The 457,577-nt window shown below is 42.2% G+C and overlaps 1 protein-coding gene across 1 annotated transcript; it reads right to left on the bottom strand.

Annotated features, from left to right (window-relative positions):
- Window positions 1-26,619: 26,619 nt before the first annotated feature.
- B3GALT1 (beta-1,3-galactosyltransferase 1) lies at window positions 26,620-416,862 on the bottom strand. Its single transcript, XM_063116432.1, has 5 exons — window positions 416,799-416,862; window positions 230,984-231,090; window positions 174,917-175,009; window positions 131,948-132,073; window positions 26,620-28,491 (listed from the first exon to the last, which is right to left on the bottom strand). Exon 5 carries the CDS (start codon window positions 28,265-28,267, stop codon window positions 27,287-27,289), a length of 981 nt encoding a protein of 326 aa, XP_062972502.1. The 5' UTR covers window positions 28,268-28,491; window positions 131,948-132,073; window positions 174,917-175,009; window positions 230,984-231,090; window positions 416,799-416,862; the 3' UTR covers window positions 26,620-27,286.
- Window positions 416,863-457,577: the final 40,715 nt, after the last annotated feature.

Below are 457,577 nucleotides of genomic sequence, written 5' to 3' on the forward strand. Positions count from 1 at the left end.
AGTGGGGATGCAATTTTGTTACACTAGCATCATTACAGAGAAGAGTACTTGAGTCCCTTCATGATAATGATGCAGCTGGCCACTTGAGGTATGAAAAGACACTTAACTGGGTACTGGACTTTTGGTTTTTTTACTTGGCACAGCAAAGGATTCATGTTTCATCTGCCAAGAAAAGAAAATACCGCCAGATGGGGAGGAGGGAAAACCCTGTTAGGTGAAATACCACAGCCTACGAAACCTTAGGAATTTATTCTAATTGACCTGAAAGCCAGAAACACCATATTTGCTGGTGGTATATGGCACCATTTTTTAAAAAAATGTGGTGGCACAACCACTGAAAAATAAAAGGACTGAGACCATGACAGACACACTTTTGATACATGCTGTGTTGCAATTTTGCCCACCAAGCTGTATTTTCAGCAACCAAAGGAAAGAGTTTGAATCATGGCTGCTTCAAGAGGTTTTCTGCCAACTCCAGATAACCAAAGTAAAGGCAAGTGTAGCTCACCCTGCAAATATAATGGAGGAGTGGAGAGAAGGAACTGAATAACTGGATCCATTCTTAAGAGTCCTGGTAAGAGAAGGCAATAAGGATTAGGATGTAATCAACCTATGGATTACGATACGTATAGGATATAGCTGTTCGGTACTATCCTTGTGAAATTATATTTGGACTCTGCAAACCCTTGCTACTGAGTGACTTGGTCTTCAGGCAAGAAGAACAGGCCATGCCTATACCACTGACACAGGATAATGGCTTATCAGTAGGCATTCATTGCGGAGAACCAGTGGTCTGGCTCATCGTATGTGGTCTGAAACACAGCAGAGAGCCACTGTCTCCACATCCCAGCAATCTTCCCCAAATACTCCCCCTTACCTGTGTTTTGCTTAAGCTCTTATTTTAAATCCCCCATGATGCGTGCAAAACAATATAGTGGAAGGGTTGCTTGTAAAGCAATCTTATACCTTACCTACGTTATAAGAGAGACAGTATTTTAACACATATGTTATTTCACGTACAAGCTGAATTGCCAAGACATTTTGGTCACCCCCATGAGCTATTAAATTGGGTGGTATAAAAAAAAATGCAATAAACAAGTAAATTAAATTTGATTTGCTGGATTTCAGCAATCATTCCATTTTACTCTCCAGGGGATTTTCAATTGTTAGTTCTCTATAGATCAGTGACACTTTGTGAGCCTCCTCACCATAATTTCTTTCTTCCATCTCCCGCTTGCTCCGAATTACAGTGCATCTATACTCACTTGGTGGTACTTAACTTTGTTTATCTGTGAGAGCTGAGACTCATCTAACTTTAATCCCTGTCAATTCCCCCCACTCTTCTCCCCCCATTACCTTATTCTCCATTACGACCAATTTAATTTTCTCATTAGAGTCTTTGTATTTTATTAGAATTCCCCAACATTTCATTTACTAGCTCCTGTGGCGACAGAAACTATTAGTATGGATTCTCTCTCAAAATTAAACCTACCCACATCTTGGTATCTGTCTTCACTCAGCTCCCCAGAGATTTAAATACTCCTGTGTGACTAAATCCTTTCTTCTTTTTCAGTTTCCATGGCTGAGATTTGTGACTATTGTGACGATCCCTTTCCATATATATATATATATATGTCCCAATGCTGTTGATAAATATCTGACATCTGGTTTTCAGTAGTTTTAGCTTAGTAAGAAAGATTGACCTCAATGTAAGCTTGGCGAACAACATTTTTAGGCAATAGAGATCTTGCCCCAAGGCAAGAGAATGCAATAATCAACTGCCTCTTTTCCAGTGCTACATTTCTATGATTCAAGGTGCCATCTTAAGCACGCTTGAATGGGAACAGGGCCCACTGGACACAGAGTGGTGGTTGCTGCTGAGTAAGCGTGCTTGAGAGTGCCCTGCCAGTTATTCAGGTCTTGTCGTTGACAGAGAAATCTGAAAATGCCCCTGTTAAAGCCCCTCAATTTAATGTGAGTAAATTGCTCAAACACGCTCCTGACACTTTCCCTCTAGCCCCCACCAACATCAAGATACAGAGATCTCCAAGTCTGTCCTGATTTCTTGAAACACAGACTTGGAGACGCGCATTGTTTAATCTATTTACCATTGAAAGCCCTCTGACCAGGGATTTCTGAAGGGCCAGAACTCCGATCTCTCCTTGTGGTGCTTATCAAGGAACAGAATGCAACATTTTGTACCGGTCATAGGCTGCCAAAATATGGCATTGTTTCTGTAAAACATTATTTCTGTTTTGGAACATGTATGGGACTTGTGATCAGTCAAAGGAGGGAGGAGGGGAAAGTATGACTTCATTAGAGCAACTTGGATGAAGTATAAATGTATGCTGATGCGGCTGATGGGTAGAGAGTCTCTGCCATCGGTTTATACGAGGTAAGAGCTGTCTCCTGTGTACACAGTATAATAAAGGAGTCTCTGTTTCTGGACCAGTTGTGAAGTCGTCCCTTTCCAACCAGGTTAGGGGAATTTCCTTAACTGTTGTGAACAACCATGAAACAGAAAGTAGGATCCTCCCTGGCATAATAGTATGTTTATTCAATCCTTTGTTCACTCACATGTGAACCAAGGTACACTGCCCTAGACTAAGGTACTCTGGACTAGTCTAGGGAGACATGCACAATATAATGGTGGAGGGTGACTGAACTGCTGTATGCATCCAATGTGATCTCTATCCACAATGCATGATTTGGATGGGCACAGTCCCTCCCATTCTGCATTGTTGTCTTAGGCCACTCCTTGCGCCGAAAGAGAAAGGAAACCCCAGATAACGAGTGAGCAAAAAAGCCAAAAGGTAAGGGGTAGAACCAGGCGTATGTCCAAAAGGATTTATTATTGCCGACACGTCTCGGACTATATAGGGTCCATCATCAAGGCAATCTGAAGGAAATTTTAAAAAGATACAGTTTTTCAAAAGAAGGGAATTGTACAATCATAAACGCTAATACAATATACTTTAAAACAATGAATTTTAGAAAACTGTTTTAAAGTATATTGTATGAGTGTATATTGTATGAGTTGTACAATTCCCAACTTTTGTAAAATGATATATTTTCAAAATTTCCTTTAGATTGCCTTGATGAAGCAATTGATGATTTTGGACATACCCCTTGCCTTTTGGCTTTTTTGCTCCTTGCGCCCACCACGTCGTTGTGCTTGACTGTATAAGCAAGGCCCAGATCTTAAATTGTGTATTTCTTGGAACTCATGTAAGTCACCTTTGTGGAGTGGGATGAGGACTCGGTGTGCATGGATTCACTTGCTGAATTGGAGGCCATGTATGGGGGCAGGGCCGGCTCCAGGTTTTCAAGGGCTCTTGGCAAGACCCCTGCAGTAGGCCCCCGCCTCATTGAGTCTACCTTTTCACTGCACCTCATCCTCACAACACCTGTTGTCTGGGCCAGAACAAGAGGTAGGTGAAGAAAGGAGAAGCAAGTCCAGGGCGTGGGCTCTCGGCAGGTGTTCTACTATTCCTACCTTTGACGCTGGTCTTGTATGGAGGCCTACTTTCATAGGCAGTTCTCCTTTGTAGGATTGGGTTATGCACATTTCATGTTTGTTTATTTGTTTATTTGCCTGTTGGTTAACATGAGAAAAAATTGCTGTCGTAGAATTGATCCGGTTATCTGCTTTTAATTTGCTGGAAATCTTGCAGATTTCCTTCTGCTGGATTTGTGTGATTATTTTCACCCTGGAGGTCATGCAGTTCTGTATACCCAAACAGATGTTTTAGTTGCAATGCAATTGTTATTTATTATGATCGCAGACCAGCAAAACCAATACAAAACATGGATAGATAAAAAGAACATAAAAACGAAATATACCCAAACAGATGTTTTAGTTGTGTCTGAAAACATTAGCCCTTTTCAGGCATTCCTGAAATGTGTGGGTAGGTGTTGATTCAACAGGTTCAACCCCTGACATTTGTGCATCCAGTAGAATATATTGTTTTGTTTGTTAAATTTGTATCCTTCCAGAAGGTGCTGAAGTTAGCTAAGAGCTTTCTCTACACTGTTGGAAAGCCTGAAAAGTTATGGATACTTATTGCTGGAGTAAGTCCTCCACTCATACAACTGCCGAGATATTTTGCTGCTTGAAAAAGAGTCTAAATGTCTCATCCACCCCTCATCCTCGGCTATGGCTAAGCCATTGAAAAGTCTTCCTGCACTATTCAGGGACAAATTCTTGCCATTATCGATCTCTTCCCCACCCTTACTGACAGCTTTACCCTGCTGCATGGCAGGGCGGCCTGACAGGTGTATTGTTTGGGGATTCCCTACAGATGTTCTAATGAATGTTTCATGTTGGGAGCAAAAACTGCTGCTGTGATGCCCCACCCCACTTGCATGCTCTTTGTATCCCAATGAACACCTGGAAAGGGCTTTTGTTGCACTGGCTGGAAGAATGGAATGCAGGCACTATTTAACTGATATAATCTTTATTGCCAGGCCAGTAAACACAAACTTTAGTCTGATGGGTATGTCAGAGTAGAGCTGACACCTCCATGACTAACCAACCACCCTTCTTTACAGAAGGTCCACAGTAGTGTTGAGGAAAAAGAGGGGGAAAGCACCAAGAAAAGGCTATAAGAAAAAGAAGCTACTAGCTCTGGTGCTAAGAAATGTCAAAAGAAATTTCTTTATTTTTATCCGAAATATAAAAATATAAAAATGAACGTGACTGCGGTTTTGTAAGAAATATTCAGAAGGTTTTAAATTTATAATTACTTCGTTGTACAGTTCCTGACGAATGATCTCCGGATCCGAAACATTGAGCGTTGTACAAGTTTGGTTGAAAGGGTTTTTTTGAACATTTTTATATTTTTATATTTCGGATAAAAATAAAGAAATTTCTTTTGGCATTTCTTAGCACCAGAGCTAGTAGCCTCTTTTTCTTATGGTCCACAGTAGTGGCCAAGCATAGTTTTCTGGGCCCACTACAAGCTTCACTCTACCACAACAGGCCGTTTTTGTTTTGAAAATCCGGAGGATTAATTGGAGTCCTTCAGCTTTTTTGGGTGCCTTTGTTTAAGCTCCTTACATTTCTGGCTGGTTTGCATTTATAGCCAGAGATGGTAGTAGGTCATACATGTATATGAATTAGACATGAGTATATATATATAAAAAAACCCTTTAGAAACTGCCCCTTACAATTTGGTATCATTTTGTCCATGCACTGTGGAGACCAGTGGCTTGATTTCTGGGGCCTATTCGAACACTAACTATGCGTTCTAATAGGCCCCAGAACTATTAGACCGTTTAACTATGCACTGTGTGAAGAAGGCCTTACTTTTATTTGTCCTGAATCTCCCACCAATCAGCTTCATGGGATGATCCCGGGTTCTAGAATTTTGAGAGACGGAGAAAAATGATAAACTTCACTGGTGTATGGAGGTTCAAAGACAATATATTTCTGCATGAATGCATTGTTGAGTATTTTCTCAAACACTGTTTGAGAACTACTTGAGTACAAATGTTTCCTTAGATGCTATCACTGTGTGTGATTATCCGGACAAGCATCTTAGAAATATTGCAACATAAATTCTGCATATCTAAGCATAATACTAAATTTGGAAGCAATGCACAGTCATTAAGGTTTTTATGCTGTGAAATGTCTCTCCAAGCTCTACTAACCTTACAATTTCTCAACAAAGGCTCCCCTCCTCTAATATATAAGCTTGCCATAACAACACATATTGAGTCATGTAAAATGCACTGTTAGCTATCTGTTCGTTGTAACAGTATCACCATGACAGAGTGTGGAAGCCCGGCAGGAGGAGGGTCGCACTAGTCCCACCCTTCTGTCATTGCATTCATCACCCTCTACATGCGCAGGGCAACTTTGTGTAGAGTCGAGTCTCCCTGCGATCCGGCAAATGACTATTTACTGTTAATACATTTATTTTTCTATTAAGGCTGTCAACTAGTTGAATAATTTTACTTAATTAATCACCCCTATTTTATTCAACTATACATTTAAATCAAACTATAAGGGCACATTATTAATTCCTCAACAACCACAAACCCTGTCCACTTATTGTTATAGGAAAAGTCCATAATTTTTCTTTGGAACTTCTATTATGGTAACATACCAGAAACAAAATAGCCTAAAAAAATTGAAGTGTCCTTGCCTCCTATTCCCATTGCCTTAATATTTGTTTCAGGTCTATTATGGTAACATACCAGCACCAAAATAGCCTAATTTTTAGTGTTCTTACCTCCTATTCACATTGATTTAACATTTGTTACAGGTAATGAATCAACTAAATGCAAATGAAGTCAATCTACCAATTTAAAGTTTGCAGCCCAACTGTTTTATTAAAGAGATATCCTTTGATATCTATTTAAATTAGAGCATATATTACAGTGAATAATTTCTAGATCAAATGTCTGTGAATAAAAAAGGAAACCACTTTAGATTTTACCCAGCTATAAGGAGGGATTTAAACAATTTATGAGATTTCTCAATTGCACAAATAAGCTAGAAATGTCCCGGGAGGAGAGGTCTTGTGTAGAGAAGAGTCATTTTATGAACTCCTTGTTTGTGCAACTACATTCTACAGAGCTCAGTCTGGGCTGCTTTCCATGTATTTATCCTGAACTTTCACATTTTATTTTTTTTCTTGTCACTATTCCAAAGTGCCTTAAGAGTCCAATATGCTTTTCTCAATGATAAATCAGCATAGAGAGGTCTCTTTATTACTTCACACAAAAATAGGGTATGGATATGTAAAGCCCAAAGTAGTATGACAAAACATCTGGAGAGTCACAGGTGCCCCACCTCTGTATTAGCATGAGCATCTTCCATGAGCCATAGGGGTGAACACACTTATTTTAAAAGTGGCAACTTTCTGTGGTATGTATCCAGCGACAGGAGGAGTGAATGGTCAATGGAAATCTTACTGCAAACCTATTACTTCACATAAAGAGAGAGATGTGAAGACATTGGCCTGGTTCAGACAACATGAAAAGGAGGACAGGGCTCCTGTATCTTTAACAGTTGCACTGAAAAGGAATTTCAGCAGGTATTATTTTGTATGCATACAGCACCTGGTGAAATTCCCTCTTCATCACAACATTTAATGTTGTAGGAGTCTGGCCCTCTTCTGTATCTGGTCACTCTAGCTAAAGGGGGCAGGGCTCCTGCAGCTTTAACTGTTGTGATGAAGAGGGAATTTCACCAGGTGCTATATATATACAAGTTAAAGGAAGCCAGATTCCAGCTGGACATCAGGAAAAACTTCCTGACTGTTAGAGCAGTGCGACAATGGAATCAGTTACCTAGGGAGGTTGTGGGCTCTCCCACACTAGAGGCCTTCAAGAGGCAGCTGGACAACCATCTGTCAGGGATGCTTTAGGGTGGATTCCTGCATTGAGCAGGGGGTTGGACTCGATGGCCTTGTAGGCCCCTTCCAGCTCTGCTATTCTATGATTCTTTGAAACGGCACCTGCTGAAATTCCCTTTTCAATACAACTGTTAAAGTTACAGGAGCCCTGTCCTCCTTTTCATATGGTCAGCGTAAACCTTGCTGCTTAACCACAAAATGGTTAAGGGAATGCATTCCCTTAACCATTTTGTAGTTAAACAGCATGGTTTAGTGTGTTGTCTGTACCAGGCCACTGCAATGCTCACCTTGCCCCATGAATAGATACTACAGGTTCTCCGTGTGGTGGCATGTTGGATGTATGCACCATACTGCTTGGCACATAGACATCTCTTTTCACCGTATAAAAACTTCCTAGATGGAACATCTTTAGTGGCTACGGTTAAGCAGCGGCTTGTGGAATTAATTTAACATTTTTAATAAGATGTTACTATACATTTTATATGCATTTTTTAAAGTCAGAGCAGACTAAATTCTCTCCTCATCCCAAAAAATTAAAAATAAAGATAAAACTAGTTTTGGTCCTTTTTCTTCAGTTTTAATTGTGCTATTCAATCTGTAGGCATCAAATAAATTATGTTTGGTGTATCATCTGCAAAAAGTCTCTAGTAGAATCTCTGAACCATTATGTAATTTATTGAACTTAATTAACACAAGCCAATATTTTACATAAGTAATTAAATGAATTGAAAGTGTTGCGCGACTCTCCCATCTGTTGGAAGCAACAGCTAAATTGCAGTACAAATTAAAACACATACTGTATGTATTCTGCGTGTGACTCTATACCATTTTTGACTGTGTGTCTATTTACATATAAATTACGCAATTTAAATGGCTCACAACATATATTCCTTATCCCGGGCCATTAGTTTTATTCCCAACTGTCGAAGTGCTGAATCCAGGAATCATGTGGTAAACAATAGAGTTTTAATGCCATTTTAGGCACCTATACTCCACCTTGACATCTGCTGAACTATATTTCTCATGGGTTATTATTATAGACTTGTAAAGGTGTGTTGGCAAGTAGATCCTCCCACTGACATACATCACACAACACATTTGGCATCTAAATTGTTTTGCAAAGTAACACCAAACTAGTTTCAGCAAACGACTAGTAAATCACCAAATGAATCCAAGGAAACCAGCCACTACTGAAAAGATGGATTGATATTTTTCAGTGTTACTACCATGGAGCTGCAGCAGCTTTATTCAGAATAAAATTTAGGGAAAATATTTGGAAGATTTCTTCCTAACTATAGTTGTAACTCAACGTTCAATTATCTATCTCTTTATATTAGCATTCTGCCTTTTTTCAAAGCACCTTGAGGGCAGTGTACACTGGCTCATCCTAAAAGAGAATAAAATAATAAACCAGTGGTCCCCTATCTTTTTGAGTGGGCACATTTGGAATTTTGAAAGGCAGTCATGGGTACTTTCACAAAATGGCTTTCATGGGAATTTTGCTTATTCATAAAACAGCTACCATGGCGGGGAGGGGGAGAGAGATGGCCATTCACAAAACTGTTATTCTCAAGAAGGAAAACTAGTGTGACTAAAAGAAAAGTACCCTGGTTGTACTTTTGTATTGTATTTTATCCTGGTTGTGCTTTTATATTGTATTTTATATTATGGTTTTATACTGTTGTTTTATACTTTGAATGGTTTTAATTTTTGTGAACTGCCCAGAGAGCTTTGGCTATTGGGCGGTATAGAAATGAAAAAAGAAAAGAAAAAGTGACCTGCCCAAGTATATATTAACAAAATAGCTTGTCCATAATGAGGAAATTTAGCCCTTATCTCAAGCAGTCCTCACTTAGTTCTTCGAATAAGATGCCATTACAGCAGCCCTAAACATAAAACAGCTTTTTCAAGCACACATTTTAATGTGCTTCCTTCTGTGGTACTTGAAGGCCGCTGCTTTAGGAAAACTCCATTTTCAAAACTGGGTATGTGTTTGTGGAGATGGAACTATTGAAACCATGGCCCATGTGCTGCTATTTTGTTTTTTGTACAGGAATTCCCGTGAAGAGCTAATTATTCCCATATCACTGCCTTATCCAGGGCATCCAACTGATTATTATGTGAACTTTCTTCTTGAGGATTGAGACAGGTCGGTCACAGCAAAAACTGCCAAATTTTTAGCAGCTGCCATTAAAATGAGGGCCGCAATTGCACCCTGAGTTTTAAATTCTGCAGATTTTAGACCTAACTGTATTCAGTGTTTTTTATTTGCTTGGTCATATTTGTTTTATTTGTTTGGTCATACTGAGTAGTTTCTTTTGAATACTGGACAATTTACTGTTTTATGTTTGTTTTACTATATTGCAATGGTCATTGGCTTGGTGCAAATAAAATTTCATAGAATTGTAGAATGGAAGAGGCCTATAAGGCCATTGATTTGATTTGAACCTGCCAAAGAACCTGAGGGCAAGGCAGAGGTAGAGTCAGAGCTCCAAAACCTCTCTTTTGAAGACAAATAAAGATGATCCTAAGGGCAGCTCTTTGTTTTGCAGCATGCCAGTGACTCCCCCCTCTTTTTAGATTAATAAAAACAGTTAGAAATAAAATTAAATTCAGGATGTGAGGGGAGCCTGGTGGTTGCTAAGAGAGGTGCCCACAGGCACATTGATGCCCAGGGGTCATACTGGAATCAGTGTGGTTTAGTTGTACTTTTGCCACAAATTCATTGTGTGGCCTTGGGCAACTTGCTCTCCCTTAAACCAGGACCCTCCAGAAGTTGGTGGACTCCAATTCCCATCATCTCTGATCACTGGCCATGCTGGCTGGGACTGCTTAGATCTGGAGTCCAATAATATTTGGAGGGCTACAGCTTTGCCTTCGACTCAGCTACTCAACTCAACTGTAAAATGGGAATAGCCCAGGCCTATGTCACAGATTTGTTGTGCGGATACATACAGTAGGTAATGTAACTCACATCTACCTATACACACCCACACACCCACCCCTTTAAAAACAGTACCATAATAAATGAATCAATGCCATGTGTGGAAGCCTCATATAGTCATAGTGGATAAACATGGCCTGAAACATTAAACAGCAGCAACAACAACAAAAATCAGACTGAAAAATAGAGACTTTTATGGGCAGGCATCATGAAAAGGGAAAGTATGAAAGGGTGCACTTTTTTTGTCTACTTTTTAATAGTTAAAATAGAAGAGGGAATTTTGATAGGTGCAGCTTGCTTTCTCACAGTTCTGTAGTGCTAGGAAAATCAACGCTTGCCAAGACTTCCTTCTTGCTTAAGGTATATGTTGAGCTTTTGATGGAAAATCTATTTTAGTCTACACTCTCCCTGAGAAATTTGCTTTTTCCACATCTGAGTTAAGTTCAAGAAAGCTGTGCTGAATTTTGCTCCTGCTGAGTGACTGATGGCTCATTGTATTTTCTGGAAGGTGTGTGGAGTAAGTAGCTGCAAGTGCAAATATTAAGTAAGAAGCAATTCATCAGCAGCCAGTTGGAGCATAGAGATGATGCAACAGAATTGAGGTTGAAGCAGATGATAGATAGGGAACTACAGCTGGATGTGAAGCTAGAGAAGCAATAAATAAATAAATAAATAACCAGTGGGAAACTGGGTGGCTTTAAGAAATCTTGCCAGACAGGGAGATAGTAGCCTGAACTATGAACCCAAGTTGCACAAAATGGTAATTGTAATGTGAGCTCAGGTCAGGACTAACCTCCATTACCAGAGTAAATTAACAAACTGTTCACAGCTCAGAGAGCGAGAAGTAATAAGGCATTTCCAGTTCTTCTTTTCTTCCCAATGGCAAGTGCGATGGTGGTGGCCATATCACCCCCGGAACATACTCTGGCTTCCATGACAGCTAACTGATGAAAATTCTGTCTGGCTTTGGGCTTCTTCTTTTTTTAATCATTCATTACTTTACAGTGAGAAAAGCCTAGTTTTCACTGAGCTGACAAACTTGTACCATTTCAGACTGGAGATGTGGTTGTGGGTGTCACCTGATTGAATACTTCTTTAAAGGGTTGGATGCTTCTTAAAACCCTGAAGGTCTCTAGCATTGACATGTTAATTTTCTGTGTAAGAATCTTTTTTTTTTCTTTTTTGCAAGTTAGCATTCATACGGTGGCCATGTGTCCTATTTTATAGAGAGCGGTCCCCTATTTGAAGGGCTGTTTGGTCCCAAGTCTAGTTGAAAGCTGAAAAACCATCAAAAGGAAGCACAAAAGGCTTGAGATGGCCCATCCACAATGAGCAGTCATACTGGTCACCTGGTCAGTTTTCCCTACTATTTCTATTTAAATGCCAGTAATTATTTCAATTTACATCTACACATATAAATTAGCACATCTATTTATTTCTTCCTTTCCCCTGCCCCAAATTGGGTCCTCTTTTTTTAGGAAGATAAGAAGCTGCTTTATACTGAATCATGGATCCATCTAGCCCTATATTATCGACACTGATTGGCAACTACTCTCCAGGTTTCAGGTAGGAATTTTCCCAACCCTACCTGGAGATTTGAGCTTGCCTGGAAAGGAGAGGCTCAAAACTACTAGGCTACAACTTCTCCTTTTGGGGTTGTGTAAGTTGTCATCATACCTATGAGATTTCATCAGCAGTCTGAAGGAGAGCAACCTTGTCTTGCATAAGGAACCCCCTGTATAGCTTCCAAATCGCACAAGGTACTGGTTCCTCTCTATTCGGCACTCGTTAGGCCTTATCTTGAGTACTGTGTCCAATTCTGGGCACCACACTTCAAGAAGGATGCAGACAAGCTGGAAGGGGTTCAGAGGAAGGCAACAAGGATGAGCAGGGGTCTGGAAACAAAGTCCTATGAGAAGAGACTGAAAGAACTGGGCATGTTTAGCCTGGAGAAGAGAAGGGTGAAGGGAGACAAGATAGCACTCTTCAAATACTTGAAAGTTTGTCTTGTCACACAGAGGAGGGCCAGGATCTCTTCTCGATCTTCCCAGAGTGCAGGACAATAATGGGATCAAGTTACAGGAAGCCAGATTCCGGCTAGACATCAGGAAAAACTTCCTGACTGTTAGAGCAATACGACGATGGAACCAGTTACCTAGGGAGGTTGTGGGCTCTCCCATACTAGATGCCTTCGAGAGGCAGCTGGACAACCATCTGTCAGGGATGCTTTAAGGTGGATTCCTGCACTGAGCAGGGGGTTGGACTCAATGTCCTTATAGGCCCCTTCCAACTCTACTATTCTATGATTCTATGAACCCAGACTCATTTATCTGCTCAGTGAGAACTAAGCCTTAGCCATTGTTAGGGAGTGTGTGCACACATGCATGCATATCACCACAGTCTAGTAAGATTGGTTATGCTCAGGAGAACGTTCTAATTCAGAATGCATTGGGCCTAGCAGAGATTTCCTCTCCCCTGTTTTTCTGTATTTAGCACCTTCCTTTTTTCCTTTTTCTTTGTCTTCACAGTTAGTCAAAGTGCAGCTCCATGAACAGCAGAAGATAAACAGTAACAAAAGGCATAAAAAGCCATTCAAGGTAACAAAAAAAGACTAAGTCTGTGTGAACCCCTGAAAGTGTGTGTGTGTGTGTATCATTAAAAAGAAAATGACAATAGGGTGCCTTGATTTAAGATTTAGCAAAGGAGAGGGTCCCTGTATTTGAACAGAAAAGGGAATTTTGATAGGCACTGCTTCTCATCCCAATGCTCTATGAATAAGAAAAGCTGCTCTGTCCCAATTCCCTTCTGCATAACTTTTGAAGGATGACGGCACAGGATCCTTGGTCTCATACTTTCTACCAATTTCCACACTTTCCACTAGTATTATGAAAACACGTGTCAATGCTGCAGGTTCATATCTTGCTGTAAGTCACATAAGGGCAGGTTTGCTGAAATAAGCCTTTAGAGGAAACCTCAAGGAAACCTCTGCTGCTCTCAGGAAACAAGCTGAGGGAAGCTCAGGTCAGTGGAAGCAGTATGGTATTTACATAGCTAGCAAGACACAGAAATTAACCGATTTCTCCTCCGCAAGGAAGCTGTTTTTTGTTTGCTTTATCTCTTGGACATGTCACATCTGCTGGCTGAGACAGCTGCACAGCAGACTGGATTTCTGGATGCAACTGAATCAATAAGACTGCCTCCCCTCCCCCACCCACCCCTGGGTTCTTTTTTCCTTCCATTTCACAAATTACTATTTCTAACCATCAAAGGGGGAAGCAGATATTATTCCCGACAACCTTTTCCACTGCATCCACCTTCTTTCCGGGCACAAAGGCCAGTTTCAGTACTTCAAAAATTATATCGGCTTCTCCTTCAGAGATCTGTAACAATTAACTCAATGAGGAAATAGAGTGCTTGTAATTAAGATAATCAAGCACCGAGAAACCCACCCTGCTAATGCTAATAGCCATGCAGCTTTAAGCTGTACATTAATTAAACCCCCGATAACTGTTACAGTCACTCTCAAGCAATTTGGGGGAGAACGATAGAAACGCGCGGCGGCACGGAGACCAAACTGCTGCTTAAGCACATCAAGCTGTCACTGGCTTCGTTTAAAAAGGTTATTTATCCATTTTGAGAGGCAACAGTTGCCAGCAAGACTTCTCACAGGCTTGGATCGTAAGGCCCTGATCCTGCAAGGCTATCAAATAGTTGTTCAACAACTATTTCCAGTCTGTTTACAAACTGATGTGCTGCAAGCCTGGCAGCATCTCTGTGGTATGGAGTGGAGGCTCTAATGTACTTGTGGCAGAGTGATAAAATCCCATTGAAAAACATGCCTTTGTGTAGGGTGACCATATTTGGGAAACCAAAAAAGAGGACACCTAGTGTGTGTGTGGGGAAGCTGCTTTCTGAGTCCTGCAGAAAGTACGTTATTCCCCCGCCACCTTAAAGAACCCGATTGGAGTGGAGGAGGGGAAAGGATTTCATTCTGCACCACCACCATCCACTCCAATTGGGGCCTTTTCTATAATGTCCACGAATGACCCACTTTCCCCTTTAAGACCTCAATTGGAGCTCGGGGTGGGGGAATGATGTGCCTCAAGAAAGCATGTCATTCCCTCCTGCCATGCTAATGGCAGCCTTAAAGGGGAAGGTGTGTCATTCCAGGACATTATTGAAAATTATAGAAAATCCCCCCTGACACTATGGAAAGAACAAAAACCAGGACAAATCCGGGGAAATCCTGACAGTTGGTCACCCTACCTTTGTGTACATTAGTTAAGCGGAAGGACAGTGTGTTTGTGTGTGTGTGTGTGTAATGCAACTCTTCTCACTCACGTCTGAATGCTACATTCCTAGGGTGACCATATGAAACAGGGCTTCTGTATCTTTAACAGTTGCATAGAAAAGGGAATTTCAGCAGGTGTTACTTGTATGCATGCAGCACCATGAAGGGCTGGGTGTGGGAATTCGTTCTGTTCCCACCCCAGTTCTAGATGGAGGGTTCCTAATGCTACCACTTGAAAGGCATTGTGCAACTATTCCCTCTTAGCTGTGGGAAAGTATGGGAGGGTTGCAAGTGGAAAGTAGCATCCGGATTCAATATAAATTCGGTGAATGGGAATCACCCCCCCAAAAGCCTCATCTGAAAGCATCCTCCGTGCATCACAAGAGATCCACAATCATTTAAATGACAGAGCTGCAGAATATTGTAAAAACACAGGAAAAGAGCAATGCAAGAACACTTAGAATAAATACTATAATAAGGTGAGTATATTTACAAAGAAGGCAAGCTTCAAATGAGAATACACGTGTGCAAACTGCTTATTACCAAGCCAGCCACCTGGTGGGGCTAGGAAGGGGTAAGCAGACCCTTAGGACCCATTTAACACTATAGCAATTGCTTTTTCCATGGTTAAAATAAGCCCTTCTAGCTGTGAGTTTATTATTGGAGAAACAAGATGAAAAATGGTGAAGAGGGACGGAAGCTGGATCTTATTTGTTCCCTAAAGAAAAAGAAAAGCATTCAAAAGCTGCTGACCAAAGAAAACTTGAATTGCCTATTTCTGGGTCCTGGAAGTTCACGAGAGGGGGTTATGGGGAGGCCAAAGATCTTACTTGGATAATGAGTTTTGCTGCGTGGGATAGGAAGAGGGGATCCATTGAAAAATGTCAAAAAGACTTGGAAGGTGCAACGCTAGGATTCCTTTATCTAAGAATGTAATGTGACTAATGTCTGGACAGTTGACATCAGCAGTGGTGCCTAGTGTACAATCTAAGAGGGGCTAGATGTTGTTGTCCTATGAAAGTCTAATCTACTTACCCTATTTCTTCGATTCTAACACACACTTTTTTTCCAATATAAACATCTCTAAAAATGGGTGCGTCTTAGAATCATGGGTGTGTCTTAGGGTTTTTTTTTCCTGTTGGTGGTACTGAAATAAGTGTGTGTCTTGCAATCGATGGCGTCTTACAATCGAAGAAATACGGTGCTTGCTTCAATAATGAATATCTGAGATTATCAAACGTCACTATTTAGGACAAAATAAAAATGGGAATTTGGACATATGTGACCATAGTGAAATTTGGGATAGATGTTGACATAAAATATATGGAAATTTTACATGTTTCATTGAACCAATCAGATGACTATATATCATCAAGTCTATCCCTGCCCCTAAAAATACTGTTACCTAGAATGAGGTTATTTCTTTTACTTGGTAGTAGTATTGAAATTCTGGCTGTCCAAAAGAGTTCTGGATAGGTGGCGAGTGTTGGGATACTCATTGTGTTCTGTGGAACAATGAATGAAAGACAACTATATATATTTATAAGTGATGTTTGTCTGATAATTGCCCAGGTTGCCTGCAATGTAAGGCCATGGGAGTCATGTAAGGCCATGGCAATGTAAGGCCATGGCAATTCTTACAGTGACTGGATCTACACTACTGCTTTAAAGCTCTTTATAACAGTTTTGACAACTGTATATGGAGTATGTCCTGGGCCCCAACAGTTTTCAAAACTGTTATAAAGAGCTTTAAAGCACTTTAAAGCAGTAGGGTAGATCCTGCCAGTATCACAGCTATAAGCCTGGGTTCACACAAAACACTAACCCACCCAGCGTGGGTTGTTGTTGAACCATGGGTTATCTGTTGTCTGAATGCAGCATATATCTTTTTGCCGGTGAGTTATCGTGTTGTCTGAATGCAGTGTGTTTTCCATGGGGTTACTTGTTATTATTATTATTATTATTATTATTATTATTATTATTATTATTATTTATATAGCACCATCAATGTACATGGTGCTGTACAGAGTAAGACAGTAAACTTGTTGACCGTGCAGTGTGGCTTGTTAACCACCCTAAACAGCTCAACAACAAGCCATTGTCAAGGTGGCTTGTTCAAGAGAAATAAACCACAGGGCATTCCTAGCAAGCCACCCACCCTGAGGAAAACACCCTGCATCCAGAGAACGTGTTAACCCTCCCCTGCGGAAAACACACTGTATTCAGACGACGTGGTGCGTTAGGGTGTTGTGTGAACCCATGAACTGCTGTTGCCTGTAAGCAATTAAAGAGGTGTGGGGAGGAACAGAGACTTGTGCATATTTAAAATCTAGTACTACGCCTTGCTTTTGTTTTATCATGGAAAAAGAATCCCATTCCTTCCATTTTTCTCTTGATCCAGTGGGTGTTGACCAGAAGGAAACAAAAGGATGAGATGTAGCAGAAAAGCTTTTAGGCAACAAAATGATGCTGGCAGGTGGTCTTGATCAAAAGATAAAATACTACTGATGCGTGCAAATAATCATAATAGGAAATGCGATTTTCCAATTTCATGCAGGATACTCCCCACGTACAAAAGAACTCAGACACCAGTTCAGAAATTTCCAGTGGAAGAGAGCCTCTTGCCTCCCCAAGGTAAATGGCTGAGATGCACTTCTTACGGTTTCTCTTCTTATGATGAACTTGCCTTCCTTTACTGTGACCTTATTTCTTCTTGGCCTTCTGGCAACTGAAAACATTGAAACAGGGCCCTTGAATGGGGCTCGAGGCTATTCTAAACTGTAAACTATTTCTTGAGGAGTCTCATTATGCCCTTGCATCATAATCATAGCTGTTCTCTCAATTCTTCCTCATCTATCAATATACTTTCATTTAATTATGGAAATACTGAGCAGGAGACTCTAAAATGAACTTAGTGCCTCTTAATTTAAGAGACTTACTATGCTAATATGGGAAATGTTCTGTGATGTTAAGTGTTAACCCAGACATAATTACACTGCACCCTATAGCTCAGTTTTACCCACCCTTGAGCTGTCCAGATAATTCCAATTTCATCTCCCATCAGCTCCAGCCAACATGGCTAGGAGTTATAGTCTAAACTATTTGGAGGGTACAGGTTGGGGAAGGCTGCTATAGCTTAGGGTGACCATATTTGGGAAACCAAAAAAGAGGACACCTAGTTTGTGTGTGGGGGAAGCAGCTTTCTGAGTCCTGCAGAAAGTACGTTATTCCCCCGCCACCTTAAAGAACCCGATTGGAGTGGAGGAGGGGAAAGGATTTCATTCTGCACCACCACCATCCACTCCAATTGGGGCCTTTTCTATAATGTCCACGAATGACCCACTTTCCCCTTTAAGATCTCAATTGGAGCTCGGGGTGGGGGAATGACGTGCCTCAAGAAAGCATGTCATTCCCTCCTGCCATACTAATGGCAGCCTTAAAGGGGAAGGTGTGTCATTCCAGGACATTATTGAAAATTATAGAAAATCCCCCCTGACACCATGGAAAGAACAAAAACCAGGACAAATCCGGGGAAATCCTGACAGTTGGTCACCTTACTATAGCTGGCACATGGTATTTCCCCAGTCTGAGCCATGGATGGTTGAGCATCTTCTGTGGGTCTCTCCCTCTCCCGCAAGCCTTCACCCTGACCTTGGGAAAGGAATCCCCATGTTATCTCTTATGGGGGTGAACATGGGGATTCCCTTGCATGTGACACACACACCCATAAGGAGTGAGCTGCATGAAAGGGAATCCCTTTGTTATCTTTGATCCAATTGGAAAGCAAACAGGGCACTCTATTTGGTCGGTGAGGGTGGGTTGTTGGAGTGATTAATAAGCAACTTGCAACCCTAAAACAGGCCATGGGTTCTGGTTGGCTTGTCAACCACCTCAACAACCTACCCTTGCCGAGTTCACGTGTAATGACAAACTACGAAGTGCCCCTGCCACAGCCCAAATATTCAAAATGGTAGCTACTGCTGCAATAAGGAGCCCATGCGGAAATTCACCCATGATGGCTTCTTGTTACATGTGAACCACATCAGTGAAGAGGTCAGGCAGATCTCCTTGGGAGCAGCATTCCACAGATTGGTGGTGGTGGTGGTGGTGGGCTCTACAGAGAAGGCTCTTTCCCTGGTAGCCACTTGTTACACCCTTGTGAGTGGTAGCTGCCATAGAAGAACCTCCAAAGACTATTTTAGCCACTGGGCAGGAACATATGAGAGTATATTATTCAGGTGTTGTATAGTGTGTGTGTTTTAATGGTTTTATTGCTCTTTTATTATTGTACACTGCTTAGACATTGTTTTATGATAAGCGGTCTAGAAATGTATGTTAAATAAAATGGTCTGTTTCTGATGAAAACATTGAAGAAATGATGACTAAATACAATAATGTTTTTTCTTAATTTATTTTCCCAATTTTTAAAAACGATCAGCAAAACACTCCATCCTCATCCGATGTGGCTATAGCTTAGCTTCGTGCTGTCTGAGACTAGTTTACATTTCAGTAAGGAGTGACAAAAAAAAGTAAACTATACAGGACACTTCCATTTTTTTCTTTATCTCTTTTTGAACATTTATATATATATCTATTAAAAAAACTTGATTAGCAGCTTGGCTGGCACTCCCACAACCCCCTAGATAATACTTTTGAACTAGAAGAAAGCACTTTTAGACAATTACGCTAGATAAAACAATATATACAGTTTTGACATATAAATACAGCCATTTGTATATAATGGTACACCTAAATTTCAGATAATGTCAACATGTTTTCTTAGCTAATTACCTCTTTTCTTTGTAATTTGACCTCCTCTAGGTGTATCTATAAATTTTTAATCCCAATAAGGGATCATCTTATCTACTGAATCTTAATGATTCTGGAATCCTCCAAAGACGCCCACTAGGAATACCTATAATGAAATAATTCTTCAGAAGATAAGACTTCTGAAAGCTTTATTGGCAATATGTGCTTTGTCCACTTACATTTCAACAAAAATCAAACATGACTTTGATTCATAGGATATGGTTACAATGATAAAAAAAGTGGTTCTTTCAAATAATTTCCCCTGTTGTGGACAAATTAAATGTCTTTTAAAGAGCATAATATCTTGTTTCCCCCAAATAAAATTGAAACCAATACTGGCTGTGGTTCTTGTACAATCTTATTTTAACCAAACACTTCCAAGTCAAGGAACTTGTCTACATGTTTCATGTCCCAATGTCCGGTTCCCTTTGCTGATTCCATTCTTTTTGCTCAAAATAATTAAGAAAAGTATAAAAATCCATTAAGTTTTAAAACGTCTTGTACATTCAAAAATCAGGGCACTCATGCTTAAGGCTCTTGAAACATTGACAGATAGAAAGTTTGATGCTGCTCCATGCATAACCAAATGTTGCATTGCAAGCTGACTCTACAGATATATGCAGTGAGAAAAAGAAGAAATTGACTTAAAATATATACACAACAATTTCCATGATGAATATTTACAAGTCTGTCAGAGAGAGAGAGAGAGAGAGAGAGAGAGAGAGAATGCCAAGCATTAAAGCAATGTGGGGAGAAGTAAAATTTTGGGGGCGTAGGCAGATGTTGCTCGTTCATTGCTAAAAATGCTTTTTCTTGATATGTGGTGCTGCCATGTGTTACATTTTTATGGTTGCACAATGGTTGGCAGATGTTGGGTTAATTTGTACCACTTCCTTAACACTAAGTACATCTAAGTATTCCTAAGTGTGTTCCAATGTATTGAACCAGAATCTCTTGTCTGGATTCCAGGTATCTCTTGTCATAAAGGAAAGTCAGTATAGGGAGATGCTTCACCAAACAAGCCAGCTATTCTAAGGTGGCGATGTAAATAGAATCCTACATTGCAAAATGGTGCATTGTTCCCTTCATCCCAGCAGAACTTCTGCAAACCAAGGGGTTCCCCTGAGCATGAACGATACCTTTCTCTCAGTGTCCAATCCTGGCCCACTACCCGAGCTTGTTATTAGAGGGAGTGAAGCCATGGCCAAAGATTGCAGCAGGGAACTGGTTTAGATGTTACTCTACCAGCAGCCCAGCTGTTTTTTCAGGTGGTGAATTTCCACCCTCTGGACTGTAATATCTGCAAACAGTCGCCATGTGATGTGACGTTCAGCTCTCTGTGTGATGACACATGCAGAGTTGTTTTGTTGATGTTGCAGTTCAGGGACAGAATGCCACCATGTGCCAGCGTCTGGGGGCATGGGTCAAGCCAGATCTATATCAACTCGGATTTTCACTTTCATAGATCACTGCGTTGAAAACTGCTGCCCATTGCTGCCTACCATTGACTATCTGCCCACTAATAAGAAAGCAGTTCTCATAAGAGAAAGCTACTAAGGTATGTCAGAAAATGTGTTTAAAAAACGACAACACATTCTGCACAAAATGTTAATGCTCTCCTATCCAAGCAGTGAAAGGCATGAAATGTTGAGTCTCTTATAACCACCGCAGAATGGACACTTTTATGTGGCTTTAAGCAACTTGGCAGTAAAGGGACAGTCAGTCTTAAGGTAATGGGATTGGTGATACCAATGTATGGAGTGGAAGAGTGACAGGAACTCTTTCAGCCTAAGATTACAGAAGAACCTAATGCAGAAGTGATTTATTCAGGTTTTGACTTCTTTATGATTTTGTTTCTTCCCCTAAGCACTCTTGGATCTCAGTACAGCCCATCATTGTTTATAATTAATTGTTTATACCTGTCATCAGCTACTGGAGGCCCTGGTTTTGGCTTTATCATGCAACCAGTAGATACATGAATGGCCAGTGGCTTGATCCTTTACAAAATACTGAGCAGAGGCTTAAGTTCTCATAGGCTATTTGAATAGCATATTCAGTGCTTGTTCTGTACCTAAAATAAAATAAGTTAACTATCCTAGAATATATGACGGATTTTATACCGACTGACGGCTTTGTTCTGTGCCTATGATAAAAGTTAATTGAATGCCTGCCTTTCTGCCTAGAGAGCAGCTTTCATCAGATGATGTTAAGTCTAGTGAGAGCTCACTTTGAGAAAAAGAACACAGAGCTGATTCATGTATGCAGAGACATCACTCAGTGTCTCAAATGATATAGCTGGTTCTCTTTGTGATTTCACATTTTGAGGCCTCCTTAAATATTGCAATCATTGGGCACAATAGAGTAAAATATATTTATGAGCTGACGTTGTTTACGACTTGATCCAGTTTCATGGATTTGAACATGACTTAGGCTAGATCAACACTACTGCCTTATAGGATTATTTAAGTGCACTGATAACTGTTGGGCCACATTCCATATACTGCTTTCATAGCGTTGTTTCCTGCTTTTTATTCCACATTCGTAATGATTTGACACAAGGTGTAGATCTGGCCTTAGTCATGGCTAACTTTTGCTCGACTTTGTCCACTGCATAATGAGCACGCATGTACAAACTCGCTTATATTTTCTGGAGCTGATATGGCAAGTTTCTACCAAACCAAAACGTTCCTGTGCTAAACAATAATACCCTAAAAGCTTGATTCTGTTCTCCTTTAAAAGCTTGTCATGTAAATAAAATATGTGAGAGCTTATCTCCGTGTAAGCTTTTCAGTGGAAAGCCACCTATGGATTTGTCTGTGTGAGTATAATTAGAGATATGTATTAGAACATGCTGTTTGTATGAATGTGCTAAAAATCAGTGAATCATATCCCTCTGCAGACATTTCGCCTAACCCTGTCTGCCTTTGACTAAGGGATTCTCTAAACAAGCGATTTATAGCTTGCTTGTGACTGGCTACGCCTGGATGTTTGTAGGTCGGTTACATGACATCATGAACAGCTAGGATGTCTCCTATGCTATACCCCCCTTATCCCACTCTCAGAAAATACAGAGATAATCAGCTTAAAAATTAAAAGTATTAGATTGTAAGCCTATGCGGCAGAGTCTTGCTATTTACTGTTTTACTCTGTACAGCACCATGTACATTGATGGTGCTATATAAATAAATAATAATAATAATAATAATAATAAAAAAAAAATCCACAAAATTGCCCCATGTAAAGATGGCATTGTGCTGTAATTCTGCCACTAGATGGTGCTATTTTATTGCGTTGAATAGAAGATGAAGAGATAGGAAGTATTCAATCCAAACCACATGGCCACCTGTGAAACTGGGCCAATGCAACCCCAGAATGAAAACGGAAGCGGAAAGCAGAGGTGTTTTTTTTTTTTTTTAATGTCAAGAAGCTCATAATCCTTTCCTTTTGAGAGAATTGTGCCAAAAGAGTAAGGCTTAGGAGTTTGGGATCCAATCCACACCCAATCAAGTCCCATGGCAAAACTCAAATTGATTTTACATGTATTGGCTACATATTTTCCAATAACTGAAATGGCTGCACGTTTCAGTAATGTTCCAAGATGGCATCTGCGTGTGTGTGTGTGTGTGTGTGTATGTGTGTGTGTTTTCTAATGCAACCCAATTTGCATTGGAAAAATTTCTAATCCAAACTGATTTTCCCCTTTGCAATTTACATTGAGAATTTCCCCAGAAAAACCACATCACTGGCTAAGGACACAATGCTATACATGTTTAGCCAGAAAAAAAGTTCTACTTCTTAATGCTCTGTCTGGTAATTTGTGTCCGTATTTTCAAATAATGTGAGCGTGTTAATAATAATACTGGGCAAAATGCAGTGTTGCATGAGTGAACCTGTGCACAATGGAAATTTCCCCATCTGTCCTCCACTCTCCAAACTTGCTGCAGAGGGGCCCCCAACTTCCAGAACAGATTTTGAGGATGCTGGGGGAGAAAGAAATCACCCCCTCCTTGTTCTGTCGATGGAAGCCATTTTGCCAGGAGGAGATGTTAACTGGATACCAGCAGTGTCACTACGGTTAACTTTTTGTTAGATTTAAAGCAAGGAACAAATGACACAAGACAGCGAGTCACATGTACATTTTCCTCCACGTTTGTTAAAAATTACATGACCCTAGAGAACTGCAGTGGAAGACCTGTGTGGGGGGGATGGTTTCTTAACCTTTCCACCTCTAGTGATTTTTCAGCTTAAAAAAATCATTCTCCGTGGCAAAAGCAACTGGAGACGAGAGATTTTGAGGAGGGCAGATACCAAAGGGTTAAGAAGCTTCTAATCCTATGTATGTCTTCTAAGGAGACTGCAGGGTCTGTGGTTGCATTTTGTGTGATGGTGTCTCCCCCCCTTTTTTAAAAGTCTACATGCAATTGAGTGTCAAATGTTGCTTTGTTCTAAATCTCCATATAATATTTTCTGCATAAGTACTTTGCTTGGTAAAAAGAAAAAAGGGGGAAGGAAAAGTGTTCTCTGTGTGTATGTAGGGGGCTGTGCAACATTTTCTTTCATCCTATATTTCAGAAGACATCCCCAATGATCCTAGGGAATCAAGACCACAACTGAAAACCAAACAATTGTGCTGTTATTTCTGCCTGTCCAAGTTTTGGGATCCTGCCTTTCTAACAGTAGCCCACCGTGTCACATGGTGAGCTACTTTTGCGGGTCTGCAGTTCAATGGAAGAAAAAGTCAACTATCCCAACTGGGATGTGCTTAAAATAGTTCTTTGGATCCAGTCCACTGACCGGCTGCCATTGCTGCATTCAGTGAACCCAGCTTTCTTTCCCACCCAGTGGATTTATCCGTTCTGTCAGTTCTGACAGCAATGGTCACCTTATTAGGCAGCTGCGAGAGGAAGCAGTGCCTGTATCGGTCAATACTCAAACGGCTATGCAGGCTGTTCTGACCCTTGCTCCTTCCTCTCCTGCAAAGAGGTGTTTGGTGCTGGCTGAGTTCGGAGCACAGATAATCTGTTAGGATGCAGAATGAAAGGTTCAGCATGTGTGGTAGTAAACGCACAGCCCTGGGATATGTGCACCAATAGGCAGCTTGTGAAAAAGCATACACACAAGACAGAATTAGGGCTGTGATATAAATGTTAAAAATGCTCAGTAGGATGGTGTATACATTAGTGGCATAACTACGGTGGCATCCTCTCCAAGTGATTCTTTACATTAAAGGGACATCGCGTTTGTTTACTGGCCTTTTGCTTCCTGCTTCTCTTCGTCAATTGTAATAAGCCGAATTACACCGGAGGACAGGGGTGACCACATGGTCTGTAATTGAAAACTTCCCTGCTCATATACTTGAATTGGACAGTGCCCTCTAGTGGGTGTTTTGTAGCGTAACTTCAGCTGTACATGGCAAGCAATCCTGAGATATTTCAGAAGAATTTTGATATCCAAGGTATTTTTAAACAGAATAACCAGGGGAAGAAGCAGGAAACGTGCAGGAGGCTCACAATGTCGTCAAAATGACCCGCAAACTTCCGTGAGTGGCCAGTCACAAATGTGCTCTAAATCATTCATTTAAAGAAGTCCCCGGTGTGGTTTAAAACATCCCATTAAGAAGAGACAGCGGGGGCTGATCACAGTCCTCCTGCTATGAAATTATATTCTTATTTATTTATTGAGTTATATTGAGTTATAAATTAGCATATGCAATTTTTATGCAAATCTGTGCCCTCCTTTGCCCCCCCTTTTGGTAATGCGTAAGTGGCATTATAATGCCTCTATTTGATTATACCTTTTTGATGCGCTGTCAACTTCATTGGCACGGCACACAGCAAATCGCCTACAATGCTCCATTCAAACCAAAGTATTGTATATGCAGAGCAAAACGTGTTGCAGATTTACCTCATAACCTCTTGAATGAGGAGCATTATCACCTACGCCTTCCAGAATCTGTTGAAAGGTTTTGCTGTTCAGGAAAAACTAATCAATCAGATTTGATTGACATTTAAAAAAAAGGGGGGGGGGGAAGCTAGTCCATAAGGTTGCTAGAGATGTGGTAAATTTGGGGAAGGTTTTGAGTGAAATTTAACATCACAAAAGCTTCCTCTTCTCCTCCCCCAATCTGCAGGGAGAGGGGGAATTGCCCCCCATCCCACCGATGGAAGCAAATTCCATCCGTGGAAAATGTTCACTGGAAACCAACCAAACCTTGTTCCCGTTCTGTAATATGGTCCACTGCCAAATTAATGTTTGATTTTGTAATTGTGGCATGTGTTGTTGTTTTTCAAAAATATATATTGGGTATTGCTATTTTTTATCGACCTTATTGGCGTTTCTGTTTTTCTTATTACACATGGTCAGTGTGTCTATCAAAGTGTGATTGGTATTGGCTTCACATCGTATTGTTAGTGCCACTGGGAATGGCACATAAGGGGTAATAAATAGAAAAACTGAATTCATTTGCAACTCTCTCCTTTTTGTTGGCTCATGGGCCTTTTAATTGTCAAAAAACACAAAACTAATTATGCTTATATCTACAGAATACAGTCCTATAATTCCAGTGGGCAGCCTTTTATAATTTAAAATACAGTTGGGCGCTTTAAAAAAATGAAACGCTTTTACAAACTATTGTGTTTTTAACACTGTAATAACCGAACTGTTGGCTGTGGACTTCCTTATCTTCGTTCCCCAGTAATTACAGATATTGTTCAGTTAGTGTTTTGTTCATTTAATCATATTGCATATTTCCCCTTAATTATGTGGAATTCCTACAGATTGTGAATACTGTCTCTGCAAATATAATAAAATGGTACCATTGGTTTTGATGAATAAACTGCTCATTAAAAACAGATTTTTCACTTTCTAAAAGTTAATTAATACCTTTCAGTACTGTACAATTTTAATACATGTGAAGTTGGCTTTTGTAATATAATCTGATTATTTTGGCACATGCTTTTTGTGCTGTCTTTTAACATGTTTATTACTATCAGTGCCTTTTGAGGCCTTATTTTTCAATTGATGTGAGGAAATGAAGAAAATGTGGTTTGTTTTAAAAGAGAAAAAAAAACCCCACATTTTGGGGTGTGTGTATTTTACGGTGACCACACCAAAAGAAGGACAGGGCTCCTGTATCTTTAATGGTTGTATATAAAAGGGCATTTCAGCAGGTGTCATTTCTATGCATGCAGCACCCGGTGAAATTCCCTCTTCATCACAACAGTTAAAGCTGCAGGGCTCTGCCTAGCATTAACAGATACATGACCACCCTCTTTGCGCTAGCAGTAAACTCAACATTTGAAATGGATCTTCGGTGTTCCCTGAGGGAATAACATCTAATTTGGAACAGAAAGCCATACTACTACTACTTAGCTTTACACATTGAAATTCATTTCAGTGAACATGAAGGTCCTTTAAAAGAGAGAGAGACACAGAGAGAGAGAGAGAGAGAGAGAGACTGGGTTCCTTGGGATTTCCCCAAAATTTGTAGGTTATGTGAAAGAGCTCTAAGGACCCTCAGATTGCTGACCCTTGCTTTAAAGGATGGTTCCTATTCCAGATGCTTAATGGGAATAGATTTTACAACTTTTTTGGGTGGGTGGGTGTCATTTGCCCTCTTGGGCAGACAATTGCGAGACTGGACAAGACAGATGTCACTTGATAGCCTTTTTGACTGGTATAAATAAGACCATTATGAACAGAGCCTGCAATTTGTAAACCAGATGTCAAAGCTGTAAAGACCAACCAAATGCAACATATTGAAGACTCCCCCTCCTGGATAGTTAACATCCCATTGTCCAATGAGAAGTTCTCCATTTCCTCTCTACTCAGATGGCAAACGAAAGCCAAGAAACAAAGTATTTACATCTGTAAAAAGTCCTAACATCTGAGATGCTTCTTGCTTGACATGTCATTCCAAATCCTGTGCATTTCCTCGGGTGATATCTGATGCACCGTGATAACACGCCGATATCTACACAGGCTGTATGCCATCTTCCAGTGATTAAAGCCACTGTTTTGGAAAGGGTGGATGCCAAGCTTCCTCAGACACAGTCCCACATACACATCCTCCAGATGAAGAAGTCTAGTATGGAGGGAGGTTTTGTAAATCATCTCGGCTACATCAGCTGAAAAAATGTAGCCTGTACCTGAGCAAAATGGTGGATAGTTGCTATCGGGATACAAGTCCCTAGGCATATACCATTTGCTACGCACATCCCTTATTGGGCCTCCGTTGATCACGTAGCCAGTAAAGTACCTCCGTCTTGGCTTGGTGTTGGGTTTCAGCAATTTGTAAATAAGGTTGTCCATATTTACAAAAATGTCGCTGTCTGTTTTCATGATGTACTTGGCTTTTGAGCAAAAGGTGGCCACCCACCTCATTCCCATCAATGTTTTGAGAGTCAGGTTGTGATAGGAGTCAATGAAATCCTCCACGATAATGTCATGGAAAATCTGACTTTCTTGCTCCACCATCTGGTTTAACACGGGGTCTGTGTTCTTCCCCAGAAGAAAGAGCGTGGAAATCTTGATGCCTTTGAAGTTGTTCTCATCCCCCCACGTCTCTCGAATGGCTTGTCTGGCGTCGAAATCCTTGTGGGTTGTGCTGATGAGAATGACCAGAAAGGGGGCGTTCTTCTCGCACTTCTCCGGTTCATTTATGAGGAAATCGAAGGAATGAGGATTTATTGGTCGAGTCCTTATATTGCCAAAGGAGACGTTTTTTCTAGCCAGGGAGATGCTGTCGTAAGTCTTGTGGACTGTGTAGGACGAAGTGGGACGTGTGATACTTAGGTACCAAAGTGCACTTGCCCAACAAACAACTGTCAGGACATACAAACAAGAGACTTTTGAAGCCATTGTTCCTGGAGCAGTTCTATTCAGCAGAATGAACAATTAGCCCTCTTACCATTACCATCTCTGGGTCCTGCAGAGGCAGCATGTTAAATTTTCAAACCTTAAAGTTCGACATGGAAAAGCGACTTGGTGCTTGTTCATGGAGCTAAGTGAGAAGGTTTTAAGCCCGAACCGAGTGCCTTCTCCTGTGTGGTAGCAGCCTCCATTTCTTTAATGACATGTTATTTCTGAAAAACAAGAGCAGAAAATGATTTTTTTTTAAAAAAAGATTTTTTGATGGTGCTGCTGTATTTTGATGTTAGGATAACCTAGCTGCAAATATTATATGAAATGGTAAGTTTTGACAATGAAAGATGTTACTCTTTTGTTCAGAATGAAGTTAATGGTAACTGCATATTAATAAGTTTGGACTTGACTTGCAGGAAGCAAAGTCATTAGCTTAATCAGGAAAGGCAGTGAGGGTTCCTTGGCTCACAATCAAGTCACAGCTAGTCCAGGCCATGGTAGATAGATACAGGGTGTGGAGAAGGTGGATAGGGAGACATTTTTCTCAAAATACTAGAAACTGGGGTCATCCCATGAAGCTGATTGGTGGGAGATTCAAGACAAATAAAAGGAAGGACTTCTTCACACAGCGCATAGTTAAACTATGGAATTCACTATCACAAGATGTAGTGATGGCCACCAATTTGGATGGCTTTAAAAGGGGGTTGGATAATTTCCTGGAGGAGAAGGCGATCAATGGCCACTAGTCCTGATGCCTCTGTGCTACCTCCAGTATGCAAGGCAGTAAGCCAATATGCACCAGTTGCTGGGGAACATGGGTGGGAGGGTGCTGCCTTCAACAATATTTATTTAATTATTTTTAAATATTTATAGGGCGCCTTTCAGATCAGGAGCTCTCCCAATGCAGCATACAACATTAAAATGCATATAATAAAATTCATAATAAAAAGCGATGCAATAATAAAAGCAGGAAAAATACCACATATCAGCATAAGATAGAACCTGCAACACAACTTCACCCATAACCCAGTCTGATAAAACATAATCAGGGGAAGGCCAGAGAAGTAAGGACCTTCTTAAAAGCCTGAAGTGATGGGGTGTGGTGGACCTCTGATGGCAACTTATTCTGGAAGACTGGGGCCACCGCAGAAAAGGCCTTCACTCATGTGCCCACCCACCTAACTACCCTCAAAGATGGGCAAATGAGAAGGGAGCTCACTTGCTGATCTTAAAGTGTGGAAAGGCTGAAATGGGTGGACGTAATGTGGTCCCAAAACAACCAAGGCTTTAAAGGTCAAAACCAGGACTTTAAATTGGGCTTGGAAATATACTTGTGACCAGTATAGGCATTATGTGCTTGGATTGCCTCACCCCCACCACAGTTGGGTGGCCACATTTTCTACCAGCTGATATTTCTTTACTGTCTTCAAAGGCAGCCCCACATATAGTGCATTACTGTAGCAGAAGTCTCTCCATTTTTAACAGGAAACTGTAAAGTAGCCATCAAATTGCAGGCAAAATGTCATAATGTCATGTATGCGAAAATATCTCCTTGTGTGCATCCTTGCATCTGTCTTATCTAATATAAACAAGAGCTCCGTTTGTGTTGTGTTTTAACCTGTTGGGTGTTTTACTGTGGTTTTAATTTTTGTGAACCGCCCAGAGAGCTTCGGCTATTGGGCGGTATAAAAATGTAATAAATAAATAAATAAATAAATAAATAGATGTTTAAAAGCATGGGGGACAAAATGGGCTAATGATCATGGGGTAGACAAGTCACCTAGAACCACCTTCTGAGACCACTCCTTCGTGAAGGACCAGAACCACTTACACACTGTGCCTCCTAAACCCAGCCCAGATAAATGATCCAGAAGGACACCATGGTCAATAATATTGGAAGCCTCTGAGAGTTCCAGAAGAGGTCCAACAGGTTGCGTTCCTCACATCTATTCCTTCGTGTAAGTAATCAGTCAGGGTGACCAAGGCTGTACCCTTCCTACGACTAGGACTAAAATGTCATTAAAATGGCTCTAAATAATATAACTCAATACTGCTTTGAATTGTGAGTCCAGCATCTTGCCCAAGAATTGCAATTTTGACACAGGGTGGTAGTTAGCCAAAACCATAGGATCAAAAATTTTATTTCTTCAACAAGGACCTCAGCACTGCTTTTTTCAAAGCTGCAGGAGTCTCACCATCCCTAAAGGTTGCTTTGTCCACCTCAGAGGTCCGGTTACCCAGCCAAGTTCTGGTAGATTTCACAAACCAGCATGGACAAGGATCCAAAGAGCAAGTAGTAGACCTCAGTCCTCCAAGCAGTTTGCCCACATCCTTAGGTTGCACAAGCCAAAAGATATCCATAACATGACTAGATAGTGCACTAGCCCCATCCATCTCAAGATTCCGTCAGAACAATGGCATCCAATTCGGCATGAATACGAGCAACTTTAATCTGCAAAATGTTTAGCAAATTGCTCACAGCGGGCATTTGAGGGTTTGAGTTGTTGTATTCCAAAGCCTACACTCAAGAGGCCATTAACCACTCAAAAGAGCTCTGCTTGCAGACCTTGAGCAGATGCAATGGTGGTAGAGATTTTTTTTTTTTTGCTGCCATCATCACCACAGAATAAGATTGCAAATGGATGTTTACCTGTGTTCCATTGTATTCATTACAAGTCTTCCACCATTTGCACTCTAACATTCAACAGTCATTTCATCATCCTCAGTTTCTTGGAACACCAAGGAACTGACATGGTTCTATGACTAGGTCAAAGATGTTTGGAAGCAAGTGTTACGGGTTCGCAGAGCCTACTTTTTCTCTCTATCTGTTAATCCCTGCATCACAGGAATATAATTTAAAAGCGCGCGAGGATCCGCAATTATCACAGACTTTTCGAGAACAAAATTTACGTGGGCAGGAACATCCAACCAAAAGGAAGCCAGCCCAGGGCATGCCCCCATCATATGCCTCTGTGATGCATTCTCCACATTACATCCCCAACTTAACTCTCTGGTCTCCAATATACACAAAACATCATTTTTGTTGTGTCAGGCTCTGTTTAAATCTGCAAAAAATATCACATATGGAAGCTAAGACAATTTCCCCTTTATTAGGCTGCATAAAGCATTCCAGTACCTATTCCATTCCTCTCTAACAAACTGAACATCCACCTTATTACATCCCAAAAGACATTTCAGCTATTGTAGGTTTAGCTTTCTGTAAAGAGTCAATTAAGTCCTCTAACAGTATAGGAAGTATCAATGCACTCATTGCTGATGACCCATATCTTGGGCATGGCTAGATGGGGCGATATCCCAAGGATCGCCCCGGGATCTTCCCTGTGCATCCACATGGCGCACAGGGGATCCTGGGAGCAGGGAGGGATGATCCCCCCTTTTCCCGGGATATCACCCTACCCTTCTATCCCAACTTTTCCCATGGTCCCAGGATGATCCTGAGACTGCGGGACGTGTGGCCTGGCATCTCGTTTTTGTCCCGGCTCGTCGCAAGTAACCACGAGGAGCCAGGAACCGGGGGTGGAGTGAGGGGAGCGGGGCTATCCAGGAAGCGAATAGTACTTCTGTGTGAAGAAGTACTATCCAGGGAGGAGCAAGCTGCAAAATATCTTAATAAAAAATCCACTGTTTTATCCAGATTCTCTTCTTGCGTCAACCTGATCATTTTGTTGTGAGAAGCGTACACAATATTTCTTCCCCCTTACACGCCTCCCATTCAATATTGCAGGAAGGAACTGAACCATCATTAATCTTAAAACATTCCTTAAGTATGGAATCTATTCATGTTTTAAAATTGTCGTAATTAAGAAGCAAAATATTTCTGTGCTAAATGCCAAAAGCTTTAACAAAATTAGGCCATTTAATTCCTACATGAAACAGAGCATGAGTTGAGATAACAATTGTATCAATATGACATGGTGTCACAGTTTGAAATAGAGAAGAAGACCCATCATCATCATCATCATCATCATCATTATCTAATCAAAAACAATGTTGGTGCACAGATGAAAAAAAGGATAATCCCTTTCCACAAGATGTAGCAGGCACTATACATCTATCGAATCTATTTTTTTCAGCATTGAATGAATTAGACTGAAAATTGTGAGGGGGATTTCTCCCGTCTAAAATTAAGTCAAAATCTCATTAAAAAGAGGCCCTTGTTTATCCCAAGCTCTGGTGTCTGTGTCTTTATTCCATGCTTCCTTCTCCACTCACAAAATAAATAAATAAAATCCCCATCAATAAACAAATGGCCGTAAATAATAGCAGGCAGTTGACTAAAGCATTCATAAAACATGGCAGGTGAATCAGTCGATACCATATGCATTGCATTCACCATAGCGATTATCAAGTTAATTTGGCCACCAAAATAAGAAAGCTGGAAATTGCTCGTAATACTGATATTGGCTTATATACTGCCCTGGCTATGGGGGTGGTATATAAGTGTAATAAATAAATAAATAAATAAATATAGGTGCATTTTTATGCATTAGAATAACCATACCTTTAGCTTTCTTAGAATCACTGCTGGCATAGACTTCCCCAACCCAATCTTTGCTAAGTCTGTTCTTGTCTTCCGCTAATGAGTTACTTGTTTAAAAAAAAAAAAAAAAGCAACATCCATTTTAACTTCTTCAGTTTGGAAAGCATTTGTTTTCTCTTATTAGGAATGCCTAGTCCCCTAACATTTCAAGTAATGATGTTCAGAGAGATGGTATTTTACAAATCAGAGATAGCTCCAAATTTTTTCACATCTGAAACCACCATCCCACTCCATTACACCGTTTATCATGCCTAATAAAAATTTCACATGAACTACACTGTTTTGAAGACAACTTCCTTACACTTTAAAATGGAGACAAAAGACAGGTGGAAAGTGAATAAGGCTCGGAGTGTGGCAACAAGGGATAGGGCCTTTTCGGTGGTGGCCCCTAGACTGTGGAATAATCTCCCTGATGAGGCTCGCCTGGCGCCAAAGCTGCTATCCTTTCGGCGCCAGGTTAAGACTTTCCTCTTTGCCCAGGCATATGGCGGCACATCATAATTACCCACATGTTTAGTTTTTAATCGGTTTTTAATGCTTTATGTGTGTATGTTCTGTGTTTTAGAGTTTTAAATTTTGTATACTTGTTTTTACCTCAATTTTAGAATTTCTGTAAACCGCCCAGAGAGCCCTGGCTATGGGAGCGGTATATAAGTTTAATAAATAAAATAAAATAATAAATAAATAAATAAATAAAATACTGTAGATTCTTCTTCTTAGCTAACTCTTGAGATTTGGAGAATGTCCATTGTCAGTCCGCCACATCCTTCGTGTAATGTGGGAAGATCATTGTGTGCCGATTTTGCGTTTCCCATCTGAGTTTCCCTTCATCTCTCGCTGTTCTTAGAATAAATTCTCTCACAGTCAGTCTCGGAAATCTCACAATGAAAGGGCGTGACTCTTCAGATAACTGAGACAGAGGGGTTGAAATGTGATGTGCACGCTCAATATTTAGCTGATAATCATTTGGCAAATCCAGTAATTTGCACACGAAGGACTAATAAAAGATGAAGATTGACCTTGTTCAACCTTCTCCGGAATCCCAATAATTTGAAGGCTATAATGCGAGAATGACTCTCAAGCAGATTTACTTGAGTCTGCAACGCAGTGATAGGTTTCTGCAAGGCAGCCCACACAGAATCATGGTTGGCGATGCTATCTTCCAGCTGCGAGATTCTAGACTCTGTAGCATCTAATCTTGTGGAAATGCCATCCATCGAAGCTCATAGCAGCTTGATAGAATGTTTTATGCTTTTGAGATCCACAGCCATCATTTTAAGGAATGACATATCTTCTCCCTTGGATTCTTCTGAGATCCCTGTGGCTTCTGCATTTCGAGGAGATGAAGCTGGCACAGTATTCTCTAACCTGCCATTAAGTCAATTTAAATGCAAGTTTAGAATCACCAACATTACATTAACGAGAGGAGTGAAAAGGAGAAAAATAAGTCCCCTGTTTTCAACTGTTGTAGCGTTTAAAACAGTTTTCATGATATAATAAGGCAGAGGCGCAGGAGAAAGCCAAAACACATCCAAATACACCGTCACCTCAACTGGAGGTGAGAGGCAACAAAACATAAGAAAAAAGCAAGAATAGTTTAGGAATTGATGAGATCCAGTTAAAAGAGACAGAGGTTTGCACTGTCCATATAATTTTTATATAAAAAAGAGTGGACTGGAGAATTCATCAGTCTAGTTTGACGTCTGTGAAATATATATGTATGTGTGTTAAAATAATGCATTAAGAGAATATGAAATAGTAGGGGTGTGCAGAGTGGTTGAGGGTGGAGTTCTGCTGAGTGGGCTCTCCGTTCTGATTTCCAAAGGGAAGGGCCCCCGTCTCTTCACACCGCTGGATTACTCATCAGAAAACTGCTTCATTTTCAGAGAACTGCACTATTATCGTCAATGGGAATTAACAAAAATGCATACATCTCCATTATTTTTAAAGATAAAAAGATGAAACTTATAGAATCATAGAATAGTAGAGTTGGAAGGGGCCTATAAGGCCATCGAGTCCAACCCCCTGCTCAATGCAGAAATCCACCCTAAAGCATCCCTGACAGATGGTTGTCCAGCTGCCTCTTGAAGGCTTCTAGTGTGGGAGAGCCCACAACCTCCCTAGGTAACTGGTTCCATTGTTGTACTGCTCGAATAGTGACAAAGTTTTTCCTGATGTCCAGCCGGAATCTGACTTCCTGTAACTTGGCACCCTGGTAGCTCTTAAGTAGGGCCTTTGCCATGCCAAGTTTAAAGCAGATACCTTCATTCCTTGAGTTTTATTTTTTAAAATTCCCCCCTCAAACCATTCAGGAGGAGGGGTCACAACTGCCTCCATGAACCCCATTCCTCCCCCCCCATTCCCCCCATCCTTCTGCTTCCCCTAGTCACAGATGGGGAGAAAGCAGTTGTGGAGGGGGGCATTGTCTCCTTGCTCCAATTGCTTTTTTTGTACCCTTTATCTTTAACTGTGCTGCTCTGTGGGCTTGCGAAGGTGCCCCAGCGGCCAGTTGGCTTGCACAAGCGCCCCCTCCCACCTGTCCCAGCACACTGCGCTTGGCTCCAGTTTTTTTAAAAACACTTTTTCTCTGAAGAACCAACAGCAGCAGCAGCGGCAGAATCAGCAGCAGAGAAAATGGCATGCCTAACTTTGGGTGGTGGGTGGGAACTAGAAGAAACATCTCTCCCTCTCCCAACATGGCCAGAGCCAACAGCAAAAAAATGTGTTCTGCTTGTGCACGAGTTTTGAAAAAAATGTGTGCTGCAATACATACTCAAACTAGACAGACTGTAGAAAACACAACACAGAACTCACACTAATTATTATATATATATATATATATATATATATATATATATATATGGAGTACACACACACTATATAACTAACAGCAGGCACTGGGGGTTGAAATGTAAAATAAGGTATTGGAATAGAAAGATAAAGAGTTTTGTTTTTTTTGGTGTGTGTATATATATATATATTTACGGGGAGTAGACTGGGGCCTTAGCTAGACCTAAGGTTTATTCCGGGATTGTCCAGGGGTTATCCCTGTTCATTTAAATGACACACAGGATATATCGGGAGCAGGCAGGGACAACCCCGGGACGACCCTGGGATAAACTTTAGGTCTAGCTAAGGCCTGGGTAACAGTAAAACGCACACACTGGGGTGGGGTGCTTTGAAGCAACTTGGATTCAAACACACTGACTGCGACAGACAAACTAGGATTTTGAAGCAGGAGCTCTCTCTCTCTCTCTCTTTCAGCAGCTAGAAATGAAGCAGACAGAGCAAACTGAGACTTCTATATCTTTCTCTCGGAATGTCTCCTCCTCCTCCTCCCTTCCCAACGCTCCACGAGGAATGAGTTCCAGGGCGGGACTCATTCCTCATGGATTTTTATCATTTGCAATTCCCTCCCCCTAAGCAACGTGATTGGAGGGTGGGGGACAGGGAGGAGACTGTGGCTATTCGTTAGCCACAGATGTCAATCTCAAAACTCCCCCCTCATATCTCTTGGCGTCTTCCTAATATGGAAGTTCACACCCCTATGAAATAGTAGACTTGGCAGTAAAGGAGATCATCTGAATAGGATGAATAGGATGATAGGCCTGAATAGGAATTGTATAGATGTGAACTTCCATGACATTAAAATATTGGTGTAACTTGTTGTGTGTTTGTGTGTAACTCACCTTAACTAAAGGTTAAGTTATCTAGTGCTTAATTATACAGGTATTCATGCATGTGTATGTGTTTGCACATACAGACACACGTGTATCATGCTGGGCTGTGCCCAGGCTTTGGAATTCCCTCCTGAAGGGGGCACCTCTTCTTCTCTAATAATCTTTGATAGATAGTCAACTGCAGGAGATACAGGGGCCATTTTGTCCCCCCACTGCAACCTCCAACCACAGGCCACACTGGGAAGAAAATAAATAAATGTTAAAAATGGCTTTAACATTTATTTAATGTTAATGGAGCTCCGTCCCCTCCATGCTCCATCCACTGTGCATTAGATAGTGATTAGCCTCTGAGGTTGGGATTGCGCCCTAAAGGTGTTATGGGCCATGGCACACACCACAGCCTCCACTTCTCACCAAGCAAGGAAAGAGGAGAGTGCACATCAATATTATATAAATATGCAACCAAATGTGACTACTGTTACCTTGCTATACTAAATTTGCAAGTTGACTTGCGACTTCAACCATTTCTGGGTCATTCTACAGGTATCGTAGAATAGCTGATGCAACTAAGATATATGAAGCATACCTTCTCAGATGAAAATAGCAACCTGATTGTAACACTGTTGTTATGGAGACATGGATCACACGTTATTGAAAGCAATAGGCATTCCTGCTAAAGTTGCCAATACACAAAGTAGCTGTCCTATCTTATGCCTGAAATAGGCTTTAAATGGCAATGTATAAGACACCATCTGTTAACTTTCTTGTAAGTCAGTGCTTAATGCACACAGATTTCAGTGTTTGACCATCTGCTTTCCCAAATCTTAAAAGGTAACATTTATGGTCTGTATCCTTAAAATGTTTTGATGGCAAGTAAGGCTACACTACTATGCACATTTACCCAAGAGTAGAAAGCTTAAAGAATTGTAAATTCCAATACTAACTGACCTGATCAAAACATTGCTTCTGACCACATTTCACACTTCTTTGAATATTGTGACACCGTTTTTTGCCTGAACAAAACCTATCAACGTACATTTAAAAAATGCATATTTGAGATAAAGCATGCTTAGAAATGCATATTGTAGAAGTATTAAAGTTTCTAAAAAGTTTTAAAATTTAAAATTATAAGATGCCTTGGGGGACCATTGGGCCCCCGAAAGGTGACTCAAAAATAATTGCATAACTAAAATAAAACAGTTTAAGTGAAAATATAGTTCAGTATTTTTGTACAATTTTTTTTTAAAAAAAATCACAGACTTAATACATGAGAAATTACTTGGGCTTGAAATAGACCGATCCATCTATCCCTACTTGAGAGTAATTGCCATTGAATAAATGCCATTTTAAAAAGTGAATGTTCGTAGGATTGGGTTGTTTGCATAATTAAAAGAAAGTTCCCTCCCATAGCTGTTTGTGTTTGTCTTCATTTTCTTTCTTTTTTTAAAAGCAGCCATGCTACATTATATTGTAAGGCTTCAAGGATCTCAAACTAACAACCCTGGAAGATCCAGGAACTGTCTGTACCACCACAGAGAAGACAGCTGTTTTCCAGTGGATCACCACAGATACAAAGGAAGATGTCACATGACAATTGAAGCTAACAGAGTTCCATCTGGCCCAACAGGCCTTCAATTTTATTTTTATATTTAATGCCGTGATTCTTGGTTTTGGATTTTATTGCATAATTTTATGTGGGAAGTTGTTTTGGGTGCTATGCTTGTGGCAGACAAGAGGCACAAAAAAACCTGTATTATTTATAAAAACATTTATGGTTAAAAAAAAGTATAGGTTCTGTTTCCTTGTAAAAAGTGATAAAAAAACCATTATTGATCACCCATAATGAATTTATGTCACATTCCTTAAAGTTCAGGTTTTGGATATATGTAATTTATGAATTTTGTCTTTAAAGAACTAATTGTAAAGCAGATGCATCTTTATGCACTGGATTTTTTTAAAAAACACACACAAACACACACACACACCATTTGAGTTATTAAAAAATTAAAATGTGGGCTTTTGCTTTCATGCATGCAAATTAAAACAACAGGCAAAATCCAGCATTATTCAAGCGGACATCCATTTGTACAACAAATGTTTCCCTTTCTCTCCTCTTCCTACAGACCCCTGCATGCACCCAGATTTAACCGTTTGGAGTGGATTTGGGGTGTGCATAAGAGGGTGCAGGGGAGGGAAAATTCGATCCACCAGTGGTGTCCATTCTGCTAGGAGAAGGACACCATTGGCTGCAACCCAATGGGATAGCAAATATTTATACACTCACTTTCTAAGCTGTGAAAAAGAAGCTGACACTTCTATTATTCTAACAGAAATGTGAGTTCTCAGAGCTAGGGAATTACTTGGGGAGATTTTAATTTTTTAATATTTAACGTTTCCTTTTCTAGTAAAACAAGGAGAACTTTTTGTAATGAAACGGGGATCCCATTCATGCTAGAACATAGGTCTGTTCTTTATAGTCGATGCATCTACGGCCTTAGCTATACCTAAGGTTTATCCTGGGATCGTCCCGGGGTCATCCCTGTTCATGTAAACAGGGAGGCCTTCCAGGAGATGTTCAAACACACTCTGAACAGAAATAAATCTGCTTATATATGATGTTTTAAATTCCCCTTTTGTTCTTTACTAATAAATGCGCTTGCATGAAAATAGGATCCTTAGTTCCAAATAAAGGAATTTGGAAACTGCTGAGCTTTGTAGAAAACTTCAGAAAATCCTGATTGAAATAATTTTATTGTTAGATCATTTTGGCTCCCTGCCTCTCCCACAATATATCTAAATACATTATTTATTTATTTGTTTGTTTATTTATTGCATTTTTATACAGCCCAATAGCTGAAGTTCCCTGGGCGGTTCACAAAAATTTAACCCTCCCCCCCACCGGCAACAACAAATTAGTTTGTCACAGTTCATCTAAAGTTAATCATGACTATGTCCCACTGAAGCCAATGAAAGAAATTAGTCGTGATTCTTAAATTCCATTGCTCTAGCTGGATCAGGCAGAAATGATATGTTAAAAATGCTTATGTGCCTTCAGTTACAGTTGGAGAATTACGCTTATGATTAAATATTTCTCACCAAAATCATTGGGACTTAAAAGTCCTCAATGGTGAATGCAGGAGTAAGTCCCACTGAATTCAATGAGACTTACTCACAGGTAAGAACATTAGAAGAGCCCTGCTGGATCAGATCAAGGGTGCATCTAGTCCAGCATTCTGTTCCCATAGTGACCAACCAGCTGTCGACCAGGGACCCAGAACCAGGACACAGTGCAACAGCACCCTCCCACCCATGAGGTGATCATTGTTGGATTGTTGCCAGTGAACAAGTAGGCAATGGCGACTGCTGCTCCTCCTTCTCATCACTGCTGTTGTCTGAACCAGAGCAAGAGAGAGGTGAACAAGCAGGTTGCAATAGGGATGAGGAGAAGCAAGTTGTGTGTGTGTGGGTGTGGGTCATCAGTGGGCCCTTGTTGAGATGTGGGCCCATGGCATGTGCCTAGTCATATCTACCCTTGCCGCTGGCCCTAGTGTGCACATGTGCTTCTGAGTTTCCTTCCTGTTGACAATCACTCAGACCTCATGCAATATCACTATGGAGGGTCTGCTAACTTACATTATCGCTCTGGAAGGTGAGATGCTATTAAAAAGGGAAAGACTGAAAATCCGCGCACACATGCACTACGTTGATATACCCCTTTGGATCTTGAAGGCATTTCCCATTCTTCACATGCCATTTGTTTTTATTTGAAATGTTTGCTAATGGATACACCAGTTAGCATGCCAGGTCCGTGAACATAAAGGAAGAAAAGATGATGTATCAAGACAATGATACAGGAACAAAGGAAGTTCCCTAATACTGAATCAGATCATTGGTTCATCTAACTCTCTACTGTCTATGGCCACAGCTAGACCTAAAGTTTATCCTGAGATCATCCAGGGTTTGCCCCTGCCTGAACATTGGATACCCTGTGTGTCACCTAGATGAAAAGGTTTGACCCCTGGACGATCCAGGGATAAACCTTAGGTCTAGTTATGGCCTATATTGACTTGTGACTCTCCAGATACTGTCTCCAGATGTTGTTGCCTGCAAATTTCGTCATCCCTAACCAACTTAGCCAAGGGTGAGGGGTAATGGTAGCTGCAGTCCAGCAACACCTGGACAGCCACAAGTTGCTCACCCTGGTCTACGTGACTGGCTTACACCATCTAGCTTAGTACTGTCTGTTCTGACTGGCAGCAGCTCTTCAGGGTTTAAGGCCGCGCTCTTTCCCAGCCCTACCTAGAGATGAAAGGGCTTATATCTGGCACTTCTGCATGCAAAGCAGGTGCTCTACCGCTGAGCCACAGGGCTTCCCCTATCCACAGGCTAGTATTTTCAAAATGGAGCATTTTAAAATATGTTCTGTCCCAGGGGCACCAAATTTTGGCATTTCCCCTCCCACTGCCTTTCAAAAATCGCTTTTAGAACTTTCTCTGATTCCATGTTGTGTCATAGGTCATTCGTGATTACATCAATCACATTCTGTTATAGCAGTAACATGTAAATTGCATCCCGGTAGGGTTATAAACTGATGCAAATAACACATTTCACCTTCAGTTGCCATAGCCACTGTGATTATTTTTCAACGCTCTTGCGCTAGGCTTTCCTGCAAACTCTCTCTGCAAGCCTTCTTTCCTCTTTACCGCTATTAAATCAGTTATAGTGTTTTTCATCTAATGAAAACTGTAGAGCAGCAACAGAGAGGGACCCCCTTACGAGTCCTCAGCAACTTTCTGTTCAGGCGAGAATGTCTTTTGACGCCGTTTAACAAACTATTAGCTTCACGATAACTCTATTGACAATATTTGCCACCAGAGTCTGCTAGATTATCTCAGCAATAGCCAGTATTTCAAAGAAGCTGTTTCTCTGCTCCTTGTCTTGATCTTCACTGCATTCTTTCTTTGAACATTCATAAAAATGCTTGCGATGCAGCAACTGGGGCAGTGACTTTTAGAAGACACGACAATGGCCTTGATGATATAGGAGGCTACCTTCGCAGCAGCACAGTTTTCAATTAACTGGGGTCAGGTTGAGAAGGGCTAATACTAATGTGCAGACGACAACATCTGAAATCATACTTAGAAAGTCTAGGCTGTTAACTCACCAAAGTGGATAATGAATCATCCTCCCATAAATCAACAAGTTATCACAAGCGACAAACACTGTGAAACGTTGGCATTTACTGGGGAAAATTCTCAGAGAGTTTTCAAGTTCACCCTTCAGACTGTCTACATGTGGTTCTTCAAGTGTTTTTAGTGCTCTAGTTTCATTCCAAAATTTGGAGAAAGTCACGTTTGGAATGGTTGAGCTGGTCTAATCCAAGAAAAATGACACAATTCAATGTAGGTTAGAGGGATCCACCATCATCCCTGACCATTGGCCATGGTCGGAGCTGTAGCCCAGAACATCTAGATTGTTTTGGGATCCAGATTGCCTACCTCAGGCCCAGAAGCCAAACCAATTCCTCAGGGGTTCCCTGCCCCGTTTTCCCAAAACCACTGCTTTTTTGTTGGTTTTCTGGCTTTTGTGTTTACATAACTGTTGTTATTCTGTAATGTTTTCTTTATGTGGCCTCTGAGAGGCAATATGTAGGCTGAGTAGGGCTTGTTTTGTTACTGTCAAAGGCCTGAGGAGCTGTTGCTAACTGACGTTCTGAAGAGGGTGAGAGAGAGACAATAACTTTCAATATTTATAGATGGAACCTGAATCAGGTAAATTCAGTTCTGATTAGCTGGGGATTCTAGCTAGGTGGAAATGAGCAATTGGGAAATGGCAGTTAAGGAATTGACAGCTGAGAGGGTCCATTAGTCTGTTGATAGATAAGAAGGAGAAGGTCTGCTGGTTGGTGGGTTATGTTTAAGAAGGACTAGGAGCAACTGGAGGAGAAAGTGAATAGCTAAGCTATTCTTTCTCTGTGGGATAACTGTAAGTAGCTGGTGAAAATCAGGAATAGGAAGCAGGTGGCTGTATTATGCAAGGATGTTGCCCTAAGATCTTGCCAGAAGAAGGTTAAACCAGCAGGCAGTAAAAACCCAGATAAACTGTATAAACAGCCAGAAATACAACAGGAGGAGCTTTCAGAGTCAGAGGGAGATTGTATCCAAGAGCTAGATCTCTGTGAATGTATTTGGCTAAGGTAGAGGTGGAGGGAATTTGGCCTGAAGTAAAAGGACTAATTAAGAGGCTTGTAGCAGTAACAGTGTTTCTTGAGTTCTTAGTAATTGTCAGTGAGCAGGCTCTTGAAAACCCCAAAGTAAATATTAGTATTCCCTTATGTGCCAAATAATCCTTTAATAAATGAACTTATTTAATTGTTCATCTTGTCTCTAGTGTTGGTGGCCATTTCATGCCTATTATACAAAGCTTCTAAAGGATATTAAAGTCAGCTTGTGGGACTCTGAGTTATATTTATTTATTTATTTATTTATTTATTTATTTATTTATTACATTTTTATACCGCCCAATAGCCGAAGCTCTCTGGGCGGTTCACAAAATAGTGAACAGAGAGTGGCAGAGAGTTCCATAAACCCAGAAATATAAGAAATCCCAGTGATGGAGGAGTTCCCAATAGGTGATGGCAGTGTTGGGGAGGGAAAACGTCCCATATGCAGCATCCCCCTCCCCAATTCTAAAAGGTTGAAATGCTTCTCCAAAGGCTTAGTTACTGTAGGGTGCCCATATGGAAAGGAGGACTGGGCTCCTGTATCTTTAACAGTTGCATAGAAAAGGGAATTTCAGCAGGTGTCATTTGTAGGCATGCAGCGCCTGGTGAAATTTCCTCTTCATCCCAACAGTTAGGATGCTTTTAGTATGTTTTTAGGAAGTTTTAACAATGTATATTGTGTTTTGATTAATATTTTATGTATTTTATACTTCTTGTTGTTCCCTGCCTCAATCAGGATAGAGAGGTGGGTTAGAAATAATAATAATAATAATAATAATAATAATAATAATAATAATAATAATAGCTGCAGGAGCTATACTAGCGTGATCAGATACAAAAGAGGGCAGGGCTCCTGCTGCGTTAGCTGTTGTGATGAAGATCGAATTTCACCAGGTGCTGCATGCATACAAATGACATCTGCTGAAATTCCTGAGATCAGCTTGACAGATCCATTGTCATCATGCTCTAATATATATATATATATATATATATATATATATATATATATATATATATATTCAATTCAATTTTTGTCCTGGAATGTCTCCTGGAATGAATGAAGTAGGAATTTATCTCTGGCTCTTTTAGAAGCAACTATGGTTCAGTGTTGTTGTGTGTTTTTTAATCACTGAATAGAATGTTGATGTTCTGCAAAGTCCCCTTCTGACTGATCATGTGAATTAACTGGTTAGTATGTCTATTTCTCCTTGTTGTCGGAGTCGGCTGGGGTGGTGAAGGTGCTGGACTAGTGCCTAGAGGCTGTAATGGGCTGGATGAAGACTAATACATCCTGATAAGATGGAAGCTACGTTGGTTGGCGGTTCCCGAGTTCAGGAATTGGGTAAGCAACCTGTTCTGGATGGTGTTGCATTCCCTCTGAAGGAGCAGGTGCGTAGATTGGGAATACTCCTAGGTCCATCCTTGTCAGTGGTGGCCCAGGTGGACTCCGTGGCCCAGAGTACTTGGGGCCAGCTTTGGCTGATCCACCAGCTATGGCCTTTCCTGGTCAAGGACAACCTAGCCACAGTAATACATGCACTGGTATCATCATCATCATCATCATCATCATCATCATCATCATCATCATTATTTTTATTATTTCTAACCTGCCTCTCCATCCTGATCAAGGCGGGGAACAACAAGTATTAAATACGTAAAATATTAATCAAAACACAATATTTAAAACTTACTAAAAGCATACTAAAAACACACTAAAAGCATCCTAACTTCTCAATTAGACTACTGCAATGCACTCTACATGGGGCTACCCTTGAAGATGACTCGGAAGTTGCAGCTAGTGCAAAATGCAGCAGCTAGACTGCTGACTGGGACATCTCAGAGACCATATAACAATTCTTAAAGGAATTGCACTGGCTGCCAATACGTTTTCGGTCAGAATTCAAGGTGTTCGTAATGACGTTTAAAGCCCTAAATGGCTTGGGACCTCAATACTTGAGGGAGCGCCTCTCCTTATATATGCCTGCCCAAGACTTGAGATCTGTTGGAGGAGCACTTCTCCATGCCCCACCAATGCGAGAGATACGCTACGGTGAGACATGGGAGAGGGCTTCCTCTGTTGTGGCACCTTGGCTGTGGAATGCCCTCCCCCTGGAAGCCCGACTGGCGCTTGGACTGGCTTCATTTTGGCACCAGGTTAAGACATGGCTTTTTAACAAAGCCTTTGGGGGCTAAATCCACCAGCCTGCACACTGTCTTGTTTTAATAGGATTTTAGTGTTTTAAAATTTCATATTGGTTTTAATATATTAATGGTTTAATTTGTTTTAGAATTGTATATCTATTGTTCTATTTTTATATGTACAATTTTATCTGTACGCCACCCTGAAATCCTTGTGATATAGGGCGGGATATACAAGTTTTAATAAATAAACAAACAAACAAATAAATAAATCATCTGAAGGACCAGAACTACCAGAGACATAAGAAGCAATGGAGAAAAAAATGCAATGCATCCCAGATGTTCATTAACAGAGCTGTGCAAAACTACAAAAAGATGACAGGAAAGATGTAAATGTAGCAAACTTTAATTAAAACTGAAGTGAAATCTAACAAAATGATCATGATTGTGAAACTTTTTTTGTTTTCATTTATTTATTTATGCTTTGATGCCATACAGCCTGTGTCCATATTCACCAAATGTTAGAGGATCTTTCCCCTCAGTCCTAACTCCCCCTCCCTGTTTTTCCAACCATCTCTCCTCTTCCCAGTTTTCAGTTCCAGGGATACACTGGTCTATGTAGGAACTTAGGAAGCTGCTTTGTACTTGGTCTAACTAGCTTAGTATCGTCTGTGCTAACTGGCAACAACTCTTGGATATCAGAAAGAGGTGTTTCCCACCCCTTCCTGGAGATATCAGGGAGTGAACGTAGGACCTTTTACATGCAAAGCATGAGTTCAACCACTGGGCTATGGCTGGTTGCTTTAAAATGCAATGCATGTTGGACCACCGTGGATATGAAGAGTTGGACCCAAAGCTGTCATTCCACCAGTGGAGGGGTACCATTGGTGGAATGGGACTTCCCCATTTTCTCCTGCCTTTTGCAGCCTCCCACCTGCCCTCTAATCTCCAAAATATATTTGGAGAGTGCACAGAGGTTGGGATAGGAGAAGGAGAGGATGAGGAAATCCCACTCCAAAAATGGAATGCTGGTTCTGGATCCAACCCAATAAGAACCTCCTACCTTTTCCTGGGATGTTTAGTGCTATGGCTGGGTCTGCAGCATCTCCAAGTTCCTTAGGTGGGGTGGGGGAGATGCATTTATTCTCTTTGACTTTTTGAAGAGGAAGATGCCAGAACGTTCCCATTTGTGGACCCTCCAAGCTCTTATCATGCATAGCTGTTCAGCTCCACACATCTGAATCTAGCTTTCATCTTATGTTCCTAGATTTAATGGCTACACTGACAGCCGTTGTAAATTTTGTTAATCAGCCAGCTGTGCATTTAAGTAGACACATATTTTTGCCTAGAGCACGTCATTTTTAAAGAACATACAGTATTTCCTGCACAGAGGCCTAGTAACCAAATTCTGCAATGAATAAGAATTATGGTTCAATGGTGTTACTTTTTAAAAAAACACATTTTTTTTTTTGGCTTGCAGGACTTTAATATGGAAACAGGAAACAGAAAGTGTATTTCAAGTAAAAAATACATGGGTAACACCTTCTTCCACAGATCCTTCAACAACTTGCTGTTTAAAGGCAAGAGCCCCAACTCAACAGGAGAAAATATGTATACAGAAGGGTGCTGTGTTTATGTTTTCTGAAAACTGGAAAACTTAATCCAGCTTATTATTATTATTTATTTATATAGCACCATCAATGTACATGGTGCTGTACAGATTACACAGTAAATAGCAAGACCCTGCCGCATAGGCTTACAATCTAATAAAGTTGTAGTAAACAATAAGGAGGGAAAGAGAATGCAAACAGGCACAGGGAAGTGTAAACAGGCACTGGGTAGGGTGAAGCTAAACAGTATAGAGTCAGAACAAACTCAATATTTAAAAGCTATAGGAAACAGAAAGGTTTTTAGCTGAGTTTTGAAAGCTGTGATTGAGTTTGTAGTTCTCAAATGTTCTGGAAGAGCGTTCCAGGCGTAAGGGGCAGCAGAAGAAAAAGGACGAAGCCGAGTAAGGGAAGTAGAGGTCCTTGGGCAGGCGAGAAGCATGGCATCAGAGGAGCGGAGAGCACGAGTGGGGCAATAGTGTGAGATGAGAGAGGAGAGATAGGCAGGAGCTAGGCCGTGAAAAGCTTTGAAGGTCAACAGGAGAAGTTTGTATTGGATTCTGGAGTGAATTGGAAGCCAATGAAGAGATTTCAAAAGTGGAGTGACATGGTCAGAGCGGCAGGCCAAGAAGATGATCTTAGCGGCAGAGTGGTGGACAGAGACCAGCGAACTGATGTGAGACGAAGGAAGGCCAGAGAGAAGAAGGTTGCAGTAGTCCAACCGAGAGATAACCAGTGCGTGAACGAGAGTCTTGGCAGAAGAGACAGACAAAAATGGTCTACTGGGGCTTTGTGCTCACAGCCTGTCCAATATGTGTTTGGGACTGGTCAACTTGGAGGAGGATGCAGGGAAGGGGATAGAATCTAGCCCTCTGCACCCTCTGCCCAAATTTCAAAAGGCCTATGGATTGCCCATGTGTTTCCTCTACTCAGGGGAGTATAATAAAACCAGCTAAGAGATGGCTAGAAAGCAAATGACAGAAGAATCTATGTGAACCCATCCAAGCTCATTATTGAGCCTACTTTGTGGCAGGAAAGGCACAATACACATCCACCACCATTATACCCTTAGGGTCCCATCCTGCAGAACTGTTCCAGGTGGTTCAAGGCCTGCTTCCTATAGTATGAGAAGGACAGGGGTGGTGTGAACTTGTGATTCTCCTGGATGTCTCAATGGCTTTCAGTACCATCCATTGTGGTATCCTTTGAATAAGTTCTCAAGTTTAGAATTGGATGCATGGCGGTTTGGTTCCTAGAAGGTGCTGCTGGCAGACTACTTCTCAACTATGTGGCATTTGTTCCATGGGACCTGGCAGAGTTTTTTCTTGTTCCCCCTGCCATTTAACGTCTCTATGACGCTGATGAGCGAGATTATCCAAGGATTTGGAGTGCAGAAGCATCAGTATGCTGATGACACAATATCCCATTCTGTAAGTCAGTGTCTTGCATTTAGGTACAAAATAAAAAATAAAAGACATAAGTATAGGATGGGGGAAGTGCAGGCTTGGCAGCAGTACATGTGAAAAGGACCGAGGTGTCTTAGTGGATCACAAGCTGAATATGAGCCAACAGTGGGATGGGGCAGCTAAGAAGGCTAAGGCCATCTTGGGCTGCATTAATAGCAGCACAGGGTCCAGATCACGGGAAGTAATAGTTCCACTCTATTCTGTGTTAGTCAGGCTGCATTTGGAGTACTGGGATCTTCCATGCGCAGCCAGCCCCAATCCGCAAGCGATCCCTACTACTTGCAAGATGCCATATTGTGTTTCCAGGGGCAGGCCCTCAGACAAGTGGAAACGCTTATTCCTGGAGGGGGCAGGGTTCTTATTACCTCCTCCACTCCAGAAATGAGCATTTTCTCTCATCAGGGTTCTTGCCCCTTGAAGCGCAGTATCGCATCACGCAAGCGGTTAGAGCCACTTGTGGACTGGAACTGGTGGGTCTGGCTGCAGGCAGAAGGACCCAATTGGATAGTGCCTACTGTGTCCAGTTCTAGGTGCCCCATTTTAAGAAGGACATTGACGAGTTCGAGCGTATCCAGAGAAGTTAGCAGGATTGTGAGGGGTCTGGAAGCCCAAGTCCTATGGGGAACGGTTGAAAGAACTGGCTACGGTTTGCCCTGTAGATGAAATGATTAATGGAAGACTTGATAGTGGTGTTCAAATATCCGAAAGGCTTTTATGCAGAAGGTGGAGCAGGCTTGTTCTCTGTTGCTCCAGAGAGCAGGTCTAGAACCAATGGCTGAAAATTGCAGGGAAGCAGATTTGGGCTAAACATTAGGAGAAACCTCCTAGCAGTGAGAGCTGTTCAGCAGTGGAACGGATTGCCAGGGGAGGTGGTAGGCTCTCCCTGCAAACCAGGGCCTGCATTGAGTAGGGGGTGGACTAGATGATCTCTGTGCAACTTCATGTTTCTATGAAAGCAATGAGAAGTTAAGTGATGCACGTGGGGGGGGGGGGCAGGGATGCACACAAAGTTGGGGGTAGTGCCAGCAGTGCGGTCTTGCTGCCCTTTCTACATGTGGCGCTCTCTTCATATACACAATAGGCTTGAGTAAGCGCACGTCTGTGATTTGGGAACAGGGCTTGCAGGTTGAAAGAAATGGCTTCCAGACAGATTTGGGCCTTCACATGACCTCTTCTTTTTTAAAGGTTTGTGTGTGTGTGTGTGTGTGTGTGTGTGTGTGTGTGTGTGTGAGTGTGTGTGTGTGAGAGAGAGAGAGAGAGAGAGAGAGAGAGAGAGAGAGAGTTCGAGAGAGTTCAGTCATATGGCCCAAGGGCAGTTCTCTCTGTAGCTTGTGCATGCTTCTATTTTTGGCAGATAACTGGAAATTCGAAGACCTTCTGTTCTACACCTTCACTTGGTCCTATAATTATATTTCTAGAGAGCTATAATTAAATTTTTAACTTTATAAAGCACTTTGCTTCCAGTGTTTTATTGACGTATCTGGTTTGAAATGATGAAAATCTATATCAAGTTATTTCTATTTTATTTTTATTTATTTATTTTTCTTTTTTCCTTTCTTTTTTTTAAAAAGTACAGCATCTCTATTTTGAAAAAGTGATAAATCTAACGAGCTATAGGTCATGTCGCAAAAGCAGACTTATGCTCACACTGCAGACCTTTTCTCCCCGACCCCAGCCCCCTGTGCAGACCCCTGCATGCCCCCAAAATCTACTCTGGAAGGTCCCCCAACCCTCCAGAGTAGAAGAGGGGGGAATGTGGAGGCGGCAGGTGTAACGGGCCTCTGCTTTGCAGCCAGGTGCCGTTCTGTCAGCGGAGGGACATCCTTCGAAGACACCTCTGTTTAGATTCTTATAGGTTCTTGCAGCACAAACATACTATTGTCTGATTCCCGCTTTACAGATCCAGCAGCCAGATGTCTTGTTCCTCCAAAAAGCAAAGGAGCCCAGCCCCTTCCCGCACATCGTTAGGACTGAAAGCCTTAATGGATTGTGAAATGATTGATTAATCGCAGAGTTTAAAAAGGAGAGCGTGTTCAATAGAGTTTAATCGGAGCTGTCTCTCGCGGAAAGTGTTCAGTGCTGATGACCTTTATTGTAAGCAATCTCAGTACATGTTTTGCTTCAGAGAGAGTGCATTTAAGATGATAGTTTTCAAAAATGTACATGATTTTTCTTTTGTCGCCGAGTCTAGAGGCCAATTAACTTCATTAACCACCCTCTAAAGCCACCTGTATTGAGATCGTATTATGATTGGTGATTTCCATGATCAAGTATTTTCAAAGCAGAAAGGTTAATGGGGTAAAAATATTAAACTCTTCCATTAATTGTCATTGTTGCTTTCATCATCTGGAATATAGCTGATGTTCTCCAGTTGATACAGTTGGCTGTTATGGTTTTCTGATAGCTATTTCTTTATAAGTGGTAGCTTCCTCAGTCTTAAAACAGATTCCCTTCCAGGTGCTAAGACTCATGACACTTTCTAATCAGGGCATATCCAGAAATTATACGAGCATGTGGCCCCAATCCTATTTTCGCCATGGCCTAATCTACACCAAGCAGGATATTGAACTTTGAAAATGGTATGAAAGTGGTATATAAAAGGCAGAAGCCACACTACTGCTGACAACTGTTGGCGCCCATTGACACATACCATGTACCATTTCCATACCGCTATATCCTGCTTGGTGTGGCTCCTGCCTTTTATATACTGCTTTCATACTGCAATATCCTGCTTGGTGTAAATCAGGCCCTTTGCTCAGTAGGCACCTTACTTGGCAGCTATAACATTAGTCTTGTTAAAGATGTATGTGCTTATTGTTACATTTATATCCCACCTTTTTTCCTCTTGCAAGAAACTCAAGGTGGCTTACATGATTTGCCTCCATTTTATCCTCACATTAAGTCTGTGAGGTAGCGTAGGGTGAGATACAGCGACCGGCCCAAAATCACCCAATGACCTTCCTGGCCAAGTGGGGACTAGAACCTGGATCTCCTGATTCCCAGTCCAATAGTCTAGCCACTACCCCCAGCTGAAGTGCACATTGGCATAATGTCTGAACAGGAAATGGCAACATTTGTAGGATGGCACAGGGTTCATGCCCTGGCCTCGCCCCCATGACCCTATGTGCACTGCACACAACACTCCCCTGGATTGATCTGGAATGTTCCTCAGGGGGTTGGGGTTCCTACATGTATTCACTTGAATATCAGCAGAAGCCTTGACAGAATGGGGAACCCTGATAAAACAGGGTTCATGATTGTATGGAGGGTTTTACTCATGTTCAAGCACATACACATAGAAATCCTCTTCAGACCTTCCAGATCAATGAGGGAAAGCCGAGGATATTGGGGCAGAGGCTGGTCTGCACAGTCCCATGCCTCTTATCTGTGTTGTTGTTTCCTGTCCAAGCATAGTGCCTGAATGGGGTGAATCTCCAACAGGGTCAAGAAAGTTTAGCATAGTGGTCTGCCCCAGAAAGCAAGTAAACAAGCAAATCAGGACAGACGCATGCTCCAGCAGAGGAATGGGGAAGGGCTCAGCTTTCAACATTATTAAACAATTACAGCCCAAATGTATCGAGCAAAATTCTGACATTGCAGAATGTATGGTTTGTTTTAGCATTGTTTTTATTATGCTTGTTGTAACCATTGGTTGAAACAATAAAGCTTTACTACTACTACTACTACTATAAGGTGAAGAGAGGCATTACTGTTGGGAGGGAGAGACAGCCTTGCTTGACGTTTACCAGTTTTTCTACAAGCAAGGGGAGTGAGTGCTTCCATACTGGAGGAGCACTTAACGTCTACTGCAATTGGAAATGTTAAGAATTCACAAAATGTCATGGCCAAGACCAGGGAGGTCGCATTATTTGTCACCATTAATATAATAGGCAATATCCACTTAGATTCCTGTTTACACATGTACAAAGTCAACCAGGCAAAAAACACACTATCAAGAAATATGCTATCAAGGGGAAGAATAACATTTCCCCAGCTATAAATTAGACCACATTTGTTGTGGGAAATTGTGATGCAGATACAACAAAAGCAAACATTTGAGGGAAGATGTCACAACTGTGTGTAACAAATGTATGGCTATTATTCCTTTATTACCTTGAAACGTTACTCACATACCAACCCAGGAATGACATGAATCTTTCTGCACATTTTTGTAAAGATACGCAGCGTGAGATTTCTGACTCTTAGTTTATCCATCAAATAGTGTACAGGCCACAAACTCTTGTGCCTAATAAGGTTGCTAGTGTAAAAAGATTGTAAAAACAAGAAGATCCAGAGCCCTTCACTATATTCCTTATTTCTCTCTGTATCATTAGACATACCCTGTAGTAAATATTGTTGTGTTTTTATTTGGGGGGGGGCATAAAATTCCTGGAGGGCAGTAACCTGTGGTGAAACATGCTAGAGCTCAGACTTTTCATCTTTTTGTTCCTGCATCATTAGACTTTTCGCAACCGTGGCTCGCTCCTGAATGCCCTCCTCCCTGATTGAATTTATTTCCACATGCTCTGTCTTTCTCTTCTGTGGTTTGTTTCAACTGCGTGGTCCAGCACTGCAGGTTTCTACCCACATCCTCATTAGACTGCTAGCACATTATGCTTGTATTTTTTTCTCTCCCCCTCCACCCCATTAGGGTAGCAACGGAAGCATGACCAATGTAATCCCTGCATCTCGATCTAATTGGAGATGGCAGAAAGTTCTACCTGTGATCTTTGGATCCCTAGAGGAATGTTGTAGGTGCAATTGCCTTGACCTCCCCAAATTTCCCGATAAAAAATTCGGTAACTATAGACTAATAGAAATGCACGATACAACAGAAGATGTATCTGTCTTGGCATTTGTTTGTACTGGCACACCAGGGAATTATGCAGAGTATATTCCTCATAGTAAGAGCTTCCTGGTGTTACTATAAATATTACTTAGCTGAGCCAGCACGAAAAAAAATACAGCATGCAACATAATCGAGTTTACGGATTAAGAGTTATGTGGCATATGCCAAACGTAGAAGATTAAAGCTTGGTATTCTGTATTAGTTAACTTTAAAAATCAATAATAAATCATCAATACCATGGATTAAAGCTACTCTTAAGCATGTATTGAAAGTGTAGGAACAATCCACATCACTACTACTCTTAAAAAAAACGTTTGCGAATACAGCATGGATGGTTCAGAGGCACATACTCTGTACTAAAGAGTGAATTCTTTGTAAGGAAGAGTTTTTGAAGTCTCATTATGACTAATATTACTTTTTGGTTTGGTTTGGATCTATAGCACACACTGGGTGTGATCCACAGATTCTTTCACACAGTTGTTTGCTTCTGTGCACAAGGATGCTTACAGAATGCCTGGTCACTGAGGTCATCTGAGGGCATGCTCTGGATGGTTCCACATGGACCTATGGTCTGATTGGAGTCCACTAGGGGAAGAGCCTTCAGTGTGATGGGGCCCCCCTCCTATGGAATTCCCTGTCTTTGGAGGCCAGGCAGGCGCCAACCTTGTATTCCTTCTGGTACCTTCGGAAAATGTTGTTCCAGGAAGCTTTCCCTGAATGACCAGCCACAGTTTTATTTGCACTTTTAAAAAACTATTTTAATGTGTTTTTATTCCATTTTTATTCTTTGATTCTATTTGTTTAGTGCTCCGAAATCCTGGGATGGGGAGTGGTATATAAATATTGTAAATAAATAATAATAAATAAATAATTCCTCGGAGACATAAAAAGAGCCATTGCTTTTTATGTATGGAAGACGCTGAGAAAATGTTGGCCATCAAGTCAGCTTCATGAAGCCAGACTCAGACCAAGCAAGGAGAAATGCAATTTTTGCCAAGCTTCCTGATTGGGGTGTGATCTAATCCAGGGGTGAGAAACCTATGACCCCTCGGATATTTTTTTAACCAGTCTTTACTGTCTTGTTTATATACAAACAGTAAGATCATTAAAAAATGCTTGTGAACCATAGTAACTCAAAACAAGAAAAAGCATCTTCAAGAAGGAAAAGCAAGAAATAGCAAGGAATAAACTAGACACGGTACCTGCCTTAATCTCTTTCACATGTACATTTACTTTCCCTGTAGTCTAACTCTCAACAGCCTCAAACAACATGGCCAATGGTCAGGGTTGATGTGAGTTTTAGTCCAACAACATCTGGGGACAGGGTGGGTCCCCATACTGATCTAAGCCTTCCATGGCAGATGTGTGTGCACATCTGCTCCCCAGAAAGTCAATGTGCTGAGAAATGAACATGAGGAGCCCTGATGCAGAACGCTTCCTGCAACGAACTGAAAGATGATCAGTGTGGTCGAAACTATGAGCCTGTTCAGAAGACACCTTAAACCATGGCTTTAACTGTGGTGGTTAAGCCAGAAAGCCAGACCGTGTTCAGAGGACACCTTAAATCATGGCTTTAACTACAGTAAACAAGATTTTTTATTTATTCACCACGGTTAAATCCATGGTTTAAGGTGTCTTCTGAACACAGCCTTTATGGGCTAACCATAAAGCACTGCTTTTCAGCTGGTACTACTCTTACCACTGCAAATACTGTGTTAGATGATACACTTGATCCCACAGAAATCACAGCAAGGACGACTTCAGGTTTTACACATTAAACACTGCCCTTCTCTTGGGTGGATCTCCTCTGGGGGTGGGGGCTGATCTATGAACAATTTCTCCTGGCCAGATCAGGTACTGGTGCCCAAATCTCAGGCTGAACAACTACATATTCATATATCTTTCAACCACCAAAATGTATGAAGGGGTCATCTTTGCTCTTCTTAAACCAAATCACCCCAGCAAAATGTGATCCCTCAGCCATTTTCCATTTATGCTGCAAATGGCAAAGTTGCTATTTGTGTCACATTCTGCCCCCTCACTCTGTATGATGGGAAGCACCAAACCCACCAACATTCATGGCTGAAGTTTCCTTTTGTTAATTTTATAAATTGCAATCTGAAATAGAGAAAGTGTGACCTACCCATGGCTACCAGCAAATGCAGGACTGGACTGAGATTTGGCTTGCTTCCCAAAAGATGGCCCTTGGCACTACTAATCAAAAAGCACTGTGCAGCTATTTTGTTTTTATTCCTTAATGGTTCCTACCCCACCCCACCCCCCGGTAAGTAAAAAGAGAGAAGAAGCAGTGGAGAAACACAGGAAGGTGTTGATGACATCTGGAATCCTGGTAAAATTTGGCAGGGCAATTAAAAAATAAAAGTTTGATCTGGAAGCACCTAGGTCATTCAGGTCTAGAGATGTAAGAATGCCTCCCCTCCTCTCTGAGCAATGAAACTACATTAGACTTTTGGAAACACTTTTTGGCTTCTTCAAAGTTCCTAGGACATTTTAAGTGGGAGCCTATAAACTGATATCAAACACTCATTTAAGATGAAATGTGATGGCCAGTTTCCTTCCAAGCCCTATCAATTTTGCCCATTGCCTTGAGGGAGTTCTCGCCTCTCATGGATTTCCAATGGACATCCGGAGCTACGGCAAGGCGGTTGTCATCCATGCCCCCCATTTGACTAACAACCTGTATTAATATTTGCCAGCACAGCGCTGAGTTTTTCGAGCTGTTTATTTTCGACCATGCATTGGGGGTGAGGGACGAAAAGAAACGGTGCCCCCAAATTGTGCGATGGTTGAGAATTTTGCAGGGTTTGCTGCAAGGCGGTAGCTGAGGGGTTTGTGTGCTCCGTGTTTTACCATTTATTTCCCATTGTGTCCTTGCAGCCTCTCCTTCCAGCAGCACTGGGAAGCCCCAAGGAAGGGAGTCCTGGCTAAGTCTTCCAGGTGGCTTTCCAAGAAGTTCAAGCAGGCCGAGAGGCTGCAAGGACAGAATGGGGGAAATGGTAAAAGAAAGAGCAACCCCCACCCTCTGCCACCTCTTCCAGTAAGGTCAGCGTTGAAGCCCTGCACTCGAAGAAATTCTCAATGTCCCAACGAAAGAGGCAGAAAAACAGATCCCCCTTTTTTGCCGGGAAACGAAGACGCTGCGAAAGGGCAAGTGGGGTTTTGGCACAACGCTATTTTTTGTTGTCGCAAGCATCCAACTGGGTCTGGGAGGCCAGCGGATCCTTTGCATCCATCCATGCCCCTGGATCCAGTCGGGTGCCCCCAGGGGTGAGCGTGGACCACCACCGAGTGCTTGTGAGGCCTCAGAAAGCACTCGGCACACTTCCCCCCTTCCGAGGTATTGGCGCGAAAGGGGAAAATGGCACATTTCCAGAGGATCCAGAAATGGCGCATTTCTCCCAGTGCATTATTTATTTATTTCATTTATATCCCACCTTTTTTCCTCCAAGGAACCTAAGGCAGCATACATAATCCTCCTCCTCTCCATTTTATCCTCACAACAACGACCCTGTGAGGCAGGCTGGGCTGAGAGTCTGTGACTGGCCCAAAGTCACCCAGGGAGCTTCCATGGCTGAGCAGGGACTAGAACTCGGATCTCCCGACTCCCAGTCCAACACTTTAGCCACTACACCACACTGGCTCCTATTAAGGCAATGGGAGGAAATGAGCCATTTCTGGAGCCTTGGGAAATCGCACGTCCTCTCTCCCCTTAAAGGCCCCCATTGACACAAGGGTAAAGGCATGAAAGCTCCATTCTGCCCCAAAGTTCTGTCCAAATGGTACCACTGAGTCCAGTTTTTAAGTACTGGCCCATGTTTTAAAAAGGAAAAGGAGGAAAACAGCTTGATAGAGACAATACAAAGACCTCTCTCCCCCCCCCCTTCTTTCCCCCAGCTTTTTAATTCTCTGGTTCTTTGCTTTCCTGCTGCTTGGCGTTTGTTTCTTCATTGAGTCGACTGCTTTCATATACTGGAACCCTTAATGTTCTCGTTTTAATGTGTTTGTTGTAATTGGTTTTGCTGCGATGTTAACGTTTTGCAAGGTGCCCTGGGAACCTGTTACAGGGCAGGGTATAAATCAAATAAATAATTACATCTATATCCAGAGGGAAATAATGCCACTTGTTTGTCCACACATTCAGAGCTGGCTCTTTAAAGAGGACGAGGAGAGCGGGAGAAGGCAGAGCTACAAATACAATTTGCATCTCTTGGTTAATACTTTAATAACCCCTTCCTTGGGGGGAATCGCAAGAGCTTTAAAAACATGAGTTCATTGAGCATCTCTGAGTCCCAGCATGGCTGGCAAGGAAGTAATAAAAACGGCAAGATGGAAATGCGGGGAAATTGGGAGGCTGGGAACATGCTTTCTTAGAGAGCCGTTCTTGCTTCTTGGTAAGCTTGGGATGAAATGGCCCTTTCTGAATAATTCACTCACCTTTAAGGGCACCAAGTAGATCTGCTCAAACAGCAGTAGTTTGAATATAATTATCTAGGACCTGAACCTGCTCAGGAGGAAGGTGCTGACTTCCTAGCACACGTGGGATCAACAGGGAGCCACTTAAATACGGCACATCTCACCTTCGGGGTTCTTTGGCCTCTCTCTGCCACCCCTTTGCTAGCTTCTTCTCTCTCTCCTTCAGCGTTAGTATAATTGCAGAGCTGTCCAGAGCAAAAGATCTCCCTCCCCCACCCCCACCCTTAGTCTGCTTCTCTTGAGCCTGCCTTAGCACCATTTCTCCGACATCAAGAGCAGCATGAGGCAGAAGCAACACAAAACTCAGCAAAGGCATCTGGGATGGTGGGTTCTATGAGGCTGGGGCAGGCAGGGGAGAGATGGGTGGAATAACACGAGTAGCAGCTTTGCTACCAGTGGCAAGACAGAACCGTGTGTCAGAGCGGGCCGCCAGTAGTTCACAAAGAATTAGGCACCAAACAAAATATCCAAATGTAAAAAAGGTAGGAGAAAAGACTCTCCCTCTCTCTGCTAATACTTTTGTATCCCTGAGCTTCATTCTTGAATTTTTCCATTTTGTTCTGTTTCTGTTATGTCGAAACCACCATAGCATGATGTGGGGAAACATACACCTGGGCCTAATCTACACCAAGCAGGATATTGCACTATGAAAGCGGTATATAAAAGGCAGGAGCCACACCAAGCAGGATATAGCTGTATGGAAGCGGTATATGGTATGTGTCAATGGACCCCAACAGTTGTCAGTGCACTTCAGTAGTGCACTGAATATATACCGCTTTTATATACCGCTTTCATAGTGCAATATCCTGCTTGGTGTAGATGAGGCCTTGGAACGTTGTGTGGCTGCCAGGGAATCACCAGAGGACGGGGCAGCTCTCTCCAGCTGCAGCTCAAGCCAAAAGAAATCGCAGAGGGTGAGCACTCTTTTCGGCCAAGCATACAGTGGCCACATGTCCTACTTATGGAGGACAGTCCTCTATTTGATGGGGTTGTCCAGTCCAAGTCTGGAGTGAAGATAAAGAACCATCGGAAGGAAGAGCACAGCCTTGGTGTTGCCCGCCAACAGCAAACTGAACAAGGCAGACAGGTCACTTAGGCTAGATCTGCACTACTGCTTTATAGTGGTATTGAAGTGCTCTGGTAACTGTTGGGGCACAATCCACATTCCATATAACACTTTCATAGTGTTAGTTCCTGCTTTTTATTCCACATTCATAATGGTTTGACACAAGGTGTAGATCTGCAGTCTTCCCCACTGTGGTGAGATTGATTGCCTTTCTATTTAAATTGTAGCAATCTATATATTAATATGGAGCACGAATTTTTGTTCACTCCGTTTTGAGCTCTAAATATTATCTGATCAAATTTGGAACGGTCTCAAATTAAAGCTGCAGATGTCTAGACACCCCCAAAACTAAATTGACAGGATCACAATTAATGCTTAGCGTTTATAATAATGTGTATCACGGATAGCTCAAGGCACTGGATATTGCATATATCAGGGATGCAGAATCTCAACCCCAGGGCCCAAATCCAGCCCGTTTGGGGCCCCAATCTGGCCCTTCAGGGCTTCGCAGAACGGCTGGCAGAGTCTGGGCCAGCCACTGTCTCCAGGCTTCATGTCACTCACAAGATTGTTGCAGGGATGCACCCATGTATGCTGTGGGATTATACTGTGAGAAATAATACATGAAAGGACCACATTCCCAGCCAAGTTCTGGTCACTGCACCTCAACCATATGTTGTAGAGCTGGAAAAGGCGCAGAAAAAGGAAGCCAGCATGATCATGGATGGGGCTGAAGCAACTCCCGTATGCAGCTTTTTAGCTTAGACAAAAAGGTGACTAATGGGGAGCATAAGAAAGGTGTATAAACTCATCCATGGTGTGGGAAACAGTTTTCTAGAACACAGAATCATCCATTGGAGCTAAATGGTGAGAGATTCCAGACAGAGAAAAAGAAGCGCTTCTTCATACCTAGTTAAATTATGGAATTCGCTGCCCCAAGATGTACTGATGGGTACCAATCTGGATGTTTTATAAAAGAGGGATTAGACAAATTCATGGAGGAGAAGGCTATCAATGGTGACTAGTCATGGTGTCTGTACATTACCTGGAGTATCAGAGGCCATATGCCTCTCAGTACCAGTGTCTGTGGAAGAAGAGGGGGAAGGTGCTGTTGCCCTCGTGTCCCGCATGCTGCGTGAAAGGACTGGGAAGAGTGGCTGCTCTTGCCAGCACCTGCAGAATCCCCGGCTTTGCACAGTGAGCACCATCCCCATGGGGGCCTGACATGAAGGGATGTCAGCTGGCGCTAGGAAGACCTTCCAACGCTGGCCATTCACTGCCCACGTCCCATCTCCCCTTTTCAGCATGTAACTCGTTTGCTAAGGGAACTGCACTGGCTGCCTAATCGCTTCTAGGCCCGGTACAAAGCCCTAAACAACTTGGGACCAGGATACCTGAGAGAGCGCCTTCTCACTCACCAACCTGCCCGGCCGCTAAGGTCAACTGTGCGCACGTTCCTGGTGGCTACACATGGACCTATGGCCCGATTGGAGTCCACCAGGAGAAGAGCCTTCAGTGTGGTGGCCCCCTTCTTATGGATCTCCCTGCTGTCGGAGGACAGGCAGGCGCCAATGTTATATTGTTTTCAGCGCCTCCTGAAATTATTATTGTACCAAGAAGCTTTCCTGGAATGACCAGCCATATTTTAATCTGTACGTGTTCTTTTAAAATGTATTTTTTATTTTTTTATCCCATTTGTTCACTGCTCCAAAATCCTCAGATAGGGAGCGGTATATAAATATTGTAAATAAAAATAAATTTACAGTATTTATATACCGCTGGCAGCACATTACAACAAATAGCAGGTGCTTGCATGGCAATACTGCTCCCTCTTCCACTCATTCACTCTTAACTACTGCTGCTAAGTAAACCCAATGCCACAATTTATTTTCTGCTTCCTCTGTGCTTGGAACACCATTTCCCTCTTTCTGTGTTTTCCTCTGGTAAACAAACTTATTTTCTCATTTGTGAGTTCAGTACATATGTCCTTTGTAGGAATGCTGCCATCTGCTACTTTGTTTAACGTTTAGGGCGGGAGACGGAGAACAAGAGTAGCTGAGTTCAGGGCACAGAAAGAAACGTGAAAGGAGTTTTATTTTTACTTTCTCTGATGAACAGTGGGAGCAATTCCACAGCCAGTAGAGAAGAGTCACCTAAGTGCCAATTGCAATCTTCTTATGTAAGGTACTGATTGATTTAGCCCTTTCAAAACAGGTGCACCTGTGGAACGGCGGAGTTCTGTAAGGCGTTCACAACTCTACTTCCACCCCGTCGAAAAGCAATGTCTTGTCTCATTCTTGAAGAACCAGTGCAAAGGTTTGGTTCTTTCTGAGGGAAAAAAGTTTCCTCTCTTTGCTACATAATGACTGGCCTGCGCCTTCTTTGTAATTTGTTTTGTGCTAACCCTTAATAAATAAATAGGAACATGTGAGAACAAGGGCTTAGCAGAAAAAGTCTTGAAAACATTTTTGTCGGCAGAGGAAAGCACTGTTCTTTCAGCAATCTCTCTCTCTCTCTCTCTCTCTCTCTCTGTGTGTGTGTGTGTGTGTGTGTGATCATGATCATGAACATGAAAGAGGGTCAGGGCAACCCATGTGACCAAACCAGAAAGCATTGCCCTCAATCTCAGTGACATTGTTACGTACGTCTGGAGGGTTGCATGTGGATTACATCACATTCACTATGCAAACTGAAATCATGTAGTGAAGGCAAAAGAAGCACATTTCCCATTCATGTGTCTCTGACTGAGTACAGCTGAGTGCGTCTGCCCATTTGTTGTCGAGTGCTGTGATGTGAAGGGCAGACTTGGTAATTTTCCACAGGATTGCCCATTGGAAGATCTCTAGTGTCAGGTGGAGGAGGCGCACACAGTGTGTCCCTCCCTGTTTGTTGAGGTACCACATTACAGTGCTATTGTTTGTTAGGACTTGTATGTGTCGATTGCAGAGGTCGGGCTCGAAAGCAGGGCTTTTTTTCACGACTAACATCTCCAGAGCACTGATATGGTACCAGTGTTCTTTGGCTGACCAGAGACCGTGTGTGTATAAGGTCCCACAGTGCGTTACCCACCCTGAAGTTGAGGCATCGGTGGTGAGGGTTCTAGATGGTTCCAGCTGTGCAAATGGAGTCCCTTCTGGGTGGTTCTGAGGCACCATCCACCAAGTTAAGAATTGTGCCACCTTGAATGCTATATGGAGACGGAAGTGATGGGCATCTTGTGTGGTGATGTAGGCTCATAGAAGAAAGTGTTGAAGAGGCCTCATCCTCAGATGTGCCCATGGGACCACTGCCACTGTCAATGCCACAAGGCCTAGCAGTCACTGAATACTGAATGCCAGTCGTCCTGTCATGGTATAGACATTTTGCTAGGTGTGTGAGGGACTAGGCTTGAGCCTCCAGGAGGTACGCCTGTCCCATAATGGAGTCCAGGAGCGCTCCTAGGGATTGCATGCATTGCAATGGGATACAATTCAACTTGTCCTCACTGATGCAGAGTCAAAGAGATTTGAGGAAGTTCCAGACCATCAGTGTAACTTTCAGGGCCTTGTGCCTCAATGGTGCCATGATCAGCCAGTCATTGACGTAGGGATATAGTTCTACTTCTTGGGTCTGGAGGTGTGCACAAACAGTGGCCATATACTTTGGGAACACCCTTGGCGCTGTTGCAAGTCCGAATGGGAGGACATGGAACTGGAACATCTCTTGGACAATGGTGAAACAAAGTTATTTGTGATGGTCTTTGTGGATTTCAATGTGAAAATATGCATTATTGAGATCGATGGAGATGAACCATAACTTGTGTCTGAGGAGTTGGAGGACTAGAGACAAGATGGTCAACCAAATTTTAGGGTATGTGATGTATGCATTAAGGTTTCTGAGATCGAGAATAGGACAGAGTCCCCCATCCTGCTTCGCTATCATAAAGTAATGAGAGAAGAAGCCTTTGGTATGGTTCGGACTAGGGGTGTGCACAGACCCCCCGCTCCGCTTCACTTGCAGATCCGCCATTTTCTGGATCGGGCCGCTCCGCCCCGCCCCCGCTCCGCCTACTTCCGCTCCGCTCCGCCCGGAGCTCCGGATCCGGATCCGGAGCTCCGTTTCCCCCCCCATAGGCTTGCATTGAAAGCTAAAAAATTATACAACTTTTTTTCTGTTCAAGTTAGAAACCTCATGTTTGGCACCATGACACCTCATGGGGATATACACACGCATGCCAAGTTTCAAAGCAATCCCATCATCCCCTGATTTTTGGCGAATTTTTGAAAATCGGGCACCCCCCACACAACATCCCTGCGAGGTGGGCAGGGGAGGAGGGAGGGAAGGCAGGCAGGCATGCAGCTGGCATTTCTGGGGGCATAAGGAAGTGAGCCAAGGATAAGCCAGTAATGCATATAAAATGGAATAAATCAATCAATAAACAAAGGAGGGGTGGAATTAAAAGCAGCAGTGTTGCTCAATAAACAACAAGAAGAACTTTTTTTAAAAGGCTATATCTGTCTTTTACCAGCAATAGGGGGACGTGCCCGGGGGAGGGGGAAGTAGCTGCCAGTTCAAGACACTGACAGCCACAGCTCTGAGAAGAAGTAAAACGCTCACTTCGACTCAGAACAGGCATTGCTCCACCACTGAAAAGTGACCATTCACTTCAACTCATGATAGGCATTGCTCCACCGTTTTACTCTCTTTGGAAGGCTCTAATGGCCTTCCAGTGCAGGAGAGAGTGGGGGCACGTCCACGATGAGATGCCCTAGGGGAGCTCATCCCCTTGCACCACATCGATTCAGTTGTTCCCCAAGGTTAGGGTGGGGAGCAGTGCTGTGTTTCTATCTCTTATTCTTGGCTTAGTATATGATTTCAGGTTGTGTTTGTGCATTTGGTGGGGCTACTGTGTTAAAAAACACGGGGAAAATCCCGTTCAGATGAAGAAAGAGAAGTTTCCCAGAATCCCAAGTTACCTGTTTTGCCTATGCCCTCCTCCAACTTTGGGATCATCATGACCGGGAGCTGACTCTGCCCCTCAGCCCTTTGAAAAAGGTATTTTTCCCGCCGATTTTTTAAAAACGTCTAGCCCGCGACCCGTACGATGCAGAAAGTTGAGAGTGGTCTCAAAATGACCCCCATCCACGACTCTCTGTGCACAAGAATTTTCAGAACGATAGCTTAAACCCCCCCCAGTTATCCCCGATTCTTTCCCTCAATGCAATCCTATGGGCGAAAAGCCGAAAACGCAGTTTGAGCCGCGCGGTTGACCCGATTTTCACAAAAATATAGCCCGCGACCCGTACGATGCAGAAAGTTGAGAGTGGTCTCAAAATGACCCCATCCACGACTCTCTGTGCACAAGAATTTCCAGAACGATAGCTTAAACCCCCCCCCAGTTATCCCCGATTCTTTCCCTCAATGCAATCCTATGGGCGAAAAGCCGAAAACGCAGTTTGAGCCGCGCGGTTGACCCGATTTTCACAAAAATATAGCCCGCGACCCAGACAACGCAGAAAGTTGAGAGTGGTCTCAAAATGACCCCCATCCACGACTCTCTGTGCACAAGAATTTCCAGAACGATAGCTTCAAAAACAACGTAGTTATGCGCGATTATTTGCCGCAATGCAATCCTATGGCGAAATGTTTTCAAGATGGCGACCGGAGCGCTCCGCCTGAACTCGGAGATCCGAAAAATGGTCGCTTCTCTTCGCCTTGCTTCTAGGGGGTCCGCGGTCCGCTCCTACTCCGCCTCTGGGTAAGGCGGAGCAGGCCAATCCGCTACTGCTTCTACGCTCCTAATCGGAGCGGAGCACATCCCTAGTTCGGACTGATTCTCTGGATCGCTCTATTCTGGAGAAAGGCTGTTATTGTCTTCCAATGGACATCTGATGGAGGGGTTACATGTATGATACAAACAGTAGGGGAGACTTTGAACTCTATCCGGTATATCACTTGGATGTTAGTGAGTACCCATGTGTCTCTATCCAGTTTGGCAAGAAGTTGGCAAGGATGTTCCCAAAGAACGGTATCTGGCTTGACGACAGGCAGAAGTCAAAGGTGGTGTTTGGATGTGTTGTCTGGTTTATGGAACTGGCAAAAGTGTGAAGCTGAAGACTGCTTTTTTTGTAGCTATGAGTGCTGATGCTGAGGGGGATGATCCTGAGTTTGCCTACTATAGTATGAGGCTTGTTGTCAATACCAGTGACATGGCTTGGCTGTTGCATACTGTAAAGGCTGCACAATGCCCATCTTCCTTGTGGTAGTCCGTGCTTTTTGGATTGTGTCCATCACATCGTCCGTGGATGCATTGAACAGGCCTTCGCTGTCAAACGGAAGGCCCTCTATCATCTGGCTTCTGGGGTTAATACCCCTGATCACAGCCATGCATGTCTTTGCAACGCGATCGAGCCAACCATGGCTTTGGATGCACAGTCTGTTTGATGATGGGACATGTTGCTCTATTGTCTGGATAGTTTCATTGCTTCACCTTGGAACAGGTGAGCAAGCTCTCTTTAGTCCTCTGGTAAATAATCACAAAGGGAAGACATCTTGTCCTACAGGAATAATTGGCATCGTGCCATCATGGCCTGGTAGTTCAATACCCTAAGACTTAATGCCGTGGAGGAATAGATTCGATGTCCTTTCATGTTGAATCTTCAGCCCTCCTTGTCCACTGCTGCTGTGTGTGATTTACTGGTTTGTCATTGTGCCGATTCTACAATGATAAGAGTTAGGCTTGGGGTGGATGAAGAAAAAAGAAGCATCCTTTTCCTGCACACTGTAAAGGTTTTGCAAGCGTTTGGAAGTTGGTGTCATGGAAGATAGGCATTTCTACAATTGATAAGCTGTCTGCAAAAGAGCTGGTAAAAATGGGAACGCGACTGGTGCTGATGTCTCTGGGTAGATGGTGTTGAGGACCGGATCACTGAGTTTCTCTGATGGCTGATTGGTATGTATTCCTAGAGATTGTGCCATATGGAGGACGTACTCAGTGAGCCATGTCTTCCAAGACCAGTGACCACATGGCCTGTAGCTTTCAATGGGGACAGCACCCTCTAGTGGGCATTTTATAATGCAACCTCAGAAGAGACAGTTTAAAAGACGTTTATTTTGTGACTCTAAAATTGAGAAAAAGAACGGGAGATGTGCAGGAAGTGGACGCCATCGTCAAAAGGACCCACTATCATCCATGAGTGGCCAGTAACAACCATGCTCTAAAATGCTCACCTGATGATGCTTATAGCTAGCAACATAGTTTGATTGGCCTTCTGAATGGCCATGTGAAACAAACAAGTAGCAATGTAACTAATCCTTAAAGAAAACTTCTAGGGCGCTACGAAAACATACTCAGCAGCCCTGCCTTGTTGTGTTTTTCAGGATTTGGAAGCATCTCCTAAAGTCTCTTTTTCTGAGAAGCCTTGGAGACAATTTGCTAGAGACGATGTTAAGACTCATCCAAGGGATTGGAGTTATTTTCTAGTTTTTCTCCTGAGATGTCATGCTATTAATAAAATGTAACATGAGACACTGAGCTGTATTTGCAAGAAAACCACTGTCAGAAAATCCCAAGACCCTAAGATTTTTTTTCCCTATCAGAGAAATGATACATGGAAACAGAAAAATATAATACTCACAGAGCAGCAAAAGGTTTTCACGGTGAAGAAAACAAGTTCTAAAAATTGACAGAGTGGCCCAGTTGACGGAACGTCAGGTGTGAACTTGGGAAGTGAGTTTCAGGTTTTATCTGAGAAGCCCGAGGCAAGTGGTTGCTTCTGCTTCGTTTGTCTGTAAAATGGAAAAAATTGACTTACTCTGCAAGAGTGCTGTGAGGATAGGGCGTGGTGACAATTACAAATGCATACATCTCATTGAAATCAGTGCAAAACAGCAATGGTAACTTTGGGGAGGGATCGAATTGCAGCTAACTAAAGAGACAATTCAGAAAAGAAGAATCTTTAATAAGAGCTAGGAAGAATTACTGCCATCCTTTAAAAAATAAAACCAAAAAAGGAAAATGTGTCTGAACTGAGTGCACTGGAAGATCAAGTAAAATGAATAGTATAACCCTGGTATTGAAAGCAGACTCCTGTTTGGTTTAGAATTCTTATATCTTGGAAGCCATGTTGAGCTTTTTGCTAAAGCAGCAAGCATATTAATAAATCAAGTCAATAAGCTTTATAGCTTCTTCAGATTATTGGCAGATGTCTCAAATGACAGGTGGTTCTTTTTTTAATTTATTTAAAAGGCTTCCTATTTAAAGCATCTTGTGAATAATACACGGTAATACAATGGTTGCCAAAAGAATGTCTGTCTCCTGAAAAGCTCTAGAGCAACCAAGAATCATCACCTGAATTGTAACCACTGGCAAGCATGGAAGAAAGTCTGCTGGACAAATTCAGACATTACAATTTATCTCCATGTGCCTTGATCCACTATGCAGAAACAAACAATTGACTATGCAGGATTCAGCAGAGTCAGTTCCCTGAAATGGAACAACTTCTGTATAGAGTATTTAGGGTTGCACATGTGGTTCCTCACAATGGACTAGAAACTGTGTGTGCAGCACTGACAAGGTGGACAGTGCTGTTAACTTTGATAGTAATGATCACCTGTGGATTGACTTAATTTCCCTTCCCCATTTCTTCCTACCAGTGAAGAACAGGATTTATGTGTGTGTGTGGCCTGGTTCATACAACACGCTAAACCATGCTGCTTAACCACAAAATGGTTCCCTTTTGTGATTAAGCAGCATGGTTTAGTGTGTTGCCTGAACCAGGCCTCTGTGTGTGTGTATGTGAGCTTGGATCGAGTCCCCACCCCCACCATGTCTCCCAAAAAAGGTGATCACTGTCATCCCATCTGACAGTGCCATATATAGATTCGCTGGAGAAATTTGAGATGGACCAAAATGAGTTCGAATTTCTAAGAATCTAACCTGCAGAATCCGCTGCGGACTGGCCTTCCCAGGCTGAGCGGAGTCTGCGGGCTTCCAGATTTCTTTTTCTTTCCTGAAATTTATGCAAATTCATTCGCAGGATAATACGCAAGTTTCTGCTGAGACATATGCCATGCTTGAAAATATATGCAGGGAAAAGTCAAATGGAACAGGGGACAATATGCTAAATGTTACGTACTAACGTAAATGATGTAAATTGTTGCGAACTTTCTTACTTAGCTGTTTGCGTATTTTTCCATGTAATGGAAAGAAAAATCAAATCTGTCTGTGAATGGACGCCGAAGAAAGCAAAGCTGCACAATTCATGAACTACACACGCCATGCATTTCACAGTCATGATATTCCTAGCCACATATGTGTCAAGCAGCCAAATATGGACACACGACAATGCAAAGGCTTCATGGGCATATGTCTGGATTGGGGCTATGGTTGCCATGGTAAACGTCCAAGTTTAAGTATATCATCATTTAATTTGGGGAAGGAGGGAAGTAACAGACTTACCAGAAGTAAGTATATTGAAGAGAGACTTGGGTAATTTGTCAGCCACTGTAGGAACAGTTAAATGGATTCCCATATAAAGTGTCATTGGCATGTCACAGTGGAGATGAGAAAAAACCATTCTATTCTAAGGAACAATTGCTTAATCAGAAGCAACTGTATTCCCTTTAAAAGGCACATGTCAATGTGTGGCATGTGCACTGTGGAAAAATAATTGCACAAATTAAATGGTACTCAAGGAGAAAAATGAAAGAACCCCCCCCCCCTTGAAAACCTTCTAGGCCTGAAGCCCATATCTATAATGAATGGAGGCAGAAGGATAGTCCCAGATATGCAAAATACAATGCACCAATTTAATATAGTTATGGGTTTGAATCGAGAGCAGCTGAGCCTCAACGTTAACATGACAGAACAGAAACAGAAGAAAGCTGAATCCTGAATGCAATTAACTCTTGATTCACCTCTCTCTCAAAGGATGTTTCTTTGGAGGGCTTGGGTCTGGAAAAAGATGCAGGCCCAGCCACATTTCACAGATAAAATGAGAACACTTCTGAACATGTGTGGGTGGGACTAGGGAGAGTGTCTGGCAGCCCAGGGATGTGTTGTGGAGGACAAGGGCCAGACCCACACCATCCAGAGTAATCTGTGAAGTGAGTAGAAAGCAGGAGCCAAAAGTACATGTAAGTAGATAGCTCCAATCAGGAGAAGCCCAAGATGTTTTGCCACTGCGGCAAAGGAGAAGATGCCCCCACCTCCCATCCCATGTACAAAAGCTAGCGGGATTGGCAGATGAATCTGTCTTCAACAGTGATGATGGGACACCGTCCTCCACTGCATCTGAGGGCAGCAGGCTAACCTAGGAGTGCAGAGCAGGCTGTATGGCACACAGATCTCTCCTCCCAATCCCTTGCTGCTGCCTCCCAACATTTGCCACCTGCAGTGACTGCTTCGCTCTGCGTAACAGTAGGGCCGGCCTTAGCTCAAGATATCAAAAACAATGAGGCAAGCTACAAGGTATAAGTCAAAACTAAAAGGTAAAAAAAGAAGCCCCGACCTTGTTCCCCTCCCCACCCCCGATGGGCACGGAGCACCTGAAGAGCTCCGTGCCCCATGCCTGGCTCCTCACATTTACTTGTGAGGAGCCGGGACGAAACCAGAATGGCCACCCACACCTCCTGTGGTCTTAGGACAATCCCGAGACTGTGGGAAAAATCAGGCTAAAAGCCGTCCCGCTTATCCCGGGGAAATGGAGGGATCTTCCCTCCCTGCCCCCGGGACGCCCTGTGCGTCATGTGGGATGATCCCGGAGCAATCCCCGGGATAAGACAGGGTGTAGACATGCCCAATACCAACTCTTTTTTCCTTTCCTTTCCTTTCTCCCTCTAATTTCCCTGTTCCAGCAGCCCAATTTACAAAATGTTTATTTTAACAGACAATCACAGTGGAAGAAGGCACATTTTCATTTATAAATGTTTGGCAGGCGTAGTTCATCAATACATTTGAGGGAGTGGCTGTGGAGGTCTGAGCCAAATATTTTCCATGCCCAGGGTCTTTCTGCCCTCAGTCTTCTACTCCTGCAAGCTTTCATGCAGCTCTCTAAACTCAGAAGGCCAAAGAAAGCAGAAAGGGCGATCCGATAGTAAAAGATCTAATTAGCCTTTAGCATGGAGGGTCTAGGAAGGAAAGTTCAGGAAGGGAAAACATTTAATTAATGCAGGCAATTAATTAAAAAGAATTCCAGTTTCTTGGCTTGCCTCAGGGGCAACTTATAATTATGACAGCAACAATGACCAATTGTTTGTTTTTGCTTCACCATAAGGTGAAATACATACGGATTACAAAGATTTATGCACAATTTAATAAACATCTATTTTGTGATGCTTATTCCCAGAGGTATGTACACTTTACCAAAATACATAGAAAGAGAGAGAAATAACACTTGTTGCTTTTAAATTGGAGTGATTGGAGGCTGAGGCTGTGTGCGTTCTCCACCCTGGCTTGGGAGAATGCTCTGGAAATGATGGCTATCCCAATAGAACTGGAATAGTTTTTAAAACCTGCTGTTTTTAAAATAAGATCTGATGATGCTATAAGTGAATATTTCTTCTACAGCTAAATAGTAGCTATTTATGTGTGGCATCAAGGACTGAATGTGATGCGAAAGCAGTCCATAGAAGCATCATGAATCAATTATGGCTTGGTAGTTCCTGTCCAGTTTCTGCTATTTATGGGGGCCGATCTAGTTACAAGATGGGGGCCGATCTAGTTACACTGTTTGGGACCTCCAGGAAGAATAACTGTCCTTAGCAGATCCCATGCAACACAGTACTAATCCTTCCATGCCGGATTTCAATATCATTGAGTCTGGATGATGCCTAACGGTGCAGATGGAGACAATTTCTCAGATACCTTGACCAAAGAAGCATGAAACTGGTTCTGTGAGACCAATGGGACATCACGCTTCCTTTTTCTCAAACAGAGGTCTCCAATGTCATGAGGTAAACTGCTTTTCAAATAATTCAGAGCATTTCATGCACACTCCTTCTGTAATCCTTACATCAACCCTGTAAAGGGAGGTGGCAGTGTGATGCTGACGATGGTGATTGCCATGTTGCAGTTGCAGGGATGAAGCTGATAGAAGGTGTTTTGCTTAACGTCATCCAGTTACTTCATGGCAAAGGTGAGATTTGAACCAGGGCCTTCCTGATTCACAATTCAATCTCTAAGATTAAGGGCATGTCTACACCTTGCGGTGATCCACAAGGGAGGGGGGAGATCTCACGATATGCAGATCGTGAGATCCTCCCCCTGCGTTCACACGTCACGCGCGATGTCCAGGAAGGAAGGAGAACATTGCACCCACCATTTTTTTAAAAAAAAAATAGACAGCACCTGCGCTCCAGTGCAAAAGTAAGTAAAAATAAACACCCCCGACCCCGCTCCTCACCCCACCCCCAATGGTCACGGACTTCTTGAAGAGCTCCGTGCCCTGTGCGTGGTTCCCAGCTCCTTGCATTTACTTGCCTGGTGTAGACATGCCCCAAGTGTATGCACACTTACCTGAGAGTAAGCCCCATTAAACTCAGTAAGCCTTACCTCTGAGTCAGCATGCTTAGCCTTACCTCTGAGAGTAAGCCCCATTGAACTCAGTAAGCCTTACCTACTGAGAGTAAACAGTAGGCCTTAACCCTGTGAATAAGCCCCATTAAACACAATAGGCCTTAACTTTGAGTCAGCATGCTTTGGATTTGCAGTAAGGCATCATGCTATGCTAGCCCTCTAAAGGTCTGCCCTTCCTCCAATTAGCTCTAAGCAGCATACAAGGTTCAGTCCCTTTTATCTTCACAACAACATAGGCCTGGTTCAGAAGACACATTAAACCATGGTTAAAGCCCTTTTAACCATGGTTAAATGGCTTTAACCATGGTTAAAGCTGTGGTTTAAAGTGTCTTCTGAACCAGGCCAAAGTGAGACAAGTTATGCTGGAAAGGAGCAAGTGGCTCCAAATCACCCAGTGAACTTTATATTTCTGAGGCCTTAGCTAGAACTAAGGATTATCCCAGGCAAATGGAGAGGTCATCCCTGCCTGCTCCCGGGATCCCCTGTGTGTCTTTTGGATGCACAGGGATGATCCTGGGACAATCCTGGGATATAGGCCTGGTCTAGCCATGGCCTGAGTGTTGATTTCAGGGCCAACCCTGTCTCAGATGGGGGAGTGAGAGGATGGGCAAATTACGCCTTCCCCTTGCTCCCCCACGGGAGGCCCCCATTGCTGCACCACAGTGAGTTCGCCACATAATCTTAGCACAGCACTACCATGCTCCCAGAGCATTTGCCACAGTGGGAAAGCAGGATCAGCTGGGCTCTCCGGGGCTGCCGCATGGTTGGCGGCACTGCAGAAGGTGTTCTAGAGCCCTGCTGGTCCTACTCTTCTGCTGCAGCAAGTGCCGCAATGAAAGAATGGCCAGCAGGACTCTCTGGAAAAGCTGCTTGCCCTTTGTTTCACTGCATGGAACCCCTCAGAATGAGATAGAGGCACCCTGATTGCCATAGAATAGGCTTTAAAGTGAGTTCCAGCCCATGTTCGATCAGCTGGGGTTGGACTCAATGGCTTTAGAGGCCCCTTCCAACTCTACTGTTCTATGATTCTATGATTCAGTCTAGTTCCGAGTTTTCTGCCAATGTCACTGTAGTCAGTGTCCAATTCTGTATGGATTATGGTACAACAGCAATATCAGTGACACCAACAAACTCTCTGCCTAGAGTTACAAAGCAGTCATCAACGGAGGAAAGGAATCTTCCATTAAAATGTAGAGATGATATTTAATAGTTACTGAACACTGGTGAACCATGAGGATAGCAGGCAGACTTGTTACACGTCTGTTTGTGCCCATTTCATGCCCTTTGTTACTATAGTTTTAAAATAACGTTTTCTCTTTTGTATTTGTGATAAGTCTAGTGATTTCATAGATCAAAGTTTTTAATCGCCTGGCTTCAATTTTTCTTGGCTGTGGTCAACAAATGACTGTACTCGAGTATAAAACAGAGTGTAGGAAGTTGTGTCTCGATCAGTGTGGGGAAGAGGAAGACATTATAAACCAAGATTTTCCACTACACTGAATCATTGGCGAGACCTTGAGTTATAAGTGGAAAGAGCTTAATCTTCTATCGATAGCGTGGCTTGTGACAGTGCTCCAAAGCGAAGTCTCTGGCTTTCCCCTGCTACTCTTGACTCCTCTCTATTCCGTTCAGTTATAGCCTCATAATTTCTAACCACTATAAAAGTCATACATCGAAGGTCTTATTCAATGGATTTAAAGTGTGCTACATAAACCAGAAATTTAAGAAAGTAGGTGTGTGTTTGTTTTCTTTAAAAAGGTGGGAATGGATATTGGAATAAGGTCATAAAAAAGAAAGAATGTGAGAAGGAAGAAAGCAGGGTCCTGCAAAAGCAGCTAAGTCTCTCTCTGTGTGTGTGTGTGTGTGTGTGTGTGTGTGTGTGTGTGTGTGTGTGAGAGAGAGAGAGAGAGAGAGAGAGAGAGAGAGAGAGAGAGAGAGACTGAGGCATGGAAAAAGCGGGCTCAAAGGCGAGGGCAAGATCCCGGGGCAAGGGAGGGATCATCCCTCCCTGATCCCAGGATCCCCTGTGCATCATGTGGATGCACAGGGACAATCCCGGGGATCGCCCCAGGATTTCGCTCCATCTAGCTATGGCCAGAGATAGACAGACAGGGAGAGAGAGAATTAATAAACATAGAGGTAGGATATGAAAATGAAATTTTCTTTCTTTCTTTCTTTTTTGGAAAATCTACAAAAAAAACAGAAAGAAGCCACTTGAGAAGATGTTATAACAATGGAGGCAGTTCCAGTTGCCGTTTTCTGAGGACCTTTGGGCAAGAAACCCTCAATGGGACCACCACCACCCCCGGTCCCTCGGTGTGTCTTCTTTCTCACTACTTTTGTCACCAGCTCCCCTGCTTTCCCATCATTGCTAGACTTGCTTGCTTGATAGTGAGACAGCCAGCAAGCCAATAGGCAGTGACGCCTACTGCTCTTCCTTTTCTCCCCCAGCATTTTCTGGGTCAGAGCAAGAGGCAGGTGAACAAGCAGGTTGCAATGATGAAGAGGAGAAGTCCAGGGAGTGCTTGTCAGTGGTCCCCAGCTGGGGTGTGGGCCGTTGGCAGGACCCATACCATGCCTACCTTTAATGCCAACCTTGAATTGGAGTTTCCCTGCAAAACCCATCGTGCCAGCTCACACCATTAGCTCACTGGAAGTCACTTATGCTAGTGCTACATCAATTGCGTAAGTGCAGTGGCTGTTGGATCATGCCCTATGTATGCAGCACCTCCAACTGACGTAGCATGCCCTACTGTTCATACTTAGGGCAAAATCCTACTGGACCGCCGCCTGCTAGCTTTTCCTTTGCTAGGTTGCTGCCGGCAGGCAGGGCAGGAAGACTGACAGAAGCCATTTTTGCCTCTCTGACCTCCTTTACAGTTTCCCTATTAGACAGGCGTCTAGTTGGATTACACTGCTGATGGGGAGGGGGGGGCGCAGAGGTAGAGAGGTGTTAGGATTCTGCAGATCCTCCAAACTCATCGGCACATCCCTGCTCAGATCTGCACCCCCCTCCAAACTGCTGCAGAAATGTCCACAGTGGCTCCTCTTCGGAGGCTAGCGTCACAACTTCAGGAGGGGTACAAAATACATTTGGGAGCACCAGTGCTCAAATTATGAGGGGAAAAGTGTGTGTGTGTGTGTGATGAAACCCATGAGCCCCTTCCCTGACTTCTCCCAATTTTAGCTATGATATGCCCTCACAGCCTTACTAAACAACAGAAGGTCCAGGATGTGGTAAAGGTAAGGGGTGAAGGGTAGCAGAAAATGTAAGCCCCCCCCCTCCTATAATCTGAGCCCTGGGAGCAAAGCATACATATATGTGACTTTATATGGTTAAGAAAGGAGAATGCTAAAGCAACAGCATTGGGAAGATTTCAGATGAATGTTTACCCTGTGCCAACTGCTCTTCAGTTCCACCTTCATTTCTCATTTCTGCTCCATCCTCAGAATGACATTGCACCTTTCTTCTCTTTCCTACCTTCTCATTTTTTAAAGCCCCCATCTAATTAAGACACATCATTTGCATCCAGCTTGAACTTTTGCCCTGTTTCCCATCCTCGTTGAATTGATAGCTATGTACACCGTGTGTGTGAAAATATATGACTGAATTGGTATAATAAACCTGTTCTTAGTCAACTCTGGGAAATGAAGTGGTTTTAATCTTGTCTGTACATGGGCCCTAAATTAGAGTTCTAATGGGAATTAATACCTCATTAATTCCTTACAAGGATGAGCCCTGGCACTGAAAATAGATTCCAGTCCTGGTAAGTCCTGGCACAAATTAAGCCGCGAAGGCTGGCAAAGAAAAAACTAATTGAGGTAGACTTCTTAAGATGGAAAATAGGGAAGAGAGGTGGAAAGGAGACTCTTTTGAGGACAGTATAAAATGTTAGGTAGAAGAGGATAAAGAGTAGAACAGAAGTTGAGAAAGGCAGCCTGAAAAAGGAAGAGGAAAGTGCAACATACAAAATAAAAAGGAGAGCCACCACCATGCAAAGTGTAGGTGGTGAAAAGTATAGTGTGGTGTAGTGGTTAGAGTGTTAGACTGGGATTCAGGAGACATAGGTTCATGGGCACCCTACTCTAGGCTGCTGCTTTGATACCAGAATGAGGGCCAACAGCCATGAAGACAAGTGGCCCAGCCTAGAACAATGATTGCAGCATAGGGCCGGCCCTTCCATTAGGCAGACGGAAGCTGTTTCCTTCTTGTCCTTTGCCTCAGAGTGAAGCCATCTCCTTCTTGTCCTTTTGTCTCCGCCTAGTGTGACCACTTACAAAAGAGGGCAGGGCTCCTGCAGCTTGAACTGTTGAGATGAAGAGGGAATTTCACCAGGTGCTGCATGCCTACAACCGACGACACCTGCTGAAATTCCCTTTTCTACACAACTGCTAAAGATACAGGAGCCCTGTCCTCCTTTTCATACGGTCACCTTATAGTTGGCGCCCCCTTCTTGAGGTACCATTTGCACCACATCTAGTTTAATGTTGCCAGCTGGGAAATCCCAGACAGGAGCAGAGGAAGACACCCTCTGCAGTGTCTTTATTGGGGTCTAGCTTGTGCATTTAGCTTTTGATCATACCCTTGCGCTATTTAGTGTTCATTTTGGAAATGCCCTTTCCCTTGACAGCTGGAAATCTCGAACATGTTTTGCTACAAAGAGAAGCATTCAGGGTAAAACACAAACTACCCTAGATCCAAACATACGCTCGAAAACAGAAATCCCACATTTTGGCTGACACAAGGCTTCCCGATGGAAGTTAGGATGTCGCCTGTCACAGAACGTTTTGAACTCTTGGCTCCTTCATCGTGGTTAGCAGCTGAAAGGGCTGCTTGTCTTGCGTGTCCCAGCCTGGTAGCAGCAGTCGTGTGCTTCTTGCACCATATGTGTTTGATTACTTGCAGCAGCACGTTCCATATTGGAATAACTAAAGGCTGATTGAATGCCTGCAGTTAGTGCAGATGGTAACAGAACAGGCATCTGTTATTAGGGGTCAGCTCAGGAGAGACTTCAGGTCTGCTGCATCCCTCCAAGTGCTGGTCCACAAGTAGCTACAGTTTTAGATTACACTTTTGACATTTAAGTCTATAAAAGCTTCCAGTCCCCCCAACCCCACGATACATCTGCTTCTATGTCATTTATCATCTCAGGTTTTCCCATGCCGGATGTGATGAGGCTTCAGATCTTGTGGGCTTGCCGGAAAAGTAATGAGCATTTAAGAGAATCCTTCATTTCCGTTACACTTTCTGTTGTGCTACTGGAAAAGAATTTTGTCTGAATGTCCAAGGCTGCAGTCCTATACACTCTTTCCTTGGGGAAAGGATTGTTATTATTATTATTATTTATTATTTAATTATTTATATAGCACCATCAATGTACATGGTGCTGTACAGAGTAAAACAGTAAATAGCAAGACTCTGCCGCATAGGCTTACAATCTAATAAAATCATAGTAAAACAATAAGGAGGGGAAGAGAATGCAAACAGGCACAGGGTAGGGTATTATTTATAAAAGTGCCTAATAGAGGGTCTGCTCTTTTTACAAAGCTTTTTCAAATCTGTGTGTGCTGATTGCCATTTATAAATTATGTACTGTATATGTATATTTTGTATGTGTATATTTATGTATATGTATACATAATTTTGTATATGTGAACACACGCACAGACACACACACAGAGTGAGAGCGAGAGAGCGAGAGAGTGCTTTTCTGCCCCAAGTGGAGCTCAAGATGGTTAAAAATGATAACATACAAATTAAAACTACATCTTGGTTAAAACACAATGTAAAAACAAAACAGTAAAAGAAATAGACAGCACCTAATCAGTCAAACCCCTTTCAGCAGCAGACCGGCTTACATACCAAAGATCTGAATAAAAAAGCATTTTTTCTGCTGGCAGAAGGACAACGAAGAGAGACCCAACCTAACCACCCTCAGCGGGAACGTCCAGAGCCTGGGAGCAGCCAGTGAAAAGCAGCTTCTCTCATGTCTCCCTCAAACATGCCCGCGGTGGCACTGAGAGAAAAGCCTCCTCAAGGAAACTTAAGTCTAGTGTTGCTGGTTTCCACTGCAGTTTTGTACATTTAACTGCTGTATTTATTATATGCATTTTAGTGTTATTTTTTATTATTGTTATCGGCCTGTCAATATTGCAAGCTGCAGGCTACAAATCTATCACATAAATAATAAATTGAATAAATAGAACAATTTGGCAAATACTGACATACAAAATAAGATCCTTGATTAAAAATATATATATCCATAAGATAGGAACAGAATATTATATGGTGGATATAAGCACCATGGTGGATATAACAATTCAAAAACTACCATAACTAATTTCTGGGATAGTAAAATAAATATAATAATAATAATAATAATAATAATAATAATAATAATAATAATAATAATAAATCTCATGACAGCAGAAGCTGCAGAACTCTAGCATTCAAACATTTAAAGACTACCCAATGTTATTCCTGCAGAAGATACTTGACATTCTTTCCACTATGTGCTTGGAGCACCAGCGTAACCCTTTAGAAGTTTTGCTTTTGCAAACTAACAGTGCAATCCTATACATGCCTACTTTGAGGTACACCCCACTAAGCTCAGACTCCCAGGTAAGCATGTATAGGATTGCAGTCTAATCTCTTTTTCTTCTTTGCTAAGCTTCTAGGGTGACAAACAGGTGTAGCGCCATTGACCTTGTTGAAGTAACATGTGGATCTTTTGGAAGACTCTGTCAAATATCTGGTGTTTAAGCACCACATGGAATTCTTATCCCAGTGCTATAGTATACTCCACTGTACTTAAAAAAAAAATCAGTATGGAAACTCAGTTTATTGGTCACCATGAACTGGCATGCACATTGGAACGTTTAGTTTAGCCAGGATGGGGTAGTTAAAGTGTGTTTCCTCCCATAACTGAGAAGGCCTGAAGTGCTCCTTGCTCTGTCCACTCCTCTGTGGCAATTGAACGTAACTTGGGGCTAAAGTTGCAAGAGAGCACAATTTCCACTGCCATTCTGTGCATCCCTCACAAGCGCCACGGCTACAAAAGGTTCCCTTTTATCTGAAATGGTGAGTTAGTAAGGACCAGGCAAACTAAAGCAAAATGCCCTTGAATTCCCATCCAAACCTCTCTATTGAAATGGAGAAGGGAGCATCCAGCACTCTGTATGCTAGTGTGGGACCTCCTGATATCATAAATGTCCAACCTCCTCCTTAGGGTGGCCACTTCCTTATACATTGCTAAAAAGTGTGTGCTATTCAAGGCAGTAAGCTTGTGTGCATCAGTTGCTGGGGAACATGGGTGGGAGGGTGCTGTTGCACCGTGTCCTGCTTGTTCATCCCTGGCAATGGCTGGTTGGCCACTGTGTCAACAGACTGCTGGACTAGATGGACCCTTGGTCTGATCCAACATTGCTCTTCTTATGTTCTTAAGAGGAATGCATCACCAAAAAAGAGGATACAATTTTGCATAACATTTACTTAGGCTAATATATCCATCTATTATATAGATGCAAATGTAGAAACAACTGGTACAATGAAATAGAAATACAATACATCTCTCCATAGTGGAGAAGACGGACTTGATGGCCTCCGTGCATGCTCAGTTTGCTGTCCAGGTGCTAATCCTTGACAAACAATTTCAAGGCTGCTGCCTGCTCTCCCACCTTAAAGTTCCTCCCCTTCAAACCAGATTTGGACTGGACAGCTCAGCACATAGAGACCACCTTCAAATCGAGATCTCTGACAGGTCTCCAAAATAGAGGACTGTCCTCTGTAATGTAGGACACCTGGGGTCACCCTACTTGCTCTAATCAAGGCAACACTGTATTGCTCACTAAGGGGCTATAGAGAGAGCTGAGAATGGGATTGTGAGTGTACTTTCCAAGAAGCACAGTAAAGCCCACCGAAATGCTAGAATTAACTACAGTACAGCCTTACTATTTATTTTATTTATTTATTACATTTTTATACCGCCCAATAGCTGAAGCTCTCTGGGCGGTTCACAAAAAATACTATAGTACAGCACTACTGCTGAGAATGGTTAACTTTAGTAAGGAAAGGAAGTGAGGGGGGATTTACAAGACTGCAGGAACAGATCCTTGGAAGTAAGGTTTTTCTGCATTGACATAGCATTGATTTCTCTTTCTTTGGCTGCTCAGTCTAAACAGCATAGCTATTGTTTTACCCAAATTTGGATACACACAAGTCCTGTTCAGGTGTTCATTTGTGTAGAAATCAATATTTGGAGGTGGAAGATCAGGGCTGTACTTGTCAGCCCTGTTCCAAACCTTCACATGTTCAAGGGCCCCAGTGGCACCGAACCTTGCACAGAGATTATCCCACGGGTTTCTAAGTATTAAATGTCTGATCCGAATAACACATGGGAAGGAATAATACATTTGGTATGCTTTCCAAAAAAAGAAAAGAAAGAGCGGAAGCTCATGGAAAAGAAACAGAATTTATTTTAGACAGAATGTATTGTTTTTCATAAGAAAGCAAGCAAGCATAGTCACAATCAAACATAGACCCACGTAAACATGAACCCATGGGAACCTACAGGGCTTGACCCCAAATGCCCCCCTCTACACATTTATTTTACACTTGATTTATGCTTAAACTAAAACTTCTTGTTTGCTTATGGGAAAGCAGAAAATAAAAGTCTATTTCTTAGCCATGAAACTTTTCTCTTTATTTCCCCTGGAAAACATTCCAAATGCATAATTCTTCCCATGCGTTGTTTGAATCACAGAAATACAATACTTAGAAACCTCGAGGATAGTCTCATAAACTTTCCTGACTGGTGTTGTAGACCCAAGAGATAAAGATATTTATCCAACTCCTGGACCTTTAGGTAATTGATTTTGTCTGCAAGCTTGTTGGTTGGTTTTTTAAAGCCCAGATCACACAATTGGTATTATCAGCAATGAATTCCTTTTCTATCTTGGTTTTAGGCTAACTGCCCAACACAATTTTTTTTCCTCATCACTGATTATTCATAGTATAGATACACTTTTAAAACCATAATACCCCTTTCACTATAATACTAAACACTTTTAAATGGGCAGTTGGGAGGCAAGATATGTTGATGCAACTGCTTTAATTGTTCTATTGTCCTGCTAACTTTGTACTTAATTCTGGATAGACTCTAAAGGCTCATTCACACAATCCATTGAGGTGAGAGTTATGTTAGCTTGCCTCTATGGAAGAGAATACAATGGCATCCTAAACTCTGTCCATAAGAGCAGAAATGTGCTCTTTCCATTTGGAAGAATATAAAAGAAGTTATGCTTATTCTGGATTTTTGATAAAATATTTTTGGGGCAAAACCAGAAACACTTACTGGGCACAATTCAGTAGAGAGTTAAATGAAATCAGTGGACTTAAGTATACTTATGCGGTATAATATTGGGCAGTGGTGCAGTTAGGGTTGTAGTAAAGTTTCAAAATGGCTGCCCCAGGCACCATTTTTTTAAAAAATAAACCCCCGTTGGCTTCATGTTGACCACCCCTGAGTTAAATGGTGGCTCAGGAAAAGTCTCTGTAATGCATAGTCCAATATGAACTGGCCATGTGGTTTGCCATCACATTCAAGATTTAGTTTCAAAATCTAGTTGGCAAGACATGTTTTAATGATTCTTGTAATATGCACTGAAAGAGTGCACATGTGTGGCCAGCTTGCCCCAGGCCAAAAGATTTTCATTTGTTTTTTTGAAAGCCCTGAGGCCTTAGGGTATACTTGGTATACACCCCTGAATGGCCTCCAGACCTGTCAACCATACTTGTGTGAAGTATGTAATATGACTTGGCTTGTCACTAACACCCTTGCTCTGCATTCTCTGATCACTGCACCTCCAGATGTGATCCCACATTCATGGAAATTACAGTGGGGATGTATCCATGGAGCAGTGGTTCAGACAGTACTCTTCTCTATGCAGTTCTGTATCTGGGAATAGTCAAGAGGAATCGAATGGAGGCCACTGGCATGAGTGAATTGGTTCACTCCCTTTTTGTGGATATTAGTTGTTGAACAAAACAAAACAAAAACTGGAGCTCAAAAGAGCTTGTGGGATGCAGCTAATTCTGCCCTGAAACGCTGGACTTGGATATATGGCATGTTTTGAGCTATATTATTCATTCCGGGCCCAATGCTCACAGTGCAAAAATACCAGAGGCCGGGTAGCTCATCCCATCCCTCTTGTACTCTGTCTTCCTGTCTTATAAAATGAATTGTCTAGCTTGCCTCCTTTGGTCTGAATAATATCATTGCTACTGAGAGAAAGGGGGGGAAAAGACAACAGCTGCAAATCTGAGCTAATGTATGTTTATTCTTTGGGAAATATTTCTCCTCTGAAACTCTGAAAAACACTACGCCATGGTCCTGAAATGTGGCTCATGATGTATGACTATGAGCATTTTTAATCAGACTAGATCTATTATTTTCTATTCTCTCTTTCCACCAGAATGTAATGAATTCTACCACTCCTGGATGTACTTTCTCTCCCTTTCTCTGCAATGTGTATGTAAAATAAAATCCAGCATTAACTCTCAACTTCCCATCCTCACTTTTTACTCTTCCACAAGGTTGTTCTTTAAAAATGGTTTTATTCCCCCCCCCCATTTCTTTTTTTGGTGGGCAGCCCATACTATGCCAGAACCCCTTTCTTGTTAGTGCAACTGCCTATTAATGAAATAGAGCTGAACACCATAAACAAATATGTTGATGTATATACATATATTAGATGTATTCTACCACTGAAATCAACAAGTGATGAAATTCACTACTTAGGGCTCATCTACACCAAGCAGGATATTGCACTATGAAAGCAGTATGAAAGCGGTATATAAAAGGCAGGAGCCACAAGACTGCTTTATAGCGGTACTGAAGTGCACTGACAACTGTTGGGGCCCATGACACATACCATATACCGCTTTCATGCCACTTTCATAGTGTTATATCCTGCTTGGTGTAGATGTATCATGGGCGCCAACAGTTGTCAGTGCACTTCAGTACCACTATAAAGCAGTAGTGTAGATGCACTTCAATGCTGCTATAAAGCAGTAGTGTGGCTCCCGCCTTTTATATACCACTTTCATACCACTTTCATAGTGGAATATCCTGATGGTGTAGCTGAGCCCTTAGTAAAGCTGTCCCCAAGAAGAAGAATGTGAAGATTTTCAGTGGAGATGGAAACCATTAGTTACATTGTATGTTGGAATCAATTAATTTCTGGAAGTTTTTTCTGTATTATATAATTCACATCTGGGTTCACAAAAGCCTGTTCTTCTGATCTCTGCTTGGGATATAATTTCCCGTTGTCTTTCCCCTTCCGTTTCCCTAAAGATTTGGACTATACTGTTAAAGGTTTGGAAGGTTTAAGAATTGCATTTCATTCGTTTGGACTGGTAGAGGTTTAAATGGAGCTAAGGAACAATTCAAACTGCTGCTAGTTTGGCCTACTATAACTTTTGCAAATCATACCTATTCCATTTGATGTTCTAATAATATTGTTTTCTAATAGGGCCTCTGCAAGGGTTAAACTTTACTTTGTATGGTGTAATCTTTGTTTGCAATCCGTGTCATTCAAGGGTACAAATGTATTTTCTCTATAATCATTTCATGTTTCATATTTTGCTCTGCAGGTTTTTTTTTTTGTTCTTGTTTTTGCATTTATTTTTTTCTATAACCATTTATATCTTAAGATTTCATGTGTGACGCGTTTTTATTTGTTTACCAAATTCATTGGACATCTACTGTTTTCCTGCTTAAGTTTTAAGATATATTTTCAAACATACTGAACTTTTAAATAGCCTGAAGACAGCTCTGGTTTCACTCTCTCGCCCATTGGGGCAAAGTCAGAGCCTCATTTTCATATTTTACTCAGGGAACTGGAATCTCTGAAGCCAAGCTCCTGAAGTTTCATGGCTGCTGAGGAATCAGGATGAGCTACCCTTCTGAGTAAAGGCCAAGCTGATCATTTTCATACTCATTGGATGAGCGCATACTTAAGACGGAAGCAAGGGAATAGTTGTCTCATGTTAACTTCCTAGTCTTATATGCCCTTTTGCTATGTGATCCAAACACTAAGGCCATTGCTAGACGAGGAGTTAGAGAGGTGTGAGGCCCGGTCTCCCTGCTGTGCATCCAGATGACGCACAGGGGATCCCGGGGTCAGGCCGGGCTAAGTCCTCCCTTGACCCGGGATAACCGGATGCGGTTATGGCCCGGCTTTTCCGCGGCCCCGGGCTGAGGCCGGGGCTGCGGAAGGTCTAGCAGGGTCCATGGCTCTTCCCGGCTGCTCGCTTACTCGTGAGTAGCCAGGAGAAGCCACACACTGGGCACAGCATTCCATAGGAGCACTGTGCCCATCGGGCTGGGGGTGGGAAATCACAAGGGGGAGATGGGGGCCAGGGGAAAGAGCAGACCTGGCAGGAGAGATGGGGGGGAAGAAGAACGGGGACAGGTATGGTGGACGGGGGACGGGCATGGTGAGTGGGGATGGGGGACAGGCATGGCAGACGGGGGGAAGAAGAACGGGGATGGGGGACAGGAATGGCGGACGGGGGAAGAAGAACGGGGACGGGGGACAGGCATGGAGGATGGGGGGAAGAAGAATGGGGACGAGGACAGGCATGGTGGATGGGGGGAAGAAGAACGGGGATGGGGGACAGGCATGGCGGACGGGGGGAAGAAGAACGGGGACGGGGGACAGGGCATGCAAAAGAGGCAGGCAAACAGGTCCCCTAGTCACACTGTTCCACAGTATAGTGAGAGGTGCTCTATTGTCATGTTTCTCAGAACACTCCTGCTTTTGATGGGAGGCAAATGACGAGGCTTGCTAAGTAATCCCCAAAGCTTTATTAAGCAATAAATGTCTCTTCTACCTGAATAGAGTCTAACCTCTTGGAAACGTCCCCCTAGGCAAAACTATGCAAACTAAGCAAGACAATTGTCCGTTCAAGAAGAATAAGAAGTTACTTCTCAAATGCCCGTAACTTCAGAGAGCCTGGTGCGGTGGCAGGTTCTGGCGTAATCTCTCCAATTTACTCACGCCTTCGTGCCATGCGTTTCAGCTTCCAGTGGACACAAGCATCCGCTCGCCCCCAGAAGAAACCTCACTTCCCACTGGGTGTGTAGGATTTGGCCTTGAGGAGATAAGCTCTGGAGAGGGCTGACTCCCAGCTGGGGAATCGCCTGTGAGAGCTTCCTCCTCCACTGGTACAGGCTGGCTGGTGTCTGGCGCTGCATCTTCTAGTTCTGAATCTGATTCTGATTGATTCTCCCAAAACAGGGGCAGTAGGGTTAGACATGACACCTATTTCTATTTAAAATATAACCATTATGTCCAAATTTGCATTTATATATACATATGATCATATACAAATGCCATGCAAATTACTTTTGTCCCCTTTTTTCATGATGCATTTCCTCTTTTTTTTGGCAATTTTTGAGTAGCCAGCCTAGTCCAAAATCTAAGACAGCGAAAGTAAAACCGTTATGAAATCCACATGAAGAGGATACTTTTTTTTTTAAGCCACCATGCTTCAGTGAAATGTTAAAGAGCCCCCATCAGTGTCTCTGCAAAGCATAAATGGAGATTCAAGCACTTTAGAAACTAGGCCACTGTAATAAAGGAGAAATTGTGCTTCTCAAAGCAAAATATCCATTTGCCATAGCAGTCTTGTATGCAAATCATTCTTTTTATAATCTGATAAATTTATAGAGTGCTACAGGAAACATGACACCAATCTGCAGGAGCATGTCTTAGAGAAAATGTCTGCATTAAGGACAGCTAGGAAAACACAAAACTCTGCATATGGCGTTATAGCAACCCAATCCAATGCATGTTTATTCAGAATCTTCATTGAGTTCAACTGGATTTTATTCATCACATACGGAGCCTAAAACATTTTTCTATATAGTGATTAAGTTTGGGAACAATTTTGGCTTCTGATATATAATTTATTGGTAGAAATAACTTAATATACATACATCAAATAAAATAAGCTTACCTTGTATCCACAATTTCTGTTGTGTGAGCAAAAAGCAAAAGGGGCGAGACAATTTTCATATATTTGCCCTTTCCTTCGGCTCTCTGCCCCACACCCAGAGGGTTCTTCAATCCACTTCAGTGGCTTTTCAAATAATGCAGGGGACTGAAGTAAGAAGGGAGGGAGAGATGGGAAACTTCCATTTCATGAGGAGAACTCTGCTCAGAGAAGTTAGGATCCAAACCATGGTCTTATTTGTCTATCAGTGTGCGTGCAAACACACATATACCTGAATAGGTAAAACACTAGCAAAGTAACATGGGGAATGAACCATTGGAAAGGTTCAAGATCCATTGACTGTTGATTAATTGATTATCCTCCCATTGTATTGGCATGCTCAATGTAAAACTTGCTTCTGGGGAGTTTTATCCCTAACGAAGAGATTTAGACAGATGGCAAACAAGACCCTTTGCGTATGATCTCAAGTAGGTTTTCATATTTTAATTTTTTCTCGTAAATTTATTGATTTAATTTATATCTCACCTTTCCACCAGAAATGGCGCTCAAGGCGGCTAGTTATAATAAAGTACAGATTAAAAACAACAACACATTAACACAAGGACAGTTAAATTAAAACACAATTACAACCAGAACAATAAAAGACATAGGCAGCACCCAGCCAATCAACTCTCCTTCAGCCACAGACCAACCTATACGCCAGAGCCATGTGTATTGGAGTTGTATGGTAGTATAATGGCCCTTTTTAACACTCCACAGATTCAGTGTTTCCCTTTGAATATAAAACTAAAACAAGTTCAGCCCCACTCTCAAACACATTTAGTCCGCAATCATATTACTTGGGAGTAATTACTTGGGATTGAGGACTAAACACATTGAGGCCACAATTGTGTTACTTGGGAGGCCTTCAAGAGGCAGCTGGACAACCATCTGGCAGGGATGCTTTAAGGTGGATTCCTGCATTGTGCAAAGGGTTGGACTCGATGCCCTTATAGGCCCCTTCCAACTATCCTATTCATTGATTCTATATCTCTTGGAACTAACTGAGGTTTTCTCCTGAGCAGAAAAGTATAGGATTGTACTGTTATGGAGTTAATGCTATTTAGCACTATAGCAGTCACTGTTTAATTACTGCTCTGTTCTCCACACAATAGACAATGCCACTCATTCTGAATGTAATTCCATTGACCTCAATTGGGTTAAGCCAGAGTAGAATGGTTTGTGGCTTGTAGTTAGCAATAGGTATTTATCTCCCAGACACATACGCACACTCACACTCACACACAAAGAAGGAGAACAAACTGGAAAGAAACGAATGTTATCTTTCAAGAGAGGTGACAAGGCAAGGCATTTCTATGGGTCACTGGTTTCTTACATTTCTTCTAAAAGAAGCTAGGGGTAGCAACTTGTTATCCATTTAAGTTCTTATATTGTTGCTGGGAGGGAAAGGTACTTGTGGGATTTTCTGCCTCAGCTGTCAAAATAACTTAGATCCTATGAATACTTGACTTGGGGTACGGTGACAATTTGCTGCTCTTCCTGCATCAGCAAGAAGTTCTTGAGGTATCCGTGGGAAGGGGGGTGGTTCTGAGTCATATTCCTGATGCAGGGCCAGCATCAAGGACAGGCATGGTTGGACACCCCAACAGGGGCCCAATGGAGTTGCTTGTCCTCTTCACCATTGAAGAGGACAACCTGCCTTTTGTCCTCTTCACTTGCCTTTTGCTCTGCACTGACAATGGTGGTGGTGGTGGTGGTATTAGTAGAAGCAGATGCTGCTACTTACTTGCTCACTGGCTTTTTGCCTGCCAAGAAAAGAAGCAAGGGGTAGCAATGATGGGAAAGAGGATGAGGAGCAACAGCAGTTGGTGGTAGTGGCAGCGAGAAGACAGACTCACTGAGGGAGGGGTCCCGTTGAGGGTGTCTTGCTCCAAGGCCCTCACAAACCTGGAGCCTGCACTGTTTTGATTGGATTAATGTGTTGTCAGTCCATCACCGCGAATCAATCTCTCTCTCTCTCTGGCACCCACATGGCTTCAAATACTTGAAAGGCTGTCAAACAGAGGAGGGCCAGGATCTCTTCTCGATCATCCCAGAGTTCAGGACATGGAATAATGGGCTCAAGTTACAGGAAGCCAGATTCTGGCTGGACATCAGGAAAAACTTCCTGACTGTTAGAGCAGTACGACAATGGAACCAGTTACCTAGGGAGGTTGTGGGCTCTCCCACTCAAGAGGCAGCTGGACAACCATCTGTCAGGTATGCTTTAAGGTGGATTCCTGCTTTGATCAGGGGGTTGGACTCGATGGCCTTATAGGCCCCATCCACTCTACTATTCTATGATCTTATGATTCTATGCCTTGCGTAGCATCATTTCTGTCCTGGAAAATCTTTGGGGCAAGTATACTTTGTTTTTCCTTATGTTACCCTAAAAAACACTACACATCTGGATTACTTTTAGAGGATTTTGGATCTAACACCATCTTTCATACACACTTCAAAGTAGTGAATAACATCAAACGAGAATAATACTAAAACCAACATAAATACAAGTATAACCAGTGCCAGTAACTATTATTACATCCAGTATCTTATTGAAACTGTTTTAGCTGCTTACATTGTTTTAAAATTTGTATATTTAAGATTTTATACTATGTTTTTATTTTCTTGTATTGGTGTTTTGTAAGTTTTTGTGAATTGCCTATGGGGCGGTATAGGAATGAAATAAATAAAATGACAGCGCATAAAGGCAATAGAGCAGAAAGATCAGCAACACAACAATGAAAGGCTTGTTTGCAAAAGAAAGGTCTTCACTTGTCTCTGAAAGGACTGCAGGGAAGGGGTGGGCAATACAGAACATTGGGGCTTCAACAGAGAAGGACCTTCTTCACTTGGAGGCCAACTTTTCCTCCACAGAAAACGGAACATGAAGACATCTAAATTCTACTCCAGCACAATATGGCTGCAGGGCGATTTGAGCTGAGTTTTGAGCCCCCAGAGCGCACACCTTTCATGTCGCTTTTTGCTGCATATGCAGTTCTGCAACATCCTTGTTCACATTGACAGGATTAGAACCCATGGGAGTTTGGCAGCCAGATATATCAGTCCTTTGGTGGAAATTCACCAGGACAAAAATAAACAATCCCACCTATTATTTTTTTAGTAAGTATTCTGAGACATTATTTTTTCAACATTGCTAATTGTTTAATTCTATGACAATAATTTATATGCTTCCTTTCCTGGAAAGAGGGGAAATGTTCTTCCCCACACCTGGTTATTAACTGTTTCCCCCCAAATACAATACAAATAATAAACCACTTCCACCCTCATTCCCTCACCTTTAGGTTCCCCCCTTCTTCTTCATTTTATCCTATATTTTAAAAATAGAGGTTTTGTGTCAATAAATAAAATTATTAAGCCTGGTATGACCGAGATGCAGCTAAATATTCTTCCACATAATAAAGGACCCCCCAAAACAAACAAAAGGAAAGGCATTTCATACATTTATATATGTACATTCTCTGTCTCTTGATGTTGTAATGTGCAAGCACGTAACTAGGTTCAAAACAGAACAAATTCCCCGGAGAATGGTGTCTATATTAATCAAAGTGGCAAGATTATATGTAACCATTCTTAGAATTTCGCTGACTCTTAAAACTACCCTATGCTAAAAATTAGCAGCTGAGAAGTTGGCTATATTTAGGTATACTTCCTGTGTAGAACTCAATATATGTCACTGTCAGAAACAAGAGACCCAGACACACAGGCTATTGAGATATTGACTCATAAGATGAGTCAATCCGATATACACTTACTTGTAAGTCTGTTTCACTGAACGCAATGGAACTTGTGCAGAGCATTGGCACATCTTGTAGTAATGTCCACAGGATATGCAATCAATGCTCTGGCTCCAAGCCATGGTCTGAAGGCACATGACTCAACTCAGCTCTGTCTGGCTTTGGTGGGGGTGGGGCAAGAAGTGAAGGCTGGTGGTTCTGATTTTGGTGGGGCTGGGAATCTATTCAGGGGCCCTTTCTACACCTAAGGGTTATCCCAGGAAAATGGAGGGATCATCTTTGCCTGCTCCTGGGATCCCCTGTGTGGCTTTTGGATGCACAGGGATGATCCCTGGTGTAGACATACCCTAGGTTTCGGTCAGAGCCAGCCAGGCTTCTCAAAGAGGTCTCCAAGGTGCTGAACCCTATCTTCTAAATCAGTTCACCTTGGACAGCTCCTTTAAAGTTCTGGCTGGTTCTGACCGAAACCCAGAGTGGATTCACAGCCCCACCGAAATGGGAGCCATCAGCCTCCACAAGTGGGAGACCATCTGGAAGTCCCATATATACCACTTGAAGTTCCATACAGGAAGAAAAGAAGAATATACCCGTATTTCTTCGATTGTAAGACACCATCGATTGTAAGACGCACACTAATTTCAGTACAACTAACATAAAAAAAGCTTTGATTCTAAGAAATAATAAACACACCCACGATTCTAAGACGCACCCCATTTTTAGAGATGTTTAAATGGGAAAAAGTGTGTCTTAGAATTGAAGAAATACAGTAAATCTAGTAAATGTTGAAACAGTATTAGACTGGTAGGGCTCAAAAATAAATCTCTATGCTTTTTCGTTACCTGAGAGTACTTTAGCTACAAAGGGAGTAGATGCGCATGACTAACGTTGACTACAATGCTACCATTTCTGTTTTGCAAGGTTCTACAGACAGGTTCACCAAGCCTGAAAAACACTGTGAATTGTGGTATGCAAGCTGCGCTTGGCTTGGTCCTGACATTGCTCCTGCTGGCAGGAGCATCCACTGAGCAGATGCTCAGGGTTAAAAGTTGCATGGAGAGCCTGCATGGATCAGCTCCGGGATTTTTCTTATTGTTGTTTAAAATTGCTTAGAAATGTGTGAGGTCTTGTTTATATGCTTGTATTTATACGATGTGTAATATTGCATTTTTAAGGCTTTTAATCTTTGTAAATGACCCAGAGAGTTTCGATTATGGGGTGGTATAGACATTTAAAAAGGAAATGGATGGAGACGATTTTCCTTTTCAGAAAGTTGCCCTCCACATGTAGAGGGCATCAAAAATGGTGATGGGCAGAGCTAGCACACTCTGTCCCTGACGTGTTCAGAAACAGAAGTCCTCAGAATAGGACTTCTGTTGTGTGAGCATTCTATTGATAAAATCACAGTCCTGGAAAGGAAAAGTTCCCTTGAATGTTTGTCATTTAAACAGCAACAGTTTCCTTTACATGGTAGTCAAGGCTGCTATGTCTGCACACTGTTTTTTGCTAAGCTGTAAAAGATAGACACATGACTGCAAACATGCAGCCAAACGCAGCCTTTGGTGGGTGTCCACTGCAAGGGTAAGGCCTAAGCAGGATATTGCACGATGAAAGTGGTATGAAAGTGGTATATAAAAGGCAGGAGCCACACCAAGCAGGATATACTGGTATGGAAGCGGTATATGGTATGTGTCAATGGGCCCCAACAGTTGTCAGTGCATTTCAATACCACTATAAAGCAGTAGTGGGGCTCCTGCCTTTTATATACCACTTTCATACCGCTTTCATTGTGCAACATCCTGCTTGGTGTAGACCAGGCCCAAGGGACCATGCCTTTTTGCATTTACCACAATAAACATAACTGCTGTGTAAAGTGTGAACCAGAAGGATTTGTTCAGAACAAGTTAGCCTTCTGCTAATTATTGTAATTACACTGGAAAGTCTGTGGAGTCATTTCAGAAGAATAATTTGCTTATTTGGGGAGAAGTGGGAGGAAATTTAATCATATCACCACACCTTCAATGGTCACAAGAAGTGGGCCCCGCTCTACCATCAATCCAGTTTTCCCTTATGAACTAGCAGGACAATTACTTTTGTAGCAACTTTTCAAAAGCAAGAGTATATGTTATCCCTCTCAGCTGAAAAAGGGATTAAAATAAATATAATTATAATTTACTACCCTGCAATTTCCCAGCACATGTTGGGCCCAGAATGCAACACTGGTACTGAGGCCTCAATTCCACAGCTCTATCATTAAAATAACACTCTAGCATATGCTCCTAAAATCTTACTGAAATCTTGCCAAAAATTTTGGAATAGATCCCCCCCCTGACAACATATAAAACAGTGGCAAAATAACAATTCGAATGGTACAAAACTCTTGCACGCATGCGTACACTCTCTCTCACACACCCTGTTAAACAGTACTTAGGGGTTGAAGCTCAACTGTTCAAATACTATTGTGCTTGAATAATAATGGCATGCAAAGTACAAGAAAGAAATTCAGAGCTAAAGCCTCTTTCTCATCTGAAATATAGCAGTTAGCTGCTGGAAGAACAATTTTCCCTCTGCCTTTGTGGAACGAAATAAGGATGTTCAGCATGTGCATTATAAATATTCTAAATAAAGCCGTTCTTAAAATGTTACATTAAATTGGATTTGTTTGAGTAGGGTGTGAATTCATTATGTTCGCTGCAAGACTTCACTTTACTTTGTGGCAATAAAGCTGAGAAATAATTGAACTAGGCTAGTATTAAACACAAGCAAACTAAACCCACATTTGAGATATGACAGGGAAAGTTGATGGGGGAGAGGGGAAAGGGGGCATAAAGCCTCGACCATTAAAAAAAGATCTACTTCCTGTAGGCCATCACCCCATTCCAAAGCCTGGGAGTTGTAGTCCAACACATCTGAGGGCACCAGGTTGGGGGAACCTGGCCTTGCAGATGCTGCAACATGCAAATGGAGCTCTTCTAACTGTGGGCAGTCTCATTCACTTCAATGGGTGTGCGTGTAGAGATAGATTAGTTTACCAACTAATAAACTCTTGGTGGCAAACTGATTGGTTTGTTCTGCCAAGTGGGAAGGAGAAATGACACTACATAGAGTGACCATATGAAAAGGAGGACAGGCCTCCTGTATCTTTAACAGTTGAATTGAAAAGGGAATTTCAGCAAGTTCTCCATATATACAAATGTCATGAAATATTTTTGTAAGCGCTGTGAGAGCCTTTTTTGGCTGAATGGTGGGATAAAAATGCTTAAATAAATAAAATAAATAAATAAATGACACCTGCTGAAATTTCCTTTTCTATGCAACTCTTAAAGATACAGGAGCCCTGTCCTCCTTTTCATATGGTCACCCTAGTGGCACTAAATATCAGGTGCAGATATATTGGAAAAGGTTGGGTAGAATGGTGACCTGTAAACACCTATGGTCTGCATGAAGACGCAGGACTGTTGTCTTCATTGAAGTGAATTGGGAACCCTTGCTAAGTAGGTAGGTGTGTGTATATTGGAATTCCTACAGTTAAGGATGATGATGGAGAAATCTGCAGCGGAATCAAATGAGTTTAGATTCCTGTGAATATGACCTGAGGATTCTGCAGCTGGCTGGCTTTTCCTGAATCACACAGATTTCTTGGACTTGTGGACTGGTTTTTTTTTACTTTCTGAATTTTAATGCAAATATAGTAGATAAATAAATAAATAAATAAACCACCAGCCAAAAATGCACATTTCCCCATAAGCCAAAGTATGAAAATGCATATTTTGGGGTGATTCGCCCATTTTCATAAGTGCAAATGTGGGAAATGGGAAAAAAATCCAGTTCTACCAACGAGTGGACGATAGAATGAAAGGCACCTGACAATCCTTGAAATGCAGGTGGGACAGTTTGTACAAAATCCGTACATCCTAGTTACAGGACATCATTGTATTAGTATGTGGATACTAATGTGGAAAGTTCTTGTATTGACTTGTAAAGCCCTAAGTGGCTCAGGGCCAAGTTACTGAAGGATTGTCTCCTTCCATATATATCTGCCCAGACATTAAGGTAATCTTCAAGTCTTCTGGTGTCTCCACTAAACTAAGTGAGGTAAGTGGCTACTGTAGAGAAGGTCTTTTCAGTGATGGCATCCAATTGTAGAATGCCCTCCCCAGATTGGCTCACCCAGCACCTGTGTTGCAATCTTGTCTTGACTGAGGGTTACCCAGCCAAAATCCCCATAAACTCTTGTGATAGAATGTTTGGTAGGACATAGACCTATCTGTGCTCAGAAGAAGACTGTTTTCAGTTTAGAATGCTGAAGGGTTTTATTTGGACTTGATTTCTAGATTAATATGTGGATCAGAACACAGTTATCCTTCAGTTTTCCCATTTCGCTGAATTTTGCAAGACAATTCTTGGATCAAAAAACACAAAAGAATTGTCTAAAAATGCATTAAAAGGCATTAAAAAGCCATATCTTAGGGTAAAATGCATACCAAAATGTGTATTTTGTGGGGGGAAATGTGCATTTTCATAAGTGCGCTCTTTAAAAATATTTATTTATTTATTTATTGCATTTTTATACCGCCCAATAGCCGAAGCTTTCTGATCATAGGTTGATGTGGAAATGGAATGGAATGGAGACATGAGAAACTTGACATGGATTGAAAACAGATGGATTCATCTATCCCTGGTTTACGGTAGACTCAAAGCCGCCCGTGACAGCCACTGAGGTGATCTCATTTCACACTACTTAAGTTAAAAGCCACTTTGCAGCCGTAAAAGCAGCACAGTTTCTAATCTCCTCTTCCCTTTCTCTAAAAGTGCCGTATACTACAGTCCTCCATTGTAAATACAACCTTTTGCCTATGTCTTCATTCTCCAGTTGCTTTGATCAATATATATGAGGCCCTTAAAATGACTATTCAAGACCCCAAAGCGAACCACCTCACGTGTGTTCCCAAAGTGGTACTTATCCAGTCCAGGGATTTTATGAGTATTGTAGACCACATTCAGAGGCCGTCCTGCCAAAGACTAATCCAAAATGCTTGGATAACTTAAAACACATACAAACAACCGCAGCTGAGCTGTGCTACTGTTATTTTCTCGCTTCCCATTCTGAGGTAACCGGGCTGTCTTTGTTTGTCTTTGCCAAGTGCTTGGTTCATTAATGTTGGGTAACTGCACCTGTAATACATTATACGAGGCATGAATAGTACCAATGTGAGAAACGCCAACATAAATAATGAAAATTGACATTACTATAATGTGCCAAAAAAGCAGTCAAATCAGGACTTCATCAATGTATATCATACTAATAATGCCTAGAGTGAAGGAAATAATTCATAATGAATAATTTATTTGACGAATTTAGCCTCTCTGTTTCTCCGCTGCTGTAATGCCAGTAATTAGGCTGTGATTTCCCAACATCATTCATATTTATTTGACTTTTTGTTATGGATTGATGGTAGTTAGTGAAAAACATAGCCCACAACGCTTTGGCTATAGCTCACTTGACTTAATTCCAAATTCATTGTATCAGTTTCCTGACTAAAGTGATTGCTGTGGCTACCCAGGGTGACTTTACACTTTCCCCCTCTCTTTAACAGGAACGTTGAAGCCCCTGCCCATTTGTTTTGAGGGATGAGTTGGTAGGATGGAGTTGAACTCAGGAGAAGAAAAGACTCCACCAGAATGTATGAAACATATGACTATGTTTATATTTTGAGCCTGGATGAGAGTCAAGAGGTATTTAGGCCTTGTTTTTGTAGGAGACATTGTAGATAGAGTGTCACAGGAAGTTGCCTTAGACTGAGTCAAATTGTTTGGTCCATTTACCTCAGTATTGTCTACTTTGCTTGGTGGTGCTTTTGCAATGTCTCCAGTGGAGATCACTCCCATCATCTGCTACCTGGTTCTTCCAGGTGTAGATGTCAGGGCTTGAACTTGGGACTTCCTGTACGTAAAGCATTTGGTCTGCCATTGAGCTATGGTATGTGCAAGCATAGGAGGCCATCTTATGCCAAGTCAGATCACTGGTCCATCTAGCATAATCTTGTCAACATTGACTAGCAGCGGCAGCTCTCCAGGGTTTCAGGCAAGAGTCTTTCCCAGCTCTGCCAGGGATTGAAACTGGGACCTTTTCAATGCAAAACAAATTCTCTGCCACTAAGACTCAAAGGTGAGTGGGGCTTTGTTCCTCCCAATATCCGTCAGATTTTGTGGGGTGGCTCTCCTTTATTCTAAACAGCACAATAAGCTAATGGCGGCCACCATTAGCCAATCATGGGGAAATTACGGCCGTAAATTGCATAGTTTATGGCATTTGTGGCTGTAAAGCACAATTTACATAGAAGGAAGTGCTTTACAGCTGCAGATGCCATAAATTATGCAATTTACGGCTGTAATTTTCCCGTGATTGGCTAATGGCAGCTGCCGTTAGCTTATTATGCCATTGATAATGGAGATAAGCCACTCTGTGGGAAATCCAGCAGACCCAGAGGTGAGTGGAGCTGGTCTGCAGCAGACTTTGCAGGTCGGGTTCTTGAGAATCCGGCCTTATTTGAGTCCACAGCGGATTTCTGCGCCATCCCTACTAAGAGGCCCCTAGACTTGCTCCTCCTTGTCACCTTTGCAATCCGCTTGTTCACCTGCCCCTTGCTCTAGCCCAGACAACAGTGCTGGTGAGATGGAGGAGCAGGAGATGCCATTGCCTGCTTGTTCACAGGCTCTCTCCTTGTCAAGCAAGCAGGTGGTAGTAATGCTGAGAAAGAGGAGGAGCAATTGCAGCTGTGCCAATGGTAGTGAGAAGATAAACTGTAAGGCTGTGTTTTACCTCCAAAACCTGGCATTGGATTAATAGTGATGGAGGGGAGACGGTGGACTAATCTATACCTGCAGCCCTTTCGCAATGGAAGAGGGCTGCTTCTGAATGTTCCCTGCTTCCACAATCGGCGCTCAAGGGGTACACGTGACCAATGTTTACCACAATTACATGCCATTGTGGGAGCATGAGGGCACTGTTATGGCGCTTGCCATAATATATGATATATATATATATATATATGTATATCAGTGGAAGTGGGTACAGGGCAGAGGTAGATTTTTTTAATGACTAATGAGGGATGTGCATGAGCACAGATGTGTGGCAACACATGGGAAGATATGAACTCTGTTGAATATGTGCTCCTGCGCAGATATATGCTTGTATTAAAAACAAACCAACAAGCACACTCAGTGTTAAAACATGCCAATACCCATCGAAAACATGTGTTGACAATGGCGAACAGGTCCACTCCCACACACCTTTGATACTCATGCACACACCCCTCACAGCTGATTGGCTGTTCGCTGAACCCAGAACTCAAGGCAAACAGCAACGACCTTGCAAAGGGGGCCCACACTGCAAGCGTTCTTCAGAATGGACACGAGAGAGCCAGAAAAAACATGACCAAAGGGGGAAAACTGAGAGGTGGAGCCGAGATCACTGAGGGACCAGGTGAACGTCATGTGGTCTGTTAGTGATGACAGTGGCCCTATTCAGAAGACACCTTAAACCATGGCTTTAACTGTGGTGGTTAAGCCAAAAGCCAGGCTTTATTCAGAAGACACCTTAAACCACAGCTTTAAGCATGGTGAATAAAGCAAAAAGCCTTATTCATTATGGTTAAAGCTACGGTTTAAGGTGTCTTCTGAACATGGCCTGGCTTTCTGGCTTAACCACCCTGGTTAAAGCCATGGTTTAAGGTGTCTTCTGAACAGGTCCTGTGATACAGTCCTGCAATAAATGGCTGGTGTAGACTCCCCCTGTAAGACTGCCACTCCTGTCACTTCACAGTGTGGTAAGAGAGATGGGTTACTACAGGTGACCATTTACAATATCAAGTGGTCAATTTCTGCAGTGAACATCCAATGACATGGAGAGACAGTTGTCTGCATGGTCCACCAATGTGGTGTGAAGAATTATAGTGCTCCTCTGCTCCCCCTGATTTCAGACTGAGCACATAATTGGGGTAAAGTTCTCCAATAAAATAAAATAAAATAAAATAATGGGCTCTTTGGGAGGTGGTGTGTGTCCACTAAGGTCATCTCATTGCATCACAGGGTGCATTTAAACTATGAAGTTTATATTTTTTGTTCTTAAGTACAAACACAACGAAATGAAAAGACTTGAAGTATACCATCGTAGAAGGAGATAATATGACAAACTAGAAACACATCTTAAATACCAATTAAAAAAAGCTTACATTTGAAGAAAACCACCTGTCATTGCTTAAGGAAACTCTAAATAATATACACGTGTGTGTGTGTGTGTGTGTCAAATTGCATTCCTTCCCAAAAAATTTTTTAAAAGGGAAATGATTTATTTACACTTTTAATCTCAATCATTATTTTTCTCTTTAACTGTTCCTTTTAAATGGTGAAATGGTAAACTGCTCCTTTCTTTTCCTTGTGTTTTCTTTTGACTAGTTTTTAGATTGCAGCCTTCTGTTTTTATGTAAGCTTGTAAGCAGTCATGCAATTGATGGCTTACATAAGCAATTCTGATCATCATGATCAAACCTTCAGAAAATCTATGTCTGTGCTCAGTCCAGCTACAAGCAGTAGAGGATATAATAGCTCTGAAAGCCCTCGATACATTCTGCAGCGAAAATGGCAGCTGTCATGTATAGACTCTTCATATCAATTTAGGATTCTGTTGGCATGAAAACTGGGACGCATCGGATTGCAAGTCTTTACTGAAATATTTCTCCCAGGTGCTGAACTGAACGCTCACAAAAATGGCCCCAAGAATTCCTTTGGGTACAGTTAGAGGAAAATAAGGGGCTTATTGCATCGTTAACAAAATGTTATTGTCCAAAATGGGAAACAGCGTGCATGATATGTGGACCTTAGAAACTCTAGGACAGCCTTCCAACAACCTGGAGCCTGCGGTCTGTCCAGATTGGACACCAACTCCCATCAATCCCAGCCAGTATGGCCAATGTTATAGTAGTTACAAGTTCGGTAGCAGAGCACCCACTTTGGATGCAGAAGATCCCAGGTTCAATCCTTGGCATTTCCAGTCCAGAAAAGGGGCTTCAAGCAGCAGGGCTGGGAATTCTAGGAAGTTAAAAAAAAAAAAAAAAAAAGTTCTGCGACTCAGGAAAAGCTGCAGAATCCATGGGTTGGATTCATTTAATCCCATTGTAGATTTCTCTGAAATCTAGAGTCCAGTACTAATTCCACCCAGATGTCAACCCAGAGACATGGTAGTAGCAATGGCTGTTGATATAGCAAGAATGGGCTTCATGACTGAATGAGGATCCAACTCTCCGTCGTTGAGAACCGTCACACTGGGTCTTTCTGCATCACATTGCTAGACAGTTCCAAGATGCTTGTAAGAATGTATGGCGGAAACCTATTTTTTAAATTATTTATTTGTTACATATATAACCCAACTTTTCCTCCAAGGAGCCCAAGGTGGCCTGCATGACCCGTCCTCTCCATTCTATCCTCACGACAACCCTGTCAGGTAGTTTAGGTCGAGAGTCAGTGGGCCTTTCTACACTTCCCGGTGTTCTAGGAGGGAGGGGGGAGAGGATCTCACGGTATTTGGTTTGCGAGATCCTGCCTTTTGTCCACATGCATGTGTGACATCCTGGGAGGAAGAAGGGAAGTCGTACCCGCCATTTTCTTTTTTTCAACAAAGAAGAGAGCACTTGCGCTACAACAAAAGTAAAAAAAAACACCCCACTCCCGCTCCCCCCCTCGATGGGCACGGAGCACCTGAACAGCTCCATGCCCTGTTCCTGCTGCCTCGCGTTTACTCGCGAGGAGGCGGGACAAAGCCGGGATGGGCGCCCACACATCTCCTGCAGTCTCAGGATGATCCCAAGACCGTGGGAAGAATTGGGCTAAAAGTGTTCCCAGATATCCCGGGGGAATGGAGGGATCATCCCTTCCTGCACCCGGGATCCCCTGTGTGTCATGTGGATGTACAGGGATGATCCAGGGACAATCCTGGATAAAGACTGGTATAGACATGCCCAGTGACTGGCTCAAAGTCACCCAGTAAGCTTTGTAAAGCTGAGTGGAGAGATGAATCTGGGTCTCCCCAGTCCTGCACTCTGACCACTACTCCACACTTGCTCTCTGGTATCTTTAGCACAGCTTATTACATGGAGCAGCTACCACATTCCAGCAGAAGTGGCGTACAAATACATAACGAAGAGGACACTGTTGGTGGATGAGACATTAGGTGCTCAGTGGCAGCCTCCACTTGATACGATGGTCTCATAACTATTCCTCTGTGCATTGGGTACTTTGATTTGACTTCTGCACTCCTGAAGATACTCAGGGCCATTAGGAAGAAAACAAATGCTGCTGATTGCTGCTTAGTGAATCCTAACATTAAAGCCTGGTGTCCAGTGGGTGTGAATCCAATTAGCAATTTGATCTATGTCCTTGTCATAGGAATACTGCTGCTTACATCACAGTTATAGTTGTGAGTTATCCCTGGTGTAATGGAAAATATTTTGGACTACCCTGGTCTTAAATGGGCAATTGAGACCCAATAGCTTTATAAACATCCTGCTCCTGGTAGAGAGGAAAACTGCTAGAATTGGCTAGTTGTTGTGGATCAACCCAGCAGCCTGCATTTCGGGGCTCTCCTCAGGGGCGTGGCTACGGGGACTATCATGATGAGCATCTGCACTTCAATGTCCACCACTGCACAACTGGAAACTGGTGTAAATATGCATGTATATGTATTTTATTGTTGTAAGCTGCCTTGTGAGGGCTTTTGCCCTGAAAGGTGGCCGAGAAATGTTTAAAATTAATGAATGAATTAATTAAAATTTATATTTGGATGAGATGACCGGAAATGTCATCACCATCAGCTGGAGATGGACCTACCAACATCTTTCTCTTCTCTGGAGTCACCCATTTTATCACGTTGACGTCACAACTATTTGCTGTTACACTTTGGCGGAAGGAGCTTCTCTCACTCCTCTGAAGCCTATCCCTTTCAGATATACCACAAAAGGAAGGAGAGGGACATTGGAGGTGCTTTGGCAGAGGTAAAAGCATCATGACCTTCATGATGACCTTCATGATGTGTACGTACATTCCCATCAGGGCATGCATCTGCAGCTATATCCATTGCACAGGTGGGTCTTCCAGCTGCTGAGCCAGGACAAATACGCTTACAGTGTTAGACAATTCCCTGATATGTGGGGTGAGTTAACTTTGAGCAATGGACTTTTCCAACACTGCCCTGCTGGACGGCAGGCTTGGATCGAAAACCACAAAGGCTCAGGAGGCTTTTGAGGGGAAGGGCTTTGGCATTGTCTAACGATTTAGGCAGAGCTTTATTTCACACTTCATTTAGTTAGATGATTGGGACTGGAAATGAAAAGTGGGGAAAATGTGCCAATCTCTTTTAAACGACTTACTGTGTGTGGTTTTATTGTCTCCTCTTCTGGGGGCCAGGACAAGTTTCTAGCAATCTATGGATATTTTGCCAGGCCATCTCCATAATCCATTATAGGTAGTTGCTGCTGCTGTTATTTTCCAGTGAGCAAAAGAAGTTGTGCCTTCAGTACAAGAATTCAATAGGCGGTGTGTGTGTGTGTGTTTCAATGAGTAGGAAGCTGTATTGATCTGTCTGTAGCAGGCAGTGGTGTAGAGCAGCCAGAGTGCACAGGGATGCAGCTCTGGGGCTTTTTGATTAGCAGGGATGTTGATGTCACCTGCCACCTCCCCAAGACTTCCCTGTTCCCTTTCGTGGGTGGCTCTGATTTTGATGGGGCTATGATTCTGCTCTCGGTTTCGGTCAGAAACAGCCAAAACTCTATAGGAGGTATGGATTCAGCACCTTGGAGAGCTCCTTTAGAGTTCTGACTGAAGCCCAGAATGGATTCACAGCCCCACCAAAATTGGAGCCTCCAGCATCCACTGATACTCTGCATGCAGAATATCCCAGGTTCAATCCCTGACACTTCCAATTAAAACAAAGGACTTCAAGTTACAGGTAGCAGGGAAAGGCCTCTTTCTGCCTTAGACTTTGGATAGCTGCAGCCCATCAATATGGGTCAGGTGTAGGTGATCTGCAGTCCTCCAGAAGTTTTGGACTACAGCTCCCACAAGTCCTAGCTAGTATGGCCAATGGTTGTAGTCCAAAATATCTGGAGGGCATCAGATGGCCTACCCCTGAAGTAGATAATACAGGACCTCCAAACCAATGGTCTGTCCCAGTATACGGCAAAATCCCCCTGATTTCAGTGGCATGTTGTTTGAGGGTTGTACTGTTCCTGTGCGAAGGGTTTCTCTTTATCACAGGATGTATCTTCCCACTGCAGTTAATCCTCATGCACTATGGACGATACCCTCCCAAGCTGCATCCAGAGCCTATTACTCTAGCAGGAGGAGGGGCACTTTTCTCTGCAATGAAAAAGGGATAATTATGAGCAAGAGTTAAAGATTACACATCCCATGAGTCCTGCTTGTTTAAGCAGAAGGTTTGGTAGACTACAATAAAGCTCAGTGCAGAGTTGCATGTGGCTTTTCTACCATTACTGCATTCAGGCAGAGGAATATTTAGTAAAAAATAAATAAAAGAAAAATACACTTGCTGTGGCAGCACTGGATCAATACTGGCGTATGTTGAATAATAGCAAACACTTTGTTTTCCGGCCCTGATCCCCCAGTTTCTTTGATTGTCATGACTAAGCAATAGGAAGTTGTGACAGGTGAGCCAGGAGCTGAGACAAGGAGTCAATTCCAAGGCAAAGGAGTCAGAGTTAAGGGACATACAAAAACACGTGGCCTTCATGTTCAGATAGCCCAACAGGAAGCCTTTAAGAGCCCATCCAATGTAGGACAACTCATTAGCCAGTCTGGGGATGGCGGAAGTCCAAAGCCTAAGAGCTCTTGAGATGGGGAAAAATCATGTTCCCTTACCGTGGCTCTGTTTCCCAGTTCTCTTCTGTTTCTGCAACAAGCTTTAATTACATGAGGAAGAGAGCAGCGACCACATGGCTTGTTCAGCCTCAATGCAGTTGAATGGGACAGCACCCTCTAGTGGGAATTTTATAGTGCAACTTTGCCTGTACACAGCTGGAAAACCAGACAAATAGTCAGGTTTTCTGAGGTTTTATTTTTGTGCTATAACGGGAAAATGGAGCGGGGGATGCATCGTCAGAATAATCGTCCATGAGTGGCCAGTAATGAGTGTGCGATAAGATGTGCATTTAAAGGCTCTCTAAGAAAGATGTTCCATGCTGCATTTTTTTTTATAGTAAACTGCGCAGGACAACTACACACAGAACCAATGGTTTTGGCCACAACAGCTACTAGAATCATAGAGTTGTGCTTTTATAAATAGTTGTGCTTTTATATTGTATTTTATATCATGTTTTTATACTGTTGTTTTATACTTTGAATGGTATTAATTTTTGTGAACTGCCCAGAGAGCTGCAGCTTTTGGGCAGTATAGAAATGCAATAAATAAATAAATAAAGTTGGAAGGTGACCCCAAAGGTCATCTAGTCCAACCCCTGCTGACAGAATCAGAGGTGGAACCTAGCAACCACAATGCCCCCATCCCACATCTGGCAAATGTAAAGGATTTAGCTCTCTCTTCTCCCTTACCAGCCCTATATCTTCCGCTTCAGTCTCTTCCCAAGCTGGGTTGTCTTTTTATGTGGATCTGGAGATTCAAAAGTAAGCAAATTCTGCTGTCTTGACCACTGTAGGAAACTGTCTCTAATTACCTCCTGTGGAGAGCATGTCATGAGGTAGCTTAGCAACCAGAAAACTCTTGGCCTCAATACTTGGCAAAATGACCATTCAAGCTGTGACTAAAACACTAAGCTCCACCGGATATATGGGACATTTGTCATGGGTACTGGACTGGACTTGCACTCGCAAAGCTGCCTCATATTGTCGCAGAACAGAGAAGGATCCTGCATTTAGAATCTGCCACAGTTTAAACTTTGGATGCATTTTTGGAACTGAATTTATTCACTCAGCTTTCTCTACACACGTAGATTATTGGAACTTGGAGACTTCAAATGCCTCCCCAATGCAGAAGCCATTCAAAATCTAGAATGAAAATCTCTTACAAACACAGAACAATGCCGTTGTATTTTATGCGGATAAATGGATAAAATAGCAAATATTCATGAAACAACTTTATCTGGTATTCTTAAGAAAGTTTTCAAAAGATAGCTTGAGAACAATAAAACCCACAAACAGCCAATTCCATTTTATACTCAGAATACAGTAATTTACACACACTCACATTTGTTTACACACACACTTCCTCTTCTTCCTTTCATGCTTGATTAGGGATGTCAGAAAAATCCATAACGGACTCAAATGGGTTCTGATTTCTGTGAATTGGTTTTATCCATGTCATGTGGATTCTGCGGACTTTCGGACTTTTTGTTTTTGTTTTATTTTGGGGGTGGGTGGGATTTGAACTAATGCACATTCACTGATACATGCATTTGTGCTAATAATAGGGTGGCCATATGGAAAGTAGGACAAGGCTCCTGTATCTTTAGCAGTTGCATAGAAAAGGGAATTTCAGCAGGTGAAATTTGTATGCATGCAGCACCTGGTGAAATTCCCTCTTCATCCCAACAGTTAAAGCTGCAGGCATCCTGCCTTCTTTTGTAGCTGGTCAGTCTAGAATAGCTCCTGCAGCTTTAACTCTTGTGATGAAGAGGGAATTTCACCAGGTGCTGTATGCACACAAATGACACCTGCTGAAATTCTCTTTTCTGTGCAACTGTTAAAGATAAAGGAGCCCTGTCCTCCTTTCCATATGGTCACCCTAGTTAATGAGCATTTGGAAACAGGAACAAAATTCTCTTGCATCCCTTAAAAAATCTGATTCCATCAATGAGCAAACAATGGAATGGAAGATGCCTGGCAATCAGTGTAACATAGGTGGAAAGGATTTAACAAAATCTGTACATCCCAACGACTGGGATAGTCTGTAATAAACCACACACCCCATTCTTTATTTGGACAGGATGTTGGGATTTAATTCAGATTTTTCCTGTTTGAAGCGATGTGTCCCATAGATCCATCGGGAGATGATCATGTGATGAATGATGTACTGACAACTAATGATGGTTATTTTATGTCCCAGCTAAATGAAAATTGTTTTGGTTGGCATGACAATAAAGTGGATTTCATCCTATCTTGCTTCTTCTTTGCTTTCCATTGAATTCATAGAAAGGCCGTACATCTCTGTACCAGGGGTGGGCTACTGCAGGAGGTCCTGCGACCATTTATGCACTCTGGATGCCCCCTCCCCTTTGCAGGAGCAACAATTAAAAAATAATAATTGGTGGTTTCCTGTTGAATGCTCCATAGTCCTATAGATGCCCTTTTGTTTAGTAATATATATATATATATTGTTGGTCACCACTGAATTCAGTGGCATGGCAGGAGCTGGTGGAAGCTGCACCAGGTGGGGGCCCCCAGCGGGGGCCACATGAGGTTTGCAGGGCACGTGTTGCCCACCCCTGCTCTCTATCTTGCAGTCATGGGGACTGTGATGTACAAAACAAAGTTACCTGCACACTAGGCATTGTGTGGGAAGTGATTCTAATGGATTGTAGGTGAAAGAAGTGAATGGCGAAATTTGCCCGCTCCTGAACTGTATGTGTGCAGCACAATCTATAACAGGTTCAGGAACGAGGTGAATGACCTCAGCACCAATGATCCAGCTGTTCTATCAATATACAACTTGCTCCTACTGAAGTCGATAGTAAAGTTCTCATCGATTTTAATTCTTGTATGCCACTTAAAACTGTGAGCATGTCATGAAACTCGGTCGGTGGAGCTTGAAGCATAGGCAGTAAAAAACGCACAACAAGACGCTTTTAATATTATCTATCTGATAACCCCTTTTCTTATCTGTTCTGTGGTCCTGAGATATTTTAGAATAGCTCCCATTTATTGCCAGTTATTTATAAATATATATTATTTATCTCATAAATAGAAATAAATATATTTATTTGCCTTTCAAGTATTTGATATATTTTTGTGTGCACAGATAATTTGATTCAGTGAATGAAACTATAGAGTACTGTACAGAGTACAGAAGCCTGCTAAGAGAAAAGGTGTGGGAGAGAGATAAAAAGTAAATAAATACACATTTACCTCTGACGTTTTTGCAGTTAAAGCATCATCTGCTTAATGCTAGATACAGTTTTTGTAATTTGTACAGCTCTTTGTTACTCCTCCAAAACAAAAGAGCTAAATAATTTGCATTTCTAATTACATATATTGATGGTTTTTGTTTTAAAAAACCATGGATACATTGCCACAGCACAAATATGTGAATTCAAGATGCATAAATCCATAGTTCTGGATTTTATGCCTTTATCTTAATCGCTTCTTTTTATACTCATAACAATGAACTACCCATTAATGTATATTTTCATACTAACTGTGAAACTTACTAAAAGATAGTCTGCCAAGGTCACAAATAAGATGTTTGTATTCAGAGTCATACCTATGCATAACGGAAAAGGAAATAATGTAGAATTCAGGTAGAATGAAGTAAAAGGTTGGGGAGTGGTAGATCTCAACCTTGTAGGGTCTTATAGGCAAGACACATGATTTTTACATATTCATCTCCATGTATTCTGGGGGCCCAAGGTGACCCACCCAACCAACTGAGCAATAGGCATGTGCTCCGCTCCGATTAGGAGCGGAGAAGCAGTAGCGAATTGGCTTGCTCCGCCTTACCCAAAGGCGGAGTAGAAGCAGACCGCGGACCCCTAGAAGCAAGGCGAAGAGAAGCGGCCATTTTTCAGAGCTCCTCTTTCAGGCGGAGCGCTCCAATCGCCATCTTGAAAATATTTCGCCCATAGGATTGCATTGCGGGAAATAATCGCGGATAACTGGGTTGTTTTTGAAGCTATCGTTCTGAAAATTCTTGTGCTCAGAGAGTCGTGGATGGGGGTCATTTTGAGACTACTCTCAGCTCTCTGTGTCGTGCGGGTCACGTGCTAGAATTTTTTTAAAATCGGGTAAACAAACGGACAGCGCGGGTCAAACGGCGGTTTTCGCCCATAGGATTGCATTGAGGAAAAGAACTGGGGATAACTGGGTTGTTTTTTAAGCTATCATTCTGAAAATTCTTGTGCACAGAGAGTCATAGATGGGGGTCATTTTGAGACTACTCTCACCTCTCTGCGTGGTGCGGGTTGCGCACTAGAATTTTTTAAAAAATCGGCGGGAAAAATACCTTTTTCAAAGGGCTGAGGGGCAGAGTCAGCTCCCGGTCATGATGATCCTAAAGTTGGAGGAGGGGATAGGCAAAACGGGTAACTTGGGATTCTGGGAAACTTCTCTTTCTTAATCTGAACGGACTTTTCCCAGTGTTTTTTAACACAGTAGCCCCACCAAATGCACAAACACAACCTGAAATCATATACTAAGCCAAGAAAAAGAGATAGAAACACAGCACTGCTACCCACCCTAACTTTGGGGAACAACTGAAAAGATGTGGTGCAAGGGGATGAGCTCCCCTAGGGCATCTCATTGTGGATGTGCCCCCACTCTCTCCTGTCCTGGAAGGCCATCAGAGCCTTCCAAAGAGAGTAACCCGGTGGAGCAATGCCTATCATGAGTCGAAGTGAGCGTTCTACTTCTCTTAGTGGTGGAGCAATGCCTATTATGAGTTGAAGTGAGCGTTTACTTCTCAGAGCTGTTGGTGAAGCAATGGCTTTCATGAGCTGAACTGGCAGCTGCTTCCCTCTCCCCCGGGCACGTCCCCCTATTACTGGTAAAAGACAGATATAGCCTTTTTTAAAAAGTTCTTCTTGTTGTTTATTCAGCAACACTGCTGCTTTTAATTCCACCCCTCCTTTGTTTATTTATTTATTTATTCCATTTTATATGCATTACTGGCTTATCCTTGGCTCACTTCCTTATGCCCCCAGAAATGCCAGCTGCATGCCTGCCTGCCTTCCCTCCCTCCTCCCCTGCCCACCTCGCAGGGATGTTGTGTGTGTGTGGCTTTGACTCAGGGGAGAAGTCCTTCCTGCGCTCACTTGGAGTTTTGGAAGTTCCAAATTTTGCAGGTTTAAGTCCCACCAAAAATCAGGGGATGATGGGACTGCCTTGAGTCTCGGCGTGCGTATGTATCCCTGGATAAGCTTTCATGGTGGTGAGTTTGAGGGGTTTTTTTAACGTGCAAAATTGACGGAGCTATGGAAAGGGGTGTTGGATTTTCATAAATTCCCCAAAAATCAGGGGATGAAGGGACTGCTTTGAGTGTGGGCGTCCATGTGGACACATGGATAAGCTGTCATGGTGCCGAGTTTGAGGTTTCTAACATGCAAATTGACGGAGCTATCCCAAGGGGTGTGAATGGGGTGCCCGATTTTCATAAATTCCCCAAAAATCAGGGGATGATGGGATTGTCTTGAAACTTGGTGTGCATGTGGACACGTGGATAAGCTTTCATGGTGCCGAGTTTGAGGTTTCTAACGTGCAAATTGACGGAGCTATCCCAAGGGGTGTGAATGGGGTGCCCGATTTTCAAAAATTCCCCAAAAATCAGGGGATTATGGGATTGCCTTGAAACTTGGCGTCCATATGGACACATGGATAAGCTATCATGGTGCTGAGTTTGAGGTTTCTAACGTGCAAATTGACGGAGCTATCGAAAGGGGGGTTATGGGTGGTGCGTTAGAGGTTAGAGCCACGCCAAAAATCAGGGGATGATGGGATTGCCTTGAGTCTGGGCGTCCATGTGGACACATGGATAAGCTTTCATGGTGCCGAGTTTGAGGTTTCTAACATGCAAATTGACGGAGCTATCCCAAGGGGTCTGAATGGGGTGCCCGATTTTCATAAATTCCCCAAAAATCAGGAGATGATGGGATTGCCTTGAAACTTGGCGTGCGTGTGTATAGGTCCATGAGGTGTCATGGTGCCAAATGTGAGGTTTCTAACTTGAACAGAAAAAAAGTTGTATAATTTTTAGCTTTCAATGCAACCCTATGGGGGGGGGAAACGGAGCTCCGATCCAGATCCGGAGCTCCGAGCGGAGCGGAAGTGGGCGGGGCGAAGCGGCCCACTCCAAAAATCACGGATCTGCAAGTGAAGCAGAGCGGGGGGTCCGTGCACACCCCTACTGAGCAACCACAATACAGAGAAGAACACTGTTTATGTCATAAAGGGATCAGCCTCTCCCAGCAGAATCACATTGTGTTCTGTGTCTACAGCTAGATGTACTGCATGCACTTCTGCAGTTGTAGATCCCAATACCCTGAGTGGAAATAAAACAGCCTAAGAAACTGTCAGTGGAGGCTCGCAGTCCAGATGCCAGTGGGGGTGTGAATCTGCTCTGGGTTTCAGCCAGAACTTTAAAAGAGCTATCCAGGTGCTGAATCCATTTTGAGGACTGGGTTCAGTGCCCGGGATAGCTGCTTTAGAGTTATGACTGGTAGGGGTGGCCAGAGTCACCCACGTCCGGCTCAGTCAGATGTTTGCCAAGCTGCTTCTGCCCCTGCTCATGGTACCATGCGAGTTTCATCATGGCCCAGCAAGTACCCGATGAAGCCATAAGGCCATCTGCCGTTGTCAGGAGCCTCCACTGGCTGCAACTATTGTGTATTTCCCAAGTTGTGTAAATGATGGCCGCAAATGCTCCGTTCCGTTCACACCTTTAAACTTGTGGAAATGGGGCCTTTACAGCTGCCATTTACACAACTTGGGAAATACGCAATTTCTGGAGCCTCCATATGTAGGCTCCAAACGAGGGCAAACAGCTGGGCGGTCGCCGAGCTGTGGGGCGCTCAAAGAGCGGACCTGCAAACGTGCCACAGTCTAGCGAGCCGGGTCCAGGGGAGGCAGGCATAGGAGAGTCCGCCAGACTCCAGTCAGGCACCCACAACATCTCTACTGCTTGGTTCTGACTGAAACACAGGGCGGATTCACAGCCCCACTGATATTGGGGCCAACAGCCTTCCCTGCTAACCGTGCAATCCTACACATGTTTATTCAGATTTAATTCACACTGTATCCAGTGGAGCTTACTCTCTAACAGGACTGGCTCAAGCCTTGAGTCCCCCAACAAAGTGCCTCTGATGAGCCTCTTCCAGCATTGCCCCCATCCCATCATGGGCTTGTTGGCGGTGGATAAGAACAGCATCCCAATCTGTGGCAAGTGGCTGCAAACTGCCCGCCATTTTAATTTCACACAGTGCCACAGAGCAATGCCACATTGGGCCACTGTAGGTAATTACAATGATAGGCAGGAAAATGTCTTATGCTTTCAGGAGACAGCCAAGGACTAAATTTTTAATCTTTGCATTGCTGCTTGGCTTTATCCTGGTTATGCTTTTATATTGTACTTTTGTACTGTGTTTTTATACTGGGCCTGTTCAGAAGACACCTTAAACCATGGCTTTAACCATGATGGTTAAGCCAGAAAGCCAGGCCGTGTTCAGAAGACACCTTCAACCATGGCTTTAACCACAGTGAATAAGGCTTTGTTTGGTGCTTATTGCATATTTCTCCTAAGGTTCCATACGATTTCCTTAGCACTTTCTGAATTCCTGCCAGTCAAAAAAGTTATGGGAAAAAGATTTACATATATGTAAAAAAATAATATGCATTGGTGAGCAAAAGGGATATATGCATTGCACTCAGCAGGTGTAAAAAATATCATATGCTGGAAAAACATTAGTTATGCATTTATAATTATACCTATAACTCATTTTAAAGTTAGTCCTGCAGCAGGACTCAACAAATGTTCAGTGAGCCTTACATCTACAGCTAGCATAAACACGTTGGCTGTGGTTTACATAATTCATCCTGTGGGTAAGTGAGAAGAGCAGAAATGGTCTGAAGTCCATTACAAATAAACAGGATTTTAGTTAGAATGCATATAGTTTAAAGAGTTGGGGAAGAATTACAGCCAGCGTTTGTAGTTCCACCCAAGCAGAAGTCAGTCCAGAATTTCAAAAGAAATCACCAAACTCCACGATGGGGGTTGCCTTGTTCTGAAAGCTCTTCCAATATCAACAAGCCAGTAGTGAGTATTGGACTTTCAGCCATAAAAATCAGTGGGTGACCATGGGCCAAATGTTATTTTTCAGCCCAAGCTACTTCATATGGGTTTCTGTGAGAATAAAATGGACAGAAGGAGAACTTTGTTCATCCTTTGAGGAAGGGAGAGGTTAAAAGGTGATAAATTAGCAAGTGTTGAGTACTCCCTACATGTTGCTTAGTGTTTTTTTTTAATCCTCTATTTCTAGGGTGATCATACGAAAAGGAGGACAGGGCTTCTGTATCTTTAACAGTTGTACTGAAAAATGGTATTTCAGCAAGTGTCATTTGTATGCATGCAGCATGTGGTGTAATTCCCTCTTCATCACAACATTTAATGCTGCTGGAGCCTTACTCTCGTGACCAGATACAAAAGAGGGTAGGGCTCCTGCAGCTTTAACTGTTTTGATGAAGAGGGAATTTTACCAGGTGCTGCATGCATACAAATGGTACCTGCTGAAATTCCCTTTTCAGTACAACTGTTAAAGATAGAGAAGCCCTGTCCTCGTTTTCATATGGTCACCCTACTATTTCTGAATGTTTTCACCTGGCATTTTTGGTTGCTGAAACATGTATTGTTGTGTTGTAGAAGCTTTCAATGAATCTTTTACTTTTGGGAAGTCCACAAAGTATCAAAGGCACATTCTACACTAATGAATGCACTCTGCCATCTGGACAGTTCACAGGCCAGGTTTACACCATTTCTCCTATACCTTAAGAACCGTAGTCTCTACATCCAACTCTGTCAGCACTTGATTAAATATTATTATAGATTGTGTTAAGTGGAGGTTGTACAAGAAGATGACAAATGAACCAAGGTGCCTTGAATTCTCAGTTGGGGTAACTTCACGCACAAAAGCATTCCTGAGACAAGACTGTGAATTAGCTTCTCTAGCTTTCATGGTTTCTCTGGACATAGACTATGCATTTTGTTGAATATTTTTTTTTATAGTAAATGTTATTAAATGGGTATTGCTATCCGTGTGGTAAATCTTTGAATAAAATACATTTCAACAGATGGGCAGAGCACTAGCTTCTGGTGATCTGATGATCTCCAGATAAATAATAACAGTTATAGACTTGAGTGACAGCCCTGAGATATATGTGCGTGACTTCTTAGTAAAATCCTGAGCCGTATATATTTCTGGCATGTTTCCTTTTACTAAGATGTCAAATAACTGCATCTTTTCAGTTTAATTTGACAGCAGCAATGTCTGTGAGACATATGTTTAGGTACATTGTCATTTAGTTAATTGTATTACACTTTGAAAAGCAATAACACGGTCAGGTCCTGACAATCAAACTTCCAAGAGGTCAAATCCACAACTATCCTGCTCAAATGAAAATTCAATCAGCATATTGGCATCCCATCCACATATCTAAGGTCTCCCCCTCTCCCTCAGTAAGGAGTATTATTATTTTTTCTTCCCTGATGTTAAAATCTGGTGCTCTCTAGTTTCAGTAATACAAAAGGGAAGAAAATGGTATGTCAGACTGAGAGATGTCTTGTCACATGCATAAAAACTGAGCTTGGATGTGAATTCATAGTTCCATTTCAGATGCTTAAGGTGAGAAGCTTATTGGACTTTCTGTCATCTTTAAAAGGCTAACAGATATTCTTTAGCTTTATAAGTATTTAGGGTGCCATTCCCATTATTAGCAAAAAGTGCTATAAGAATTGCTGTATGATGAGCAGTTGAATGCTTACTTCAAAGGAGGAGACATGAGAGCAGTGGAGGTTCAGGACTACAAAATAGGTTCACCCCAAAATGGGTGCAGAACCTTGGATAGCTCCTTCAGAGTTCTGGCTGGTTCTGGCTGAAACCCAGAATGGATTCACAGCTACATCAAACTTGGAGCCACCAGGCTCCACTCCATGAGATCTATTTTTCCACATACTGTATGTACACCCATGAAATTACACACCAAATTACACACTATTATTATCAGATAACATGTAACCACATAATATCATAGTTTTGTATTACCTTGAGCCATCATGCAATTGCTTTACTAGAACTAATAGAGATTCTTACTTATCTTAAGCATCTTGTAACCTTTCAAAATACAGTGAGATTGGACAGTTCAGCCGAACAGTAGGGACGCTTAGAAAATTCAGTATATATCAGTGTCAGAATAGATATTTATTTAACCAACAGAATGTGTTGAAGCTTGACTTAACATTATTCTTCCTGATGTAAGGTGCCAAGGAGAGTATGAAATAAATGAGAAAATGTAGTGTTGTAGAACTTGTCCTTCTCTGTTCAGAAAATTTAAGCCACATTAAATACTTAACTTGTTCAGAGGGATAAAATACAATGCAGCCTTTCCTTAAGTGGCCGGGAAATTTTGAAAATAGTAGTAGAGAGATATAAACGCCATTTTCACTCTTCCCACAAGTGTATTACACCCCACATAATAAAGAGTTGTGTTTATAATGATAGCATAATCACAACATTAAAGAGCTGAGCTCTTGAGAATGGCATCGTAAAGAGAGTTTAAGTGACTACATTACCCATTCTGAGCATGGCTTTAATTAAGAAATGGAAACCAAGATTGGAACAGTAAAGAAAACAACCACATTACACAGAAAAATTACCCTACATTTTTTTTTAAACAAGAATACACATTTGTGTTGAAAAGCGCAGTTGGGGGACTTCAAGCACTACTAGTCAATAGGCATTCTGCAGCTATTCAGTCATTTCTTCTTTGATTATTATTAATTACATTTATGTACCGCCCCATAGCTGAAGCTCTCTGGGCGGTTTACAAAGATTATCTGAAGGAACGTCTCCTCCCATATGTACCTGCCCAAACTCTAAGGTCATCTTCAGGGGTCCTTCTCCATGAGCCCCTGCCAAAGGAAGTGAGGCAGGTGGCTACCAGGAGGAGGGCCTTCTCTGCTGTGGCACCCCGGCTGTGGAATGAGCTCCCTAAGGAGGTTCACCTGGCACCTACACTATATTTCACAAATAATACTGCATTGTCCCTGCTCTAAAAACACTAACTGAAAGTGTTGTTTAAAAAAAGAAGTGAAACCCGGTGGGATGGGGTGTCACAACATCATCTAAAGAACCCATAAACAACCATGAGTAGGGAATAATGAGTGCACAGTAAATGCCTTGTGTAAAAAAGCTCTTTGTGTAGTGCTTGAACATCAACAGTGTGACAAAACTAAAAGTAGATACAGCGGATTAACAGCTTCATGTAGAAAAGTTCCGTAATCAAGGCTGCAATCCTATACAAATGTTTTCATTGATGGGTTCCAGATGAAATTAGGCCTGAAAAATAAGTGTATTCACATTTCTGAGAAATGTGGGTTTTTATTTACTAATTTCTCCAATACATTTTTACCAAAATATTTAATATGAGAAGTAATCTTTGTATGGGCAACAAAAATTGTGTGTAAGTCATTCCACTCAAAAGGACTATTAAAACTACAACAATGGAACAAAGCATAACAAATGACTATATAGACATAATAACAATAACAACAATAAACTTTTGCGGTTTAAATCTGCAATAGTAACCTTATAAAATTCTAATACAGGGCATAAACTCCAGGGAAAAAAATAAGCATTTTAAAGTCCTGTTGACTCCCGTTTAATACAGCAGAATGTACACGTCCTTAACTTTGTGCACTGAGCAAATAAGTTGAGATTTCCACTATTGTACCAACAAAACCAGAGGAATTTAGGGTGCAACCCTATGGGGATGGCGCAAGTCTCCAAAATGGCTGTCCAATGCAGAAGGCGGGTCTTCACCTCTGCGCTCCCCCCTGCCCCACACTGCTCTTCCGCACTCTGCATTTTAGCTAGACAGGTATTTTCTAGCTGAGGCATTGCGGAGGGCAAGGGAAGGGATGGAGACTGTGGCAGGCTGCAGGTCCCCACTTCCCCAGTTGTCTTCTCACCCTGCCCACAGGAACTCCCCCTTTCCATCCGAGGCAATTGCAACTTCGGAGAGGCAGCTAGTGTGGTTCTCTCTGCACCAGCTGCGAGCAGAAGGAGGAGGGTTGGGCACCTCAGACTCTTGGGTCTGAGGTTCGAGCAGTGTCTCTGACCTCGGATCCAGGAATCTGACATATCCTATAGACCCACACCTTCTGGCCACCACACTTCAGGAAGTATGCAGACAAGTTGGAGTGTGTTCAGAGGAGGGCAACCGGGATGATCAGGGGTCTGGAAACAAAGCCCTGTGAGGAAAGACTGAAAGAACTAGGCATGTTTAGCCTGCATAAGAGAAGATTGAGAGGAGACATGATAGCACTTTTTAAATACTTGAAAGGTTGTCACACAGAGGTGGGCCAGGATCTCTACTCAATCATCCCAAAGTGCAGGACATGAACTAATGGGCTCAAGTTACAGGAAGCCAGATTCTGGCTGGACATCAGGAAAAACTTCCTGAGTGTTAGAGCAGTACGACAATGGAACCAGTTACCTAGGGAGGTTGTGGGCTCTCCCACACTAGAGGCCTTCAAGAGGCAGCTGGACAACCATCTGTCAGGGATGCTTTAAGATGGATTCCTGCATTAAGCAGGGGGTTGGACTTGATGGCCTTATAGGCCCCTTCCAACTTTACTATTCTATGATTCTATGACCTCCAGAACCCGCCTAGGGGCCATAGGAATGCTCTCCTCATCAGTTTATTGAGCCTTCTCCTCTGACACCACCAGCTTATCAATCAATTCAGAACTGTCACATTAATCCCACTCCTGCCGCCAGAAAAATATATGTGCCTAATCAAAACTATTAAAAGAGCCAAACACACCACATACTCTATCAATTGTTAATATTCAGCCATTATTGTATCAGAGCTTGGTAAGTGTGTTGACATGTCATTTAGATAGGATAAGGTGGGCTGGGAAGAGCTGTGTGATCAGAAACAGTACACTTATACAAGACAAGAGCATGGATATAGTAATGTATCATGCATACAGAGGATATATTAATGTATTATGCATTCCCCCCCCCTTCCCGCACCACCCAAAACTTCGCAAATAGCAGGGAAATTATTTCCCAATGTTTTTTGTCAATTTTGGATAGTGGTTTGATACAGTACCTCTCTGAGTTATTGCCTTTCTCTTGACATACATCTGAATAAGTTTCTTCTTGCTTAAATGAGAGTGAACAGCCATTTTTCATGCAAAATGCCTATACTGACATTCAAAGAAAGGTTTTTGCTATTTGCAGTGGAAATGTTCAGATACTTTAAGCTGATTCTATTATCTAGTGGTACAGGAGAAACATTATCTTTTGATTTAGGGGACTAAAATCCAACCAAGATGGATAGTCAAGGACATGTTAAAATGAATACTTAGCAAAAGTTTATGATTGAAGCAGCTGCTATTCATTTGTCATTTCTCCTCTTTTAGTGTATTTTTAAAAAGCTACTCCTGAACTCTGAAAACACCTTGATCTGCAAAACTATGACAAGAAAGTACACTCCCCCCAGAAACCCCTTTAATATGGAAGCAGAAATAGGATATAAAGACATGGGCCACAACCCTAAATTCAGGCCACAGCTAGACCTAAGGTTTATCCTGGGATCATCCAGGGTTCGCCCCTGCCTGAGCACTGGATCCCCTGTGTGTCACCTAGATGAACAGGTTTGACCCCTGGATGATACAGAGATAAACCTTAGGTCTAGCTATGGCCTCAGCTGCAGTGTCAGGAGTGTAGTGCAAGCATAGTTAAAGTGCTCTGAACGTTTTTATGGCAAATGTATTGATTATTGAAATAATAATTTCAGATGATGGGAAGGATACAGATTTATATGGATCAACTGTACTGGCGGATGTGGACTGCACCTCTCCTTTCCATGGCAACTCCACTCGTTTCCTGAAAATGCTACACAGAGAGTCAGGAGACCATGATGAATGGGGTGAGGAGTGGGGTGGGGAGGGATGTGGGGTCCCCAAAAATCAGCTGGAGGGACTTTCCACGAGTGGAGTCTTTCCTCTTGCAGGAGGCCCTTCCTTTCGTGGAAGGCAGATCCTAGATCCAATCTGATGTACAAAGCTGCTTTCTCCTTGAACGGCGTAAGTTTACGTTGCGACTGAAGTATTTCATTTCTCCTTGCATCAGTTCAAGAACTGATAACGGCATATGTCATGTGAGCATCTGGGCTGGAATATCTTTGTGAAAGAATTGAGCCACCCACTTTCCCACCCTGGTTAACAGAGCATCCCTGGATAGCTTACACTTCTCTTCCCACACAGATATGAATGTGTTAGAGAAACACATGGAGCTGCATACTATTGAGTCAGGAGACTGATCTACCTAGCTTAGCCGTCTGTAACCCAGATCTGGCCTGCTATGATGGACTACAACTTCCATCATGCCTTGGCTGCAAATAGTGGGACTTCTAGTCTGTCACATCTGGAGGGCACCAGGTTGGGGAAGGCTGATGTAGCCCATTATGATCTCTGATAGAAACTGGCTTTTAAATGTCTTATCTGCCTCCTTTTAACAGCTGGTGGGGACTAAGGATGTGCACTAACACTGGGTTATAGGCCTCCTCCAAGGGAGGGGGATGCTTAATAGCTGTGGTCCCAATCCAGCTCTAGTTGCAGTCAAGTAACTGCAGGGGAAGATTCTTCCTGATGATCCCAAATAGACTGAGCATGACTATGAACTCTCACATGGGAATGACCGACAGGGTCTATTAATGCCCACGACGTGCCCAACCAGCCACGAGCTGCCATGCTGTGCCCAGTGGCTAGGCTGCAATGGAATCCCCTCTTTTCAGCATATAAGCATCTTTAACTGACAGTGGGGCTTGCTTGCTTCCAGATAAAGGTGCCTGGGCACTGAAATAATAAAAAGGCAACGTCATTGCATACTCTCAACATTTTATGGATGGAACAGGGCCGGTCCTGTGCATCGCTGGGAGAAGCGACAATCCGACAGTGCAGTACTAGATTTTGGTGGGGCTGGTGTGATCCGAATGTGTCACAAGTAGAAAATGGGAATAGAAAGTGCATGCAAGAATATGGGCCAGAGGAGAGAATAGAATAGAGAGGCAAGCCACGCAGTATATTCCATGCATACCATATAAAGCAGTGATCTCCAACCTTTTTGGCACCAGGGACCGGTTTTGTGGAAGACAATTTTTCCACGGACCGGGGGGGGGGCATTTGAGGGGATGATTTTGGGAAGCCCCCCCACTCCAGCGTCCTGGCTTCGCTTTGGCTGGGTGGGTGCCCAGCCGAAGTGAAGCCAGGATGCTGGGGCGGGCGGCTTCAGAATGGCGCACCCGGAAGTCGCTCTCCTAGAGCAGCTTCCAGCCGGGCGCGTCGTTCCGAAGCCACCCCACCCCACCCCAGCGCCCTGGCTTCGCTTCGGCTGGGCAGGCGAGATGGCGCCCCACACCCAGGTACGCTGGGGTGGGGGTGGGGTGAAAGCAGCTCACCTGCATGGCCTGGGGGTTGGGGACCCCTGATCTAGAGGACATTGGTCCCTTTTAGAGCCGAGTAGCACAGAGGCACAGCAAAAACAGAATATTGTAGCACCCTAATAAATGCATTCTGGCATAAGTTAGAGTCCACTTTATCAGAAGCATGAAATGCTATCCTCACTTGCTCTTGCCGACAGTGATAGGGGATGTTTCTCAGTGTACAGCATCTGCTTTGGATCCCAGAATGACTCTCAGGAGTCTCCAGTATCGGGTAGCAGGTGATGTGTAAGACCTCTTCCTGAGATCCTAGAGAGCTTCTGTCAGTAGACAATGGAGGACAGACTGATCTGGTACAAGGCAGCTTCCTGTGTTTCTAACTTTTGTCCCTATTTTCATTGTTGACCTACTGGTGGAGGGGAGGAATGAAATACCGAAACGCATGGTGAATCGGCCCACAGTCAACAGCGTTTCTTCCGAGGACTATTGAGGCATGCCAAACAGTCAAGAATTTTGCTCCCTAATGCTTTGCATTACATTGTCTGTAAACAAATACCTTTCAATCGTAACATTTCAGACGCAGAGAACCCATAAGTTTCGCAAACACTGCCAATATTTTAACACTCCAAATTGAAAACAAGCAGCTAGGCAATTCCATGAGAGGAATGAATTTCTGGAGAACTGCTGATGCGGTGTTACCTTTCTCCGCTGGTCTATTAGTATGCGTTGGGCACACTTTTGCCTCATGACACCTTGACAAGAGATAGAAAGATGCTTCCCCCCCCCCCAAATAATAACACAGATGAAATAAGCAACGTTGGCAGGACATGAACAATTGCATATTCCTACTGCAGTTGATTAAATCAACCCCAGAATTACTGTCTTTTTAGATGTGTTTGGATATTGCAATCTCAGGAAAGACGTAACTGCCTAGTAGATATGCTTAGAAATGGAGAAAAGCAAGTTATCTCTGACTGACATTTTGGAGAATTAATAAAATAACAATCCTCCCCTGAAAAACGGTTATAAATGCAGGACTTTTCTAAAGCAATGCATACCAATGCCCTGTTATTTATTTATATGATGAGTTTATCTTACTAGTGTATTAAAAATGATTTGACCGTCTCACCTCCATGTGCACAGGGCAAAGCGTCTCCAATATAATGCTTTATTTCATTTCAGTTCTATACTACCCAATAGCTGAAGCTCTCTGGGCCGCCCACAAAAATTAAAACCACAAGGTACAGCATAAAATATAAAATTTGGAAGCTTAAAATCACAATATAAAAGAACAACCAGAAAAAAAAACTAGCAGCAATGCAGAGGTTTAAAATACAGATTTAAAACAGTAGAGCTAAAAGACTAGGGGGCTGTCTATAGATGGGGAAATCCCATGTCTACACAGGGAACGGATGCAGCACAGATTGGCAACCAGTGCAGAGCTTTTCCGTGAAGCTGTGCTTTGAAAAAGTCAGAGGCTTACCCCAACTTTTTCACTGAGAGCAAGGTCAGTATGGCTTTTCCACTGTCTAACTTCATGCCCAGGGCCAATCCAGGGGAGGCGGTACTAGTGGAAGGCGAGCGGCGATTGGTTGCCTTCCACCAGGAAGAGGGCAGGAGAGAGGCTCTGGTACCCAGATGACTGCCAGAAACCCCACACTCCCTTGAGATCATCCAATGCCACCATGGGTGACCAAAACCACACACTTTTGTGGGGAGGCAGCGCCAATTCGGCACTGAAAAGACAGAGCTCCGGATGCTAAAATTCTAAAATACTTTCCTGCCTTTCCAATCCATCCTGGTATCGGGCATGCCACTGCACTCCCACCCCGTCCCCTGCACTTAACTTTGCAGTATCCAGGGCCTTCCAAGCCTCCCCCTCCTTGTGAGTGCAGAATATCTCCAGCTCCTTCAAGTAGCATGTGTTCTGGGTTGGGGGTGAGATGTGGGAGGCCTCCACTTCCTAGAGGAGGCTTGTGAATTACCAACAAAGAGGAGAAAAGAGGACACTGATTTGCATCACGTGTGCATACGTCAATTTCTATGTATAGGTGCCAAATTAGAAATCGTTAAAAAGAAACACAATCCATTTCACCATCGAAGGAAAGGCTGCAACCAGGTGTCCTGTGTGCCTTGCTCAGCATGCAATCCAGTTGCTGTTCCGGGATGACTTCAAGGCCCTGCTCTCCCGCCCTATAGTTCTTTATTCTTGGATGGATGGCCATTCAAACAGAGGGTGCCTTCAAAACAGAGGTCAGGCCTCGGGCAGCCCTTCAAGTAGAGGACTGTCCTCTGCAAAGGAGGGCACATGGCCACGCTAGCCTCCCTATGAATGATGTATTCCACAGTGCTTAAAATGGCAGCAATGCACAGCATGCCGGGGCATGGCTGGAGGAAGAGTACAAAGGATTATAATTAGGGTGACCATATCGAAAGGAGGACAGGGCTCCTGTATCTTTAACAGTTGTATAGAGAATGAAATTTCAGCAGGTCATTGGTATGCATGCAGCACCTGGTGAAATTCCCTCTTCATCACAACAGTTCAAGCTGCTGGAGCTATACTGGAGTGACCCGATACATAAGAGGGCAGGGCTCCTGCAGCTTGAACTATTGTGATGAAGAGGGCATTTCGCCAGGTGCTGCATGCATACCAATGACACCTGCTGAAATTCCTTTTTCAATACAACTGTTAAAGATGCAGGAGCCCTGCCCTCCTTTCCATATGGACACCCTAATTATAGTAGGGTTCTGTGGGAAACTCTTCCTCTGTTGTATTTCTAGCAGTCAAAAACTTGCCACGCTAGCCTGAAAGCCTGGCCTGTTTAGGAAGAGTTTTCTTTTCTTTTCTAACAACCAATCCCATGGAAGTGGGGACATGATCCAAACACGTTCTAGCCCTTTTCATAAGCTGAACTGATGCCAATGGGAGGAATTTAAATGTGTGTTTCACCGACACTGACATTAATGGGACTTTAAAGTGCTTAATTTTGGTTGGCTTGTGCCTTATGTTTATGTTATCAATCATCAACCCTGGTCGTTTTGCTCTGTATTGTCTATAAATGTTTCCGCCTCCATTTGTAAAGTTGACATTTCTGTACAACATTTCAATTTTGCAGTGATGTTGTGACTCAAGCAGCATGGTTGCTTTGAGAAACTGCCTGAGATGAAAGTCATCAGATTGTCTCTTTTCAAAAGTTTGCATGACTTCAGTGGCTACTTGTTTCTCTCCTTGTCCTTTGACAACTCTCTTACCAACGGACAACCTCTTATGGCTATATGGAGAATAAAAGGCTGCATTATTTCTACAAGCCTCCCTTTTTGCTTGCGATGCTAAGTAGAGATTTCCTTACATCCCGGAGGCCTGTTTTTGTTGTTCTTTGTCTGTGGACAATTGAAAACTGTATTTTAATTTATGTTTTAGCTCAAATTTGCTTTTAGAATGAAAACTGGGTATTATCCACAAGAAAAGCTCGCGACCGACTATCAGGCAAGAATAGAGAGCACACCAGATAAAGCTCCCAGCTTATACACCCTCTAGGAAGAAATTATAGAAACAGATTTAAAAATAAAGAGTCCTTTTTTGTCCTGCAAAGCAAGCTTTTTAAAAAGAAAAAGAGAGAGGAAAATATCAGTTTCTGCAGAAGAAAAGAATCTTTGCCTCTGGGATCTTATCAGTTCAGCCACCATTACAGCCTTAATTTAGCAAAATCCTTCCTACTTCTAAACCACTTGAACAAAAGGAAAAAGGTAAGCTAAACAATAGTAAAATCTTAACACATTTCCTTCCTTCCTTCCTTCCTTCCTTCCTTCCTTCCTTCCTTCCTTCCTTCCTTCCTAGAAAGTAAGTTTTTTTAATATATATAAACTGTCTATGGAAGGAAAGTGTTTTAATGTTGCAAGGAATATGAATCTTTTACCATTCTACCTCCTCAATTTGATTACTTTCTTTGACTCCATTCAACACTTCCTTTAATAATTTAAGTGTGTGTGTGTGTGTGTGTGTGTGTGTGTTCCGGCACCTTGAGGGTTCTTTCAGCATATTGAATTTGATTGCAGTTACTGCAGCTGTTCCTTACCAGTTCCAATTAAGGGTTGTATGTGTAACTGGCAGAATAGATTAGGGCTTATCTAGGGTGACCATATAGGATGAAGGACAGCCCCCCCCCCCCCCGTATCTTTAACAGGTGCATAGAAAAGAGAATTTCAGCAGGTGTCAGTTGTATGCATGCAGCACCTGGTGTAATCCCCTCTTCATCGTAACAGTTAAAGCGGCAGGACCTATACTAGAGTGACCAGATACAAAAGTGGGCAGGGCTCCTGCAGCTTTAACTGTTGTGATGAAGAAGGAATTTCACCAGGTGCTGCATGCATACAAATGGCACCTGTTGAAGCTCCCTTTTCAATACAACTGGTAAAATACAGGAGCCCTGTCCTCCTTTCCATATGGTCACCCTAGGCCGCTTATTCAAACTTAGGGAGCAGTCCTAGGCTCCTGGGAGGTGAGCTGAGGGGTTGTCGGATGCGGTGGGCTTTCCTTTCTGGAGGTGGAAAGCTCTGATACTGTTGCTGCTCCACTGTCCCTGGTCCAATGATGGTGGGCCTTTCCAGGGGTGTGTCGGAGGAGAATATGGATGGATGCAATACGCCCCCTTTCCCCCTCAACAGGCCCCAAACAAGGGCCAGGGACTATGTCACCTCTGGAAGAAAATGAAACATAAACCTCCATGCAGGTGGTGGGTGGCCTGGAAGAGTAATGGCTGCCTTCATCTTCAGCCTTGGTTTGCGCAAGCTGGCATTGCTTAGAAAGTGGTGGCTGTTCTACCACTGATTCTCTCTGCACCCTTATTGGATTCCTCTGCCCATTACAAGTGGTAGAGGAGCCACTTCCCTGTGGTATCTTCCGGTGTAAGTCTGCTTGATGCAGCAATACAGAAAGCATGTGCGTTGGACCAACTCTGCCTTTGCTCTCTGATAGTTCCTGAGCATTAGGAACAATGTATCATGGAAAGTAGGCCTCTAAATCCAATTATTTCATTGATTAAATTAGGATTGCCAGATTTTTCACATGATTTAGGGCTGGTTTAATTATGCGAGTGGCAGACTTTATTCCACACAATCCTCTCTACTATATCCTTATCTGCTGAAGAGAATACGGAAGCTGGGATAAACCAAAATGTTGGACGATCCTGCTGGTTTTTAATTTTTATGTGCCCCTGATTCATCCAGGCCGGTGCCAGTGAATAAAACATCCATATCAATATTTTATTTATATATTTATTTATTTAATTCTGTTTCTGTTCATAAAATTCCAAGGTGGGTAACAATATTATAGCCACAAAAGACAATAAACAATATTAAAACATGAAAATACAACACATCTAGTAAACATAATAACAATCAGCAGAGAGAAATAAAATGCACAACAGAAGCCATGCCTAGACCAGGCCTATATCCTGGGATTGTCCCGGGGTCATCCTTGTTCATGTAAATGACACACAGGGGATCCAGGGATCAGCCAGGGACGACCCTGGGACGACCCCAGGATATAGGCCTGGTCTAGCCATAGCCAGAGATTGAGTTATATTCACTAACCACTCATAAATGCCCAGGTGAATAGATAAGTCTTAGCCTGATGCCAAAATGCCAGTAAAGTTAGCACCATGTATACCTCTTGGAGAAGGGCATTCTAGATTTAGGACACCACCACAAAGAAGTCCCAATCACCATACTAGAGGTGTGTCAAGCAGACAACCCTCTTCCCCAGATCTAAGGCCGCAGAGAGATGAAGACTTAGAGCATGGCTAGACGAGGGGGTTGGAGAGGTATGATCTCGCAATTTTATGATTGTGAGATCATCCCCCTTGTCTACATGTGGTGTGTGATGTCCCAGGAGGAAGAGGACATCGTGGCCACCATTTTGTTTTGTTTTTCAATTGGAGAAGAGCACAGGAGCTCTCCTGCGCAAAATGTAAGGTTTTTTTAAAATTAAAAAACCCGTCCGCTCCCCCCACCCCAATGGGCAGAGAGCTCCTGAGGAGTTCCATGCCTCGTGCCCAGGTCCTGGCTCCTCACGGTTACTCGCGAGGAGTCGGGATGAAAACGGGATGGTGGGCCACACATTCTGTGGTCTTGGGATCAAACCAAGACTGCAGAAAAATAGGAACTTATTGGTAGGGCAATATCCCTGGTCAAGGGAGGGAACATCCTTCCCTGCTCCCGGGATGCCCTATGCGTCATGTAGAAGCACAGGGACGATCCTGGGACGATCACCGGGATATAACCCCGTTTAGCCATGCCCTTGAACTCCTAATCTGAATTGGGAATATTTAGCTCTTGCTTAAATCCAAAAGAGCCTTTGAAATATTGCTTTCAGGGCCTGCCTTGGTTTTGTGGGAAAATGGAAAGTCAGCCTGGTTTTCAACACACGACACCCGAATCCCTTCCTTAAACCTTAATAGTACTGATCCTGCAAGGTCCAACTTCAAATAATTATGTCTCGCATGAGAAGTGTCAGTAAAAACTGGCTCCACAGCTTAGGCTTGGTGAGCGCTGGCTCAACATTGATTCCATTTGGGCAGCACAGAAATCAACCACCTTAACCCAGAAGACAAACTATGTGAGCAGCAGCAGCAGCATCTTCTTCACCTTTCTGGATCTCAAGCCCTGTCTGCACTTGGGCACCACTGCGTCTCCTGTGAACAGACTGGATGCATCTTGTAACGCCCTGTGGCCACCAACTCCTGTTATGTGCAACTGGTTGTCTGCAACTAGAATTGGTTTGGGACCACAGCTCCGATTAAGAATGATGAAAGAACACATACATGGGTAATTCAGCATCTATGCTGCTTGAATGCCTCATGTAGTGCACTGGAGCCTTTAGGTAAACGCTTACGATACCATTACTTATTTATTTTTTCAATGAAACTGCATTTTCCAAGCTACTGCTCACTTTGTAATTTCAATTACAGCCTTTATTCTAAATCTGTGCAAAGGTTAACAAACATGAATGCAGGTAAATCAAGACCTGGAGCATTTTAGAATGCCCCCCCCTCCCCTGATGCCCTCTTCCATTTAACCATTCTGGATGTGGTAAACAAAGATTTCTTGAATGCTGCTAATAAATCAGGATAGAAAATTAATGGGATTTCATGAGCAAATTAGAGTAAGAGGGAACCCAGCCATTTGGCTGAAGTTCCACGCAGTGAAGATGAAAGAGAAGAACTGCACAAATCTTGCCGTAGTTCGAACTGTGTAGACATTTTGCTTGAGATCAGTGTGTGTGTGTGTGTGTGTGTGTGAGAGAGAGAGAGAGAGAGAGAGAGGGGTGGGTGGGTGGGTGGAAGAGTGTTGTCCGCACAACTGAAGCCACAATCCTAGACTCAGTTACAGAGAAGTAAGCCCCATTTTACAAGTGCTAATCAGTGTAGACAATACTGAGCAAAATGGACCAAAGAATAGTTACCTATTATTTCTATATTTCTAAACAGGATTGCACTTCATGAAATAGATAGATAGAAATATAATAGAGATAGATAGATAATAAAGCTGGGGGAGGGACTATTCTGGTCCCCGTAACCAGATGGACTTGAACGAGAGCCACTGGGGACTGGATGATGTCAGAGGGCTGTCCCTTTCCCCTAAAGTCCCACCCCCTGACATCATTAATAAGAGGTAAGACTGGGTTTTCCTGGCTATCATTAACACTGAAAAGGAAAGCCTGTTACGATCTCTGAACATTGATCAGAGATGAGAGCAGGCTTTCCCTTACCAGCGCAAGTGCTAGCTAGGCAAATCCTGCTCTTATCTCCAGTCAGTGATCAGAGATCAGAACAGGGTGCCCCTAGGTAGCTCTAGCACTAACATTGACAAGGGAAAGTCCACTTTCATCTCTGAGAACTCATTGAGATAAAAGGAGGATGTTTCCTGTCAGTGTTAGCAGGGAAAGCCTGCTCATATGAATGATTGGAGATAAGAGTGTGGTTTCCTTTGCCAGTGCTAGCAGTGGCAAGGGAAACCCTGCTCTTATCTCTGAATAGTGAGTTGGTATAATGTTGGGAATGGGCATATGTGCCCATTCTGGGAAGCTTCATGCCAGATTATGGATCCCGTCAAGCCAGTTTAGGACTGTGAGCTGGAGGTTCCCCATTCTTGTCATAAAGTTTAATTGCGGTTATGGAAGTGTTTAAATTCTAATATTTTCTCTTAAAATCTTATTTAATGATCTATATTAGAATATATGTGTCATTGGAAATTATACAAGTAAGCCCCCACACCTTTGGAGTGGAAGTTTGGGGAATAGAGACCTAAATTCATGGACTTTGAAACCTTAGTGAGCTGGACAATGCTTGGGGATTAGCAGAGTTCCATCACAGTCATTTCCTTACTGCCACCTAAACAAAACCTTCCCTTCCATCCCAACCTTTCTGCCAAAGGAAATGTCACACATTGGCATTGGCAGAAATTTAAATGGCCATTTTAATTTTCCACAATGGCTGGAGCAATGCTATAGCAAGGGTGCTTTGGGGCATTGTAGGAAATTAAGATGGTGGCTCCGAGTGGCTAAATTGGTGGCTCCAAGTTGTTGTGGGACTCATTGGAGCTCCAGAAATGGGAGTCCCTGGGCAAAAGTAAGCAATGGACTATGGAAGCTGTCCAAGGATGACAGGTGCTGATGCTGGTCCTGGGGAAGATCCTGGACAGAATCTGGCAGACGTGGATCCTGGCCTCAGCCAAGATCTGGAGGGTCAATGTGGCAGAGCTTGGCTAGTTGGCTTGCAGAACCTGGGAAGTCATTGCGGAACCTGGTAAAATTTGGTGGGTCATGGGCAAAAGCTTGGAAGCATCTGAAGTTTATTGGCTTCTTAGACCCCAATAGTCTCCTATGCAGACAAAACATAGTTTTGCTGGCTAGGAAGAGGGTATGATTGCCAATTAGCTAATGTTTTACTGGGTTAACCAGTAAAATATTGGCCAATTGCCATCCATCTCTTCCCACCGAGATATCAACCTGTTTCATAAGGTATAAAGTGCTTAAGGTGTATGTGAGACCCTCACCATATCTTATGTCAAAATTGGCCTCTAGCTGCAGCCTGTCACAAAATTAAGCTTTTCAGGTCTCACATAAGGGTCTCATCAGTCCTTATGATTATCAATCATTATGATTATCAATCAACCAAGCAGGACACCTTAACAGCAAAACCAATGGGATCTTACTCTGAAGCACTGAATTTTATAGAAGGGCAGTGGTAATATTGGGCTTATAATAATGTTGAGGTTTATGTTTCTTATTTCCATTTAACAAACATAGCTTTCTGCCATTTTCTTTAATATTTACATAGCAATGGTTGGATATCAAACAGGTAACTTCCATTGGTGGGGATATGTACAAGGTCTTTCAAAATCTGCAAGGTCGCTTTTATCCTCTAAATTCCTCTCCAATGCGTGGGAATAACCAACTTAAGCAGCAACATGACAAATCAACAACAATACAATCAGTGGCTACAAACCAGTAGTATGTAAAATAAAATGTGGTTGCCACAAACTCCTGTAGGAGGCAAAGGTTCTTGACTTGGGAAATGTGCAGAAGGTTGATAGATCTTCAAATGTGAAGAGGCCATAATTATGTAGGCCTAATAAACATCTGCCTGTAAATTTATCTTTAAACCAGTAGTGTTTGATTCTATTCTAAATTTGCTAGATTGTTATGCCATTGACTTGCTGTTTATTTTGCTTGCCAGTCTTAGCACTTCTCAAAGAAGACGTCTGATTTTGTACGAAAGTCAAAATTCAAAGCAAACTGATTGCAAAGGCAACATGAGAATAAATTCCCTCCGTAGCCTCTGATCAAGATGAATGAATATGCTAAGTATTCTGAAGGGAGGCAAAGTACAAAACAGAGAATGCCCTAGTACATCCCCTGAGAGAATCAAATCAACAGAGAACAACTTTATTTTTTGCTGAATAATGAAGTTGGACTACCCTTGTGCCCAATGGATATCAGTCAGTTCTGTGCAAATCTCCTGAGTCAGTCAAGTGATGCTTTTAGCTGAGCTGCGTCCATCGCCTTCTGGCATTCCATTCCTACTTTCTTCTCGTTTTTCCCCAGCTGTATGTTCAATCATAGACTTTATGTTTTTGCCAACTATCTTCTTTGAAAAGCACCTCAAACTGCTGCTATCCCCCCAAATTTATTTTCCTCTTTGGTCCTCCCGCCCCCCTCCTGGTGTTCTTCAGAGGTGTATTTGCAAATTTGCCAGCATTGCTGGACTGTAACTCATTTTGGTTTGATATGGCATTTTTAACTTTTAACTTTTTAAATTTATTCTGATTCGTTGTAATTTATGGTTTTCTGTGAACTGCCCAGAAAACCTCCGCTATTGGGCAGTATAAAAATGTAATAAATAAATAAATAAATAAATAAATAAATAACTAGCTTCTGTAGTTTCACTTGGCAGTTTGCTCAGCAGAAGCAACCCAGAGATATGACGGCACTGCCAGGGGAGTTCTCATCTTTGGTTATGGAGGGTGCTCAGCAGAGAAGGGGGAGCCAGAGTGCTGCTACTAGCAACACTATGTTTACTCATATCATGTATGGAGTACTTGGCCAGGCGGAAGTAATAATAATTCCAGCGAAGACCCACAAGACTCTGAAGAGTTCCATAACACTCCCCTTTTAGTAGCAGAAATCCATATGGTTTGGATCTAGATTTAGGTGCAGGCATGCAAGTGGGCTGGAGGAAGCTGAATAATCCTCCTCCTCCTCCTCCTCCTCCTCCTCCTCCTCCTCCTCCTCCTCCTCCTCCTCCTCCTCCTCCTCCTCCTCTTCCAAGCAGCCCCTCCATGCCCCTGAAAATACTATACAGAAGGTGAAGAGACCTGGCTGAATGAGGTGAGGTGTGATGAGTGGGGGAGGGGGAACCCCCCAAAATTGGGTGAAGCCCTTCTGCCAACAGAAGGCAGATCCCGGATCCAAACTCTCTCTCTCTCTCTCTCTCTTTCTCTGTGTGTGTGTAGAGACAGTGGGGTATAAATCAAGTTGGAAGAAGAAGCTACAGAAATGGCAGCTGTTGTAATCATCATAATTTGTTAGGAGCATGAAGCCCTGATGATGATGATGATGATGATTTATATATTACTTTCCTTATACTCTGTCTTTCTCTCCATTGAATCCATGATGACAATAAAATATACAACATTTCAATCCTATAGCATATAGCAATAAAACATTGAAATGTGAACCACGTACGTACAGTAGAGTTTATTAAAATCAGCACAGGAGACAGCATAGGTAAAACTTTAAAGACTTGTAAAACAGAAAGAAAAAGAGAATTCTCATATTACCTTTTGGTATGCAATTTTTACCTTGTCTACTCTGTGAGATGAACATTTTGTTAAGGCTGGGCTGACATTCTCACCCTAGTTCCCTCAAATATTACTCTTCAGCCTCCGTGAGAAAACAGGGCTGATTCCCTAGAGATTTCTTGGAGTGGGAAAAACTTCACTGAATTTTTGGGGAAAGGTTTTGCTGTTGACCTTACCTAAATTTATGAGGCGAATAAGGGTTTTCCAACTTTTCCATTTATTTATTTATTTATTGCCCTCTGCCAGTTACAAAGGGGCAAGGCTTCCTGTGTAACTTCCCAAATGCTGAACTTTCTGGAATGCCTTTGCAGCAAAATGATGTTGCACTGACCCCAAGCCGTTCTAGAAAATGTTGGCAGTGGGCAGCTATGAAGAAAGCTTCAAATCACTTCCTGCTGGCTGCTTTTTCTGGAACACTGGATGGAACACAGTGCTTCTGCATGTGGTGTGTCATTGCTCCCAAGGCAAATGTGGTTGGCAGAACGCTGCTGAGGCAACCTCATGCTGCTATGAGCAGTGCAAGACTCCTTCTTCTTGTTAAGTTAAAAAAGCAAGAAGAAAACTGAAAAATGTCAGCTACCTTTGAAGGTTAAGTAAGGTAAGCAGCAATCTACAGAAAACACCATTCTTCTCCCCACAATATTATTACTATTATTTTGGTGGGGTTCATTTTGTCCCCAGTCACCTAAGAAATAGTCAATTTTTTAAAAAAAAACCCACACATTTTAGTTCAACCTGTGGTGCAGTTAACCCAAACTCTCATAATGTGAACAAAATGTTCACAACTTGAAATGGATGATACAATAAGATGAGTTCCTTAGGTCAATTCTGTGTAGTGAATATTTTGTTCGAATCTATTTGTCGTGTTGCAAGAGTTGGTATTTTCCACATCAAGGTGAGGCCTTGGTGTAATTTGCCTTGGTGTGGTAAATACCAGAGATCAACACATGAGGGCACATTCACACAAAACATTCCCCATGTGAAATTGATATACTAACATCACTTTGTAATAACGTTAGCACTTAATAATAATAATAATAATAATAATAATTTCATTGGAATCATTATTCAGTCTGGCCAGATACTCCATGCACAGCATGTTGCTAAACACACAGCATGCTAGCATCCTCCATGACCAAAGATAATAATTCCACTAACAGTGCTGTCACATTGCTAAGTTGCTTCTGCTGAGAACTGTGAATTGAAACTATAGTAAAGAAGCAATAGGGCCGAAGGCCACTTTCATGGCTGATACTGAAGGCCAGATTATCTGTTGCACACACTATACACAGGCCATTTTAAATGGCTCCATGTGGTGGCTGTTACCATGCTTCCATAAATACCCTAAAAGAAACCCTTGCTGTAAAAACATGTGGAAAAATTGTCCAATTCACACTGGGAGCCATGCGTGTGAAAAATTCAAGAAAATCATGCTATTCACCTGTCACACAGAAATCAATGTTAAAACTCCCCATTGGCTTTAATGGAATTTAATCATCGCTTTAACATTTTGGGATGGGGAGGTATGATTAATATAGTACAATTCAACATTTACTTTCATTTTCAAGTACTTCAAGTTTTTGTTATAAAATGGATAAATGGTTTATGCGTTTAGAAATATACACATAAAGAGTTTCAAAATCACTATCCTTACCTTTTAAAAGTACTCCACATAACTATCATTGATCTCCTGATGGAACTTTTACTACATTTAATTCTATTACTATGAGGGGGTTTTTGGTCCCATTTTCATCTTGAGAAAGTGCTTTGATTTCTAAGTTAAATCCATATTGCATATTTGTAACTCTTCTTACAACATAAAAGCTTCTTCATGTGTCAAAAGGGGGAGCGATTCATTACTTTCAATTGCCAGGAATCGCAGAGGAGAATGCATTACTAAAGTGTTTGATTTTGTGTCTAATTTTCTGTGGCAGAAATAATCATTTGAAAAGGGAATGTCTACGAGGATAACCCCAGCTGTGTGCTAAATTAATTAATGTCATCGTGTTGCAGAGAATACCTTGGTAATAATTATGAATAATTTAAAATATGTTTGCTTTACTGCTGTAGAACACCTAATTGTAGACAGGAATCATAATTGCAGCTTTGTGGCGGCCACATGAGGCTGTTAAGCACAGCATAAGAGAGAACGTAGTTGAGTCACAGTGGATCCAAAGAGACAGACATCTAATCCCAAGGACATTCTAAATGAAACTTTAATTTCAAAAGAATTAGCACACACTTTAAATAACTATGTAAATAAAATGCTGCACTCTCGGATTTCACTGATTAAATACAGTTTCTTTATAAGGTGTCCTCTGATGGAGAGTATGTTATCAATTAAAAATCACTATATTTTAATCTTAAAGGCATCACATTTATATTGCAGAAATATACACAGCTGAAAGCATCAGAAAGGCTTACAATTAACCCCTCACTGGGTATTATCAAACCAAATTTAAGTGCCTTTAAGTCCCATAGATTTTACATGGGGAATTACATGGGGAATCAATCAATGGGACTTGAAAGGGCTTCAATCTGGCTGAATCATGCCCAGTGGGTAATTATGTCACCATCTAGACTTTTACAGAAGTTTGTTTCCTCTCCCTGACGATAGGACAACTACTTCAATAAATTCAAGTGGAGAGGCACATGAATTGTAAATCACATGGAGCTACACAGTGTATCCCAAAATTCCCAACAAGAACAGTGAAGAAAAAAATTCAACAAAATCATGAATAATTATAAGACGGAAGAGTTGTTCAGCATAATCAATGAGGGAACTCAATTGTTTTTCATATAAAAAGAAAAAAATGGCTACAATCACACAAAATAGCTTACAATGCAATCCTACACATGTCTACTCTTGTTTGAAATAAGTCCCATTGAGTTCAGTGGGATCCAGGTGAGTGTGTCAGATGCATGCTTGCTATGAACTGAATTACACTTAGTTCAATGGGAGTTACTCCTAGGAAAGTGTATAGCAGGGCTGGATAGATTTCAGGTTTGCATGATCTATTTTACTACTTCTTCTTTTAACCAACCAAAGCCTGGTGCAAAAGCCATATATTTAGAATTTAAAAATTCCAAGCCCAGGAATTTGTTTCAATTACCAGAACTGAACTGAATTCACTGCCCTTCTACACAGAAAATCTACTTCTGGTTTTCCCGAGGTTTCTTCCTTTTGGCAGTATCACTTCAGAGAGACATCTTTTTGCTATTCCTGTTAAACAACTGGAGTCACAAATCCTTGCTCATCTACTTCCAATAACCCAGAAATCTACCAGTACATCCTGATCTACTATCTGCCCACCCCACTGGTGTATAAGACTGCAACCTTATGTTGCTGTATAGAATTTAAGGACCCATACCAATAAATTTGTTTCCATAAAGTTACGTGATTACTTACCATATTAATAGCAGCATAGAGCAGAGTCTGTTCAAAGATCCCCACTATGTAGTCAACAGCAGATTAAATCATGAACGCAGTGGTGTTTCTTCCTTCCCACTTCTTTATATTTCAGAAGTGCATCATCTGAAATTACAGAACATTTGTTAGTAATAAAACCTATTCTGACTCAGGTCATACATGATAGCAACGCAATCATACTTGATGAACAGCCTCAGAATGTGAGGACAGCGTTTATTCCTTAGACGCCTTTTTCATGGCTTAGGCAGGGCTTTCTTTAGGAGTTCGGATTCCATTTCATGAATTCCAGCAGACTGAGCGAAAGAAACAGATGGGAGGAAAGGGAAGACAAATGCGGCAAAAAGAAGACAAAGAGGAAGTGGGGCTGAAGCCATTTTCATTACCTGTGGGCCTTGTTATTGTGGAACAACCAGCATTCAGTTTATTGAAATGGAAGAAAACATTAGAACTATAAAGCAATGACTTACAGGATATTCTGTTTTAGGATGTATTTATTGCTAGTCTAGCAAGTTAAGGCACTAAATTGCTGACATTGACAAAGAAGCCCTTGATATGGATTTTAGTACATGATTATTAAATGGTGTGCACACAGTGCAATCATTAGTTTTGTTCATATCGACTACTTTTGGTGGGTTGGTTTTTTAAAGCACCAGCAAGTGCTTTCTACCTGATTGCTCTCTGAAGCTGGATCTACATGTGCAACAAATTGGGATGCCCACTTATGAATCACCCCAAAAGAGGAAATGCATGACCAAAATGAGGACACTGCTTTGCATATAATTTGCATAGGCTAACTCATATTTTTGTAGATGTAAAATTTAGAAACAGGTATTATAATTTAAACAGAAATACCGTACCTCTTGCCTTAGTGTGGGAAGAGTGTGACCAGGGCCTCAGCTAGACCTAGCGGTGTAGCGTGACGAAGGGGTGATGATCTCGCAATATTTTTATCGCAAGATGTCCCCCTCTGTTTACACACGGCACATGACAACCTCAGAGGGAGAGGATGTCGTGGCCGCTGTTTTTATTTTCTTAAAGAAGAAGAGCACACGAATGCTCGTGCATAAAAAGTACATTTCTTAAAAAATATATTTTTCCCGCTCCCCCCACCCCGCCCCCGATGGGTGCAGAACTCCAGAGGAGCTCTGCGCCCTGTGCGCGGGTCCTGGTTCCTCGACAAACTGCAACACCCACACTCACATTCCGCGGGCTCAGCTCAAGGCTGCAGAAAAAGCAGGCCTAAAGTGCAGGGCAAAATCCCAGGGCAAGGGAAGGTTCATCCCTCCCTGATCCCGGGATCCCCTGTGCATCATGTGAATGCATAGGGATGATCCTGGGGAACGCCCTAGAATTTTGCCCCATCTACCTAAGGCTCAGATCACCTGTCTGCCTTGCTCAGTCAGCTGTCCAGGCACTAACTGACAATGGACAACTTCAACGCACGGCTCTCCTTTATCTTTACACCATACTTGGACTCTAGGACACCTTCAAAATACAGGGCAGTCATCTAGCAGCCCTTCAAATAGAGGACACACAGCCTTCCTGTAAAAGAGGACACACAGTCACCTGACACCTCCCTATTTTCAATTCTTGGGGAAGCACTGTATGCTGCTATTTGCACTATTTGCACTAGGGGTGGACAAACAAAACCACTAGGATTCTCTGAACATTATCTTGCTACTCACCTCGTGCAGAATTCTTGTTTAAGTTTGCATTCGCTGCTTGCTCTGCACGAATGGGAAAATTGCACAAATCAAGCAGTGACCAAATGTGAAATTTGTGCAAATTTCCAAAATTCGCACAACTTTTCAAATTTGCCCAACTTTCCGTCGTAAACTAAAGTGCGGCTTCTGGTTTGCAGAGGGAATTTGCACAAGTTAGGAAATTTCTGCCAAATTGACCTGGGGAAAGTTGTGGAAATCGAACCTGAGAACATGGCCAGCAATTTCTGAACATTTTCAGTGCACATGTGCTTGCGATCCCGATCACATTTGGGTCTTTGAACAGGGTATGCTCAAATAGTTTGTAAAACACAAAAACAAAAATTATTTATTTATTTTATTATATTATTGCATTTATATCCCTGATGGCTGAAGGGAATTGGCATCAGTAGGGAGGTGGAAGAAAGAGAGACGAGCTCTGGTGCTGTGTGTAAATAAACAATGAACGTTTTATTTTTGTAACAATGTGAAAAAGCTCGATGTTTCAGATTCAGAAGAATCCTTCCTCAGGAGCTGTTATAAGAAAAAAGACGGGCAAGCTTCAATACTGCAAACACAGTTTGCTTGATTAAAAAGCCTCAGCGTTTGTTGTGTGTCCTGCTATCAGAACTGTATTTTTTTCTGGGTTGTGTCCAGGGCTTGTTCACACAACCCAGAAAATTTTTCAGTTCTGAGAGCAGGACACACAACAAACGCTGAGGCTTTTTAATCAAGCGAACTGTGTTTGCAGTTTTGAAGCTTTCTCGTCTTTTTTCTTATAACAGCTCCTGAGGAAGGATTCTACTGAATCCGAAACATCGAGCTTTTTCACAATGTTACAAAAATAAAACGTTCATTGTTTATTTACACACAGCACCAGAGCTCGTCTCTCTTTCTTCCACCTGCATTTATATCCCACCTTTTTTCCTGCAAGGAACCCAAGGCGGCATACATAATCCTCCTCCTCCTCCTCTCCACTTTATCCTCAGAACAACAATCCTGTGAGGTAGGTTGGGCTGAGAGTCTGTGACTGACCCAAAGTCACCCAGTGGGTTTCCATGGCCAAGTGGGGACTAGAACCCAGATCTCCCGACTCCCAGTCTGACACTCTAGCCACTATACCACACTGGCTCTCATGCAGCCCTAGTCTGCACTGTGCTGAAAATGGTGCTTGTCTCCATTTCAGGTTCAGGAGTAAGTTGCCAGGCACCAATGATGACCCCTCAGCCACTCATATTGCCCTTTGTAGTATTCATGGATAGGCTCCCTCAAAGGATAGCAACGCAATAATTCACAGCATTTTTTATGAGTCAGAAGGCACACATAGGATACAGCTGCATATTGTGAGGTCATAGTTAAAATGCCTCTTCAAGTAAATTTAAGTTTTTTGTGTGTGTTTTTAACACTGGGCAGTGCTGGGAGCAATGCATTGGATGAAACGATCCCCGTGAATGATTTACAATACATGTGCTTGACGCGGCATTGGGAGAGAGAAGGTGTGAATTGATCTGTAGCTAATTGATTTCAAATTAAAAAACAAAACTTTATGCTGGAGGAGATGACTGAATTGATCCTATTAATAAGTGATAAAAATACAAGGTTTCTGAATGGTAAGTTTTCAAAAAGTCAGCTAGTCCATGGGCTTCCCTTAACTCAAAGCAGGATGACCTACGAAAAGGGATAAATTACCCATAGCACAATACTCTGGATTTTCAGTGGGGTTAGCAAGAGGGCAGCAGTAGGCCCCCTGCAGAAACGTGAGCCCCACCAGGTACTCAGTGATGCTAAACCCTGACATTCACCCTGTTTGCTACACTTTGCCATACAAATATTTGCAGGTTTGTTCTTGTTTTCATTTCCTAATACCCCACCAGAATCAATATAGTTAGTAGTGCTATGCTGAAATTTTCCTCTCATAGTGTCATGTCTAGCCCTGCTCCCCCTGGGTTGGAAGAAGGTGTTTCAGGTGATCTATCAGAATCAGACTCTGAAGTAGAGGAGTCAGCACAAGAAACAGGCCGGCCTGTACCAGTGGGGGAGAAAGTTCTCACGAGCTCTTCATCAGCTGGGAGAGAACCCTCTCCAGAGCTTATCTTGTCAAGGGCAAATAATACGCAGTTAGTGGGAAGCCAACATTCTTCCAAGGGGGAGAGCATGGAGAGGTTAGCTGATCTTAGAGTACGCCGCAGATTAAAATGGGTGGAGCTAAAGGAAGGCGAGAGAAAGTCGGCCCGGCTAGCATCCCATCAGAAGCTGCCTCAGAACTAGTCTCTTTGAAGTTAACTTGTCTTGCGAAAGGGCTTTCCATTCTTCTTGAAAGGACAATTGTCTCGCTTAGTTTGCATAGTTTTGCCTAGGGGAAAGTTCCTAGAGATTAGACTCTCTTCAGGTGGGAAGAGATATTTATTGCTTGAATAAAGCTTTGTGGATTACTTAGCAGGCCTCGTTATTGTCTCCCAAGGAGGCGGGAGGTTTGGAGAAACACGACACATAGGGCTGTCTCAAATCAGGAAGGGCAGGCAGCCCAAAAGGCTGCAGAGCCATGGGGAGATGTGTACTAGAAAGACATCACGCAGCACCCTTGGCCACCTTCATTGAGCTCAAATACACCACAAAAATGAATGATAAAACACCCTTTCATGGTGGAAGAAAACTTTCTGGGAATTGTAGGACCGAGTTTGGCTCAGTGCTAGATCCATCTGTTCCCTGCAGCTGGACACAACACTGACCCCCTCACACCTGCATTGTGGTCTATGCAAACTAGGGGCCAGCCTACTAACACAGTTGATGCTGTTGTAGCACAAAAGACCCCAAAACCCTCAGGGGGAAAAAGGAAGAGGGTGTGCTACAAAATATGCAATACTCATTTTTAAAGTACTCTTGCTTCATGTATAACTTGGTTTGCTCATAAAATTACAAAAAAAAATCCATTTAAATATAAACTCAGGAAATTTGTAAGTTTTGACTGTATAAACTATACTTTTAAATTCAGTATATCAAACATACTTTTATGAGCAAACTAAGTTATTTATAATACATTTTAGGTTCCAGTTTTATGTCTGACTAGAAGGAACTTCAGCAAGTCATCCCTTCAACATCTGAATCATCCTAGAAGCCAGAAGAAGCAGGAAGACCTGAAGACAGAAGTAGACTACTGTACAGCAACTGTTCCTCCTGAGTGTGAAAAATTGTTTAGAGTAGAATTTAGGGAAATCTGATCTGAAGAAAAGCCATTGAGAGCTTATTTAGCTGAGCAAGATTCTGTTACCTTTTAGGAATGGTAACCAAGAACATTTAATCTAAGAACTTACAAGTAGTCTCAATTTATTATCTGTAGAGCGACATTTTATCCCCTTATTCATTTAATTAATAAACATTATTATTTTTGTTAATTTCAAAAGGTTGGCCACATATTTGTATAACCCCTACCCTACCCAAGGGATCTATGTCTGGCTCCATGTGTGCTAAATGGGCCTTAAAAAGCTTTTTGTTTCAATCCGCTTTTAATTAAAGTGCTGCATTGTGTATTTAATTGTTTGAACTGTTGCAGCTTTTTGTTTTTAATCTGTTTTATCAGTGCTGAGCTGTATAGTGATTTTACACTGCTGAGGTTTTTTTTTTTGCTGTTTTTTAATTGTAATTAGATTGTTTTCGTTGTATTTTATGTTTTTAATTGTTTAAGTGAGCCCATTGGGAGGGCTGTGCTCTGAAAGGCAGCCTATAAATTCTGGAAATAGATAAATAAGGGTGCAATTCTGTGCATATAAGTATATAATTGTACAACTCCCAGAATCCTTCCAACCAGCGATCGGTACTGGGGCATGCTGGGATTTGTAGGAACGCCCCCCATCTAAACATGCAAAGAATTGGACGCTAAACGAACTGTTTTTGTTCTCTTTGTGTCAAAGAGCAAAATTTTATATTTTCCAGATATAGCGCATCAGCATGAGCAGCACAATATCCCATCCCCAAGTGCCATTCCTACATAATACTTGGAGATTTAGCTTTGTTACTGCAGAGAGCTGTTAGGGACTGTGTGACCTGTGAATATCCTTTTGAAAAAAGAAAAAAAAATAACCTTTTTACCCAAGTTTTTTTTTTTTTTTAATGTGCACTTGTGATTCCTCACTCATAATACTTTGAGGGTCCTTTACATGGCCTCCTCCTCCTCCAGGGCCTCTCCCATGCTTTGTGACTATTTGGGGGAGGGTTCTAATGAAGAAAGTCTGGTGTTTTTTTGAATGGCGTTACAGAATCTTTGTGTAATTATGCAATTCCACACTACTACAGCGCCATCTAGAGGTTGTGTAATGGAACATATAAAAAGGCAGAGAACAAACCCTTCCCCAGAAAACACACACACGTGTAAAGGAGCCAATCTTATCCCACAAAGAAGTTGACAATTAAAAGCCTCAAATGTAATCCCCCAACATCCCTGCTTCACACACACAGCTAGCAGCAAAGCTATGGCCTCTATAGCAACAAACCTAAATCTGCAAGTATTATGTGGGGATGGGATATTGTGCTGTTCATGGGCCTACTGGTGTTTGAAAATATAAAATCTTGGTCTGGAAGACCCTTTGAAACAAACAGGGCAAAAAGAGTTTATCTGTTTCCAATGTTTATATGTTTCCTCTGAGGCCAAAGCCCTCGCAAGTAGGGATACTTAAACAATGGCAAGGCGCTACTGCCAGAAATAAAATAGGTACAGGGAAGGGAGTACTGCTGTTAAGAGTGAAGACACAAGCACTGTCCAATCGGTGCCTATGATACTCCTGACCCTAGCTCAATGAAAGCACTAGCTATCAGAAGAATTGCTTTTCACCAGGAGTAAAACACTGTGGTCTGAGTGCTGGGAAATTTTTTCTCCAATTGTTCTGGATTTTTTTTTTTTTGCAACAAACAACTGTGCATTTATTGTACAATAAAATTAAGCTACTATATTGCTTGCAGACTTTCCCACCTACTATTGCATCAACTTTTACCCGCCAGTGAAGGAAGATTTAGTTTTGCTTCCTGTTAATTGGAATCCTCCACACAAAGCAAAGTTCCTACATGTTTATTACCTCTGTGCATAAAGTGCTATGTATGCTGCAGAATATGCTATTGTGCCTCACATGTAAGGCAGAGGCGGTTTCCTACATGGAATGGATACCCTTGTAGGCGATGCCACATTTGCATTCCTACTTAGAAGCAAACCTTTTGCTTACATTAGAGGTAAAATACATGCTGACAGTAACATTGTGCATTTTTGCTTTTTTACTGAGCTGCACTATTTCAGATGCAGGTGGGAGATTGCACAATTAAATCTCTCACCTGCATCTGAGGTATTAATCGTCATATTAAAAGAATAAAAAGAAAGAAAAGAAAAACCCAACAACCCTACACAATGGTTGGCTTCATACAACATTACAACCCATACTACAAGGTTAGGTATGGGTTGAGTGTGCATTGTCATTGAATTGTAGGTTGTTGTTGATGGGTTGTTGCATTGTGTGAACACAGCCATAATAAAAAAAAACATGAAAAGAACACATAATTTATTGTTGGGTTGTTAATTGTGGCTTGTCTGTGGTTAACAAACCAAGGTTTGTTAACAGAAAGTTTACCTTCTTTACAGAATAAAACTGCCAGTATCATACTGCATTTATACAAATCTATTGTGCGACCACACTTAGAATACTGTGTACAATTCTGGTCACCACACCTAAAAAAGGATATTATAGAGCTGGAAAAAGTGCAGAAAAGGGCAACGAAAAAAATTAAGGGCTAGAGCATCTCCCCAATGGGGGAAGGTTTCAACAACTGGGATTGTTTAGCCTGGAAGAAAGGAGGCTGAGGGGAGACATGATAGAGGTGTACAAAATTATGCATGGTATGGAGAATATGGACAGGGAGACATTTTTCTCCCTCTCTCAAAATACTGGAACCCGGGGTCATCCCATGAAACTGATTGGTGGGAGACCCAGGACAAATAAAAGGAAGGACTTCTTCACACAGCACATAAATTATGGAATTCATTACCACAAGTTGTAGTGATGGCCACCAATTTGGATGGCTTTAAAAGGGGGTTGGATAAATTACTGGAGAAGGCTATCAATGGCTACTAGCCCTCATGGTTATGTGCTACCTCCGGTATCTGAGGCAGTAAGCCTGTGTGCACCAGTTGCTGGGCAACATGGGTGGGAGGGAGCTGTTGCACCACATCCTGCTTTGTTGGTCCCTGGTCGACAGCTGGTTGGCCACTGTGTGAACAGAGTGCTGGACTAGATGGACCCTCAGTCTGATCCAACATGGCTCTTCCTACGTTGCTTGTATCATGTAAACAGCCCCTTTAATTAAACATACTAAATTTTATAAGTCGTTCTAACCCATCTTCCCAAAGGAAAGTAATGCATATTGAATCATATTACTTGCAGGCAAGCAAGCAAGCAAACAATTTGCTAGACAAAGGCGTTGGAGAGATGAAAGCATTTGCTTCCCTACATTGGAAGATCACCATCCTGACGGTTGTGGTCAAGAAAAATGTTGAGCCTGTTGAGCCTCTCTCAGGAGCTCATTGCCAAGAGTCACATCTAGAGATGAGCTTGGGGGTATCACAGCACTTGGTAAAGTGAACTGTCATTCACTGGATAGTTTGGCTGAGGATATGCTACTATTCCTCAGGCGTAAGGACGCCTAATCTCTTCCACCAGGGATTTCCCCTGAACATTTTATCTCTGCAAAACTCTTCTTAGCTTGCCCCACTCCACATTTTTAAATCTTCAGCCTTTCCCATTTCTACACCTGGGCCGGATCTACACTAGTCTTATAACATTGCTAGTGTCCCTTTCTAACGTGGTTCTCTGTATCGCTTCTCTGTAGCTGTAACGTTACTGCAGGGCACATTGTTAAATCCTTTCATTGCTGGGTTTGCTCCGCCCACTGCCTGCCTCATTCCTAGCTAGCAGTGCAGGGCAAGTCATAAGCACACACAAATCCCTCCCTCCCAAAACATCTTAACACAAGTCCCAGGGAATTGCCTGAATGCACAAAAGCCAGCCACTTTGCTGAAGCTAAGCAGGAGCTGGTCAGAATTTGGATGGGAAACCAAATTGAAAAGTTTTAGCAGCAGCCCCGCTGGTCATGAGTTTTGGGCTTTGGACCCTTGTTAATTCTCCTGCACGGAGCTACAGCGATCCTTTGAGCGCTCCTCAGCTCCTTTGCAAAGAGGGGGGGAATGTTTTTAAAAAATCATAAAAAATCAACCGGTGACCCAATTTGATTCAAATTTTAAGGCAGGATGCATGGGAGTACTTCACAATAAAAGCAGATTCTAAGGTGAAAGACCTCTGAGTCCTTTGCATACAATTGTCAGTGATTGCACAGTATAAGGCCGGTGTGATTTATCTGCTGTAGCAGATAAGATAGCAAACGGGGCGAAGGAAGGAGAACAGGAAGTGGGCGGAGCAAACTCAGCAGCTCTGGGTTGCGAGAGGAGAATTACCGGTAGGACAAGGCACATGAATCTGCAGCCACGCTGGAACTAAGAAACAGAACCTGTAAGTATGACTCATTTACAACGTTGGAGACCCAGGGTCACGTGACGCTATGCATCACAGAAACCCGTTCAAAGCGTTAGAATAACACCAGTGTAGATTCCCACCTGGAGTGGAAAGATATGAAATAGCACGTATATCTAATATGAGAACAAAAGAGACTCTGGAGGTGGCAGCAATTTTGTTGTTGATTTTGCTTTTTAAAAATAAATAAATAAATAACCCTGCTTCTCCAAAGCACAGAGAGAATTTTGAAAACGTTAATGCAACGAAGTCCTTCCAAACACTGATGAGGTCTTTCCAGTGATTTGTAACTTTGTGATAGAATGGATTACTCTTGCTATTCCATTATTTCTTTAAACGAAATCCCTAGCAATGCCAGGTAAACCTTAAATTTCTGTCAGAGGTGGTGACCTCTAATAAGACTGCCTTAAAGGATAAACCTGGCAGCTTTTTCTGTGCCCGAGCCAAATCGGTTTCCCAAAAGGTAGCAGTGCTGTGCGGCTCTGAGATCCCTGTTGTATAGCAACAGCTTGTCCCGAAATCAAAATTTGCAAGTAAACAGAGCTTTGATGAATGTACCAAATCTGAATTAAGAGAAACATTCATGTAAAGACTGACCTAGGGTGTTTCCAAAGGGAGGGCTCCTAGCACTAACAATTGGAAGGCATTGTGCAGCTGTCCCATCTTTTCCTTCTTAACAGATTTTCTGTGTGTTAAGGAAAAAGATGGGAGAAGCAGTTAGAAAACACAGGAGGGCCACAAGTAGAAGTTGACATTGTTGCAACCTCCTGTAAATGTCCAGGAGATGATGATATAAATGCACCTTTTGTGCACTGGAGCGCAAAGATATTTTCTCTATGAAAAAACAACAAAGAATCTTGCGGCATCTTAAAGCCTATGTGGCAAAAGTTTTCATGGACCCAGAGCCCACTTTGTCAGATGTATTTAGTGAATAGATAGCTATGCACTGGACATGTTCAGATGACCTTCTAAGCCATGGTGGTTGAACATTTTGAACTAAACATTATGGCATAGTGTGTCAAGTGAACCATGACTTAGCATGTTGTGGGAACCATTCCTAACCATGGCAGCTACATAACCATGGTTTAAACACACTCACTACCTATTTGCTGCCAAAGTTTTAATGGTCTAACCATGGCTTGGTGTGTTGTCTGAACAGGCCCACTGTGGCCATGGCCTATATCCCAGGATCGTCCAAGGATCATCCCTGTACATCCAAATGACACACAGGGGATACCGAGAGCAGGCAGAGATGACCTCTCCATTTGCCTGGGATAATCCTTAGGTCTAGCTAAGGCCTGTGTTATAAAGAGCAGATAGGCTTCCTCCTCCTCACACCCCTTTCCACAAAGTGAGGCTAAAAGGCCAAGCAATGCAGGAGGTTGAGCAGGAGGTGTGTCACAATGCAGCACACAATGAATACAAGTTCTGATCAAATAAATACAAAATCCAGTCAGTGTGGGGAGTAGCAGCTCCTGTTAATGAACAGGAATATGAGTTCAAGTGGCAAATTTGCTTATGAATAAACTGTGGTACAGTCAGGATCATAACGTGGATGCTGGCCTGGAGGATATACTGAGAGGAAAAATAATATGTGCTTTATAGCAGTGGTCCCCAACTTTTTTGGCACCAGGGACTGGTTTCGTGGAAGACCATTTTTCCACGGACCAGGGTGGATGGGTTGAGGGGTTAGGGAGGTGCCAAGGGATGGGCCGCCCCTTTCCTTGCCAGCCACAGCCACCCTCCCTCCCTCCTCGTCCCACCAAGCATCAGCCCAAGCTGCAACCTGCTCCGCGTTTGGAGTGCTGACGGCGCCATGTGCCTCCAGCCCATCCACGTGCAAGGCCCGCTCCTGCCTGCAAGCGGCAGCCAGGGTCGCGCCCGCCTGGGCCCCGAGAGGGAGGAGCGGAGCTGCGGCAGCCTCCCCACCCCCACCGCCGCACCCAGAAGCCACTCTCCCATAGCGGCTCTAAGAGATGCTGGAGTGGGGGGGGGGGCGCATAGCTTTGCTTTGGCTGGGTGGGCGCCCAGATGAAGCAAAGCCAGGATGCTGGTGCAGGCGGGCAGCTTCGGAACAACGCGCCCGGAAGTCTCTCTCCTAGCGTCCTAGCTTCGCTTCGGCTGGGCAGGCGCGATGGCATCCCCACCCAGGTACGCTGGGGTGGGGGTGGGGTGGGTGAGTGAAAGCAGCTCAGCTGTGCGGCCTGGTTCCTAACAGGCCACGGACCGGTACTGGTCCATGGACCGGGGGTTGGGGACCCCTGCTTTATATGGGGTGGGGAGTACCAATCTGTTGTTGTTGTTGTTGTTAAAATGTTAATAAAAATGCTGAAATGTGTGGTACATCTTCACAAGATTGTGTTTTATTTTTCTTTCAAGGATTGGTCATGCATTTGTTTTTGGGTGGATGAAAAATACATTAAACGAACGAACAAACACTTTATGAACAATTTTCACAAGCCACTCCTGCCCTATGCTGAAATTACGCTGGTCTGTCCATTTCCCAACTATGCTGCCTTGTTTGTGTGACCCAAGGAATGATGTCGAGTTTTTCCGTGCTGTATGAGTACCTTTTGTGGGGGTGGGTGGGTGAGCGGTGGTGTGGAGGCAATGTTTCTGGTATTATTTACTATTTAGTGCTGAAACCCTGAGCCAGGAACAAAATTCTCCATGTAGATTTGACTTGAGAACTCAGGTGGTGAAATACAGAACAGATATCAGAGCACTTTCACCCCATCCTAACCTACTTCAGCTGTCCATTCAAGGGAGTTGGGATAGCTTAATTAGTTGAACTTGGGTCCCACTGAATCTTTTAGACTATATATGCCTGAGGGCAAGGTCTATCTTATTACTGATATTTGCAAGCCACCCTGGGAACATTTTTGGCTAAAGAGCAGGAGAAAACGGCTTTAAATAAATTATAAGTAAATAAATTGAAATCAATGGGACACATTAGTCATGACGTAAGAACTGAGCTCAATTCATTGAGTCTGGATCCAACCTATTGTTTCTATGGAATGTTGAGAAGAAGAAGGACATTTAAGAATGAGTTCATGTCTTGCATTCCTATAGCTTGTACTTCCTCTGCTACTAATTCCCCCCCTCTGAGCAATTTTGTATTCTTTAAATATAGAACTGTAACTGTTTCAGGTCCAGAATACTTATGAAATCAAATTAAAATCTTACCAATATTCCAATGTTGGCTGTAAAAAGAAAAGAATGACTGACACACATCACTAACTATTTTGGGACTATTCCTACGTGAGACCCTCTTGGGAAAGTAAACTTTCATCATAGTTCACGATGACTCATTATGAAACTTGATATCAGCTTCAAATTATAATTACCAGAATGAAACATTCTTCACTGATTTCTTTCCCCCTCCCTTCTTTCTCTCTTGTTTAATTGTGTAGTGACTGATTAACTTTAAATGAGATGATCTATAAGAACTTTAGGAGCATCCACAATTTTGCTTGCAAATGCAGCCAGTGTTTACAATCAAACCCATCAGACCCATTCCCTTTTGCCGGTCATGGTGTTACGTTATCCCTTAGTAACCTTCGCAAAGCAGATAATCTTTTCTGTCTTTTTTTAGTTCTTTAATTGTCAAGGCATGTGAGGGAAGTGACAGGGGAAAACAAAAAGCATGACAGGTGTGAGGATAAAGGCCTCTGGCCTTGAAATAATGAATGCTGTTGGTACCATTTATTCTGTCAACAACTTTTCAGAACCAGAGCCATGGAACTACAGATATTGTGACTAGATGGGAGACAACGTTGCAAGGCCTATAATGCTCAGCTATATCGAGAAGTGAGCGGCATTCCCCCACCCCAACTCCACTCCAAGAGTTCTTGCCTAGTTTAGAGTGGATAATAATCCAAGCCACCAAATCCTTTGGTCCTGCCCTGCTGGTTTCTTCTCTCTCATCTGGCCTGGCAGTGGCAATTTCTACAGCAAAAGGGCCACCCAAGACATTTTGCCACCTGAGGTGAAGGACAAAATGGTGCCTCTTAGGGTGGCCTCTTGTGAATCACCAAAAAAAGAGAGGATAATGCACCACTGAAAAAAGAGGAAACTAATTTGCATATGCTAATTTATAGGTGTAGATCCAAATTTAGAAATAATTATTGCAATTGGAATAGAAAAGTACATCTCATCATAGTATGGAAGACTGTGACCAGGTGATGGGTGTGCCTTGTTCCTTACACTGTCCAGGTGCTCACTGTTGATGAGCAACTTCAACGCTGAAGTCTGCTTTCCCTTCCTATGTGTCTTTATCTTTAATACAGAATTGGAAAGGGCAGCCCTGCAAATACAAAACACCTTCAAAATTGCAGACAGTCCTCTGATAGCTCTTCAAATAGAGGACTGTCCTCTGTAAAAGAGGACACATGGACACAGTGTCGACTCCAGGTTTTGGAAGGCCATTGGGAAAGACATTCTCAAGGGGCCCCTTCCTCAGTGAGCCTGCCTTCTCGCCACCCTTGTCATTGGCTGCTCTTGCTCGTCTTCATCTTTTTCATCATTGCTGCCACTTGCTTAACTGACAGGCGGAGAGCCAGCGAGCAAGCAGGCAGTGGCATCTACCGGTCCTGCTCCTCAACATCACCGTTGCCTGTGTGGCACGAGAAGGAGATGAACAAGCAGGCTGAAATGGTGAAGAGAAGGAGAAACCGCAAGAGACAAGGGTCCTATCAACCTCCCTCCTCAAATAGAACTGTGAAAAATGACACAACAGGTGAAACTCTAGGCAATAGACTTAGTGCAATGGTAGAGCACCAGCTTTCCATGCAGAAGGTCCCAGGTTCAATCTTTTGCATCTCTAGGTAGACTAAGAAGGAATCCTGCCTGAAATTCTGGCGAGCCGCTATCCATCATGGTAGACAAGACTGGGCGAGATGGACCAATGGTAAGGCAGCTCCCTATGTTCCTAAAATCCTCAGGGATACGTTGAGGAACAGTTTTTGCTTTCTCTGAGCCAGGGCAGCCAAACCAAGAATATGGTAGGCCAAGGATTCTATCTGAACACATAGGGTAGTATCCAACTGTATCATCCTGTTAGTACAAATGCTGTGCTGGCAGAAACTAGGGCAAGTATAAACAGGGTGCTTATGCCCGGCTGATTCTCCTGTACCTTGCTAAATCCATTGCACAAGTGATCCCTACCACTTGTGCAATGGCAATTTAGAACAAAAGAGCTAAATCTGAAATGAGCAGAAACACTTGTTTCTGGAAGGAGGCAGGTCGGCAGAGCTTACAGAATCATAGAATCATAGAACAGTAGAGTTGGAAGGGGCCTAAAAGGCCATCGAGTCCAACCCCCTGCTCAATGCAGGAATCCACCCTAAAGCATCCCTGACAGATGGCTGTCCAGCTGCCTCTTGAAGGCCTCTAGTGTGGGAGAGCCCACAACCTCCCTAGGTAACTGGTTCCATTGTCGTACTGCTCTAACAGTCAGGAAGTTTTTCCTGATGTCCAGCCGGAATCTGACTTCCTGTAACTTGAGCTCGTTATTCCTTGTCCTCCACTCTGGGATGATCGAGAAGAGATCCTGGCCCACCTCTGTGTGACAACCTTTTAAGTATTTGAAGAGTGCTATCATGTCTCCCCTCAATCTTCTCTTCTCCAGGCTAAACATGCCCAGTTCTTTCAGTCTCTCTTCATAGGGCTTTGTTTCCAGACCCTTGATCATCCTGGTTGCCCTCCTCTGAACATGCTCCAGCTTTTCTGCGTCCTTCTTGAATTGTGGAGCCCAGAACTGGACGCAATACTCTAGATGAGGCCTAACCAGGGCCGAATAGAGAGGAACCAGTAGCTCACGTGATTTGGAAGTTATACTTCTATTAATGCAGCCCAAAATAGCATTTGCCTTTCTTGCAGCCATATTGCACTGTTGGCTCATATTCAGCTTGCGATCTACAATAATTCCAAGATCCTTCTCATTTGTAGTATTGCTGAGCCAAATATCCCCCATTTTGTAACTGTGCATTTGGTGTACAGATGTAGAACTTGGCATTGATCCCTATTAAATTTCATTCTGTTGCTTGAATACGGGAGCTCTGCCGATGTGCCTCCTTCCAGTAGTGAGAGTTTCTGATTAGTTCAGGACTTCTTCTAGGAAGTACTAAATCTCCCTTGTGTAAGTGGTGGGGGATGCACCACTTGAGGAAGGGAATTGTTGGGGCGGAAGAGAATTGGCGGGGGTGTAAGCGCCCCATTGGATTCCCATCTAGGTTCCGAACTATGCACAAGAGGGGAATCCAACTGAAGTTACATGTGCACGAGCACAGTTGCACAAGCAGTTATGTTATTATGCTTGCATAACCCATTGTGCAAATGGTTGCACGTATCTGTTGTGCAAACGGTTGCGCAAACTTAACAGCCAACCTGATGCAAAACAAAAAGATTCGAAGGAGGTCTGCTAACACTATTCAATTTTGTGGATTGACCTCATTGCCTAATGCCTATAGTATTTCTAGATACAATTAAGCAGTTTACCTGATAAGTCAGTGGGGGGCAAATTTTAACTGGTGACTTGAGACCTGCTTATTTGGTGGTGGTGGTGGTGGTGGTGGTAGGATTATCCTGTTTTATTCCTGATATTAATGTAATAGGGCCTGAGAGGGGAATCTGTGGCCCTTCATAAGAACATAAGAAGAACCCTGCTGGATCAGACCAAGGGTTCATCCAATCCAGCATTCTGTTCACAGAGTGGCCAGCCAGCTGTTGACCAGGGACCCACAAGCAAGACACGAAGCAGCACCCTTCCATCCATGTTCCCCAGCAACTGGTGTACAGAGGCCTACTGCTTCTGATACTAGAGATAGATTATAGGCATCAGGACTAGTACCTATTGATAGCCTTCTGCTCCAGGAATTTGTCTAACCTCCTTTTAAAGCCATCCAATTCGATGGCCAATAATAATAATAATAATAATAATAATAATAATAATAATAATAATAATAATAATAATAATTTTATTTCTTACCCAGCTCTCCATTTTGATCGAGGCAGGTAACAACAGAAAGTATAAAATACATAAAATACTGATTAAAAACATAATATACATTGTTAAAAAATCATAAAAAAAAATCCTAAAAGCATACTAAAATTCCACTAGATAGGCCTGCCGGAAGAGATCAGTCTTTATAGCTTTCTTAAATGCTAAAAGACTGTTAAGTTGATGAGTGTCCTCCAGCAGGCCATTCCACAGTCTGGGAGCAGCAGAAGAGAAAGTCCTCTGGGTAATACCTGTCAGCCTAATTTTGGCTGGCTGAAGGAAATTCTTCCCAGAGGACCTGAGTGTGCAGGGCAGATTGTACTACATCTTCAGATGTTGATGGACTGCAGTTCCCATCTTCTCTGACCATTGGTCATGCAGGCTGGAGACAGATGGGATTGGGAGTCCAACAACATCTGGAAAGCCACGAATGATTCAGCCCTGTAATAGCAAATGAAAGGAGTGAATCCTTGTGGTATCTATCTAATGGTGTTGCAGGCTGTAATCATTTTACCATCTCCCTCTTCCTTGGACGTTAGGTCCTACGAAGAGAAGTTAGCATTCCCTGGGTTCTTACATTATTCTGAGGTACAAATTACCTCACAGTATTTCCTTCTGCTTCCCCTCTCTTTGGGGTAGCAGCCGTGGAAGGCAAAGTGAGGATAGGAAAGGAAGAAAGGATTCTTATGGAGTTGATTATTAAAATTAAAAATTCAACCCACCCCTCACCCCCGCCCCAGGAGCAAGGAAGGACAAAAGCCCAAGGCTATATTTAACAGTATTTGTAATCATGTTTAAAAGCAATTCAGATCAGTTGGGAAAGGTTGAGCGAAAAGCGGATTAAAAAAAGGGCTTATGAAGAGCGGTGAGAAAAATAACAAGAAGTGAAAAGAAGAATGAAAAAAGAGTGCCTGTGCAGGGAAAGACAAATACAAAGAAAAACAGAATGGAGGGTGGAGAGGGAAGAGCTTTCAGTAAAGAAAGGATCCAACAGGCAAAACGAGAATTAAAACAGGAGGGAATACAAAGAGGGTGGGGCAGGAAGCCAGCAACATTGAGAAGGACGGCATAGGCAGAATGAATAAATGTAATCCCATTCACGTCTAGTCAGAAGAATGTCTCATTGAGTCCAATGCGACTTACTCCCAGGGAAGTGTCTACGGGATCACAGCCCTACATACAGAAGATATAGATTAAATTAACAAAAGAAAGAGTCCGGGTGGAAGGCATGGAAGGGGGGAGAAAATTAAATCTGGATTTAGAGAGCCATTTTTCTTCTGCAAACAAGCCTTTCTCTGCTGCATGCGTGATAAACAATATATCATTCACAGGGAAGGGTGGCAGGGCTTTTAGAGATAAGCATGAATTTCATCTCATACAGGGCATGTCAGATGGCTGCAGGCAAAAAATGTGACAGACCTCTTCAGTGTCGATTTTTTGGAAAAGTAATTGTTTAGCCATATTGGATTAACACACACACACACACACCCCCATCTCCTTCCCCTCCTTGTCTACCTACATAATGCAAACTGTATCTGTTGGATTGCAACTTTGAACTGAACATCGACTTCTGTACTGGATCAACTAATGTTTAGTTAATCCAAGAAACCAGACTGAGGCTAGAGACACCCCACATGCTTGTACCATGCCCAAGTCTGCCATTTTTTCTTATATTTATTTTTTATTATTTATTTATTATTGCATTTATATCCCGCCTTTTTTCCTCCAAGGAACCCAAGGCGGCGTACATAATCCTCCTCCTCTCCATTTTATCCTCACAACAACAATCCTGTTAGGTGGGTTGGGCTGAGAGTCTGTGACCGGCCCAAAGTCACCTAGTGGGTTTCCATGGCCGAGTGGAGACTAGAACCTGGATCTCCCGACTCCCAGTCCGACACTTTAGCCACTATACCACCGTTATACATGCCGCCCCACACTATTCAGGGTTAGTTTCCTGTCATTTCTGGTAAGACAATACCAATACCATGCCCTTGAAAGTCATTTCAACAACACTGTGAAGTAATAGCAAATTCCTCTGAACATGTACAGAGTGCATTTCCCTCAATGGTGAGCAATTACAGTCTGTCCCTTCCCCACACATTTGGGATTAAAGAGGATTGAGGAGGACCATTGGGAATATATCAAGAATCCCTGTGAGTTTGGTACCTGCTCCCCACTTCTCTTTATATACAAATTAAAATATTTAAATTTAATCAGGAAGACTGAGGCAGGAGGTGGGGTGGGGGTTAGGTATCCAAGTTGTGCCTTTTACATGATGCATAATAAACCATGTAATTTATTTATGTATTTATTGTATTTATTAAAAATCTGATGCAATTAACGTCTAGGTGTTGCCCAACAGTAAAATAATAGTTAAACAATAAAAATCACAACTAATCATTAATAACAAGCACACCTTAAAAGCTCAATAACACATAACAACACATAAAATACAATAAACACTGTAAAGGCTAAAACAAACCACCAGGTACAGGAGCTAACCCCCATCTCACACAGACACCATAAACGTTAATTGTAAAATAATAGAATCATAGAATAGTAGAGTTGGAAGGGGCCTATAAGGCCATCGAGTCCAACCCCCTGCTCAATGCAATACATCTAAAATACTTCAGATGGTAAAATGCTAAATATATACTTGAAATGCCTGGGAGAACAAAGAATTATTGGCTTTGCACCAAAAGGACAACAATGTGGGTGCTAGGTGAACTTCTCTAGGAAGAGTGTTCCAAAGCCATCACAAGAAGTCACCCTTCAATCTTCTCATAGCCACCCTTTGTTCCTCTGATTGAAAGGCACATGGAGAATGGCATCTGTAGATGACCTTAAGGCACAGATCGGTATATGCAAGAGGAGGCATTCCATTCTGTGAACCGCCCAGAGAGCTCCGGCTATTGGGCAGTATCGAAATGTAATAAATAAATAAATAAATAAAGGATGGATGTCCCAAGCAAAGGATGTGGTTATACTAGCACAAGCTTTTTTAAAAAGAAGGATTAGACCAGGGTTGGACTTCAATTCCCATCAGCCCTCTCTATTAACTATGTTGGCTAGGGTTGATGGGAGTTACAGTTCAACAACATCTGGATGGCCACAAGTTGGCCACCCCTGGATTAGACAAAGGCTTAGAAGATGGCCGATCAATAGCTGTCAACCATCATTTCTAAGAAAATGGAGTCCCCCATATTAGGTTGGCCACTTATGCATCGGCGGGGTGGGTGGGTCGGTGGGTGGGGAGGAGAAGAGGACAAAAGAGGGCTCCAACATGCATGAAGCCTCCAACAGATGAAAATTTAGAAATAATTACTATAATTATTTCTGGTGGAAATACAATACATCTGGCCGTTGTGGTGAATGCTGTGACCAGGTGGGCTTGCTCATGTCTGCTGTCCAGGAGCTAACTGGATGGGTGACTCCAAGGCCTTCCTTCTTCATTTTAAAAGGTTATCTGAAGGAATGCCTCTTCCCATATGTACCTGCCTGAACCCTAAGATCACCCTCAGGAGTCCTTCTCCGTGATCCCCTGCCAAAGGAAGTGAGGGAGGTGGCTACCAGGAGAAGGGCCTTCTCTGCTATGACACCCCAGCTATAGAATGAGTTTCCTAGAGAGGTTCGCCTGGCACCTACTTTGTACTCTTTTCAATACCAGGTGAAGACCTTCTTATTCTCCCAGTATTTTAACAGTTTATCATCTTAGGTTTTAACTTTGCTGTTTTAAACCTGTATTTTAAATCTGTATTAATATCGGCATTGCTGCTCGGTTTTATCCTGGTTGTGCTTATATTGTACTTTTATACTGTGTTTTTATACTGTTGTTTGTTTTATCCTTTGAATTGTTTTCACGGTTTTAATTTTTGCAAACCGTCCAGAGAGCTTCGGCTATTGCGCAGTATAGAAATGCAATAAATAAATAAATAAATAAATACAACCAGACATGGGCTGGGCAGCTCTTCAAACAGAAGAAACTTTCAAATTGAGGACCATCCACACGAACGTGTGGTTCCAGAGAAAAGAGGGTGACAGCACTTGTCCTCCTCTGTCAGTACATTAGGGTTATGCTGGCCAACCAGGAGGCAAAGAGGTCTCTGACTGGTCAACAAAACCAGAATTGGGAGCCCTGTAGCAGCTAATTAATCCCTGAAACTTCCCCTTGAAGGATTTCGCTGTTTGAGCACACACACACCCTTTTTAGGTTGAGCACCCTCCTGATCAAGCATCCCTAAACAGATGTACAAATGCACCACTTTAGCAGAAGTGCTTTAGGCCTGGGTGTTACTGATGATGCTTCCTTTCCAGCAGTCTGGGTCATTGTTAAAGCTTTATCATGGTAATACTCCCCCGTCTGCTTTCTAATTATGCTCCTCTTTGTCTCTGTAACTTTTTATCTCATTTAATACTGCAGTGACCGGTACGGAGTATATTTTAAACAAGAGCTTATCATAATATTTTACAGTCTCATTAAAACTTTCTTAAATGTCTAGCCTACAATTTCATCTCTTTTTAATGTATTCCCATTTTCCAGATATTGCCTGCACAGGCTGAATTTAGAGGGACGATCGCCTCATAAAAGGCTCATTTCAGCTTCTGTTGCAGTCATTTTGTATTTGTTTTTATCATTTTTACTCATCGTACGTATTGTGTGTGCCATTTTGTTTTGCAGCTAGCTCTGAGTCTCAAGTAAAATGCAATCTGAAGCCACTGGCATATTTCAGGCTAAGGACAAAAAGGATGGCTAGAAATAACTCTGTGATCCTGAAGTAGCTCCTTTTGTTTCTTGACCATACAGAGAAATAGCTCTTTCCCAGAAGCGTTCACAGCTGGCCGTTTTATCCCAGTCCTTAATTCCCTCATAGGTCCGAGTCCAAGAGCCATTTTGTTGCAATCTGATATGGCACTGAGGCCCCATGGAAGTCCAAACTAATTTACTGATACAACAACAACACTTAGCCTGATATTGAGTTTTTAATTAATAAATCATTATAATTCCACAGTTGCTGCGAATGAAAACCAACTGCAGTGTGTGATGAAAAAGAAAGTACTTAAATCTTCATTAAAGAAAATCCGGAGACCTAATTAAAAAGCATTTGGGGATTTTTGCTGGAGTCAGAGTTCACTGCTTATTCAATATATCTCACAAATTTGAGAAAGAAACTCAACAGCACACCAAAGGAATAAAGTAGAGTCACTGATGCTTTTCACCCACAAAAAAATAAAAAAATAAAATGATTTACCAATGGAATCCAGGAGTTGTTTACATAACTGACACTTCATATCATATTGAGAAGGAGGGGATGTAACATTTTTATCTGTAATGAACTGAGAAGGTTCATTAACTTCAAAGTATCGCTACAGTGAGTTATATGCTCTGCAAATGAAATTCATATTTACAGTACAATACATTTATCCTTTACCCTATTTCAAACCCTGCTCTCATTGTACAGAAAACCAAAGCAAACAAGTAATGGAGCTACAATTAACTTTACAGAAGACTAATTAGGTTGATTCCATTACACTATCTTCACCGAACATATTTTCTTTCTACAAACGAATTTCCATACAGCAGTTTTGTAAAAGAAGTAGAGCATTTTCTAGTTAATAGTTAATCTTAGAATAATACACTGTGCCTTTACATTCAGCCTGATGGTAAGAATCAAGTCCAAGTAATTGTAACTTTACAGACTATAGCACTAATACAGAGGTCATATTTTATGCCACTAGTGGTAGTATGAAGTTCGGATTGCATTGCAGTGTTCTTATTTTTCCCAATGCTACTCTGATAACAGTTGGGTCCATGAGTGGACCAGTGTTAGCCATCATCAGCCCACCTTGCTAGAAAAAAAGCTGGAGGGCTCTTCCAGACATCTTACAAAAAGAGCCACTTGATGCAAATATTTTTATGACTGGAGAACGATTTTACTGGGTGTTGCAACATTTTGCTTAAAAAAAATGTAATAATGGAATGCTGAATAGGAAACCAGAATAGCTCCAAGGTCCTCATCACAAAAGGAAACTAGTTCCAGAAGTGGCAAATCTACACCAAAATGTAAAAGGGTGGTGAACTCTTTCTTCCCACCCCTCAAATATGATTGGTTCATTGCCATTGCTAAGGGGACAGGGAAGGGGTTAAAATAGCTCAGCTGGGTGGAGATCCTTCTCAATTAAAATAATAAATACAGGCTTCAGGTCAGTGGAATGGTGTATTGATAACACTGTTTGCCTAGACCATGAGTCATGAATATCCCAACATTTCCCCTTTCCCTTGGCTAAAAGAGGACAATTCTGAAGGACTCACCTGCTACATTCATGATTATCTTTTTCAAATCGACTTAATACGTTCAAATTATGATGAATGTATTTAAATTACTGGTCCAATAAAAATATATATCCGTCACTGCTCTTGACTACCATTTCACCCAGAACAGATTCAAGCACAACCATGCTTTTTACCCACTGCAAGCACTGATTTTTGTACCAGGGGCTATCACCCAAATTAGAGACCTACCTCTGAGTAGGTCAAGTGTTGCCCATGCCTGGCCCTAATCTACACTAAACAGGGTATTGCACCATGAAAGTGGTATGAAAGTGGTATATAAAAGGCAGGAGCCACACTACTGCTTTATAGCGGTACTGAAGTGCACTGACAACTGTTGGGGCCCATTGACATTTGGCATATACTGCTTTCATAATGTTTTCATGGTTCAATATATCGCTTGGTGTACATTAGGTCCCCGTGTATGGGACTGCAGCATGACACCTTCAGCTGAACCCAATGGGCTTACTTGTAAGTAGACATGTACAGGGGTGCACTGTTAGTTGATTGATTTTATGAGATTTCACCAACTGATCGAGTCATTAAATGATTACATCTGAACAGATTTTGCACATAAGAGAAGCAAGAAAGGAAATAAGCATACTATGCTTCTAGATGATACATTCAGATGTCACAGCAGATGTCATCTTTAGAAGAAGCTTTCATCCTTCTCTTAACATAGGAAGGCATGCCACTTCTAAGACGATTTTTGCCATCTGCTTGTATTAAAATTGTTTTCCCCCTTTAAATCTACTGCCCAACTAAGCAACCTCTTTATTTTTGTTGCTAAAATCTTCTCTCTGTCATGAACCCATTCTTTCTCTTTCCTTCCTCTGGTATATGAATTGATAAGGAACATGCTGTCATGGGCTGAGCCCATGATTCCATTAAGAGAACATCTTTTGCTTCATCCAAGGGAGAGGGAGAGGGGTTTCTCTGTGTCTGAAAAGGGAGTAGCAAGTGAAATGCCAAGGCCGCACTGGGCGAGAAGCGCCTGGCATCTGATAACGCCTCCCTGGGCTGGTACCGGGGTGGGGGAAGTAACAAGTTGCAGCTGTGCAATGTCTGGGAGCATTCCCCCTCCCTATGAGAGAGGTGTGGGTTGCTATGGGGTTTCTATTGGTCAAGGTGGGTCTGGTGACAAGGGGGTCCCAGAAAGGGATAAAAAGCCTAGGCACCCAAGGGTCCGGTCTCTTTTCTTGTGGGTGTCAGGAGTCCAGTGTGTGCATAGTGAGTCAGAGCATCCAGGCCGGGCCGGCTGGATGGCAGAGGCTCCACACAGCCGCTGAGGGAAGGAGTCTTAATTTGAGTGGCATAAAGCCACATAAAGTTGGAGTGAGCAACAAAGAGGTTGAGTCGCAGAGTTAAATGCTTGTTATGTTTTAGTCTAGGTTTGGGTACAAGTGGGCAAGGGACCTTGCCGGAGTTACGGCTGGTGGGTGGTTAAGTGGGGAGGGAGTGTGAACTTAATTGGCTTGAGCGAGTAAAGGGGGAGGGGGAGGTATTAGTCCCTGCTGTCCTAAATGTGTCATTCCTTTGTCCGTGTTTCCCCCCCAAACCTCTTACGTGTTTACCTTAATGTGTGGACCCTTACGGAAGTGTGTAAGGTGAAGAATAAACGTGTTTGGTCCCTATCTCTGGAGTGTGTTGTTTCCTTGAGAACCTAGACTACAAAGGGTTAACAAGCAGCAGTGAAGGGGAGTGTGTCTGGGCTGGCTGAGTCAGACCCCCCCCTTCTCCGGCCAGGGAATCACTGAGTCAGACAGAGCAATTCTACCACACATGCAGTCCAGACCCTATGCAAGTTTATGCCAGAATTAGTCCAATGGAGTTCAAAAACACTTACTCCCATGGAAGTATGCAAAGGATTGCAGTCATATTAGCCATTCCTATTTATGTTTACTCAGAAGTTAAGTTCCTAATGATGTGATCCTAAGCATACTTACTGGGAGATAAGCCCCTTTAAGCACAGCAGGGCTTACTTCTGAGTAAATATGCATGGCATAGGTTATACATTATAGTTACTTCACATGCCATAGATCAGTATCTTATTCGTCCCTTCTGTGACTTTGACAGTGTTAGTAGATGTTCAAGCCGCTCTTGTGCACAAAACAGAAAATTGCCCACAGTTATGTATACGTAATCTGGCAAATAAAATGAATTACCTACAGAATAGCATATTTTGAGCTTGGTGTATGCTTGATTTGAAAACAGAATTTGATATTAATAAGAAAAGAAGCATCTATTGGCTTTTACTAAATCGTTAGTTGCTTCAAGGTAACAATGAAATATCCAGTAGTCTCACTAGAAATTTTGCACCTAGGCATCTGAATCATTACACATACATTTACAAGCTCTTAGAGCAATCCATTTTCTTCGGTGGGATGTACTATACATTTCGGCACGCATCTTTTAAACAAAGCATGTAATTATACACTTCAGTCCCACTGTAACAATCCCAAGCTAGCATCACCAAAGATTACTAGATGAAATGTCACAGGAGTTATAGACTAACAGGCCATTTCATCTCACTCTTGCAGTGAATCCTGTGCATGTTTACTCAGAAGCACCACGGTGTTCAATGGGATTTACTCCATGTAACTCCATATATAGGATTACAGATCATGAGTGGGAGAGAGCATTGGATGGATGGGTGTGTGTGTAAGTGTGAAAGAAAGTGATAGTGAGAGTGTGGGGTGGATCAGGCCCCACCCACTTTTGATGCCAGTCCTGCCCACCACTGGGTTGTCCTTACGGAGAAAACTTCACCGCTCCTGCTATACACACTCACCTGGGAGAAAATCCCATTGACCTCACTGGGATTTATTTCTGGGCAAAGATGTATGGGATTGCACTGTATGTCAGCACTGTCAGGCAGTCTTCCGTTTTTTCCAGCCCAAAAGTAAGCGCATGGCCACAAGAACTGCACTTGTCTGACATATTGTGTGCAACCTGATCCTTGGCAGTGTGTCTTCCCTAGAGAACTACATGAGTGATGTGTTTGGGTGAAGACATTAGGAGAGACCATCTAACAACACAGAATGAGAGGAATATGTCTTTTGCAAGGTAGAACATTGCTTACGGACGAAGAAATATATGAGGCCGAAAGACACGCTGAATTGGCTCATTCTTCTGTTGATACATTTGCAAGGTTAGACATATGGTTAAGGATGGAATCTTCAAACCCACTTACTCTGGAGACATTTCTTTGAAATAACTGGAATGGTATCAGTCAAAATGGTGTGAAGAGAAATTTCCCAGTTGCTTCAATTGAATCAATACAACTACTATCCAACACAGAGTTAAGTCAGCTTAAACCTAAGTAGCCTTAAGTGAACCTAATTCTTTGTTGGACTGTGGCCTATATATTGGTAGTATAAATAATTAAAGGTGATGGTGCCATCCAGCCTGGTTTAAACACTTTCAAGACTCATAGGTTTCAAGGCAGAGATTGAAGCACATTCTTAGGAATGTAAAAGTGCTTGGATGGATCACATTCTAAGGCCTCATCTACACCATGCAGGATATTGCACTAAGAAAGCGGTAATAAAAGGCAAGAGCCGCACCAAGCAGGATATAGCGGTATGAAAGAGGTTTATGGTATGTGTCAATGGCCCCCAACAGTTGTCAGTGCACTCCAATACCGCTATAAAGCAGTAGAGTGGCTCCTGCCTCTTATATACTGCTTTCATATGGCTTTCATAGTGCAATATCCTGCATGGTGTAGATGAGGCCTAAGTAATGAAGAACAACATGGGCCAGGGGCCAATAGAAATTATGGACTTATAAGTTTCATTGATTCAAATGAGAGAGATCTAAGCAGGGACTTAACTTTGATTGCATTCTGTTAAATGTGAAGTTTTTTTAAAAAAAAACACCCAATAAATATAATAATAATAATAATAATAATAATAATAATAATAAGAAGAAGAAGAAGAAGAAGAAGAAGAAGAAGAAGAAGAAGAAGAAGAACAGCATTTTTGTGAACCGCCCAGAGAGCTTCGGCTATTGGGCGGTATAAAAATGTAATAAATAAATAAATAAATAAGCATAAAGCAGGAACCAGTAACAAAAAAAGAGAACAGAAATACCAGTGCTCTAGCTTTGCCATAGAACCGAGGTTCTACTAAATGTCTTACTTTAATTAGTTTGAGTTTTCTTTGGTTATTTTAGGTGTGTTGCTGTATTGTAACTTGACCAGTGCCCAAGGGAAGGGGTATGCTAGAATTTCAAATAAGTAAAAATATATAATAACATACAGTGAAGCTTAATGCACAGGCTAAACCTTTGCTTCTCCATTACGTCAACGCAAACCTTCTGGCTTTCGCCCATCCCACTACAGACTTAGAAACTTCAAGGAAACAGCTTAGGCTTTTTCACTGGCCATGTATTTTTATGGCTCGGTGCTTTTCCAACCGGTGATGCAATGGAGCTTTGCAAGAGATGTAATTGAACTGTATTGCTCACTGGCTTTCTGATTGCAAAAGGACAAACTAGCCAATGAACACCTAAATTAAAAGACAATTTCTGGACCAGCAGACTTGAAGTTAAAAAACTATTGTAAGTAAAGGGCAGCCCAGCCTTACCTTCTGTTCTGTTCAACTCTAATGAACACAAATGTCATCCCATCTGCTACAGACCTTTCAGATACGGCTAAATAAAGTACTTGCGCTTAGTATTTATGATGAATTTTTCTTATGCGATCTAAGGGCTTCACATTCATTATTTCAGTCATCATTGCAACAAGGTAGGCTGGTATTATTGTCCCAAGACTGGGATGGGACGTGGTGTAGTAGTGGAGAGACAAGTGCTTGCTTCAGGCTGCCCAGTGAGTTTATGGCTGAGCTGAGACTGAATCGGATCACAGGGCATCATCTTAACAGCTATAGTAGAAAAGTGAAATCATGTAGATCTTTGCATATGACAATATGAGTACATACAGATTTTGTTTCCCTAGTATATTCCTTTCTTTCCACCTGCCATTAGCAGAACTGCTATAGATGCCTTTGCTCCTCCTAAGGCCCTAATGCAAGCTTTCTACATGAACTCCTGTGTATTGCAAGGGATTCTGGGGCATGTTCTAAGTCATGGGTAGGCAGAAGGTAGATCTACTGGTTGATCTCTGGATGCTTTGCAGGAGAATCATAGAATCATGGAGTAGTAGAGTTGGAAGGGGCTTATAAGGCCATTGAGTCCAACCCATGCTCAATGCAGGAATCCACCCTAAAGATCAGTAAGGATTTCTCTCCCAACGGCTGAACAGTAGAAGCAACAAAATGACTCCTCTTCCCCAACCCTAAATTATACTGCTGAAAAAAACAAAGTTTTGGGGAAACAGGAGTGTGTTTTTGTGCGGAAGGACTATGAGCACCATTCAGTTCTGGTACTCACAACAAATCCCCAGTCCCAGAACTCTTTAATCCTAACTGTGTATATCTTTTGCACCAGGTTCCACTTCGTGGATCTTGGGGTTCTAGTGAAAAACAAAGTAGTAAATCCTAGGAGCCTGATGTCCACCCACCACTGCTCTAAGGCACACCCATAGTTCACACACAGCACTGACAAAACTTTCTGGCCCTGAGAGTTGCTTTGTGTGGAACTGAGCATACATCCTGGCATTTCCCTGGGCTTGCGCACTGCAAAGAGAAATAGACAACGATGTGCAAACTGTCTTTCAGGGAAGTTTGTCCACCATTACTGTCTTCTCTCAAAACTAGGGAAGTACAAGAATTTTGTTTCTATTCGTTGAAAACCAGAACTTGTCCCATTCACACATCCGCAAGGCGAATGTGAGTGCATTTTGCCTGCAAAACTCACGCATCCCTGAGCTTGCAAATGCTTGTTCCCAAATGCTGACTTTAGAAAAATAAACATTTGGAAAATGCACATGTTCATGCTTTAGTCAATAGAGGGAGTAGGCATTTGGGTGTGAACTTAAAAAATGTGCACCCAAATGCATACTTTCCCTGTTTGAGTGGGGTGGGGTGGGGTGGGGTGGGAGTTCACAACAGGGAATGGGGATAAGTCATACCAAGGTTTGAGGTGGGACTTGAAGAACCTTGATGACTTCAGGCCTCACTGATTCTCCCATCCCTAAACTCTGGAAAAAAACACCTCCAAAGTCCCAAGTTCCCTTGGAACACTGTCTGGAAACAGCAGCTTTAAAGGCCAGCTAGGCGCCCTGCATATAACACATACCTTCCTTGTACAAAACTAGTGAGCAGTGGCAAGAGGAGGGTCTTGGCTTTCCTCGCTGCTGAAAGAAATGGTGGCTTCCAAGTTGTTAAAAAAGGAAAAGGAAAAAGGACAGCCACCAACACCGATAGTAAGCACCCTTCCGAATATTTTGTTTTGGGGAAATCCTCTCCAAATCCCCCTGAAATATTGCTGAAATGCCTCTTCACCCACTGCAATTGGGGCAAAATTTTTGGGAGAAGAGCATTTTTGTTCATATATATTTACAGTGACACTGCTGTGTTCCTGTAGTTAAGAGCGTACAGTAGGTTATGCATTCTATCATTATAAAGCAGTAATTTGGTGGGTGGGTGATTCCAACATTCATAAAATTGAAAATGTTTCACCAATCTTCCTGAAATTTACATGTGCCAGAAAGAAAAGTTGGTTTTACGTACCCTGAAAATTTCAAGAAGATTGGTGAAAGATTGAGGGAAGAAGGGCAGTTTAAAGTACAAAAGAAAAAAACCCTCCCCGAATCAAAATGGTTCTGATAATGTAGGTTGTCAATTTGTTTATACACAAAATTTGAACTATTGAGCCCCTTACGCATTAATCCAGTGGTGGGGTCTTCTTCCTCTTTCATTGTAGTTGGTTGAATGGCTTTTCTTTTTTAAAAATTCCCTTTGATTGATTTTCAATGAATAGTTATTCATCCCATTAGAGTGAATAGGGAGGCCTGGTTCAACCACAGCATGACACATGCTCAGTAGCATCGCTCTCCCCCTCCCTCCTGCTCAGCTAGATGAATGCTGAAAATAATATGGCTGCCTGGCTCCTCTAGCACAGTCATTTCCTTAGTGGAATCATCAGTGTCTTCTCAGAAGTAAGTTCCATTGAGTGTAATGGTCTTACTCCTAGGTAAGTGTGTAGGGGATTGTAGCCTTTCTAATTAAAACTGCCTGGAACCTTGGAACGAGGAGACTAAGGTCTTAGCTAGACCTAAGGTTTATCCTGGGATTGTCCCAGGGTCATCCCTGCCTGCTCCCGGGACATCCTGTGTGTCATTTACATGAACAGGGATGACCCCAGGACGATCCCGGGATAAACCTTAGGTTTAGCTAAGGCCTAAGAGAAGTTACTGAAAATTTCCTCTCCTTTCCAGCACAATAATCCTGCAATTAATATTTTTTTGTAAGCCGCTTTATACACTGCAAAAAGTAGGGCAAAAATATTTAAATAAGTAGTACACTTTTTCACATGCTTCCTTTACCTTTTTCTTCATATGAATTCTTTTAGTTATTCCTTATGATTGTTGGGTTTTGCTTTAACCACTAAGCAGACTGGTTTCAGACCCTACCACAAGGAAGCTATGGGATTGAAACTTTAATTCATAAGCAGCCCTGGCTTTCTGAGAAACAGACTCAGCCTGGTTCTTGCCTCCCTTTTGAGAGAAGAAGAGTTCTCTTTTGGAACATGTTCTCCTTTGGCTTTTTGAGAGTATTTTGGGCTATCTTTTCCCAGGGCCAGTTTGCTTTTTTGCTCACTGGTGAAGCAGGATATAGAACTCAGCAGATCCGTGATCACCTGGTCTTCAGGGCAGGATCTACAGTATGGCTTTAAAGCACTGACAACTGTTGGGGCCCAGGACACACTGCATATACAGCTGTCAAAACTGTTATGAAGCGCTTTAAAGCAGTAGTGTAGATCTCTCCTTGGAATAGGTAGCTATACATTCCTTTTAACCCTCCTGCCCCCCTCCCATACACACACAGTGCTCCTGTTCTTTTTTCTAAGAGTCACACTGTTTTTCTCATAAGCTTTAGAAACAGTTAAATTGTCATGTATTTTGCATAGTGTACACATGTATTTTCTTTCTAATCGTTGCAGTCTAGACTAGCTCTTGATGTGTTTTTGGAGGCAAGCAAAACTTTTTTTGTTCCGGCAGGCCTTTGGCAAATGATCTGGACCTCTGGCTATACCTTGGACTTTTAAATTGTTATATATTTAAAAAGTTTTAAAAGTTTTAATATGGAAATGTATGTAATTATGTTTTTAACTTTTGTATATTTCTATTTATAGGCTTTAGCTGTATATGTTTTCATTTTGTAAGGCCGCCTTGAGGCCCAGCATTGTGCAAAAGGCAGGATACAAATCAATATACTGCTACTACTACCAACAACAACAATAATCTTTCACATTTCACTTCTGTATCTGATGTTCTTTTGCATTTACTTTATTTATAAACCATTCATATCTTAAGACTTCTTGTGTGGCATATTTTCATTGGTTTCACAAGTTAAAAGGGGTATTCACTGTTTTCCTGCTTATGTTATAAAATCTATTTTCAACAGGCTTAGTAACTTCAAGGGTAACAGAGTTGGGGGGAAATCCTCAATCTCTTTGCAATCAGAGGCACTGAGTAAGGTTCCCCTGGAGATAATTTAGACTGACTCCAATAACTTAACACTATTTCCCTTTCTGAAGAGGAAGAGGTCTGGATCACAGACTACTAAAGACAAGCAAAGTAGCAGACCATAATAACAGTTCTCATGTGGCCATTTGTTCATGATCAGTTTTCCACAACTACCTCTGCATATGATAACCTGGTGCCCTCCAGGTGTTTGAGATTACAAGTCCCAGCATTCCTGACCATGGGACATATTGACTTGTAATGATGGGAGTTGTAGTCCAACACCTTTGGAGGGCACCAGGTTGGGGAAGGGCTGCTCTAAACAAAAAAGAGAGAAGTAGATGGTCCTAAGTTGTTCGTCATCAGTTTCCCACAACCCCACAGTCACCTCTGCATATCCTATTCTCCATCCTGTCCTCATGGTTTATCTGCTTTGGGAGAATGAGAATTTCACTGGCACTTTCTGCCTCCTTAGGGAGGATGTGGCGTTAAGGCTTGTGAGCCTTAACTCCAAATTTCTCTGCTTTTTGGTGCTTAGTTGAAAACTGTAGAGCCTTAATGTTGTTTTGTAAACTACAGATTTTTTGTTTAATATATATTCTGGAGCCTCTGACTCAGGGTGAAAGTCTATGCATTAGTATAAGTCCGGGAACATACCCTTAAATAGCTGGTTGTGTACTTTTTCTAATTTCCCATGATATAATTGAGATTCTTTGGAGATAAACAAGCAATCTCATTGCATAAGGACAACTTGTTATGATGTAATTTAAAATAAGGCAACTAACAAGACACTTATCCTTGGGGCACGGATATAATGGAATGTAAAATATTGGCAATATAATTTTATTCTTCCTATAAATATTTAAGAGGTTAGGGAATTTATGAATATGTAAATTGTTATCGGTTAAAGAGAAATCCAGTCTAGGAGCTAAAAGTACAAAAATGGCATTTCTTAAAATATTTTAAAAATCTGCATAGTGTTTGTGTGGTCATAATTAATCTTTGTAATAATCACATCAGAGTTGTGAACTAGAATTTATTCAATGGTTAGTTTACATAAACAAGAAAAATACCAGTGGGAGGCATAAACCTTACCCATGATTAGAATGCTTAATATCTTGCAGCTAAATCTTACCAAAATCTGATTAAAACACCCCCCAATAGTATAATAAGTGAGAGAAATTCAAAATAATATATGATTGATTCTGCATCTAACATTCTGAAGAACATCATATTGATTTGACTATTCTAGCCTATTCACTTATGCTTCACCTCTTTACTCATTTGGCTTAGAACTATTCTGCATGAAGCATAGTGATGTGAGTCCTTTGTGGAAATGAATTGCTTTGCTGGATCAGTCCAAAGATCCAACTTGTCCATGTTCAGCATCTGGTACCCAACAGTGGCCAACTGAAGACCCTTGGAATGACCACAAGCCGGATGTGATCATTATAGCTGTAAAATTAGAAGTATATAGATGGTAGGTTTTACCTTAGTTATCATGACTAGAATGGCACATAGCTCTCTCTTCTGGTACCACACCGAAAAGTTGCACAGAGCCAGATTGCCTGGGAATCTCAGGAATAAGAAACTGTATGCAGAATAAGCTTAATAAATGTAGAGTTTAATGTTTGTATTCCTTCTTTGCATTCAACCACAAACAGGGCCAGTGCCAGACTATTTTGTGCCCTAGGCAGGGCGAGCTACTTGCACACACCCACACACACCCCAAAATTGCCAACTTAAATTCAGCTGTTCAAGAGGAGTTTCTGAACTATTATATTTTCCTTTTATTATGTTTTTTTCCTTAAAACAGCTAATTTGTATAAAACTGTGACCCTTAAAGGGCAGTACTGAGCCCCTCTGAGGTCTGCGCCCTAGGCAGCTGCCTGGTTGGCCTAATGGTAGCGCCGGCCCTGACCACAAACAGACTCCTATTCTTCCTTCTAGAATCCCACTTGCCCTTTCAGTCTAACTTAAGACCTGGGATAGACTGATGTATGCTTAACCCAAGCAATTCTGATATACTTGCTAGGATCAGGGAATGGAACTGGCACAAGTGTGTAAAATCAAATACAATTCATAACATCTCTTACCCACTCCCCTTGAGAATTCCAAAAACTTGCTGTGGATGGAATAAAGAAGGGGGGGGGGAAGACCAGGAAAGATTAAGGGAGGTAAGTAGAGGAACAGAAGTAAGGTGATAGAAAATGATGGCAGGGCGGGAGGGGGGGAGAGAATTCCCCAGGCCAGGTAGCCCTTTTCACAAGGGTAGCACTTCAGAGGAGTAGGGTGAATATGTAAATGATGTGTGAGGATTAGACACAGCTTAACTAACTTTATGAGATGAGTTGGCTGAGGACTTTGTTGTTATGAAGAATGTATAGACACATAGGCGATCCCTCTACCACATAAACAGTCTGATTTTCATTATATTAAAGACACAATCCTATGCATGTTTAGACAAAAAGAAGTCCTATAACTCCCAGCTTTTCTAGGCCTGCAGTTCTAGGACTTTTTTCTAAACATGCATAAGATTGCACTGGTGTAAGCTCTCCACTCCCACCCATAATCACAAGAGTGACAAAGTTTGAGAACACATTTCAACAACACATTTGTGAGCTAGTTACATTTTGGCTGTCTCACATTATTAGCAGCTCTCACAAGCTGGCTGGCATATGAAGCATGAAAAAAAGTATTTTGCCAGCTTTCAACTCTGGAACACTGATAGTTCTCAAAAGCTGATTAGTGCTACCTGTGTTACTGAGTTCTTTATAATGTTGTCTGTGCTAATTGTCTCGTTAGTGCCAACAGCATGCTAATTACCTCTTTTATCTAGACCTAAATTATCCAACAACTTGTTGCGTCCTTAAAATGCTGGATACTTTCTGCTGTCTATGGGGTAGCATTTTGTATCATATGATGAAAAGATATGCAGTAAGCACTATAGTTTGCAGGTGTATTTCAATGTATAAATATCGCTGCATTCCTGAGTGAACATACCATCAAGTTCCCTGGAATCAGTTTGTTTATTCCCTGTTGTTATTTTTATTAATCATCATTTCTGTAGCAGTTTTTCTGGTATGTGGATGTACATCATAACAATGTGCCCAATTTGTATAGTATTGGTGACCTGACTCCTGAATAACCTCAATCTGACTTCATGCTAGTAAAAGCTGGTTAGAAAAAACCCTGTTATGGACAAATCTGCAGGAGGGATGTGTGAATTGGGGGGAAGAGGGAGATTTCACATTCTGCTGCTCTTGTTTGTTGTCTCCTGCTCCTACTGGGTTGGATCCTGAGGCGCTCTTCTGTGAATGGAAGGTTCCTTCCATCTGTGGAAGGGACTCAGATCCAGAAGAGGGTGAGGGAGTGATTTTTTTTCTTATTCCCCCTCCAGCTGCAGCCCTCTGTGGCATCTCTCATAGTGTTCTGAAGGGTCCCTCAACCCTCCAGAGCAGATTTAAAGGGGACTAAAGGTAGGAATACAGGAGAATTGGGTTTGGTCTCCATTTTTAAGTAAACTAACCATAATTCACAACCCCCGGGCTAATATGCAGATTAGAAAGAATACATCCTTCGGATTCTGCACGTCTCCAAATTTGGCAATGCAGCTCACAGCTCAAAAATTGCATACAAAAAGATACGAAACAAAAATGCATATATTAAAGGAAGTTGTATATGAAAAACAATGCAATTTCATGTGTGTGTGTGTGTGTGTGTGTGTGTTCTGTTAAAAATTTCATGACGCAGAAATTGAACAGAATGGATTTATGACCGAACACATGCAAAACCAACATGGACCAGAAATACATCAATTAATACATCTGTAGCTGCAGGGGGGAGGAAGAATTTCAGAAGATTGCCTTCCTCTCTTTCCTCCAGCGGGAGTGTTCTAGGAGTGGAATTCCACTCACAGGAACTTTGCATGCCACATTGGCTTAACTAGGCGGATTTCTAAAGTTCTTTCCAGAGTTGGAACAAGAATAGTTTGCCATAGTTTTCCATTCCTTCAGTTTATTTGCATCTTCCTTTTGCTTGTAGAAAAAGGCAAAGGCCATTCTAATCAAGCAGGCCTTTGGCATATAAGTGGGTTGGTTGGATGTGGTTTTTATTCTGTTACTATTGTGTTTTTAATTGCGCTTTAATGTGTTCGTATGATTATTGTTTTATCAAATTTTATTTATGATTCTAAGTGGACATGAGTGCTATTTTTCTTGTTAGAAAGGTGAGGTACAATTCAAATCATGTGACCAATGTACATATACACATCAATAAAGCACTGCATGTTTTGCATTGTAACATGTATGAGGAATGCAGAAAAAAAGTTAATCTTTCCTTTATTAACCGTCTTTTCTGGATGTAACCCCACAACGTTGGTATTAATCTGTTTAAGGGATGTGTCCTCCCATATTACTGAAAGGGTCTCTAAGTTTCTCATGACCTCAATGCAAATTAGAAAAATAATGTTGCAATCCCCCTGAGAGAAGGAACTCACCAAGCTGTATTTTGTTTTTATGTCACTTTTTATCTATCCTTTGCATGTTTTGGTGTTGATTTTGCTGGTCAGCGACCGTAATAAATAACAATTGTAATTGTAATCCTTATGTGAAGGTATGTATGATTTCACCGATGCTTTTGCATGGGTTTTTTGCTGATGACATGCCTGTACTTTGGCAATTTTGAGACAACCATGTGTTCAGTCAAAATGTTGGTTTTTGTGCATGTCTCCCCCCCCTCCAGTGCTTATCAGTGCTTCCAAATGCAAAACTGGTCACCTGCCTCTGCATAAGTCGGCTTCCCATGGGTACCTGACCATAACGCATGGTGTGAATCCATTTACAAGAACTAATTCCACGCAGACCTTTGCCATGAAACAAGTCACTTAGCAACCGTGCGAATCAGCGTCTTGTAGCTTCCGAAATAGGAACTTATTTTTAATATAACTGAATGTCTTCTATAATGTCTGAAAATCCGTTCAGATGTGAATTTCCATCCTGATGAACAGGTGCCATCCAGAAGTTTGGCAATAAACAAGCTATCTTTGTTGAAAAAGTGCCTCATTTTAAGGCATGTTGTTTTTCCCTCGACTGTGTGACATCTTCTGCTGAAAAAAAATAATATTACGCAAGCATTATCCTGCACCTGAAATGTTTTCAAGGTTTTTTTAAGAAACCAGATTGAAAAAAGGGAATGGAATTAGCATTTAAATAGCATCAGGTCATACACTGAAGCAACAGAAGTTCTGTAAAATGGTTAGCCCTTGTTAAAGCGGGCTACAGAATGGAAACGTATAGTGATATCACGAGATAAAATGTGGGATTGTGGCCTCACGTTTACAGCTGTCTTGGTAACTGGAATGCTTACATTGAGATTATACAAATGCTCCTTGAGTTGATCAAGAAATGATAAGGTTAATGAGACTTACTCCCAGCTAAGTCGCATGGTGAAAAATGCTATAAAAGCAGTTCCATTGTAGCCCCAGATTAGACCCCCATTTTGGCTACTTTCAACCATTTAAAACTGAACTCGTTCAGTTTGTCACCTGCCAAGACAAAGTCAGGCCGTTGGTCAGAAGGTGGTTAGTTTATGTGCTGGTTTGGGTTTGGTGGATCTCAAGTTGCATAGTCCTGACTGGAAAAAGCTCATAACCATAGGCATCAGTGCAGCATGGGTCCAACAACATCAGGAGAATGAAACATTGGCCTAATCTACACCAAGCAGGATATTGCACTATGAAAGTGGTATGAAAGCAGTATGCAAAAGTCAGGAGCCACACCAAGCAGGATATGGCAGTATGAAAGTGGTATATGGTACATGTCAATGGGCCCCAACAGTTGTCAGCGCACTTTAATACCGCTATAAAGCAGTGGTGTGGCTCCTGCCTTTTATGTACTGCTTTCATACCACTTTCATAGTGCAATATCCTGCTTGGTGTAGATAAGGCCCTAGTCCAGGCCTGCATGGCTTTGTGTGGCACTCTTGGAAAGGAATGGGATGGCTCCAGGGCCTTGCTGTGGCATAGAACTTTCACTACTGCCTAGAGTGACCATATGGAAAGGAGGACAGGGCTCCTATATCTTTAACAGCTGTATTGAAAGGGGAATTTCAGCAGGTGTCATTTGTATGCATTTAGCACCTGGATAAATTCTCTCTTCATCACCACAGTTAAAGCTAAAGGAGCCCTGCCCTCTTTTGTATCAGGTCACTCTAGTATAGCTCCTGCAGCTTTAACTGTGGTGATGAAGAGGGAATTTTACCAGGTTCTGCATGCATACAAATGACACCTGTTGAAACTCACCTTTCAGTACAACTGTTAATGATACAGGAGCCCTGTCCGCCTTTCCATATGGTCACCCTACTACTTCCTTCTTCCAAGCTCACAGACTGGAGCATAAACTACACCAAAGGCACGGCGGGGGGTGGTTGCATATGCATTATAATGGGCACTAAAGAGGCAGTATCTAATGCAGACATGGGCAACATTTGGTTCTCCATAGGTTGGACCATCATCCCTCACCATTAGCTATGCTGGCTAAGGCTGATGAGAGTTGCAGTCCAACAACATCTGGAGGGCTACAAGTTGCTCACCCCAGTTTTAATTCCTTGAATTTAAATTGTGTCTTAGCTAGACCTAAGGTTTATCCTGGGATTGTCCCAGGGTCATCCCTGCCTGCTCCCGGGACATCCTGTGTGTTATTTACATGAACAGGGATGACCCCAGGACGATCCCGGGATAAACCTTAGGTTTAGCTAAGGCCTAAGAGAAGTTACTGAAAATTTCCTCTCCTTTCCAGCACAATAATCCTACAATTAATAATTTTTTGTAAGCCGCTTTATACATTGCAAAAAGTAGGGCAAAAATATTTAAATAAGTAGTACACTTTTTCACATGCTTCCTTTACCTTTTTCGGTAAAGGAAAAGTTGACCATCACTTCTTAAAAGCACATGTTTAACCTCAGCAGTAGATCTAGGAACAAGTACAATGTTTGGGAACTACCATATGTAGTTGGAGATCACAATTTTCTTCACACGCCTCTTTGTGCAGCAGGAGAACATGAGTTTTGTTTGACTGCATCTCTGAACCTAGGGGAAAAAAAATCTCTCTCCTTCTCTCACTGCAAAATAGTGCCAGATTTCTTACAATACAGGTCAGAGTCTTTCTATAGCATGCCTCAGCATTCATGCCGTCAATAAAGAACAGCACTGGAGGCAATGACGTTGAACAAGACACCGTCCAGAGAACATTCGCTGTTACAAATTCCACCTTTTTGATCCCTGTCAAAAAGGACTGTGAAGTGTCTTAGTAAGAAGGGGTGGGGGAGCGGAAAACCTCTTTGCATGTGCTTCAGGCTTCAAAGAAAGACCATGGAAGTGATCCCATGGCCACTGGACATTGTATAGATGGCCCTAGGATTTTTTGGTTTTGGGAACTGAGGTAGGTGCCAGTGCACCTTGGTTCCCAGAAACCGCTCGCCTCTCCCCCTCCCTGCCACCTTGTATCCAGCGTGTTTCTGTCCATGCCAGGTCTTTCTCTGCACTCAGGAACGGAGCATGGAGAGGGTGAAAAGAAGGATCCCCAGGAATGGGTAAGAGAGGAGACTGCAGCAGCTCCTTTATGCGGAACGAATGGCTCTTCTTCATCATGTGCCATGTGGCCTCCACTCTCCTGCTCCAAAGCTCCTGGCTAGACACTAGAAATCGAGTGTCTAGCGAAAATGGCAGGGCATCTGGAGCACGGAGGAGAGGATCCCCTCTGTGATCCATCTGCCCTGCACAGGATGGTCCTTAGCCTCTGAACGTGGACACTTAATGAATTACTTTAGACTGTAGCTCCATTGGCCCAACATGATGCCTTAATGTGAGCACATGGTTGGTGGCTTTCTGATAGGGTGACCATATGAAAAGGAGGACAGGGCTCCTGTATCTTTAACAAAGGAATTTCAGCAGGTGCCATTTGTAGATATGGAAAACCTGGTGAAATTCCCTCTTCATCACACCAGTTAAAGCTGCAGGTGCTCTGTCCTCTTTTGATCTAGTCACTGTAGTATAGCTCCTGCAGCTTTAACTGTTGTGATGAAGAGGGAATTTCACCAGGTTCTCCATATATACAAATGACACCTGCTTAAATTCCCTTTTCTATGCAACTGTTAAAGATACAGGAGCCCTGTCCTCCTTTTCATATGGTCACCCTACCTTCTGACACAAAATGAGGCCTGTGTTTCCTTTTCTAAAAGTGTCTTTGGGACTGACACACCTTTTTCCTCAACAAGCTAGTATTAAAATAAAGTCTTCTAGCTTTACATTTTCTTCAGCCAATGCAAATGCACTTTTAATGAAATTCATTAAGGGCAACCTGAGGGAACATTCCCAGATGGAGAAGTAGCGGCAGGTGTGAACAGGGCAGCTCGGCAGCTGCAAAACTGTGGGAAGGACAACAACGGCGGAATAAATGCCTGAATGCCTCAGGGTGAGAAGTGTGGGACACGGAGACAGGTAATGCCAAGAGAAAAACACTTAAAAAGCTATTTGTTTGTAAACAGCTTGCAAGATTTAATTTGGTACAATTTCAACAACTAAGCTTTCTCCCAAATGGCCCCTTGTCAAAAAATGAAAGTCTTGGGTCCCCCCCCCTTTCGTTTATCGAACCACTAGCACTTAAATCTGGGACTCTTAATGTACAGCAGAAAAAGAATAAGCTTTGACACAAGCGGCGAAACGTGAAATGTGTTATTTTCAGCCAAACTGATACCCAGGCTTATAACATTTTTCAGATGAAGAAGATATGCACGTTTATTTTCTTTTTGCTTGCTGCACTGCTGTGCTCCAGTTCCAATTTTGCCATATAGAATTTTGACCACTTCCAAATTACAACGTGAAGAAAACAAAAGCAGCATGAGAAGAATGATATAAACCTTTGGAAAGAAATATTTTTAGCAATTTCTTTTGGTAAAAGCCAAGCCCTTCAAAGAAAGAAAAATCGTTGCAGAACTTGAACAAAAGGTTTACATGGAAAAAAAAGTACCCTGAGAGGAACGTTTAATCATCTATAGAAGAACCGGTCCCTGGGCTCCATTACATTCTAGCATGCCAAGAACACAGGGCTGGTTCTTCTATAGATGATTATACAGGTGAGGTAGTGCTATGCAAGTAATTGTGGCAAGGTTCTTAATGAATCCCACTGAGTTCCACTACACAGGTTATGATTTGGGACAAAGCTGAGCATATTCAAAACACACACCCTGCCCCAGGGGCTGGATTTACTAAGGGTGATGTCATATTTAAGCCCCTTTCAGTGGCATCTGTGAGAGCAACCCTTTCCTTTCTCCTATGTAAATGAGTGTCTGCATTCCCTCTGGTGATAGCTTCAATTGAGTGGGGCCAGAATAAAGAGGTGCAGGGGCAAAAGGAGAAGGGAGTGGGGGAAGGGAGCCCATACCCATTGTGGAGGACATCTTAGATTTCAGTTCGACACCTCTCTTCTTGTTGTTGTTTCAGGATATGTGGTCAAACTGTCTTTTAAATAGCAATGACCCACTAATAACAGGAGTAGGTGCCACTAATGCTGGCAAAAGCATATGGCCAATGCTTGCTGTTATTTTTTCATGATTAATAGCGCATTTCGTATTACAATCCTGAACATGGCAGGAACATGAGGTAAACATGCCATTTACCTCATAGCTACTGGAAAACAGATGGACATCATACCTTTACAAATTCACAGCAAACTGTTCAATGCTGAGCTTTCAGCCAAGATTTATTTGCCAAATAAACAATAAATATGGAGAAATCATTATTTGCTTAGGCATGGCTTATTAAAACAGAAAGAAAGGAAATTTATTAAATAGATTATTTACAGAGTTCCTCTGTAAAGTTTGCTGTTGTGTATGCTTCCCAAAGAGTGGAATGTCTCTTAAAAAAAGAAAAGAAAAGATTGCATATGATTTCAACCTGATTTACACAATTACCATCTGCCTTCCTTACAGCAACTTTGTTATTATCCTGTAGTTGAGATCCATGCAGAACTTGGAGTTGTGCATTAAAGCAATAAAATGCATCCTTCCTGTTCATATGGACATGAGTTTCAAATTACCATTTACATTGTGGCTGGGAGTTCAAATGAATTTGGGATTTTTGCATGACATAAATCTACGTGACACTCAATGAACCTGTTCAGACGAAACGCTAAGCCACGGGGGTTAAGCAATTTGAGCTAAACATTATGGATTAGCATGTGATGTAAACCATGACTTAGCATGTCGTGTGAACCATTCCTAACCATGGCGGCTACATAACCACAGTTTAAACACGCTCACTAACCATTTAAACCAAAAGGGTTAACAGCCTAACCATGGCCTTAGTGAGTTGTCTGAACAGGCCCACTATGGGATGATTGCAAAAATAACCTCAGAGTGGGCATGGGCTCACCTTTTGTCCTGGTTATCTGAATTGAGTTTAGAAATAAGAGTGCTATCCAGCTAGAGTTCTTCTGCTAGTGGAAGGCATCTGACAGTGGAACAGGGAAGGGGCAATTTTTGGGAAATCTACCCGCCTCCTTGCAGACCCCTTTGCTCCAGAGTGTTGGGGGCACATGGAGGCTGCAGGGGGAGGTGGAATCACTAAAAATGGCCTCCCTCTTCTTTCTGCTAATGGATGCCTTCCATGGCAGAGGGACACTAGTTGGATACCATTCCATGTGATTTCCTTGTTCCCAGATCATGTGTTAGATCACTGCTTCGCTGTGATGATGGACTGGATGAGGGCTGATAAACTGAAACTCAATCCAGACAAGACTGAGATAGCTGTCATTGGGTGGTTCTTCTGACTGGATGGAGGCTGTTCATTTTCTTCTGGATGGGATTGTGCTACCCCTGAAGCAGCAGATGCATAACTGGGAATTCTCCTGTAGCCATCTTTGTCACTTGAGGCTCAGCTTTGGCTAGTGGCCCAGCTAAATCCCTATCTGGACAAGGAGCATAGTAGCCTACGCTTCGGTAACCTGCAAGTTAGATTACTACAATATAAACTATGTGGCGTTGTCCTTGAAGACAGTTTGGAAGCTTCAGCTTGTGCAAGATGCAGTGGCCAAATTGATAGTGGGGACCAGAAGGTCTGAGCATATAACACCAATTCTGGCCCACTTGCACTGGCTGCCTGTATGTTTCCAAGCTCAATTCAAGGTGCTGATCTTGACCTATAAAGCTTTACAGCAATTGGAATTACAGTAGAGCACCTCTTCCAGTAGGAACCTAGCTGTACACTATGATCAACATCTGAGGCCCTCCTCCAAGTGCTTCCTCTGAGAGAGGTTCAGAGGATCACAACAAGGGAGAGGGCCTTCTTGGTGGTGGAACACTCTCCTCAGTGAGGTCCATCTGGCATCAATATTGTCATCTTTTTGGTGCCCAGTTAAGGTTGTCTTCTACTGCCAGGCATTTGGCAGCATATGATGGGTATTTTAGTTTTTTTTTAACATGTGCTGGTATTATTTATTTATTACATTTTTATACCGCCCAATAGCCGAAGCTCTCTGGGCGGTTCACAAAAATTGGTAGCTTTATTGTTAATTGTTTTTTAAATGTTTTAAACAGTTTTAAATCCTTGAATGTTATATTATGTTTTATCATGATGCGAAGCACCCAGAGAGCTTTGGCTATTGGGTGGTATAAGCATGGAATGAATGAATGAATCAAAGAATGAATCAAAGAATGAGTCAAAACATTCAGCAAAATACCAGTAAGTAAAACTATGGTTGAAAGTATCAGCTTACTTGACTTGTCTTCTCATGAAATTCTCCTTGGCATAGCTGCTGCCATCTTGAATTTGAACTGAGAATGCTTGATGATCTTGCTCAAGGGTGGACCTACAATAACATGAATCATCATGTGAACAGGCATTTCAAATGTACATCAAATGTTATTGCAGATTCATTGCTCCTATTGCCTGTACCTCTTTTTGCACTGGTGCATTACAATAGCATATGAATAGTTTGGGACGAATTTGGAATATTTAGGGTATTCATTTCTAATACAACAAGTTTCCAGTCATCATGAAGTTTCTGCTACTGTAATGTGACATATAGTAGAAAAGTAGCATATTTTTGTAAGCCCTAAAGTTACAGTTCAAATGGCTTTGTCAACTAACTAAGTGAATAGATGGTATGGTTTCAGAAATGCTTAATGTTCTTCTGGTTATAAAATGCAAGCCTTCATTTTTGTTCAACAGCACAGCAATCAATTTTTCAATGGTTTATAAAGGATGTTTAAGGATGTTTTAATCAGTAAGAATAAAGGAGAATTACTATAAACTTGTATGGAGGTGGTATTTAATCCGGTTAGATTAAATAAGATTAATAATCAGCTTTCAGCAGATTGTTGGAGGGGTTGTGGTGAAAAAGGAACGTATTTACATATGTGGTGGGATTGTAAACATGTGCAAAAGTTGTGGAAGATGGTTTTTTATGAGATTGAGCAGATAGTGGGATTTAAAGTAGAGGTCACACCAAGTATTGCATTACTCTCACTGCAAGAAGAACTTAAATGTAATAAAGAAGCGAAAGAACTGATAACGAACCTGCTGACGGCTGCGAGGCTGATTGTAGCTAGGAACTGGAAGATCCAAGGAGATTATTGTATTGAAGAATGGTATAAAGAAGTGTGGGACATTGCTATAAATGATAAATTGACATGTAATATTAAAATGAAAAGAGGTATAGTAAAAACGAATGATTTTGAGAGAATATGGAAAAAGTTCCTAGAGTTTGTGTTTTCGAAGGGAAGTGGGAAACCACCAACAGATGAAACTATGAGTTTTTGGAAACAAGAATGAGATCTCGAGGTGGGGGGAGCACTGTTATGTTGAGTACGAATATGTTTAATAGCTTAAGTATGAATATACGATATCAAGGCAATTTTATATTTATGTATCATGTGGTTTTTGTTGTTGTTCTTGTTGTTGTATATTAAAAAAAGGATGTTTTAATCATGTATGCTGTGTTTTTAATCAGTTTTTAATGTGTTTTATATTCACTGTTGGAGACACGGGTAAGAAATTATTATTATTATTATTATTATTATTATTATTATTATTATTATTATTATTGGGGTTTTTTTTGTCTTATTTAAGAGTCAAAGTGAACACAAAAGCATTGCAGAGATAGAAACTTCACAAAAGTCTATGGAAATCTTTTAAAATGCACACATCACAGAAAAGACCAGTGTATACATTTATTGAAATGGGATGTAAGAGTGCTTTTCAAGGAAGTAGTGACTGATGATTTATGAACTGTCTGCAGCAAAGGGGGTTGAGTTGGAAACTCAGATTCCCAAAAGAAATATTCTGAATAAGTTCCCCAAACTCCTCAAAGGACATGTGCTCTAAAGCTGTATTATGTTGTAATGTATTCCTATTTAATGCATGGATGAATATTTTCTTTTCTTTTTTTAAAGTTGAATTATGCATGTGTTTCTGTGCTCTGATAGGTGTGTATGCATGAGGGTGAAAGGGTATTATAATTATGCTGAACTAGATGTCAGATGCTCTGTATTATAACTTTTTGTTGGCCTTGAACCAAAGCATATATCATAAGGGAAAACAGCCCTGGCACATCTTAGTTTCATTCACATCAAAATGTGTATATCCATATGCAAATACCACCACTGGATTCACACCCACTGAGCATTCTTTCCTTATTCAAATGAGTTTTCCTGGCAGCCAAGGTCAGCAAGCAGCCTGGAAACCAGGTTGGATTATTATCAAAAGATTTACATTTGAACAATTGACCTTTCCTGGCTTCCAGTGAGCCCAAATTAGTTAACTTTTTTCAGTGCCCTCTTTCTGCATACTATTGAAAACTCTCTGCGAGTTTTGTGAGGTGAGAATAGTCAGTTGGAATATTCTGGGTGCGTTCAGAACAATGTCTGTGCAGGTAATCACCTTTTTTTTTTTTAATCCTCTGGAAACTATTAGTGTTGACTGAACATGTGGACTATGCGGTCTCAAAGAATTCATTGACTGGGAAAATGGCTTGGTATAACATTAGGCAAAGTGAGGTAGCTGCCTCAAGCAGCTGATTTTGGGTGTCAAAAAAGAAGGGAAAATTATTATTATTATTATTATTATTATTATTATTATTATTATTATTATTAGCCCTGTTCAGATGACATGCTAAGCAACTGTGGTTAAGCATTTTCAGCTAAGCATTATGGCTTCACGTGTTGTCTGAACAGGCCCATATATATATTACTTCCAGAGAAAGGGAGAGACATGTGTGCGATTTTCTACCTCAGATGCCAAAATGACTTGGTGACCCTTATGTACTCTGCACTTGGACTTGGATGGTGGGTGGGTGGGGCACCATTTTCTGCCTTTGAAGCAAAATATCTTGCATCAGTCCTGGGCCCTTTGTTTTCTGCTTATTTATTTTTTATTATTAACATAAGGGCTGAATCAGCCCCAGGGAATGCCCAATTTGGCCAAGGCTCAGGTGATATTCTCCTGGATGATGTGCAGGTACATTTGGAATACTATTTCAGTATTCTTTTTGGAAACTATTCTGTGTATAATGGCAGAAGATCAAATGTCATAATAAAGCTTTCTAAATCGAATTATCTTTAGGATTTTCTTTTTTAAAGAAAGGAAAGGAAAGGAACCTCTCGTGCAAGCACTTGAGTCATTGCTGACTCTTAGAGGGACGCCTGCTTTTGCTGACGTTTTCTTGGCAGACTTTGCAGTGGGGTGGTTTGCCATTGCCTTCCCCAGTCATGGCTACCTTTCCCCCTGCTAGCTGGGTACTCCTTTTACCGACCTCGGAAGGATGGAAGGCTGAGTTGCCCTGAGCCGGCTGCCTGAGAACCAGCTTCCGCTGGGATCGAACTCAGGCCGTGGGGAGAGTTTTGGCTGCAGTAACTGCCGCTTACCACTCTGCGTGACATGAGGCTCTTAAGAAAAGACTCTGCTTAATTGTGGCTGTCAAGAAGTTGCCTGTGTCATCAACACAGGGTCTCTTTACTTCTTTCCTATTTTATTTTTATACTTGTAAATATATTTGTCCAATTAATTCTATTTTTCTCCTATTGGACTATTGGTTGGACGGTAACCAAACTGTTGTTTTTATACTGTTGTTTTTATGTTTCTGATGGTTTTTAAATTTTGTATACTTTTTAATGTTTACCATTTTTAACTGTTGTAAACCGCCCAGAGAGCTTCGGCTGTGGGTTCCAGTTTTGTAGAGATTTATAGGTCAAAACCAGCACTTTGAACTGCATCAGAAAAAGAATCGGAAGCCAGTGCGGGCGAGAGAGGACCAGTATAACATAGTCATAATCCCTGGTCCCAGTTCGAACTCTCATAGCTACATTTTGCACTAGCTGAAGTTTCTGGACCATTTTCAAATGAAGCCCCAGGGGGAAAAAAACCCACATCCTTTTCCCTCCCTCATATGCAAATATATGCAAATTCAGGCTTTGCCAAGGGCAGCATTAATGGAACAGAGCAGCAGTTCCTAATGTGATCAAGCACGTCTTGAGCAAGAGCATGAGAAATATGCTAGATGGGATGGAATTTTCTCAGCTTTGCTGCTGTTCCTCCTTCAACAAAGGAGCGTTCCTTCGGTCACATCCTCTCCGTCCTGAATTGCAGCACCTATAACAGGGGAAGGGCCATCAGCAGGGAAAATATTTTTCATGCCAGGAGAGAGATAGCTGAATCCCTTTAACTCAGGTTAAGTGTCAAGGATGATGGATATGCCATGGGTTGATTATACCTGAGGGGAGAAGGGGAAATTGCTGAGGAACATGGCACTTGTGCTTCTTTCAGACACGCTCTTTTGATGAAGCTACTTATGGTGCTGCCGTAAAAGGAAGAGGAGATGGTGCAGGAGTCTATAAAGCAGCCTTCCCCAGCCTTCCGGCTGTTTGGGACTACAACTCCCAGCATTCCTGACCATTGACCATGCTAGCTGGGGCTGATGGGAATCAAAGTCCCAAAAATATGGAGAGCACCAGGTTGGAGAAGGCTGCAAAGGTTGGCATTGATCCAACTCCTCAAGACGTTTGAGGATCTGAGACTACAGAGCGATAAACTGACAATATGATTGCTGCATAAATTTATGATTCCAACTTATGTTCTCCCACCCCTATTTATACATACATGCATACAATTCTGTAAGGGAATGAAGACTTTAGACAGTCTATCTAAAGCTAAGTCAGAGTCTAGAAAAGGGATAGGCAATCTCTTTGGGCCAGCACATTTGGCAATTTGAGAAACTTTGTGAACCGCCCAGAGAGCTTTGGCTATTGGGCGGTATAAAAATGTAATAAATAAATAAATAAATAAATAAATAAAATATCCTGGGTACTACCACAAAATGGCTGCCATTTGAGGCATAGTTAATCACAATGGTGAAGTAATTTGCTCAAAAGGCTGAGTACAAGGCAGAGGTGGAGTCTGATTCCGTAGCTAGACCTAAGGTTTATTCCAGGATCATCCCGGGTTCATCCCTGCCTGAGTGCTGGATGCCCTGTGTGGCACTTAGATGAACAGGTTTGACCCCAGGACAATTCTGGGATAAACTTTAGGTCTAGCTATGGCCTACGTCCCAACACACAAAACAATTCCTTTGAAGCCACAGTTTTCAGCACTAGCAGAAAACTATTTCATAGCAATGCCGGCTACTGCTAAAAAAAAGTGTTACTTTTTTTTAAAAAAGAAAATGCAAGGGGTAACACACCTTGGCAGGTGTCCACAGGCATTTGTTTTTCTCCCTCACCCATCATCCAATTCCATATTTGATGTATCTTCTGCATTCAGTTTAACATACATTGTTCTCCATAGCTGTGGAAGGCCTTTTCCTCCCAGATGTTTGTCAAAGACCAATGTGCCAATCCAGAGCTCTAGTGTGCACATGGAGAGGGCTTCTCTATTCAATTGAACTGAGGGTACAAGCCCACACATGCATCTTTTTGTGCATATGAAGTTATCCTCTCCATTGAACTGATTCAGAAAGCTCATAAGAACAAACCTAAGAATGTAAGAAGAATCGTTCAGCATGAGATCAAAACCTGTTCAGAAACCAAAGGCACAGTTACAAGATGGGGGATACTTGGTTCAGCAATACTACAAACAAGAAGGATCTTGGAATTGTTGTAGATTGCAAGCTGAATATGAGGCAACAGTGTGATATGGCTGCAAGAAAGGCAAATGGTATTTTGGGCTGCATTAATAGAAGTATAGCTTCCAAATCACGTGAGGTACTGGTTCTTCTCTATTCGGCCCTGGTTAGGCCTCATCTAGAGTATTGCGTCCAGTTCTGAGCTCCACAATTCAAGAAGGACGCAGAGAAGCTGGAGCGTGTTCAGAGGAGGGCAACCAGGATGATCAGGGGTCTGGAAACAAAGCCCTATGAAGAGAGACTGAAAGAACTGGGCATGTTTAGCCTGGAGAAGAGAAGATTGAGGGGAGACATGATAGCATTCTTCAAATACTTAAAAGGTTGTCACACAGAGGAGGGCCAGGATCTCTTCTCGATCCTCCCAGAGTGCAGGACACGGAATAATGGACTCAAGTTAAAGGAAGCCAGATTCCAGCTGGACATCAGGAAAAACTTCCTGACTGTTAGAGCAGTGCAACAATGGAATCAGTTACCTAGGGAGGTTGTGGGCTCTCCCACACTAGAGGCCTTCAAGAGGCAGCTGGACAAGCATCTGTTGGGATGCTTTAGGGTGGATTCCTAAATTTAGCAGGGGGTTGGACTTGATGGCCTTTTAGGCCCCTTCCAACTCTCTTATTCTATGATTCTATGATTCCGTTTCCCATAATGGCCAACCAGATGCCTCTGCGAAGACCACAAGCAGGACAAAAAAGGCAGCAGCCCTCACCCACTGGCATTCTCCAGCCTAAATGTCTTAAAATGATCTTTCCATTTGGGCAGGGAGTCATTTTCAGTCATTCAGTCATCAATGCAATGCAAGCTGGAACTGTCCTCCCTCATCATCTGCACACAGTCCTTAAATCTGGTGTGCCTTTCTAAAGAAGAACCACACTGCTTCTATGAAATGACTAACAACACACATGGAGAGGGAAAAATCTGGCACTGCTGGAGATGTGAAGGCCTGCTTCTATTGTGTTTACTCATCCTAAATCATCCTTTCAGAAGAAATGCAGCAGCTGAAAAACAAAACCCAGAAGGGAACATTTCTTTGTGGTAATATCAAGACACGAAGAAACTCATCTTAAATTTCTTCTGTCTAACTTGTATCCAGTTTTTATTAGCTTTCTTTTTTCCTCGTTTTCCTCTGTCTCCCCCCGCTCCACACCCCATACCCATTTTATAATCTTAACATTCAAGATGCCAAGACTTTACTGAGACTAGCTGTGTTCACAAGTATATTTGTGCAACCATAAATGAACGGGAAACATAAGGGCGTCAGTTCTTGTAGTCTCCTTTCCTCTGGAAGTCTCAAACCACAGCAATTCAGGGTGGGTTGTCACACCTCATTTACACATTTAGGGCACAATCCTATCTCGATGCTTGCAAACCTCAAAACTTTGGGGGCTTACAAGCATCCAATGCAAAGTGGGAGGAGCACTGCATTTTTGCTAGACTGGTTTTTTGCCCATTTAGCTGGGGCTCTGCAGAGCAGGAGGGAAGGAAGGTGGGGATGCTTCATAAGCTGGCCTCTCAAGTCCCCTCCCACCCCAGCCCACAGAAATGCCCCCTTTATCTCCTCTCCAAAGTTGCTCTTGCAGCCTCGGAGTAGCCACCGGCATGGTTCTCTTCCGCCAGCTGTGAGGGGAAGGTAAAGGGGGTAGGGCATGTGGATTCTTGGATCTGATGTCAGAGCGCTGTCTCCAGCCTCAGATCCAGGGATCTGAAATATCCTATGGCCCCCTCCAGATTCTGTCTAGGGGGCGTAGGGTTGCTCCCTCCATCATTCATGATGTGGCAGTTGTCCAGTCCTATAACCACTTGGAACTAGGCAGATATATTTTAGAGGTATGATATAGGCTCTCTTATTGGAGACTACAAGAAACTACCACTGCATGGTGGGTTTTTAACCAGTGTATGTCACAAATTGCCATGCGATTCCATCCAGGACTGCAGGATTTTATGATCTTATAATGCTGCTGTTCGTCTGCTATCTGAGTGCAGTCTGCAGCATTTCTCGACAGAGTTGATGTAACTCACTTTTTCATGTGCCTGGGCAGACATCCAAGCACCAGCAAGCCTCCTTCATGCACATCGTTAATGGGGCCCACAGAGGGATAGGTGAGATGTTTGTTGAGCTTGTATTTTAATGTGAGCTTAACACACTTCCACTTCAAACTGCACCCGAACCAGAACAAAGTTTGTGATAATATTCACACTTTTCAGAATTTTAAGATGCACTTCACAATTAGATGTGCACAAAATTGTGTATGATGGGAAAACATGTACACAAAAAGTACATGTGTACACAAAATGTACCTAATGTACACAAAATGTACATTAGAGAAACAAACACACAAAATCATTATATTAGGGGAAATTGCTTGAGGGAAAGGCATATCTTTGGAAATGTGAATGCAAAAATGCATGTATTAGGAGAAATACACACAAAAATATGTATGCATTTTCATGTGGACTTTTTTTGGGGGAAATGCAAACTGATGCGGAAATGGAATAGAAGGAACTTAATGATGGGAAAGTGAGAAACTGGGTGGAATAGACCTTGACAATTTTGTCCAGCCTTACCCCAGTCCCTCAACCACTGTTGCTATGACTTAGTTGCAAATCATTTACACATATTCCAAATCAATCGTGATCTGATTAAAATGAAGAGCTCATGGGCGTAGAATGAACATATGGAGATAACTAAAAGCAGCACCTCTAACTTCCCATCATTTTCTGTAACTTTTGCTGCATATGTTGCTCTCTCACCACATTGGCCATGGCTGCTTTGGGCTTAATCAGGCTTTTCTGTATGGGAAGAGCCCCTAAATACTATGGCAGGGGCAGCGGTGGTAGAAAGTCTGTCACTGAGATTCTGGGCCCAGTTTGGGGATAGGGGTCAGCATATGGGTAGTTCCTTTAGAGTTCAGGCTGGTTCTGACTGAAACCCAGAATGGATTCACAGCCCCCCCCCCAAAAAAAAATTGGAGCCACCAGCCTCCACTGGATTGTCCTCTTTAAAATAGGGCACCTGCATTTCAAAGCCATGAGTGAGGGTGGCAGAAAGATCTTGAGAATGGGAGAATGAAGGGATGGGATTTCATGGATAGGTTAAGGGGTGAGGGAGGGGCTTGGGGGTTCATGTGGGGCTGGCACAATGGGGTTTGATATGACTCAAAATCATCCAAGCAATTTCCCAGTTTGGGAGTGGGGATATAACACTGCTCATTTTGAGCCAATTTAGGAGGACAGGACATTTGCCCATCACGAATTATGACAAATAGCACTTGTGGCATTCCAGTCAGATTGGCTTTATGAAGCAGAACGCAGAAAGGGAGAAAAATGTAGATGGGGTGCCGTCATTTCCACAGGTGCAAATAAGGAATCATCATCCAGCTGGGCAAAATGAATTAGCCTCAGCAATCTTAGTTTGATCTGGAGTTCCTCACCCCATACACAAAAAAGACAGAAAAAAGAAAGGAAAGAGACTGCTCAGGGAGGGGGGTGGACTTCTACGATGGATGTCTCCTGCTATTTTAAATAATTTAAATCAAATCAAATCAGAGCTCCCAGTGTGCTTAAGATCCTGAACTTCAATTTCGACCAAAGCACTTCTTTTGTGGATGCAGTTCCTGCCCACACACTACGGCATCTGCTGAGTGGGCCTTTGAAGTCACAGTGTCTTGGACTGCAGCTGTTCTCAAATCCACAGAGGAACTGGCAGCTGTGTTTTTAAAAAACATTTCCTACTGACAGGCAAGTTCAATTAAAAATCAAAAACACATGGTGCCCTGATTTTATTACCTATCTGGGAATACTCATTCTCACAGATTGATTAAAATAAATTTGAATACGCTGATTAGTGAGATTGCATGAGATACAGATAGATGGCCACCGTTAAAGTTGAGTTTGTGGGGGAAAGTCAACATGCTTAAGATGAACATTATACCTTGAATTTTCTATGTTATTTGTGGGATTCCTTTACTTATACCTGGCAAATACTTTCAACAACTTAATGCTTTGTTTTGTAAATTCTTCTGCGGTTCTTCCTCATCTCAAATATCCTCGATGCAGCTTCCAATTAAAGGAAGTGGGTTTGGTTTTCCGGACCTTGCTTTGTACCATTGAGCTTATCTTGGCTTGTACTAAAGTTTTGATCTTTTCCAGTTCACTTGGATGTGCCAGCCTGGTCAGGTCTGGAATCCTTATGGTTAGAACCTCTTCCCAAATGGATGGCACTCGGTTCTTGACATATTAGATTAAATAACCGCCCTCTTACAATCATGGCTGCTAGAGAGGTGTGGCTTATGATATCACATCATTTACAGTTTGATCCACTCTGTCATGCAGAATTGACTTCATGGGGACATCCAGACTTAAGCAATGGAAACGAAGTGTTCCTGTGGAGGACATGGACGGATAACATGATTTTTACTTTGGATCAATTAATAGGTCTAGATGACGAGCTTTTGTCATTTTCTGATTTACCTGCTAAATATAATTTACCTACTATGGCAGAATGGCAATACTTGCAATTGCAACACTTACTGGGATCTAGGTTTGGTCCAGCCGCTTTCACAGCTTCAGAACCTCCATTATTGTTAGAAACACTTATAGCAGCTGAACAGACACGTCAACCCACATATATATATGCATTTAGTAGCAGTAAATAAATATAATACCCATGGTTTAAGACAGGATTGGAATAGCGAATTGGAGTCTCCTATTTGCCTAATCAATGGATTGTTGCCTTAGAGTCTGTATCTGAAGCTTCTATGGGTCTTAGGCTACGTCTTATTCAGCAAAGAATCTTGTTTGGGTTATTGGATTCCATAATGCCTTTTCAATAAGGGTCTGTATAACTTACATAACTGTTGGAGATGTAATGCACCTAATGCTTCTTTAATTCATATGTTTTGGCAATCCCCAGTAGTTGCTCCCTTTTGGGAGGAAGTTATAAGGATAAACTTTGTACTGAAACAATCTTTAATATGGAATGATGTGCATGACCTCCAAAGCTACCTACCGTCTTCTTGGAAGTTAACCCATGGTCAGCGCAAATGGATTTTCAGAGCCCTTACGACAGCTAAAATACTTACACTATCATGTTGGAAGGACAAATTTCATGCAGCACTTGGTGAAATTCCCTCTTCATCTCAACAGTCAACGCTGCAGGAGCCCTGCCCCCTTTTGTATCTGACACTCTAGTATAGCTTCTGCAGCTTTAAATGTTGTGATGTAGAGGGGATTTCACCAAGTGCTGCAGGCATACAAATGACACCTGCTGAAATTCCCTTTTCTATACAACTGTTAAAGATACAGGAGCCCGGTCCTCCTTTTCATATCGTCACCCTACTCGCATATGATTTGACTTAAGGAAAGGAAAATACAGATTATTTATTTTATTGTAGGACACATTATAATGGATGGTTTGACTTCCACACCCACAGAAATGGCTGGTGTTCTTCTACGCAGCAAACATTCTACCTCTAGCTGTCTACAATTTCACCAGATCAACGAAACTCTTTGTTCTTCTCAGAAATGCTCAGTTCACACCCATTCTCCTTCACCTTATTTTCTTCTTATAAAATGACAAATTAGTGACATTACTGTGCATAGGACTAACCTTCCAAGGCCAACTGTTATTTTATAGATTGAGGAATTGGCGAGAGAAATGTTTGATCATTATTCAAATAATTATAAAAAGCAACAACATAAAGGAAGTGCTAAATGAACGCATGGACTATTAATGGATCGTTCAGGTCAGAATCATGGCAGTGCAGTTAATACACTTTGAAAGGTTAATCCATCATATATATTTTTAATATATCAGTCGTATTTTGCAAGCTTTCATGGGCAATGATGTTTTTGAGTGTGTTTTTCTACTGCAGCAAAAAGAAGAGAGAGAAAAGAGAGAAGCAAGCTGGACTTCGAAATGAAAAGAATCAAACTATTTACGGGTTATTTTTCAATGGCCTGAAAAGATTCTGCAATTATGAAAATGTTCTTCACAAAAATGAGGGAAAACTAGCTTTCATGATTCATATTTGGGACTTGCGCCCTGTTTAGTCTCCTGCCTCGTTCCTTTAAAGAACATAACTTGGAGGGGCACTAAATCCTTTGAGGTGATAGGAAATCATTACCTGGCTGATCAAGTGGGATTGTCCAGTCCTTAAGATAATGACTTGGGCAGATTTATTATAAAAAACGAAAAAGGAACAATTATGGGTCATTTCCAGTAATATCCTTATGGGCCATAAATGTTTGTCATTTATATTTTTCTATTGAATATCAATATTGTTATAAGGAAGTGGCAGTCATTGAGAAAAGCATTCTTGAAGTATGTGGAGGTGGATAAATAATAGTGAGGGAGAGCAAGGAGAACTCTTTCTATAATTTAAAATGATGGTTTCTAGCTTGCCCCAGAGGCTCACATACAGTATGCCTTCCTCCCATCCCCGGCAAATGATCTTGCAAATCCTGATTTGGACTGTGGCGAAAAACAATTCCTTGTGTTATGGCGCAAGAGATTTAGCATTGCCCCAGTGCTGCCAGATATTGGCTTGGATCCACAGGACCATGAAGTGGCTTCTAGCCACGCAAAGGGGCTCGTCTGCTCCCCTTTCTGGCAACAGCCCTACATGCCCCTTAAAAGCCCAGGTTGAGGGAATCTCCAGGGCAACTTTGGGTAGATTGAAGGGCAGCTGCAGTGGTGGTGAAGTGGGGTGGATGGGAGGAGAGGTACCAGCAATCCTCAAATGTAGGGTGGCCATGTGCCCTGCTTTATAGAGGACGGTCCTCTATTTGAAGGCCTCTTCCATTTGAACGGCTGTCCAGTCCAAGCCTAGTTTAAAGATAAAGAACTCAGTTGCTCATCCACACTTAGCAACTAATCAGAAGACTGAATAGGCACACAGGCTACTTAGTCGCAGTCTTCTCCACTATGGCGAGATATATTGTATTTCTATTAAGACGATAATAATTCTTTCTAAAAGTGCATCTATCTATATAAATTTGCTTATGCAATTTCTGTGCAACCCTGCATTCTCTTTCTTTGGCAATACATAACTGGCCACATGCCTGCATAGAAATATCTTCTGCTCACGTACGGTAAGTCTTGGATTCAAGCCAATTTTGTTCCTCACTGGGAGATATTGGCTCCCCACTGACAGTTATTTGGAAGCAAATATTGTGCTTCATTGCAGAAAGGACAGCTAGGCCATAGAAAGAAGAGGCACTGGAGAAGGAGGCATGGGGCCTTTCTACACAAGGCTTCTATTGTGAGCTCATGCTTACTCATGGTAGTTTGTAGGTTCTTCACATGTTGTCATCATCCACTAGGACCTCTCCCGTGCTTTGCAACCATTATTGTGGGTTTTCCTAATGGGGAAAGCCTTGTATTTTTCCCTCAATGGCATTATAGAACCCTTGTGTAATGGTGCAATTTTGCTATACCAAGGCACCAACTAGTGGTTGTGTACTGGAATATAAGAGAGAGAGAGAGAGAGAGAGAGAGAGAGAGAAGAAAAATTGGGACAATAACATGTGTAGAGGAGCCAATTTTAATCCTGCAAAGAATCTGGAAGCAGAAGCTTAAGTAACAGTGCGGGTTAAAAGCCTCATGTAGAAAAGCCCATGGTGACCAACACATATCTGAAATCATAGGGATTTCTGCAACTTCGTTTTTCTCTGAAGGATACCCATAGGACAACAGTCTCTCATCATCCATCTCTTTCACACCCACTCCCCATTTCTCGGTTTTAACAGTGGGGATTCCAACTATGGATTTCATAGAGAATTGCCCACTGTGATTCCACTTATGCTTGGCTTGTAATGAAACCTTGGGAACGGATTCACATCCCTAGTTGCAGGTAGTATGAAAGAAATGTCTGCCTGTGGCACCAGTGGCAGCCAATGAGATCATAGAATAGCAGAGTTGGAAGGGGCCTATAAGGCCATCGAGTCCAACCCCCTGCTCAATGCAGGAATCCACCTTAAAGCATACCGGACAGATGGTTGTCTAGTTGCCTATCGAATGCCTCTAGTGTGGGAGAGCCCACAACCTCCCTAGGTCATTGGTTCCATTGTCATACTGCTCTAACAATCAGGAAGTTTTTCCTGAAGTCCAGCCAGAATCTGGACTTTAACTTGAGCCTGTTATTCCTTTAACTTGAGCCCGTTATTCCATGTCCTGCACTCTGGGAGGATCGAGAAGAGATCCTGGCCCTCCTCTGTGTGATGACCTTTCAAGTACTTGAAGGGAGCTATCATGTCTCCCCTCAATCTTCTCTTCTCCAGGCTAAATATGCCCAGTTGTTTCAGTCTCATGGTTCACTATGTTTCATGGTTCACTGTGTGAAAATGCTAGGGTATGAGAGTTCAGGGTATAGGTGGTATGACATTTCCACCCATACGTAAGTGCCAGTAGGCAGTACCGGAGGCCATACAGTGGATCATCACCACCCATGTTGACTAATGATATCAGCACAGACAACAGTCTAGTCAGCCATCTCCATTTCCACATTGCTGACTGTGTCTCTGTTTAAAGCATGTCTTCCCAAGACTTGGGTTTTGACCAGAATTTACCCAGTTTGCACCTCCCAGACCAGACCCAAACACAGACCTGATCGTGATCTGCAATCAAATCTGAACATTTCCAAGCTTGCGATGCAATTCACAGAACCCAAAATGAGTATGGAAAAAATGTGTGCTTATGAAAAATGAGCGGAAACACACTTTAATCAATGGGAGAAAAATGAAAACATTTAAAGAATGTGCACAAGTAATGCACAGGAAAATATGCATAACTTTTGCATTAAAAAAAAGAACATACCTCAAAGTTTGCAATCTGATATGGACACAAGTCAGAACAAAATTAGGAAAAATCCGATGGGCTTGGGTTTTGCACACCACTACGTTCAGCTCTCTCAAAAACATGTGTCTTGTCTCCAGCTTTGTTGTCTTATTTATTTGTCTGATACTGGAATGCATATGATGTTCCCAGTTTCTGTAGTAGCCCCTCTGTCCCTTTGTGAAGCCTTTTAAATAGACCAATATTTTACTTCCAGTATCCATAGCCTCAATACTCTCGTGTGTCTTTTTCAGTTCAAATGCATTTGTCCAACAGAACGCACCTTTAAAGTGTCATATTGCCAGGAAAAGGAGTGCTTGATTTAATAGTCCATTTACCTCTCCCAATATTTGAGGAGTATAATTTCGACCATGTGGTGCTCTAAGACCCATCGCTTTAAGATATATAATCACTGAGTATGTGAATCACTTAAAGCTATTTGTTATGTTTTGCCTTTCGACTTCTCAAGGGCAGGTTTACATATTGCATATTTAATGGATGTAGGGGGAAAAAGCACATCCAGGAAACATTTAAAAAAGGTGTATTTCATAAGTGGGGTTTCAACAGAGAAATACATACACTTGCTATAGCTATTCCAAATAGGTGAGGCTGGGAGATTAATATGATCTATCGTTGCATCTGTTTGTAAAATACGTATATGCAGAGTATACTATCAACATGAGCTTTAATGCCCAGAGAATTCTGACTTCCTAAGTTTGGGTGACATGTCCATGTTCTTTGCTTGTTAGCCTGGCCTCTCCCATTTCCCCTTCTGCTCTGTCATTTCATCTACCCTGTGCCTGTTTGCATTCTCTTCCCCTCCTTATTGTTTTATTATGATTTTATTAGAATGTAAGCCTATGCGGCAGGGTCTTGCTATTTACTGTTTTACTCTGTACAGTACCATGTACATTGATGGTGCTATATATATAAATAAATAAATAAATAATAATAATAATAATAATAATAATAATAATAATTTAGTGAGGGTTAGGTTGCAAGCTCTTTGGGACAGGAACCTTCCTCTTGCTTGTATTATTCTGTGAAGGAAACAGTCAGGTTGATTACAACAGAGGGATCATAGCTCTGTAGTAGACCCCATGCTATGCATGTAGAAGGTCTCAGGATTTTTTTTTGGGCATTTCTAGTGATTTATTTATTTATTTCCCGCCTTTTTCCTCCAAGGAACCCAAGGCGGTGTACTTAATCCTCCTCCTCTCTATGTTATCCTCACAACAGCAACCCTGTGAGATAGGTTGGGCTGAGAGCCTGTGACTGGCCCAAAGTCACCCAGTGGGTTTCCATGGCCAAGTGGTGACTAGAACCTGGATCTTCTGACTCCCAGTCCAACACCTTAGCCATTACATCACACTGGGACCTCTAGACCTCTAGACCAGGGCCCTTGCTGGCTTGCACATTGGGGCAGGGGGACTGGAATTGGGGCTGCCTTCTCTGTCCAATGCCTGGACAAAGTTATTGCTGCACATTTTCTTGCATGCTAATTAGAATCATAGAATCATAGAATAGTAGAGTTGGAAGGGGTCTATAAGGCCATCGAGTCCAACCCCCTGCTCAATGCAGGAATCCACCCTAAGGCATACCTAACAGATAGTTGTCCAGGTGCCTCTTGAAGGCCTCTAGTGTGGGAGAGCCCACAACCTCCCTAGGTAACTGATTCCATTGTCATACTGCTCTAACAGTCAGGAAGTTTTTCCTGATGTCCATCTGTAATCTGGCTTCCTGTAACTTGAGCCTGTTATTCCATGTCCTGCACTCTGGAATGATTGAGAAGAGATCCTGGCCCTCCTCTGTGTGACAACGTTTTAAGTATTTGAAGAGTGCTATCATGTCTCCCCTCAATCTTCTCTTCTCCAGGCTAAACATGCCCAGTTGTTTCAGCATTCTATGCTGCTGTCTCTGATCTACAGGATATAATCATATGTAACTGAATATCTTGTCACAACAGTCTATGAATCCAGATAATAAAGGGCAGGAGGGTGACTTGTGGCCTTTGGACTACTTTTATGTGACTCTTGGCCTAATTTGAAACGCTCTCTGCATGTGATCGGTTCAGACGTCTAACAAGTACGACCTCTCCCATCCTTGGAATCCTGCTGGGTGGGAAGGAAGAGGAAGAAAGGGAAAAGGGTGTGTTAGAGAGAAAAAAGGAGGTGGCAGAAAGAAAAAGAGGGAAGGGTGAGCCACTTTGGTCCTGCCCTTCGCTGGCTTTGGCCCCATCCACCACTGGCAGGTGGCTCCGCAGATTACCTGTGAGGGTCTGTGGCTCTCAACAGAAAAAAGTTTTCCAACCCCTGCTTTAATATATTTAGCACTCCACTGTTCTTCAGCCTAGGTGGACAAACTCAGCACATGACTCTGTCACTCGGTCCTTATACTCTTGAGGCCACGGTCCTACCACTCTACGCAATATCCTCTGACTTCCCCCTTCACGTATCCAGTGGCCTTCTTGTTTCTCAACCCCCCTCCTCATTCAGAAGGAAGAATATACTCCCCACATGGAGCCTGGGGAACTGCATGCCATTGGATACACCAGGAAGGAGACAGAACAACTTTGAGTTGCTATACCTGGCAACGCACAATGGAGGTGCAGTGCAGAGGGGCTGCTGATTGTGATGGGGATGGCTGTATTTTCCAACGTGAGTAGTGGCAGGATCGTGGCATAAAAGTTCAGGAACTACACTATTAACATAGTGGCACTTACAATGGATCAGGCGATATACTCTCATCTCAATGCCTCTTGTGTGAAGAACTGGGAGATAAGGCGGATGTGAGAAGGGATCTAACTTTAGAATGACTTTGATCCAGAGTTCCAAAATGTCCTCCAATGAACAAGGAAGGTATTGTAGCTCTGGAGAAGAACCCCACCTAGGTACCAAGTCCGTGATTGGAATGATTATCTACTTTCCGAAGACTTTCTCCCATTGCAGAGTCTATATCTACCCAGGAAGCCTATCTACAGTAATATGACCGTAAGTGATTTCATCATTTCGGAAACTGACAAATTGAGTAAGGAGTAGAAAATCACTTACTTTTACTGTCATTGTAAGCATTAGCAGTACATAGATCTCTTTCTGAAGAAGCAGAATGGAAGAAGTAGAATGCAATATTCAGTATTATCATGCAATATTAAACATTTTAGAGCTATGGCCAACTATAGCATTTTTATGGGGATATATAATAATTCACCTTTTTTAAATCCCAAATTCTCATTCCCCATCAGACATATGCAATACGTTATCAAAATATTAAAAATCCATTCCTTTTTAGAACACCATTACATTTTATTTTTAGAAGTGGAAGGTGGTTTTTTTTCCTGTTGTTGGAGGTGTTACACTTCACATCTTTTTTAGAGATCCAGAAATAAATCAAACTCTTGAAAAACGGGTTAATGAAAACTCTTTTGAATCTAACGAGGAGCCACAGATGGACAGGCATGCTCCCTCACTCTTTGCTGCCCCCGAGGCAATGCCTTGAGATTAGAAGCATATAGGGTGGCTGGGTGTCCTCTTATAGAAGACAGTCCTCTATCTGAAGAGCTCCCAGAGGACAGTCCTCTATTTTGAAGCCGTCCTCTATTTGAAGGTCAATTCCAAGTCCAGTTTAAAGATAAAGGACCAGATAAAGAAAGAAAAGCAGAGTTGAAGTTGCCCATCAACAGCAGATTGAGCAAGGCATAAAGGTCACCTAGTCACAGAGACAGTTCACACGCAGGCATGACATGGGTCTTGAAGTTCGGGAATTTCTTACTGGCTTGGCTCCCCAGACTGGAGTCCATGGACCATTGTGCTTGCCCGACTTGGCATGTGCTGAGTCAGGCCAGTACCTGGTTCTCTGCTGAGTCACAAAATGGCAGCTTGACCTTACCCCCCCCCTTGGAATAATGGGCTCAAGTTACAAGTACAACACAAATAAAAGCACCATAAAATACATACAACTAATTCAAACGTTTAAAACCAGTGCATCATTGGAACTAATGACCTAGGGAGGTTGTGGGCTCTCCCACACCTTCAAGAGGCAGCTGGACAACCATCTGTCAGGGATGCTTTAGGGTGGATTCCTGCATTGAGCAGGGGTTGGACTCGATGGCCTTATGGGCTCCTTCCAGTTCTACTGTTCTGTGATTCTATGATTTTTTTAAAGGGACATAGTTTGTATGTTCCATTTCCTTGTGAGTATATAAAGACCAGGCAGGTTGCAAAATGATATATATGATCCTAAGCATGATTACTCCACCCACTTATTTTCTACCAAGTGTGCTTAAGAGTGTAACAGTGCTGTCCTATATATATATACTCAGAAGTAAGCACCACTGAGCGCTATAGGATTTACTCCCAAGAAAGGGTATACATGGTAGCCGTCTCAAGGCATTTGCTTTTCTTTCCTCCCTTGCCAAAAATGCTCCCTGTCTTACTGAGAATACATGTTGAAACAGCATTTCTTTTGGTTCAAGATGCTTTGCTTTTCTATTTTTCTGCTGATCTTTTATGCATACCTCGGAGTAAGGGATAGTATGCTACAAGAGCAAAATACCTTACCTCCTCATTTTGTTTACCCTGTGCCTAGCTAGTCAGCTCTGATCCCTCAGTGTTATCGAACAATATTACTTTGCATGTTGGCGTTCGCACAGCGATGCAGAAGAGGAAGCTTTGTAATTATAACGCCACAACAAAAATTGGCAGGGGACTGAGGTACGCATCGTAGCCGAAATGACTTCTTAAGAATCTGCTCAAGAAGCTACCCTCTAGCATCGGAGCATTCAAGACGGCAGAATGCATTTGAAATATGTATTTTATACATCGGCTGTTCTGTTCGAGGTCGTATCATCAGCTGAGAGTCAGAGAATGTCTAACAATCATGTCACTGATAGTTCAAGGATTCTTTCTGATAAGAGGTAATCCCAGCTTATATAAAAGGGAGCTGTGCTGTGATTCAATGAACAAATGTTGCACTTCACGCCATTAGAGGAATAATAATAGGCATTCTTCGAAGACTTGGCAGTTGGCATCGGGAGAAGTCTGCCTTACAGTAAATAAGGTCTCTCTCAATGTCCCACCAACCGATTACTCCCATTGTGACAATGGGAGCTGTTTTATGCATGCAAGTCAACGCTTCCTGTTGCAGTGAGCAAACACGCATGTGTGAACCCAGACTTGCACTGTAATTTAGAAAGCCAGGGCAACTCTGACAATAAGAATGACCATAAGATTCAAGGTTCGGAGTGGAGCCTACAGGTTCTAAACCACTAGTTCTCACATTCCGTTCTTTCTTTTTAAACCCCCATTTATCAAACACACCCATCTGCTAGAAACTGTCTTCCCTCGAGCCCGCTTGGGGTTATCCTAGGTAATATCACCTAAAATGGGCAACATTGTAGGAGCATGACGCAGCTTGTTCTATGGTGCTTTAATCCATCATTTCAAGAACTACAGAGCCCTGCCTCTTGGAGGAATACAACAATGGTCCACAGACTAGAAAGGCAACTTCCCTGGGCCAGATGAGGCCTATGAGCTAGAGGTTGCCTTCCTTGAATACTCACGAGTTCTTGTTTTGGTGCTTTGATGCCAACAGCTTTATTTTGGCCATAGAAAATATGGATACTATGGATGGAATAAGCAGGCATATTCTTCATCCTGTGCTGGAAAATGGCAGCTTTGGTATCGATGATGATGATGATGATAATAATAATAATAATAATAATGATAACAACAACAAACATTTGAACGTATAAAATGTGGGCAGGTGGGATATAAACATACAGATCTCCCACGCACCCGCATTTCATTGTGTCCTGAGAAAATAAGAGAGTGCAGACTTCATTCAGAAAGAAACACAACGCAAATGGATGTGAAAGGTAAGTGAATTCAAGAGTGTTAGAATTTGTGCGGTGTGTATATATACTTCATTACGAGACATAAAGGTGCAAAGCAATCCAAAGTGTGCTTACCCAGAAGTAAGTCCTATCATGTTCAGCGGGCCTTATGCCTTAGTAAGTGAGTTTAGGATTGTTGTCTTAGGCCAGATCTCCACCAAGCAGGATATTGCGCTATGAAAGTGGTATGAAAGCGATATATAAGAGGCAGGAGCCACACTACTACTTTATAGTGGCACTGAAGTGCACTAACAACTGTTGGGGCCCATGGCACATACCATATACCGCTTTCATACCACTTTCATAGTGCCATATCCTGCTTGGTTTATATCTGGCCTTAGAGGTACAGCATTGCTGGTTACTACCGCCATGGACAGATCACCAAGCAGGATATAACACTTTGAAAACGATTTGAAAATGGTATATGGAATGTGTCATGGGCTCCAACAGTTGTCAATACCATTATAAATTGTTATAAAGCAGTAATGTAGATCCTGCCCATGGCACTTTTTTTTCATCCTCACAGCTCTAGCCTAGTACAAAGATTACTCCCCATTCTCATTCTCCTGCAAGACGCTTAATGAGGACTGCAGCTGCTGCTACCAGTTGCCTATGCAGTAGGCAGCTCACACTGAATACCTTCAATTATACCCCATATGTAATTGCAGTTATACCCCATATGTAATTGCACACTGAATACCTGAAATTACAGTGCCTGACCGCTTCGTTCAGCCTTGGAAGCTTTACTAACAGTGCCACACACTGTTTGCCTTCTGTCTACTAAAGACAGGGCATTTAGTTTGACCGCACCAAGCTTATGGAGCTCTTCACGAGCTGGTATTAAGCAAACACCATCACTGTTGAGTTTGCACCGCTGTCTCGGAATAGTTCTTTTCAGGCAAGTTTTCCCTGATCTATGATCCACCTATATCTTTATCATTGTTTTTAAGATTGGCTTTTAGTGTTGTCGGAAAACCTGTTTAGGAGTTCCTAAACTGGGGCCTAATCTACCCCAAGAAGGATACTGCACTATGAAAGCAGTATGAAAGTGGTATATAAGAGGTAGGAGCCACACTATTGCCTTATAGCGGTATTGAAGGGCACTGACAACTGTTGGGGCCCACTGACACATACCATATGTCACTTTCATACTGCTATATCCTGTTTGGTGTGGCTACTGCCTCTTATATACCACTTTCATACCGCTTTCATAATGCAATAGCCTGCTTGGTGCAGATTAGGCCTGGGTTTGGATAACATGCAAGATGAGGGAGCGCATTAGCCTCCGTTGTCTTGCTCATTGCCCTCTACTTGTGGAGGGCCGTTTTCTGAAGAGAAGAGTCTCCTGTATGTGTGGAGGTTATCCATGCAGTTCAGAATGTTGATTTTTCAGTGTCCTAGAACACATGGAGCACCCTCATGGATATCAGAGGCTCTCCTACTCAGACAATTCTGCCGTAAGAGTACAGGTGGATGAACGCGACAACAGAGGGGGCAGGGCTAGCGCACTCCCTCTCTTCATGTGTTTGCTATATCCATTTTGTTAACACCTAAATAGGGTTTTATTTATATTGGATTATATATTATACCATAGAATAGTAGAGCTGGAAGGGGCCTAGAAGGCCATCGAGTCCAACCCCCTGCTCAATGCAGGAATCCATCTTAAAGCATCCCTGACAGATGGCTGTCCAGCTGCCTCTTGAATGCCTCTAGTGTGGGAGAGTCCACAACCTCCCTAGGTAACTGGTTCCATTGTCGTACTGCTCTACCAGTCAGGAAGTTTTTCCTGATGTCCAGCTGAAATCTGGCTTCCTGTAACTTGAGCCCATTAGTCCGTGTCCTGCACTCTAGGATGATCAAGAAGAGATCCTGGCCCTCCTCTGTGTGGCAACCTTTCAAGAGTGCTATCATGTCTCCCCTCAATCTTCTCTTCTTAGGCTAAACATGCCCAGTTTTTTCAGTCATTCTTCACTGCTCAGATTTTTTTTTACAGACTCAAGGAAAGATATATATAAAATAAATACATGTTTACAGTGTTCTTTAAAATAACGCACCAATCCTGTCATTTAATCCTATGAAACTGGCTACCCAATTTTACAGCCTAAATAAATGAATACAAAAGATGTATGTGCATATTAAAGTGTGGTGATGTTTTCATACCCCCCACCCACTTCACAGGATGGCCTCTAAGTCCTTTGGAAAGTTCTAGTGTTAATGATTATATATGAAGACATTTTTATCAGCTGTCTTCGAGTAACGTTGCAAGCAAAGGCAATCCATCAACACTCCACTTGTGCTTTCTTTCACATTAAGCAATCTGTTAAGCGGCCATTTCCATGCAGAGTACAATGAATTTTTATTATTTCTGAGGGCTGAAAATGACTTCAGAGTCTCCCAATCTGGAACGCTCATGATGGCAGATGCAGCCATAACTGTGAAACAGCAAGGCAAATATTTTAATAATGTAAATCTCAGAGTTTCTAGCGTAATCTCCTATCCTAAGGGCAGTTCATATATTCCATTGTTCTGAAAGGGAGCCCAACAGAGCACTTCTTTCCCCAACCACCAGACCTATTAAGGCCAGAACTAGATGTCATATCAGCATGTCCAGAGAAGAGCAACTAAGATGGTGAGAAGTATTGAAAGAAAGTTCTGTAAGGAATATTTGAAAGAGCTGGGAATGTTTAGCCCATGGAAAAAAGGATTAAGGGGAGAGCCAGTGTGGTGTAGTGGCTGGAGTGTTGGACTGGGAGTCAGGAGATCCAGGTTCTAGTCCCCACTCAGTCACTTGGTGACTCTAGGCCAGTGACGGCCTCTCAGCCCAACCTATCTCTCAGAGTTGGTGATTCTGAGAACAAAATGGAGAGGAGGAGGATTACGTACTCTGCCTTGAATTCCTTGCATGAAAAAAGGTAGAATATGAATGCAATAAAATAAATAAATAAACAAACAAACCAACGATAACAGCCATCCAGTATCAGAAGGGCTGTCATGCAGAAGGTAGAGGAAACTTGTTCTTTGTGGCTTCAGGGGGCAGGCCTTTGACCAATAGGGAAAACTGCAGGGAAACTGATTTTGGCTAAACATTAGAAGTGACTTCCTAAAGGTAAGAGCTGTTTGACAGTGGAACAGACCACCTTGGGAAATTGTGGGCTCTCTTTGCTGGAGGTATTTAAGCAGAGGCAGGGATGCTTGTGGTCCCAGGCATATTTACCATGTGAATAAGTAAATGTGTGTAAATTGCTCAATGATAAACGCTTGGAAACTTCAGCTTGTCCAGAATGCTGCAGCCGGCCTATGGAGACTCCCTTGTTGCAGCAGCTTCACTGGCTACAAGTCTGCTTCCAGGCACAATTAAGAGTGCTAGTTACAACCCACAGAGCCCCGGACCAGGTTATTTGAAAGACTCCATGCTCCCATATGAGACTGACCAGATATCATCTGAGTAATAGATATCCCTGGGTGCAGAGAGGCAAGGGGTGCACAAACTCTTGCACACAATGCATAGTTAAACTATGGAATTCACTACCACAATATGTAGTGATGGCCACTAATTTGAATGGGTTCAAAAGGGGGTTGGATAAATTCCTGGAGGAGAAGGCTATGAATGTTGTGTGCTATCTCCAGTATTCGAGGCAATAAGCCTGTGTGCCCCAGTTGCTGGAATATATGGGTGGGAGGGTGCTGTTGCACCGTGTCCTGCTTGTTCATCCCTGGCCAATGGCTGGTTTGCCACTGTGTGAACAGAGTGCTGGACTAGATGGACCCTTGGTCTGATCCAGCAGGACTCTTCTTATGTTCTTAACCTTTTTGCTGCCCAAGGAGCACTGCATAAGGTGCTAGGTGGGCAGATAAAGCAGCAATTCGGGCTGCTTAGGGGACGAAGAAGAGGCAGACTCCTCCCTGCCCTGCAACTCCAATCATCATGTAACACCGCCACTAGTGCCATGGGTTTTGTGGCAGTGGTGATTTTCGCGGCAGCAGTTGAGGGCTGCCCTTGTAGCTCATGGACGAGGAAAAACAAACTGAAGCTGGATCCAGACAAAATGGAGTTGCTCACTGTCAAGGGCCCCAATCTGGGTTTGGAGGTGTGTCAACCAGTTCTGGATGGGGCTACACTCCCCCTGAAAGACTGTGTTTGCAGCTTGGGGGTGCTCCTGGATCTGTCAAATGACAGCCCAGATAGATGTGACAACCAGGAGTGCCTACTATCAACTTCGGCTGATACGCCAGCTGTGCCCCTTCCTAGAGTTAAAAGACCTAAAGACGGTCGTGCACATGCTGGTAATTTCGAGGCTCGACTTTTGCAATGTGGTGTACGTAGGGATTCCTTTGTGCCTCGTCCAAAAACTTCAACTAGTTCAAAATATGGCAGCCAGGTTGATCACCGGCACATCTAGGGGTGAGCATAGTACCCCAACATTAAAAGCACTCCACTGGCTGCCAATCAGTTTCTGGGCGAAGTACAAAGTGTTGGTCATTACCTTTAAAGCCCTACATGGTCTGGGCCCAGGTTACTTGCAGGATCGTCTTCCCCCGTACAATCCACCTCGCATACTCAGGTCCTCTGGGAAGAATTTACTTCAATCAGTTAAAACTAGGCTGACAACTGTTACCCAGAGGACCTTCTCTTCTGCCACTCCCAGTTTGTGGAATAGCCTGTGGGAAGAGATTCATCAACTTAATAGTCTTTCTGATTTTAAGAAAACCATAAAGACTGATCTCTTCCAGCAGGCTTACCCAGATGAATTTTAAGATGTCCGATTGTTATTTTAATATTGTATCCGTTTGATATGTTTTTAATCAGTTTTATGCATTTTATGATATTTTTGTATTGAATGTTGTTCCCTGCATCGATCCAGAGGGAGAGGTGGCTAAGAAATAAACAAACGTATTATTATTATTATTATTATTATTATTATTATTATTATTATTATTATATCGCCCTCCCTCTGCTTTAGGCTGATTGCCACATCCATGTTCCTCATTTGATGACAGCAAACTTTAAATAATAATTTGCACACGTGAACGAACAAGGGAAATCATAGGCGGCCCTTTCAAGGCACCTCTCATCACGGCAAACACAATGTTTTTCCAATTATATCAGTTCACATTCCATCAACTAGCGCTGAGCAATGTAGATGCAGGTGTGGAATGGTCCTTTCAGAAAAGGACATCCAGGAATGTGCTTTGGTGTGGTGAGGGATGCTCTATCTTTTTGCTGAAATTCTGCATGATTTGCATTAAGTTTTAAGAGCATTATGCGTGTTCTGCCTGTAATGCATTCTTTAATAAGAAAAACAGCAACCCTATCCTCAGATATTTGGTTGCTTTTCCTGATCAGATCACAGTGACCAACACACACATTATTGTTATTATTTACATTTATATACCGCCCCATAGCCAAACCACCCTGGGCAGTTTACAAAGATTAAAACATGGAACATTAAAAACCGCTATACAAAATTTAAAACCATGAAAAGCATAAAAACAGATTAGACACAATATCCATTTAAAACAACTATTCTGTTAAAGTGTATTTGTCACCCAAGGAATAAGAACCAGGGAACAGTCAAGAATCCCAGTGGAGTTATTCATCTAACCCACACAGGAAATGGACATGTGTCACATATCATATTTGATGAACCATTTACTTGAGTTATTTGAAGAGGCTGATAGATATTCCGGGTGGGCTGATAAATCTTCTGACAAGCATTTCCATTTCTCTTGCTTCCTGGCCTAAAAGTATGTGTCCTTTACCGAAGTATTTAGAACAGAAATTACTCACCAGAAATACAATCCTAAACTTACTACGTTGGAAATAGTTATCACTGAAACCAAGGGTAGCTGTATGGGGCAGTATGGGGTGCGGTGGGGGAGACCTGGCCCTCGCCTATATGACAGTGGGATAGCTCCTCATTAAATAAAACCCCGATTTTTCATTGATTCGAACGTAGGTAAAGAGCGTCACACTGCAGCAACAACAGCGATTTATTTCCTGAATTATTTTTTTATACTGAGTTATTACTGCGCATTATCGCATTATCCCATATACGATGATAAAGAGTAGAAGTCAATGAAGCTATAAATCTTATCTGTGGAGCTCCACAGACTAATATAACACACAAACCGAGTGGGAGTGGGAGGGACGAGGCTACAGAGGGAAAGGAAGGAGGCTGCCTGCCTGTTTCCTGCTCTGTTCCCATTGCTCCTCGTAAGGAAATTCAAAGAAACAGCCTCCATGAACTGGGAGTGGGTGACAGGGGGATGGGATGAGGCTACAGAGGGAAAGGTATATATATATATATATATATATATATATATATAGAGAGAGAGAGAGAGAGAGAGAGAGAGAGAGAGAGAGAGAGGAATGAATTTGTATTAAGAAGCTTTCTCTGCTTAACTCCGCAGAGAGACTTCAAAGTAAAATCGGCGCGAACGAAGGAGGCAGCGGATTGGTGCAAAATTGGGAAATGGGCCAATCACGTTATCCTACCCTCAAAGCTCCACCCACATGTCAAAATCCGACATAACTCCCCCAAAGACACACAGCCATAACGTGGTGCAAACTTGGACCCAATCTAAAAATTACGGTAAATCATGAATGCAAATATGCGCATTATTGCAGTTAAAACCTAGCGCTGAGGCGAATGGACGGCTGCATCACGTAACCCAAAACGTGAATATGCACATTTAGGTTGGGGTAAAGAAGCCGTATAGACAAGCCCCAAGATAGCATTTTGTAGCCCAGATGTCACAGAGAAATCATATCATATCACATCGTATCAAACCAAATCAAACCAAAAAATAGGCATGAATTTTCCAGGTAAACAAAAATCCCCTATGTGAGCAGGCTGCAAATTTTGATCAAGCTTTCAGCCACATCTACCCAGCTTTCACCTTCGTCCTGTGATGTCGCCCTTCTTTATCATATTACATACACTGATGATTCCAATCACGTTTTGATCCAAATCAATGGAGTCTGCAGGATGTCTTTATTTATTGTTTCTTAGAAGGGAGGATTCTGCTCTCAAAGCTTGGAGCAGACAATAAATTACTGGCCTTGTCATCTGGCTATATAGCAAGAGAGCATTCCAGCGCACTGCACAGCTGGCCTCAGTTAAGCACGCTGTGCTTGCTTGGATTGGTATTGCCTTTCGCTTTTGCCAGGATATTGCATTACAAAAGGGATGCAGCAGCACCAATTCCTTTCCTTGTCTCTTCTACAACGATGGCGAATCCCCTGCCTGTAATCTGCAGAGAAGTTCAGAAGTTAACGGCCAATGCTTTTCAAAATAGTCATCTACCGCATATTTTGCAGTCCCCAGATGTTTCCTCCCTAAAAGTTAGCACTCTTCACACGCTTTGGCACGCCTGCTGAAAAATGTTTACTTATTCAAAATCAGCTGACAAACGCTTCTCTGTCGAGCAGTATCATCCCATTTACGGCTTTTGCCCTGAAAGGCGGCGAAGAAATGTTTCAGATAAATAAATAAATACTATTACTGACTGTGTTCATTCATGTAGGCAATAATCCTGCACCATATGGGGGGCACAGAGAGCAGGGTGCAGAGGGGGTCCCATGAAGGTCTGTTGCAACTTCTGTTCCCAAACTAACCACTGTGGGGTATGTGCTATTCCTGTACCATGCATGCCTCAACATAGCCTGGCAGTTTATCAGGAAGGTCTCCTGGGTTTACCTAAGAGCATCCAGCTGATTGTTCTTTCCCAGGCCCCAAATATTCTCAGGAGATGAAGCACTCTGTTTATTTAAAGCCCATTTCATGCATTACAACCCTCCTGGGGCCCCAAGTGCAGCACCTCTCAATGCTACACTTAAAACATCTTGGGGTGTACATCTTAACCACTAATTATTTTAATAGAAGAGCAAAACTCTGGTGGACATTTAAAATATCTGGGGGGAAACAGATATATCACACATGACCTTTTTTAAAAAATAGTTCTTAGCTCATAACTATTACTTTTTTTATGTGTGAGATATTTGGTTCCCCACTCCCACCCTCCAGGATATTTTGAATGTCCACCAGAATTTTGTTAAAATGAAAAGAAAAAATTGTGACGTTGTTTATTTGCTAATGTGGTGTGTTGCCTTCAGGGAAGGTCTTTGGGGCCACGGTCCAAACCCCCACTGTGCGGAATGGCCCCCATGCACAGCATGACTGGCTTATTACATTTTGAAATAAGCGAATTAATACACATTGGCCTGGCCTGGTTCACATGGTATGGGTTGTCATGATATGCAAAAGTGACAAACCATGCTTAATATAGTTTGTTAACAATGAACAACCCAGAAAAGGAATCCATGGTTGATTCTCGGGTTGTGAATTGTGGGTTGCTTAAACCATGGGTTTTCATTACGTGTGAACCCAGGCCAATGCTCATGTGTTGTTTTGCTAGTCTACAGAGGTGGTGAACAAGAGCGGTACAAAAATCCAGCTGTACTACAGCATCACAAAGTAGGGAAGAAGCAGGCGGAGGAGGAGGGACACAAACAACCTAGGGATGGAGAAAAACCAAGGTTTGTTCAATGATCTGCCACACAAACTTTGGCTAGGGCAACATACCACGGCTTAGCATTATGTGCGAACAAGACCATTACCATCTAAAGAGCCCTCCATATCAGATCAGAGTCTAAAATTATGTAACTGCTCGATGCTAGTATGGCCATTATGAGGAAACCCCACTCAGGCATGCAAAATGCAACTGTAGAAATGGCTTCATTCCTAAAGATTTTGCAGTTTTGATGCTTTACTAATTAGTCTCCTAACTGCACCACTAGTTTATTCCTTATTGTTTTACATATCCTAAATTTAGACATTTGCCAAGCCCCATTTCCCCCTTTGTCTGAAGTAGTAGGGAACCACAACATTAACAGTTTCACTACATCTTATTTAATTTGCATGAGGGAGTCGACATAGCAACATGTCAGAATTCCATTTTTTAAAACAACACCACCACCTTTTTAACGAAAATTCTTCTGAGAGAGGTTGTTGCATAAATTGTCGTCTTTCCAGGTAGCCATGGGTGAAATGCCCTTTCGTATGAAATGTCACAAGATTTAATGTCATCGTATAATTGGGATGGAGGGATAATTGAACCCTGCTCAACATGTCTTTCCCAGGCGCCACATTATTAATCGGCAGGAGTATTGAAATATGCTACAGGAAGACCCAATTCTCACAGAAATGCTTGGCAGCTGCTAGGAGAGAAGGAATTGCAGCATTTTACTCTTGAGCACAGACATGAAGAATCTGCAGAGAAATTTGATTTGCAAGTGGAACGCCAAACAGGAGGGGGCATGCAACAGAATTAGGCATTTATTCATAAAGCGTATGATTTTCAGGATATAAAATGCCCATATGCTTGATCTATAATATAGTGTCAAGGCAGTCACTGCAGAGTAAGCTTGAGAAAAGGTTTCAACACAAAGCTTCTTCTTCTTTTAGCTTCTCGTTCCATATTTACCTTCATGTATAAAAAGATGAGCCTGAAGGGGTGGGGATGGAATCTCACCCAGAACTGTACAGAACCAAACGACATAATGTATTACTCGGAGTACTGTTTGCAATTAAATGCATCCATTCATCTTTCTCTCAGGGTTCTTATTGCCAGCCATCAACAAGGAGGTTGAGTGCTCTCCATGAAAAATTCATTAGGTTAAGATCTGAGCATATTTCATAGAGCTTCTTTTGGAATTTGGGAGGAAAAGCGGCTTGATAACATTTTTGCTTGACTGAGAAAGTTGTTGTGGCTTCACTGATGGATTAATTCCACATAGTCCTTTATTCTCATTGCTTTACACAAGATAGCTTTGATGTGCCTCATGCCAAAACGTTGTTCCCTCTAAACCTCACAGGGTCAATGTATAGATGACTTTTAGCTCGTTTACTCTGGGATTTCAACTGTGCCTTTATGTGGTCCAAAATACAATGGCCTGGCCCAAAGCCCAAGGTATGAGTACGTTTGACAAAACAACAATACAACCTTTCTCCCAAGCTCTGGGGCTCCCTGTCAAAACAGGCTAGGTTGTCTTCCCACTAGCAGGCAATGACATATTTATTCAGGCCTGTAAGCTGCTCAGTTGCTGAAGGGCTTTCAATTGGTTGGGTGCTTTTACTGTTACGTTTTTAATTGTGTTTTATGTTATCCATTAAGATTTTGTTTTGAACCTGTATTTTATTATTGTTACCGGCTTTGAGCACCACTTTTGGCATAAAGACAGGATATAAAAATGGCAGGATATGTTTAGGGCAGTATCCAATGGTTGTCATTCTCTAAACTCAGATAATGCTAGCGAAACTCCACCAATGTGGAACAGCAGTGTTTCATAAGACTAGCGATGGACAAAGGTTTTACAATATCTTTAAATATGGATGAACAAGTCCGTTTATTTAAAGTTCATGTCACTTTTGTATATTTTATCCATAATTCTGTTTCATAACTCTGTATTAATCAAGAATTTTATAACCCCCTCAAAATGCATATTTGAATGTGGGTTTTCTCTCAAAATATGTATCAAAATGCATATTTTGATATGTTTAAGCTGCTGTTTGATACATATTTTCAGGGAAAATACAGAATAACTTGTGGATACTACGCACCTTTATTTGCCAGTAGTGTGGGTAGGGTAGCATTTGCAGTTCTATTCCAGGCAGAAACATGTCTTGGCTTGACCCTGATGTTACTGTGGTACAAAACTGATATGTTCATAGCATGGCTAGAGACTTTAAGTTTGTAGTATAGATAGGCCTTAGCACTTTGATGGAGGTGTTCCAGTGCAGACACAATCTAGATCTTTATTTGGTTTTGGGGAGCATCACCCTCAGGTCTAAACTTGCTAGTATTGCAAGAGATTTGGTTTTGGGTAGGAATTCCCCCTCAGGTCAAAAGTTGTCGGTGTCTCCAGGGATTATTTTAACCATGGTAAATGGCAGGGATGATTTGCTCATGTCATCTGGCTTTGTATAACTTAATATATTCATTTTCCAATAGGCAATTTTGGCTTGCTGTGTTTTGGCTTGCTCCTGATCCTTTCCTTATGGCTCACTGTAATTTAGCAGATCACAGACTCTTTCATTTGATTATATGGAATAGATTCCTAGGCATATTCTGGATATGGAAGCAAAGGCAACACTTTGCTTGTGGTGAATAAAGACAACTCATACTTGCAAAGCTGATTCACATCCCCCCTCCATATTCTAAAGTGATAAATAAGTTAAATGTCATTTCTCTGTTGGGAATTGGGTCAAAATGTTGTCATACTTAGAACAGACCCAATGAAATAACTGGAAGTTAACTTTCAGTGGGGCTACTTGAAGTATGCCTAAATCTGGATCTATCCCTTCTTAAATATATTGTATTGCACACTTGTGGCAGTGAAGCCCCTGATACTGATTTGCTTGGCCAACATTTTTTTTTAAAAGCTTTACACAGGAACTGGTTGGGAAGTGAAGGTACAGACTGCCCAGAGGCAAGGAAACTGAAAGAAGGAAGGGTGCAGGACAGGCAGAAATAGCAACCTGGGAGGCTTTGAGAGAAATGGGCAGAGCAGAGAAGGATTTAGACAACAAGGGAATAATGAGAAGAGGTTTCTGATTTTGGGCATACAGAAGGGATTGTATGCGATGGACGGAGGGAGAGTAGCACTAGGAAACAAAGCCCTATGAGGAGAGACTGAAAGAACTGGGCACATTTAGGCCACAGCTAGACCTAAGGTTTATCCTGGGATCATCCAGGGTTCGCCCCTGCCTGAGCACTGGATCCCCTGTGTATCACCTAGATGAACAGGTTTGACCCCGGGACGATCCAGGGATAAACCTTAGGTCTAGCTATGGCCTTAGTCTGGAGAAGAGAAGCCTGAGGGGAGACATGATAGCACTCTTCAAATACTTAAAAGGTTGTCACACAAAGGAAGGCCAGGAACTCTTCTTGATCATCCCAGAGTGCAGGACACGGACTAATGGGCTCAAGTTATAAGAAGCCTTATTCCAGCTGGACATCAGAAAAAACTTCCTGACTGTTAGAGCAGTAAGGCAATGGAACCAATTCCCAAGGGAGGTCGTGGGCTCTCCCACACTAGAGGCCTTCAAGAGGCAGCTGGACAACCATCTATCAGGGATGCTTTAAGGTGGATTCCTGCATTGAGCAGTGGGTTGGACTCGATGGCCTTCTACGCCCCCTTCCAAATCTACTATTCTAGAATTCTATGAAGACTGCCCAGGATCCAATATGAATTTTTAAAAGGGTGACAAGGTAGGTATGGCCTGAAATGCAAGACTTAAAGAAGCACCTCCTGGCTCTAGGGCCTAAACTCTATGTGTTCCTCCATTGTGCTTTTCCCTTGGCTCTTCCTCTCTTCAACTTTGTGTCTCCAATGGGTGATGGAGACATGGAGCTGAAGAATGGAAAAGCCAAGAAGGAAGTAGGATGGGCAAAACTACACACAGGGCCTAGAGGCACGAGGGGCTGCACATTATTGGCAGGAAGGAAGTGGTAGGCAAGAGAGGATGCACAGAGAACATAGGGTTGGTTGGGGGTGTGGCCTGCAGTGACCTGCGTTGGGATGGAGGAGCTAGGAAAGCTCTGTTCTGGATCCTGTCCAGGGTATTGTAGCAGCAGATCAGCCCAACCTAGGAAGCCTAGGAATAGAAGAAGTTGGTTTACTGTATACTGAGTCAGACCCTAGTTTACCTAATGGCATATCTGGTACAAGCATTCATCTGGTACAAGTGTTCATCTGGTACAAGTGTTTAGCTTTGTCAATGTCAAATGCCTGGGAAGGAAGAGAGGGATGAGGGTGAATCTAATATGTTTTACGAAGGAAAAAGCCCTTCCTGACTCCGTGAGTCTGCTGGTATAGTACTAGAGTGAAACCTGCCAATACAATTCCCATCATACATTTGTGAGAATTCTTTGAAATGTCGGCCAAAGATATTTGGTGTCTTAGATACTGGAATGCAGCCAAACAAAGGAAGGTGCATATAAAATACAAAGAGGGCTCATGAAACTCCTAACGAATAGCAGAAAGAGATAATTCAAAGAGACTCTCTTTGTGAATTATACAATCATCCTTGTAGAAGAGTAAACTGAGTTTATGAATGATGGTCAGGAGAGGAAAATAGGTATAACCCTTTTGCAACTGTTGAACTTTTCTTTTGATGTGTCAGAATTGCAGCTGTTATTAGTTTCATAAATCAAAAACTCATAGAAATGTAAAATAAAAATAAATGGATCCCTAATGGTGGGTTACATATAGTTTATCCGCTCTTAGTGCCAAACCTTTGCGATACACAATAACTGTGTGTTGAATGTTCTTAGTACCCACCAAACATAAAGGAATGGGAATGGAGAAACATGTTCTATCCAATGCAAGAAGAATTCTGTGCCAAAATGATTGCTATGACTGAATACCCTTAGCTGTCATCTGAGATGTCAAACTCTGCTACTTATCTGGTGGGGTAGATTAATACTGCCAACCTTCATTCAAAATGCATGATGCTTGTGGAACCTGTTGTTGATGGAGCTGAACATTAAAACTTATTTCCAACTCACCTAGATGCAATAGATTGAATGACAGGGCACTTCACTTGCGAGCTTCTTTAGATTCAAAGCTCTATCTGTCATGTGTCAGGGCTGTCTTTGCTTCTGTTTCATGAGTAGAACCTATATTGGCGTATAGTAAGTGGGACCAGGGCCGGTGCCAGACTATTTTGAGCCCTAGGCAGGTGAGCTGCTTTCACCCCACCCCCAGCATCCCCACCCCACCCCAGTGTCCCCCACCCCAGCATAACTGGGCGCGAGGTGCCATCACGCCTGCCCAGACAAAGCTAAGCCAGGATGCTGGGGGGTCAGCGGCCGGGCGGCTTCAGAAAGGTGCGCCTGGAAGCCGTTCTCCCAGAGCGGCTTCTGGCCGGGTCCGCCGTTCCGAAGCCACCCGCCCACTCCCCCACCCCAGCGTCCTGGCTTCGAAGCCAGCGCCCGGCTGGAAGCCACTCCTAGCTTCGAAGCCAGGATGCTGGGGCGGGGGATGGTTTTGGAACGGCGCGCCCGGAAGCCACCCTCTCAGAGCTGCTGTGGGAGAGTGGCTTCTGGGCACACCATTCGGCGACCCCTTACCTTGGCACTCTAGGATGCCGCCTGAGCTGCTTCTATGGCAGTGGTGGCCCTGAGTGGGACCCGCCAAAACTCAATTGTGACATCATTGACATGATTTGGGCAGGTGGGCAAGGTTTTAAGAAACGAAACGGCAGGGGACAATGGAGATGGATCTGAGCCATGATATGGGGTATGGGGGTCTATAGCAAAGTGTACTTTATAGCAAGGTGTTTTTGACATGGGAGACATTAAAATGTGACCCTTCCCTCTGCAGTCTGAAGTCCTACAATTCAAAATTCAACCAAATGACCACCGCATCTTATATACTACTTCAGAAGAGCCACAGGAGATCAAAGACTTATCTAGTCCTGCATTCTGTTCACACAGTGGTCAGCAGCTGCCTCAATGGGAAGCCCACAAGGAGGACATGAGTGCAAAAGGCGGGATATAAATAAATATAATAATAATAGTAATAATAATAATAATAGCACCCTCCCACTTGTGTTCCCCAGCAACTGGTGTATGTAGGCCTACTGTCTCCAATAATGGATAATTGGAAGCACACTACCTCCAATAACATATAGCCAGCATGACTAGTAGCCATTAATATCTTTATCCTCCATGAATTTGTCTAATCCCTTTTTAGTCTAAAGAGATATAGCTGCAAAGCTCTATTTTATTCTAACACGTCATTCTGTGCAACTTGTAAAATGTCTGTTGCAAGCACGATTGGCAGAAGACGTAAGGTATAATTACCAGAGCAGCACAGTTCCTGCTTATTTGTAGTTGCACTTGCGCGCAACTCAGGCAAGGTTTGCAAATAACTCAAAATATGCCCCATTCACAACCCTGACTGCGAATGGGAGCGCATGTTCTCCAAAAATCCCCAAACTCGCCTTTGTTTGCAAAATGGGCACTTGAAAAATGCACCCCTTTCTCTAAATGCAAAACTTTCCCTACTTGAATGAACAGAAAAACAGGTAGTAAACAAGGGCCATTTCTACACCTGCCTTTTTTCCAGGGATCGTCCTGGGATCATCCCTGTGCATGCAAATGACACACAGGGGATCCCGGGAGCAGGCAAGGACAATCCCTCCATTTTCCTGGAATAACCCTTAGGTGTAGAAAGGGCCAAGAACAAGCCAAATTGAACTTTGAAGTATAGTTCAGAGCATTTCCGCTAGCTCAAGCATCCATGGTTCTCCCATCCCTAGTTTGAAGTGGAAAGACACCCCTCCTCCCAGAACTGTCCCTTCCCTTTGTAGGCTTTTTTTGCAAAGCCAAAACAAGCTCCAGCTTTCTATGGTACAACTGCTTAATCTCAGGCCTACCCTAATCACCCCCTTGTTAGAATGCTCTGTTCATAGTTAGCATGTGCACATAGCACGGAAATTGAAACAGTGAATGGCATTTTTAGTCATGTGAAAGTATACAAAAGCAACTGTACAGAAAATACCTGGGTAAACAAGTCACTGATTCTTGATGAAAGTATAAAATAGAGTATGTTCCATTGGAACCTAGGTCATTGCCTTGGTGTCCCCTGTTATAACACACTACTGCTGCTGGCACGATCTGTATTCACAAAATGCCCACATTCTCCCAGGCGAAGGACAGCACATTTAATTCTACTCCCCAAGAGATGGAACTGCAAGTGCACCACATAATTAGCCATCAGCAACTGATGTGTGTTATAACGCCAGAGAGGGTACTGCAAAGAATGTGGGACAATGATTTCCCATCCCTAAAGCCCCTAAGAGCTTTCCCCCTTTGAAACCCAGCTTATAGATGGAATTGGGAGGAAGATAGAAAAGGCCAGCATTTTGACATTGTATGGACTGGCTGCATGCAAACTCCAGGAAAGGTACTATTACTTTATTTTAAAAGCAAAATAACTCAGACGTGATAGTGGCAGTCTTGCTTTTTGGGGTGCATGTCTGCTGAAGTCATGTAAAACTTTTCAAAGAACAAAATTAGAGGCAGTATTAGTTCGTGCAGAGTTGCTTTTGATTATTCTTGACTATGGTATGTGTTGGCTTCTATCTAATTTGTGGAGTTATGCATTTCAGAGAATCATAGAATAGTAGAGTTGGAGGGGGCTTATAAGGCCATTGAGTCCAACCTCTGCTCAATGCAGGAATCCACCTTAAAGCATCCCTGACAGATAATTGTCCAGTTGCCTCTTGAAGGCCTCTAGTGTGGGAGAGCCCACGACCTCCCTAGGTAACTGGTTCCATTGTTGTACTGCTCTAACAGTCTGGAAGATTTTCATTCATTTACATTCTTTGTATATGTATATGGTCACAGTGCTTTTATATTCTGACTGTCAGTCATTTGCCTGAGCTGAGAGGATGTGAAAGAGGACATGTAGAGCAAAGGTGATTGCACAAGATCTAAGAAAGGCGATTAGCTGGCCTTAAGATACTATTGTAACTCATCCCATGTTCATTAGCTCACCTGAAGAAAAGTTGTGATTCGGTCAGTTCCTAGACAGGCATTGCAATGTGGGACAGCAATGGGAGCAGAGACAGGTTTCTCTCTATTGGATGCAAAATCCAACCCATCTCAAAAACTTGGGGAAAAGATGGGAAGGAGAAGAGTTATATATGTACGAGTTTTCCTTCTTTTGATTAGCGATAGTTGATAGTGTGGTGGTTAGGTTTTGTGGCATCTTTTTTCCGTTGGGTTATTATACCAGAGATTTCTATTTCGGCTGGCCCCAACAGATGAGTATGACAGCAATTACCACTCCGCAAGAGTAGATATTCATTGGTGAGCTACCCGCCATTTCCAACAGTGCAGTAATTACCTTTGTATAGAAGGATAATACACTGGTGTACTCATTGTCATCCTGTCTGCTTTTTCAAGCTAGTTAGGAAAATTCCAGGCAGTTGGATCATGGAGAATGAAGGCTGTCATGGGAAAAGGAGGTGGGGGAGAGGAAGTTGCTTCTGTCATGAAGAATCAAGGAGGATTATGAAATATATATTTTTGGTCTTCTCCCCTAGATGGAATAGAAATTCTGATGTTCTTGGGAAAGAACCATCAAGGAGCTGGCAGAAACCTACAAGGTACCTTTGCTGCACTATTTTGAAACATTCTGCAAACCCCAGTTAGACGGTTGAGCATTCTCGAATAGATGCAAGCTAGGGGGAAACCATCATGACTCCAAAGGAGTCATTTTTTCCAGCAGAAAAGCTACTTAGCAATAAATAATCTCAACCGCAGTTCTTGGTGGGACGTCACAGAGTCTGTGTCCAGATGGTCAACTTACCGCTTAATTGGCACAATGATGGACTACCTAAAGTTAGGAGACCTCCCATAAGATGTTGCTGAAGTGAACCTGTTTATATTTTCACAGTACTTGAATGCTGAACTCCAGATGTCAAACAGGTGGAAGAAAAAAAGAAGAAGACATCTAAATACAATTACCGCAACAGGAGAAAACAGTGCAGCTACATCAGGAAACAAGGCATGTTGGGGACCTCTAGCTTAATTGTAGATTGGCATGGAATACTAATATCTTGCCAGAATGCAAGGTATTAGTATTTCCCCCACCTTGAATCTGAGGAACTCATTAGGACTTGTTCACAATATTCAGGATTAGGGCTGTAGCCCAAGGGAGTGATTCATTTTTACTTGTGATTTTCACATGAGTTAGGACACTGCATGCACATGAAACTATGACCGTGTTCAGAAGACACACTAAGCCATGGTTGTTAAACATTTTGAGCTAAACCTTATGGCTTAGCGTGTCATATGAACCATGACTTAGCATGTTGTATGAACCGTTGGTTTAAACACAATTGCTAACTATTTGGTGCAAAGGGGTTAGTGGCCTAACCCTGGCTTAGTGCTTTGTTTGAACAGGCCCAGTGGTTTCGGGGTTTTTGTTTGTTGCAGATCCTAGTCTTTAGGAGGCGAACTGATGCTCAAGTTAGGAAGAGGGAAGCTGTGCTTTGATTTAGAAAGCAGAGTGATATGGTCTGGCTGCTAACCAGAAACTGCTAGGATGCTGGCTACTAAATTAGATTTAGACAAGATGAGTTGGATCCAGACTCAGTAATACTTACAAGTAGACCCACTGAAGTCAATGGAACTTGTTAGTCACGACTAAATTAAGCCCCTCTGATTTCAATGGGTCTGCTCTAAGTATGACTAAGTCTGAATCCAGCAATCAAGGGGAAACTTTACAACAGAATGCATCACTGGCTGTGCAATCCTATATACAAAGCTAACACCCATTGAGCTCAATAGTACTTATACACCGGAAAGGGTACATGCAATTGCAGTCTTAGAGTATATCAGCCATCCCCAATCAGGTGGCTTCCGGATGTTTTGTTCTTTAACTCTCGTCAGCTGAAACCAGAAAGGCCAACGCTCAGGAAGGAGCTCAGAAAGACTAAACCAATTACAAAGCAAGCTTGGGAGAGTTTGCCCATTATTAATTCATGGAATGGGTCAGGATTTTATTTCAGTTCATTTTTAATAAGAATTTATCTAAATTTGCAAGTTTCTCCAAATTCAAGATGGAAAGAACTTGAGATCTTTTTTAAAAAAGTTAAATATGGGAGAAACAGAAATGAACAGATTTGTTTATCCACACCCAGGGCTTTGAGTGGGCCTATTCAGAAGATACACTAAGCCATGGTTTGACTGTCAACCCTTTCGCGGCAAAAGGTTAGTGAGTGTAGCCACCATGGTTAGGAATGGTTCACATGGCACACTAAACCATAATTCTTAGCTCAAAATTCTTAACCACCATGGCTTAGCCTGTTGTCTGAACAGGGTCAGTGTTTAGTTCATAAAAGTGTGGATTTGAATCCCCAGGTATTCAATCATGTTAGCACTGAATTACGGTTGCCACCACTTTATTCTTATATGCTTCTCATCTTTAACAGCTGAATGGCAGGCAAGGACAACACGGTCCTCTCCATCTTAGGAATAGATGTATCCATTGAATTTGGCTGAAGCAGATGGGTGGGAATTTTGTTTTAATTCAGTTTTGATAAGAGTTTGCCCAAATTCGCAAATTTCTTTATATTAGGTATGGAAAGAATTAGAGGCGTTTCTTTTGGTTTTGGTTTTAAATTGGATGTGGGGGGAAACTAAACTGATAGATTCATTCATCCCTGCGAGTTCCAGTCCCACCTGGATATGAGAACTGGGTGGCTTAGTTGAGTTTTCCCATGAAAGTTTTTGTGAGGAAAAATACCAGACTGACATCTTTTGAGGCAAGATGGGATGCAATGATTAAAATTAAGCAATGGGGTGTTGTTGTGGCTAGCATTATTTGTGACAGATTTGGCCTGTTTAGATGACACACTAAGTCATGGTTAGGTTGCTAACCCTTTTGCAACAAATGGTTAGTGAGTATATTTAAACTGTGGTTATTATGTAGCCACCATGGTTAGGAATGTTTCACACAACATACTAAGTCATGGTTCACACAACATGCTAAGTCATAATGTTTAACCACTGTGGCTTAGCGTGTCGTCTGAACAGGGTCATTGACTCTCATTTCTGCAGCATTGTTTGCCTGTGGGTGAACTGAAGGTAATGGTCAGAATTACCATTTTGGCTCTCATGCCCTACTTGTGGGTTTCTCACAGGAAGTTGGTTGACCACCGTGTGAGGAAATCTCCAAGTGCCAAAGTGCACTGCAAGTTGGATGATTGTGAAGACCTTTATTCCAAGCTTGGTTTCTTCCTTCAGGTTTTTTGGGTGCCTTCCCTCCTTGTTTGTTTGGCCACTGTGTGAACAGAATTGCTGTACTAGACGGACCCTTGGACTGATCCAGCATTGCCTCTTCTTATATTCTCTCTCATTTTGAAAAATGAAATCTGTTGCTATAATGTTTTCATCCATCACACTTGAAACTTACAGGGCACATAGGGAACACTTCCTCTTTTCTCTCACCAGGCCTTCTTACCACTACAGCATTAAACGGTACACAAGAATTCCTGTAGACACACTGAATAGATAGAAACTTTGTGAATAGCTGCTTCCTTGATCTTAACAGATCTCCTCCTTCCTCAGAAACATTAGCGAGAGGCAACAGAAAAGAAGCTGTTCTCTTACCTCAAGAGAAAAACATTGAAGTCCCTAATGAAAAGAGAAGTACTTTTTCTTAACAGGAAGCAGCTGTCACAGTTCTGAGGACAGTGGTTTCAAGGGACTAGTTCTAAAAACTCAGGATGGTAAAAATGGAGAGAGTTACCAACTACATGAAGTTGAATGTAGACATGAACTTCTCCATCTGTTCTACATAGTTAAATTATGGAATTCTCTACCACAAAATGCAGTGATGGCCACCAATTCGGATGGCTTTATAAGGGGGTTGGATAAATTCCTGGAGAAGGCTATCAATTGCTACTAGTCCTGATGGCTATGTACTATCTCCAGTATCTGAGGCAGTAAGCCTGTGTGCACCAGTTGCTGGGGAAACTGGGTGGGAGGGTGCTGTTGCACCATATCCTGCTTTGTTGGTTCCTGGTCAACACCTGGTTGGCCACTGTGTGAACAAAGTGCTGGACTAGATAGACTCTTGGGCCATAGCTAGATGGGGCTTTATCCCGGGGCAATCCCCGGGATTGTCCCCGTACGTCCACATGATGCACAGGGGATCCCGGGATCATGGAGGGATGATCCCTCCCTTGCCCTGGCATCTTGCCCTACCCTTTAGGGCCAGTTTTTCCATGGTCTCGGGCTGAGCCCAAGACCGCGGAATGTGTGGCCAGGTGCCACAGTTTGTCCTGGCTCCTCATGATTCCTCGCAAGGAGCCGGGGCTTGCGCACAGGGTGCAGAGCTCCTCAGGAGCACTGCACCCATCAGGGGTGGGGTGGGGTGAGTGGGGAAAGTAATTATTTTTTTAAAAAATCACTTACCTTTTGCACACGAGCGTTCTTGCGTTGCTGTCCCTTTAAGAGAAAAATAAACTGGCCGGTGTGACGCCTCTCCCTCTAAGGTCGTTGTGCGCCATGTGTGTACTGACAGGGAGATCTTGCAATAAAAATATTGCGGGATCATCACCCCTTGACCCTGCTAGACCGCTAGGTCTATCTATGGCCTTGGTCTGATCCAGCAGGCCACTTCTTATGTTCTTAACTCTTTGTTTTCATTCATTAGCACAGATAGTTAAATAAAAGTCATCTTTCATACACTGTCCACCTGATCATATGGTATAAAAGCCTGTGCAAATTTAGCAGAAATGCAGAGATAGTGATCTCCCTTTGACAAATTCTTGCAACCAATCCCTAAATTGAGGGTGTTTAAAGTACAGTTTGACATTTTGTTGGTTCTGTAGGGGCAGCTTTATGACAGGAAATTGCAAGAGGAAAAGGGCAGGTGTACAAGTGGAATGTATATGTTTTTTCCCTTTGGATCATGGGTGGGATGATACGGTTTACCAATATGATGTAATGTCAACGCAATGGGTTCTAGAGAATGATGTCCATCCTTCAGTGGAACTGATCCACTGGCATAACAGATTCCCCCTCTCTTTTTTTTTAATATAATGTTTATTAAACATTAACTAAAAATATATATAATAATAATACATCAACATAAACATCACACACATAAACATATCATAATACATAAGAAATTACTTGAGTATTTAACTGTTAACATATGTAATTTTATCCATAAACATAAATAAAAGAAAACAAAGTGCTCCCCCTTCCCTTCGGGATCATTCCCATTTCCAAAACCTTAAAACCTCTTCTGGAGGCGGTTTCCCACTTCCCTTAGAAAACACATATACAAGGAACTGTCTCCAAATCCCCTCAAATTCATTCGTTTTTGCTATACCTCTTCTTACTTTAATATTACATGTCAGTTTATCATTAATAGCAATATCCCAGAGTTCTTTATACCATTCTTCAATACAATAATCTCCTTGAATCTTCCAGTTCCTTGCTACAATTAATCTTGCTGCTGTCAGCAAATTAGTTATCAATTCTTTAATTTCTTTGATACACTCTACGTCATCATAAAATGATAGTAATGCCACTCTTGGTGTCTCTTCAAGCTTTATACCTACAATTCCTTTAATCTCAGTAAACACCATCTTCCAGAATTTTTGAACATATTTGCATTCCCACCACATATGCAAATACGTTCCTTTTCCTCCACAACCTCTCCAACAATTTGCTGAGTACTGTTTATTTATCATATTTATTCATCATACCAATATGATGTAATGTCAATGCAATGGCTTCTAGAGAATGATGTCCATCCTTCAGTGGAACTGACCCACTGGCATAACAGATTCCCCCTCTGACTTGACCCTCAAACCTACTCCGGAGGGTTAGGAGACCCTCCAGAGCAGATTTGTGGAATGTGGGGAATGCAGCAGGGTTAGAAGATGAAGGTTGCATGAGCTGGAGCCCAATCTATTTGAGCTTCCGAAAACCAAAGTCCATATTAATCCTGCGGAATAACAAATGGACAGCTCAATGTTTGCTTTTAGAGTTGACTAGGAAAAGAAAAATAATTGAATTGATATCGATTTTTTTTATGCTCTCTATATCTTAACAAACAACTGTCACTCAAAGGTGCACTGAAGCACTGTTGTCTCTGGATCATCTAGCATGAAAATAGTGCTGACCCTTTGACTCCCCTTAAGGCCCCCCCCCCCAAGAGTTCCTGACAGGAACTGAGACAACAAATAATGATGGAAGGTAACTTTTGAGGTTCTGCAAGAATGGCAGAACATATACAATTATTTTAATTGTTACAATAGATTTCTACTAATGCTAAGGAGGACTGTCACCCAATTAAAGAAACCATAGGCTGCAATCGTATGCACACTTTCCTGGGAGTAAGTTCCATTTAACAGAGTGACACTCACTTCCAAATAAACATCCACAGGATTGCATTGTTAGTTGATTAATCATATGAGTTCGGCCAATTAATTCCTTGATCTGATTGATTGCCTGTGTCAATTGATCAATCATTTTGAAGAAAAAAAAGCATATTTCATTTTAGATAATGCGTGCATGCATCTCAACAGACATTGTCGCAAGCCTTATTCAGGCATTCTTCAACTTCAGCATTGCATGCGTCTTCCTCTAGTCATGGGGTGTGTGACTTTCTGAAGAGGAAAGTCTCCTGTGTCCATGCTGGGGTGGGTCGGGGAATTTGGAACGAGCATTCCCCCCATTGTTTGGGATCTTTCAGTGGGGGGGTCAAGAATTCTCAAGACAGAGTCTCCGCTCTTTAGTGAAGTAATTTTATTGCAAACAATAAATATGGTCAGCATTTAGAAGGGTATCCAAGTGAGACCTCCTGCTGGAGCACTTGGTGGGCGAAAAGTGCAGGCCGGGGCAAGCACAGGGCTTCAACCCAGCTGCCCTTGGAGGCACCTGCCAAGAGCCCTGAGTAGAAGATGGTCAAGCGGGTCATGAAGAACTGCAGCTTTAAGGCAGCCCCGGCCAAACTAATGTAATCTGTTTTAAAGTTACCTCAAAGGCCTAGGACTGGCTTACCTTGCGGGTTTGTCAAGAAATGAATTTAATTTGTTTAGAGGTTAACTCACAGGCCTAGCACTGACCTACTACTTTAAGATGATTACCTCACAGACATATATCTTAGGGGGCCTGAGCAACGCCAGGTATATCAGCTAATATCCATAAAATAACCTTTTGTTAATTGTACTATGGTACTCAACATATCACTTAATCCAGAGTAATAGTATCGAAGGCAATGGGCTAACTGGTAGCATTACAGAGATAACTTCATGGTTATACACTTCGGAAGGTAAATATGGCATATTTTATCCAGTTAGCCCCAGAATGTGTCTAGGAGACATTAAAGAGAGCAGCATTTCTTATTGTACTGTTAGACAACTTTAGACAAGTTCTTTCTCATTACTTCAAAGCAGCGCTCATTTCCTAATTAATGAAACAAAGCTCTGTAATTGAGACAGCCACATTTGTTCCCTTACGTACCCAAAAGAAGATTTGCTTTAAATGCAACAATTGCAAAAAAAATTTTTTTTAAGGATGCCTACAATAATGGCATTTCGGCAGAGAAACATATATATGTGATTAGTGTGATTACAATAGAACAATAACTCATCATCGCTAACTATTATAAAACCGTAAACTATTATTCAGTACACTATAAAATTCAAAACCTAATTGAAAATGCTAGTTTAGCATAATTCCCACAAGCCATCATTCTTTAATATTGTAAAATGAATGAGGTTTTCGTGGAGCTATTAATTGATACTGACAAGCAATAACCACTGGAATGAAACTCCAATTATGAGCAGCAATTAATCACTTTTACTGTCATCTGTGGTGTCAAACAAAATTCAATAAAGTTCTAAACACTAAAAAAGAAATTTATACCTCTTGTGGTTGAATGTGATTTGAGTAAATCAGATGCCCTTTCATTGGGGGATTCATGTCACTTAAACATGTTGTTTTTGTACAAGTAATAGGACGTTTGACTTTTTGTTGTTTTCCCTGCAATTAAATTTTCACCTGATTTAGACTTGCCATAATAAGGGTTTGTTCTGAAACAGCTGGTATCATCATGGTGCAATTAATAACAGCCATTTTTAATGGCCGATAAATTGTTTAAAAAATAAGCCTACTTTGCCTAGGTAGGTTACTTCTTTTTCATTGAGAGTCTCCTTGTAATTTTAAGATTCTAATGATGTTCACAACTTACTTTTAGGCCTGGGGTGGACAACTTCTCTAATGTGTAGGGGTGTCAGGTGTTGCCAGGGATGGTCATCTATGGCGAACTATCAAAATTGCAGCTTAGAACATCTTTAGGGCAGTTGAAGTATACTCAGGCCCCAGAATGGGCCCACCTACCAAGGATGGTCATTGCCCACCCACCGGACAGGAAAAGCTATAAAAAAACTTCCTGTTTGGTCTTGGAATTTGCCTCAGCAACAATATTTTTCCTGGTTCTGGTGTGTTCATATTGGCTCCACTCTCTGCTTGGTCAGCTCTGACTCCCTTGGTCAACTCCTGGCTCACCTCTGACAGCTGTGTCTGGCCCAGTCTTAGCAAGGGCCAAGACACACTTCTACAATACTTCTGAAGTTACATTGTCTTCTTTCAAGGAGCTTGTTTTAGCTATGAGGCATGAAAGTGCTACGAAAGTGAGTGACACAATGGCAGAACACAACACGCCATTTAGTCACCAAAGAAGGTTTCATTTTTGGCTGCCCATTTTTGCTTTTGCCCATACCATGCAGGGCTCTTCTGTATAAGGATGATTTGTTAATAGCAAACCAGTCACTGCATACATTAGCATGCAAAATTCAGGCATCAAAAGCTACCATCTTTTGTAACCTGCCTTGAGTCCATTTTACTGGATATATATATATATATATATATATATATATATATATATATATATATGAGATATATATTTAGTTAGTCAGATATTAAGTAAAATTGACATAAGTATGAGGCTTATATTATAGACTTCCATTTCAGATATTTTAAAGTGATTAAGTCTTTTCAGTATGCCATTGCTTCCCCCCCCCCCAGCAAAAATAATCGCAACATTAAAATATGTTAAAATATTTGTTTTCTTGCACTTTGGCCTCAGATGAGAAGAAAGGTGCATCAAACAGATTACAAAATAACACTAGATTGATCTGAGAGACTACATATACTGTCCAGAAATCACACTAAGAGGGGAACTACACATTATACAGGTAAATATTAGCTACTGGGAAACATGAGCAGGAGCGTGCTGATGTACTCATGTCCTGCTTGTGCTTCCCACAGGCAGCTGATTGGCTATTGAGGGAAGAAAATGGTGATCTACATACGACTTTCGTCTGATTCAACATGGCTCCTCTTACCTTCTTATATATACCTGCCAGTTAACAAGACAGCAGTGGTGCAGCACAGATTTGTAGGGGAGAATTGTTAGGTGGGAGAGGAGATGTTTAACCCTTCTTGTTGCATTTTTCCAGTAAATCCCTTAAAGCTATTTCCTGTAAAACCCCTCAGAGCATGGTTTAGGAATGGTGCTAAGAAATGGCAAGGACTTCCTCTATGGTCCCCTTTTCTTCTTCCTCCCTTCTTTTCCTCCCACTTTTCTACCTTCCTTTCTTCTAACCATCTTGTTCTTCCCTCTTTCCCTCATCTAGAGGGAAACTTGGGCAGCAATGTAGCAGCTGTAATATGGTGGCAGTTTCCTTGACCTCTCTTTGTGAATGCTGTGGTAAAGACGGGCATTCTAAAGCCCTATGCAGGTGTTGCCTGCTCGCGTGTAGGACTACAGTGGGGATGAGGATGGCATTTCACTCATAAGCTTTATCCCCAATGGTCCCATTCATCCAGCTGCCCTGTAGACCTTCGTGCATTGAGTGTATCTCAACATTAGGAAGATATTCCAAGCTACAGATCTAATAATTCACAAAATGGGGCAGCTACGGTTAGCTAAAGCCAGCCCTCTTTTATTGTTTTCAAGGATGAAACACACACAACTCCAACACACACACACACAAAATAGTAAAAACAACAAAAAGAAAACGCACACGCAAAAATCAAACAAATTATGATGCACCATTTCTGGTATTAAAAATAATAATACAAATCACATTTTTTTTAACCCCTCCTCCCTATTTCAACAATACTGAAGATGTTTCTTAGCCAATCAGAGATCGATGGAACATTTTGTCTCTTCCAGTATCTGGCCCATACCATTTTTGCATCAACCAAATCATAAGCTCATTTTCTTGTCCTCATAAACTGTAAGAGTCATCCAGACTATGACAGTGAATCCAAAGTTATTCTACAGCCCAACATCAAAGAAATTATTTTTATAATACCTTCCCAGATTTCTCTTTTCTGACAAACCTTCCATAAAAGGAAAAAAAAATCATTTGCGCAGGTACTTTACACTGAGTAGAAACCCCCTCCCAACAATCCATAAATATTTCTGGGCCACTTTTAGCCTCTTGCCTGATTGACACTGTGCCTATCTCCAGATTCTCCTGTGCTCTTGGGACTTTCCTGGTTGATAAGATACTCCATTTGCCTTCCAAATTGCTTGTACCTGCCTTTGCTCCAGCTCTTCCAATCCTTCAACTTCCACTAAGGATTGCATCCTGTCAAGGAGGTAGCCAAATTCTATCACTGACTTTCTCTCCTCTCTCCAGAGGTTAACCATAGCTAAGCCTAAATGAGTCCATTAATAGATAACAAGATATATTAATTGGTCATATATTAATTCCATTATCAAGACATCATGATCATCCATATAGCTATTGGTTATCTTAGTGCTTCCAATATCAACATAGGTGTGTGCAAGGGGTGTGCCAGGGTGCCCAGGCACACCCTAATGTCTCAAGCAATAAGCATCTCCTCAATCCTCCCCTCACCTGCAATGGCCCTCCTACAGTCAGACAAGCCGAACATCAGTGTCTACAGTGTTTAATAAATAAATGAATAAAAAATGTCCTTTATGATTGAGTATTCAATAAATGTTCACCTTTAAAAAAATCCCTGAGTGCACACCCTAATGAAATGTGCTATGCATGCCTATGAATATTAGATTTTTAAAAATACAGTATCGTGATTTCCCCCCCACCCCACCCCAACTATATACACTTGAACTTTTCGCTCTGATCCAAGGCCTCTAACAGTGGCCTCTTACACTTATTTCAGATTCAATGAAAGATCTTTAAGGGGGGAACCATTACACAACTTATATGTAGACAGTAATGACAATGGGTTTGTCAGCCATTAAATTAAGAAGACTTCCGCTGTGACTTCAGCTGTGTTAAAACATTTGGGAGTAGAGGAGGTTATACAGAGAAGGCTGTCTTTGTGTGTGTGTGTGTGTGTGTGGTCATTTTACTTTGAAATTTTGATATAATTTGGGCTTGTTAAACCTAAAACGAGCCACTGTGCCAATGATAAGAGATGTACAAATTGACTATAATCAAAGGAGTGGGTTCTTTTGAGATATTATTCAAACAACAGTCAATATATATTTTAGCGACTAACATATGCTTAATTCCATTCCTGATACATAAAAACAAATTATCTAAAATGGTGCTTTCGTTGTTCTCACAATTTGCCCACGCTACAAATTTAACAAAAGGACCTCCAGCATTCAATCTTCTTATGTTTTTAACAAGGCAGTTTTGTTATCAGGGCAACTAACTTTTCCTTAACAGTTGGAAGTGTCTAATATTGAAAAAGTGTGTTTTTTTTTTAAAAAATTGCAGCTTCCATAGAAATGCCTGATCTGTCAAACATCATTTCTTCACAGTCATTTAAAAATAATAGGGATGCAAATGCAGGTATACCCAATGAAATAAAAATCCAGGACTCTAAAACAACTTACTATATTCTATTATTAACTGACAGGCAAATTAATTTTAGTGGGAAGATTTTGACGTGTTCATTGCTAAAATGGTTTCTTCCCAGAAATAATCTTTTTTTTAAAAAAAAATTCAGGACAAAAAATGGGAGGGGGAAGGCTTAAATCCCTTCCTCCCAAATCACCATGGTCCTAATCGGAATCAGGGTCATGCTTGCTTACACAGAGGTAAGTAGGCTACTCATGCATAGCTCTGCTATATGTGATTTAAATAAGATGATAAGATAACCCATGATGGCTTATCGTTCCATCCAAATCCAGTCAATGTCTAGTTTAATCCTCATGTGCATAGTCTTCATACATAACCAAGGCATCTGTGTTTTTCTTTTTTAACCCTCCCCCTTGTGGTGCGTGTGTGGAATTTTGCCATTCATGCACTTACGTGGAGGTAACTAAGGCCATGGCTAGACCAGGCCTATATCCTGGGATCGTCCTGGGATCATCCCTGTACATCCAAATGACACACAGGGGATCCTGAGAGCAGGCAGTGATGACCCCTCCATTTGCCTGGGATAATTCTTAGGTCTAGCTAAGGCCTAAGTCTATCATGTATAACTCTGCTGTGCATGATTGAAGAATGTCTAATTTGGTCATCAGCTTGGCCTTCATGAGTAACTTCTGTGCAAGTGATCTTGCAGGGTCATACCCAAATAAATAAACTACATGGTTTGCTACCGTAGCAAGTACATCTCTGTGATTTTGTGATTTTATGATGGATTTGTGGATTTGTGGTTTTATGGATTTGTGATTTTATGATGATGATGATTAAGACATCTCTGCGCTATAATATCTACCAACTGAATATTGATTATACTTAAGGTACTTCTGAATGACGCCTCTCTCTCTCTCTCTCTTAATGGTGAACAGTTGTAATAATATTATTACTATTGCATTTATATCCCACCATTTTTCCTCCAAGGAACCCAAGGTGGTGTACATAATCCTCCTCCTCTCCATGTTATCCTCACAACAACCACCCTGTGAGGTGGGTTGGGCTGAGAGTCTGTGACTGGCCCAAAGTCACCCAGTGGGTTTTCATGGCCGAGTGGGGACTAGAACCCGGATCTCCCAACTTCCAGTCCAACACTTTAGCCACTACCCCACACTGGCTAAAGTACACTCTCTGTACTCAGGGCATACACACCTACCCACTTAGGTGACCACCTCATGCATCGACCAGGTGATGTCTGGCTCACAAAAGCTTATGCCTTTAAGGAGCCATAAGGCACTTTGCAGTTTTTGCTGTAAAAGTCTAATGTGGCTAGAGTAAGTAACAATAGAAGGCATATTCATTTGATATTGGTATTGGATTGTGCATGGAGTATGACGATGAGGTGCCCCTTACATGGGGAGGACGTTGGCTCTATAGCTTATAACTGGGGAGCACAGCTTGTGGAGGCACATCCCACCTGATAGATCATACCCAGGGCATGTCTACACTTCCTGGCGTTCCGGGAGGGAGAGGGGAAGATCTCGCGATATTCTGCTCGCGAGATCCTCCCCTTTGGACAGACGCATGTGTGACATCCCGAGGGGAACGAGGGATGTCGTGCCCGCCAGTGTTTTTAACAGACGATGAGTGCACGTGCGCTCCAATGCAAATGTAAGGTGTGTTGTTGTTTTTTATTATAAATTTTTATTTTCCAATACTTAAACATACATCAATACAATTAAAAGAAAAACAACCTAATACATAAACTCTAAGTAACATTTATATCATATATTCTCGCTTAATCTATTTAACATAATCATACTTAACATAAATGTGCACCCCCCCACCTCGGGATCTCATTCCTGTTTCCAAAATCTCATAGTATCTTCTGCTGGTGGCTTCCCACTTCCCTTAGAAAACACAAATATTAGGAACTTTTTCCAAATTCCGTCAAAATCATTTGTTTTTGCTATACCTCTTCTAACTTTAATATTACATGTCAGTTTATCATTAATAGCAATATCCCATACTTCTTTATACCATTCTTCAATACAATAATCACCTTGAATCTTCCAGTTCCTAGCTAGAATTAAACTTGCTGCTGTCAGCAAATTCGTTATCAATTCCTTAATTTCTTTACTACATTTAAAATCTTCTTGTAGTGAGAGTAATGCAACTCTTAGTGTTTCTTCTATTTTCATTCCAACAATTTCTTCAATCTCTGAGAACACCATCTTCCACAACTTTTGCACATATTTACATTCCCACCACATATGTAAATACGTTCGTTTTTCACCACAACCTCTCCAACAATTTGCTGAATGCTGATTATTAATCTTGTTTAATCTAACCGGGGTTAGGTACCACCTCCATATAATTTTATAATAATTCTCCTTTATTCTCACTGACATATTTCTCAACACTCTTTGTCTCCATAGTCCTTCCCAACTCTGCTGTCCTATCTGTATCTTCAGATCTGTCTCCCAAACCGATTTTCCTACACTATCCATCAAGCCTTTCTCCAGTAATATACTATATATTTGACTCATTAAACCTTTTGTCACTGTATTATCTCCCTTATCAATTTATTTTTTATCAATTAATTTCTCAAACTTCGACATCTCTCTACACTCTCCATTTTCTCTTAACCAATTTTTAGTCCATTGTTCCAATTGCCAATAATTTAACCAAGTTAATTTTCTATCTTTTAGAACCTCTTCCATCTTTTCTCTTGTGTTCATCCCTCTGAACCATTCTCTTAATTTCATTTTATTTTCCTCTATTAAAACGTAAGGTGTTTTTTTAAAAAACAAACTGCTCCCACTCGCTCCACACCACCCCTGATGGGCACAGAGTGCCTGAAGAGCTCCTTGCTCTGTGCTATGTTCCTGCCTCCTTGTGTTTACTCGCGAGAAGCCAGGACGAAACCAGGAAGGCCGCCCACACCTCCCACGGTCTCGGGACGATCCCAAGACCGGGGGGAAATTGGGCTAAAAGCCATCCCACTTATCCTGGGGAAATGGAGGGCTCATCCCTGCCTGCCCCCGGGAACCCCTGTGCGACTTGTGGTTGCACAGGGATGATCCCGGGACGATCCCCGGGATAAGGCATGGTGTAGACATGCCCCCAAAGTATTCTATTGAAAACATCTCACAGCATTTCACTTCATTTCTAAAAGCTTTTGAATCGTTCATGCAGTGAGATGCCCTTGGAATGTGCAACAGTATTTAGAGCCCAAATACTCTAGACCCCAAACCCCAAGAATTCAATCAGGTAGTGAGGATTGTTCTTTTTGCTGTAGCCCACCAGTGTATTATTTTAGAACAGGATGAAGACATACAAACGTGTCTGAATTGTTTGTCGTCTGAGAATGAAACAGTACAGAAGCCGTGGAATAAATCAAATAAAATTGTTCCAGTGCTTTATTTCCACATATTTTATAATCCTTCAACCTAACTCCAGCTGATTGAATGAGGACAAATCAAACTTTGAGATAACTTTTGCAAAACTTAACCTGTAGAATACAGCCTGATGACTACAAAACCCATGTTGAACACACGTGTAAATGAAAAGCACAGGAGCAAAAACATACAAGGGGGGGCTTTAATTTGTTGGGGGCTTTAATTCGTGTAGTTTCTGAGTTTCCATTGGGGGGCAGGGGAAGGTGCAGCATAAGTTTTGAAAAGAAACAAATGTAAATGATGCAAACAATTGAGCATATGTATAAATATGAATTTTGCATGGAACCCCACTGCTCAAAGCTTAAATCTTTCAGGGAAGTTCAGATATGTTTAGAATTCATGATCTCAAAATGAATGTGTTTTAGTGCTTCTCCTTTGTCAAAGACAATCACTGCTACCAATTAATAAATGAGAGGTTGTTCACCATTGGATCTTCAGCCAACCTGATGCTCTCCAGATGTGTCAGGCTATGTTGGCTGGGGATAATGACAGTTGTAGACTGACACATCTGGAGTTTGGGAGAAGGCTCTTCTAACCATTTCTATTTAATTATTGGCATTTATATCTGAGAACAAATATATTAAATAAAAAAAACCTCTGGCATATTTTGGCCAGACCATGGTTCGACAAGGTGGCTTCTCTCTTGGATTCTACGTAAAGGCACGATGACCATCCTCAAGGCTTTGAACCAGGTCAAACACCTGTGGAAAGGCCATAGCTCAGTGGTAAAGCATCTGCTTTGCATGCTGAAGGTCCCAGGTTCAATTCCCAGCATCCAGAGCCAGTCCAGGGCATTTTGCTGCCTGATGCGAAGGACAAGGTGATGCCCCGCTGTGGCAAAGGCTCTATCTTGGGGTATGTCTACACCAGCCCAATATCCCAGGATTGTCCCAGGATTGTCCCTGTGCATCCAAATGACACACAGGGGATCCCGGGAGCAGGCAGGGACGATCCCTCCATTTGCCTGGGATAATCCTTAGGTGTAGAAAGGGCCATGGCTTCAATTGAAGTGAGGTGGCTGCTGGTCACCATACTTTTCAATCCAAGGGAAAACCACCCCATGGTGGTTACTCAATGGCCAGTATGATTGGCTTTTCTGGGCCGGGTGACCTACGGCAGCGATGGACAGGCAGAAGCAGAGGAGACACGTGCTTGTTCTGTCATCTTCCCAACCCGCCATGTGAGCCAACTTGCCTCATGATAGAACCAGCCCTCAGCTCTTTCTCTGAAACCCCAGAGAGCTGCTGCCAGTCAGTGTAGGTAATGCTGAGCTAGATGGACCAGTGGCCTGACTCAATATAAGCCAACTTTTTTCAGTTCCTCCTTGTGGATCCATGCAAGCAGCGAAGCTCACTGCTCCTTGAGCTTTATTGCACATTGGCACACAGAGCACACAGGCTCTGAGAAGGTGAGTTCAAGGTTCCTTGACACTGTTATAAGCAGCAGCAAAGGTTATAAAGGGAGAATGAGAAATAACTGTAAAATGAAATTGCAAGTGGGAGCATATTTTAAAGGCACGATCCAAGAAATTATCTAAAAGTGTCCCACTGGGGAATATGGACAAAGCATCAAAACTAAAATAAATGTACACTAGAATCCTTAGCTGGAAATTATCCTTCAGGCAACTGCTTCTTTTTAAAAGCCACGTGCAAATTTTAATTAGATTTGCGATATTTTCACAGTGGATTAACCTGACACTTCATTAACAAAAAAAAGAGGGAAAGAACCTGTCCCCCCCTACCCGCGCTCTCTTTCTTTCCTAGCTAAATCCTTCTCACTTGTCCCAATTTTTAAATAATTTAAGAATCTTTTTCTTTAATCCCTTTCAGTAAATGAATTTTTGTTAATGTTAATTCCACCCAGTCTGTAGATGTATTTGCTACAGCTATGCATATGGAGAATCTCTTTTGGAGATTATTGGATTAACGTTTTTTGGGAGATTACCCTAGAAAATCTGATGCACAGTTGTGTTGCAATTGTCGAAAAGCTTGGGATTTCTCAGCTTTGATTGCTTTTGATTTGTCTGAGGGGCTTTTCAGTGAAATAGTTGGGAGATTTCTTCCTGTTCAGATCTTTCTAATAGGATTACATTGTCTGTTAGTCTTGGAAGTTGTATACCGATCGCTTGGCAATATTTAGTTCCCCCATCACCAGCTCCTGTATCTCAGTTACACATCTCATTAGTATTATCAAGGACTATGCAAACTTCTGATTATCATTCTATTCACCTTGAAATGCTCACTTCTCTTTTCATCTTTAGTGCATTCCCAGAGGATATAATAAATATTACCAGGCCATATGGCAAATGGGATCAGCTGCAACTCCGTGCAGTTTGTAGAATAACTGCCTCTCCTAACACAGCCATGGCTGGCCCTTTCCATACACTGCTGGCATGGTTATAGAAGCCTGCTTCTGAATTCTGATAGCAAGAGGGAAATAAACGGACAAATGGCATCTCTGAAATCAACAGAACTCAGAGTAGGGGGCACCCTTCTACCCTTTATACCCATTATATTTTGGCCTCTGTCCTACATTCCTCTAGCTGTACAACCTCAGCCATCTGAACATCCTCTGCTCTCCAAGGCAGGGTTAAGGAACAGGTGTCCCTCCAGATATTGTTGGACTGCAATTCCCATCAGCCCTCTCCGCCAGCTGTGCTGGCTAGGGATGATGGGAGTTGCAGTCCAAAAACATCTGGAGGGCATCATGCTCCCCAACCATGCTCTGAAGGAATAAGTCTACGCACGCTTGATTAGGAGTAAGTTCCATGTGAATCAGTAGGATTTACTCCTGCTTGGCATCATACTACAAAACAACTCAGTTCATTCTTCCTTGCTTTCCTCCCACCTACATCTACATGTTCCCACCTCAATCTCTCTTTTCCTTCAAATTCCTCAATCCTTAGCATGTCAAATCACATTTAAACATGCACCCATGCCCGCACACTCAGCTCTCGTGAACTCTGGCCTTCAGATCCTGCGCGTTAAGTGAAAACCCTAGGGCTTGAATTCAATTTCAATTTCACCCTCCAGTGGTGGGCAGGACCGAAGGCAAAAGGAATAGGCAAAAGAGGTGAGGCCCAAAATACCAGAATATTTTAGTTTAAATCTCTTACTGCGACCAGAAACTAAGTCTTAGGAAAGGCATTTCAACCTTTTAGAATGGAGACTGCAAGAAAGTTGGGAAACCACCACATATGATAAGTGGTTGGGGGAAAGGGGTGGAGCCAGGAGAAGGGGTGTGGCCATCTAGGGACCTAAGGTGGGCTGAACATGGCCCCCAAGTCTAAGGTTCCCCACCCCTTCTCTAATATAGCAAGGCAGTGTAAGAACAGAGAAGAAGCCAACATGTAACACCATCTACTGAACAGATGAGAAACAGAAATAATAATTTAAGATTCTGGAGATCTACTAATGAAAGAGCAGTTGACCTCATTGCAATGCACTGGCTCTTTGTACCACAGCTAAGGGACCTAATTACAGGTCCCTGAGCCTTCTATTTTTTTTAACTCTTAGCCCATATGAGGAGGAAGTAGTTGACAGAAACCAAGTAACGGCAAGCCTGAAAAGCTTGTTTTCTTCCCATAAATTGTGACAGACATATTTGCAACAAAAACAGTCCCTCAGAGAAACCAAAATTGTGGTTAGTGGCCACAGCCAACTAGCAGGGATGCTTCACCTTTATCTGCAGGGAGCCACTGTAGGAACACATGTACACCTTATTCACCCCCTACCACAATTCTGCCTTCCCCCCCACCCCCCGGCTGATGTGTTTCCTTCATATACACACATATTCCCAGAGCAGCCCTTATACCACAGTGGATAAGTGGACTTCACTTAAAACCCAGGAAATAGCGGCACTGTATTTCATGTCTTGCAGCTCAAGGACTTGACCTGAAGATGCTGAAATTGGGACCTAGGACAGTAGAAAAGAAGCCCACCATGCACTGCATCTCGGGGAACCTCTATAAAGAGCTGTCATAGGCAGCTTTGATGATTGGGAACCCTGCATAATCAATTTCTGGACAAATTTGTGTTGTTTTTAATTAAAAAAATCTAAATAACTCACCCAGCTTTTCAAGATATTCTGTTTTTCTGTTTAAGAATCTGACGTCTTGTCATGGCATTGCAGCATCCATATTGCCAATGGTTCTTCATTCTCTGCCATACTTGACTCTGAAGAGAGATTTACAATTTAGATTGGAAAAGCTCTAAAAATCACTGATTGTTAGATATCTATGGTCTTAGCTAGACCTAAGGATTATCCCAGGCAAATGTTTTCAGGTGAATGTCTCTGCCTGCTCCTGGGATCCCCTGTATGTCATTTGGATGCACGGGGATGATCCCGGGACAATCCTGGGATTTAGGCCTGGTCTAGCCATGGCCTATATCACAAAACTTCTCAGAATTCTGTTTCAAAATGTATATAGAAAGGTGTACCTCATACAAAAAAAAATACATTGAAAATATGACTAGAAATTAGCATCTTGTGAGAAAATATTAACATACTCTACAGCCCTTTTGCAGGGAGGTTAGAATCATAGAATAGTGAAATTGGAAGGGGCCTATACCTGCTCAATGCAGGAATCCACATTAAAGTATATTTTCTTAGTGGCAGATAAATGTCAAAAAAGGATGAAATGGACTTATGAATGAACAAATATAAAACTGAAACAGGCTGATCTGTCCAGCTCAAGTACAATAATCACAGTCTGTGAAGTTTCCGGATGGGAGTAGTGGGCAATTCTGCTCAACTGAACATATTTGTGCACCTGGTAACTAGGGATGTTGAAGGATTCTATTTGTGGGGAGTGGAACTTGATGGATTTTCCCTGGCTCAGCTCCCAGGATTTCATTCTGTTTCCTTCTGCAGGTGCTAGGTTGTTCTGTAGCAGATCGAGCCCATTCATACATTTATGTTTCATTTTTTAAAATGGTGGCAATTTGCAGAAAAGGCATCCTTGAGCAAATTGTTATTAGCGCAAAGGTGGTCTCAAGCAAATTGGGTGTGTGTGTCCTGAAATGTGTGCAAATGTCATCGTAATTTTTAAAATTTTCAATCTTGTGCAACTGCGCATGATTGTAGAACCGCCTGTCTGCTATGTAGCCCTGCAAGAGTTTTCTCCTCTTGTAAATATCCTTGTCAATTTCACTTCATAAGAACATAAGAGGAGATCGGCTGGATCAGACTAAGGGTCCATCTAGTCCAGCACTTTGTTCACATAGTGGCCAATCAGCTGTTGCAAGGTGGAAAAAAGAAAGCCAAGCTCTGGTGCTATAAAACGATCATTTCCTTTATTCTTTAATGAGTTCTTCAATCTGTTCTATGCATTTCGGAAAATATCCTTCATCTGGAGCTACATGTAAAACAAATATAAGGAGGAGATTCGAGATACTACAGAAGGTTGGCAGAGATGCCCGAAAAGAACTGCTTTCCTTTGAATTAAGGCTTTATTGTTTTTATTGTTTTTACTATTGTGCTAAGATTCGTGAAATCACAGTCAAGTGCTTTTTTCCTCAGGTTAGTTCATTTGTTGTGTTTTCAGGTGAATGGGCAAATGTTTCGTTCTAGTGTTTGATGTTAGCAAAGGATTTTAAAAAGGTCATTCATTATCTGATATGGGTGCTATTCAGCGTTTAATCTCAAACTGTTTAAACGTTTCATTTTTAAGTTGTTGCTTGTCTAATCTGTAGCTATACTTGTTTTACATGTAGCTCCTGATGAAGGATATTTTCTGAAAAGCGCAGAGCAGATTGAAGAACTCATTAATGAATAAAGAAAAAGCTTGGCTCTCTCTTTTCCCCCTCGGTTTAGTGGTGCTCTTTTCCCTCTCTTTAGCAAACATCTGCTGAATAGGGACCCACAAGCAGGACAGATGTGCAACAGCAACCTACTGCCCATGTTCCCCAGCAACTGGTGTATATAGGCTTACTGCCTCAAATACTGGAGGTAGTGCATTGCCATCTGGACTAGTAGCCCTAGAATACAGAATATGATTCTGCTGGGTTAAATGTGCGGAGATTATAAAACCGACAATTTCCGCCAGGCCACCATTGCGCGAATAACAATTTGCTCAGGGATGCCTTTTGCATGAATAACGATTTGCTCGAGGCTGCCTTTTATGAAAAAAATTCCTGGAGTCTAGGAAAAAAGAAACTCCGGTACAATCTGCCCCAGCTTTCCAAGGCACTTTGTTTGCAGCCCTTATTGGAGCACATGGGGTCACTCCCCTGACACACAGCTTGGTTTAGCCTGTTGAGCAGAATGCAAAAGCAAGTGAGCCGTTCCCACCCATGTGGCGCAAATGAGCCCAGATGTCTAAGCTGCAGGATGGCATGTCTTAAACCTCTGTTCTGCTATGTGTGCCTCAGAAGGTAAGACCTCCATGGCCTACATTGCGTTAATGCTGTATGAAGAGTGCCCTCCCTCTTCCCTCCCTCTTTACACACTCACACATGCATACACTCACACATGCATACACACACACACACACACAAATCCAGATTTCCAAACTAGCATGCCACTGTTTTCTTGTACATTACTTCTCGCAGAGCACCGTGATTAATCACATCTTAATATAATTTGGGGCCTGCAATGCATTTCCTCAGAGCATGCCACATTCCATTACAGCGCCCAGCTTCTCACAGCAAGGATATGAAATGAAATCAGCTCATAATTTGCCTGGAAATGCATGTACTACACCAAAGAAAAAAACATGTTATCTGTGATTAGTTTGCAGAAGGCCATCTGTCATCTTCCCCACCCTCACCGAACCTGGGAAGACAGAAGGGCTGGAAGAGAGGAGGATGTTTACATTTCACAATGGACCCTGCTTGCTTGCTTGCTCTCTGTCTCAGTTAGTGTCGAGGAAAATCACGTGTAGGGAAAGGATTTGGGTTTGACGGGGAGATTCTAATTTACAAAAAAAGGGGACCATGCTGGCTGCTGGAAAAATGGTACATGGCTCATGCCAGACAGGTGTACATTGCAGCAATTTACAGCTGGAAGCAGGAACCAAGACATTTGACGAGGCCCATTATCAGGAACATGCCTTTCTTTGTGGCATACTTTTCTGAAAGAGCAAATGATTTTGCTCTAATGACAATACTCATTTCGAAATTAAGCACAGCAGGTAGGAAGATCTTGCACAGATGTTGCATATTCATGCTGTGAAATGTGCTGGGTTTCCCCCCACCCCCAAATGTGATAGATATATCAAAGTTAGCTCTTAGACACCACAAGTAGGCCGCAGACAAATCAAGCAACAGTAATCAAGCAATGCAAACGACTTGTTGCACTGGTCTCATCCTACGATTCTCACGGCAATGACCACCAAGGTTGAAAATACCCCCCCCCCCCCGTGCTCTTCTTGGCATAACCAGCAAGGTCAGAGGAAAGGGAAGCAGAGACCCTGAGGAATTGAGAAAGAGCTGTCCAAGGAGAGGCAACGCAGGATGTCAGAAGAGACTTTATATTGAATCAGCTCTGTGGCAGGTAGAAAGGAGTCACGAATTGCAGCAGCCTTCCCCCAACCTGGTGTCCTCCTCTGGATGTTCTTGACTATAATTTCTGTAGTTTCTGGCCATTGGCCATGCTGGCTGGGGCTAATGGGAGTTGTAGTCTGAACCATCTGGTATTTTTAAAAGTTGTATATTGTGTCTTGTCTTGTTGTATTTTGTTTTTTTTAAAAAAACTGTGAACCAATCAGAAAGCCTCAGCTATTACGCAGTATAAAAATGTAATCATCATCTTGAAGGCACATGGCTGGGTAAAGCTGAACTACAGCTTCTTTGCTCCCTGTTTTAATTGTATAGTGCTGCAAGTGTTTTATTCTTCTGCTCTCTCTTTTAAAGTGGGCTTGATTTTACAGTCATGCTTTGGCAACATTATCACTATATTTTATATCATTGTAATTTTTACTTTATACACCCTTCCAGTGAACCATTGTTATAGGATGGCTTATAATTTGACTGATTGAATGAATAAATTATTTAGGTTTTTATTATTAGTGTGATTGTATTATATTAGTGTTTTTATTCCTAGGGGCTCATTTACACCAACCAGGATATTCCCCTATGAAAGTGGATTTAACAGCATTTAACAGCATATGCTAAGTTTGTTTGTTTTTTAATGGACCCCAGAACTGTTGTTGTTTAAAATAGATACTGTTTTATACTATTGTTTTTATATTTTTAATGGTTTTAAATTTTGTATACTTTCTTTTAAATGTCCACTGTTTTTAACTTTTGTAAACCGCCCAGAGAGCTTCGGCTATGGGACGGTATATAAATTTAATAAATAAATAAAATAAATAAATAAGTGGTATGAAAGAGGTATATACAGTAAAAGGCAGGAGCCACACTACTGCTTTATAGCACTATTGAAGTGCACTGACAACTGTTGGGGCCCACTGACACATACCATACACCGCTTTCATACTACTTTCTGAGTGTTATAGCCTGCTTGATGTAGATGTGCCATGGGCCCCAACAGTTCTTAGTGCACTTCAGTAACACTATAAAGCAGTCATGTAGATCCTGCAGGTGCAGTTTAATACCACTACAAGCAGTAGTGTGGCTCCTGCCTCTTATATACCGCTTTCATACTGCTTTCATAGTGGAATATCCTGCTTGGTATAGATGAGCCCTAAGTCATTGTTCTTGCGCTTGCTGTATTTATTGACATGAGTGTAGTAGTTGTGGTTTTAACTTGTTTTAGTATGTAATTGTGTTTATGTTTGTCACTCACAGAGATTTTTTAATAGAACTCCTAAATATAAACAAACAAGTAAACAAACAAACATTTTACGGCCAAATTAGATCCATGCCTAATGGAGGAAGACTATAAGGAGGAAGACTATAAGATGCACTGCTCTTATGGGCAACTTTTGGCCTTCCAGATGTTTTGGCCTACAACTCCTCTCAGCCCTAGCCAGCTTAGTGGTGAGGGATCATGGGAGTTGTAGGCCAAAACATCTAGAGGGCCACATGTTGCCAGGCCTGCTTTATTACCTGTACCTTTCTGATGCAATATTGGGGCACAGTCATCTTTCACCACCAAAAAGGAGGAACAGATGCTTGGGTGCAAAAGCGTATCTTTTTTGAAAAGGGATGATAGTGATGTGATGAGGACAAGAGAATGCTGATTATCAGCAAGAAAGGATAAAAGATGAGAGAATCTGGCTACCCAAGCTTTAATCTCCAAGATTGGAAATTTCAGTAAAGAGCATTAACATGAAACACTGAAGGCAGTGCACCAGCTATAAATACAAAATAATGCAGGCTGATGGAAAGCCAGACCCTCCTGGTTTGTTTTTTGGGAATAACCTATATTATTTATCAAGTTGATTCTTCATGCTGAATAACTGATGTTTCATTTGCTTTCCTGATACAAAAAGAAAACGGAAAATAAGTACTGGATAAAAAACACTTTAATTTACATTGTTCTTCTACAGGGTTCAACCACTGTATAATGCCTTTAAACAACCAGTTCTTTAAAAATTTATGGGGCAAATATTTGCCCCAGAAATCTCTGCCAGACTTCTGCAGCAACCTGCATAATAAGCTACCTTGAAAATATTTATCCCAAAGGAACGTTATTGGTCTTCTACATATCTCTCAGAAGCTTATCTCTCTCAGAGGTTTATAACTTTTATATAACTTTTGAATTCTGTTAACTCATACCAGAAGTCAGAATTGAAACTGCATTCTTGGTGTCACTTTGTTCTGGAGAAATGGCATGGAACATGATACCTGCTGATCCATGTTCTGGCTAAAGACAGAAATCCCACATCATAAAATCCCTAGACAAGGACAAATTCATCACATGCAGAAAGGATGATTTATTTCTGCATTGAAAAGGACAGTTTTTGATGCAGGACATGATGGCATACTGATTTCTTTGGGCACTTGGCCCTGCTCCATAGACCATCATTTCAACATGGGGTGAACCTCCTTCCATTGACAGTTACTGGCTAGGTATGCCCCGATCCATGTTCCTTCTGACCACTGGAAGGGGTGTGGACACTCACAGTAATGGGGACATAGGAAGCTGCCTTACAGCAAGTCAGATCTGTGCAAAGCATGTAATGCTATTGAGCTATGGTTCCTCCTCTGTGTAACGGCCAAGCTCCTTGAAATAATGACTTTGGCCTATGCAGGTATCATTGCCATAGCAGCATCTCTATGATAACTAATGTATACACCACACAATGTGTTAATTGCTTCCATTCAGAAGCATTTTGTCTGGAGGCAATGCAAAGAGCAGACCATGTGGTAAAACTGTTTCTGAACTGTATGGCTCAGATTGCAGGTGTGACAATCATGTTTGAATGTTCCCTCACAAAAATATCCCTGAACACTGAAAACTAGCATGTAAGTGAGAGGTTAACCTAGGATCCTTTCCGCTGACATCCTAGTTTTCTGTGTGCAGGGAGCTAATTATATATGGGACCCATTCATTCCTCTGATCCCACTCTGGCAACTGGTATTAGTATTGGGCACAAGCAGAGTTTTACCATTCTGTTGGTGTATATTGTAGTAGGATGTAATATTTGTGATGTTTGATCTGCAATGATTCATTCACACATATTACAATCATCAAGTGATGAACATGCATGTTTGAAATACCCCTTAACTTCTTCAGATGTAGCCCCCTTTGCAGGAATGAAGGATAAAGCACAACATCCTGTCAAATATTCCCTAAATGTGGTCCTTGATGATGAGTCACCAAATGATGCGCTTGCATGTGTGAACTAAGTTTACATTATAGCGATGATGGGTAAATTCCGTTTGGCTACATCTTGAAAACCATTCATAATTTTGAGAGCTGACCTACAAAATGCTTTAAAAATTCCCAACTAAAAACAACCTTGAAGATTGGTTTTGACAGTTGTAAGAACCTTCTTCCCAAGTAAAAGCCAAAACCAAGACTCTTAGAAGATAAAGGGGTAATCCATGACAGGGAGAACTTAGCTAAAATTTATGCCTGGGTGTGTCATTTCCTGTCATGGATAGGGTGGACATCTCTCCTCTTTTATAGAGGACAGCCCTCTATTTGAAAGGCTGCCGGAGGACCAGCCTCTGTTTGAAAGCATCTTTTGTTTGAAGAGTTCTCTAGTCAAAGCGGAGTTTAAAGGTAAAGACCCACTGTCCACCAACAGTTAGCAACTGTACAGCAGACCGAACAGACAGGCATTAACAGGCATTAATAGTGCAACACACTGGTCACAGTGTGGTGCACTATGGTGAGTGGTATTGTATTCCTATTTACATTATAACGATGATTTCTAAACTTGCATCTCTACATATACATTTGCATAATTTGCAAATTAACATCCCTTTTGTCATCTGTTTGGGTGATGCCTTTGCCCTTTTGGGGGCAATTCATTAATGGCCGCCCTAGAGCTTGGGATCTGTAAAATTTTCTGTCTTCTGAATTAAGAACGTAAGAAGAGCCCTGCTGGATCAGACCGAGAGTCCATCTAGTCCAGCACTCTCTTCACACAGTGGCAAACCAGATGTCGACCAGGGACCAACAATGCAGGACACAGGTGCAACGGAACCCTCCCACCCATGTTCCCCGGCAACTAGCATATATAGCCTGGCGAATTGAATCAGGAGGCAGAGAAAACGATACTTTTGACCATGCTAAGAAGTGTCATGTCTGTTGAAAGAGAGGCTAGATATGTACATGGCTTCCATCTCTAGCAGACTCTGCATGTGAGCTGCTAGCTATTTTCCCTTCTGTAAAGGGGCAATCTTATGCATTTTAGACAGAAAAAGGTCCTACAACTCCCAGCATTCCCCAGCCAGCATGAAGTTGTAGGACTTTTTCCTGCCTCGACATGCATAGGGTTGCACCCTAAGGTATGTTTGTTTGTAGGCTTTGTAATGGGGGACTGGTTCACAGCAGGGGTGACCCCCATTTTGAGCCAGAACTGAATTCAAAGGAACCTGGGCCTGGCATGAAATGGGGCGGCATTCTTCACACAAAGGCAAGTTTGCATTTCAATCCCCTTTGCAAATTTGCCCCTCCCCCTTTCAATACTAAATTATGGGGCAAAAATGATGGAACTAATTTCCAGTGGCGAAGTAGGGGCCCTAAGTATGTCTCATTAGATGATATTCTAACTAGCAATTTAATTTACCTGCTACTCCTTGCTTTCTTGGTTGAGCCATTATTTTCTAACGGCAGAAGACTGTCAAATTAAGGCATACTAAATCTGTGGTCTTCCTATCATCCATCATGGCAGTAATATCTTCAAACGACTCCTGTGTGTTAGTAAAGCATGACCTTCTCTGCCTGAATCTATGCAAGTGACTCTTAATCAAACTCCTCATTCCCAGGTGTCCACCAATCACTTCTCCTTAGAAAAACTATTTTCTCTCTACAACTGCTATGGGACTACTAGTCTCAGTTAGTCTCCTGATTTCCTAACAAATACTGTACTGCTGACCTTTTGAAATTCTTCTCTGCTGTTCTTTAAAAAGAATGTTGTAAGCTTTTATCTCCTATGTAGGGAATTAGTATTTGTGTTTATTGAGGATTTTTACAGTTTCCTTGCTAATTTATTTCTCAACAGATGCATGAATTTGTCTCTTTCGAATCCCCGTAGTACATTAAGGCTGGGATTCTGTGCACCCTTAGCTGAGAGCAAGCCCCACTGAACTCTGTAGGGCTTCCTTTTGCGTAAAGGATCACATTGTAATTGTTAGTTCACCCTATCGATCTGGCCATTTCTTGAAGGTTTTCTGCTGATGTCTATCTTTGAAAATGCCTAACATCAAAACAGAGGTGGTGGGTGAGCAAAGAGAAGACATTTTCAACCTGGCACAGGATTCATCTTGCATCCTGAAATTCCCTTGAATCTTGACACTTTAGATTCCAGGTTCAGATGTCTTCCTTCACCCAGGCATTTTAGAGATGGGTCAATGCTTCTAGGCAGATTCTGCTGTTTTACTGTCGGTTTGGTGGATGAGTTTGTTTTATTGTGTTTGATGTGGTTATAAACTTCCCTAAAATCATATTGATATAGAGCAGTATTTACAATTTTAATAAATAATAAAATATAAAATATTGTTCAGAAAAGGTATTGGTGCATGGAAAACCTTCTGGCTATAGTTTCCATTGTTTCTGGATGCATTTTCTCTCTAATAGGCGGACTAAACCTGAGGGGAAAACATATTGTTTTAAAGTTGATCTATCTCACAATCCCCCACACCCCCACCGCCACTCATATGAAATTTGACCTGGAATGTAATCTTTTGTTAGTTACACAATTATTACTTTTAGGATGCAATCCTATGCAAGTATAGACAGAATGAAGTCCTACAACTGCTGGGAGTTGTAGGACTTTTTTTCTGTCTAAACATGCATAGGATTGCACCCTTAATGTCTTAATGGATAACTTTATATCTTGAGTTTCAGTTTGCAAGCAAGGATTCCCTTTGTTGTGCTCCATTGTATAATTCAGAAGAAAGCTTCCTGTGAATGTATTCTGCATGGGCAACTGTTTGCGTCGGTGAAGGAAAGTGCTTTGCATATGTTTTGGGATCCTCTATCACAGACTTCTCGAAGCTGATGTTTTGGACTATAACTCCCAGGATTCATGACCTTTGGCCATGCTGGCTAAGGCTCTTGCGAGTTGAAGTCCAAAACATCAGGAGGGTCCCAGGACGGTCAAGGCTCCTTGATTATATGCGCTCTCCATTGGACACAGAGATATTTTTGTGTACATATGGCTTTCCTGGGTCTCCACCCACATGTGCATATGGCTATAGTTGGTTGGGAGAGGAATCCACTGGACTCTTGCATTGCATGTATACTAACGAACACCTAGGGTGCCCAGGTGTCCTTTTTTATAGAGTACTGTCTCTATTTGAAAGCCCCTCCTCCTAAATTTCAGTTTAAACATATGAAACCATAAGAACTGTTGCCCACCAACAGTTAGCACCCAGGCAGCAATAGGAACAGGGAGGCATACAGATCACCCAGTTATAGCCTCTGCAATATGCTGAGATGTACTGAATTTCAATAATAATAATAATAATAATAATAATAATGTTTATATTTGCATCTATACATATAAATTAACATATGCAAATTGGCACCCTCTTTTTCTGTGATGCATTTCTTCTTTGGGGGCGATGCGTAAGTATCCATCTTATGGACTATGCAGGTGGCTCTGGCAGAATTCATTCCCTGTTGGGGTGGGGAGCTGGACCAAGGTACCCCACGGTACCTCCCTTCTCCCCACAACAGGGGATCCGCAGACTCAAATCTGAAAATGGATCATTTTGGGGGTGGAAGTGTGATTCTTCTCTGCAAAGGGGCTACACTCCGCACAGAACATTGGGTGCGCATTGGTGCAAATGCTGAAGCTTGAATAAATAAAGTTATATTTTAAGAAGTTGAAGCAATAATAGTATAACAAAAGATTATGTGCCAGGCTATCTTGCAAATAATAAAAATCATGGCCTCAAAAGTTGAACTTATTCAATTCTATTGTGAATATTTCCAATTATTCTATTTAAATTATGTTTTCCTTTTCTCTACATATTTCTTTTCCCCACTCTTATGTCTCGTTTTTATTTCATTTGCCTTTTCTACAGTGTCAGCTTATTTCTTACACTCTGTCCTTTGAAGGAGTATTTATCATCATTCTAAAGTGGAGGATATTGTGATTATATAACAAACAAGTTTGCATAAACCAGTAAATGGATCAGATAGACTCTTTGTTCTTTCCCATTACATAGTTCAGTAGCCACTGTTGCTGGTTTAACACCTAAATAAATGTGTGTGTGTGTGTGTGTGTGTGTGCTTGCTTTAAAAAAATCAATACGCAGTTAGTAAACTTGACTCAGTGCTCAACAACAACAGTTTCCTGTGCGACATTTCTGCATAATTAGAGTAACATAATTTCATGCATTCCGCTAAGGCAGGAGCTTTGTGCAAATCTTCTTAAAAGGGGCACAATCAATGCCTCAAGGGGACACGGGAGTCATGATGCCATTTCTCTCTTGACCTTTCTGCATCGATTGTGCATTGTGCATAGAGCCCCTGTGCATACAGCACATAGAATCTGCATGAAGGATTTTTGCTCTGCAAAAAGTACATTATATCTCCACATATATAGCTCCTATACATGGAGGCAATGCTTTTGGGGGGGGATTTCTGGGGAAGTTGCACTCAATGGGCCTCCATTTCTCCACCTCTTTACCACCAACTCCATATTGCCTTCTTCCTTGGGACCCAATCTGCAAAGCTGCCCAAACGGCAAGCGCAAGGCAGGTGGAGGATGCTGTGCCATCTCCTTTCTCTCCTCAATGCTCCCATGCTTAGAGACGGCAGAGGAACCGATAACAAATGCAAGGAGGAGGAGGAGGAGTGGCAGGGCCCTGAAGCCCTGGGAGTCAGCAGTGGGCCCTTGCAAGTGCCCAACAATGCTGACCACCCCCCCGATGTCAGCCCTGCTTGGAGGCTCTGCACAGAAGGCCCAATCCATGTGTGTAAGTCAACATGAGAGGCCAGCTAGCAAGAACAACCCTGGGACCACTCTGACCCTGGGCATGTCTTCACCAGGCAATATCCCAGGGATCACCCCGGGATCGTCCCTGTGCATCCACATGATGCACTGGGGATCCCAGGAGCAGGCAGGGATGATCCCTCCATTTCCCTGGGATATTGCCATATCCTTGTTTCTCATTTTTCCCCACAGTCTCAGGATCATCCCGGCTCTTCGCAAGTAAATGCGAGGAGCCGGGAACCAGGCACAGGGCATGGAGCTCTTCAAGTGCTCCGTGCCCATCGGGGGTGGGGAGGGGAGCGGGGCTTCTTCTTTTTTTAAACTTACTTTTGTGCTAGAGCACAGGTGTGCTCCAGATCCTGTCTTTTTTTTTAAAAAAAAATGGCGGGCACGACGTCCTTCTTCCTCCCTGGACATCGCGCACCACGTGTGAACACAGCGCAAGATCTCCCCTCCCTCCTGGATCGCTGGGAGGTGTAGACATGCCCCCTGAATTCACAGTCCATTAAATTTAGGGGAGACCCAGTTTCACCCAATGAAATTCACTGTGTAGTCTTGTACAAATCAATAATGTACTTCACAAAGCTATTACGAAAACAAAATAGGCTAACCTCATGTCTGCTGCCCTGAGCTCCCCTGAAGGACAGCAAACAAAAGTAAATAGGTAGGTCTGAACAAACAAATGACCTTTGTGTTTGCAACTGCTCAATTTGTATTGAATTATGGAATCAGGAGAGAGGCCTTGTGAAGAGTCAGAACAGCATGTAACAAACAAATAACAAAGACAGGCCTCCGTCATTTTAAAAATAGATAGAATGCTGTATCCAGAAAAACAACAGCACATAGCTGTTTATTTTAACCTGTGTAGACCAATGTGGCACTCCCCACCCACCCATCCCGAAATTGTCTGAGGTTTCTGGGCCATCTGCTCAGTTTTATTTGTAAGGTTCAATAATACCAAGGCACTAATGATTTTCACAGTTGCAAGTTCCTGGGAATTACATATGGAGTCTTCCAATAACCAGACACTTCAAGATGCATTATTATTGTTGTTGTTGTTGTTGTTGTTCAGAAAATTGGAGGTGGTGGAGGGAGGCACCAATTAGTAGAAAGAAGGAACTGGGTGAGATGATCTCAACAGACGTTAGGAAACAGGTTTATTGAAATAAGGTACTGAACCCCAATATGTTCCTTCTAGGTGTAAAACCCTTCTTCAAGGGCTCTTCTTCATTCCAATAGGGCTTACTCAAAAGGACATTTTTCATAGCTTCTTCCCTGTGTCATTATAGTACCAAGACAGAGATATTGTTTCCAATAAGAAGGACCATCCTATTTTGAGCTCTAGATGTTTCTGGAAATGAATTAGCAATTTGGTAATGGGGCTTATTTTTCTCAAAGGAGCCATGTTGACAATCCATGGGTCCTCAAAATTCCTAGAGTTTTAGCCTGAATAGGACCCCTCCAATTACCCACTTCCAATATGACGTTCAACAATGTGTGAATTATACCCTTAGTTGTAACCATGTCATGCCCAAACTAGGGCTGGACAAAAAAAATGCCAAAACCAAATCTTCATCACTGAAACTGTTCCGGGGGCACTGATCCCCAACCACTCATTTCTAGAACCTGAAATCACCATTCAAAATCACTGAAAGGTCAATATTGGCTATTTTCAGTCCAGCCCTACTATGGGTAAGAAAGGGTTAAGACTAAGGGCAGTATCCACACCTGCTCACATGTCAGAGCAACCCACTGCTAGCACAATGGGGAGCTAGCGGTTCTGCAAGCAATCATGTCAGGACCGAGGCAGGGTGGCAGAGCTTGCAGAAGGAAGCTGACCTGGCCTGATCCCCAAACAAGCATTTCTGCTTGTTTCCAGGGTTGCTTTTTGAACCACTAGCTCCCTATTGCACAATAGGTGGATCCTGTTTGTGCAACACATTAAGCAGGAGGGCAGCGGCAATACTGGATACTGCCCTAAGGGCACAGTCTTCACAAAATATGACCTAAACTCAAATTTGAGTATGTTTTTAGAGGGTTTCTTTTTCAGGAAACTGCCCGCTCCCAATGCTGAAACCATTTGGGAAATATGTATCCCACCCTCCAAAATGGGTCAAATGCTTAAACCCACTACTTGTAATAGGCCAGCAAATTTCGGAGGGCCATTTCATTTGGCCCAGTTCCAAACCTGAAATACAATTTCCATGCAGTTTGACACACACACATATTCCTCAGAAGCCTGTGGAAATGTTACGTAAACAGTTAACTGTCAAAAAGTGATATGTGTGCTCTTAAAAATGCAGCTCTTTGCTTTTTATTATTCATAAATCTGTAAGTCCACCTTGTTCAATTTTACCTCCCTCAGAGAAGCTCTTTAGAAAAGCAAAAGTTGAAAAAAGGACAGAATCAGCCAAAGGGAAGTCAATGGTGGCTCTAGAGAATATTTGACATTCATATCTTTTCCTTTCGCAAAGAGGAGAAAGGGGGGGAAGTATTAACATTTTCCAAATTACAGGTGTGAAAATTAAGTCAGCTGGAGGCATGTGTCTGAAATATGTATTATATGTCTGAAAACCTTTGGAATGTTAACAGTCAACCTAGAGAACGCACAACAAAAACAAAGAATAATGAGGTAATTAATGAACTGGAAAATCATTGGTACTGGGCTAGGATTGCAGGGTGCCCTGAATATAAAGTGATGGCAGGTCCTAAGCAGTTGTTAATTGCGGCCACGTATTAGTGAGTCACCAAATGACAAGCTTTCAAAACACCTATTGCATTTTCAATAGAAAGTGCCTGAATGTTTTATGCCAGAATCTTAAATGAAGAAAATACACTTTTAAACAGAATATTAAAGTTCTGTGATGGAAATTATTCAATTAATTATGAAACTACAGAAGATTTGAAGCAGCCAAAAATAAAAGAGGGGGATAATTATATTTCCCCGCAGAAAAAAAAATCCTAGAAATGCAGTTTAAAAACAATAAGAAAAGCAAAAATTCAATAAGTGAATAAGCAAATATAATAAAATAAAATAGGCTGATCCCATATACTCATTGATCCCATATTCTGTGGTACTAAGTCCCATTGAATTTAAAGGGGTTTGAGTAGACAGGCATTAGACTGCACAATTAACAGTGCAATCCTATACCTGTCTACTCAGAAGTAAGACCTATCGGTTTCAATGGGGCTTCCTCCCTGGTAAGTCAATATAGGACTGAAGCCTAATTTAGATTTTTCTACATTGTCTCCACAAATTAAAATGTATATGCTTGTAGAAAGTAAAAGAAGCACACATCACCTTCAATTGAGCCACAGATTCTTCTTGTGCAGCTTACATTTAAAAGACACTTGAGCATAATGTTTAAAACTGGCACCACCAACATAGAGGATGGTGGCAGTGATATAGTCAAGAAGGCAACAGAGAGAACCTGCAATAGGATGAGGATGAAACCAGAAACCTCTGTCCCAATAAGGTAAAAAAACACACACACACACACCAGGCAGCAAATTTGTAGCAGTGTGTCAAGATAGATACTCAATGGGAACAGGAAGATGTCAGTCCCAATCTTTTTGAGCCTATGAGCACATTTGGAATTTTAAATGTTGTGGGTGCTCTCACAAAATGGCTGCCGTGGTGGGTGTGGTCTGTCACAAAACACCCTTTTCCTAAAAGGCAGACTAATGAAGCTAAAAGAAAAATAGTTTGCCCAAGAACCTCAGGAAAAAAACCAGAAGTTGTGTCTGAGCTCACACACACAGCCAAGACACCCACTTATGTCACATAGCCACACTCAAAAAAGGTGTGGGCAACACACACACATTCCAGGTAAAATATGCACACTCCTCAAATACACAAAACCCAGGCAAAACACACACTACACCAACCCCACCCCAAATCCAGACAAAACATATATCACACACATCACAAACCCAGGTAAACACACATATACACAGGCAAAGCACTGCAACAAGCTGACAAGATGAAACACTCACACATATCAAAAAAGTATCACCTTCCCGACACACCAACCCATCTGATCTCGCCCTCTCTCATACTACTGTCCCCAGCTTACCTTTCCTTTTTTCTGACTGACTGGGCCCACGTCAAAATGAAGCACTGGCCCTCAGCCAGTCGCCATGTTTATTTTCCAAGAATGCCTCTGGGACCCATGAAGGGCCCAAAGACATTATTTGGGGGGGGGGTGTAGCTAGCATGACAGCTCGCACTTGCTTTGCAGCAGGTCTGCCTCCTAGTTAAACAAATAAACAACAAATAATTTTTAAAAGTTTTTTTAAAAAATCCAGCGGGGCAAGAAAGCGGTTGAGTGACCAGAGAGCTGTCTTACGGGCACACTGAAGCCCACGGGGCCATGCTGGGGACCTCCAGGCAATGATCAGCCTTAAACTACCCTTGTCTAAGTAAATCGGAGCACCACATCTGAATGCCAAATTTTAGACTCCCTAGTAGACAGAACTAATACCTTGTCTCACTCCTAGAGATTTGAATAGCCCATCATTTCTCCCATTCGCTATCTTGCCAGTGCCTTCATCACCTCAGCCTCAAAGACATGTCTTTTCCTCAAAATACGAATGAATCACAGAATACCTGCTCATAAATGTTATGAAATTCCGCATCCTGCCCCTTCTCTTGCTTCCTCTGCTCTCCCAAAAGCAAAAGAAGGTGTAGGATTATACTGCTGATTACTGCTACGTTGTGCAATATCCAGGTCATTTGGTACACTGTTAATCATTAATATGTGTGTACGGTTGACTTAGAATATGGTGACCATATTTTGGAAACCAAAAAGGAGGACAACATGGTCGGCCCCCAAGGGGGCATGTCTAGCACCAAGGGGGTGTGCCCACCCGAACATTGCCTTGGTCACATGTCTGATTTTACAGCACACATTTAAGACAAATCTGTTCTACAAAACAATTTTAAAACCTCAATTATTAAAAAATTCCTAAAAAATCAATGGATGAATGGATCTGTTTCAAATTTGGTATGGCTAAAGCTCTACCTAAAACCTATCATGGTGCAAAGTTTCATCTCTTTATCTTTAAAAATGACGATTTAAGAAATAATAATTTTAAAACCTCAATTATTAAAAAATTCCTAAAAAATTAATGGGTGAACGGATCTGTTTCAAATTTGGTATGACTAAAGCCCTTCCTAAGAGCTACCATCGTGCCAAGTTTCATGTCTTTATCTTTAAAAATGGCAGAGTTATAAGCATTTTTGTTAATTCCCATTAGAGCTGCTCTTTGGCTGGGGAAGATTGGAAAAATCCGGATTTCCCCTCCCCCTCCCGGATTTATCACCCAAAACCCTGGCAAATCCGGTCAAATCCGGTCATATGGTCACCCTAACTTAGAAGAACTTTTCAGTAGGGGAGAGTTAGGAAGGATCTTCCGAAAAGGAATACGTATATACAAAGAAGTCGCCAGTTTGGCACAAGCGCAGACTGTGAAACGCCCCAAACTGCAACCACATTTTCAAAACAGATCTTGGAAATTAAACAAAGTTTCCTAGTTAAACCCTGTTAAAAAGATCTCTTTTCTCCAGATAAATGTCCCTTCTTTATGATGTGGTGCAACACAATGCAGTTGGCCACGCAGCTAAGTAATTAGATTTTTCAAAGTACAACTATGCAGGGGAGGAAAATGAGCTGAACATTAATCCCTCATCCTGCTTTTGAGTATGGAACTAAAACTTGGTCTTCTGAGGTCACCTCAAAAATAGTCCATTCTTCCCGCTGGCATCAATTTCCTAGATCAATTAAATTTAATATAGGCCATTATTCCCTGCAAAACTTCTTCCCCTTCTTTCAAGCTCCTTGCTAAGAATTGTTAAAATGAGGTTTTGCCTTCATCAAATCACCAAGGAGATGAGCGATAGAAAAACGAGAAACCTAAACAAAAGCCGCTCTAAACTAGTTTCCATAATTTTGCTTTCTTTCTCATTAATACCATTTTATAGAGGGCGGTTTGCAGGCAGGAACAAAACCTATACATTTACACTGAATTCACTGGAGACTCTATGATCGCTTTGCAAAACTGGAAGATCTAGCTCAATACTTGGGGTAAAATCATTAAAATTAATGGGGTTTAAGTCAGTCATGACTAACTTAAGCCCTGTTCATTTCAATGGGTCCACTCTAAGTAGGACCTACGTTGGATTTTACCTAGGATTGCCACCTGTTCCTTATTTCAAGTAATACGTTTAATAATACTGAAATTCGATACTAAACAAAAAACAGTTCTTGAAATAAGGAAAAGGTGGCTAATCTATTCAGAGCCCAGAACTGAGGCACCCCCTTAGCACCATCTATTCAATTAGGATTTTATACATATACCCTAATAAAAGTTTTATTCCCCTCTTTCTTAATTAGAAAACTTTGCAGAGTCCATGTTGGTTTGTATGTTTTCTGAGGAAATAGCAGGGGAAATAAGGGCTGCTGTGGAACTTAGCTAATAAGTAGGGCAGCTTTTACAATTACAGAAATCTTAGCATATTAATCTGATGAATTTCTATTGATTAATAAATCAAATGGGTATAAATGTGCAAATGAATAAAATGCATACACAAGCTGCAATCCTATGGGGGGGATGCCCCAGGGATGCATAGGATTTGGAGGATCTCCCCCTCCAAGGGCACAGAGAGAAAGAGCCATTCTCAGAGGGGGGACATCCGACTTAGGGTTCTCCCTCCAGCTGCCATGTAAACTTTTGCAGCACTTCCTTTCAGACATCCGGGGATGTGTCAGCGGGTGGAGGTGATCTGAAGACTGAGCAGGTGCTCAACCAAACTGAAGACTTCAAGGGGGGGATCTACACTAATGGTTTAAAACATTAAGGAAGGGTTGTGATAACTTATTGGGTCACATGACACTATGTTTATAACGTTTTATCATCGATGAATTTACCTTCCTTCTCTTGTTGTATTTTTCCGTTGTTACGTTTAAATAGCGTTGCAAGTCTTCTTATGTGCCCCCTTACGTCGTTATTGTTTTGTCTTACTAAATTTTCAAGCCTCGATGGTCAGCCAATCGCTTTCCTGGGGGCATGGACACTTCCTTTAAGCGCCTAAAACTAGTGCACTATAAGCTCCAAAGGGCTTGAGGGAGGAAATTTAAAAAATCATAACAAATCAACAGATGACCCAATCTGATTAAAATTTGGTATGCTGAAAGCCCTCATTAAGACCTGCCACTGTGCCAATTTTGAACTCTTTATCTTTAAAACTGACACAGAGGTAATCAACGGATGACCCAATCCGATTCAAATTTAGTATGCAGAAAGCCTTCTTTAATAGCTATTACTATGCCAATTTTGAACTCTTCATCTTTAAAACTGATGCAGATGCAAGCATTTCCATTTTAAAAAATCATAAAAAATCAACATGTGTGTGTGTGTGGAAGGCGAAGCCAGGAGATCACGAAGTGGGTGGAGCAAAGAGACCAGCCACGAAGAGGAAGTACAATCTACAACGTTAAAACAAACAGTGTGTCCTGCTCTAATCAATGAATACCAGGAAAGCGAAAGGTTAGTAACACGACATTACTGGAATGTGCCCCGTTATGAAACAAATTAAAATGTTTCAGTGGTAGGAAAAAATGTAATAAGCACTAGTGTAGATCTGCCCCAAGAGAAGCCTGGTGAACACCCTTGAAGGTTCCCGATGGAAATCAAACCCAACCAGAAAGAAGACTGCCTTTCAAGTCCTCATTGTTAGGCCTGTGAATTCACTGGGGTAGAGCTTGCTTGTCAGAATTGGCTAAAATTGGTCAGGAGTAAGAACTGGGTGTTCTTATACATGTTCAGTGGTAAGAGCAACTGTATAGAAATCCTGATTAAAAGTAGTGACAAATATAAGCTTTCTTGTTAAAAAAAATACTATATCTTTGTTTACTTTCTTGGTGCCTCTGATCTGTTTTTTCTCACGCCTAATGACCAACTACTTTAGGGGAAAATATCTATTTTAAACAGTGCTGTGCCAAAAAGTTTAACCATTTCATTTTTGGCATTTTAGCGGGGGTGGGGGGAGAAAACTTGGGCAAAACAGGCTGGGAGAGGTGAGCATTTTGGAGAATGTTCTCCTTGGGAAGGGGGACAGGGTTTCCACATACCTTTTCAAATTTAGCCAATTGTTGAGGGGTATTCTTTTTTTATTTTCTTTTTGAACAATCCCAGCATTTTCAGGAGCCCAGGAGTTCTTCCTGAACGCTTATTGGAGAGGGAGAAGTCACATGTTCTCCAATAGACATTTCCTAAGAACTGCTGGGCTCCTCCAAATGCTGAGGGAAGGGGCGTGTGGTGGGTGTTTTTGTTTTTTGAAAAACTAAAAAATGGGAAGAAGGCCCCTCAACTTAAAAAAAATATGTGGAAACTTGTCCCCACCCCAAGGAGAATGCCTCTTTCACAGGGAGAGAGAAAGTTCCCAAAAATAGGAATAGGATTCGGCCCAGCACTAATTTTAAATAACGGGGTAGTAAAATGGCAGCAGTGGAAGTGAAGTGAGGGATTGCCCAGTGGTGGTGTTGGCTCTCAAACCTGAGAGAACAGAGCAGTGGGTGATTGCCCTAATGGAGAGGTGCTCCCCTAAGGAGAGGTTCTCCACATATGGGGTGTGCCAGGAGCTGTGGATCTACAATTCTCCTAGCTGCTCCCTCACCCTCAACTTATTTAATTATTACATTTATATCCTGCCCCTTTTTCTTCCAAGGAACCCAAGGCAGTGTACATAATCCTCCTCCTCTCCATTTTATCCTCAGAACAACAGCCCTGTGAGGTAGGTTGAGCTGAGAGTCTGTGACTGGCCCAAAGTCACCCAGTGGGTTTCCATAGCCAAGTGGGGACTAGAACCCAGATCTTCCGACTCCCAGTCCAACACCTTAACCGCTACACCACACTGGCTTCAAGCTGATGTAGATTGATTTCTTTCAATTGGTTTCAATGAGAGGGAATTTGGAGGAAAATAGAAAGTATGGGGCCTGGGGGTGGGAGGGAAGACTGCAATGGATGCTTCTCTGACTCTGCTCAGCTTGTGCCAGTGGGGCTTTGGATGACTCAGAGGTTCTGATGGATCTCTCCGCAACAGCAGGTCAGGTGCCCCTGCCAATTTGTTTTACAAATATGAGTGCACATGTCTCAGCAGGCACTCACGGGTGTATGTGTTTGCATGACAGAGAGACAGAAAGGGGGAGGCCCCTACCTCATCATTCACACCTCCATTCCTTCATTCTCATCATCAACATTTTCATCCCTATCTAAGACGGATTGATAAGAAAATAGTCTAAATCATTGTATGGCTTCCAGGGTAGTGCTGCTTTGATAGCCTTGTGCCCAGTAGGAGAAATGTGGCCTAAAAATGATTAACCAAAGAAGGTACGCAATCACTGCAGGAAGTACACCCAGGCCATCATCTATACGTGGCCATTTGCAGGAATTGAATATTTTGAAAGGGCACAAGGAGCAGCTACATACCAAGCAAGCTAATAGATTGGTTCTCTAAGCTAGGTCATCACGGTCTAGCTAGCTTGACTGGCAGCTGCTCTCCAGGGTTTCAGGAAGAGTTCAGTCCAGGTTTTGCTCCTCAGAATATTTCAGTAGAAATGTCAGAGATTGAACCTAGGACCTTCTAAATATACAAAAGGTGGTTACTTGGCAGATTTTCAGCAATTAGCAGGCTCCCATATACTGCTATCTAGAGATGGGAAAGAGACTGTGGCCGTTGCTAGACGAGGCCTTAGTGCGGTGTGAGGCCTGGTTTCCCTCCTGTGCATCCAGATGACGCACAGGGGAATCCGGGGTCAAGCTGCGCTAAAACCTCCCTTAATTCGCTTATGGCCCGGTTTTTCCACAGCCCCGGCCTCAGTCCGGGGCTGCGGAATGTCTAGCAGGGTCCGTGGCTTTTTGCGGCTGCTCGCTTACTCGCGAGTAGCCGGGAAAAGCCACGGACTGGGCACAGCGCTCATACGAGCACTGTGCCCATCAGGCCGGGGGGGATCCCGGGGGGTGGGAGAGAGGGGCGGGGAGGAAGGCCGGACCCGGCAGGAGAGGGGGGAGGAGAAGGCCGGGCATCGGGGCTGGCAAGGCGCAAGGGAAGGAGAGCGGGCATCGGGGATTGCAAGGTGGCGAGGGAAGGAGAGCGGGGGACAGGGCATTGGGCATGGGGGGAGGACAGCCGAGCGGGCAGGGGGGCATCAGGAATTGTGGGGGGGGATCAGGGGCAGGGGGAGCGGGGGTTAATTTTTTTTAAAAAAACCCACTTACCTTGTCTGGTGGCTCTCCAGCACACATGGCCCCTTTAAACCAAAAATAAAAAATAAAAAATGGCAGACGCTACGGGGCTTCCCGTTGCCCCGTCGTGTTGTAGGTCTAGAAGCTGGCGACAGCGCACGCTACCTCTAGCGCATCATCGCCCCTCCTCCCTGCTGGCTTAACCGGCAGGTCTAGCAAGGCCCTATGCTTGTTAAAGTAGCTTCCTACCGGCCTACAACAGATCCTCTTTTTCGGCCTATCACTTGTCAGCAACATGACAAGCAACAGTTCAACCCAACTGTCAGCAACAGTTCAACCCAAACCAGCATCTCGATTCTGGCTTGAGGGGAAGGACCCTGGGACATGGTACTAAATCACGTGCCCAGAATACAAGATGTTCTCGTGAGAATTAGTTGGTGTTTATCAGACAGCAAAAGGGGCGACAAGTGGCATTTTGGGGAAACAGCCCTGGATCCAGAAATAAGTTGACAGAGAAACTGATAGGATGGGCCTATTTGTTTTTCATCTTACTTGTAACTGATTTGAATTTCTATTTGTAATGATTTGGAGGGGGGCGGCACACCGAAATAGCATGGAGAAGTGGAGAGATCTGGTGAAATAAAATTATTTCACCAGATCTATACTAAAATTACCAATATGAGGTAATGCCCTAATTGAGACTGGTTGGCATTCTTGCCTCCTTGTGTCAAGTCAGGAGGGCAGTGCAGGGACAGCCCTACCATTAGGTAGAGTGAGGTAGTCGCCTCAGGCAGCAGATGCTGGGGGGGGGGGCAGCAAGGAGTTGGTAGGAGAGTTGTGTGTCATGCCGTTGGCTCTGTGTTTGCTAAGCTTGCCTGGTGCCTTCAAGTGCAGTGGATCATGTTGTCCCAGTATTGAAGTGAGATCCAACTTCCAGTCCAATTGGCTTTCTACATGGAATAGGAGGGACACCTTGTGCATGTCTACACCATCCATTTATCCCAGAGTTATCAAGGTTGTCCCTGTGCATCCAAATGATGTGCAGGGGATCCCAGGGTCAACTGGGGATGACCACTCAGTTTCCCTGGGATAACTGCAACCCCAAGGATGGTGGGCAGTGTGGAGTGGGGCTCTTGGGTCTCACTCCTCCCTGCAAGTAGAGGGCCTCAACAAATGGGCATGGAACTGTGCAGGGGCCCTCCATGCCCATCGGGGTTGGGAGGGCAGCAGTTTCACCATCCCCAGGATGGCTGCCAGTGCTTTTCAACGCCAAGTTTTTCTTTCTTTTTTACTCACATTTTTTGCAGGATCGGGGCTGCGCAATTGCGCGACCAGCTCCTGCTTCAAAAAACAAACAAAAAGCATGCCATACCAGGACATCTCTCCTGACTCCTGGGACGTCCCGCTGGCATGTGCATGCTGGGGGACGATCTCAGAAGTGGGAAAGCTCGAGATTCTCCCCACCATCCCATAAAACTGGTAGGTGAAGATGAGCCCCTTGTTTTCCACCTCAGCCATCAAAACATTTTGGGTTGGCCTTGGGGAAATAGCTAGTAACAGGGCCTTTCTGGTGGTAGCTTCAAAACTTTAGAAGCTTCTGAGTAAATATGAAAATCTGTGTCCCAGTTGAGATTTAGAAGGAGCTGTGAAATACTTCTTTTCCTGCAAGTTTTTTGGATGGTTTTCTATTGTTCTTGTTGGTGGCATTTACTGTTTGTTTTTCTGTTGGTTTATTTGTTTTTTAAAATGACTTACCATTTTGAGCCTTTGTAAAAGCAGTTTATAAATATCTCAATAGCATATAATTTAGTAATCGGCTTTAGTAACTTTGCAATTGCAGGAGTGCAATGACAAAAGAAATTCAGAAAAAGTTCTAAAGTTAGCTTTTTCTTTTCCTTTTTTTAGCCCAAATCTTTATTAAATGGAAAAGGGGAAATTATGTTCTGTTAATCTCTTTTGTGAAATTCAAATCATGTTTATGCCTTAGGGGAAAGACTAGAGGCTAACATAGCATCCATGAGCTTGGAGACGATTAACCTACTTTATATTGCTCTCACTACATTGCATTCTGTTAATCATTAATTTTTACCACCGTTCTTTTAACAATTAGGCAAATGCAGTATTTATCTGTTTGCTATATTTAGAATAAATAATATGAAGCTAAACTTAGGTTTCTGTTCATATTTCCCACATAGTATTTCATTCATATGTCAAATACTGGAAGATCAGCTGCTTAGCAGAACAGAGAACTCTGGTCTTGATGACTTTGACTGATGAGTTACACCTTCCTTGCTGTGAATTTCTCTGTTAACATTCATGTTTGAGGAGTAGGTGTAGATATGAGCAGCAAATAGTCTTTGTTTCCCTTCGCAGCCAGACCGGTTCTTATTTCCCTGTTCAAAATCTGTTCTGTCAATTGGTATTTTCTTAGCAGGGCTGGCCCAAGACACTGCTGCCTGAGGCAAGGGAGAAGAAAGCACCTCTCTGCTCCGTTCCACGCACACAAGCTGACTGGATTGTCAGTTTAATCTCACTTCTACACTGGCAGCCGGATAGCATCCTCTACCACACCTGAGGGTAACAGGCTAGTTTAGGAGGTTCTGTTGTTTGTGCCACACGGATCTGCCCTTCAAGAGAGGAAAATGGCTAGGGGGAGGGGGCATTTTCATTATTATTATTATTATTATTATTATTATTATTATTATTATTTATATAGCACCATCAATGTACATGGTGCTGTACAGTATTTTCAGTATATTACTTACGAGCAGGTTAAAGCAATTTAAGAAACAGGGCCAGCCCTGCCGTTAGGCAGATTAAGGTAACTGCCTCAGGCAGCAGATGCAGAAGACCAGAGCAATCCCTAGCATTTCCAGGTAAAAAAGGATGCAAAAGAGTCTGGCTGAGACGTCTGTGGAGCTGCTGCCAGTCAAAGTAGACAATAGTAGGCTAGTTGGATTGCTTGGTATAAGGCAGCTTTATTCATATATATGGATATATGGAGCCAGTGTGGTGCAGTGGCTAGAGTGTTGGACTGGGAGTCGGGAGATCCGGGTTCTAGTCCCCACTCAGCCATGGAAACCCACTGGGTGAATTTGGGCCAGTCACACACTCTCAGCCCAACCCACCTCCTAGAGCGGTTGTTATGAGGATAGAAACGGAAAGGAGGAGAAGGGTTATGTAGGCTGCCTTGGGTTCCTTGGAGGAAAAAAGGTGGGATAAAAAATGCAAAAATAAATAAATAAATATAGAACTGTGATCGCTAGTCTTCTTGTTTGTTAGGCGTTGGCACGTACTGTGTTTATAAGCTGTGTTGTTGTTTCCCCTGCAATTCACGTGCAGCTTGATTTTCTCCTGAGGTTTCCACTAACGTGGGCATGACTGTCTGTGTAGGTATCTCTCTGTGTGGCAAGTCAGTCATTTACTTGGTTGGAAGTAGAGCTAGAGGCACTCGATCACCGTTTTTGTGACTCCAGAATCAATTAGTACTTGTATACAGTTTTCCGACTAGAACAGAAGTGGTTGTATGCGCAAACATTACCGCTTTTATGATTACTCCTTTGTATGGCCACAAAGATGAAAATAGGCAAATTTTGAGCGCCGAATGAAAAGTCACACAAAAGGCGAATGGCTTTTGTCCAAAGGGTTTTAGTTCTTTGTCAAGGAAGATCTGACTTCTAATTCATTTCTGAATCATGAGCCTTCTGCATTTGTAAAGGAAACCTGACCATAATCCTTGGTATATGGAAGAACGGAAAAGCTTATTAATTTTCTTCTTGCAAATAATACATTCGTATTGCAACATCCACTGTCATGGGGGGGAAAGGGTTCAAAACAATTTTAATGGGAGTAAGACGGTACTCTAATGTTGGGTTTGGATAAAGAAAGAAAGAAAAAAGAAAGAGCGTTCTGCTTGCAGAATGGCTTTTTATCCAACAACCACCTCTGCTAATGGAAAGAGAGGAAGCAATTTTCTCCAACTCCCTGTTCTACTGCAGTGCCATGCGACCTCCCAAATCTGTTCCAGATGGCGTGGAAGGGCAGCATTGGATTCCAGCCAAAGACAACTGAAAGAGTAGCTGGCTAAATGAAATACAATGTCCAAAATTTTGTGAATTTGCTGAAAATCTCAGATGACTTTTGCGAATGCTGGAAAGTAGGCCTACCTTTCATCACTTTGGGGATGTACACCAGAATGCTGAGATATACATTCCAGTGAACACAGAGTCCATTTTGATTGTTTAGACAGACACAGAATTTGTCCAGCATTGTTAATTTTCACACATGATGTCAGCAGCCACCAAGCGGTGATGTAAATTAACCACTGTGAGGCATGCTGATAAAAAAAAGGGCAAAGATATTAGATCACTGTTTCTCAACTCTTCTTTAGATTGTGAAAACTCTGGCAAGGCAACGTCGTTTTTGTATCCTGTAACACAAGATTAAAACAACACCCTTGCCTTGGAATCTGGTTGACTATTAAACTTCCACCAAATTCTCCTTTGAATTAAAAATCTGCTAAGCTTTCATCACGTCATGGTTACTGTTCAGGCTTGGATGAGTTAGCATTATATATATTCTCCTACTATCTGCATGCTCATGATATTTTGACAGGTGATGCAAAATACGGTCATTCTCAGAGTGTTTTAACCAATTCAGCACCAAGCTATACTATGAATGAAATATACATTACATGGAGCAAGGTTTATACTGAATAAACACATATGCCAATGGAACCCATTGAAATTTGCAGCTGGATATATATTCAGGTACCACAGCTCAAATTTAGAAAGAGCAAAGACAAAATAGAATTGCTCCAGCAGATTTTGATCAGCCGAATTGTAGGATGATTGATTCTGAATGCTCACTCAATGTTTACATTGCATTCTGTTTACAAAACGAGGAGTCAGAACACCTCCAAATACCCCCTATTGCACAATGTTGTAAGGAAATTCCATACATCATCTCAGCTGAGTGACCATGGCTCAGTGGTAAAGCACCTGCTTTGCATGCAGAAGGTCTCAGGTTCCAACCTGCAGCATCTCCAGGAAGGGCTGGAAAAACTTCTTCCATGAAACACTGGAGAGCTGCTGCCAGTCAGTGTTGACAATAGTGGGCTAGAGGGACCCATGGCCTGACCCAGTATAAGGTGGCTTCCTATGTTCCAACTTTGAATGTTAATGTTATGGATGGCTTTTGCCTCTTGTTGGTTTCACCACAGCAAGAAGTACAAGTGGATACAGCACTTTGAGAAATCAAGTTCCCCTTATCTTTGAGCAAAGAAAATGATACTGTTCTTATATCTTTAAACAGGCTGGCAGGATAGGGAGAAAGATACAAACAGTACATGAATCAAGAGTCTCACATAGGTAGAAACAGTACATGTATTCAGTCTCACATAGGCAGAACCTCCCAGCCCTTATCTATGATAGAAAATGCTACATATGAACACAGAAACCTTCCTGTTGTATAATTGGAACATTCTCTCCCGTAAATGAGAATCGTAGATTCCCATGGGGCTATGGATCTGAATCTACTATGGTTCTGGTTCTGCTGATCTCTCATACCCACTCAGACAATGGAGCAGCTTCATGAATTCAAAAACAAAATAACAAAGTAAATCAGAAAAAGCAACCCAGGTTCTAAGCGGGAGCAAGGCAACCTGGCGCTTTCCTGATATACTGGACTCCCATCAGCCCCAGACAGCATTGGCAATGGTCAGGTTTGTTGGGAGTTGTAGTTCAAAACATCTGAAAGGCACCCGGTTGCCTAGCCCTGGTCTAAACACAGCCTGGCTGCCATCAGGCATTGGCCTATTAATATTTATTTATAAGCATTTATTTACCCCCACCATATCTGCTAAAAAGCCATCAAGGCGATGTACACCAATTTAAAACAATAAAAGCAAGATCATTAAAAACATCAACACTATACAGTACATTATAAAAGCTAATTGGAAAAGCGGAGCCTTTCTTTAGAGCCTTTAGAGAGTGGTGACCAATCCATTGTTTGGGGGCAACACAAAGAAAGCTCTTTCACACATGTTTGATAAACAGACCTCTCTGCGGGTAATGGCGCCCTCAAAAGGGCCTCTCCTTCAAATCTTAATACCTGGGCAGGTTCATAGTGAGACAGGTGTCTCCTTCGCTAGCCAGATCCTAAGCTGTTTAGAACTTTAAAGGTTAAAACCATCACCTTGAATTGTGCCTGAGACATAATTGGCAAGCAGTGCAGGTCTTTCAGGACAGGTGTAATCTGGTCCCATTACCATGCACCACTTAGCAACCTTAGGGTGGCCATATGGAAAGAAAGACGAGGCTCCTGCATCTTTCACAGTTGTATAGAAAAGGGAATTCCAGCAGGTGTCATTTATATGCATGCAGCACCTGGTGAAATTCCCTCTTCATCACAACAGTTAAAGCTGCAGGAGCCCTGCTCTCTTGACCAGATACAAAAGAGGGCAGGGCTCCTGCAGATCTAACTGTCCTCTTTTCCATGTGGTCACCCTAAGCAATCAAGCTGCTGCATTTCCCACCAATCGAAGCTGCTGGACAGTTTTTAGGGTTCACCCCCACACACACATAAAGTGCATTGTAATAGTCTAAAAAGATGTAACCAAGAAATAGGTAACTGTTGACAAAACAGATTGATTCAGGGAGGGTCACAGCTGACATGCCAAGCATAATTGTGCAAACACACTCCTTGCCACCACCACCACTTGAAGATCTAAGGACAGCATAGGATCAAGAAGCATTCCTAAGCATTCCCCAATCCTTCAGGGGAGCACAACCTCTTCCAGAACAGGTGAAATCCTGTTCAGTCAGGCTTTCTGTCAACCAACAACACTTCTATCTAGTCTGGTTTTAAGAAGTTAATAGAATAAAAAAAATGTCTCTGCCCAAAATTGAATAGCAAGAGGCCACAGTATCAAGAAATATATTGGTTTGGATCCAAAATTAGTCATATTTAGAGTAGCAGATGTATTTAAATCACTGGGACTTAGGTCCCATTGACTAAACTGTCCTATTGTCCTCAGTGGGTCTATTCTAAGCATGTTCAAGGTTGGATCAAATACCACATGCTACAGACTAGGGGTTGGCAACCTGCTGTCCTCTCATAATCCCTGACCATGGTGGCTGGGTTTATAGTAGTCCAAAATACCTGGAGGGCACCAGGCTGCTTAACCCAGACTCTGTGTTTAAATTCCTGCCAGCATGATTGGAGTGACTGAACAAAGAAGGGAAAAGGAGAAGGTATCTATTTTTTTTAATGTACAAGAATTCAATTTGGATTACAACAACAGCAAGAAGTTCACGAAAGTTTTTGGTCTGCTTTTTAACAGACAGTAAAATACAGTCTGTTCCTTGTGCATCCAAGCTTCAATTAATAATTGACAAAAAAGACTAGAGCTGTTAAAAGAACTAAAGGGCCATAAATTCTTTGTTGGACGACTATAGATTGCTTAATATGGTACATGATTAGTTTGGAAACATGCCACATTTCTATCATAGCTGAAATGAAGGTATATAATCACCTCCTTGTTACTAAACAAAATGCCCTGTACAGCAAGGCCAATGGCAATGATGTATCTATGGTGCCATGGGAAAGAAAGCGTTCCTATTTTTGCAATCATTGTAGAGTAATGCTGATGTACAAGACAAGCGGGTGTTTTCTCACAGGATAGCGGAAAGGGGAAAGTGGATTTTATTTAAAAAGAGAGCCATTTCTCAAATAATGGGGAAAAGCTTTCCCATTCCCCCCCCCCCAGTTTTAAGATACCCGCACATCCAGTTTTAATACCTACACAGTGGCTACTTTCCAGATAACACACTCTCTCTCTCTCTCTCTCTCTCTCTCTCTCTCTCAGTCTCTTTCTCTCTTTCTCACAAACACACCATGACAGAGAAGGGATGTTGTGGGCGTCCATTTTGGGCTTGAAGCTCGGTGATTTTTTATCGGCTCAGCCCCCCATACTGGAGTCCATGGAACTCCAAGTTGGGCAAGCACAGTGGGCCCCACTCCTCCACTAAGCCACAAAATGGCTTTATGCAAAATTACAGGCATATATGGACCATTGATGCCTGTAATTTTGTGTAAATGCCCCTTTGTGGATGCTGTTTGCACAAATGGGACTTGTACAAAAAAAAGGCCAAGCCACCACCTTTATGCAAAATGGCAGCTTGGCGAGGAAGTGCATTTAAGAATTTGCATTTGTAAAAGTGCAGATTTCTTTTATGGTTCACATTTGAGAATGAACACGCACGTTCAGGAATTTGTGAACATTTTCAGAGAAGATTTGGAGAACATTTGTGGTTGCGAATGGGGCATTTTTGAGTGATTTGCAAAGAAAACCATATTCTCCTACATCCCTATGTATATAGATGATGTTTGATGAAGGAGATCTACAAACACTGATGGCAGGAGATCCACCTTCACATCCTTAAAATAGCTTCATATATGGTATAATAAAATAAATAAACAATTGCAGTAGAAGGTATATGATTATTATTTTTTGTATTGCATTGTAATTCTCAAGGGTTGCATGCCTCTCCCCAATAGCATATGTTGTAAACAAATGGTGACAACAAAAGGCCACATAATTTGCATAGCCTCCTTATGATCACTTGTGAAAGGAGAACTCACATTTTTCCTTGGTAAGTTCCCTCTTATGTTATTTTGAATATCTATCTATCTATCTATCTATCTATCTATCTATCTATCGAATCGCATCATAAACTAAAAAATGTACAGGCTTCAACTACAGATTGCTTTCGGGTCCAGGCCACTTTCAGTTCTGGGAGGTCGAAATGGGGTACGTTCTGGTCAAAACCAAACAATCCTATTAGAAAGGGAGAAGCCCTGTTGAAGCCTCTTCTGCTCAGAGCAGCTCCACAATGACTGTGTGGACACAATGACTCCACAATGACTCCACACAATGACTGTGTGGACAGTCATTTCCCGGGGTTTCAAGACTAAGGGTGCATCATCACCACAATGCTTGCCATTCTCAACATAAGAAAATTTTGAGTTTACAGGCTCTAACTCTTCTAGGTTTAGGGAGCCTAGAGTACCTTGTCAAGTAGACACACACATACACACACCAAATCTTGAACTCGGTACAACTCCCATTCCTTCTACCACTGCATCTTTGCAGTGTGAGGAGCTGCCTTTATTCCTCCATCGGCACGAATTCACACAAACTTGCAACTCATGTGTGCGATGTCTGAAATACTGTTTTTCTTGAGCTGCAGAATAATGCAGACTGTTTTGTGGTAGCGTTTAAGGATTTAAACATATCAGCCACAGGAAGAGATCTCTTTGCATAAAAGAGCTGACACACAATGCTTCCCTCCTGCTCTACTCTGCCACTCCATTTTATACAATTCCGTGGGGGGGGGGGGGGCTAAAAATACCTTGAGCATGTAGATCAGACGTGCATTGCAATTTGAATAGATTTAAAGCCTGTGTGCCTACCCAAATATAATACTATACTCCCTTAGTGAAATATTCTTTATTTCTTCTCTCCAGCAAGGATTACATATGATACATAATGCATCTTAGTAGCCTCGCAAGGAATTTTGTTGACAACAAAGGAGATGTACAGTATTCATGAGGAATGCTGGAATGTTTTGGTTCAGAAGGTTGCTGAATATTGCTCCCAGAGAAGGAGAGGTACAAATAGATAAGGTGATACCTTTTTGACATATTGATTGCAAATAGTGGAAGCTCTCGAGTTCTTATTTCTGGCACTCACTCATTTGCCACAGAACAATTACTGCAGATATTCTGACTATCTAATCATCTATAACGAGACTGCAAATGAGTAGGAAGATGGTCTGGTTGTAGATAGAGATGTCGGAGGACTCCACCTGGGGGTTGAAGTTCGCCAAACTTTCAGCAGCTTGGCTCCCTCCAGACTTCACCTAGCTCATCCGCTAGCTGGTCCAATTTGATGCAGATCAACTCAGGGCGGCTCGCAGGTCCCCCCACCCCCGTAAATCAACATTTGTGCAAATTGCACCTGCAAACTGCAGCCATAATTTGTGCGATTTGCACAAATTTCATCTGCAATTTAAGTGGGTAAAATCCCCCCAAATTTCCCAGGCTTCCAGGAAAAACTTGCAGCTTGGATCGCGAATGCAAGCTGAGCTGTGGAAGCAGCGGAGATCCGTCAGGCTTAAAAAAAAAAAAAAAGCTGGATTCAGAAACAATGGATATCCCTAGTTGTGAAATGCTGAAAACAGTGCAATGCTTAATGAGGAAACCAAGAACTGTCTCGTTTGACCTCTCACACACATGGCTTAGGGATAGAATAATAGAATCAAAGAGTTCGAAGGGACCCCAGAGATCCTCTAGTCAATCCAATGCTCAATCCAGTTATGGCAACCCTGACAGGAGTTCATTCTTCCTCTGTTTAAATGTCTCCAGCAGAAGAGAACCCACCACATCTTGCAGAACAGTGGTTTTGGGGCTTGCTCCCGGAAGCACTACATCACAGCTGCCAGCGATCGAGGCAGCTTGTGCACTGGGGCTGACAGTCAGCCGCACACAGAAGGCTCCTGTTGGATCCCGGGCAAGGGAGCACTGGTGCCCATGGGATGCGAGCCCTTTTCACATAGCCATGCATACAGTATGTGCACATAGGGAGGAATGGATCACACCGGCAAACCTCCACACCCTACCTACGATGCGTGTTGTTCACTCCATTGCGCATTTCCTATACAAATGCAAAGTTTGTGAAAAGGGCTAAATATTTAGTGGGATGGGGTGCAAAACAGTGACATGAATTGAGATTCAGAGTGGTTCCGGGCAGACAACATTGTGGAGTGATTTCAACATTCCCTAACATTTTCTTTGTTAAGAAAAAAAGTGAAAAAAGGAGCGGGACAACACGGGAGGATTACAAATGGAAGAGGATGTCATCTGGACCCACTGTAGAACTTTGTGAATGAGGCAGGGCGATTGCACAATAAAAGTCTCATCTGGAAGCACTTCCAAAATAATCAGCGAGTATTTTGAGAGAGAGGAGGGAAGTAGAATAGTGTCCAGGATAGGGTGGGAAGAATAAACTTCCCACGTTGATTCGAAAGAAGCAGCCAAAGCTTTGATTGCAAGTTTCTAGTGCATTTTTATTGCTAAGCTCATCTTTGTACAGGTGCTCTACAATTTCCGTTTTTAGTACAAGAATGGAGATCAGACAGGAAGCAATCACGTTGACAGGCACACTCAGCCACAGGTGAGAACAGACCAAAATAACCTCCTTAAATGATGTTGTTGGTACGTGCTACTTACTTCTATTAAATTTACATTTTATTGCCTTTAATAGCTTTCCAATAACAGGTTATCTTCTGGAAACAACAATAACAACTATATTTATTATTTATGAAGCGCCTCAGACACAAGTTGCTGTATAGTAATTAAGTTAAAAAGAACTAACTCTGCCTGTGAGTTTACGACCTTAAAAAAAAAAAAAAAAAGCATGCAAGGAAACGAGCAGGAATGCAAAAGTGGGGGAAGAAGAAAAAGAGGTAGAGATCAGAGGTTAAAGGCTCTGGGCATGTCTAGACCATGCCTTATCCCTGGGATTGCCCTGGGATCATCCCTATGCATCCACATGATGCACAGAAGATCCCGGCGGCAGGGAGGGATGATCCCTCCATTTCCCCGGGATAACTGGGATGGCTTTTAGCCTGATTTTCCCCATGGTCTCAGGATCATCCCGAGACCATGGGAAGTGTGGGCGGCTGACCCAGTTTCATCTAGACATGACCAGAGCCTTTAACCTCTGATCTCTACCTCTTTTTCCTCTTCCCCCATTTTTGCCTTCCTGCTTGTTTCCTTGCATGCTTTTTTTTAAGGTCCCTCTTCATCACAACAGGTAAAGCTACAGGAGCCCTGCCCTCTTTTGTGTCTGGTCACTCTAGTATAGTGCCTGCTTTAACTGTTGTGCTGAAGAGGGAACTTCACCTGGTGCTGCATGCATACAAATGACACCTGCTCAAATTCCCTTTTCTATACAACTGTGAAAGATATAGGAGCCCTGTCCTCCTTTCCATATGGTCACTCTAAGTAAAGGGAATGTAACAAAAGGGAGACATCATAAGCATACAATCCCCTGCCTCCCAAACATACAATCCCCTGCCTCCTGAATTGAGTATTAGAATTAAGTATAGGATGAAGTTGAAAGAGGCTAATTCATCAAGAATAAGATAATAAATCAATGTCTTCATGGCAAAGAGAGAGAGAGAGAGAAAGAATGAATTTAGTAGTACTGAAAAGTTGGACTTCCAAGTAGCTTGAGTAAAAGAAGATAAATTAAAGGATGGAGTTAAAGGACATTCCCAAGTGTGATCGAAGTAGTTTTAACATGTGCTCACTGCATTTTGAGGCATTTGTTTCTGGACAGAGAATGTGTATTCAAATCACTTTCACCGTATTCAGAATATATGTATTTTTCTTGTATTTACATTTTTATTGAAATTTTTGCATCAGTATACATTACATTTTCCCCTCCCACCCTTATCCCTTGTCTGATTCAAAACAAAAATTAGGAATGTAATATATAATAGCCAGAATGACAGACTCCATCCAGACGACTCATGTCGATCTGGCTCTACAAGGTTCTGTACTTGAGAAGGGAGAAAAGAGGCACAGTGAAAGAAAAGGAAGCTACAGATGCTGAAAAAGGTCAGGCCAACAGCTTGGTCTTAGGTAATGTAAGGTTAAGATAATGAGAAATGGCAACAAGACAAACAGAGATATTAGAAAGGATTGGTGGAGATAGAGGAGAAGAGAGAGAGAGAGAGAGAGAGGCTGCAAGTCTTCAACCTGGCAGTGATAATAAATGTTTAAAGAACAAATAATAGGACAAAGAGGAAGGTGATACAGAAAAGAGATGGGCACCCAAAGTACTTCCTTGCGGAACTCCAGTTGTAAGAGGGAAAACAGATAAAAGAGATAAGAGTGAAACTAAGGAAGTGCATGCCCACCCAAACCCAAAGACAACAGAATGGAACAATCAATTGCATCAAAAAGAATTTAAAGTATCAACAACAGTATGATTCCCTCTTTCATTGAGACATTATTATATTCCATGGCTCACAGCACACGAACGCCCACATCACACAAAATGGCTGCCAGTTGGAGGCTGTTTGAAAACGGACCTACGTGGCATCAGCTACATGTAGAGAGGCATCGCATGTAAGCCTCATTGCATTCACTATTCATGGCAGCTAATCCTTGTGGTGAGTTCCTGCTACTGTGTGGAGCAGGTACCCTGAGGTTACTATTATCTAGTGGCATCGGTGTGGTGACCATTTTGCATAAAACAGTTACATTCTTGATTTCAAAGTGCATGGAACAGAGATTTTTCATTTCCTGCACTTTTGCAGTAATGCGAGAAGATACCCCCTCCCTCCTTGCCAGCATGTTTTATGTCGCTTAAAATTGCAAAGATCTTCATACTTGAGAGAGATAGAACTTGAGATCTAAGTGGTATGAATGTGGGAGAAAGCAAAAATGACAGATTCACCCATCCCTAACAGGAAGGCTGGCATGAGCATGGGTGCTTTCCCAAGCCGTTTAAGAACTTTAAAATTAAATAGCAGCACCTTGAATTGGATGATCCTGAGACTGTGGGACGTGTGGGCAGCCATCCCAGTATCGTCCCGGCTCCTCGCAAGTAAACACAAGGAGCCAGGAACCGGGCACAGCTTGCAGAACTCTGTGCCCATCGGGGATTTCTTTTTTAAAAAAACAGGTGGGTGCGAAATCCTCTTCCTCCTGGGACGTTGTGCGCTGCGTGTGGACTGAGGGGAACGATCTCGCGATCATAAAATCGTGAGATCATCCCCCTCCACCCCCTTCGTCTAGCCATGCCCCCAGACTCATTTCAATCTTGTTTCGGGCCTGGTTTTGGTACAAAAGCTGCCTGGGTTGCCCTGATGGATAACCTAGGCCAGGGAAAGACAGGGGGAGTATGAGTTCAATGGGAGTAGCGTAGCAATTGACAGACGGTCTGTCAATTGCACTGCAACGGGGCAGCTAAGTGACCATTGATTCCATTTTAGCCCCATTTATAACAAAGAGTGTGCGGTCACTGGAAATGCTCCCTCACCCCCTCCCTGCATTTCAGACAAGACACATGCAAAGGAGGTTTTAAGACAGATCATTTAAGGCACAGCTATTCACTTGTACTCAATTTACATTCTAAAGTCCAATTTTATATTTCGACATATCCTTTGTGTTTTTTAAAAGTATCTGAATTGTCCAATCCTAACTATAGCATATTATTCATTTTCATTTGCCTTCTTCCGCTTATTCCACCTTTGAAACTTTCCTCTCTCTCTCTCTCTCTCTTTTTTTTAAAAGATATCTGCCTTCACAGGATCTTAGTCATTTTGTTGCATGGCAGCCTTAGCTCCCCGCTGTTTGCTTCTACCCCTTGGGGAGAACTAAGAGAAAGCACTCAGGTCAGGTTCAAAGTAATATCTTGTCATATTATACTCTAGCATTACAAATGTAGTGCTTTGTGCAAGTCATTTTCTTCCAAGTTACCCTATGCTTTTTGAACAGTGACCATGTATTTAAAAAGTAAACACAACTTCCAATTGCAGTATAAGGCTTGTCTATTTGACTGTACATCTCTCCCTGGACAGTGTTCACATGCTTTTTTCTTGTCTTCTCCCCCAACCCACTTCCTTTTTGGCAGAAGTGACAGGGTTGGGGGGGGGGTTCCCCCACACATCTGCACAGCAGATAACTTGTACTTTTCTGTTAGAGGCAACTATTTAACATTTTTCTGTTTTTTAAAGAAGATTTCTACAGGATGCCCAATATTCTCAAATATTAGAAAATAAACAAGGGTGGAGAACAATTTCTGTGGGCCATATGACATCAGTGGGCGTGGTCATGGCAGGGCTTTTTTTTTAGTGTGCAGTTGGGCACAAAACATGCAGTTGGGGGGAAATGTGCAGTTGGAAATCTGATCATGTGCAGTTGAGAAAAGTGGAAAAAATAAGATAGGTGTTATGCGTTAGTGTTTATTAAGAACTTATCAACAGACAAAGTCAGGGATGGCATTTAACACAAATTATATAAGGATGCAGGTGAAAGAGCCCTTGATGGTGTGACAGATGTTGTTGGGTCCTGTGACAGTGTTGCCTGAATAGATGTGGGGGCAGAGTTGGCACTTGGGTCTATTGAATGGTCTGGTCCCTCTGTCTGTGTCACTGTCCTGTGTACTATTGCTGGATAGCATCTGCTTCAGGTTGGGAGGTTGTCTGTAGGCCAGGACTAGTCTGCCTCCCAAGGCTTGTGAGAGCGAAGTGTCTGTGCTGATGATGGGTTGGAGTTCACTGATGAACGGTTTCAGTGGTTTCAGTTGGGGGCTGTAGGTGACAACCAGTGGTGTACTTCTCTTGGTCTGTCGTCCTTCCTGGGTATCTGTATGGCCCTGTCAATCTGTCTTTAAGTTTAAGGTGCTACTAGTGTTGGTGATCATCTGTCCAGCTGTGAAAGAGAATGTGTTTGGCTTGGGTGGGGGAGGGGGTGTCTGACAGGGCATTTGTGCAGTTGGAAAATTTCCTGGTTATGGCCACTGATATCACCCCCCTACCCATTTTATTTCTCCATGCTGAGAGAGGCACAGAGTTCCAGGCCTCGCTCAGCACTGAGAAAGGAACTCAGCTGGCACTGGCTGTATCCCCAGCTTGGGACAGCAGGGAGTGCGTAAAAGGATTCTGCCACTGCTGGGAGGAAAAAAAACAAGAGGAGAAAAGTGCTGTTGCTGCTTTAAAATGGCAGCTTGGCTATCCTCACCAGTCAATTCCATTTGAAATGAGAACAGTGCTGTGCCATCATTCCCAGGGGCATGCTTGAGGGGAAAATAAGGAGGCTTCCATTAGCCAATTTCCTCCCTAACATAATGCCCCAATGCCGCACATCATGACATAGCACATGACGGAGCTGGACAAGTATGCTTTAAGGTGGATTCCTGCAATGAGCAGGGGGTTGGACTCGATGGCCTTATAGGCCCTTTCCGACTCTGCTATTCTATTATTCAATGGTTCCCTTCGGCATTCTGTCCCAAATTTTGCAGGAAACACGACTTGAAATGCCAGGAAACCTTCACCTCCACTCTCTTGTTTAATTAAAATAGAAAAAGGGGGGGGGATGTGGTCATCTTGTCTTTAAAGATAAACCCACCTTACACAAAGTTATTCAATTTCATCCCCTGAAGAGCAATCCAATCTTCAGGGTGTGCGTTTGCCCCTGCAAGACTGAAAATTACAGAGCTGAATAACTCTGTAGCAGCACAAGCCTGAGGACAAATACTATATTGGTCCCAGGAGATTCTGTTTGCAGCCCTATTAATACTTCCCTACCTATTCTGGAACTATTTTACTTGATACGTCATCTCATTTTATTGTGTGTGTTTTTAATGCTGTATCATAATTGTGATTCAAAGTCATATTGCGTTCTTCGATCCCCTTGCCAGTTTCCACTTGGCAATACTCCAGCAGTCAGACAACAACACTTCTTATTGATCGTTTGTTCCTGAATGCACAACCTGGCTCTTTGTGCTACTCAATTTCATCATACATCAGTTACTCTAGAACATAAAGTTGCCTGTTTCATCCTGAATAAGCTTCTGGGGAGGATCAGAAAGCAGCCCGGGAAAAAGTGAATGACTTCCATCAGCAAATTGGATCAAGACGTTGCGATGGCCGGTGCTTACGTTGTTGGTAAACACATAGAATAAAACGGGCTGCAAGGGTTGCGAGCGTCCCACTCCTGCTACAAGATTGCCCGAGACTCAGTGACTCTCTCCCTAGCATTCAACACAAAGGGGTGTGGAAGACACCGAAACGGAGCTGATATCTGTAATATAATTAGTGCTGTCAGTCCTGTCAGTCCACTGCCACCCTGATATAAAGTTGCATCAGAGGCTGAATGCTGACTATTCAGTCTGCGGAGAAATTTTCTGTTCACTCTAATTAAACTGGATAATGCAATTCATGAGCTGTTTCTGGATCATCGCTTTTCTTACTTTAATGGAAATCAATGAAAAAGAAGCCGGCTTTTGGAGGAGGAAGGGAAAGTGCATTCTCAGGCACAGAACAACAAAGCATGAACATTGTTCCGTGGGATTGGAATGTATTGCCAAAACCACATGATGTGGTGGGCCACGGATACCCCCAAATACTGTACAGTATATCTGTGGCACGTGAGGGGCAACGTGATTACACCGCCCAGGGCCAAATTTGGTCTAATACTAGAAAGATGTTGGTTGCAGTCCTATGCCTGTTTACCTAGAAGTAAGTCCCACTGAACACAGTGGGACGTACTTGCAAATTAACTTTCCTAGGATTGCACTGTGAATCAATGTCACTCACTTCAGTCTATGTAGCTAGGTGTTCTCTGGTCAGACTTTGTACAGCCCCCTTCCCCAACCTGGGGTCCTCCAGACCACAACTAAGAGGGCCTTCTCTGCAATGGTCCCAAGCTTCTGGAACAAACTCCCATTGGAGATCCGCCATGCACCATCCTTGCAGGAATTCGAGAAGGCTGAAGATGAATGCTGCTATTGCTGCTACTGTTGTTCCTGTTTTTTTATTGTCGGTTTTATTGTTCTAATTGCTATTTTATTGTGATCATGTTTTTATTGGTTTTAATAGTTTATGTATTTTATTGTTGTAAGCCGCCTTGTGAGGGTGTCTGCCCTGAAAGGTAGCCAAGAAATGTTTTAAATAAAATAAAATAAACCTAAACTCGGATCATTTCCAGCCCATGCCCACCACACATATCCCCAAAATGGCTGGGGATTTTTTTGTCTCTTTAAATCTTTCAGTGCTGCCTTTCAGGGTGTCAGCAATTCTCTAGAACCTGCCTTCTAGACAGGCCTGGGCAAATGGCGCCTCCTACTTCAAACCCAGCCAAGTGATTCAGAAGGGAGCCAATGGTATCAACATCCATCAAGACTTCCAGGAGAAATAGCAGGCTCAAATTCCCCCTAGCCTGTGGTGTTCCAGCTTCTAAAATGCTATATAAATGATATGGTTGAATTTCAGGCTGCCGTAGTCTTTCTCCCACCCACCCAGTATAATTTACATAATATGCAAAATAAGAGAGCTCATTACACAAATTGGGTGTGCTAGATTAGCTTGCCTAATTTGCATAATTCCCAGCCAGCTTTCTCCCTGCTCTTACCTCATGCCGAACGCAGCAGGGAATGGAGCAGCGGGAGGGCTTGACTGTCTCTACAGCTGGAAAGGGGTGACTTCTCTCGGTCTGCAACAATGTTTTCTGGAGAAACATGGGCCCTGTTCAGAAGGCACCTTAACTAGGGTGACCATATGAAAAGGAGGACAGGGCTCCTGTATCTTTAACAGTGACAAAGAAAAGGGAATTTCAGCAGGTGTCATTTGTATATATGGGGAACCTGGTGAAATTCCCTCTTTATCACAACAGTTAAAGCTGCAGGAGCTATACTAGAGTGACCAGATTTAAAAGAGGGCAGGGCACCTGCAGCTTTAACTGCTGTGATGAAGAGGGAATTTCACCAGGTTCCCCATATATACAAATGACACCTGCTGAAATTTCCTTTTCAATACAACTGTTAAAGATACAGGAGCCCTGTCCTCCTTTTCATATGATCACCCTACCTTAACCTGCAGTGGTTAAGGCCTTTTTGTTAACAAAAACACCTTAACCACTGTGGTTTAAGGTGTCTTCTGATGAGGGCCACAATCTTCTTGCCTGGCTGCATACTTCTGCCTTCGCCCCATCCAGGCTTCAACTCACTATTTGGCATTTCTCAGTGCCTCTGGGTTAGGCTCAGTGTCCCAGCTCAATTTTAAGCAAGTGACTGTTTGTCCCCACTATCTTCCACCATTATATAGTCAATAACTTGCTTACTGAGGAGGTACTTCATCTAAAGAGAGGGGATGTTTAGCTACCTTGGATGTGCACAGATGGTGATGGGGGGGGGGGAACCCAGATCTAACCAGATACAGATGCAAAAAGGATTGTGATTATGGGGCTAGTTCTCAGAAACAGCGGACAAGGAGGCAAACCATCAGATGAGGTTGTAAACCTCTGTATGGAGTATACAACTTAAGGACCACGTAAACCAACTCAAGGGAACTCATTCACATGATGCACTGCTCTCCCGCATGCAAAAAGTTCCCTGCACATAAAACAACAACACCTACATGGCTGGGAGAAGGGTTGCAGACTCGCCTTCTCCCTGACACGTGGGTTTTCTGGATGCAGGGGAACTTTGTGCGCATGGCTGATGTAGCACAGGTTAAACTCCTCATCTGCTGTTTACAGAACTAGGCCAGTGGTTTTTGACAGTGACCAGGCATTTCTTCAGCTGTCCAACTAGATGTGTCATGGTGTCCCCTAAGTAGATCAAGATCATATTACCGTGGTTCACATTGGCTTAAGATAACTTTTTCTAGAATTTAAGAATATTCAATATTATTACCTTGCTGGCTTAGATCAGAGGTCACGTTGTCAAGCTTCCAATGTCTCTGAGAAACTTAAAAGCAGGACTTGAGGGTGATGTCCATCCCCAGTTGTTTGCCGCTCTCAGAGCCACACTTTCTCTTAGTATTAACTATCAAGGCCAATAGCTATGGATACCCTCCTATCCATTATTCTGGCCTGCTTTGGACACATCTATGCATTTTGGGGCATATATGTTCCCTTGACCTCAGACGTGGCCATGCTCAGAAAGCATCCTAAAGGGTGACTAACCTTCTACTTGGCACACCATCTCTCGCTCTCTTTCACAGGGAAGCCTACTCTGAGGCCTGCTGAGAAGGCTGTGCCAATATTCAGCTGCTTCCGCCCCATCTAATGTTTATGCAATTTATCGGATCCCATTATTGAGGACCTATATGGCTAACATGTAGTCTCCTTGGAGTGGCCATGTGTCCTACTTTACAGACGACCATCTACTTGAAGGCACCCTCTAATTGCAAGGTTATCCAATCCAAGTCTAGTCTGATGATAACAAACTGTAAGAAGAGAGTGCAACGGCCTCGAAGTTGCTCATCAAGAGTTAGCACCTGGACAACAGATGGAGCAGGAAACCAGTCTGTCCCACTTACAGTGAGAGGCATTGTGCCTCTATTTAAATTAATAATGCTTTCTAAATTTGCATCTAGGGATATAAATTAGGACATGCAAATTAAATGCAAATTTGTGGTTTCCCACGCCCTTCTTCTTCTGGTGACACATTTCCTGTTTCCTTGGCAATGCCCAAGTGGCTACCCTGAGCCTGAAGTGCAGCACAACACAGAAACTGAGGCATTTTGTAAATTATGGTTTTGACCTTCTGCCACGGGAGCCCCAAATCTTAGGTAGGCAAGCTGGCACACCTTCGTACAGCTTTCTTAGGCCTTTGCTAGACAAGGGGTTATCCAGGGCTGATACCCGGGATCGCCCCTGTGCGTCCAGATGACACACACGGGATCCCGGGCTCAGGCAGGGATCAACCCTCCCAGGCCCCGGGATAAAGCCTACCCCTTTGGGCCTGCTTTTTCTCGCAGTCTTGGGCTGAGCCCGAGACTATAAGCATGTAGCCCATTTTCGCGGCTTTTCCCGGCTCCGCACAATTACTTGCGAGGAGCCGGGAGCTGCGCCCATCAGGGGCAGGGTGGGGGGAGCGGGGAAACCTTTTTTTTTTTTAAACCCACTTACCTTGGCACATGAGTGTTCGTGCGCTTCGTTCCTTTAAAAAAAATGGCGGACGCGACGGGTCTCTCCTTGAGCTCGTCACACCCAACATGTAGACTAGGGCAACATCCCGCGATACTTGCATCGTGGGGTCTCCCCTCGTCCGGCGCGGATTTACTGGTAGGTCTAGCAAAGGCCTTACAAGCATCAACTCAAGTATGATGCAATGTTGCCTGAATTTGAATTTACTCATTACAGGATTTACCAACTTACTAGCTAGTTGAAATTACCTTTTTAAATTGACCCGGAAAATGAAACGCTTCTATTGAATTCAATGGCTTTGATGTTCTGGCTGTTTGGTTGTTTGTGTGCCTGTAAGTACCATGACTCGGAATCCAGCTAATTCCCGGATCTTGGTCATTATGGCCAATACTAATAAATTATATGCTCCGAGGGGCCCTCTCTGCCTCTTCCAGCACAGCCTGTGCAGTATTTTACTGGAAGGTTTAATAGGTTATGCCACCTGACATTTTATGTTGTCAATCATCACACCTTGTTACATTTATAAAGCAGCTTTCAGCTTGAAGGGTTTCAAAGTGCTTCGTAAATTAAAGCAGGATCCAACTGGTCAGGGACACAAGTCATGCCAGCTGCACATCTTTCATAAGCGCCGACCATGCTCACCTCAGTGTCAAAGTCAGCAGTCAGCAACAGAAATGCTGCAGGCAGCAGCCCCGGTCTTCCTCTCTGTTCCCCCCCCCTCACCCTCCGCTATCCATTTCAGCCATATGGCTCAAAGGCATCTTCCGCCTTCCTTTCAGGGCCGTTTCACACTTGACTGCACCCGGTGTATTTTCTGCACTTACAGCAGCACTGCTTCCTGTGGGAAATGTGTGAAAGGTAGCTGTAGGCAAATGGCCATGAAGGCAAAGGCCACGTAGCTGTGGAACGGCCACATACAAGGAGTATGCACGCCTTTTACGCAGGCGATTCCAGGTTGAATTCCCGGCACCCACTGATTAAAAGGAGCTCAGGCAGCAGGGTTGGATGACACCCCAGAAAGTGCTTCGAGTTGAAGTACACAATATTGGGTTACATCAGGGGTGTGGAAGTTGAGGCCTGGGGATATATTTTGGCCCTTCTGGGGTCCCCATCCAGCTTCCTAGCCCCCCCCCCCCCGGCAACCCGCACTTTCTCCGTGGTGGCTAAAGTGTTGGACTGAGAGCCGGGAGATCCAGGTTCTAGTCCTCACCCAGCCATGGAAACCCATTGGGTGACTTTGGGCCAGTCACAAACTCTCAGCTCAACCTATCTCACAGGGTTGATGTTGTGAGGATAAAATGGAGAGGAGGAAGAGGATTATGTACACCGCCTTGGGCTCCTTAGAGGAAAAAATGGTGGGTTATAAATGTAATAATAAATAAATAAACCACCAATCATTTGCCGATTTCTTAGCTTTTGCACAGATTTTTCCTATTCTAAAAGGTTCAAGTGCCTCCCCTAAGGCTTAGTTACTGGCACCCAGATCTTTCAGCTAAAGCATGCTGGTATTTTTGGCCCTGAGGCAGGTGAAGAGGAGGAAGGAAGCCCAGGATACTTTCGTCAACAGGCCCTGCTGTGAGGTGGGCCCATGGAGGTTTTAAATGCAGGGCACTTGCAGGGGAATATTAGCAGGCAGGAAAAACTACAAACCCCACATGCCAAGGGCCCTGATTCTCCCACCCTTTAGTGTTCTTAAGACAACATCTTCATAAATTCCATTCTACTCATGCCTCCCCTTAACTTCCTTTTTCAAAGCTAAACAATTCAACGGCTTAGATTGTTTTGCTTGGGGGGGGGGGAAAGAAGGCTAAGGGGAGACATGACAGAAGTGTACAAAATTATGCATGGTGTGAACAAAGTAGAGAGAGAGATATTTTTCTCCCTTTCCATAATACTAGAACCCAAAGGGGTCATCCTATGAATCTGATTGGTAGGAGATTCAGGACAAATAAAAGGAAGTACTTCTTTACAGAGCACATAGTCAAACTATGGAATTCACTACCACAAGATGTAGTGATGGCCACCAATTTGGATGGCTTTAAAGAGGGGTTGGATGAATTCCTGGAGGAGAAGGCTATCAATGGCTACTAGTCCTGATGGCTACGCGCTGCCTCCAGTATCAGAAACAGTAAGCCTGCGTGCACCAGTTGCTGGGAAACATGGTTGGGAGGCTGCTGTTGCACCATGTCCTGCTTTGTTGGTCCCTGGTCGACAACTGGTTGGCCACTGTATGAACAGTGTCCTGGACTAGATGGGCCCTTGGTGTGATCCAGCATGGCTTTTCTTATGTTCTTACTCCCCTTTCTCCCAAGGGCACTGCAGTGTGCCTCCCTCTCCTTTATCCCAGCACTCATTGCTGCCTCTTTTCTCAGACATCTCCAGCATCCCCCACTTGATGTCTGACTCTTCTTGCTTTTGTCCTGTTTAATGCTGCCACCGCTTTCTCCTCCAAATGAGGGCACACAGCTATCAATCCCTTTCACTCACTTTTCTATAACAAGAGCATCAGAGAACATCCGGAATGCCTTCCAGATTAATGTTAGAGGCAGCAAGTTTCAGTCTGTTGCAAAACAAGACTTTTTCTTGCTCCTAAACAACAACAACAACAACATTTATTTATTTATTTCTTACCCGCCTTTCCCTCTGGATTGCGGTGGGGAACAAGAAGAGCAGATTGCTGAGTCAGGACCAATTTCTCTAATTCTTTGATATCCTAGAAAACATGTATTCTTCCCTAGGCTCCAATCATGTGTTGGCTAGGTAGGGTGGCTACATGTCCTCCTTTACAGAGAGCAGTCCTCTATTTGAAGGGCTGCCAGAGGACCTTCAAATTTAAAATAATCTCTTATTTGAAGGACTCTCTTGTCCAAACCTGGTTTAAACATAAAGAACCATAAGAACAGCTGTCCATTACAAGTTAGCACCTGAACAGCGGTCTTTGGGTCACAGTCTTCTCCACTATGGTGAGAAGTATTCAAACGATAATTGCCATTTCTATATTTGAATCTATACATACAAATCAGCATTTGCAAATTTTACGCAAATCGTTCCTGTCTTTTGGCTTCCTTTTTGGTCAATTCTTTAAGTGGCCATCCTATTAGGAGGAAACTACTTTCTGCCTAAAGCATCTGTGAGCTTGAATTCACATCAGTGCTTACGGTCCCTGCCATGTGCAACACAAGACACACTCTTTTCTGCCAGTTTGATTTATATATTCTCATAAAGGCTGGCTTGGTTACAGTGACAACATACAGGTAAACAATAGTGGGGGAGGGGAGTTCTCCCTTGGTGATGATGATGAGAACCATCTGGTATGGAGAATTAGACTGAGCGGCTGTTCCAAGAATAGACGTGTCTATGATCTTCTCTGCCTGCCTATTGTCATTGCCTGTAGTTCACCTGAAATTGAAAGCATCTCCGTTGCCTTGTCTGCACTCACATTCCAGGATAAACTCAAAAACCCTCTAAACTGAGTAGATTTGGGGAGGGGGGGGATTGTTCTTGCTTTCTCATATCGTCTCCAAACAACGTTTTTGTTTGTGCCACCGGTTTGACCTGGAAATGAATTTCAAAGGCAGGAGGGATTTCACCGTCGTTCAGAGCATGGATTCCAATTTTTATTGCCTTTGAGAACTTGGCACAGAGAAGAAGTTGGCGAGCAGAGCGCCATGCAACTTAACGGGCAAAGCTGTAGCAGTTTTATACTACATTTTTATTTTAAGTAGGATTATTATTATAACTGCCATAGGTTAATTCCGCTCCGCCCAAGGCTAGAAATCTGAATGGATGGATGCGTAAAGATGGATGATTTTAAAAGCGGTGTAAATAGCTTAGATAGGATTGCTGTAGAGCAACTTCCCCCAATCTGGTGCCTCCCAAATGGGCTGGACCACCACCCACATAGCTATGCTGGCTATGGGATAAATGAGAGTTGTTATCCAACACATCTAGAGGACACTAGGTTGGAAAAAGCTGCCCTTGATCAGCACTTGATCAGTCGCTCAAGTGCTGGATGATTCAGTTTCCCCTGGAGAATATTTCAGCTGCAACAAGGAAGAATGAATCAGAGGCACGAGGGCTGTTCAGAGACTCTGCCAACGCATGCATATTCTGGATGTGAGAAGGGAACTGTGCCCACTGGCTGGCCCAAGACATTTGGCTGCCCGAAGGAAAAGGATAAGATGCCGCCCCCTCCCATTCCATGCACAAAAGCTCACTGGAGTGGGCTGGCAGAGGAATCTGCCTTCAACACTAATGGGACAACATTCACCGCTGAACTTAAAGGCAGCAGGCTAACTTAAGGGGTGTAGAGTAAGCTGCGTGGCACATACATCTCTCCTTGAACACCTTGTTGCTGTCTCCTAGCAATTGTTGCCTGAGGTGACTGCCTCACCCTGCCTAATGGGCCAGTGCATCAACTGGCTACACTCTCTGGTGATTAATGAGAAAGGGCCCTGAGCATGTATAGCATGCACATATACAGCTCGTCCTTAAATTCAGCCACAGGGGTCCCAGTCACACAGAAGACCTGTCTATTTCTGGTACCTGTCCATACTGAATGTGTTCATTCATAGGTCCATGCCAGGATCCCCCCAGCTACCTGGGAGTTGTACTCTAACACACCTGTGAGGGCATTGGGGTTTGGGAAGGCTGCAAGATATAATTCCAAGCCTCATTCACACCACATTGTACCTCATGCTGGGGATACCACATATTATGATCTTTTGAACTGACATCACAGTGTCAAACTGGGACTAGGAGACTACACGGCTATTGCTTCGAGCAAGTTGACAGGCAGTAGTAGGTGGTTGGCTGCTACAGTCTGGCTGACTAGGAAACTCAAGACTAGTGTTAGGGGCCCAATTAGATATCCAGAATGGAGAGCAAGGCAGAAAGGATGAAAGAGAGACAGGCAGCAAGTGAGTTTGACATGAAAGTTTGGGTTTGAAAGCAAGCCCAGGTGTGTGAATGAAACTATCCCTAGGAGGATTCCACCCCCACACAACAGAGAAAGAGAATGGTTCCTTATGGAGAAAGAAGCCCACTTTCCTCCCTTTTCAGAAACACTATTTGTCATAATATTTCTCTCCCTCTCTCTCTCTCCCTGCCTCTCTCTCGCTCTCTTTTAAATTCCAGACCTCCAAGGACACCAAAAATGGACTCAGGGTTTCAGTTCCATCGAGCTCATATCGGATTCTTCATCCAAAGTGTCAGGAGTAATCTCAGATTTTGTTCGTACCAGAGAGAAAGAGAGAGAGAGAGAGAGAGAGAGAGAGAGAGAGAGAGAGAGAGAGAGAGAGAGAGAGAGAGAGAGAATTGCAGCATATTTGATGTATGGTTCTGGTTTAGTGCATTTGTAACAAAATCAGAAAGAAATGAATGTGACTGTGTTTGTTTACGTTGAAATATCATAATGTGGTATATGGTATATATTGCAATTTATGGTGCGACATACACTGGCTTTGTATTAGCTCAAGACCACGGATGAACTTTGAAAGCTTGTAAATGTGCATTTCAAAGAAGAGATGAGGATTCTTCTCCAGCTTGGATTAAAAGCTGAACTAGGGAGGAACTCTGAGTTTACCAACCCCCTTCAGCCCCCAATCTCTCACCCATTCACCAGCTCCCAACCCTCTGCCCCTTGAAAAGCCCATGGGGCCAGGGGTTGTAGCAGCAGCACTCCAGAGACCCCAGGGAGAGGGAGATAGGAGCCATGGGAAAACAACTATTCCCGAGGGCCAGAAAGGGCGAGAGGGAAAGGCCCCCCTCTCCCTGCCACTGCCAGAGTGCTGCTACGGCCACTACCTCCAACTACCTCCCCAGATTTTGAAGGGAAGAGGAGAGGGGGCTTGGAAAGGAAGGGGGTGGGCTAGGTGGGAGGGAACTGGGGTAGGGCTGGCAGGCAACTGCTTCACAAAGTCAGGTTGGTTTGGAAAATAAGCCGGGCTATTTCCGAGCTTTGGCTTATTTTCCAAGACAATACGACACACACCTGAGGGAAGTTGCCTACCTCTACTTTCTATGCATAGGTTCCATCCCTGACATGTCCAATTAAATAAAACAACACAAAACCTGAAGTAGCAGGACTGGGGAAGAACTCTGCTTGAGAACAGCAGGCTGAACGCACAATAATGGGCTAGATAAACCCAAAGGTCTGACTGATAATCTCCGATAAGAATATATCACCTGACGTACAAGATTAATCATTATTCAGCCCTGTATTTAGAATCGTCTCCTTTCTTCTCCTGCCTCAGCTGAAAACCATAACTATTGTAGTGTGTTCTGGATTGGAACTAAAATTAGCCATGCTCAAATTAGACCCACTGGAATCAATGGGACTTAAGTGAGCTGTGACTAGCTCATCCTATTGATTTCAATAATAATAATAATAATAATAATAATAATAATAATAATAATAATAGTTACCCGCCTCTCCCTCTGGATCAAGGCGGGGTACAACACAAATGCAAACACCATAAAATACATATAACTAATTAAAACATTTAAAACTAATACATTATTAGAAGCAGCACATTATTAAAAAAGGCATCTTAAAATTCAACTGGGTAGGCCTGCCGGAAGAGATCAGTCTTTATGGCTTTCTTAAATTCTAGAAGACTGTTAAGTTGACGAATCTCTCCCAGCAGGCCATTCCACAAACTGGGAGCGGCAGAAGAAAAGGTCCTCTGGGTAATAGACGTTAGCCTTGTTTTTATTGGCTGGAGTAAATTCTTCCCAGAGGACCTGAGTATGCGGGGCGGATTGTACGGGAGAAAGTGATCCTGCAGTTAGCCTGGACCTAAACCATGTAGGGCTTTAAATGGGTTTATTCTAAGCATGACTAATACTGGATCCAATCCACTGCCTCTAAAGATGCCGTTCTAAAAATACTTCCCTGGAAGTACATCCCACTGAGCTCAATGGAACTTATTTCTGAGTAGACCTGCACAAGATTGCTCTGCAGAACTGCCTGAGAGATGTTTAAAACATAATTGGATAGAGATTATCTTGTGCAATCCAGGCTGAGGGACTTGAAAGATGGTTGCTTTCACCCATTTCTGGCATATGTGTTAAATATGCATCAAGGGAAAATGCATTCTGTTAATGGTCGCTCTTTTGCCTTCCACACTTCTCCAAAGGGAGGAGGTGTGGTGTTATATATATAGTTTCTCTTGGGAACACGTTGCTCTTTATAATAATGATGGAAACAGGAAAACAGCCTTGGGTATTTTTGTTTCTTCATCTATTCATCTTATTTTCCGAAGTGTGATCTTGGGCAATAACAAAAAGGGTATTTCAGAATTAACAAGGAGATGTTTGCAGCTGAAGGCAAATAAAAGACGACAGCAAGAAACTATGTGTTTTCTTTAGTGTGCTGATTTGGTGAACTTTTGTTTAGAATGTTTTTTAAGTTTTGTATTTAGCACCCATGAACATTCATAATTCAGACCAATTAGTACAGAGAAACAATATTCACTAAAGACATTTTTTTTAATTTTGGGGGGCAACCTGACCAAAATACAGTACCACACACATTTTTCTTGGAGCTGAATGTTATTTGAGACTTTCTCACGTGCCTATGCTAGTTGCCACAGCTTTCTTTATAAGTCACATTTTTATTTTAAATTGAATTGAAATGTATTTTCATTTTCTATCATTTTAATCAACTTCAAAATGGTTTGCTTTTTGCTGACAGAATACATATATGATGACTTTACAGTTTCTTCTTCTTTTTTTAAAAAATGGGTACAGCTGTAGCTGTTAAGGAATAATTTGGATTTGATTCTTCTCAAATAGAAGAATTAAAAGCTAATGGTCCTGATTCAAGAGACTGCCAGTAGAAAAGGCGCACCCCCTGCTGTGTTCATCAATTCCTCTAATTGCAAATGCAGCTGGTGAGGCCCGACAAGACTGTAGCCAAAATGGGGCCATTGAGATAAAACAGGAAGGAATCAGTGAGCTCAGGGGAACCCCAAAGCTTGCAAAAACTCTTTAGGAAAAAAGACAACCTACAGGACAATTCCCACCAAACAGCCTGATGAGGACAGATCACGCCCAGTAGCCACAAAATGCAGAGTTTCTATTGGGTCGCAGCGGCAGATAAGTGGTTAGGGAGGAAGAATGGAATGGTAACCTGGAAGAGGGCATGGCTGGCTGGCACTCCACACTACAACATTTTGTTACAGCCCTTGTGCTCTCACAATGCTGAGCAGGTGAGAGATTGGAAGCCTCTCATACCCTCGATCGGCTCTTGCGTGAGGCAGAAGAAGTGGGGAAGGAGGCACTTGACTAGGTGTTCTATTTTATCCTGCTCTGAGAGTAATGGGGGACTCCTAAGCAAATGAGAGTAATGGGGTACTCCTAAGGATGTCACAAGGGAAAAGAGGGTTCACAGGTCCATGTCTTCCTTGTAATGATAATGCAGAGCTAATGGGATGCTCCCCTCTTAAGAATTTTCCCCTGCAAATTGACTTGGACTTTTTTTAGTCACTTCCCCTTATCTGGGATCCTAGGGGGTTTTCTGTTTTTGTTTTTTTACAAACCTCAGGGGGTGCATTTGCAGGGAAGAAGCAGTAGGCACAAGGGGACTTAATTAACTCTCCTCCCGCTCTCTAAACCTCGCTTGCAAATACCCTCCTCGCTGCCTTATCTCAGCAAATACTGGCCTAGAAACTTGCACTTGGCAAGATAAATGTTCAATTCCACCCATAGCAAAGCTACTGACAGCAGTAATTATAAATTTAGTGAAGATGGTGGTGGGGAAGACGCCTGGATTAGGGAGAGACAAACATGCCAGTTTCGCTTTACATTTGATTTTTTAAAAAAACTCAACTTCTTTTCATCCTGTTTATGAAGAAATGTGTGAATGTTCGTATGAAAAAAGAAATGAAATGAACTTCTCACTCATCGGCACCAGCCACATTCAACAGGTACAGCTATCTGCAGCATAGGTGAGGGGACCGCTTGAGGCCTGCCTGTCAGCAAAAAAATAGGTGATCTATTGTTGAGTATTTTATTGCATTTCATTGTGTTGTTGCAGTTGTTGTTAATGTTGCTATTATTATTATTATTATTATTATTTTAACCACTTTGAGAATTTTATTGGAAAGTAGGATACAGTTTTGTGCAATAAATAAATAAATAAATAAATAAACAGCCCCTAGTTCTGCACACAACCATGGCTGAACACAATGGGATTCAAACCCAGTTTTTTAAGAGTGAAGATCTCAAAGCCCTAGGCCTGTGTGGATGAATTGGCCAGTTTCCATTTCTCCCACATTTCAAGTTGCTAATCATGGTCAGTTGTTAACAAAAAATTCTCACATGCCCTGTGATGTCTTGCCACTTCGCGTAGTCCAGGAAGCCTTTGGAACAATTTCCTAATCCTCATACCTTACTACAGGGCTAGGCAACCTGGTACCTTCCAGGTGTTTTAGACTCCAACTTCTATCAGCCTTAGCAAGCATGGACAATGGTTTGGGATTATGAGAATTGAAGTCTAAAACATTTGGAGGGTACTCGGTTGCCCCTGCCCTACTCTAACTAAGCCTATGTATGTATATATTTATTTTGATAATACCTAATTCACTCTTCATTGATGTATTCAAAGACAATTGGTGTACAGTAATAAAAATACATTAGTCTTTTTTTAAAAAACACCCATATATTGCATCATCCTTCAATAACATAATACTGAGAAATATGAAAACAATGAAATTGCAGACTGTGGCAATAACATGAATTCAAAATACCTGAGAGAATAGAAATGTCTTGACTTGGCTCCAAGAGGGTTGTGATATCGGCGCCAGTTGAAATTCCTTAGGGATTTACCCCTGATTCCATTTCTTCCCTTTCCTCTGTTGTATTTATTTTTAGATTAAAAATAAATCTAAAATTTATAAATCTGAAATTTATCCAGGTAAGGGACCTGGCAAACCTGTTCTCGCTACAGGGCCAAACACTACAGAAATTAACAAATAATTTTTGAATGTGCCCCCTGTTGGAATAAGCAACAGCCATTAGTTAAAGCTCACTATGTGGAGGGAAAAATAACTGGTTGAAAAGGCACTAAATGGTTAATGCTTGAAGGGAGTTGGGGTATTGTTTTTTGCTATACTTTTGCCAACGCTACATGTTTTTTAGTTGTAACACAAAGATGCCTGTTAATGTTAAGTAAAGGTCCTGTTTAAAGCTTGCAGATGTTTTCTGTATAAAGTGTGGTCAGACAAATCCACATAAAAAAGAACATGTCTTGCACCTAGAAAACTAGCATATCAGGGAGGGGACTATGCCAGAATCAAACTCCCTAATGCACTAGTTTTCTACATATAGGGAATTTATTATGCAAGGGAGCATTAAAAATGAGACTTTCCCTACAAAACCATCTACAGTCTGAAATGGCACAGCATAGGATGAACAGTCTGTGATCTTGCTGAACATGTAGCTTCATTCTACATCCAACTTTGCTTCCCTACTGTTCCTGGCCTGCCTAAGAGCTCATCAGAAGTCTCCCATGGCAGCAATAAGAGAGCACAGAACCTCCTCCATCTCCTCACCATCTGTGCTGGGAGCTCAGAAAAGTTTTTCCTCCACTTTATCTCAGCTACAGCAGATTCACTTCCAGGAACACCCTTCTCTGTCCCCGAGACGGACAGGAACGTGTTTCTTTCCCATTTCCTGCATCACCTTGGGCCTGAGACACTTTTGTCATTGACTTGGCTGCCAGCATCCCTGACGCATCTAGTTATATTAAATTAAGTGCCACAACTGCTTGAGTTAACCCTGGACAGGTCTATAAAAAGGCAGGAAAAGATTTTGAGGAAGCAGCAGCACAGCCAGTGACTGGTTGATATGGGTTTTGAGAGCTAGAGGGCTCTGTAAGGACTTGACTCAAGCAAAATCATACGACATAGTAAGCTACACTGCGAGCTTCAAACATTTATGCGCTCACACATCATCAAACAGGTGCCCCAGAGAGTGGCCACGTCAACCAGAAAGTCACATTTACAAGCAGCCCTCAGAGAGGCAATGCTCGACTTCAATTTGTCTAGCTTCTTCTTTTCAGAAAGACCCAAGTTAACAAATTCGTTTAGCTCCCCCGCCCTTTTTGTTTCATTATTTAACAGAGTAAAATCAGATGTGAACAAACCCACTCTTCAAAAGCGACTCTTCCTGGGAAAACATCCGTTTGGTTCAGTGGGAACTTCAGGATCAGAAACTATGGTGTGCTCAGAATGTGGAGATAACCAACATTTACGTCAGCTCAGCATTCTCTAGGTGTGTTGGACTACAGCTCACATCATCCCCAGCCAGCTGGCCAGGGACAATATGAGTTGTAGTCCAACACACTTAGAGGGCGCTGGGAAAGGCAGATTTGTGCACTAGGATCAACAACTGTTCATGAAACAAGAAAGATCACCATTTGCACACACGGCGCTTAAACTATACTGTTGCAGTGCCCAAAAGTGCAAGCTACAAAGCCCCAAGCCTTGGGCAAGTCAACTCAGATATGCTGCCAAAGTTCTTCACGTCCAAATTTCAACCTGGGCTTCAGAGATCCAAATTCCCGGACATCGTTTCCAAGATAGAAGTAACGCATCCTCCATTGACTTGGCTCTGTATTGGTTTGTGAGCTTCGCTTTTTTCTTTTTGCGTGAAGATCCATGAGGATTTTTGTGCTTATTTGTTCAAATGTGCACATCAATTGTGCACATCTTTGAAACGTACACATTCTTCTCCCACTGATTCAAGCATATTTGTGTGAGTTTTCAAAAGTATGCATTTTTTCCATGTGCAATTTTCAAATCTATGCCTGCTGTTGAACACACTTTTCTGGGTCCGCAAAACACATTGCAAGCTCGGAAATGTACAGACTTTGAACACAGGTTGCACCTGAGTCTGTGTTTGGTACAGAAGGTGCAAACTGGGTAAATCCCAATCAAAAATGAAGTGAAATGAATTTCTTATACTTTCCTAGGTATGCCTGTACCGATTGTTTTTGGTCAGTGTGATGTTTTACCAATGCACAGGAGCACACGATGCACATCAGTAAAAGAATCTTGATGCAACCACATCAAGTCGGACCCCCCCTCCTTTTTGCAGGGTTTGATCAATGGCCCTCAGTAACACAAGATGTGGAAAGATACAAATGAACTAAATGAGCTGAAATCTGCAGCAAATGGGACATGCTCCAATGCTGGAATGAAGTTTTCGAAATCCACCAAGTTAAACTGGGATTTGGGTGGAACGGAATACAGGCCCATGAACACCTGGGTCAGGAGCGGTGGGTGCTCATGGACTCACCTGGATTGCTCGGCAGGCAGTCCGTGAGCGCCCACAACCACCCACTTCTCCCTGTGAGCCAGCATTTTCCATAAAAACTGGGCTCTTGAAGTGCATGGATCTGATCTTGCCCACAATGGCTGCCTTAAATGGCAATTTCCCCAAGATCAGGGGCGTAAAAGGGCCTGGCTCACAGGGAGAAGTGGAAGGCCGTGAGGCGCATGCAGATTGGGTAGTGCTCACAGAGCGTGTGGCACTCGATGAAGTCGCAAGCATGCGCGCGCACTCCAGTGATCCGGACAGGGGCTTCCTGCTGAATTCCCAGACCCAACTGGACGCCTGTGACATCCCTACTAATACTTCGCAGGGTTCTTACAAAGCCAACAATGCAATCCTATACATGTCTATTCGGATGTTAGTCCCATTGTGTTCAGTGGGATTTACTCCAAGTTAAGTGGATACAGAATTGCAACCTAAAACACTACTCTCAGAGTAAGGATAGGATACAAAGGCGTGTGTCGCCCACCAATCAAATTAAAAGTGCCGTGCAAATTAATGCTAATGATCAAAGTGTGCATGCATGTATATACTGATGTACAAAGGAAAATACCTCTATGCCTTCAATCTCGTACATTCCTAACCTCATTTTGCGAAGCTCTATCTTTGAAAAGATGAGAACTTTAGTGTTTTGATTTACGCAGCAGCCCAATGTTGTAGATAAAAATAGAACATTTCAAACACACAAGGGTTCAGCTCCTTGGTTGCGAATTGAAATTGACGGCTCTGGGCTCTTTACTGCCCTATCTGACCTTCCACACTCTTATACATAAATAACCATCCGTGAGCTCCCAAAGCTACTTCTGTGCCCTGTTTCAGGGAAGGTTCATTATAAGCCTGATCTCCCTTCAGGTCAATCTGACAAAAGATAGGAATGCTGTACTATGAGTTTAGGTGACGGAAGCGAGAGAACCCCACATGGTGACTTCTCCATGCTGAGCAGCCTGCTTTGCAACGCAGAATCCTGCCGTTTGTGCCTTTTAAAAATATGGTTGTAATTTGTAGGTCACAAGTACCCGTTTGCAAGCGCCACTCCTAGCGTTTTCAGACTTGCAGGTAGGTGTATCAATTTAAATTCTCTCCCGCATTGTCAAATGTGCCAATTATCCCAACACAGAGAAGTATCTCACTGCCCTGTCTTTTAAGCCTATTATTCCAAAGTGGCTTTCAGTGCACTGAGCTAAGTCAAGCATGGCACTTTCCTCTTAGTAATAAATTAAAGCCAACAGGGCTACTTTTACCCACCAGCAAACCCCCCCCCCCCATCTTCTCTTTTCAAGAAGGCAATCGCTGTGCCACAGATAAAAATAGGTGTACAGATCGAGAATTGGACACATTGGTTTGTCTGGATCTCTCTCTCTCTCTCCCCCCCCCCACCCCCCCTCACACACACAGAGCTGGAAAGCCTATAAAGAGAGAAACATGATCTGATCAAGCCTATTATGAAGATGGAATGATAGCTAGAAAACAACCACAAAATATGTTTTAAGTCAAGTTTCATGAAATGAGAAAGCGGCCCATTGTGTGTGAATGGCTGGGAGACTTCCAGTTTATTATTAATTAGTTAATTACATTTATATACTGCCCCATAGCTGAAGCTCTCTTGATGCAAGAAGCCCTTAAGGTGAAAACAGACATTACTATAAATCTGTTTTGAGCACTAAGTCTTCTATTCATTTTTACTTTGGAGTATGTGCATGGCCTCCAATTTGGATCAATGGGGGAATAATTGAGGGAACTTTATGAGAAACATTCTTGCTCAGTAAGGTCCATGTCCCAAGCAGATCAAAACATCAAAGGATGAGTTTCTACAGAGCTCTACAAGTAAAATTATGTCATGCAAATATGAACAGGTGGAATTAAAGGTACACAGTAGCCAATCAGAGTATAGTAAATGATCACATGACATGTCATGTTGAAGGATAAAACTTTAAAAGAAGGGGGAAGATAGTATTTGAGGCTCACTGCTGGCAAAAAATCTGTATTAGTAATATATGCATTGTGCTTATTTTCTTTTCTTATTGTAATTTATTTATTTATTTATTACATTTTTATACCACCCAATAGCTGAAGCTCTCTGGGCGGTTCACAAAAATTTAAACCATTAGGAACATAATAAAACATCCAACAAGCTAAAAACCCAAATACAAAATACAATATAAAAAGCACAACCAGGATAAAACCACACACAATAAGGTTATAATTTGTAACCTCTGTCAACAACTTCTTTCTACAATTGTCTTAAATATAGTTGCTTGGTGATAATAAACGTATAATCTATGAGCATCTGTTTATAAAGGAACTGTATTGAGTTGAGATACAGAAAGTAATTGTGTTGTGTTGAGATGCAAGAATAACTGTGTAGAGTGTAAAATGACTGATTCCTTCTCAGCTTCAAAAAAGCCACATTTCTATGGATCCAGATATAGACAGGAAGTAAGATGCCTGTCAAGATAAAGAGATCTGCTTAATTAGAGTTTTCATACACTTAAAATATTTTTCCTAAATTTGGGGGCTCATCTGAGATTTAAAGCGTGTGGTAATGAATTGAATTTCTCCTCAAATTAGTAACTCTTTTCTTTCACTGAAGAGGGAAACAATGCAATTAAATAAAATCCCATCTATAGCAGCCTATTAAAAGCAAAGCTTCACAGGAAGGCACTTTCTTGTTTACTAACCTGCCCCCCCTCACCTCAATACTTATTTGTCAATTTCTCCTATTAACTTTTTAATCATCCCCACATTCATTCTCAGGCAATCACACATTCTTTGACTATCTTTCTGTAGATGGGATATTTATTGGTCTACTGATGTTCAACTAAAAAATCTCAATCTATGACACATTTATGGAACATAATTTGTCAAACAGCACCATTAACAATAAGTTTCATACAAATCAGTAATGATTAATTTTGGTCCCATTTATTTCAGTGGGCCTACTCTTAAGTAGGCCATATGTTAGATTTTACCCTAGGTAAATTTGCTTTTAAATGTGAACTGAAGGCATTCTCCCCCATCCCCAGCTGTAGAAAACCCTGTGCGCTGTTTGGTTGCCAATGTACACAAAACATCTGTAACTAATCAAACGTGAATGTTGATGTGCAAATGCAGGTCAGCACAAGTAATAAGAAGAATAGGACAGGTGGGCAGTTTAGCCAAAGGAGTGCTGTTGAACTGATTAATCTATGGTTGGCAGTAGTAAAATTTGTGTGTGTGTGTGCATGTGGCAAGTGAAAACATTAACATAACCATTAGGATTGGTCTTTTCTTGTTTCTGCCTAGGGCACAACTAAATTTTACCAAGAAATCATAGTTAAAAATACGCTGGATTGTAATAACTGTTTTAATTATAAATTATGGTGATGTAAATTTTGACAGGCTTGTACAATACTGTTAGCACAACTGTTTTATTACTGTTTGTGATGATTTATTGGTCTTGTCATTTAATTTAAATTTGATTTGAAATTCATATATGCATTTAAAATATGAAATATTTTAGTAAAGTTAGTCAACTAAGATAAACAAGGTAAGTGTTATTTATTTATACAAGGTAGGTTGGGGAGGAGCTGTAACTCAGGGGTAAAACACCTGCTTTGCACGCAGAAGGTCCCAGGTTAAATCCACCGCATCTCCAGATCGAGTTAGGAAGGAGTCCTGCTTGAAACCCTGGAGAGCTGCTGCCAATCAGTGTCGACAATGCTAGGCTAGATGGACTAATGGTCTGATAACAGATGACGAAGAAAAGGCCAAAGTGCAATTCCTACTTTGGCTTAGCCGTCTCCTGGTAAAAGTGAAGAACAAGCTGAAGGCGAAGGATTGCAGTTTTGAGACTAATAAACAAATAGTCAAGGAACACCTAATTTCTTTGAACAAATTCAAATCTCCAGGGCCCGATGAACTGCATCCTAGAGTAATAAAGGAGCTGGCAGAAGAATTCTCAGAACCACTGTCTATTATCTTTGCAAAATCATGGAAGATGGGTGAAGTTCCGGACAACTGGAAGAGGGCTAATGTTGTCCCTATCTTCCAAAAAGGGACAAAAGGAGGAACCTGGGAACTACAGACCAGTTAGTCTGACATCAATCCCTGGGAAAATTTTGGAGAAGATTATAAAGACGTCCTGTAAGCATCTTGAAAACAATGCAATGATTCCTAGAAGCCAGCATGGATTTGTCAAGAACAAATTCTGCCTGACTGATCTCATTTCTTGACCAGGTAACCTCCCTTGTGGACTGTGGGAATGCTGTGGACATAATATATCTTGATTTCAGCAAGATATTTGACAAAGAATGCCCATGACATTCTGATTAGCAAATTAGCTAAAAGTGGGCTAGGTGGAGGCACAGTTGGCTACAGAATCAGACTCAAAATGTGCTTATCAATGTTACCTTCTCAAACAGAATGAAATTTAATAGGAATAAATGCCAAGTTGTACACTAGGAAAAAGAAACCAAATGCACAGTTACAAGATGGGGGATACTTGGCTCAGCAATACTACAAGTGAGAAGGATCTTGGAATTGTTGTAGATCACAAGCTGAATATGAGGCAACAGTGTGATGTGGCTGCAAAAAAAGCAAATGCTATTTTGGGCTGCATTAATAGAAGTATAGCTTCCAAATCACACGAGGTACTGGTTCCCCTCTATTCTGCACTGGTCAGGCTTCATCTTGAGTACTGCATCCAGTTCTGGGCACCACACTTCAAGAAGGATGTAGACAAGCTGGAGGGGGTTCAGAGGAGAGCAACGAGGATGTTCAGGGGTCTGGAAACAAAGCCCTATGAGGAGAGACTGGCTGCGTTCAAACAACACTTTTGTCAATAGTGGGTGGAACGGTCAACTCACAGTTGCATGTTTTGCGGGTACTCCCCACACAACGTGCCACGCCCCTGTGGAGCAATTGAGGCTCACATGGAGTGAATTACTACTCAACTTGACATTTGATTGACACAGCCTCAGCCCTTCTCCCAACCCTCCCTCCTCCAGGTGCTATCCCAGCAGCCTCTGCGAGTTGTGCCAGCTGCAGCAGAGCGGCCAGCTTGGTTTTACTGCTCTTGCCTGGGAACTTTGTAGCCAGGCGAAAAAAATCAACTCAACGGGTCAAAAACACCACTGGCTTAGTTTGGATGACAGAAAAAACACCTGTTGTGCGAGAAGTCAACTCTGTAGCCAGTTGTGTTTCTCCAGTTGTTTTTCTGCCAAAAAAGTTAACTGTGGGGTGGAAATTGCCTGACAGATGACACAAATAGCAACCATTGCCCATTCCATTGATGACTGACTCCTAAAACCACCAGTGGTTTTTGTGTTGTCCAAACACAGCCACTGAAAGAACTGGGCATGTTTAGCCTTGAGAAGACAAAACTGAGGGGAGACATGGTAGCACTCTTCAAGTACTTCAAAGGTTGTCACACAGAGGAGGGCCAGGATCTCAATCATCCCAGAGTACAGGACACAGAATAATGGGCTCAAGTTATAGGAAACCAGATTCCTGCTTGGCATCAGGAAAAAAAACTTCCTGACTGTTAGAGCGGTATGACAGTGGAGCCAATTACCTAGGGAGGTTGTGGGCTGTCCCACACTAGAGGCCTTCAAGATGAAGCAAGACAGCCATCTGTCAGGGATGCTTTAAGGTGGATTCCTGCATTGAGCAGGGGGTTGGATTCTGTAGGTCTTATAGGCCCCTCCAACTCTACTCAAGACAGCCATCTGTCAGGGATGCTTTAAGGTGGATTCCTGCATTGAGCAGGGGGTTGGATTCTGTAGGTCTTATAGGCCCCTCCAACTCTACTGTTCTACAATTCTAAGGCACCTTCTTATGTTTCTAGTTTATATATCAGAGAGAAATCTTCCACTTCTGTCACACACTCCAGTATTTCTGGCCTTGTCTTGATTGAGGGAAGCAAGGGTTATGGGTCTCCATCCTCCCATGCTTCTTTTATTGTCCTTCCTGGGATGACTAAGATCACTTTTATATAGTTTCACTAGTGGCATAAACAGCTCGCCAAATTGGAAGCAATCCTATAAAAGAACCAGATAATGAATTGGGCTACCCATATAATTACGAAGGTAGGGATCGGAAACGAATTCTTAGTGCAAGGATGTCTATGAAGCGAAGGGACATATTCCTGTAATGGTTTCTCTCAGCGAGCTGATCCAGTTGTCTTGTACACGTTCCTGCAGCTCCTATTCTTTCTTAACTTGCTGGACTGAGAGCAATCAGTGCCCTTTGTTCAGTACTTATTTTTAACTACAAAATGCTGCTCGCTCACTCACTCCATTATCCTCTCGCTTTACAATCTGGAGAGGCAAATACTTTTCCCATTTGACATTCATATTAATTCAGCTCTGCCTGAAGAATAAATTACATCTATCAACAATTACTTGCTCACCTTCCCCTAGACTGCATTTTACACTTCAGTCTCATTAGTGAGCGAGTGAGCGTGCGTGTGTGTGTATGTCTGCGCGTGTGTAGAAAGTAATTCCAGTCTGTTAACAGTTCTATTTGCCCGTCCGTTTTACACTGAATTATGAAATACTGCAGAGTATGTCAGGCTCCTTAATTGCCTCTTCCCAATTTCTTTTTATGCTCAAATATGCTTCCTGCCACTCCGGCTGCTTCATATATGTGTTGCAAGGCACAGCTAATGAAAGACTGTACAAAAAGCTCTTGCCCTCAACATCCGCCTCTAAAACATACTTTCCCTGCCTTGCCCCATGTAAACCAAAGGCATTTCCCTTTTCAATCTAGGAAAGAAAATCTACACTTCATGGCAGCAGATCAAAGCTTGGCGCTCGTGTAATGAACCCATTGACACAGGCCTTGCCAACACTCTTCTTTCCACTATAGACCTCCTGCATTTAAACTTCCCCATTAAACAAAACAAGGAGCTAAGATCTAAAGTGTAACCTTTCAGCCAATTGCCTGTTCAGCTGTTCGAATTCCAACTAGGTTGTGTTCTGATGGTAAAGGGGGGAAGGGAGTTTAGCACCCATCAACGAGACAGTAATTGGTTCCTCCTCACTCTTTGGTTGGCTTATAGTAACCCACTGAGTCCAGTTCTGCGGCTGCCGGAGCTAAGGTGACTTTTTGCCATTGCATTACATTGGATCGAGATTGTATTCCGATGGTGTCACTTGCACAAAATGAGTGACTAATAGGTGAGAGAATCAAGTGCTCTGGAGTTGTTTAGTGGAACTGAAAGAGGAAAAGAAAGAGGTACCCTGGGAAACCAGTCAAATTGGGAAGGTGAAGCACGTATAAGTAGTAGTGTGAGTCGTGAGGAGGTGGTAGCAGAGTATCTGCTCCTGTAAAAGCGTTTTGCACTAACTTTTGTGTCATTGCATATCTGGGAAGTAACTTTTTAAAAGTTCTTTGTGTGGACCCAAACTCTACCTCCATGGAATCAGAGGTGAATTCAACAGGAAAAGTTCACAATCTATTGTAATCTGAAGAGTGTCCTTCACACCATAATAAAGCTGTAGTGGCTGGTAATAGCACATTAATTCAGCATTAATTCTCCATATTACAAGTGATAGGTTGGCAAATTCTGAATTGGAAATTTGGCTTGGAAATCTAATTCCCCCCCCCCCCCCATATTAGTCAAGCCAAAACATCCTCCGAAGCTCGGGCCTGGCTTAGATTGAATATAATAATAATAATAATAATAATAATAATAATAATAATAATAATAATAATATATTTATTTATTTATTTATTTGTTACCCGCCTCCCCCTCTGGACCGAAGCGGGGTACAACACAAATAAAATTATTATTTATTTATTTATTACACCTATATGCCGCTCCCATAGCCAGGGCTCTCTGCGCGGTTTACAGAATTTATTATTATTATTATTATTATTATTATTATTATTATTATTATTTATATAGTGCCATCAATTTTCATGGTGCTGTACAGAACAAAATAAAACAGAATACAAAACACCCTGCCATATGGCGTACATTCTAAAATCACAGTAACAAACAAACAGGGAGGGGAAAGGCCAACCAGCATGCGGGACAATAAAACAAATAATAAAAACACCATAAAATACATATAACTAAATAAAACATTTAAAACTAATACATTATTAAAAGCAGCACATTATTTTAAAAAAGGCATCTTAAAATTCAATTTGCCACCAGTTACCATTCCCTGCCAGTCTTTTCCAAACAAACACCCTTGCTGAAGACAAGAAAAGCCATAGGGGCCTCATTCTTAATTATGGGTAGTTCTGAACATGATCAGAAGTATAATTTTCATCTGGGATGCATGGAAGTTGTCCTTTACTCTACCACCTGGTCCAATTAATTGAACAGGAAGCAAAAGAAACCTCAACTCTCACGTACCCTGGAAGGAAATCTTTTCCCAAGAATTGTTTAGAAAACTTCTAAAAACTGAGTTAATGACAAAGAGAGTCTGGGAAGGAAACCCATCACTAGTGATATCTCAACTGTAATTTCCCTGACTCCACAATGGAATTATAGCATGTGACGAACAGAAAGCATTTAGAATGAAGCAGCAAGAGTGCTAGAAGCTCCTGTATTGCTAGCACATCTAGAAAATGTTCCCAAAAGAAATAGTGTTACAGTGCAAAGGCCTACTTTCACCCCAAACTGCAATATGGGATTCGCTTTTTTGGTATTTTATTATTTAACCTTCCCTATTTCTGTCTAGATTTTTTTCTTCATTTATTTTGAAAATTTAATGATTTGGAATTTATCCAAAAAGGCTCCAAAGGTGATTTCCTCCCATATCTCTCTTATTTCCTCTCCCCTTCTGTTTCTCCATCTGTCTTCCTCCTTCTTGCTCTCTTCCTATAGCACAGTTGTTGTTTTACAGAGAGGGACACCATGTATAGGTGTTTCTATGTAAACGCTAGAAGCCTCCGAGCCACAATGGGAGAATTGGAGTGCTTGGTTTCAAAGGAGAAGCTGGACATAGTGGGCATTACAGAAACCTGTAATGTTTACAGAATTCCCAATTTTACTAACTATGCCTATATATTTTAAATATGTGTATGTTTTAAATAACTCTTTTAGCCTGTTGAACAAAAGACTGTGATTTTATGGTTTTAAATTAATGATGGTTGGTATTGCTTTTATTGGGTCTGTGACCGCATAATAAAAATCTGAATCTGAATCTACAGAAACCTGGTGGAACGGAGAGAACCAGTGGGATACGGTCATCCCTGGATATAAACTCTACAGGAAAGTCAGGGAAGGCGATGTTGCTCTGTACATAAAAGCGGGCATTGTGTTAAGTAGACTAGAGCACCTAAACGGGGCAGAATCTTCCACAGAAGCGCTGTGGGTGACAATACAGGGCCCCAAAACTAATTTAGTGCTAGGAACTTGCTATCTTCCCCCAGACCAAAATGCTCAGGGTGACCTTGAGATGGAAAATGAAATCAGGGAGGGTTATCCTCACATTGACTGGATTATTATCTTCACATCAATTATCCTAGGCAAACTTTACAGGTGTCCTACTTTACAGAGGACAGTCCACTATTTTGGACATCTGGAAGTGGACTATCCTCTGTTTGAAGGTTCCCTCTATTTAATGGTCTTTGCAATTCAAGTCTGGTTCAAAGATCAAGAACTATCAGAGGGGAGAGCAGGGGCCTTGGAGTTGCCCATACACAGCAAACTGGGCAGGCCCACAGGTCACCTAATCAGTCTGCTCCACTACTGTGAGATGTCTTGTATTTCTATTTAAACAAAAGTAATTATTTAACTTTTTATTCTCCCAGCATTTCAACAATCTATAAATACATTTTAACTTGGTGTTTTAAATTTGTAATTTTGCATTGCTGCTGTTTTTATCTGGTTGAGCTTTTATATTGTATTTTATATTATGGTTTTATACTGTTGTTTTATACTTTGAATGGTTTTAATTTTTGTGAACCGCCCAGAGAGCTCCGGCTATTGGGCGGTATAGAAATGTAATAAATAAATAAATAAATAAATAAAATATTTCTGAATTTGTATCTATACATATGAATAGCCAATGCAAATATTATACAAATGTATGTTCTTTTGGGAGTGGGGGGTGATGCCTTTCCTCTTTTTTGTATAAATATGTACGTGGCCACCCTATCTGGGAATAAGTGCCATTGAACACAGTGGGACTTATTTCTGAGTGAATATGCATAGGCTTGTGCTGTAAATTAAATACATAACGTTCAGTGAGTAATGAGCAAAACTCATTAGCAAAACGCAGCAACAAATGAATAAATTCTTGGATTTCTGGAAATTGCTGTTCCAGTCTGTTCAAAGGCCTCATGGGTACAAATCGTCTTTGGGCATTGCAGCGTCCCCCCCCCACTCCCCCGTCCGTCCTCCCTGCCGCCACAAGCTTCAAGCCTTCAAGGGAAATGTGAGGAAATGAATGAAGACAACAAATGAGTTGAGGGTCTCATTAGCTGCACGGCCACAGTTGGTAATACAAAGTTTTGTTTTATGAAACTAACAGTGAAATTACAAAGAAACGTGGCTTTGCATATTAAAAGGGGAAAGATTTTACTCATCATTATTGAAGCTAACCATTCTTGGCAGTTGCTGCTAAAAGTTCAGAAACTAGAATGTGTGTGTACGTGTGGGTGTGGGTCAGGGTCTAGGTACAAGGATTTCTGCATTCAACAGACATTCCAAAACCAAATAACTGCCATCTACTTCCTGTTTTAAGTAGTGTCCGACCTCTTTAATCAGTGACTCGTCCCAGCTCAATTCACAACTAGCATAGTATTTATGAGTTTTCTCATCTGAGGCCTCTAAGTACCAGCAATATAGTTTTGCACTTTTGAAAAAAATCAGATGATGCAAGGGGGGGGGGGGGGAATCAAGGCAATATATAAATTGTAATAAAGTTTAACTAACTACATTAATACTATCTTATTAGTCAGAGTGCCAATGTTGTATAGGAAAGGCTGAGATTGTGGATGTAATACGCTTTTAATTGCTGTATTTTCCCCATAGAATTAGTTTCTTATGCTCTTAATTCACATAATCCTCAGAAATACTAGAGAGAATCTTTCCATTTCATATATGATAATCGGTTTCCACGCAGCTCTCATTTTGGCATATTCTAAGCGCTACTTTTTTGCTAGAGTAAATCTACCAGGATGGTGTTAACTAAATCTACTCACGGGCTGAAGATCAAGTGGGACCTGTCTTCAGCAGGCAATCTTTCAAAAACCTGGATGCTTGCGGAGGAGTAAACTACTAGTTAAAAAGGTACATTGACAAATGGTTCTAATAACCCTGCTGCAGTAGCCGCTGCAGTCGAATTTGTAATGAACTCAATTATATTTTGTTAGACATGCTCTTCTGGTGGCATTATTTTCCATAACACGGTCTAGTAATTTATAATAGAGATTAAATGATAGCAATCAATTATGGAATTACTCTTGCATTTTCCCCTGGACACTACTTTTTCTGCCATTATTCCAAGCCTGATTATATTGTCTCCTTGTTTCTTTCAACCATGCATTGTTTTGCTGTATTGTCAGAGATTCCCCCCACCCCCACCCCCTTCACCATGCAGCATAGTTCTGGGAGGATCATATTGCGCAATCGACATGTGCTTTTGCTTTTCACTGACATTTTCTTTAATGAAGTCAAATCCAGCAGCAATTGGTCTGGTTCTTTGCTGAGGCTGCTGGGAGCAAACTGCCTACTTTAATTGTATTGTTAAGTGTCACATTACAGTTTGCTTCCTCTGGGTAAACACCTCACTATTACATTTACACTGATAGCTTCTAGTTTTGACATAGTTTCTTACATACCATATTTAGCCTTTTTCTCTTCTTTTTCATCCTTCCTTTCAATAATTTCTGTCCCACCTCTTTTTCCTACAGTGCTCAAGGCAGCACACAACAAAATAGCAATTCCAAAAATACAAAACCATGAATATAACCCAACAAGCACAATAAAACAGAACCAATGGCCAAAATTAAGAAAAGGCCAGCTATAATAAAATTGATCTGGTTTGCATGTAACAAAAACACAGTATGGGTTGTTAAGTCCTGAGTTGTTATTGTTACGTGTGATTCAAGAACTATGAGTTAACTAGAGATGCACGGATTTTTAAAAATCCTTTCCATTTCTTTTTCGCAGATTGTCAGGTATCTTTTTTCCATTGATGGAATTGGATATTATTAGGGATATATGAGAATTTCATTCTTATGCAAATGCACTTTAACACTAATACATAGTGCTGTGCCAAAAATTTCTCCTACGAAAATTTCACCCATTCTCATTCAATTTGATAGAAAAGAAATTGCTTTAGAAAAGAAATTCAAAGGAGAAGTTCTCATGGGTTTGGTTCAAGGTTCTTATGCTTTCCTTACATATGAGATGATTGAGGCATGTGTGAGTGTCCTGTCTTTCATTGCAAACTCATCTCTCTGACAGCCTATAGCCTCCCTGGCTTCCCACACTTGCCGCCCAGGGGAAGACATAATTGTTTTCCTCCCATAGGGCCTTTTCAGATCAGGAAGTGCAGACAGCCTGGGAGACTGCAGAATAATGGTGAGATGTGTAATAGAAAGAAAAACATGGTCAGTACCCTCAGCCATCTCACAGGAATTAGTTAAGGCGAAAAACATCACCAACACTCATTCAAAATAAATTATAAAATGCCCAGAGAATGAGGCAAAAAATGGAAGCCCCTTTTGTGAGGGGGAAAAAAACTTTCAGGAAATTCTTGAGATTTTTTCTTTTCTGACCCCCTAGAAATAACAGTGCACTTTTCAGAATTTTCTCCACATTTTCTTCACCATTATTTTTCATGGTGGTGGCTGCATTCTTTCCCCTCAGTGCCCTGGAGTGATGCTCAGTGTATGGAGGCTTGTGGAGGATGCAAACTGGGGACAAGGCTGCCAACACAGCTGATGCAGTATTCACTTGCAGTGCAAGTGCAAAAAATAACCACGACCCAGTGAAGCCGATCGGTGGGAGATTCAGGACAGATACAAGGAAGGACTTCTTCGCACAGCACATAGTTAAATTATGGAATTCACTACCACAAGATGTAGTGGTGGCCAGCAATTTGGATGGCTTTAGAAGGGGGTTGGATAATTTCCTGGAGGAGAAGGCTATCTATGGCTACTAGTCCTGATGGTATCAGAGGAACATGGTGGGAAAGGATGCTGTTGCACTCAAGTCCTGCTGGTGGGTTTCCACAAGAAGCTGGTTGGCCACTGTGTGAACAGAATGCTGGACTAGATGGACCCTTGGTTTGATCCATCATGATTCTTCTTATGTTCTTATGTTTTCCACCTTGCCCCATCCCCTGCCATCCGGGCATTCAGCAGGATTCTAGATCACATGAAACACTTCATGCAGACGCCTTTTCGCACAAAGGCTTCCTTTCTGCAGATATGCATGTGCTACACGTGAACATAATTGGCAGGACTAGTAGGCATTCCTCACATCACACATTACTCTAACACTTCTGAATAAGCCATAGGGCTGTTCCTTCACAAGCAAAGTTAATTATATTCTCCCTAGTCTTTTTGCCTGGGAGCTGTGAGGGGAACCTCACTGGCATAAGGTATTCTCATCTTGAAAGTCTTAAGGTATTTCTCACTGAACTCATCCGCTTTAATTAGAACAAGCTGTATGTGTGCCAATATTTTTTTTAAACCCCCCCCCTCACAATTTGGATCCCCCTCCCATAAATCATTGTGCAAATATCTTTTTTTATTTCAAGGTGTTAATTAGACAAATGGAATCCTTATGTCACGCTTGCGGATTTTCATAAAAAGATAACTGTGGTTATTACCTTATTTCGGCAGATAGTTCCAACAGGAGGTGATAAAGAAGGTGGATTTTCTAATTAATTTCAAAACTCATTTGAGCTAGTCCGGAATTTGGTTTAATTAAATTAAAAAAAAGATTCTGACAGAGGTTTGTCACTGGTGAATAATGCAAGAAATGTGACCAAAAAAAAATCATCTTTGTTATTTTAACATCCCTTTTTATAGGAAATATGCAGTTGGGAACATTGCAACAATTTTCCAGAACTGGAACATAGGAGTACAGAATTATTATCTTTTGTTCAACTGAAAAATAACACATTTTAAAAGAACATGTTTTCAGTTTAACTTTCAACTACAGCAAAGAAAGAGGACTGCACTCTGGTGAACTCAGGAAGTTATTGATACTTCAGAGGCACTCTGCTTCATTGTCAGGGAATGCAATCAACACTTCCAGGATAGCAACCAGATGTGGAGGAAAAGGCAGTTGTATCTTTTAATGGTTGTACAGTAATGAAGTTTAGAGCAGGTAAACTTCAAGGTACACATGCTAACATTCCCTCTTCTGCAGAATTGTTATTTAAGATTCAAAAGCCCTGTTTTCCTTTGCTGTTTCTGGTCACCCTGTTTTGCAGGCACTGATGTGGTAAAGGTTTTTAAAACACCCACCAAGAGTTAATGTAGAATTATTAAATAGAATTCAAAGGTTCTTCCCCACCCCGCCAAGTAAAACATGTTATTAAATGAGAGCCTTCAACATCTACATTCTGTTCATGCTGATCACCACTCTGACTTTCTGGATACACCACATCATCCTACATACTAATAGCAAATTCATTTTCCAAATGTGAATCCTTATATAAGTCAAAACAGCACCATGCTTGCACAACAGCAAGTTTGGGAAAACCCGAAGTCTTGTGGAAATACCGGGGGGTAGGGAAGTGAGGGTACCCTAAGGTGAGAAAAACCACAAAAACAATGTAGTGAGCATGCTCAGCAGGCACAGAATGCTGTTTCACTGGGTCTGTTCAGATTACACACTAAGCCATGGTTAGGCCACTAACTTTTTTGCAGCAAATTGTTTAAACCATGGTTATGTAGCCACCATGGTTTAGAATGGCACACTGAGACCGTTTCTACGCCTACTTTTTTCCCTGGGATTATCCCTGTGCATCCAAATGACACACAGGGTTTCCCGGGAGCAGGCAGGGACAATCCCTCCATTTTCCTGGGATAATCCTTAGGTGTTGAAAGGGCCTAAGTCATGGTTCACACAACATGCTAAGCCATAATGTTTAGCTCAAAATGCTTAACCGCTATGGCTTAGCGTGTCATTTGATCAGGGTCACTGTCAGAGCAGGGGAACGAAATGGAGTATCATGGAAGTAGACATGGCTAAAACATAAACAGAAGCACCATACACAGCACTGTTTTGCTGCGATTCCCACTTGTCATATCTAATATTCAAGTCTTCCTTCTTCAGTTGCTATTTAAAGGGGAAAGTTGACTGGCAGGAGGACTACAGATCCTATTGCTTTCTCCAGACAGAGCTTTGACCCCCACCCCCAGCATTCCACTGTCTCCCTGGTAAAAATGTCCCTTTTCTTTTTCACACCCTCTGAGACCCACCCAGATCAGGAGTTCCCAGTGGATGGATGGTTCCCAGTGCTACTAATGAGAAGGCATTGTGCAGCAATTCCTCCTTTTTCTCCTACCGCAAAAAAAAATCTGTTAAGGAAAAAAAAGCAAAAGAAGCAGTGAGAAAACATGGGAGGGTTATTACTGGAAGATGACCATGTCTGTACACTCCCCTCCCACCCCCAAAATTTTCATGAATGAGGCATGGCAATTACACCTTAAGAGCTTTGTCTGGAAGCACCCATTATTTTTACTGTTACAGAATCAGTATTGCTGTTGTTTTCCCTCAAAGACAGATGTAACCTCCCGTGATCGATAAAATGCCATTCTTCAGGCAGATGACTTCAGAAGATCTAGAATATTTTCAGAATGCCATTTTTATTTTAATGCTAGTTAATACATTTGCTGGAGGCAAGCTGGGATGTAAGAATAAAGCCTGTGTCAGTGACCGCCGCGTTGCTGCTTTGATACAGCAGGAAGAGGCCTTTATGATATTTATTTATTCGCTTCTATCATGGCTCCTGCAAAAATGTGCACTATATGGTACAAAAATGGCCATAAAAATGACAACATCTAACACTGGGCCCTCATGTTGCTCTGGCAGTGTGGAAGCACCACTCTTTTTCCTGTGCCACCGGAGGAATGTGGAGTTGTTGTGTCTCGAGACAGAATGAAATCGTCCTCGGAGCTGATCTTGATCAAATATGCTTTGTGCAAGGACTAGAAAATCTCACCTGGAATTAGAATATCCTACCTTGGTTTTTAAAGTGCTTGGACCATAGCTTCCCCCTTTATTAAAAAGACTGACCGAGATACCCAGCATGTGTGCTATGAACTGGCATCATGCTGGAAGGCATCCATTATTTTTTCACTTAAATACATGTACTCGGCTCTATTAATTGAATAGCAAGCTGGCTAGAACTAGAAGTCTCTTTCTAAGAGCTTTGCTTCAATTTACAAAATGAATGAGTAATAAATCCACAGGATTTCAATCTATATTCATTTACATACAAATATGACAAGGAAATTACAACTGGAATCCAACCTTGTTAAAAGTGCTGACTTACCTATGAGTTTCAACACAGGCTGGGCTCTATATACTTAAGGGAGGAGATCTCCCCTTACAAGGAGGCCCATGCTTTGAATTCAGCTGGAGAGGGCATGGGTGGAAATAGGCCTACACACACAGGATTATAAAGACGGCTGATGGAGGCAGAGAGTTAATTATCCAAGGAAATTTGCCTGTGTCTTAACCATGTAGATCTTTCTGATGCCTTGGGCGTCTGATGGGCACGTACTGTATATAGTTGTTTCCCAGTGTTCTGGCACACACTAGTGTGAGCAAGAATACCATGATGCTGCCATGGAGTTGAAAGAATAGGATTATGTATCTGGGCTCAATGACTGACATTTATTTATTTATTTATTAAATTTATATACCTCTCACTAGCCGAAGCTGTCTGGACATCACAGGAGGCAGACAGTGGTGTTTTCCCATATGTATTTTTCCCCTTTTAAAACAGGGGTGCAAGAGCTTTAAGCGAAAATATGCCAGTAGTCTTGACCACAACCCTTTTGCTTTCTTCCTCGCCCATCACTGGAATGTAGCCCTGGAGAGCTCCCACAATATTGATTTTGGCCCTCTGGCTAAAAAGAGATTGAACACCCCTGCTTTAAAGCCCGAATGGGCTTGGCATCAGGCTACCTAAGTGACCTTCTTCTCTCCTGTGTAAGAACATAAGAGGAGCCCTGCTGGATCAGACCGAGGGTCCATCTAGTCCATCACTCTGTTCACACAGTGGCCAATCAGCTGTCGACCAGAGACCCACAAGCAGGACACAGTGCAACAGCAGCCTCCCACCCATGTTCCTCAGCAACTGGTATATACAGACTTACTGCCTCAGATACTGGAGGTTGCACTTAGCCACCAGGACTAGTAGCTATTGATATCCTTCTACCCTTTTTTATCCAACCCCCCTTTTAAAGCCATCCAAACTGGTGGCCATCACATTTTGTAGTACCAAATTCCATAGTTTAACTATGCACTGTGTGAAGAAGTACTTCCTTTTATCTGTCTTGAATCTCCCACTAATCAGCTTCATGGGATGACTCTGGGTTTTAGTATTATGAGAGAGGGAGAAAAGTATCTCCCTACACAACATTGGGGGCATGGCTAGTGGACACAAGTTTGTTCTGCCCGCCGCCCACCACACACATTTGTCTGATGTGTGAATCAATCTTCTGAATAGGCTAATTTCAATGGGATTGTGACTAATTTAATGCACAGGCAGCATTAATGAACAGTAGAGAATGCAAAGAGAATGGCAGGGTATCTCCAAAATACAGCAGACATGTAGCAGGAGGAAAGGGAAGCAGCAACAGCTTTATTCTATTCGAACTGGCATGATGGTGATCTGTGTTATGGTTTTGTCAATGTAAAAAGTGTTGGGATGTTGGCTAGCATATACTCCAACTGTACCTATTTAGTAAGTATGGCACTTATTTTTCCACAGAGTATCAATTCTCCTGCTTTGGTAGGAGACCATTTTTCTAATAGATATATAAAATCACACCCACACCCACACACACACTGCTGCGGTTTCTGGAAATTGTAGCATTTGTAAATGTGTATGACAACTTAAAAATGCAGATTTCTTCCAAAAGGGTAGCCACTCTCTTGAAGCAAAAGCAAAGAGTTCTATGAGCTTTTAAAAACAGTTTCGCTGTATCTAAAATGTGAACGTTTAAACAATTAAGTTAAAATGGTGTTTGAAATCCATTAATGAGGCATTCCAGGTTCCTTAGTTTCTCGGCTTGTGTACATGAAATCTCTGGATCCCAGACAATTATTATGCTTTCTTCTTTTTAAGGCTTAAACAATGTGTGACGGGGTTTATTTGAACCAGGGGCTGCCCTGTTTATAAATAAAGTGGATGTTAGGGAGCAATTTTATGACTAAAATTAGGGGAACGCCAACGCATCCCTGAAGCTTATCTCCCCCATAGTCCATCACCTGAGAGACTTCTATTTCAGCAAAGCTGACTTCTAGCATTGGAGCCCAGGTAGGTGGGTGGGTGGCAAGTTCGGGCAACAGACTGTTGGAAGTAATGCATATATTGTGAGAACACATAATCAGGGCCGGCATGTTGGGCACCTGATGTGGGTCCACACGGCAACAGGGGCCCACTGTCCAGAGCCCCCTGGAGTTGCTCCTCCTCTTCAGTACTGCAACTGCTTGTTCACCTACCTTTCACTCTGTGGTAGAAGGAGGAAATGTAGATACTACCGACTCCTTGCTACTGGCCTGTCAAGCAAGCCACTGGCAAGAATGAGGAGCAATAGCAGCTGGTGGCAATGGTGATGAGAACGTAGACTCAAACCTAGAGGGCCCTCCAAAACCTGGCCCTGGCACTGCACATAACGCTTGTCAATTAAGTGTGATGGCAATGAATTGTCCCAGTGAACATGTGGCAGTTTCAAGGAAAGCATGGCAGATTTCACTCTCTCTCTCTCTTTCTCTCCCTCTCTCTCTCTCTCTCAGCTACCAGAATTTTGGCAGCAGGAATCAGATTTACTGGAACTTTACTTTACTTACTACAAGTTGCTGTTTAATTCATAAGCAGTTATGCACATCAATGTCCACACAAGGTAAACTTGGCAGCAAGGACTGTAAAGAAAAAAGTCAAGGAAAGCTATGTCCAATAAAATCTCTCATCAGCTTAATGTGCTATTTAACCCTAATATGTTTACAGTAGTTTTAAAATGGCCGCACCAAGATGAAATCCAGCATGCAACCTATCAAGACTGCAATGTAAGGGAGTTATTTCTCATACACTTATTCCATTCTTATAATATAATTTTGGCTCATCCCCTGCTCTTCAGTAATAGAGCAATGAGTTCAAGCACATTTCCTTAGCCTTGCTTCACTATATTTGATCTTTTTCAATCTCGTGATTTATACTAGATCATGTTTAGTATCACATTCCACTCAGGGTCAGACTCCACTTACCTGGTAAGATATGAAGATGTTCAATTTTAGCAAGCAAAATATTGCTCTTTTCTGGTATAATAAATCCCACCCCAATATATTTTCTCCCCTGAATCATTCACACCTGAGCAATGCAAAGCACTAGGTAGTCCATTAGTCTAAGTAAACCAGCGTAACGTATGTAAAACACATAGGCTGTAACATATTACAGTTGCTCCATTTCTAAATGTGATAAGGGCATGCAGCGAATGAGACGGGGTGCAATACTTCAGAAAGACACCTAGAACAGGCAGAAATGTGTCCCTGCTTCCTATTATTATGCCAAAAAATAATAATAACAGAGAAATGTTACAATCAAAACCCTTTGATTGGATTATATCCAACAGTGAGGCATGTTGCTCTTATCTGCCTTTTGAGCCCACGACACTTCCTCTCTTTTGCAATCTGGAGGATTCCAGCATTCATTTTTTTAAAAAAAGAATGCACGGCACCATCCAACCAAAAATAATCACGTTAATGTTTCATGGGTTTCAGTGGGAGGCATGGGCTTAGCTCTCCTGCTAAAATCAAAGGGAATTAAGAAGTATGGCTGGATCATGGCCACACGTTTCAAAGAACAACTTGAAAAAATCACTCAGCCTCTCCTGATGTTCATTTATAAATAAGGAGAGTTCTGGGCCAAAATGATTAGGAATTCTTCAGTCATTAAAATTTCTCTCTTTTCCCACTGGCCCATTAATGGCAATAATCCAGAGATGTGACAGATCCTGGAAGGTAGAACCTACATTTCTTTACACTTTGGCTCCAGCACCCACCACTACTGCCAAATGCTAAAGGGTTAAAAACAACAACAACCTCTCTTCTTCTTTGGAACTGAGTAGATGTTGGCCTAAAAATGTATATTAAAATGATCTGGGGGAAACCCCCTGGTTACTGTACTATGATTCGAACTTTAGACTGCAATCCTAAACACACTTACCACGGAGTAAGCCCCACTGAATTCAGTGGGACTTACTTCTGAATAAACATGCAAACATGTTAATATGAAACTGAACCATTACATTATCTGCTGCTGTTTTAGTTTTTAATTTTGGATCTTAATGTTTTTATGTTGCTTTTATACTGCTACTGTGGTATTTTCATTTTTTTAAATGACTGTAAACTCCCTCAAAATTTCTTGATAAGGTGGGATATAAATACATTAAAGGTGCAATCGTATGCACGTTTAGAACTCGTACTACAACTCCCAGCATGTCCAAGGCAGCATCTATAAGCATTGAGACTTAAATACATGATAAAGATTTGCATTGCCCCACAGTGCTCTAAGAATCCTATCCTTCTTTCCCTCTAATACCCAAAGTTGTTTCCTGTTCTCTTTTCTTCCCAGTGACATCACTGTTATCATCACTGGCAATATCAGATACACAACCCTGACTCTCAGACTTGTGCCACTCAAGCATCGTTTTATTCCGTCTGTCTTCTGAGGCCGAACATATCCCAGGGTAGTTCACAACAACAGAGCCACCGTAGAACATAACAAACAGGCTAAAACTTACAAACATTAAAAACATCACAGCTTTAGAATGATAAAAAAACCCTTGGAAAATAAAAATGTATTTGCCTAATGCCCAAAGATAACAAAAATATTTGGTATCAGGTGGGCTTAGGGTGCCACAACCATGTAGCCCCTCTCACCAGTTGCCACCTGCCTAACCTCAGAAGGTGGGGGCACCTAGATGATGGTCTCTGATGGTAAGCTAAGTGATGATACTGAAGACATTAGACTGGAGATAAAAAGTTTTTATTTATATTTTTATAAACTAATTTTAACTACTCAAAAGATCCTCCAAGGTTCTTTCTACAAAATATATCTTAATACAACACACACACCTGTAGGCAATAAAAATCTTAGAAACAGTTACTTAAATAATTAGAAAAGTTACTTAATAATAAAAAAGAGGTGCTGCCTTAAATGCCTGGCAGAATAAGAATAATCTGGCCTGCCTAAATACCATCAAGAATGGGGCCATTCAACCTTCCCTGGGGAGTGAGTTCCACAATTGTTACTGCCTCCCAAATGCTGTGTCTCGTGTCACCACCAAGTACGCCTCCCTTGGTGGCAGAACTCCGATGACAATCACAACTGACCGAGAGGTTCCTATAGGAGGAGCCTGTCCTTTAAATATCCTAGGCCCAAGCCATTTAGGGCTTTATTGTGTTCACTACCTATGGCCTAATAGCCTTGCCCTAGCAGGCTACAGCGGTTCCTCCTTCAGACTTCCTGCCAAAGGCTTCCTGTTCCTTTTCACAGTTGCTTCCCCTCTAGTGCCTGCGGTTTCCCCATTGGTTCCAATACTCATTATATTAATATGGACATAGTCTTGTATGGAAGTTGTCTCCATATCTGTCCATGTTGTTTCAAACTTTAAATTAGAGGATACTTGCTATTCTGTTATTAAAATAAATGGAATGCTAATAAACAAAATATTCTCCTTGCCTTCCCCCCTCTATAAAGGACATGTTCTGCACGTATTAGGTCAAATACCAAGGGAAGGTTTCCTTACGTTTGTTTTTAAAGAAAACAAACTTGTTTTGCTGTCTTTGCTAGAACTTGTTTTTACAAATACATTATCATGGCAGGTTTTCAATAACATTCAGTAGACGTGATTAGAAGAGGTAATAATGCTAAGAAGCTCTAAGTATCTGCATTGTTAGCAATATAAATTACTCAAGTTAGTTTATTAGCTCCAAGAGATACACACATTGTGTCTGCTGAGATTTGTAACGGAATATCGATAGAAAAACGAAGCACCACCTCTTCATTCCTTTAAAAATAAACCTCCCAATTGATTTAGCGCAGACACCAGTATTGTATGAAATTCTGTAAACTGAAAGAAATTGCCTTTCCTAAAGGGCAGCAATGGGCCAGGCCAAGGCCTGTAAATAGCCACATGCCTGGCTCTCTGAGGAGCATAAAAATGTCTTCAGGCAAGGAAGCACTTGTAAACTGGAAGAGAGATGGGTTTGCTTGTTTTGTTGTTTCTCCAGGTCTTCCATAATTGACAGTCCAATACACATCTACTCACCCCCACTGAGTTCAATGGAGTTACTCCCAGATAAATGTGTGGAGCAGCAGTGGGAAACTTGTGGCCCTCCAGATGTTTTGGCGTATAACTTTGATCAGCCTTAGCAAATGTTGAGAAATTATGCAGGCTGTAGGCCAAACATCTGGATGGCCACAACTTGCCCACTGCGGTGCATAGTATCAATATGGATCAGGTGAAAATTCTCCAGGTTAGTAATTTTATGGGCTTACTTGCAAGGCTGGTCTACTCACACATTTGCCTTTCAGAGACCTCATGTACACATTGATGTATACATAATACCTATGTATAAGGGGAAGGCCACAACTCAGCAATCTCTGCTTTGCATCCAGAAAGTCTCAGGTTCATTGTCTGGAATCTCCAGTTTAAATGATTAGGTAACAGGGAATGTGAAACATCTCTGCCCAAGTCCCTGTAGAGCCACTGCTAATATTGAGTGAGATGGACAGATAGTCCATGAAGGCAGCCGTGTCCCTCGTGTTCATAGTCATTCTCAGGGAGAGTAGCTGCTATGCACAAGGATCCTCCCTTTTGTCAGAAAGGCAGCCCTATCACCTCTGACAGTAATGATCAACTTTTAGGAGGCAGAGAGGGAAGGGATCCTGTCTATTCAGTTTATTTATTTATTTATTTAAGGATTTTTATGCCGCCATTCAGCCAAAAAAGGCTCTCACGATGGCTTACAAAAGTATTTCTTGACAGTCCCTGCCCACGGGCTTACAATCTAAAAGACATGACACAAAAGGAAAGGGGATTGGGAGGGAGGAGGGGGGAAAGGAAAGCAAATTCAGGCACTACAATCTTAGTTGGAAAGTTCAGCAGTTACAGGTGACAGCAGGAGGGAGGGGTGCTCTCAGCTGGAGCTGGAACCAGGCACAGTGGAGAGGTGCCTGGCTGCTGCTTCCTCCCTCACTGGTGGTCGCAGGAGGGAGGGGGCTCTCAGCTGGAGCTGGACCCAGGCACGGTGGAGAGGTGCCTGGCTGCTGCTTCCTCCAAACAGTTGCTCCCCACCAGCAGGCAATTGCTGCTGTTAACACTGATGCACCTTCCAGCTGTTCAGTAGCATGTGCAAGGTAGTGTTCTCTCTGTCTTTCTATCCTCACAGTGATCCTGAGAGATTATAACTAGCTCAAGGTCACCCAGCTTCAAGGCTACCTGGTAAACTGGAACCAGGTTTCCCAGTTGCTTGCACAACACTACTACACCATGTAATATATAAAATTAAGCTCAATTTGGATCCTCTCTGCTCTGTCCACCGAAGACATTTTCCCAACTTCATTGAAACTCTTTTTAGTTCTTCTAAATTCCTTGGATGTTTATCTTGAGCCCTTGTGGTAACCACTACATATTTTGTACAAGTTTTATTTTTAAGCTTTTATTGTTATATTCTTTTAATTCAGTTAAGGTTTTCTATTTTCTGGCGTATAAGACTACTTTTTAACCCAGGAAAATCTTCTCAAAAGTTGGGGGTCGTCTTATACGCCCAGTCGTCTTATACGCCGGAAAATACGGTACTGTATTTATTGTATTTTTGTAAACTGCTGATCTATTTTATAATAAAGCACTATATAAATCACTACTACTAGTAGTAGGGACCTCCTCATTCATCTTCCTATTCTGTGTTAGGCCAAATTCTCTAACAACTCTGGTTGCAGGCCTTTTCATTGTTAACTGCTGCATATAAAGCTTCTTCACTGGCTCCAAATTCCAAACTGTGTGGGTGAGAGGCCAATGAAAGCCACAGCACAACTTGATTAACAAAGGACATTGGTGTTTTCCATCCATCCTGACTAGGCATGTTGGGGGGACACCCCTCACCTGAGAAATTTTACCTATTAAATTTTGCTTTTGTTTTCTTTCAAGGAATTTCAGAGCTTTACCTGAGCAGGAACCTGCAAACCAGATATGAAATTTCACTTGAAGTCAAACTCGTCCCCAACGATAAAAGGTGTATTTTTTGGAAACAAATGCAGGACTGCAAAAGAACAAAAAACGAAAACTGGGCACCCCTATTGAGCTTCTCCCTATCTGTGCAGTGGTAATGGGAGTCCAGCTATTGCTGCAGCCTTTGCTCATGTCCTTTCTGTTTTTACTGCCACTGGGCCTTTCATTGATACCAAGTTAAATTAAAAGATTCAAAAAGATTAATTTCTCTCTTGCTAGAGTCCATAATGAATTTCACATATGAGTTACTTAGTACAATTTATAAACATCAAAGAAAGGTCAAAGCCCACAAGTACTCCTAATGCTACTAAAACCCTCATCTATACAGTGATTCCCTCATTTTACGATCTTGCATTCATTATGTTGTCATTAAGCGTATCATATCCTTCTTTAACCATCTTCCCCCTACCAATATATTTCTCACAACTGCAGACAAATGTCAAGCCACAAGTTATATATTTTCATTCAGATCTCTGAAATGCGCATTTTATTATTTATCATGTTGGGGAAAAAATGTAAATGCCCATAATTTAATAACTAGTCCAACAAATTTGTAAGGACCACATTATAATTCCCTTTGGCATTTTACGGGGCCTTCAGACATCTTGGCTCCCTAATTAAATGGAAATTCAATGCTCTATTTTTACATTATATTATGTCCTTTTAGTTAAGATACAACAATCAAAAAGTATGTAATTTTATGCAATAGTGCCTTAGAGTAAATCTCATTGAATTTAGTGAGACTTGTGAATAAACACTGCTTTGATTCCACTGTTAGTGATATTTGGGTGTCTACATCAGAAAAATTTCAAGGGAAGCCAAAGTAATGTGTATAACAGTGGTGAGAAACGTATGACCCTCCAGATGCTGTTGGACTGCAATTCTGATCAGTTCTAGCCAGCACAGGCAATAGTGTGGAATCATGGTACTTGTAGGTCAAAATGTCTGGAGGCTCACATGTTCCCCGTCCTTGCTTTATAAAATTAATAACATTTCTCGCAAGAGTTCAGCATATCTCTGATTATTAGTCATCTCTGGGCCAAACTAAACGTTCTGCTAATCACACATAACAGAGCTGACTTACTTGAGTGTAAGCATGTGTGGCCTTGATTCAGATCATGACTGTTGATTCGGGAGGGGGGGAATTTAACTTTCTCCTCCCATTTTTAACCTGAAATTCCAACTCCCCCCATGGGGGGGGGTGATTAAAAAGAAGAAGAAGAAATCATGGAAGATGTTTTTCTTTTTTTTTAACCCCCATGGGAGGGGGATTTGGGGATGAAAACAGGACACACACCCCTCCCAAATCGCCATGATCCCGATCTAAATAAGGGCCACACTCTGCTATGTGTAATTAGGAGAATGTTTAGTTTGGCCCTCTATTTGTGAGGCTTTGCATTTTTGGAAATGGCACATGGATCACAGACTCTTCCTGGAATATTTATTATGCCACTGCAAGAGTCATGAACAACATGAACTGAAGAGATAACACAACAGAACAGAGCAAGTGGTAGGAAAGAGATGACTTACTGCTTGTTCATTTATTCTATTTTTATCCTGCCCTTCAAGGAGCTCAGAATGGCATACAAAGTTCTTTTTACCCACAACCCAGTGAGATAGATTAGCCCAGACGTTCCCAAGCTGAGGTTCCCAAGCTGTTTTTGCCTACAACTCCCATTACCTCTGTTCATTGACCATTCTGACTGAGAATGATGGGAGTTGAGGTCCAACAACATATAGAGACTTCTGCTTGGGAAGGGGTAGGTAAAGCTGAGGGATAGGAACTGGTTTGGTCATTGGCAAGCTTCATGGCTAAGGCTGAACTTGAACTCAGGACTCCTACTATGTGAACTTGAACTCAGGACTCCGACTACCCTAGCATGCTGCTGTTTCTTACATTCATTTACAAACAGACTCAGCCCCATTTTTCTTATCACTAGATTTAGTTTGTGTTCTGTGTGTCCAAATATGCATTTGAAGGCATATTATAGGCTTTTAATGCCTCTGTTGTTTTGGTTATGGTCTGTACTGATGTTTAGGCCTAATCTACACCGAGCAGGGTATTGCACTATGGAAGCAGTTATGGAAGTGATATATAAATGGCAGGAGCCACACTACTGCTTTATAGGGCTATTGAATTGCACTGACAACTGTTGGGGCCCATTGACACACACCATATACTGCTTTCATACCGCTTTCATAGCGCAATATCCTACTTGGTGAAGATTAGGCCTCAGTTGTTTTATTATGTTTCGGTATTTTAATGGAAACTGTTTTTAACTATTTTATATTTTGTGTGTTTTATTAATTTGTTGTAAGTTGCCTTGGATTATTATTATTTTAGAGAAAGGAGTCTAAGAAATTCTAATTCTAAGACAATACCTTGCAACCAACCAGACATAACAGTTATTGACAAAAAAGAAAAACACACACACCTTATTGACATAGCAATACCTAATGACAAAAATGTTGTAGAAAAGGAAGAGGAATAGAGAGAAAAATATACACCACTGGCCATGGACGTTAAAGAACTATGACAACCAGAAAAGGTCACAATTATCCCGTTAGTCACATCAGTCACCGGTATCACGTCAAAAAACTATACAGAAAACCTTCAGAAACTGGGCCTACCAAAATATATCCACATCAACATTCAGAAAGCAGTCATACTTAAAACATGCTCAATTGTCGGGAAATTCCTGAATGAGTAGAAGACACTATGACCTGGCAAAGCCCATCATGTCCGTCTAGAAAAACCACCATGAGTAGGAAAGAGAGAAGAAGAAGAAGAAGAAGAAGAAGAAGAAGAAGAGGAGAAGGAAGAAGAAGAAGAAGAAGAAGAAGAAGAAGAAGAAGAAGAAGAAGAAGAAGAAGAAGAAGAAGAAGAAGAAGAAGTTGTTGTTGTTGTTGTTGTTGTTGTTTCTGGTTGGGAGTAAATCTTACTTTCAACCATAAAGTACTTCCATAGAATACATCAGCTGTCTGAGGGGTGGGTGGGATGAACAGTAAGGGCAAGTCATGGGCTTCTGACCCTGGACACTATTTCCCCCCCCCTTCTCCCAGTGGCAGGGGCTTCTGGGGAAGGGTTGCTCTTTGCCAAGACAATTAGGACTGCCATGGACATAAGTGAGGAAGAGGAGTAACTCCATGAAGCCCTCTCCTGTAATGACTCCCACAGCAATCAGGTCAATTGTCTGAGGGAAGAACTGTGTGGTAGGAGCAGCCCTGGTCTCCTGGCCTGAACATTACCAGATCTGCTCCCAAAACTGGTTTGGCCAGAGGAAAACGGGTTTCCGTTCTGTCTTGGAGAGGAAGGGTTTCCTCTCCAAGACAGCAAGAACATATCCTGATAATCAGACTGAAGCGAGGAAGCAGAGATGTAGTGGAACATTTTGAAGTGCAGGCACTCGCCATGACTGTTTCCATGACAGTTGCTGTGTTGGTCCATATCAACAACCAGCTCTAGCCGTTTCCATCTCTTATTTTTTTAAAAAAATATTTATAATATTTATATACCGCTCCCCACTGAAAATTTCAGAGCAGTGTACAAGATAAAATAAAATAAAAACAGACTAATACACTTCAAAACAGATTTTAAAAGAAGCAAAATGTACAATAAACCGTGGCTAGTCATTAAGGAAAGGCTTCCTGGAATAATGGTGTTTTCAGGAGGCGCCGAAAGGAATACAAAGTTGGCGCCTGCCTGACCTCCAGAAGCAGGGGATTCCATAGGAGGGAGCAGGTCTTCTGTAAAGCTAAGGGTTTTCATTGCCCACCCAAGACCAGGCCACCCCCAAAATACTTTGCATGACAACGAAAAATAATCTGTTGCTTCAGGGAAAGCTCATTTCCCCCCCAGCCACCAAGAAGGCGGCAGCTAAGCTCAAAGGGAACAAGGACTCCGAAGGAGGTGGCAAGTGACGGCATCCCTGCTGATGAAAAAGTGCCAGTGTTGTGTCCCTGGTAGCCCTGCCTCCGCGCCAGCACTGTGAGGGAGTCTGTTTAAGGCTGGAAAACCTGCATGTGAAAGCCTGCCCCTGCCGAGACTGTAAACAAGTTTTATTGTTTGCCAGCTTTTACTGAGCAAAACTACTTTGAAAAAACAGTATATATTCTAAATCTATAAAGTGTAAGCCAAGAAGCCCCCAATTCACATCACAACTCATCCATCAATCCAGTTGGTGGCTTAAAGCAAGCTCCCATCTGTCAGCATCAGCCCTCCATGTTCCTACTGGTAATACTGGCCTCCTTTACCAGCAATTAAGATATTGTACAGTATTTTCATTTAAAATTATTTATTTATTTGTTTATTTATATTTCAAGGTGAAGCCCTCTCAAGGTAGTTTACAAAGCAGAAAGCATAAAATTATACACACAGAGACAAATAAAACAGCATAAACCTTTCATTTCAATTCAAAAACATTAAAAATAATCAGAAACAGTAAAAACTAGAACTTCTAAAATAAATACAAACATTCATTTTTAAATTGGTCTTTGACTACAATCAACCATTCATTCAGACATTCATTCAATTTAAAATCTCCAGACCTTGAAGGCCGTTTTAAAAATGGTCAGAGAGGGAGCTCTCACTGGATGGGCATTCCATAATGATGGGACCACCACAGAAAAGGCTCTGCCTCTGCCTGCCAACTGGATGGACCTGAGTGGCGAATTTTAGAGGACATGTAAGCTGTCCTTCAAATGTTTTGAGCACTTCAAAAAGTGCTATTCAAGTATTAAACGTCTAGCATATGTTAAGAAAGCTGCCATGAACTTCTGAGTTCATTTGTCTCATCTTTTAGAACCGACACCACTACTACAAATGTCTCCTATTTCCAATTAGCTGCTAAATGATTTCAATGAATAACAAATAAATTTTGGACAATTATAAGATATTCATAGATTAACTGCAAGCAAAGTGATTAGAGCTGCCAAATTATTCCTTGCAAATTACTTGCCCAGCTCTTGTTAATTATCTGCAAGTAGCAATTCCACTCTGCCATTTGCAATCTCCTATAAGGCAAATTAGAGTCCAGTGAATGGGGCAAGAGAGAAATCCAGTACATTTAAATAACCTCTCAAGAAAATTAGGATATTATAAAGTATACAATAGCATAACCTGTTCAATTACTATGGCAAAGGCTCTATTTTAAAGGTGTAATGTTCCTGCCCATGTTGCTTAATAATTAGTCAGAGCTACTCTTTGGCCCTTGGCTGTCATACAAGGATTCCCTTTAGTGCTGAATAGCACGGACACACTTTTGATTATTTCGGTAGTTAAACCTGGCCACATGAGTTCCATCTTGGAGAAATTCTCAACCGATTCAAATGGGTTCGGAACTCTATGAATCCGACCTGCAGATTCTGCTTATTTTGAGTCATGCAGATACCACTTGTGGAACGGTTTTTAACTGGAGCGGGGGGATAGATTTGCAAGCCGGAATGAAATTCTCATACAAAGATCCAGTTCTGTCAATGAGCAAACAACGGAATGAAAGACGTCTGACAATCTACAAAACACGGACATTAATGAATTTTAACAACATGTGTACATCCCTAGTTCCATCAACTACTTTTGTCATGAGACTATGTTGTGGATCAGTGCTGTTTTTAAAAATAAAAGCCCTGCAATGAATCACAATGCAAACAAGCATACAATGGTAAATACAACATGGATGATAACTGTGGGATCTTAAGTTTCCTCCCACCTCTACTCCCACATTTAACAATAAAATCCTCCTGAATTTACTTTTTGGCAGTGCCCATCTTAGGATAAATGGGGTTTAGGTGATTTTGGTGGGTTTTTTTAATCACCTCAACAGTTCCATTGAGGAGTTAGCAACTGAAGCTTTTCTGGGGGTCATCTTGCTATTTACTGTTTTACTCTGTACAGCACCATGTACATTGATGGTGCTATATATAAATAAATAAATAAATAAATAAATAAATAAATAAATAAATAAATAATAACTGGCAATCCTGTTGAAGCCCTGGTCGAACTTTGGAATGGGGAAAGGGTGTGTGTGGTGTTGTGTGTGTGTGACATGATTGATCCTGGCGATCTTTTCCTTGGGTGTGGAACTAAGTTAGCTCCTTGGTGGTCTGAGGAGCTGACAGCAAGGAAGCAGCAGGGAAGACAGCTAGCATGACACTGCCAGAAGACTCACGACAAATATGATCCAACACAGGTTGGAGCTAATATTAGAGCCTTATCTCTGGCAGTGATGGCGGCAAATAAGTCTTATTTTTCTGCCACCATTGCATCCACTCAACACTCATCAGCCAAGCTGTTCCAAGTAGGTATAGGTCACTTTTCATGATCACTTGTGCCCATGTGGAAACAATGAAATTGAATCAGTTGTCCACGTTTTACTCTGTTGTTGGTTTTATACAAAGATTAGAGAGAAATTATTACATGACACCAGTTTAGAAATTAATGCACTTCTTCATTGCTTCAAGACCACAGAGGACAGAGACATGATCGAGGCTTTTGCAAAATTCTTTTTGAATACTATAAGAATAAGGTCTTCCCAGAATTGATTTGGCTGCATACTTTGCAAATCTGTATGTAATTTTGCCCTATTCTCTCGTATGTGTAAAGTCTGGTCGGTGACCATAATAAAGTTGATGATGGTATAGGTCTTTGACAGGATGGTAGGGAGGACTAATTGATGAGGCATTTTTTTGCAAATAAAGTTGCTCATATCCATTCTGACTTAGAGGCTATAGTTAGAGCAGTACCAGTAGATACGCCTTTCGCATCTGTTTGTTAAATTGGACCCATTTCCATTTGTGCAGCCTGACTACTAGTCCTGATGGTTAATAAGGGAAGCCAGTGATGGAATGAGGAATGGGTGTCTCATTGTGGGAAGGGGTGGTTCCTGCGGGGGTAGGAATCCTTCCTTAGTCCTGCCCTATTGGAGAATTTCCAGCCAATCTTCAGTATGCTATTCTTGGACAAAGTCCTCAAGGGTGTGGTAACTTCTCAGGTTTTTCTGGATGAGGCTGATTATTTAGATCTATTTCTATCTGGCTTCAGGCTTATGGCTAGACCACTGGTGGTAATGGACTGGATGTGGGCTAACAATGTGAAATTGAACCTAGACAAGCCACAGGTGCTATTGGTCAACAGAGCGAACCTGGGAATTGGGGATCAATCTTTGTTGGATGGGATAGTACTCCACTTGAAAACACAAGTTTGTAGTTTGGGGATTCTTTTGATCCAAGGCTAGATCTACACTAAGCAGGATAACACTTTTGAAAATGTTTTGAAGACTATATATGGAGTGTGTCCTGGGCCCCAACAGTTGTCACTACTGTTATAAACCATTTTAAAGCAGTAGTGTAGATCCTGCCCAAGACTTGACCTTAAATGTTCAGGTCTTGGTAGTGGCCAGGAGTGTGTTTGCCCAGCTGAACCTGGTGCACCAATTACACCCATTCTTGGGGAATGCAGAGTTGAACAGGGTGACATATGCCTTCAGTACATCACATCTGGATGATTGCAATATGCTCTACATTTTAAAGAGTATTTGGAAACCACAATTGGGCCAGAATTCAGCCAGTAGGGGCCATATACGGGGAGAATGTGACTCCCTTGTTGAAACGGCAGTACCGGCTCCCAGTTTGTTTCCAGATACAATCCAAAGTGCTGGTGATGGACTATAAAACCCTGAATGGTTTAGGAACAAGGTATTTCAAGGGCCACCTTCTCCTGTATGAACCTACCTACCTGCCTACTGAGATCATCTTCAGAGGCCCTCTTACATGCTTCAACAACCCTTGAGATACATTTCGTTAATAGTAGGGTGATGAACTTTTCAGTGGCAGCCCCCAGGCTCTATACTCCCTTCCAATGGAACCACATTTCACTTCCTCACTAACAATCTTCTGGAAAGTTGGTGAAGATTTTCCTTTTCAGGAAAACCTCAGTGGGTAATTTTCAATATTTTCTGTTAATTTTGTTTTCTAATCTTTTCGCTTCTCATCATCCATTTCTTAATATTAAACAGTTATATATGGTCTGACAGGGAGTTGATCCTCCAGAAGAAAGAATCTGTTCTCCAGATATTGGCAGAATTATTTAAAGTCCAAAGGACTTACTTTTCAGGATAGGGGACAGACTTTTGTTCTTATTTCCCCACCCCACCCCAAAAAAATCATATTTATTTTAGTTCTAGTTATTAGTTATATTTATACTATCTGAAGAGAAACTAGAGTACCCTTATTAGTTACCCCTTTATGGTGAATCCTGTTCTGAAAAAGTTGTTTTCTCCTCTTAGCCAATGCAGTATAGAAGAACGGAGGAGGAGGGGGGAGGATTAATGAAATTCAGAGAGCATTTCAGCCTTTGAAAGAGCTTTAAATGAAGGAAGAGCTTTTATCAGCTCATGGGTGTAATTGGTTGCCTTGTAAAAGCAATGATATGGAGTGATACGACAACCTCAAATGCAATCCATCCGTAGTAACTAAAGATTATGTCTAGTCTTTCTTGGGAATGCTATGAGTAAATCTTTAACTCAGGACATTCTAAATCAGTGAGAGTCGTATCCCTGAGCTTGTTTCACACACAGCAATAATCTTCTTCAACTTTGTATACGTTGTAAACCACTCCGCTATACTGGTAAATCCTCCCTGTAATCTAGCCTGGAATTAGACCCTCTGGTTAAAACAGCTCCTCTCTCCGGGGAGCAGCGCCCATATCTTGAAATATTCCACAGGTGGAGATAGGCCCGTTTTACGTTCTCGCTAAAGTTGTGCATTGCTGGGGGCTCTTCTCTGCCTTTTTGCTATGAGAGGGTTGGTGAAAACACACTAGGAATCAATAATTGTCCTATAATATGCTACAAGCAATCCAAGATGAACCTTAGCAGCATGTGAAGCGTGTGAAATTGCAGGCTGTGAGTGCACTTAGTGTTCATGTCATGCATTGACATACAGGATAAGCGAGATGGATGGCATCTCTGGCAAGCAACACTAGCAACATTTCCAAAGGGTGTTCCCAAAATCTTCCTCAAAGGCAAAACAGGAATTCAAATAGGAACAATTACTATGGAAACGAACCAGAAAACAAGGTATGTCTGATAAACAAGGATACATGAAGTGGATATGACCCATAAGCCTAGGGTGACCATATGAAAAGGAGGCCAGGGCTCCTGTATCTTTAACAGTTGCATAGAAAAGGGGATTTGAGCAGGTCTCATTTGTAGGCATGCAGCACCTGGTGAAATTCCCTCTTCATCACAACAGTTAAAATGCAGGAGCTATACTAGAGTGACCAGATTTAAAAGAGGGCAAGGCACCTGTAGCTTTAACTGTTGTGATGAAGAGAGAATTTCACCAAGTTCTCCATATATACAAATGACACCTGCTGAAATTCCCTTTTCAATACAACTGTTAAAGATACAGGAGCCCTGTCCTCCTTTTCATATGGTCACCCTACATAAGCCTATCTCTTGGGCCTTATGTAATCCAAGTCAATTTTTCTCACTCTCACAGGGCCACTGCTTGGGTCAATAAGAGAATGCTGGGTGAGTAAGGAGTGGTTGTGTAAAGTGATGAGGGGAAATTGAAGGATAAAAGGCAGCAGGAAAAGAATGAACAGGCCATGGGCTTATTCTACCCTAAGGTTTATCTCAAAGAGCATGCTCATACTACTGGCCAAGAGTTTGCAAGTCCTTTCCTCCATTTCTTATACCCACGTTCATGTAAACTCAAACTGATATGTTCATTTTGTCTAAAGGCATGTTCACACCTACAGGCTTTCCGGGGGTGGGGAGGGATGATAACAGGCTTTTCCGCTTCCAGGATGGTCCCCAGGGTCTAAACAGAAGTGAGTCATTCGGCACGGTGTTCTTTTTTTAAAAACAACAACAACACACGGGGACATTTGCACAATGGCACAGGTGTGACCCTGCGCCAAAAGTAAGTTTAAAAAATCACTTCTGAAAACCGCTGAGAGCCATCCCAGGGATGGCAAAAATGCTGCCCCTCACCCCCGACGGGCACGGAGCCCCCTCGCACAGCTCCGTACTCATTTGAGGAGCCCCTCTGCTCATGGGGAAGAAGGAAAGAACCTGGGAGCAGGCGCCACGCTGCCCATGGTCCTCGGGTGTGTACTGGGAATGCGGAACAATTGGGAAATCCAGGGTCCCAGTTATCTCAGGGAAAGTCTCTGGTTGTCCCTGCTTGACAACCAGTGTGTGTTCATCATTTGGACACACAGGGACAACCTAGAGACAACCCTGGGATATATTCAGCAATTAAGTTATGTGTTTATAAAATCACTTCACAAACACAATTTATTTGAAAATATTTGTGAAGTGGCTTTATACAATTTGGTTCTGATCAATGGGTGTCTTGTCTACGAAAACTCAATGTGTCTTTCTTCGGAGTAAACATGCATAGGAGTTGGGCTTCAAAGTGCAAAAGGGCTCTGATGTTTTCACACAATTGCTGACCAGCGCAACTGTACCATCGAACCAGAAGATGTCACTGATCACCCGTGCACATTTCCCAAAAATTGGTCTGTGGCCAATTTTAATAAACAAGAGTTCCACTGCAAGCCACAGTTCATGCTACATTGGGCCTAGAGTTTTCTCACATCAGAACTGTTGGCCAAAGGTGCCAAAGGAACATACGGGCTGCAATTCAGTGCAAGATTCATCTGCGTCAAACCCAAAGAAGGCCATGTGGGTTGAGCAACCCAACTATGCGCAGGCATATTTTCTATGTTATTTTATGGATTTTTAAAACCACCTTTCAGGATAAATTATTCTCCCAAAGCAATTTACAATGGTCAGTGAAACAAGATAAGATCACAGAAAACCATTAAAATCTTAAAATAACAGCAGCATACAAATGAATTTTTTTTTAAAAAAAAAATTCAAATAAACATATCAGCAGCAAACTGCAGAACAACATTAAAATAGCAGCAGCATATAAAATAGTTACAGCACCATAAATAATACCAAAAAGGCTTTTGGGCTCTTGCTAAAGGCCAACAAGGGGATTGAGGAGGTATATTTCTGGGGAGCGTATTCCAGAGATGTAGGGCCACCACAGAAAAGACTCTGCCCTTGTACCCACCAGATTAACAGCTCCCAATGGTGGTGGGGCTTCAGACAAGGGCATATAAGAGCAGGTACATATGAGGTTTGAACTCCATGACTGATGACAATTAATTTTCCAGTATAATCACCCTGCCCTATGGTCAAAGCACTACCTATGCATTAACTAGCAAATCTTCTACAGAGAATTACAAATAATGGGGGTGAGAACAGTACTCATGAAATACAGTATCCAGGTATATCGAGCAATCCCTCTTCTTTTATCCTCTCTCCTGCCCAAAACTGGAAGTACTGTTTCAGTATGAAGAAATGAAAGGAATGAACCTTGACCAGAGAAAGGAAACGACACCTCTCAAGGTTACCCTCTACCAACAGAGAAACTCTGGCCCTCTAAGGCCTGACCTTAGTACCTTCCTCAGTAGGCCGCAAACCTTCATAGGGGCGCAGTGTAAATAAGAACTAGTTCTATGGGCAGATTTCACTGAATAGGTTTTTTGCAATAGTTTCCCTTTACATAGTTTCTAGTTCCCCTTCGTTCTCATTTCCCCTACTTTGACACCCCCTTCTTTTACCTCTCTTTACTGAATATGCTCAGGGAGTCAACAACAAAATACAGCCATGCTCGAATCAATACTCCACGGCCTAGTTCCAGTGGGCGTCATTAACATGCCATGTGATTCTTATTAGATATTCATAAAGCACTTCCCATGTAAATGGTAATACATGGCTGGTCTTCCAGATCGCCCAATTAGTTGGAACTTGCAACAATAAATCATTCCCTTTGTCAAACTGGCAGCATGTTTCGGTGGACCCATGTTTATCTCAGAAATGAACTGGCCTCTTCAAGAATCTAATGCCTCCAAATCTCTTCAAGGTTTGTGCTATTATCTTCCCTAACCACGGCCCAAAGGATACCCAAGCTATTCTTCAGTGCTCCAAAGCTTCCACTGCAAATGGTTGAGCTCTGGGGCTTTCAGTACAGCTACAGAAAAAGAACATCAGATGGAGGTGATCACCCTGCTCAGTTATGGAGATCTCAGTCCATGGCTAGTCCCCCGCTCCTTGATTCACATCTATATTAAGTGTGCTAAAATGTGTACATAGTCAAAAGACAACATTGTAAATATAATCACACTAGATGAGCTCCAGGTTCTTTTCTATTCCCCCTTGTTATATCCTCCCCACGTCCACCTGCACTGTATAACAGTGTTGAGATTTACTGACAAAGCAGAAGTCTACATGTTATTCAATGTAATTATTATACCTAACCCACAGAGAAGACACTATTGATGGTAGATTGGTAAATTTCCATACCCTGTTGGGGATCACCTTCTATTTCAGCAGATTTCACTGTGCGAAGTGCTGCCTGTGAGCTCATTCATAGTATGCTTACATTGCTAAGTTTCACCAGAACTAGTATTTTCAGCAGCTCCCTTTGCTATCATAAAAGTGTGCAGAGCTAGGACGTGTGGGGAGCATATAGCATACATCATCCCCCACAGTCTGCAAGGCATACAGAATTCCAAGCTTTTATAACCGTGTCTGCAGGCGGCAGATGCCCAGGGTGTGATGCAGCCCATTCCCAAAGGAAAACATTTAACACCAAACCGGTACACACCAGTCAGTTCAAATTCATTTGTACTGTAAAATTCAGATGCACAATAAAACATAAGTACTGAGGAAAGGGGGATTCACTACTTGTAAAACTTGTAAAATTTAAGAAAAGACCAGAATTCATGATAAGGCTGATCTTATTCAACTGCACATATAGTATCTACTACAGGCCTTACTCCCCCTCCCCTTCCTGGATCTTTTCCCTATATTTCCCAACATCGACTGTGTTCTCCTAGTTTCACTAAATGCCTGTATGTGTTTATAATAACTGTGCCTATATATAGATGCAAAATTTTGCATCAGTTTATCTATTGCAATATTCATTTTTTCCAGGAGTGACATCTTGGCTTATTTGGGTTAAGTCATTCAGCTCATCCACTCCAGTTACACTAGTCTTGTAGAAACACTTATTCTTGCTTCCTGAAATGAAGGTGTGCAATCAGTGTGCCTGCTGTGATTACTCAGGGCCAAACTGCCTGTTACACCTAATAGGTAATACATATGCTATCTCTGTTTTTATTTCAAGCAATTACAGGTGCTCAAGGAGGGGCAACCTTACCAGGAGCACAGCATGTGGACTGGGAGAACTTACCTCTTCCTTCCCCAGCACAATCAGAACTAAAATCTCAGCTCCCTGTGTGTGGCTAGAATACATAGGAAGAAAAAGTTTCCATTGGCACCAATGGGAACTTTTCCCACTCAGCATTCTAGACATAAGATGAGGGAACGTTAGTTTTGATCGTGCTGGGAAGAGAAGGGATAACCACCCACCCACACCCACCACTCTCACATGTTGCATTCTCAGTGAGGAATGCCCCCTCCACCCTGTAATTCAGAAGTGGGCACTTCTGGCCATCCAGATGTTTTGTCTTATAAGTTCCGCCACCCTAGCCAATGGTGAGGGATGGTGGGGTTGTAGGGGGGGAAACGTCACTTGCCATTCCTCCTGTAATAACCTGAAGTAAAAATAGTGATGTAGCTACATGCTACACATTAGGCAAAATGGGCTGGAGTAAGAACCTAGTTATGCACCTGCATGAAAATTCTCCCTGATGTACTTTCTCTGAGTGAAATCAATGGGAACAACTGGATGGTGAGGGAAGGGGAGAACTATGAGGGTCCTCTGGAAAATGGGAAGGGAATAGGACTCCATGTGCCTGGTGAACAGAGACCTATTATCTCTTATCTCCCCTTAGAGGATCATTATTATGCTGATTTTCCACTATGGGCTCACCCTCTACAAGAGAAGAAGGTCCACTACACTGGAAGCCGAGTATGACCAATTCACAAATACTGAAATAGTGTTGATGATCTGCTTACTATAGTTTTCTTCTCTCTCTCTCCTATTAATGAACTCTGTTTCTCTGCAGTGGACTTTTCTCGTTCAGGCAGTGCTAACACATTACTTTGTTGAGCCATCCCTTCAGAATATGAGTTTTACACCTGGGTGCTCATAAATCACCCAGAGAACCCATTCTGTGCTAGATACATTATAAGGAAAATTATCTTTGCAGTGACAGAGGAGAAGTTAAAATCTTATGGGCTGCAAAGAAAATGCCAACCAGCCAGCTAGTCACCGAAGGCCATTAAATCAGATTTTAAGTATTGTCCCACAAGGGAAAATCAATCTGAGCTAAGTTCTTAACTTTATGACCTAACGGCTTTCTAAATTATCAGCAAGCGACTTGCATAAATTGCCAGCAATGCCATACTTAGAGCGATACTAAATATTGCCCCTTCATTTCCCCCCTATTCTTCTGAGCAATATGCACATTCATATTTCTAACATTTATGAGAACGTGGACAAACAAACCAAGTGGACATGGTATCAAACTGTTATGGCCATCAGACCTCTGCAAGTGTATAGAACAACATCCTCTTCCATAACAGCTAATGGGAAATCTTGGCCTGATGCCATCTAGCCAATATACTCTGTTATCTTACTAAAATGCTTATTTTATACCCAACCAAGCCTCTCTTTGCACAGAAGCACACATTGTGTCCGCCACCAAGATGCCGCTAACAATGGTATGCCTATGGCAAACTCTCCACTCCATCCCATAACGGTTAGAAGGGCTGACCATATGTGGTGTTGCCATCTTGTTGCAAATCTGTACACCCAGGTGAATGCTGGTGGGGGCCTAGAGACTCATAGTATGGTGGCAAAGCTCTACGTAGTAAGCAGCACAAGGAGAAAGCACCTGAGCATATATCTTCATGGCTTTATGAGAACACGATCTTGATGTCTGAACTGAGTCACTGTGTACAACACTCTAAAGCAAAATGTACTGAATTGCATTAAATGTAAACTTCTTTTTTTCTTGGTTCACCTACTTACTTAGTTGCCTGCCTCTCTCATCTAATTTTGGAGAGTAAACTCTTATCTATACTTTGTGTCAAATCATTACAATCCCATCATGGTAACGCTATATCCCTCTATACCTTGAATGACACACAATGACATATGTTGTGGAATTTTGGATCATGCAGAATAAAAAGCAGGAAGTAACACTATGAAAGTAGAATATGGAAAACAGTTATCAGTGCATTTCAATTCCGTTATAAAGCAGTAGTGGAGATCTAACCTTAGAACTAAGGACCTGTTGCTTCATAAGCTGTCAAACACATTGATCTGACTGGGCAGATCTTTGCCACTAATGGGCAAAAGCGTGCTACTGCAATGCTAGCAAACATACCAAATGACAATTATGTGTGACCACCCTGAGTACAAATTTATTCTATTGCTGTGGCATCTAGCAAACCGTAATGTAAGTTTTAGCCACGTTTCCTATGCATAGGAAAACCTTTCCTGACAAAGGCTTTTAAAAAATAACCTAAAGACTCATGTACCCAGCAATTAAAATTTCAGTTGCCATTGTATGCAAATCTACAGTAAACCTAGGATACAGCCTTTGACCTGAAATATTCACCCACTCACCCCACAACCTGGTCAAGTTAAGTCATGATCTAAAAATAGATCAAACGTTTCTTTGTACTCTCTTGTTTTTAGGAAAAGTGAACTGATGGCACTGAAGCGATTTTGGATCTCGCTATAAAAATACATATCATTAAATAGGAACAATTAAGTCTCTGGTTGAGGTATGAGCTAATACTTCCAGTTGTGACCTAATTAAATGGTACTTCATGGCAAGAGTCCTGAAAAAGAAATTATTTGTACATTCACAGTTCATGTTAAAAATCTCAGGAGTTCTCATTAACAGAAAATTACAGTAGCGCAGTCATCAGCGCCTTTGTCATTTGCAGCTAAAATAGTCTCTGGGAAGCTGTGAAATATTTCAAGGTCTCCGGGATTCTTTCTGAACTACAAAGGCTAGCCATGCAACTCTTGATTCATCTAGCTGAGCACTCATTCATGGGAGAAGCCAGGCATACGCCTGATCTTGGGTGTGTTTATTCAGAAGAAAATCCTCTCCTGAGTACAGTGGGACTTGCTCCCCAGTAAATGTGCAGAGAATTGCAAAACTCAGGTAATTCCAGTAGGAAGTATGTACATGCCCGGACCTAAAATCATCTTCAGGGGGCCTTCTCCATGACCCCCTGCCAGAGGAAATGAGGCAGTTGGCTACCAGGAAGAGGGCCTTTTCTGCTGTGGCTCCCTGACTGTGGAATGGGCTCTCTAGAGAGGTTCGCCTGGCACCTACTTTGAATTCCATATGGCACCAGGTGAAGATCTTTTTATTTTCCCAGTACTTTAGCAATTTTTTTTACCATCCTAGTCTTTTAGCTCTGCTATTTTAAATCTGCATTTTAAATCTCTGCATTGCTGCTCATTTTTATTTTGGTTGTCCTTTTTTATTGTGTTTTATACTGTTATCTTAAACTTGCATATTGTATATTTTATGCTGTACTTGATGGTTTAAATTTTTTGTGTACCGCCCAGAGGGCTTCAGCTATTGGGTGGTATAGAAAGGAAATAAATAAATATATAAAGTCGCTAATGTGCTCTCCACAATAGTTTGCAACATCCCGGTACACACAGCAGTTCATAAAGAGCTACAGTCTCCAATGATGCATATCTAGCAGCTCCATCTTTATTTCTCTTATTTTTCCACTACAGTAGGTGCAGAGACCCCAATCCGAATTGGATTTAAAATGGATCTGTTTTGGCCTTTAAGACTTCCCATCCCTACACATTTGCATGGCTAACTGATCAGTTGCCTTCTTTCCGCTCACCTCCAGAGTTGCAGCATCTTCTGTAATATTGGAATATAATGTGGTGCAAAACAACACTTACATCTGAAAGATGAAGAATTTTACATTTCCTCCGGGAGCTGAGGGAAGGGGCATGTGGTTCTCTTCTCACATGCATGTTGTGGTATGGCTGTGAAAACCGATGCTATTTGAGCCAACAAAATAACTAACTGGATTCCTTGTAATGACACGGTCCTCAAGGATCATGATGCTGCATTTCCTCTGTCAAGGCTGATCAGAAGGCAGCCATTGAGTCTGAGCCAAGATGACAAGTCAGGAGGCAGAGATGAATGGGTCAAGTCAAGGAACATGAAAGGCTACAATTGCCCAAAGTTCCAGCTTAAATTGGAATGCTTTATATCGTTGGCAGGGCTGGCACAAGACATTTTGCTGCCTGAGGCAAAGGACAAGATGGCGCCCTCTCCCATTCCATGTACAATTATATCCCGCCTCTCCCTCTGGATTGAGGTGGGGAACAACATTGAATACAAAAATACATAAAACTGATTAAAAACATATAAAACAAATACATTATTAAAACAACAGCCAAACATCTTAAAATTTGACTGGGTAGGCCTGCTAGAAAAGATCCGTTTTTATTGCTTTTTTAAATGCTAAAAGACTGTCAAGTCGACGAATCTCCTCCGGCAGGCCATTCCACAGTCTGGGAGCAGCAGAAGAGAAGGTCCTCTGGGTAATGGTTGTCAGCCTACTTCAGTCAGTTTTGGCTGACTGAAGTAAATTCTTCCCAGAGGATCTGAGTTTGCGGGGCGGATTGTACGGGAGAAGGCAATCCCGCAGGTAACCTGGACCCAGACTATGTAGGGCTTTAAAGGTAATAACCAACACTTTATACTTTGCCCTGAAACTAATTGGCTGCCAGTGTAGTGATTTTAAAATTAGTGTAATATGGTCACCCCTAGGTGTACTGGTGACCAACCTGGCTGCGATATTTTGAACTAGTTGGAGTTTCGGGACTAGGCACAAAGGTAGCCCTATGTAGAGTGCATTGCAGAAGTTGAGCCTTGAAGTTACCAGTGTGTGCACTACCATCTTTAGGTCTTCCAACTCTAGGAAGGGGTGCAGCTGGCATATCAGCCAAAGCTGATAGTAGGCGCTCCTGATAGTTGGTACAAGCTGATAGTAGGTACAAAAGACAACTGGACTGCCAGTTGAATCTTTTCTTAGACAATGGCAATGGGACACCAACCTCCACTCATCTGGAGATAGCAGCCCAACTTAGGAGGTACAGAGCAAGCTGCTTGGCCCACAACTCTCTCCTCCTGCAACCTGAGGCGGAGACTGCCTCCATCTGCTTAATGGTAAGACCAGCCCTGAACATGAGTGAGCAACTTGTGGTCCTCCAGATCTTTTAGCCTAAAATTCCCATGATCCCTCACCATTGTCTATGCTGGCTAGGACTGAACTTTGCCTGGGCAATTATAGCCTTTTCCAGAGCCTGACTTGATCCCTTCTGCTCTGGCTTGACAACCTGGTTTCCTAGATGAGTTCACTATCTGAGTTCACAGACCAAGAAGATGCTCCAATTTGTAGCTTCTGGCTGCTTGTTGGAGCAGCTGTGCATAAAGCTGTGCACAAAGTCCTTTAAAATGGCATCTCCATCATTCATTTGGTGAAGCTCGCTCAGAAGAAGAAAAAAATGGAGAAAGAACAGGTAGCATCATTTTGATATTTTCTAGCAAGAGAAAAGGGGACAGCCACCGCCCGTTGTTTGACAATGAAGCATGGAAGGATGGATGTGTGGAACTCCTTGTCCATTTCTTACAGTGATTTATGGCTGCAAGTCCCAGTTAAGCAGAACATACATTGGATTTCATAATGATGTGGAAAACGTTCTGAAAGGCCTGCCTGGCCCATGTGCCCTGTTTTGTGCCTTGCAACCTAAAAAGTGGCTGAAGGGAAGAAGATTCCTACAGCTGGATTATTCTCATGCCAATTTTAGATTTCCTGATGGTTTTTATTTTTTTTAATGAATTGCTGTGAAGTGTTTGGGACAAGTTCCAGTATTTTTGGAACAGCCTTGCCACCATCTGGTACCTGTACCCACAAGGGTATTCAGCTCCTACTCAAAGAAGCAACACATTTATTAGTTACTGCTTTGGTTTGTGATGCCACAGATGCATCTGGGACTGAGCTTCGTTGATTGGAGCTCTAGGAGATTAATGATGCTATTTCATGTTCCTTCAGTGGGCACTGGCCCTCGCCTCCAATCCTTTCCGACAAATGCTCCCCGTGCCAGAAGCTGGCATCCAGGATAGCAGCGGAGTATAGGAAAGAGGTGGCTTCTATGCAGAAGACTAAATCATTGATTTGATTGAATATGTGAAGCTGTCTTCCATAGTCAGACTATTGCTCAACATCAGGAGTGCAGAACTTCAGGACCAGAGGTCAAATCCACATCTGGGGTCAAATGTGGCTTCCTGGAGGCCAAATATAGCCCTCTGGAATTCCCCAGAAGACCAGGCCTCCTGCTCCTGCCCCCACTCCCTTTCCCCAACCACCAGTCATTTCGTGGTTTCTCAGGCCTTAGCTAGACCTAAGGTTTATCCCGGGATCATCCCGGGGTCGTCCCTGCCTGCTCCCAGGATCCCCTGTGTGTCATTTAGATGCACAGGGATGACCCCGGGACTATCCCAAGATAAACCTTAGGTCTAGCTAAGGCCTCAGTCTTGGGGCAGTCTTTCCCCATTCTAAAAGATTGAAACTTATACTACTTTTTAGACCACTTAATATATTACATTTATTTATTTATTATTACATTTCCATCCCGCTTTTTCCCCTCTAAGGAACCCAGGCGGCATACATAATCCTCCTCCTCTCCATTTTTATCCTCATAACAACAACCTTGTGAGGTAGGTTAGGGAGCTTCGGCTATGGAGAAGAATCATCATCATCATAATACCGTATTTCTTTGATTCTAAGACGCACCTGCGATTCTAAGACGCACCCCATTTTAAGAGATGTTTATATGGGGGGGGGGGGAAGTGTATCTTAGAATTGAAGAAATACGGTAGTAGGTTAGGCTGAGAGTCTGGGACTGGCCCAAAATCAGGCATTGAACTTCATGGCTGATTGGGGACTAGAACTCATATCTCCCAACTCCCAGTCCAACACTCTAGCCACTACACCACACTAGCTCTCTTTAATATATTCCCTCAGTGGTTCACATTAAAATGCCTCTCCTAATGCTTAGTTACCAGCAGTAAGTGCTTTAAGAAAATATATTCTGGTATTTGGGGATTGGCTTATTTTTTTTCTTCATATTTTGTCTCCTTGCTTTTGACGCCTCAATATTTTGTCTCAATTCAGCTCACTAGTGGAGTGCAGCTATTCCACATGGAGTCTACATCTGGCTCAAGATGGCAAATTGTAGTCCTCCAGATATTTTGGCCTACAATTCCCATGATCCCTCATAAGAACATAAGAAGTGCCATGCTAGATCAGACCGAGGGTCCATCTTGTCCAGCACTCTGTTCACCCATCGGCCAGGGATGAACAAGCAGGACATGGTGCAACAGCACCCTCCCACCCATGTTCCCCAGCAACTGGCGCACACAGGCTTACTGCCTTGAATACTGGAGATAGCACACAACCATCAGGCTAGTAGCCATTGATAGCCTTCACCTCCAGGAATTTATCCAACTCCCTTTTAAAGACATCCAAATTGGTGGCCATCACTACATCCTGTGGTAGTGCTTTCCATAATTTAACTTATGTGCTGTGTGAAGAAGTCCTTCCTTTTATTTGTCCTGGATTTCCCACCAATCAGCTTCATGGGATGACCCCAGGTTCTAGTATTTTAAGAGAGGGAGAAAAATGTCTCCCTATCCACATTCTACATACCATGCATAAATTTGTACACCTCTATCATGTCTCCCCTTAGCCTCCTGTGGTCACACCATAGATGAGAGTGGCCATTTTGTTCTCAATTCCTTTTCTTATAATGCCTAACATGGAGTTTGCCTTCTTTACAGTGGTCGCACACTGGGTGGACATCCCTCAGCATTGGTTATGCTGACTAGGACTGAACTTTGCCTAGGCACTTACAATCTCTCCTTCACCCTGACCTGATCCCTTCAGCTCTGTCTTGATGTCCTGCTTTCCTGTGTGGATGGAACCACTCCAGTGTTCCCTTCACTGACCAAGGGGCAGCCGCTTCTCAGGGCAGGAGCTTCCCGGGGTCTCTGGCAAAAATCTTTCAGAGCCCTATGGCCCAACTTACTTTTGACTGGAGATGCCAAGCTTGAACCTGGGCCCTTCTGCATGCGAAGCATATGCTCTTACCATTGAGCCACAGCTCCTCAAAGTGCAGCACAGGCAACATTCCACTGTGTAAATGAAATGGAATGCTGCCTAGAAAGCCCCCCCCCCCGAACCATTTTTTCAAAGATATCAGTGCAAGCAAAGTATTGTGGTGTTGCTAGGCTGCAGTCCCGAGATTGGTGCTTTAGCTTTCCCTTTTTGCAACATTTTATTAAAGAGCCTGGAAAGGGGGCGGGGCGGCGATAGGGAAACCAGTGGAAAGGGGGACGTGTTGCTGTTGTTTTGACCGAGCTGAAAATGTTCTTGGAAAACAATGAGCCATTTGGCTCTGCTCTAATGTTCACATTAAAACGAATATTTGAAGCTTGCAAATTTACACATTCAGATTTTCTACTGAAAATTCATCTTATTTCTTCACACTTTACTATCACATCTACTAATAGCAATCTTGATTCTCTGAGTGCCGATACTTCTATAGTCAAAAGGAGAGGGAGGCATCTCAGCAGGCCTAGGGAGACCCAAGGATTGCAGTAGCAGAAAAAAATATTTAGGGGGAAAACCTAAAGGTGATGGTGGGGAACCCAAACAGATGAATGAGGGCTGAGTAGGCTCAGTGGACAAAGAATGCTGGCTGGCTGTTGGGCGGGGATGGGTGGATCACAAAGCCAGGCAGGAGGAGAAATGCAATGGAGTATCTTGGAAGAAGGTTAACCTGGCAGCCACAACAGGAGCACTCCACACTGCAACATTTTGTGGAAGGTCCCACTTATTGTCCCCTAATGTAGAGGTGCAGGACCTTAGATCCAGGGCCAAATTTGCCCCCAGCCCAAGTTTCCCCATATGACCATGCTCCCTACACCTGGCCCCACCTTCCTTTTACTGACCATGGATCGTTTGATGGTTTCCCACCTTTTCTAAAAGGTTGGAATGCCTCTCCTAAGGCTTAGTTACTGGCAGGAAGAGCTTTAAACTGAAATATGATGGCTTTGGGTTTTTTGGTAGGATTGGCCCCACCCCTTTGGTCCAACCCACCACTGCAATATGGTCCCCGAGAGCATCTTCAAAATGGAATGCGGCATTTGGACTGAAAGAGCCTCCCCTGAACACCTGCTTATCTCCTTGTTTTTGTTTTCTTTTCCCCCCTAGAATGTCCAAAGTTTGTATTACAAGTCATCATCATCATCGTCATCGTTATTATCATCATCATCATCATCTCTCTCTCTCTCTCTCTCTCTCTCTCTCTCTATATATATATATATTAGGGTAGGGCCTTCTCTGTAGTGGCACCCACCCTCTGGAAAACCCTCCCTTGTCCAGTTCAGGAGGTGGAAAACGCAACACCTTTCAAACGCCTCCTGAAAACACATCTTTTTAGACAAGCTTTCCCCGGATTATAATTTTTGCTGGTTTTATATGGCATTTTTTTTAAAAAAAAAAAAAGTTTTAAATTCTGTCCTTTGTACATCATGGTTTTAATTGTGAACTGCCCAGACAGCCTTGGCTGTTGGGCAGTATAAATATGTAATAAATAAATAAAATAAATAATACACACACACACACACACACACACACACACACACACACATTACATCGCTCTCTGGTGAGCTATTTATCTAGCATCATATTGCTCTCCTTTTTTATAACCCACCTGCACACACACACGCAAAGGGATGGTTTTCTCTCAGTATAAATGCTATTTACTTCTCCAGCCTGTTCTTTTTTTAAAACATTCCTCTCGTATTTAGAGCTGCTGAAAGAGAACGACTCTATTTCTCCAGTGCCACATTCCATGTGGATTTATTCAGCATTGGTTTTATTTATTCAAGTTTTGCTCTTTTGAAAATGTCACCAGTGTTGCAGCAGGTAAAAATTATTTAAAATCCATCCCCTTAATGTTGCACATTAACATCAAATAGCAATGCAGCACTGAGATACAGTGCCCTGTTCTGGCACCCACAAAAACAACAATTTGTTATGGAAACACAATTGTGGGATTTAGTGTTTAAAGTGTTGTTGTTCTTTTTAAAGACTGGAGAACTAATAATTACAACCACAGTGAAAACCACATCGTCTACCAGGTTACCATAACTGTGGCATTCAAGTTCAAAAACAGTTTGGTGAAAGCAAAAGGAAAAGAAACTGATGATAAATGAGAAAGCCACCCAAGAGCCATTTTGCCAAGAGGCAAATACATGTTTATCTTTTAATTTTATTTCCTTCTATAATTTGCTGCAGTCCACAAGCAACCAATGGGGCAACTGACGGAGTGCTACTACAATGCAAGTTGCAATGAAACAAGGAGGATTTGTCAGAAAAAAAGTGATTGGTTGTCTCTGCTCCTTAAGTATGTTTTATTTCTAGTTCAGAAAGTGGGGCACATGTTATTTAAGCGAACTGAGGTCTGTTACCTTAGGAAATATTTCGGTATTGTGGTATTATCTTTTGGTATGGTAGGCTTGGAAACTTATTTTTATTTATTTATTTGTGGTACAATCCTATGCATATTTAAACAGAAAAAAATTCCTACAACTCCCAGCATACCCCAGTCAACTTTTTCTGTCTAAATATGCATAGGATTGAACCCTTAAAAACACTATGATTTATAGTCATTTAAACTTCTAAAGGACAACAAATAAAATCATAAGAAACAACCATTTAGAAGAACGTAAGCAGAACTGTGGGGATGTCTGAGAGGAAGCATACGTTTTTAAGTTCCAGGACTTGCTGGAGGAACGCTCTGGGAAATTTGTATATATTATTTTTATTTTAATACTTTTATACTGCTTAATATACTGAAGTACCTTCCTTATTTTCTAACCTCTGTCCAAAATAGCTCTGTGTCACAACTCAATCATGGATTTTAATCAGTTATATCCTGGTGAAAGATGCATTGGGCATCTCTGGTTATTCTTGATGGCACCCATCTTCACGTGGTACCCTTCAGATGTGTTAGGATTAAAAATACCATCATCCTCAGCCAAAGTCTATGTTGGCTAGAAATGATGGGAGTTGTAGTCCAACATTTCTGGAGGACACAGGGTTTGGGAATGCTTCTTTATGAAATAGCTCTAGGGAATTCTTTTTTATTTTTTTATTTATTGCACTCCAATAAATATCTTCTGCACTCCATTGCGTTATGAAACAGGAAAGAGAAAAAGCCCAAGGTTTTTCATTTAATATCAGGAATATCATGTCTGCACAACTTGCTATGGAGTTTATAAGGCATTACATGCCACTTGTTGCTAGGTAAAACCAAAGAGCCGTATCCAGCTGTGTCATTCTGTTACTGCAAATGACACTGTACTAGTGGAAACTAGGTTCTGAACTATGTGCAAGAGACGAATCTAACTAAAGTTACGTTCATGCAGGCGCAGTTGTGCAAGCTGTGGTACTTTATGCTTCTGCAACCCGTTGCACAATGGAAAAATTCAGCAGAGTTCCACTAAGACAATTTGAGTTTCCAGAATGACACTGTTAGATACTGCCCAAACCAACCAGGTGCATCTGTGCTATGTACACCAGGCCCCTGTGGATACATCTTTTTTCTGCATATCTATAGACGATCACTAATTGATGAGGGTGCCTTTACACAACATGAATGGGCAGGGAATCAATACTGGCTGCTGGCTATGCAATGTGGGAGTTGGATGCCCCTAAAAATCTCAGGAGCAAATTCATTCATGGCCTTACCAGATTATCTGAGAGATTGGTAGTGATCCCAGAAGACCATGTTTCTCTAGTCTAGTCCTGTCTCGCCCAACCTACCTTGCCCAACACTCCAGATGAACTCCAGTACCCTTGGCCAACAACAATCTGTGAAAAATCTGTCAACAATCAATCAACAATCAATAGGCAATTGTCAACAATTAATCTGTCAATGATCTGTCAACAATCAAGAATCCCCCAGATGTGCTCCGGTAACCTTGGCTCGCAACCCCTAACAAACCTAGCTAGCATGCTAGCCAGGGGTGATTTGGCTTGTAGTCCAACACATCAGAGCAAGGCAGGTCTAGACTAGACATTAAAATGTAAAATCTGCTCAGTAACTACAACGAGATTACCCCCAAGGCATTCTACTATAAGGAAAGGCTTCTCTAGTGGAGACGTGAGCATTTTTAAAAGGACTAATTTGAAATGGCCATTTTAAGTAGTTGTTGGCAAGCTGTCCTGGTATCCAGTCCAGAACTTTTTTTTTTCTTTTTAGATATCTGAAGATTTTTCCATCCAGAGAAATCACACCATACTCAAGACAAAGAGCAATCAGAGAAGATCAATATCATTTAGCACATTTAAACATCTTATTTTAATGTCTTGACTCTCCGCTGACTTGTTTAAATTTGCATGTGTGTTTGTGTACTTTAACAAATCTGGGTCTCTTACAATGCACTCCAGAATTCTGAATGTAGGCCACCAGTAAATATTTATTACCGTCACTTCTGCCAAATAGATTTAACAGCACTCCTCACTAACGGCAATTTCTCTCTTTCTAACAAAAAAACAAACCGTCAAATGAATGCATGGATTAGTGAAGTCAGTACCATTTTTTTTAATTAATCCACTCCAATGACAAGACATTGAAACAAATTATTCCTCTGAAGTTAAGTTATTCTTAAATTAACTGCTCCCCACAAGTATTGTTTTCACACCAAACCAGATTATGGTATTGTTGAGATTGGTCAAGCGATGCCTTTATTTTCAAGGAAATTCCCCTGCTTAATAACATGTTTCTTTTTTACTTGTCGGTCGCTGTAGTTGCTGTACACCTTGGAAAGCTCCGCAAATTAATTTGTTTTAGCTGTGTAGTCTTCTCTAGATAAGTGGGTGGGGAACCTTACTGCACTATAGAGGGTAGAACTACATGTTAATGGACACATGAGCTTGCTGCCTCAAGATCTTCCCCAATATGTAGTATCACCCCATGTTGCGACATGGCTACATATGGATGTTAACAATAAACCATGGTTTATCATGACACAAACAAGGCTAGCCTCCCCTGAGTTCACACTCTCCCTCCTTCCCTCTACTCCTCTGAGTGCAGCCATGAGATCAGAAGCATATGCTTTACATTAACCAGAGCTTACTGTGTCATCCAAACCCTAAACTTGCGAGATCTCCAAACCGCAATGCCCAGCCACACGTCCCGCAGTCTTGGGATGAACCCGGGACTGCAGGAAAACCCAGAATTAAACTGAAGGGCCATATCCCGGGGCATGGAAGGGAGCATCCCTCCCTGCCCCCAGGATCCCCTGTGCATCATGTGGATGCACAGGAATGATCCCAGGGTGATCCCCGGGATATTGCCCTGTCTAGCCATGCCCAAAATGTGTTTTTCCAGTGCCTTTTACCAGCTTCGGCTGGTTCGCCAACTACGGCCTCTCCTGGACAGGGATAGCTTGGCCACAGTGGTACAGGCATTGGTAACCTCAAGATCGGATTACTGCAACACGCTCTATGTGGGGCTGCCCTTGAAGCCGCTCCAGAAGCTGGAGCTAATGCAGAATGCTCCAGCTCGGCTGTTGTCTGGAGCTGCCCCTTTCCAGCATGTAACTCATCTGCTGAGGGAACTGAACTGGCTGCCAATTCGCTACCGGGCCAGGTTTAAGGTTCTTGTACTTGTGTACAAAGCCCTAAACAATTTGGGACCAGGATACCTGAGAGAGCGCCTTCTCCCCTATCAACCTGCCTGGTCACTGAGGTCATCCGAGGGTCTGCTCCTGATAGTTCTACATAGATCCATCCTCTGATTGGACTCCACCAGGGGAAGAGCCTTCAGCATGGTGGCGCCCCTCCTGTGAAATTCCCTGCCTCTGGAGGTCAGGCAGGCGCCAACTTTGTACTCCTTTTGGTGCCTCATGAAAACATCATTATTCCAGGAAGCCATTCCTTAATGTCCAGCCATGAGTCACTGTATTTGCTTCTTTTAAAATCTGTTTTAAATGTTCTATTTTTATTTTCATTTTATCTTGTACACTGCTCTGAAATTTTCAATGGGGAGCGGTATATAAATATTGTAAATAAATAAATAAATAGGCTACCACTAGTGGGGGATGGGAGGGTTGGATGCATAGGAACTAGGGATGTGCTCCCCTCCGATTAGAAGCGTAGAAGCAAAAGCGAATTGGCCTGCTCCGCCTTGCCCAGAGGCGGAGTAGAAGCGAACCAGGGACCCCTAGAAGCAAGGCGAAGAGAAGCGCCCATTTTCGGAGCACTTCTCTTTCCGCGGACCGATCCGATCGCCATTTTGAAACATTTTGCCCATAGGATTGCATTGCGGAAAGAAAAGGGGATAACTGTGTTGTTTTTGAAGCTATCTTTCTGAAACTTCTTGTGCTTAGAGAGTCATGGCTGGGGGTCATTTTGAGCCTACTCTCAGCTCTCTGCGTGGTGCGGTTCGCTTGCTAGAATTTTTTAAAAAGTAGGGTAAAGGTGGGGAAAAGATTACCTTTCGAAGGGCTGAGGGGCAGAGTCAACTCCCGGTCATGATCACATGATCCCAAAGTTGGAGGAGGGGATAGGCAAAACGGGTAACTTGGGATTCTGGGAACTTCTCTTTCTTAGTCTGAACAGACTTTTCCCAGTGTTTTTTTAAAACAGTAGCCCCACCAAATGCACAAACACAACCTGAAATCATATACTAAGCCAATAATAAGAGATAGAAACACAGCACTGCTACCCACCCTAACTTTGGGGAACAACTGAAAAGATGTGGTGCAAGGGGATGAGCTCCCCTAGGGCATGTGGACATGCCCTCACTCTCTCCTGTACTTGGAGGGCCATCAGAGCCCTCCAAAGAGAGTAACCCGGTGGAGCAACGCCTATCATGAGTTGAAGTGAGAGCTTTGCTTCTTAAAAGACTGGTTCTTAGACAGGACCAGTTAAATTGGCTGATGATTCCCCATCTGGGCACGTCCCCCCCCTTATTACTGGTAAAAGACAGATATAGCCTTTTTAAAAAAGTTCTTCTTGTTGTTTATTCAGCAACACTGCTGCTTTTAATTCCACCCCTCCTTTGTTTATTTATTTATTTATTCCATTTTATATGCATTACTGGCTTATCCTTGGCTCACTTCCTTATGCCCCCAGAAATGTCTGCTGCCTGCCTGCCTTCCCTCCCTCCTCCCCTGCCCGCCTCTCAGGGATGGTTTGTGTCTGGCTTTGACTCGGGAGAAGTCCTTCCTGTGCTCACTTAGAGTTTTGGAAGTTCCAAATCCATTTTTCAAGTGTGGAAGAAGATTCATTTAGGTTGATCTCTACTCCCCAATTCATGGCATGTTGGGATTTCCTTTGAAATGGCCCCATTGAGCTGTCTGCAGGTTTAAGCCCCGCCAAAAATCAGGGGATGATGGGATTGCCTTGTACCTTGGCATGATTGTGGGTCTAGATGGCATCTGTGAGTGTGCCCACCCTTTTTTTATCTATACAAATGTCAGAGAACAGTCCACATCTGCAAATGGGGTGCCCGATTTTCATAAATTCCCCAAAAATCAGGGGATGATGGGACTGCCTTGAGTCTGGGCGTGCATGTGTATCCCTGGATAAGCTATCATGGTGGCGAGTTTGAGGTTTTTAACGTGCACATTGACGGAGCTATCGAAAGGGGTGTGAATGGGGTGCCCAATTTTCATAAATTCCCCAAAAATCAGGGGATGATGGGACTGCCTTGAGTCTGGGCATGCATGTGTATCCCTGGATAAGCTATCATGGTGGCGAGTTTGAGGTTTTTAACGTGCACATTGACGGAGCTTTCGAAAGGGGTGTGAATGGGGTGCCCGATTTTCATAAATTCCCCAAAAATCAGGGGATGATGGGACTGCCTTGAGTCTTGGCGTGCATGTGTATCCCTGGATAAGCTATCATGGTGGCGAGTTTGGGGTTTTTAATGTGCACATTGACGGAACTATCGAAAGGGGTGTGAATGGGTTGCCCGATTTTCATAAATTCCCCAAAAATCAGGGGATGATGGGACTGCCTTGAGTCTTGGCGTGCACGTGTATCCCTGGATAAACTGTCATGGTGGCAAGTTTGAGGTTTCTAACGCGCAAATTGACGGAGCTATTGAAAGGGGTGTGAATGGGGTGCCCGATTTTCATAAATTCCCCCAAAATCAGGCAATGATGGGATTGCCTTGAGTCTTGGCGTGCGTGTGTATACCTCCATGAGGTGTCATGGTGCCAAACTTGAGGTTTCTAACTTTAACAGAAAAAAGTTGTATACTTTTTTAGCTTAATGCAAGCCTATAGGGGGGGAAAACGGGGCTCCGATCCGGATCTGGAGCTCCGCAGCGGAGCAGAGCGGAGCGGACATAGGTGGAGCGGGGGCGGAGCGAAGCGGCCCGATCCGCAAATCATGGATCTGGAAGAGAAGCGGAGCGGGGGGTCCGTGCACACCCCTAATAGGAACATAGGAAGCTGCCTTATTCTGAGTTAGCCCATTGGTCTATCTAGCCCAGTATCATTACCATTGAATGGCAGCAACTCTTCAGGGTTTCAGGCAAGATTCTTTCCTGGCCCTACTTGGAAATGCTGGGGACTGAACCACCTGGGATCTTCTGCACACAAAGCAGGAATTCTACCTCCAATCCACTGCCCCTCCTTGCCTCACCTGCATGATATGATGATGTTTTGAAATGATCAATTCTACATTTATGGGGGAAATCAGGTGAGAATATATTTGATGGACCACAATATGAATGTAATAGAACAGACATAAATAAATACTCCATAAAAGGGCAGTATCCAACTGTATCATTCTGAGAACAACTTGCTCCTTCATCTGAAAAACACACACCAAGAAATGCTTCGTTTCTTACTTTGTTCAACTTAAGCCAAGTAGTTATGTGTAGTTAAACACAAGTGGAAATTTAATTAGAGACACTGCTGCCATTAAATAATGCCATAAAGTAGCCTAACAAATTCTTGCATAAACAAGAAACCGTTCGCAAATTGGATAAGTATGTCAGCAACACTAAAACACTTGGAACGTTCATTTATAAGCAAAGTGAATAAAGGTAACAATGTTGACAGATGTTCCCTTCCTTTTAAAAACTCACATTCTTTATCTTAAAATATTTCAAATCTACAAGATTGCCATGAAACAGATTCCAGCAGAACTGGAACATCTTATAGGTAGGCTTTGGGCACAACCAAGGGCAGGGCAGGCAGGGATGGATATGGGATATAAAAATGAGAAATCTCACTGTGAAACCTATGTCGGACTTGAAAGAAGTTAGGTAAGAAGGAATAAGCCAGTTAGGTAACTGCGCTGCCATTCTGAGGCCCTCTAAACAAGGGGTAAGTAGAGATTTTGGAGGAATCCAGTTTGCGGGTGGAGCAAGGCAGGTTTTCGCCAGCTCGCCCCCCCAGATGCCAAGTTTACGGACACCTGAGCTGGCTTGACTCAGTATGTGCCGAGTCAGGCAAGCTTCTCCCAGTTTTTAATCCCACGGCTGGGTATATTTATGGAAACTAGGATTTGCACAAATTCATGGCTGTAAATAGTGCAAATTGCAGCTGTAAATTACACTGTTTATGGCTGCGAATTTGTGTAGAACCCAATTTCCTTAAATATTCCCAGCCACTAATTTGTGCAAATCACAACTCGTGGAGTCCATGAGCAGAGTGCAAACAGGATGCAGGGGAGTTTGCCCATCCCTAGGGGTGTGCAGAGATCTCAAAATGTTTGGGACTTCAGCTCCAAGAAGCTCCTGCCAGCATTGTCAATGGTCAAGAATCCTGGGAGTTGAAGCCCAAATCACCTGGAGGTCTACTTTCTGCCCAACCCTGCTCTAAACATAGAGCTGCCCAGTGAAGAGGTGAGGCTTTTCAGCAAGGAAACCACCTAGCAACACAAGACAATAGAAGCTGATGAATTACCTAGAGGTCACTGTGAAAATACAGAGCTTAAACACTTCCATGAAACTGTGGTCAAAGAGAGGCTAAAGAAAAGTCAGGATGCAAGTCATGTCTGCTGTGCAATGAGTTCACTCCCCAATGGGATTAGGGTTTAAGGTTGTCACACAGAGGGGGGCCAGGATCTCTTCTCGATCCTCCCAGAGTGCAGGACACGGAATAACGGGCTCAAGTTAAAGGAAGCCAGATTCCAGCTGGACATCAGGAAAAACTTCCTGACTGTTAGAGCAGTACGACGATGGAATCAGTTACCTAGGGAGGTTGTGGGCTCTCCAACACTAGAGGCATTCAAGAGGCAGCTGGACAACCATCTGTCAGGGATGCTTTAGGGTGGATTCCTGCATTGAGCAGGGGGGTGGACTCGATGGCCTTGTAGGCCCCTTCCAACTCTGCTATTTTATGATTCTATGATGAGGATATGGCCTAAGATGCAGAAACAGAGAAGCAGCAACTTTAGAAAAAGGTGTCAAAAACTTTAGAAAAAGGTATCAAATCAGCCTTGTAAATAAGTCCACAGAAGTTACAGGCCTGCAAAAAAACAGAAAAAGAAGTGGTACCCTGCTGAAAGCTGGCAGAAGAGGGAAGGAGAGCTCCATCCCTCCTGCAGCAGCTTGTTGCATTTCTATATTGGGCACAGAGAAGGAACAGAATGTTTCATCCCTTCATCTACCAGCTGACTCACTTGCCTTAGAATCATAGTAGAGTTGGAAGGGGCCGACAGCGCCATCGAGTCCAACCTCCTGCTCATTTGCAGGAATCTACCTTAAAGGATACGTGACAGATGGTTGTCCAGCTGCCTCTTGAATGCCTCTAGTGTGGGAGAGCCCACGACCTTCCTAGGGAATTGATTCCATTGTCATACTGCTCTAACAGTCAGGAAGTTTTTTCTGATGTCCAGCCGGAATCTGGCTTTCTGTAACTGGAGCCCATTATTGTCCTGCACTCTGGGAGGATAGAGAAGAGGTCCTGGCCCTCCTCTGTGTGACAACCTTTTAAGTATTTGAAGAGTACTATCATGTCTCCCCTCAATCTTCTCTTCTCCAGTCTAAACATGCCCAGTTGTTTCAGTCTCTGCTCATAGGACTTTGTTTCCAGATCCCTGATCATCCTCGCTGCCCTCCTTTGAACATGCTCCAGCTTGTCTGTGTCCTTCTTGAAGTGTGCATCCCAGAACTGGATGCAAATACTCAAGATGCAAATCCTTTTCACCTATGAATACCAAATAACTATTATAGGGGTGGGGAACTAGTTCTCAGTCAGCATCCATGTAATCCAACAGTTTGGTGCTTTGACAATCTGGTACAGTGAGGCAGCCAGCTCAGGCACCTGACTTGGGTTTCATGGAAGGGCAGAAAAATGTTATTTAATTTATTCCGATAGCCTTTTTACTACCAGGTGGGGTAGAACTGTGTGTGAGATTTTCTGCCTCTGAAGCCAGCCTTGTGGGTGGGAGGAGGGGCACCATTTTACTTCTTTACCTCAGACAACAAGATGTCATGGGGCCAACAGATTTCATGTGGGAGTCCCATGTTCCCCTGGATCTCAGCCTGTGGTCACATAAGTTCAGAATGGATACAGGGACTAGTGACAAATCTTGTGGAGAAATCAACTTTAGACTGCCTATTTTGATAAATCAAGACACAAAATATTGTACCAGCCAGATGTCAGAAATGAATAGTGAACCTGCCAACTGAGATGTTTTCCATTTCTTAACCACCGTCCGGGTCCATGCCAGAACTGATTGGCTTTCAGACATATTCTTCTATGGACAAAGATAAAAAAAATGATCCCTCTTCAAATCACTATCTTTACGCCAAATTTGTTCGGGTCAGATGTGCTCAAAATTGTAAATGTTTTGCGTTTAGGAAAAAGGGAAGTGCATTAATCCAAATCCACAGGGCTGTGGTGTGGTGTTTATCTCTGGAATTTTTTTTTTTCTCTAAACGGAATTTGCAGGAGGAGAGAGAAGGAGAAAGTGTTTGTCTGTTTATAATAATACAAACACAATGCATGGAATTTGCTTCTCCACAGCGTTACCATAAAACCACAATGCTTTAGGATTCACCAAGACCCTATATTCATCTACTCTGATTTCCAGTATTTGTAACTAGTTGGTCTGAATATATAGTGATATTTTAGTTAGATTAATAATGTGCCCTGATTATTATAAAGACTGAGGTAGATGTAATAAGACAATTTTACTGATTCTAAATAGATAAACTAAAATACAGAAATAAAAAATGTACAGAGTGACCCATCTCATTATCTGGATAGGAAATTTTCAGGATTATACTGGAAGCCATTTTAAAATATCCTCTGGAGCAGAAATGAGACCTGTCCATAGAAACCAATGAAGAAATATAGGATTGTAGTTACAAAAGGACACCAGCGTGTCTATCTCCCTAAAAAAGATGGAAACAAAGAGGAGTCCATGAGCATGATCCAATCTTGTTCTTTCATGGGCAGCCAGGTCTGCCAGCCCTGATGCACATGTGGCCCCTACTGCTGGCAGTTGCGTTCAGGCAAGCCCTGAAATGACCAGTTCCTTCCAGAAATGAGCGTTTCCACTAATTTCGGTGTTGCACTGGGAAGTGTTACATACAGCCACCAGTGGTAGCAGCTGTGTGCACACTGGGACTGGTGTGCCTGCCCACCTGCGCAAGGGCATGATTAGATCCTGCCCCATGCAGGATCTAATCATGCATGGGGCATAAATACAAAGCAGCATTAATACAAAGTCATTTGTCCCATGGCTGGTGGGGGGAGTTGCCCTGGGGTGGGTGAATCAGTAAATTCTTAGATTTCTGCATTGCTTGGGGTTCCCTGGTCATACCACAACCCTAATCTTGTTCGTTGGTATTCCTATTTTGCATCGAATCCCGTTTTCACAAGTTCACCTATGTTCACTTTCAAAAAGAAGTATAGAACTTGAGACAAAGTGTTGATGGGCTAGTATAATGAGTTGCTTGAAAGCTTGCATCTTAGATTATTATTTCTGATCACAATCATGTGAGTTTGTGCCTGCAGGAATACATTAATAAAATACAGGTATTGGAGGAAAAGATTAAAAAAAAAACCCAAAACAAATCAAAACGTGCAAGGAGAAGAACACAGTGGCAGCAGAGTATAGGACTGAGTGTAGGTCACAGGTGTCACCTGCTCTGGGGCCAAGATCTGTCTCGCTCTTTGCACCAAGGGCCTAGCAGACCTTGGCCTTTTGAGGGAGGGGAAGGGAGCAGCACAGCATTCTAAGAGCCAAGGGAGCAGCCCTGTATTTTTCACTGCGAATGTGACAGCTCACTTGCTCCACCAAGGATGCTCCAAGAGCTTTGCAGTGAAAGCTACCAAGTAAATAAAGAATTCTCTGACTGCTTTGTAGCACAACCATGAAAGACTACGGGGGCGACAATAGATAGATAACGAGCTGTTCATTAGTAAAAAATAAAATCATGCTGTGGCAAAGAATGTGCCAGACAGAAGAAACCAAAGAGCTGTTTACTAGAATCATTAACTGTAGGAAAAGGAGCACAAAGGTAGATTTAGGACAGGCTTGTACAACTGCTACGACCCATCAATCCAAATGCATCCCACCAGCCCAAGTATTGTGGCTTGCCGAGTGGTTGACAAATTCTCACACACCTCTCTTCTTCTAGAGGCAGTAAGCCTATATACACCAGTTGCTGGGGAACAAGGGTGGGAGGGTGCTGTTGCACCATGTCCTGCTTGTGGATCCCTGGTTGGCAACTGGTTGCCACTGTGTGAACAGAGTGCTGGACTAGATGGACCCTTTGTCTGATCCAGCATGGGACTTCTTATGTTCTTATGTAGTTCCATGCAAAGTCAGGTGGTTTATCAAAGTTCGGGGGACAGCCATACACGACTGCTAGGCTCTACTGTCTTCATGGGCCACAACTTGTACAGACATGAGTTGCTATACTCCAGAGGTGTTGAGCCATTTTCAACCTGAGGTCAACATTCAATTTTGGAGAAGCTCTCAAGGGTGGTGAACAGGTCCAAAGATAACAGCACATTTGAGCTTAAAGCTCTTGTATGAAAGAGTCGGGCATCAGAACCCTATTCAATGAGGGAAAACTGCGCAAAATCTGGAAAATCACCAAGCAATTGGCAGTTGGGGGGGGGGGGGAGATGGTGGAGTTATGGCCATCCGAGCAACCCTGAAGAACTGGACTGGGACCCTAGGTGGGCCAAAATTGGCCTTAGGCTCAATCCCCAACCCTCCAACCCCACAGCTGTAAACCTTAGGGGGAAAAATTCCTGTTGTCTGCTGAAAGAAAATACATGATTGGCAGGGCCCAGAGAATTGCAAAACACTTTGCTCTTATGTGGAGGGCTGTCTTAGTAAGTCATTCACATTTTTAACCTCCCAAAGCCAAGTTTAGGGCTGCTTATTCCTATGCAGTGCAGGTTAATCCCAGAGTATAAAAGCACTTCATCAACAAAACAATCTGTCTAGAGAGGCGTAAGAATATTTCTGGGAGCTATTCAAAGAACAACAACAACGAATAGTAGAAGCATCCATGAGGATGCTTTAGGTGCACATTCCTCAGCCTCAGGACTGTTGTTTAGAGCAGACAAATTATGAAATGCCCAACCTTTCTTAGTCTAGAATCTCCAAATTCAATAAATTATAAACACCTTCCGCTCTCCATACTTTAAGATAAAATGCGTTGCTAACATGGGTTGCAATCCAAAAGGATCTGTTTAAGCACATATAAAGGAGTCACGTATGCCTCTGGGGCTATTCTGGGCGACTATGGCCGCTGCTGCTCTCACCACTCATGAAATGATCTGATGTTTTATTTGTACACTTATTTGTCTCATCTAAAGGAATCACAGCAGCAGCAACAGCAGCAGCAAAACAAACAAACAAAAACTCCCAAGGAAGCCTTATTGTGTGCATACATGCTTCCTTTATCCATGTATAAATAGCACCTTTGGTCTATTTAGCCCAACATGAAAACAGTGGAAAGTGGGGACCCTTAATTATTCAGGGCTTATTTCCTCACTTTACATTTGCTGCACGTTTAGATGACTTTTCAATTATTATTTTTAAAAAGTGATCTAAGTTTGAAACTATCTGAGCTTAGTTGATGGGTTGTTATGTGAGGGCATCAACTGCAAATAAACACCCTGAGCTAAGTCCTACATCACAGGACTGCACAAGTTTCAGGATTTCTCCAACCACACAGCTGCTCCAACAGCACTTGCAAAGTCTTATTTCAACTAATAAGGCTTTCTGTCAAGACCTTAAAGGGAGCTTCTACATGGCAATACTAATATGCAGAAATGTAATAAAATTATAATGAAAACTGTCCTAGGAATGTTTTGACACATACATTTTTAAACAATGGCTTACAACTTTTGAAGATCAGATTTGGGCCATGTAAAATTTATGTGTGTGTGTGTGTGTGTGTATACACACACAGGCACGCCTACACTTTCTGCATAAAAAAATCCCTTTCTCAACAACTTCCCTTCCTCAACCCACCATTATAATTCCTCTGGGGCAGAAAGGCAAAGTGGAGATCTAATTATGCAAACATGAAGCAAATACGTGGCTCACTCTTTAAAACCATTCTAGCATAGTCGTAGCAAAAAGGATTCAAATTGTGGTTCCATGGAGGATACGCTTTCTAGAGAAGGGAGTCCTTCCACAATGACTCTCAGCACTTTTGTTTCATAACTATTAGAAACATTAAAATGTTTGCATTTGGAGGCTACCTAATTACCATCTGGAAATGCTGCAGATACTGAAATTATAAATTCATAAGCCTACAGATGTTGTGAATCCAAAAAAAAGTATGCCAGAACTGTATTTTTTCGAAGTGTGACTAGGAATCACAGCCCGGATTCAGTAACTGAGCATTGCTGTAGACAGACATTGAGGTGTGCGACTAAGGTTGCACTCTCATGCACACAGACCTGAGTAAGTCCTGTGGAACACAGTGGAAATTACTTTCTCCCCCTTTTTTATTGTTAATATCGGCAAAATATAACAAAAAATACATTGTGAAAACAGGAAAAAACCACCATACATTAAGTATATAGGATTATCATCAATTTCCATGAGTGCCGTTCATTAAAAAAAAAAAAGGGAGAGAGTTATACAAAGGTTTCAAGAAAAGCAGACCAGATTTCTGAGTATTAGTCCACTTGCAAGTTGCGTCTATATAACACCCGTTCAAAAGTTGATGATGTTATTAAGTCCTTGATCCATTGCATTATGGGAGGTGTGGATTTGTCCTTCCAATGTGATAGTATGTCTTTTGGCTGTCATAAGGGCTCTGAAGATCCATCTGTGCTGACCATGTGTTAATTTCCAAGGAGCCAGTAGGAGGATGTGCACATTGTTCCATATTATAGATCATTTAAATACAAAGTTCATCCTTATTATTACCTCCTCTCAAAAAGAGGCAACTACGGGACATTGCCAAAACATATGAGTTAAAGATGCATTAGATGCATTACATCTCCAACAATTGTGCAAGTTAGACAACCCCTTATTAAAAAAGTGTTGTGGAGTCCAATAAACCTAAAACAGATTTTTTTGCTGAATAAGATGTAACCTGAGATCCATAGAAGCTTCAGATACCAATGTTAGGGTAACCGTCCATGGGTTAGGCAAGATAGGGCACACCAATTCTCTATTCCATACCAGTCTTAAACTATGGGTATCATATTTACTTGCTGCTGCTAAATATATATATATATATATATATATATATATATATATATATATGGTCATGGATCGACGTGTCAGTAAGTGTTTCTAACAGTGCTGGAGGCTCCGAAGCTGTAAAAGCAGCTGGACCAAACCTAGATTCCAGCAGGTGTTGCAGTTGCAAGTATTGCCATTGGGCCATAGCAGGTAAATACACCTGGCTTGCACATCGTTTTAATTGTTTTAATTATTTTTACTGCTTTTAAATTATATACTGGTTTCAACTTAATTAATGGTTTAATTCATTTTTAGCTGTGTATATTTATTGTTTTATATTGTATGATTTTATCTGTATGCCACCCTGAGATCCTAGTGATATAGGACGGGATACAAATGTTTTAAACAAATAAATAAAGTCTGAAAATGGCAAAAACTCATCATCTGAGCCTATTAATTGATCTAGAGCAAAAACTCATCTTATCCATCCATGTTCTCCACAAAAATGCTTTCTTTCCTATTCTTAAATCTGGAAATTACTTCTTAATGAAGATGCACAGATAAGATCAGGTTGCAAGTCCACATACCAAATGGATTTTTTGACTTTACAAAGGAGTTTTTGATATGGGATGGAAATGGAATATTCAATAGGACACGTTCCAAATCTCTCACTAGGTACACCTAAGAGAGTTCTCTGGGTTGTATCTAATCGTATATATGTATGCAGGCTTTTATATTAACCATGGAAAGAGCTAGGGAACAATTACTCCATCCTCTTTTACAGTTATTTCCTGGATTCTCTGATGGATTTCTGCTTGCATTTTGGATAGCTCAAATGCCAAGGTAATTTGAATGGTTGCTAAATTTGTGTTTTTTTTAAAAAAAAACATTACTATTAACACTAGATCTCTAATAGTGGCAAACTACACTATATTCAGACTCAAAACATGGCTGATTTGGGTGTGTGTGTTTTCCTCCCTGCTTTCCATAATGGTTGGTTGACTAATAAATCTGATGATGATATATAAACCATAGTAAAATGCAACCAGGGAAAGGGACTTTAAATTACACCTTATTATTGAAGCTCTGGGGAATTAGCATACTCAAAATGAGCAGAGATATAAAAATGAATGATATTGGGTGTGCTAGCAGCACTACTTCCAGCCGTGTTTGAAAAAACACCAAAGTAATGTTTCCAAAAAGATTGATTGGTCTGGTGAGTAAAATTTCAAAAGAAATAAAGATGGAATTACTTTCCTTAAGCAAAAAAGAAAAGAAGTGCAAAGACTTATTGGGATCTTGGTACAGTTACAGGAAACCAAAATCAATCCAGAGCACTTATACACATAAGTGAAACTATAATAATATAATGGGGGGAAGGGAGAACTCAGCAAATTTATTTGCTATCGAGGCTATGAGAGCAAGAAAGAAAGAAAAATAAAGTGAGGCAAACGAGAATAGGAGAACTTGTGCAGAGAAGCAGGCTTTCTTCCATTTCCTTCATTTCTTGATGAATTTTATTATTAATTATTATTATTACATTTATATCCCGCCTTCCCCCCCCCCCCAGGAACCCAAGGCGATGTATATAATCCTCCTGCTCTCCATTTTATCCTCACAACAACAACCCTCTGAGGTAGGTTGGGCTTAGCTAGACCTAAGGTTTAGCTAGACCTAAGGTTGGGCCACCTACCTCAACCCTCTGAGGTAGGTGGCCTTAGCTAGACCTAAGGTTTATCCCGGGATCGTCCCGGGTTCATCCCTGTTCATGTAAATGACATACAGGATATCCCGGGAGCAGGCAGGGACAACCCCGGGATGATCCCAGGATAAACCTTAGGTCTAGCTAAGGCCTGTGACTGGCCCAGAGTCACCCAGTGAGCTTCCATGGTCAAGTGGGGACTAGAACTTGTATCTCCTGACTCTCAGTCCAACACTTTAGTCATTGCATCACACTGGTTCTCAACACATCCTGGAGCTGCTTGTGTAGTGATAGTTTCTGGGCCAGGTCTTTAGGTACATCCACGAGCTAAAGGATGGTCAGAGCAGTCAGTTCTGACAGCTCCCGTCACCTGTTGGGGGCGTAGAAGCGGGACCTTCCCTTTCCTATCAATTGGTGATCATTGTAGCCAGACTGGACACCATCTGATGGTCACTGTATATAAGGATCTGTTGATTGATGCCAATATATAAAAAGTCTGCAGCATGGATTTCATGTTGTTGTTGTTGTTGTTGTTGTTGTTGTTGTTGTTGTTGTTGTTTTTAAGAAGAGAAAAAACAAAAGCAAAATAAGCAGCTGTATCAAGATTGAGACACAACTGAATTTATTAGTCAGCATGCTGAAAAGGAGTTATGAGGGTTATTAACACTTAAGGTTTGGAGATACTCAGCTCCAAATGGCAATTTCCCCTAAGCTCTTTAAATGCTTAAATAGGAGTTGGTGTTCTCAGCCTCACATTGTTCTGTTGGGACAAGCTCCTTTCCATTTAGTGTGGCTTTATGAAGCATGAATTGTTAGCAAGAGGACTAAGTTAGTAAGTGCTGAAATGTCACAAGAAGATGACACAAAACTCATACGGATGTGGATTGTATTTTTTGGAACTACAATTCAGTCTAGATATAATTCAGGGCCACTGCCAAAGGGCTGGGCTTTTAATTTATTTATTTTTAAAAAGGGGGGAAAGAGGAAAAGAATACAGAGAAAGATATCCAAACTACAAGACAGCCTCAAGAAATATGATGAACTTATTCTGCTGACACGAGTCAATGACTAGTGTGACAATTATAGCAAGACTATCCAACAGTCACCACTACAGAAATTTTCAAGTTAAATGAACAACACCAACACGGAATGGACTTTTTTGAATCTCTCAGAAACACAAGCTATGGAAATGATGGGTTTGCGTCTTCATTTTCCTCAGTGCTCCCTTTGAAATTAATTATGCTTCTGAGACTGTCACAGCAAGGAAGCAGACTCCAAAAGTCTGCAAATATACAAGGCTAAAACTCCTTGTGAAAGCATTCAGGAGAACACACACAAACACACACACAAACACACACACACACACATCCACCATCACCACACCATGCACTGCCAGGCAGACTGATGGCTCAATTCTATGCTCCACTGAACAGCAACTGCACAATATCGGATCTGGTACAAGATCCCCACCCCCGCTCTGTAAGTGCTCAGTCCTGCCACTTTGGAGAGACTGAGGCATCACTAGTGGTGCTTTCCACTGTCTCCTGTGTACTACTACAGCCGCCTTACACCAACGCAGTGCTGCAGTGCAAAATAATGTAGCACGATGTGCCCACCAGTTTATCAGGATGAGATTGTTATGTCTGTACCCAGCCAAAGGAGGAGCATAAATGTATGCCCTAACTGTAGTTCTCCTGCATGCCGCAGCTAATTCTGAATGTTGTAATGCAGGGGTGTTGAACGTCTTTCAGCCTGAAGGCCAAAAGGGTGACGTTCATTAGTCCCATTCATTTCACTGGGTCTACAACCCCATAAGATGCCGCTTAAACTGCACTAGTCTAAGCCTTTGCTTGGCTACTATGACTAGAATGGAAGCAAAGGGCAGAAAGCAACATGAGCAGGTGTGGATGCTATGGCTGGAAGCATTGCCCTCAGGTTTAAGGAGCGCAATCCTGCTTACGACTGATAAATAGTCAGAGTAAACATCATCTTCTGTCTGACCTTGTCAACTAAGTACAAGTCACACTCCAAGCAAAAAGAGTGTGGAGTGTCAGACTGTCAATCCCATCCACTCCATCATTACATACACCTGTCCACTTTTTTAAAAGCAAACAAGTATTTATATCTTTGGTTAAAACTAGAAAAATTCACTGTAGCTGATTAACTTCACAAGGAATTCTATGTTAAGTATATGAAAAGAAATACTTGCTTAGTCATTAAAATTGTGTGTGTATGGCTATCTCAGGGTTAAACAGAGAAAGTCTATCTGTGGGCAATTACCTTGAGATAGAGGCTGTTCTGGGAACCTTGCCAAGATTCTAAGTTAGCCTCATCACAGCTGTATGTAATGTAGATAAGAATTGTGTAGATCTGTATATAGTTTCTCACTTGTGTAAAATGGAACTGATCACTGCTTACTGATCACTGCTCTACGATCACTGCTCTCTGTGTATGCCTCAGTGTGCTGATCTGAACTGATCTGAATTGAACTGCACAGAAGCCTGAAGGAAATAAACCAGCTCTGCTGTGTAAGACCTGCGTGATGTGTGTTTGTTTCTGAGCACAAACAGAGTTCCAGAAAGAGAAAAGTTCTGGCACAATAACCCAACAAAGGTTATGGGCCCAGACTAGACCAGTCTAGCCTAGACCAGCCTACGCCAGCCTAATCCAGGCAGAAGAACCAGAACTTGATGGGAACGGTGCAGTATCAGAACCAGGAGTCTGCTAAAACAGAAAACTGTTGATGAAGGAAGACATCAAGCTAAAGCCAGTGCTGCAAAGTGAGGAAAAATCTCAGTCGGCTGACTCTGAGGAGGACTCTGAGCAGGAGGACGGTGAGATACCAATTCCTAAAGCAGAGGGAATGGCAGGAGCTAATATGTCTGGTTTGCATCAATTGTTAGAAAAGCTGAATGACTCTAACTATGCATTATGGTCTTACAAAATGCAAATGTATCTGATTCAGGCTGAACTGTGGTATGTAGTCACAGAGGATCCACCAGATAGAGCAGATCCACAGAATGCTAAATGGTTTAAGGACGATGCAAAAGCAATGGCAGTTATTGCATTAGCTGTGGAAGACTCTCAAATTTCCTTCATTCAGTTTTTGAATACATCAAAAGAGTGCTGGAATGCGCTACAAGCTGTATATCAAAGAGAAACAGCGGGCAGTAAAATAATTCTAACCCGGAAGCTGTATGGAATGAAGCTAAAACCAGGGGAGTCTATGTCAAACCATTTGAAAAGCATGAGAGAACTCTTCAATCAACTCAGGGCACGAGGGATGGAGTTTACAACTATACACCAAGTCTATGTGATTTTGTCAAGTCTTGATTCATCGTACGACGCGGTTGTCACCATGATGGAAAGTCAAGAGGAGAAAAATTTAACCCTCGAGTATGTAGCTGGAAAACTACTGGAAACCTATGAAAGAAGACAAGCTTCAAAACAACAGAGCCTTAAACTTCCTGTGGCTGAATTTCAACAAAGCCATAAATCTTCTGACGTGGTGGCTGCATTAAAGGCAAGGAAATGCTTTAACTGTGGTTCCACAGGACACTTAAGGCGGGATTGCAACAACAAGAAGAAAAAGCAGTCAACAGCAAAGTGGAGAGAAGAAAACAACATGAATGAAGCTGAATCAACAAAGAAGTGTCTTCTAGCAAGAGTCAAAGAGACAATGAATCCTTGGTTTTTGGACTCTGGGGCTTCAATAAGTATGGCAAAAGACAAACTTTCATTTGTAACCTTGGAAACTTCTACTTCAGAGCAAAAGTGTGTTACCCTTGCAAATGGAACAAAAATCCAGATTTGTGGTGTGGGTAATGTATATTTTGATTGTCTGGGAGTTGAACTACAAAGTGTTTTATATGTACCAGAATTAGAAACAAACCTTCTAAGTGTGTTTCAGTTAACAGAAATGGGGTATGAGGTTTGTTTTACTGAAGAAAATTGTACTATAAAACAGGGAAACAAGGTGTGTGTGCAGGGAATAATGAAAGATTCTTTGTATGTGATTAATACTTGTACAGAAAATGAAGTTGTAGCCAGCAAAGTCACAACAAAAATAATAGCCAATTGCAAACCACACCAAGAGTGTATCCATTTAACTCATAAAAGGTTTGGTCATGCTAACTATAAAACAATTTCTAAGATTCCAGAATTGTGTGAAGGGGTGAAAATCAAACCATGTTCTAACTATGTAGAATGTAATGTATGCAGTGAAACCAAGTGTCATAAGTCAAACATTCCAAAACAAAGTGAGAGAACAACAAAAAGAATTTTTGAATTAATTCATGCAGATCTTGCAGGTCCTTTTGAGACAAGTCAAGGAGGAAACAGATTTTTCTTGTCTATTGTTGATGATTACAGTAGATTTGGATTTGTGTATGTGTTAAAACAGAAGAGTGAAACTTTTGGAAAGTTTAAAGCGTTTGTTAAGTGGAGTAAAAATAGATTTAAAGAACCTATAGCTAATCTAAGAACGGACCGGGGAGGTGAATTTCTTAGCAACCAATTTAAAAAATTCCTCAGTGATGAGGGTATACAACATAACCTTACTGCTCCATATTCACCATTTCAAAATGGAGTTGCAGAAAGGAAAAACAGAACCTTGCAGAACATGTTAAGAGCTCTATTGAAAGAGTCAGGATTGTCTAACCTGTTCTGGGCAGAAGCTTTGTCCACCTCAAATTATTTGTTAAACAGGCTTTACCACTCTGTACATGAAAAAACCCCATATGAAATGTTTTACAAAAGAAAACCTAGAGTGTCACATATAAGGGTTTTTGGAAGTAAATGTTTTGCTCATATTCAGAAAGAAAACAGACCAGGAAAGCTAGCTCAAAGAGGTTTGGAATGTAAACTGTTGGGATATGATACACAAACAAAAGGCTATCGTTTGTGGTCTCCATATCACAAAAGTGTAATTGTGAGCAGAGATGTAGTTTTTCATGAACAAATGCAGGAAACAAAACAGTATGTAAGTTTGCCTGTAGAACAGAAAGCTGTAGAAACAGAAGAAATTCCTGAACAATCTCAGCAAGAGAGGGAGGGGGAAGAAACTGTTGAGGAGGAAACTGTGCCTGTAACTATGCCAAAGCGACCAGAAAGGGAACGCAAAGCTCCAATTCGTTATTCAGATGAATACCAAAGCAAACAGGTTTCTCATAGAGCTTTACTAATAGCCTATGAACCTACTTCATTTGAGGAAATTCAGGAAATGGAACCTACAGAAGCTCAGGGCTGGCATGAAGCAATGTCAGAGGAAATCAGAGCAATGGAAAAAAATGAAACGTGGGAGCTAGTACCTTTACCTGAAGGTCGTAAAGCCATTACCTGTAAATGGGTATTCAAAGTAAAACAAAATGAGAAAGGACAGGTGGAAGGTTCAATGGTAAAACACAAAGAGATGCTTTAAAGCTAGGTCTCAGATTGTAACACAATTTAAACAACATGCGCAAGAGGAGGACTGTTAAGTATATGAAAAGAAATACTTGCTTAGTCATTAAAATTGTGTGTGTATGGCTATCTCAGGGTTAAACAGAGAAAGTCTATCTGTGGGCAATTACCTTGAGATAGAGGCTGTTCTGGGAACCTTGCCAAGATTCTAAGTTAGCCTCATCACAGCTGTATGTAATGTAGATAAGAATTGTGTAGATCTGTATATAGTTTCTCACTTGTGTAAAATGGAACTGATCACTGCTTACTGATCACTGCTCTACGATCACTGCTCTCTGTGTATGCCTCAGTGTGCTGATCTGAACTGATCTGAATTGAACTGCACAGAAGCCTGAAGGAAATAAACCAGCTCTGCTGTGTAAGACCTGCGTGATGTGTGTTTGTTTCTGAGCACAAACAGAGTTCCAGAAAGAGAAAAGTTCTGGCACAATAACCCAACATTCTATGAGGACAGAGAAAGGCCTGATACAAACTCAGTCTAATAAATCAATGGTTTATCGAACCAAGAATGTTTTGTACCTATGCATTCCCTCTTCCCTTCTCTTGTGTGCCTTACTACAATACTCCTGGAGTTTTCTAAATCACAATTTCTTATTCCCGCCTAACCAAGTACCTGTATAATAAGCTTCAAATACAAACCAGGATTGCAAACCAGGTTAAAATCTGGTCAGTCCTGCTTCACAATCCTGGTTTGTAGTCAAAGCTTAAACTATAGTTTCCCAGTTTGGATGAAGGAGGAAACTGTGGTTTAATAAAGCTCCAAACTATTGTATTAAGGCATCTAAGAAAATGTAAGCGAGCACACTGATACAATGCACCCACCAGTTTAAAAGATTGAGATTGTTATGTCTGAACCCAGCCAAAGTAAGGAACCTAAGTGTATTTTCCAGGTGCAGTTTTCCTGTATACTACAGCTAATTCTAAATGCTCTAATGCAGGAATGTTGAACTAGGAATGCAGGAGAATTTTGTTTCTGCTCGCAAAACATGCAAACATGCTCTGTTTGCAGCCCTGAACACAAGCTCAAGCAGGAGAACATATTCTCTAAAAATGTTCACAAATTCTCAAATAGACACTTGCATTTAAAAAATATACACATTTTGATTAGAAAAAAGTTCCAGTTGCACAACTCTAAAAATGCACCACTTCACGCTTTGGGGAAAATTTGGTGGAAGTGTACAAAACTTTGGAAATCTGCACAAAATTGACGTTTTTTGTGTGCAACTTTCACATTGATTGCCTTTACTTTGCGCAATTATCCCGTTTGCACAAAACAAAAGAGTGGTCACCAAGGCAAGCGCAAATCAAGGAGTGCTGAGCATCGAGCTGATGTCCAGAGAATCTTGGTGAACATTTCTTGTCCGCCCATCCCTATGTTGAACCTCTTTCTGATGGAGGGCCAAATTACATTTCTCAGAAGCTCTGGAAGAGCTCACGTAGCAGTGGTGGGCAGGGCCAAAGCGGCAGAGGCCGAAATGCCAGCCTTTTTAGCTGAAAGGCCTTACCGCCTTGTTAGAGGCATTTCGCCCTTTTAGAACAGGGGAAATCTGCACAAAAACTAGGAACCAAGTGATCAATGGCTGAGGGAAAGGGTGCCCCTAGCTAGTCTGGATTTACTCTCAGGTGGTACCCAGGCCTGAACTTCTACACCCTGCTCTAATGTTTTTGTTAGTGTTTTGAATTAAGAGGTCCAGCCTTCAAGAGACGTGAGAAAGCAGTAAGGATCAGCCCCCCATTTCTGACAAATTCCAAAAGAGAAGCTGCAATAGCCTGTGGAACCTTAAGGATGAATTTAGGAGCAGGAGCTTTCACCCACAAAAGCCTACTTCATCTAATGCACTGATCAAGTGGGTCTGTGTTCTTCACCACGTGTGCCTTTTCAGGAGCCTGAGTTATCGCAGGAGCTTTATGTTTAATTTTGCTTGATTTTCTGTTTACTAAACTATATGCAAATTGCACCAAATTCTATCAAAGAAAGACAGCTGCCGTGGCGTAACTTGTTATCAGAGGAAGTGCAATTAAGGAAGTTACAGAATGCAAGCCATCATCGACTGAGATGTAGTTTAATCAAGTTTCACCCGCATAATAACACTTTGAAGAAATCTTTGTGGCAGAGGAGTCTGAAAGTGAGCAGTACTTGGTAGACTAAGAACAAATCAAATTGGGAGACAGGGCTGACTTAAATGGATGCTGTTGCAAGTGTTTAGAGAAGTCAACACATGTCAATAAGACTGTAACTTGGTATTTCATATTGTTCATCCTGTACCAATACAGTGGGGATGAGGTTATAAGCACATACTATGCAGTGGAGGTTGGTGGCTCTGATGTCAGTGGGGCTGTGAATCCGCTTTGGTTTTCAGTCAGAACTCTAAAGGAGATCTCCAAGGCTCTGAACCTATTTTGCAGGTAGAGTCCAGCACCTTGGACAGCTCCTCTAGAGCTCTGACTGGTTCTGACTGAAAACCAATGTGGATTGACATCAGAGCCACCAGCCTCCACTGATTCTATGGATGTTGTTCTGTGCAGTTACAAAACCTCCTGGCAGAAAATACGAAAGTAGGCATGATATGTCCATGGTTGTAATTCCTAAGTTCTGCCAGACCTCAGTTTCTGCCCCAGTGCATTGCACACAGATGTCTGGGGCAGTTCCAGATGTGCCTTCAGGTGGGTCTTCTCTTCCATTCTTAGGCCCTGCTGTGCTTACCTGGGGGCGTCAGGAAACAACAGCACTCCAAGCTGTTGTTTGAGACCTGGTAATGTGAAGGACTGCCTACACCTGCCTGGACATTAAGATCAGCCTCACAGGCCCCATTCATAGGTCCGTCTGTAAGATCAGTTTGATTTGATAGGCATGAGAAGTGGGGCCGTTTTAGGGATGTGAATGGATTCAACTTGCAAATGTTTAAAGGGGTTGTAAAACCTCATTTATTTTGGGCCGCTTTGGCTTACATTAGGTATCTTCATTATTGCAGCGTTAAATTAAGAAGCTGTTCAAAGGTTTGGCATTATTATTTTAGCTGGTCTGTTTTTATTCATCTATTTTTAACTGAGCTACATTATTAAAATGACTTCTATGATGCTTTCTGATTATTTGTAAAATTGTACTTTATATTTTATTACTTTTTGTCTGCCACCTTGAAAGGAGGATGTTCTAAATGGTGGCCTATAAATAACTATAGAAGGGCACAGTCCTATGAAGGTCGTTGGCAGCCCCCAAGTATCCAATGTAGGGCAGCTGGAGCATGGAGTCGATCTTTGCTTCCACTCTCCAGCTGCTCTACATTTCTGCTAGATGGTTGATTTCGCCCATCTAGCAGCAGCACTTTGGAAGGGGAGAGCAGGCGTGTGGGACAGTGATAGGAAACATTGCATAGCTAATGTCCCAGTCTCCTCCCCTCCCCGCCCCTGGGAATGCTCCCTTCTCCTGTCTCCATGGTCCATTTCTAAGCACTGAGATGTAGCCAGAACCACACTGGCTATGAGAGGGAGAGGGAAGTGCAATTTCTGGGGTCTGAGGTAAGAGCCTTGTTTCCAACCTCAGAGCCCAGAAACTGGACAATCGCAGTTCCCCTGACAGTCTGGGGGTGGGGCATAGGATTGCTCCCTAAATAAAGTTGTATTTTCTAATTAATATATATGCATTCATATATATTTGTTGATATGGATATATACAGATCTCTCTCTCTAATATTTTCTTCTTTGTTTTTATTTTTTCCTTTTGTGAAATTTCTCAATAAAAATAAGAATAAATACATAAAACAAATAAAGCAACACTGGAAAACTGGGAGCAATGGCCATTTGAATTTCCCACATTGCCGCAGGTCAACTGGACCATTTTAATCAGGCTAGGGGCAGACAAATGGTGCTGCTCAGAGCTCTGTTTAACGGGGAGTATGACAGGTGTGAGTGGTGAGCCCTTCCAGTATCCTGGGCAGGATCTACACTACTCCTTTAAAGTGCTTTATAACACTTTTGACAACTGTTGGGTCCCACTTCACACTCCATATACAGTTTTCAAAACATTTTCAAAGTGCTTTAAAGGGCTTTAAAGCTGTAGTGTAGATCCCCCTCCCTCCAGGCTCTTGGTATGCACCCCTGGATGATGGGTTCTGATGCCAGCCTGGCACGGAGTTGGAGAAAGAGGGTGTTACACCATCATAGTGCAGGAATTTTGTAGATCAGGCCATAACTATGAAACTCTCTAGGGAACCCCCCACCAACGACTCTGCAGACAATGCAGGGCTTTTAAAGAATTTTACATCTGGAAGCATCAAAAAGCAACATTGTACAGTTTGAATAAAATGTATTCAATTTTTTAAATTGTTCGTTTATTGAGCAGTTATTTGGAAGATAAATAGTTTCAGAAATAATGCAATTTCAAAATGCAATATAAATAAGATGTATTTATTAAATGAAATGTAGCTATCTAAAAGGGCAGTTCCTCTGCTTTCCCATTAGTCAGATGTAGCAAACTCAGCATATTTGAGATGTTTCAATTTATTAAGAAGCAAATGAGCCCGTTTCATTTGGGAGATTTAAGTGTCGTTAAAACTCATTTTCTCTTTGTATTATTTTCCTCCCCAATAAGGTATTTGTGCCTTGACTTAAATAAAGGACTTGATACATTTCAATATCTCTTCATGGTAGGGACATAACATTTCCCCATTTGATCCACTGTGCTCAGGTACCTTGTGCAACAAATTGAGCTATTTACACCTAGATAGAGTATCTGCACAATTCAGTTCAAATGTTACTCATGTATGGCAATTTCCAATGCATAATCAGGAGCAAAAATTCACTTCTCTTTTGCTCTCCTCTGAATCCAGTTTGTAAATAAAGTTTGTGCATGTGGCTTCAGGGCTATCCGTTTGCTAGAATTTGCTAGAACCTTGGAAAAAGACACTCACTGGGACACCTATGGTGAGTAAAAGATTGCTTTTGGGCAACCAGTAAAAAAAGATGTAATAAAGTGGAAAAGAGATGGTTCTCCCAGCAGGGTGGATTTGATTTAAATCAAGATTTAAATCACTACTCAGAAAGACTTGATTTAATTATGTGACTCCCCCACCCCCCAAAAAGTGCACTATATTCATTGAATTTTTTGAAATTTAGCACTTAAGAGGTAAGGGGTTGATTCTGTGTGCATACATTTGCAAAGGAATAATGGGATGGTGATCTCTGCAGACACAAATTCACAGTTTTGAGAATTGTAAAACCAAGCATCTGTGATAATATCTTCTAGACAGAAAAATTGCCCAATAATCTTACAGAAACCTCTGGAAGCGCATGACATTGTGAATGGATTAATGGAATTCATTTGCCAAAAAATTTAAACATGGCATGAATATACAGACTCATGCTACATCATTAAAAACTAATCCTTATTTCATGATGAATAACCTTTGGACTATAATGTATCTTAAATAGAAAACTATCTTTAGATAGATTTTTCCTCAAAAAAGCATTTTATTTTTAAAAAAATCAGATTTAAATTTTAAAAAATCCATATTTTTTTATATTTTTTAAAAATCATTGATTTTTATCCAGCCTGTCTCCCAGTATATGTGTCTAGCCGAATGGTAAAAAGAAAAAGAAAAATGGGCGAGGGATGTAGATCTTTTTAGATCTATTCACCTCTCTAAATAGATCTATATAGAGGTGAACTCTGCAGATCACCAGAAGGGCTACTTTTGTGGACTGACATATTTCCCACTGGCCAGTTCCTCAGACCATCACTCACTCCTTTTGGAGAGATGAGCCTAGGGGAGAGAAGGGTGTCACACCATCACAGTGCAGGAATTTTGTAGCTCAGGCCATAACTATGAAACCCTCCAGGAAAAAAATAAATGACAATTCTGCAGCCAACACAGTCTTTTCTGCCAGGGGCCAGAACATACTGACACTCCAAACATCATTATTAAATTAAAGCATGTGTGTAGATTCTGAAGGGTAAGGCACTTTCAGAGCCAAGCTTGGCTGAAAAGCAGGCTAGAAATTTATTTATTTATTTATTTATTTAATATGCTTGTAGACTAGTAACTTTTGACAGATTTTGTGTGTGTGTGTGTGTGTGTGTGTGTGTGTGTGTGTGTGAGAGAGAGAGAGAGAGAGAGAGAGAGAGAGAGAGAGAGAGAGAGAGAGAGAGAGAGCTTGTGCATGTATATACTTTGTACCTTTAGGCATCAGGGATGGGAAATTTCTCCCATGGAATCCACTGAAGGCTGCCCCTCCTTCTGACAGCAAAACTGCTCCTGCTACCACACCTCCAAATTTGCCACCAAAATTCAGGGGTGTGGTGGCAAAAAGTGGCATTTTCTCTTTTAAACAAATTGTAAGAGGATTTTGTTTGAAAGAGAAATCACTGCTTTTTCGGTGCTGCCTCCACTCCACAAAAATTTGATGGCATTTTTGGTGACAGGAGCTACAAAAGATGGTGTGTGTGTGTGTGTGTGTGTGTGTGTGCATGCAGGCTTTTTTTGCAGTGGGGGGGGGGAGGTTTCCCCAACGGCCCAAAGATTCTGGAAATGTCATGTCTCTAACAGCGTAGTCCGATACATATTTACTCAGATGTGTGTCATATTGTTTTCAATGAGGCTTATTGCGTGTACAGGATTGCAGCTGAAGTAGATCTATTTAGAGATGTGAACAGTCTCCTCTGGAGAGGGAGATGGGACTAAGAAGTAAAATTAATTCTCAGAAACGTAGTAAATGGACAATTAACCTCATAGTCTATCAGTCAGTAATACATGTCAGTAGAACTAAAGAAGGATGTTGTTTATGGGATAAAATGTAGTTCCTTTGACTTTCTAAGGAGCTCAACACCATGATCTGTACAAGTCTCTTTGAGGCTGAAAGCTTCAAAAAATCTCACTGATAAACATCAGAAGGAAGAGGAATATGTCAAATGATTAATGTCCTTGAGAGTCATAGCAGTCTCGTTACTTCAAAAGATCAGAACTAGCACTATGCAAAATGAATGATACAACTCGCTAGAAGTGGCAGCACACGTCTGGACACGGGGCCACACAATCATGCAATATATTAAATCATCATCTTTTGAACTTAATAAAAATAGCCATTCTCGTTTGATTTTCTGTGTGAAGGCTGAGTCTGGATTAAAATGGCCACCTCGCTTTGGTGGCCCATCCTTGGTTACAGAAGATGGCGGAGGTAGGTAGGTTTTCGATTATATTTGGAAATTGGGGCAGATTTCAGGGGATGGAAGGTTTAAACTTACCAGTGCTCTTGCAGCCTCTCTGAGAAGTTTCAGCTGGAATTATCTCAGCCAAAAAATGTCTTGGAATGATGCTAGGTTATGATGTAACATCATCTCACAGCATTTGGAAGGAAGTCAGTGTTGCTTCTCCACCCCCAAAATTTGCCCCCAAAGAGAAAAAAAGGGAAGGCAGTTTTGCTGTGATCTGCCATCTTGAACCTCTTTGGACCAAACATTTTCCCCCAAAAGCCCATCGTTCCTGATGATTGGCCATTCTAACAGGAGCTTCTGGGAACTGAAGTCCAAAACATCTGAGATTTACTTTCTGCCTACCCCTTCTACACAGGCTCCTTGGGAAAGGGAAGCAAGTGACGATGAGAGATTGCAATGTACTCTTAACAAGTTACAGAACTACTCAACAGGCCTTGGCCTTTTTGTTTTCTCACACCTCACTGTAAAAAGAACATGAACCAGGGCCACAAAGCCAGGAGCTGAGACCCACCTTGGGAGGCCATTTACACATTGCTGAGAAAAAGAAATAAATGACACACACACACACACACACACACACACACACACACACACAGAGAGAGATTTGCAGAACATTTTGCCTATGCTAATTTATATGCATAGGTGCAAATTTGGAAATAAGTACTATGATTTAAATAGAAATACACTCCACCATTGTGGGAGAAATTGATCAGGTGACCAGTATGCCTGCTCAGTCACCTCTCTGGGTGATAACAGTTGATGGGTCAACCTTAAAGCCCCTGCAGGTCCTTCTTATGGTTATCTTTAAACCAGATGTGGACTCGACAACCTTTCAAATTGAAGGCACTTTCAGAAGGCATGCTGGTAATGGCACTTGGGCAGCCCCTATTGCTGGTGGCCATGATGTAGCACCCCTTCCATAAATGACATTTCTGCTCATTGCGTCATTCCGCCCCCCAGTAGGGCGACATCACAGCCACCAGTTGTACGGGTCAGCCACGCATTGCCTCTGGCATGCCTCAGCCGCCTGCCCAAGATAAGCATTGGATTCTACCCATGACCAACCTAGATCCAACTAGGTATCAGAATAGTGATCTGAGATGGGCTAAATTCACTGACTTCAAAATGAGCAACCGAGTCCTTAACCAAGTTTAAAAACAAAACAAAACAAATAAAATGTCTAGGAAACTATAGAAAAATAGCACTCTGTTCCAATTTTGTTCAGGGATCCATTAAACTCCTCTACACTATAAAATTATAGGGTTTCGTTGCAGTTTTCTTCCTGCAGACACTCAAGCCAATAAATGGAGCTGTTTCCCACTCCCACCCCACCCCCACACACACTTCTGTTCAGATTAAAGGGCAGAAATGAATGGCAGCCTTCCAAATTATTTACAAAGAAAAGAAAAAAGGAGGCAAGCCGAACATACCGGGTCAACATGAGCTAAGATATTATTGAAACAGGTATTGATTTTTATGCAGGGGTGTGGGGTGAAGAAGAAATGTGATCAAGCTCTGAACAGTCTGTGGCATTATATAAACATTTTATAGCTGCACAAGGGGTGTATGCTCGGAAGAAAACTGAAAGACTTTCTACTTTATAGAGAAGCCATAAACCTTGAGGGCTGCCCAGTCGAATAGGAAAAATGACGGCTAAAATTGTTTTCTGATCTGTCATTGAGTCTCCATGATAAATAGCTAAAGATTAAGAATAAACCCACAAAACTGGATTGCAGAGTCCAACCCACCACTGCCTGGAGTACATCAACAGCAGTGAAAGTGAGCCAGTGGTATGTGTCCAAGAGGCTCACTCAATTGCAAGCACTCCATCACCTGCAGAATTAGTACACATCTAACCTATGTACTGTCTTGCAATTTGGGGACATACTTTCCCAGACTTCTGATTAGGTGTGGCAGTGTGATAAAATGTCCATCACTGGGCGGGATGACACAGCTAACTGGTTATATGCACTCAGCATGACTTAAGACTTGCTACATTCCTCGCTCTCCTTCATTCCTCATATTGAAGCAGTAGCTAAATCCTGTCGGTTTTTCCTGTATAATATTGCCAGGATTCGATCATTTTTGTCTGTCTCTTCTGCCAAGACTCTTGTTCATGCATTGGTCATTTCTCGGTTGGACTACTGCAACCTTCTTCTCACTGGCCTTCCTTCTTCTCACATCAGTCCGTTGGTTTCTGTTCACCACTCTGCTGCTAAGATCATCTTCTTGGCTCGCCGCTCTGACCATGTTACTCCACTTCTGAAATCTCTTCATTGGCTTCCAATTCACTTCAGAATCCAATATAAACTTCTCCTGTTGACCTACAAAGCTTTTCACTGTCTAGCTCCTTCCTATCTTTCCTCTCTCATCTCACACTATTGCCCCGCTCGTGCTCTTCGCTCCTCTGATGCCATGTTTCTCACCTGCCCAAGGGGCTCGGCTTCGTCCATTTTCTTCGGCTGCCCCTTACGCCTGGAACGCTCTTCCAGAACATTTGAGAACTACAAGTTCAATCGCAGCTTTTAAAGGTCAGCTAAAAACTCTTCTTTTTCCTAAAGCTTTTAAAACTTGATTTTGCTCTGACTTTTATACTGCCTGTTTGGTGCATTCTCTTCCCCTCCTTATTGTTTTATTATGATTTTATTAGATTGTAAGCCTATGCAGCAGGGTCTTGCTATTTATTGTTTTACTCTGTACAGCACCATGTACATTGATGGTGCTATATAAATAATAATAATAATAATAATAATAATAATAATAATACATCATACAGAAGCTTGGGTTGTAAGCTTGTGTGCTGCATAATACGGATCCCATCACTCTGACAGAGTCATTTTCAAACTTTGCATCTTCATGGAACCCTTTCCAGGTTGACATCTGCTGAAGAACCCCTTATGTTGTCTGCTATGGAATTCCTGTGTGTAGTAAAGAATTTGGAAGCATGGTCTAGAGGAGCTGTTTGGCTCAGCATAACTTGAGGTTGCAATCCTAAACACACTAACAAGTGAGTAGGTGCCACTGAGAACAGTGTGGCTTCCTTCTGAGTAAAATGCTTAGTAAGTGCTCTAGAATGTACCCAACACTAGCCTGCAGCTACGCAGTGCTGAGGAAGGTCAGTACAGTGGCTGGTAACCTGTCTTTTTGGAAAGGTTTGTTTTTTTACCATGCCTGATCTTACTGAAAAACACGTGAATGCTTCCAAGGAACCCCAGGGTTCCCCAGAAAATAGTTTGTAAACAACTGCAGTAGAAAATTAAGAAGCTGTGATATGCATTGCATATGTGATAATAAGTATAGCAGCTGTCTTGTCAAAAGGATATGTCAGGCCTTGGCCATCCAGATCTTTAGGTTGAGATCTCTAAAGACTCTCTGGATTGCAGTGATCTTTCCCTACAGTTGGTCTCCCCACCATTAGCACTACCACCATCACCACAAGTAGACACACTTTGCAAGAAGTTGATTGTTAAGGCAAGGGAATCAGCAGTGGAGATGGAGGCATGTTCCTCAAAGATTTTCAGAAAAATCTGAGCTCTCCCTCCCCTCACAAGATTTCTCGGAGAAAGCTTGGGGAAACTGAATTAATTATAAGGAGAGCATGGGGGAGCTCACACATCCCTATTTATTTTTCTTTATGTCAATGCTCTAAGCACAGTTATTTTCAGCAACATCGGTGGTAATAACTATACTAAGACAACAGCAAAGACATAAGTGGTAATTAAGGCTTGTTAGTTTCCCAGGTGGCTTTCCTGTTGCCAAACATCAGAAATGAGGTTCCTTATTGTTTGGCAGGAAGGAGAGCACCCCACCCCTCTTTTTTCATTGCACTGCTAAGTTTGGTGGAGCTCTGAGAGTCCAAAGGCCTGGTGCCATTTTGGGAAACTTACAGATAGATCCCTATCAGAAACCTTAGCATTCCCATGATTGATACAGAGATGAGAATTTTCCCTCACAAGGTCCAATCTCATTTAATACACACACACTCACAGAGGGGAGGGGAAGTTAGGAGAGGTATCTGGGGGAAAACCAACCCACAGTGAGAAAAATGCAACGAATCACTTTAATCTAGCTACAGGCATGCACAGCAGCTGATGCTGAATATATGTAGTAAAGTCCTGGGTAGTCAACAATAGTGCTTTTCATCTGTTTAGAAGAAACAGGGGCTAAATCTACCCACCCACCCCGTTCTCCCTGCAGAATAGCACTTTTTTGCACAAATATGTTTTTCATCCAGCCAGGGATACGCCTGAGAGAAAGCTGTTTCGATTTCCATGTGGTGAGGAAACTGGAATGTTGTCACACTCTGTGCACCAAAACAAATCTAAGCCATATTTTATTATTATTATTATTATTATTATTATTATTATTATTTATTTATATAGCACCATCAATGTACATGGTGCTGTACAGATAACACAGTAAATAACAAGACCCTGCCGCATAGGCTTATTATAGCCACTTCTGCAAATGTATCTAAGCATTCCGGTTATACAGAACACTTTGGGTTAGATCCAAACTTACTTAGAGTAGACCCATTTAATTAAATACATCTGCTCGAAGTATGACCAAGTTTGGATCCACTCCTTTGTCAGGCACAAGGGAAAGATAACTGTTTTCAGATTTAAAGTGATCAAGGTTACTTACAAATGTGAATGAAAGGACAATGACCTATTAACAAAATGTTTAGCACATTGCATATGATTATTCACACATATAATATAATATAATATAATATAATCAACCAGCAAGGCAATGGGTTAAAACTGTTGTTATGATTCATGATCCTTATTCAATCGTTCCATGTTTTACTTTCAACAAGATTAATATTTTTGAATTCCCAGGCCTGGGAGCTGAGAGAGAAAGAAAATGGTCAAGCTGAGAGGATATTTTGGGCGGTTAGCAAATGACAGGTATGTAACAGATTCTCTTCTTCCAGAAAGCTTAACTGATGTGCTGACCCTCCACTTGCCACTGCATGTGCAAAAGGGATAAGCAGCTAAGGACCAGTTAATATATTTTTTGAGGGAGGAAGATCTCCACCTCTGTAGGATGTGGAAAACAGTACGTAAGAACATAAGAAGAGCCACGCTAGAGCAGTCCCAAAAACCCAAGACTAGCATCCTGGTTGGTGGCCAGCCAGATACCCATGGGAAGCTCAACGTTTGCAAGATAAGTCCACTATGCCTCACTTTAGCAGTTTGGTATTTTGCCATTCAATTGAAGGTGCCACAACTTCTAAACTAGTTCCTAACCGTGGAGAAATAAGAATGATGCGACAACTACTGCCAACAATTATTATTGTTGGCAATATCAACAGTGCAAAAACCCACTCCATTTGTGTATCTTTATTCTTTTACTAAAACCTTTATAGTTCAGAGTTTCACCCATTAATTCAGAGCCTCGTGTGGCACAGAGCGGTAAAGCAGCAGTTTCTGCAGCTGAAACTCTCCCCACGGCATGAGTTTGATCCAAGCGGAAGCTGGTTTCAGGCAGCCGGCTCGGGTCGACTCAGCCTTCCATCCTCCCGAGGTCGGTAAAATGAGTATCCAGTTAGCTGGGGGAAAGGTAATAACGGCCGGGGAAGGCAACGGCAAACCACCCCGCTATAAGGCCTGCCAAGAAAACGTCAGCGAAAGCTGGCGTCCCTCCAAGAGTCAGTAATGACTCAGTGCTTGCACGATAGGTTCCTTTCCTTTCCTTCCTTCCCATTAATTCATGACAGATGTAATTTCAGTTCTGTGCCATTGTGAGTATCGGGACAGATTTCGGGGGCAAGTTTGACATCCGAACAAAACATAATGCAGATTATGGAGTGGGCACCAAAACATGAGTGAAGCAGCACTTGAGCCACTTCTTATGGCCCTGAGATGGCCTCCCAGTGAAGTTTTTGATCCTTAAGCGTGTATAGGATTGTAGTCTAAATGTTAGAAAGAAGACGGAAAGTAGATCCAAGTTTTTGTCAGTAACCTCCATGGTAGGGATGTATGAGAAATCTGTTTCAGTTCATTTTTTATCAGGATTTTACCCAGTTTGTACCTTCCCAACTGAACATGGACTTGGATGCAATCTGTGGTTGAAATCTGTACATTTCCAAGCCGGCAATGTGATTCATGCCACCCACCCCATGCATTCAACAGCATGCATACATTTGGAAAAAAATGAGTATGCTTCAAAAATGTGCACGGTGAGTGAGTACCTTTGGAAAAATACGCACAAAAATAAGCATGATTTTCATGAAGACAGAAAAATCAAAGCTTACAATCTGTTAAGGACTCGAGTTGCAATGTGCTTTGAGATGGAATTCCAAGAACTTCAGTGAGGTCAAATTTTGCACAATCGCACATCGCTATGGCCCATGATCAGCATCAAGGCTAGTTCTGACCTTAATCACAATCTCTCACCATGGGAGCCTAGTTCCTTCACCTCCATCCCTGGCAGAATTCCACCTTCTATGCAACTCTTAAAGATACAAGAGTCTTCTCAATGTCTGGACCTAGCAAATCTATGCCACCTTAGCATCCTGGCCAACACACAACCACTTTCTAAAGCTTCCTTAAGGCTATCTTCATATCAGCTTGAAGTCTCCCTCTTCTTATGGCTAGCTCCATATTTTCCTTTTCTTACTATTTTCTCTGTGCCTTTGTTACCGTCCATAGTTTCTTCAGGTTCCTACTTTTTACCTCACTACCTATTCTTTTCTGTTCCTAGTCAGTCCATTTGCTCACCCAACTTCCATTTTACCTCACGTTTTGCCAACAGCATGTAGCCTTTGGCCTCCAAATGAGCTTTTCCCACTGTCCCCTATTTATTAGCCCCTCTTTATTCAACTAAGTGCTTTATCTGCCCTCATTTCCCTTCACTATATAGCTCCTTCCCTTCCCTCAGGTTCCTGTAGCAGTAAATCATTCCGCTATTCACTCTGCCCCTTTTTCAGCTGTCCTCTTCAGAGCCCCCTGTTCTTTGGGTCCCTACCTCATGGGACCTCTTTCTTCAGCCTGCCTCCACAGAGCAAGATCTTGTCACTAAGCCAGTGTGAGGGCAATCAAAAGGACACTTTCCTGCTATTTGTTACTTGAGGTGTCCGAAAGTCCATGAGGATTCTATCGCATCACAGCAGCGCAGTCAATCTTTGCCAGATGCTGAATGTTAAATATGAAACTTAAATATTCAAATATAGATAATAATAATAATGGGATTGACATTCCATATCCTAGATGGACCATGGCCTGGACATATTCCTACCTGCCAGTCATACTTCTGAAAGTTGTCTTAGGGTGCAATACAATGGACCTTTAGTCAGAAAAATGTCCTACATGTTTGCTGGGGAATAATAGTAGTACTTTTTTTTAAAAAAAATGCATTGGATGGCGCCCTTAATGACTGCTATATTGTGACATCATTGAGTTTGGTTTTTCATTTTCTTTTAAAATCTCTTCATGATGGATTATGGCCTAGCTACCTTTGTCCCAGAAAACAACTACCACCTGACAAGCGTACTCTATTTTTAGCCTTGTTTACTGCATCTTCAGATTTACAAGAAAATAAAGATGGTAAGAGGACAGTTATTTAACTTGTAAAGTGCTTCATTAGAAAATCCCAAATGGTAAAGTAAGAAAAAGAGCAAGATATGAAAAACCCCTAATTTTAAAGTCGAATTATGTAAAACTACATCAGCACCACAACCCTAGAGCAGAGCTTTTTGTTAGATATACCCTATTTCTTCGATTCTAAGACACACTTTTTTTCCTATATAAACATCTCTAAAAATGGGGTGCGTCTTAGAATCGCGGGTGTGTCTTAGGGTTTTTTTTCCTGTTGGTGGTACTGAAATTAGTGTGCATCTTACAATCGAAGAAATACGGTATAACATTTTCTTGAGAAGAGTGAGCTAAGGACAAAGTCAGAATGGCAGTCTGTGGAATTTTTTCTTTTTCTTTAGTGCAGTCAAGTTCTTTTTCTGCATTAGAGCAGGAACTTCTGTTAGGACAAAAATGTCCGGAGCATAACAAATTTTGATCACAATGTTGGTTTATGCTATCTGAGGTTTTAGAATGCCCACCTTGGTGTACTTTGAAGGCAAAGCTGAACCGTAAACAATGGCTTTGAACTCTTGCCTCCTGCTTCATTGAAAAGTTGTAACCTCCCCCAAAGGATGTGCCCCTTTCACAACCTTTGCAATAAAAAGGTCTCCCACAACTTATTCTGGGGAGAAAAAACAGGATTTGTATGCCTTGGCCTTGATGGATGTCAAACTGAGCATGTGAGAGACATCTTATATGCTTTTAGACACCAGGTGAAGACCTTTTTATTCTCCCAGCATTTTAACAGTCTATAAATAAATTTTAACTTGGTGTTTTAAATTTGTAATTTTGCATTGCTGCTGTTTTTATTTGGTTGAGCTTTTAAATTGTATTTTATATTATGGTTTTATACTGTTGTTTTATACTTTGAATGTTTTTAATTTTTGTGAACCACTCAGAAAGCTCTGGCTATTGGGCAGTATTTAAAAAGAAGTTCCTCCTAATAAATGTGAGAGCTGATTTCTTATAAGGGTCTCTACTTCCTTTGCCCGGCTTCGTCCATTTTCTTCTGCTGCCCCTTATGCCTGGAACGCTCTTCCAGAACATTTGAGAACTACAAGTTCAACCGCAGCTTTTAAAGCTCAGCTAAAAACTTTTCTTTTTCCTAAAGCTTTTAAAACTTGATTTTGTTCTGACTTTATACTGTTAGTTTTACCCTACCCAGTGCCTGTTTACCCTACCCTGTGCCTGTTTGCATTCTCTTCCCCTCCTTGTTTTATTATGATTTTATTAGAATGTAAGCCTATGCGGCAGGGTCTTGCTATTTACTGTTTTACTCTGTACAGCACCATGTACATTGATGGTGCTATATAAATAAATAATAATAATAATAATAATAATAATAATAATAATAATAATAATAATAAATAATAAAATAATAAATAATCTGTACTAGCTTCCTGTGGCAGATTTTCACCCATAATGCACCAGCTCCATCTTTTCCCCCTTCTCTTCACTGAATTTACAAAGAGATACCCAGAAGTCTTACTATTATGGTTTAATTTGTTTTCAATTGTGCATATTTATTGTTTTATACTGTATGCTTTTACCTGTACGCCACTCTGAGATCTTAATGATATAGAGCGGGATATAAATGTTTTAAATAAAATAAATAAATATTACATGTCACTTATTCGCTATCATTTGAGCTTAATAGAAGTAAGCATTTTAACCAATTTAACTAATACGATATCATCAGAAAAAAATCATTTCTCTCAGAATGCCCAGCTTGATATACATTGAAAGAAGAGCTGAGCTGTAAACAATGCCTTGAAGACACAGCCTTTAACTTCTGCTTCCACCTTTGTTCAGACTGATGGGTAAACATCCATGCCATTTTGTAAATCAGGATGGAACAGTGTAAATGAGATGGTGGCAGCAAAGTCTCTACCCAGCTAGCTTACTGTGGCAATTACACTCCAGGAAAAATGCCTAATGGATATTTTCTAGAACATTGGCTTGCTGCTAATTAACTTCCTCTCAGCAAAACAGCAGAAAGTGTAGAGTTCGGGTGACACTTGAATTCTTTCAAGTATTTGGAGAAGATGATCTTGCTGAGTTCAGTCCACCCAAATCTGGTTGAAACAACCCCTCAGTACATGTTACAGGAAGCATAAACTTTGAATCACTTGCGGCATCATCTGTATTTCGGTGGATGACCTCTAGTTGACTTATTTCAGTTAAATGGAGATGATAAATATGAGACTGCCTTGTAACTCACAGATAAACATATCCACATACATAACCCATGCAAACACGTAAGTCTGGACAAAGGAAACAAGATGCTTTCAGCAGAATCCAAAAATTATTACATTGGTTCCAAACAGCATCTAGACACCAAAAAGGGATGTGTGCCAATACAGAGAGCCTTTTTTTTGGGGGGGGGGGTTGCATTTCTATACTGACCAATAGCCAAAGCTCTCTGGGCGGTTCATAAAAGTTGTGTTTTGGCCTTAATGTTTTGTGTTAAATGAAATATAATATTTATATAGCTCATGGCTGTTGAATGATCAAGAGCTTTTGGACATGGCTTCATTGGTCTAGTACATGTGGTAAACTGGCATTAAGTTTATCCAACTATTGCAAAAGGGAATGCAAAAATAACATTTCGAAGCAACTATTATGTGTGTTTTTCTGGCTTTTATCTGTTCACTGCTCAATAATTTCATTTCTCACAGTAATTAAGGAAGCGATATGCCAGAGGTCTAAGACAGTGTCTAGCAGACAACTAAATCAAATAAAGATTTCCAAAATAGCCAGGAAACATTTGGTATTTGTCCAAATTAGATGTGCGGTTTGACAAACCTGCACCACAATACCAGCACACTACAACCCTGCAATTTTAGCTGTGGTTGTAAACTAGGATGAGTTTACAGGAATCTGTAAGAGTTTTAAGTTGAGAAATAGCTATAATGGGCAAAATTTGAAATACCCCAAAGATTTCATTTGGTATGGCTGAGTGAAGACACACAATTGGCTAAATCCATCAGAACATATCCCACAATTCAACACTTATGTGCTTCAATTGTTTCATCAATGCAGCCTGTGAAGCAGGCATATTGGCCCCCACCCCCACCCCCATGGGCTCTCCACAGGCCAGACAATGTCCATGGGTGAGGCCATGGCCACTGATTCTATGAGAGGGGGCTTTCTCTGTTGTGGCACCCCAACTGTGGAATGTCCTCCCTTTGGAGGCTTGACTGGCGCCAATGATGACTTTATTCTGGCGCCGAGTAAAAACATGGCTTTTAATCAAAGCCTTTAATGGCTAAGTTCACCAAGCTTGTACATTGTTTTACCTGTTTTAATTGGTTTTACTGCTTTTAAATTCTATACTGGTTTTAGCTTGATTAATAGTTTGTTTTTAGCTGTGTATATTTATTGTTTTATATTGTTGTATAATTTTATCTGTACGCCAACCTGAGATCCTAGTGATATAGGGCGGGATACAAATGTATAAATAAATAAACAAACAAACAAATAAATATTCCCCCTCCTACCCACCCCAACTCAATCCTCCTTTGACTGTGCTTAGAGAGTTTCTCAGCCAGCTGTGAGAGGAGTGGATTCTTCCAACACCAGCCAAGTTGGGCACTTCCTTCATACACCTTTTACCATCCCCTGATCCAGAAACTTAGCATGCCCCATGCAATTGCAGAAGTAGGCAGGGCTTCTGGCAGGCTTGTTTGACCTAGTAGCAGCCCCATGTGTGGACCTCATGTGGAGATGCCATTTTATGCCCTCAGCATCTCCCACAAGTGCCCACTAGGTTGTGCGCCAGCCAGCAGCCCTGTGTATTCCTGCAGGAGGCTAACCAAGTATTATTATTGAACAACCAAGGGGACTTATTACAGGGGTAGGCAAAGTGGTGCCCAGTGTGCCCCAGACATCTTCCTTGGTGCTCAACTATATTATTCTCTTACTGGCAGCCGGTATTGATTCAAAGTGAAAAGGAAACCTCCAACTGCTGTAATCTAAATTTCCCATGAATGCCTCTGGGCAGTTAGCTTGTCCTTTGTGACTAGCCATGCCCACCCATGACAGCCATTTTATGGTTGTGCTGAGGATAGCTTCTCAAACTGATATTTGCCCCTGTCTAATTACATAGGCAAGACGAACATAAACTAGAAACATTTCCCTTCAAGTCTATATATTTATCAATGTGATGCCTGCCTGTCAAATAGATGAAAATGTTTTGTCAAGCTAATTGCCACTGATCCTGAGGAAATAAGGGCATGCTCATGGCTATATTTCTAGCAACCGATGTGAACAAAATGTCCAGGAACCAAGAACAACTAACTGCTACAGTACTGGAGATGTAACATGTATTACTTTGGAACAGTCATTAACTTGGGACAAATGGCCATCAATGATTAAAGTGAACAAACATCAACATAACAATAACTATTGCCATTCCGTCTGACATATTTCTTTTAATCGTTTGTTTGTTTGTTTTAAAAAATGATAATAATCTGAAAAAGATCTCCTCCATTCAGTTTTCAACTCTGAAACTGAATGGAGTTTTTCTAGATGAAGTAACATTGAGGTTGATAATGATATATATCGAGGTCAAATTGCACTTGCTTGAATTTCGCCTGAAACAAAAATATATTAGAACAGGGTGCTAGTTTAACCTGGTGCCGAGTTGACCAGTTTTAACCAAATATTTCCAGGGTGGAAAAATCTGAACAGCACGGCAGCTTTTTGCCTTATTCACCATGGTTAAAGCTGTGGTTTAAGGTGTCTTCTGAACAGGGCCAATGAGAACAGGGTGAGAAAACTGTTTTGTGATTTTGGTAACTGTTTTGCAGCCATGTGGTCTCTATTTGAAGGAAACAAAAATAATCAACCTTGGATTCAAAGGAGATTCTCACCCCCCTTTTTTTAACTCCCCCCACCATGGGAGTTGGAATTTTGAGGGGGAAATGGGTTGGGGAAAGGTTTAATCCTTCCATCCCAGAGTGCGCTGGTCCCAATTGGAATTAAGACTACATGCAGTTACACTGAAGCAAAGAAAAATATCAGACTCGGCTACAAGCTATGCGAATAGAAGAACATATTGTTTGGCCCTTAGATTCCTTCTTTTTCCCCCAAGTGTACATATGATTGCGCTGAACTCATATGAAAAACATTGAATGCAATTATTTATAACTATTACTTGCCCATTCAGCTTTCACAGATTTTACAAAAAAATTCAAATAATACAGAACCTCTGTACTCTCATGGATCCTGTTGGAAAGATGTCATGGCATAAATGAATGAACATAGTGTGATGGCTATGAGCTTTATCTTAGCATAAGCGAAGCCATGTTTGATCAATTTGATTAATCTAAATGGAAAGGTCAGATGTTGGCCATTGCTAAATCGCTGAGCAGCAGCTTTTAGAAACCGTCTGTTTCACAAGATCTCCCCCCTCCCATCCATTTGTATCTCGCTTATGCAAACCGAGAGAGTAAAGCTAGACTCCCCCTCTTTCCCTAGCAGCCGGGCCAGATCCCCTTTTTCCCTAGTCGCCTTGGTAACAGATCTGATGTAGGAAAGTTGTGGTCAGCTAGAATTTCTGTTTGGTGAGCCAGCTTTCTGCTCATGCTCTAGTTGCTTCTGCCAAACTGGCTAATAAAAGAGCTGACAAACACAGCAAGCCTCAGAGAAGGGTATTCCTTGGCAAAGGTATATCTTCTCTCCATTGCAATGTGAATTCCTTCCTATCAATAAACGTGTGTTGGACCATAAGAAGCGTCTTCGTAATGTTTGGGCCACAACAATAATTAATAACGATTTACAAATTAAGACATTTAATTTTTACATAACTTGGAATCCTGAAATTAAATTGAAAAATAATTCAATTCTAGGAATGTAATGTTGCTATGTTTATTAGTTTATATGTTTATAATGAAATAATATGTTTTATATCAATTTTCTATATGAAAACTCAATAAAAAATATTTGGAGAAAAACACCTATTACTTGCCCATTAAATAAGCAGATGTAAAAATGCATCTGAAAAGGAGGCAATATTAATCAGGTCCTGATCACCTTGAACACACACACACACACTGTCCCTGCAAAAAACTTCTTGTGTCCCTGGTATGAGTTAAGGCCTGTACTTATTCCAGACTGGATCTGAACATCTACTGGGCCATATTGTATCTCATTGTACCAAATACAGGGACGGGGGTGGGGAGAATATAAAAAGCAGACAATGATTTTGCCTTATCAGGGCCATCTCCATCCCATGCATACAATTGGCAGCAAAATACATATTATTATAACACTCACATGGACCCAATATAAATAAAAGGCTTTGCTATTACTCTTGACAGTATTTTCTTCTCCCACACTGTGCTGCCTTAGCACTTCAGAAGGAATATGCAATTAATTTTTTTAAAAGGTTTCATTTCAAGCTGCACCCCAAGCTATATTTTGAAAGGCCTCATTTTTTTTTAAGTATGAGGCCCACCACTATAGAACCACCCTCATTAGTAGTTCCATGTTCCTGACTACAAATCCACCCCACAGCTAGCAGGAAACAATATACCTCAAAGAGCAGTAAGAATTCTCTGACAAAATGTGAGGAGAAAAACACATTAAAAGGATGAATGAGAGAGAGAGAGAGAGAGAGAGAATCCACAGCAACAGGCAGAAAGCCAATGTACATGTTATGTCCGAAACATGAGTGCTACTCCACATGGGGCAATTTAAAAAGGCCTCAAGTGCATGCAAGTTATTCACTTTCTCCTCACCTTGTATCACTGCCTTCTCTATAAATCATTTAAAAAGAATGTGCTTTTGGCAGCCCACCAACTGAGTACTCTCTCTTGTCTTCTGCTGCAGATGTGTATTGTCGGGCAATTCTATCATCATCCATATTATCTTCTTATTTTGAACGATAAGAGAAGGCCTTTGAAGGCGATACTCAGCCTTAACCTGTCTCAGAGAAATTATCAGCGTAGTGCATTTCCCATTAACAGATACCACACCGCTTACAGCTCCCTAGCAACTGTAGCAAGAAGGTGGGGGTAACACACCTTTTTTGTTATTTCTGGAAGGAGATTGCTTAGTTCTTTTCAAATTAGAAGTACATGTTACCTTGCGTCCATTATTCCGATTCACTAAACATCACTTAAAAGGGGGAAGGGATCTGCATGCTTTTAAAAATATTAGATACTGAACAGGCTTTGCTTATTTCTTTCACTCCCTGTGCAGGGAGGCCATTGATAGATGCATGCTTAAGGTAAAAAAAAGTATTCCATTACAACTCAAGACAAAAGTGTCTGCAAATGCAGCACTTAATTCTTCCCACCCACTGACCCACCAAGGGACAGGGAGTTGGTTTTCTGCATAGACACTGCATCCCAAATCCCAGCATGCCTAGCCTGTCTTAGAACTTCATGACCAATCAAGGGTCCTGACAAATCAAGCTCCTTGATCCACACTGGCCCCGTTTAGACAACACGCTAAACCATGCTGCTTAACCACAAAATGGTTAACGGAACGCGTGTTGTCTGAACGGGGCCACGGAATACGTGGAGGAGGATTTGTTCATCTAGGCTGGGCTGTACTTGTTCTACCTGGTGCAGTCTGTTTTAAATTGCTCTGGCCAGAGATGGGGCTGTGTGAAGGATTTACGCGAGTGTGACAGGACAATTTTCAGCTACTGCACTCAAGCAATTCACTATGTGAATGCACTGATGGAGTCCATGGGCCTGCAAGGGTCAAATGGTGCCTCCTACGTGTGGCTGTCTGCCTAGGACTGCTCAAATTAATTCTATGCCAGCCTTCCCCAACGTGCTGTTGTCTAGATCTTTTGGACTACAGCTCCCAGGATTCCTGACCATTGGCCATGTTGGCTGGGCTGATGGGGGTTTGTAACATCAGGAGGGCACTAGGCTGGGGAAGGCTTCTCTGCATGAACAATTTGCCAGCATCTCAATCTGCCTGGCCATTGCCTTCTTGATATGCTTCAGCACCAGAGCCCTGAAGGTTTTGTTGTGAAGGATGGGAGTTGCTTGGAAACACTTCTGGGTCAGCTTGCAACACTGACACAGATCTATTAAGCTGCAAGGATTGACACCGTCTGACTACACCCCCACCCTCCAAACAAGCCACTGAGATCAGGAACAGCGCTGAGTAGTTTCCTCTGACAGCCTAATATTCACTGAGCCAGAGTCTGGTCATCCCCCAAAGGTGTGGCAGCAGTGCAGGGCTGGCAACTACAGTTGGCATGGTTGGGCAACTACCAAGAGTCCACACCACAGCAGGGACCCACTGACAAAAGCCCCTTAGAGTTGCTCACCCTCTTTGCCATTTAAACCAGGCTGTTCACCTGCCTCATACTCCAGCCCAGAGAATGGGGAAGAGGAGGAGGAGCAGAAGATGCCACTGCCTCCTTGCTCTCCGCCTGTCAAGCAAGCAAATTGGGGGAAGGATGAGAAATATAAAGAGAAGCAATAGCAGCATGTGACAATGGTGGTGAAAGATAGACTTACTGAGGGAGGATCCCATTGAGGATCCTCCAAAACCTGGAGCTGGCACATAGGCCCTTGCTAGACGTGCCGGCTTATGCCGGCAGGGAGGCGGGGCCAAGGCGCGCTAATGTTAGCGCGCCTCGCCCAGGCTTCCAGACGTCAGACGCGCAGAGACGTCGGGTCCCTGCAGCGTCCACCATTTTTTGTTTTGTTTTTAAGGGGCCGCGTGCGCCCTGAAGCTGGAGAAGGTAAGTGGGTTTTTTTTTTAACGGGGGGGGGGGGAAGGATGGCAAGGGGGGTGGCAAGGGGGGAGGGCGGGTGACAGAGGGAGCGCCGCGCACTGCCGCCGCCCGAGCAAGCAGGCGAGCGGCGCTTGCCCGGGCAATGCCTGGCATGGGGCGGCATTGCCCGGGCAAGCGCCGCTCGCCTGCTTGCTCGGGCGGCGGCGGCACGCGGCGCTCCCTCTGTCACCCGCCCTCCCCCCTTGCCACCCCCCTGCCATCCTTCCCCCTCCCCTCTCTTTCCCCCCCCCATGGGCCGATGGGCACAGCGCTCGTATGAGCGCTGTGCCAGGTCCGCAGCTTTCCGCGGCTACTTGCGAGTAAGCGAGTAGCCGCAGAAAGCCGCGGAAGTCACTAGACTTCCCCCAGCCCCGGCCTGAGGCCGGAGCTGGGGAAAAGGCGTGCCATGTGGACGCACAGCAGGGAAACCGGCCCACAAAGCACGCTAAGGCCTCGTCTAGGAAGGCCCTGAGTCAATGGAAGCAGGGCTTTTTCACCTGCCTGAAAATATGAATTGAAGGATCATAGCTCAGTGATAAAAGTACCTGCCTCCCACGCAGAAGAACCCAGGCTTAATCCATGGCATCCCCAGGTAGGGCTAGGGGGGAAATAAACCCTGCCTGAAACCCTGGAGAGCTGCTGTCAGTCAGTGTAGTAGACAATGGTCTGACTCAGTACAAGGCAGCTTTCTATTTTTCCTAGTTGGAGGGTTTAATTAGGTTTAAAGGTCACATGCTGAAGATCCTGTAATTAATAAACCGTGGCCTTTATGTTTAAGTTAACATATTACCTGAAAGCACATAGTGGTGCTCAGAAAGTTAAATTTATTGAAAAGTGGATACCATTTGCAGTGTTCTGGAAAAACATTCCCGGATAATGTTCACTTGTATGAGCTTTCTTCAATATTATAACAGAATCTTGTTTTTCAAGGTATGTATTAACAAAGTAATTTAAAATTAACTCTTCCAAAAACTGAATCCTTTCAGTTTTTCAGGATATTGCTTCTTATTATTCTGCTGCAGTCTGAAGCCAATGAATTCCCAAACTCTGCCATGGAACAATGTAAATAATCCAACAGAAAGACGTACAAATTTTACAGGCAACTAATTTTCTTCCTTCGTTACAGGTTCAACCCTATTACGATAAATTTAAATTGATGTCAACGGAAAGCTTAGCATTAGTGATTCTTGTTTAAAATGCTTCTCTCCAGTGAACCAAACTGGCATATGTTAAGTGCAGAATCAGTGAACAGGGAAATTCAATTTGGGGGAGTGCTCTGAGGATTGCTACTACAGTGGAAAATGTTTTAATTGCAGCCCCAAAGAGAAATAATTCATATTTAATATATTGCATTAACAGCAGCAAAGTTAAAACAAACACAGAGAGAAAGTAGCATCATGTCTTTCCCCCTCCCCTCCCCTCCCCCAACGCCCATCCCCACCCTCTTTATCAGTAGGAAGGAGGTCTTCCTTCAATGTGACAATTTATGTTTGTCTATTTATTACATTTATATCCCGCCCCTTTTTTCCTCCAAAGAACCCATGGTGGCGTACACAATCCTCCTCTCTATTTCATCCTCACCACAACAGCCCTCTATGGTAGGTTGTGCTGAGAGACTGTGACTGGACCAAAGTCACCCAGTGGGTTTCATAGCTGAGTGGGGAATAAAACCTGCATCTCCTGAGACCCAGCCCAACATTCTAGCCACTACACCACACTGACTCCAATTTCAATATTAGGGCTATACAGAAGAGCTCCTTCCACACATTAGAAATGGTCAGCTTTCCTTTCAAGACCTGCATTCCATTACAGGTAATTTGTCTGGGGTCACATCTTGGCAGTGGGCAGTGCCAGAGCCAAAAGTGGAAACGACACCACTGTCCTCTTTCTGCCATTCTTTTTCTGCCATCCCCAAGGGAAGTAATGACAGTTCTGAATCCAATATTGCCCCTCCAACAGTTCTGTTGTGCTTATGGGACCCACTGTGGACACAACTAGTACTTTCAAAATACTAGCTTCTGGAACAGAACTAGTCAATGGAGCTCCCTTCTGCTACCTGTGCCATTCCAGAAATGAGTGTTTCCGCTTGTTTCTGATTGCTTCAAGAACCGCTAGGTTCCCATTGTGCTAGCAGTAGGTCCCGCTAGTGCATGGACAGTGTTGGATAGTGCCCAGTGCCTGGAACCAGTAATGGAGTAGATGAGGGCCAACGAACTGAAGCTCAGTCTAGACAAGATGTTTGTTAGTGGATGGTCCAACGTACTGGAGAGGTGGTGTTCAATCTGTGCTGGACAGGATTGCTCTCTCTCTGAAAGATGAGGTCCACAGCTTAGGAATTCTCTTCGATCCAGTCCTACCTTTGGATGCCTACATGGCATCCATGGCTTGAAATGACTTTCTCCATCTAAGGCTTCTTTGCCCATCTTGAATGGAAATATTCTGGCCAAGGTTATACATGCTTTGGCAACATCCAGATTAGATGAGTGCAATGTGTTGTGCATGGGGCTATCTTTAAAGACTTCTTAAAAACTTCAGCCTCCTAATAATGCTGCCAAGATGTTGGCCGGGACCAGCCCTAAGGAACGTATCTCAACAGTATTTAAACATCTTTTATAAGATACAATTGTAAGTCAAACAATCAATTATTTGATTTTAGGCAGGATGCCAAGCACATATATCAAAGTCAACTGTGGGAAAAAGTTTAATTGAATATAGATTCTATAAAGCTGGAGTTATATTCATGAATATTGGAACATTTTTTTAGATTACAATCAACTGTAGTTAGTTAAAAGTAACAATGATTTTCTTTTCATTTGTACTAAATATAGGAAAGAAAATACTTCATGAACTAGGGATGGGGGGGAACAAACTTTGCACTTCTGAGCCAATATGCAAACAAAAACTCAGATCTTTTGAATTTTGCATTTCTACGCATTTTGCAATAAAAACACATACAAAAATGTGTACATTGGAAATAACATTACAAATGAATTATATTAGGGAATTTGCTTTTAGAAGTGTGTATATTAGAGGAATTACCTACAACAGGGTCTAACAACATGGTGTCCACAGGTGGACTAGTACCAACCAAGACCTTGACTGCATACACCAGTCTCCACTGGGTGCTAACCTCCCCATGCACCTTCCTCACACCCTCAAATGCATCTTTTCAAACCCTTAACTGGAATTCCCTGCTGGCCTGCCTACCTTCCCTCAGCACGGCCGAAGAAGCAGGAAGTCATAAGATCAGGAGACTTCCATTTCCTGTTCTCCTCTCAATCTGCTGACTTCCCGCTTCCTCATCAGGGCTTCAGCAGTGCTTAAGTGAGTGGAGAGGCAGGCAGCAGAAGGGAGAATCACTGTCAAGGGCTGGGGAAGACATCTAGGAGAGAATACAGAGAATCCAGGAGATGGGGTACAGCAAGGAGAATTCAGAGAAGGACAGTATGAAAATTTTCCCGCAGGCCTGAAAAAAAGTCATACACGCCCACAGGCCTGAAAAGGCATAAAAGAATGTATGCATCAGGAAAATTTATTTATTTATTTATTTATTGCATTATTGACTGTAAGCACACCTGATGAAATAAACACTTCTAGGTGATGTTTTCTTCATCTTCTTCTTGGTTAAGGTGTCACAGTAGACAAACGTTCTGTGAATCAAACTGCAGCAGTGTTGATGCCAGATATTGTGTAATCAGCAATAACTGTTTTATGAATAGATACTGTGCATAATGTAACTCTCACTTTCTGCATTTAATTTCCCTCTGGCCTCATGGTTAACTTCCCCAGCACCACTACCCCACATATGCCTTTTTACCTGTAATTTCGGATTGATTAAACTCCACTCTCATAATGTAACCTCAACCTGTCTCGCAGTGCCGGCTCCAGGTTTTGGGAGGCCCTTGGACAAGACACCCTCAGTGCCCCCCTCCCTCAGTGAATCTACCTTCTTACCAGTTACCAGCTGCTCTTTCTCATCATTGCTTCCATCTGCTTTCTTGCTGGTCAGAGAGCCAATGAGCAAGTAAGCAATGCCATCTATGGCTCCTCTTTCATACTACCACAAAGAGCAGGAGTGAACAAAGAGGTTGCAATGAAAAGGAAGAGGAATTGCTCATAAGGCTGCTGGTTAGGGTGTGGGTCCTCGGTAGATGCCCAACCATGCCTACCTTTGATACCAGACCCTCTGTCTTCTAATGGAGACTCTTTTGCAAGGTCACACTTTTATATACGTCTTTGAGATCTGGATCTTAAACCCAAGAAGACACTTAAATGAATGAACCACTCTTTCCAGTGGTGGAATGTGAACTCTCTACCATAACTACAACTGCATGTACAATCACAGGCTATATGTGTGCACATTTTGTCCAATCTTTAATGGTCTTTAACAGATGGACTGAACATGTAGACCATGTGCATAGACAGACAGCATTGAACATTACATTGTGCATGTGTTTCTGCTGTCACATAATGTAGTCAAAAGGCCTATTCACATATTTTTTGTTGTTGAACCTAACCCTTATCATACTCTAGACTTAGTCCAGCTACTAGTCTTGCTGGAAAACATTTTGAGAAGATATTATGGAATGATAGGGCAAGATTTTCAGTTCAAATAGCCTGAAGCAAAATTCCACTTCTATTGCTAGGTCTGTTGCTAGAGAAGCAGCTAAAATATGGCTGAGAATCAACAAGATGCTAACCCCTACATATCAGGGAGATGTTAGAGTTCATTGCTATAGTTACTATCTTTTATCTCTAATAATAGAAGGGGGTATATGACTCAGTCTGCACCATAGCACCAAGACCACAAACCCCAGACATCTGAAACTTGGTATGCATACTAAGGGGACCCTAGCTGCAGGCATCTTGGGGGTGCTTTGTTTCTGAAATGCATTCATTAAGTTTAATTTAAATATGTCTCTGTATTTAAAGCCTGCAGTAACATCTTCAGTCACTAGGTGGCTGACTTCCCCATCCAGTGCATAGGTGTGCAGTTGATACAGTCTGAAGCCACTGGAGATTAGTGGGCTGAAAAACAGAATTATATGACTGTCCCCCACCCTCTATTCTCTCAAGGGAATAGAGTGGACAGACCCCTCTGTTAGGGGGACTATGGGAATACACCACATCAGGGGCTATGCCTAGGGTGCCAGTGGGCATACCTTTATTCAGACGAGGCAGATACAATGTGTCCAACTCTGACAGTTCCACAAATTTCCTTGAAGGCTTTGTGAAGCCAAGTCTGTTTGCCAGTCATGTCTAAAGTAGCAACAGCAACATAGTACCTTTAACAGTTGATCCTCAGAAAGATTGTTGCTGTTGCTGTTAGCAAACATGTTACTGCTGCTGTTCAGATGTTTTTTAATGGATCAACCTTGCTGCCAACACTTTGCTTGACACTTACAAAGTATAGAGGTGATACAGACTCTACCCAGAGAGCTTACAATTTATATTAACTGGCCAAGGCAGGGATTTAGCAGGAAATGTCAGGCCTGACAATGCAAGAACCAGGTCTGGAGCCTCTGCTGGGCCCCCAGCAATGGACATACTTTATGGTGGTTGCAGTAAGCAGCCATTTTAATTTTTCACAATGCCTGAGTGACATCACATTGGGGCACTGCCTGTGCAATGGTTGCTAGATGAGTCCATGACCGAAGCTCCGTATCAGTTGGCAGTGTGGGCGGCTTTGCCAGGAGCATAGATCCCCAACAGATGCCTGACTACTAATGCCAGGCCTGGCAGGAACTGCTTCTTGGACTTCTACTCCTTCCTTAGCAAAAGGAAGAATAAATAGTGTAAAGGAGAATAAGTAGTGCATGTTCCCTGCAAGCCTCCACATGTTGCATCTCTTCACCTCAACCACAGTTCAATAACCTCCTTGTGAAGAAAGAAGGGCTACTTAATTCTATCGTTCCTACTTTTATGCAGATTTTACCCTTTTGAAAGATAAAAAGAGAGAGATGAAAGTCCCTCATCAAAGGGGAAGGAAGCTCTGTAATAATCAAAAGTAAACCATACTGGAGTGCCATTCAAAAGCAGAATTTATCCTTAAAACAATAGTTTGCCTCCCATACTTACTATGAAAACATGACACTGAGTACGCAAAAGGTCCCCCGCCCATTTTTACAGAGTCACTAATTATTAGCATCCTTTCTTCACTTGTCTGATGTGCTGCAAAGGAGCAGCTCTGCCATATCTGTAAAAAAACCCATTAACACTAATGAGAACTGAACCAAGATGAGAACTGAACCAAGAACTGAACCGAAGGGGAAAGAGGCCCAAAGAGGCCCCTAAAATTATTTTTAGAAGAAAAAACATATTTAATTATCAGTTTAATCATACAGTGTCTTTCTTCCTTTGAAAAGCATCATTTACTGAAGAGCCAGGCCTGAACTGGAGAGCTAAATCATGAAGATCTAAGCTCTTCCCTTAGAGACCGGAAATATCTCTGCTTAAAATTAAAAAAACTTGTGTAGATGTTAATGTTAATTAGGCTTCAAGTTTATATTTTTACCCAGACTCATATAAAATTTCACCCGGCATCATATCTTTGATTTCTTCCAATAGTTTTGGCACATCTCTTTATTCTGACCAAAACTGTAGCTTTCTTTGGCTTGCGCCCTAAATCTCACTGGAATAAAGTGGGGGGTGAGCTTAAAAGTAAGGATTTATGGGCTTGTTCAGAAAGAAGCCCTTCTCAGAGATTAATATAGGTAAAAATGAATAATCTTGGGAAGAACTGCATTGTGGCAGCAGGCTCACTCCACCCCCATATATGGACATTCACTAGAACATATTTGAAGGACTGCCGGCACCTATATGTACCTGCCTGGGCCTTAAGACTGGCCTCAGTGGCCCTGCTCATCGCCCACCCTTCAAAAACAATCAGATTGGTAGGCACCAGAGACAAGGCCTTTTCAGTGGTGGACCCGTATCTGCAGAACTCCCTCCCGATGGAACTCTGCATTTGGCTCCATCAGTACTAGCTTTGAAACTGTCCTTGAAAAGGCATTTATTTCAAGCTGGTTTTAGTTGAGATGCTGAGCTGAATTGGAGTTTCCATGGTTTATATTGCTGCCGTTTTAAAATGGTTTTTCTTTTAAATGGTTTAAACTAGTTTTTATATGAATGCACTGTTGGATAAGTGAAATGTCTTAAACTGCTGTTTTACAGGGCTGTCTTTCATTGGAATAAGATGTTGTAGTTTTATGGGGGAGGAATGGTATGTAAGTCACCTCAGGAGGGTTTTTACTCTAAGAGGCAGCATAAGAATATTTTAATTAAGCAGAGAGCCCTCCACATTGGACAGCTGTATGCGTTGGAAGTCTCTACAGATGTTCTAATTAATGTGCATAGATTGAGGGAGAAGTCTGTTGTGCTGCTTCTGCTCCCTGCATATTTGTTCTCCCCCCCCTCACTTTAACATCTGGGATGACTCATGCCTTGTTCACATGAGTCATCCCATGTGAGCAAGGCACCCAACAACAATGTCCATGAAGTGGGAGGCAGGGTGCTTCTCCAGCTTCTGAGATCGTAGGAGTACATTTCTTCACAAGTAGTCCATGGGCCAGAAGTGTTGTTCATTACCATCTGGAGTAAATAAACAAAGTTGCCTCTTTTTATTATTACTATTATTATAGCCTATGACCCTAGCAAAACTATTAGCCACCAAGACCATCTGTAATGAAAAAACACTTTTTAATTTTTTTTATTATGAATATCAACAAAACAGAACAGAAAATACATTGTGAAAATGGGCGGGGGGACACCATACATTACGTATATAAGATTATCATCATTTCCCATCAAACGTGCCATTCATTTAAAAAAAAAAGGGAGAGTTATAAAAGGTTTCAGTAAAAGCAGACCACATATCCGTGTATTTATGCACTTGCAAGTTGCATCTATATAACACCCGTCCAAATGTTGATAATATTATTAGGTCCTCGATCCATGGCATTATGGGAGGTGTGGATTTGTCCTTCCAATGTGCCCAAAACAACACCACCAACAAACAAACCTGGGCCAAAATGTGCCAAAGAAAGAAAGAAAGAAAGAAAGAAAGAAAGAAAGAAAGAAACCAAAATTGACAATTGTTTAGAGCTACACTTTTGGCTAATAATTTTACTAGGCTTATAGAACATTTTTTTAAAAATATGAATGTCTCAAGGTGGTACCAACCACTCCATTTAAGGACCTATGTATTTGGGGGTGAGGGGTAGGAACTGTGGTGACCAATGGTTATTACCTCAATATAGTTATGACCAAACATTAATCTGTATCAGTAACAAGCTAAATGAGGAAAATGTTGATGTTTAAACAGTGGAGACTAGTTGCTTCGGTGTCAATGGGGCAATGAATCCGCCCCAGGTTTCAGTGAGAACTCTAAAGGAGCTACCTTTGAAGATAGCACCTTGGAGAGCTCCTTTAGAGTTATGACTGGTTCTGATTGAAACCTGGAACAGATTCACTGCCCCACTGATACCAGACGTACCCGCTTCCACTGTGTATAATATGACAAAGACAGACTCTACTTCGGCTTCTTGGAACAATTTTATCCATAAGTGAAATCTAAAAAACAAGGCTCTCCCATGCCTGACTTATGGAGTTTGCACACAGTGATGTTGTACTGTGTGTTCAGCATCTTTTCAGTGATACTCCCCAAAATTATACCAATACATTATGATCCCCCCCCATTCAAGACATAATTGGGCAAAAGGTGTCAAACTTATATCGCACAAATATTATGTATTTTTCTCTACTCTTTTTACACAAGTAAGGTGTTTTTTTTTTTAGTGAAGGCTAATAATTACAGACAATTTATTATGGTCATAGCCTATTAAAAAAAGGCTACCTCATTAAGACCCCTGGCAAATGCCACTTGGAATGGCAGCTTGGATATAGCTGGTATAATTTGGGTTATTCAATTTAGGAAGAACCTACTTTTCTCTGCATTCCTGTAGGAACTCCAAGAAATTTCCTTAGACTTATTGAAATTAGTGCAGCATACTTCAAAATTCTTCAGATGTTTTACCCGATGAAAACCTCCCCATCTCATAGTTCACTGAATTTCATATGGGAAATGTAATATGTGTCCTGAAGGGTTTTTTACCCATCTGTATTTGAAGTGTATTGCATATGTGTTTGTGTCTGCATGTGGGTGAGCCATGATTTCCTTCTCAGCATTCTTTAATTTTCTAGACTGCTTCTTAGCAAGCTCCCAGATCAACTTTCAATAAATAAAAATCCGATAAAGCCACAATACAAAACAGGAGTAAGTCCACCACTAAAACCCAAAGCAAGGACTGTAAAATAAAAACAGTTCAAAACAGTCTTCTGTTTCATGATCTAATGAAGCTTCTGGAAAGTGTTGGTCCTCAGGGGAATCAGCCTTCCTAAAGTTAAAAAATAAATAAAAATGGAATCCAGGCACATCAGTCTCCCTGGGACGGGAATTTCACCACCAGGGAGCCACATCAGAGATCACAGTACCAATGAGCCTCCAATATTTGTAGCCCCCAAATATTTACATAGAGCTCCATCCGACGAGCGTCTTATTGCACGCTCATTACTGGGCCCTCACGGATTTCTCGGAGGTCCCTCACAAGATGTTGGCTGCCTCTCACGTGCCTTCCGCCCCTTCTGGCCTTCCTTGTGCAGCAAGAAAAACCAGAAAAAGTCCGGTTGCTGTTCTCTCCTGCTGTGTGAGGGAGAAGCAGCGTGATTACAACGCCGGACTGAATGGGCCTCATGCTCTTTGTTTACTTCCTGTTTTCAAACAGGAAGTAACTGAGCGACGACGGAGAAGTGATGGTAGCCAGCATTTCTTCCTAGGTGTGATGGAGCTTATAATTACATATTATTACTGAAACCTTAGCAGCACACAGGGCTGGTTCTCACATAAACTGCACCCTGGGCGAGAAGTGCCTTTGGTGCCCACCCTGTGTACGGCTTTGACACCCCATTCAGCTCACCTCGGTGTGCCAGGCAACCAGCCAGCTTGCCCACCCCTAAGGCCAGCCCTGACAGCATACTCCCATTTATGTTTACTCAGAGGTAAGTTACACTGGGTTCAATAGGGCTCACTCTTAGGCGAGCAAGTATCAGATTGGAGCCTAAATTCACTAAAAACAAAAACAGAAAAAACCAAAGCCAAACCATCTCCCAATTAGTCAGACAAAACATTTTATATGCTATTTTTTATTATAAATACTTCTATACATCATAAAATAGGCATATTCCTTCAATTTCACGCTGAAGGGAATGTCTACATGCACTTTTGAGTGTTTTCCCTTAAATGATTGTTTTAGTCATATGGGAATGGATGCAGATTTAAATCAATGAAAATTTATTTGATTAATTTATAAAGATTCCTTTAATTAGATGAGAGCCCTCCTCTCTCTCTCTCTCTCTCTCTCTCTCTCTCTCTCTTCTTTTCTCTTGGTATCCAGCAGTTACTTTTATTAGCATAACCTTTCAGCCCAAATGTGGTAGCAATGTCTTCTAAATTATCCTGATAAAGGAGGCTGCCCAGGACTACCAAGACAATTCTAAGTCTAAAATTGTTCAAGACTGGCAATTTAATTAGATAGGGAAAGGTTAAGAGAACTGAACACATTCATTCTCTGTGGATGCAGAGAGATCAGGTATTCTATCAGAAACAGCAGGGGAAGAAAACAATTCCTCCCTGACCCAAGGAACGGAGCCAAAGGATAGCAGCAGCATAAATTTAGATTGAACAACAACAGCTAGGAAATTGAACATGCTGCCTAGGAAAGCGATGGGATCTGTGATCACTGGAGGTTTTAAGAAAACTAGATAGAAATCTCTGTGGGAGACTTTCAGTACAGAATTTCCTGCTCTGACCTAGGATTGGATGAAGCTTACCAACATCTTATGTTTTACTGATTCTACTGGGTTTCAATGTGCAATTCTGGGCAGTAAGCAGACATTTCAAGCAGACTTAGATGAAATACTGAAAAATGTTACGGAAAACCTGTTGTGGATCTAGAAGCCAGACAAACTACATGAATAAATGTATTTGAGAAATGGGGACCAGGAATTTGGCCACTAAAATCTTGCAATTCTTTTTTGGTTTAAAGTGACAATGAGCAAGATACAAAGTAAAAAAATTCCATCCATCAATATTATGGGATAAGCAATGTAACTTACATATTTATTGTTCCCCATTGTTTGATGAAGGGCAGCTTATAAATATCCAAATAAATAAATAATGGCCGTATGACCTGTAACAGCAGCAAGCAGGGACTGAAGGGGAGAACTCAGACAGCCTACTAAGCAGGCCTGTTACACATTCTCGATGCTGCTGCTACTCTTATTATTTACCACTTTTTCTTTGTCTAGCACTTACTTTCTCCAGCATGCAGGCTGAACCATGTGAAAGCAAAACAAAACAAAAAAGCCAAATGCCCTCAAGCTGAGCAGTTTATTTTTTGACAGTGCAGTGGGCGAATTTTTTTAAAAAAGGAGCTCCTGACAATCAGAACCATGTAGCTATTAAAGGGTCTCCCTGGTTTTTAGTATCTCTTCTCCAAGACCTCTCTGGCTTAAAGGAGGTAAGTATGAATAGCTTCAGAGAGCCTCACAGAACTGGCCCTATCATTAGACGGTGAGGCAGTTACCTCAGGCGGCACATGCTGGGAGACAGCAGAAAGGTATTAGAAGAGAGAGCTGTGGAATGGGGCGAAGGATGCTGCCCCATTGTCAGTGTTAAAGGATTCAACTGCCAGCCCAGTCAGATTTTGTATGTAGAATAGGCATCAGGCATCAAAATGTCTTTCAAAAGAGCCATATGAACTGTGACCCATTGACACTTAGCACTTGGACAGCAGACTAAACATGCAGGCTCACTTCATCACACTCTTCCATACTGACCCTGTTCAGACGACACGCTAAGCGATGGTGGTTAAGCATTTTGAGTGAAACATTATGGCTTAGCATGTCATGTGAACCATTCCTAACCATGGTGGTTGCAGTTTAAACCATGGCGGCCTAACCATGACTTAGCGTGTCATCTGAACAGGCCCACTATGGTAAGATGTACCTTATTTCTATTTAATTTTTTTGGTAATTCATAAATGTTCACCCTCCTTCAGACAAGACCAGTGCCCATGTGCTGGCTGCTAAAATTAAGAGAACAGGGCTCAGTCAAATGCTGTTTTGACCAGTTTGTTGATAACACAGCCTCAGCTGTGGGGCTCGATTACATTTAAAAGAAAAGCCTCAAGCGACACTGTTGGGGTGGAAAAATACAAGCAGGGGAAAATGTTATTTTTGAAAAGATGCTGAAGCTTTTTCACACCAGCACAGCAGACACTTGGATTTCAAGAGAGACTACATAAACCAGATGAACATACTCAAAAATGCAGGGGCTAATTCACCTGTGCAAGTTGTTACTGGATGGATATAACATCAAGTGATTACTGCCAAAACCAGCAATTCTGCTGTAATACTCAGTGACTTCTTTTCACATAGAATCATAGAATAAAAGAGTTGGAAGGGGCCTATAAAGCCATCGAGTCCAATCTCCTGCTCAATACAATAGATCAGAAATACTTCAGATGGGAAAATGCTAAATGTGCTTGAAATGCCTGGGAGAACAAAGAAGTCATAGTCTACTGCTTCAAGTACAGGACTGCGTTTGCTGTGCATTTTCACTACATGCTTTCCACTCTGCAACCACTTCCATGATTCTAGTTCCACTTCCTGGGGAGGGAACGGAGGCACTGCCAAATGTACACAACACGCTATCGGTTCACAATCTTGTTCTTGGTTTTCTGTTTTGTTTTGGCTTCTGCTCTTAGCTTGTTGTGAACATATTTTAATGACTGGTTATTGTTTATATGCTTTTTTATATTTCGTAATCCGCTTTCAGTGCAGTTTTCTTTTCTTGTTTTGTTCTTTTTTTGAGAGAGAGAGAGAGAGAGAGAGAAAAAAGCAGGGTATGTTTCTTAATTAATTATATGTATTTCATGGCATTTGCATTTGTGTTGTACCCAGCCTCGCTCTGGAGGGAGAGGCGGGTAACGAATAAATTATTATTATTATTATTATTATTATTATTAGCAATTTTGTGATAAGAGGGCATAGAATACATGAGTGAAAACAGATAGTGGCATTCAGCCTGCAAAAACAAATGTTTAGCCAGAACTAGACAAAGTATCGCATGCTCTTTGATTCCAAGACCCGGCATACTGGGGCATTTGCCAGTGCCCATATTCATCAGTAGGGTCCCTTTGCCCCCAGAACTTGAGTCACCCTGGCACCAATGCTGCTTCAGCCATCAGCCTCCCCCCTCTGCACACTTGCTCCCAGGCTTACCAGGTGGTTCTTGTGCCATAATGAGCCATTAGAGTCCTGCCAGGTAAACCCAGATGCGCAAGGGGAGCCAGGTATCTGATCCTGCCCCTCATGAGGGAGGCTGGTGGCTACAGCACCGCAGCTTGGCCTAACTTGTGGTGTGAACAGGGGGGTCAGTCGGTATTAGAGAGGCTGAGGGCAGCCTGCCCAGCCCCCAGCCCCCAAAAACATCTGGATCCACCCCCCTCGAGTCCAAATGGCAATGCACAGGAACAGACAATTCCTTAAACCCAAAGGGTAAGAACTTGGAACATATTATCAATATCTCAAGGTGTTGTCACATCTTATATAAATAAACTGTTTTTGTAAGCATCTGACAGTGAGATTTAAACATAGTTTGTGTTTCTACTACTAAATATTGTTTTAAATAGGAGTAAAAACAGCCAATTCACATTAACTGAGGCTACACTTCTAACTATGTCTTCGCACGTATAGAAAGCACTTCGACTCATGTGAGGCAGGGCATCTGATCTTTGATGATCCTCCACCCTACCCATTGTATCACCTGATCCCACCCCGACAGCTGTTCCTGAAAGAGTATGGGATGGGCTGCAGAGGGCTTCAGTAGATAGGAGGGATTAGGAAAATTCAGGTGCCCCCTTTATGTGAACAGAAATGCTTCAAAGAAGTACAAAACAAACACTGGATACAACCACAATTCATCTATGCTTTTTTTCTTTTTCTTTTACCTTGCTTAACAGTCCTTCCAGACATCAATTTTTGGAATAAGCATACTTTTAATAGAATGTAACCAATTGTGTCAACTGATAAGCAGCAATTTCTATAATATGAGTGCAGCCTCTTGGGGAAACAGAAGTCACCTCATTTGTTTAACTGAAGACAGCATGTTATAATGACACCAGAACCCCCAAGAGTTAAAAATGCAGTCCTTAATTCTTGCATTTCCTAATCTTTGACATTCTTTCCCATTTAGAATCCTTATTATTCATTTCGATAACATTTCTATGGAAACAAACCCATTAGGGGCTGCAATGGTACGTGTCAGATAATACAGATAATACATTAATTTCTAACACTCTCCTACCCTAGTCAAAGTTGGAGGCTATGTATGATCTACGCAGTAGTTGCCTGACAGGACATCTGAAGTAAAGCAGACATTATTAGTATAATACAGTTACTACTAGGCCAACCAAAAGATCACAAAAAATCTGTAAGTTTTTGAGCTCCTCAGATCTCTTCATCAGGCAAGATGCTACAAAAAGCAAGTGGTGGGTGGCATGCAGAGGGGAAATAGAAGCTGAATGGATAGTGAAGTCACATGTTCATATGAAGACTTACTAGTTTCTCTCTGTGATTCACTGGTAAAAAGGGCCTGCGTGCTTTGTCCAGGATGGAAACACATCTGAGTACAGATGGATTTGGTGAACACAATCCAACAGGGCACTAACACCTCCGTCGATTCTCTTACACACACACCCCAAATTCCATTGCACAAGTAGGCCCCACTGCTTGTGCAATGGCAATTCAGTGCTTCTGGGGAAACCCAAAACAAGCAGAAATGCTCATTTCTGGAACATACAGGTCAGCGGAGTTTGCATAAGGAAGCTCTGCCAACCTGTGTCCTTCTAGAAGAGAATGTTTCTGCTTGTTTCAGGGATTCCTCTAGGAAGCACTAAATTGCCCTTGCATAAGTGGTGAGTTCCACTTGTACAACGGAATTGGCAGGACTCACCACTTGTGGAAGGGAACCAGCAGGGAGGAAAGGAATCGGCGGGGGTGTAAGCAACCTGTTGGATACTGCCCAATATTTACAAAGTGGAGAATCCAACACATTACCCTTTCTTGCTCCCAGGTCCAATCTGTAACCATCACATGCTCTGCAGAACCCTCCTCCCCCACTAATCCTTGTGACTCTGAACATGAAAATACTGTGACTTCACCATCAAGACAGGTCTTTTCCCCCTTCTTATTCCTCTTGCCAAACATGCTTTTTGGTACATCTTGCATGGTGAAGAGATCTGGAGATATCAAAAGCTTGCCCATTTTATATGAACTTTTTGTTGGCCTAATAAAAGTATTACACCAATATGGATTTTGGATTTTTTTCCTTACGGTCAACACAACTACATTTGCTTTCCTTTATACTGTTGTAACGGATTGACTTGGACTGAGGAGAGCTGGGTTCAAATCCCCAAACAGTACGATTCTTACAGTGCGGCTGTGTGCTGCTCATTGTCTCTTAGCTGAACCCTCTCAGCCATACAGTGTCATTGCAAAGATAAAATGGGATGCAAGAAAGGGTAATGTGTTGGATTTTCCACTTTGTAAATATTCTCCACCAAGTTCTCGATGCAACTTGGTGGAGAAAGGTTGGGAATCAAATGTGATCAATAATAATAAGTAATAATCACCAAAAGGTCCATGTTGTGCTGACCACTGCCTCAGTTGTGTTTCTTCTGTGGAAAGCAGGTCCAGGAAATGCTTTTCTCCTTTCCAAGTGGAGGAATTCCATGCCCTGGCTCCAGAGAGACACACTTTGGTGGATGGTGCCAATAATTAATATGAGAAGTTGGCAAGGTTTGTGCAGGGCAGTCCTAGAAAGCTGGAGCAGTTTGGGCTGCCAGGACCCTTGGGGTCTGAAGGAGAGAACACTCACTCGAGCAGCAAGGGACCATTACAACCCGGGAGACCAAAATGATGTCATAGAATCATAGAATAGTAGAGTTGGAAGGGGCCTATTAGGCCATCGTGTCCAACCCCCTGCTCATTGCAGCATTCCTGACAGTTGGCTGTCCAGCTGCCTCTTGAAGGCCTCTAATGTGGGAGAGCCCACAACCTCCCTAGGTCATTGGTTCCATTGTCGTACTGCTCTTACAGTCAGGAAGTTTTTCCTGATGTCCAGCCGAAATCGGGATTCCTGTAACTTGAGGCCATTACTCCGTGTCCGGCATTCTGGGATGATCGAAAAGAGATCCTGGCCCTCCTCTGTGTGACAACCTTTCAAGTAATTGTAGAGTGCTGTCATGTCTCCCCTCAGCCTTCTCTTCTCCAGGCTAAACATGCCCAGTTCTTTCAGTCTCTCCTCATAGGGCTTTGTTTCCAGATCCCTGATCCATTGCAATAGGGGTGGGGGGAAACATGGAGTATTGATAATCTTCATAAATTGAACAGTAACAACAACCAGAGCCCTAAGAGAGCAGTTTTGGAGTTCCACAAAAGCAGAACTAGGAGGGGAGGGGCAATGCAACATTAGGAACCCCTGAGCTATGAAAAGCCAATATATTTTATTCCCATTGCAAGGGGGAAGGGTTACTGAAAGGGGGGTAGAAATAAGATATGCCACCGTGTTTTACTTTAGACCTGATTGTTCATAGCTATATATATTTTTGGAGGTGTTCTCTTTCTGTGCATGAGAGTGTGTAGATGTGTGCATTTGAGAGGGAGTAGAGGCTGGTGGTTCTGAAATTGGTGGGGCTGTGAATCCGCTCCACATTACAGCCAGAATCAGCCAGAACTCTAAAGGAGCTGTCCAAGGTGCTCAACCAATTTGGGGGCTAAGGTTCAGAACCCTGGATAGCTCCTTTAGAGTTCTGACTGAATACTAGACAACCAAGGAGGTTAAGGTGATAGATTTCAACAAAATTTTATAGTAAAATAGAAAGAAGTGTACAATCAAGAGTATAGAGCACTTACAATGTCAACTTTGCACTATAAATAGATTCATTAGTGCACTTATTGACTATAAGAATTCCTTTCTCCTTATCTGTGGCATTCATAAATGTTTTGCTTTTATATATATATTGTAGTGACTGGCCATTGAAGAAGGCTTCTGAGTCGAAACGTGTCTGGCCAAGCCAATCAAGCTCATGAAGCACTTTTTTTACTGCATTTTAATGTGTACGTACTGTATATTGTGTGTGTGTGTGTGTGTGTGTGTGTATGTGGTGAGTTCACGTGTGTGTGCAAGAGAGGGCACCTTACAGAGATATTATGTAATCTAGAAATAATCAATGCCTGGAGCAGGGAGCAGGATTCCACCTGCTGGCTCCAATCTTGACCACTGCACAAATTATGGCTCTGCGAAATAGACCTGGAGGTCAGGAGTAGGCCCAGCCAGCACAATGCCCCCTTTCCCTTCCTCTTCTATGTAATGATTATCCCCAGATTTCATGTTGCTGCACATGGCTTTAGTCTTTCAATGGGCAAGTCCTATCTCTCCTGAAGCAAGCAATTATAGGTATTTGTTCTACTGCCAATGAAGCTGTTGGATTGGTTCACTCTCGCCACAAATTTTGCCATGTCCAAGCTCCACAAAGTAGAGGGGGTGGGAAGAACACCAACAATGACCTATTCCATTAAATTACCCTTCTCTCAGAGCAGATTCCTGCAAAGTTATACAATTTCATTTTTGACAGAGTCATGAATAACGTTCTTTGCTACAAGATAAGGCACAAGATCTGCTCAAAAAACCACTTCAAAAACTGTGCCTGACTGAAATAGAGACTAAAAATCAAGCATTCAAGAAAGAAAAGAAAAAAAGGTTCGTTTATCAGGTTATAGTATCATGGATTCAAAACAACACTTCAATCAAGTCTGAGAAGCACAGACATCCCAATCTAGCTTGTTGAACCAGGAGCTATATCCCATTCCAGTTGCAACTCACAAATTCTTCAAAACTGCTTCTACTAACTGGAGGCAGCGGGGACAGAAGAGGATTTTAAAAAAGACTAAAATGCTCAAGATGAACTCATGTGATGCATAATAGGAACTCCAGTCCTGATGAGCTCTCTTACAGAGAGTATGTCCCATTGAGTTCAGTGGGACTTACTTCTGAGTAAACATGCTTAGGATTGCAAGATATGCAAGTACAATTTGCAGGTCTATTTTAATTTTTGTGAACCGCCCAGAGAGCTTCGGCTATTGGGCGGTATAAAAATGTAATAAATAAATAAGTACAAATCAAACGTGTTTCAGTTCAGAGGACGCCACATCTTCCATAAATCCATAGATCCTGATCTCAGGGACTGTATGCATATCATTATAAAAGACGCATATAAAGAAAGAAATATTTCAAAACTCACCATGAGCCAGCTGACAACCCAAATCTAATTCACAAGGTCTTCTAGCTATTCATGCTTTCTTAACAGTTTAGAAAAAGGAAAATAACTCACAAGCCTAAACATTTAGAACTTAGGCTCACTACACCCAACACTGCAGTCGGTAGACAAACCTATGCTTCCTATGACAACTCCACATTACCAATGCCTCCACAACTCCAGTAGCTCTACATAAGGCAGTGACCTGGTTCACACATAACAGCAACCAAGAGTATGGGTCAAGTATGGCTTGTCGTTGAATCATAGCTTGTTGTTGAGTTCGCAACCCAACAACAAACTATGGGTTCTCTTCCTGGGTTGCTTGTGGTTAACAACCCATAGTTAAAATCACAGTACAGAGTTCATACGTAATGACAACCCACAATTCATGACAACCCATGCTCATCCCATACTCTAGACTGTTGTTACGTGCAAACCAGGCTACTGACAATAAGCAGAAAAGGTACATTAGCTCTCTAGGAGTTGCAAAATCCAATAGGCCACCAGCCACCTTTCAAATGGAACATACATCTTATGGGAAATAACAACCGTCCCCCACTGGGAGTGGAGAAGACAGAAAAATTAGCAAGACTGTAGAGCCTAGGATGCAGAAATACATAGCTCCTGAACTCACAGACTGCATGCGTGGCCTCATTATTATTTTAAAGGAGGCACATAATCAATGCCTTTCATTCAGCCCTTTAGGGGTAATTGAATAAAGCCTCAAAATCCTTTCTGCTTCCTTCCTAAGAAGTTTTTTGTATCTTTCTCTTTAGAGCAGGTATGGGGAGAAAAATTTTTCTCTGCAATAATAAAAGAACAAAACATGCTGAGTGCCAATTCAAGAGGGGGGGAAAGGTTTTTTAGCAGGGAGGGGCCAAGTTCTTAACAAGGGTCAAAAGCCTGATCTTGGATATACTCAGGATTACTTAATGGGAAGGGAAAAAAGCATTTTATGAGCATTTGTTGTGTTATTTGTGTGTCTTATAATAACTATAGCAATGGTATCAGCACAGGCCAAATAGGCCCTATATTAAAGCAAAGGGATTTTCGCTTTTGATATGCATTGCTAGTACATAATCAGGGGCAGGGAGAAGGCAGACTGGAATTTATTAGTAGAAATCTGAAAGAATTGCAGAAGATCAGCAAGCGTTTTTTATTCCCTGTTTTTTTTTTTTTAATAATGGCAACAAACTGGTTCTTTCTTTCTAAATTAAGCTGTTAGAATCTCTGATCTGTACTAACTCAGACATAATAGTCCAGTTTACACAACTGGTCATGATGACCCATGGCGTATATCGGGAGCATGCAGCTGCCATACATAACCCCCAGTTGGGCTATTCAAAGGTTAAATAACCCTTACATAACTCTTCTTAGTAGTAGGGTTGTTTAACCATCAAATAACCCACAATGGCAGAGTTTACATGACAGTGCAACCTCCGTTAAATAACTGACAATGACCCAGCCATGCCATGTGAACCAGGTCAGTTTATAACAGTATATGCCAGTCATCTCAGTAAATGGCTGGTAGCTACGGTAGCAAGATAGAAGATTATGCAGGGCTCCTGCACCTTCAGTAGTTCTGTAGAAACAGAAAATTCAGCAGGTATAGCTTGTTGATATTCGTTCTTCTATGGAAGTAGTAGGGACAGAGGACCCCTGTCCTCGTTTGAATCTGGCCACCCTATAATGGTGCAGTAAGTAACTGGATGCATCCCCTAAGGCACCATTTTGTATCTGGTGTTTTCCACGTTTTGCACCTGGCCGTGGTTGGTGCACCTCAGGATTCTAGCAAAAACAATCTACATCCCAGGAAGCTGGGTGAATAGCATCATGTAGTGAGGCTGATAACTATCAGGACTGTGGCAGGTGTGTATGGGGGGGGGGGGATTTAACCCCTTCATGTCCTGCTGCGATTCTAAGGAAAATTCCTCTGGATTGTTTGAGGGAAGGAGGGAGGAATGAAACCTATTGGAGCCAATGAACAGTTTCCTTAGGACCACAGTGAAGGAGGGAATTTATTATATTTATTAAATGCCTCATAAAACTAGTTCACTGGGCATTGTAGAACAGTTAAGGGCATAATAATAAAGCAATAGAAATCATAATGAATCACTGAAACCCAGCACAACATAAAAATGCAAGAAGCACATGCCAACACGGCTCAATAAAATTCAAAAGAAAGGAAAAGGCTAAAACAAACCACCAGGAGGGGAAACTACATCCCAGAGACGAAAGTAGAAGACCTAGCACATTTAAAATGTTTAAATTGCCTGCGTGAGGAAAAAAAAAGCCTGGGCCTGGCACTGAAAAGACAAGAATGTAGATGCCAGATGAGCTTCCTTAAGGAGAGTGTTCCAAAGCCAGGGGGCCATCATTGAAGAAGTCCTCACTCCATACCCTGGATTGAGGGAGCTCTCCAAGAGCAGCTACCATAGATTGCCTTAATACACGGGTAGGCACATACAGGAGGAGGCATTTAATCACATTCTGAGGTCCAAAGCCGTGTGGAGCCTTAGGGCTCAAAGCAAGCACTTTGAATTGGGTCCAAAAACAAACTGAAAGCCCGTGAAGATGAAAAAGAACTGTTGTGATAGGTTTGGAATGCCCAGTCCCTTTAAAACTGCCCCAGGCATTTCTTGCACAAGCTGAAGTTTCTGAACCGTCTCCAAAGAAACCCAAGGTACAACACATTACAGTAATTCAAACAGGATGCATCACAGCAGCCCAATTATCCACCTCCAGATACATTTGTAGCTGGGATACCAACCGAACCAGATGCTCTGTGCCAGAGAGGCCACAAGCCTCTAACCACAGTAATGGATCCAGGAGAATCCCTGAGCTACACAATAATTATGTCAAGAGACGTGTAAGCCCCTCCAGAAGAGGCGGAATCCTCCTCATCTGCTCTGAGGAACCAACCACTGGCAGTGCCTTGTCTGCACTGAAGTTCAGTCTGTTATCCCTCATCCACTTCACTAACATGACAAGGACCTCGTCCAGCATCCCCCAAGATCCTCACCTGGCTCTGCAGAGAAAAAGAAACAAAGCTGTGTGTCACCTGCATATTAATGACACGCCAAACTGCATTCAGCAACATCATTCAGTAGTTGAACAGTATGAGTGGTAAGATGGAGTCTGGCAGGACCCAGAAGCAAAGATGCCACAGAATTGAGCAGAAACCCCATCTACAGCCAATACTGACAACCATTTCGAAAGGATATCATGGTTGATGGTATTGAAAGCTGCCAAGAAGTCAAGGAGAATCACTCTTCCATCACTTCCCCAACACTGCTCACACAAGGGGCCCATGACTGCTACATGTCATAGCCAGGCCTAAACCCCAACTGAAATGGGATCAGAAAATCAGGGCCAAATTAAACATACCTTTGATCATGCATAGCTAAGCTATGTGTGACTGTCTCTCCTACCATTCTACAAGTGGCTCTGATTTGGAGTGGGACCAGGGTGTTTTGGGAGAGGTGTTAAGCTTCCTCTTAGAGCCCCCTGCCTCTACTTTCATCCTGAATTCTACTCCTCACGAGGGGGTGGAAGAAGAAGAAGAAGAAGAAGAAGAAGAAGAAGAAGAAGAAGAAGAAGAAGAAGAAGAAGAAGAAGAAGAAGAAGAAGAAGAAGAAGAAGAAGAAGATCATCCACTGGAATCAATGGTCAGTATCGAACTATAGTCCTACTTAGAGTAGACCCATAGAAATTAATGGGACTGCAGTTAGTCATGACTAGGTTCAATCCAATTAATTTCAATAGGTCTACTCTAAGTAGGACTAACATTGGATACTGCCCATTTTTTAAAATGGGGGATTTAATCCTAGTGTCTGACCAGATCCAAACTCTCTTGGGTGAGACTGAAAGCCAAACTAAATATTCCTTTAATCATGCATAGCTGAGCTATAACTGATTTTCTCCCTTCCTCTCCTGCCCTGGTTTGGATCAGGACCATGGGGCCAAGGTTTAAGCTGCCTCCCTCTTACCATTTCCATCCCAAAATGCTACCCCCAGGTGAAAAGGCATTTTAGTCTTTCCGTTTCCATTTTAAATCTGTTACTGTATTTTTAAAATCTTTGTACGTGATACGTGAGTAGTAAAAGACAGAGGAAAGAAATGGTGCTTCAACTGCTTAATGAGAATGGCAAATTGATAACAGATGACAAAGAAAAGTGTTCAATTCCTACTTTGCCTCAGTCTTCTCCCAAAAGCGGGTCTATGACTCCCCTGGAAAAAGTGAAGCAGAAGTTGAGGGGGCAGGATTGCAGTTTGAGATTGGTAAACAAATGATCAAAGAACACCTAATTTCCTTGAATGAGTTCAAATCTCCAGGGCCCAATGAACTGCATCCTAGAGTAATGAAAGAGCTAGCAGAAGAACTCTCAGAACCTTTGTCTATTATCTTTGCAAAATCATGGAAGACGGGTGAGGTGCCGGACAACTGGAGGAGGGCTAACATTGTCCTTATCTTCAAAAAGGGCAAAAAGGAGGAACCTGGGAACTACAGACCAGTCAGTCTGACATCCATCCTTGGGAAAATTCTGGAGCAGATTATAAAGAAGTCAATTTTATAAACACCTTGAAATCAATGCAGTAATTACTAGAAGCCAACATGGATTTGTCAGGAACAAATTTGATCTCATTTTTTGATAGGGTAACCTCCCTTGTGGATTGTGGGAATGCTGAGGACGTCATATATCTTGACTTCAGCAAAGCTTTTGACAAAGTACCACATGACATCCAGATTAACAAACTAGCTAAAAGTGGGTTAGATGGAACAACTATTAGGTGGATTCACAGTTGGCTACAGAATTGGACTTAAAGAGTACTTATCAATGGAACCTTCTCAAACTGGGGAGAGGCAACGAGTGGGGTACCGCAGGGCTCAGTCCTGGGCCCAGTGCTCTTCAACATTTTTATTAATGATTTGGACAAGGAGGTGCAGGGAACGCTTATCAAATTTGCAGATGACACAAAATTGGGTGGGATAGCTAATACCCTGGAAGACAGAAACAAACTTCAAAGTAATCTTGATAGGCTGGAGTGCTGGGCTGAAAACAACAGAATGAAATTTAATAGGGATAAATGCCAAGTTCTACATCTAGGAAATAGAAACCAAATGCACAGTTACAAGATGGGGGAAACTTGGCTCAGCAATACAACAAACGAGAAGGATCTTGGAGTTGTTGTAGATCACAAGCTGAATATGAGCCAACAGTGCAATATGGCTGCAAGAAAGGCAAATGCTATTTTGGGCTGCATTAATAGAAGTATAGCTTCCAAATCACGTGAGGTACTGGTTCCTCTCTATTCGACCCTGGTTAGGCCTCATCTAGAGTATTACGTCCAGTTCTGGGCTCCACAATTTAAGAAGGACACAGACAAGCTGAAGCGTGTTCAGAGGAGGGCAACCAGGATGATCAGGGGTCTGGAAACAAAGCCCTATGAAGAGAGACTGAAAGAACTGGGCATGTTTAGCTTGGAGAAGAAAAGATTGAGGGGAGACATGATAGCACCCTTCAAATACTTAAAAGGTTGTCACACAGAGGAGGGCCAGGATCTCTTCTCAATCCTACCAGAGTGCAGGACACGGAATAATGGGCTCAAGTTAAAGGAAGCCAGATTCCAGCTGTACATCAGGAAAAACTTCCTGACTGTTAGAGCAGTATGACAATGGAATCAGTTACCTAGGGAGGTTGTGGGCTCTCCCACACTAGAGGCCTTCAAGAGGCAGCTGGACAACCATCTGTCAGGGATGCTTTAGGGTGGATTCCTGCATTGAGCAGGGGGTTGGACTCGATGGTCTTGTAGGCCCCTTCCAACTCTGCTATTCTATGATTCTATGTATTGCTGCTAGGTTTTATTTTGCCTTTTACTTCTATTTTATATTGTGGTTTTAACCTTTTAAAGTGCATCTTATGTTGTATTTTATGATTTTAATTGTTGTGAACTGTCCAGTGAGTTTTGGTTGTTGGGCGATGTAGAAGTGTAATAAATAAATAACCTATGAAATAATCATACATAGTCTGAAATAGAAGGGACAGGATATGGTTTCCCATTCCCTCCCAGCATGACACTTCTGGTGTAATTCAGTAGCCTTTAACAGTCTTGTTTTCCTTGCCACCAACTTCAGGATTACACTCCAGATGATGGTCTCCTCCAGCTTATATTATTTAATGAATAATTTAAAGAGCACTATTTGTGGGAGGAAGAGATGGTAAGCAACCATTGTTTAGAGGCCCTGCATCGCAATTTGGAGAAACCTCTCTCTAATCTTGGAAACATCAAAATGTTTCCCAGAATGAGGGCTGCTCCCCCACCCTTTCCTGATCAATCTCTCTAAGCAGACCTTTCATAATAAGGAGGCCTGATCTGCTGCGATTACATTTTTCCAACTGCAAGAGCTTTTTCTTAATGCTTTTCAAGGACATAGGCTTTCTAATTATATGCCAGGTGACAGTTACTTAAATGAGAAGTTGTTTCTGTGAAAGTAACTCACACTGTCACATTATATATATATATATATATATATATATATATATATATCTATGGGTGTGTGCACGCGCGCACACACACACACACACAGCTATTCTGGCTATAGTTTACTTCATAGTGTGTGGATTGCTGCCGGGAAAATACTCTCCTTTCTCATGACAGGAAGCTCCCCTTCCAAAAGAGGAAAATTGCAGTGCTTATTTGGACAGCAGCGACGGCAGTGGTGGTCATGGGGAGCGTGCAGCAATATGACAGATGGCATGCATCTCAACATAAAGATGCCCTGATTGTTTCTTCTAATTATTAGGGCTGCAGTATTTCATCAACAAATCAGATTGATGATTCCCCACCAGGGGAAGGGCCTTTAGTGTAGTGGTCCCTTCTCTGTGGAACTCTCTGCCCCTGGAGTTCAGGCAAGCGCCAACACTACATTGCTTCTGGCACCTCCTGAAAACAACTCTGTTTCGAGAAACCTTCCTCCACTGACTAGCCACTGTTTTTCTAGTTCCTTTGTTTTTAAATTGAACAATTTTAATTTGCTTTTTAAATCTTTTTTTCTTTTACTGTTTATATCTATGTTCACCACTCTGGAATCTGAGTTAGATAATTGAGTGGTTTTTTATTATTATTATTATTATTATTATCATCATCATCATCATTATTATTATCAATAATTAATAATAATAATAATAATAATAATAATAATAATAATAGTTGGAGCAATGGCCTGGTTCAGTATAAGGCAGCTTCCTGTGTTTCTAGGTTGTGGGATGGCAAATGTGGGCCCCAGGGTCTTCCCTTCTGTTAGCTAAAGGGATGTAGGACATTTACTGTGCAATCATATGCATGTTTACTCTGAAATAATTTCCACTGGATTCAGTGGGGCTTACTCTCAGTGAGTATGTGTAGGATTGCAGCAACTAATGTGGGTAAAGTGAAAGGTAGCAATGCACATTCAATGAAGTGGGGTAATATTCTCCAGTGCCGATTAGCGTGCTTTAAAATGCACATGTGATTTGATATGGCCCAGAGTTAGCTGTGAGAGGCTGCCACACAGGAAAGTGACTGCAGCATTCTCAAAGGGAGCTGGGAGCTGGCTGCCACTTGAAGCTAATGAGCCCAAGCAATAACAGGAAAGACATAAAAATGGACAAAAGACAACAAGAAGGGTGGTGGAAAGAGTCCTGTGTGTGAAGCCGGACAGCAGACAGACAAGTTTTGTTTTGGGACTACCTGTGAGAGAAAACATCCGCCTCTCTGATGAACCACGTATCGCTTGTTTAATGCCTAGCGAGGAAAATATTTAGCTTTCTCAAAGAATTGAGAGACAAAACCATATCTGCGAGGCATTAACTGTGACAGATTATCACAGAGGCATTTTGGGTCTTGTGCATAGATCATCAGTAAAAGTTACTAAACTGAAGGAGGGTGAATAACAAGCCTGATTGCCTAGGTATTTTGTCCTCCTTTGATTCAGTAAATGTAACCACTGTGAAGAAATAGGCAAAACACTTCACACATTTCCAGCCTTGTTATTCAGCATAGCTTCTTCTGCAATGCTCAGCTTAATTTAACATAAATATATGAATTATCCAAACAAAATACCTATCGGTTTTCAAATCATGTTCCGTCATAAACAAAACATTTTAAAGCCCAAATAAAATGCAATACAAAACAAATTTATTTGTGTAGCAAAAGCCATTACAAAGAAACAGGATGCTTAGAAACAAAAGTAAAAAACACATCAGTTTAAAATAATGTTAAAACCCAACTGTAATGGCTTACTCATCAATACAGATCAGCTGATCGCCAAATAAAATGCAGACTGTAATTCAAACAGAAATATTCCGGCAGGCCTATCCAGTGAAATTTTAGAATGTTTTAATGATGTTTTAAGTATGTTTTAATCATGTGTGGTATGCTTTTAATCACTTTTTAACGTGTATTTTATATCATGTTTTTATACTGTTTGTTTTATACTTTGAATGGTTTTAGTTTTTGTGAACCGCCCAGGGAGTTTCGGCTGTTGGGCGGTATAAAAATGCAATAAATAAAATAAATAAATAAAAATAAATACTATGGGTGAAATCAAATGGGTGACATTAGATGTAGCCCAATGGATGCAATTCTATAGCCCCTTACCTGGAAGCAAGTTTCAATGAACTCAATGGGATTGACTTTTGAATAGATATTATATGATGGCACTGCCAATTCAACTTGAGTCACATTGAAATCAATGGGATAAGCTAGTCATGACTTAAATGAAGTTCCACGAAGTTCAATGGGAACTCAGTGATTTACAGTGCAATCCTATGCATTTCTACTAAGTTCCGTTGAGCAATTATTTGGACTTACTCCCAGGTAAGTGTGTATAGGACTGTAGCTTTAGTCGGGGTCTAACCCATAATTTTCATCTCTATTTTATTTGTTTATAGAAATCCACATAAAAGCAACACACGCAAACTAAAACTCCAAGGCCAGATCTACACCTTGTGACAAACCATTACTAATGTGGAATAAAAAGCAGGATATAACACTATGAAAGCGGTTTATGGAATGTGGGAGCGTCATCACACAGAGGGAAATCACGTTTGCTTACCTTCGCTTCTCTGCCTGCATGTTTGTCCCTCATTACTTCTTCTTTTGAAAGAGGAAGTAAACAACTTGCATGTGGCCCATGCAGTGGGCCGTTTTGATTGTGCTGCTTCTGTACACAGCAGGAGATAGTGGGAAGTTCTGTCTCAAAAAATAAGTCGGACTTACTGGGGTGTTTGTCACATGACAAAGCCTAGAAGGGATTGGAGGCAGACGACGTCATGAGAGGGACCTGTGAAAATCCGTGAGTGCCCAGTAACGAGCGTGCAATAAAAAACTCATCTGATGGAGCTCTGTATTGTGCCCCATCAGTTATGAATGCACTTCAATACCGCTATAAAGCAGTACTGTAGATCTAGCCCCAAACAAAACCTAGATAAACAGATAAAATTACCAAATATTCAGCACCCCACAAGATAAACTAGGAAACGAACCAAGAAGGGCATTTCAAAATAGTATTTTGTGAAGATTATACTGAAACTCAAAACCTCCAACATCTAAACGTTGAGGTAGATGTTGTAGGTCTACCGTTTTGCCAATAATAGGCCATACAACTGAACTATGATTAGTAAAATTAAGATTTTTACTATTCTATTCAAACGGATTTGAACAGAATACTAGCTGCCAAGTGAGCCTTCATAACATTTGAGGTTTCAAAATGTATGTAGGTGATGATCTTGTCTCTCTACAGTTCTCCCACTTGATACTCCCAATATAGATCCAAACATTAATTATGTTGGTCATCTTTTAATGAAACAAACCGACTGCTACAACCTGCTTTATTTAGTGTACAAGCTATACCCACTTATCTGGGAGTATCCCCACTGAACTCAGTGGGACTTACTTCTGAGTAGGCATGTTATGCTGTTAAAGGGTTTTATTTAATGAAGTCAAAAGGACCTATGCAAGGATCAGCATCACTTTCACATGATCTGGGCATAACCCTTTGTGTGCATAAATCAGGTCTCCCTATGGGCATCTAACCCACCCACTGCCCGCAATGTCCATAAGCAGTCACAGGAACATGGTGTGGTTTTACCAGAAATGTATGAATCAGTCTATTTCTGCTCCACATCACATCTGCATGTGTTCCTCCATAAGCCTGTCCCATCCTGCTTTTGCATTAATCTATATTCACATCTCAAAGCATATTTAAATATAATTTTTTAGAGAAAATAGCTTGCAAATGCATATTTAAATATGCATTTAGAAACTATATTCTCTGGGGGGGGGGGGGAGAAACACATTTCTATATATTTTTCTACACATTTAAGCCATGAAGTGTGCTGGAGTATTTGAGAAGCACAAAACGTGGTGGATAACTAAGTTGCAATCAGCACATTAGTCCAGGAGATGTTGGAACAAGTCAGGCTGTATTAGAATTCATAAAAGCTAACTACCTCAAGCATTCATTCATATAAATGTTCAGTTTCAGGTTGGCATAACCCTAGACTTAGCCTCACAGCAGGTTTAGCATTCAAGTGGAAACAGGGTGGCCGTATGTTTTACTTTACAGAAGACAACCTTCTATTTGAAGACATCCTCAATTGCATCCTTTTCCAAACTGGTGCCCTCCAGATGTTTAGAACTACAACTCCTGACCATTGGTTTTGTTAGCTGGGGCTGATCAGAGTTGGAGTCCAAAACATCTGGAGGGCACCAATTTAGAGAATGAGGCTCTCTATCCAAGTCTGGATCAAAGATAAAGAACCACCAGAAGGAAGCACAGGGGCATTGAAGTTGTCCACCAATGGTTGGCAACTGGACAGCAGACTAAGCAGTCACAGCAGTTACCTGGTCATAGTCTTCCCCACTATGGTCAAATTCTATTTAATTTTTTAGTCATTATTTCTAAATATGCATCAAGACATATAAATTCATATTTACAAATTTTACGCAAATCTGTGTCCTCTTTTGTCCCATTTTTTTGGTGCAAATGGCCACCCTTAGTGGAAAAGTCATCAGTGGAGATGAGGAAAGCACCAGCAGCAACCTTTTCATGCCAAAGATCAGCAGTAGCATTGAGTGGAATGCCAGCTCATCCATTTCACTTGCACACACAGACTAGAGCTTCGAAGTTTAAGTTGTGCTGGGCATGGATGATACTTGGGAAGGAGACCAAGTTCAAACAAGAAGTTGCTACTGAAGGAAATACAGATGAGAGAATTGGTATTTCTATTTCTGGACTGAGTGCCCACACCTCAAAGGCAATGGATTCTTGGGAGATTGGTGACCATTTAAATATCCTACAGCAGCAGCACAGAATGGGTGTCCCAGTATAATTCCACAAACGGAACCCTGGCTAGAAGAACGTTTCAGCCGGTCCATTATATTCCTCATTTCCATTACTCATCAGTTTCTTATGGGTTCAGTAAAGCAGTTTTGTATTCTGCCCTAAAGATCGATGGATTTCAGTACCATAGCAAGTAGTTCCTCTAGCCGAGAATAATAGTTCATTTTGAAGACAGAGAGAGGAAAAAAACATTTGACAAAGAATAGGGCAGTAAGTAGGTCGATGGGACCACTGTGGGGTGATAGATGGCATGTTGAATTTGGACTGGGAAGACCTAATTCCCCATAAAATTCAGTAAAGCTCACCCTTCCTCCCCCATAATCTATGGGCCAAACAGTGCACTATTGCCAAACACACTTTTAACTAACATTCTTAGAACTGAATTGCACTAGAAAATCTACAATTTAAAAAGAAAAGGCTATCATTAATGGTTCAGATGTGTGTGTGGGGAGATGCTTTAGCATTTTCTTTTATAAATCCCATTACAAGAACTAAAATGGGCTCAAAAAGTAAGCAAATGTATCCTCCATTTTCAGCCTCGCTGATTAAAATATGCCCATTTGATTAATCAACTAGAGCTTTTTAATTAGTCTACTAGTTATGCCATTAAAACTGTGGCTTTAATTGCTGGGTGTGCATTTGAATGGTCAATGTTGTTTACTATAATCCCTAAGACTAAAATCCTAAAACACACTTACTAGGGAGTAAGATCCATAGAGGGACTTATTTCTGAGTAAACATATATGGGATTGTGCTATATAGTCCTCTGCCTTATAAGATTTTATACACATACTCTCATATTTAGAAACAGACAATTTTCTGAATCCTTCTCATTTCTCTGGCTCAGCTCAAAAGTATAGCCATTTGCAATGTCTTGCAATGTGTATCAATGCTTTCTTCTGTCACACCAAAGCAATTGGTTTCTTGGAAAATGAATCTGTGAACCCAAATTTGCTTTCTCTGCTTATGAACAAATCTGTAAGGAAATGTTCATGTTAAAATCGTTTGGAATTCCATCTGAAACCAAAGGACACTTTGCAGTCTTATAGGAGTGGAAATTGCATCACGGGCCTGAGATAGGTGTTCATGAGCAATAGAACTCTGCAACCTCCCCAAATATGTCAATATTTCATGCTTGCATTGACTGCCTGTATGTTTCCAAGCCCCATTCAAGGTGCTGGTTTTAACGGATAAAGCCTTACATGGCTTGGGACCACAATACCTGATGGAACGCCTCTCCCAACATGAACCTACCTGTCCACTACACTCAACATCTAAGGTCCTCTTCCAAGTGCCTGCTCTGAGGGAAGCTCGAAGGATGACAACAAGGGAGAGGGCCTTTTCAGTGGTGGCCCCCCAATTATAGAACGATCTCCCCAATGAGGCTTGCCTGGCACCAACATTGTTATCTTTTCAGTCCCAGGTCAAGACTTTTCTCTATTCCCAGGCATTTAACAGCATATGTTAAGTTTGTAACTGACCCAGAATAAATGGATATTGTATGTAATTTGTTTTATGCTTTTAAATTTTGAATTTTTGTATATTTGTTTTTAATGTTCTGCATTTTAATCTTTGTAAACCACCCAAAGAGCTTCTGCTATGGGGTGGTATATAAATGTAATAAATAAAATAAATAAACTTGTATTCTAGAACAGGAGTTTTCAAATCTGCACCTGCCAGGGCAGTCTGGCCATGTCCCTTTGTCTGCCAAAGGAGCTGTCTGCACTGGCTGCAGGACTGATTAATACATTGGAAAACATTCAACAATGTCTCACCACTGACCTTTACAATGGAAGATCAACATTGGCAAACAACCTGAATTTGGGGCAGCCTGTCCATCATAAACAGTTTTCTCATCAAAAACCCAAGAGAAGCTTCCCAAGGAATTCAGAATCCCTAGGGACATAGTCATTCATGTTTATACAAAGCACACTCTGTTCTCATATAAAAAGAAACTATCCCCAATTAGTGCACAATTAAAAACAAGAAAGGTTGTATTTAAAAAAATCAACAGTAGGGACATGATTTGAAAAGCACCATTTCAGAAAATCAGCGATGTAAGTTTTCTATTGTTATACTAGAATGGCCAGTTGCTTCTGGCGAATTCTATAGAAGCTCTCCAGAACTTTTCTGAAACTGTATCTTAATAGATCTGCTTTGTAGAACTTAATATATCATTTATTTATTTTTGTATTGTTTTTATACTTGGGATGACTATGGTCTTTAAAGGCAGCTAAGAAATGGACTAAATAAATAAATAAAATGTATAGCTCACCCCATCAAACAGCTTGAGCAGATGATAACTGCTACAGTTCTTAAATAATTTCCTATGTTTGCTTCCTATGCCCAGCTATCCAAAGCCAACTTGAAGATACCTTCCACCATTTCCAGAAGACAATCAATCTTGGGCAACAAATTATCAGAGGAATCAAATTCCAAAGTTGAGGCACTACCACCAGCATTAACACCTCTCTGCACCCCCTTGGTATATAAATGATAAAATTAAGAAGGCATTCCAAGTGATCTTAGAGGTTGTGATGGGGCATAGGGTGGATGTGATTTCTTAGGTATGTTGAGCTCAGATTATTTAGAGCAATTTGTGGCTCTCCAGAAGTTTTAGTCTAAAACTATCATGATTCCTTACCTCTGGCTATGTTGGATGAGAGTTGTAGGCCAAAACATCTGGAAGGCCACAAATTGTCCAACAAATTTAGAACTTACAGATCATCATCAATATTTTCAAGTGAAACCCCCCCCCCCCCCCGGTTTGACAATAGTACTGGCGTGGACAACTTGCAGCCCTCTAGATGTTTTGGCCTACAATAATCCCATGACCCTCTTGCAACAGAGTGAGAACAAGATGGGGATGATAAAGAGTTTTGTTTGTCAAAACAAGCTAAAAGGGGATAAACAATTAGCAACTCTACAGTGCCATCACTTTTCTGAAACTTTATCTGTATCATCCCTCAGTGATTAATAAAAATGGGAGACATTACCGGATTAAAACAACACACCTCTCTAATATTCCATACATGTCTTAGAAACCAGTTTAATAGATTGACCTGTCACTGAGCATAAGATGCCAGGCTTTGTTTTCTCTTGCTGTATCCTTGTAAGTCATTTTACTGCTGCAGATTTCACCACTGATATTTTAGTGCTGTGATATAATCTTTATTTGGGCAATTAAACCAGGCAGCAGGTTGGCATGTGCTAAAATGACTGTCTGTCTCATTCCAGATTTTTTTAAAAAACAACAACACAAACTATAATTGTTTAGAAGCTCTTTCTTGCAAGAATCAATAAAATGCACACAATCCAGAAAAGCTGGAAGTTTCTTTTTAAAAGAAATACAGTAGCTTGCTAATTATCTAGTCTGTTAGATTTTAAAAAGAAGAAATTTTCTTCATCTGTGGTGTATTCTTCTAGCACAATACAAACTGGATGTACTTTTTAAAATTGCATATTCTAGCCAAGAGGTAAAATAATACAACCTCATCTAAATAATCTTACTAACCTCTAGTGCTTTAGGGTGTCATTCTTATGAAAAAGATATTTTTCTCTAATTATTTTATAGTAGCTATATCTACAGTTTTGCTGCAGCTACGTTTGGTGAACAATTGCAAACACAAAAGATGATAGTAAGACCACAAAATAGTCTTGATATTTTAAAAAATCCAGAGGCTGTAATCCTATACTAACTTACCAGGGAGTAAAACCCACTGATCTCAATGAGGCTTACTTCTGAACAGATATGCATGTACTGAACATTAGACAAAATAGAGCTTTTTCAGTGTTGCCCCCCTCCTCTTCCCAAAGGAAACTTGGCCATTTTAGGAGAGAAGCAAACAAAAAACAACCAACCCCCAGGCCCTTGAGTTGAGCCCCTTTGGATTATGAACTACTTTTAAGTTGTTTGATTTAATCATTTTACTGATATTTTAATTCTGATCTGCATTATTTTGGTTTTTAAATGTATTAGGGTGCAATACCAAGCATATTTAGACAGAAATAAGTCCTACTGACTGGGGAATGCTGGGAGATGTAGAACTTCTTTCTATCTAAACATGCATAGGATGCGCCCTTAGCTGCTAAATACGCATAGGACTGCACCCTTCGTTTACAAAGTACAGTAAATGTTCATAAAAGTAATACAAATAAATAAAAGCAACAGGGAATCTCTTATAATTCTATTCAGATGGATAATTATATTGAAGTAAATAGATTTTCCCATTTAAGTAAGCGATGAACAAATGAAAAGCCGACTTAAGCCCAAATAAACTATTGAAGGAACAAAGGAAAAGTCATCCTAGTCTTTGTCAAAATAACATTTGTCTATGCTAAACCATGGAAAATTTGACTCTTGACTGTTCCCAGTGGTGTAGGTCAGGAAAATGTAGTACAGAAGGACAAAGTACAAATGGAACAACCTGTACATAACTCTATGCAATGTACCTAGCTACTGTACCTAAGAAATCTGAATTGGGTGTTATTCACTGTATCATATTAATGTAGCACTTTTCTAGAACAGTTTTACAAAAATGCATAAATCTGTATGATAAAGTACCACTTCCTGCAAGTAAATATATTTCTCTGATAAGTACACAGTACAGCAGAGGAGTTTTGTTGTATTAGCAGTAATAAAAGATTTGAGGTCTAAAACTTATCCTTAATATTTACAATCCAGCTATAAAAGCATCATTAGTACAAAGCACAGACTCGCAATATTAATGACAATTTAATGTAATACTGACTGCTTGTTCCTCCATATTTCAAAGGATTAAAAAGTGTTTCAAAACCCAGTGGTGTCTCTCTCTATAGCTTTTATTAACCAATGCTGCAATCCTATACACACTTCTCTTGGACTAAGTCCCTTCAAACTCAACAAGGCTTGCAACTAATATAAAGCAAGAGGTGGAGCATCAAACCCATACACAGTGGCTGAGATTGAGCCATGGCTTTGAGGATTGGGAGTATGTTGTGGTACATGTGCTCTTCCCTTCCCTCTCATGCTACAGCTATCTCTCCATTTCTGTGTTATTGCAGCTCGTTTTTCACTGAAACACCTGACCCTGAATTATGCAAACCATGATTGGTAGTAACAATCAAACCATGATTGAAATCAGTTTGTAAAACACGATTTGGAGGTTAGCAATAGCCATAGCTTGCCCAATTCAGGTGTCAAGGCAAAAACATGGTTAGGACTTGGGGTGGCTTGATAAAAAGAGGACAAAACTCCTGCACCTTTAATCAGTGTGAAGAATTTCACCAGGTATGACAAGCTACACCAGCTGAAATGCCCTCTTCCACAGAACTGTTAAAGGTGCAGGAGCCTCATTCTCTTTTGTGTCTGGGCACTTTATTAAAGCTATCTGGAAAAGGAGAATAGCATCTGTGTGTGAGAAGGAAGGAGTCCACATAAGCAACGGCAAGTTCCTAGTCCTAAACAATGTAGTGCTTTCCACAGCTAAAGATGCTATTAGGGAACAAACTTATTCTGGTGTATTGCCACCTGAAATTGTTGAACAGCCTCCTCCATTCCCCGACTGTAGCTTTTATTGCAATGAGGCCAAGGCATCAACAAATCACAACTCATTATTTCATAAATCATTAGAATAATACGTAGGTTAGACTTTATATCATATGCAAGAAGATCACAGGTATGTTATTCTTTCCCTAATGTGTTGGTGTTGCTGCTAATTACATCAATGGCAAAATGCTTCAACGAACCTGGAAGGATTACGCTCCATCAAAAATATCCATCCCATAATTATGAGGTTTAGTTATTGCTTGATTAGAGAGTTAATGTTTTGCATCATGAAGTCATTCAATTTTAGAAAGCTATGAGAAAACTAATACATGCTGAGGTAACAGAAAACCAAAACAAACCAGAATCTAGGATTCAATGTTATTTAGCTGTGCAGCACAGCCTTGTATCTATTTAATCAGGAGCAAAGTTCCCACCAAATTCAATGTGCACTGGATTGTGCAACTTCACAAACTGCTATCTAGAAGTTTTATTTTGCTTTATTGCCTTCACCCCTCTAGAACATTGTAAGACAACAAAAACACATCCCCATGAATCCTGAATTCAGCTGTCTTGAGTTAGTGTCTACATGAATTATTTTAGAAATGTATCATGCTGCAATTCTAAACACTGCACCTTACTGTCATCAAGTCAAGGTCAGAGATTTTGTAATAAACTTTCTGCACTCAAGATTTCATTAATGCTGCTGTTCTCAATAAAGCTCTTTGGCACACATCTTTTGACCACCACTTGCTTCCCCCCCATATGGCTGAAGTTGCTTTTTTCTGTTTCTTCTTTACTGTCTCCAGCCTTCTCCTTTCTTCTCTCACAAGGAACAATCAGAAGTCAAAAAGGCAACTCAGACTCCAAACCTAAGTGCCTTTACTAGGCAGTAAGTCTTGATGGCTTAAGTGAGACTCACCTCTGAGTAGGATTGGGCTGCAGATCTCTAGGAAAAATAACAAGAGTTCCTACATATCTAAAAGGTTTAGGATGCAATCCTATCCACGTTTAGACAGAAAAATATCCCCTATTCCCAGCATTCTCTAGCCAATTGTGCTGGTTGGGGAATGCTGGGACTTGTCTGCCTAAATAAGCATAGGATTGCACCCTTACAAATCTCTAGAGCCTGCCGCTTCCATGAGTTAGAGCCCATTTTGTCAGAGTCAACATCATGAACCTGACTACAGCTGCAATCCTATGGAGTAAAGTAAGACTTACATAGGATTGTACCTAAGTAAGTCTTTTCTGCCTGGGGCGAGCTTGTACCACAATAAATCTATTTGTCTTGAAGGTGCCACAAGACGCTGGACATTTGTTGCTACAAAGCTACGATCAATTTCAGGGGTGGGGGGGGCCAAGAGGGATGTTTTAAAGTCAAGTATCAATGATATCGATCAGTGAACAAACATTAGTGGCCATCCCACCCATTTCGCAAAGTTGCACGCTTACAATCAAACAGCAATTCCCAGCTGCAATGTTTAGAATGAGAAGCAATTTCATTTAACAGGGATTTCCCCAGGGAATAATAATAGTAATATCTAGTCCGCTGTGGAGATGGCTACACAAACAGAAGGTTAAAGTGATTTCCTTAATTGGCAATCTGTCTCTCTTTCTCTTTTCCCCTTCAAAAAGGCAGTTTCCCTGCATGTGACTTTGAAAGCAAAGTGACAGCTGTCCTGACATCAAAACACTTTTGGAAGTCAAGCAGTGCAAGCTGGCAAAGAATCCGGCATCCCATTGTGGTGAACTGACAGTTCCCAGCTGAAAGCCACTGGACTCCTCAACTCACTCTCTCTCTCTCTCCCTCAGACAGGAAAACAAAGACCTCGTCTGCCCCCGCTTCTCCTTCCCACCCTGTCTTCCCACCTCTCTCTCTCTCACACGCACACACATACACACACTCACGGGAACTCGAGAAAACTAGCAGAACTAAGTCCAAGCCTGGAATCCACACGGCGTGCAGAGCCTGGGCAAGAAAACAAAAGACAGCAGCGGACGCGTTTGCCTGCTGCCCGTTTGTCTCAGGCGAAGCCAGAAGCGGCGGCTCAAACCTACCAGCAGCCGGAAAAAGAACTCCACGGGATGGGGTCGCCTCGCAAACTTGCCGCGATGTGCTCTCCGTGCGAGGCAGAAGGGGAGAACTAGAAGCCCCCGCGAGCCCTCCCCCCCTCCCCCAGGTCCATTTGACTCCTGCTTAGTTTTTCTCCCCTCACCTTGGGCAGCACACGCCGCCTTTCCTGCCCAGCCGCGCGCGCCGAGGGCGTCCCCAAAACCTGCCGGTGGGCTGCCGGCCCGCCCTTCCCCTTGCCATGCAGATCCACCTCTTAATTAGGCCAATAAAGTTCGATCTGCCGGGCTGCCTTGGTTTCTCACACTTCATGGTTATTATTATCAGTACCCCCAGCCAAGGTTGAGGTCCCGCGGGTGCTTCGGCTGGGCTTTCTGAAGGGCATCCGAGCCGAGGGGATGCCGGGGGCAGCTTGCCCCGCCAAGTGTGGGAAAGCCCTCCAGGTACACCCGCCGAGCAATACGCCCCGGCTGTCCCCAGCGCTGGCAGCCAGTCGCCAGAGCGCCGGACCTTTCGCCCAGCCCAGGTCTGCTCAACGCCCCCCTGGGTCGCCTGCCTGCCTCGCCTCCTCCCTCTGCCCTGCATCGCCTCGCGGCCACCCCAGTTCCACGGATGCACATCACGCGGGGGGAGAGAGAGAGGGGGGGAGAGAGAGAGAGATCCTGCTGCTCCCCATCACGCGCGCGCACAGAAAGAGACGGAGAAAAGCGGCACCGAGCGGAGCCTTACCGGCAGCGGCGGGGCTCGGCAGCCTTCGCCCAGCTGGCAGCGCGGAGGCTTCAGCGCAGCTCCCGTTCGCAGCCCTGCCTCGCCCGCTGCAGCCTCCTCCGCCGCTGCCCGGCGGCTCCCCATTTAGCCAGCATTACTTCTCCATCAGCCGCCGCCGCTCAGCCCAGCCAGCTCTCCGCAGCTGCACCAGCCGCGGCGGCAGCAGCAGCAGCTCACGCCGCCCGCCCAGCCAGCAATGGAACTCGGCCCCCGCCGACTGACAAGCGCGAGCAGCCAATCGCCGCCTCCGTCGGCTCCCCGCGAGCGAGAGGCAAGGGCCAATCAAGGCAGGAAGGCCCCAGCGGTCGCCTCCTCTCGACTGCCTGGTTTCCGGGAGAGTGGGAAGGGGAGCGCGCCGTAGGCAGAGCACGCGGCTCGGAGGGGCTCCGCAAGCGGGGGGGGGTGCGCGGGCTGCTTGGGGGGCGCCTGCGAGAAGCGGTTAAGGTGGAGCTGGAGTTGGCTGGGCCCCTTCCACCTTAAAGCCAACAAAAAGAGGTCTATCGGGGGGGGGGGAAGGAATGAGAGGCAAATGACTTGCTCCGGGGTGAGCAGGGATCGTAGCTGCACTGCGCGGTGGTGTGAGCCTTGTCAGCCGAGGGGATGGAGACTACAAAAAAAACCACACATATGGTCTCGTGTGCAAGTTCAACTCGACGTTCTCCACAAAGCTCCCGTAATCCTGGACTCTATGCCATGCTGGCTGGGGCTTATGGGAGTTGTAGTCCAAAACATCTGGAGAACACCAAGGGGAGAACCCTGTGTTAGTCCTCCATAGAGAAGACCCATTGAAATGAAGGGGACTTAAGTTAGTTAGGACTAAAATAAGTCTTCCTCTTTTCAATGGGTCTACTCTATGGAGGACTAAGCCGGGTTGCCTCCCCTTGCTCTATGCTAAATGAACATTCCCACCCACTGCAATTCTGCACCCTCTCAAATACCTTATTATCCTTTCGTCTGCCCCTTCCCATTTCTGCCCCTTTCTTTTCTCCCCCTTCACTTTCGTTGTCTTCTTATTTCATTGTGTTTTGCACAGATAGGTTTTAATTGAGGTTTTGACAAAGAGTTCGGTAGTATTCTGCAAATGAATATACTGGAGACAAGTTGGCAAGATCAAAGGAGAGATTCATAACCAGTTATGGCAATTGTGACAAAATGCAAAGTTAAGGGGTGGAAAGTGTATTTTTCTGAGTTACGGCCTTGAAAGTTAATGCTATAATTTGGTGTTTTCAAAGGGTTGTAATAATTCAGCATCTAATAAAGTGCCCATGATTAAAAGGAAGGTGGAACACACATACACAGTGTCTTTCTAGCCTTTTAAAAACCAGCCATCCTGGAAAGTAAAGTATCTGGACAGTCTTGTAATCCCGGGTAGATGGAGAATAGCTATCCAGATACATACACATATTTGCATCATTTGCTGTGTGATTCTGATGGTGCATGCCTTTGTCAATCTTATTATCTAGAGAAACCTCAACGTTTTTCTCCACAACATTGATGCACTAGTTATATTTGCACCTCACTCTTTCTGCAAGCAATTGAGTCTAACAACAACCCTGTGAGGTTGGTTAGGCTGAGAGTCAGGGTCTTGGCTAGAGATGTGGCCAAGAAAACCCCCGGAAAAATTCAGGAAAAAAACAGTTTTCCCCCGTTCCCCCCCCCCCGAAGACTTTTTTTGTTTTTTTCTGAAAAACTGAAAAAAAGAAGAAAAATGGATTAAGGGATGCATGATGAACAAAATGTTTCAGATAAGGTGTTCAGATATTTCCTTCTCCAGATGGTTTATAAAAACTATGTACAGTATTAGATTATTACAATTGCTACGCACCAAGGTCAAGCAAGTGCTAGGTTGCAAACTGAGACTACATCTCTGAAATGCAACAGCAAGATGCATTTCTGCCTCTAGGGGGCACTGCCATTGAAGCAGAGACTGAAACTGATAGTGATAGGTATAGCTCAGAAAATGAGTCTGATTACATTTCATGCATATCCATTGAATCTTGGTTCCCCCTTTTTTCTCAGTTCTTTTTATGGGAATGGGTGTTTTATGTCTGCTTGACACTGGAGGACTAGCAGAAACATAAATAATTTTCCTTGTTACTAATGTTGATGGTTTCTTCTGTTGTTATTTTAATTTGTTTTTTGCCTGCTCCTCATAAACTGGCAAAGCCAAAGAGGTTCCTTACAGTTCAGGTGTTCCTAACAGTTCAGGAGCTTGTAGCTCTATTTGTTAACAAAAAAAGTAAAAATTTAAAAAAGTAAATTCAATTTGTAATAATTGTTTGAGAACACTGTACTTTTAATATACCAAATGTAATAATTTTATGCCAAACCAATTTTGACATAATTACATTTTATATTCCTAAAGTAACAAAGTGACTTTCAATTTGTAAAAAAAATGCTAATATTGCATTATTTCAGTTTTTCTGAAAATGTCCATTTCCCCCTGAACCCCCCCCCCTCAAAAAAACACGTCTCCCCCCCATGCCTTCAAATTTCCGGAAATCTTACATGTGTAGTCTTGGCCTGGGCTGCCCAGTGCACTTCCTAGCTGAAAGGATTTGAGCATGGACTTTCGACATCCAAATCCCACATTCTTACCATTATACCCTACTGTGTAGTTTATGATCACATTTGTGAGTACAATCCCAAAGGCTTATACCCTGAAACATTTTCAGGGCCTGAGGGGACTTTGGATGTTTGTGTACACAGCATGTCAATAAAAAATGGCTAACAGCCCAAAGAAAACAATAGGAAAATGCTGGTAAATAAATTACCAAAGTGTATGTTGCAGACTCTATTTAATTCAGAACTACTTATTAAGTACAAATATCATCAATATCAACACTGACTTTTATGTGTTTTGCCAATTCACAGAGGTCTGCTGGAATCTAATGCTGCCACAGTGAGCAGAACTGAAAGACACTTTTCTTCCCGTTATTGGCTCAATTTACAAAAAATAACTTTCCGTCTCTTCAATGAAAGCACCCCACATTCCCTCAAGTGAAAAGCACTTAAAAAACAAAGCATTGATCTGAATGCTAATAAAATCCATGCCAGTATGTTAACATTGCTTGGGTTAATTACCCCTGGGTATCAGAGGATTTTCTTTTTTTAAAAAAAGATGTGTACAAAAATATGTTTAAACAGAGCCAGCTTGTTTAAAAACAGCTGTGCGCCATTCACAAAGAGAGGCAGACTCTGAATTTGCATGAAGTCAGGGCTACTACTTCTTAATGGACTGACAATCCAAACTGTGGAAAACTGAAGCAGGTTCTCATCATATTGCAGAATCATTTGGAGCCCAAAATGGAAGCTGAACTTAGAAAAAAGAAAGCTCATTCTAAACCCAATGAGTGGCAAATGAGATAACAGCCTGATTTTGGAGAGGATGAAAGTAATAAAGGCTGTTGTGGTGGTTTAATCTAAATACAGTGGCATTTCCCACCATATCCAGCCACAACTGTCCCTTAAGTTGAAGTCATTTGCTGCTTAAGACAAGTGCGGCTGTCACTTTTGTTGTTTATTCGTTCAGTCGCTTCCGACTCTTCGTGACTTCATGGACCAGCCCACGCCAGAGCTTTCTGTCGGCTGTCGCCACCCCTAGCTTCCCCAAGGTCAAGTCTGTCACCTCCAGAATATCATCCATCCATCTTGCCCTTGGTCGGCCCCTCTTCCTTTTGCCTTCCACTTTCCCTAGCATCAGCCTCTTCTCCAGGGTATCCTGTCTTCTCATTATGTGGCCAAAGTACTTCAGTTTTGCCTTTAATACCATTCCCTCAAGTGAGCAGTCTGGCTTTATTTCCTGGAGTATGGGCTGGTTTGATCTTCTTGCAGTCCACGGCACTCTCAGAATTTTCCTCCAACACCTCAGTTCAAAAGCATCTATCTTCCTTCACTCAGCCTTCCTTATGGTCCAGCTCTCGCAGCCATAGGTTACTACGGGGAATACCATTGCTTTAACTATGCGGACCTTTGTTGTCAGTGTGGTGTCTCTGCTCTTAACTATTTTATCAAGATTTGTCATTGCTCTCCTCCCAAGAAGTAAATGTCTTCTGATTTCCTGGCTGCAGTCAGCGTCTGCAGTAATCTTTGCGCCCGGAAATACAAAGTCTGTCACTGCCTCCACGTTTTCTCCCTCTATTTGCCAGTTATCAATCAAGCTGGTTGCCATAATCTTGGTTTTTTTGAGGTTTAACTGCAACCCGGCTTTTGCACTTTCTTCTTTCACCTTTGTCATAAGGCTCCTCAGCAACTCCTCGCTTTCAGCCATCAAAGTGGTGTCATCTGCATATCTGAGGTTGTTAATGTTTCTTCCTGCAGTTTTAACTCCAGCCTTGGATTCGTCAAGCCCAGCACGTCGCATGATGTGTTCTGCATACAAGTTGAATGGATAAGGTGAGAGTATACAACCCTGCCGTACTCCTTTCCCAATCTTAAACCAGTCCGTTGTTCCGTGGTCTGTTCTTACCGTTGCTACTTGTTCGTTATACAGATTCCTCAAGAGGCAGACAAGATGACTTGGTATCCCCATACCACCAAGAACTTGCCACAGTTTGTTATGATCCACACAGTCAAAGGCTTTAGAACAGTCGATAGAACAGAAATAGATGTTTTTCTGGAACTCCCTGGCTTTCTCCATTATCCAGCGGATATTGACAATTTGGTCTCTAGTTCCTCTTCCTTTTCTAAACCCAGCTTGTACATCTGGCAATTCTCGCTCCATGAATTGCTGGAGTCTACCTTGCAGGATCTTGAGCATTACCTTGCTGGCATGTGAAATAAGTGCCACTGTACGATAGTTGGAACATTCTTTAGTGTTTCCCTTTTTTGGTATGGGGATATAAGTTGATTTTTTCCAGTCTGATGGCCATTCTTGTGTTTTCCAAATTTGCTGGCATATGGCATGCATCACCTTGACAGCATCATCTTGCAATATTTTAAACAGTTCAGCTGGGATACCGTTGTCTCCTGCTGCCTTGTTATTAGCAATGCTACTTAAGGCCCATTTGACCTCACTCTTCAGGATGTCTGGCTCTAACTCACTGACCACACCGTCTGAGCTATCCCCGATATTATTATCCTTCCTATACAGATCTTCCGTATATTCTTGCCACCTTTTCTTGATCTCTTCTGTTTCTGTTAGGTCCTTGCCATCTTTGTTTTTGATCATACCCATTTTTGCCTGGAATTTACCTCCGATGTTTCTAATTTTCTGGAAGAAGTCTCTTGTCCTTCCTATTCTATTGTTTTCTTCCACTTCCGCACATTGCTTGTTTAAAAATAATTCCTTATCTCTTCTGGCTAACCTCTGGAATTTTGCATTTAATTGGGCATATCTCCCCCTATCACTGTTGCCTTTTGCTTGGGCTACTTCCAATGTCTCAGCAGACAGCCATCTTGCCTTCTTGGTTTTCTTTTTCTTTGGGACGTTTTTTGTTGCCACCTCTTGGACAATGTTGTGAACTTCTATCCATAGTTCTTCCGGGACCCTATCTACTAAACCTAGTTCCTTAAATTTGTTCTTCACTTCCACTGCATATTCATTAGGAATATTAGTGAGCTCATATCTAACTGATCTGTGGGTCTTCCCTATTCTCTTTAGTTTGATTCTAAATTGTGCAATAAGAAGTTCGTCATCTGAACTACAGTCAGCTCCAGGTCTTGTTTTTACTGTCTGTATAGATGTCCGCCACCTTTGGCTGCAAAGGATGTAGTCAATCTGATTTCGGTGTCGGCCATCTGGTGAAGTCCATGTATAAAGCCGTCTTTTTGGTTGTTGGAAGAGAGTGTTTGTTATGCACAGTGAGTTGTCCTGGCAGAATTCCATCAGCCTATGTCCCGCTTCATTTTGTTCTCCTAGACCATGCTTACCTGTAATTCCAGATGTCATTTGACTGCCCACCTTAGCGTTCCAGTCTCCTGTAATGAAAATAACATCTCTTTTTGGTGTATTATCCAGTAGGTGCTGCAGATCCTCATAGAACTGATCTACTTCTGCTTCTTCAGCATCTGTGGTTGGGGCATATATTTGGATCACTGTGATGTTAAATGGCTTACCCTGAATTCGAATTGAGATCATTCTATCGTTTTTTGGATTGTATCCAAGCACTGCTTTAGCGACTTTATTATTAATTATGAAGGCTACTCCATTTCTTCTGTGATCCTCTTGTCCACAGTAGTAGATCTGGTGGTGATCTGATGTGAAGTGGCCCATTCCAGTCCATTTCAGTTCGCTGACACCCAATATATCTATATTTCATCTTGACATCTCGCCAATAACCATGTCCAATTTGCCCTGGCTCATAGATCTTACATTCCAGGTTCCTATGGTGTGTTGACCTTTAGAACATCGGATTCGTCTTTCACCACCAGCACCGTCGGCCGCTAGCCGTCCTTTCGGCTTTGAGCTAGCTGCATCATCACATCTGGGGCTAGTTGAACGTATCCTCTGTTCCTCCCCAGTAGCATTTTGACCATCTTCCGACCTGGGGGTCCTATCTTCCGATGGTATACCGACATATCTCTGGTTGTACTGATCCATTTAGTTTTCATGGCAAGAGTACTGGGGTGGGTTGCCATTACCTTCCCCAGGGATCGTATTTAGTCTGACCTCTCTGCCATGACCTTCCCGTCTTGGGTGTCCCTTCACGGTTTAGCTCATGGCATCCTTGAGGTGCTCAAGCTCCAGCACCACGACAACGTAACGATCTCCTTTGCTTGAGGCTGCTGTCACTACAGAATGTTAAACATCTAAGGAGGTGATGCCAAACAGCACCACCTAAACTGTTTTATGGATGAGGAAAGCTGTGGTAGACCACCTGCTTAGCAAGCAGAAGGACCCAGGCTCAATCCCCAGCATCTCCAGGTAGGGCTGAAAAACTCATCCCTGAAACCCCAGAGAGCTGCTGCCAGTCAGTGCTGACAATATTGGGCTAGATGAACCCACGCTCTGACGCAGTATAAGGCAGCTTTGCATATTCCTGTGTCAATGGCAGACCATCAAGATTAGGAGTATAATCACTCGCTTTTCCCAGTTACAATACTATGTGAAAGCCACATGCAATTGCCGAGTGTAAGGTCATCCTCAGGGGTCCTTCTCCGCAAGCCCCTGCCAAAGGAAGTGAGGCAGGTGGCTACCAGGAGGAAGGCCTTCTCTGCTGTGGCACCCCGACTGTGGAATGAGCTCCCTAAGGAGGTTCACTTGACACCTACATTATATGCTTTTAGACACCTTTTTATTCTCCCAGCATTTTAACAGTCTATAAATAAATTTTAACTTGGTGTTTTAAATTTGTAATTTTGCATTGCTGCGGTTTTTATCTGGTTGAGTTTTATATTGTATTTTATAGTATGGTTTTATACTGTTGTTATACTTTGAATGGTTTTAATTTTTGTGAATCGCCCAGAGAACTCTGGCTATTGGGCGGTATAGAAATGTAATAAATAAATAAATGTTGTGCTGTTTGGAGCACCCTCAATATCTGCATTTTTTTAAAAAACCCTTTCCCAGCCCTTAGGTTTTTAGAGAAAAGCTGCAAAATTGGAGTGACTTTGCATCTGAAAGCGCAGCAACCAGCAAACAAATAGGAGTTGCACAAAGACTGTGTTTTCTAACCTCATGATTCATAAACCAAGCATTCAGTTTAAAGGGGGAGAGTCTGCAATCCTACACCTGCTTACCTGAATAAGCCCCATTGACCTACTTCTGAGTAGATATGTCTAGGATTGTGCTGTTGGGCTACACTCCCAAACCCGCTTACTGGGGATAAATTCCACCAAACATAGTTGGACTTACTGTTGAGTTAACATGCGTATGATTATGTTGTAAATTATGATTTTGTAGGGTTTGGGACCAATCTCAAGTCTTCCGGCCAGGGTGCTGTACACTCCAGCCCCAGATCAATCAGGTCCATAATCACAAAACACACTGGGACTGGTTGTCTGCAGCAGCATCTGAAACGATTTCTTTGACGGCCTCTGGAATAACAGAATTGTCGTCTCAAGTGAAGGCTTAGAGCTGCAGAGTCCAGTGGTGATCACCTTTTAATGGCGAGAAACTATTGACAGTTGCTTTGAATTGTCTGGATATTTTCATTGATTGCAACATGTAGCACTTCTGTGTGAGCAGCAAGATGTCGTGGAAAGTAAATGTATGAATCTGGCTGTGGAGAAGTGATCGAGGTGGGTAACGCAGCACCTCCTCTTCCTTCTTCTCCTCAGCTCTGTAAATGGACCCACTGGGAGAGGAAGTGAGCAGACAGAGTAGAAGAAGAAGGAGCTGCCACCATCTCATTGGGCGCAGCAGTACCAGCTACAGTTTTTGGAGGGTCCTTCAGTGATGAATGTTTTAGGATGTTTTAAGGATGTTTTAATCATGTGTACTATGTTTTTAATCAGTCTTTATGTGTTTTATGTTGTTCCCTGCCTCGATCCAAGTGGAGAGGTGGGTAAGAAATTATGATGATGATGATGATGGTGGTGGTGGTGGTGATACTTTCTTATCAGCATTGCTGTTCGCTACTGCTTCTCCTCCTTCTCTTCCTCCTACGGTTCCTTCAGCATTGCTGCCACCTGCTTGCTTGCTTGACAGGCAGAGGGCCAATGAGCAAACAGGCAGAGGCATCTGCTCCTCCTCCTCCTCTTCACCACCTATCATAGTCTGGGCCAAAGTGATAGGAAGGTGAGATCCAGGGTGGATAAAAATCAATATATATTATATATATTAAAATAAATCAATCAAAAAATCAGATTTTTAAAAATTTAAATCAGATTTTTTTTATTTAACTCGGATTTTTTTTAATTTAAATTGGATTTTTTTTAATAAAATGCTTTTTGAGGAAAAATCTAAAGATAGTTTTCTATTTAAGATACATTATAGTCCAAAGGTTATTCATCATGAAATAAGGATTAGTTTTCAATTATGTAGCATGAGGCTGTATATTCATGCCATGTTTAAATTTTTTGGTAATTGAATTCCATTAATCCATTCACAATGTCATGCTCTTCCAGAGGTTTCTGTAAGATTATTGGGCAATTTTTCTATCTAGAAGATATTATCACAGATCTTTGGTTTTACGGTTCTCAAAACTGTGAATTTGTGTCTGCAGAGATCACCATCCCATTGTTCCTTTGCAAATCTATGTACACAGAATCAACCCCTTACCTCTTAAGTGCTAAGTTTCAACAAATTCAATGAATAGAGTGCACTTTTGGGGGAGTGGGAGTCACATGATTAAATTGAGTCTTTCTGAGTAGTGATTTAAATCGTGATTTAAATCATGATTTAAATCAAATCCACCCTGGTGAGGTCTAGTGTGGTCTTGTTTTGAGAGTGTTGGATTGGGATTGGGGCGACTAGGGTTCAAGTCCTCATTCAGCCATGAAGCTCATTCGGCGACTTTGGGCCAGCGACTGACTCTCAGCCTAACCTCCCTCATAGGATTGTTGTGAGGATAAAATGGATGTGTGAGTGAGGAAATGGAGGTCAAGGAGCAAGTGAGTGTGTGGAGAGGGGGAACGTGTGAATCTACATGCATTGGGATAGGAAATGAGCCAGAGGAAGAAGGTGAAAGGAAAGGGAGCAAAGTCTGGAGTTCAACGGAGGCAGGTGGACGTGCACGCGGAATGTGAGTGGTGGATTTCCAGCTGCCTAAGAGGTTTTGGCCCTGGTGTTCACCATCAGCTTGGTGGGGGGTGGGGGTGGGGTAGTCAGCAATGGCTGTCTGCTGGGATATTGGTTTTAGCAGGTACTCAGTGGTGCCAGGCCAGATTATGATGGTGATAGTTGACATTGATGCATAAATTGTTGCTTACATAGCTTAGGAAGAGATGAAAAGCTTCAGGCAGTGACATGCGTAATTATGGGCTTGCTCAGACCCATGGTTAGGCCGCTAATCCTTTGCAGCAAATGGTTAGTGAGCGTGTTTAAACCGTTGTTATGTAGCCACTATGTTTAGGAATGGTTCACACGACACGCTAAGCCATAACGTTGAGCTCAAAATGCTTCACCACCGTGGCTTAGCATGTCGTCTGAACAGGGTCTATGTTTTTTGGCATGGAGTGAAAGTGTTGCAAGCTGTAAATGCTTTTCTTACATCCCTTGCCCCATTTAATACCCTGTTGCTGTTGTTGTTTGTTTGTTATAAAGAAAATGAACAAAGTTTTCAAGTAAGCCTTCCCCAACCTGGTGACCTCCTGATATGTTGAACTTCAACTCCCATCATCCCCAGGCTACATGGCCAATGGCTTTGCTGCCTGGGGATGGTGAGAGTTGTAGTCCAACATGTCTGGAGAGCATGAGGTTGGGGAAGGCTGAACGAAGTCCATAGAATTGGGGATCGCCCTGCAACGTTCTGGGAAATTTGCTTAGAATCCCATGGGAAAGTAGATAATGTAACATTCTTGAAAAATCTAAAGTACAGTCCTGGAAAAAGATATGCTGTTCCAATTATGTGGGTTTTTTTTTATTATTCACTTTGTTCCTTTTGCTTAAAGTCAAAAATTTAACACGATTTGGTATGATTTGTAAGAAATTAATCAAGTTACTTGAGCTGCTTAAACTTACAGTATTTGAAGGAACTTAAGCCAATTAATGAAGCTGAATTCTTCATTGGATTTTGGAGCTTGAGTGCTTACAGTTTTTTTTGTTTCAAAGCATCTTAACAGTATCCATTGACATAAGTACCTTTTATACTTTGATGTACTTGTTATATTAATCAGGATTCACATGAATTTCTAATATATGCCCACTAGTGCCAGCTCCAGTTTTTTGAGGGACTCCTTCCTTCATGAGCCTGTGTTCTCACCACCATTTTCTCCAGCTCCTATTGCTCCTTATTCTCTCTCTCATCATTGCAGGTAGTTGCTTGCTTACTTGCCAGGCAGAAAGCCAGTGAGCAAGGAGGCAGTGGTATCTACTGGACCTTCTCACCACCACTGTTGGCTGGGTGGCAGGTGAACAAACAGGTAGCAATGGTGTGGAGGAAGAGGAGGAGGAGGAGGAGGAACTCCAAGGGTCTTTTGTCAGTGGGCCCCCACTGGGATGTGGCGGGTGACTGTTCAAGCTACCCCTTGACACTACAGATGACATACACTAGACCAACCTTCCCCAATCCGGTGCCCTCCAATTGTGCTCAACTACAACTCCCATTAACCCATCAGCTCAATGTGCGCATGGGCCATGCACACACATCCATGTGTTAGATGACAGTTGTTGCCTTCGTGCATAGCTTTTGCATATACGGTTGGGACCATCCACATGTGAAGTCCTTTTTATTTTCATGGGTTGCCCTCGTTGGTTCTGGGTGAAATATTTTTCAACAGGACTGCGTGCACATAACTATGAATAGGATCGCAGCCTAATCCAGGTGTTTCCTTGCAATCCCAAGGGCTGGAAAGCACGTGCAGCTTCTCAAACTGAAAAGACTTCATTCACTTTAATGGAAGAGGCCGTTCCATGCACACAGTTGAATGAACCTATGAAGTTGCCATCTTTATTCATTGAAATGAATGGTGAAGCCTGCATAAACAAGCTCTACATCCATATTGAAGCATTAAAGGAAAATCCTATGCATGCTTAGAGAAGAAAAAGGGCCTACAACTCCAAGCATGGCTGGCTGGGGCATGCTGGGGATTTTAGGACTTTTTTCTGTCTAAACATGCATAGGACAGGGCCCTAAGTAGCTCTTGGTTGAGGGAATCCATCTTCACAATTTTGAAAGGGCAATACAAGAGCAATCTTTAAAATGTGGTATTTCAAATACAGCAGTGTTGCAATAAGACTAAATATCAACGGTAAGTTACTCTGTCTTTCCATTAATATTCTAAAGCTAGCCTAAGGTATTGTGTGTGAAATGTTATAGCAGATATTTAGCTGAAGAAATGTTTAGTTGACTTTAGAACATAAATATTTAAAGTTTACAGTTTTACATATAATTTATTTTAGATTTTGCTGTTTGAGTTTTAGAAATCCTTTAAGACAGGCAAAATAGGGGGAAAGTAATCATTTTTATCTTCAGATGTTTCTGAATAACTAGGGAATAGATTTTATTATGATCGGAAAATGTAAACAAAAATCTTTAGCTGTTCCACTTGGGTGAGATTGCCCATCTCATAAAAATACCTTTCGAGATTCAACATTCTGGTGCAGTTTCTTCTTATATATAATAGCTCTACTGCACATAGTAGCTATTTTCTTGTCCAGAAAAGCCTGCCCTCAGCCTACTCAGAATCAGTAATCTGTCTAACCCAATTCATCAAAAGTGTTGAAGATAACTAAACAGCATTTGGTTGGAATACAAAAACCATCTATCATGCCTCTCTCCCCTCACCCACCCAACAGCTATATTGTTGCATATTGTCCCAAAAGTGTCTCACGAGATAAAGGAAATGATTTTTTTTAAAAAAAACCATTTTGGGAAGGAAGGAAAGAAAGAAAGAGTAACACTAATGATATGCCTATAATTTGGTTTTGTACACTGCCTAGCATTTATTATCTCATTTATTTTATCACTCTGCCTCTAACTAAAGGTAATCTCATGTGTAGATATAATGAGCACAATAACAAAACCAGGAAGCAGCAAAGAGGTGGGAATCTGTGACCTCTGAGCCTGTGCTTTTTGTTGTATTGTATTCTTTTAAATATTTGCGTTGTATGCAGTGTGAACTCCAGTTCTTTTGTGAGCTCTTCAGCCAGACACCCACAATGCCCCCCTCCCTCAAGAAAGCTGAGAAAGCTGTGAGAAAACGAATGCACGCTGAGGAAACAGAAAACCAACAGAAAACCATCATGTACATTGATGGTGCTATATAAATAAATAATAATAATAATAATAATAATAATAATAATAATAATAATAATAATAAACCTAGAATCACCCAGGCAGTGGCTTCTGCTCCTCCTTCTTTCCACCACTTCCATTGCCTGGGTCAGACCATTGAGTCAGACTGTTGTCTGCTATACCGACTGACAGCAGCTTCCCAGGGTTTCAGGCAGGGCTTTTTCTTAGCCATACGTGGGGATACCAGGGATTAAACCTGGGGTCTTCTGCATGGGGAATAGGTGCTCCATCACTGAGCTATGATCCTTCAACTTCTAGTCTCAGGCAGGTGAAGAAGCCCTGCTTCTTCAGTGCTGGTCCAGATTTTCGAGGGCCCTTGCGCAACAAACCCTCAAGGTGCCCCTCCCTCACCATTGTCACAAGCTGCTATTGCTCCTCCTCCCCTTTTTCGTCATTGCTGCCACTTACTTGCTTGACAGAGAGTCAGTGAGCAAGTAGGCCCTATCATCTCTTGCTCCCCCTTCCCACCACCCCATTGTCTGGGCCAGAGTGAGAGGCAGGTGAGCAAGCAGGTTGCCATGGTGAAGAGGATGCGACAGTGGAATCAGCTACCTAGGGAGGTTGTGGGCTCTCCCACACTAGAGTCATTCAAGAGGCAGCTGGACAACCATCTGTCAGGGATGCTTTAGGGTGGATTCCTGCATTGAGCAGGGGGTTGGACTCGATGGCCTTGTAGGCCCCTTCCAACTCTGCTATTCTATGATTCTATGATTCTATGAGGAGGAACAACTTCAGGAGGCTTTTGTCAGTAGGCCCCTGCTGGGGTATGGGCCCTCAGTAGGTGCCCAAACATGCCTACCTTTGATGCCACCCTGATTATAATCCTCCCGGAGAACGTTTATTATTTGGGCAGATTAAAAATCCATTTTTAAAAAAAGGGGGGGGCTTGCAAAAATGGGCTGTCCCCAAACTGCTGAGGGCTGTGCATGCATGCTGCCTTCATGCTACCATGGAACCCTAGCAGCTATTGGGATTCCAAGCTTTCCCATCAAATGTGAGCTGTGCAATCCACAAAGTTGTATTCAATAAATAGTCGTCTCTTCACACCTGAAGGGAGTGAGAAGGCTAGGAGCTTTCCTCTAAGCGTAATTAGCCTATCAGAGTGAGCCTTTGCCTATCAAATAAATGGTCAGTTTCCACGGTGCCCAACAGGCTTTTACTGAATCCCTCCTTCAGGGAGAGTCTTCAAGGAGAAGCCTCTGCTGTGTGGCCAACCTAGAGGACTGCCTTCCACCTCCTCTCAACACCACTCACTTCACCCTGTGATGGACTCTGGGGTCTGTCAACTCTGATGTTCCCTCTGACAAAGACTGAGTTCCTGGGTGGGGGTGATCTCTGAGCCTGGGCAACCTGATAAGCTCCTGGGAAGTTTCCTCCCTGACTCCTGGAGAGCCTTGGAGAATCTCCTTCCCCACTACCTATCTTGATTTGTGTATGTCTCCTCCTTCCACTGAGTCCAATTGAGGCCCCAAAAGCCTATCCCCTGCACTAGGGAGAACAGGCCTGATCCTGACAGCAGGAGAGAGAAGTGTGCAGGCCCAAACCCTTGGCCTCTTAGGGCTGGCAGCCTGAGGGCAGCAAGTGGCTTGTAGCCTTATTTGTGGGAGTGTAGGTAGGATGTGGCCTCAGATGAGATCATCACCAGGATCCTCTGGTTAGAAGTCAAGGATGAAGATGGCAAGACCAGGGCCGGTGCTACCATAGAGGCCACTCAGGCGGCCGCCTAGAGCACCAAGCTAAGAGGGGCGCTGGGCAGCACTCACGCGCATTGGCTATGAGCCAGCCCTGCCCAAGGTTTCAGCTGGGCCTAGGGTGGGCAAGATGGCACCCCTCGCCCGCCCAGCCAAAGCGAAGCCAGGGATGCTGGGGTGTGGGTGGGGCGGCTCCACGTTCGGACTTTCAGAAGGTGCCCAGAAGAGGGAGAGAGAATGTATGGTTGAATGGGGTGCATGGGGTCTTTGAGTGAATGCATGTGTTCATGCGTGTGTTTGTTTGGAGTGAGTGATGCTGAGTGTGTGTGTGTGTGTGTGTGTGTGTGTGTGTGTGCATGCGTGTGAGTTGGGGGGGATGATTTGGAGGTGATATTCCAATTAAATAATGCATTTTAGACCCATAAACGTTCCTTTCCAATTTGTTTGCTATAATTGGCATGACGTATTTCTTGCACTTTAAAATAAATTTAGCAGTTTCAAGTTTTGTGCTTCTTATTTTTTCCAGGAAAATCTGTTCTTAAAAATCAAAGTTGGCATTTTTGGGGGCGGGGGGTGAAAGTAGCTCACCTTGCCTAGGGCGCAAAATAGTCTGGCACCGGCCCTGAGCAAGACATGCTCAAGGCACTCAAATCCACACAAAGGCATTGGGACTGAAGATGGATGTTAGCTTACTCTCCCCTTCAGCATCCAGAGTCATTGCAGCAACGAAATTGGGCTCAGAGAAAATGTGCCTTTATGGCATGCATTCTCTACCCCCACCTCCCTCTCAGTCCTCCATTTTAAGGATTATTGAGAGAGGTCAAATTAGTCTTCCTATTACCCACTCCTCTGCCCCCGTGCCTTCAATATTCACATTCAGCCATCCCTTCGTCTCTGAGTGCTGTCAGTTATTCAAGATCTAAATCTCTTGATCAGCATGGAAAGAGAGGGATAGATTGGGATGAGGTGGTGAAGACAGATCTCCCATTCCCTGTAATGTCACGCTACAGTCTCCAGGCTGGTGCAGGAAGGTGGGGAGGTGAAAAAGGAGCCTCTTTTTGCGAGTCTTTTGGGGAACTGTCTGCATTGTACACACAGGCACTGTGCCCTCTTCATAAGGAGAAGGATTGTGCCATATAGTAGCAAAGTTCCCAAGTGTTTTCATTCACCTCTGCTCAGCCACAGTCAGCAAAATGCTTCAGTACCGATAAATTATGTCATCCTGATGACATTCATTGATTGTATCCAGATGGGGCAATCTTATCCTGCATTTGCTGATATGAAATGGTTTTTGAGCGATTTAGGGCTTTCTGCTAGCATTATGAGTTATCACTCGTAAGTTATTGGCCATGCAAAGGTACAGTACTCCTAATATATGCTTTTGGCAGCATACCATCAGCAGACAGTCATCTTCAATATTTTACACCAGTTGTATCACAAATACCTTATGATCAATGTTACTATGGCAGCAAACCTATGTCAACTTACCTGGGAACAAGTCCCATTGAACCCAGTGGGGACTTTCTTCTGAGTAGACATGTATAGGCTTGTGCTAGAAAGGCTGCTGAAAGGTCAATTGGGATCAATCTCATATAATTTCCCCATCTGCATCTTGGCTTTGATCATCAAGCAATTGGAACAGAAGTACATCCTTGGTGCAATTATACAGGCCAAAGACAGAGCGCTAGCATATGTTCTTGCTACTCAATTGTTCCATCCAATTGTAAACACTGTTACATGACTGCCTTGTTCCACTGCTGTGGGATGATTTGACTCCTGAGAGCCACAATTACCCTTCTTTGTTGGCTGTCTACAAGGGGGGGGGGATGGCAATGATGACAAAATACATCTCTTCTATTTTCCCTTTGCTTTACCTGCCTATTATCTTTTTCCTGATGCTATTCCACCCCACCCAGTTTTTGCTGGTTTGTTGAGCTTATTTTTATTCTGATTCATTTGTTCTTACACACTACCTTGAGCACTGGAAAAGTGTCTGACAAACGGTTGCAATAAAGAAAGAAATAATGGAGATCGGTGTAATTTGGGCTAACCAATAAAGAGGGTGAACAGCCATCTCGGTAATCACCACTACACTTTTTTTTTTAAAGTGTGTACAGTCTTAGAGACGACTATCCATTCAGTGCATATACGGCCCAGCTCAAACAATCATGTACCCAGAAGATTACTGTGTAGAGAAATTTACTGGTGTGATGTGATCCCTCAATTCATGATTTTTGCCAATCTGTCTGTGACTTGAGAATGGCAGAAATTAGGGATGGATCAGTCATTTTTAATTTATCAGAGTTTATCATTTTTCAGATTTTAAGTTCACTTTGTCCTGAACCTTGATTTTTTTTTTTTATCAGTCTTAAGTTTGGGTTGTCCCCAACTTAAATAAATAAATAAATTATATATAAAAAGTTTGGATAAAACATTCACATACAGTTTTGCTTAGTATTCACAATTCTGCAAGGGGTTTTCCTAATAAGCATTTAAAAAAATTGTCTTCACTAAAATACGCAATTTGTGTATACATTTCCCTATTATGCATATTTTATACACATTTTTTATTGGAGAACTTCATCGCAAAATTAGGAGAAGTGTGAATTTCAAAAGATAAACTGGGTTTCAGCTAACACTGAGACAGGACCACCCACTTGGATCAACCTACACAATCCAACCATAAGTGGAAAACAGCTGCCTTGCAAAAAAGAAAAGAAAAAGTTGCTCACAGAACAAATAACCAAACACACACACACACACACACACACACACACACACACACACACACACAGCATGCAAATGAGCCAAGTAAAAGTTGCAGGAGAAAGAAAAGTATCATCAGGATCTGTGCTAGAGGGAAATTACTTTCTGATCTCCAATAAGGTAACCAGTCACAACTTGCACATGAACAAAAACCAGTGGAGGCAGGTGGCTTCAATTTCGATGGGGCTGTGAATCCATTCTAGCTTTCAGGCAGAACCAGCTGGAACTCTAAATGAGCTAAGGAGCTGTACCCGATCCCCAAAACAGGTTCAGCACCTTGGATAGCTCTTCTTAGAGCTCTGACTGAAACTAGAAAGTATCTACAACCCCACCAACATTGCAGCCACCAGCTTCCACTGGGAAACCCCATTAACTGGACGTATTTCTATGTTATAAAGGACCCTGCTTCTGGTTGTGGCTGTACCTAATGTCCCAGAGGAATTAGGAAAACCCTCAAAATCATATGAGAGGAAGTCCTATAAAAAAAGAACACTACATTTCTTATAAAGACAAAAGCTGTGTGCCCCATATGGAGCAGTTACAGACTATTTAGAGTTCCTGCATACCAGGGATCCAGTGAAGAGAAGATTAGATGCATCTCCATCAATGGCCATGCTCAACTCAGTATTTCCAATATCAGAGGGCATATCTCCAAGAAGCCTTCGACTAGTGATCCTCTTAAGTCTTCCAGGCTGAACCAACCTAACTAGTCCAACAAGTACAGAGGAAGATGAGGGAAGTGCTCCAAGGGAAGTAATAATGGCCATATAGATTATTTCTATTGCATGCTCTTTGGGAGCACACTCATTTCCCCTCCAATGTAAGTTTTCTAAACATAGGTGTAACAGGGGAGAGGATGCAAGGAAGATCTTGACATGACATTGGTAATTAAAGCACCTGATTCCAAGCCAGTGCAACATATCAAATCAAACATTTGTCCATGGACCTGGGTTCATTTTGCATGATGAATACATCCAACATGGTAGGACTGTGTGATGGCAATGCTTCATCTCAAGGCAAATCTGGCGGGAAATTCTCATCTATTCCAGAGCTAAATCCACACTACTGCTTTATAGCGGTATTGAAGTGCACCGGTAATTGTTGGGGCACATGACTCATTCCATATACCATTTTCATAGTGTTATTTCCTGCTTTATATTCCACATTAGCCAAAATACTACAATAAATGGCATTGTGTATAAATGTGCAAGAGGGATATAGTGTGATCATATGGGGTCATAATGATTTGACACAAGGTGTAGACCTGGCCCTGGTCTCAGGCACAAGGGAATGCATTCCATGTGGGGTATGTTAGACTGAATTCTTAAAGTGAATCAGAAAGTCAAGATACAGGGGAGAATATTATTTACAACTTAATGGTTCCTCCTTCCATGTTATGTACTTTTGTTCAGGGGAAAACACATTCTGTTATTCTGTATCCAAACATCGAGAAATTTTCATTCATAACTTACTTTGTATCATTTCTTTATTTTTATGGCTTTATATTAACCCTACGGGTAAACAGACATCTGCTAATAACCACTAGTCAGAAGGCTGAAGGATATTTTGATCAACAACATTGTAATAATAGAGTTGTTGTGTCATCATAATTCACCATCAAATACTTAAGCCCCTTATCAAATCTCTCCTTATCATTCTGGTTGGCTTAATTATGTTTACATTTATTAACACCAGCTGGATACTTTGAAGCACATAGAGGCACTTTTCTGAAAAGTGCGATCATAGTGCCAATTTAGGGAGAGGGGGCTGTCTATTTTTCAGATTGTACAGGATTGTTCCTCAGGGGCATCTGTATCCAATTCCTTGGGTTAGATCCAGACTTAGTCATGCATAGAGTAGACCCATTGAAATCAACTCACTTTTCCCACCGATTTCAATGGATCTGTTCAAAGTATAAGTAAGTCTGGATCCAGGCCACTGGTTTACACTCAATTGTGGTGCATTTACACTACAGACACATCAGTTTAACAGGGTTTGTGGGAACTCTAGTTTGGTGAAAATGCTGAGCATTCTCTTAGGGTGAAGACAGACCTACATTCTATTAAGTGTAGTGGACGTAGTTTCAAACCACATTCTCGAACATGAAAACAAATACTTTGGAACATAGCTAGTGTGTGTGTTCAAACCATCTCCATCACAATTCAGAATGTATGTTTGTTTTCAACCCACTATGGAACCACAATTCCCAGGGTTTCCTAGGGAAGGGTGCATGTCTGTCAAACTGTTTTAAGTCTGTGATGCAGATATATCCAGGGTGGTTATTACTGAAAATAGGTGTATGTATGAATAAGGGGTTCAGATACAAAAGTGGCCAGGGCTCCTGCTCCTTTAACAGTTGTGTAGAAGAGGGGATTTTATCAGATGTAAGTTTCCAAGAAAGCAATTCCCTCTTCTATTAAAAGTGCAAGAACTCTGATCACTGTTGTAATTTGCCAGCCTATGTATGAACTATGCATGCCAAAGGCACAAATGCAATTCCTTTACTTAATTTTTAAAAAGTGGTGGTTGACAGTCCTATGAGGTCTTTAAGAAGTAGCCAAAACAAATATTCTTAAACTCTTCTTCAGATCAGAGTTTTGAACCTTGCTTTGAACCTTGTCCTGGTCCTATGAAATCTTTTTATCCACTGACCCCTAGGTGCATAAGTGTATCTTGAGATACAATTTGATTTATATGATGAGAAAAAAGTACTCCGATTAGTGTAAAATAAATATATATTTGTGTGTGTGTGTGCGTGCGTGTGTGTGTACATATAACATAAAAAACATATGTCTTCTGAAGAGAGAGGACCTCCACCTGAGGAAATAATAAGTAATAACGATTCCTTTGTGCGGAACCCATTCTGCCAGCCATTTGCTTGAGTGGAAAGATGATTACCAGCAAATGATGTTTCTGAAGGAAACCTTAACCCCATGCAGAGGGGTGCAAATGAACCTTTAGGGTTTCTTTTGAGGGTATGTTGGGGAGGACATCCAGATGTAAGACACCTATTTTAAAAAAGCATCTCAATGTCAGCTCTAGCATGCATCCTCGGCTGTTGGCTTAGGACAAACTAAATGTTATATGCAAATCTGTGCACTTAAAGCCTGATGGATGTTTTTCTTAGTAAAAAACAGCCTCAGGAGAAAGCCAATTTCAGTAAAGAAATGGTGAGGGGAAAGTGCTTAATCCTTTTACAACCTTCTGCATTTCCTCTGTGACTTCCCCTTCCAAGCTCCTTTAACCCCCTTGGAGATTACACATATATCTGGAACTCTGTGGAGGTAGGGAATGGGAAGCAATCTGAGGAAAAGTTGTGGGATAGACAGATGAGGAAAAGGTTAAACATGGCCTCCCTTTTAGCACTTCTTTTCTGAGGACCACACCTTCACAAAGCTCCTTTTCATTTTAAGCAGCACCTGTCAGGGTTTAAACATATGTGTTCACCTGTGATACCAAGCTTCACTCTAAGCAGTGAACAGAACCATGTAACTTCCTGGTGCATGTTTTAGTGCATGTCTTCTGGCAAATATGGCCATTAAGTGAGGGACTGGATGTGCTACCAAGGGCTCATGTGATCTCCACAATCCATATAATTCTGTCTGTGTTGTTGAATCAACCCATGCCATTTCTAGGGATGCAGTTTATGAGAGCAGTGGGAGCTATGCAAGATAGAAAGCTCGTTTTCTCTTTTTCGTACAAGTTTTGTCTTGGGGATTGAGAAGGGCACTTTGCTTTTTCTAAAGACATATCCTACAGTTTTGGTTGTATACTGCAGAGTCAAATCAAGAACGTGGGAATCTAAGGATAGGCCAATCTCTCTATTTCCAATCTGTGCTAATTTTGCATATTTTTATCCATGATTATTTTCTAATCTGTTTTCACATTAATCTGCAGGTTGTTTTTTATTCCACTCAAAATATGTATTTAAATATCTATTTTAATATATATATTTGCATATGTATTCCCTCCAGCAAAGGAGATCGTTACCTTGTCATGGTGCTGGAGCTTGAGCACCTCAAGGATGCCATGAGCTAAACCGTGAAGGAACACCCAAGACGGGAAGGTCATGGTAGAGAGGTCAGACTAAATACGATCCCTGGGGAAGGTAATGGCAACCCACCCCAGTATTCTTGCCATGAAAACTAAATGGATCAGTACAACCAGAGATATGTCGGTATACCATCGGAAGATAGGACCCCCAGGTTGGAAGATGGTCAAAATGCTACTGGGGAGGAACAGAGGATAAGTTCAACTAGCCCCAGACGTGATGACGCAGCTAGCTCAAAGCCGAAAGGACGGCTAGCGGCCGACGGTGCTGGTGGTGAACGACGAATCCGATGTTCTAAAGGACAACACACCATAGGAACCTGGAATGTAAGATCTATGAGCCAGGGCAAATTGGACGTGGTTATTGGCGAGATGTCAAGATTAAATATAGATATATTGGGTGTCAGTGAACTGAAATGGACCGGAATGGGCCACTTCACATCAGATCAGCACCAGATCTACTACTGCGGACAAGAGGATCACAGAAGAAATGGAGTAGCCTTCATAATTAACAATAAAGTGGCTAAAGCAGTGCTTGGATACAATCCAAAAAACGATAGAATGATCTCAATTCGAATTCAGGGTAAGCCATTTAACATCACAGTGATCCAAATATATGCCCCAACCACAGATGCTGAAGAAGCAGAAGTAGATCGCTTCTATGAGGATCTGCAGCACCTACTGGATAATACACCAAAAAGAGATGTTATTTTCGTTACAGGAGACTGGAACGCTAAGGTGGGCAGTCAAATGACATCTGGAATTACAGGTAAGCATGGTCTAGGAGAACAAAATGAAGTGGGACATAGGCTGATAGAATTCTGCCAGGACAACTCACTGTGCATAACAAACACTCTCTTCCAACAACCAAAAAGACGGCTTTATACATGGACTTCACCAGATGGCCGACACCGAAATCAGATTGACTACATCCTTTGCAGCCAAAGGTGGCGGACATCTATACAGACAGTAAAAACAAGACCTGGAGCTGACTGTAGTTCAGATCACGAACTTCTTATTGCACAATTTAGAATCAAACTAAAGAGAATAGGGAAGACCCACAGATCAGTTAGATATGAGCTCACTAATATTCCTAATGAATATGCAGTAGAAGTGAAGAATAGATTTAAGGGACTAGATTTAGTAGATAGGGTCCCGGAAGAACTATGGACAGAAGTTCGCAACATTGTCCAAGAGGTGGCAACAAAAAACATCCCAAAGAAAAAGAAAACCAAGAAGGCAAGATGGCTGTCTGCTGAGACATTGGAAGTAGCCCAAGAAAGAAGGAAAGCAAAAGGCAACAGTGATAGGGGGAGATATGCCCAATTAAATGCAAAATTCCAGAGGTTAGCCAGAAGAGATAAGGAATTATTTTTAAACAAGCAATGTGCGGAAGTGGAAGAAGACAATAGAATAGGAAGGACAAGAGACCTCTTCCAGAAAATTAGAAACATTGGAGGTAAATTCCAGGCAAAAATGGGTATGATCAAAAACAAAGATGGCAAGGACCTAACAGAAACAGAAGAGATCAAGAAAAGGTGGCAAGAATATACGGAAGATCTGTATAGGAAGGATAATAATATCGGGGATAGCTCAGACGGTGTGGTCAGTGAGTTAGAGCCAGACATCCTGAAGAGTGAGGTTGAATGGGCCTTAAGAAGCATTGCCAATAACAAGGCAGCAGGAGACGATGGTATCCCAGCTGAACTGTTTAAAATATTGCAAGATGATGCTGTTAAGGTGATGCATGCCATATGCCAGCAAATCTGGAAAACACAAGAATGGCCATCGGACTGGAAAAAATCAACTTATATCCCCATACCAAAAAAGGGAAACACTAAAAATGTTCCAACTATCGTACAGTGGCACTTATTTCACATGCCAGCAAGGTAGACTCCAGCAATTCATGGAGCGAGAATTGCCGGATGTACAAGCTGGGTTTAGAAAAGGCAGAGGAACTAGAGACCAAATTGCCAATATCCGCTGGATAATGGAGAAAGCCAGGGAGTTCCAGAAAAACATCTATTTCTGTTTTATTGACTACTCTAAAGCCTTTGACTGTGTGGATCATAACAAACTGTGGCAAGTTCTTGGTGGTATGGGGATACCAAGTCATCTGGTCTGCCTCCTGAGGAATCTGTATAACGAACAAGTAGCAACGGTAAGAACAGACCACGGAACAACGGACTGGTTTAAGATTGGGAAAGGAGTACGGCAAGGTTGTATACTCTCACCTTATCTATTCAACTTGTATGCAGAACACATCATGCGACGTGCTGGGCTTGAGGAATCCATGGCTGGAGTTAAAATTGCAGGAAGAAACATTAACAATCTCAGATATGCAGATGACACCACTTTGATGGCTGAAAGCGAGGAGGAGCTGAGGAGCCTTATGACAAAGGTGAAAGAAGAAAGTGCAAAAGCCGGGTTGCAGTTAAACCTCAAAAAAACCAAGATTATGGCAACTAGCTTGATTGATAACTGGCAAATAGAGGGAGAAAACGTGGAGGCAGTGACAGACTTTGTATTTCTGGGCGCAAAGATTACTGCAGACGCTGACTGCAGCCAGGAAATCAGAAGACATTTACTTCTTGGGAGGAGAGCAATGACAAATCTTGATAAAATAGTTAAGAGCAGAGACACCACACTGACAACAAAGGTCCGCATAGTTAAAGCAATGGTATTCCCCGTAGTAACCTATGGCTGCGAGAGCTGGACCATAAGGAAGGCTGAGTGAAGGAAGATAGATGCTTTTGAACTGAGGTGTTGGAGGAAAATTCTGAGAGTGCCGTGGACTGCAAGAAGATCAAACCAGCCCATACTCCAGAAAATAAAGCCAGACTGCTCACTTGAGGGGATGGTAATGGCAAAACTGAAGTACTTTGGCCACATAATGAGAAGACAGGATACCCTGGAGAAGAGGCTGATGCTAGGGAAAGTGGAAGGCAAAAGGAAGAGGGGCCGACCAAGGGCAAGATGGATGGATGATATTCTGGAGGTGACAGACTTGACCTTGGGGGAGCTGGGGGTGGCGACAGCCGACAGAAAGCTCTGGCGTGGGCTGGTCCATGAAGTCACGAAGAGTCGGAAACGACTGAACGAATAAACAACAACAAATATGTATTCCACCCAAAATATATTTCTAATTGTGTATTTTTGCTCAAAATATATATTAAAAAGCCTATTTGTCACGTTTAAAGTACTTAGAACTGTCACAACTTTCAGAGAATTGTGAAATCCAGTAGGTAACGAGTAGCACAATCCTGTCCATGGGCCTTGCTAGACCTACCTGTTAATCCGGAGAGGAGAAGGAGCGAGGACGCGCTGCAGCTAGCACGGGCTGTCACCCTTTTCTACACGTAAGATGCAACGGGGTAAGGGAAAGCCCTATCGCGTCCTCCATTTTAAAAAAAAACTTAAAGGGGCCATGTGCGCAGGAGTGCACCAACGAAAAGGTAAGTCTTTTTTTTAAAAAAAAGGGTTCCCCACTCCCCCTGCCCCCGATTCCGCCCCACAATGTATGATGCCCCCCGCTCGCCCATCTGTCCGCTCACCCCCCCTCGCCCCTTGCCCCCTCGCTTGTGCGTGCATCCACCCCCCACTCGCCATGTCCACACACACCCTGCTTGCCATGTCCACCCCCTGCTCACCTGTCCACTCCCCCGCTCGCTCGCCCACTCGCCATGTCCGATGCCCCCTCTGCCCTCCATCTGTGATCTCCCCCCCAGCTTGATGGGCACATTACGCTGTGCCCAGTGCGCGGCTTTTCCCGGCTACTTGCGACTAAGCGAGCAGCTGGGAAAAGCCACGGAACTAACTAGACCTTCTATAGCCCCGGGCTCAGCCCAGGGCTGCAGAAAAGCCAGGCCACAAGCGGATCCGGTTATCCCGGGTAAAGGGAGGGTTAAGCCCAGCCTGACCCCGGGATCCCCTTTGCGTCATCTGCATGCACAGCAGGGGACCCGGGCCTCGCACCGGGCTAAACCCTCGTCTAGGATGGCCCCATGTCTACTCAGACTTTTGCCCTATTGAGGTCAACAGGGCTTACTCCCAGGTAAATGTGCATAACATTGCAGCCTGTGTTATGATCCATATATTAGTTTGAGAAGTATGGATTAGGTCACAGAAATGCATTCAACTAACTATGCATTAAACTAATGCAGAAATGCATTCAACTAACACCACCCCAACTCCTCAGTTTAAGCTCCCAGTTATGCAGTGGTTTTGGTGTCTTTCATTCACATAGTTTATATCTCCTGCATTGATGTTCTTGCACTGTTCATCATTTGATACAAAGATATGTGAGAAAAATTCCATAGAATGATTTCCAGAGCAGTCATATACATGTCTGATAAAAAGTAAGCCCTTCTGACTTGCTTCCAGGTTAGTCTCTATAGGACTGCAGTGAATTAAGCTAATTTTTGACCCAGGCCAGCTGAGTGGCCTACAGAACAAATATTTGTTCATTTTATTCTGCATCACTGTGAATCACTGTGAATCACTGTGAATCAGTTGAGATACTGCACATTTTTTTACAGTTAGAATCTCCCCCTCCAAATAACAGGCCATCTGTTTCAAGGAACATTTATACTATTAGAGGAGAAAATTAATTTTTGTTTTTTAAAAATTAATCTAGTTCTGAACTGGATTAACCAAGGGAAAGAACATTCCGCTCTCAGCTTGCATAAATCTGTGATTTTCCTTAACCATGATTAATATTTTCATTTTATTTATAATTTTGCATGTAATTTCTTTTTAAAGGCTTTCGCCGGATAATCTGACAATTACTGTTCATAATACTGTTGAGAAGATAACCTAGTTCCCTTTCCCACAGCAGTGATGATGTCACGTGACTTTTCAGGAAAGAGCCAGCCATTGGCAGACTGACCATAGCCAGGTTCTTTAGGAAGATGGATCATTCTGTTAAATGGTCAAAATTCTGGTGCATGAAGAACTCACAGTGAGTGGGGTTGCAGATCTTTCTTTCCTACTGGAGACCATGGGGCCATGTTGGATCCTGATCCCGAAGCAACTTGATACTGTAATTATTTTTTCATAAAAGTTGTTGTTATTATTATTTATTTTATTTGTATACCACCCCATAGCCGAAGCTCTCTGGGCAGTTTATATAAGATGTTCTGTGACTGCCTGGTTCTGTGTAGGCAGAGTGACAGCTTCAGGTTCTGAAATTCTAGAAAATGTCCAAATAACAAAGTATAAAAGGCACAAGCCAACACAAAATATTTGTGACTGAGACCCACTGGAAACAATAGAATTAGACCTCTGGGACGATTACACGTATGTCAAACACACGTTGCCCTTTTGGTATATAAATAGCAAGGGTGGGGACTCTACAAAATGGAGCATGCAGGGGAGGAGAATGAAACCCACCCCTTCCCTAGCTTCAGTGCAATACTGCACACCCAAGTTTGATGTCAAAATTTTGAAATATGACAGCTACACTGACCTTCTGTGGCCCCTTCCATCTGGTTAACTGAATGTGCATACAGAAGGGAGCAGGATTGCTGACACCCTGCCCTTGGGTGAAGGTGTGAAAGATCCCACCTGCATAGAAAGTGCATGGGCGTTGTCCATATTAACATAGGCAGGATCTACACTGCTGCTTTAAAACGGTTTATAGAACACTCTCCATATATAGTTCTCAAACTGTTTTCAAAGTGTCCTATGGGCAGGATCTACACTACTGCTTTATAATGGTTTATAACAGTTGTGACAACTGTTTAGGCCCAGGACACACACCATATACAGTTTTCAAAATGTTTTCAAAGTGTTATATCCTGCTTGGTGTAGATATGGCCATAGACCCATGAAAAGACAGGATTGATTCACGTACTTTAGTAGCAAGCAGACAAAAGGGAGGAAGGCACCAGAGGGCCAGGTAACATTTGGGTTGAGGTATTATTGCTGTTACTTTTATGTTTGGAGGATGAGTTGTAGAGAGGAGCCACTGGTAAGAAGCTTGTGATTTATTCTTGCTCTAAATTGTGTAAATGCCTTTAGGAACTTGAGGGTAATAATCAAGAGAATAATCAAAGGAGAAAAGAGAGGGCTGCCTGGGGTGAGCAATAGGCAGCAGTCAGTTGGGATCCAGGAGGAAAACCAGGGAGTTAAGAGCTGAGGGACTGAGCCAGGGGTCATGCAGAAACACACCAGGCCCTGGAAGACTACTCTTGCTCAGGCCAAACAGGAATGCCTTGATAGCCCTTCCTGTCTAGGAGGGCCCAATAGCCAGGCTGTGTGGATGGGGCTAGTTCATATTCTGAGAATACTTTGCTGCCTGTGAAGATGCTCCAAACCAAAGCTTTGGTTAGGGTGGCCACTTATGCATCACCAAAAAAAAGAGGAAACACATTGCCAAAAACAAGGATACCAATCTGTATAACATTTGCCTGTGCAAATGTCTACATGCAGTGTAAATTTCAGAATAATAACTTATTTTATATAGAAATGCAATACGTCTCCACATAGCAGAGGACTAGGTGACCAGTGAACCTGCTCAGCTGTCCATATGTTGTCTGGTGATGGGCAACCTCAAGGCCCCTTCAAGGCCCTCCCTTCTGATAGTACTTTATCTAAAGCAGACTTGGACTGGACAGCCCATCAAATAGACAAGTGTCCTCTGCTCGATGTCTAAAACAGAGGACTGATCTTTCAAAAGTAGGACACTTGGCTACCCTAGCTTTGGTGGCTCACCTCATGGGGCAGCTGCATACAGCTGAGCATTCCCAGTTTTAGTCCCGGTGGCTCTTAATGAGCCGGAGACCACATTAAGTTTCTGGGAAGTAGGGACAGGCAGAATTGAAGCGTTGCCAGATCCTGTGCCGGAACAGAGCAATCTGTGTGATCCTGTTCTAGCATTTCATGGATCCCCAAGACGATCCTCAAGTCTTGATTCTATCCTATATCTTGCACATATTACAGAAATTCCATTTTCACCATCTCTCTCTTTTGCTAGTTATAGGAAATACTCTTGGGGTTCATTATGCGATATTGCTGGAACTCTGCTTGTAAAATCAGGTGCTTTGGACAGTGTTCCAGCTGTGCAAACCTAAGTGGGGCAGAAGTAAGAAGAATAAATGTTCAAAAAACAGTGGCTTGATACCTAAATGTGCCACTTCTTTGAAGTGCTAAGAATCCTCCAGGACTAGTACTATATAATGAACCCATCGGAAGGTTAAATGCTTTCATTTCCAATGGCAGCAGGCCATTCTTTATTGTAGCCTTGCAGGGCCCCTGAAGGCCTAACATATTTATAAGTCAGAGACACCTGACTTTTCACTAGAAGGCAGTTTTATTCTGATGTGGCTTGCAGTCCAAGCAAGAGCATTTTCCTCATCTGGGCATTTATTATTTGCCTGATAGTTTCCAGCCCCGTCTTCAATGCCCATGTGTGCTTATTATGTCAGAGCAACGTAAGGCACCAGTGAGCTCGTCATTGGAACAGTTATTTATTTATTTATTTATCTATCTACTGGCATCTTCTTCACCGGCTTTATCCTATGTTGCGTTTAAAAAGGCTTCCCAGCTTTGAGCGTGCACTGATGGCAGGGCTCCTGGCTTCTGAAGAAAGAAAGAAATGCCAAAAGACTCTGTGTGGCTTCTTCTTCTTTCTTTTTTTTTTATGCAGACTGACAGCCGCTGAAACAGCCAGGAGTCTTTCAAATGGCTCCTCAATTTCCCTTCTCCAAGTACTTAAATGCCCTTGCCCAACGGGGACGGAAATATTTTCCCTCAGTAACCCTACTCACAAAGGCACACTTTGGCTTGTTTTGCACCATGCTGATGAATTGTGGCCAAGGGTCAGCAAGGAAAAAAGGAGATGGAAAACAAAGCAAGAGGATTCAAAACACATGAGCCTTGAGAGCACGAATGTCTTCACCTTATCTTGCTGCTTCACCCTAGGCTGCACGAGGCTAACAAAGTAAAAGCGGGATCTATAATGTCCAGCTGTACCTTGTACATTTTGTATTTTCCATCTTAGCTGCCTGAGCCAATTTCATCATTAATGCTTCACAGCAAGAGCTGCACCAGGGCAGACACAAGCACCCCCTGAATAGGTGTCCTCACACACAAAACCTATAGAGAAGGGGCCGGACAAAGGGAAAACAACCGGCAACATTTTTGAGCCTCAAGCTGTGTACGCAACATGGAACTGGGAGTTGCAATGATTCTCTCCTAATATTTGCATGTGGTAAAAAAAATGTAGTAAAAATTGCACTTAACTGCAAATAAAGCTGTATGCAGTCTTGGAAGCCCTTTGCAGCACAAAGGTGATTCATAACTAATAATAATAATAATAATAATAATAATAACAACAACAATATTTCTTGCCCGCCTCTCCACCCCGATTGAGGCAGGGAACAACAATAAATGATAAAATACATAATACTCATTTAAAACATAATATACATTGTTAAAAACCTCCTAAAAAACTTCCTAAAAACATTTTAAAAACATCTTAAAATTCCACTGGAAAGGCCTGCCAGAAGAGATCAGTCTTGAAAGCTTTCTTGAATGCTGGTGGACTATTAAGTTGACGAATCTCCTCCGGCAGGCCATTCCACAGTTTGGGAGCAGCAGAAGAGAAGGTCCTCTGGGTAACAGTTGTTAATCTAGTTTTTGCTAGCTAAAGTAGATTTTTCCCAGAGGACCTGAGTGTGCAGGGCGGATTGTACGGGAGAAGGCGATCCCGCAGGTAGCCTGGACCCAAACCACGTAAGTCTTTAACCAACACTCTATATTTTGCTCAGAAACTAATTGGCAGCTAGTGAAGAGATTTTAGAACTGGTGTAATGTGGTCTCCCCTAGGTGTACCTGTGACCAGCCTGGCTGCCATATTTTGAACTAGTTGAAGTTTCCGGACTAGGCACAAAGGTAGCCCTATGTAGAGTGCATTGCAGAAGTTGAGCCTTGAAGTTACCAGCGCATTCACTACCATCTTTAGGTCTTCTAACTCTAGGAAGGGGCGCAGCTGGCGTATTCCAATAATAAAATGATATTGATAAAAAGAGTGGGCACCTTTGTTTCCTGGTGTGATCTTGTGTCTGGATACAGTTGCATATAGCTTTGGAGGCCCTTTGCAACAGAAAAGCAATTCATAATTTTATTATTGAAATATTTCTATTAATAAAAAATGCTGCCCCTTTTATTTTCCTGCAGTGTTCCTGTGCTCTGAACAGCAATCTGAAGGTTTTCCTTTTTGCTTTATCCCCATGCCCAAAAAAAGCTTTACCTGCTATATTTCTCATGGCAGGCTGCTGTTAAAGGCATAGGAGCAAAGCCAATAAAAAGCTGGTAGCTCTAGCCACAATTTGCCCATCTCTCAAGGGCAGGAGAGGCAGAAACCCTATGTTTCAGTGTCTTTCATGAACGTCTTGACATTATATTTGTTTTTAAAGTCCTCCACAAATAATTCTTCACCAACTAATCAGTGTAGATTTAATTTTCAGTCGCAAGTTCAACTTGTAACCACAAGCCAGTTGCATGTACAAAATTTTTGATTTAGGGTTCTATAATTAGACATTTCATGGTTTTGTTTTTCTGTTGGCTTGTCTTATACTTGGCATTTGTTTTGTTGTGTGTTGTTCACAGAGGTAATTTAATATGCTTGCAATTGCATCCACCAGTTGGAAGTTAACTCCTATGACCCAGATCTTACATAAGAAATTCTGGTAATTATCCTCCATGCCAACATGGAGTGGCATGGCCTTGACTATAAATATTTATAGCTGAGATCCTAGACAACCCACTTTGTGTGCGGCCAGATAAGGTTGTTCTCCTGCAAGATAGGAGGATTTTTCTTAAATATCATTCTGGATAAGTGTGACGGAATGCCCCACCCCCAAACTGGCTTTTTTTCAACACAATTCCACCCAAACCTGTCTTCAGCTGGCTGGGGCTAGGGCCTGCCATGCTCAAAATTCCTACTATCTTAGATGCAGATTCTGGGATGCTGCCCATCTCAGCAGGCCTTCCTACCACATGAACCAACCCTGGAGGATTATGGCGCAGTATCTCATCACATAGTTGCAAGGGCGGCAGGAGGAGGGCTTTGACACAATATATGAAAGGGAGGCAACAGTCAGTTTTCCCTCAGTTGGGTCATGGATGAGTTTCCTCATCCTACTCCCCCATATTTCTGGGATTCAGCTGCTGGGATTCACTCTTTCCCCACTGAGGCCTTTTATGCCCAATCTCTCTCTCTCTCTCTCTCTCTCTCTCTCATCCTGTGTGTGCATCCGTCCCCTCACCAACTTCTTGGCCAGTCTCCAAGGACCTCATACAGCAAGGCCATATAGCTTTCATCTATCCTGGAAGAGAGAGACATCAACCTAACACTTTATAGTCACTGTTAAACATTTCTGGTTCATTTTATGATGCTAATATATGTTGGTGTGACTTGTTACTATACAGAAAGCCGCTAAATGTTTCATTGACGACACAAACAATAACAGGGCTTGTCATAGCCACATACTTACCTTTAATGACCCCTTGCCCCAAGAAAAAGAAGGACACCTCACCAGGACGTTTTCAGTTGTCACTGATGCTCATGAATTCTTTGTAGTTTTGAGGAGGCAAAACTTGTTGAACTGGCAAACAGCATCAAAATGCCCTCCTTGAACCCAAATTCATTAGGCAATTACAGGCCAGTCTCCAATATTCCATTTCTGGGCAAGGTATTGGAACATGTGGTGGCTCCCCAACTCCAGGGATTCCTGGATGAGACAGATTCATTTCAATCTGTCTTCAGATCTAGTTATCCTTCAGATCCATTTCAATCTGGCTTCAGATCTAGTTATGGGACAGAGACAGCTTTGGTCACCTTGGTGGATGACCTACACTGGGAACTGGACAGGGGGGCTGTATCCCTGTTGGTTCTGATGGATCTCTCAGCAGCATTCAATGCCATTGACCTTCTGGGCTGCCTCACTGGGATGGGACCTGGAGGCACTATTTTAGAGAACTTAATTGCAGCATTGGGTTGGATTCAGATTTTGTCAAATATAGATAAAACCCATTAAAATCAATGGAGCTTAAATTAGTCATGACTACTTTACATCCCACTGATTTCAACAGTTCTACTCAAAGTATGGCTATGTCTGGATCTAAGCCATTATATTTTGACTTAAAAATCCATTTGAAAGTATGCCCTTAATTTACCACTTCGCCAATTGTAAGTGCCCCCTCCCACTGAGCAATCAGTGAAAATAGATTCAATTTTGCAGCCCTAATTTGTACCCACATTTCTGACAGGAAAAATACACTTGGTGTTGACTTTTTCCTGTCTCCTGCAGGGAAGCTATATGGATGGTTCTATGGCTCATCCTCCACAATTTCCTGCTATAAATGATCACATAAAGTGACACTTCGTGGAATTTGTTTGATCCTTTTGAGGTGGCAGCTGATGGACAGTCAAATCAGCATGAGGTTGTGAGAGGGACGTGACAAGCAGTTGTGTGAACACTCTCCCTCTTCACCTACAAATCCAACCTCAAAATAATATATTTTTTCCTGCTTCCCTAGATGCAGTGACAGGATAGTACTAGTGACAAAATACTAATATTGCCTTTTATGTAATGATGTGTCATTGGCCACATCAGATATGACATATTTAACGAATGACAATGATATCTCCAGGGGAGAGGTGATTTACCCTTGAAATGACCACTAGTAAAGAAAAGTGGACCATTCTATTTTGCTGGCTCTTTTGCTTCTTTATTGCAGGCTTATGTCTTCTGAAGCAGAGACTATTCTGAGTTAAATATGGACCTGACAAAGTCCAAAATGAAACTGTCCCAGGATGGCATTTTTACAAAAGAGTTTTAGATTTTTATCTCTCTTCCACCAGATTGACTTTTCTACTTAAGAGGGACACTGTCTTATGAGTCAGAGCAAATGTTGAAAAGTTTAATGTCCCTTTTAGTCACAGTTCTGTAGCAAGGGCACATGGCAGCACTTTCCCTCCTGCTCAGTCTCAGCAGAGTTTACTGGATCATCAGTAGCTTTGGAATTCAGAGGTATCCATTTTACTGGGTATGTGCACGGCTTGAACTGAAATTCCAGTTTTGCAATGTCTCATGGCAGCCCTCGTATATCTATTATTTTGCAGATATTCTGTAAGACGTGCAAGTAGATTTACCACTGATATGTTGCTTAAAAGAAAATTCAAAGTGAATGTGGTGGTGGGGTGGTCCCTCATGAGGAATTTCAAAGGAAGTCAAAACATTTTCAGTGAAACTAGTGAAGAATCTCAGGGGGTTCTTGATCATTCCTAGGTTGACATGAGAATTCATTAAAAGAATTTTTTTCTGAGAAACTGTAAAAGAGCCCTGCTGGATCAGACCAAGTTTAGTCAGCCATCTTTCTTTCCTACAGTGGCCCACTAGATTCTTTCAGAAAGCCCCCAAGTATAGGGTGACTATCTGGAGAGGAGGACAGGGCACCTGTATCTTTAACAGTTGTATTGAAAAGGAAATTTCAGCAGGTGTTACTAAATTCCCTCTTCATCACAACAGTTAAAGCTGCAGGAGCCCTGCCCTCTTTAGTTAGTGTGACCAGATACAAAAGAGGGCAGGGCTCCTGCAGCTTTAACTGTTGTGACAAAGAGGGAATTTCACCAGGTGCTGCATGCATGCAAATGACACCTGCTAAATTTCTGTTAAAGATACAGGAGCCCTGTCCTCCTTTTCATATGGTCACCTTACACAAGTAGGATATGAAGCAGGGTATGAAGACAGCAGTGCTGCCCCTTGGTTTTCCCCATCCCACTCCACCAAATGATATCAAGTGGCTGATTATTTCTGAATACGGAGGTTCCATGTAACTATAATGGCTATCAGCCACTGATAAGCAAATCCTCTATGAGGGGGTGTGGCTAAGTGGAAGAGCATCTGCTTTGCATGCAGGAGGTCCCAGGTTCAATCCCCGGCGTCTCCAGGCAGGCCTGGGAAAAATTCTGCCTGAAACCCTGGCAAGCCATTGCTGCCAGCCGGTGTCGACAATACTGGACTAAATGGATCAGTGGGTGTGATTCAGTCTAAAACAGTTTCCTATGTTCCTAATTTGTGATGGACCATTGACCCTTCCCTTCCCTTATAAAGCCATCATGGTATCTTGATTACGCATTGCAGAAAGAATTATTTTCTTCCACAATTTTTACTGGTGTTTTATCATCCGAGTCTGATTCCTATCCGGTCAGTCTGTCTAAATTTTACAGGGAGATGGGAGAGAACTCAAGCTGGGACGGCTTTTTTGGCAGCAGCCTGTTCCTAGGCTAACCTCTAGCTCTGACCTAATCCATAATGCAATCTATTTTCCCCAGACAGTAAGAGATATTTCCACACTTCCAATTTGCCTATTCATTCTGAATGCTTCAGCACTGCTGCTCTTGGATTTCATTTTAGCATATTCTTGAGATTTCAGAGAACACAATAGCATCCCCCTCTACTTTACACAAAGCTCTGCAAGGGAAAGTTGCTACAGTCTTTTTCTATTAACCTGATATTGAATACCCTCAAGGTCATCACAGTATGGATGCCTCTTCCCTGATCTCTCTGACTTCCACTTTTTATGCTAACAGCTGCCTTGCACTTGCTGGTTTTGCTTCACTTTAGCATTCTCTTTCTCTCAGTCTCCCTTCTTTGCTGAAATTGATGGGGATTTGGCAAGTGATCCATGTGTCTCATTTCTGGTATGGATGAGCTGCCTCATTTTTATCTCCTTCAGGGAAGATTTAGAGTATTGCTTAAAGTTTTAGACTATTGTGCAATGGGGAAAATATGGAAAAGCTTTTCAGTGAGTACTTTGGGCTTGTAATCATCTGAGCAATGGAGTTTATGCTTGCAAAGTCACACTTCTTCCCAATCACTTAGATGCAGGTCATAATAACACGATGCTCATTTTATTCAAGGCAGAGGTGAAGGATACGACCGTTTCCCTGAAACAAATGCAAGTGAGCGGTGTCCAAAACTCCACACAAAATAGTCCTGGTGATGAGGATAAATCACTGAGCAAGCATTTCAGTGATTTGTATAATAGAAACGGTTTAGGGTTAAATCCTTCCAAGTGGCGCAAATGCGCATCTTTTAACACACACATCCTTCATACAGTGCATAAAAAATTTATTTATTTATTGCATTTTTATACCAGCCAATAGCCAAAGCTTAGGTCCAGTAATATACTTACTACGCTTGGCTCAAAGCAAGGTGGGACCTAGATCAGAGGGCTGGACACAGGTGAGTCTTGTATCATAATGCCCCCTTTTAGAAGGAACAATCAACGTGGATGTTTACATAGATCACCTGGTTCAGACGTTACATTAGATGTACCCTCTCTATCAGCACATGAAAAGGATTGTTGACCCAGTAAGTTTACAATACTGTATACATTCCTGAGAGTAAGTGCCACTGAACTCAATGGGGCTTACTTCAGAGTAGGCATGTATAGGCTTGCAAAGTTACAATCCTATGCACAAATACCTAGGAGTAAGTGCCATTGACTCAGTGGGGCTTACATCAGACTAGGCTTGTATTAGGATTGTACGGTCAGGGTATGAACTGGGCCTTATACGTAGAAAGTTTAGATTCTCCCTACAAATAGTGACAGGTAAAAAGAATCTTATTTGATTTAGCTCAGCATTTATCCTGCTGGGAAAGTAAGCTGCCCTTTAAGAAGGACACTTCATGAATACCTCATTCTAGCTAGCACAGATAGGAGAAGGCCAGGCTAGCTTAGGACAAACTGTTATGAGATATTTTGATGAAACCAGTTTAATCTAAAGACTGCAATGTTCATCAATCTGAGTGAAGTTGCACACTATTTATCCTGTGTTTAAATTTAGCACACAACCCTAAATAGGCCTTTTTGGAAGCATGGCACATGTGAATTCAATGGGATGCACTTCTGAATAAACCTGAACAGTCACATAACTTTAATAGTTATCTATTGTCCCGAATGAGAAAGGTTCCTTCGGACAAATTTGGGGATGTAATGTTCACTTCCTGTCCCTTCAAACAGAATAAAGGATGGACCTCATACATATCCTCAGAAGTGGACAGTTAATACTTTAAAACCAAAGCAAGTTAATTTTACTGGTCTGGGACAATATGATACCTCTACATTGCCCCACAAATAGGCTGTACAACTGTATCTTATTGTAAAAAGAATCAAGAGAATTGGGGAGCAGAGTTGGTCTGAGTGGCTGCAAACCTGTGGTAGCAGAGCTGAAATTCCATGTCTAAGAAATGTGTCCTGAAATATTTTGTGGATGATTTGGGGGCCTCCCCCAGCCCTATGCTTGAAGACGACAAATGGGTTATGATGTTTACCTGGATATCACTGTACTACACATTCTGGAGATCTTTCCCAACCCCCACTACCTTGAATGATCCAGACAGAAGAATGGCCATTTTTGCCTTCATGTATCCCTGTTCTTGGGTCTATGCCCGTTTGCACCATTAGGTGACCCAAATGCCAGGTTTCCATTTTTTAAACACACACACACACACACACACACACACACACGAAGTCTCTAGTCCTTGTGGAATGAGGAATAGGAGGAAAAATCTGCAGAAACTATTCTGCCAATCATTTTGTGAGAAATGAGCCATACCAGAATCAGTGTATATAGTGATATACTATACTACCATTTTTCTTCGATTCTAAGATGCCATCGATTGTAAGACGCACACTAATTTCAGTATCACCAACAGAAAATAAGCTTTGATTCTAAGAAATAATAAACACACTCGCGATTCTAAGACGCACCCTGTTTTTAGAGATGTTTATACGGGGGGGGGGAAAAGTGTGTCTTAGAATCAAAGAAATATGGTATATCAGTGTTTAGACAATGAGTGAAGTTACAGCTATGATAGACACTTAGGGACCTTAGAAATTTAAGTGACACACCCATTGCCTGAAAAAGAGATGTCCTGGTTCATTTTGAATCCTTCTTTTTTAAAGGGGGGGGGGTTTCTTCTCTGGTAGATTGCTTCCCAGAGAAAACAATGGAAACACCTCGCATTTGAGTGTAGCTGTGATTGAGAAGTTCTGTAACTGCTCTAAATCCAAATGCAGCATCAAAGACAGGAGTTCATGCTCATTTAAAGTCAGGTCTTTTCATGCAGGTCTTCCCCCCTTCCCTTTTGTGTTTGTAGACATTAAAAACGCGACCTGCCAATATAAATAAAATCCACTATTATTATTCTCATATTGTAGGGAGGGGCTTTGTCACGGCGGCTGATTTTATTTATTTATTTATTTATTTATTATTGCTTTTATAGCCTTCCTTTTTTCCTCCAAGGAACACAAGGCGGTGTACATAATGGTCTTCCTGTTCTCCACTTTATCTTCACAACAACAACCCTGTGAGGTGGGTTGGGCTGAGAGTGTGTGACTGGCCCAAAGTCACCCAGTGGGCTTCCATGGCTGAATGTGGGCTAGAACCCAGATCTCCCAACTCCCAGTCTGACACCTTAACCACTACACCACACTGGCTGATGCTGCATGAGCTCTACCAGCTCTGCAAAGTAGCCCAGTATGGCTCTACCCTTATTGCTTAGGAGAGAGGGCAGCAGCTGAGAGGCAGTAGTGTATGACAACCCTGCAATGTAGTCCAGTGTGTTGGTTTCCTTAGGGAAATGCAGCTGGATGAGACTTGTGAAGTTGGAAGCAGCAGCAGTGCTGAGGGAGGGGTAATGGGGGGATAATTGATTGCTTTCCCACCCATGGAGAGTAAAATAGGGGCAGCTGGCTGGATTTTGATCATAAAAATAGCCTGAAGGAAAGGTGTTAATCAACTCTTCCCCAGATCTGTTTTTGCAATCAACTTTGCAGCCCATCTACAGGCACCCCCTCCAAATTCTATGGGGGGGGGGAGGTGCAGTCTAGGCATCAGAGTTGTTAAACAATGTCTCAAAATGCTGTAGTAGAAGTTATTACCGCCTCTACTCCATCCCATCGGGGCACTTTTATTTTTGCCAATGAGTGACTTTATTCTTCAGCCAAAAACACCCCCACACAGAACACAACTTGTTTCACAGGTCAGTTTAGCTCAGTCTACTATCTCTCCGATGCTCTGATTTCCCAGCTCAAATCCAGCACCCTATTACACGCAGAAGCCTCATGAGCCATTGACCAGCATGTGACCCCCACACACATACACAATGTCTCAGCAGAGCATTATCTGTCCATACCAGGCCAATCTTTAAATTTGGCAATGTGTCATGCTTCCCTTTCCCTGTCTCTATGACCTCCTTCGCTTTTCCTGTCTCTGTGACAATAATCTGCCTTATATTTTTGTCACAGAGCATTCAGGATGCAACACTTTGATCTGCAGAAATTTCATATAGTCTGAAAGTCTGCATCTGACTTTCGTTTCACATAGGCCCCCTATGCTGCCTTTCTGCCTTCTTATGGGCAAAAGTGCATCATTCTTATCAAGGGTGGCCTTTGTTTTACCTCTGCCCTATATTCTACTATGCCACTATGTCACTTCCACAGGAAACACCCTCTAAGGATGCAGCCTTCTCTGATGGACAAGGGGTTCCAATTGAAGTGAGAAGAAACTGGGCTTCCTTTCTAGAGTCCATATTCTGCAAGGAGGGTGGTGTCATATCCCCCATCCTCAATTGCCACCTGGCTCCAAAGAGGACTCTGAGCCAGAGGAGACTCCCTCCACATCTACCCAATACCTGCTATGCTAGAGTCTTCCAGGCCAGGATACTTGGCTCTACCTGACTCTTCAGATTCAGAGGACCAAAGCCCATTACAGCCTTCACCACCCCCATCCAATAGGAGCCAGTGGCCACAAAATTGGGAAATGGCCCTTTTAGAAGCAAACTGCTTCTCTGAGGGGAAGGGGCTAACTGCAGGTCTAGAGCTGCTGGCCTTCAGAAGTCTCCTGAAAGCCTCTGACTGTTGCAGAGTCAATTGGTCTCCTTGACTGAGGGCTCATCTACACCAGCAGGATATTCTACTATGAATGCGGTATATAAAAGGCAGGAGCCACACTACTGCTTTATAGCAGTATTGAAGTGCACTGCAGGATCTATGCTACTGCTTTATAGTGGTACTGAGGTCCACTGATAAGTGTTGAGGCCCATTGACACATCTACACCAAGCAGGATATAACACTGTGAAAGGGGTATGAAAGCAGTTTATGGTATGTGTCAATGGCTCCCAACAGTTGTCAGTGCATTTCAATACTGCTATAAAGCAGTAGTGTGGCTCCTGCCTTTTAGACACTGCTTTCGTAGTGCAATATCCTGCTTGGTGTAGATAAGCCCTCAGTCTCAACTAACGTAGAGCTGTCCAAGGTCCTGAAAAAACCCTGCCTGGTCTAAGCTTGCCGTGTTATTCAGGAAACCAAACCTGACCTGATGCAATTGGACTTGACCAGATCCATCTTGACCTGATGAGACCCAAACTGATTTGACATGACTGAATTTAACTTGCTATGACTTGGCATGAGAATTTCTTCACCTGACATGATGCTTTCTTGGAAGTACTCTTAACTTGCTGGTTTTGGTACCTCTGGGCATCTTCAGCCAGGACAGGCAGGGGAGAGACTTCTCTTGTGAGTCTCCAAACTAGTTCACTCTTTCAGCTAGCTGAGGTAAGCCCATGGTTGCCCATCCCACACTTTCCCACCTCCCTCCTCCTAATAACAGATCCCAGCTGCTTCCCAATGGAGGGTTCCTACTGCTACTGATTAGAAGACTGTGGCCTTTGCTAGACCTACAGGATAATGCAGGATGGAGGAGGGATGATCTCTCATTGTGAGTAACACAAAACCCCACCCTTGTTTACACATCAGGCAAGGTGATCTCAACAAGAGAGCCGTCGCGCCCACCATTTAAAAAAACGTTTAAAGGGCCGGCTGCGCATGAGTGCATAAGCGACGAAAAGTAAGTATTTTTGAAAAAACAATTGATTTCCCCACTCCCCCCCACCCTGCCCCTGATGGGCACAGCTCCCAGCTCTGCACGTGTAATTGCACAGAGCCGGGGTCAAGCCACGGAAACGGGCCACACCTTCCGCGGTCTCAGGCTCAGCCCGGGACCGCAGAAAAAGTGGGGCCAAAGTGTAGGGCTATATCCCAGGGCCAGGGAGGGTTGATCTCTGCCTGAGCCTGGGATCCCCTGTGCGTTATCTGGACACACAGGGATAATCCCGGGTATCACCCTGGGAAATAGCCTGGTCTAGCAAATGCCATAGTGTAACTTTTCCATCTTTTTCTTCTTAACAGATCCTCTGAAAGGGACAGAAGAAGCAGTAGGAAAATACAGTAGGGTGACAAGTGGAAGACAATGTGGTCTTACTTAATCGGGCAAAAACATCTTACAACATAGGGCAGAGCAATCTTACAGAGGTTG

Source organism: Elgaria multicarinata, chromosome 2 (assembly GCF_023053635.1).
Source record: "Elgaria multicarinata webbii isolate HBS135686 ecotype San Diego chromosome 2, rElgMul1.1.pri, whole genome shotgun sequence".
NCBI classification, from domain to species: Eukaryota; Metazoa; Chordata; class Lepidosauria; order Squamata; family Anguidae; genus Elgaria; species Elgaria multicarinata.

What these genes read in the sequence shown, in the direction of transcription:
- B3GALT1 (XM_063116432.1), bottom strand. Translation starts at nt 28,267, where the DNA reads ATGGCTTCAAAAGTCTCTTGTTTGTATGTCCTGACAGTTGTTTGTTGG.